General features: G+C 45.7%; 3 protein-coding genes and 1 pseudogene across 11 annotated transcripts in view; 1 reads left to right on the forward strand and 3 right to left on the reverse strand.

Moving 5' to 3' along the window:
- ZMYM4 (zinc finger MYM-type containing 4) overlaps positions 1–27198 on the reverse strand; it is a 371597-nt gene extending 344399 nt beyond the window's left edge. Inside the window, exon 1 of one of the 2 annotated variants that reach the window (XM_063954437.1) lies at positions 27078–27198. The gene's annotated coding sequence lies outside the window, so the exon portion shown is untranslated. The other variant, XM_063954436.1, reaches the window with a different exon arrangement.
- Positions 27199–97309: 70111 nt separating this feature from the next.
- Positions 97310–393030, reverse strand: KIAA0319L (KIAA0319 like). 2 transcript variants are annotated; one of them, XM_063954443.1, is made up of 22 exons: positions 392910–393030; positions 391994–392147; positions 348621–348772; positions 306932–307455; positions 249296–249515; positions 233480–233581; positions 206485–206582; positions 198168–198255; positions 197984–198076; positions 184021–184153; positions 164062–164290; positions 156000–156123; positions 155780–155912; positions 144625–144773; positions 143380–143531; positions 141992–142130; positions 140591–140750; positions 118846–118988; positions 102419–102541; positions 101558–101648; positions 99739–99833; positions 97310–98926 (listed from the first exon to the last, which is right to left on the reverse strand). In XM_063954443.1, the coding sequence occupies exons 3-22, from the start codon at positions 348745–348747 to the stop codon at positions 98739–98741; spliced, it is 3111 nt and encodes a 1036-aa protein (XP_063810513.1). In that variant the 5' UTR covers positions 348748–348772; positions 391994–392147; positions 392910–393030; the 3' UTR covers positions 97310–98738. The 2 variants fall into 2 exon arrangements, with proteins under 2 accessions (XP_063810513.1, XP_063810512.1); XM_063954442.1 differs by having other exon boundaries at positions 391994–392150.
- On the reverse strand, positions 136576–136694 carry LOC135052763 (5S ribosomal RNA; annotated as a pseudogene).
- Positions 393031–393046: 16 nt separating the features above from the next.
- On the forward strand, positions 393047–435319 carry NCDN (neurochondrin). Of its 7 annotated transcripts, XM_063954445.1 has the most exons (9): positions 393048–393205; positions 393309–393368; positions 394347–394489; positions 394828–394959; positions 406597–407595; positions 421404–421645; positions 428487–428711; positions 431030–431172; positions 434512–435318. In XM_063954445.1, exons 4-9 carry the CDS (start codon positions 394840–394842, stop codon positions 434946–434948), a joined length of 2166 nt encoding a protein of 721 aa, XP_063810515.1. In that variant the 5' UTR covers positions 393048–393205; positions 393309–393368; positions 394347–394489; positions 394828–394839; the 3' UTR covers positions 434949–435318. The 7 variants fall into 7 exon arrangements, with proteins under 7 accessions (XP_063810521.1, XP_063810517.1, XP_063810522.1 ...); XM_063954451.1 differs by lacking the exon at positions 394347–394489 and having other exon boundaries at positions 393047–393205; positions 434512–435319; XM_063954444.1 differs by having other exon boundaries at positions 393048–393368.
- Positions 435320–566665: the final 131346 nt, after the last annotated feature.

Here is a 566665-nt window from a genome sequence, read left to right on the forward strand (position 1 = left end):
GCTCATAACAAAAACCCTTTAGTTAGGCAATAACTATATACAAGTATTGCAGACAATCCGCACTTGGGATGGGCGCCCAGCATCCACTACGGACTACGAGAAATAGATTTACCGGTGAGTAAAATCTTATTTTCTCTGACGTCCTAGTGGATGCTGGGAACTCCGTAAGGACCATGGGGATTATACCAAAGCTCCCAAACGGGCGGGAGAGTGCGGATGACTCTGCAGCACCGAATGAGCAAACTCAAGGTCCTCCTCAGCCAGGGTATCAAACTTGTAGACTCTTGCAAAAGTGTTTTGAACCCGACCAAGTAACAGCTCGGCAAAGTTGTAAAGCCGAGACCCCTTGGGCAGCCGCCAAAGAAGAGCCCACTTTCCTCGTGCAATGGGCTTTTACAGATTTAGGGTGCGGCAGTCCAGCCGCAGAATGTGCAAGTTGAATCGTGCTACAGATCCAGCGAGCAATAGTCTGCTTAGAAGCAGGAGCACCCAGCTTGTTGGGTGCATACAGGATAAATAGCGAGTCAGTTTTCCTGACTCCAGCCGTCCTGGAAACATATATTTTCAGGGCCCTGACTACGTCCAGTAACTTGGAGTCCTCCAAGTCCCAAGTAGCCGCAGGCACCACAAAAGGTTGGTTCACATGAAAAGCTGATACCACCTTAGGAAGGAATTGGGAACGAGTCCTCAATTCCGCCCTATCCATATGAAAAATCAGATAAGGGCTTTTGCATGACAAAGCTGCCAATTCTGATACACGCCTGGCCGACGCCAAGGCCAACAGCATGACCACTTTCCACGTGAGGTATTTTAGCTCTACGGATTTAAGTGGCTCAACCCAATGCGACTTCAGGAAATCAAACACCACGTTGAGATCCCACGGTGCCACTGGAGGCACAAACGGGGCTGAATATGCAGCACTCCCTTAACAAAAGTCTGAACTTCAGGCAGTGAAGCCAGTTCTTTTTGGAAGAAAATGTACAGAGCCGAAATCTGGACCGTAATGGACCCCAATTTTAGGCCCATAGTCACTCCTGACTGTAGGAAGTGCAGAAATCGACCCAGTTGAAATTCCTCCGTTGGGGCCTTCCTGGCCTCACACCAAGCAACATATTTTCGCCATATGCGGTGATAATATTTTGCGATCACATCTTTCCTAGCCTTAATCAGCGTAGGAATGACTTCCTCCGGAATGCCTTTTTCCTTTAGGATCCGGTGTTCAACCGCCAGGCCGTCAAACACAGCCGCGGTAAGTCTTGGAACAGGCAGGGCCCCTGCTGCAGCAGGTCCTGTCTGAGCGGCAGAGGCCATGGGTCCTCTGAGATCATTTCTTGAAGTTCTGGGTACCAAACTCTTCTTGGCCTATCCGGAACCACGAGTATAGTTCTTACTCCTCTCCTTCTTATTATTCTCAGTACCTTGGGTATGAGAGGCAGAGGAGGGAACACATACACCGACTGGTACACCCACGGTGTTACCAGAGCGTCCACAGCTATCGCCTGAGGGTCCCTTGACCTGGCGCAATATCTTTTTAGCTTTTTGTTGAGGCGGGACGCCATCATGTCCACCTGTGGCCTTTCCCAATGGTGTACAATCATTTGGAAGACTTCTGGATGAAGTCCCCACTCTCCCGGGTGGAGGTCGTGCCTGCTGAGAAAGTCTGCTTCCCAGTTGTCCACTCCGGGAATGAACACTGCTGACAGTGCTAACACATGATTTTCCGCCCATCGGAAAATCCTTGTGGCTTCTGCCATCGCCATCCTGCTTCTTGTGCCGCCCTGTTGGTTTACATGGGCGACCGCCGTGATGTTGTCTGACTGGATCAGCACCGGCTGGTGTTGAAGCAGGGGTCTAGCCTGACTTAGGGCATTGTGAATGGCCCTTAGTTCCAGAATATTTATGTGTAGGGAAGTCTCCTGACTCGACCATAGTCCTTGGAAGTTTCTTCCCTGTGTGACTGCCCCCCAGCCTCGAAGGCTGGCATCCGTGGTCACCAGGACCCAGTCCTGTATGCCGAATCTGCGGCCCTCTAGAAGATGAGCACTCTGCAGCCACCACAACAGCGACACCCTGGCCCTTGGAGACAGGGTTATCAGCCGATGCATCTGTAGATGCGACCCGGACCACTTGTCCAACAGATCCCACTGGAAGATCCTTGCATGGAACCTGCCGAATGGAATTTCTTAGTAAGAAGCTACCATCTTTCCCAGGACTCGCGTGCATTGATGCACCGACACCTGTATTTATTTTAGGAGGTCTCTGACTAGAGATGACAACTCCTTGGCCTTCTCCTCCAGGAGAAACACATTTTCCTGTTCTGTGTCCAGAACCATACCCAGGAACAGTAGACGCGTCGTAGGAACCAGCTGCGACTTTGGAATATTCAGAATCCAGCCGTGCTGTTGTAGCACTTCCTGAGATAGTGCTACTCCGACCAACAACTGCTCCCTGGACCTCGCCTTTATAAGGAGATCGTCCAAGTACGGGATAATTATAACTCCCTTTTTTCGAAGGAGTATCATCATTTCGGCCATTACCTTGGTAAATACCATCGGTGCCGGGGACAGACCAACGGCAACGTCTGGAATTCGTAATGACAGTCCTGTACCACAATTTTGAGGTACTCCTGGTGAGGAGGGTAAATGGGGACATGCAGGTAAGCATCCTTGATGTCCCGTGATACCCTGTAATCCCCTTCGTCCAGGCTTGCAATAACCGCCCTGAGCGATTCCATTTTGAACTTGAACCTTCGTATATAAGTGTTCAAGGATTTCAATTTTAGAATGGGTCTCACCTAACCATCTGGTTTCGGTACCACAAACATTGTGGAATAGTAACCCCGGCCTTGTTGAAGGAGGGGTACCTTGATAATCACCTGCTGGAAGTACAGCTTGTGAATTGCCGCCAGTACTACCTCTCGAGGGCAGCAGGCAAGGCTGATTTGAGGTAACGGCGAGGGGAAGTCGCCTCGAACTCCAGCTTGTATCCCTGTGATACTACTTGCAGAACCCAGGGATCCACCTGTGAGCGAGCCCACTGGTCGCTGAAGTTCCCGAGACGCGCCCCCACCGCACCTGGCTCCACCTGTGGAGCCCCAGCGTCATGCGGTGGACTCAGAGGAAGCGGGGGAAGATTTTTGATCCTGGGAACTGGCTGTCTGGTGCAGCTTTTTCCCTCTTCCCTTGTCTCTGTGCAGAAAGGCAGCGCCTTTGACCCGCTTGCTTTTCTGAAGCCGAAAGGACTGTACCTGATAATACGGTGCTCTCTTAGGCTGTGAGGAAACCTGAGGTAAAAAAAATTTCTTTCCCAGCTGTTGCTGTGGATACGAGGTCCCAGAGACCATCCCCAAACAATTCCTCACCCTTATAAGGCAGAATCTTCATGTGCCTTCTAAAGTCAGCATCGCCTGTCCACTGCCGGGTCCCTAATACCCTCCTGGCAGAATGGACATTGCCGGCTGGCATCCAGAATTAATGCAAATATCCCTCTGTGCATCCCTCATATATAAGACGACGTCTTTAATATGCTCTATGGTTAGCAAAATAGTATCCCTGTCCTGACAGGGTAATAGACCACGCTGCAGCATATCCATGCTGAGGCAATTGCAGGTCTCAGTATAGTACCCGAGTGTGTATATACAGACTTCAGGATAGCCTCCTGCTTTTTATCAGCAGGCTCCTTCAAAGTGGCCGTATCCTAAGACGGCAGTGCCACCTTTTTTGACAAACGTGTGAGCGCCTTATCCACCCTAGGGGATATCTCCCAACGTGACCTATCCTCTGGCGGGAAAGGGTACGCCATCAGTAACTCTTTAGAAATTACCAGTTTTTTTATCGGGGGAACCCACGCTTCTTCACACACTTCATTCACTCATCTGATGGGGGAACAAAACACTGGCTGCTTTTTCTCCCCAAACATAAAACCCCTTTTTTTGTGGTACTTGGGTTAATGTCAGAAATGTTTAACACATTTTTCATTGCCGAGATCATGCAACGGATGTATATGTCTCAACCTCGTCGACACTGGAGTCAGACTCCGTGTCGACATCTGTGTCTGCCATCTGAGGTAGCGGGCGTTTTTGAGCCCCTGATGGCCTTTGAGACGCCTGGGCAGGCGCGGGCTGAGAAGCCGGCTGTCCCACAGCTGTTACGTCATCCAGCCTTTTATGTAAGGAGTTGACACTGTCGGTTAATACCTTCCACCTATCCATCCACTCTGGTGTCGGCCCCACAGGGGGCGACATCACATTTATCGGCATCTGCTCCGCCTCCACATAAGCCTCCTCATCAAACCTATCGACACAGCCGTACCGACACACCGCACACACACAGGGAATGCTCTGACTGAGGACAGGACCCCACAAAGTCCTTTGGGGAGACAGAGAGAGAGTATGCCAGCACACACCAGAGCGCTATATAATGCAGGGATTCACACTACCCACAGTGATTTTTCCCTTATAGCTGCTATAATACACAGATTTGCGCCTAAATTTAGTGCCCCCCCTCTCTTTTTAACCCTTTGAGCCTGAAAACTACAGGGGAGAGCCTGGGGAGCTGTCTTCCAGCTGCACTGTGAAGAGAAAATGGCGCCAGTGTGCTGAGGGAGATAGCTCCGCCCCTTTTTCGGCGGACTTCTCCCGCTCTTATAATCATAATGTGGCAGGGGTATTTTACACATATCTAGCTTATTAGGCTATATTATGTGTGATTTGCCACTTTTAAGGTACTCTAATTGCTGCCCAGGGCGTCCCCCCCCAGCGCCCTGAACCCATCAGTGACCGGAGTATGTGGTGTGCACAGGGAGCAATGGCGCACAGCTGCAGTGCTGTGCGCTACCTTAATGAAGACCGGAGTCTTCTGCCGCCGATTTCCTGGACGTTCTTCTTGCTTCTGGCTCTGCAAGGGGGACGGCGGCGCGGCTCCGGGACCGGACGACCGAGGCTGGGCCTGTGTTCGATCCCTCTGGAGCTAATGTTGTCCAGTAGCCTAAGAAGCCCAAGCTAGCTGCAAGCAAGTAGGTCCGCTTCTCTCCCCTAAGTCCCTCGTAGCAGTGAGTCTGTTGCCGGCAGATCTCACTGAAAATAAAAAAAAACTAAAATATACTTTCTTTTCTAGGAGCTCAGGAGAGCCCCTAGTGTGCATTCAGCTCAGCCGGGCACAAGATTCTAACAGAGGTCTGGAGGAGGGTCATAGAGGGAGGAGCCAGTGCACACCAGGTAGTCCTAAAGCTTTCTTTAGTTGTGCCCAGTCTCCTGCGGAGCCGCTATTCCCCATGGTCCTTACGGAGTTCCCAGCATCCACTAGGACGTCAGAGAAACATAAGTAGGAAAATTGTACTTCTGTTTAACTGGTTCTTTTTTCAACATAACATGCAGAAAACACAGTAATATACAGGTCTCATATGCAATAGGTACTAAAAATTAACAATGCATACTAAGGAGTAGAAAGGAATTTTTAGTACTGTATACCCTGCCTCCAGAGAGCGGGATACAGGGAGACTCACCACACTTCCATATCCAAGCAAAGACGCTCGTAAGACGCTGAGTGGATTCAGACGCTACTGGTGTACACTGCCGCTCTTGGTAACGGATATCGGACACGGACGCTGAGCGACTCCACGTGCATGCAGACACTAAAGGCCTGCGACTCGGTCTGGGCGGGTTTATATCCAGTGTACACAACCGCAGCGTCTAAGCTGCGACCGAGTACCCTCGTGGTAGCGTCTGAGCCGGAAGTGAGGTCATTCAGTTCATGAAACGAGAGACACGCTGGAACTGGCCATGAACTCAGAGGAGGGATGGCCAGGAGAGCGTCTGAAACCCCCTGTTGACTTAAACTCCCAGGATCGCGGCCTCACCTAGTCCTGGCGCCTATGATCCCCAGAGCGTAGCGCTGTCACACCGGGATGTTCGGCGCATCAACACACTGTTTGTAGTCTCCACCAAATCAGTGTAGCTGTGTACTGACCCCTCTAGTAAGAGGAAGTCCATAGACTCACCGTCTCCCCATGCTCCGGCCACAGCCTGGTAACGTCTGCTGGACCTGCTAGAACATCCGACACAAACGCCCGTCGAGACAGCACTGTACCGCGGAGGTAAGCGTTGTTGCGACCCGGTGGGGAGTTGTTGGAGCGACTCTTTCTAATATGCGTTTAAGACGCTGTTAAGAGAAGTTGCTCTAAAAATATAGTAAGTCTATAAAAATAAGGTAATGAAAACTTGAGGCTGCTTTTACAGCAGCCCTGTGACCATGCGGCTTCCTGCCGCACCAAGCAAAAAACTGATCTTAAGTGGTTAACGGTTAAAGTTCTTTTTTTACTGGCAATGGCGTCAGCCAGAAGAGTGTCAGATTTGGGAGCATTATCATGCAAGTCTCCTTTCCTAAGTTTTTTTTCCAGACAGAGCAGTTCTCAGAACGAGATCTAGCTATCTTCCAAAGGTGGTATCAAAATTTCACCTGAATGAAGAGATTGTAGTCCCCGCTTTTCAGATATCGGGACTATCTGCGGGAGAAGTGTCGCTGGACGTGGTCCGGGCTTTAAAAATCTACATAGATCGTACTAGTGCCATCAGGAAAACAGATTCCCTCTTCATCCTCTACGGATTCCATAGAAGAGGATGGCCTGCTAGTAAACAGACGCTGGCGAGATGGCTCCGAATGGTAATATCGGAAGCTTATTCTCATGCAGATCTCCCTATTCCGGCTAGTGTCTCTGCACACTACACATAAGGTAGGTCCTTCTTGGGCAGCACAACAGGGTGCATCAGCAGAACAGATATGTAGGGCAGCCAGATGGTCTTCCATAAACACATTCATCAGACATTATGCCTTGGATACTTTTGCCTCTCATGACGCAGACTTCGGGCGAAAGGTCCTCCTGTGCAATCAGGAGCGTTCCCACCACTAAAATGACTTTGGGAATCCCAATGTTATCCTGTGGATAATCCTGTGGACCCAGCCAGAGAAATGAACGTTATGGTAAGAACTTACCGTTGATAACGTGATTTCTCTTATGTCCACAGGTATCCACAGGGATCCCACCCTGACGCATCTGATTTGAGGATCTAGACAATCACTAAACCTCTTCCTTCTTGTATGGAAGGGTGTGCATATGTGTTCTTATCGCCTGTACAGGTCTCTACCTAATGTTCCTGCCTAAAATCGATGTGGAAAGAACTGATCTGACTGAGTCAGTGGGCGGGACTATATAGTGGAGGCCCCAATGCATCCTGGGAGGCCAGAAAGCTCGTGACCGTGTTGGTGCCATTTTCGCTGTCGCTCGACAATATCCCAATGTTATCCTGTGGATAATCCTGTGGACCCAGCCAGAGAAGATATATTTTCTTAAGGGCCCTACACACTTGCTGATATTACTGAAAGATATGAACAATCTCGTTCATTAATGAACGAGATACTGTACATATCTTTCAGTGTGGAGGCAGCAACGATGAACGATGCGCGGCCCCGCGCTCGTTCATCGTTGGTGCCTCGTCGCTTGTGCATGCAGACCAATATGGACGATCACGTCCATATTTGCATGCACTGCTATGGAGCCGGGTGACGGGGGAGTGAAGAAACTTCACTCCCCCCATCACCTCCCCCCTGCCGACGGGTCACCCGTCGGGCAGCTCGGCGGCGGATCTGCCAGTGTGAAGGGCCCGTTAGAGCTATTCATCGGCTAGCAGAGTGTCAGAATAAGGAGCTATATCTTGTAGACCTCCATCTCTTATTATTCTCATGGATAGAGCAATATTATGTACAAAACCTTCTTTTCAGTCTAAAGTAGTGTCAACATTTCATCTTAATTAGGAAATTGTATTACCATCTTTTGATAAATTAAGCAAAACAACGGGTCAGGGTCAGCTCTCTCTATTAGACACTGTATGCATGCTAAGTATTTATCTGGAAAGGACCCAGTATAAGAAGACGCTTATGATGCTAAGAAAAGAAATGGGCAGCATCCAACCTGACTGATTAAGGCCAAAATTCTGAAGGCATATGAGGGGGCTGAACGACCTATCCCAGCTAGGATCTCCGTTAATTCCACTTGTACAGTTGGAACTTGATGGGCAGGGTGGCATGGCGTTTCTGTGGAGCAGTTCTGTAGCGCAGCTGTACAGTCCTTCATTCATACATTCATCCATCACATTTCATAACTTTGCGTCCAGGGATGCTTTAGACACAGAGTATTAAATTCAACCAAGGCTGAGCATTCCCTCCACTAGGGGCAGCTTTTGTATATTGTTATGATCCCCCAGATGGAGAAAGACGAAAAGAAGATTTTGGCACTTACCGTTAAATATCATTCTCTAAGTCCATGTGGGAGCACAACGATCCCTCACTTATTGGGTTGTGCATGAGAGAATAATGCAATCCTGCACTTATTTCTTCAACCTATCCAGAGGGGCTTATTAAATTCAAACTGAAAAAGGAGTCGGAGGGGAGAGGCTTATATAGCTTAAAAAGTTAACCTGTTAAGTGCTAACTGCTCAACCAATGGTCAAGAGTCCAACAGATGGACTCGGAGAAAGATATTTAATGGTAGTGCCAGCACACACTGCAGTTTCACAAGTAGGAACACACAAAATGATAAAACAAAGCTGGTTATAAACAAAGGGCGGAATACTATTAGAGACTATCTGTTTTCAGCTGACCAAAACATCCGGATATCGTGATGTTTGACCGATGGTCATTATAGTGGTATTCAATCAGAGACTGTTTTGATCGACCAAAAACAGACCTGCGATTGTGCAATAACATATGGGATCCGGCATAAGCTCCCGATCCCATGTGTTATCGCAGATACTTATCGGAGATCATGCTTCGAGTGCCTTAGTGCCGGCATTTGGGCTGCTAGGGTAACCCCCGGGTGATCCTATTAGCAGCATTAAAATACCGCTGCTATTAGGATACCGCTCAAAGTTGTTATGGCGCTAGAAAACTGTACAACTGTATGTTCACTAAAGTACTATTGTCCTCTTAACCCTGCCGGTAAAGTGTGTTCACTCACTAATAACATGGCTGTTCTGAATATCATAACCACCCAGCAAAAACTATGCTAACTTGTGATCAGTGACAGATAAATAGGAAAAACACTTTGTACAAGCAATTTGTGTGGGAAAATACCAGTGTTTATTTATACTGAAAAAAGATATTATAAATGCACCAAGGCTCACAGACACAGTATGCCTCTAAATGACAGATATATTTTTTTTCTTGCTTGTAGTTTTTACATGCACAGCAAGTACTCCGATATATACAGGCCATCATCAGTCCACAGCAGATGCTAACATGGGGGTTGTATAGTGGCATATGGGATTTCTTGCCTTCTCAGCCATTACACAAAGGCTTTTAAATATTCAGGTCAACAGGAAGGTCACCACTGAGAACAGATACACTGTTTCCAATCAAGAGAAGATAAAATGAAATAAATAATAACGTCATACTAACATATTGCAGTTCCAAATTTAATATATTAAATCACAAACTGTAGTCACTGTTATTTCAGTTAACAATATAACTGCAAATATTTCCTTCAATATTCATAAATTTTATAAATAAATGACCTAGACTAATATAAAACAAGAAGTGTTATGGGGGAATACAATTACTTTTTTTACACACCCGTAAGTAAGAAGCTCCCATCGCGCCCAAATGCACCAGGTTTAGAATGATAAAGTGGCTAAAGAGACCCAAAAGCACAACTTTTTGCATATTTCTGCGCGTCAGAAGTGAGCGAGCAAAAATGGATGACCGCAGCACTCGCACCTCATCCGCATAGCAATTAAACAGCTCCATTACTTACAGCACAACAACTGAATTCCCCCTAGAGTGAGTTAAATAACAATAGCAAATATTTGATAACTGCATATATACACGTTATCACATTTGACAACAATCAAGATTTTCAATGGTCAAAAAAGGGAGTGGTCTGGATAGAAATCCATGCGGCATGGCAGAACAAGAACATGCTGTAATTTTCCCCAAACACCTTGGTCATGTACATACTTTCAGCTTTAAATACGTAAGGAGGAGGAGTATAACTCCAACCTTTCTTCATGGCAACTATATTCTATTAAAAACTGTGCTTTAATAGAATCTGTTTGATAACACCTCCAATTCCACATTAAATCTATATTGTCACATGTTCCAAGATGGCTGTTTGGAAAGAATAACGACTGCAAATACAGTAGCTTCCAGGTGCATTTCTTATCCCCAAAACATTGTGTAGTTTTCCTCTTAATCAACCAACAAACAGAAAGAGTGCTGCTGTATTCTATTTTAGTACAGTATTACAAAAAATGTGCTGATGAGTGTATAAACAGATTTAAAAATAGAATTAGTCTTGGTGGTCTAGGATTAAACTGCTTACTGCATGGATTGCATAGATTTCTGCACACATACTTTTGAACCCCATGTAAGGGCCTATTGTATTTATCAAGCTTAGAAGCCCAATAAATAATGTGCACTATTTATGTAATGCAGCTATTCACCACTGTCTAGTGCAGTAGATATTGCAGATATCTCCTGACTTTTACTACGTTGCAGTATTGCAATATAACAAGCACTGATTTCAAAAGTTCAGCGCTGAGCTACAGGACAGAGAGAGCTAGAAGCACCAGAGCAGAGAACAACACCCAAGGCAGGAAAGAGGAACTGCACACATTGTGACAGGTGCAGGGTGCTAGAATGAACACTTTTCATTGATCTCCATACCATCTGTCCAAACAGGCAGAATAGATACATTTGGCTCATAGAAAACCAAGCAAATATTATGCAGACATACATGGCTTGCATGGTGCTATCCAAAAAGTAAGTCACAGCTCTCAGTGACCAATGGATAACTATAATTTACTCTTTGCCCAGTGGTTATGTTGAGCAGTGTTTTCTTTGAAATGCAACTGGAGACAAGACGTGGGTGAGCCTTATAAGATGGCGCACACAACACTGAAGGTAAGGAACCATATACAGTAAGTGCTGAAAGTACACATGTAACATTCAGAGCTAAAGTTAACTGTATGGACAGAGGTCCTGATTCAGATATGGATGCAAAGTGGGTCTGAGACACTGTCAGCACAAATCCCAGCAGATGCAACATTTGCATAATTTGGTACAACCGCTGTGTACGGGACAGCATTTGCCACCATCTCTGACTCAGGTCCAGGGAGCGGAGATCTGTATCAAACAGCTGGAAACTATGGAGCAGAATTAGTGCAGTTGGATAATGGCAGCAGCCGACCAAAACATGGTCCATGAACATTTGCATTTCAGCTAGTCCTGGTCATCATAGGATATCCCAGTCAGATGTGGACGGTGATAGGAGGACATTTTAAGTCTATCCACACTGATATTGGGCCAATTTGTTCTAAAAAGACCAATCTGTCAGAAGAAACTGCCTTGTCTTTGGCTCGCTGTAACTGGTTAACCTCCTTTATTTATTTTTTTACACTTTTTATTTATAAAACAGGGATTACAAAAAAGTGTAAACTAAGAAATTTAACCATGTGATTTTCATAATCAGGGGGTGAGGTGGGAGGGGCTTGGTTGCCACAAGTGAGATAAGGCAAGGAACATGAGGGGTAATTCAGAACTGATCGCAGCAGCAATTTGTTAGCTAATGTACAAAACCATGTGAACTGCAGGGGAGCAGATATAATATGTGCAGAGAGCATAAGATTTGAGTGTGTTAATAAGAATTTACTTACCGATAATTCTATTTCTCGTAGTCCGTAGTGGATGCTGGGGACTCCGTCAGGACCATGGGGAATAGCGGCTCCGCAGGAGACAGGGCACAAAAATAAAGCTTTAGGATTAGGTGGTGTGTACTGGCTCCTCCCCCCATGACCCTCCTCCAAGCCTCAGTTAGGATACTGTGCCCGGACGAGCGTACACAATAAGGAAGGATATTGAATCCCGGGTAAGACTCATACCAGCCACACCAATCACACCGTATAACTTGTGATCTGAACCCAGTTAACAGTATGACAAACGTAGGAGCCTCTGAACAGACGGCTCACAACAATAACAACCCGAATTTGTTTGTAACAATAACTATGTACAAGTATTGCAGACAATCCGCACTTGGGATGGGCGCCCAGCATCCACTACGGACTACGAGAAATAGAATTATCGGTAAGTAAATTCTTATTTTCTCTAACGTCCTAAGTGGATGCTGGGGACTCCGTCAGGACCATGGGGATTATACCAAAGTTCCCAAACGGGCGGGAGAGTGCGGATGACTCTGCAGCACCGAATGAGAGAACTCAAGGTCCTCCTCAGCCAGGGTATCAAATTTGTAGAATTTTGCAAACGTGTTTGCCCCTGACCAAGTAGCAGCTCGGCAGAGTTGTAATGCCGAGACCCCCCGGGCAGCCGCCCAGGATGAGCCCACTTTCCTTGTGGAATGGGCCTTGACAGATTTAGGTTGTGGCAAGCCTGCCACAGAATGTGCAAGTTGAATTGTGCTACAAATCCAACGAGCAATCGTCTGCTTAGAAGCAGGAGCACCCATCTTGTTGGGTGCATACAATATAAACAGTGAGTCAGACTTTCTGACTCCCGCCGTTCTTGAAATATATATTTTCAATGCCCGGACCACGTCCAACAACTTGGAATCCTCCAAATCGTTAGTAGCCGCAGGCACCACAATAGGCTGGTTCAGGTGAAACGCTGACACCACCTTAGGCAGAAAATGAGGACGCGTCCGCAGTTCTGCCCTGTCCGTATGGAAAATCAGATATGGGCTCTTATATGATAAAGCCGCCAATTCTGATACTCTCCTGGCTGAAGCCAGGGCCAGTAGCATGGTTACTTTCCATGTAAGATACTTCAACTCCACCGATTTGAGCGGCTCAAACCAATGGGATTTGAGAAAATCCAAGACTACATTAAGATCCCACGGTGCCACTGGGGGCACAACCGGGGGCTGTATATGTAGTACTCCTTTTACAAAAGTCTGGACTTCAGGAACTGAAGCCAATTCTTTCTGGAAGAAAATCGACAGGGCCGAAATTTGAACCTTAATGGACCCCAATTTGAGGCCCATAGACAATCCTGTTTGCAGGAAATGTAGGAATCGACCCAGTTGAAATTCCTCCGTGGGGGCCTTCCTGGCCTCACACCACGCAACATATTTTCTCCAAATGCGGTGATAATGTTGTGCAGTCACCTCCTTCCTGGCTTTTACCAGTGTAGGAATGACCTCTTCCGGAATGCCTTTTTCCCTTAGAATTCGGCGTTCAACCGCCATGCCGTCAAACGCAGCCGCGGTAAGTCTTGGAATAGACACGGTCCCTGCTGAAGCAGGTCCCGTCTTAGAGGTAGAGGCCACGGATCCTCCGTGAGCATCTCTTGAAGTTCCGGGTACCAAGTTCTTCTTGGCCAATCCGGAGCCACTAGTATCGTTCTTACTCCCTTTTGCCGTATAATTCTCAGTACTTTTGGTATGAGAGGCAGAGGAGGGAACACATACACTGACTGGAACACCCACGGTGTTACCAGAGCGTCCACAGCTATTGCCTGAGGGTCTCTTGACCTGGCGCAATACCTGTCCAGTTTTTTGTTGAGGCGGGACGCCATCATATCCACCATTGGTTTTTCCCAACGGTTCACAATCATGTGGAAGACTTCTGGATGAAGTCCCCACTCTCCCGGGTGTAGATCGTGTCTGCTGAGGAAGTCTGCTTCCCAGTTGTCCACTCCCGGAATGAATACTGCTGACAGTGCTATCACATGATCTTCCGCCCAGCGAAGAATCCTTGCAGCTTCTGCCATTGCTGTCCTGCTTCTTGTGCCGCCCTGTCTGTTTACGTGGGCGACTGCCGTGATGTTGTCCGACTGGATCAACACCGGCTGACCCTGAAGCAGGGGTTTTGCCAGACTTAGAGCATTGTAAATCGCTCTTAGCTCCAGTATATTTATGTGAAGAGACATCTCCAGGCTTGACCATACTCCCTGGAAGTTTCTTCCCTGTGTGACCGCTCCCCAGCCTCTCAGACTGGCATCCGTGGTCACCAGGACCCAGTCCTGTATGCCGAATCTGCGGCCCTCTAACAGATGAGCACTCTGCAACCACCACAGAAGAGACACCCTTGTCCGTGGCGATAAGGTTATCCGCTGACGCATCTGCATGTGATCCGGACCATTTGTCCAGCAGATCCCACTGAAAAGTTCGTGCGTGGAATCTGCCGAATGGAATCGCTTCGTAAGAAGCCACCATCTTTCCCAGGACTCTTGTGCATTGATGCACAGACACTTTCCCTGGTTTTAGGAGGTTCCTGACAAGTTCGGATAACTCCCTGGCTTTCTCCTTCGGAAGAAACATCTTTTTCTGAACCGTGTCCAGAATCATTCCCAGGAACAGCAGACGTGTCGTCGGGGTCAACTGGGATTTTGGAAAATTCAGAATCCACCCGTGTTGTTGCAGCACTAGTTGGGTTAGTGCTACTCCGTCCTCCAGCTGTTCTCTGGACCTTGCCCTTATCAGGAGATCGTCCAAGTAAGGGATAATTAATACGCCTCTTCTTCGCAGAAGAATCATCATTTCGGCCATTACCTTGGTAAAGACCCGAGGTGCCGTGGACAATCCAAACGGCAGCGTCTGAAACTGATAATGACAGTTTTGCACCACGAACCTGAGGTACCCTTGATGTGAAGGGCAAATTGGGACATGCAGGTAAGCATCCTTTATGTCCAGGGACACCATAAAGTCCCCTTCTTCCAGATTCGCTATCACTGCTCTGAGTGACTCCATCTTGAACTTGAATTTTTGTATGTATAGGTTCAAAGATTTCAGATTTAGAATAGGTCTTACCGAGCCGTCCGGCTTCGGTACCACAAATAGCGTGGAGTAATACCCCTTTCCCTGTTGTAGGAGGGGTACCTTGACTATCACCTGCTGAGAAAACAGCTTGTGAATGGCTTCCAATACCGTCGCCCTGTCTGAGGGAGACGTTGGCAAAGCAGACTTTAGGAACCGGCGAGGGGGAGACTTCTCGAATTCCAACCTGTAACCCTGAGATACTACCTGCAGAATCCAGGGGTCCACCTGTGAGCAAGCCCACTGTGCGCTGAAATTCTTGAGTCGACCCCCCACCGCTCCTGAGTCCGCTTGTAAGGCCCCAGCGTCATGCTGAGGGCTTTGCAGAACCCTGGGAGGGCTTCTGTTCCTGGGCAGGGGCTGCTTGCTGCCCTCTCTTACCCCTTCCTCTGCCCCGAGGCAGATATGACTGTCCTTTTGTCCGCTTGTTCTTATAGGACCGAAAGGACTGCGGCTGAAAAGACGGTGTCTTTTTCTGTTGGGAGGGGGTCTGAGGTAAAAAGGTGGATTTTCCGGCAGTTGCCGTGGCCACCAGATCCGATAGACCGACGCCAAATAATTCCTCCCCTTTATACGGCAATACTTCCATATGTCGTTTGGAATCCGCATCACCTGACCACTGTCGCGTCCATAAACTCCTTCTGGCAGATATGGACATCGCATTTACTCTCGATGCCAGAGTGCAAATATCTCTCTGAGCATCTCGCATATAAAGGAAAGCATCCTTTAATTGCTCTATAGTCAATAAAATACTGTCCCTATCCAGGGTATCAATATTTTCAGTCAGGGAATCCAACCAGACGACCCCAGCACTGCACATCCAGGCTGAGGCGATGGCTGGTCGCAGTATAACACCAGTATGTGTGTATATACTTTTTAGGGTAGTTTCCAGTCTCCTATCAGCTGGATCCCTGAGGGCGGCCGTATCAGGAGACGGTAACGCCACTTGTTTTGATAAGCGTGTGAGCGCCTTATCCACCCTAGGGGGTGTTTCCCAGCGCGCCCTAACCTCTGGCGGGAAAGGGTATAATGCTAATAACTTTTTTGAAATTAGCACTTTTCTATCTGGGTTAACCCACGCTTCATCACATACATCATTTAATTCCTCTGATTCAGGAAAAACTACAGGTAGTTTTTTCACCCCCCACATAATACCCCTTTTTGTGGTACTTGCAGTATCAGAGATATGCAAAGCCTCCTTCATTGCCGTGATCATATAACGTGTGGCCCTACTTGAAAATACGTTTGTTTCATCACCGTCGACACTAGATTCAGTGTCTGTGTCTGGGTCGACCGACTGAGGTAAAGGGCGCTTTACAGCCCCTGACGGTGTCTGAGACGCCTGGGCAGGTACTAACTGGTTTGCCGGCCGTCTCATGTCGTCAACTGATTTTTGTAATGTGCTGACATTATCACGTAATTCCATAAACAAAGCCATCCATTCCGGTGTCGACTCCCTGGGGGGTGACATCACCATTATCGGCAATTGCTCTGCCTCCACACCAACATCGTCCTCATACATGTCGACACACACGTACCGACACACAGCAGACACACAGGGAATGCTCTTATCGAAGACAGGACCCCACTAGCCCTTTGGGGAGACAGAGGGAGAGTTTGCCAGCACACACCCAAGCGCTATAATATATATGGGAACAACCTTATATAAGTGTTGTTCCTTATAGCAGCTTAAATATATCAAAATATCGCCAAAAAATGCCCCCCCTCTCTGTTTTACCCTGTTTCTGTAGTGCAGTGCAGGGGAGAGTCCTGGGAGCCTTCCTCACAGCGGAGCTGAGCAGGAAAATGGCTCTGTGTGCTGAGGAGAATAAGCCCCGCCCCCTATTTCGGCGGGCTTTTCTCCCGGAGTTTTAGATATCTGGCATGGGTTAAATACATACATATAGCCTCAATGGCTATATGTGATGTATTCTTTTGCCATAAAGGTATTAAAATATTGCTGCCCAGGGCGCCCCCAGCAGCGCCCTGCACCCTCCGTGACCGCTTGGTGTGAAGTGTGTGACAACAATGGCGCACAGCTGCAGTGCTGCGCGCTACCTTCATGAAGACTGAAGAGCCTTCTGCCGCCTGTTTCCGGACCTTCAATCTTCAGCATCTGTAAGGGGGGTCGGCGGCGCGGCTCCGGGACGAACCCCAGGGTGAGACCTGTGTTCCGACTCCCTCTGGAGCTAATGGTGTCCAGTAGCCTAAGAATCCAATCCATCCTGCACGCAGGTGAGTTGAAATTCTCTCCCCTAAGTCCCTCGATGCAGTGAGCCTGTTGCCAGCAGGACTCACTGAAAATAAAAAACCTAAAAACTTTTTCTAAGCAGCTCTTTAGGAGAGCCACCTAGATTGCACCCTGCTCGGACGGGCACAAAAACCTAACTGAGGCTTGGAGGAGGGTCATGGGGGGAGGAGCCAGTACACACCACCTAATCCTAAAGCTTTATTTTTGTGCCCTGTCTCCTGCGGAGCCGCTATTCCCCATGGTCCTGACGGAGTCCCCAGCATCCACTTAGGACGTTAGAGAAATATTGTTTCTGTGCAAGGTAAATACTGGCTGCTTTATCTTCACACTGCAATTTAGATTTCAGATTTGGACACACTCCACCCAAATCTAACTCTCTCTGCACATGTTATATTTCCCCCCCCCCCCCCCTGCATCGCACATGGCTTTGCCCATTAGCTAACAAATATGCTGCTGCGATCAAATCTGAATTAGGCCCATGGTGTCCAGTAGTATTGGTACATAGAGACTTACTGCAGCTCACAGTCTAACAGCGGGGGTATCGCAGACATAAAAACATATCAGAGGAAAGGTAGTGAAGGGGGGGGTCCAGTGAAAAATAAAGCCAAGGAGTCCCGTTCTGGTGTAATTTTTCTTCTGTATCGTGAAAGTGGCGAGTTATTGTTTCCATCTGAACAATGTACCAAATAAGGGATCTTAAGAAATACGGGGCAGAAGGAGGGGCAGATGTACTAAGCCCTGGAGAGTGATAAAGTGGAGAGAGATAAACTACCAGCTGATTAGCTCCTGTCTTTTTTCAAACAGAGGGGTCTATTCATGAAGCAGTGAAAAGTGTGGAGAAGTGAACCAGCGGAGAAGTTGCCCATGGCAACAAATCAGCATTGAAGTAACACTTATAATTTGCATACTATACAATTGTACGGAGCCGCTGATTGGTTGCCATGTACAACTTCTACACTCTTTTCACTGCTTCATGAATAGACCACAGAGTCTGTAACATGGCAGTTAGGAGCTGATTGGTTGGTACTTTATCTCCCTTTACATTACCACTCTCCAAGGCTTAGTACAAAGAATGAGGTAAGAAGACCCAAGACCCCGACCCAAAAGGCAGATATCCTCTAAAACTGGACCACCAGATGTGGAGAAATGTACACATATATACTCCAAGAGACAGTGGAGGTGGAATGGTACATTATGGCTTATTTATTTGGTGTATACCACCATCTACACTAGGCCTTGTATGCATTCTCTTTGATCAGAGTGTAGATTAAGCTAGAGGCCACTTCTCCTGTGATGGTCTAGCAGGACCCTCCAAAGATGGAGTCCCCAGATCCCAATCCCTCTCAGGTCTACCTACAGAACCTTTTTGCAGGGGTGATGTAAGACAAAGTTTCTAAAAGGGGAAAAGTTAGGGAGGACCCCACGCAACAGGAGGGAACTCGCTCAGTGTTGGGCAACCCCTTTTAATCCAGCCTACCCCCTTTCTATGTATTGGAAATTTGTGGATGAACATTCCTCTTGCCCATTAGTCAAAACAGGGAAAACTAGTGCATTGAAGGCTGCTCACAACACTAAAAAAAAACAAAAAAACATCCAGGCCCTTTCTCACCCAGGATGCCACCAATATCATTATCCACTCACTGATTATTTCCAGACTGGATTACTGTAATCTCATCCCAACTGGCCTTCCTGACAATTACCTCTCTCCAGTCCTATCTATCCTGAATGCTGCAGCCCGGCTCATCTTCCTCACCAAATGCACTACGTCCACCTCTCCTCTCTTACAAGCCCTTCACTGGCTCCCCTTTCCCTTTCAGAATCCAAATCAAACTTCTCACACTCACAAAGCTCTCACCCACTTACATATCTGACCTTATCTCCCTTTACTCCCCCACCCGTCCTATTCGCTCTGCTAATGCACGCCGACTCTCCCATCTTCTGATTACTTCCTCCCACTCCTATCTTCAAGATTTTTCACGTGCTGCTCCCTTACTCTGGAATTCTCCACCTCTCTCTCCCCCCCCCCCCCCCCCCCCCAGACTCTCCACCTCTCAGAACTTCAAACAGGCTCTTAAGACCCACTTCTTTACCAAACCCAGCCAAATCTCATCCTAACCCTCTGTCCCACGCTCATCTACCCCATCTGTGTCACCCTTGTCTGTCTGCCCCTCCCCTTTAGAATGTAACCTCTCACGAGTAGGGCCCTCTTCCCTCATGTGCTTATCCTTTTCTTACTTTAATAATCCTCAACTGCCCAAATCCTGCAGTTTTCAGCCACCTTGATATTTATCTCAATGTCATCTACTGATGTAGTTATGCTTAGTTACCTTGTACTTGTCCTATATTGTCTTCAACTGTAAGTCACTGTTTTCCTGTTTTGATTATGTGCACATGTACCCAGTAATTGGGCGCTGCGGTACCCTTGTGGCGCTACATAATAATAATAATAATAATAATAATAATACGTTATGGACATAGAATCTGGTGGCAAACAGTTCCAACAACATTTCCTAGTCATATATGCCATGCCTGCTCTAGGATTATAAAAACTTAGTGCTCATTAGCATTTAGGGAATATTCACATGGGTATAATGGGGGCGATTCAAGTGTTTTTAAGGCGCAGGCCACTAGGTGCCGCCCGACAATAGCAATTTAATTGTTCTGCCGTTTGGGTAGATCACCACTGGCACCTACATTTCTGCTCGCTACCTCCTAGAGGTGGCGGGCATAAATGTCTGAAAGGTGTTCCATTTGGGTGCCCAAACTGGACTTTTCGCTTGTCAGGGACTACTTTAGATAGGGTTTAGGCATGAATAGCGGCTAATCCCGTCTATTTGGGTGCTCTTTAGAGTAAAGGTGTGTACACACGGTGAGATAAATCTGTAAGATTTTGACTATATAGTCAAAATCTTATGAAAAGTAAGTGCATAACTCAAGGTGTTATGGTGTGTACACACGGTGAGTTATTTAATTACAATTTTGACTATATGGTCAAAATCGTAAAAAAAGTTAGTGCAGATCGCAAGGTGAAAGTCACCTTGCGATCCCAATTTGATGCCGATGCGCGGTCGGTATCGAAAGACTAGATAGACTGTGCAGGCAAGTCAATTTTGACTTTCTCTATAGAAGAGATAGTCAAAATTGACACTTAGCCAAAATCGCACATAGTCAGTATCGCAAGCACACTCATTATGTGCTTGCGATGCCGACCTAGCCCCAGTCACATAGTGAGAATCAGGCATTAAGCAGCTTGCGATACAGATTTGATTCCGATGCGCACTCCCGTTGGGTCGATATCGTAAGGCTAGATAGAATGTGCAGGCAAGTCAATCTTGACTATCTAGTGTACTATCTAGTACAAAGTATAGTCAAAATTGGCACTTAGTCAAAATCGTACATAGACAAAATCTCAAGCACAGATAGTTAAAATCTGTACAATCTGTGCTATCTGAGCTCTGGGGGAGATCAAGGGAAATCGCATAGTCAAAATCGGATCTCATCGTGTGCCTTTGCAGTTGAATTGCTCTGATGGGTGCCCATTACATTGGATAACCAAAAAACAACTGAATAGCCCCATGTGCCCAATGCATTCCCATGTGCGTTTCCTCAGGAAAAGTACATGGATTCCTTCATGTTACAAAATTCAAAATGCATTGGATTTATTAATCCTAATACTAACAGACATCTGTTTCCATTAAAACATGAAAATACGGATTACAATATTTACCCAGAACAAAAATTCAGATGATTTTCTTGATGTTACTGTCAAACTCCAGCATACAGACTGACAATCCCTATGCGGACACATGCATATAGTGGGCCCTCATTCAGCTCGCATCGCTGTTTATCAAAGACCGCAAACTGGTATTTTTGATAAACGGAGCATGCACCGCGGCTGCTGGGCTTGTGCTCTCTCTAAGTGTGATCGCATGCTGGATGGATGCGATCACACTTTAAGTGACAGCGGCATACGCGAGGAGGGAGGCGTTATGGCAACGTGTTTGCAAAAATGGGGGAGGAGCCTTTTTTGGGCGGTCATGTGATGTCACACATGGTCGCTGCGACTCGAAAAATGGCAACGGACCACCTGCATGCGCAGCCTAGCTGCGTCTGCAGGGAGTCATCTTTAATTTCAGCCTCAGCGATGCAATTGCAATTGTTTAGCGACTACATCTCTGCCCACCAATTAGCATGCTGGGCAGCCCCCAGCATGCTACAGAAGCGAATGCAAATTCTGCTTTTCCCAAGAAAAACAAAAAGGTTTTCCGCACCAGGGCGTAAATAATTCTTTCTAGGGAACTTTGGACTCCATATTTTATCAAATTATCCGTATTGGGTGCAACCCACTAATTATCAGAATATGATATATTACAAACAAGAAAAAAAGAATTGGGTTCACATGGGTACACTCCGTCCCCTTAAATTTAATTACTGTTAAAATACATTTTATTATTTTAAAAACAGGTGTCAACAAAAAAATACTCAATTAGAAGCCTGTATGGCCTGTCAATTATGTCATTTATTTTATCCTTAGCCTAAAATAGGCTGATTGAGCGAAGTAAAGAAACTAGAAAAAAAGTGGTGGAAGAAATATATAGAAATGTGAAAAGATTTAAAATGATAGTGTCAAGTCTCTTTTTTGACCTTCTATATTAATAATTCCCATATGTATGCTACCAGTAAATTGTGTACAAGGATTAATATATGTAATATGCTATATATTGGGATTTATAGTGTATAAGCCACAAACAGGAGAATGAGTGTCTAGTTTGTAATATTATGTAACACTAAATGGTTACATTTTGGATGATGCTAGTTACTATGTATCCATAATAGCCACTTTAGTTTCCTGAATTGTGGCTCATAAATCTAACACCTGATGAATGTGGTGTTTTGTATATATTAAATGTTAGCCTGCAACCATACTGTATCAAAATACAATGGTTATAATGATTATATTTGGGATTATAATCCCCAGCCACAGATCCTAGCACTGAAACAGCCCAGGTGTGTGTGTTAAATGATCTTCTGATGGCAAAAGACAGAGGTGACTGTTCAATATTAATCCTTCTGGATCTCTCGGCAGCATTTGATACCGTGGACCATGGGCTTCTGATTGAGCGACTGATACATTTCTGTGGTCTGGATGGCACAGTCCTAAACTGGTTCAAATCATTTCTCACAGGCAGGTCACAGAGAGTATCATCTGGATTATACTCATCACCACCAGTGCCATTGCCATGTGATGTCCCACAAGGTTCTATACTATCCCCCATGCTTTTTGCAGTATACATGCTCCCATTGGGCGAAATAATCAGGCGCCATGGCCTGGTCTACCACTGCTATGCAGATGATACACAATTGTACTTGTCCTTTGCTCCGGGCACTGATAACCCAATAGCAACCCTAAATGGCTGTCTAGCTGAACTACAGGAGTGGATGAGCGCCAGTTGGCTGCGACTGAACCCGGATAAAACAGAGGTCCTTATGATACGACCGCAACATCAAAGGACAAGACTGCAGCATAGCCAACCAACTGGACTTACACTCGGGGATTCAGAATTACAGACCAGTGATCGTGTGCGGAATCTTGGCGTTGTCCTGGATGGTGGCTTGACACTTAAACATCAGATATCAGCCACAATCAAATCCTCATTCTTTCACCTGAGGAACATAGCCAGAATCAAGCACTTAATTCCCTCAGATGATATGCCAAAAGTCATACATGCATTTGTATCATCTCGATTAGACTACTGTAATGCCCTCTACCTTGGTCTACCAGCAAAAGAATTGCAACGCTTACAGCTGGTGCAAAACACAGCTGCCAGGCTATTAACCAACCAGCCCCGTTCTAGCCACATAACACCCATCCTCTACTCCCTTCACTGGCTGCCTGTAAGATGGCGAATCATCTTCAAGATTGGCTTACTGAGTTTCAAAGCATTACATGACCAAGCCCCAAGGTACCTGAAACAGCTTCTGACCCCATACTGCCCCACTCGATTACTGCGATCTGTAGATGAAGAACTTTTAGCAGTACCTAGAATCTACCGTAATTCATCTGGGGGTCGAGCTTTTAGTCATGCGGCTCCGACTCTATGGAACTCACTTCCCCGCACAGTGCGAGAGGCCCCAACTATAGAATCCTTCAAAAGTAGACTCAAGACTTTTCTGTTTACTCAAGCATTTCCATAATGTCCCTTTTAGTATCTTCATGCTTCTGTATTTTATGAAAATGTACTTCATTATTTTCTGTACTATATTATGCTATGTATCTGTTAAGCGCCTAGAGTCCTATTGGAGAAAGAGTGCTATATAAATAAAATGATTATTATTATTATTATTATTATTATTATTATTATCCTGTAGTTTTTACACTTCTGATATTGTTATATTCCACACTAAGCGACGGTAATATTGCACGTTAGATTCCTACAGCCATCTAAAGATATGATTACATATTAATTCCTGTTCTTACAGGTAGTATTACTCCATATCTAATTTGATGTTGCTAATCATTCGTATTTGGTACTATACAGGCTTTATTGTAAATGCCCTGAGGAAGCCTGACACCGGAGCGAAATGCGCATTGGTGGGCAGTGTGTCACGTACTTGATGCATTACATATCAGCACGATTAATAGCTTACTGATTCTGCATGTACATGTGCCTCACCGCGGTCTTTGTTAAGACAGCGGTGGAGACAGCCCTGTGGGATCGGAGCAGTGTGCAGGAGGTCCGATCATAACGGTCCGATACAGCGGGACACCCGTCGAACTAAGTGCACAAAACACACATTTACATGCATGTTCTAGAAGTAACAAAAGTTATTTACAACAAGATAAGGAACTATAAGTATTCTGGAATATAGTGTAATTTATTGATGCGGAGTGTGGCAATTTACAATAAAGCCTGTATAGTACCAAATACGAATGATTAGCAACATCAAATTAGATCTGGAGTAATACTACCTGTAAGAACAGGAATTGATATGTAATCATATCATTATATGGCTGTAGGAATCTATGGCTGTAGGAATCTAACGTGCAATATTACCGTCACTTTGTGTGGAATATAACAATATCAGCAGTGTAAAAACCACAGGATCTGTGGCTGGGGATTATAATCCCAAATATAATCATTATAACCATTGTATTTTGATACAGGATGGTTGCAGGCTCACATTTAATATATACAAAACACCACATTCATCAGGTGTTAGATTTATGAGCCACAATTCAGGAAACTAAAGTGGCTATTATGGATACATAGTAACTAGCATCCAAAATGTAACCATTTAGTGTTACATAATATTACAAACCAGACACTCATTCTCCTGTTTGTGGCTTATACACTATAAATCCCAATATATAGCATATTACATATATTAATCCTTGTACACAATTTACTGGTAGCATACATATGGGAATTCTTAATATAGAAGGTCAAAAAAGAGACGCGACAGAATATAATTTTAAATCTTTATTCACATTTCTATATTTCTTTGACCACTTTTTTTCTAGTTTCTTTACTTGCTCAATCAGCCTATTTTAGGCTAAGGATAAAATAAATATATGACATAATTGACAGGCCATACAGGTTTCTAATTGTGTATTTTTTGTTGACACCTGTTTTTAAAATAAAATGTATTTTAACAGTAATTAAATTTAAGGGGCCGGAGTGCACCCATGTGAACTGAATTCTTTTTTCTTGTTTGTAATTTATCAAATTCTGCTTTTCAGCAGAATCTGCAATCCAACCTTAATAGGGTCCAAAAATTCTTAAAGAAAACAGATTTTAAACTATTTTTTCCCAAAACACTAAACCCCTTCCACTGAATAGCATAATCTACTTCTACAAGGTCAGGATTCAGAATCTGCATTCATTTGCTCTCTATTTAAATTCCCTTGAGTTTTCTAAATAGGAATGTTATATGAAGAAAAATTAGTAACTGATCGCACACACACACACACACACACACACACACACACACACACTACAATTTCCATCAAAAAGAGCAGAAAGATCTTTCCATTTAACAAGAATTAACCATTTAACTGGTACGGTCAGATCGCATGAAACTGCGCCGCCCAACTGTGTCCCCAAGGTTTTGACAAGATGATTCGTTATGACGACCTTCATAATAATATTTTAAAAAAATACTTTAAACTAAATCAATAAATTTGTTTTAAATAAACAAACATTGTTATTGACAGCTTTGAAGGGAAAAATCGTCCGTTAAGTGGTTAAAGGACTGTTATTGGCCACTTACAGAACATCAGGGTTACTCTCAACTTCTGTGAGAGCAGGCCATCCTCTGACATTCTGTACACTTCCTTACAATAGTGCACACTCACAGGGCCTTAGTGAAGCAATTTGTTTAGGACCACAGTCATGGCCCCACCCCCTTGCTATCTGATACAGACTAATGGGCGGGGCTGCAAATTACATCACATCTCCATGCCCTTTTATCCACCAACTGGACCTCCCCACTGTGGTGGTCTCCCAGAGAGGCCCATAAATGATGCAAGTTTACTTTAATTCTATGATTACAATACATACATCTTAAGGGCCCCATACATTGCCAGGAAATTGCGGCAATTTCCCAGTCCTTCGACGTCTGGGTCGGGGAATCGGGAATATTAAACATGTTTGAAAACAGTTGGATCAGCAAATTGTGGATTTTTATAATGAAGAATTTCCTCAACAGATCGCCGATCATCAATGGCTGCCGATTGGTCGTTCCAATTGGAGAAAATGGGAATAGATTTTTGGGGTCCTTTAGAAACCATATGACCATTCTGGATGAAAGTTATAAATGTATATACATTATCTGATCAATTTTACCCTCTATATTCCACTGTAGTGGACCTACAGTCATTGTTAACTTGGGTTTTTTTTGTACTACTGAACTCCTCAGAGCTTTACAATAGGTCATCAGCACACTTTCTTTAAAACTTTGCTAAAAAAAAAAAAAAATCCTATTACATCGGGGGGCACAGTGGTTAGAATTGCTACTTCATAATACGGACGCCATTGGAAGAAACAAATGCGCCTTTGTTCCATAGATGGTGGAGAACCATTGGATCTCTGCAGTCAATAACAAACCATTGATGGTTGATAGCCACCACTCCCTCAGTGCTGGAACTCGGAGCATGGTTTCTATTGGGACCAGAATACTATCTGCCTCTGTGTTAGTGTACGTTTTCTACCACAGTCCCAATAAAATCCCAAAAATTTACTGGTCCTGTACGTTAACTGGGTACTGAAAAATAGTGATTCGAGAATTGGACCGAAAACTCCAATGTGCCAAGGACTGATGTGACTTTCAATGATAAAAGCTAAGGGCGGATCAGATTTGGTGGTCAATCGAATTACCTTTGAAGCATGTAAAGTGCAGTTGTAACGGCGTTTATACGCCGGCAACGGCACCTGATCTCACATCCTTCGCGGACACGAATCAGCCACAATTGGCACAAAACTGCTCGGACCTCTATGGGGTGGCGAGTAGTTTTGCGCAAAATCAGTCCACCGTAAAGTGCAGCCGCTGCCGTGGTGATTCGCAGCTGCAATAATATCGCAGCCAATTGGATTGACCCCTTACAATATGGTGCCCTGACAAAAGTCAGTATTTCAGATAAACTTAACCTCTGTCACGCTTGCTATCATTACGGATATGTCTCCTAACACACAGTACTGCTGGGCAAAACTGGACATGGACATAAAATGACACTTTCTGCATAACGAGCCCACATAAACTTTAGTCAACAACTTTGTATGCACAGTCCAACATCATGATCATATCAAGCCAGCACTCCCTGTGCTCCGCTCACCCGGTGTATTACAGACATTAGCACACAGACAAATCTCTCCCCAGCACCCAGCCAACAGTGAGCACGGCAATCTCTTACCCTCCCCCTGCAGCTCTCACATCACAAGTAGGTTGTGTGTATCCGGTCAGCCCCAACACCGGGCATGGCATGACACGCATCCATTCACCGTTCACTTACGTCATCTTCTCGCGAATCCCCCCTAAGCCAATCAGTAGCTATCTTCCCGCAAAGCGGTTTAAAGAGTCAGCAGCAATGGCGGCGCCGAGAGAACGCCATGTGTTCGGCAGCGTGGTCCACACACACAAAGAGGGAGCGGGCGGGCCCGGGAAGTGCTGTTACTGAAAACACACCCGGGGGTTGGAAAATTATACTCTGGTGCTTCATAAGTATTAGTTATAGTAACTTGAGAATTTACCAAACTCAAGTTTATTAGCCATAAAATTAATCGATACGCATTCTGTTTTGTGTAGGTATTGTAACTCTATGTCATTGCCGGATTTTGTATATGTTTTATTACCTGTATGATCTGTGCTAGGCATTTGTTATTTATTATCTGTGCTTCTCGTGTTTAAATAAATAATCAGGGCGGGATTATAGGCAGGGTGATGGGGTGGTTGCGCAGGGACAAAAATTTTCATAACTGCAGACCCTCCAACATGACCCGCCCCACTAGGTACAAAATGCTCTGTTTCTGGACTACCCTCTTAATTTATGATTTCCATCACCTGTGTTGAACTAGTTAAATGATAAGAAAGCTGTTTCTTCACAGGTGATGGCAATAATAAATTAAGAGGGAAGTCCAGAAACAGAGCATTTTGTACCTAGTGGGGCGGGTCATGTTGGAGGGTATGTGACTGTTGTTGTTACGGTGGTTGTGTAGGGATCCCTACAGGGACAAAAACCGCCATTGATAGTATAGAGCCCCGTAATTGTTTCTTTTTCCCCTGCGCTGGGGTATGGAGCCTCCCAACATGACCTGGAAAGTCCCGCCCCCACTGCTATCTGGGCAGGTGAGTAATAGACTAGAGATGGCCATTAGTAGTCAAAACTCAAAACCATCAATAGTTTCATATCATCAAGGTTAACCCAACAATGGCCATCCCTAGTTCATCGGCCCTAGCAGTGCCGCTATGCAATTATACGTTTGCAATGCTGCTGGGTTCACCTGGGTACATTGTAACATCGCAGGTCATGAACTGGGTGCCTCTTTAGGTTGTACGTATTTAGGAGCCAGAGATTGGGCTGCGCTGAGGTACTGTAAGTTATTTTTAGGAAAGGGAGGTGAGAAGTATGTGAGAGTGCATTTATTTTTTTATTTTTTTGGGGGGTGGGGGGCACACTAGCAGAACTACCAGTGGAGCAGAAGGTGAACTGTGCTGGGGTCAAAGAGGCCAACAATGAGTTTCCCCTGACCCGCCTCCCGATTCAGGACCAGATTATTGGGAAGACAACCCGGAGGGCCTCCGCACAGGATTGGTCTGCTGAGAGCAGCTTCTGAACACATAGGTGGTCATTCCGAGTTGTTCGCTAGCTGTTTTCGGTCGCTGCGTAGCGATCAGGCAAAAAAAGTCACTTCTGCGTATTTGGTGCAATGCGCACGCGCGACGTACTTTCACAACAGCCGATGCAGTTTCACACAAGGTTTAGCGACGTTTTTCAATCGCACTGCTGGCCGCAGAGTGATTGACAGGAAGTGGGTGTTTCTTGGAGGTAACTGACCGTTTTCGGGGAGTGTGTGGAAAAACGCAGGCGTGTCAGATAAAAACGCAGACGTGGCTGGCCGAACGCAGGGCGTGTTCGTGACGTTAAAACAGGAACTAAACAGTCTGAAGTGATCGCTAGCTAGGAGTAGGTCTCGAGCTGCTCAGAAACTGCACAATCTTTTTTTGTAGCAGCGCTGCGATCCTTTCGTTCACACTTCTGCTAAGCTAAGATACACTCCCAGAGGGCGGCGGCTTAGCGTTTGCACGGCTGCTAAAAGCAGCTAGCGAGCGAACAACTCGGAATGAGGGCCATAGTGCGTGCTGCATTAAGTATTCAGAAGCAGTTGGTCAGCACATTAAACACATTAAAACAGTAAAAAGGAAAGCAGTAAAATTTGAGTTGACATTTTATTTTTTTAACATTTATAACAAAACTAACATTTAAATATGTAATTTCTCTATCGTCCTAGTGGATGCTGGGGTTCCTGAAAGGACCATGGGGAATAGCGGCTCCGCAGGAGACAGGGCACAAAAAGTAAAGCTTTCCGATCAGGTGGTGTGCACTGGCTCCTCCCCCTATGACCCTCCTCCAAGCCTCAGTTAGATTTTTGTGCCCGGCCGAGAAGGGTGCAATCTAGGTGGCTCTCCTAAAGAGCTGCTTAGAAAAGTTTAGCTTAGGTTTTTTATTTTACAGTGAGTCCTGCTGGCAACAGGATCACTGCAACGAGGGACTTAGGGGAGAAGAAGTGAACTCACCTGCGTGCAGGATGGATTGGCTTCTTGGCTACTGGACATCAGCTCCAGAGGGACGATCACAGGTACAGCCTGGATGGTCACCGGAGCCTCGCCGCCGGCCCCCTTGCAGATGCTGAAACAAGAAGAGGTCCAGAATCGGCGGCAGAAGACTCCTCAGTCTTCTAAAGGTAGCGCACAGCACTGCAGCTGTGCGCCATTTTCCTCTCAGCACACTTCACACGGCAGTCACTGAGGGTGCAGGGCGCTGGGAGGGGAGCGCCCTGGGAGGCAAATGAAAACCTATTTGGCTAAAAAATACCTCACATATAGCCTCCGGGGGCTATATGGAGATATTTAACCCCTGCCAGAATCCACTAAAGAGCGGGAGACGAGCCCGCCGGAAAAGGGGCGGGGCCTATCTCCTCAGCACACAGCGCCATTTTCCTTACACAGCTCCGCTGGTCAGGACGGCTCCCAGGTCTCTCCCCTGCACTGCACTACAGAAACAGGGTAAAACAAGAGGGGGGGCAAAATAGTGGCAAAAATTATATTATAAAAGCAGCTATACAGGGAGCACTTATTATAAGGCTATCCCTGTCATATATAGCGCTTTGGTGTGTGCTGGCAAACTCTCCCTCTGTCTCCCCAAAGGGCTAGTGGGGTCCTGTCTTCGTTAAGAGCATTCCCTGTGTGTCGGTACGTGTGTGTCGACATGTATGAGGACGATATTGGTGTGGAGGCGGAGCAATTGCCAAATATGGGGATGTCACCTCCTAGGGGGTCGACACCAGAATGGATGCCTTTATTTATGGAATTACGGGATAGTGTCAACACGCTAAAGCAGTCGTTTGACGACATGAGACGGCCGGACAATCAATTAGTGCCTGTCCAGGCGCCTCAAACACCGTCAGGGGCTGTAAAACGCCCTTTGCCTCAGTCGGTCGACACAGACCCAGACACAGGCACTGATTCCAGTGGCGACGGTGACGAATCAACCGTATTTTCCAGTAGGGCCACACGTTATATGATTTTGGCAATGAAGGAGGCGTTACATTTAGCTGATACTACAGGTACCACTAAACAGGGTATTATGTGGGGTGTGAAAAAACTACCTATAGTTTTTCCTGAGTCAGAAGAACTAAATGAGGTGTGTGATGAAGCGTGGGTTGCCCCCGATAAAAAGATGCTAATTTCAAAGAAGTTATTGGCTTTATACCCTTTCCCGCCAGAGGTTAGGGCGCGCTGGGAAACACCTCCTAGGGTGGACAAGGCGCTCACACGCTTATCAAAACAAGTGGCGTTACCCTCTCCTGAGACGGCCGCACTTAAAGATCCAGCAGATAGGAGGATGGAAAATATCCAAAAAAGTATATACACACATACAGGTGTTATACTACGACCAGCTATAGCGACAGCCTGGATGTGCAGTGCTGGAGTAGCTTGGTCAGAGTCCCTGATTGAAAATATTGATACCCTGGATAGGGACAATGTTTTACTGTCTTTAGAGCAAATAAAGGATGCATTTCTTTATATGCGTGATGCACAGAGGGATATCTGCACACTGGCATCACGGGTAAGTGCTATGTCCATTTCGGCCAGAAGAAGTTTATGGACGCGACAGTGGTCAGGCGATGCGGACTCAAAACGGCATATGGAAGTTTTGCCGTATAAAGGGGAGGAGTTATTTGGAGTTGGTCTATCAGATTTGGTGGCCACGGCTACAGCCGGGAAATCCACCTTTTTACCTCAAGTTACTCCCCAACAGAAAAAGACACCGACTTTTCAACCGCAGCCCTTTCGTTCCTTTAAAAACAAGAGAGCAAAGGGATATTCATATCTGCCACGAGGCAGAGGAAGGGGGAAGAGACAGCAACAGGCAGCTCCTTCCCAGGAACAGAAGCCCTCCCCCGCTTCTACAAAAGCCTCAGCATGACGCTGGGGCGTCTCAAGCGGACTCGGGGGCGGTCGTCTCAAGAATTTCAGCGCGCAGTGGGCTCACTCGCAGGTAGATCCCTGGATCCTGCAGATAATATCTCAGGGATACAGGTTGGAACTAGAGACAGATCCACCTCGCCGTTTCCTGAAGTCTGCTTTACCAACGTCCCCCTCCGAAAGGGAGACGGTCTTGGAAGCCATTCACAAGCTGTACTCTCAGCAGGTGATAGTCAAGGTACCTCTTCTACAACAAGGAAAGGGGTATTATTCCACTCTATTTGTGGTACCGAAGCCGGATGGCTCGGTAAGACCTATTCTAAATCTGAAGTCCTTGAACCTGTACATAAAGAAGTTCAAGTTCAAGATGGAGTCACTCAGAGCAGTGATAGCGAACCTGGAAGAAGGGGACTTTATGGTATCCTTGGACATCAAGGATGCGTACCTCCACGTTCCAATTTACCCCTCACACCAGGGGTACCTCAGGTTCGTCGTACAAAACTGTCACTATCAGTTTCAGACGCTGCCGTTCGGATTGTCCACGGCACCTCGGGTCTTTACAAAGGTAATGGCCGAGATGATGATTCTTCTTCGAAGAAAAGGCGTATTAATTATCCCATACTTGGACGATCTCCTGATAAGGGCAAGGTCCAGAGAACAGCTAGAGATGGGATTAGCACTGTCTCAAGAAGTGCTAAAACAGCACGGGTGGATTCTGAATATTCCAAAATCCCAGTTAATGCCGACAACTCGTCTGCTGTTCCTAGGGATGATTCTGGACACGGTTCAGAAAAAGGTCTTTCTCCCGGAGGAAAAAGCCAAGGAGTTATCCGAGCTTGTCAGGAACCTCCTAAAACCAGGAAAGGTGTCTGTACATCAATGCACAAGAGTCCTGGAAAAAATGGTGGCTTCTTACGAAGCAATTCCATTCGGCAGATTCCACGCAAGAATTTTCCAGAGGGATCTGTTGGACAAATGGTCAGGGTCGCATCTTCAGATGCACCAGCGGATAACCCTGTCTCCAAGGACAAGGGTATCTCTTCTGTGGTGGTTGCAGAGTGCTCATCTATTGGAGGGCCGCAGATTCGGCATACAGGATTGGATCCTGGTGACCACGGACGCCAGCCTGAGAGGCTGGGGAGCAGTCACACAAGGAAGAAACTTCCAGGGAGTGTGGACGAGCCTGGAAACGTCTCTTCACATAAACATTCTGGAACTAAGAGCAATCTACAATGCTCTAAGCCAGGCAGAACCTCTGCTTCAGGGAAAACCGGTGTTGATCCAGTCGGACAACATCACGGCAGTCGCCCATGTGAACAGACAGGGCGGCACAAGAAGCAGGAGTGCAATGGCAGAAGCTGCAAGGATTCTTCGCTGGGCAGAGAATCATGTAATAGCACTGTCAGCAGTGTTCATCCCGGGAGTGGACAACTGGGAAGCAGACTTCCTCAGCAGACACGACCTTCACCCGGGAGAGTGGGGACTTCATCCAGAAGTTTTCCACATGCTGGTAACCCGTTGGGAAAGACCAATGGTGGACATGATGGCGTCTCGCCTCAACAAAAAACTGGACAGGTATTGCGCCAGGTCAAGAGATCCGCAGGCAATAGCTGTGGACGCGCTGGTAACGCCTTGGGTGTACCAGTCGGTGTATGTGTTTCCTCCTCTGCCTCTCATACCAAAAGTATTGAGAATTATACGGCAAAGAGGCGTAAGAACGATACTAGTGGTTCCGGATTGGCCAAGAAGGACTTGGTACCCGGAACTTCAAGAGATGATCACGGAAGATCCGTGGCCTCTACCTCTAAGGAGGGACTTGCTTCAGCAGGGTCCCTGTCTGTTTCAAGACTTACCGCGGCTGCGTTTGACGGCATGGCGGTTGAACGCCGGATCCTAAAGGAAAAAGGCATGCCGGAAGAAGTCATTCCTACTTTGATTAAAGCAAGGAAGGAAGTAACCGTGCAACATTATCACCGCATTTGGCGAAAATATGTTGCGTGGTGCGAGGATCGGAGTGCTCCGACGGAGGAATTTCAACTGGGTCGATTCCTACATTTCCTGCAATCAGGATTGTCTATGGGTCTCAAATTGGGATCTATTAAGGTTCAAATTTCGGCCCTGTCGATTTTCTTCCAGAAAGAATTGGCTTCAGTCCCTGAAGTCCAGACTTTTGTTAAGGGAGTGCTGCATATACAGCCTCCTGTGGTGCCTCCAGTGGCACCGTGGGATCTCAATGTGGTTTTGGACTTTCTAAAATCTCATTGGTTTGAACCACTAAAAAATGTGGATTTGAAATATCTCACATGGAAAGTGACCATGCTACTAGCCCTGGCTTCGGCCAGGAGAGTGTCAGAACTGGCAGCTTTATCTTACAAAAGCCCATATCTGATTTTCCATTCGGACAGGGCGGAACTGCGGACTCGTCCGCATTTTCTCCCTAAGGTGGTGTCAGCATTTCATCTGAACCAGCCTATTGTAGTGCCTGCGGCTACAAGTGACTTGGAGGACTCCAAGTTACTGGACGTTGTCAGAGCATTGAAAATATATATTGCAAGGACAGCTGGAGTCAGAAAATCTGACTCGTTGTTTATATTGTATGCACCCAACAAGATGGGTGCTCCTGCGTCTAAGCAGACGATTGCTCGTTGGATCTGTAGCACAATCCAACTTGCACATTCTGTGGCAGGCCTGCCACAGCCTAAATCTGTAAGGGCCCACTCCACAAGGAAGGTGGGCTCATCTTGGGCGGCTGCCCGAGGGGTCTCGGCATTACAACTTTGCCGAGCAGCTACGTGGTCAGGGGAGAACACGTTTGTAAAATTTTACAAATTTGATACTCTGGCTAAGGAGGACCTGGAGTTCTCTCATTCGGTGCTGCAGAGTCATCCGCACTCTCCCGCCCGTTTGGGAGCTTTGGTATAATCCCCATGGTCCTTTCAGGAACCCCAGCATCCACTAGGACGATAGAGAAAATAAGAATTTACTTACCGATAATTCTATTTCTCGGAGTCCGTAGTGGATGCTGGGCGCCCATCCCAAGTGCGGATTATCTGCAATAATTGTACATAGTTATTGTTAACTAATTCGGGTTATTGTTGTAGGGAGCCATCTTTCAGAGGCTCCTCTGTTATCATACTGTTAACTGGGTTTAGATCACAAGTTGTACGGTGTGATTGGTGTGGCTGGTATGAGTCTTACCCGGGATTCAAAATTCCTCCCTTATTGTGTACGCTCGTCCGGGCACAGTACCTAACTGAGGCTTGGAGGAGGGTCATAGGGGGAGGAGCCAGTGCACACCACCTGATCGGAAAGCTTTACTTTTTGTGCCCTGTCTCCTGCGGAGCCGCTATTCCCCATGGTCCTTTCAGGAACCCCAGCATCCACTACGGACTCCGAGAAATAGAATTATCGGTAAGTAAATTCTTATTTTTTTTTATCTTAGAGGAAAACATCCAGTGAATAGAGGATCTCATTGAGCATTAATCGCATCCGCGATGCAATCGCATTACCCGGTTTTCAGGACCAGTGCGCATGCACAAGGCCGTTCTGCATGGGCCTGGCAGTACGATCGCATCGCATTGATACAAAAGCCTTTGCCTGCCAGGCAGAGGCATTCGCAGGGCATTGGAGGTGGCGTTGCGGGCGAGTGGCATCGGAAACGGGCGAATCCGGGCTGACTGCGTGACATTACACGTGACCACTGTGATAGAAAACATGTCCGACATGCAGGGGGGCTTCCCTTATTCAGAGATGCAATCGCAATTCACTTAAAATAAATAACCTAAGGAGCTTAATATAATGAACTGCAACTTCCAATTGAGGGGTTACTGCAACTCATCTATAAGTAAACAAAGATAAAAAAGAAGTGATTGTCAGATTAGCACAATTTATTACACTTGATAAGATTGCATTTCTGCAATTCTTCTGCTCGGATTCCCTTACAGCCTCCACTCCTACTTCCAGTATCCCTCAACCTATTTACCTACTTAACACTATGTCAAGGCTTTCTTATACTCCCCACATCACTCAGTGTCTACCTAATTATGTATCTTTCTCTTACGTCCTAGAGGATGCTGTGGTCCATTTTAATACCATGGGGTATAGACGGTTCCGCAGGAGACATGGGCACTTTAAGACTTTTCAACAGTGTGAACTGGCTCCTCCCTCTATGCCCCTCCTCCAGACCTCAGTTTAGAAAATGTGCCCAGGAGACTGGCTGCACATCAGTGAAGCTTCACTGAGTTTTGCTGGAAAAGACTTTGTTAGGTTTTTTATTTTACAGGGAAGCTGCTGGCAACAGATTCCCTGCTTCGTGGGACTTAGGGGGGGAAGTAGGAACCAACTTCTCCATTAGTTCAATGGCTCTGCTTCCGCTGACAGGACACCATTACCTCCTGAAGGGTACTGAACACAGCCCTTGCCTGGCTGCTGCTCACTCCCACAGCACTGCCGCCACCCCCTAACAGAGCCAGAAGTCTGGTGAGTATTTACCGGAGGCCTGCAGAGAGGAGTTCTCCGTTCATCGTGGCGGCATAAAGGTACCAGCGCAGCGCAGGACGCTGCGCAGCAACATGTCTCTCAGCACAGGGTGCAGGACGCGCTCTGAGGGACATATAAAAATCCTTACTCTCACTGGCAAAAGGTACATACATGTGAGCCGCTGACGTACACTACCCCGGCCAGTATAAAAAATGTGTTCACTGAGGTAGAATCGCGCCATTACAGGGGGGCGGGCGTTCTCCTCAGACTTGCCAGTAACACTCATGGGCGCCATTTTCTTCAACAGAAACGCCAGTGTGCTGATCCTGAAGCTGCTTCTTCTCACACATCGCTGATACAAGTACCAGGGTGTTATAGAAGGGAAGGGGAGCAACATATTACATTAGGTCTGAGGACTTAATATTGAATTATACAGCGCTGTGATTGTGTATACTGTATACAATACTTATAGGCGCGTGGTGTGGACTGGCAAATCCCTTTGGGTCCCTCTGACAGACATTAGTGTAGGTCTGTCCCCATTAGCTCCCCGGTGTGGAAGTGGTGTGTCTGTACAAAGGTGTACCATGTCTGGAGAAAGTTCTTCCCCAGAGGAATCCAATTTGAATGAACAAAAGTGTTCTGAGCCTGTGAGTGAGAAAGCTGCAGAATAATATGTCTAAGCTTGCAAAGAAATTTTCTGAGTCTGAACAGCAGACAAAGTATTGGAGACAGTCTGTGTAGGATGAACTGTTTGCTGACTCCTCCACATCATCCACTCGGGATCCCTCCAATTCCCAAAAAAGGTATCTGGCGTAGATTATGCAAAGGGACACTGACACGGATTCCGACACGGAGGTCGACACTGGGGATTTGAGAGGGGTAGACCCCAAGCTGGCTAAGAGCATTCAGTGTATGATAGTCGCTATAAAAGAGCTGTTGGAAATTACTGACACAACACCTACACCTGAGGAAAAAGATTATTTTAAATTAAATAAAAAACAGGTGGTGACTTTTCCTCCGTCGAAGGACTTAAATGCATTCTTTGATGAATCCTGGTCTATCCCAGAAAATAGGATTTTAAGTACCTGCCGGTAATTCATTTTCTCGTAGTCCGTAGAGGATGCTGGGGTCCATATCAGTACCATGGAGTATAGATGGGTCCACCAGGAGCCATTGGCACTTTAAGAGTTTAAGAGTGTGGGCTGGCTCCTCCCTCTTGATAATGTCGATATTATCTGATAAAGCTAAATATTTATCTTATATAAAACCCTTTATGAGGTCTAAGAACACTGTACACTGTTTACGTATGGAGTACCGTAAGGGTACGCTCGTTGCGTAACAATCGCTTAGCCGTGGTCGAGACGCTCAAGCATCACGTTCGCTCACGGCCAAGAGATCACAGGCAGGCACGCTATTGGCTGCCGACTAACGTAATGGTTCACTATAGCGTAACGGACGCTGTATCGGGAGCAGGCTGCTCGAGCGATACAGACGCTCACGAGAATACGCTGTTGGTATCGGGCACACTTATAGGTGAGCGACTACCGTAATGCTACGCTATCAGCGTAGCGGACGCTCGAGACCACGAGGAGATCACGAGCGGCGCAGACGCTCACAATGTTAAACCTTTATATCTAAACCATAAACAATGTAATATGCTGTAAAACCTTAGTGTAGAGATAGGGTGTAGATGCAACACAGTGTAACCTTGTTAACTTAAAAGCTGTTTGAGCGTCACCGACGCTCAGGGAATATTTAACACTATAAGAAATACACAGATACCGTGCTTAGGGTCCAACGCCTAATATATATATTATACTTGCAAAAGAATTAATACAATACAAGTCATACACTACAATATAACATAGACTACCTAACCAGATAACTACACATGAAATACAATACAATACTATTACGTTTAAGAGAATACGAGAGAAAGAGAAGAGAGAGAGAAATGGCCCATAACCACAAGAAAGACAATATGATTGCGGAGAAAACTTACGCACAAAGGAAACGATCGCATGCGCCTCTGGACATCCAGCTCCCGATTTTCAGCAATGATAACCGTTGAAGAGTGAGTGCTGGATGTGATCGGCTTGTCTATTTATGCCCCACACACAATACAATTCAATGGTCCCTACAATCTCATTGTTCATTGGACACAGGAATTCCTCCTCGCATTATAACAAAAGGTCATAGGTTGATTCATACAGGTGGGCTGTGACTATTTCCAACAGCTCAGGTGGGAGGGAAACTGGGTTTCCCGCCGCATGGATAATTAAGTGCAAATAATAGTAAATGGACATAAACTTCTTATGTCCATAATTATTCGCACGAGCGATTAATCCGCTTCAAACCAACACCGGAATATTGCTAATTAAATACTCTTCCGATGGATACTAAACACCACTGTATTACTCCTGTCTGACCCTTCGTATCAAACAAAGGGGGATTTCTCTGTTCATGAACATTCTACATTAACCAAACTTTCAGAATCTATCAAAGGGACCATGATCTACAAAATACATTATATAGTGAAAATATGTAACGATTGAGTCGCACGCTACGAACACATGAACTCCACCGTAAATGCACATACCGCGCGCCCGCGGGTGCCCGCAACAGCGAGTATGCGCACGCACGGGAGAGCGCACGCATGCGCAGCGCAGACCTGTGTGAGGTGCAAATATGGCAGTGTGCATCGTGATATTTTTCTGACTTTGACATATCTTAAAACATAAAGCTATACCTTTAAACACACTTTTACCATGGAGCCGCTGCGGCCGCTAAACTTAATATGCACTCTACGTACCTTTTACGCTATTTGCGTAATGAGTCCCGTACCATGTACGGACTCTGCGTACAAACGCAGCGCTGGGGGTACAAAGTACACGCAGCGCGTACACACTAAATTAATACACTTTTAAACCTTATACAGTTAGGCAATGTAATACACTTTAAACCGTAGCAGGGAAAAGAGGACACAACACCGATTTGTAGTTAATCACTGGGTTCCGACACCACAGAGTAATATTTCTGAAAGGGGGTTAACAATACAAATTATGCACTACAATACAACAGAGTAAATGGCTACAGTCAATGTACATACGTGAGAATATTCGCATGCGCTTCCCGGTCCGGTCCTCCGCTATCAGGTAGATAGCACTGAGAGTCTTGTGTGCCCGGCCAGGCAGCAACAGGCTTTTTATACAATACTTCCAAAAGCAATACAATGGATACTGTAATCCCTTTGTCCTTTGGACACAGGGATGCATCTTTATAGTACAGGAGAGGTCATAGGTTGATTTGAAAAAGGTGGGCGATGTCTTTCTCAACTGTTCTTGTGGGTGGTCTCCTCTGGATTCCCGCCGCATACATAATATACAGTAAATACAGTTTATATCTATATTCTGCTTCTGCACATAACTATCCACAGGAACATGCGATCTTCCTCAAACCAACACCGGAATGTTACCCTTAAAATACCCTACAGCTGGATACCAGACACCACCTTATAACCTTAGTCTGTCCCCTCCTATCATGCAAAGGTGAATCCCCTTGTTCTGGAATCATTTAAACTGTTGATACTTGCTGATGTGGTGCAGGGGGACTATGGGGGTCATTCCGAGTTGTTCGCTCGTTATTTTTTTCTCGCAACGGAGCGATTAGTCGCTATTGCGCATGCGCAATGTCCGCAGTGCGACTGCGCCAAGTAAATTTGCTATGCAGTTAGGTATTTTACTCACGGCATTACGAGGTTTTTTCTTCGTTCTGGTGATCGTAATGTGATTGACAGGAAGTGGGTGTTTCTGGGCGGAAACAGGCCGTTTTATGGGAGTGTGTGAAAAAACGCTACCGTTTCTGGGAAAAACGCGGGAGTGGCTGGAGAAACGGAGGAGTGTCTGGGCGAACGCTGGGTGTGTTTGTGACGTCAAACCAGGAACGACAAGCACTGAACTGATCGCAGATGCCGAGTAAGTCTGGAGCTACTCAGAAACTGCTAAGAAGTGTCTATTCGCAATTCTGCTAATCTTTCGTTCGCAATTTTGATAAGCTAAGATTCACTCCCAGTAGGCGGCGGCTTAGCGTGTGCAAAGCTGCTAAAAGCAGCTTGCGAGCGAACAACTCGGAATGACCCCCTATGTGTACAATGTGCACTATTTGGATTAAATATGTAATGATTTGATAGCCCTCCATGCGTTCACAAACTCCGCCGTAAATACCCATACCACGCGCATGATCGCAGGAGCGACCATACGCAAATTGCGGATATGTGCACACACGGCGGACTGAGTGCACGCGCAGCGGGCATGTGCATGGGGTTAGTACAGGGTATATGCATTACAATATTTTTCGACTCTGACACCTCATAAAGGCGAGATCGAGGGAGAAGTTGGTCCAGGACATAACACTGTCCCTGACGGTACTGCAAAAGCACGGTTGGATCATCAACTTCCAAAAATCACAATTGGAACCGACAATGAGGTTATAATTTCTGGGAGTGATACTGGACACCGAAGAACAGAGAGTATTTCTACCGGTGGAAAAAGCTCAGGAGATCCAGAGCATGGTCAGACAAATTTTGAGACCAAATCGTGTATCCATTCATCAGTGCATTCGCCTGCTGGGGAAGATGGTAGCGGCTTACGAGGCTCTACAATATGGCCGATTCCATGCCAGGGTTTTCCAGTGGGACCTACTGGACAAGTGTTCCGGATCGCATCTGCACATGCATCAACGAATAACCTTATCTGCAAAAGCCAGAATCTCGCTCCTGTGGTGGCTACAAAGTTCTCGGCTCCTAGAGGGACACAGGTTCGGGATTCAGACTTGGATCCTGGTGACCACAGATGCAAGCCTCCGAGGTTGGGGAGCAGTCACACAAGGGGAAAGCTTCCAAGGAAGATGGTCAAATAAAGAAATACTCCTTCATATAAACATTCTGGCACCTTCTACATGGCCGTCCCGTACTGATCCAGTCAGACAATGTAATGGCAGTAGCTTGCAGAAACCACCAGGGCGGAACAAAAAGCAGAACAGCAATGGCAGAGGTGACAAAAATTCTCCTCTGGGCAGAGAGACATGCAAAAGCTCTGTCGGCAATCTTCATTCCGGGAGTGGACAACTGGGAAGCGGACTTCCTCAGCAGACACGATCTCCATCCAGGAGAATGGGGCCTTCACCCAGAAGTCTTTGCGGAGGTAGCAAGTCGTTGGGGCATTCCTCAAGTAGATATGATGGCATCAAGTCTCAACAAGAAGCTTCAGAAATATTGTTCCAGGTCGTGAGACCCACAAGCAATAGCAGTGGATGCTCTGGTAACCCAGTGGGTGTTCCAGTCAGTGTATCTGTTCCCTCCTCTTCCGCTAAAACCAAAAGTTCTCAAGATCGTCAGAAGAACAGGAATTCGAGCAATTCTCATTGCTCCAGACTGGCCAAGGAGGGCTTGGTATCCAGATCTTCAGGAGTTATTCCTGGAAGATCCTCAGCCTTTTCCTATTTGCGAGGACCTGCTTCAGCAGGGGCCGTTAGTTTATCAAGACTTACCGCAGCTGCTTTTGACAGCATGGCTGCTGAGCACCAGATCCTAGCCCGTAGGAGTATTCCTACTGAAGTCATTCCCACACTTATTCTGGCCAGGAAAGGGGTAACGTCCAAACATTACCATCGTATTTGGAGAAAATATGTATCATGGTGTGAATCCAGGAAGTCTCCTGTGGTGGAGTTTCAATTAGGACGTCTTCTCCTATTTCTACAGGCGGGTGTGGATGCTGGCTTGAGATTAGGGTCTATTAAGGTCCAAATTTCGGCCTTGTCCATTTTCTCTAACGTCCTAGTGGATGCTGAGGACTCCGTAAGGACCATGGGGAATAGACGGGCTCCGCAGGAGAATGGGCACTCTAAGAAAGATTTAGTACTACTGGTGTGCACTGGCTCCTCCCTCTATGCCCCTCCTCCAGACCCCAGTTAGAATCTGTGCCCGGACAGAGCTGGGTGCATTTTAGTGAGCTCTCCTGAGCTTGCTAATAAGAAAGTATTTTAGTTAGGTTTTTTATTTTCAGAGAGCTTCAGCTGGCAACAGACTCTCTGCTACGTGGGACTGAGGGGAGAGAAGCAAACCTACTAACTGCGGCTAGGTTGCGCTTCTTAGGCTACTGGAGACCATTAGCTCCAGAGGGATCGAACACAGGACCTGACCTTGTCGTCCGTTCCCGGAGCCGCGCCGCCGTCCCCCTCGCAGAGCCAGAAGTCAGAAGCCGGCGGGTTGAAGCAAGAAGACGTCAAAATCGGCGGCAGAAGACTCCTGTCTTCATATGAGGTAGCGCACAGCACTGCAGCTGTGCGCCATTGCGCCCACACTAACCCACACACTCCGGTCACTGTACGGTGCAGGGCGGGCGCCCTGGGCAGCAATTGATTACCTCCTGGCAAAAAGCAGCATATATACAGTTGGACACTGTTATATGCATGAGCCCCCGCCATTAATTTGACACAAAATCGCGGGAGAAGCCCGCCGCTGAGGGGGCGGGGCCTTCTTCCTCAGCACTCACCAGCGCCATTTTCTCTCCACAGCTCCGCTGAGAGGAAGTTCCCCAGGCTCTCCCCTGCAGAAGCACGATAGAGAGGGTGAAAAAGAGAGGGGGGGCACATACATTTGGCGTAAAAACAATATATACAGCAACTACTGGTTTAACACTAAGTTACTGTGTGATTCCTGGGTCATATAGCGCTGGGGTGTGTGCTGGCATACTCTCTGTCTCTCCAAAGGGCCTTGTGGGGGAACTGTCTTCAAATAGAGCATCCCCTGTGTGTGTGGTGTGTCGGTACGTGTGTGTTGACATGTCTGAGGTAAAAGGCTCCCCTAAGGAGGACATAGGGTAAATATGTGTGTGAGAGGGTGTCTCCGTCGACAACGCCGACACCTGTTTGGATATGTGTAAGTGCTGAGGTGAATTTATTGCACAAAAGATTAGAGAACAGACAGGAAATCTACCCATGTCTGTCCCTATGTCACAGAGACCTTCAGAGTCTCACAATGCTCACTATCCAAAATAATAAACACTGATATCGACACGGAGTTTGACTCCAGTGTCGACTACGATAATGCAAAGTTACAGCCAAAATGGCTGAAAGGTATTCAATATATGATTATTGTAATAAAAGATGATTTGCATATCACTGATGACTCATTTGTCCCTGACACAAGGGTACACATGTTAAGGGGAAGAAAGCCGAGGTAAATTTCCCTCCTCTCATGAGGAAAAAGAGCGGGAATCTCCAGACAAGAGACTGCAGCTTCCCACAAAAAATTCTCAGGCAGTATCCTTTCCCCACTAGGGCCAGGATGTGATGGGAATCTTCCCCTAGGGTGTCACGTTTGCACAGAAGGTAGCACTAGCTATTCTCAGGGATCCTGCAGATAGCGTGCACATTCTAGTACACTACTCAGACCGGCGATTGTGTCGGCATGGGTTTATAGCGCTGTGGCAGCGTGGACAGGTACTTTATCAGCAGAGATTGAGACCCTAGTATGCATATAGATATATATATGTATATATAGATATATATATATATATATATATATTAAAGATGCTGTCTTAAGAGATAGGTATATATATATATATATATATATATATAAAACATGCCCAAAGAGACATGAGTATACTGGGTCCTAGAGTCAAAACTATGTCGATTTCTGCTTGACGTGTCCTGTAGAATGTGCAATGGACAGATGATGCCGACTTAAGAGGCATATGGAAGGCTGAGGATTGTGTGGAGAAGGGTTCTCGGACCTGGTCTCCACACCTATAGCTGGTAATTCTGATATTTTGCCTTATATTCCTGCACAGCCTAGGAAAGCACGACATTATCAAATGCAGCCTTTCGAATAAAGAAACAAGAAAGTCCGAGGTGCGTCCTTTCTTGCCAGAGGCGGGGGCAGAGGAAAGAAGCTGCACAACACAGCTAGTTCCCAGGAACAGAAGTCCTCCCCGGCCTCTACAAAGATCCACCGGGCCCGGTGGGGGCACGCCTTCGTAAGTTCAGCCACAAGTGGGTTCACTCCCTGTTAGATCCCTGGGCAATAGATATTGTGTCTCAGGGATACAAGCTGGACTTTGAGAAGATGCCCCCTCACCGACGGCCCTGCCGGCTTCCCCCCACGAGAGGGAAACAGTGTTAACTGCAATTCACAAATTGTATCTTCAACAGGTGGTGGTCAAGGTTCCCCTCCTTCAACAAGGAGGGGGTTATTATTCGACCATGTTGTAGTCCCGAAACCAGACGGTTCGGTCGGACCCATATTGAATTTAAAATCCCTGAACATATACCTGAAAAGGTTCAAGTTCAAGATGGAATCGCTAAGAGCGGTTATTGCAAGCCTGAAAGGGGGGGATTTTATGGTGACTCGGGACATAAAGGATGCATACCTTCATGTCCCCATTTATCCACCTCATCAGGCGTACCTCAGAATTGCGGTACGGGATTGTCATTACCAATTTCAGACGTTGCCGTTTGGTCTCTCCACGGCCTTGAGAATATTCACCAAGGTAATGGCGGAAATGATGGTGCTCCTGCGGAAGCAAGGTGTCACTATTATCACGTACTTGGACGAGCTCCTCATAAAAGCGAGATCAAGAGAGTTGCTAGACAGCGTATCACTTTCTCTGGAAGTGTAACGGCAACACGGCTGGATTCTATATATTCCAAAGTCGCAGTTGTTTCTTACAGCTCATCTGCCTCTCCTAGGCATGTTCCTAGACACAGACCAGAAAAGGGTTTATCTCCCGATAGAGAGAGCTCAGGAGCTCGTGACACTGGTCAGGAATCTATTAAAACCAAAACAGGTGGGGGCGTGGCCTGGCTGGCATCAGGAGAGGTCGGGTTTCTACAGAGCTCCGGCCAGCAACATTTTAAAAGGATCCCCTGGCCTAGATTTGAGGGCCCTGATAAAGCTAAAAATTTATCTTATTTAAAACCCTTTAAGAGGCCTAAGAACACTGTACGCTATTCACGTATGGAGTACCGTAAGGGTACGCTCGTTGCGTAACAATCGCTTAGCCGTAGTCGAGACGCTCAAGCGTCACGTTCGCTCACGGCCAAGAGATCACAGGCAGGCACGCTATTGGCTGCCGACTAACGTAATGATTCGCTATAGCGTAGCGGACGCTCGGGACCACGAGGAGATCACCAGCGGCGCTGACGCTCACAATGTTAAACCTTTATATCTAAACCATAAACAATGTAATATGCTGTAAAACCTTAGTGTAGAGATAGGGTGTAGATGCAACACTGTGTAACCTTATTAACTTAAAAGCTGTTTGAGCGTCACCGACGCTCTGAGAATACTTAACACTATAAGAAATACACAGATACCTGGGCTTAGGGTCCAACGCCTTATATATATATTATGAATGTTATACTTGCAAAAGAATTAATACAATACAAGTCATACACTACAATATAACATAGACTAACTAACCAGGTAACTACACATGAAATACAATACAATACTATTACGTTTAAGAAAATACGAGAGAAAGAGGAGAAGAGAGAGAGATATGGCCCATAATAACAAGAAAGACAATATGATTGCGGAGAAAACTTACGCACAAAGGAAACGATCGCATGCGCCTCTGGACATCCAGCTCCCGATTTTCAGCAATGAGAACCGTTGAAGAGTGAGCTGGATGTGATCGGCTTGTCTATTTATGCCCCACACACAATACAATTCAATGGTCCCTACAATCTCATTGTTCATTGGACACAGGAATTCCTCCTCGCATTATAACAAAAGGTCATAGGTTGATTCATACAGGTGGGCTGTGACGATTTCCAACTGCTCAGGTGGGTGGGAAACTAGGTTTCCCGCCGCATGGATAAGTAAGTGCAAATAATAGTAAATGGACATAAACTTCTTATGTCCATAACTATTCGCACGAGCGATTAATCCGCTTCAAACCAACACCGGAATATTGCTAATTAAATACTCTTCCGATGGATACTAAACACCACAGTATTACTCCTGTCTGACCCTTCGTATCAAACAAAGAGGGATTTCTCTGTCCATGAACATGCTACATTAACCAAACTTTCAGAATCTATCAAAGGGACCATGATCTACAAAATACATTATATAGTGGAAATATGTAACGATTGAGTCGCACGCTACGAACACATGAACTCTACCGTAAATGCACATACCGTGCGCCTGCGGGTGCCCGCAACAGCGAGTATGCGCACGCACGGGAGAGCGCACGCATGCGCAGCAGGGACACATATGAGGTGCAAATATGGCAGTGTGCATCGTGATATTTTTCTGACTTTGACAGTCCACCCTTTGGCAGTCAACAATAACTGCCACTTCCTAAAACATTTCAAAACGAGAAAAATATATGTCAGGGGTTAATACATTTACATGGTTGGGTAGGGGAGGAGAGGAGAAGGTAGGAAAAGGGTATGACCTAGTGAGATAGCAGAAGCATGTGTGTATGAATCCGTGTTTGGGGGTCATATATCATCGTGCCGTACGTGTTTTAAATCAAGCTTCGAGGTATTGCGAAGTATACATTGGAATTCCTTCTTATCCCGTGGTACGGGTCTGTGGATGGGCTGTCAAACTTTACCGAGCTCTCTTCGGCGGTGGTTGTAACAAAATGGGGAGCACATTTTAGTTGATGATACATGAATGGGGGAATATGTGATTGCTGATATCTGTGCCTGTATTCCCTATCGACTATGTGTGTAATTACCTGAAGGTCGTAGAGATGAAGAAAATACATAATTACGGTAAATGCAGTGGTATTCTATGTCAGGTAAATGAACATTTGTCGGTTGAAGTCTTGTTCGGTGTCTGTTGAATGCAGTCTTCTTTGTGCTTTTGCCAAAAGGCGTGTGGGCAAAAAGCTTTGTCAATGTCCATAGACTTACAAAAGTGTTGGGCTAGCGTAATTTTAAAATTTCTAGGGAAACTGGGGGTCTATGGCAAAGTTCATCAAATATCTGTGTATAAGGTTGTCAAAACCTCTTCTTTAATCCATCAGTTGTCTGTATACAGGATCATCAAATTCCTCGTCCAAGTGGGTCTTTTTACCTTGGAGAAAACGGAAAAACAGGTGAAAGAAACGGACCGTAGAAATCGCATTTTCATCACATCATTGTTTCTACATTTGGGTCATAAATCAAATCCATTGGAATTACAATTTCCTCACTCCTTAAACTCATCACCCTGGTACTTCGTTTACACTTCGTTAAAGCCTGACCGCATCTAAATATCAAGCCAATCGTTATGATAACACCTAAGACACATAGGAGAAACTTCCCAACATCCATTATGACTCCTTGAGCCCATTCTCCTAAACCAGAGAACCAATTTCGCGGGTTCAACCATGACACCCAACCAGTCAGCTCATTACCTACAGCAGCAAGAGTGAGATTGTGTCTCCTGCGAAATTCCCACTTCAATTGGAGAATATCGTCCATCTTTTGGTCTATGACCTCGACCGGGTCCTCGGTACTATTTGTAATATATGTGCAACATTTCACGCCGTACTGCGTTGCCAGTGTGACACAATATCCACCTGTTACTGCCGTGAGATAATTAAGAACCATTCTATGCTGAACCAGTTCTGTTTTATAAGCTTGAAGTTCTCTTCCAGTATACCTAAACGTGTCATCATACATTTCTGTGATATTGTCTAACAAATTTGCGAGCGCAGATATGTATTTATAATTCAACACTCCTCTGGCGGTGCGAGTGATGTCTAACGCGATTAGAAACTGAATCCCGGTGGATTCATGGATCATGTCAGAGGCCGGATGCTCTGTTCTTTCTATCAGGTGCCGTTTAACTACGTGCTCGTAATGGGTATGAGTATAAGGAGCTTGGGCAACACGGTGTATATCTTTCATTTTGGCATGTGATACAGTCATTACTTCAGGCAGTACTTTTCCAATATAACACAATCCTTCAGAGTTTGGGGCAAGCCACTTATACGCCTTCCTCCCGCATATGAAATATGCATCATCGGGGAGAACATATGGGACGGAGTAGGACATAACCATATTACACATCTTCCATGTGAAATCTCCTAACCCTAATTCTCCCATCTGTCTAGTACACGTATCAGCTTGTACGATATGTGCACAGTATCCTGGTGATACCTCTCCAACTCTCGTAATCCTATTTCCTAGGGTATACCTATATCGGAAAGATTTTCCTCTACTGGCTATGTGGCGTATAAGCTCTGTATCTGTCGGCATTCTATCTGCTCTATATGAAAAGGTCATGGTTAGGTTACTCCATGACACCTCCCAATTTCCCGGCTTTCGGGGATTGGAAATGTTAAAACATATGAGGGATCTATCCACATGATATTGGTGGAGCTTCAAACTAGGAGGACTGGAGATATTAAACCTGTCCACCGGCCTCCCACCACTTAGCTCAAGTACCTCCCCTATCGTTAAAGGAAATGGTACTAGTCCTGATTTGCTATGACCTTGAGGTACTTGAGAGCATACCCAACAATCTGTTTGATTTAGCACACTACCCACTAAGGAGTGATAGTCACTCAAGGGATGCCGGTCCATGTGGATATTAAAACTGGATTGGCATTTCTTGATGCACCCATCCTCAACTACATTGTCACAGAGCCTACAGATACAGTTTTCTTCAGCTAACAATCCTTCACAATTCCTTCTATGGTCAATGCTATCGGATCGTTTTCTGATACTCGCCTTTGCTTGTTGATTATGTTGTTCTCGGAAAACTACGCCTCCATCTCTGTCATCAGAACCCATTCCAGAACCTCTCTCGACCTCCATGGTACTCTCGCCGGAACAGACTGCTCTGGTCAACATCATGGTCAACAGGAAAATCCGGATCACAGTCTCTTGAGGCAAGTCCATCTTAGGAGGAAACGAAGAAGAATGAGAAGGGGAAAAAATAATTTGAGGGAGAGGGGATGGGAAGTGGAGAAAAACAATAAAAGGGAAACGGGGGATCGACAACTGCTTTTGATCTTGTGATTCTCGATGCTCAGGTGTCGCCTCAGTCCTCCTGGAACAGACACTCCAGTGATACAACTTCCTCTACCGTCTGTTCCTTATCACGGGACCTCTCTGGATCAGCAACCTTCTTACAGTGGGACGAATGAACCCAAGTCTCTCTCTCGGCAACTTTCAATGCTGTAGTGCTAGTCAATAAGACTTGGTATGGTCCTTCCCATCTGTCAATAAGGCAACCTGAGCGTAGAAAATTCCGTATCATTACATAATCCCCAGGTTCAATGTCATGACAATTACTATCTGGTAAATCAGGAATCACCAACTTCAAATTATCATTTTGATTCCTTAGCTGTTTACTCATGTTAATCAAGTACTTTACAGTCACTTCATTGTTACACTTCAAATCATCCTGAGGGTTAATCATAACATGCGGTTGTCGACCAAACAAGATTTCAAAGGGAGACAGATTAAGAGGGGACCTGGGAGTGGTTCTGATGCTATACAGTACAATGGGTAAAGCTTCTGGGCATGTCAATCCTGTTTCTGCCATAACTTTGCTCAGTTTATTTTTAATAGTGCTGTTCACTCTTTCCACCTTCGCACTCGCCTGTGGACGGTATGGAGTGTGCAGCTTGCTATCAATTCCCATCAACTTACACATTCCTTGAAAGACATCACCTGTAAAATGGGTACCCCTATCACTTTCAATTATTCTAGGGATACCATATCTACATACAAATTCCTGCACAATTTTCTTAGCAGTAAACATAGCGGTATTTGTGGCCGCAGGAAATGCTTCGACCCAATTTGAGAACACATCTATACAAACAAGCACATATTTCAAATTTCGACAAGGGGGTAATTGAATAAAGTCAATCTGTATTACCTGAAAAGGACCGCCTGTAGGTGGGATATGAGATGGTTCTGTTGGTATTGCCTTTCCGATATTCTTTCTCAAGCATGTAAGGCATGACATTGCTCTCTTACTTGCATGAGATGAAAATCCTGGGGCGCACCAATATGCTCTTACCAACTTGCACATTCCTTCCTTGCCCAGATGAGTCAGCCCGTGAGCTGCCTCAGCTAAACATGGAAGATATGCTCTGGGGGCCACCGGTTTACCTTGTCCATCCGTCCAGAGTCCTGAGGACTCCTGGCCATATCCCTTTGCCTTCCAAACTGCCTTTTCCTGTGTGGAACACAAATTTTGCATCTCACACAACTTCTGTGTGTTGATGGTATTAAATACCATCAGTTGTGTGGTGTGGTGTCTGTCTGGGGGTCCCAGCTGCTAACTTAGCTGCTTCGTCTGCTCGGCTGTTACCAAGTGATACTGGGTCTTGGCTATATGTGTGTGCTTTACACTTGATAACAGCCACTCTGTCGGGTTCCTGTATCGCTGTTAGAAGCCTTTTGATGTGAGCTGCATGCGCTACCGGTGTACCAGCTGCCGTCATGAAATTTCTGAGGCGCCATAGGGCTCCGAAATCATGGACTACCCCGAATGCGTATCTAGAGTCGGTGTAGATATTGGCTGATTTGCCCTTAGCCAATTCACATGCTCTGGTTAGGGCGACCAGTTCAGCAACCTGGGCTGAGTGAGGTGGGCCTAGCGGTTCCGCTTCTATGGTGCCTTGGTCATCTACGACTGCGTATCCAGTACACAAGTCTCCCGAGTCTGACTGTCTGTGACAACTACCGTCCGTGTAGAAAGTTAGATCTACATCTTCCAGTGGGTTGTCACTGATGTCAGGCCTTGCGGTAAAATTTTGGGTCAAATATTCCATACAATCATGTGTGTCCTCCTTTGTATTTAATTATCCTTCCCCACCACTCTCATCCTCCACCCTTTGTGCCTGTCCAGGCACACCTGGGAGATATGTTGCAGGATTTAATGCACTGCATCTCCTTATGGTGATGTTTACGGGGGCCATTAGTGCCAATTCCCATCTTGTAAACCGCGCTGATGAGACGTGCCTGGTTTGGGCAGAATTTAGCAAGGCTGACACTGCATGTGGTGTATGAATTGTGAGGTTGTGACCTAGCACTACATCTTCGCTTTTCGTTACTAGCAATGCTATCGCAGCAACGCTTCGCAAGCATGTGGGGAGGGATCGCGCTACCGTGTCTAGCTGAGCGCTGTAGTATGCTACTGGCCTGCTGGCATCACCGTGCTTTTGGGTTAAGACGCCTGCCGCGCAACCAGCACTTTCTGTTCCGTACAGCTCAAAGGGTTTCCCATAGTCTGGCATACCTAATGCTGGTGCCTGCGTTAGGCACTGTTTAAGTCTCTCAAATGCCATCTCGGACTCGTCTGTATGCGAAATCCGATCAGGTTTGTTTGAGGAAACCATCTCCTGCAAAGGTAATGCTAGAATGGAAAATCCTGGGATCCAGTTACGGCAATACCCACACATTCCTAAAAATGTTCTGATTTGTTGCTGGGTTTGTGGCAGAGTCATGTCTCTAATTGCTTGAATTCTATCAGCGGTCAGGTGTCTCAGTCCTTGTGTTAGACAGTGTCCCAAATATTTTACCTTAGTTTGGCATAATTGCAACTTGTCTTTGGAAACCTTGTGTCCTGTGTCTGAAAGATGAAACAGGAGCTGTTTCGTATCCTTCAGGGATGCTTCCAATGAATCAGAACACAGTAGTAGATCATCCACGTACTGTATTAATACTGATCCACTCTCTGGTTGGAAAGACTGTAAGCAATCATGCAAAGCCTGGGAAAATATACTTGGACTGTCTATGAAACCTTGTGGTAATCGAGTCCATGTGTATTGGACTCCTCTGTATGTAAATGCAAACAAATATTGGCTGTCAGGGTGCAGAGGTACCGAAAAGAAAGCGGAGCAGAGGTCAATAACAGTGAAAAATTTCGCAGTGGGAGGGATTTGCATAAGGATGACAGCTGGATTTGGCACTACGGGGAACTGACTCTCAACTATTTTGTTAATCCCCCTTAGATCCTGCACTAGCCGGTAACCCCTCCCCCCACTCTTTTTCACAGGGAAGATGGGACTATTGGCAGTGCTGGACGTTCTTACCAGAATGCCCTGTTGTAGCAAGCGCTCTATTACTGGATAAACTCCTAACTCCACCTCTGGCTTCAGAGGGTACTGTGGAATTTTTGGAGCTATCCTACCATCTTTTACTTGTACAACTACCGGAGCCACGTTTGCCATTAATCCAGTGTCCTGTCCATCTTTTGTCCAAAGTGACTCTGGTATCTGGGATGTCATTTCTTCTACTTGGGATGGAGTCCTATTTGTCATAATGGTATGTAACATTAATTTTGATGGGGAGTCTAACATGTCTCGCACTTCCTGAGCGTGATTCTCAGGTATGTCCAAGAATACACCTTCAGGAGTACAATAAATGACGCACCCCATTTTACACAATAAGTCTCTTCCCAGGAGATTAGTCGGTGCCGATGCAGCCAGCAAAAAGGAATGCTTGGTATGTAAAGGCCCTACTGTAATCTCGGCTGGTTTGCTAACAGGGTAGTGCTGGACTACTCCCGTTACCCCTATGGCTGGAATTGTCTTACCAGTGGTTCTCATGCCCACCGTCGAATTTATCACTGATTTGGCCGCCCCTGTGTCTACAAGAAAGTTTAATGATTTACCAGCTACATTGATTGTAATTTCAAGTTCACTCCCAAGACTTGCAATCAATTTTACTGGCTGCAGATTACAGGTATGGCCACACCCCTATTGGGTATGGTGACCTCCCTGAATCCCGCTGGCAGCAACTACTTGTGAAGGGGTTAAATGGGAACTGCCAGGAGTTTGCCAGTCTCTGTTCGGGGGGTATCTTTTTGTTTCCCCTGCATGTGGCTCATAACTCCGTTTCTGCGGACCCTGCTCCCAATGTCGTGTGTCGTGTCGTTGTTTAGGGGGTTGATATGAGTTTTGTGAATTTTTCACTCTACAGTCTCGTGCCATGTGTCCCTGTCTATGACAAGAAAAACAAGTTACCACATTTGACTTACCCACAGGGTTTGGTGATTTATACAAAGGCTGCCTTGTGGTCAGGGCCTGTATACTTACGGCCATTAACTTATCACCTTGTGACTCCCTGTGTCGGGTGATATTCCGGTCGTGATCAATAGCAGCCTCTCTCAAAGTAGCCACCGACAGACCTCGCCAACATGGTTGCGTGGTCTGTACCCTTGTCTTTAATGTCTCTTTTAAACCATCCATTAGTACAGATACTGCTACTTCTCGATGGTTTGTTTGTTTTAATGTCCTCTATACCTGTGTATTTTGCCATTTCTAGTAATGCCCTGTGAAAATATTCTGCAGCAGTTTCTGACTCTTTCTGTCTAATGGAGAAAATCTTGTTCCACTTAACTACCGCTGGAAAATACTCCTTTAACTGTAAACTTATTCTTTTTACGTTATCTTTGTTGTACACATCTGTAAGAGGTACATCCTGATCTAATCCACAGTCAGCTAAAAATTGAGCTGCGTCGACATTGGAGGGTAAACATGCCCTCAGCAATACCTGCCAGTCTTTGTTATTGGGCTCTAAAGTGTTCCCTAGGTCTCTGATGTATTTCTGGCTAGCAACTAAGTCTTTCCTAGGGTCAGGGAATTCAGACACTATGGTTCTTAATTCCATTCGGGAAAATGGGCTGTACATGGCAATGTTCCTAACAGGAGTGATTCCTGTTGTGTCAGTTTTCCCATTTGGAACTGCTATTACCCTAACAGGATTAAGTCTACTAACATCATTCTGTGTAGGTTCTACAGCCTGTGGTGAAATGGTTTCAGCATAGTGTATGGTGCCGTACTTACCTGTAGATACGACCTCACCTATCCCTCCGCTAGGGGCTTTTGTTACTAATCTCGTGGGTGGAGCCGTGCCTACTGTTGTCTCTGCTATGGTGGCTGCTAGAGAGAGCGCCGATATTGTTGCTGATTCGTCCTCTTGATCACACTCCTGGGGAAAGTTCAAAACAGGGTACAACTTGCACGGGTTAATACTTGCATTTGTTAACTTATTAACATTTACACAGTTGCTAAGTGTTTGTTTGTTACACCCTAATGCGTCATTCTCCGCAACCAATTTCTCTCCTGATATGTATGGTGGCGGCGGGGCCGTCGCTATCAATTTCTTGATAGGATTAGATCCCGCCGCCAGAGCCAATCCTCTCTGTATTTCACCCTCCTGTTGCCATAACTGCAAATAATCATAATGTTGGATTCGTCTCTTTGTTGATTTAATGAGACATATCCTCCTCCTTAAATTTTGCAACACTTCTGGGCTAAAGCTACCTACTCTTGGGAATTTCTCCCCGTCATGCACTGTCATTCTCTCCCATTCATCACATAAAACTTCTGTATGTGAACCATATTTTTCACACATTACGTACCTTGCCGACCCGACTGGTCGGTTTACTGAATCAACCCGAACCGAGGTTGATCGCCCCCTTCCTGAACAATTGGCCCCCATAACTTGCAGGCGTTGCTTTCACCACCTCTGACCTTCAATCAGGGTCTTCAGCGAACCCTTACAAAAACCAAAATGTTCACGATAGGCTGACGGTGGCGGTTTACCGAGTACCCCACTCACTCGCCCACGCCGACCAATACGACCCACACACTGCCTTAGCGCTGGCGTACTCGACCCAGGGCCCCTATGAACCTCTATTTACTGGAACATGCGAGGGATATCCGCAGAACACTTACTCTTTCCAGTAACTATTGGTTGTTGGACAATTCCTGAGTGACCAGCGAACTTCCCTTCAGAAAATAAAAAATTACACAAATCACATCAGAGTGTACAAATAGTTTTATGACCGGGTTCGTACACAAATGGTACTGGTCAGATTAACTAATGTACACAATTACGTGCGGTACAATCGTTCAGCACATAAGCAACTAATCTTATGTGCTGAGCGACCAGTGGAATCGAAAATTTCGGCTGCGAATTCCTTCAGCCAGAGCTTTATTGGCCTATATGGGTTTTGCACCAACCCCCTGGGTTGTGCCCTTTTTTTCTTATTTATGGCAGACTTCTTAGTCTGCTGTACCTGGACCTCCTGGTCTGTAGTATGACCTCCTGGTCTACTATACTCTACTGCTCAAATTTTATATTTAACAAGGGATGCCTCCCTCGCCACCATGTACGACACTTACATGCATGTACCTCTGCGAGAACTCGACTTCTTGTGGTTCAACCTGAAAAATTGTATAAACTTAAAAACACTCACTCATCACATGTACACTTTTGTTTCTATTTCTATTTCTGCGCAGAAATTTTCTTTAGACCAGATGTGTTGTGAATTTGGAGAAGGATCTGTTAATCTAAATTTCGGACACTAAAATAGACTTGCGCTACTTACCACGTTGCCACCTTTCCGCCTGTTGCAATAACACTATCGTGTTGATTTGAGTTACGTGGGCGTACCCGGACGCTCCGTTGCGTAATTTACGCTGCGTGCGTCGGCCTTTGAGTTGCGTACGCGAGTCTCACCCCTTGTTAGAGACACGTGTACGCAAAGCAAATATCCACCGTAACACAACTAACACGTTTTATCAATGTAGATGATCCTCGATCGTCTACCGCGCAACACACCAATCTCTCCTTTTACCTTAGGTAGAGTTGCGTGTGGGCTTTACACTTTATCCCTTTATATATTACATTTACACTTTAACTATGAAATAGCGACAAATCTCTCTTAGCACGTTTTATCAATTATAAAATGGCAAACAGGAGAGTGATATGAAAATACACGAATGAAAAAGAAATGCAGATATGTGCGTGTGTACGCAAGACAGAAATAAACAGTTTTAAAAGACACTAGCGTGTTGTTCTTACCTCCGGTTCCGGATTCCTTCAGCACCCTTTACTAAGCGAAGCAGACGCTTATCCAAACAGCACTACGAGGAATATGACCTCCCGCCCTTTGCTGCTGGATAATGTCTGCTGAAATTACCTAGCAGAGATATGTGAAGGACAGGACGAGCCGCCAATTGATAAAGCTAAAAATTTATCTTATTTAAAACCCTTTAAGAGGCCTAAGAACACTGTACGCTATTCACGTATGGAGTACCGTAAGGGTACGCTCGTTGCGTAACAATCGCTTAGCCGTAGTCGAGACACTCAAGCGTCACGTCCGCTCACGGCCAAGAGATCACAGGCAGGCACGCTATTGGCTGCCGACTAACGTAATGATTCGCTATAGCGTAGCGGACGCTCGGGACCACGAGGAGATCACCAGCGGCGCTGACGCTCACAATGTTAAACCTTTATATCTAAACCATAAACAATGTAATATGCTGTAAAACCTTAGTGTAGAGATAGGGTGTAGATGCAACACTGTGTAACCTTATTAACTTAAAAGCTGTTTGAGCGTCACCGACGCTCTGAGAATACTTAACACTATAAGAAATACACAGATACCTGGGCTTAGGGTCCAACGCCTTATATATATATTATGAATGTTATACTTGCAAAAGAATTAATACAATACAAGTCATACACTACAATATAACATAGACTAACTAACCAGGTAACTACACATGAAATACAATACTATTACGTTTAAGAAAATACGAGAGAAAGAGGAGAAGAGAGAGAGAGAGAGATATGGCCCATAATAACAAGAAAGACAATATGATTGCGGAGAAAACTTACGCACAAAGGAAACGATCGCATGCGCCTCTGGACATCCAGCTCCCGATTTTCAGCAATGAGAACCGTTGAAGAGTGAGCTGGATGTGATCGGCTTGTCTATTTATGCCCCACACACAATACAATTCAATGGTCCCTACAATCTCATTGTTCATTGGACACAGGAATTCCTCCTCGCATTATAACAAAAGGTCATAGGTTGATTCATACAGGTGGGCTGTGACGATTTCCAACTGCTCAGGTGGGTGGGAAACTAGGTTTCCCGCCGCATGGATAAGTAAGTGCAAATAATAGTAAATGGACATAAACTTCTTATGTCCATAACTATTCGCACGAGCGATTAATCCGCTTCAAACCAACACCGGAATATTGCTAATTAAATACTCTTCCGATGGATACTAAACACCACAGTATTACTCCTGTCTGACCCTTCGTATCAAACAAAGAGGGATTTCTCTGTCCATGAACATGCTACATTAACCAAACTTTCAGAATCTATCAAAGGGACCATGATCTACAAAATACATTATATAGTGGAAATATGTAACGATTGAGTCGCACGCTACGAACACATGAACTCTACCGTAAATGCACATACCGTGCGCCTGCGGGTGCCCGCAACAGCGAGTATGCGCACGCACGGGAGAGCGCACGCATGCGCAGCAGGGACACATATGAGGTGCAAATATGGCAGTGTGCATCGTGATATTTTTCTGACTTTGACAGCCCATATATAATAACACGGACCCCTAAGCCCTGCTGAACCACCCTGCACTCGGAGGTCGAGGCTGCGGAGTCGGGGGGGCCCTGCGCTGCCCCCTGCGGATTGCGGCCTACCTCTGTTCCAGAAGCCGGGGCCTCGATTTTGGGGTGAGGACGACGAACCACCGAGCCCGGGGCGGCGACTGTGCGGACTTCCCCCTCCACCTAAACAGCTCTCCGGAGGTCGGACACCTCGCCCATCAAGCCCTAAACCCCACGGAGGACCGGAGACCGGGCGGCCTGCGGGAGGTAGTGGCCGGGACGCATGGAACTGGCGTCTGGCGGCCATCTTGTGGTTGGCGCCGCCTGGACTTCATCTGCGCTGCCTCGCCGATCCCCGGCCTCTACGGACGCCTGACATCCGACCCCCGCCTCACGTGCCCCCGTTCGACAGCTCCCCCACCCCGCTGACGGGAGATAACGGCCAGGAGACCTCCGGAGGGACCTGGTCTCATCGACTGGCGGCGGCCATCTTGTGGTTGGCATGGCACCCATCCTGCTTCATGGCTGGAGATAGACTGTAACACGAGCTCCCTCTGGTGGTTACTTCCAGATTTGCAGCTGCTACACTTTAATTCCTATAATCCTGCCTGTCCATATGTCTCCTATTTGACAGCCGGAGGGGAATCATCATTGTATATCATCTTGAAATAACCGATGTGATACCTCAACAACCCTGTCGCAATCTGCTGTGTCCTGAAGCTGTGGACCCACTGAAGTGGATGTCTAGCTCCTACCACGTCACCTCAAGCCTTTCGACATATACATCACGCGGCTGTGACATTTTAGAGTGTCACGTTGTGACACCTCTAACACGTTATTTCTTGTAAATCTGCTCCGCAACGCCCTGACATGCCTGCTATCTTCATAGCAATGTAACTTTCCAAGATCTCCCCTACACTGATGTGACCCTCATTGAATTACTCTCTGCGCCCTACATTATTTCTATTCTACATATCTATTTCTGACGACCTCATATGGAAAAGTTCCTCGTGTCCACTCCAATGTCCTCAACTAGTCTTATTTCAGGCAAACGCGAGGACACATCCCACAGAAATTCTTCTGACTCCGATTGCTCCACCACTCGATCTCGATCCCAAAGAAAACGTACTAACACTACGATTACTAAGCAGCCTAAGACGAAACCCACTGACATTGCTGCGGTTCTTGGCCCTCTCCTAGACGAAAAACTGGCGGGCATCAAAGAAGCCATTGACTCCACCTTAGCCCAGCTGACTCAACACAGTGGCCGTTTGGATGAAGTTGAGCAGAGGGTCTCAACATTGGAGGACGATCTACAAGCCGCATAGTCTACTATAAAGTCCCAGACCACAGAAATTAAAGGCCTCACTGAAAAACTCGATGATTTGGAGAATCGGAGCCGTCAAAACAACCTGAGGGTGGTGGGCATCCCGGAGTCGGTAAGGGGCCACACACTGCTGGACCTTTTATCCAACTGGCTGCCTGATAAATTAGGTATGGACCTTCAGGGCTCATCATTAGCCATTGAAAGGGCACATAGGATTGGCCCTGAACGCAGAGACTCAGCCGGACGCCCTAGACCTGTTATCCTACGGATTCTAAACTACGCAGATAAAGCCAAGCTCTTAGACCACTACCGAAAGTCAGAGAATCTCCTCTATAAGGGAGAAAGGCTGCTTATCTTCCAGGACTTCTCCACCCATGTCGCCAACAAGCGCAGAGAGTTCGCTCCGATATGCAAGCGACTGTTTGAAGACAACGTCAAGTTCTCACTATTATACCCTGCCCGTCTTCGGGTCTTTGTCAATGGGAAACCATGCTTTTTTGATGATCCGATGGCGGCAAAGGCCCATTTTGCACACCCTGACACTTGACTGTCCACCATTAATTAACGTTTGCCTATCTTTATACTTGCCTTGATTAATAGGTCACACAGTGTTCGGGATATGATATAGGCATGCTATTTGCACATGCCGGAGGCTTCGCCTCCCATTGTTTCATGTTTGTTAGTTTGATGTTTTTGTCTGTTTGTTTGTTTGCTCGTTCTGCCTGCTGGGATAATGTCTCGATCCTCCATAGGTTGGCCCCTCCTTGCTCATTGGGACGGGGGGGGGGGGCACCATTTCACCTATACGATTTTGATATTCTACTTTCCATCTACGGGGGTAGGATAGCATGGCTACCCATGCTGCCTCTCAGACCTCAACCCCGGTGACAACCCCACTTTTAGATTTTAATATAGTTTCTTGGAATGTGGAGGGTCTCAACAGCCCCGTTAAACGCAAGAAAGTGACTGCCCATCTCTCTCGCTTGTCCCCCCAAGTCGTGTTCCTACAAGAAACACACTGGGTGCATGATTCCCCTGTGTCACTAAAAGCCCCTTGGATTGGGGAATGTATATCTGCTCCTTACACCAATAAAACCAGAGGGGTTGCCATACTCTTTCATAGGAATCTTCAATTCTCCATCCTTAAAAAATATATCGACCCAGAGGGCAGATTTATCCTCCTAGATGTCTCCATTGACAATGTGATATATACCTTTTTGAATTTATATGCACCCACTGGATCTAACAATCTCTTTTTTGCAGATATCCTTCAGAGAGTTCTGTCCTGGGGCGGCCAAAATTTAATCCTAGGGGGAGATTTCAACACGGTCGTTGATCCATCCATAGACAGGTCAGGGGTGAGTACCAAAAAACCCGGATCCTCTTCCACTCTGCTTTCCTCTCTTTGCTCTCAACTTACCTTACTGGACCCTTGGCGTACACACCATCCCCTTCAACGGGATTATTCTTTTTATTCACACCCGCACTCTACTCACTCTCGCATTGACTATCTATTTCTATCTAAACACCTTTTCTTTAAAGTCACCCACACCTCAATTAAGGACATCATTATTTCAGACCACGCCCCCATCACCCTGTCCCTACATTTGTCCCTGCCCCAGAACATTTCTAAATGTTGGAGATTCCCAGCATATCTCATACACTCAGAGGATTTCTTATTACATCTCAAACATTCCTGGCATAATTATACTACTGATAACCTGGATCAAGTATCTAACACTCCACTCTTTTGGGGGGCCTCTAAGGCAGTCCTTCGAGGCCATATTATTTCCTATGTTAATTCTAAGCGTAAGAAATTCAACACAAAATTGCAGGAACTTAGCGCGGCTCTCACACTTGCATATAGCACTTACAAACAATGCGACAATCCTACTCATAGAGAAACGTACCTCATGGCAAAACAAATTTATGATATCTTTCTCACCGAACAGGCCCAGATCAGCTATGATTACGGCAGGAACAGGTTCCATAGGTGGGGGAACAAGTCTGGCAGACTCTTGGCCAACTTGGTTAGGGGGCCCCGAAACAAAACATGGGTTAACTCGTTGCACAGCTCTGGAGGTGTTCTTTCTGATCCCACTGACATCTGCTCGGCTTTTATGAGGTTCTATAAATCCTTATATACTGCCGACATTGATAACACAACTGATGGTCAATTATTCCTGGTTGAGGCGCAGTTACCGAGGCTGGAGGTGGAGGAAAGGGACTCGCTGGATGCTCCCATAACTGACGATGAGGTACGGGCCACCATTAAGTCCTTACCCAATGGAAAGAGCCCTGGCCCTGACGGCTTCAGTGCCGAATTTTATAAGACGCTAGATGCCGACATACTCCCTACATTAACACGATTATATAACCACATCCTAACAACAGGGGAGACTCCCCTTCGTTTTAACGAAGCCAAGCTTATAGTGCTCGCAAAACCGGGTAAGGATCCTACCCAGGTAGGGTCATATCGCCCCATCTCACTCCTCAATCAGGACTTTAAAATATTGACCAAAATCATAGCTAATAGGCTGCAAGCCTACCTACCCCGTCTTATCTCACCCGCGCAGATGGGATTTGTCAAGGGTAGACAATCCACACGAGGAGTACGGGCGGCCCTGACTGCGATATCTCACACCCGCTTCAATCAGGCCAAAAACAACATCATTGTGAATTTGGACGCAGAGAAGGCGTTTGATAAAATTGCCTGGCCTCACCTATCTCGAGTACTTGCCCACCAGGGATTCGGCGCAGCGTTTTGCAACTTGGTACAGACCTTATGTAATAACCCAGTGGCACAGGTCTTAGTCAACAATGTGACATCTCCATCCTTCACGTTGGAAAGAGGCACTAGACAAGGATGCCCCTTATCTCCCCTCCTTTTTGATTTAGCACTAGAACCTCTTATACGCCATATTCTGTTACACAAGAACTATAGGGGCATCGAGGTGGGTACACAGGAATTACGGGTGGTGGCATTCGCAGATGACCTCCTCCTTTTTATGTCAGACCCTCACCGTACGATCCCACAGCTGACTGCGGTGATTGATCGTTTCTCCTCTTTTGCAGGGTTTTCCATTAATTACAGTAAGTCGGAGGCACTAGCCATATATGGACAGGCGAGACTGGGTTGGGGGACCACCTTTCCCTTTAAATGGGCGAATACACATATTACCTATCTAGGCGTTGCACTCCCTACTCACCCCTGCCACCTATATAGGCTTAATATCACCCCGGTTCTCCATAAGATTAGAACCGAACTTGGTCTCTGGCAATCCCTCCCCCTTAACATGCTAGGGAGATGTAACCTATTTAAGATGGCCAGCTTCCCAAAACTCCTCTATGTTTTACAGATGACCCCCCTTCTTTTATCCAATTTGGATCTATCTTCTCTGAATACCTCTATCTCCAGATACATCTGGGCTGGTAAACGCCCAAGGATTAGCATGAAAAAATTGTCCCAGACGGTACCTAGAGGAGAAATCAATCTACCTGATGTTAAACAATACAATCTTGCGTGCCTCCTCCGCATTGCTATGGACTGGCTTGGAGACAATAATTACTACACGGATTCCAGCCTAGACTCTCAACTTTGCACTCCCTTGTCCCTCAGTTATCTTCTCCATGTCAAACCCTCCAAGTTGGCGCTACATATCACCACTAATTCGTTACTACTCCCCATAATACAGGCGTGGAAAATGGCGAGGAAATCTCTCAAACTTCAACACCTATACTCACTCTCGATGCCCCTTATAGGCAACCTGGAGTTTCAGGAGGGAGAGGCTCTACAACCCTTCATTGCCTGGCACTCTCTTGGTATCCGCAACCTGCGCAACTTGCTTAATTCCTCTCGCGTCCCGCTGTCTTTCGCAGAGGCACGAGAAAAATATGGCCTGCCCCCTCTCCACGAGTTTGCCTATTTCCAGGCAATACATTATCTTAAAAATGTACTATATAAATTGACGGGGAACGACTTTCTTAACTCTCTAGATACATTACTCCAATCAACATGCTACTCTATATCAACCATTTATACACGTATTAGTCATGAACTTATCCCTGACACGGACCTTCCAGAGCTGTCCCAATGGTCCTCCCACATTTCAACGGTAACCCCTGACTCCCTCCTAAATCACTTTCAACTAACCCTAAAACTTATCCCTGCAAGCTCCTATCAAGAGATGGCCTATAAAATGCTCCATAGGGCATACATCTCACCTAAACGCCGATCTTTGATGGGCATCTCAGAAGACAGTAAATGCACTAAATGCTCAATGGAGGGGGCCGACCTCTTCCATTGCTTCTGGGACTGCGCTCTGGTGTCACAGTTTTGGCATGAGGTACATCATTATGGAACCACTTCCTTAGGCATATCCTTTAGTTGCACTGTCTCCTGGGCATTGTTTGGGTGTTTGACTGACCAGCCAGACGTCCCCAGGTCTAACAAAAAACTACTTATGATATTATCAGCGGCTGGCAGGAAGGCAATCCTACAACAGTGGATCCACAACATACCTCCTAATCTTTCGATGGTGACCTCTAGATTATTTTTTCTATTCACCATGGACTGGCTGGAGGCCTCTATCCATAAAGAGAGGCTCACCCCTGCCTTGTTCCAATGTTGGGACACCTACATTTTGACACTCCCCTTGCACACTAAACAAGCCATTGACAAATGCTTTCAATCTACCTCATGGTACCTCCTCCACACTTTAGCCCAACCTAACCCCTTGAACATCTGACTTACCCTCTCTCTTTTCCTTTTTCTGAACCCCTCCTCCACTCCGTTCTATATTAAATCGTCTACCGGGTTGACTAGAAATATGGACCCCCGATATGGGAAGATTGCTCTGTGGATGGATCGACGGCCCGTGTCCCATAGTAGGCATTACATGTTAGTTTATTTTCTTATGTTTTAGGTATTATGTATATGTTTAGGGATCTTGAAATAATTTGTCCATAATGGCGGAGAACTGATGTTTAAACCACCCCTTTTCATCTATAGTCTGCTCCGCTTTGGTAATTAAAGCACATCCTCAATTCCCTGATATCCTTAGTTATACATATGTTACCTTTCTTGGAAGGGTATAAAGGTTTTATGTGGAGAAAAGTTTGAAAATATGTTTTGATCTCTACCAGGTTTTATATGAGACTGAATAATCTATAACTCCCTGTCTCTTGTCCAGAGGTTTATATATAGTGCATATTATGTTGTACAATGCTAACTATATATTCCATTCTATGTCTCGAAATGCCGTATATCTACTCTGTATGGTGTGAGATTATAATAAAAATAGTTTGGAAAAAAAAAAAACCCAAAACAGGTGTCAGTGCAGCACTGCACTCGAGTCCTGGGAAGGAGGGTGGCATCATATGAGGCCATTCCCTTCGACAGGTTCCATACGAGAACCTTCCAATGGGACTTACTGGACAAGTGGTCCGGATCACATCTTCAGATGCATCGGTTAATCACCCTATCCCCCAGAGCCAGGGTGTCTCTCCTGTGGTGGCTGCAGAGTACTCACCTTCTCGAAGGTCGCAGATTCGGCATTCAGGACTGGGTCCTAGTGACCACGGATGCAAGCCTCCGAGGGTGGGGGGCAGTCACACAGGGAAGAAATTTCCAAGGGCTGTGGTCAAGGCAGGAAACTTGCCTTCACATCAATATCCTGGAACTAGGGGCCATATACAAAGCCCTAAGTCAAGCGGAGACCCTGCTTCGCGACCAACCGGTTCTGATTCAATCAGACAATATCACCACAGTGGCTCTTGTAAACCGCCTAGGCAGCACAAGGAGCAGGGTGGCGATGGTAGAAGCCACCAGAATTCTTCGCTGGGCGGAGAATCACGTAAGCGCACTGTCAGCAGTGTTCATTCCGGGAGTGGACAACTGGGAAGCAGACTTCCTCAGCAGGCACGACCTCCACCCGGGAGAGTGGGGATTCATCAAGAAGTCTTCGCGCAGCTTGTAGGTCGGTGGGAACTGCCACAGGGGGACATGATGGCATCCCACCTCAACAAAAAGCTACAGAGGTATTGCGCCAGGTCAAGACACTCTCAGGCGATAGCTGTAGACGCACTGGTGACACCGTGGATGTTCCAGTCGGTTTATGTGTTTCCTCCTTTTCCTCTCTTACCCAAGGTGCTGAGAATCATAAGGAAAAGAGGAGTGAGAACAATATTCATTGTTCCGGATTGGCCAAGAAGGTCTTGGTATCCAGAGCTGCAAGAAATGCTCACAGAGGACCCAGGGCCTCTGCCTCTAGGGCAGGATCTGTTGCAGCAGGGACCTTGTATGTTCCAACACTTACCGCAGCTGTGTTTGACGGCATGGCGGTTGGACGCCGGATCCTAGTAGAGAAAAGGGATTCCGGATGAGGTTATTCCTACGCTGATAAAGGCTAGGAAGGACGTGACGGCTAAACATTATCACCGTATACGGCGAACATATGTTGCTGGGTGTGAGGCCAGGAATGCCTCTACAGAGGAATTCCAGCTGGGCCGTTTCCTTCACTTCCTACAGTCGGGAGTGACTTTGGGCCTAGAATTGGGGTCCATTAAGGTCCAGATTTCATCCCTATCCATTTTCTTTCATACAAAAACTAGCTTCTCTACCTGAAGTTCAGACGTTTGTAAAGGGAGTGCTGCATATTCAGCCCCTTTTTTGTGCCACCAGTGGCACCTTGGGATCTTAACGTGGTGTTGAGTTTCCTGAAATCTCACTGGTTTGAGCCGCTTAAGACCGTGGAGTTAAAATATCTCACGTGGAAAGTGGTCAAGAATTGGCGGCTTTGTCATGTAAAAGCCCCTATCTGGTTTTCCATATGGACAGGGCAGAATTACGGACTCGTCCGCAATTTCTGCCAAAGGTGGTGTCATCTTTTCATTTGAACCAACCTATTGTGGTGCCTGCGGCTACTCGTGATTTGGAGGATTCCAAGTTACTAGATGTAGTCAGGGCTTTGAAGATTATGTAGCCAGAACGGCTGGAGTCAGGAAATCTGACTCGCTGTTTATTCTGTATGCATCCAACAAGCTGGGTGCTCCTGCTTCAAAGCAAACTATTGCTCGCTGGATCTGTAACACGATTCAGCAGGCTCATTCTGCGGCTGGCTTGCCGCCTCCAAAATCAGTAAAAGCCCATTCCACAAGGAAGGTGGGCTCTTCTTGGGCGGCTGCCCGAGGGGTCTCGGCATTACAGCTTTGCCGAGCAGCTACTTGGTCGGGTTCAAACACTTTTGCAAAGTTCTACAAGTTTGATACCCTGGCTGAGGAGGACCTTGTGTTTGCTCATTCGGTGCTGCAGAGTCATCCGCACTCTCCCGCCCGTTTGGGAGCTTTGGTATAATCCCCATGGTCCTTACAGAGTCCCCAGCATCCACTAGGACGTTAGAGAAAATAAGATTTTACTCACCGGTAAATCTATTTTTCGTAGTCCGTAGTGGATGCTGGGCGCCCGTCCCAAGTGCGGACTTCTTCTGCAATACTTGTATATAGTTATTGCTTAAATAAGGGTTATGTTATGGTTGCATCAGGTTTGTCTGATGCTCTGTTGTTGTTCATACTGTTGACTGGGTATGTTATCACAAGTTATACGGTGTGATTGGTGTGGCTGGTATGAGTCTTACCCTGGATTCCAAAATCCTTTCCTTGTAATGTCAGCTCTTCCGGGCACAGTTTCCTTAACTGAGGTCTGGAGGAGGGGCATAGAGGGAGGAGCCAGTGCACACCAGTAGTACTAAATCTTTCTTAGAGTGCCCAGTCTCCTGCGGAGCCCGTCTATTCCCCATGGTCCTTACGGAGTCCCCAGCATCCACTACGGACTACGAGAAATAGATTTACCGGTGAGTAAAATCTTATTTTCTTTCAGAAACAATTGGCTTCTCTTACTGAGGTTCAGACGTTAGTGAAGGGGGTTCTGCGCATTCAACCTCCCTTTGTGCCTCCTGCGGCACCATGGGATCTTAATGTGGTGTTGCATTACTTAAGTCGGACTGGTTTGAGCCTCTACAAAAGGTAGAGTTGAAGTTTCTCACTTGGAAAGTGTTCATGATGTTGGCCTTGGCCTCAGGCAGACGAGTGTCTGAGTTAAGAGCTCTGTCTCACAACAGTCCTTACTTAATCTTTCATGAAGACAGGGCTGAACTGAGAACACATCAGCATTTTCTTCCAAAGGTTGTGTCATCTTTCCATATCAACCAACCTGTTGTGGTGCCAGTGGATTCTGACACCTCAGCCGTTTCAGAGTCCTTGGATGTCGTCAGAGCATTAAGGATTTATGTTGCTAGAACGGCTCGGATTAGGAAAACAGAAGCTTTGTTTGCCCTCTATCACCCCAACAAGATTGGAGGTCCTGCTTCTAAGCAGACTATTGTGCGCTGGAGCAGAGGTACCATTCAGCACGCTCATTCCACGGTTGCCGTTACCGACTTCGGTAAAAGCCCACTCTACTAGGAAAGTGGGTTCGTCCTGGGCGGCTGCCCGGGGTGTCTCGGCATTGCAAATCTGCCGAGCAGCTACTTGGTCAGGTGCAAACACGTTTGCTAAGTTTTACAAGTTTGATACCTTGGCTGCTGACGACCTTAAGTTTGGTCAGTCAGTTCTGCAGGAACATTCAGGGACGTGCAGTCAGGGGAGGCAGTGCCTCCCCTGTCATTACTGATTAAAATAATATAAAGCAGATACTTATGACACATAGGGGTATATGCAATTGCGGTCGAATTCCGTCTGGAATTCGACAGTTTTTAAATTCGACACAATTCGACAGTCACATACCCTCCCGCCGGGACCCGAATTCAACATATTCAATAAAAAACGGATTCGACAGTCCCGCTGTTGAAAAACGTACCAATTGACGGATAGTGTGCATCCTGGATTTGACTTTTTGGATGGCACAAAAGTGTTTAAAAAAACCCAGAAAAAAATTGCATGGGGTCCCCCCTCCTAAGCATAACCAGCCTCGGGCTCTTTTGAGTCGGTCCTGGTTGTATAAATACGGGGGAAAAATTGACAGGGGATCCCCCGTATTTTTACAACCAGCACCGGGCTCTGCGTCCGGTCCTGGTGCAAAAAATACGGGGGACAAAAAGCGTAGGGGTCCCCCGTATTTTTAACACCAGCATTGGGCTCCACTAGTCAGAGAGATAATGCCACAGCCGGGGGACACTTTTATATCGGTCCCTGCGGACGTGGCATTAAATCACTAACTAGTCACCCCTGGCCGGGGTACCCTGGAGGAGTGGGGACCCCTTAAATCAAGGGGTCCCCCCCTCCAGCCACCCAAGGGCCAGGGGTGAAGCCTGAGGCTGTCCCCCCATCCAAGGGCTGCGGATGGGGGGCTGATAGCCTTGTGTCAAATAAAAGAATATTGTTTTTTGTAGTAGAACTACAAGTCCCAGCAAGCCTCCCCCGCAAGCTGGTACTTGGAGTACTTGCCCCGCCCCCATCGGCTGACTTATATAAGTCAGCACGAGGGAGCTGCTGGCAGTCCGACGGCGGAGGAGGAGCAGAGAAGAGCTCCTGAATGCAGAAGACGCTGGAAGTCCTGGATGGGCGGCGGCTATGCAAAAGAGCTTAGCAGCCACCGCCCACCGGGTGAAGACGCTGGAAGACCATGCAAAAGAGCTTTAAGGCCGCCGCCTCCCAGGTGAAGACGTCAGAGGAAGACGCTAGAAGCCCTGGGGAGGTGGCGCTCCCCCAGGTGAAGACGCCGGAAGCCCTGGGGAAGCGGCGGCCATGCAAAAGAGCTTAAAGGCCGCCGCCCCCAGGTGAAGACCCTGTGCAATAAAACTTATTTTTTAAGACTGTGTGGTGTTTTTATTTTAATATTTTCTTTACAGGTGGACAACAGGTGCCAGCAGGCCATTTATGTCCGGGCATGCTGGCACTTGTGGTTCTCCAAGTGCCAGCATGCTGGGGCAGGCTTGCTGGGACCTGTAGGCCACCTGTAAAGAACAATATTACTATTCTTTACAGGGGGACCACAGGTGCCAGCGGGCCATTTATGTCCGGGCATGCTGGCACTTATTGTTCTCCAAGTGCCAGCATGCTGGGGCTGGGATCTGTAGGCCACCTGTGAAGAACAATTTTAACAATGAACCCCGCACTCACCGCCACCAGGGGTGCGGGGCATAGCACTGGGCTATCAGCCCAGTTCTGGTTATTGCTCGGGAGGGGGACCCCATTTTTATTTTTTGGGGTCCCCACTCCTGAGGAATTCCAGCCCTGGGCTGACTAGTTTGGGGGGGGGGGGGTAGATTAATGCTATGGCAGGAGGACCCCATACCGAGTGTCTCCCCTGCAATGGCATTACCCCCCCCCCCCCCCCCCCCCCCGGCTGGTTCTGCCTGGTGCTGGTTTAACGAATATAGGGGGGGATACGCTTTTTTTTTTTTCCTCTATGGGGGGTGGGGGGATGTTAGCTGCTTGTGCCTCCCCAGCCACTGACCTCACCACACGCCACTGGGAACATTAGCACTTTCCCGCCCGTACTGGGAGCTTTGGTACATCCCCATGGTACTAAAATGGACCCCAGCATCCTCTAGGATGTAAGAGAAAATAGGATTTTAATAATCTACCGGTAAATCCTTTTCTCGTAGTCCGTAGAGGATGCTGGGCGCCCGCCCAGTGCTGATTTTTCCTGCGAATTATGCTTGTCTTTTTACACAGGTTCTCGTGTTAAGATGTTTTACAGCAGTTGCTGTTACGTTAAGCATGCACGTTAGCATGGATTATGTTGAAGGCCATGTTTGTTGTATGGTGTGAGCTGGTGTGAATCTCACCACTAGCTTAGTATAAATTCTTCTCTCAAAGATGTTCGTCTCCTCGGGCACAGTTCCTATACTGAGGTCTGGAGGAGGGGCATAGAGGGAGGAGCCAGTTCACACTGTTGAAAAGTCTTAAAGTTCCCAGGGCTCCTGCGGAACCGTCTATACCCCATGGTACTAAAATGGGCCCCATCATCCTCTACGGACTACGAGAAAAGGATTTACTGGTAGGTTATTAAAATCCTATTTTATCCTTCCCCCCCAGTCTCCTATACCTCCCCCTCTCTTCCCTCCTCTGTCTCCCCTCCATCTCTCTGTATTTTTCCCCCTCCTTTCCTGTTACCCCACTTTCACTCACCTCTGCCCCATGGTCCTGCTACCCCACAACTCAACCTCTGTGTTGTCAAATATACTATCCATATCTGTGCTGCATTGTAGTTGTGCGCAGTATATAGTAGGAGGACAGTGCAGAATTTTGCTGACCACCAGGATATATATAGCAGTACGGTACAGTAGTCCACTGCTCTACCTCTGTGTCGTCAAGTATACTATCCATCCATACCTGTGCTGCATTTTAGTTGTGCGCAGTATATAGTAGGAGGACAGTGCAGAATTTTGCTGACCACCAGTATATATATAGCAGTACGGTACAGTAGTCCACTGCTCTACCTCTGTGTCGTCAAGTATACTATCCATCCATACCTGTGCTGCATTTTAGTTGTGCGCAGTATATAGGAGGACAGTGCAGAATTTTGCTGACCACCAGTATATATATATAGCAGTACGGTACAGTAGTCCACTGCTCTACCTCTGTGTCGTCAAGTATACTATCCATCCATACCTGTGCTGCATTTTAGTTGTGCGCAGTATATAGTAGGAGGACAGTGCAGAATTTTGCTGACCACCAGTATATATATAGCAGTACGGCACAGTAGTCCACTGCTCTACCTCTGTGTCGTCAAATATACTATCCATCCATACCTGTGCTGCATTTTAGTTGTGCGCAGTATATAGTAGGAGGACAGTGCAGAATTTTGCTGACCACCAGTATATTTATAGCAGTACGGTACAGTAGTCCATTGCTCTATCTCTGTGTCGTCAAGTATACTATCCATCCATACCTGTGCTGCATTTTAGTTGTGCGCAGTATATAGTAGGAGGACAGTGCAGAATTTTGCTGACCACCAGTATATATATAGCAGTACGGTACAGTAGTCCACTGCTCTACCTCTGTGTCGTCAAGTATACTATCCATCCATACCTGTGCTGCATTTTAGTTGTGCGCAGTATATAGTAGGAGGACAGGGCAGAATTTTGCTGACCACCAGTATATATATATAGCAGTACGGTACAGTAGTCCACTGCTCTACCTCTGTGTCGTCAAGTATACTATCCATCCATCCCTGTGCTGCATTTTAGTTGTGCGCAGTATATAGTAGGAGGACAGTGCAGAATTTCGCTGACCACCAGTATATATATAGCAGTACGGTACAGTAGTCCACTGCTCTACCTCTGTGTCGTCAAGTATACTATCCATCCATACCTGTGCTGCATTTTAGTTGTGCGCAGTATATAGTAAGAGGACAGTGCAGAATTTTGCTGACCACCAGTATATATATAGCAGTACGGTACAGTAGGCCATTGCTATTGATATAGTACTGGCATATAATTCCACACATTAAAAAATGGAGAACAAAAATGTGGAGGGTAAAATAGAGAAAGATCAAGATCCACTTCCACCTCGTGCTGAAGCTGCTGCCACTAGTCATGGCCGAGACGATGAAATGCCATCAACATCGTCTGCCAAGGCCGATGCCCAATGTCATAGTAGAGAGCATGTAAAATCCAAAAAACAAAAGTTCAGTAAAATGACCCAAAAATCGAAATTTAAAGCGTCTGATGAGAAGCGTAAACTTGCCAATATGCCATTTACGACACGGAGTGGCAAGGAACGGCTGAGGCCCTGGCCTATGTTCATGGCTAGTGGTTCAGATTCACATGAGGATGGAAGCACTCATCCTCTTGCTAGAAAAATGAAAAGACTTAAGCTGGCAAAAGCACAGCAAAGAACTAGAGCAGTGGATCTAAATCACAAATCCCCAAGGAGAGTCCAATTGTGTCGGTTGCGATGCCTGACCTTCCCAACACTGGACGGGAAGAGGTGGCGCCTTCCACCATATGCACGCCCCCTGCAAGTGCTGGAAGGAGCACCTGCAGTCCAGTTCCTGATAGTCAAATTGAAGATGTCACTGTTGAAGTACACCATGATGAGGATATGGGTGTTGCTGGCGCTGAGGAGGAAATTGACAAGGAGGATTCTGATGGTGAGGTGGTTTGTTTAAGTCAGGCACCCAGGGAGACACCTGTTGTCCGTGGGACGAATATGGCCATTGACATGCCTGGTCAAATTACCAAAAAAATCACCTCGTCGGTGTGGATTTATTTTAACAGAAATGCGGACAACATTTGTCAAGCCGTGTGTTGCCTTTGTCAAGCTGTAATAAGTAGGGGTAAGGACGTTAACCACCTAGGAACATCCTCCCTTATACGTCACCTGGAGTGCATTCATCAGAAGTCATTGACAAGTTCAAAAACTTTGGGTGACAGCGGAAGCAGTCCACTGACAACTAAATCCCTTCCTCTTGTAACCAAGCTCCTGCAAACCACACCACCAACTCCCTCAGTGTCCATTTCCTCCTTACCCAGGAAAGCCAATAGTCCTGCAGGCCATGTCACTGTCAAGTCTGACGAGTCCTCTCCTGCCTGGGATTCCTCCGATGCATCCGTGAGTGTAACGCCTACTGCTGCTGGCGCTGCTGTTACTGCTGCTGGGAGTCGATCGTCATCCCAGAGGGGAAGTCGGAAGACCACTTGTACTACTTCCAGTAAGCAATTGACTGTCCAACAGTCCTTTGCGAGGAAGATGAAATATCACAGCAGTCATCCTGCTGCAAAGCAGATAACTCAGGCCTTGGCAGCCTGGGTGGTGTTAAACGTGTGTCCGGTATCCACCGTTAATTCACAGGGAATTAGACAATTTATTGAGTTAGTGTGTCCCCGGTACCAAATACCATCTAGGTTCCACTTCTCTAGGCAGGCGATACCAAGAATGTACACAGACCTCAGAAAAAGAGTCACCAGTGTCCTAAAAAATGCAGTTGTACCCAATGTCCACTTAACCACGGACATGTGGACAAGTGGAGCAGGGCAGACTCAGGACTATATGACTGTGATAGCCCACTGGGTAGATGTATTGCCTCCCGCAGCAAGAACAGCAGCGGTGGCACCAGTAGCAGCATCTCGCAAACGCCAACTCGTTCCTAGGCAGGCTACGCTTTGTATCACCGCTTTCCATAAGAGGCACACAGCTGACAACCTCTTACGGAAACTGAGGAACATCATCGCACAATGGCTTACCCCAATTGGACTCTCCTGGGGATTTGTGACATCGGACAACGCCACCAATATTGTGCGTGCATTACATGTGGGCAAATTCCAGCACGTCCCATGTTTTGCACATACATTGAATTTGGTGGTGCAGAATTATTTAAAACCTGACAGGGGCGTGCAAGAGATGCTGTCGGTGGCCCGAAGAATTGCGGGCCACTTTCGGCATTCAACCACCGCGTGCCAAAGACTGGAGCACCAGCAAACACTCCTGAACCTGCCCCGCCATCATCTGAAGCAAGAGGTGGTAACGAGGTGGAATTCAACCCTCTATATGCTTCAGAGGATGGAGGAGCAGCAAAAGGCCATTCAAGCCTATACATCTGCCTACGATATAGGCAAAGGAGGGGGAATGCACCTAACTAAAGCGCAGTGGAGAATGATTTCAACGTTGTGCAAGGTTCTGCAACCCTTTGAACTTGCCACACGTGAAGTCAGTTCAGACACTGCCAGACTGAGTCAGGTCATTCCCCTCATCAGGCTTTTGCAGAAGAAGCTGGAGAGATTGAAGGAGGAGCTAAAACGGAGCGATTCCGCTAGGCATGTAGGACTTGTGAATGGAGCCCTTAATTTGCTTAACCAGGATTCATGGGTGGTCAATCTGTTGAAATCAGAGCACTACATTTTGGCCACCGTGCTCGATCCTAGGTTTAAAGCCTACGTTGTATCTCTCTTTCCGGCAGACACAAGTCTGCAGAGGTGCCAAGACCAGCTGGTGAGACACTTGTCAAGTCAAGCGGAACGTGACCCGTCAACAGCTCCTCCTTCACATTCTCCCGCAACTGGGGCTGCGAGGAAAAGGCTAAGAATTCCGAGCCCACCCGCTGGCTGTGATGCAGGGCAGTCTGGAGCGAGTGCTGACATCTGGTCCGGACTGAAGGACCTGCCAACGATTACTGACATGTCGTCTACTGTCACTGCATATGATTCTGTCACCATTGAAAGAATGGTGGAGGATTATATGAGTGACCGCATCCAAGTAGGCACGTCAGACAGTCCGTACGTATACTGTCAGGAAAAAGAGGCAATTTGGAAGCCCTTGCACAAACTGGCTTTATTTTACCTAAGTTGCCCCCCCTCCAGTGTGTACTCCGAAAGAGTGTTTAGTGCAGCCGCTCACCTTGTCAGCGATCGGCGTACGAGGTTACTTCCAGAAAATGTGGAGAAGATGATGTTCATCAAAATGAATTATAATCAATTCCTCCGTGGAGACATTCACAAGTAATTGCCTCCAGAAAGTACACAGGGACCTGAGATGGTGGATTCCAGTGGGGGCGAATTAATACTCTGTGAGGAGGGGGATGTACACAGTGAAAGGGGTGAGGCATCGGAGGATGAGGAGGAGGTGGACATCTTGCCTCTGTAGAGCCAGTTTGTGCAAGGAGAGATTGATTGCTTCTTTTTTGGTGGGGGCCCAAACCAACCAGTCATTTCAGTCACAGTCGTGTGGCAGACCCTGTCGCTGAAATGATGGGTTTGTTAAAGTGTGCATGTCCTGTTTATACAACATAAGGGTGGGTGGGAGGGCCCAAGGACAATTCCATCTTGCACCTCTTTTTTCTTTAATTTATCTTTGCATCATGTGCTGTTTGGGGACTATTTTTTGAAGTGCCATCCTGTCTGACACTGCAGTGCCACTCCTAGATGGGCCAGGTGTTTGTGTCGGCCACTTGGGTCGCTTACAGTAGCTTAGCCATCCAGGGACCACAGTGCACCTCTTTTTTTCTTAGCATCATGTGCTGTTTGGGGACTATTTTTTAAATCTGCCATCCTGTCTGACACTGCAGTGCCACTCCTAGGTGGGCCAGGTGTTTGTGTCAGCCACTTGGGTCGCTTAGCTTAGTCATCCAGCGACCTCAATGCAAATTTTAGGACTAAAAATAATATTGTGAGGTGTGAGGTGTTCAGAATAGACTGGAAATGAGTGGAAATTATGGTTATTGAGGTTAATAATACTATGGGATCAAAATGACCCCCAAATTCTATGATTTAAGCTGTTTTTGAGGGTTTTTTGTAAAAAAACACCCGAATCCAAAACACACCCGAATCCGACAAAAAATTTTCAGGGAGGTTTTGCCAAAACGCCTCCGAATCCAAAACACGGCCGTGGAACCGAATCCAAAACCAAAACATAAAACCCGAAAAATTTCTGGTGCACATCACTAGTTTTAATATGCCTAAAGTATCTTTCCATACAAAATTCCCAGTATAAAATGGAGAATCTATAATTCTAAAAAAAAAATTAATCTATACTAGTCAATAGGTATACTCTGATTCATAAACTATGGTACAGACTTGAGGTAAAACATATAAATTAGCCGGTTGTCATGATTAGTAACAACCACACAAATTCTGCACAAAGTGCTTTCTTAACAGCATTAAGGTCTAAAGGCCCCCATCCACTGCTCAGACTTGTCAGAACTGCAGATCGCATCAGATTTCTCTAGAACTCTCCCGGGAATCGGATCTGACACTGGCTTTAATTTTCACTACATTCACCTCAGATATATCTGATGCACACATGCTACATGTGATTCATCTGATGCTTCTGCATCCTGTGGTGGGTGAGAGTGGCCAAGGAGATGCCAGTCAAGTGACGCTTCAGATGAATCTGATCCGATACATCTGAAGTAAAAAAAAAAAAAAAACACTCCGATGTGCACCTGATTTTTTCAGATTCAGATAAATAGTTGGGGTAGCCACAAAGATCTGTAGTTCAGACACATCTGACATGGGACTGCGCATTGAATCGAAAGAGCCATCCGATGTGACACTTTTCTTCAGATTTTTCGGTCAGATGCGTCGAAATCAGAAGAAAAGTGCCCAAATCGGACTAGTGGATGGGGGTAGAGCCGGCCCTAAGCATAGGCAAACTAGGCAAATGTCTAGGGCATTTGATATGCCTAGGGGCACCAGTAGCTTCTTCTGATTAAAATGATATGCGGCAAGGCTATATTCTGTGTGTAGCATTTTGTATGCAGATACAGCCACAGTTGCACACAGTATATAGGCATGCTGCATATCATTTTAATCAGCAGAAGCTGCTGGTTCCCCATATCAAATGCAAATAAGATGATTTTTCATTAAAAAAAAGGTGCCCAATGTTATCAGAGCTGGCCAGAAGCTGTGAGCTGATTCATGCCAGGCATCTCCTGCTGCATGGCGCATTGAGGCAAGATTTATGAGGACACGTCTGTATCCAGCAGGCAGGGGTCACAGCGTTAACAGCCATGTGAGTGCTGTGTGTGAGTGGGCTGTTTGTGCAGTAGTGTTTGGCATATGTGTAAGGGGCATTATGCGTGTCATGTGTATAAATGCATTAATAATGTGCAGAAAATGTGTAAGGGGCACTATGTGTAAGGGACATTATGTGTATAAGGGCATTAATAATGTGTGTCATGTGTAAGGGGCATTACTGTATGGTATTATGTGTATAAATACATTACTAATGTGTGGCATTATGTGTATAAGGTGCTCTACTGTGTGGCATTATGTATAGAAAGGGCACTACTGTGTGGTTTAATGTGAATAAAGAGCAATATGGTGTGATGTAATGTGAATAAGGAGCAATTCAGTGTCATGTACTATGAAAAAGGGGCACTACTGTGTGGCATAATGTATAGAAAGGACACTACTGTGTGGTCTATGGTGTGGTGTAATGTGAATAAGGAGCAATTCAGTGTGATGTAATGTGAATAAGGGGCACTACTGTGAGGAGTAATGTATATAAGGTAAAGTGGTACTACTGTGTGATGTAACATGAATAAAGGACACTATTGCATGATAAAATGTGAATAAAGTTGCAGTACTGTGTGGGAGAATTTGAATTGGGGGTACTTTTTTGTGGCCATGCCATTTCCCAGCAAGTACATGCCCCTTTTTGGAATGTGCGCACTGTTTCTATTTAAAATATAGGGGGTAGGAACACCAAAATAAGGACTGCTATAGGTGAGGGGTGATGTGCCAGGAAAGGGGTCCAGGGTCAGAGGCGGAACTAGCGGTGGTGCTAGGGGGCACCAGCCAAAATCTTGCCTAGGGCATCATATTGGTTAGGGCCAGCTCTGGGTGGGGGCCTTAAGACTTTGGGTTATTGGTACAGGGGGGAGGGGCACAATAATCCACTCTGCCCCTCCTCCCACTATGTACCTGATCAATATTTAATTACATTAACAAAGACATTCAAGACCTTATTGCTGTGGGTCAAACATAAACACTACTCTGACTGTTGACATCAGGACCCCATTTCAATAGACATACTGGGCCCTATTCAGAGTTACACAGGATTGTAATCACAAAATGCATCCAGACAAAAAAAGGCACTATTCTTAGTTGACCACATACGTAAGGTACAACAAAGGATCAGCACAAATCAAAGAGCACAGACTAGGTAGAGCATGTCAACAAGGGTATCATTCCCTTCAACATATGCTAGATTTTTCAACAAAACATATAACCAAGATTGCTCTAACCATTACAAAGGTACACTGAGGCCCAAAGGAACAGTTCCTAAACCGTTATGCAGAAGTCACAGTTAACATTAGCATACAGCAGTCCAACCTGGCAGCGAAGCCATCCAAGCCTCTTGTGTAACACACTGCTGGCTGTTTTCCTAGTGAAACTCTCCATAAAAGGCTGTCCTCATAAGACTATGGGAGGCATATAGCCTATTGTTTTATTCAATCTAACCTTAAGACTTCCATGTAAGAGACCCAAAAGCAACACTTACTCGTTAAAGCACTGAGTACCAAAATACATCTCTAAAGCAGGGGTGGGGAGCCTTTTCTCTGCCAAGGGCTATTTGGATTTTTTTTAACATCATTCACAGGCCATTTATGAAGTGAACTCCCCTCCCCCAAAACTTGTGCCGTGCTCATGGGAAAGTAGGCGTGGCCTTACACATAATGCCTACATTAGTGTTCCTTACACATAATGGCCACAGTAATAGCTGCTTACACATAATGCCCCCACAGTAATGCCCACAGTATTACCAGATACACGTAATGCCCCAGTATAGTGCCAATTATCCATGATGTCCCCAGAATAGTGCCGGTTACCCATAATGTCCCCAGTATAGTGCCAAGTACACATAATGCCACCACTGCAGGACAGGTCCCATCCAAACGCCTGCACACCGCCTCCCCTGATCTGCGATGAACAGGTCTGCTAGAAGCCGGGCACAGAAGTCTCAGAACAGCAGGTGCTCAGAAGACACGTGGTGAACACACTCATACAGACAGCGCGCCGAGCGCCCACGTCCTCTTTGGCTACCAGAGCATGCCCCTTCCTATTCCTTCCCGCAGTTGCCTTGGCCGGGGTAACCCAGGCCCTCCTCCGTCCGTCCCTCTCTGTCAGAAGTCATCCCCCTCCTAGTGCCGCATGCTGACATCCCCCTAACTCACGCTCTCCTCCGTCCGTCCACCTCCGTCGCATAACATCCCTGCCTAGTCCCGTCTGTGGTTTCCCTGGTTGGGCAAGGCAAAATGACTTTGCGGGCATTATACAGCCTGCGGGCCAGACGTTCTCCACCCCTGCTCTAAGGAGACACATTTAAAAAATTACAGTTGGTAGAATTATTGATCTCTCTTTATCCAGGTGAGCTGATATGTATCACATGAGTGTACTTCAATAGCTAGCTATAACTTAATAGGTCTGACTCTAAGCTGCAAAAAGATTCCCCAAACTTGGAGCTGCACACCCTGCTGACTGTTTCTTCTGACGTGCTTTACAAATGAATCTTCATACATTATACTCCCTTATAGCCTAATGAGCCCTGCATTGTGACAGAGATTCTGATTAGAAGAGCAGATATTTACAGAATTGTACAATGACACTGTATTTTTACATATACAATATTTAGCTGCAAAAGATTGCAAAATCAATGATAAAACTCCTAAACTTGGTCTCAAAGGATCCCCATAAACACAATCCAATGACTTCCTAACCTACCATATAATGGGGTAACTATGGGTAGCAGATGTCTCTTGACAATTAACTATTAAGACATACACACTTCCTGGCCCCTCTTCTCTTCCACACCAACTCCCGAATGGGGAAAGTTATGAGAACTGAACCAGGAAAAGAAAAAATTAGGACACCACCAAAATCCAATATATACCAATTAATTGACCTACCACTATCAAGTGATACTCAGACACCAGTTTTGTACTTCCAGCAACCAACTGACAGAGTACTGATGGCTGGCTGATTTATGAGGCACAGATTCAAATCTAGGAGGAAGAAACGAGACAGAAGAAATATCTCACCTCAAATCTATGCCTCCCAAGCTAGAATTATCTGATAATAGCAATACAGTGAAAGTCAAAATAGCAACACTTGGTGCTAGATGTTGGGTCTAAGAAGAGCACATCAATTAACGACATCATATTACCTGGAACAAGATCTATACAACACTGTTTAGATGGCCTTGTAAATTACAAGAAGAATTATTAATCTGAGAATCATGGTTATAGTTGAAAATAAACAAACACAAGACAAAATTTCACCAAAATCCAAGAACATAACTCAAACTATGATTCGCCACAAACATCAGTAGCGGACACAATTTGGGGGGTAATTCAGAGTTGATCGCAGCAGGAAATTTGTTAGCAATTGGGCAAAACCATGTACACTGCAGGGGGGGCAGATATAACATGTGCAGAGAGAGTTAGATTTGGGTGGGGTGTGTTCAAACTGAAATCTAAATTGCAGTGTAAAAATAAAGCAGCCAGTATTTACCCTGCACAGAAACAAAATAACCCATCCAAATCTAAAGGTGGGTACACACTGGAAGATATATCTGCCGATCAATTGATCGGCAGATATAACTATGGACGGATCGGGCAGTGTGTTGAGCATACACATTGGCCGATCCGTCGGGGACTGACGTCATGAACTGGGCGGGTGTGTACACACGCCCGCCCAGTTCAGCTGTCAATCACCGCCGGCCGCCGCAGCATGTGTATGGGCGGTTGGCCGACTGCCCGTACACACACAGCAACGCGCCAATATATCGGTAGATATATTGGCCGTCGGTTGTGCTGCAGGGCCGACGCGATACGTCTGTGAACGACAGAGTTCACAGATGTATCGGCCGTACACACTAGCCGACGGACCCGCGATATATCGGCCGTTCAAGAGAACGGCCGATATATCGGCCAGAGTGTACGGGCCTTAACTCTCTCTGCAAATGTTATATCTGTCCCCCCTGCAGTGCACATGGTTTTGCCCAACTGCTAACAAAGTTATCAACTCTGAATTACCCCTTAATCTCCGTCCAAAACAAATGGCTCATAGGTCAGAAAATGTATATACTGTATAGTCTATCAATGATAAAGGAATTAGTATTTCAGAGAAAAAGATCACAGATCAAGTTAAATCTAATTCTGACCTCACAAATCAGCTACTCATTGGTTCCCCCATGCTTTTTATAAAAATAATCCATTAGGAATATCCAAAAGTGTGGCAATTTGCATATTTAAACCTTTGCCTAGGACAGAGTATTCTCATCATATATTAGAAGGGAGGGTTCTTATAGTTAAACACTTTCACATTTGTCTCCTTGTATTCCCTCAATCAGGGTCATCTTTTTGTGTAAGATGTTACTCCTTTAAATTTATATGAAAGCATCTTGATGTCATGTACCCTCTTGTAGCCTATAACAAACACCTAGGCAATCTCACTACAAGGTAAGTAGACTGATACAAGAACCCCAGTTGGTACATACCTGAAAGATTCAATATTGATTGATGAGAGATTATAAATTGTATCTCCTAACATACAGTGTTTTATAGAATGGATTCATTTTCAGTAAATCACAGACATATACACTGATTAGCCAATACAATAAAACCACTGTCAGGTGAAGTGAACAGCATTGCTTTATCTTGTTATAATGGCATCTGCAAAGGAGTGAGATATATTAGGTGTAAGTGAACACTCACTTTTTGAAGTTGATGTGTTGGAAGCAATATAAATGCACAAGTGAAGGAATCTGAGTGACTTTGATAAAGGCCAAATTGTGATGGCTAGACCACTGGGTTAAAGCATCTCCAAAATGGCAGCTATTGTGGGGTGTGTCCGGTATGCAGTGGTTAGAACATGCCAAAAGTGGTCCAAGGAAGGACAATCCGTGAACCAGCAACAGGGTCATGAACATCCATGGCTCATTGATGCAGGAGGGGAGCGAAGACTAAACAGTCTTTTCCGATCCCACAGAAGAGCTTCTGTAGTAGAAATTATTGAAAAAGTTAATGCTGGCTATGATAGAGAGGTGTCAGAACACACAGTGCATCACAGATTGCTGCATATGGGTCTGTGTAGCTACAGAATTGTCAGAGTACCCATGCTAACCCTTGTCCACCGCTGAAAGAATCTACAATGGGCACAGGAGCATCAGAACTGGACCATGGAGCAATAGAAGGTGATCTGGTCTAAAGAACCATGTTATCTTTTACATCATGTGGACGACCGGATGCATTTGAGTTATTTAGATGGGGAAGAGATGGCCCTAGAATGAACTATAGGAATAAGACAAGCTGATGGAGGCAGTGTGATGCTCTGGGCAATGTCCTGCTGAGAAACCTTGGGTCCTGGTATTCACGTTGTTAGTTTGACATGTAATACCTATCTAAACATTGCTGCAGACCCAGTACACCCATACATTCCCATGGCCAGGGGAACACTCTAAAGACACCATATTTCACAAGAATTAGGCCCTCCTACTCAGAATACTGCAATTGTGGAACATATTTATAATTTAAGGTATCCAAAGAGAAGATAACACTGTTGAACCGATATATATTGTTTATGTATACATAAGTGGTGGCACCCTCAGAATAACAACAGTATAGCTCCATATCAAGCCCTGATGAAAATGTTGTGAATATATTAAAATGTCAGTTAATCATGAGAAATACTGTCATTATTCCTGGTTTGTGCTGCTTATTGTTGACACACTGGACACAAACTAAATTTAGGAAAATACATTGATTCTCAATAAAAACGAAAGATTCTACAGTGCCCCCCCCCCCTACACATTTTAAATAAGGTGCGAGTATTGGAAATGGGGCATGATCTTGTGGGGGAAGGGCGTGGACACAATAGTAGTACTTCCATTTAAAATTATGCCACACAGTAGTGTGCCTCATTCACATTACAACGCACAGTAGTGTTTCAGATGTTTACACCATCCCTCCCCACTAACCCACCTTTCCCACAGCCTAACCCTAACCTGCCCCCCCTCCAGCCTCTTCAGTGGTGCCTAACCCTAACCCACCGTTCCTAATTTCCCTCCCTGCAGCCTAACCCTAACCCTCCCACGCGGCTTGCCAACATGCATGAAAATCGTGTCGTTCTCCAGGTAGTACAGTCCCTTTTTCCAAACATTGACAATTTTTTTATTATCTTTAACAACAAATAGATCTATAGCACTGTGCTATATAACAATTGCTGTGATCCTGGCGAGAGTCTGTTACTGCCGGCGTGGCGCCAGTGTCCGTCAGTACCGTACTGCACTAGTGATCAGACTCAAAATAAACTACAGTTCCCATCAACCCTTGTTGCTGCCGGGAGCTCCCAGCAACAAGGGCTACTGGGAGCTGTAGTTTATTTTATTTTATCAATGTGGCCCGGTAACCAGTTGTTGATATGGTGGCCTGGATACGGACCGAGGTCTCCTCCCGCAGCCGGAAGTGACGTGCGCCGCGCCGGTCTCGTTTGGCCCAACGCAGTAAATACGTGAACATACACACGGGACCCCGCGCTCTCAGCAATGTATTGCTGGGAGGCGGGGAAGAGGCTTAGATCATAAGTAGGGTCATCGTTTAGTGCATGGATCTCTATGCACAGAACGGAACTTTTCCCCCCGACCGGAAGTGACGCGGCCTGTGGGGAAAAACTATTTATCTCATACAGATATGCTTTTAGTCTAAAGACGGACTTCAGACAAAATAAAAAAGCTTAATAAAATAAGATTTTACTCACCGGTAAATCTATTTCTCGTAGTCCGTAGTGGATGCTGGGAACTCCGTAAGGACCATGGGGAATAGCGGCTCCGCAGGAGACTGGGCACAACTAAAGAAAGCTTTAGGTCACCTGGTGTGCACTGGCTCCTCCCACTATGACCCTCCTCCAAGCCTCAGTTAGGACACTGTGCCCGGACGAGCTGACATAATAAGGAAGGATTTTGAATCCCGGGTAAGACTCATACCAGCCACACCAATCACACCGTATAACTCGTGATACTATACCCAGTTAACAGTATGAATATAACTGAGCCTCTCAACAGATGGCTCAACAATAACCCTTTAGTTAGGCAATAACTATATACAAGTATTGCAGACAATCCGCACTTGGGATGGGCGCCCAGCATCCACTACGGACTACGAGAAATAGATTTACCGGTGAGTAAAATCTTATTTTCTCTGACGTCCTAGTGGATGCTGGGAACTCCGTAAGGACCATGGGGATTATACCAAAGCTCCCAAACGGGCGGGAGAGTGCGGATGACTCTGCAGCACCGAATGAGAGAACTCCAGGTCCTCCTCAGCCAGGGTATCAATTTTGTAGAATTTAGCAAACGTGTTTGCCCCTGACCAAGTTGCAGCTCGGCAAAGTTGGAAAGCCGAGACCCCTCGGGCAGCTGCCCAAGATGAGCCCACCTTCCTTGTGGAATGGGCTTTTACAGATTTTGGCTGCGGTAGTCCAGCCGCAGAATGCGCCAGCTGAATTGTGCTACAAATCCAGCGAGCAATAGTCTGCTTAGAAGCAGGAGCACCCAGTTTGCTGGGTGCATACAGGATAAACAGCGAGTCAGTTCTCCTGACTCTAGCCGTCCTGGAAACATAATTTTTCAAGGGCCTGACTACGTCCAGTAACTTGGAATCCTCCAAGTCCCTAGTAGCCGCAGGCACTACAATAGCTGGTTCAAGTGAAAAGCTGATATCACCTTAGGGAGAAACTGGGGACGAGCCCTCAATTCTGCCCTATCCATATGGAAAATCAGATAAGGACTTTTATATGACAAAGCCGCCAATTCTGATACACGCCTGGCCGAAGCCAAGGCCAATAACATGACCACTTTCCGCGTGAGATATTTTAGATCCACGGTTTTTAGTGGCTCACACCAATGTGATTTTAAGAAACTCAACACCCCGTTGAGAACCCAAGGTGCCACTGGAGGCACAACCGGGGGCTGAATATGCAGCACTCCTTTTACAATGTCTGAACTTCAGGTACTGAAGCTAGTTCTTTTTGGAAGAAAATCGACAGAGCCGAGATCTGTACCTTAATGGAGCCTAATTTTAGGCCCATAGACACTCCTGCTTGTAGGAAATGCAGAAATCGACCTAGTTGAAATTCCTCTGTTGGGGCCTTTTTGGCCTCACACCAAGCAACATATTATCGCCATATGCGGTGATAATGTTTTGCAGTTACATCTTTCCTGGCTTGAATCAGCGTAGGAATGACTTCCTCCGGAATGCCATTTTCCTTTAGGATCCGGCGTTCAACCGCCATGCCGTCAAAACGTAGCCGCGGTAAGTCTTGGAACAGACAGGGCCCCTGCTGCCGCAGGTCCTGTCTGAGCGGCAGAGGCCATGGGTCCTCTGATATAATTTCTTGAAGTTCTGGGTACCAAGCTCTTCTTGGCCAATCCGGAACCACGAGTATCGTTCTTACTCCTCGCCTTCCTATTATTCTCAGTACCTTTTGTATGAGAGGCAGAGGGAGGAACACATAAACCGACTGGTACACCCACGGTGTTACCAGAGCGTCCACAGCTATCGCCTGAGGGTCCTTTGACCTGGCGCAATATCTTTTATAGCTTTTTGTTGAGGCGGGACGCCATCATGTCCACCTGTGGCCTTTCCCAATGGTGTACAATCCTTTGGAAGACTTCTGGATGAAATCCCCACTCTCCCGGGTGGAGGTCGTGTCCGCTGAGAAGATCTGCTTCCCAGTCGTCCACTCCGGGAATGAACACTGCTGACAGTGTTAACACATGATTTTCCGCCCATCGGAGAATCCTTGTGGCTTCTGCCATCGCCATCCTGCTTCTTGTGCCGCCCCGTTGGTTTACATGGGCGACCGCCGTGATGTTGTCTCATTGGATCAGTACCGGCTGGTTTTGAAGCAGAGGCCTTGCCTGACTCAGGGCATTGTAAATGGCCCTCAGTTCCAGAATATTTATGTGTAGGGAAGTCACTTGACTTGACCAAAGTCCCTGGAAGTTTTTTCCCTGTGTGACTGCCCCCCAGCCTCAAAGGCTGTCATCCATGGTCACTAGGACCTAGTCCTGTATGCCGAACCTGCGGCCCTCTTGCATGGAACCTGCCGAATGGGATTGCTTCGTAGGAAGCTACCATTTTTTCCCAGGACTCGCGTGCAATGATGCACCGATACCTGTCTTTGCTTCAGGAGGTCTCTGACTAGAGATGACAGTTCCTTGGCTTTCTCCTCCGGGAGAAACACTTATTTCTGTTCTGTGTCCAGAACCATCCCCAGGAACAGTAGACGTGTCGTAGGAACCAGCTGTGACTTTGGACTGTTTAGAATCCAACCGTGCTGTTGTAGCACTTTCCAAAATAGTGCTACCCCGACTAGCAACTGCTCCTTGGACCTTGCCCTTATAAGGATATTGTCCAAGTACGGGATAATTAAAACTCCCTTTTTTCGAAGGAGTATCATCATTTTGGCCATTACCTTGGTAAACACCCTCGGTGCCATGTACAGTCCAAACGGCAGTGTCTGGACTTGGTAATGGTAATCCTGTACCACAAATCTGAGGTACTCCTGGCGAGGATGGTAAATGGGGACATGCAGGTAAGCATCCTTGATGTCCCGGGATCCCATGTAATCCCCCTCGTCCAGGCTTGCAATAACCGCCCTGAGCGATTCCATCTTGAACTTGAATTTTTTTATGTATGTGTTCAAGGATTTTAAATATAAAATGGGTCACACCGAACCATGCAGTTTCGGTACCCCAAACCGTGTGGAATAGTAACCCCGTCCTTGTTGAAGTAGGGGCACCTTGAGTATTACCTGCTGGGAATACAGCTTATTAATTGCCTCTAGCGCAGCCTCCCTGCCTGAGGGAGTTGTCGGCAAGGCATATTTGAGGAAACGACGGGGGGGAGACATCTCGAATTCCAGCTTGTACCCCTGAAATACTACTTGAATGAAACAGGGATCCACCTGTGAGCGAGCCCACTGATCGCTGAAATTTTTGAGACGGCCCCCCACCGTACCTGGCTACACCTGTGGAGCCCCCGCGTCATGCTGTGGACTCAGAGGAAGCGAGAGAAGAATTTTGATTCTGGGAACAGGCTGACTGGTGCAGCTTTTTCCCTCTCCCCATGTCTCTGTACAGAAAGGAAGCGCCTTTGACCCGCTTGCTTTTCTGAAGCCGAAAGGACTGTACCTGATAATACAGTGCTTTCTTAGTCTGTGAGGAAACCTGAGGTAATGGATACGAGGTCCCAGAGACCATCCCCAAATAATTCCTCACCCTTATAAGGCAGAGTCTCTATGCGCCTTTTAAAGTCAGCATCACCTGTCCAGTGACAGGTCTCTAATACCCTCCTGACAGAATGGTCATTACATTCATTTTGGATGCCAGCCGGCAAAATATCCCTCTGTGCATCCCTCATATATAAGACGACGTCTTTAATATGTTCTCATGTGTGACAGGGTCACCGACCACGCTGCAGCAGCACGATCTACAGGTCTCAGTCTAGTACCTGAGTGTGTAAATACAGACTTCAGGATAGCCTCGTGCTTTTTATCAACAGGTAACTTCAAAGTGGCCGTTCCTAAAATGGCAGCGCCACCTTTTTTGACAACCGTGTGAGCGCCTTATCCACCCTAGGGGATATCTCCCAGCGTAACTTATCCTCTGGCGGGAAAGGGTACGCCATCAGTAACTTTTTAGAAATTACCAGTTTCTTATCGGGGGGAACCCACGCTTTTCACACACTTCATTCATTCATCTGATGGGGGAACAAAACACTGCCTGCTTTTTCTCCCCAAACATAAAACCCTTTTTTAGTGGTACTTGGGTTAATGTCAGAAATGTGTAACACATTTTTTATTGCCGTGATTAAGTCACGGATGTTCCTAGTGGATTATGTATATGTCTCAACCTTGTCGACACTGGAGTCAGACTCCGTGTCGACATCTGTGTCTGCCATCTGAGTGAGCGGGCGTTTTTTGAGCCCCTGATGGCCTTTGAGACGCCTGGGCAGGCGCGGACTGAGAAGCCGGCTGTCCCACAGCTGTTACGTCATCCACCCTTTTATGTAAGGAGTTGACACTGTCGGTTAATACCTTTCACCTAACCATCCACTCTGGTGTCGGCCCCACAGGGGGCGACATCACATTTATCGGCATCTGCTCCGTCACTATATAAGCCTCCTCATTAAACATGTCGACACAGCTGTACCGACACACCGCACACACACAGGGAATGCTCTGACTGAGGACAGGACCCCACAAAGCCCTTTGGGGAGACAGAGAGAGAGTATGCCAGCACACACCAGAGCGCTATATAATGTGGGGATTAACACTATAACTGAGTGAAATTTCCCCAATAGCTGCTTGTATATATAATATTGCGCCTAAATTTAGTGCCCCCCCTCTCTTTTTAACCCTTTGAGCCTGAAAACTACAGGGGAGAGCCTGGGGAGCTTTCTTCCAGCTGCACTGTGAAGAGAAAATGGCGCCAGTGTGTCTGAGGGAGATAGCTCCGCCCCCTTTTCGCGGACTTTTCTCCCGCTTTTTTCTGGATTCTGGCAGGGGTATTTACCACATATATAGCCTCTGGGGCTATATATTGTGGTATTTTTGCCAGCCAAGGTGTTAATATTGCTGCTCAGGGCGCCCCCCCCCCAGCGCCCTGCACCCTCAGTGACCGGAGTGTGAGGTGTACATGAGGAGCAATGGCGCACAGCTGCAGTGCTGTGCGCTACCTTGGTGAAGACTGATGTCTTCTGCCGCCGATTTTCCGGACCTCTTCTTGCTTCTGGCTCTGTAAGGGGGACGGCGTCGCGGCTCCGGGACCGAACACCAAGGACTGGGCCTGCGGTCGATCCCTCTGGAGCTAATGGTGTCCAGTAGCCTAAGAAGCCCAATCCGGCTGCAAGCAGGCGAGTTCGCTTCTTCTCCCCTTAGTCCCTCGCTGCAGTGAGCCTGTTGCCAGCAGGTCTCACTGAAAATAAAAAACCTAAATCTATACTTTCTTTCTAAGGGCTCAGGAGAGCCCCTAGTGTGCATCCAACCTCGGCCGGGCACAAAATCTAACTGAGGCTTGGAGGAGGGTCATAGTGGGAGGAGCCAGTGCACACCAGGTGACCTAAAGCTTTCTTTAGTTGTGCCCAGTCTCCTGCGGAGCCGCTATTCCCCATGGTCCTTACGGAGTTCCCAGCATCCACTAGGACGTCAGAGAAATAAGATTTTACTCACCGGTAAATCTATTTCTCGTAGTCCGTAGTGGATGCTGGGACTCCGTAAGGACCATGGGGATTAGCGGCTCCGCAGGAGACTGGGCACAACTAAAGAAAGCTTTAGGACTACCTGGTGTGCACTGGCTCCTCCCACTAAGACCCTCCTCCAGACCTCAGTTAGGATACTGTGCCCGGAAGAGCTGACACAATAAGGAAGGATTTTGAATCCCGGGTAAGACTCATACCAGCTACACCAATCACACCGTATAACTCGTGATACTATACCCAGTTAACAGTATGAAATATAACTGAGCCTCTCAACAGATGGCTCAACAATAACCCTTTAGTTAGGCAATAACTATAAACAAGTATTGCAGACAATCCGCACTTGGGATGGGCGCCCAGCATCCACTACGGACTACGAGAAATAGATTTACCGGTGAGTAAAATCTTATTTTCTCTGACGTCCTAAGTGGATGCTGGGACTCCGTAAGGACCATGGGGATTATACCAAAGCTCCCAAACGGGCGGGAGAGAGCGGATGACTCTGCAGCACCGAATGAGCAAACTCTAGGTCCTCCTCAGCCAGGGTATCAAACTTGTAGACTCTTACAAAAATGTTTAAACCCGACCAAGTAACAGCTCGGCAAAGTTGTAAAGCCGAGACCCCTCGGACAGCCGCCCAAGAAGAGCCCACTTTCCTCGTGGAATGGGCTTTTACAGATTTAGGGTGCGGCAGTCCAGCCGCAGAATGTGCAAGTTGAATCGTGCTACAGATCCAGCGAGCAATCGTCTGCTTAGAAGCAGGAGCACCCAGTTTGTTGGGTGCATACAGGAGAAATAGCAAGTCAGTTTTCCTGACTCCAGCTGTCCTGGAAACATATACTTTTCAGGGCCCTGACTACGTCCAGTAACTTGGAATCCTCCAAGTCCCAAGTAGCCGCAGGCACCACAATAGGTTGGTTCACATGAAAAACTGATACCACCTTAGGAAGGAATTGGGAACGAGTCCTCAATTCCGCCTTATCCATATAAAATACAGATAAGGGCTTTTGTATGACAAAGCCGCCAATTCTGATACCCGCCTGGCCGACGCCAAGGCCCACCGAATGACCACTTTCCACGTGAGGTATTATAGCTCCACGGATTTAAGTGGCTTAACCCAATGCGACTTCAGGAAATCCAACACCACGTTGAGATCCCACGGTGCCACTGGAGGCACAAACGGGGGCTGACTATGCAGCACTCCCTTAACAAAAGTCTGAACTTCAGGCAGTGAAGCCAGTTCAATTTTGGAAGAAAATCGATAGAGCCGAAATCTGGACCTTAATGGAACCCAATTTTAGGCCCATAGTCACCTCTGACTGTAGGAAGTGCAGAAATCGACCTAGCTGAAATTTCTCCTTTGGGGCCTTCCTGGCCTCACAGTACGCAACATATTTCCGCCATATGCGGTGATAATGGTTTGCGTTCACTTCTTTCCTAGCTTTAAATAGCGTAGGGATAACTTCCTCCGGAATGCCCTTTTCCTTCAGGATCCGGCGTTCAACCGCCATGCCGTCAAACGCAGCCGCGGTACGTCTTGGAAGAGACAGGCCCCCTGCTGCAGCAGGTCCTGTCTGAGCGGCAGAGGCCATGGGTCCTCTGAGATCATTTCTTGGAGTTCTGGTTACCAAGCTCTTCTTGGCCAACCCGGAACAATGAGTATAGTTCTTACTCCTCTCCTTCTTATTATTCTCATTACCCTGGGTAAGAGAGGCAGAGAAGGGAACACATACACCGACTGGTACACCCATGGTGTTACCAGAGCGTCCACAGCTATCGCCTGAGGGTCCTTGACCTGGCGCAATATCTTTGTAACTTTTAGTTGAGGCGGGACGCCATCATGTCCACCTGTGGCCTTTCCCAACGGTGTACAATCATTTGGAAGACTTCTGGATGAAGTCCCCACTCTCCCGGGTGGAGGTCGTATCTTCTGAGAAAGTCTGCTTCTCAGTTGTCCACTCCGGGAATGAACACTGCTGACAGTGCTAACACATGATTTTCCGCCCACCGGAGAATCCTTGTGGCTTCTGCCATCGCCATCCTGCTTCTTGTGCCGCCCTGTCGGTTTACATGAGCGACCGCCGTGATGTTGTCTGACTGGATCAGCACCGGCCCGTGTTGAAGCAGGGGTCTAGCCTGACTTAGGGCATTGTAAATGGCCCTTAGTTCCAGAATATTTATGTGTAGGGAAGTCTCCTGACTTTTCCATAGCCTTGGAAGTTTCTTCCCTGTGTGACTGCCCCCCAGCCTCGAAGGCTGGCATCCATGGTCACCAGGACCCAGTCCTGTATGCCGACTCTGCGGCCCCCTAGAAGATGAGCACTCTGCAGCCACCACAACAGCGACACCCTGGCCCTTGGAGACAGGGTTATCCGCCGATGCATCTGAAGATGCGACCCGGACCACTTGTCCAACAGATCCCACTGGAAAATCCTTGCATGGGACCTGGCGAATGGAATTTCTTCGTAAGAAGCTACCATCTTTCCCAGGGCTCGCGTGCATGGATGCACCGACACCTGTATACGTATTAGGAGGTCTCTGTCTAGAGACGACAACTCCTTGGACTTCTCCTCCGGGAGAAACCCTTTTTATCCTGTTCTGTGTCCAGAACCATACCCAGGAACAGTAGACGCATCGTAGGAACCAGCTGCGACTTTGGAATATTCAGAATCCAGCCGTGCTGTTGTAGCACTTCCCGAGATAGTGGTAATCCGACGAACAACTGCTCCCTGGACCTCGCCTTTATAAGGAGATCGTCCAAGTACGGGACAATTATTTCGGCCATTACCTTGGTAAATACCTCGGTGCCGGGGACAGACCAACGGCAATGTCTTGGAATTGGTAATGACAATCCTGTATCACAATTTTGAGGTACTCCTGGTGAAAAGGGTAAATAGGGACATGCAGGTAAGCATCCTTGATGTCCAGTGATACCATGAAATTCTCCAGGCTTGCAATAATCGCCCTGAGCGATTCCATTTTGAACTTGAACCTTCATATATAAGTGTTCAAGGCTTTCAATTTTAGAATGGGTCTCACCGAACCGTCTGGTTTCGGTACCACAACATTTTGGAATAGTAACCCCGGCCTTGTTGAAGGAGGGGTACCTTGATTTCACCTGCTGGAAGTACAGCTTGTGAATTGCCGCCAGTACTACCTTTCTCCGAGGGCAGCAGGCAAGGCTGATGTGAGGTAACGGCGAGGGGGAGTCGCCTCGAACTCCAGCCTGTATCCCTGTGATACTATTTGCAGAACCTAGGGATCCACCTGTGGGCAAGCCCACTGGTCCCTGAAGTTCCCGAGACGCGCCCCTACCGCACCTGTCTCCACCTGTGGAGCCCCAGCATCTTGCGGTGGACTCAGAGGAAGCGGGGGAAGATTTTTGATCCTGGGAACTGGCTGCTGGTGCAGCTTTTTCCTTCTTCCCTTGTTTCTGTGCAGAAAGGAAGCGCCTTTGACCCGCTTGCTTTTCTGAAGCCGAAAGGACTGTACCTGAAAATATGGTGCTTTCTTAGGCTGTGAGGAAACCTGAGGTAAAAAATTTTCTTCCCAGCTGTTGCTGTGGATACGAGGTCCCAGAGACCATCCCCAAACAATTCCTCACCCTTATAAGGCAGAATCTCCATGTGCCTTTTACAGGCAGCATCACCTGTCCACTGCCGGGTTTCTAATACCCTCCTGGCAGAATGGACATTGCATTAATTCTGGATGCCAGCCGGCAAATATCCCTCTGTGCATCCTTTATATATAAGACGACGTCTTTAATATGCTCTATGTTAGCAAAATATTATCCCTGTCTTAGAGTATTAATATTATCTGACAGGGTATCAGACCACGTTGCAGCAGCACTATTTATGCTGAGGCAATTGCAGGACTCAGTATATAACCTGAGTGTGTATATACAGACTTCAGGATAGCCTCCTGCTTTTTATCAGCAGGCTCCTTCAAGGTGGCCGTATCCTAAGACGGCAGTGCCACCTTTTTTGACAAACGTGTGAGCGCCTTATCCACCCTAAGGGATATCTCCCCTTTTATGTGGTACTTGGGTTCATGTCAGAAATGCGTAACACATTTTTCGTTGCCGAGATCATGTAACGGATGTTCCTAGTGGATTGTGTATATGTCTCAACCTCGTTGACACTGGAGTCAGACTCCGTGTCGACATCTGTGTCTGCCATCTGAGGTAACAGGCGTTTTTTGAGCCCCTGATGGCCATTGAGACGCCTGGGCAGGCGCGGGCTGAGAAGCCGGCTGTCCCACAGCTGTTCCGTCATTCAGCCTTTTATGTAAGGAGTTGACATTGTCGGTTAATACCTTCCACCTATCCATCCACTCTGGTGTCGGCCCCACAGGGGGCGACATCCCATTTATCGGCCTCTGCTCCGCCTCCACGTAACCTTCCTCATCCAACATGTCGACACAGCCGTACCGACACACCGCACACACACAGGGAATGCTCTGACTGAGGACAGGACCCCACAAAGTCCTTTGGAGAGACAGAGAGAGAGTATGCCAGCACACACCAGAGCGCTATATAATGCAGGGATTAACACTATAACTGAGTGATTTTTCCCCCAATAGCTGCTTGTATACATATATTGCGCCTAAATTTAGTGCCCCCCCTCTCTTTTTAACCCTTTGAGCCTGAAAACTACAGGGGAGAGCCTGGGGAGCTGTCTTCCAGCTGCACTGTGAAGAAAAAATGGCGCCAGTGTGCTGAGGGAGAAGCCCCGCCCCTTTTTCGGCTGACTTTTCTCCCGCTTTTTTATGGATTCTGGCAGGGGTAATTTATCACATATATAGCCCTGGGACTATATATTGTGATGATTTGCCAGCCAAGGTGTCTTATATTGCCCTCAGGGCACCCCCCCCCCAGCGCCCTGCACCCATCAGTGACCGGAGTGTGAGGTGTACATGAGGAGCAATGGCGCACAGCTGCAGTGCTGTGCGCTACCTTGGTGAAGACCTATGTCTTCTGCCGCCGATTTTCCGGACTCTTCATGCTTCTGGCTCTGTAAGGGGGACGGCGGCGCGGCTCCGGAAACGAACACCAAGGTCGGGTCCTGCGGTCGATCCCTCTGGAGCTAATGGTGTCCAGTAGCCTAAGAAGCCCAAACTACCACCTGTTAGGTAGGTTCGCTTCTTCTCCTCTTAGTCCCTCGCTGCAGTGAGTCTGTTGCCAGCAGATCTCACTGTAAAATAAAAAACCTAAATATACTTTCTTTCTAGGAGCTCAGGAGAGCCCCTAGTGTGCATCCAGCTCAGCCGGGCACAAGAATCTAACTGAGGTCTGGAGGAGGGTCTTAGTGGGAGGAGCCAGTGCACACCAGGTAGTCCTAAAGCTTTCTTTAGTTGTGCCCAGTCTCCTGCGGAGCCGCTAATCCCCATGGTCCTTACGGAGTCCCAGCATCCACTTAGGACGTCAGAGAAATATAAGTAATAGAAATATAAACAAAAAAGGGTCACTAGAATTGATATCCAATTAAAAGCCAAACAAATAAGTTAAGCTGTGTATTTCAGTTGCTAGGCAACACTGCCAGCTGACCAGGAAAGAATTATCCAACTGAGATCAGGATAGTCACATGACCGCAAGGATGTCCTATGACCTGGAAGCAATTCCTATAAATAAAAATTATTTTAGCTTTTTTGTATATAATAATAAAAGATAAAGTATGTATTATTAAAGAGTCTAATTTACAATGTATACAGAAAGATTTTTATACTTGTTTTGTGTAATGGATTGATGAATTGGAGATGAGTGGACTGAACAGGTGTGGACCAATCAGCAGCCATCTTAGAGTATAAATATAGAAACCCTGGGACTGACTAGATCACCTTTGAAAAAACTGCAGGCACTGCAGCGAAACGCGTCAGATTTTGACTCCAGCTCACCACCATTGATTGGAAATCCTATGGGCTATCCGGACCTTTAGTGGACTTTGAACTACATCTACAGATTGGGCAAACAGCATCTGCCCACTGGTGACTCCACGCATCTACTCAGCACTGAGGATTCCGCAACCTGGTGAGGACTCAGGATCCCAGAGTTTAACTCCCCCTCAAAAAAGGGACGCTATCCAGAGGATCCCTCTCCTCCAGCGGCAACCATTGTGGTAATTATCACCATCAGGACTGTACCATCAGCCCTAATTCTCCTTTGCATTCACCTATTTCTAGTCCACATGAAATAAGGAACGGACAAATCACTGTACTAGCCCTTTGGTGTTATGGATGTTGTGAAATTTTATCCATTTTTTAATAAGTGTTGTTGATTAAATATATTAATATATATATATATATATATATATATATTTTTTTTTATAAATAATTATTTTTTTCCCACCTTCAGTCCACGATTCTCCATGTATATCAATTAATTTTACCTACTACATCCATTACGGTTTTGAATATATATTGATGTTTAGCGCTGCTAATTGTGTTTGTTGTATGATATTTCTAGTTATACAGGTGTGACTATACCTGTTTTTATAGCAGCTGCTCAAATTAGCACAGCAGCCCTTTATGCGCCTGATTTAACTTTGGTTAAACCCCATCTCTCGTAGTTTATTTTGAGTCTGATTACAAGTGCGGTGCTGCTGGATACCAGTGCTGCTCCAGCAGTAACAGTAACAGACTCTCACCAGGTACAGTCTGACAGTACTACTTTTCTACGCTTTGGATGCGGGTGGCACCGTCAGGCGGCGCCCCCTCCTTGCCTGGTGCTCCTGGCGAGCGCCATCTTGGCCAATGGGTAGATACGCCCATGGAGGCAACTATTACCATAGTCTTTAGAGAATTATCTAGCGCAGAATAAAATAAAAAAAATCAGCCTTATAATGCTGATTAGATGAATTATCCTTCACCTTTTAATAAATAATGTAGGTGAGTGCATGTGTGGAACCACCCAAAAAACTATACAGCCGTGAGTGCTCATGTCCATCAGTGAAAGATCCTGTGGTTTACTGATCATCTTCACGCCTTATCGGAAAATGTATTTCTTAAGGGAAGTGGTAATAGTGGTGTTATCCAGATGACATAGCCTAATCATGCAACAGATCTGAACTCAGTCAAGCATTTATGGGATATTTTTGAATGATGCCCAAGAGAGGAACATTTTCCATCACCATCAACCAAGATGCAAGTAGAATGACATTTCTTTTTTTAAATAATTGTGCTGCACAATTAAAGACATTGGTAGACTCGATACCACAGTGTATACAGGATTTACTGAACACATGTAGTGAACCAACACTGTATAATATGACTATATATATATATATATATATATATATATACATACAGTGGGGCAAAAAAGTATTTGGACAGCCACAGATTGTGCAAGTTGACCCACTTTACAAAGATGAGAAAGGTCTGTAATTTCTATCATAGGTACACTTCAACTGTGAGAGACATAATCTGAAAAAACAAGCAAACAGGAAATTACATTGTATGATTTTTAAACAATTTATATATGTATATTCTTGTGGAAAATAAATATTTGGACAATCAAAAAGTTTAACTCAATAATTTGTAATATAACACTGGTTGGCAATTACAGAGGTCACGCGTTTCCTGTAGTTCTTGATCAGGTTTGCACACACTGTAGCAGGCATTTTGGCCCACTCTTCCATGCAGATCTTCTCTAGATCTGTCATGTTTTGGGGCTGTCGCCGGGCAACACAGACTTTCAACTCCCTCCACAGATTTTCTATTGGGTTGAGGTCTGGAGACTGGCTAGGCCACTCCAGGACCTTGAAATGCTTCTTACGGAGCCATTACTTAGTTGCCTAGGCAGTGTGTTTGGGGTCATTGTCATGCTGGAAGACCCAGCCACGTTCCATCTTCAATGCTCTTACTGAGGGAAGGAAGTTTTTGCCCAAAATCTCACAATACATGGCCCCATTCATCCTCTCCTTAATACGGATCGGTCGTCCTGTCCCCTTTGCAGAAAAGCAGCCCCAAAGCATGTTTCCACCCCCATGCTTCACAGTGGGTATGGTGTTCTTGGAATGCCATTCATCATTCTTCTCCCTCCAAACACTGCGACTAGAGTTTATACCAAAAAGTTTGATTTTGCTCTCATCTGACCACATTACATTCTCCCAATCCTGCTCTGGATCATCCAGATGGTCACTGGCAAACTTTAGTCGGGCCTGGACATGTGCTGGCTTAAGCAGGGGGCGCTGCAGGATTTCAATCCATGACGACGTAGTGTGTTACTAATGGTAACCTTGTGACTGTGGTCCCAGCTCTCTTGAGGTCATTGACCATGTCCACCCGTGTAGTTCTGAGCCGATTCCTCACCGTTCTCAAGATCATTGATACACCACGAGGCGAGATCTTGCATGGAGCCCCAGGTCGAGGAAGATTGTCAGTGATCTTGTATTTCTTCCATTTTTGAATAATTGCGCCAACAGTTGAAATCTTCTCACCAAGCTGCTTGCCTTTTGTTGAGTAGCTAATCCCAGCCTTGTGCAGCTCTACAATTTTGTCCCTGGTGTCCTTAGACAGCTCTCTGGTCTTGGCCATGGTGGAGAGGTAACAGTCTTACTGTTTGAAGGTGTGGACTGGTGTCTTTTATACAGATAACCAGTTCAAACAGGTGCCATTAATACAGGTAACGAGTGGAGGATAGAAGAGCTTCTTAAAGAGGAAGTAACAGTTCTGTGAGAGCCAGAAATCTTGCTGCTTGGTAGGTGTCCAAATATTTACAAGTAAATTGTTTAAAAATCATACAATGTGATTTCCTGTTTTTTTTTTTTTTTTTCAGATTCTGTCTCTCACAGTTGAAGTGTACCTATGATGGAAATTACAGACCTCTCTCATCTTTTTAAGTGGGTCAACTTGTACAATTGGTGGCTGTCCAAATACTTTTTTGCCCCACTGTATGTGTGTGTGTGTGTGTGTGTGTGTGTGTGTGTGTGTGTGTGTGTGTGTATATATATATATATATATATATATATATATATATATATATATGTAGTAAATATTCTCATTTTACAGATATAGAAAATATAGGTGAGCCACCTTTCCTGTGAGTTTTTAAGTACGGACAACACCTCTAACGCGGACTTGTCACCACCTACCTTCCAACTTTCTAAATTTGTTTCAAACAATTAGAAAAATACCAAAAATATTTCACTGTGCTATCATTTTTAATGGCATCTCTCATAAGTGACAATACCTTCATTTTACTGAACACAAAAATACCTTAAATTATACATTGCAAAATAAGTTACTGTTCTAACTTAAACAGAAATGAATTCTTAAAAATGAGAGCCTTGAAGAACTTCGTTACATTGGTGGGAAGTTGGGAACATGTGCAAACTTCAGAATTACTATTCACATTAGGACTTTGGAATATAAAGATATAGGTGTAATGGTGCTGTAGGACTACCTTCATGCAAAACTTCTGCCACTGTTGTATTCTTAGGCTCTCCAGTGTGCTAAACTGCAAGTGTTAGGGCTTTTGGGTGCAGAAAGAGTGTGTTCAAAGGTCTTCTTACCATACAGTGTGGAGGAATAGAAACATAAGAATTTGACGGTAGATAAGAACCACTTGGCCAATCTATTCTGCCCCTTATAGTGGGAGGGAAATATCTGGAAGTTGACAACTACTGTAAATGGGAACCAAGTTTTACCATTGTATAACCAGATTAGGTGTATAATAACACAACTACAGAAATAAAGAAATGTGAAACCTGAAATGTTTAGGCTAGGGTAGGAAATTATTTAACACAAACACATGTTTGTATGACATTTCATGTGCATCATTTTGCATTGAGAGTCTTGTATCACTGCAATTTAGAATCTGAAAAACATGTTAGAGTAACGCAAGCAACTGACCATAGCCTTTGAGGGCTTTTATTTCTCCAGAAAGCATTGTTTTAAAAAAAAAAAAAAAAAAAAAAAAAAAAAGGAAAAAGTTTTATTCAGTGTTCGACTTTATTGAGTACAATCCAGTTTTGTATCGGACATCTTGCCCCAGAAACTATGGCTATTTGCCATAACTTATATTTACTTAGATGCTAGTTAAGCCTAGATGTCAATATAATTTTTCTGGAAACGTATTTGTTATAAAATGAAAAAGCAAGATGTTCTGGATTTTTTAGGCTGTAAGAAAAGTACAGTATTGAGGTTGGGCAATAAAAAATGCCCAGTGCTTTCACATTTTATCCTTCAATGCCATTAAAAATCTGGCAGAGTAGTGCATTTTAGTTGATGAAATTTAACAGTGTGGCTCATTCTTGGGAGTTCAGGGACCCAAGATCATATGCATCCAAAAAACAATTAGTCAAATTTAAACAAAAATTCTATGAGCATAAATCCAGTAGTATTCTTCATTGAAAAAAATTCCAGTTCAAGTATGTCCAGCCTCAGTGCCCTTAGAGGCGCAAAATAGTTGATAAATCTACTAAAATATCCATTTATTTAAAAGCAGTTCAAGATAGCAGCTTTGTCCACATAGTAAACGAGAAGTGGTGAAAAGGACGGTACGACGACTTCCAACTGTTTGCACAAATAAAATGAATTCCTGGGTGAGACGTGAGTTTGCAGCATCTCTGCTATAACAACTCCTCTCTTTGGTTTTTGCTTTTGTGAGAGGCTTGTCCATTCCGCAAAGAGCCATTCTGAGGCCTAAGAAGTTTGCCTTTCTCCCGATCAGACCAGGTGTAAGTATTATCATCGCTGTCTATCTCTGATTCTGAATGCATCAAACTTGTATTCTGAATGGGAGGTTTTAATTTTACACCTGTTGGAAAGAAAATAAAAACATATTTAGATAGTGTCTGTAAACAAAACCTATAAACGGATGTGTTATGTCCCTAAACACGCTAGGGTGGTATAATAGTAACCTAAATGAATACCCTTTAACCATCCCTTGCAGTTGTATAGTCTTGGCATTTCTAATAGTAGTAGTTTAGGTTTCTTGATGAATGAAGCTTGGGAAAGTTAAATAGAACCAACTAACTGAACTCTATAAAGATCTGTACTTGGAACAATGAAACCGACACAGACCTCAAGAAAATGTGTACCATACCCAGAGGTTCCCAAACCCGGTCCTCAAGGCACCCCAACAGTCTAGGCTTTAGATATATCCATGGCTCAGCACAGATGGTTAAATCAAATTGACTAAGGTGCTAATTAAGTCACCTGTGGCCAAGCATGGATACATTTAAAACCTGGACCGTTGGGGTGCCTTGAGGACCGCGTTTCGGAACCTCTGACCATACCTGTCATCTCATTCTAATATACAGACACCATGCATGGAACAGTACCCTCTGGTGACTTAGATCTCCATGGCAGAGGACCAAATGGCAAAACTTTGAGCATAAGGTTACAAAGTAAGGAAGGCACGCCTTATATCCAAGTAACTAACAGATATGCACAGGTGCCTTTGCGGGTGTTGTTATCAGCACACAGTGTCCGATAAAATTTGGCCAGATTTTAAATGTATAGTACAATCTTCTGAGGGTTCTTTTATGGACTATTATTACAGAATTGCCTAATAAGATCTACAGGAGTCTGTTTCCAGCCTAGCTGGAAATCCAAACATGCCAATACCAGTTTTGATGCTGGGCTTCAACTCCACACTTTCTTGGTCATCTGTGGCATCCAAAATTTTATACCTGCTCTTCCGTTTTGGCTTCCCCTTTTTCCTGCATGAAGACATAAAGAGGCCACACATTATACATTTGCTAAGCATTCCTGTGTCATGCCTAATCCCCTCCCTGGGTTACATACTTTTTACTAGCGGACAGGATGCCGGTTGTCAACAGCCTGACAGTGCCACCCGCCCGCCAGAATGCTGGATCTATTCCCATTCTATGGGTGCCGTGGACACCCACGAGTGGGAATAACCCTGAAGCGCTGGGATTCCGTCTGTCGGCATTGTGGCGTTGGTAACCTGCACGCCGGAATTCTGACAGCCGGCATTTTAACTGCAAACCCCTCCCTGATTATCAGTACAAATAGCAATGCAAGCTCTAAAAAAGTTACATTACTCTTAAATGTTTACATTTTTGTATGATAATTGGATTAGGAGACACTCATCTCAAGTTGGCTACAGCCATTGAATCTCTAGGCAATGGATTACCTCTTGTCAACCATCTAAATCATCAGGATTTCCTATAAAACTTCAGGGTCTAATCCGTGGAGCCAGGGGCGTAGTAACAGAGCAGCCTTCTTCGTCCAGGCCGGCTCCTCTCTAGCCAGCAGGGCACTAAAGTCATAACACTAGGGTCACAGACTATTTTACGTATGCACAAACCTCCGGGAAAAATGACGAAGTGGCCATTTTCCCTAAGATTTCCTTACTGAGCATGTGGAGAGGTTCTGTCGCCAATGGGGCAATCCAAAGAGGGGAGTATTGAAAACATGGGTGCAGGGCGTGTGGTGTGGGCCCTCTGACTCAAGGGCCTATATGCACTGCACCAGTTGCAGATACATCACTGCAAGGAGCATGACAGGCACTGGCAGGGTTGTGTTTCATCTAAACTTCTGGGATTGTGGGCACTGGACTGCCATGAGTTGGGTCATTGATAGGGTATAGTACAGTGATTCCTAATTGCGTTCCTCAAGGAACCCTAACAGTCCAGGTTTGAAGGATATCCATGCTTTGACACAGGTGACTTAATGAGTACTTCAGTTAGTTTGATTACACCATCTGTGCACAAGCAGGGATATCCCTAAAACATGGACTGTTGGGGTGCCTGGGTTTGGGAACCATTGGAATAGTTAATTTTAAATGTGTCATAGTAAAGCATGATCCAGCAAATGAAGTACCAAGATACTTATAAAAGACTTAATTACCCTATTGCTGTGTTTGGATGGTTTGACCGATATAGTATTGGAACATGGGAACAGTCACATGTATAAGAAGAGCTCCATCTACTGATATTTTCCTTCTATAAGATGCTCCAGTTTTAGATAAAGTTACTTACCCTTACAGCCACTTCAAGCAATGCAAGTCTCTACTGTCCGTTTTAACAGTAAGCAGGGTTGTAGGCATCTGCCCATACTGAGCACTGAAGATATAATGGTGAAATAACAAACAAAGCTGTTGCTGTGGAGACGAGGAGCCAAGACTGTATGACCCATCCAGAGATTTGCATTGCCAAACGATAAATAGAAAATTATTTGGGGAGGAGCGTCTCTTAAAATATTAGAAAAATAACATTTTGGGTAAATAACCCTCACTTATTGGTGGGGTCACTCCCTTAGGTCTCACAGGGGGTGTCCCCTGGTGTGATTATGCTACCAAAATGGAAAACACAATGTGCAGAGAAGTCCACAGGATAGTCATTTTAGGTCCAGCTATTACACAAGAATTATCACAAGCCATTACTTAGATGGAAGGGAGACAGGGAGGAGCACTACTTACCTTCTACAGCAACAGATTGTGCACCAGACTAGCAGTCCCAAAGCCACCAGCGAGAGGAAGCTGGTGATAACCACATATAACACACTCCAGTCTGCAGGAAATAGATAAACTGTTTTAAGAAACTATTCCCAGTGCAAGAAATGAGCAAATGCTGACCCTTGAGGGCTTGTTCATGCATTTGTTTTGGGAAAATGTGTGAAAATGAGTGTGTCCATGAGTGTGCTTCATTATGTGCACTTTTCAGCCTAAGTTACTGGTAGCACATATTGGTGCATGGGAAATCTAAAATCTACAAAGTCAAACACTGTGTTACAACTTTGTAATGCAATGGTGGCTAAGGCACTACTAATACTTTTTACGTGCTTATTAATAGTTTGACATATATAGTAGATCCTATCATAGATAAACGCAATACTTTCCCACATAAAATAAATAAAAAATGATGCTTTATTACTTCTTTAAAGCTAATTCCACCCTTTTCACAATGCATTTAAAAAGCAATCTCGACTAGCCCAAACTGTAGTGGCGCATCCTCATAGGCCTCCTTTCATCAGCACTGCTGGCAGAATGAACAGCCCTAGGTGGAGTAGGCTGCGGAGATGTGATCTCTCCAGCATATGTCATCATGTCATGCAGGCTTGTGACTTTCAAAGTCCCCGCACCAATACTTATCAAACGGAGATAAGAAGAACAGTGGCACTGGAAGCTGAAGCGGCATTATAATGCAGCAAGAGGCTGGCCAACAACACTTCGCTGTAGCATCTCTTGGGCAGGCCTGATTCATCAGGGACACCAAAAGTTCAAAATAATGTCTGAATGTAAAATCACCTTTTAAAATGTATAGATTTTATTGAACCTTACCACAGTTGCTTTCGCCATCGCCAAACTGCTGGCGTATAAAGTTCTCCATCCAGAAAGGGTCGCACACGCAGCGCTTGGTGACAGAGTTGCAGTGGCCATGCATAGAACAATTTAGCTGGCAGGCTGAATTGAAAACACAGTAAGGGATGGGAATAAAAATGAAATTTTACTGTGGCAGATGAGGATTCATATATTTGTTATAAGAATAAATAAGATTCGCCCTCATGAACAGAGAAATTTTCAAATACCTACAGAGTAGGTTACATTTTTCTATAAAACAGTTATTCATATAGTGCTGACATATTATGCAGCGCTTTGCAAATAATAGTTAATCATTCATGTCAGTCCCTGGCCCGGTGGGGAGTTTACACTCTATAGTCCCTATTACATGAAAAGAGACATACACGCTAATTAACATAGTAGTATGCCTTTGGAGTGTGGGAAGAAACTCATGCAAACAGGGGGAACCATAATACATTTGGGCGAATTAGACATACTGTAACATAAATCTCTTGCTGTAATTATATATTTAATTATGCAGTAACAACCTATAATCTATGGTGTGTGTGTGTGTGTGTGTGTGTGTGTGTGTGTGTGTGTGTGTGTGTGTGTGTTGTTTTTTAGAAGGGGGAAAAAAGAGGTTTAATAGCATTAGCTTTGGCGTCCAAAAGAAGCATCCCTGATGCAAAGGCATGACATCTATAAAATCTGATCAATGTATAAACCTAGGAGCATGTAACTGCTCTCCTGAAGCTCCATGCCACGGCACCTGTGAAGTCCCAACCTGCTGAATTGTGTCCCTACTCCAACTTGCTATAGTTTTTTGGATGCTAACCACCCTTTTTTCTTAGCATCATAAAATATAAATAAACTGTCGGTATACCTTATACTGGCTCTTATCTCTTTTTAAATTCTTAAAATTCTCACAACATCTAACAGAGACAACGTCACTATTACTGTATAGATTTTTGATTAAGGTGGAATGCTGACACCACCTTACACTGAAAATCAGATTTTTTTTTTTACTCACCGTAAATTCCTTTCCTCGAAGGATGCTACCATTACTCTGGGTTATCCTCATGGCCTGAGGGCTTGACACTAAAAAAACTAATTGCTGACATTATCCCCTATATAACCTCTCCCCTTCCGGAGTTCCTCAGTCTACGTTTAGTAGAGCCAACTGGAGGAAAAAGAGCTGATCATTTCTCTACAATGATATTGAGGATGAGAATAAACTGGTACAAAAAACACAGACAAATAAAAAAAAAAAAGGGGGGGGGGTAAGCATCCCCCCGATGGACTTCGAGGGAGATAATATACGGGGAGTAAATAATCAGATTTCCTCTATCATTCATCTGGAGGACACTTCCTTACTTTGGGATTTTCCAAAGCTATCAAACTGGGGGGGGGAGACGCCAGCATCAGCTGCTCGTAAAATCTTGCGACCAACACTGGCCTCTCGTGATCCAAAAGTATGGAAACAATTAATTTTGTGAAGGTGTGTACAGATGACCAGATTGCTGCCCTGCACAACTGCTCTACAGATGCGCCATGACTCACAGCCCAAGATGCACCAACAGCCCGAGTAGAGTGGGCCTGAATTTCATCTGGGACTATAACATCTGATGACACATAAGCTTGTCGAATTGCTGAAGTGACCCATCTAGCTATAGATGCCTTAGAAGCTGGCCATCCACGCTTGGGTGCATCCATCAACACCAGCAAAGAATCTATACGACGTAAAGATGCCGTACGATCCAAATAAACGCATAACGCACGAACCACATCTAACAGGGATGAGGATAAAGCATTCCCAGCACTTGAAGACTGTATTAAATGCTGGGAGAACAATATCTTGGTTCATATAAAATTTAGACACCAAAATTTGGTTTTGTGCATAAAACCACCCTGTCTGAATAAAAAAAATTCAATGGAGATTTACAAGAAAGAACCAATGAAATGGCCAAAGTAAAAACAACATTTAAAGTAAGGTAATGCATCTCCACAAATTCCAGGGGCTCAAAAGGTGCCTTCTGAATTGCCTCTTACACTAAACTCAAATCCCACGATGGAATTGGTGGTACAGAAGGTGGATGAATACGGAGGACACCCTGGAAGAAAGTCTGTATTTTCGAAATCTCAGACAAGCTTTTCTGAAAGAGAATGGAAAGGCGGATATCTGTCCCTTAAGTGATGACAGGCGAAGACCTATGAGACAAGCCTTCCTGTAGAAAAGACAAGATACGAGAGACTCTAAAACTCTCTGGTTGTTCGCACCAAGAAATATATCTGTCCCATATTCTATGATAAATATGGGAAGTGACAGGCTTCCCGGCCTGAATCATGGTTTCTACAACAGAATAGGCAAAACCCTTAGCCCTCGGGATCTTGGTTTCAAGAACCAAGCCGTTAAAGCCAACGGGGGTAAAAGACAAGGACCTTGGTGAAGAAGATCTGGACTAGTGGGAGCCGGAATGGACTGTTTGCCATAATGCTCTGAAGGACTGAGAACCAATGACGGCGTGGCCTATTAAAATGACTGACCGAGCCTTCCGATAAATCCACTGAACCACCCGAGGAAGGATGGCTAGAGGTGGAAAAATGTATCCCAGCTGAATAGCTCAAGGAGCTGTTATAGCATCTAGTAGAAATGCCCCTGGGTCTCTTGACCGAGCCCCCTAAATTGGTAGCTTTTTGTTCAGACATGGGGCTATAAGACCGACGTCTGGTGACCCTCCATCTGGACAAAATCTCCAGAATCACCTCTTGGAGTAACTCCCATTCCCCTGGGTGTATGCTGTGACGACTTAAGAAGTCCGCCTCCCAATTGTTCACCCCTGAAATGTGAATTACTGAGATTGTCGGAATACAAATCTCTGCCGATCTGAAAACGTGCAAGACTTCCTGCATTACTTTCCAACTGCTTGTTCCACCCTGCTTGTTGACATAAGCCACTGCCGTGGCATTGTCCGACTGAATCCGTACTGGAAGATTCTGTAAACAAGACTGGGCCTGTAATAAGGTCAGACGGATCGCCCTTATTTCCAAAATATTGATTGGAAGTGTGGATTCCTTTTTTGACCATCGCCCCATAGATGTCTGTTCTGTACCACAGCTCCCCAGCCTGTTAGGCTGGAGTCTGTAGTGACAATCACCCAATCCCAATTGACAGCAACCCCTTTGGACTGCAGAGCCACCAATGAAATGACTAACGATGTCTGTGGCGACAGTCTGAAAATCTGCATGTCCAAATGTACATCTGTCTTGAACCAATGCTGGAGCAGCTGGTTCTGTAGCGTTCTGTCATGAAATCTGGCAAATGGAACGGCTTTGAAAGCTGCCACCATTTTCCCCAGAAGCTGCATTGCCCTGAGAACTGATACCTGCGAAAGTGACAAAAGGGCTCTTACTCCTGATTGAATATCCAGGACCTTTTCCTGTGGCAGAAACACTTTCTGACACTGTGTGTCGCAAAGCAGCCCTATAAACATAATTCTTTGCGAAGGAATTAATCTGGACTTTGGAAAATGTCTAATCCATCCGAACCTCTGTAGTGTGTCCAATGTCAATTGGAGCTGCTGCTGTAACAGGGTTACTGATGGAGTTCTTGTTAATAAATCGTCTAGATAGGGTCAAATATTTACACCCAGCTTTCTGAGCAGAGAAGTCATGTGAGCCATTATCTTTGTAAAGACTCTGGGTGCTGTTGACAAACCAAAGGGAAGGGCCTGGTACTGACAGTGCCAATGACCTACTGCTAATCTTAGTAACTGGTGATGTCCCTTCAATATGGGGTTGATGTAGATAGGCATCCCTGATGTCTATGGAAGCCAAATATTCTCCCTTTACCATGAAGCTGATGACTGATCGTAACCTCTCTAGCTGCAAGTGTAATTTTAACCTTTTTAGATTTGGAATTGGACGGAAAGACCAGTCCTGCTTTCTCACCAAAAAAATGTTTGAATAAAACCCCTGACCTTGTTGGTCTGGGGAAACTTGCGTAATTAGCCCTGAATTTAACAGGGAAAAGATTGCCTGATGAATATGCTTCTACTTTTGCCTGATATCCTGGGAAAGGAGTAATGAAAAAATAATCTGGAACTGGATCTTCCAGATACAGAATGTACTCTCTGGATATAATTCCACTTACCCATCGTTCTGGCTTGGATTGAATCCAAACTTGACTTTGATTAAATGGGCCCCCACCACTGGAACCTTGGCTGGAGCCCCCAAGGAGTCATGCAGATTGTTTTTCTGGAATTTTGACCGGAGGACGACGGGTACCCGATGTACCTTTTCCTCCACAGTTTCCTCTACCGGAAACCTTATCTGAATCCCTCTGAGGCCTGAAACCGCTTTCCTTGTGAACGAAAAACTCTGAACGTGGGAGACTTTTTCTTAAATACTGACACTGGGAGGTAATGACTCTTACCACCAGTGTCTTGAGAAATAATCTTTGTTAGTTCTGGATCAAACAAGAACACTCCTTCAAATGGAAGTGCTCCCAACGTTTGTATACACTCAGGATCTGCATTCCATGATCTAAGTCATATAGCCCTTCTGTCAGAAACTGGCAATTCTTAAATACTAGATTATACCTGAATGGTATCTAACAAAGTCCAAAATCTCTGATATCTGTTCCGCGGAAGAAAAGCTGGTGAAGGATCTTCCGTTTGGAATCTTTCAATTACCTGAGTCATCAAAGACTTAATGGCCTTAATTACTCAGGGATTAGCCACAATGGGTCACAAAGAAGCCCCAGAAAGTGAAAAAAAAATAGGATTTTAATTACCTACCGGTAAATCCTTTTCTCGTAGTCTGTAGAGGATACGGGTGTGGATCATTAGATCGACAGTGTCTAGGACGACAATGTTTAGGTCGACAGGAATTCTAGGTAGACATGTTCTAGGTCGACAGATCAAAAGGTTGACATGAGTTTTTCATGTATTTTTTGTGTCGTTTTCTCCGTACAGTGACTGGGAAGCCCAATTAGTGCACCGTGTTCGCTCGCCATGCTTCGGGAAAGGTGCCTCGCTCCGCTACCGCTGCGCTCGGCACAGGTTACTATTCCCAATCGTAGTCTGCGTGGATTGTTAAGTATGAAAAAGTTAAAAAAAAATAAAAAAAAATGTGAAAAACTCATGTCGACCTTTTGACCTGTCAACCTAAACATTGTCGACCTAATCACTGTCGATCTTCAGACCGGATCCCGAGGATACTGGGTATCCATTTTGTACCATGGGGTATAGATGGGTCCACTAGGAGCCATGGGCACTTTAAGAATTTGATTGTGTGTGCTGGCTTCTCCCTCTATGCCCATCCTACCAGACTCAGTCTAGGAAACTGTGCCCGAGGAGACAGACATACTTTGAGAGAAGGATATAAAAGGATAGTGGTGAGATTCCGAACCAGCACACACAAACAAGAGGAAAGCTATGCTAACCAAACTTGGAACAGGAACAGAAACAGCTGAACCAAACAACACTACTTAACCAAGTAACAGTGCAGGAAGAACGAAGCATCGGACGGGCGCACAGTATCCCCTACGGACTACGAGAATAGGACTTACAGTTAGGTAATTAAAATCCTATTTTCTCTTACGTCCTAGAGAATACTGGGGATCCATTTAGTATCATGGGGAAGTACCAAAGCTCCCAAACCGGGTGAGAGAAGTGCTGAGGTTCCTGCAAAACTGATTGACAAAACTGAAGGTCCTCAGAGGCCAAAGTATCGAACTTGTAGAACTTTGCAGACGTGTTCAAACCTGATCAAGTAGCTGCTCGCAGAGCTGTAAGGCCGAGACACCGCGGGCAGCTGCCCAAGAAGAACCCACCGACCTAGTAGAGTAGGCCTGTACAGATTTTGGACATGGCAAACCTGCTGTGGAATAAGCATGCTGAATAGTAAGCCTGATCCAGAGTGCAATGGACTGCTTTGATGCAGGACACCCAATTTTATTGGGATCATGAAGAACAAACAGCGAGTCCGATTTTCTGTGACGAGCTGTTCGCTTGACATATACCTTCAAAGCCCTCACAACATCCAAAGACTTTGAAGTAACAGAGGTGTCGGTAACAACTGGAAACACAATAGGTTGGTTGATGTGAAACGCAGACACCACCTTAGGAAGAAATTGCTGACAAGTCCTGAGTTCAGCTCTGTCCTCATGGAAAATTAAATAGGGGCTCTTGTAAGACAATGCCCCCAGCTCCGACACATGTCTTGTTGAAGCTAAGGACAACAGTGTGGCGATCTTCCACGTAAGATATTTTACGTCTACCTCCTGTAACGGTTCAAACCAGTCCGATTGGAGAAACTGCAGCACCAAATTGAGATCCAAATGGAGGTTGGATGTGCAGAACCCCTTTCAAGAACGTCTGGACCTCAATGAGAGAAGCCAATTGTTTCTGAAAGAAAGTGGACAAGGCTGAAATCTGGACTTTTATGGAGCCTAGACGTAGGCCCACATCCACACCCGACTGCAGAAAAAGCAAAAAACGTCCCAGATGAAATTCCACCGCAGAATATTTTCCCAAGAAGAGTATTTCTTCCAAATATGGTGGTAATGTTTAGACGTTGGCTTGGATCATAGTCAGGATGACCTTGTCAGGGATGCCTCTCCTGGCTAGAATCAGCCGTTCAACTTCCATGCCGTCAAACGTAGCCATGGTAAGTCTTGATAGATGAACGGGCCCTGTTGCAGAAGATCCTCGTGAAGAGGTAGAGGCCACGGATCTTCCAGGAGCATCTCCAGAAGGTCCGCGTACCAGGCCCTGCTTGGCCAGTGCGGAGCAATGAGAATTGCTTGAATCTTTTTGCTGCTTATTCTTTTCAGAATTCTTGGGATCAGAGGAAGTGGAGGAAACACGTACACCATCTGATAGACCCATGGAGTCGTCAGTGCATCTACCGCCACTGCCTGTGGGTCTCTCGACCTGGAAAAATACCGCTCAAGCTTCTTGTTGAGACGAGAGGCCATCATGTCAATTTGTGGATATCCCCATCGACGTGTCCCAGTTGTCTACTCCCAGAATGAAGACAGCCGACAACGCCGCAGCGTGTTTTTCTGCCCAGAGAAGAATTCTTGACACCTCTGACATTGCTGCTCTGCTCTTCGTTTCGCCCTGCCGCTTTACTAAGTCACTGCCGTCACATTGTCCGACTGGACCTGAATGGCCCGATCTTGAAGAAGATATGAGGCCTGCAGAAGGGCGTTGTAAATAGCCCTGAGCTCCAGAATGTTGATTGGAAGAACAACTTCCTGACTTTAGCATCTTCCTTGAAACTGCAGCCCCTGGTTGACTGCTCCCCAACCTCTGAGGCTTGCGTCTGTGGTTAGCAGAATTCAATAGTGAATCCCGAACCGTCAGCTCTCGAGTAGGTGAGAAGTCTGTAGCCACCACAGAAGGGAGATCCTGGCCTTTGGCGACAGACGGATCCTCTGGTGCATGTGAAGATGTGATCGGAACCATTTGTCCAACAGATCGAGCTGGAAGGGTATTGCATGAAACCTTTCGTACTGAAGAGCCTCGTAAGAGGCCAACATTTTCCCCAAGGCGAATGCATAGATGCACCAATATCCGGGTTGGCTTCAGGACATCCCGAACCATCGACTGGATTACCAATGCCTTTTCCAGCGGAAGAAAAACTTTCTGCGACTGTGTGTCCAGTATTATTCCCAGAAATGGGAGCCTCAGAGTTGGTTCTAAGTGAGATTTCGGAAGATTTAGAATCCACCCGTGATCCAGGAGTAGTTTGGTTGTGAGACCAATGCTGTTAAACAACCTCTCCCTGGACGGTGCCTTTATCAGAAGATCGTCCATGTACGGAATTATGTTCACTCCCTGCTTGCGAAGGAGAAACATCATCTCTGCCATCACCTTGGTGAACACCCTCTGTGCCGTGGAGAGACCAAAGGGCAGGGCCTGGAACTGGTAGTGACAGTCCTGTAGTGCAGAGCGTAGAGAAGCCTGGTGAGGCGGCCAGATCGGAATGTGAAGGTACGCATCCTTGATATCCAGAGACACTAGGAATTCTTCCTCCTCCAGACCTGAGATCACCACTCTCAGGGACTCCATCTTGAATTTGAACACTCGTAAGTACGGGTTCAACGATTTTAGATTCAAAATCGGCCTTACCGAATCGTCCAGTTTCGGTACCAGAAACAAGTTGGAATAATATCCCTTGTTTTGGAGATGAGGTGGAACAGGAACAATGACCTGAGTCTGTACCAGTTTTTGAATGGCATCCTGTAAGGTTATACTTGCCTCTTGTGAAACTGGTAAGCCTGATTTGAAGAATCTGTGAGGTGGGAGCTCCTAAAACGTCAGTCTGTAGCCCTGGGAAATAAGATCTATGACCCAGGGATCCTGGCATGATGTTGTCCAGATGTGACTGAAATTTTTTAGTCGGGCTCCCACCTGCCAGTCTTCTAGGCATCGCAGTCCACCGTCATGCTGAAGGCTTTGCGGAAGCAGAGCTGGAGCACTGTTCCTGAGAACCGGCAGTTGCGGGTTTGTGTGGTTTACCTATAGCGCCTCTGTTGGCTGTAGAAGATCCTCTGGCTTTGCCCTTAAACTTGGCAGTCCAAATGGACTGTAGAGTAGGTCCTGAGTAGGTCTTCCTGGTTGGGGGAGAAGCAGAAGGAAGATATGTGGACTTACCCGCAGTAGCTTTGGAGATCCATTTGTCTAGTTCATCTCCAAATAAGGCCACTCCTGTGAATGGTAGACCTTCCACTCCTTTCCTGGAGTCCGCAGTCCACTGGCGTAACCATAAACCCATACGTGCTGACACTGCCATAGCAGCGGTGCGTGCATTAAGCAAATCTACTTCTTTTATGGCTTCCACCATAAAGTTTGCAGAGTCCTGTATATGTTGCAGGAGTAACACAATCTGCCCCCTAGATAAGGAATCCAACCGTTCAATGAGGTTACCCGACCATTTAGCTATTGCTTTAGTAATCCACGCACATGCCATAGTGGGTCTCTGAGCCACCCCAGCAGCTGTGTACAAGGATTTGAGTGTAGTCTCAATCTTACGATCAGCCGTGTCTTTCAGGGACAGGTAACACAATCTTCTGTGACAACCTGGACACAGATGCATCCACTATCAGTGGACTTTCCCATTTTTTCCTATCCTGAGGAGGATAAGGAAAAGATGAGAGTAACCTTTTAGGGATTTTAAATTCCTTATCAGGATTAACCCACGGTTCTTCAAATAGGGTATTCAATTCCTTTGAAACAGGCAAAGTGACAGAGGACTTCTTTTTTACATTAAAATAAGATTCCTCACACTCCTCTGTCACCTTATCAGGAATTTGCAGAACGTCTCTGATAGCTTCTATAAGAGCCTCTATTTGGGAGATGCTTGTTTGGGGACTGAGGGGTAAATTTACTAACATTCGTAATTTTCGGAAAAAGGTCAAAGTTCAATCACGAATGACATCGAAAGTGTAAAACTGCAACTTTTTGAATTTATTACGCCTAATTTACTAAGCTGTCGTATTCGCATTTCTCATTTGTTCCGATGTCGATGTCATTCGTGTTTTTTTCCCGTTTTTTACGGCAGTGATTAGCAAAACACTGCCGGCTTTATCACAATGAACCTCGGCCGCATCTGTGTGATCCGTGCTGGGGTTCATTTTTTTTTTTTTTTTTAAATAAACACTGTAAAACTTAAAAAAAAATTGCGTGGGGTCCCCCCTCCTAAGCATAACCAGCCTCGGGCTCTTTGAGCCGATCCTGGTTGCAGAAATATGGGGAAAAAAATGACATGGGTTCCCCCATATTTAAGCAACCAGCATCGGGCTCTGCGCCTGGTCCTGGTTCCAAAAATACGGGGGACAAAAAGAGTAGGGGTCCCCCGTATTTTTAAAACCAGCACCGGGCTCCACTAGCTGGACAGATAATGCCACAGATAATGCCACACCCAAGGGCCAGGGGTGAAGCCCGAGGCTGTCCCCCCCATCCAATTGGCTGCGGATGGGGGGCTGATAGTCTTTTGTGAAAATGAAAAGATATTGTTTTTAGTAGCAGTACTACAAGGCCCAGCAAGCCTCCCCCGCATGCTGGTACTTGGAGAACCACAAGTACCAGCATGCGGCGTAAAAACGGGCCCGCTGGTACCTGTAGTACTATTACTAAAAAAATACCCAAAAAAAGACAAGACACACACACCGTGAAAGTAAAGATTTATTACATACATGCACACAAACATACATACATACTTACCTTATGGTCACACGCAGGTCGGTCCTCTTCTCCAGTAGAATCCAAGGGGTACCTGTTGAATAAATTCTACTCACCAGATCCAGGGTCCCAGGGTCCTCGGGGCAACCATTTGTAATCCAGGTACTTGAATAAAATAACAAAACGGATACCCGAGCCACGAACTGAAAGGGGCCCCATGTTTTCACATGGGACTCCTTTCCCCGAATGCCAGAAACCCACTCTGACTGATGTCTAAGTGGGTTTCTTCAGCCAATCAGGAAGCGCCACGTTGTAGCACTCTCCTGATCGGCTGTGTGCTCCTGTACTGAGTGACAGGCGGCACACGGCTGTGTTACAATGTAGCGCCTATGCGCTCCATTGTAACCAATGGTGGGAACTTTCTGCCCTGCGGTTGACCTAAAGTGACGTCACCGCTGAGCAGAAAGTTCCCACCATTGGTTACAATGGAGCGCATAGGCGCTACATTGTAACACTGCCGTGTGCCGCCTGTCACTCAGTACAGGAGCACACAGCCGATCAGGAGGGTGCTACAACGTGGCGCTCCCTGATTGGCTGAAGAAACCCACTTAGACATCAGTCAGAGTGGGTTTCTGGCATTCGGGGAAAGGAGTCCCATGTGAAAACATGGGGCCCCTTTCAGTTCGTGGCTCGGGTATCCGTTTTGTTATTTTATTCAAGTACCTGGATTACAAATGGTTGCCCCGAGGACCCTGGGACCCTGGATCTGGTGAGTAGAATTTATTCAACAGGTACCCCTTGGATTCTACTGGAGAAGAGGACCGACCTGCGTGTGAACATAAGGTAAGTATGTATGTATGTTTGTGTGCATGTATGTAATAAATCTTTACTTTCACGGTGTGTGTGTCTTGTCTTTTTTTGGGTATTTTTTTAGTAATAGTACTACAGGTACCAGCGGGCCCGTTTTTCCGCCGCATGCTGGTACTTGTGGTTCTCCAAGTACCAGCATGCGGGGGAGGCTTGCTGGGCCTTGTAGTACTGCTACTAAAAACAATATCTTTTCATTTTCACAAAAGGCTATCAGCCCCCCATCCGCAGCCAATTGGATGGGGGGGACAGCCTCGGGCTTCACCCCTGGCCCTTGGGTGGCTGGGGGGGGGGACCCCTTGATTGAAGGGGTCCCCACTCCCCCAGGGTACCCCGGCCAGGGGTGACTAGTTGGATTTTTGATGCCACAGCCGCAGGGCACTATATAAAAGTGACCCCCGGCTGTGGCATTATCTGTCCAGCTAGTGGAGCCCGGTGCTGGTTTTAAAAATACGGGGGACCCCTACTCTTTTTGTCCCCCGTATTTTTGGAACCAGGACCAGGCGCAGAGCCCGATGCTGGTTGCTTAAATATGGGGGAACCCCTGTAATTTTTTCCCCCATATTTCTGCAACCAGGATCGGCTCAAAGAGCCCGAGGCTGGTTATGCTTAGGAGGGGGGACCCCACGCAATTTTTTTGGAGAAAATAATCACTTTCCCACCCCTTCCCACTGATATACATGCACGGATCTCATGGATCCGTGCATGCCTATCCAATCACGGATAAAAAAAGCAGGTCTGTTTTTTTTAAGCACTTTTTTACGAGTTGTAATTTTTCACGGCAGTGTTTTTTTTTGCTTTGCACTTCTTAGTAAATGACCGAGATTCATACTTAAACAGCCGCGTTTTGACCGATGGTGTATTCATTCGTAATTTTTTTTGTTGGACTTCCAAAAAATTACGAATGCCCTCATCACTGCCGTGATTATTGCTTAGTAAATTACCGAGATGACACTTTGATGAAAAAACGGCATCTCGGTCAAAATCGGGACCTTAGTAAATTTACCCCTGAGTCTCTGTTCATAATCTCATCCACAGATTGTCTTAAGTATTGCGTCTCTTTCTCATTGCAGGACAATTTATTAGAGATATCGGAAATCATTCCTTTAATGGAATCCAGCCACGCTGGTTCAGCCCCGCCTGCCTGGGAAGGTGCACTACACTGCACTACACTAAGCACATAGTAGTGAGCTACTTGGGGGAAGAAGAACACTGCCATACATAAAACGCACTCTTTGCCTGACATATTGTAAATGTGACAGCACACACACAGGAAAAGGTTAAAAGCACAATTAACCCACAATGAACCCTTCCAGGGAGACACAGAGATATTTTGGAGCCAGCACACAGCGCCCTTATTGCTAATGCCAAGCTTAGCCGGGTCGCAGACTAAGTACCCAGTTTGGGGATTTAGTACACTAACAATCGCTTCCCCCCTGCTATGTCCCCCTGGTACAGCTGAGGTAATCTGGAGTCACACCGGAGGAGCTGCGCGTCCCTTTCAGTCAGCGTCTGTGTCCACTGCACAGAGAAAATGGCGTTGGTGAGCTGCTGGATCTGCTCATAGTGAAGCCCCGCCCCCTCAATGGCGTGCGGTCATCTCGCTTTTTTATACTGGCTGAGGTAATTTGTGCTTAAAATCGAGACAGATCTGTTTTAAGGCTTTGTTTGCCAGTGTGGGTACCGTGTACAGTGTACTGAGATGCAGTTGTGTACAGAGTTTGGAGACGCAATCCGCCCAGGTTAGAAGCCGTGTGTCTCCGTACCCTCATGCCGCCACAATGGCCGGCGACCTGCTAACCGGGATGCTGGCTTAGTACTCACCACTCTACTGGCTCTGTTAGGGGTGGCGGCGTGCTGCGGGAATGTACGCTCGCCGTGGTGGGGCTTGCGAATAGTTCCCTCAGGAGCTAGTGTCCTGTCAGCGGGGAACGGGACCATTAACCCTTCAAGAGGTTGGACCGTTCCTTCCCCAAGTCCCACGAAGCAGGCAGGCTGGTGCCATCCAGTCCTGCCTGAAAATAACAAACAGAAAAATAAATGCAGAAAACTCTTCAGGAGCTTCCATAAGCGTGACCGACTCCTCCAGGCACATTTTCTAAACTGAGTCTGTTAGGAGGGGCATAGAGGGAGGAGCCAGTTCACACTATCAAAATCTTAAAGTGCCCATGGCTCCTAGTGGACCCGTCTATACCCCATGGTACTAAATGGATCCCCAGTATCCTCTCGGACGTAAGAGAAAATAGTCTTTAGAATAGACTAATTTTTCCAATCAGCTGGATCTTTGAGCGATACTAACTGAACCGCAGGAATGAGAGTTGCCCTGGCTAGTCTGGTAATAGGGGCTTCCACCTTGGGAGGAAAATTCCCAAGCTTTAGTGTTATCCTTGCTGAAGGGATAAGGCTACTTGAGCTCCTTTGGTATCTGAAACTTAGTGTCAGGTTTAAACCAGGCTTTCCTTAAAAATTTCTCCAAAAAGACAAAAAGTTGGAAAGACTGGGGCTTGCTCCTTTTTATGTTTCCTTTGTCTGCCGGGTCTGAGAAACCCAGCGTCAGTACTGAAGTAACTTTTGTAAGGAAAAATTGCCACAGCCAGGAAAACGAGGAAGATGCAGCAAATGCATCAACAAGGATAAGAAAAACTACAGTGAAAAATGTAACATTTTTCTTAGTATGGAGCATTCAAAACGTATGTATGAGGAATGCTTAAAAAAAATATTGGACAGGAAATTTAATAAACAGTAATGTTTTCTGGGCGAATTAATAAAACAATTAATAGTTGGAGATTAACAAGCGGTTTCGATTTCCATTCCTGATCAATATCCATAGAATTTCAAAATCAACGCAGAAATCCAAAACGGGTCTCACAGACCCAGCGTCACAAAATTTGGCATCTCTCCTGGAGGGTTGAATAAATAATCGGAGGGAACCTCCTGATTTTCTACAGTCCTAAAGTCAAGACCAGATGAACTGCTCTGGACAAAACATCTACCCCTTGAAAATCTTTCTCCTTCCTCCATTAAAGATACTGGATCCTCTAAACCAGAATAATCCTGATGTTCTTCCTCATCCGAAGAAACATCAGACAAGTGAGTATGTTCCAATAAATGTCGCTTACACATTTTTGGCCCAGTAGAAGACAATAATCTCTCAAGAGAAATTTAAGTCTTTTCAAGACCTAAAGCAGTCCTCTCCATTGCCTTGGCCCCGATGGAACTTCCAAGGACTCCGTGGTCCCGGACCCACATTACCCATAAGAAAGGACCTCTTAAGCCATGGTAGATGACACTATAAGGGTACCTATTACTCTGGCTTGACACAACACTAGACAGTTCCTCTCTCATAACTGAAACTATGGGGTCATTCCGAGTTGATCGTAGCTGTGCTAAATTTAGCACAGCTACGTTCAGGCACTCAGACATGCGGGGGGGGGGGGGGGGGACGCACAGCACAGGGCTAGTCCATCCCGCATGTTAGTGCCCCTCGCAGAAATGCGAAAGCATCGCACAGCGGCGATGCTTTTGCATCTCAGGAGTTACTCCCGGCCAGGGCAGCTCCTGCGGCTGGCTGGGAGAACCTCTTCGCTGCCCCGGGTCGCAGCGGCTGCGTGTGACGTCATGCAGCCTCCGCGGCCCGCCCCTCCCCAATGGTCCAGCCACGGCTGCGTTGTCCGGACCGCGCACCCTAAACGGCGGCTTAACGCCCAGTCCAGCCCCCTCCCGCCCAGCGACTGCTTCTGCCTCAGAGGCGATCGCTAGGCAATGACGGCTGGCATGCGCCGGCGCACTTCATCGTCGGCGCATGCGCAGTTCCGACCCGATTGCTGCGCTGCGATAAACTGCAGCGAGCGATCGGGTCGGAATGACCCCCTATATATCAAGCCAAGGACTTAACTCAAGCTGGTTCTTCCCCAGAGCCAGCTAGAACATCCGCATCTGGTTGGGGATTCATGAGCGTCCTTGCAGGCAGCACAGAAACATGCAGGTCCCCACTAAGTAATTTAGACTGACAATGTGTACAAAAATGATGTGAACTCCATGGAACTATTTTGCCAGGGAACTATTCCCTTTTTTGGCATTTTATCAAAATTAGGAGATAATTCCACAAAGCAGTATTATTCTTCGTATTTACACAAAATACATATAGAAAAACAAGTACATATTTGAATATAAATAAGAAAAGTTATCAGATGGTTATCCCAGACTTTTAGCAACGTGAAGTCCCTAAGAGGAATGGAAGGAGAGGAGCTTCACAGCAGTCATCAACTGTTCTTCCTTTCAGGTGTTGTACTGTACCATGTGCTGCATCTCCTCCGAGTGATAGTCATCCTTACCCTTTCAGTAGGGTCCATAGATCCAGCCAACTGAAAGGGCGTTTCAGTAAGTGGGGTATTTTGGTCCAGATGAACTTCTTGCTACCTGCAGACTTTATTTTTAACAGGTATCAGTTTTGCATACATAGAGAGTGCACAAGATTCCACCAGGGCTGCACTCCGCACACATCCTGGAAGTAGCAGTCGGAGCACACTCTCTCACTCTTAAGGCCCCCACACATTAGAACTATATTGTACACAGTGTGCGCGATTTCGACACATCGGATCAATTGATCGTTAATAAAAGTGCAAATCGTGTACCTTTCAGTAACGATAATGTGCGCTCCCGCTGGCCATTTGCTGTATCTTCAAATCTTCACTGCTGCAGGCAAGATCTGAAGCTATCGTCAACAATAGCATGCTCCTGGATATTGCCACTCCTCAGACCTTTTCCAGATCTTAAAGATCTATCTTATGTGTATGCACCATATCGCGAGTCTGGGACTGCTGTGGAGTTCAAGGGAAATCGTTGCGACATAACCCGTTTGCGAGTTGTTCTAATGTGTGGGGACCTTTCATGAGGCCTCTGCCGCTGGACCACCACTGAGCGGTAGAACCAGCTGCCACATCCCGGCGGGTGGATTCACCAGGGTACCTCAATGTGGGCAGCCTCTGCATCTGCCTCCTCCTCCGTGGCCATCAATGGGAGTCGCCCTCCTCATGGCTGCCATTTCGCAGTAGCCATGAGTCAACAACCCCCTAGAGCACAAGCAGTGTCCCTCATATGAAGGAAGGAGAAAAATAAAGAGACCAGGCATGTTGAATAGCGAATAGTCCAGGAAAGCACTAGAAGCTCTCCAGGCACCAATAGCCATTGTTAAGTAAATTTTGTAGATTGTTAACCCTACACGCTTGCTACTAAAAATCATTCTGGCTTCAGTGGTTGGGAATTGAATGGGCTTTTATCTGTTTAGGAAGGAACATAAGACTGGACAACCCACATGCACAAATCACACATCTGACTTTGAAATGTACATATACTCTATTGCTCACTCACTGAATGTGTCAATCTCAAGTGCTCTGAAGATGAGGAAATCACTCTGTTGTTTGCGCAGTTCATTGCGAAGTGTGCAGGCAACCTGGTAACCATTCATGACCAAGTGAGGGGGCTGATTCTTCACATAAAAGACCACCTTTGTGCTGAAAGGAAAGAAAAGGAATATAAGGACAAAAACTGTGTCAAGAAAGATATACAAGATGATGATATTAGTAAGGTGACATGTTACATTAAACAATAATAAACTGGCCAAATGAGACTATAAAATCCAGCTATATAATGATGTCATTCAATTTAGTATACTGGCCTATTGTGGATAATCAGTAATATTAGTGATGCAGACATTATGTCAATATTTACAATGCAGACAGTCATAATGTCGACACGCATTGTTGAAAAGCCAACATGGAACATGTCGGCATGGAAGGAACGGGTTTGGGTTATGCACTAGGGGGAGTTTTAGATGCTAGCTATACTGCCAGCACAAACACAGGAACATGCCGTAAGTCACCATAGGTTGATCACCAGACCTGGTAGACATCACTGGAGCCGCTGGACCAGAGAAATCGGGTACGTAACCACTAGACTATCAGGAACATTTTTTCACCATTCTAATCAAGTCAACATTTAGTCAGTGTAGACATACTGGGGGAGATTCAAATGTTTGAAACGTCAGTTGGGAGTCTTTTTCCCCCCTATCTAATAGACAGGAAAAAACAGACACCCAACAGACTTTTCAAACATTTGAATTCCACCCAATGAATGTCGACATTACAACCATGTTGACACAATAAATTTTGAACAAACTATACAGAAAGCCAAATATTATTAACACTTGCAGAGTGACACCACAAAACAAGTTCTCCCGCTGTAGTGCTACCAGGCTGACGTAGTGCTGATATAGGTATTTTCCGGGGCACCCCTAATTTTTGTCCATCTCTCCCTTGAAATTGCTTATTATCAACACTGGGGGAAAAATATAAGTTTTTCAACCCCCATTTATTTAAAAAGAAAGAAAGTAAAAGAAAACCTACACAGATGACAGCTCTCATCTTCAAATATTTGTGTCAAGATGCCAACTATGGTTACCTTTACATTACCATACATTAAAAATGTTCAGAAAAAAAAAAAATTAAATTAATCTCTAAATAAATAGTTACAAAAATAATTTATAATCTGACTTGGTTCACATCACTGGAGCCTTGATTCCCAAAGCCTTTGGTAGTCTAACTGCTGCTCCATCAGTAGTGTGATTGGCCCATTCACAGTTGCTTACAATACAGTAATTTCACATTTCCAAACTAAATGACACTATTTGTACATTTCCCACCACTGTAAATATTGCAGTTTTCCTGCTAATACTCCCAGATTAACCCACACCGCATGTTCCGTACTGTGTGATTGTGGATTACAATACGAAATGTGCAATTTATTTATAACCAAAAAATAAGGCAAAACGGAGCAGAATCACACCCATGTCATACATTCATTCTGCAGTGGGGGAAATCATCCAGAACCCCAAAAAGTGGCAAATAAGAGAGCAGGACAGTGTGAAAGTGGTTAGTAGCCATAAGCAAAAGTATTGGAGGTAGTTCATTGGTGTTTTTATAACTTTTATAAATGAAGGAAAAATGAAAGCCAGTGATTGTATTTCAGAAAATAAATTGGTCTGATTAATTTGGGATACATTAAATGTATCGATTGTGATTTTTGTTTTTACTGTTTACATACAAATTTGTAAAATGCCCTTAAAAAAAGAACTTTTTCCTAGTTTTCACCACCTAGTAAGTTGCAAAATAAAAACAGCAAATGTAATAGGGTGCGATTTTATAGGAGTCTAAAAAAGCACACCAAATCGCACAATTGTAACTTGTGATTTTTTTTTCTAAAAATCGCAAATGTAATGGGGTGTGAATTTTAAAGTTAAAACGGAATTCCCATGCGATTATTGTCGGTTTTTAGTAAAGGAAACATGCGATTTTTAGTAATAAAAACATCAGGTTTTTAAGTCATGTTCTTTATTACTGATTCAGAAGCATGCACAGATCAGTGAGATCTCTGCATGCTTCTGTCTATAAAAGTAAAGAAAGTGTTAAAAATGGTAGCTGTAGTTCCACAACAAAAGAAATAACCCAAAAAAGACGACACACACACACACACACACACACACACACACACACACACACACACACACACACACACACACACACACACACACACACACACAGTGAATGTAAAAGTTTATTTACACCCTCACACATACTTACCTAGTGTAGAATCCATTAGGGTACCTGTAAAAAAAAATCCCCAATATACTCACCTAGAATCCAGTGTAGATCGGTCCAAGGGGGTCATTCCGAGTTGATCGTAGCTGTGCTAAATTTAGCACACCTACGATCATTTACACTGACCCGCATGTCAGTGCCGCCCCGCATGTCAATGCCTTTGCACTTCAAGAGTAACTCCCGGCCAGCGCAGCTTTAGCGTGCTGGCTGGGAGCTACACCTCGCTCCCCGGCCCGTAGCGGCTGCGTGTGACGTCACGCAGCCGCTGCGGCCCGCCCCCCGTTCGGTCCGGCCACGCCTGCGTTGGCCGGACCGCACTTACGAAACGCCGTTTTGCCCCCTCTGCCCAGCGACCGCCTCTGCCTGTCAATCAGGCAGAAGCGATCGCAGCCCTGCCACGTCTTTCGCCCGTCTGGCATGCGCCGGCACACTACGGCACCGGCGCATGCGCAGTAGAGACCCGTTCGTTTGGCTGCGATAAACAGCAGCAAGCGAACGGGTCAGAATGACCCCCCAAGTACGCATCCACAGGGTTAAAAATAAGATTTTACTTACCGATAAATCTATTTCTCGTAGTCCGTAGTGGATGCTGGGGACTCCGTCAGGACCATGGGGATTAGCGGCTCCGCAGGAGACAGGGCACAAAACTAAAGCTTTAGGATCAGGTGGTGTGTACTGGCTCCTCCCCCTATGACCCTCCTCCAAGCCTCAGTTAGGATACTGTGCCCGGACGAGCGTACACAATAAGGAAGGATATTGAATCCCGGGTAAGACTCATACCAGCCACACCAATCGCACCATATAACTTGTGATCTAAACCCAGTTAACAGTATGACAAACGTAGGAGCCTCTGAACAGACGGCTCACAACAATAACAACCCGATTTTTTTGTAACAATAACTATGTACAAGTATTGCAGACAATCCGCACTTGGGATGGGCGCCCAGCATCCACTACGGACTACGAGAAATAGATTTATCGGTAAGTAAAATCTTATTTTCTCTGACGTCCTAAGTGGATGCTGGGGACTCCGTCAGGACCATGGGGATTATACCAAAGCTCCCAAACGGGCGGGAGAGTGCGGATGACTCTGCAGCACCGAGTGAGAGAACTCCAGGTCCTCCTCAGCCAGGGTGTGCCCCTGACCAAGTAGCAGCTCGGCAAAGTTGTAAAGCCGAGACCCCTCGGGCAGTCGCCCAAGATGAGCCCACCTTCCTTGTGGAATGGGCATTTATATATTTTGGCTGTGGCAGTCCTGCCACAGAATGTGCAAGCTGAATTGTACTACACATTCAACTAGCAATCGTCTGCTTAGAAGCAAGAGCACCCAGTTTTTTGGGTGCATACAGGATAACAGCAAGTCAGTTTTCCTGACTCCAGCCGTCCTGGAATCTATATTTTCAGGGCCCTGACAACATCTAGCAACTTGGAGTCCTCCAAGTCTCTAGTAGCCGCAGGTACCACAATAAGCTGGTTCAGATGAAACGCTGACACCACCTTAGGGAGAACTGGGGACGAGTCCGCAGCTCTGCCCTGTCCGAATGGACAATCAGATATGGGCTTTTGTGAGACAAAGCCGCCAATTCTGACACTCGCCTGGCCGAGGCCAGGTCCAACATCATGGTCACTTTCCATGTGAGATATTTCAAATCCACAGATTTGAGCGGTTTAAACCAACGTGATTTGAAGGAATCCCAGGACTACGTTGAGATCCCACAGTGCCACTGGAGGCACAAAAGGGGGTTGTATATGCTGTACTCCCTTGTCAAATTTCTGGACTTCAGGAACTGAAGCCAATTCTTTCTGGAAGAAAATCGACAGGGCCGAAATTTGAACCTTAATGGACCCCAATTTGAGGCCCATAGACACTCCTGTTTGCAGGAAATGCAGGAATCGACCGAGTTGAAATTTCTTCGTGGGGCCTTCCTGGCCTCACACCACGCAACATATTTTCGCCACATGTGGTGATAATGTTGTGCGGTCACCTCCTTCCTGGCTTTGACCAGGGTAGGAATGACCTCTTCCGGAATGCCTTTTTCCCTTAGGATCCGGCGTTCAACCGCCATGCCGTCAAACGCAGCCGCGGTAAGTCTTGGAACAGACATGGTACTTGCTGAAGCAAGTCCCTTCTTATCGGCAGAGGCCCTGAGTCCTCTGTGAGCATCTCTTGAAGTTCCGGGTACCAAGTCCTTCTTGGCCCATCCGGAGCCACGAGTATAGTTCTTACTCCTCTACGTCTTATAATTCTCAGTACCTTTGGTATGAGAAGCAGAGGAGGGAACACATACACCGACTGGTACACCCATGGTGTTACCAGAACGTCCACAGCTATTGCCTGAGGGTCTCTTGACCTAGCGCAATACCTGTCCAGTTTTTTTGTTCAGGCGGGACGCCATCATGTCCACCTTTGGTCTTTCCCAACGGTGCACAATCATGTGGAAAAAACTTCTCGATGAAGTCCCCACTCTCCCGGGTGGAGGTCGTGCTGAGGAAGTCTGCTTCCCAGTTGTCCACTCCCGGAATGAAAACTGCTGACAGTGCTATCACATGATTTTCCGCCCAGCGAAGAATCCTTGCAGTTTCTGCCATTGTCCTCCTGCTTCTTGTGCCGCCCTGTCTGTTTACGTGGGCGACTGCCGTGATGTTGTCCCACTGGATCAATACCGGCTGACCTTGAAGCAGAGGTCTTGCTAAGCTTAGAGCATTGTAAATTGCTCTTAGCTCCAGTATATTTATGCGGAGAGAAGTCCCCAGACTTGATCACACTCCCTGGAAATTTTTTCCCTGTGTGACTGCTCCCCAGCCTTTCAAGCTGGAATCCGTGGTCACCAGGACCCAGTCCTGAATGCATAACTGTGGCCCTTTAGTAGATGAGCACTCTGCAGCCACCACAGAAGAGACACCCTTGTCCTTGGAGACAGGGTTATCCGCTGATGCATCTGAAGATGCGATCCGGACCATTTGTCCAGCAGATCCCACTGAAAAGTTCTTGCGTGAAATCTGCCGAATGGAATCGCTTCGTAAGAAGCCACCATTTTTCCCAGGACCCTTGTGCAATGATGCACTGACACTTTTCCTGGTTTTTGGAGGTTCCTGACTAGCTCGGATAACTCCCTGGCTTTCTCCTCCGGGAGAAACACCTTTTTCTGGACTGTGTCCAGAATCATCCCTAGGGACAGCAGACGTGTCGTCGGAGACAGCTGCGATTTTGGAATATTTAGAATCCACCCGTGCTGTCGTAGAACTACTTGAGATAGTGCTACTCAGACCTCCAACTGTTCTCTGGACCTTGCCCTTATCAGGAGATCGTCCAAGTAAGGGATAATTAAGACGCCTTTTCTTTGAAGAAGAATCATCATTTCGGCCATTACCTTGGTAAAGACCCGGGGTGCCGTGGACAATCCAAACGGCAGCGTCTGAAACTGATAGTGACAGTTTTGTACCACGAACCTGAGGTACCCTTTGTGAGAAGGGCAAATTTGGACATGGAGGTAAGCATCCTTGATGTCCAGGGACACCATATAGTCCCCTTCTTCCTGGTTCGCTATCACTGCTCTGAGTGACTCCATTTAGAATAGGTCTCACCGAGCCGTCTGGCTTCAGTACCACAATATAGTGTGGAATAATACCCCTTTACTTGTTGTAGGAGGGGTACTTTGATTATCACCTGCTGGGAATACAGCTTGTGAATTGTTTCCAATACTGCCTCCCTGTCGGAGGTAGACGTTGGTAAAGCAAACTTCAGGAACCTGCGAGGGGGAGACGTCTCGAATTTCCAATCTGTACCCCTGGGATACTACTTGTAGGATCCAGGGGTCCACTTGCGAGTGAGCCCACTGCGTGCTGAAACTCTTGAGACGACCCCCCACCGCACCTGTTTGTACGGCCCCAGCGTCATGCTGAGGACTTGGCAGAAGCGGTGGAAGGCTTCTGTTCCTGGGAATGGGCTGCCTGCTGCAGTCTTCTTCCCTTACCTCTATCCCTGGGCAGATATTATGGGGACGAAAGGACTGAGGCTGAAAAGACTATGTCCTTTTCTGCTGAGATGTGACTTGGGGTAAAAAAGGTGGATTTTCTAGCTGTTGCCGTGGCCACCAGGTCCGATGGACCGACCCCAAATAACTCCTCCCCTTTATACGGCAATACTTCCATGTGCCGTTTGGAATCTGCATCACCTGACCACTGTCGTGTCCATAAACATCGTCTGGCAGATATGGACATCGCACTTACTCTTGATGCCAGAGTTTCGCATATATAGAAATGCATCTTTTAAATGCTCTATAGTCAATAAAATACTGTCCCTGTCAAGGGTATCAATATTTCCAGTCAGGGAATCCGACCAAGCCCCCCCAGCGCTGCCCATCCAGGCTGAGGCGATCGCTGGTCGCAGTATAACACCAGTATGTGTGTATATACTTTCTAGGATATTTTCCAACCTCCTATCAGTTGGCTCCTTGAGGGCGTCCGTATCTGGAGACGGTAACGCCACTTGTTTTTATAAGCGTGTGAGCGCCTTATCCACCCTAAGGTGTGTTTCCCAACGCGCCATAACTTCTGGCGGGAAAGGGTATACCGCCAATAATTTTCTATCGGGGGAAACCCACGCATCATCACACACTTCATTTAATTTATCTGATTCAGGAAAAACCACATGTAGTTTTTTCACACTCCACATAATACCCTTTTTTGTGGTACTTGTAGTATCAGAAATATGTAACATCTCCTTCATTGCCCTTAACAAGTAACGTGTGGCCCTAAAGGAAAATACGTTTGTTTCTTCACCGTCGACACTGGAGTCAGTGTCCGTGTCTGTGTCTGTGTCGACCGACTGAGGTAAAAGGACGTTTTAACGCCCCTGACGGTGTTTTAGACGCCTGGACAGGTACTAATTGGTTTGCCGGCCGTCTCATGTCGTCAACCGACCTTGCAGCGTGTTGACATTATCACGTAATTCCTTAAATAAGCCATCCATTCCGGTGTCGACTCCCTAGAGAGTGACATCACCATTACAGGCAATTGCTCCGCCTCCTCACCAACATCGTCCTCATACATGTCGACACACAAGTACCGACACACAGCACACACACAGGGAATGCTCTGATAGAGGACAGGACCCCACTAGCCCTTTGGGGAGACAGAGGGAGAGTTTGCCAGCACACACCAAAAACGCTATATTATACAGGGATAACCTTTATATAAGTGTTTTTCCCTTATAGCATTTTAATATATATATATACATATCGCCAAATAAGTGCCCCCCCCTCTCTGTTTTAACCCTGTTTCTGTAGTGCAGTGCAGAGGAGAGCCTGGGAGCCTTCCCACCAGCATTTCTGTGAGGGAAAATGGCGCTGTGTGCTGAGGAGAATAGGCCCCGCCCCCTTTTCGGCGGGCTTCTTCTCCCGTTTTTCTGAGACCTGGCAGGGGTTAAATACATCCATATAGCCTCCAGGGGCTATATGTGATGTATTTTTAGCCAGAATAAGGTATTATACATTGCTGCCCAGGGCGCCCCCAGCAACGCCCTGCACCCTCCGTGACCGTTGGTGTGAAGTGTGTGACAACAATGGCGCACAGCTGCAGTGCTGTGCGCTACCTTCATGAAGACTGAAAAGCCTTCTGCCGCCGGTTTCTGGACCTTCAATCTTCAGCATCTGCAAGGGGGGTCGGCGGCGCGGCTCCGGGACGAACCCCAGGGTGAGACCTGTGTTCCGACTCCCTCTGGAGCTAATGGTGTCCAGTAGCCTAAGAAGCCAATCCATCCTGCACGCAGGTGAGTTGAACTTCTCTCCCCTAAGTCCCTCGATGCAGTGAGCCTGTTGCCAGCAGGACTCACTGAAAATAAGAAACCTAAAAACTTTTTCTAAGCAGCTCCTTAAGAGAGCCACCTAGATTGCACCCTGCTCGGACGGGCACAAAAACCTAACTGAGGCTTGGAGGAGGGTCATAGGGGGAGGAGCCAGTACACACCACCTGATCCTAAAGCTTTAGTTTTGTGCCCTGTCTCCTGCGGAGCCGCTAATCCCCATGGTCCTGACGGAGTCCCCAGCATCCACTTAGGACGTCAGAGAAAAAAACAAAAAAAACAACACAAAAAACCCGAACTACGCGACTAAAGGGGATCCATGTGTACACATGGATCCCTTTTCCCCGAATGCCGGGACCCCCCGTGACACCTGTCACTACAGGACCTGGCAGCCAATCGGGGAGCGCCACGTCACAGCGCTCTCCTGGCTGAGCGCTCCTGGCCTGTCAATCAGGTAGAGCGCATAGGCTATAATGGAGGATCGCGGTCCTCTATTATAGTCAATGGCGGGAAAACTGCAGTCTGCGGCTAACCGCAAGGTTAATTGAGGTCACTCTTGTGGGTTTTTTACTTTTAACTATTAAAACACTTCTAAAGGCAGAAGCATGCACAGATATCACTGATGTGCATGATTAACCAAAAATCGCCAGTGTAAACCTGGTATATTATTCTGGGGATTTTTGGTAAGGTTTCTTGTCTAAGGGATATATTCAATTCATGTCGGATCTTTTCCGACGGAAAGGATCCGGTATGTGAGTATTCAATAATCGGCCAAACTCGACATGTTTGGCCCGTTCCCGACAATCGGCCTAATTCAGACCTGATCGCTCGCTAGGGTTTTTTTTTTTGCACTGCTGCGAGTAGATAGTCGCCGCCCATAGAGGAGTGTATTTTAGCTTTGCAAGTGTGCGATCACATGTGCAGCCGAGCGGTACAAAATATATTTGTGCAGTTTCTGAGTTGCCCAGAACTTACTCAGCCGCTGCGATCACTTCAGCCTGTCCGGGCCCGGAATTGACGTCAGACATCCGCCCTGCAAACGCTTGCACACGCCTGCGTTTTTCCAAACACTCCCAGGAAACGGTCAGTTGACACCCGCAAACACCTTCTTCCTGTCAATCTCCTTGCGATCGCCTGTGCGAATGGATTCTTCTTACAATCTATAGCACAGCAGCGATACGCTTTGTACCCAAGCGATGTGCCTGCGCATTGCGGTGCATGCGCAGTTCTGACCTAATCGCAGCACAGCAAAAAAACCTAGCGTGCGATCAGGTCTGAAAGACCCTCCATGCCAATCCGACTTTTTTTTAAAGTCGGATTGACACTGTCGGAGATGGGGCTATAACCTGTCAGGTTTGGCCGCACTTCCGACAGTACACGTGGATTCCGACAATCCACGTGTTTTCTGGAAAGTCGGGAATTCCCGACTTGTCTGAAAAAAACAAGAGAAACTGTAGTCTTTCCGACAAGACGGCAGTTTCCGACAAGAATTTAATACCCCCCTAAGTGTCAAAATCGCATCTTATTACAATTGCAATTTTCAGTGTTTTCAATGGGAAAACATCTGGACGCGATTTTGATACTTGAGATTTTTGGTATAAGTAAAAAGATGCGATTTTGTGCAAAACCACATCCTATTACATTTTGCCTTATGTGTTTTACCAGCATTAAAAAGTTACGCAGCCTAGTTCACAGCTAATTGTAATTCAGTCCCTTATTTTAATGTCAAAATGTCAGAACACAGGACTCGATTCAGCATGGATCGCAGAAGGTGGTCACATTCCAACATCAATATCTGTCATTATTTATGCCATACCAACCTGGAAAAAAACAGTTTGCTGCTTTTTCCTCAAAAGGCAAAGTCAATCTATCAAAACTGACCAAAAATGTGTTGTTGTTGTTGTTGTTGTATTACATCATAAGAAAGTGAAATACAGGTTGAGTATCCCATATCCAAATATTCCGAAATACGGAATATTCTGAAATACGGACTTTTTTGAGTGAGAGTGAGATAGTGAAACCTTTGTTTTTTGATGGCTCAATGTACACAAACTTTGTTTAATACACAAAGTTATTAAAAATATTGTATTAAATGACCTTCAGGCTGTGTATATAAGGTGTATATGAAACATAAATGAATTGTGTAAATGTAGACACACTTTGTTTAATGCACAAAGTTATAAAAAATATTGGCTAAAATGACCTTCAGGCTGTGTGTATAAGGTGTATATGTAACATAAATGCATTCTGTGCTTAGATTTAGGTCCCTTCACCATGATATCTCATTATGTTATGCAATTATTCCAAAATACGGAAAAATCCCATATCCAAAATACCTCTGGTCCCAAGCATTTTGGATAAGGGAGACTCAACCTCTAATAGTAAATGAGTGTATTTTACTTTTTATAACCCCTATCAGGAAATACGTTATGGTTCTTGTTTTGGCATTAATGCAACTTTTCAAAGCAGAAGAAAACTGGACTGTGTGCACAGTTTTTCATATGAAAGCTGCACTAGAAAATAATAATGTATTTCTTCTTCTAGCTATTTGAATGGAACGCAGTGTGCAGTAATAACATGGTAGCACAACCAAGCACATCATTCTGAAAAAAAAATAGACATCTGTGTTTATTAACGAAACAGGTCTATATGATTCAGGCAATATGGGATCTTTTCCTGACTTTGGTATCAATATTATTATTGCTTCCTTCATTGACTCAGGGAGCTTATTATCTTCATAATATGCATTAAATGAATCTAATGGGTATATGCAATTGCGGTCGAATTCCCGATATTGTCGAAAAACTGGACTTTTTCGCCAAAAATAAATAAATCGTCAATGCAATTCAGTACTTTCCGTCAAAAAAACGGACTTTCAAAATTCGACTTTTTGAAATTCGACATTTGTCAAATTCGACATTTCTGCAATGGTACAAATGCGGCAATTCGCCAAAAGTATATTCAATTGAAGTTTGGAAATTCGACAACAGTGTTTTTAGACAGTAAATTCGTAATTTTCAATCCGCCACACTTTGGTGGGGGAATCTAATAAAAAAAATTTAAAACATGTTTTTTTTGGTGTTTTTTTTATTGGTAATAGCATATCTATTTATTTTAGAAGGGATTAGGTAATTGGTTTGTCTATTTTGGAGGCACAAGTATTATTTATATATTTTTAAAAATATTATTATTATTATTATTATTTTTTTTAAATGGAATGGTTAAATCCCGAAAAAAAATGGCGTGGGGTCCCCCCTCCAAAGCATAACCAGCCTCGGGCTCTTCGAGCCGGTCCTGGTTCTAAAAATCCGGGGGGGGGGGAAATGACAGGGGATCCCCCATATTTTTAAAACCAGCACCGGGCTCTGCGCCTGGTGCTGGTGCAAAAAATACGGGGGACAAAAAGAGTAGGGGTCCCCCGTATTTTTTACACCAGCATCGGGCTCCACTAGCTGGACAGGTAATGCCACAGCCAGGGGTCACTTTTATACAGCGCTCTGCGGCCGTGGCATTAAATATCCAACTAGTCACCCCTGGCCGGGGTACCCTGGGGGAGTGGGGATCCCTTCAATCAAGGGGTCCCCCCCCCAGCCACCCAAGGGCCAGGGGTGAAGCCCGAGGCTGTCCCTCCCATCCAAGGGCTGCGGATGGGGGGCTGATAGCCTTTGGAAAAATGAAAGAATATTGTTTTTTCCAGTAGTACTACAAGTCCCAGCAAGCCTCCCCCGCAAGCTGGTACTTGGAGAACCACAAGTACCAGCATGCGGGAGAAAAACGGGCCCGCTGGTACCTGTAGTTCTACTGGAAAAAAATACCCAAATAAAAACAGGACACGCACACCTTGAAAGTACAACTTTATTTCACACCTGCCGACACACACATACTTACCTATGTTGACACGACGTTCGGTCCACTTGTCCAAGTAGAATCCGGGGTACCTGTGAATAAAATTATACTCACCTGATCCAGTGTCCAGGTTATAATCCACGTACTTGGCAAAACAACAAAACGGCAACCCGGACCAAACGGACTGAAAGGGGTCCCATGTTTACACATGGGACCCCTTTCCACGAATGCAGAGACCCCCGTGACTGCTGTCACAGAAAGGTCTCTTTAGCCAATCAGCGAGCGCAACGTCCTGGCACTCTGCTGATTGGCTGTATGCGCGTCTGAGCTGTCAGACAGCGCATCGCAAAGCCTCTCCATTATATTCAATGGTGGGAACTTTGCATCAGCGGTGAGGTCACCCGCGGTCAGCGGCTGACCGCGGGTAACCCCACCGCTACCCGCAAAGTTCCCACCATTGAAACTAATGGAGGGAGCTGTGCGATGCGCTGTCTGACAGCAGACGCGCATACAGCCAATCAGGTGAGTGCCACGAAGTGGCTGAAGGGACCTTCTGTGACAGCAGTCACGTGGGGTCCCGGCATTCGTGGAAAGGGGTCCCATGTGTAAACATGGGACCCCTTTCAGTCCGTTTGGTCCGGGTTGCCGTTTTGTTGTTTTTCCAAGTACGTGGATTATAACCTGGACACTGGATTGAGGAGAGTATAATTTTTTTCACAGGTACCCCGGATTCTTCAGTGACGAGGGGGGCTTGGCAGTCGGCGGGTCAACATAGGTAAGTATGTATGTGTCGGCATGTATGAAATAAAGTTGTACTTTCAAGGTGTGCGTGTCCTGTTTTTATTTGGGTATTTTCTTTCCAGTAGAACTACAGGTACCAACGGGCCCGTTTTTCTCCCGCATGCTGGTACTTGTGGTTCTCCAAGTACCAGCTTGCGGGGGAGGCTTGCTGGGACTTGTAGTACTACTGGAAAAAACAATATTCTTTCATTTTTCCAAAGGCTATCAGCCCCCCATCCGCAGCCCTTGGATGGGAGGGACAGCCTCGGGCTTCACCCCTGGCCCTTGGGTGGCTGGGGGGGGGGACCCCTTGATTGGAGGGGTCCCCACTCCCCCAGGGTACCCCGGCCAGGGGTGACTAGTTGGATATTTAATGCCACGGCCGCAGGGCGCTGTATAAAAGTGACCCCCGGCTGTGGCATTATCTGTCCAGCTAGTGGAGCCCGATGCTGGTGTAAAAAATACGGGGGACTCCTACTCTTTTTGTCCCCCGTATTTTTTGCACCAGGCGCAGAGCCCGGTGCTGGTTTTAAAAATACGGGGGATCCCATGACATTTTCACCCCCGGATTTTTAGAACCAGGACCGGCTCGAAGAGCCCGAGGCTGGTTATGCTTTGGAGGGGGGACCCCATGCAATTTTTTTCCGGGTTTTTTCCCGTTTTTTAAAAATCGCAACAAAATCCGTCAAATCGGCCGTTTTTCGTCAGCGGGACTGTCGAATCAGTTTTTTATTGAATATGGTCAATTTCGGCACCCACTTGCCGAAATTAGACGGTCGAATTGTGTCGAATTAAAAAACGGGCGAAAAATTGCCGCGATTCGCCGCTAATTGCATATACCCCTAACAATCTAGGGGCTATTTTTGTAATTATATTTGAAGACCCATCTGTTTTTGCCAGGTAAGCCAAATATCTCCCTCATCTATCCGAGTTTAGAGAACTATTGTGAGATCTAAATAACATTGTACGATTTATACCGTCATACACATGTGCTTTCCATTTCCTTTGGGCTGCCTGCCATTTCAGCCTTGTATCCTCCTGTCTATCTGCTAAATATTTTGCCTCTATACTAATACTCTCATTTTCTAGCTCTAATGTGATTTTCCTATACGACCGTTTTAACTCTGCTATTTTTTTTATCAAAGAGCCCCTCATATATGCTTTAAAGGCATCCCACACAACATCCATACGTGCTGAGCCTACATTGACGTCAAAAAACTCCACCCACTCTTTTTCCAGTTCTGCTCCTGCTCCCATCTGTATTAGCCAAAAGGGATTACATTTCCAAAAGTGTTACCCCTTATCTACCTCCAGATCTATTTGCAATATAATTGGCGAATGGTCCGATATCCCTCTTGGTCTATATTCTATAGAGGATAATCTTGGGAGTATATTTTTAGACACCAATACCAAATCAATTCTTGAAAAGGACCCATGCGTCTGCGAATAACACGAAAGCTGTTGTACCCCGGGGTTCCTTATCCTCCAAGGGTCTGCCCATCCTAAATCTGTTATAAAGGATGCAAAACCTCTATTGTTCTGGGGCTTATCTACTACTGTTTTTCGCCATCTATTTAATACAAGATCCAATATATTATTAAAATCCCCAAGACAGACTACCGGTACTTCTGGTGCTAATGCTACGAACACCAACACTCTCTTTAATGCCTCATATGAAAATGGGGATGGTATATATATATATATAGCTAATATGTTTATCTGAACCGATTTGACTGTACAGTTAAAAAAAAACATATCTTCCTTCTGGATCTATTTTTACCATATTACAAGAGAAAGGAACTGTCTTTTTAATCAATATTGACACCCCCCTTGAACATGACGTATAGGATGCGTGGAATGCCCACCCTATCCATGGCCGTTTCAATGATAATAATCTAGCTCCTACTAAATGCATTTCTAAAAGGCAGATTATTTCTGCATCAAACTGCTTTATTTGTTTAAATACCAATGACCGTTTCATTTTATCATTTAGACCTCTTATATTCCATGTTAGAACTTTCACCATGGATTAAACCAACAAATGTAACAGAGTGGCAAGACATATACGGAGGGTCTCCCCTCTTTCCCTAGAGCATGAAAACATATATTCCCATTTTTTGGAGGGTCCCTTTCACACGTTCACACGTCGCACTGAGGTCCCTAACCACACCAACTATACACTAATACCCCCCACCCTGTATACCACCTCTTGCCTGGCATACCTACTTTCTCCCCCTCCCCACTCCACCCAAATAACAAATATTTATAAAAAATATAATAAAACCCATCCATCATCTTAGGGGCAATAAATGGTAATGGCCACCATAACACGGTGGGCTCCCCAACCCTTATCCTTATAACAATTAATAATCACGTCATCCTTTGGTAACTATTTCTACAGAATACATATTGGGCCTAATCGAGGCCCTGTCCAAATATCAAGCTGTGACCCTTCTATCTCCCAACCAGGGACTGCCACAGAACATCTCAAACCCATTTTACGTGCAAATCTTAACTACTCTCTGATGACATCAATTGTACTCCAGGCATATATCTGTCCAACCACCTTGCTGCATCTTCAGGTGTTGGAATTAATTTTGTCCCTCCATCTAACACCACCCTCAATTTAGAGGGAAACAGCATGGAATAGTTTAATTGTAAATCACGCAATCTCTTCTTTATAGGTACAAATTTAGCTCTGTCCTTCTGCACCTCCAACGCGTAATCCAGAAAAAAAGACACTTTTTCTCCATTCTATTCAATTGTTCTCTTACTGCGCACTAAACTCATCGTAATTTCACGATCACGATAATTCAAAAATCTGGCAATGAGGGTTCGAGGTGGTGCGCCTGGAGGTAGCGGACGTAGAGGCATACGATGAGCTCTTTCTATTGCAAATTGCAATGAAAAGGAGTCTCTTCCAAATTTAGCAGTTAACAATTTTTCCACAAACTTTTCAGGGTTGTTACCCTCCTCCTTTTCTAGTACCCCTACTATCCATACATTGTAGCGACAAATTCGCCCCTCAATGTCTGACAGCTTACTTTTCATACCGCTGATCTGTTCATTTAGACATTTCACCTGTACTTGTAGCTGAACTACTGTATCCTCCATAGAGGATATTCTTACCTCCGCCTCATTCACTCTTTCACATACTTTATGAAGATCTTGCCGTAACAGTGAAATGTCCGACTATATTTTACCATTTTTTTCTGACAAGCAATTTTCACTTGCATTAACTGCCTCAAACACCTGCTGAAGAGTAACATCAGAAATACTACAGGATACATTTGTTTTTGAAGGAGTTGTTTGTGGGGTAGTTGGAACTGATTTCATGCCGCTAGGTTGTGTTCTGGCATAGTTCTCCAATTTGGCGGCAGTTCCTGCCTGACCTGTTTTCCAGCTACTTTCTTACCCCCACACTGCTTGCCAAATATATGTATTCCAATAAAGATACAGTTACTCACAGAATAGAGGTTCAAACAGCACTGTCCCAATCAACATCAATAAGTAATAACTCACGTGCTCCAGATTAATTAAAGCTGGAGCTTGCCAGAACATAGCCGTCTTGCACTCGGCTTTTTGTATTACTAAGGGCTCATTTATTCTTATGCCACTGATTAAGCTGGTGCCACGTTTGATTCATCTCCAACTCCCCCATGCTTCCCCGACCACACCTCAGATGTCTCGCCTCCACTTCTGACCCTCTCACAGTCCCAGTGGTGGATGAGGGGGAAGGGGGGCTAAAACAGGGGAGAAAACGAAAAAGTACAGCCAAACTGGGCTAGCAGCAGCGTCCAGACAGCCCTTAACACCGGATCCACTGCTCCACTTTGCTCCGGATCCCTCGGCCGTTCTGGCAACTCCCGGCCGCACTCGCTTCTGCGCGGCTACGCTGCCCGTGGTCTCTCACCTCCACCGCACTGCCTGGAGCCATGGCACCACACACCCCGGGTTTCCCTTCCGCCGGCTCACAGGCCGCCCGAGTCTCTCACCCCCAGGACAGGGTCTCTGCCACACTGCCTGGCTCCACAGTAGACACCGGGGTTACTTCCGCCGGATCCCAGATCACATCCTCAGGGCAGGTCGCACGGTTAGCGGGATCCAAGCAAGGGACTCCCGCTCCACAATCAACCCGTCCCCCGCTGCAGGAGATAAACGACCCAGGCAATACTGTAGTCCACCTTGCGGCTCTAGGACCGTTGAGACGAACAGGATTTTCTTACATGGTACGGGAGCCCTTGTTAGCCCTCACCTACTCCCGCGCTGCCGTGGCCACGCCCCTCAGCTCCTGAATCCTTAAGTGAATTTTGGATATTTTGTTCACAGGTAAAATTACTCTCTGAATACCCAATTCCAACACTGCCCCCAAGTGAGTCATCCGTTGTGACGGAACCCAACGACTTTGCCCAATTTATGAGCCAACTGTATCTCTGTAACAAGCTGTTGTCTGTTGCAGATGACACTGAACAATTCCTGAGACTGTGCCAGGATTAATAAGTCGTTGAGGCATTGATTTTTTTTAAAATCCTTATCCCCTGCAAATGGAGAGAAGATGCCATCACCACCGTAATTTTGGTGAATACTCTGGGAGCTGTGGTCAGTCCAAATGGTAGGGCCTGAAACTGCAAATGATGATGGAGGATAGCACACCCGACATAGTGCTGATGGGACAATGCTATAGGAACATGTAGATAAATATCCTGAATATCCAGGGATACCATAAAATCCTCCTGATCCATGGCCAAAGTAATGGAACGTAAAGTCTCCGTATGAAACCAGAGGCACCCGAATGTACTTTTTCAGTGCTTCGATATTGAGTATGGGCCGGAACGACCCATTTGGCTTCTGGACTAAAAACAGGTTGGAATAAAACCTTGTCCTCGTTGTGCAGGAGGAACTGGAATTATCACTCCTGACTGAAGCAACTTCTGAACTGCCTCTTGCAAAGCCCTGGTCTTCAGTTCCACTAAAGACGGGCTGGTACAAACTTTTAATGAGGGTGTTTCTTGAAAACACCTACAGCACCTGGTATTCCTAGGTGGTTTACCATCCAAGTACTAACCCGGACCAATACTGCTTAGCTTCCAAGATCAGATAAGATTGGGCAGGTCCAGTGTGGTATGGCTGTAGATCATAACCGTAAGATACAGCTTCTTGCACCCAGGCATCTGTAGTAGACTGCTGCCAGATCTGAGCAAACTGAAGAAGTCAACCTCCCACCCTGGGTTCCCCCAGGAGGAGGCCCGCACCATCAGGCCGATAGCTTATCTTCAGATTTGAAAACTGGTCCTCTGGTAGCCCTTTATACCTTTTAGTTTTACCAGAGTTGTTGGATTGGACTGTTTGCCGTTAACCTTTTCTTTTGCTTTTCCTTGATTCCGAAAGGACCGAAAAGCTAGAAATTAGGCTTGAATTTATGTGTGAAAGGAAAACTTCACTTTCTTGGAGTCTGCTTCTGACTCCAAAATGCTGTTTAATTCTTTACCAAAAAGAATATCTCCAGTAAACAAGGATAAGACTCCGGAACCTTCCTGGATTCTGAATCAGCTTTCCATGTACATAGCCAACCCGCTCTGTGAGCTGCTACTGCTGATGCCCGAGAGGCAATTGTACCCATATCCAGGGCCGCTTATCGCAGCCTGTTTGATGTGTGCAATATGGGATTTTATCACTCTAGATACCATTGAAAGATCCTCCTTCAATGCATCAGCACAGACTGCCACTGCTTACGCCATCCAGGCTGAAGCCATGATTGCCCAAGACAAGGAAAAAAATAGTTTTTAGAAAACCCTCGACTCTCCTATACTTGACATCATTTATTTATGTTGAAAGCAGAAGTAATGTAGATTTCGCACTCAACCTTGGGAGCCACCTCCCTATTTTAAACTGCCCCCAGCTGGACGAGGATAATTGGAATTCCATTTCTTGAAATTCTAACTTCTTACTGGGTGTAACCCAAACCTCTTTGGGTTTCCATCAGCTGTTTTGGGACGTTTAAACACAGTTGCCTTAGGGGGTAATTCCAAGTTGATCGCAGCAGGAATTTTTTTAGCAGTTAGGCAAAACCATGTGCACTGCAGGGGAGGCAGATATAACATGTGCAGATAGAGTTAGATTTGGGTGGGTTATTTTGTTTCTGTGCAGGGTAAATACTGGCTGCTTTATTTTTACACTGCAAATTAGATTGCAGATTGAACACACCACACCCAAATCTAACTCTCTCTGCACATGTTATATCTGTCCCCCCTGCAGTGCACATGGTTTTGCCCAACTGCTAAAAAAATTCCTGCTGCGATCAACTTGGAATTACCCCCTTAGTTTTTAACACAGGCTCTGCTGCCTCTTCTAAGGATAGAATGGCTTACACAGCAATAATTAGCTCAGTTATGTCCACTGAGCTGAGACCTTCCTCCGAAGTGCAATAAGTCCTCATCCTCCGACGAGTCCTCATCTAAAACGTGTAGACTGTGAAGATGTTGTATCATGTCTATGTGATTTACTTACCACCGGCCTTTTAGCCTGCTTTTGTTGAGAGGCTGCCAATATCTGAGGGGGATAAACCTCAGAATGAATGTTGCATGTAAGGGTTAATAGGGTAACCTATCCCTGGTATAGGAGCTGGCATTATCTGCTCAGCTCTATTGGATCCTGATAGGTCAACCCAGTTTCGCAAGACAAACATGAAATGAGTGTTGGTGCTGCTGTGGAAAATGTATTTTCCTCACCCTTGCTGCACTTAGACATGATAAATAAACCACTCAGCTGTACAGTGCTACTACACAATTTGTGACTGTAATCACTTCTAAATTTGTTAAAGTGACACACAATCCGATCCTACCCTGCTTTACACCAGCACGAGGATCGGAATACACAGAAAAACTGACAGAATTATAGTAAAGTCAGCAATCACACTAGCAATCAGTCACAGGTTATACATTAGTATAATAAGCAATATGAGCACATCATCAACTACAACTACATTTCAAGTATGTAGGAGAAACCTATTACTGCATTACCTTATATAGGATTTAACTGTATTCAGTCGCACAGCGAAATAAAACAACAGCAATAGTTACCAGACTCGTATGCATCAGGCACTAATCCAACAATTCGTACTCAAAGGTAGATAGAGACTTAGGGCCTAATTCAGACCTGATCAAGGCAAGCGATTTTTGCACTGCTGCGATCAGATAGTCACCACCTTCAGGGGGAGTGTATTTTAGCTGTGCAAGTGTGCGAATGCATGTGTAGCAGAGCTGCACAAACTGATTTTATGCAGTCTCTGCGCAGCCCAGGATCTACTCAGCCGCTGCAATCACTTCAGCCTGTCAAGGACCGGAATTGACGTCCAGAACCCTTCCTGCAAACGCATGGACACGCATGCGTTTTTTCAACCCCTCCCTGAAAACGGTCAGTTGCCAGCCACAAACGCCTTCTTCCTGTCAATCTCCTTGCGAACGCCTGTGCAAATGGATCTCTTGCACAAACCCATCGCTGAGCGGAGATCCGCTATGTACCTATGCGACGTGCCAGCGCATTGCGGTGTATACGCAGTTCGGACCTGATTGCAGGCTGTGAGAAAAGGCAGCCTAGCGTCTGACTCCCCACTGCTGCCATCAACCCTAGGGATCGCATCATCATACTACCCCTGGAGCCTATGATCCCTAGGGCCTAGCGCTGGTGCACCCTAGGTGGCAGCTGCGTCAGTGACTGTTTGGTAGTCTCCTCCCAAAACAGTGTGGCTGCGTCCGTGTTCCCCCTCTAAGTGGAACCGATGCCTTACCTTCTCCCCACAGCCTGGTAACGTCTGCTGGACTTGCTAGTATATCCGACACAGACGCCCGCCGAAACAGCACTGTACTCGTTGGTAAGCATTGTCACGACCCGGCGGGGAGTTGTTGGATCGACTCTTTCTAAGGTACGTATAAGATGCTTTTTTGAAAGATCGCTCAAAAAAATAATAAGACTATAAAAATAAAATAAAAAAGCTTATGGCTGCTAAAAAACCAGCAGCCCTCTTGACCATGGTCAGGCTCCTGCCGCACCAAAAAACTGATTTGCCTGGGCCAGGAGGCGGGGATATATGGACGGGCCCATTGCATGCTGGGAGGACGAAAGCTTTTACCGATTGGTGCAAATCGGCCGTCGCGTCATCATATCCCAGTGTTATCCTGTGGATAACCTGTGGACCCTGCCGGAGAACAAAAAAATTATTCTGACCCTTTGTGACCTCCACTTTTGTTGCTTTATCCTCCAACCCATTGTTGAGTGTTGACGCTGCCTGTATGCTGCTCAGTTTCCTGCTCCAGGCTCCAAGATACCACATTAAATGGATCTGCAGATTTCATGCCTAGATAACAGTGAAATCCTTTAATTTAGTTGCTCTTTCATTAATGTCCTCTTTGTGGCCCTGCAAAAGGTATGCACCCATTTTAAAACCTCTTGCACATTATACACAATGTAGACAAAAGTGATTGGACCACCGCAAGTGAAATGGTGTGTTCCTGCAGCAGACATGTGTTCGTGAAAACATAAAACGAGTCACTGATTATATCACATGCTAATAAAATGACTTGCTAGAAGGAGATAGCAGAGTTTGAAAAGGGGTTCATTGTAGGTTGCGCAATGTCATGATTCCAGGGTGACACTGGACTAGTATATAGAAAATTCGGTAACCCGGATGGATTGCCCAGCTCTTAACCCCAATTAGAACCTCAGGGATGAATTGGAGCGACATGCCGGTATGTTCTATCTAGACTGTCTCAACCTTCTTTAGTGTCACAGTTGGTCACTGTAATTAAGGTGTAATGTCAAAATATATCGGCTGCTGTTTGCCAACAAGGGAATCTGCGGTAATCACTGCATGTGGTGGACCTACAAAGTACTGACAGTAATAAAATCTTTATCTATTTGTTGTCAGTGTCCAATCACTTTTGTATACATAGTGTAGAACTCAAAAGTACATTGCCTCACTTAGTGAAGCAAAGATTAATAGCGTCAACTGGTTTTCATAAGAAGCGGGATTTACCTCTTTTCTGTGTAGAGCTGGATCTTCTGCACCGTGATATCAGAGTCTAGAACACCAAGAAGAACCCCAATCTGCCTCATAAACATCCCCTTCTGCCTTTCAGTCAGCTGGCTGACATTCACATCCAGAATCATCTCCACCAGGTTATTTTTCATGGGGTCTGAGAATAGAGAAAATGAGTTCTAGTTTCCACTGACTGTAATGTACCATAAGCAGAATAATACTCCTGGTACACCCATCAGATGGCATTATATGACTGACATTAAATGATGTGAAAGGCAAAGCAAGAACGGATAGCAGTTTTCTTCTGGCTGCTTTTTTTAGGTGACATGGATTTGACACTAAATCCACAAGAACCTGGTGACAGATACTGGCAGACATCTGTCAACATCAGATGTGGCAGAAGGACTGATGCCTGAGAAAGCCTCTGGGTAACTCTTCAGAGCAGTATATGAGGCTTTGACCATTTCAGCTGCCGAAATTCTGATTATGTATTTTTGAAATGCTTTAAAAAAAATGAGTAGTATAAATAATAAAGTATTTCGAAAACATGACTGATGCTAAAGGGATATTTAACAGATATAATACATATCCTTTAAACAACAGGATATTGGTGACCTATATATATATATAAGAAAATCAACATCTCTACTGTATTATAAGGGCATTATAAATCACTGAGTGGCTCCATAATCATATAAAGGCAGTGTGTTTTTATGTTAGTGGCGATATATCAGCGATATAGCGATGATTGCTAACTGGGGAGGTTGCCTGTTGTATACCCGGCTTTAGATAGAATTGCAGACAATCTGAACAGAAACACGCCATAAGCAGGGCCGGTGCAAGGTCTCTATGCACCCTAGGCAAAGCTTCAACCCGGTGCCCCCTAACCTGCAACCCCCCTGCAGGAGGTGCATCAGGGCTATGAGGAGCAGCCGTGGGGGTGCCCCTCGGGAGCCATAGTTACATCCGCATCCTATGTGCCTTCACATGACTTGATGTTTACTCATGTCGGCACAGAGGAAGCACTGAGACACTATGTGGTACAGCCTGATAGTGGAGGCTGCACTTGATTAGACCCACAGCAGCAGCCAGCGCAGTGTAAAAGGAAGAGGCTGCATACAGAGACATCCTTCAGTTTTTTGCTAGATGAATTCAGTGGCACCCCCCAGGAGTCGGCGCCCCTAGGCAGCCGCCTAAAGCTGCCTAATGGTAGAGCCGGCCCTGGCCATTAGACAGCATGAGACACAAAGGATGAAAGGTTTATCTCATTGTCAATCACATCAATCTAGAAGCATATGTGATTATATTATTACATAAGCATTTAGTATATTGTTTATAAGATTGATCATCAAGGTTTGGGGCTTCATGACAGAATTGCACATTTCCAACTTATCTGACCTGGTTTCACATCTACAGTAGCCCTGTCGCTGTCACTCTCTCCTTTGGCATCAGTCACCTTCAAGTGAAAGATGTAAGTTCCTTCAACGAGGTTAGCGAGGAACAGGACTGCATGATGGTCAGAGTTATTCAACACCTCCTGTAAAGAAAGAACCACAGTGGCTTTTAGTGGTTGCCACCTCATCCGAAAATCAATCAACTTGTCACCTTTTCCAACATCCACACAGTAAATCTCCTTCAGGCTTCACCTGACATATTCAGAAAACCAATAAAACAATGGCGAGACAGCGTGACCAAACACTTCTGTGTGTAAGTACAGATTGTACTTCAGCACTTTACAAATAAATCTTGTCGGCTACAGTAAAAGCAGAAACCTATAGCAGTGTATATCTGCACTAATGCTCTGGATACACTGACAAAAGGATGCAATAACATTTTATATGCAATTACTTGTAATAAAGATATGTGCAACACGATCTACAGAATTCTAAAAGAAAGCTTTGTCAGTTTTACATTATGACCATACTGACATAGATGTTCTTTAATCTTTTACCTTTGTTTCTACATTTGTGTGTAATTATACATACAACAAAAAGGTACAATGTCTTAACACAGTTAATATAGATAAATCAGGAGATTGTGTAATTTAGCTTGTATATTGTAGATCTGTGATAAACAATCAACCATGTGTTGCTACTTCTCTTCATGTGGGGTTATTCAGAGTTGTTAGCAAACCCAAAAAGCACACTAAATGGACAAAACCACTTTGCACTGCAGGTGGGGCAGATGTAACGTGCACATAGAGTTAGATTTGGGTGGGGTGTTTTCAAACTGAAACATACATTGCAATGTAAAAATAAAGCAGCCAGTATTTACCCTGCACAGAAACAATATGACCCACCCAAATCTAAATTTATCTGCATATATTACATCTGTCACACCTGCAGTGCAACATGGTTTTGCCCAATTGCTAACTTTTTTTGGTTTGCTTACTCTGAATAACCCCCCCCCCCCATAAGCATAAAAGCTCCAGACCAATCAGATATTGAGGCTTCATATATCAGTACTTGCTAAGAAGAGCATATCTGAACTACAGATAAATAGAATTTGAAGGCAGATAAGAACCACTTGGCCCATCTAGTCTGCCCATGTACGCACACGCCTATACACTAGGTTTCATTTTTGTCTGGAGCCTATTAACCTTATAGTATATTTTTGGAGTGTGGGAGGAAACCCAGGCAAACACAGGGGAATATACTGTACAAACGCCACACAGGTAGGGCCATGGTGGAAATCAAAACCATGACTGCAGTGCTCAGTACTACCCAACTGACTACATTATTCTAATAAATATCAAAAAAGCCCCTTACACCCTGGACCTTGCTTACCCCTGCTGCTGGGCTCCGCTCATCCCGCTCCCATTGGTAGCTGACAATTCCCTTATCATCCAAGGATTTTGTACCATCCAGTTCTGCTGTGTTGGTTGGAAGAGTAATAACAACATTTCCTGAAATCTTTGCAACAGGTGACTCATTGATTTCTGTGTCAGGGAGAGAAAAAAATAAAAAATAAAAAAAAAAATTCAGGAGTTTTCTGTTTTTTGTTTTTTTTTGGCTAAAACGCACAACTGCCCCGTCAGTAATTCTCTATTGTCAATATATAAATGGTCACTATTCTTTAGCATCAACTATAAGAGGGTGGTTCAGCAAGTAAGGCAACAAGACCTCTCACATGTGTAATGTTCTCTATTTCAATGTAATTTCCCGCCAAAGCAGGTAGACCACTGCTTCCACTCATGGCCATTAGACTGCGTCTCACATCAGTCATACTGTCCCAACATTAGTTGTATGATGGTGGGGCTTGCGGAAATACTGTCAAATATTGAGGTGCATAGTGTGATCAGCAGCTGAAATTCATCGCCAATGGTGCGAATGTCATGTCACAGAAACAAATATGGGTTTTGTGAACTGCCTTTGATAACAGCAGGACAGATGTTTAAGACTAGCAGCGATCCCTCCGGCCAAGCACGCCCACTACAGGCTGTGCACCTAACCCAAACCTGTTCCTGTGATATGATGTTATCACCGTACATCTTGACAAGTTGTCACTGGGAGTTCAAGGGAAGCATAACCCAACACTGCATGGCCACTCCCCCATAGTACTGGGGCCCACAAAACGTCCTGCCCGTGCCTACAATCTTTTACCACTTACAAACTTTTCTGAACAGAAAATCTTAATTGCACAATAAGGCAGATGACTGTACATACCTCAGAGACAAACTATTCTGTCTTCACATATTTATGTAATAAAATGATGGCTTTATTCGAAGCCATAAATTAACAATTAACAGCAGGAAAAAAAATATCTGCAAGTGATGCTTGTAACCTCTGCAGTTCTGTTTACAGCATGGATGAATAAGCGGTTTTATTTTGTTTAACTTACAGTTCATTTAATGCCATGTTCTATCTCAGGACGTGTATATTTATTATTTTAAGTACCATAAAGCATCAACACTATTTCTCACGTTTAAGTGTAATTAATCATACAGCATGTGTTCCATTGAAGTTTAAATATTTTTTTTACATGCTAATAAGAACCAAGTTAATTCTATGTCTCGTCTGCTGAGCACTCACCTTCCTTCACAATTACGCTGACTGTCATCTGATCCCGCAAGTTTCTCTCATCCTGAACGGTCAGCGTGAACTCGTACTCCCCAACCTGCAGGCCAGTAACTGTAGCAATGCTACTATTGGCATTCTCAATCTTAACTCCATCGGGCCCCCTAAATGAATAGTTCAGAACTTATTACATATATTTACACAATCAGTTTCGAAGGATCAGATCACAAGCCGTCTAATTTTATGTTCGAAAGATTTTCTTAAACAGCAGTAATAAAAAAATTTTTTTCTGATATATCAGAATTCCAAGCAGCAATTCGTTATAAGGCAAAGCCAGTCGCTGTAAAAGTCACTGATTACAATCCCCATGTATACAGCAAAATCAGGATTGTTTATGAGATATATACAATACTGTGCAAAAGTGTTGGGCAGGTGTGGAAAAAATGCCAGAGATCTAAATCAAATCAATATTTAATGTGACCATTATTTGCTTTCAAAACAGCATCAAGTCTTTTAGGCACATTTGCACAGTTTTTAAAGGAACTCGGCAGGGAGGTTGTTCCAAACATCTTGGAGAACTAACCACAGATCTTCTGTGGATGTAGGCTTGCTCAAATCCTTCGGTCTCTTTATATAATCCCAGACATACTCGATGATATTGAGATCAGGGCTCTGTGGGGGTCGTAGCATCACTTCCAGTACTTCTTGTTCTTCTTTACGCTGAAGATAGTTCTTAATGAAATTGGCTGATCAGATGCCTCCCTGATGGTATTGCATTATGGATACGTACCTGCCTGTATTTCTCAGCATTATGGACACCACTAACCCTAATCAAATCCACAACTCCATTTGCTGAAATGCAGCCCCAATCTTGCAAGGACTCTCCACCATGCTTCACTGTTGCTTGCAGACCGTCATTATTGTACCACACTCCAGCTCTTCGGCAAACAAACTGCCTTCTGTTACAGCCAAATATTTCAACGTTTGAATCATCAGGCCAGAGCACCTGCTGCCATTTTTATGCACCCCAGTTCCTATGTTTTCATGCATAGTTGAGCCGCTTGGCCTCCCACATCGATGGTATGGCTTTTTTGGCTGCAATTCTTCCACGAAGACCACTTCTGGCCAGGCTTCTCCGAACAGTAGATGAGTGTACCTGGGTCCCACTGGTTTCTGCCAGTTCTGAGCTGATGGCACTGCTGAACATCTTCTTTGAAGGGAAGTAACCATGCGGAGTCTTTCACCTGATGCACTAAGTTTCCTTGGCCAACAACTGCGACTACGGTACTCAACGTTGCCCATTTCTTTGTGCTTTAATGCTGAGAAATACAGGCATCTGATTGGCTCCAAATGTATTCTGCAGAAGGACAACCCCAAACATACAGCCAATGTTATTAAGAACTATCTTCAGTGTAAAGAACAAGGAGTCCTAGAAGTGACTCACAGAGCCCTGATCTCATCATCATCGAACCTATCTGGGATTAAATGGAGACAGAAGGATTTGAGCAAGCCTTGTCGAATACTGTGACTGAGGCAACCTGCTGAAGGCCTAACAGTTATGTGTGTGCACTACGGGATAGTACGTATATTATGTATACACCCCTTAATCACAGTAGCAAAAGGTTCTCATATTCACTAGTATAATATGAAAGCATAACAGAATCCATTTTGATTCTAGCTAGATGATATAGCAAATTCATCTTGAACTTTATACACACCCTGAGAGAAAAACAACTTTGTTGGCTGAGTATTGTTTCCAACTACGCACTTTCTAAAAGCTCATAGAGTACAGATGTAATTCTTTTTAGTATTCTTGACAATTGTCCCAATATTGCATAACTCTATTGCCTAACATTGTATTCCTGAGGTATGAAATCATATGGGAGGAATATACAAAAGGGGCGTAACTGTGTATTATATAAAACTCATTGTTGATACGTGTAGGTTGTTGTTAAATGATTTGACACAGGACGAGAGAATGCTACCTCTCCCCTGTATACGGGCATGGCCCTTTGAATAAATAATAATTGATTTTTATAAATCCATTTTCAATTCATTCTTTTACCTAACAACCCAAACAGCAACAAGATGGTTAATTTAGTTAATCCAGAAGAATTCAACAGATGGGGGCTCGTCCGGAAAAAAAAACCAAAAAAAACAGATGGGGGCTATGTCCTTGGAACTATAGATCTCGATCTCTTCATCAAATTCTCAAAGGGGTGTGCCAGCCAGCCAGCAGCTGATGATGGAAGGAACATCCCAAGTCATTACAGCACTGGTAAGTATAGAATACCATGGTATGTGCTGTATTCCAGTACATGCTGTTTCTATACCTGCCAGCTGTCTGTGTGATTGTATTTTTTATAATATGAGAATAGGAGTAGAGATATTGATAAGACTAGTAAAATAACTCAGGGACCTGTTTGTTGTTGCTTGTTTGTAAAATTAATACCAAAATTATGTCCAAATCGGTTGAAGGACCAAGTAACTCGGAAATGATGATTGACAGATGCTGTTGCATGTAAATAAGAATACCAAAATGAATTCAAAGATTTGAGCAAAGAAACAGTGACCTGTGTTTTTCACTCTATGAATGATTGCGTGAATAAGTGCTTTGGACCAAGAGTCAAATAAAGTAAAAAGCACATAGACCACCTCCCCTTGTTAGTCAGCTACATACGTGTAAGAAGGGTACTTTAAATAAATAGAGTGAACAACCCGAGGTTATAGGGATTATATGTAATTGAGTGTAATAATATATTGCAATACTGAGCTACTAAGAGCTGCTGGTTGTTTTAAGCATAACATGGCATGTTGCTTTGTGATAGTAGTCTGTGATAAGAGGATCTACTGCAGCTTCCCAGTTGACAGACGTGTCGCGTGTGTGAAAAATTGCAGGGATTGCAATTTTTTTCCAGCGTATGGGAAGGGCAGGGAGGATTAACTCTAAGTGTGCATATCATGTATGGAAGAAATATTCCATAGAAGCACAAATTTTGTATAGTACTGTGACAAAGGGTACAGTATATGTTTTGCATTTCAATCATGCTGTATAATATTGGCCTGATCAACCAATACTAAGCGTATTTTGAAATCGGCAAAACTGTTGAAATCTGCAAGAAATTGAAGTTTGCAAACTGTATTTAAATTTTTTGTGTTATGGGTTTGTGTGTGGAACATAATGTTCAGTTAAGTATATTCTCAGATCTGTGTCTAATAGAAACCTTCTGTCTGTGATTGGCATGGTTACAAGTTTTGAAATAAAGTTTATATATATATATATATATTTGTGAACGGAGGAAACAAAAGTTGATGTCCGTGTTCAAATGGCTTTTGGCAGATCTGTAGTTATAAAAAAATATGTGTTTATCTAATGTTACTATCTAACTATGAAGTGAAGTTTCCATATGGTATTGTTTAATACGCAAATATTCTTTAATGCAATATATTGTGAGAAGGTCTGCCAGCAGAAAAAGAAAAAAAAAAGAAAAACCCCTTCAGTTTCCAATGCTGTGAAGCACAGAGAGCACGGAGAGCTGTAACAGTGCAGAAACGTGCCCCCTCCTTTCCAGCAGCAGTGTAAGCCATGACGCAGTAAAGAAAAAAAAAAGTGTTCAGTGAGCTTTGATTTTTTTCATCTAATAAGATGGATCATAATAAGCATAAATCAGTGGTTTCCAATTTTTTTTTAATCATGTGGCCCTAGAATATCAGAATTTTTTTTCACAGCACCCCTAGAAAAAAAAAAATGTATTATTGAGAAATGTAAAAATAGATATTACATTAAGTAGATGGCGTTTATATGTCATCCTTAGAGTCAGTTGTGTGATGAGGGACAATATTTGCTTCTGTTTGGCCACATATTTTATGACTGGCAGCCACCAGCACTGGATAATTTGAATTGGTCCTGTATCACCAACCCAGGGCACCCCTGCAAGTGTCCTAGGCACCCCAGGGAGCTACGGTACACAGTTTGGGAACCTCTGCATAAGCAATACTCTAGAAATGTTTGTTATACAAACTATCTACTCTAGTTTTAATATAAAAACTAATATCTTCACCAGATAACCTGTAGAAAATGCTGCCAATTTCTTTCTACAGCATAACTGTAATCAGAAAAAAAAATAAAAATAAAAATCCCAGCAACAGATATGGGCTAGAGATGCGCTAACAGCGTTAAAGCTAACAGATTTGCATCTGGCAGACAGTCAAGAAGACAACGCCCTCTCTCTGATGGGCTAGACGGGAAAAAAAAAAGAGTTTTCGAAGCAGCAGCTAAAATCATAGGGAAAGATAAAGGAATACGTATTCTTTAATGTATATGCTGTAAATCAAACATTGCGACAAGCAATTAATCACTACGATTCCAGTATTAACATACTTTTAGACAATTCTTCAAAGTTATTTGGAAGAAACCTAATGTAAAAGTTACAGTGTAAAATATACTACATCACGGATGAGGTACTTCTAAAGATTCCAGGAAGAATAAAGTAGGAACAGATTAAGTTGGATGCATAGCATATCTATATATCACTTACCCTGGGTTCGTGAGGTAAAAAAATATGCTTGCTAAAATCCATCTCATTGTATAGGCATCGATATAATACGTTGCAAAAGTTCTTAGTGGACTGCACAATATGCAGTGATGAACCAGGTTCCGTAGCCAGGAAGTGTGGGGATATGATTGTATAGAATAGTTATACAGAAAATAGGAGCGTTGTTAAGTTTGTAAGTGATTTTTCAGTGAATATGTATATGTGCCAAGACATTCCATAGGATGGACACAGTCCAAGAAAAGTTTGCTTGGAAGCACATAATTGGTGTGCATGAGAAACGTACAGTTTGTGTGGACTGGCCAGTCTGAATGATATGTTGAAATAAGTAAAGAAATGTAACCAGTATGTGGATGATATACCTTTGTGCTATAAATTATTTGAAGTATTGGTGTCAGATACTAAACAGTTGTGTTTTTTTTTACAGAAAAGACCACAAGGTGTCGCAAGACAAAAGTCAACGGTGTGCTGACATAGTTAACTACCTAGATCATTATTTGGCGCTAGGCCAAAGATAGTTAAAACCCTTAGAGGGTGGAGCCTTGGTATACATTTATTGATAGATAGATATGTATGACCAGATGATAAATCTCTAGATACAGTAATTTTTTTTTTGGAAATGCTATATGCATACATTCAAGTTCACAACCAAAGAAATTATAGAAGGTAATACAATATTACACTTTATCATGAATAAGACATTATGGATACACAGTCAGAGCCAAACCATCCACTTATGTATAAGCAAGAACAAAAGAAAAAAAAAAATATGTTTAATACTGAGTATATAGGTTTAATACTGAGGTTAAGCAGTAGATTTTATATGATGTGTACATTTTACCTCTGACAGTATACAACTTAGATATAATATAGCAATAGTGTAGCTTACGGAAGGATTTCAGATTTAAAGATATATCCCTTCATTCAATAGGGGATATATGAACCAACAGGGAAATTGTAACAAATGATTTGTTCCATGAAAAATGTGTTTATTAGGACACATAAACTCACTGACATACTACATACATAAAGTGCATGGGTGAATCTGGACCAGTTAAAGTGACCGTGCAATAGATGTAAATCTCTCACCATATAATGGGATTGCGGTGGGCTAGCTTAAAGAAGCAACAAGAGTCCGAGGCTGAAAATAGCCTAGGCACCACCGCAGATGGTTTATTCAGCGTATCAGTCCTTTTACTTGCTTCACTGACCCTCGTCACCCGATTCCCCTGTCCAAGAACCTATCCTGGTAGGGTTTCCTCTGGTGGCACAGTGATGCCCAGCTCAGAGTGTTTCCTGCTGATGATTCACAGGATCCACCACAACTTAGATACAGCTGCATACTTGTCTTCCTCACCCCCAAAAGTGGGGAGTATAAGGAATATAATGTGGATGAGTAAGACAATTATAATGATTACATCGCATTTTACATTGCATTTAAAGGAATTGAAAAAAACAAACAAACTGATTAACAGGAGAATCATTTCTTGAGCATCCATAGGGGATAATGGGATGGTGAATTAGTGAATTAGTATTATTAATAATAACGTGTTGTTGCCAATTTTCATTAAAGGGAAATTTTCATGAGTTATGCAAATCTAAAGGGTAATTAACATGAAATAGATTCACAAGCTTTCTATGGTCGGATGAAGTTTAATGGAGAAGTGTACATTGTGTTTTGGCATGGGACCAAAATAACAAATTATGTGATAATAAGAGGGATCGTGATGGTGATAAAGAAAGCTATAGCATGTTTACTGCAGATGGTTGGGTTGATTAAAAACAACATTGTTTTAATACAACATAGTTTAATAAAAATAAAAAAAAAGGAACTATAGTATGTGTAACAGGTGTTAAGGGGTTATTTGAGAAATGAATAATAAGGCCAGAGGTGTGAGCTATTGTTTCAAAAGACAGTAAAGTTTCTTTACTGATAGAAAGAGTTTATAGGAGTTTGAAAAATATTTTGTGTTTAATATGTGTAATGTTGAGAATAAAAAGTCATAATGTGACAAGGAAAGTTTAAAGAATTAAGCATTATTAATCTACAAAAGAGACAGGAAAGGCAGAATTTGAATCATGGCATGGTCCAATCGTTGGTTCAATAGTGGTAGAATTACACCTAAGCCTCTGCTTTGTCTCTCTTCTATATCATTTTTTTTGTTATTCTTTTTGGAATCCAGCAAAGATATGTTATCCAGCAAAGATATATTATCCAGAGACTGATTCAAAACTACAAAATGATTTGACGATTCAAATGTGTCACACAAATTATTTAAACAGTTACAAGAATATCAAAAGCTGCAAGAACCTTGGAAAGATATTTAACCAACACGAAAACACACAGTCCGGCACAGGACAATCACTAAAGAGAGTGAAGACGGTGTTATGGTGAGAAGTTGCTTATGTTTTGATTCCATTACAGATCGCATAGGATGGTCCTTGGCAAGTACCGCTGACTACTGATACAGCCGTTGCAAAGGCTGCAGAAGAAGGACACCTAGATCCATGAGCTTGCAATGAAATGAAAAGGTCAGAGACCAGAGCTTAAAGGAACCTAACACTAAAAAAAACTATTGTATGGAGATACAATACAGAGACTGTTACTACTGTTACTACCACAGAGTTGTATTTGAATGAACCCTTCAATCAAGATAGAGATGATTCTGATCATTGATAATAGACTATGTGCTTATAAGCTAATATCCTACAGAACTTTTAACATTTCTGAAAGTATACGGGAGCGACGTTATTTATAACAGCATTAGGACTTAATTTATTTATTTTTCTTTGAAGAGAGAGCGAGCAAACGTGTGGTGTAGGTATGAGTACTCATCCATTATTGTGGATGGGAATTATTTCAATAAGACCCTTCCTTCCTCTTTTCTTTTCTAAGCAGGAAATCCAGAGGGATTTATGACTGGTGTAACGAACACACACTTTGAAAAACGTGGTTGTGAGTATTATACTCCACTTGAAGACAGATGTATAGATTAATGCATGGATAATTTAAATAATTTAGGATATTATTCTGAGGAGTATCCAGTCCAGCAATACCATTAATTGTTGGAAAGATTTTAAGTACTGCAGCTATATAAATTGTATTGCTAATCATTATTTAAGACTATTATAATTGTTAGATATGTATACATAGACACTAGCAGGCCAAAGTTCTCTATGCAATTTACATTTGATGTGATTACCAAAACTTTATAGAGTCGTGACTCGTGATAATAGTGAAACACGGTACATGTGTATAGATACAACAGTATCTCAAGAAATAACCACTGGTGATAATATTAGCTACACATATCGGGTGTATTTCAGTTAGTGGAAATAAAATAGGTCAATAATACAGAAAAAAAAAAAAATGATCTTATGTAGATAGAAAAGGTTGATTTAAGGGAATGTGAAAGGATTGTTACAATATACTAACTTAAGGTTTCTAGATGTGCTAGATATAATGAGTTAGGTATATAAATAGTAATGGTTACATAGGATGTTCATTAAAGTTTATGATTTAATAAATGTATTTTACCAGGAGTAGATTCAAAGGTTAAAAGAAGATATCATACATAACGGGGAATGGTAGTTGTCACCATGTCCTTAGGATATGATATATAATTGTTTACCTATTAATTCTAAAAATGTTTGTTATTTAAGAAGATTGATTTAGCAATTTTATACAAAAACATATAATAACTTGAGAAAAGTTTTCTTGCAGGATGAACTATTCCTAAAAAGAGTAATTGACTCAGTAATCAGGAAACATGTTCCTGCCACCAGAGTATCAATAAAACCTCGAAGTGGTAAAGGTGGCTAATAAGTTCTCCTATGGCTAATGAAGCCGTATGATTAATCAACTGGAAGTTGACGTTTTTTTTCATTTAAATTATTGATAACATGATTGAACTTTATGATAGGATATTCCAGAACTGTGGACATTTATGATGATTCCAGGACATTGGACATGAACTATTACGATACCATATTGTTCTACATTTTTAATACCACAAATTGGAGGATATTGTTGATTTCCGGAAACAGCACTTTGAGCTCACTGCTGTGCTTATCTGACCAAAGACATTACGGATCCTGATACGTGTATTGCCAAGTATATAAAGGAGGTCCATGATATAAAAGAACTTTAACCAAGGCATTATGATATGGACTGGAAAAGATAAATGTTTAAATCCTAGTATTCAATCTTCAGGATTAGGAAAATGTTTTTTAAGTACATTGTATGTGATTGTATGTGATGATGTATTCTGTGATGAGGCTTATTCTTTGGTAACCCCGATGTGATTATAGACATTCATTTGATGTTCACCGCATACAGGTGCGGTCTATGTTGTATTTAGAAGGCTACTGTCAGACGCAGAATAGCAATACTACATGAAATGATTATTAGCGAACTATACGTTCCCAGAAATTCTCCTGAGATGACAGGGCACATGGATAATGTCCCTGATCAAAGGGTGGAGCTGTCGAATACTGTGACTGAGGCAACCTGCTGAAGGCCTAACAGTTATGTGTGTGCACTACGGGATAGTACGTATATTATGTATACACGCAATAATCACAGGGCATTCAATAAGCAAAGGGTTCTCATATTCACTAGTATAATATGAAAGCATAACAGAATCCATTTTGATTCTAGCTAGATGATATAGCAAATTCATCTTGAACTTTATACACACCCTGAGAGAAAAACAACTTTGTTGGCTGAGTATTGTTTCCAACTACGCACTTTCTAAAAGCTCATAGAGTACAGATGTAATTCCTAATATGGACACAGTTGAAGCTCACGAGTATCTTTTTAGTATTCTTGACAATTGTCCCAATATTGCATAACTCTATTGCCTAACATTGTATTCCTGAGGTATGAAATCATATGGGAGGAATATACAAAAGGGGCGTAACTGTGTATTATATAAAACTCATTGTTGATACGTGTAGGTTGTTGTTAAATGATTTGACACAGGACGAGAGAATGCTACCTCTCCCCTGTATACGGGCGTGGCCCTTTGAATAAATAATAATTGATTTTTATAAATCCATTTTCAATTCATTCTTTTACCTAACAACCCAAACAGCAACAAGATGGTTAATTTAGTTAATCCAGAAGAATTCAACACCTACATCCAGAGAAGATCTGTGGTTAGTTCTCCAAGATGTTTGGAACAAACTCTTTGCAGAATTCATTCAAAAACGATGTGCAAGTGTACCTAGAAGAATTGATGCTGTTTTGAAGGCAATGGGTGTTCACACCAAATATTGATTTTAGATTTCTCTTCTGTTTATTCACGTTGCACTTTGTTAATTAATAAAAATAAGTTATTAACACTTCTATTTTTGAAAGTATTCTTACTTTGCAGCATTTTTTACACACCTGCCTAAAACTTTTGCACAGTACTGTATATATAAGACATTATGCAGAGTTGGCTGGACACATGCTCATCCTAAACTGTGTGCATGGAACAAATCTGCGTATTTGCCCATACACAGAGGTACACCGCTATAATTAGGTGCAAAACATCTGGAAGCAGTCATAGTTACACTCACATCCAGGTCTGCATATGCTGTAGATCAGTTGACATAGCCTCTCTGAAAATTGCTTACGTGAAAGTGTCTCACTACAGCACACTTGCGTATGTTCTTTTATAGGTGTAGAATGTAGTGAGTACGACTCTGGATCATCCATATTTGCATGTGCGCAGTGTCTGAGCATGCGCAGTACAGAAACACGCAAGATGCTCCACAAACAGGTACATTCAACTATAGTCTGGGGCATAGGTTGTCAAACTCAGTCCTCAGGACCCCAAACAGTCAATGATTACCGTGCAACCCAGCAGCTACACAGGTGTATTTATTACTCTAAGGCACATTTTAAAAGATCCACAGATTGAACTAATTATTTTACTTTTTGATAACCTGTGGTCTATGGTGTTTTTGATGGGATCCGGTCTGAAGATTGACAGTGTCTAGGTCGACAATGTTTAGGTCGACCACTATAGGTCGACATGGATGGAAGGTCGACAGGGTTTCTAGATCGACAGGTGCTAGGTCGACAGGTCTAAAGGTCGACATGAGTTTTTCAAATTTTTTGAATTTTTTCATACTTAACGATCCACGTGGACTACGATTGGAACGGTAAAGTGTGCCGAGCGAAGCGGTAGCGGAGCTAAGGCACCATGCCCGAAGCATGGCGAGCCATGCGAGGGGACGCGGTGCACTAATTTGGGATCCCGGTCACTCTACGAAGAAAACGACACCAAAAATAAATAAAAAAAACCTCATGTCGACCTTTAGACCTGTCGACCTAGCACATGTCGACCTTCCATCCATGTCGACCTAGTGACTGTCGACCTATAGTGGTCGACCTAAACATTGTCGACCTAGACACTGTCGATTTGATGAACCACACCCGTTTTTGATACATGGATTCTGCTGTAGTTTGTACTCAGTTGTGATATACATATGGAGATGCTATGGAAACTGTGTGGAGATATACATATGAGATTTATATGAAGACTATGCAATAGGAATGGAGTATGAAGAATATAGTTTGTAATATTGAGTTGCTTGCTTTCGTGTGCAGTGTGCAAGATACACACCGTGTTTTTTCCCAAAGATAAGAGGCAATTTTCTGATCATCAGTGCTCCGGCTGCCATCCAAAATTGTGCTGTCTACTGGAAGAGTGAGCTCTTTGTCTGGTCCAGCATCAGCCTGAGGAGGCTTATTGTTTTCTACAAACAAAGAAAAAGATGTTGCAACAATTCCAAAAAAATAAATCCATACTCCCTTTCAAACTGAAGCCTCACTACGAGTCTTACCAGGCTGAACGATTACAGTCACTTCGCTGGTAGACTGCTGGCCTGCAGAGTCTGTCACTGTCAGCTGAAATGTGTAGTCTCCTTCTTGAAGAGCTGACAGCTGAAGAGTTGATGTTCTCACTCCCTGCAAGAAGCAGATTTTGTTTTCTTATTTAGATATTTGTTCTCTGGGTTTTGTAGAGAAAATGGTACTGATCATAGCTCATTCATCCTCGAAGACAATAGGAATCTCGGTCATATTTATTCTTCCATTGATGGCTCATATTCTGTGCCTCGTACCACAAGCAAGTTTCACAAGGGGGCTAGTTATAAGTAGTCACACAAAACAAGTAACTGTACAATTAAATCGCAGAACTCATAGGCAAATGCAGGGGAAGGGGGGGGGGTTCCAGTTGCATGGAAATCCCCCATCCCCACAGCATGGCCAGCAGCCACTACATCAAGTAAAAAGTATGGAATGGAGCTGCTACACATGCCCAGTAGCAGCAGAATTTCCTCCCAAGTCTGCTGTGCGTGTCTGTGAATCTGAGTGCTCAATCACTGCACCAGAGAGAGAATCTGGCAAGTGGTTTACTGTGGTCATTGGGCCTGCATATGTCTGAAGAACTATATTACATACACTGCACTTTGTTTGGGGCAGATTATAGCTTGTTACATGTATCCTTCATGGGCTGGCGACAATCACTCTAAAATCAAACATTTGGAAAACCCCCTCCGGAAATTCTGCGTTTGCCATTGGAACTCATGGGCACTTATAACTGCATGATGTTACCTAAATAGGCAGCGGATGCATAGCAGCTATATATTTTAAAACTTTAGTTAAAACAACAGTCATAAAAATACTTGTATGAAATATGGGCCATTGTAATGTAAGACAACTTTTGTTACTTGGGTATATACAGTATATGTACGTGGGTTTGAATAATGACTTCTGGTTCTCCTCGTGTAGGTTACTGTAGCAAATTACATTATGGTTACTTCCAGATATCTTAGCAAATATATGAAGGCATTGTCCTAAGTGGGTGCCTTAAGTTTAGCATTTATTTCCAAATGAACAGGAAAAGGAGTAGAACTGGTGGACTGATTTTGTATGGTTTCTGTTCTGAGTAGCACGCATGTCTTAATGTGGCTGCAAACGGACATTGTGAACATAAGCATCTCTGTATACTTTGAAAGGACAGATCTTGGACATACGTATCTCGCTGTCCATGAAATGGGCATTTCTAGATGTCAACTAAGCAGTAACTGGGCATCCACACAGAAGAAATCCACCTCATGGGGGTGTTATGTTGGGGCATGAATATGTCAAAAGGGATGCTTATATCTGTCATATCTCTTGCATCCAGCATGGGGTAGGTGTGCATGATAAGAATAATGATGAAAGCTGCTCTCGTATGAAGAAAGAATGGAACAGTGTAATCCATATGCATAAAGACATACGTATAGTTGCATTAGCATTGTGTTTGCAGCCAGTCAGCATTCCGTGTTCTATTACCAGATAGGTTCAGGTATGGTTACAGGCAATTTTTAGTGTGCTGGGGAAATACCGGGGGGGGGGGGGGGGAGGGGGGGGGGGGTTGAGAAAGCACCCCCTCCTCTCTGTCTGCTGTTTGTTTGTTTGTGACCCCTCCCCCTTTCTAGCACCTGATATATAATTATCTCCAGGAATGATTGAGCAGCTACCACTGTATGTCTGCATGTGTGAGAAGGCATTGAATGGGAGCAGCATTTGGAAGGCATGCTGTTCCTCGTAGTGCTAATGGGAGATCCTGGTGGTGGCTCCCAGGTAAGCTAGCCCTCTGTCTGGATGCGTTTTAGTATGAGCCTTTATCATGACAAATCACATGGCCCTATGTGGGCACTATTATTATGTAGTGTTAGGACTGCTGATATCGGAAAAGCCTTGACGCGGCTCAGCAGCTAAACATGTCTTTGCAAACGCATGCGACCAATTTCTCTGAAATTGTATTACCAGATAGGTTCGGGTATGGTCACAGGTAATTTTTAGTGTGCTGGGGGGATACCAAGGGGGGGAAAGCACTCTCTCCTCTCTGTCTGCTGTTTGTTTGTGACCTCTCCCCCTTTCTAGCACTTTATATATAATTATCTCTATATGCTTATATCTGTCATATCTCTTGCATCCAGCGTGGGGTAGGTGTGCATGATGAGAATAATGATGAAAGCTGCTCTCGTATGAAGAAAGAATGGAACAGTGTAATTCATATGCATAAAGACATACGTATAGTTGCATTAGCATTGTGTTTGCAACCAGTCAGCATTCCGAGTTCTACTACCAGATAGGTTCAGGTATGGTTACAGGTAATTTTTAGTGTGCTGGGAGAATACCAGGGTGGGAGGGGGAGAGAAAGCACCCCCCCTCTCTGTCTGCTGTTTGTTTGTGACCACTCCCCCTTTCGAGCGCCTGATATATAATTATCTCCAGGAATGATTGAGCAGCTACCACTGTTTGTCAGCATTCTGAATGAGGCTGCATTCAGACCTACGTGCCACCCAGAATCATCCCCTGTGTGTTTCTGGGCATTTGAAGTTCTGAATTACCTCAGATTCACATTATCCCAAAGAAAGTTATTTTTATTTGGTTAATTTAGTAGCAGAAATAAATTGTGTGCTGTAATAAATTAATGAGAATATCTCATGGGTTTGTTATAATTTTATATTCTCAAATTGTAAATATTCAAATGAGAAAGACTATTACAGAAAGCAAAAATATTGTTTTATTTCTGGGGCACGTTCCTGATAGGAAGACTTGTTACAATCAGTATTATTATGGAGAGGAATGTGCTTGCTAGACTGCACACATATCTTTCCAATAAGCAGAAAAAAAAACATCCTTAAATCACTGAACACCAAACCACCTAAGGAGCAAAAGGGGCAGATGTATTAAGCCAGGTGAAGTGATAAAGTGGAAGGTGATAACGCACCAGCCAGTCAGCTCCTAACTGTCATTTTTCAAACCCAGCCTGTAACATGTAAGTTAGGAGCTGATTGGCTGGTGCGTTATCACCTTCCACTTTATCACTTCACCAGGCTTAATACATCTGCCCCATAATTACCAATATACTGTAAGTGTGTAAAGCTCACATTAAATCAAGGAATGGTTTGGTGCACTAACATGTTCCCAAAAAAATTATGGATTGAGAAACAAGAGCGACAAAATGGGGGATGTCAAGAGGCCACGCCCCCATACCTGTGAGCCCATGCCCTTTTTTCGGGAAGCATGGGCCCACCAATGTTGGGAGATATGTCATCACTAGAATCTCTATGAAAATAGGAATTGTGGACAGAGAGACAAACTAGCATAATCGCAATCTTGGCTAAAACTATCCAAGAGCCACCTGAACCAAAGTAGGGCAAGAAGTACTGTGTTGATCTACAGAGTAATCCTGGGCACAAACAATAAGGACCCAATTCATCTATAAATAAATTAGACTGATCACTTATATAGGGGCTTATCACAGTAGTTTAATCATACTTCTCAAAATTGCTGTTTTATTAAGATAATAACCACATGTACCAAAGTAATGTACCTATGGCAATTAAGTACAAAATCCCTAATAAAACTGGTTCTCTTTCTTACCACCTAATCCTAGAGAGGAATAAATAAATATATAAATAATAAAGTCAGCAACTGAACATTTGTGACTGGAGTTATGCTATGCTCTTAAGCAGACTGATATTCCTAGTGCCTAGAGTAGTGCACAATAAAATACAGGTGTGCGGCTGTAAATAGCATAAATAGGTGACCATCCAGATACACCGAAATACATCAAACAAACAATATGCAATATTAGGGCTTCCTGCATAACAAATCCCTTCAAACACCAGGTGCCACAATTTGTGTGACAAAGTAAAATAGGATAAATCACTCTGCAGCAGTCCAATGGAGTCCAGCAACACGGAATGCAATTAGAAAACAGATTAGATAATTCCAATCTAATGATTGGTGCGTTCCTCCAAGGGATCATCTGCCTCTTTCACTGCCTCCGGGGATTAAGATGATTCAGATACTACTAGAGAGTGTGCATAACTCAGAACAGGTTGTGCTGTTTAACCTGTTGCACATGTTATATACTGCTGTGCACACAGTAACATGCCACAGTTACTGATATGGTAAAGGGGACAGTGTGAGGGGACAGTGGCTGGGTTAGGGCTTTCATCTGCAGGCTATGCTGGGTTCCCATGTAGTTTACTTGCCAGCTGACATCAGTGTGGTGAGAAGCCTCAATTATCTGCCAACATTTGCCAGTGAGCTATGTTTTTGCCTTTACTATAATATACAGTGGATTAAGCGGAATATCAACATTGTGCAATATTAGGGCTTCCTGCATAACAAATTCCTTCAAACAGCAGGTGCCACAATTTGTGTGACAGACAAAGTAAAATACAGATGTAGCCACACTTATCCATCCTGTGGCTCGGCTGCACGGGCAAACACGCTGCACAGAGTCGCGGGTGCAATTTAGTAAGCCAAGTGGCAACTTAGGGGGTAATTCAGACCTGATTGCTCACTAGGAGTTTTTTGCAGTCCTGCATTCGCATAGTTGGTGCCTATACAGGAACAAAATGGACTGGCACACGCTTGTTGGGGATCCAGGTGCCGAGCTTGTGACCCTATTTTGGATGCCGGTGCCGGCATTCCGAGTAGTGTCAGGTTTTCGACGTCTGTATTTCGACTGCTGGGAACCCGACAAGATCTTTATAAATGTGCCTTCTAATTGCATTCATTGTTGTTGGACACCATTGGACTGCAGCAGGGTGATTTATCCTATTTTACTTTGTCACACAAATTATGGCACCTGGTATTTGAAGTAATTTGTTATGCAGGAAGCACTCTAATATTGCCTAATAGTGTTTGTTAGACTGATATTCAATTCAATCCACTGTATTTTGTAGTATAGGCACAAATAAAGCTCTGGCACATATTGGATAATGAAAGCGTCTCCCCACACTGATGTCAGCTGGCAAGTGAACTATAAAGGAACCCAGCATTGCCTGCAAATTGAAGCCCTAACCCAGCCACTGTCCCCTCTAATGTATCGGTAACTGAGGAACGCTGCTGTGTACACAGCAGTGAGGTAAATGGCTCAGGAGGCACTGGTTAGTACAAGAGCCAGATTTATACACAAGGGTTCATGTGGGCATTATACACAGGTGCAGCAGTATATAATGCTGGAAATTTGGTGGGTTTTGAAGTTCGGACAAGGTAGGCAGGGAAGGCGCTGCCTCACCTGTCATAGACTTTTTACTCCAGAGTTCTGACTATAAAAGTGATTAGAATAATACAAAGAAGATATTTATTAATTATTCTTTGTATTTTTCATATACTTTTTGTAGTTAAAACTCTGGCACATACGTTAGTATGACAGGAAAGGCTCTGCCCCACTTCACTGCAAGTCACTGGTACACCGTATCCGTAACTGTGGAAAGTTATTGTGTACACAGCAGGTACAACAGGATAAACAGCACAACCTGTTCTGTGGTATACAGAACACTCTCTCCAGTAGCATCTGAATCATCTTAATACTAGGAGGCAGTGAGAGAGGAAGATGATCCCTTGGAGGAAAGCATCTCTGTCCTTCCCTTGTCACACTATGGGCCGTATTCAATAGAAGTCGGAAACTGCCGTCTTGTCGGGACCGGGCCAAACCTGGACCCGACAGATATTGAATATAGCCCTATGAGTGTCAGGCAAAGCATGATCAATGAAAGAAAAAACTGCTGTGAAATAAAAAACAAACAAAATAAAAATCAAAGGGTTGGCAGAGTCCAAACCCACTGCACTTGAGAGGCTAAAAACCCCCAGAAAGAGAGAGGGGAAGGGGGCTGATTTTCCCCATAAAAGTGTCCAATGTAATATATTAAAACAAAAGAAAATGCTGCTATTTCAAACATTAAATCATCTAAACACAAAATTCCAACATGATTTACAGTTTGGTAAATGAAAAAAAAGGATGATGTGGTTTTAACATGGGTTCTGAACTGCTCTCCATGTACCAGTCAGATGGGGAATTGTACATTGGAATTAGGGTAGCTAATCCCGAGATCAGGATCAGCGGGATACCAGGATTTAGGCCAAAAATCATCTGGGAATCAATCCCGGGATTGGACGCTCCAATCCCAGGGATTTCAGGATCAGATGGTCCTTTTGTTTTTTTAATGCCGTGTAGCGTGAAGCATCCTCAGGAGGCTCAGACGCTGCCCGGCTCCCCCTGTTCAGCGTGATGTGAAGTCAGAGGTCACACTGCGCAGCCAGCCGCCTGCCACCCGCTGCATGGACCTCACCGAACTAGAGGAATTGACCTACCCACCCTCCCAGGTACTATGGTGGTCAGTTATGTGTGCAGGGCGGGGCGGAGACACAGGAAACAAAGCAATCCCAGGAATCCTGGGATTGACCATTTCTCAATCCCGATACCCGGGATTGAAAAAATGTGCCGGGATTGGCCTCCCTAATTGGAATCTCCAATGATATCTTAAATAAGACAGCTGCAGATCCTACACAATCACAGTTGCTAACAACAGCATAGGGTTAACCTAATTTGATGTGTCCGCAATAAAATTGTGGACGCATCGTGAGGTGGCCCCACACATGCTGAGTGGCCTTGCCCTGTGCTGGCCGGCCCAAGCATGTGAGGAGATGGACACAGATCTGGCTGCGTATGCAGCAATCTGCGTCCATCTCTGAATAAGGTCCTTACAGTTCTAAGCCACAGTTTGTTGGAACAGAGTCATGGCTGTACAAATACATACATCAGATAAGTTCCACATATTGAACATCCGGTGGTACTGAAAGCTTATCCATGCTGCTGACCCCAACTGTGTCATCAGGGGATCCACTGACATTTTATTTAGAGTAATGGTGGGGATCCTAATGGAGGAACGGGGGTTCTGGTAAATGTGAGGAATCACTGATTATGGAGAGGAGTTCTCTGATGGTGATATGTTGACATTTTATGACCGTGTGTCTTACATTATCTTGTAACTTTAAGATGGTTCGTTGAGTTTATTAATATTTATTTAATATTATAAATTGTATCTTTATACAAGTGTTATTCTTTAGGTTATAATAACATGGTTTTGTGTAAAGACTGCACAACGTATGAAAATGGTGCACCGATGCTGGAAAACATGAACTGTTTGGGGTCCTGAGGACCAAGCTTGAGAACCAGTGGGGTAGTCTAAATAAATAAATATAGAGCTTTCTCTTACAGCCAAGAAATAACCTGCACAGATTTCAGATCACTATGCTGGATAAAACTAGCAGATTACGTTTTTAGGGGATGTATTCATAAAGTTGAATAATACAATGCCAACATTATATTGTCGACACTGAACATGTCGGCTTGTGCAGAATGTCAACATGTCCACAATGTTGAAATGGGAAATGTCAACATTCAGCATGGACCAAAAGTGTATGGCTAGTGTTAGGCTGCGGGAGGTTCCCTATTTGATTTGCTTTAAGAATTAATTAAAATATATATGTTCCCACTTAGGCTCTATCTGTTCTTCTCACATTTACGTGGGTTTCCTCCAGGCACTCAAGTTTCTTCACACTAAAAACATACCTAGTGTACTGTATATCTGTGTGCAGATATGGTAGGAGGAGATTTAGGGGGGGATATTTAATAAACATAATTATAAAAAAAAGAAAAAAGAAAAAAAGAGATAAATGTCTCTTTTCCAGTGTCAGTTGCAGCCCAAAATTCAAATAGGGGAGTCACACCAACTACCAGTGAGTCCCGGCCAGCAATGTTTGGCAGTGTTTGGGTGGCAGTTGGTGTGGCCCCCCTATTTGAATTTTGGACTGGGCTGCAGCTGCCACTGGAAAAGAAAATTGTAATTCTTTTTTTTTTTTTTTTTGAGATAATTATAATAATTATGTTTATTAAATATCCCCCATCGACTTTAAACTGCTCTTGGACAGGGTTGATGTCAATGACTAAATATTCCCTGTAAAAGGCTGCAGAATATGTGTGCACTATATAAATAACTGACAATAAAAATTACTGTAGTATAACATAGAAAGACTATTTTATCTCACCTGCATTTCCATGACTTTTCCTTTGCTGCTGGGACTCAAGGACCACTCATAGCTGACAATACCATGATCATCGGTACTTAGATTTCCATACAGGACAATAGAGTTTTTGGGCAGTGTAATGACTTGGTTGGCTCCTGTGTTTGCCACAGGAGGATAATCAACAGCTTTGTTTACTGTAAGGTTAGCAGTTGTAGAATTTTTGGCACCATCAGAGTCTACAACAGTCAACCTGTTAAAAAAAAAAAAAAAAAAAATACAGATGTTAAAAGGAAAACAAATTGAATCAGAATTTTTCTACTAGCATTTGTGATAATAAAATGATCTGTTTGAAAACTACAGAATTTAAGAGCTATACAAAGAGAATTTTAAAGGTGGTGGAATGTGGTCATTATAGATCTGTGAAAAAAATATACTTTATTATTATTATTATTCTATTCCAAGCAAATTCATAGATATGGGGGAATTCAACCGAGAGCGGAAAATGTAAAAAATCCTGTGGTGCAGTGTTTTTCCTAAAGCTGCAGTTTTGCTATTCAATTACAAGAGAGAAAATGAGACACAGTGGGGTATATTTACTAAGGTCCCGATTTTGACCGAGATGACGTTTTTTCTTCAAAGTGTCATGTCGGGAATTTACTAAGCAAAAATCTCGGCAGTGATGAGGGCATTCGTAATATTTTGGAAGTCCTAGGAAAAAATTATGAATCAATACACCATCGGTCAAATACTCCTGCAATTTGGTAGAAATCGGTAATTTACTAAAAAGTGCAAATCACAAACACTGCCGACAATAGCCAAACACTGCCGTGCTGAAATACAATTCGTGAAAAAGTGCTAAAAAAACCCCAGACTTGCTTTTTTATCCCGTGTTTGGATAGGCATGCACGGATCCATGAGATCCGTGCATGTTTATCAGTGGGAAGGGGATGGGAAAGTGTTATTTTTTTGGAAAAAAAATGCGTGGGGTCCCCCCTCCTAAGCAAAACCAGCCTCTGGCTCTTTGAGCCGGTCCTGGTTGCAAAAATATGGGGGGGAAAATGATAGGGGTTCCCCCATATTTAAACAACCAGCACCGGGCTCTGCGCCTGGTCCTGGTTCCAAAAATACGGGTGACAAAAAGCATAGGGGTCCCCCGTATTTCTGAAACCAGCACCGGGCTCCACTAGCCAGATACATAATGCCACAGCCGGGGGACACTTTTATATATGTTCCGGCGGCCCTTGCATTACATAACCAACTAGTCACCCCTGGCCAGGGTACCCTGGAGGAGTGGGGACCCCTTCAATCAAGGGGTCCCCCCCCTCCAGCTACCCAAGGACCAGGGGTGAAGCCCGAGGCTGTCCCCCCCATCCAAGGGCTGCGGATGGGAGGCTGATAGCCTTTTTGTAAAAAAATGAATATTGTGTTTAGTAGCAGTACTACAAGTCCCAGCAAGCCTCCCCCGCAAGCTGGTACTTGGAGAACCACAAGTACCAGCATGCGGTGGAAAACCGGGCCCGCTGGTACCTGTAGTACTACTACTAAAACAATACCCCAATAAAAACATAAGACACACACCTTGAAAGTAAAACTTTAATGTATACATCCACACCTCCATATACACATACTTACCTATGTTCACACGAGGGTCGGTCCTCTTCTCCATGTAGAATCCATGGTGTACCTGTTGAAAAAATTATACTCACAAAATCCAGTGTAGAAGGCTCTTCTTGTAATCCATTTGTAATCCAGGTACTTGGCAAAAAAAAAAAAAAACGGATACCCGACCTCGCACTGAAAGGGGCCCCATGTTTTCACATGGGACCCCTTTCCCCGAATGCCAGAAACCCCCTCTGACTTATGTCTAAGAGGGTTCCATCAGCCAATCAGGGAGCGCCACATTGTGGCACCCTCCTGATTGGCTGTGTGCTCCTGTACTGTATAACAGGCAGCACCCGGCAGTGTTACAATGTAGCGCCTATGCGCTCCATTATAACCAATGGTGGGAACTTTGTGGTCAGCGGTGAGGTTACTTTCGGTCAACCGCTGACCACAAAGTTCCCACCATTGGTTACAATGGAGCGCATAGGCGCTACATTGTAACATTGCCGGGTGCTGCCTGTCATACAGTACAGGAGCACACAGCCAATCAGGAGGGTGCCACAATGTGGCGCTCCCTGATTGGCTGATGGAACCCTCTTAGACATAAGTCAGAGGGGGTTTCTGGCATTCGTGGAAAGGGGTCCCATGTGAAAACAGGGGGCCCCTTTCAGTGCGAGGTCGGGTATCCGTTTTTTTTTTTTGCCAAGTACCTGGATTACAAAAGGATTACAAGAAGAGCCTTCTACACTGGATTTTGTGAGTATAATTTTTTCAACAGGTACACCATGGATTCTACATGGAGAAGAGGACCGACCCTCGTGTGAACATAAGGTAAGTATGTGTATATGGAGGTGTGGATGTATGCATTAAAGTTTTACTTTCAAGGTGTGTGTCTTATGTTTCTATTGGTTTTTTTTTTTAGTAGTAGTACTACAGGTACCAGCGGGCCCGGTTTTCCACCGCATGCTGGTACTTGTGGTTCTCCAAGTACCAGCTTGCGGGGGAGGCTTGCTGGGACTTGTAGTACTGCTACTAAAAACAATATTAATTTTTTTACAACAAGGCTATCAGCCTCCCATCCGCAGCCCTTGGATGGGTGGGACCCCTTGATTGAAGGGGTCCCCACTCCTCCAGGGTACCCCGGCCAGGGGTGACTAGTTGGTTATGTAATGCCAGGGCCGCCGGGACCTATATAAAAGTGTCCCCCGGCTGTGGCATTATGTATCTGGCTAGTGGAGCCCGGTGCTGGTTTCAGAAATACGGGGGACCCCTACGCTTTTTGTCCCCCGTATTTTTGGAACCAGAACCAGGCGCAGAGCCCGGTGCTGGTTGTTTAAATATGGGGGAACCCCTATCATTTCCCCCCCCCATATTTTTGCAACCAGGACCGGCTCAAAGAGCCCGAGGCTGGTTATGCTTAGGAGGGGGGACCCCACGCAATTTTTTTTTTAATTTAACACTGATTTAATTTTTTACAAAGGTGCACAATGAAGCCCAGCACGGATCTCTCAGATCCGGCCGAGATTCACTGTATTAAAGTCGGCAGTGTTTTACAAGTCACTCACGTAAAACACTGCCTAAAAAAACGAATGACATCGACATCGGTAAAACCGAAAATGGAGAATACGACAGCTTAATAAATTAGTCGTACTAAATTCAAAAAGTTGCAATTTTACACTTTCGATGTCAATCGTGATTGAACTTTGACCTCAAACGGAAAAATACGAATTTTAGTAAATATACCCCAGTGTCTTTTTTCTCGCACCTCCAGAGCAAGTCCAATATTTTCTAAAATCATTATTTTTTGGAAAAATCACCAAGAGTTGCTCTGGCACCCTGGCGCCACCAGCCAACCCCCTCCCCTCCACCCAGGATAATTAAGTAATTGGAAGTTTCGAATTAGCTTAGACTGTAATTACTCACCTTCCGAAGCAGTGTCTCCTCCAACGTCAGGATCCATTCTTCTGCAGCAGCAGTGAGTGTAAGTGTGTGTGTCTGTGTGTGTGTGTCATTTCCCCACCCAGAGGCAGTAGCTGGGAGAACAACATCTCCCAACAGCCCCCACCCCAGTGGGAAGATGGAGGAGAGACCCCTGGAGGGGTATCATTTCTTTTTTCTTTTTCACGCGCATGAAACTTTTTTTTCTTTGTAAATTTGATGCCGTGGGTATTGGGTGCGATGAGCGGAAGGTTTTCTTGAATAGAAAACCTTTGCGCCCAATTGAATTTTCCCCCATAGCGTATTACACTAGCCATGCCCTAGTATAACTAGGAAAATAGGATTTTGGTACTTACCAGGTAAATCCTTTTCTTTGAATCCATAGGGGGCACTGGAGTACTCTAGGGATATGGACGGTTCCACAGGAACTAGGCACTGAATAAGTTAAAATTTGAGACTACTTCTCCCCTCCATATCCCCGAGTACCTCAGTGTTTTTTTACTGAGCCGAACAGGAGCTATAGAGGTTAATGGAGAATTACATATAACAAACGGACAACAATAAAGTTGACACATAACGTTACTGACAACTATAAGCTGACACCAACCGAATAAACTTGCTAATTTGAACCAGTTGGTGAGAGCGTGTTACCATAAGATCCCCTGAACTTACCACAAGCCAGGAAAACTGCTTTGGGTGGGCGTCCAGTGCCCCCTATGGATTCAAAGAAAAGGATTTACCTGGTAAGTACCAAAAATAAGAATTTACTTACCGATAATTCTATTTCTCGTAGTCCGCAGTGGATGCTGGGGACTCCGTCAGGACCATGGGGTTTAGCGGCTCCGCAGGAGACAGGGCACAATAATAAAAGCTTTAGGATCAGGTGGTGTGCACTGGCTCCTCCCCCTATGACCCTCCTCCAAGCCTCAGTTAGGATACTGTGCCCGGACGAGCGTGCATAATAAGGAAGGATATTGAATCCCGGGTAAGACTCATACCAGCCACACCAATCACACCGTACAACCTGTGATCTGAACCCAGTTAACAGTATGATAACAACGAAGGAGCCTCTGAAAAGATGGCTCACAACAAGAATAACCCGATTTTTGTAACAATAACTATGTACAAGTATTGCAGACAATCCGCACTTGGGATGGGCGCCCAGCATCCACTACGGACTACGAGAAATAGAATTATCGGTAAGTAAATTCTTATTTTCTCTAACGTCCTAAGTGGATGCTGGGGACTCCGTCAGGACCATGGGGATTATACCAAAGCTCCCAAACGGGCGGGAGAGTGCGGATGACTCTGCAGCACCGAATGAGAGAACTCCAGGTCCTCCTCAGTCAGGGTGTGCCCCTGACCAAGTAGCAGCTCGGCAAAGTTGTAAAGCCGAGACCCCTCGGGCAGCCGCCCAAGATGAGCCCACTTCCTTGTGGAATGGGCTTTTACTGATTTTGGCTGTGGCAAGCCTGCCACAGAATGTGCAAGCTGAATTGTACTACAAATCCAGCGAGCAATCGTCTGCTTAGAAGCAGGAACACCCATCTTGTTGGGTGCATACAGGCTAAACAGCGAGTCAGATTTTCTGACTCCAGTCGTCCTGGAAACATATATTTTCAGGGCCCTGACAACGTCAAGTAACTTGGAGTCCTCCAAGTCCCTAGTAGCCGCAGGTACCACAATAGGTTGGTTCATGTGAAAAACAGAAAACACCTTAAGGAGAAATTGAGGACGAGTCCTCAATTCTGCCCTGTCAGAATGAAAGATTAAGTAAGGGCTTTTATATGATAAAGCCGCCCATTCTGACACACGCCTGGCTGAAGCCAGGGCTAATAGAATCTTCACCTTCCATGTGAAATATTTTAATTCCACAGTGGTGAGTGGATCAAACCAATGTGACTTTAGGAAACTCAAAACAACATTGAGATCCCAAGGTGCCACTGGGGGCACAAAAGGAGGCTGTATATGCAGTACCCCTTTTACAAACGTCTGAACTTCAGGCACTGAAGCCAGTTCTTTCTGGAAGAAATTCGACAGGGTCGAAATTTGAACCTTAATGGACCCTAATTTTAGGCCCATAGACAGTCCTGTTTTCAGGAAATGTAGGAACGACCCAGTTGGAATTCCTCTGTAGGGACCTTCTTGGCCTCACACCACGCAACATATTTTCGCCAAATGCGGTGAAAATGTTTTGCGGTTACATCCTTCCTGGCTTCGACCAGGGTAGGGATGACTTCATCTGGAATGCCCTTTCAGGATCCGGCGTTCAACTGCCATGCCGTCAAACGCAGCCGCGGTAAGTCTTGGAACAGACAAGGCCCCTGCTGGAGCAGGTCCTTTCTTAAAGGTAGAGGCCACGGTTCTTCCGTGAGCATCTCTTGAAGTTCCGGGTACCAAGTCCTTCTTGACCCATCCGGAACCACGAGTATCGTTCTTACTCATCTCCTTCTTATGATTCTCAGTACTTTTGGTATGAGATGCATAGGAGGGAACACATACCCTGACTGGTACACCCACAGTGTTACCAGAGCGTCCACCGCTATTGCCTGAGGGTCCCTTGACCTGGCGCAATATTTGTCTAGTTTTTTGTTCAGGCGGGACGCCAACATGTCCACCTTTGGTTTTTCCCAACGGTTTACAATCATGTGGAAGACTTCCCGCTGAAGTCCCCACTCTCCCGGGTGGAGGTTATGCCTGCTGAGGAAGTCTGCTTCCCAGTTTTCCACTCCCGGAATTAACACTGCTGAGAGTGTTATCACATGATTTTTCGCCCAGCGAAGAATCCTTGCAGTTTCTGCCATTTCCCTCCTGCTTCATGTGCCGCCCTGTCTGTTTACGTGGGCGACTGCCGTGATGTTGTCCCACTGGATCAATACCGGCTGACCTTGAAGCAGAGGTCTTGCTAAGCTTAGAGCCTTGTAAATTGCCCTTAGCTCCAGTATATTTATGTGGAGAGAAGTCTCCAGACTTGATCACACTCCCTGGAAATTTTTTCCTTGTGTGACTGCTCCCCAGCTACTCAGGCTGGCATCCGTGGTCACCAGGACCCAGTCCTGAATGTCGAATCTGCGGCCCTTTCATAGATGAGCACTCTGCAGCCACCGCAGAAGAAAACACCCTTGTCCTTGGAGACAGGGTTATCCGCTGATGCATCTGAAGATGCGATCCGGACCATTTTCCCAGCAGATTCCACTGAAAGGTTCTTGCGTGAAATCTACCGAATGGGATCGCTTTGTAAGAAACCACCATTTTTCACAGGACCCTTGTGCAATGATGCACTGATACTTTTCCTGGTTTTAGGAGGTTCCTGACTAGCTCGGGTAACTCCCTGGCCTTCTTCTCCGGGAGAAAATATCCTTTTCTGGACTGTGTCCAGAATCATTCCTAGGAACATTAGACGTGTCGTCGGAAAAAGCTGCGATTTTGGAATATTTAGAATCCACTCGTGCTGTCGTAGAACTACTTGAGATAGTGCTACTCCGACCGCCAACTGTTCTCTGGACCTTGCCCTTATCAGGAAAGCGTCCATATTTCTTTTAGGAAGAATCATCATTTCGGCCATTACCATGGTAAAGACCCGGGGTGCCGTGGACAATCCAAACGGCAGCGTCTGAACTGATAGTGACAGTTCTGTACCACGAACCTGAGATACCCTTGGTGAGAAGGGCAAAATTTGGACATGTAGGTAAGCGTCCCTGATATCCAGTGACACCATATCGTCCTGGTTCGCTATCACTGCTCTGAGTGACTCCATCTTGATTTGAACCCTTGTATGTAATTGTTCAAATCTTTTAGATCTCACCGAGCCGTTTGGCTTCAGTACCACAATATAGTGTGGAATAATACCCCTTCCCTTGTTGTAGGAGGGGTACTTTGATTATCACCTGCTGGGAATACAGCCTGTGAATTTTTTCCCAATACTGCCTCCCTGTCGGAGGGAGACGTTGGTAAAGCAGACTTCAGGAACTTGTGAGGGGAAGACGTCTCGAATTTCCAATGTACACCTGGGATACTACGTGTAGGATCCAGGAGTCCACTTGCGAGTGAGCCCACTGCGTGCTGAAACTCTTGAGATGACCCCCCACCGCACCTGAGTCCGCTTGTATGGCCCCAGCGTCATGCTGCGGACTTGGCAGAAGCTGTGGAGGACTTCTGTTCCTGGGAATGGGCTGCCTGCTGCAGTCTTCTTCCCTTTCCTCTAACCCTGGGCAGATATGACTGGCCTTTTGCCCGCCTGCCTTTATGGGTACGAAAGGACTGAGACTGAAAAGACTGTGTCCTTTTCTGCTGAGATGTGACTTGGGGTAACAAAAGTGGATTTTCCAGCTGTTGCCATGGCCACCAGGTCCGATGGACCGCCCCTTTATACGGCAATACTTCCATGTGCCGTCTGGAATCTGCATCACCTGACCACTGTCATGTCTATAAACATCGTCTGGCAGATATGGACATCACATCTACTCTTGATGCCAGAATGCGCATCTCGCATATATAGAAATGCATCCTTAAAATGCTCTATAGTCAATAAAATATTGTTCCTGTCAAGGGTATCAATATTTTCAGTCAGGAAATCCGACCAAGCCCCCCCAGCGCTGCACATCCAGGCTGAGGCGATTGCTGGTCGTAGTATAACACCAGTATGTGTGTATATACTTTTTAGGATATTTTTCAGCTTCCTATCAGCTGGCTCTTTGAGGGCGGCCGTATCTGGAGACGGTAACGCCACTTGTTTTTATAAGCGTGTGAGCGCCTTATCCACTCTAAGGTGTGTTTCCCAACTCGCCCTCACTTCTGGCGGGAAAGGGTATACCTCCAATAATTTTCTATCGGAGGAAACCCACGTATCATCACACACTTTAATTTATCTGATTCAGGAAAAACTACAAGTAGATTATTCCCACCCTACATAATACCCTTATTTGTGGTACTTGTAGTATCAGAAATATGTAACACCTCCTTCATTGCCCTTAACATGTAACGTGTGGCCCTAAAGGAAAATACGTTTGTTTCTTCACCGTCGACACTGAAGTCAGTGTCCGTGTCTGTGTCTGTGTCGACCAACTGAGGTAAATGGGCGTTTTTACAAGCCCCTGACGGTGTCTGAGACGCCTGGACAGGTACTAATTTGTTTGCCGGCCGTCTCATGTCGTCAACCGACCTTGCATCGTGTTGACATTATCACGTAATTCCTAAATAAGCCATCCATTCCGGTGTCGACTCCCTAGAGAGTGACATCACCAATACAGGCAATTTGCTCCGCCTCCTCACCAACATCGTCCTCCTACATGTCGACACACACGTACCGACACACAGCACACACACAGGGAATGCTCTGATAGAGGACAGGACCCCACTAGCCCTTTGGGGAGACAGAGGGAGAGTTTGCCAGCACACACCAAAAACGCTATAATTATACAGGGACAACCCCTTATACAAGTGTTTTCCCTTATAGCATTTTTACATATGTAATCATATCGCCAAATAAGTGCCCCCCCTCTCTGTTTTAACCCTGTTTCTGTAGTGCAGTGCAGGGGAGAGCCTGGGAGCCTTCCTCACAGCAGAGCTGAGCAGGAAAATGGCGCCGTGTGCTGAGGAGAATAGGCCCCGCCCCCTAAAACGGCGGGCTCTTCTCCCGGAGTTTGTGAGATCTGGCAGGGGTTAAATACATCCATATAGCCTCAAGGGCTATATGTGATGTATTTTAGCCATAAAAAAAGGTATAATACATTGCTGCCCAGGGCGCCCCCCCCAGCGCCCTGCACCCTCAGTGACCGCTGGTATGAAGTGTGCTGACAACAATGGCGCACAGCTGCAGTGCCGTGCGCTACCTTATGAAGACTGAAAGTCTTCTGCCGCCTGTTTCTGGACCTCTGGACCTCTTCAACTTCGGCATCTGCAAGGGGGGTCGGCGGCACGGCTCCGGGACGAACCCCAGGGTGAGACCTGTGTTCCGACTCCCTCTGGAGCTAATGGTGTCCAGTAGCCTAAGAAGCAAATCCATCCTGCACGCAGGTGAGTTTACTTCTCTCCCCTAAGTCCCTCGTAGCAGTGAGCCTGTTGCCAGCAGGACTCACTGAAAATAAAAAACCTAACTTAAACTTTTATTCTAAGCAGCTCAGGAGAGCCACCTAGATTGCACCCTTCTCGGCCGGGCACAAAAATCTAACTGAGGCTTGGAGGAGGGTCATAGGGGGAGGAGCCAGTGCACACCACCTGATCCTAAAGCTTTTATTATTGTGCCCTGTCTCCTGCGGAGCCGCTAAACCCCATGGTCCTGACGGAGTCCCCAGCATCCACTTAGGACGTTAGAGAAATCCTATTTTCTTTTTCATTCACTAGGGGTCACTGGAGTACTCTAGGGACGTACCAAAGTTTCCCCCCTGGGCGGGAGAGCTGTTTGGCACCTGTAACACTAGACGGCCAAAGCTAGATGCTGATGCCGCAAAAGTATCAAACTTGTAAAAGCGCACAACCATGTGCACTGAAGACCATGTAGCCGCACTGCAAAAGCTGTGTCGTAGAACTCCACGACCAGCTGCCCATGACATTCCCGGAGAACATGTGGAATGAGCTGTTACTGATGTAGGCGGCTGTAACCTAGCATGAAGGTAAGCCTGACGTATGGTCAGTTTTATCCATCTGGATAAGGTCTGCTTAGAAAGTGGCCAACCCATCTTGGCCGCATCATAGAGGATAACAACGTATCCGTCTTAGGAACTGTAGACGTTCGGAGTACATAAACGAGTAATGCACGTACCCCAACAAAAATTCCAGAATCTCCTGTTAACACAGGAACTACTATTGTATGATTGATGTGAAAAGAGGACCCTACTTTTGGTAGGAAAGCGGGATTCATCCAAAGTTCCGCTCTGTCATTATGAAACACTAAATACGGTGGCTTGCATGACAAGGCACCCAAATCTGAAACCCGCCCTGCCGAAGCTAAGGCTAGGAGAGAAATTGTTTCCCAAGTGAGAAACTTAATATCCACTTGTTGTAAGGGTTCGAAATAAAAAGACTATAAGCAATCTAAAACCAGATTTAAGTCCCATAGCGCAGTAAGTGGAGTGAAATGGAGGCTGTACTTTGAGGACACCCTGCATAAAGGTGTGTACTGACGGCAATAGAGCCAATCTTCTTTGAAAATAAATTGACAACGCAGATATTTGCACCTTTAGTGTGGATAAACGCCGACCTCCATCTAACCCCATCTGTAGACATAACAAAAAAGATGATGTCGGAACTTCCGAACTTTACACCAACCTATATAGGCACGCCAAATTCTGTAATAATGAGCTGCCGTAACTGGCTTACTAGCATGTAACATGGTTGGTATAACCTATTCTGGAATGCCCTCTCTTTTTAAGAGGGCTGTCTCAACAGCCACTCCGTCAACCCCGCCGCGCTAAATCGGAGAAAAAGAACGGACCCTGTTGTAACAGGTCCGGACGCAGTGGGAGCGGCCAAGGAACTTCCGCGAGTAGACCGCGAAGATCCGAAACCAAGCTCTCCGAGGCCAATGAGGCGCCACTAGTATGACTGTGGCGGACTCTCTTTTGATCCGTTTTAGCAACAGAGGGAGCAGCGGAAAACGGTGGAACAGATACACGAGACTGTATGGCCACGTGATTGTGAGAGCATCCACCGCCACTGCCTTTGGATCTCTCATTCTGGACGCGTACTGGGGCGTTTGATAATTGTGGCGAGATGCCATCCGGTCCACTTGCGGGTAACCCCACCTCTGGACCAACATGTGAAACACTTCTGGATTTAATGCACATCCTGGATAAAAAATCCCGACAGCTGAGATAATCCGCCTCCCAGTTGTCCACTCCCGGAATGAATACTGCCGACAAAATCACCTCGGCCCAACTGAGGATTCGAGCTACTTCCCGCATGGCCATGCGGCTTTCCATTCCTCCTTGTTTGTTGATGTATGCGACCGCCGTCGCGTTGTCTGACTGCACCTGAACAGCCTGAGCCTGCAGCATGTGCACTGCTTGTTGTAGCGCATTGTAAATTGCCCGGAGTTCCAGGACATTTATAGACAGCAATCTTTCGTGATCCGCCCAGAGACCCTGGAGCTGAAAATTTTGAACTACAGCTCTCCAACCTCTGAGACTCGCGTCCGCCGTGAGAATTATCCAATTCCAGGCGCTGAACCGTTTCCCTGCGGTTAGATTCTGTACCTTGAGCCACCAGAGTAGCGACACTCTGGCCTTTGGAGACAACCTCACCCTGCGGTGAATATGCAGAAGCGAGTCCGACCATTGTGCGAGCACATCCAGTTAAAAAGGACGTGAGTGAAGTCTTCCGAACTGAAGCGCTTCGAAAGCCGCCACCATTGTGTCTAATAGGCGAATGCACAAATGAAACGAGACTGTGCGTGGCTTAAGCACTAATTGTACCAGATGACGAATGACCTGTACTTCTGTTCGGGTAGGTAAATTCTTTGATTTACCGTATCGAGAATCATACCTAGGAATTGAAGTCGATGAGACGGAATCATTCAGGAATTCGCGTAGACAATGGTAGGAAAACAGATTCTCTCCCCCCCCCCCCCCCTGGTCTGTGATCTATTCTCGTCTGGAACGTAGCCAAAGTGGACGTTGTGTGCCACTAGCGAAGCTGAAACGCAAGAACCAACTGCCAACGTCACAGAAGCTGTAGGCAGCAAGAAGTGTAAGGTGGTCTTTATTTAGGGCAAACCTGAACTGGAGTGCCCTGCCACTACAGCCTTGTTACCTCAAACCCTTACCAAAGCAGGGCGAAGCAACAGCCGTACTGCTGTGTAGGGTACACTCCGATAGGTAGTTAAACGCCCAATAATTGCAATTGTCTCTCATTGGAAATTGTTCAGCCTTCGCTGAGAACCTAATGTACTGGCCTGGTGCTATGAGGGCTGGCGGCGAATCGACCGCAACAATTTAGCTGAAAACAGTGAAAAAATTTTTTTTTATTTTTTTCCCTCAGGCAGTACATGCGCCCGCATTTTCCCCCAAAGAGGACCGGTAAGGGTCTGTCTGTGCAGTCGTATTTGTCCGACACACTGTGTGACCGACTCTGCAGCGAAGCTGCTTGTTTGATTATGCATTAGACTTAGTGATCATGTACCCCGACCAGTAAGTACACCACGGAAGTAATCTGTGTATAAACCTGCATTACCGTGCATGTGGTTACCAGCAATAGTGAATCTTCCTGTAGAGACATGCTGTCAAAAACAATTAATAAATTAATAAATTAAATTCCTAACAACCCCCCGCTCCCCCAGAGGCTGAGTGTTGTAGGGCAGCAACCTCCTGCAAAGAACCAGGAAGTAATGTTAAAAATGGTGTCCTACCATGTTTTCTTTTTTTTTCTTTTTTTATTATTATTATTTTTTTTTAAATATATTACACCTGTTAAACCAGGATCTGAACCAGTGTCCATGTAATCACAAAGTTCACTGTGGGCGGGAAGCCTAACCACTTGGCTACACAGCCACCTGTAAAAATAATAAGCAAAGCTGCTGTTTAAACATCAACTCTGGTGATGAAATGGTTGCTGTAGTGACTTGCAATCCAGATGGGACCTGAACCCACAATCCCTGGTTTAGGAGGGCAGAGTCCTATCCATTAGGCCACTGGGGATCTGGGGAGGTGAGGCCTGAACTCACAATGTTTGCAGTGCTCAACAGATACTGTTTAATAAGCACTGTGTGCCGACCAACTGCGTCACTGTAGTCTTGCTTATTGAAAAATAGATTTTTAATGTCAGCATATTATATATACATATATATATATATATATATATATATATATATACACATACACACACACACATAACAATGTATATTCACACATACTCAGACCTTATAATATATATATATATTTCATATATGCATACATACACATATATATTATATACCCATATACATATATCCAGATATATCCTGATTCAGAGGAATAATAATTTTAAGAAGTCTGAAACTAAATGTGACCACTCACAGGCTTAAAAAACCTGAGATGTCTGCTGCTTAACCGCAGCTTAGTTAATGGGTCCCGTATCCAGTGTGGTGTGGCTGTAGATTTAGAAGTACCTACAGCACCTTGTATTCCCAGGTGGGTAACCAGGCCCAACACTGCTCAGCTTCCAAGATCAGATGAGATCGGGCGTATTCAATTGTGGTGTGGCTAAGTGAATTAAGCAAAGCTGCTGCAGGTGAGCCTGAACTCACAATGCTTGCAGTGCTCCACAGATACTGTTTTATAATCACCATGTGCTGACCAATTGTATAACACATCTTACTTTACAACAGTGAACAAAGCCAGTATTTGGCTGACCACAGCCATGATTCAGATTTGCAGTCTTTGGGATAATATCATTATAAACAGTTATGATAAGAATAATAGTCTTTGCTGGTGTCTTACTCATTATACAGACAGACAATACAAAAAACAACTTGCGCGAGCAATATGCCTGATTCCAAATTCCCCTTAACACCCCTGCGCCTTCAATGGAGGAGAGATGTAATACAGGAAATTCTGGAAAAACAACAGGAAAAATGGTTAAATATGCAGACTTACAATTATGTAAGCAGATTTAATAAACATACCTGCATTCAAACCTGCACATATATGAGCAGCATGTATCCTGTTTAACAAAGACTTAATAGCCTATTGTAATACATATGCAGCGCTGCTGTATTCCAGTAAACATACTTTCTTTTATCAACAAGAGTTGAATCATGAGATTTTATCCAGTGACCCTGACATTTCTGTGTGCAGGGAACATCACTGTGGCATCAAAGTTACTCACTAGGCTATGGAGCCTGCCTTTTACAAAAACTCTCATTTGTGTGTGTGTGTGTGTGTGTCCCCCCCATGCTCCGTGTACCGTTCTCTATACACGGAGCCGGGCTATGGTGGAGAGGGAGCCGGAAGCGGCATCGAGGGCCGGGGAGCGCGCTGCATAGAGCCGTGGAGCGGCCTATGCATAAATCAACGTGTCCGGCGCGGCTCAGAGCGGCGGGGGACACAGCATAGACAGCGGCGCTGGAAACGGCGGCGGGCGGCTGAAGGCAGCGGCCGGTGGCCACACACACAGTATCCCACACAGCGGGGCGGCAGCGTGAGCTGACCGCCCCGTTCAACATACCTGGACCCTGTGGTGAGGGCTATGACGGGGCTTCTCTCTAAGTTCCGTCCAGCCTTTACTGCAGGTTTTAGACCTGCCCGTGGCAGTGAGGGAGCTCTTTTTAGAGAGGTCCGACACCCACAGTTGCTTCAGCAGCTTCCACTATCCCGAACCCTCGCCTTTCTGGAAGGGGGGAAGGGATGTGGAACATTGAAAAATCAAAAATAAATCCAATAACTGTGGAGAAACTCCACAGGCCTAGTTGCTCGGTGAGCACCGAAAAAACACTGAGGTACTCGGGGATATGGAGGGGAGAAGTAGTCTCAAATTTTAACTTATTCAGTGCCTAGTTCCTGTGGAACCGTCCATATCCCTAGAGTACTCCAGTGACCCCTAGTGGATGAAAAAGAAAAAGAGTTACAAACGAATCTCCTATACAGATGCTAATTAACCTTGCAGGTAGTAAAACAAAGAGAATGCAGTCACCTAAAGAGAGTTTATTAATGGAACAAAATGGTCAGTAATTCAGTTGTCCAAAGGACATAAAATTAAGACAAACTGAATTTAACTCGATATTGCAACACAGCAGAGGCCTTGGGTTTGCTTCCCACAAAAGGCCATAATTGTGTGTAGCCATAGGCGTGCGCAGATGCCGATACGGGGGTGTCGCTCCGGGACTTCACCTTGCAGCCGGGTAACAGACTACCTCCTCCACCCCTTGCTCTGGAACATAGACTGCTCACCTAGGCCGTCCATGTCCTGGACAGGGGTTGGGGAGGGGGGAGGGGGTGATATGATCTGAATGACTAATTAATTTATATAAAGCATGTTCTAAACAGTTTAAACAATTGCTAATAAAAAAAAATATTGTGCATTGGTTCATATCCCTGTCACTGTCGCTTTATTTTTCATTTTTTTCTATTTCAGTCCCTCTAGTCTGTATCCCTCTCTAATTACTCTTTTCCTTTCCTCTCCCTTCTCTTGAAATAAAAGATACTGACCCTGTTGTCTGGTACCCATGATATCTCCTATAACATCGAGTTGTAACACAGTGATGTAGTTGTTAAGGTTGAAGAAAAAAAAAAAGACAGTTTGTCCATTGAGTTCAACCTATATTTCAACCTATATTTCATCTGATTATACAGGTTGTATCCCTACATTTCGTTTTCTGCTAAAAATCTGTTCAACCCTTTTTTCAGCTAAAACAACCTTCTCCGGCAGAGAATTCCATACCTTAACCGCCCTCACTGTGAAGAAACCCTTTGCTGGGTTTCAAAAGTCCTCTCCTTTAACCTTAGGGGGTGGCCACGTCTTCTGTGTACAGATCTCATGATAAACTGATCGCCTGATAATTCCCTCTAATGCCCCTCAATGTATTTATAAATATTAATCATATCTCCTCTTATGCTGGGTACACACCTACAGATATGTCTGCAGATCATTTGATCTGCAGATACTGTATATCTAAAGCCGGACCGGGCAATGTGTTGTGCATACACACTGCCCGATCCGTCGGGGACTGACGTCATGAACTGGGCGGACACGCCCGCCCACTTCAGCTGGCTGCTGCAGCTGGTGTGTGGGCAGTCGGCTGACCGTCCGCACACACACACCGACGTGCCAATGTATCTAACAATATATTGGCCGTCAGCTGTGCACAGACATATAGCTTGTACACCCTGGCCGATGGACCTGTGATATATCGGCCGTTCAAGGGAACGCCCGATATATTGGTCAGTGTGTACGCACCTTTAGTCGCCTCTTTGTAATGTGTAAACATATCTAACCTGGTTAACCTTTCATTATAGTCATATGGCTCTCTGCCCTTAACCAATTTGGTAGCTCTTCTCTGTTGGTTTCTTTAGTTTTGACCTGTTGGTTTCAGATTATCAGCCTGTTCCCTTTGTTTATCAATATACTACTAGTAGTACTCAGGATTATCAGTGCTCTGTACACTGTGTTTGTACTTTTGGATTTTTCGATAAACATATATTGCTTAGATAAAAATAAAATATTGAGCTATACTGTATAGCATGGCATATGCATATGACCTTTCACTTCCAAGTGTCTGTGTAGATGAATACATACATACAAACACACTACCAGTCAAATGTTCTAGCTTTTGTAACTACAGGTTGAGTATCCCTTATCCAAAATGCTTGGGACCAGAGGTATTTTGGATATTGGATTTTTCCGTATTTTGGAATAACTGCATACCATAATGAGATATTATGGTGATGGAACCTAAATCTAAGCACAGAATGCATTTGTGTTACATATACACCTTATGAACACAGCCTAAAGGTAATTTTAGACAATATTTTTTGTAACTTTGTGCATTAAACAAAGTGTGTGTACATTCACACAATTCATTTATGTTTCATATACACCTTATACACACAGCCTGAAGGTCATTTAATACGATATTTTTAATAACTTTGTGTATTAAACAAAGTTTGTGTACATTGAGCCATCAAAAAACAAAGGTTTCACTAGCTCACTCTCACTGAAAAAAGTCCGTATTTCGGAATATTCCGTATTTCGGAATATTTGGATATGGCATACTCAACCTGTACTGCATTTCCAGTTTATACTGATATTTACACAATGTCTGAATATAAAGAAATGAAAGCATAGAAATAATATAAACAATTAGAAAAAATATATATGTGTATCACAATAATTTGGCCTAAATGTAATCTAAATGTTTAACGTCTCAAAGCAGATATAAATGTTTATTCCCAACATTGTAGCAGAAGTACCCAAAAATGTATTGCAGTTGGACCGTAGGTTGCTTTACTTTCACCCATCTGTGTAGTTCATCTCAAACCAGCTCTTTTGGGTTTAAGGCTGGAGACTATGCTGGCCATTCCATGATTTGAAGCTTACCACCTTCCTCATTTCTCAAAGGTAGTTCTTACATACTGTAGGTGTTTTGGGTCATTATCTTAGTGTAGGTTGCTATTAGAAGTATTGCCCTTTTACATTTTGGGCTTGAACACGCCAGGAAGCAGTGGCTTTGGTAAATAGACCCCACACACTAAGGAACCATCCTACTACCTACTCGGTGGCATACGCAAACCCTGTATAATGAACCATAGATTACACATTTGGGCCCAGATGTATTAAGCGTTAACAAGAAATAAATTTGAGACGCATAAGGAGAGATAAATGATTAGCCAACACAGACTGTTACATGGCAGTTAAGAAACTGATTGGCTGATCATTTATCTCTCATTATGCGTCTCAGATTTATCTCTTGTTAACGCTTAATACATTTAGGCCTTGGATTCATCAATCATAAGATATTTGTCCTGTGTTCAGTAGATCACTGGTCAGGACTGGACTGGCCCACATGGGAAACTACCAGTGGGCCCCACTCCTCAACCTCAAAATTGCAGTCACCTGAGAGAATGCTGAAAACATGATGTGCATAACAGTGCAGTAAGGAGCAAGTCTGTGGGCTCAAAATCACTAAGAAATAAGCTCACGTACTGCTCTTAGCTAAAATTGAAAGTATATTAATTTATTAGTATAATCAGTTTTGAATGATAAAACGTTTGCCTTATGTCAATTAAAGCTGTAATGAAAACTTCTGTTAAAGCTCTAAAATAAACTTATATTAGTGTACGGTTTCCTGTAAAGTGCATACTCAGCCGGTGTTCTACCTATGAAGTGGAGTATAATACTTTTTGCAAACAAGAACCTTTAAGTCTGCATCATGGATAAAAAAAAAACAGTTTCTGACTTCTGTTTAACAGACACATTAAACAAGTCAGCTAAACATGTGTTAAACAAGGACAACGTATCACTCAGCAATGCTCGTTTCCCTTTAGTACATACAGTAGTTTCTTATTCCATCTAGTATTCCATGAAAAGTTCTTCATGTAACATCCAGCAACCAATTTTTAGGGGTGGAAGAAACACCCCAATTCCTGGCGCAAATAACCAATAATATTAGTTAATATATAAATTAGTCAAAAAACATCAGCTGCAAACACTAGAGGATTCGCAAGATCCCCAAAACCACAAAAGCAAAAAAACAAATAGTGTATTGCGCTAGATGTATTGATTAATAAATATCAGGTGTCTGCTTTGACCTCACATAGACAATAAAGGAACTTGCTTGAATAAAACATAAAATTTAATATAATCAAATTTAATTTAATACAACCACACTATAATTCTATAATCACAAATTTTAAGATCATATATTTCCACCACTTTGACAGGAAGCACACTGACCGCAATATTATACTGAGCTGATATAGCAACACTGTGTCATAAAGTCTTTAAACAGACCCGCCAGGACTGTTAGGAAAGTGCTACAATAGTGCAACAATAACCAGTGTCTGAAATGAAATGTTAACAAGGTTTCTCCTTTCCTACTGCTTACTGGCGTCCCAGTGCAGAGGATTAAGCTGTGATGATAATTACCCGAACCTGCGGGAATGTCCGTTGTTACAGCAGAATTCACGGAGAGCGTCCTTGTAGTATACACAGAAAGCACTGCCGCTGATGTAAGTGATGCAGATTTTCTCACTGCACTGGCGGGTAGATGTACCACTTGGCTACCGCTCAGATAAGGACCGCTGGCTGGAGCGCTCAAGCGGGTACACTTGGTAGTCTTGAGGAAGTCCCAACTTGTAAGGGGACGAAACGCGTTGACGTCATCTCTCCTAGCTCCACCCATTGACGGTAACATCGATAGAACTACCTGACCGAGTGTACCAAGTGTACCCGCTTGAGCGCTCCAGCCAGCGGTCCTTATCTGAGCGGTAGCCAAGTGGTACATCTACCCGCCAGTGCAGTGAGAAAATCTGCATCACTTACATCAGCGGCAGTGCTTTCTGTGTATACTACAAGGACGCTCTCCGTGAATTCTGCTGTAACAACGGACATTCCCGCAGGTTCAGGTAATTATCATCACAGCTTAATCCTCTGCACTGGGACGCCAGTAAACAGTAGGAAAGGAGAAACCTTGTTAACATTTCGTTTCAGACACTGGTTATTGTTGCACTATTGTAGCACTTTACTAACAGTCCTGGCGGGTCTGTTTAAAGACTTTATGACACAGTGTTGCTATATCAGCTCAGTATAATATTGCGGTCAGTGTGCTTCCTGTCAAAGTAGTGGAAATATATGATCTTAAAATTTGTGATTATAGAATTATAGTGTGGTTGTTATAAATTGAATTTGATTGTATTAAATTTTATGTTTTATTCAAGCAAGTTCCTTTATTGTCTATATGAGGTCAAAGCAGACACCTGATATGTAACATCCAGCATCCCAAAGAGCTCCCTCCAAAGCACAAATTCTTACCTGAAGGTGTAATTACCAGGTACCAGGTTGGTGAGTGTTAAAACAGCCGTATCTGCTTTGATCTTCTCTTCTCTTAGAGGACCCTTCAGCTCCTCCCAGTGGAAACTGACAATTTTTTCATCATCTGTGCTCTCTGATAACAAAGGTATAGAATTTGATCAGTCATACTATGTGTACCTGTTAGATGCATTACACAGATCACATTTTGTATTTATTACTACAAGCACCACAGTGCCAGTCTATGCACTTCAATAGTTGAAAGCAGTCCATTTTTCCACTGTAACATTCTCCCATTTGTAAGGAAACAAGGGATTTTACTGCGTTTATTAATATTGTTTTTTATTCTCAAATAGCTGTAGAGGTGAATTTTACATTGTTCTGTCAAGACGAAAGATCCACTTCATACCTAAAGTGACATACTGGAAAGATTATGTACACATGTGTGGACTTCTAAGTAGTCTGCCAGCAGCAACAATAACTTCATTTAATTGCAGACTACATGTCGGTGTATACTTCCAGGTTGCACTTAGTGCATTGAAAGCTAAGAGGATCTCTCACCTGTAACCGCATAATTCACAGAGGGCCTGATTCGGATTTATATGTAATTTGGATAGTTTACGTACAAATATAATGGTGGTGGAACTGCGCATGCCCAGGACGCATTCTGTGCACATACAGGACAAGTCCTGCGTGATCACTTGCAGCCCTCCCTTAGCCACAAGACTGACATGCAGCCGAAACTGGGGGGTGTGCAGTGACCAAACCGTTCTACAAAACGGGGGCACATCCCCATAAATTTGTAGGTATGCCTGGCCCAGGGTCTGCGTCACTGGATACAGGCTTCATGGGCCTCGTGGAGGAGCTCCAACAGCCAGTCTGAGGAAGCTGCAGTGACCACCTGATAATAAAGACAGAGGTGTATAGCGCATCTGTCACTAAGCAAGTACAGCCACTGTAATACATGGGGAGAAACTGGATCAGTGCACATTCCACTTCTCCCCCACAATGATAATTCATACATCTACCTCCATCTTATTTATTTATTACCATTAACCCCGCACCCACCACCTGGGGTTGATTATCTCTTGGGACGATTAACCCATTTCTTGGAGGGGGAGGGCAACATTCCGAGTGATTCCAGCCCTGGGATGACTAGCTTGGGGCTGGTTAACATAATGGCACGGGAACCCCACGCTGTTACACCCCCTCCCCTTATTTTTCAATACAAACCCAGGCTTAGAGGTGTGGTTACAGATTTATTTATTTATTTTTGGGGGAAGCGTATTTTTATTTTTTATGAACCTTTTAATGAATGTTTCAAAGTATGCACAGATCATACAGTACTTGTAGCTCTGTCAATTATGTAAATCTGTAGGTGAGTGGTAGCTGGTCTGTAAAAAATTGGAAAGACAGGTATGTATGCATAGATTGGTTGTAGAATCTGAGACTGTGCGGGATGCCGGCCGAATTCGGATGTCTTTTTAAAGGGGCAATCACTTACATGGCAAAACCATGCCTTTTGATTGCCCCTTTAAAAAAAGTCAGAGTTCGGCTGGTATCCCACACAGCCGCCGCACTTGGGCAACATTACATCTGGCCCCAGGTCTCCAGTAGAATTGTATAGACCAGGCATTCCCAACCGCGGTCCTCAAGGCACACCAACAGTGCAGGTTTTAGTGATATCCAGGCTTCAGCACAGATGGTTTAATCAAAATAACTGAGGTACTAATTAAGTCACCTGTGTTCAAGCCTGGATATCACTAAAACCAGAACTGTTGGTGTGCCTTGAGGACCGAGGTTGGGAAACACTGGTATAGACAGTTTGTTCTGAACTCGGATCCCTGGAGGATTGAACAAATGTGTACACAGCTTTATAGCATTCGGGACACCTTACAATCAATTGTGGAGGAGAAGAAATCACGTTGTTTCAGAGTAGGCTAAACATACAGGGAGTGGTAACGATTAACACGGATGATAAAGCAGCAGCCAGGTCTATGAGGGAAATTTATGGGGTTCAGTCACATTGCAAACTGAAAGAATATGGATTAGATTGTGACTACACTCATGCAGAAATGTCTATGTTGAATGTCTGTAGAATTTACATAGAAACATAGAATTTGACAGCAGATAAGGACCACTTAACCCATCTAGTCTGCACCCCCTTTTTTTATCCTTTAGGTAATCTCAACCCTTTTTGAACCTTAATTCTTTGTAAGGCTATTCATATGCCTATCCCAAGCATGTTTAAATTGCTCTACAGTCTTAGCCTCTACCACCTTTGATGGGAGGCTATTCCACTTATCCACTACCCTTTCTGTGAAGTAAATTTTCCTTAAATTTCCCCTGAATCTGCCTCCCTCCAGTTTTAGTGTATGTCCTTGAGTTCTAATACTTCTCTTCCTTTGAAGAATGTTTCCCTCCTGAACTTTGTTAAGACCCTTGATATATTTGAAAGTTTCTATCATGTCTCCCCTTTCCCTTCTCTCCTCCAAACTATACATGTTAAGATCTTTTAGCCTTTCCGGGTATGTTTTGTGATGTAGGCCATGCACCATTTTAGTTGCCCTTCTTTGTACACTCGCTAATGTATTTATATCTTTCTGGAGATATGGTCTCCAGAACTGGACACAGTATTACCAATGACCTATACAGTGGCATTATTACTTCTTCTTACCTGCTACTGATTCCTCTCCCTATGCAACCAAACATCTGACCTGCCTTTCTCATTGCTTCCCTGCCTTTAAGTCACTTGAAATAGTGACTCCTAAATCCATTTCCTCCTCAGTAGTTTCCATTACAGTACCCTTGATACTATATTTAGCCTTTAGGTTTTTGAGACCCAAGTGCATGATTTTGCATTTTTTTGCATTAAACTGTAGTTGCCAACTTGCCACGTTCTTGATCATTTCTCAAGCCTAGCTAGGTCATCAATCATTTGTTTTACCCATCCCGGTGTGTCTATCCTGTTGCATATCTTTGTATCATCTGCAAAAAGGCATACTTTCCCTTCAATATCATTTGCAATGTCACCAACAAAGATATTAAAGAGAACTGGTCCAAGTACAGATCTCTGGGGTACTCCACTGGTAACATTTCCCTCCATAGATTGCACTCATTTACTACAACTGTCTGTTTCCTATCCTGCAACCAGGTTCTTATCCATTGAACTGTAATTTCTGAATATTTCTTCAACTACAGTTTTCAGAACATTTTCTGCTGACGTAAAAGTTTGATATTAAAGGCTGGTTAGCTAAACCTGCTATAGAATATCACCTTACATTATGCTGCTGCAGGGTGAGGCTACACAGTTAGCAGCACATTGAACTATCAGAAGTGAGGTCACATAGGTCTAGCACAACACATATTACTTTCTTTAAGGAAATGAAGAAAGTACAAGCAAGACATGCATTTAACTAAAAGGAAAATAATTAAAGATGTATATATTATACACTGTATTTACTATATAAACCAACCCTTATCTTTGCTAAGAGCACAGTCTGGCACTATGACTGCCATACACAATTGTATTATTATGCTAATAGATAATTACTATGGGATAAAATATTAATTTGATGTCCTAAATATTTGTCTAAAAAATAAGATTTTACTTACCGATAAATCTATTTCTCGGAGTCCGTAGTGGATGCTGGGGTTCCTGAAAGGACCAGGGGGGATAGCGGCTCCGCAGGAGACAGGGCACAAAAAGTAAAGCTTTTCCGATCAGGTGGTGTGCACTGGCTCCTCCCCCTATGACCCTCCTCCAGACTCCAGTTAGGTACTGTGCCCGGACGAGCGTACACAATAAGGGAGGATTTTGAATCCCGGGTAAGACTCATACCAGCCACACCAATCACACCGTACAACTTGTGATCTAAACCCAGTTAACAGTATGATAACAGCGGAGCCTCTGAAAGATGGCTTCCTTCAACAATAACCCGAATTAGTTAACAATAACTATGTACAATTTATGCAGATAATCCGCACTTGGGATGGGCGCCCAGCATCCACTACGGACTCCGAGAAATAGATTTATCGGTAAGTAAAATCTTATTTTCTCTATCGTCCTAGTGGATGCTGGGGTTCCTGAAAGGACCATGGGGATTATACCAAAGCTCCCAAACGGGCGGGAGAGTGCGGATGACTCTGCAGCACCGAATGAGAGAACTCCAGGTCCTCCTTAGCCAGAGTATCAAATTTGTAAAATTTTACAAACGTGTTCTCCCCTGACCACGTAGCTGCTCGGCAAAGTTGTAATGCCGAGACCCCTCGGGCAGCCGCCCAAGATGAGCCCACCTTCCTTGTGGAGTGGGCCTTTACAGATTTAGGCTGTGGCAAGCCTGCCACAGAATGTGCAAGTTGGATTGTGCTACAGATCCAACGAGCAATCGTCTGCTTAGACGCAGGAGCACCCATCTTGTTGGGTGCATACAATATAAACAACGAGTCAGATTTTCTGACTCCAGCTGTCCTTGCAATATATATTTTTAATGCTCTGACAACGTCCAGTAACTTGGAGTCCTCCAAGTCACTTGTAGCCGCAGGCACTACAATAGGCTGGTTCAGATGAAATGCTGACACCACCTTAGGGAGAAAATGCGGACGAGTCCGCAGTTCTGCCCTGTCCGAATGGAAAATCAGATATGGGCTTTTGTAAGATAAAGCTGCCAATTCTGACACTCTCCTGGCAGAAGCCAGGGCTAGAAGCATGGTCACTTTCCATGTGAGATATTTCAAATCCACCTTTTTTAGTGGTTCAAACCAATGAGATTTTAGGAAGTCCAAAACCACATTTAGATCCCACGGTGCCACTGGAGGCACCACAGGAGGCTGTATATGCAGCACTCCCTTAACAAAGGTCTGGACTTCAGGGACTGAAGCCAATTCTTTTTGAAAGAAAATCGACAGGGCCGAAATTTGAACCTTAATAGATCCCAATTTGAGACCCATTGACAATCCTGATTGCAGGAAATGTAGGAATCGACCCAGTTGAAATTCCTCCGTCGGAGCACTCCGATCTTCGCACCACGCAACATATTTTCGCCAAATTCGGTGATAATGTTGCACGGTTACTTCCTTCCTTGCTTTAATCAAAGTAGGAATGACTTCTTCCGGCATGCCTCTTTCCTTTAGGATCCGGCGTTCAACCGCCATGCCGTCAAACGCAGCCGCGGTAAGTCTTGAAACAGACAGGGACCCTGCTGAAGCAAGTCCCTCCTTAGAGGTAGAGGCCACGGATCTTCCGTGATCATCTCTTGCAGTTCCGGGTACCAAGTCCTCCTTGGCCAATCCGGAACCACTAGTATCGTTCTTACGCCTCTTTGCCGTATAATTCTCAATACTTTTGGTATGAGAGGCAGAGGAGGAAACACATACACCGACTGGTACACCCAAGGCGTTACCAGCGCGTCCACAGCTATTGCCTGCGGATCTCTTGACCTGGCGCAATACCTGTCCAGTTTTTTGTTGAGGCGAGACGCCATCATGTCCACCATTGGTCTTTCCCAACGGGTTACCAGCATGTGGAAGACTTCTGGATGAAGTCCCCACTCTCCCGGGTGAAGATCGTGTCTGCTGAGGAAGTCTGCTTCCCAGTTGTCCACTCCCGGGATGAACACTGCTGACAGTGCTATCACATGATTCTCTGCCCAGCGAAGAATCCTTGCAGCTTCTGCCATTGCCCTCCTGCTTCTTGTGCCGCCCTGTCTGTTCACATGGGCGACTGCCGTGATGTTGTCCGACTGGATCAATACCGGTTTTCCCTGAAGCAGAGGTTCTGCCTGGTTTAGAGCATTGTATATTGCTCTTAGTTCCAGAATGTTTATGTGAAGAGACGTTTCCAGGCTCGTCCATACTCCCTGGAAGTTTCTTCCTTGTGTGACTGCTCCCCAGCCTCTCAGGCTGGCGTCCGTGGTCACCAGGATCCAATCCTGTATGCCGAATCTGCGGCCCTCCAATAGATGAGCACTCTGCAACCACCACAGAAGAGACACCCTTGTCCTTGGAGACAGGGTTATCCGTAGGTGCATCTGAAGATGCGACCCTGACCATTTGTCCAACAGATCCCTTTGGAAAATTCTTGCGTGGAATCTGCCGAATGGAATCGCTTCGTAAGAAGCCACCATTTTTCCCAGGACTCTTGTGCATTGATGTACAGACACCTTTCCTGGTTTTAGGAGGTTCCTGACAAGCTCGGATAACTCCTTGGCTTTTTCCTCCGGGAGAAAAACCTTTTTCTGAACCGTGTCCAGAATCATCCCTAGGAACAGCAGACGAGTTGTCGGCATTAACTGGGATTTTGGAATATTCAGAATCCACCCGTGCTGTTTTAGCACTTCTTGAGACAGTGCTAATTCCATCTCTAGCTGTTCTCTGGACCTCGCCCTTATTAGGAGATCGTCCAAGTATGGGATAATTAATACGCCTTTTCTTCGAAGAAGAATCATCATCTCGGCCATTACCTTTGTAAAGATCCGAGGTGCCGTGGACAATCCGAACGGCAGCGTCTGAAACTGATAGTGACAGTTTTGTACAACGAACCTGAGGTACCCCTGGTGTGAGGGGTAAATTGGAACGTGGAGATACGCATCCTTGATGTCCAAGGATACCATAAAGTCCCCCTCTTCCAGGTTCGCTATCACTGCTCTGAGTGACTCCATTTTGAACTTGAACTTCTTTATGTACAGGTTCAAGGACTTCAGATTTAGAATAGGCCTTACCGAGCCATCCGGCTTCGGTACCACAAAAAGAGTGGAATAATACCCCTTCCCTTGTTGCAGAAGAGGTACCTTGACTATCACCTGCTGAGAGTACAGCTTGTGAATGGCTTCCAACACCGTCTCCCTTTCGGAGGGGGACGTTGGTAAAGCAGACCTCAGGAAACGGCGAGGTGGATCTGTCTCTAATTCCAACCTGTATCCCTGAGATATTATCTGCAGGATCCAGGGATCTACTTGCGAGTGAGCCCACTGCGCGCTGTAATTTTTGAGACGACCGCCCACCGTCCCCGAGTCCGCTTGAGAAGCCCCAGCGTCATGCTGAGGCTTTTGTAGAAGCCGGGGAGGGCTTCTGATCCTGGGAAGGAGCTGCGTGTTGCTGTCTCTTCCCTCGACCTTTGCCTCGTGGCAAATATGAATAGCCCTTTGCTCTCTTATTTTTAAAGGAACGAAAGGGCTGCGGTTGAAAAGTCGGTGCCTTTTTCTGTTGGGGAGTGACTTGAGGTAGAAAGGTGGATTTCCCGGCTGTAGCCGTGGCCACCAAATCTGATAGACCGACTCCAAATAACTCCTCCCCCTTATACGGCAAAACTTCCATATGCCGTTTTGAATCCGCATCGCCTGTCCACTGTCGCGTCCATAAAGCTCTTCTGGCCGAAATGGACATAGCACTTACCCGTGATGCCAGTGTGCATATATCCCTCTGTGCATCACGCATATAAAGAAATGCATCCTTTATTTGTTCTAACGACAGTAAAATATTGTCCCTGTCCAGGGTATCAATATTTTCAATCAGGGATTCTGACCAAACTACCCCCGCACTGCCCATCCAGGCAGTTGCTACAGCTGGTCGTAGTATAACACCTGCATGTGTGTATATACTTTTTTGGATATTTTCCATCCTCCTATCTGATGGATCTTTAAGTGCGGCCGTCTCAGGAGAGGGTAACGCCACTTGTTTAGATAAGCGTGTTAGCGCCTTGTCCACCCTAGGAGGTGTTTCCCAGCGCTCCCTAACCTCTGGCGGGAAAGGGTATAATGCCAATAATTTCTTTGAAATTATCAGCTTTTTATCAGGGGCAACCCACGCTTCATTACACACGTCATTTAGTTCTTCTGATTCAGGAAAAACTATAGGTAGTTTTTTCATACCCCACATAATACCCTGTTTAGTGGTACCTGTAGTATCAGCTAAATGTAACGCCTCCTTCATTGCCAAAATCATATAACGTGTGGCCCTACTGGAAAATACGGTTGATTCGTCACCGTCACCACTGGAGTCATCGCCTGTGTCTGGGTCTGTGTCGACCGACTGAGGCAAAGGGCGTTTCACAGCCCCTGACGGTGTTTGAGTCGCCTGGACAGGCACTAATTGATTGTCCGGCCGTCTCATGTCGTCAAACGACTGCTTTAGCGTGTTGACACTATCCCGTAGTTCCATAAATAAAGGCATCCATTCTGGTGTCGACCCCCTAGGAGGTGACATCCCCATATTTGGCAATTGCTCCGCCTCCACACCAATATCGTCCTCATACATGTCGACACACACGTACCGACACACAGCAGACACACAGGGAATGCTCCTAATGAAGACAGGACCCACTAGCCCTTTGGGGAGACAGAGGGAGAGTTTGCCAGCACACACCAAAAGCGCTATATATATATCAGGGATAGCCTTATAATAAGTGCTCCCCTATAGCTGCTTTGTTATATAAAAATATCGCCATAAATTTGCCCCCCCTCTCTGTTTTACCCTGTTTCTGTAGTGCAGTGCAGGGGAGAGACCTGGGAGCCGTCCTGACCAGCGGAGCTGTGAGAGGAAATGGCGCCGTGTGCTGAGGAGATAGGCCCCGCCCCTTTTCCGGCGGGCTCGTCTCCCGCTATTTTGAGAAATCAGGCAGGGGTTAAATATCTCCATATAGCCTCTAGGGCTATATGTGAGGTATTTTTAGCCTTTATAGGTACTCATTTGCCTCCCAGGGCGCCCCCCTCCCAGCGCCCTGCACCCTCAGTGACTGCCGTGTGAAGTGTGCTGAGAGGAAAATGGCGCACAGCTGCAGTGCTGTGCGCTACCTTTAGAAGACTGCAGGAGTCTTCAGCCGCCGATTCTGGACCTCTTCTGTCTTCAGCATCTGCAAGGGGGCCGGCGGCGCGGCTCCGGTGACCATCCAGGCTGTACCTGTGATCGTCCCTCTGGAGCTTGATGTCCAGTAGCCAAGAAGCCAATCCATCCTGCACGCAGGTGAGTTGACTCCTTCTCCCCTCAGTCCCTCGCTGCAGTGATCCTGTTGCCAGCAGGAATCACTGTAACATAAAAAACCTAGCTAAACTTTCTCTAAGCAGCTCTTTAGGAGAGCCACCTAGATTGCACCCTTCTCGGCCGGGCACAAAAATCTAACTGGAGTCTGGAGGAGGGTCATAGGGGGAGGAGCCAGTGCACACCACCTGATCGGAAAAGCTTTACTTTTTGTGCCCTGTCTCCTGCGGAGCCGCTATCCCCCCTGGTCCTTTCAGGAACCCCAGCATCCACTAGGACGATAGAGAAATAGGATTTTAATTACCTACTGGTAAATCTTTTTATCGTATTCCGTAGAGGATGCTGGGGTCCACATTAGTACCACGGGGTATAGACGGGTGCACTAGGAGCCATGGGCACTTTAAGAGATTAATAGTGTGGACTGGCTCCTCCCTCTATGCCCCTCCTACCAGACTCAGTCTAGAAACTGTGCCGGAGACGGACATACTTCGAGAGAAGGAAATATACAGATAGTGGTGAGACTCACACCAGCTCACACGTACAACAAAAGGAAAGCCAAGCTAACCATCTTGGAACGATTCAGCAACGGCTGAACTAAAAAACTGAACAAAGTAACAATGCCGGAATATGAAGCACTGGGCAGGCACCCAGCATCCTCTACAGACTACGATAAAAGGATTTACCGGTAGGTAATTAAAATCCTATTTTCTCTTACGTCCTAGAGGATGTTGGGGTCCACATTAGTACCATGGGGATGTACCAAAGCTCCCAGTACGGGAGGGAGTGCTGAGGTTCCTGCAGAACTGATTGACCAAACTTTAGGTCCATAGAGGCCAAAGTATCGAACTTGTAGAACTTAGCAAACGTGTTCGACCCTGACCAAGTAGCTGCTCGGCAAAGCTGTAAAGCCAAGACACCCCGGCCAGCTGCCCAGGAAGAACCCACTTTATGAGTAGAGTGGGCCTTAACAGATTTTGGACACGGCAAGCCTGCTGTAGAATAAACATGCTGGATAGTGAACCTAATCCAGCGAGAAATTGTCTGCTTAGAAGCAGGACACCCAACCTTGTTGGGATCATAAAGGACAAACAAAGCGTCCGACTTCCTGTGACGAGAAGTTCTCATCACATAGATTTTCCAAGCCCTCACAATAATCAAGGAATTTGAGGTAATTGAGGAGTCAGTAGTAGCCACTTCCACCACAATAAGTTGGTTGATATGAAAAGCCGACACAACCTTCGGAAGAAATTGCTGACGTGTTGAGTTCAGCCCTATCCTCAATGCACCCAACTCCAACACACATCGCGCAGACGCCAATGCCAACAGAGTGACCGCCTTCCAAGTAAGAAACCTGACGTCCACGTCCTGTAAAGGCTCGAACCAATCCGATTGCAGGAACTGCAGCACCACATTAAGATCCCATGGTGCCGTAGGAGGCACAAAGGGTGGTTGAATATGCAGAACCCCTTTCAAGAATGTCTGAACCTCAGGAAGAGCCGCCAATTGTTTCTGAAAGAAAATGGACAAGCCCGAAATCTGGACCTTGATGGAGCCCAAGCGTAGGCCTACATCCACGCCTGCTTGCAGAAAGAGTAGAAACCGTCCAAGTTGAAACTCCACCGTAGGAAACTTCTTAGATTAACACCAAGACACATACTTTTTCCAAATCCGATGGTAATGTTTTGACGTTACTCCCTTCATAGCCTGTATCAGGGTAGGAATTACCTTTTTCGGAATGCCTTTCTGAGCTAAGATCTGGTGTTCAACCTCCAAGCCGTCAAATGTAGCCGCAGTAAGTCTTGATAGGCAAACGGCTCCTGTTGGAGAAGGTCCTCGCGAAAAGGAAGAGGTCTCGGATCCTCCAGCAGTAATTCCAGAAGATCCGCGTACCAAGCCCTTCTTGGTCAATCTGAAGCAATGAGGATCACCTGAACTCTTGTTCTTTTTATTAGTTTGAGAATCCTTGGGATGAGTGGAAGTGGAGGGAACACATACACTGACTGGAACACCCACGGAGTTACCAGGGCATCCACCGCCACTGCGGTCCCTTGACCTGAAACAGTACCTCCGAAGCTTCTTGTTGAGGCGAGAGGCCATCATGTCTATCTGAGGTACACCCCATCGGCTTGTTACTTCTGCGAATACCTCCGGGTGGAGGCCCCATATTCCTGGATGGAGATAGTGTCTGCTGAGGAAGTCCAGTTCCCAGCTGTCCACTCCCGGAATGACGATTGCCTTTCTGCCCAGAGGAGGATTCTTGTTACCTCTGACATTGCCGCTCTGCTCTTCGTTTCGCCCTGTCGGTTTATGTAGGACACTGCCGTTACATTGTCCGACTGAACCTGTATGGCCTGATCTTGCAGAAGATGAGCCGCTTGTAGAAGGCCGTTGTATATAGTTCCAGACTTGACCACTATCCTTGGAAGCTTTCCCCTTGGGTGACCGCTCCCCAACCTCTGAGACTTGCATCCGTGGTTAGAAGGATCCAATTCTGAATCCCGAACCTGCGGCTCTCGAGTAGGTGAGAAGTTTGCAGCCACCAGAGGAGTGAAATTCTGGCTTTCTGCGACAGGCGTATCCGCTGGTGCATGTGAAGATGTGATCCCGACCATTTGTCTAGGAGATCCAGTTGGAAGGACCTTGTATGGAATCTTCCGTACTGAAGAGCCTTGTAGGAGGCCACCATTTTCCCCAGAAGGCGAATGCACTGATGAACCGATACCCGGGCTGGCTTCAGGACATCCCGTACCATCAATTGGATCACCACCGCTTTCTCTACTGGCAGAAACACCCTCTGCACTTCCGTGTCGAGTATCATCCCTAGGAAGGGCAGTCACCTTGTCGGCTCCAAATGTGACTTTGGAAGGTTCAGGATCCACCCATGATCCTGGAGTAGTCGAGTTGAGAGAGCAATACTCTGCGACAACCTTTATCCTTTATGCCTTTATCAGCAGATCATCCAGATATGGAATTATGTTCACTCCTTGCCTGCGGAAGAGTAGCATAATCTCTGCCATGACCTTAGTGAACACTCTCAGTGCTGTGGAGAGGCCAAAAGGCAGTGCCTGGAACTGATAATGACAATCCAGCAGCGCAAATCTGAGATAAACCTGGTGAGGCGGCCAGATCGGAATGTGAAGGTATGCATCCTTGATATCCAGGGATACCAGGAATTCCCCCTCCCCCAGACCGGAGATCACCACTCTCAGAGACTCCATCTTGAATTTTAATTCCCTCAAATAGGGGTTCAATGACTTTAGGTTTAATATCGGCCTTACCGAACTGTCCGGTTTCGGTACCACAAACAGGTTTGAGTAATAACCCGTGTGTTGTAGGTGGAGTGTAACAGGAACAATGACATTTGTTTGAACCAATTTTTGAATGGCTTCCTGTAGAATAGCGCCGTCTGTCAGCGAAACTGGTAAGCCTGATTTGAAGAATCCTTGAGGTGGGAGTTCTTGAAACTCCAGTATGTATCCCTGGGTCACAATATCCTGTACCCAGGGGTCTAGGCATGATGGCGCCCAAACGTGACTGAAACCTTTCAGTCTTGCTCCCACCTGCCCGACCTCCAGGCTGGGAGGTCCACCATCATGCTGAAGATTTTGAGGAAGCAGAACCTGATGGTGCAGGTTTTCTGGACTTTCCCCGACCTACTCTAAAGAAGGTGGGAGGGGGTTTGGATTTCTTAAATTTTGCTTCCGAAAGCACTGCAGTGTAGGCGAAGGATAAAATTTCCTAGCCGTTGCGCTGCTGAGGGAAGAAAGGTTGACTTACTTGCAGTTGCCGTGGAGATCCACACATCCAAAGCATCCTCAAACAGAGCCTGACCTGTGAAGGGTAGGTTCTCCACACTTCTCTTGGATTCCGCATCTGCAGTCCATTGGCGTAGCCAGAGTCCTCTGCGTGCAGAGACCGCCAGAGAAGTAGCCCGTGCATTCAGCATGCCAAGGTCTTTCATGGCCTCCACCATGAACCCCTCCAAGCACCTACACTAAGTATTGCTGAGCCTTCCTGGAGCGCAGCATGTCCGAGCTGCGCTCCCACCCTTGTGCCGCCATACCCACCGGCGACCCGCTAACCGGGATGCTGGCGCTGTACTCACCACCTTCTATCTTCTGGCTCTGTTAGGGGGTGGCGGCCGTGCTGCGGGAGTGAGCGGTCGCCTCAGGAGCTTGTGATCATCACCCTCAGGAGCTCAGTGTCCTGTCAGCGGAGATAGAGAACCATTAACTTCTAGAGTTGGTTCCTACTCCATAAGTCCCACGAAGCAGGAAGGCTGTTGCCAGCAGCCTTCCAGTACCTAATGTTCTAATAAAATAAAAAAACTAAGAAAACTCCTAGAAGCTCCCCTACCTGTGACCGGCTCATCCGGGCACATTTTCTAAACTGAGTCTGGTAGGAGGGGCATAGAGGGAGAAGCCAGCCCACACTATTAATCTCTTAAAGTGCCCATGGCTCCTAGTAGACCCATCTATACCCCATGGTACTAATGTGGACCCCCAGCATCCTCTAGGACGTAAGAGAAAAACAATTTTAAAACACCTGGAGGAGCTATATATATATATATATATATATATATATATATATATATATATATGATGTCCTGTACTATATTCTGGCCATTCCAATTAAAATGAATAATTAAAACTTTTCACCACTTTAGATGGTGCAAACAAAAGCAAGATAATTAATTATATTTTTAACGCTGTATTTACTCAGCATCGATAATTATTTTTTTACCCCAAACTTTACTATTGTAAAGAAAAATATTGTTGCAAAGTCAAGATTTTTTTCCATGTGAATGCTCGGTAAAAGGAGAAATCATAAAAAATGATTTTCACAATGCAAAGAAAATATATCATATTAACACGAAACAAAAACACGATGACCAAAAAACCTATTCAACTGATTCAACCCAGCTGTCTAAACTTCCTTAAATCAAAGTGAAGGGCAATTTCACAGAGGTGATTGGACATTTCTGGATACTTACGGCTACCATCAATCACAGTAGAAGTGGTGGGCAATGAAATTTCCAAATAGCGAGGTGACACAATGGCTACAGGAGGCTGGTTTACTCTTGGCTCTGTAAGAAAAAAAAAATTATATGGAACATAAAATGATTTACAAATGAAGCCAATTATTGTAATCTAGTAAATATGAAGTTATTGTCTTACCCGGTTTGACTGTGACATTCACAAAGCCCTCTCCATGCGCATTATCACCATCCACAATGACCTTGAACTCATAGAGACCTGCTGTGAGCTTGAAGAGTAGAACAAAGTTATGTTATAGGTCAAAGCAGAAATTCATTAACACTGATCAAGACATCTAATTAGCAACATTATAAAATCACCAATCGGTTGTTCTGTAATGAACGGATTAGGTACTATTAGCATTATTCTATGTTAATTTGCATAACATTAGAAGAAATTATTGAATATTTGCACAGCTCTGCATGTCTCCATAGCTGGTAACATTAAATGGATGTTGCTGGCTGCTTTATATTAGGAAAAATATGTCAAAAAAATTAACACACCCTACTGTAGATTATAGCTGTACATTACGAAGATATTAGAAGTTATACTAAAGACATATAACTTTCATCTACTTCAAATACAAAGATATGAAGACACACTCTCATCTCCTTCTAACACACAACCACAATCGTCAACATCACTGTTCATGTAACATGTCATACATTTAAAAAACAAACAAAACCCCCCAGAAATACAAAAAAAATATTTAATTAGAAAATACAGATGTGAGAGAGGGAGGAGAGGGTCTTGCTTGTGTGAGATAACAGAATCCGAGTCCTTTCCTTCTAGAAGCCGAGCCTATCTAAATTCTGTTACCAGCACTGTCCTTTCCTTCTAGTAATTTCCTTTGGAATAACAGTCTAGAAGGAAAGGACAATGCTGGTACAAAAGAATTTAGATAGGCTCGGCTTGGAAACTTGAATTCTAGCTGGTAGTACACCGAGAGGGAGTAGTATTAATAGCATACATGTTAAAAAAAATAAGATTTTACTTACCGGTAAATCTATTTCTCGTAGTCCGTAGTGGATGCTGGGGACTCCGTAAGGACCATGGGGAATAGACGGGCTCCGCAGGAGACATGGGCACTTTAAGAAAGAATTTAGATTCTGGTGTGCTCTGGCTCCTCTCTCTATGTCCCTCCTCCAGACCTCAGTTAGAGAAACTGTGCCCGGAAGAGCTGACAGTACAAGGAAAGGATTTTGGGAATCCAGGGTAAGACTCATACCAGCCACACCAATCACACCGTATAACTTGTGATAACCTTACCCAGTTAACAGTATGAACAATCACAGAGCATCAGATAAACTCTGATGCAACTATAACATAAACCTTATTTAAGCAATAACTATATACAAGCATTGCAGAAGAAGTCTGCACTTGGGACGGGCGCCCAGCATCCACTACGGACTACGAGAAATAGATTTACCGGTAAGTAAAATCTTATTTTCTCTAACGTCCTAGTGGATGCTGGGGACTCCGTAAGGACCATGGGGATTATACCAAAGCTCCCAAACGGGCGGGAGAGTGCGGATGACTCTGCAGCACCGAATGAGCAAACACAAGGTCCTCCTCAGCCAGGGTATCAAACTTGTAGAACTTTGCAAAGGTGTTTGAACCTGACCAAGTAGCCGCTCGGCAAAGCTGTAATGCCGAGACCCCTCGGGCAGCCGCCCAAGAAGAGCCCACCTTCCTTGTGGAATGGGCCTTAACTGATTTAGGCAGCGGCAACCCAGCCGCAGAATGAGCCTGCTGAATCGTGTTACAGATCCAGCGAGTAATAGTTTGCTTTGAAGCAGGCGCCCCAAGCTTGTTGGAAGCATACAGGATAAACAAAGATTCTGTTTTCCTGACCTTAGCCGTTCTGGCTACATAAACCTTTAAAGCCCCGACTACATCCAGTGACTCGGAATCCTCCAAGTCAGTAGTAGCCACCGGCACCACAATAGGTTGGTATATATGAAAGGATGAAACCACTTTCGGCAGAAATTGTGGGCGGGTCCGCAATTCTGCTCTATCCGCATGGAAAACCAGATAAGGGCTTTTATGTGACAAAGCCGCCAATTCTGACACACGCCTAGCCGAAACCAAGGCTAATAGCATGACCACCTTCCACGTGAGATATTTTACTTCCACCGTTTTGAGTGGTTCAAACCAGTGTGATTTCAGGAAACTCAACACCACGTTAAGATCCCAAGGTGCCACTGGAGGCACAAAAGGGGGCTGAATATGCAGCACTCCCTTTACAAACGTCTGAACTTCAGGCAGAGAAGCCAGTTCTTTTTGAAAGAAAATGGATAAGGCCGAAATCTGAACCTTAATGGAACCCAATTTAAGGCCCAAAGTCACTCCCGACTGTAGGAAGTGAAGGAAAAGGCCCAGCTGGAATTCCTCCATAGGGGCATTCCTGGCCTCACACCAAGCCACATATTTTTGCCATATACGGTGATAATGTTGAGCCGTCACATCCTTCCTAGCCTCTATCAGCGTAGGAATGACCTCATCCGGAATGCCTTTTTCTGCTAGGATCCGGCGTTCAACCGCCATGCCGTCAAACGCAGCCGCGGTAAGTCTTGGAACAGACAGGGCCCCTGTTGCACAAGTCCTGTCCTAGAGGCAGAGGCCACGGGTCCTCTGTGAGCATTTCTTGCAGATCTGGATACCAAGTCCTTCTTGGCCAACCCGGAACAATAAGTATTGTTCTCACTCCTCTTTTCCTTATGATTCTCAGCACCTTGGGTATGAGAGGAAGAGGAGGAAATACATAGACCGACGGGAACACCCACGGTGTCGCCAGTGCGTCCACAGCTATCGCCTGAGGGTCTCTTGACCTGGCGCAATATCTCTGCAGCTTTTTGTTGAGGCGGGATGCCATCATGTCCACCTGTGGCAGTTCCCACCGACTTGCAATCTGCATGAAGGCTTCTTGATGAAGTCCCCACTCTCCCGGGTGGAGGTCGTGCCTGCTGAGGAAGTCTGCTTCCCAGTTGTCCACTCCCGGAATGAACACTGCTGACAGTGCGCTTACGTGATTCTCCGCCCAGCGAAGAATTCTGGTGGCTTCTACCATTGCCACCCTGCTCCTTGTGCCGCCTTGGCGGTTTACATGAGCCACTGCGGTGATGTTGTCTGACTGAATCAGAACCGGTTGGTCGCGAAGCAAGGACTCCGCTTGACGTAGGGCGTTGTATATGGCCCTTAGTTCCAGGATGTTGATGTGAAGGCAAGTCTCCTGACTTGACCACAGCCCTTGGAAATTTCTTCCCTGTGTGACTGCCCCCCACCCTCGGAGGCTTGCATCCGTGGTCACCAGGACCAAGTCCTGAATGCCGAATCTGCGACCTTCGAGAAGGTGAGCACTCTGCAGCCACCACAGGAGAGACACCCTGGCCCTGGGGGATAGGGTGATTAACCGATGCATCTGAAGATGTGATCCGGACCACTTGTCCAGTAAGTCCCATTGGAAGGTCCTCACATGGAACCTGCCGAAGGGAATGGCCTCGTATGATGCCACCATCCTTCCCAGGACTCGAGTGCAGTGATGCACTGACACCTGTTTTGGTTTTAATAGATTCCTGACCAGTGTCACGAGCTCCTGAGCTCTCTCTATCGGGAGATAAACCCTTTTCTGGTCTGTGTCTAGGATCATGCCTAGGAGAGGCAGATGAGCTGTAGGAACCAACTGCGACTTTGGAATATATAGAATCCAGCCGTGTTGCCGTTACACTTCCAGAGAAAGTGATACGCTGTTCAGCAACTGCTCTCTTGATCTCGCTTTTATGAGGAGATCGTCCAAGTACGTGATAATAGTGACACCTTGCTTCCGCAGGAGCACCATCATTTCCGCCATTGCCTTGGTGAATATTCTCGGGGCCGTGGAGAGACCAAACGGCAACGTCTGAAATTGGTAATGACAATCCCGTACCGCAATTCTGAGGTACGCCTGATGAGGTGGATAAATGGGGACATGAAGGTATGCATCCTCTATGTCCAGAGTCACCATAAAATCTCCCCCTTTCAGGCTTGCAATGACCGCTCTTAGCGATTCCATCTTGAACTTGAACCTTTTCAGGTATATGTTCAGGGATTTTAAATTCAATATGGGTCTGACCGAACCGTCTGGTTTCGGGACTACAACATGGTCGAATAATAACCCCCTCCTTGTTGAAGGAGGGGAACCTTGACCACCACCTGTTGAAGATACAATTTGTGAATTGCAGTTAACACTGTTTCCCTCTCGTGGGGGGAAGCCGGCAGGGCCGTCGGTGAGGGGGCATCTCCTCAAAGTCCAGCTTGTTATCCCTGAGACACGATACCTATTGCCCCGGGATCTAACAGGGAGTGAACCCACTTGTGGCTGAACTTACGAAGGCGTGCCCCCACCGGGCCTAGCTCCGCCTGTGGAGCCCCAGCGACATGCGGTGGATTTTGTAGAGGCCGGGGAGGACTTCTGTTCCTGGGAACTAGCTGTGTTGTGCAGCTTCTTTCCTCTGCCCGCGCCTCTGGCAAGAAAGGACGCACCTCGGACTTTCTTGTTTCTTTGTTCGAAAGGCTGCATTTGATAATGTCGTGCTTTCCTAGGCTGTGCAGGAATATAAGGCAAAATATCAGAATTACCAGCTATAGCTGTGGAGACCAGGTCCGAGAACCCTTCTCCACACAATCCTCAGCCTTCCATATGCCTCTTAAGTCGGTATCATCTGTCCATTGCATATTCTACAGGACACGTCAAGCAGAAATCGACATAGCTTTGACTCTAGGACCCAGTAGACTCATGTCTCTTTGGGCATGTTTTATATATATATATATATATATATATATATATATATATATATATATCTCTTAAGACAGCATCTTTAATATATATATCTCTATATATACATATATATATATATATACATACTAGGGTCTCAATCTCTGCTGATAAGGTACCTGTCCACGCTGCCACAGCACTATAAACCCATGCCGACACAATCGCCGGTCTGAGTAGTGTACCAGAATGTGCACGCTATCTGCAGGATCCCTGAGAATAGCGGTTACATCAGGGCTACCTTTTGGGCAAACGTGACACCCTAGGGGAAGATTCCCATCATATCCTGGCCCTAGTGGGGAAAGTATACTGCCTGAGAATTCTTTGTGGGAAACCGCAGTCTCTTGTCTGGAGATTCCCGCTCTTTTTCATCATGAGAGGAGGGAAATTTACCACAGCTTTCTTCCCCTTAAACATGTGTACCCTTGTGTCAGGGACAGATGAGTCATCAGTGATATGCAAATCATCTTTTATTACAATAATCATATATTGAATACTTTTCTGCCATTTTGGCTGTAACTTTGCATTATCGTAGTCGACACTGGTGGAGTCAGACTCCGTGTCGATATCAGTGTCTATTATTTTGGATAGTGATCATTGAGAGACTCTGAAGGTCTCTGCGACATAGGGACAGACATGGGTAGATTCCCTGTCTGTTCTCTAATCTTTTGTGCAATAAATTCCCCTTAGCACTTAATTACACATATCCAAACAGGTGTCGGCGTTGTCGACGGAGACACCCTCTCACACACATATTTGCTCCATCTCCTCCTTAGGGGAGCCTTTTACCTCAGACATGTCGACACACACGTACCGACACACCACACACTCAGGGAATGCTCATCTGAAGACAATTCCCCCATAAGGCCCTTTGGAGAGACAGAGAGAGAGTATGCCAGCACACACCCCAGCGCTATTAACCCAGGAATAACACAGTAACTTAATGTTAACCCAGTAGCTGCTGTTTATATTGATTTTTGCGCCTAATTATGTGCCCCCCCTCGCTTTTTACCCTCTTCTACCGTGTAACTGCAGGAGAGAGGCTGGGGAGCTTCCTCTCAGCGGTGCTGTGGAGAAAAAACATGGCGCTGGTGAGTGCTGAGGAAGAAGCCCCGCCCCCTCGACGGCGGGCCTCTGTCCCGCTTTCATGTACAATATTTAGCGGGGGCTCATACATATATACAGTGCCCAACTGTATATATGCAAACTTTTGCCAAAGAGGTCTCTAATTGCTGCCCAGGGCGCCCCCCCCTGCGCCCTGCACCCTTACAGTGACCGGAGTATGTGGGTGTAGTGTGGGAGCAATGGCTCACAGCTGCAGTGCTGTGCGCTACCTCAGTGAAGACTGGAGTCTTCTGCCGCCGATTTCGAAGTCTTCTTGCTTCTTTCACCCGGCTTCTGTCTTCCGGCTCTGCGAGGGGGACGGCGGCGCGGCTCCGGGATCGGACGACGAGGGTGAGATCCTGTGTACGATCCCTCTGGAGCTAATGGTGTTCAGTAGCCTAAGAAGCAGGACCTATCTGCAGAGAGTAGGGCTGCTTCTCTCCCCTCAGTCCCACGATGCAGGGAGTCTGTTGCCAGCAGAGCTCCCTGAAAATAAAAAAAACCTAACAAAATACTTTCTTATAGCAAGCTCAGGAGAGCTCACTAAACAGCACCCAGCTCGTCCGGGCACAGATTCAAACTGAGGTCTGGAGGAGGGACATAGAGGGAGGAGCCAGAGCACACCAGAATCTAAATTATTTCTTAAAGTGCCCATGTCTCCTGCATAGCCCGTCTATTCCCCATGGTCCTTACGGAGTCCCCAGCATCCACTAGGACATTAGAGAAAAAGGAGGTGAGTTTTGAAACAAAGCTTCCAAGACTGAAGGCTGAGGAAGAGTTGGGGCAGGTAGGGAGTTTCATGTAGCGAGAAGCACAGGCAAAGTCTAGAGCAGTGATGGCTAACCTTGACACACCAGCTGTTGTTGAACTACATATCCCAGCATGCCTTGCTACAGTTTTGTTATTTGGCCATGCTAAAACTGATGCAGGGCATGCTGGGATGTGTAGTTCAACAACAGCTGGAGTGTCAAGGTTAGCCATCACTGATCTAGAGACAGGAGTTACAGACAGGTATAACAGTGTTAGGAAGGGCATCTTGTCACATAGTCAAAGTAGGCATTTGCACAGTGAATGGATTTGGCATAATGACAGTAATGTGGATAGATGGGTGATAGGAAAGCCACCTAGCAGGAGGTTGCAGTAGTCTAGGTGGGAGATAATGGGAGAATTAATAAGAATTTTGGAAACGTTCCAAGTGAGAAGGGGACATATTTTGTCAGTGTTTTGAAGGAGGCATAAAGTCGAGAAGGAATCTGAGAATGACACCCAGGCAGTAATACTGGGGAACTGAGCAGTGACATTATCTATGGTGGTGAAAGACTAGAAAGGGTTAAGTGGAAGGAGGGAAGATAATGAGCTCCATTTTGGATATGTTGAGTTTTACGTAGTTAGAAAGCTGGCCCACAACATAAGACTTCCATTTTACATTTGAAGTAATCAGCAGTGAGGGAAGAAGTGGGTGGGGTGGACAGAGTTGAAAGTTGACAGAGCAAAGAGGCAATAAGGGTTGACTGACTGGGCGGATATTAGGGATTTAAAATAGGGTTGCATGGCAAGTGCATGGGATATGTAACGATTAGACAGGTTAATGTGTAGTGGAAGAAATCAGCTTTTTCTCTACTAGTGCTTGGTAGCACAGGAGCACTATGCAGGTGGGGAGTTTGTACCAGGGTTGGAGTTTTGATCATCAAAGGTCAGTGATGGGGAACCTTTGGCACTACAGCTGTTGTTGAACCACACATCCCAGCATGCCCGGCTACAGATTTGCTATTTGGCCATACTAAAACTGTAGCAGGGCATGCTGGAATGTATTATTCAACAACAGCTGGAGTGCCAAAGGTTCCCCATCACTGCCATAGGTGATGTGTGGCGGCTAGAGCTGCCATGTCCAGAGCTGCAGTGATTCCACTGTTGTAGAGGGAAAGCAGGATAAATTAGAACCAAAAGACAGCAGTGGTATAAATCAGGATGGAAGGAGGATTAAGGTCATTTTTAGATGAGACAGTATTATCACCTTCTACTAATCAGTCTTAATCGCCGTCTACTAATACATAGGAAATTATGAGAGGTGAGTGTCATATGTCTAACACACAGATTTCTCAATACAACTTCTTACTGCTTCCTAATGTAGAAAGTTCCAAACACATCCTTCTCACCTCCTAATACAGAGACATCTGCTTCACCAAATACACAGGCAACCTATCATATCCTCATCAATTCCTAATACACATACATTAAAACAGACATAAAGAAAATACATACAGAAATTACCTTGAATATCTAGTTAACAGAGCAAAAAACTATCAGGGACAGATTAAATTAAATGAGAGTTGAGTTGTGCAGTCTCTTCTCTTGGGTAAAGTACCCGGACCTATTCAATTAAAGACCTGCAAACACCCCAGAGGCAGCAGTTAATGCTAATATCTGCTGGCAATAATGGCATCCATACTTGTAAGTGATCTGGATTTTATGTGTATACATAGGCTACATTGCTGATCATTAGCCAGTAGTTGTCTGGTGTTCCATTACAGAATGGTTCCTTACCTTTGAAAGCTTGAGTGACTGAGAATGCTTCCCTTCCATCTCCCCGCTGTAATCCGTTGGATGTGTGATCAACCTCCAGTCATATGTATATACATTTCCTGAACATAAAGATATATAAAAATGTATCCAGTATAAAGCCAATGCAAGTGAATATTGTGAACAAGCATTGTACTTAGTATTGTTTTATTTATTTTTATAAACTGTATTTATAGAAAAAGTTTAGTAAAATGTCATATCTTTAAGCACATATCTCTCAATATCTATATTTAAATCAACTTTTTTTTTTTGCCTCCTACACGGTATGGATCTAATATCCAAAAAAACAGAACTAAATATTAGCAGAGCCAATTGTATATAAACTTACGGAATTCACCTTATATCTCATTCTTTTCTTGTTTTTGTAAATTGATTTATGGAAAAAAGTAACAGATATAAAACAAACAAGCACATTACATATCTGCACTAACAAAATACTAATGTGGATTTCATTGGAGCAATATGATTTAAGGCTCAGTAATACAAATTGTACCACAAAAACAAAAACTTGAATGCATTACTGAAATCCTTTCATGGTCATGAAAGCTTAAGATTTTAAATGGATTGTATCTGGAAATGTATGGTCATGTCAAGGTGTGTGAGCGGTTTACAAATGTCCCTTTTTTTGTATCATATAATGCTTCCGATAGATAGATAGATAGATAGATAGATAGATAGATAGATAGATAGATAGATAGATAGATAGATAGATAGATAGATAGATAGATAGAGGCATTTTAACAGAGTAGGGGCCTGTGTACACCTTCGGATGGGCCCCCTCCTCCGTACGGCACAGTAGTCTCCGGCATTGTGGATCAAATGGTGAGAGTAGTGCATAACGATAGTGAAGGTAATGACTATTGGCTTGATGCTTGTTTAAGTGAGGAAGTAGTCCTGGAGAGACTAAGCAACATAAGGATTAATAAATAACCAGGCCCAGATGGGTTTCATCCGAGGGTTATTATGGAGCTTAGGTCGCAGCTAGCAAAACCCCTATACTCGATTTTCCATAGTTCAATTACATCAGGCATGGTACCAAAGGATTGGCGCATAGCTGAGGTAGTGCCTTTATTTAAAAAGGGAACTAAAAATAATCCTGGTAACTATAGACCGGTTAGTTTTACCTCTATAGTGGGTAAAATATTGGAAGGTACTTTGTGGGATAGCATACAGGATTATCTGCAGGTTAATAAGATTATTAGCAAAAGTCAGCATGGGTTTGTAAGGGATAGATCATGTCAAACTAACTTAATTAGCTTCTACGAGGAAGTGAGCGAGAATCTTGACCAGGGAAAAGCAGTGGATGTGGTGTATTTAGATTTTGCAAAAGCCTTCGATACAGTGCCTCACTGGAGACTGATCATCAAATTAAGGGAACTTGGGCTAGGATAATAAGATTTTACTCACCAGTAAATCTATTTCTCGTAGTCCGTAGTGGATGCTGGGAACTCCGTAAGGACCATCGGGAATAGACGGGCTCCGCAGGAGACTAGGCACTCTAAAAGAAAGATTAGGTACTATCTGGTGTGCACTGGCTCCTCCCTCTATGCCCCTCCTCCAGACCTCAGTTAGGATACTGTGCCCGGAAGAGCTGACACAATAAGGAAGGATTTTGAATCCCGGGTAAGACTCATACCAGCCACACCAATCACACCGTATAACTCGTGATACTATACCCAGTTAACAGTATGAAATATAACTGAGCCTCTCAACAGATGGCTCAACAATAACCCTTTAGTTAGGCAATAACTATATACAAGTATTGCAGACAATCCGCACTTGGGATGGGCGCCCAGCATCCACTACGGACTACGAGAAATAGATTTACCGGCGAGTAAAATCTTATTTTCTCTGACGTCCTAGTGGATGCTGGGAACTCCGTAAGGACCATGGGGATTATACCAAAGCTCCCAAACGGGCGGGAGAGTGCGGATGACTCTGCAGCACCGAATGAGAGAACGCAAGGTCCTCCTCAGCCAGGGTATCAAATTTGTAGAATTTTGCAAACGTGTTTGCCCCTGACCAAGTTGCAGCTCGGCAAAGTTGTAAAGCCGAGACCCCTCGGGCAGCCGCCCAAGATGAGCCCACCTTCCTTGTGGAAGGGGCTTTTACTGATTTAGGATGCGGCAATCCAGCCGCAGAATGCGCCAGCTGAATTGTGCTACAAATCCAGCGAGCAATAGTCTGCTTAGAAGCAGGGGCACCTATTTTGTTGGGTGCATACAGGATAAAAAACGAGTCAGTTTTCCTGACTCCAGCCGTCCTGGAAATATAAATTTTTAAGGCCCTGACTACGTACAGAAACTTGGAATCCTCCAAGTCCCTAGTAGCCGCAGGCACTACAATAGGTTGGTTCAAGTAAAAAGCTGATACCACCTTAGGGAGAAACTGGGGACGAGTCCTCAATTCTGCCCTATCCATATGGAAAATCAGATAAGGGCTTTTACATGACAAAGCCGCCAATTCTGACACACGCCTGGCCGAAGCCAAGGCCAATAACATGACCACTTTCCACGTGAGATATTTCAGATCCACAGTTTTAAGTGGCTCAAACCAATGTGATTTCAGGAAACTCAACACCACGTTGAGATCCCACGGTGCCACAGGAGGCACAAAAGGGGGCTGAACATGTAGCACTCCCTTTACAAAAGTCTGAACTTCAGGCAGTGAAGCCAGTTCTTTCTGGAAGAAAATCGACAGAGCGGAAATCTGGACCTTAATGGAACCCAATTTTAGGCCCATAGTCACTCCCGACTGTAGGAAGTGCAGAAAACGACCCAGCTGAAATTCCTCTGTTGGGGCCTTCCTGGCCTCACACCACGCAACATATTTTCGCCAAATACGGTGATAATGGTTTGCGGTTACTTGTTTCCTGGCTTTTATCAGCGTAGGAATGACTTCCTCCGGAATGCCCTTTTGCTTTAGGATCCGGAATTCAACCGCCATGCCGTCCAACGCAGCCGCGGTAAGTCTTGGAACAGACAGGGCTCCTGCTGTAGCAGATCCTGTCTGAGCGGTAGAGGCCATGGGTCCTCTGATATTATCTCTGTAAGTTCTGGGTACCAAGCTCTTCTTGGCCCATCCGGAACCACGAGTATCGTTCTTACTCCTCGTTTTCTTATTATTCTCAGTACCTTTGGTATGAGAGGCAGAGGAGGGAATACATAAACCGATTGGTACACCCACGGTGTCACTAGAGCGTCCACAGCTATTGCCTGAGGGTCCCTTGACCTGGCGCAATATCTAGTTTTTTGTTTAGGCGGGACGCCATCATGTCCACCTGTGGCCTTTCCCAACGGTTTACCAACAGTTGGAAAACTTCTGGATGAAGTCCCCACTCTCCCGGGTGTCGGTCGTGTCTGCTGAGGAAGTCTGCTTCCCAGTTGTCCACTCCCGGAATGAACACTGCTGACAGTGCTAAGACGTGATTTTCCGCCCATCGGAGAATCCTTGTGGCTTCTGCCATCGCCATCCTGCTTCTTGTGCCGCCCTGTCGGTTTACATGGGCGACTGCCGTGATGTTGTCTGATTGGATCAGTACCGGCTGGTTTTGAAGCAGAGGCCTTGCCAGACTTAGGGCATTGTAAATGGCCCTCAGTTCCAGAATATTTATGTGTAGGGACGACTCCTGACTTGACCAAAGTCCTTGGAAATTTCTTCCCTGTGTGACTGCCCCCCAGCCTCGAAGGCTGGCATCCGTGGTTACCAGGACCCAGTCCTGTATGCCGAATCTGCGGCCCTCTTGAAGATGAGCACTCTGCAGCCACCACAGTAGAGATACCCTGGTCCTTGGAGACAGGGTTATCAGCCGATGCATCTGAAGATGCGATCCCGACCACTTGTCCAAGAGGTCCCACTAAAAGGTTCTTGTATGGAACCTGCCGAATGGAATTTTGCTTCGTAAGAAGCTACCATTTTTCCCAGGACTCGTGTGCAGTGATGCACCGATACCTGTTTTGGTTTCAGGAGGTCTCTGACTAGAGATGACAGCTCCTTGGCTTTCTCCTGCGGGAGAAACACTTTTTTCTGTTCTGTGTCCAGAACCATCCCCAGGAACAGTAGGTGCGTGGTAGGAACCAGCTGTGACTTTGGAATGTATAGAATCCATCCGTGCTGTTGTAGCACTTCCCGAGATAGTGCTACTCCCACCAACAACTGCTCCTTGGACCTCGCCTTTATAAGGAGATCGTCCAAGTACGGGATAATTAAAACTCCCTTTTTTCGAAGGAGTATCATCATTTCTGCCATTACCTTGGTAAAGACCCTCGGTGCCGTGGACAGTCCAAACGGCAGTGTTTGGAATTGGTAATGGCAATCCTGTACCACAAATCTGAGGTACTCCTGGTGAGGATGGTAAATGGGGACATGTAGGTAAGCATCCTTGATGTCCAGGGATACCATGTAATCCCCCTCCTCCAGGCTTGCAATAACCGCCCTGAGCGATTCCATCTTGAACTTGAATTTTTTTATGTATGTGTTCAAGGATTTCAAATTTAAAACGGGTCTCACCGAACCGTCCGGTTTCGGTACCACAAACAGTGTGGAATAGTAACCCCGTCCTTGAAGTAGGGGCACCTTGACTATCACCTGCTGGAAATACAGCTTGTGAATTGCCTCTAGCACAGCCTCCCTGCCTGAGGGAGTTGTCGGCAAGGCAGATTTGAGGAAACGGCGGGGGGGAGACGCCTCGAATTCCAGCTTGTACCCCGGAGATACTACTTGAAGGATCCAGGGATCCACCTGTGAGCGAGCCCACTGATCGCTGAAATTTTTGAGGCGGCCCCCCACCGTACCTGGCTACGCCTGTGGAGCCCCCGCGTCATGCGGTGGACTCAGAGGAAGCGGGGGAAGAATTTTGATTCTGGGAACTGGCTGACTGGTGCAGCTTTTTCCCTCTTCCCTCGTCTCTGTGCAGAAAGGAAGCGCCTTTGACCCGCTTGCTTTTCTGAAGCCGAAAGGACTGTACCTGATAATACAGTGCTTTTCTTAGGCTGTGAGGAAACCGGAGGTAAAAAATTTTCTTCCCAGCTGTTGCTGTGGATACGAGGTCCCAGAGACCATCCCCAAACAATTCCTCACCCTTATAAGGCAGATCTATGTGCCTTTTAAAGTCAGCATCACCTGTCCAGTGTCGGGTCTCTAATACCCTCCTGACAGAATGGACATTGCATTAATTCTGGATGCCAGCCGGCAAAATATCCCTCTGTGCATCCCTCATATATAAGACGACGTCTTATGTTCGCAAAACAGTATCCCTGTTTGACAGGGTTACAGACCACGCTGCAGCAGCACTTTCTGCAGGTCTCAGTCTAGTACCTGAGTGTGTAAATACAGACTTCAGGCTAGCCTCCTGCTATTTATCAGCAGGTACCTTCAAAGTGGCCGTATCCTAAGACGGCAGTGCCACCTTTTTTGACAAACGTGTGAGCGCCTTATCCACCCTAGGGGATATCTCCCAGCGTAACTTATCCTCTGGCGGGAAAGGGTACGCCATCAGTAACTTTTTAGAAATTTCCAGTTTCTTATCGGGGGAACCCACGCTTTTTCACACTACATTCACTCATTTGATGGGGGAACAAAACACTGCCTGCTTTTTTCTCCCCACACATAAAACCCTTTTTTAGTGGTACTTGGGTTAATGTCAGAAATGTGTAACACATTTTTTATTGCCGGGATCATGTAACGGATGTTCCTAGTGGATTGTGTATATGTCTCAACCTCGTCGACACTGGAGTCAGACTCCGTGTCGACATCTGTGTCTGCCATCAGAGGGAGCGGGCGTTTTTGAGCCCCTGATGGCCTTTGAGACGCCTGGGCAGGTGCGGGCTGAGAAGCCGGCTGTCCCATAGCTGTTACGTCATCCAGCCTTTTATGTAAGGAGTTGACACTGTCGGTTAATACCTTCCACCTATCCATCCACTCTGGTGTCGGCCCACAGGGGGCGACATCCCATTTATCGGCATCTGCTCCGCCTCCACATAAGCCTCCTCATCAAACATGTCGACACAGCCGTACCGACATACCGCACACACACAGGGAATGCTCTGACTGAGGACAGGACCCCACACAGCCCTTTGGGGAGACAGAGAGAGAGTATGCCAGCACACACCAGAGCGCTATATAATGTAGGGATAAACACTATCACTGAGTGAATTTTCCCCAATAGCTGCTTGTATAAACAATATTGCGCCTAAATTTAGTGCCCCCCCTCTCTTTTTAACCCTTTGAGCCTGAAAACTACAGGGGAGAGCCTGGGGAGCTGTCTTCCAGCTACACTGTGAAGAGAAAATGGCGCCAGTGTGCGAGGGAGATAGCTCCGCCCCTTTTTTGCGGACTTTTCTCCCGCTTTTTTATGGATTCTGGCAGGGGTAATTATCACATATATAGCCTCTGGGGCTATATATTGTGATTATTTTGCCAGCCAAGGTGTTTTCATTGCTGCTCAGGGCGCCCCCCCCCAGCGCCCTGCACCCATCAGTGACCGGAGTGTGAAGTGTGTATGAGGAGCAATGGCGCACAGCTGCAGTGCTGTGCGCTACCTTGGTGAAGACTGAAGTCTTCTGCCGCCGATTTTCCGGACCATCTTCATGCTTCTGGCTCTGTAAGGGGGGCGGCGGCGCGGCTCCGGGAACGAACACCAAGGACGGGTCCTGCGGTCGATCCCTCTGGAGCTAATGGTGTCTAGTAGCCTAAGAAGCCCAAGCTAGCTGCAAGCAGGTAGGTTCGCTTCTCCCCTTAGTCCCTCGTTGCAGTGAGCCTGTTGCCAGCAGGTCTCACTGTAAAATAAAAAACCTAACATATACTTTCTTTCTAGGAGCTCAGGAGAGCCCCTAGTGTGCATCCAGCTCGGCCGGGCACAGAAATCTAACAGAGGTCTGGAGGAGGGGCATAGAGGGAGGAGCCAGTGCACACCAGATAGTACCTAATCTTTCTTTTAGAGTGCCCAGTCTCCTGCGGAGCCCGTCTATTCTCCATGGTCCTTACGGAGTTCCCAGCATCCACTAGGACGTCAGAGAAATACTATTTGCACATGGATAGGTAATTGGCTGGATAACAGAGTACAACAAGTAGTGGTCAACGGAATGTACTCCAGCTGGGAACCAGTAGTCAGCGGAATACCACTAGGGTCCGTACTTGGCTCGCTACTGTACAATATATTTATCAATGATCTAGGAATAGGCCTAGAAAGCACAGTGTCAATCTTTACAGATGATACTAAACTGTGTAAGGTAATTAATTCAGAAAGCGATGTGGAGTCTCAACAGAATGACTTATTTAAACTTGAAACCTGGGCGTCTAAATGGGGAATGAGGTTCAATATAGAAAAAAGCAGAGTTAGGCATTTTGGGACAAAAAACACACATGCATCCTACACTCTAAATGGGGAAAATATAGGGCTAACTGTGGTGGAAAAAGATTTTGGGGTGCTCATTAGTGATGAGCGGGTTCGGTTCCTCGGAATCCGAACCCGCCCGAACTTCAGCTTTTTTTACACGGATCCGAGCGACTCGGATCTTCCCGCCTTGCTCGGTTAACCCGAGCGCGCCCGAACGTCATCATGACGCTGTCGGATTCTCGCGAGGCTCGGATTCTATCGCGAGACTCGGATTCTATATAAGGAGCCGCGCGTCGCCGCCATTTTACACGTGCATTGAGATTGATAGTGAGAGGACGTGGCTGGCGTCCTCTCCGTTTAGAGAAGAAATAGATAGGAGAGTGAGAGTGAGACAGTGACACTTCATTTACTGGAGCTTAGGAGGAGTACTCAGACAGAGAGTGCAGAATTTTGCTGATAGTATTAGTTAGTTATACTAGTGACAGAGTGAGACAGTGACACTTCATTTACTGGAGCTTAGGAGGAGTACTCAGACAGAGAGTGCAGAATTTTGCTGATAGTATTAGTTAGTTATACTAGTGACTGACCAGTGACCACCAGTGCAGTTTTATATTATTTAATATAATCCGTTCTCTGCCTGAAAAAACGATACACAGTGACTCAGTCACATACCATATCTGTGCTCAGCCCAGTGTGCTGCTGCATCATCTATGTATAATATCTGACTGTGCTCACACAGCTTAATTGTGGGGGAGACTGGGGAGCAGTTAGGTTATAGCAGGAGCCAGGAGTACATATTAAAATTAAACAGTGCACACTTTTTTTCTGCAGGAGTGCCACTGCCAGTGTGACTGACCAGTGACCTGACCACCAGTATATAGTATACTATATTGTATTGTGAATGTCTGCCTGTAAAAGTTAAACACACGTCGTGTGACTTGTGTGGTGTTTTTTTATTCTATAAAATAAAAACTCATTCTGCTGACAGACAGTGTCCAGCAGGTCCGTCATTATATAATATATACCTGTCCGGCTGCAGTAGTGATATATATATATTTTTTATATCATTATTTATCATCCAGTCGCAGCAGACACAGTACGGTAGTTCACGGCTGTAGCTACCTCTGTGTCGGCACTCGGCAGTCCATCCATAATTGTATACCACCTACCCGTGGTTTTTTTTTTCTTTCTTCTTTATACATACTACATCTCATTATCATCCAGTCTATATTAGCAGCAGACACAGTACAGTACGGTAGTCCACGGCTGTAGCTACCTCTGTGTCGGCACTCGGCAGTCCGTCCATAATTGTATACCACCTACCCGTGGTTTTTTTTTTTCTTTCTTCTTTATACATACTACATCTCATTATCAACCAGTCTATATTAGCAGCAGACACAGTACGGTAGTCCACGGCTGTAGCTACCTCTGTGTCGGCACTCGGCAGTCCATCCATAATTGTATACCACCTACCCGTGGTTTTTTTTTCTTTCTTCTTTATACATACTACATCTCATTATCATCCAGTCTATATTAGCAGCAGACACAGTACGGTAGTCCACGGCTGTAGCTACCTCTGTGTCGGCACTCGGCAGTCCATCCATAATTGTATACCACCTACCCGTGGTTTTTTTTTCTTTCTTCTTTATACATACATACTACATCTCTTTATCAACCAGTCTATATTAGCAGCAGACACAGTACGGTAGTCCACGGCTGTAGCTACCTCTGTGTCGGCACTCGGCAGTCCGTCCATAATTGTATACCACCTACCCGTGGTTTTTTTTTCTTTCTTCTTTATACATACATACTACATCTCTTTATCAACCAGTCTATATTAGCAGCAGACACAGTACGGTAGTCCACGGCTGTAGCTACCTCTGTGTCGGCACTCGGCAGTCCATCCATAATTGTATACCACCTACCCGTGGTTTTTTTTTCTTTCTTCTTTATACATACATACTACATCTCATTATCATCCAGTCTATATTAGCAGCAGACACAGTACAGTACGGTAGTCCACGGCTGTAGCTACCTCTGTGTCGGCACTCGGCAGTCCGTCCATAATTGTATACCACCTACCCGTGGTTTTTTTTTCTTTCTTCTTTATACATACATACTACATCTCTTTATCAACCAGTCTATATTAGCAGCAGACACAGTACGGTAGTCCACGGCTGTAGCTACCTCTGTGTCGGCACTCGGCAGTCCGTCCATAATTGTATACCACCTACCCGTGGTTTTTTTTTCTTTCTTCTTTATACATACATACTACATCTCTTTATCAACCAGTCTATATTAGCAGCAGACACAGTACGGTAGTCCACGGCTGTAGCTACCTCTGTGTCGGCACTCGGCAGTCCATCCATAATTGTATACCACCTACCCGTGGTTTTTTTTTCTTTCTTCTTTATACATACATACTACATCTCATTATCAACCAGTCTATATTAGCAGCAGACACAGTACGGTAGTCCACGGCTGTAGCTACCTCTGTGTCGGCACTCGGCAGTCCGTCCATAATTGTATACCACCTACCCGTGGTTTTTTTTTCTTTCTTCTTTATACATACATACTACATCTCATTATCATCCAGTCTATATTAGCAGCAGACACAGTACAGTACAATAGTCCACGGCTGTAGCTACCTCTGTGTCGGCACTCGGCAGTCCATCCATAATTGTATACTAGTATCCATCCATCTCCATTGTTTACCTGAGGTGCCTTTTAGTTGTGCCTATTAAAATATGGAGAACAAAAATGTTGAGGTTCCAAAATTAGGGAAAGATCAAGATCCACTTCCACCTCGTGCTGAAGCTGCTGCCACTAGTCATGGCCGAGACGATGAAATGCCAGCAACGTCGTCTGCCAAGGCCGATGCCCAATGTCATAGTACAGAGCATGTCAAATCCAAAACACCAAATATCAGTAAAAAAAAGGACTCCAAAACCTAAAATAAAATTGTCGGAGGAGAAGCGTAAACTTGCCAATATGCCATTTACCACACGGAGTGGCAAGGAACGGCTGAGGCCCTGGCCTATGTTCATGGCTAGTGGTTCAGCTTCACATGAGGATGGAGGCACTCAGCCTCTCGCTAGAAAAATGAAAAGACTCAAGCTGGCAAAAGCAGTAGCACCGCAAAGAACTGTGCGTTCTTCGAAATCCCAAATCCACAAGGAGAGTCCAATTGTGTCGGTTGCGATGCCTGACCTTCCCAACACTGGAAGTGAAGAGCATGCGCCTTCCACCATTTGCACGCCCCCTGCAAGTGCTGGAAGGAGCACCCGCAGTCCAGTTCCTGATAGTCAGATTGAAGATGTCAGTGTTGAAGTACACCAGGATGAGGAGGATATGGGTGTTGCTGGCGCTGGGGAGGAAATTGACCAGGAGGATTCTGATGGTGAGGTGGTTTGTTTAAGTCGGGCACCCGGGGAGACACCTGTTGTCCGTGGGAGGAATATGGCCGTTGACATGCCTGGTGAAAATACCAAAAAAATCAGCTCTTCGGTGTGGAACTATTTCAACAGAAATGCGGACAACAGGTGTCAAGCCGTGTGTTCCCTTTGTCAAGCTGTAATAAGTAGGGGTAAGGACGTTAACCACCTCGGAACATCCTCCCTTATACGTCACCTGCAGCGCATTCATAATAAGTCAGTGACAAGTTCAAAAACTTTGGGTGACAGCGGAAGCAGTCCACTGACCAGTAAATCCCTTCCTCTTGTAACCAAGCTCACGCAAACCACCCCACCAACTCCCTCAGTGTCAATTTCCTCCTTCCCCAGGAATGCCAATAGTCCTGCAGGCCATGTCACTGGCAATTCTGACGATTCCTCTCCTGCCTGGGATTCCTCCGATGCATCCTTGCGTGTAACGCCTACTGCTGCTGGCGCTGCTGTTGTTGCTGCTGGGAGTCGATGGTCATCCCAGAGGGGAAGTCGTAAGACCACTTTTACTACTTCCACCAAGCAATTGACTGTCCAACAGTCCTTTGCGAGGAAGATGAAATATCACAGCAGTCATCCTACAGCAAAGCGGATAACTGAGGCCTTGGCATCCTGGGTGGTGAGAAACGTGGTTCCGGTATCCATCATTACTGCAGAGCCAACTAGAGACTTGTTGGAGGTACTGTGTCCCCGGTACCAAATACCATCTAGGTTCCATTTCTCTAGGCAGGCGATACCGAAAATGTACACAGACCTCAGAAAAAGAGTCACCAGTGTCCTAAAAAATGCAGCTGTACCCAATGTCCACTTAACCACGGACATGTGGACAAGTGGAGCAGGGCAGGGTCAGGACTATATGACTGTGACAGCCCACTGGGTAGATGTATGGACTCCCGCCGCAAGAACAGCAGCGGCGGCACCAGTAGCAGCATCTCGCAAACGCCAACTCTTTCCTAGGCAGGCTACGCTTTGTATCACCGGTTTCCAGAATACGCACACAGCTGAAAACCTCTTACGGCAACTGAGGAAGATCATCGCGGAATGGCTTACCCCAATTGGACTCTCCTGTGGATTTGTGGCATCGGACAACGCCAGCAATATTGTGTGTGCATTAAATATGGGCAAATTCCAGCACGTCCCATGTTTTGCACATACCTTGAATTTGGTGGTGCAGAATTTTTTAAAAAACGACAGGGGCGTGCAAGAGATGCTGTCGGTGGCCAGAAGAATTGCGGGACACTTTCGGCGTACAGGCACCACGTACAGAAGACTGGAGCACCACCAAAAACTACTGAACCTGCCCTGCCATCATCTGAAGCAAGAAGTGGTAACGAGGTGGAATTCAACCCTCTATATGCTTCAGAGGTTGGAGGAGCAGCAAAAGGCCATTCAAGCCTATACAATTGAGCACGATATAGGAGGTGGAATGCACCTGTCTCAAGCGCAGTGGAGAATGATTTCAACGTTGTGCAAGGTTCTGATGCCCTTTGAACTTGCCACACGTGAAGTCAGTTCAGACACTGCCAGCCTGAGTCAGGTCATTCCCCTCATCAGGCTTTTGCAGAAGAAGCTGGAGACATTGAAGGAGGAGCTAACACGGAGCGATTCCGCTAGGCATGTGGGACTTGTGGATGGAGCCCTTAATTCGCTTAACAAGGATTCACGGGTGGTCAATCTGTTGAAATCAGAGCACTACATTTTGGCCACCATGCTCGATCCTAGATTTAAAGCCTACCTTGGATCTCTCTTTCCGGCAGACACAAGTCTGCTGGGGTTGAAAGACCTGCTGGTGAGAAAATTGTCAAGTCAAGCGGAACGCGACCTGTCAACATCTCCTCCTTCACATTCTCCCGCAACTGGGGGTGCGAGGAAAAGGCTCAGAATTCCGAGCCCACCCGCTGGCGGTGATGCAGGGCAGTCTGGAGTGACTGCTGATGCTGACATCTGGTCCGGACTGAAGGACCTGACAACGATTACGGACATGTCGTCTACTGTCACTGCATATGATTCTCTCAACATTGAAAGAATGGTGGAGGATTATATGAGTGACCGCATCCAAGTAGGCACGTCACACAGTCCGTACTTATACTGGCAGGAAAAAGAGGCAATTTGGAGGCCCTTGCACAAACTGGCTTTATTCTACCTAAGTTGCCCTCCCACAAGTGTGTACTCCGAAAGAGTGTTTAGTGCCGCCGCTCACCTTGTCAGCAATCGGCGTACGAGGTTACATCCAGAAAATGTGGAGAAGATGATGTTCATTAAAATGAATTATAATCAATTCCTCCGCGGAGACATTGACCAGCAGCAATTGCCTCCACAAAGTACACAGGGAGCTGAGATGGTGGATTCCAGTGGGGACGAATTGATAATCTGTGAGGAGGGGGATGTACACGGTGATATATCGGAGGATGATGATGAGGTGGACATCTTGCCTCTGTAGAGCCAGTTTGTGCAAGGAGAGATTAATTGCTTCTTTTTTGGGGGGGATCCAAACCAACCCGTCATATCAGTCACAGTCGTGTGGCAGACCCTGTCACTGAAATGATGGGTTGGTTAAAGTGTGCATGTCCTGTTTATACAACATAAGGGTGGGTGGGAGGGCCCAAGGACAATTCCATCTTGCACCTCTTTTTTCTTTTATTTTTCTTTGCGTCATGTGCTGTTTGGGGAGGGTTTTTTGGAAGGGACATCCTGCGTGACACTGCAGTGCCACTCCTAGATGGGCCCGGTGTTTGTGTCGGCCACTAGGGTCGCTTATCTTACTCACACAGTCAGCTACCTCATTGCGCCTCTTTTTTTCTTTGCGTCATGTGCTGTTTGGGGAGGGTTTTTTGGAAGGGCCATCCTGCGTGACACTGCAGTGCCACTCCTAGATGGGCCCGGTGTTTGTGTCGGCCACTAGGGTCGCTCATCTTACTCACACAGTCAGCTACCTCATTGCGCCTCTTTTTTTCTTTGCGTCATGTGCTGTTTGGGGAGGGTTTTTTGGAAGGGACATCCTGCGTGACACTGCAGTGCCACTCCTAGATGGGCCCGGTGTTTGTGTCGGCCACTAGGGTCGCTTATCTTACTCACACAGTCAGCTACCTCATTGCGCCTCTTTTTTTCTTTGCGTCATGTGCTGTTTGGGGAGGTTTTTTTGGAAGGGCCATCCTGCGTGACACTGCAGTGCCACTCCTAGATGGGCCCGGTGTTTGTGTCGGCCACTAGGGTCGCTTATCTTACTCACACAGTCAGCTACCTCATTGCGCCTCTTTTTTTCTTTGCGTCATGTGCTGTTTGGGGAGGGTTTTTTGGAAGGGACATCCTGCGTGACACTGCAGTGCCACTCCTAGATGGGCCCGGTGTTTGTGTCGGCCACTAGGGTCGCTTATCTTACTCACACAGTCAGCTACCTCATTGCGCCTCTTTTTTTCTTTGCGTCATGTGCTGTTTGGGGAGGGTTTTTTGGAAGGGACATCCTGCGTGACACTGCAGTGCCACTCCTAGATGGGCCCGGTGTTTGTGTCGGCCACTAGGGTCGCTTATCTTACTCACACAGTCAGCTACCTCATTGCGCCTTTTTTCTTTGCGTCATGTGCTGTTTGGGGAGGGTTTTTTGGAAGGGACATCCTGCGTGACACTGCAGTGCCACTCCTAGATGGGCCCGGTGTTTGTGTCGGCCACTAGGGTCGCTTATCTTACTCACACAGTCAGCTACCTCATTGCGCCTCTTTTTTTCTTTGCGTCATGTGCTGTTTGGGGAGGGTTTTTTGGAAGGGCCATCCTGCGTGACACTGCAGTGCCACTCCTAGATGGGCCCGGTGTTTGTGTCGGCCACTAGGGTCGCTTATCTTACTCACACAGTCAGCTACCTCATTGCGCCTCTTTTTTTCTTTGCGTCATGTGCTGTTTGGGGAGGGTTTTTTGGAAGGGACATCCTGCGTGACACTGCAGTGCCACTCCTAGATGGGCCCGGTGTTTGTGTCGGCCACTAGGGTCGCTTATCTTACTCACACAGCGACCTCGGTGCAAATTTTAGGACTAAAAATAATATTGTGAGGTGTGAGGTATTCAGAATAGACTGAAAATGAGTGTAAATTATGGTTTTTGAGGTTAATAATACTTTGGGATCAAAATGACCCCCAAATTCTATGATTTAAGCTGTTTTTTAGGGTTTTTTGAAAAAAACACCCGAATCCAAAACACACCCGAATCCGACAAAAAAAATTCGGTGAGGTTTTGCCAAAACGCGGTCGAACCCAAAACACGGCCGCGGAACCGAACCCAAAACCAAAACCCGAAAAATTTCCGGCGCTCATCTCTAGTGCTCATAGATAATAGGCTTAATAACAGTATACAATGCCAAAATGCAGCAAAAAAGGCAAGTAAAGTGCTTGCGTGCATAAAACGGGGCATTGAGACAAGGGATGAGGATGTAATCCTGCCACTGTACAAATCATTGGTACGTCAACACCTTGAATATGGTGTTCAATTTTGGGCACCATATTATAAAGAAAAGATATCGGGGAACTAGAAAGAGTTCAAAGGCGAGCTACTAAATTGATTAAAGGGTTAGAGACACTGGAGTACAAGGAAAGGCTTACTAGGATAAATATGTATACACTAGAAAAGAGGCGTCTAAGAGGGGACATTATTAATATCTTCAAATATGTAAAGGGTCAGTAAAAGGAGTTAGCAGGGGATTTGTTTATTAACAGAACTCTGTATAGGACATGTGGGCACTCGCTGAGGCTAGAGGAGAGAAAATTCCATACACAACGTAGGAAAGGGTTCTTCACGGTAAGGGCCATAAAAATTTGGAACTCCCTGCCGGAGAAGGTAGTAATGGCGGACTTTGTAAATGCATTTAAAAACGGATTGGACAAAATTTTTAACTGGAAAAAGTATCCAGGGTTATAGCATTTAATATAGTGACATTAATATCTGGGAGTGGTAAGAATCATAGTTATCAATTGGCACTAAACCATTACTTCAGCAGGTGCATTATAATATGAACAGCTTAACACAGAATACAGGTTGAATCCAATGGAAATTTTATATTGGTCCCTGCGGCCGTGGCATTAAATCCCCAACTAGTCACCCCTGGCCGGGGTACCCTGGAGGAGTGGGGACCCCTTAAATCAAGGGGTCCCCCACCTCCAGCCACCCAAGGACCAGGGGTGAAGCCCGAGGCTGTCCCCCCCATCCAAGGGCGGCGGATGGGGGGCTGATAGCCTTTTGTGGTTTCTTTTCTCTAACTGGCTGGTTAGAGACACAGACGGTAAAGACTAAATTTCCTTTATTAATGGGGTGATAAAAAGATCAGAAAAGTAAAAGGTGGACAAACAAAATAAAAGGTAAAAAGAGTAGTTTGAAAAGAGAAGTAATTTTTAGCACTGGTCTGAGTGCTAAAGAGAGTTAGATTTGGGTGGGTTATTTTGTTTCTGTGCAGGGTAAATACTGGCTGCTTTATTTTTACACTGCAATTTAAATTGCAGATTTAACACATCCCACCCAAATCTAACTCTCTCTGCACATGTTATATCTGCCTCCCCTGCAGTGCACATGGTTTTGCCCAATTGCTAACAAAATTCCTGCTGCGATCAACTCAGAATTACCCCCATTGTTATAAGGTAGATATTTGCTAATCAATACTCCCCACCCTCCATATTCAGGTCACACTCTAACAGACTCTAAACCCCCTTCAATTCACATTACCCTTCTATATCGTCTGCTATCTCCACCGCAACCATCTTCTTCATGTTACTCCTCTGTCACCAATTCAAGTCCATTTGCCACGACCTTCAGAATCATCAACCAGACAACTAACCCCTCATTATCTTCCTTTCCTCATAAGGATGGCACAGCTGGCATAGTGATTAGCATTACTACCTCACAGCAGGTCTTGGGTTTGATTCCTACCAAGGCTGTATTTGTATGTCCTTCCCACATTTGTGTGTTTTTTCCAGGTATTCCAGTTTTACTCCTACATTCCAAAAAATGCTGGTAAGTTCATGTGGATACGGACCAAAAGTTAACCCTAGTATAGGTAATTTAGGGGCGGATTCAGCACTGTACGCTGAAGTGTGGAAATGGCTATTTTACAATTTCTGCACTTCTGCGTATGCGCACACGCCACTGCGCGAGGACTGCGTTTGCAGTTTAACAGATAGTGGGGGGCACCGCAGCTTTTTTTCTGGGGAGGGGCGCAGTACGGACAACAGAGGCGTGCTCGGACGGTTAGCTCAGTGGTTCTTAACCTTGGTCCTCAAGTACCCCCAACAGTTCATGTTTTCCAGGTCACCTAGCAGTTGAACAGGTGTATTCATTACTCACTGACACAGGTGGAGCAAATTATTTCACTTGCAATTGTGTGAGGAGACATGGAAAACATGTACTGTTGGGGGTACTTGAAGACCGAGGTTGAGAACCACTGGGTTAGCTAACCATTATGCACAGTCATCATTAATCACCATCTTTTGCCACCAATAAAAGTGCTTTCCAGAATTAGCAACTGCATCAATCATAAGAAAACCATCCATTCTACATCACAATTAAATTAACCCTCCCTCAATTACTTGCCATCCATTTATTTTTGTCGACCACATGTATGTCAATCATTGTCATGTTGACCTTTTGAATCTGTCAACCTTTCATCGGTCGAACAAACGCATATCGACCATACGGTGTCAACCTATGTACTGTTAACTTATTGACTGTGGATCCACCACCAGATATTTATCACAGTTTATGAAAGAACATGACACAGCAGTAGCCCATATAGTGCATAAAAGATAAATAAGCAGATAATATGCATTATGCAGCTAATAACAGCTGGTGGATACCTACAGAAGGTTATTGTTTCACTTACAAAATAACCTATTATAAGAATAGAGTATACAGTACAACTAGTTTTAGCGGGATGCCGGCAGTCAGGATACAGACAGTGGGAGCAGAGGACAAAGTGTTATGGTGCCCACACATGGTGCTATTTGAGCCTATACAATGTGTGCTATGCGATTTGGACTAAGTGGGGTATGCTATTTGAACAACATGCTATTTGAACTACATTCGATTTTGAATACACTACAATGTACTATGGCCCTCATTCCGAGTTGATTGCTCGCTAGCTGCTTTTAGCAGCAGTGCAAACGCTAAGCCGCTGACCTCTGGGAGTGTATCTTAGCTTAGCAGAAGTGCGAACGAAAGATTAGCAGAATTGCTCGAAAATCTTTTCCTGCAGTTTCTGAGTAGCTCCAGACCTACTCCTAGATTGCAATCACCTCAGTCAGTTTAGTTCCTGCTTTGACGTCACAAACACGCCCTGCGTTCGGCCAGCCACTCCCCCGTTTCCCTAGGCACGCCTGCGATTTTATCCGTGACGCCTGCATTTTTTAGCACACTCCCACAAAACGGTCAGTTTCCGCCCAGAAACACCCACTTCCTGTCAATCACACATGATCAGCATAGAGACTGAAAAGCGTCGCTCGCCCCTGTGTAAAATTGCTTAGTTTTGTGTGAAGTTACTTGGCGCGTGCGCCCTGCGGACCATATGCATGCGCAGAACAGCCGAATTTTAGCCTGATCGCTATGCTGCAAAAAACGGCAGCGAGTGATCAACTCGGAATGACCCCCTATGGGCCTAATTCAGAGTTGATCCCAGCAGCAAATTTGTTAGCAGCTGGGCAAAACCATGTGCACTGCAGGGGGGGCAGATATAACATGTGCAGAGAGAGTTAGATTTGGGCGGGGTGTGCTCAAACTGAAATCTAAATTGCAGTGTAAAAATAAAGCAGCCGAGCTAGCATGGCCGCTTTTTAATGTGGCTCCTATAAGCTCTATGAGGAATCCCTCACAATCCTTCCCTTCTGTGGGACCCACTGAAGGGAAACTTACACCCTCTTGCAGCTGAGCTTTCCCTGATCAGAGGGATACCAATATTGTGTGGGAGACCTGTGTATTACCCCGGAGTCAAGCCATCGGATCTGATGGCCAGCATGGCCCCCAGCGAGCTGATGGCGCGAAATTGCCTCCACCTGTAACCCCCGCTGTAACCTGTAGACACTAACCGCGGCCCGCCGCTACTAATATACCGGCACCCGACCCCTGACTCTGTACCTGACCTGGTCTCTGTGCTGCCGCGGGGAACCCTCATCGGAGCGGGACGCGTGGAGACGCGGGCGCACATCCGCTCTTGTCTGTGTCCCCTGTCGCGTGCTGCCGAGGCTGGGAGCGCACTGTCCTCGGCGTCCAGCTGACCGTCGCTCACCGCTCCCGCTCCCGTCTACAAGCGGCAACGGGGCACTGCTACCGCTCTCAGTGGCATGCCTGGAACCTGCATCCCTCGGCACCTATGAGGCGGGAGACTCGGCGCGGATGACCCGTGAGGAGAGCGGCGCCTCTACGCTGATGTCCGGATCTGTTCTGGTGTGATCTGGAGTCCTGCTGCTGCACGACCGCTAGCCGCGCTCCTCCTGCCGCAGTAAACCTGCTCCTGCCGGGATTGTACATTCGGCTGACTGCGCGGGATCCCTGGAACCATCTCCATCCTGTGGTTTCTACAGCCTCCTTGGCGGCACTGACGGGGCTCCTGCTTGGCTGCACGGGATGGCGTGCTCCTTCTCCCCCAGGTACTAACATTGTGTGTCTACCCCCCTCCCTTTCTTTCTCCTTTACTAACAGACCCTGGTCTCTTCTTACCCTTCAACTTTGTTCCGTTCCCTATTGTGTTTTCCAACTCCCCAGCACCATCCTTCCTAGCCCACTCCATCTTTCCCTCTGCTTTGATTTTCGCTCTTCCCCTGCTCATACTTACAACCATACTTTCCTGGCACTGGGGGATAATTGTGCTCTCACCTACGATTACTACCCGGACAAGTGAGGTTGCAGTCCTACATCTAGCAGCAAGACCTCTTCCTAAACAGTTGGTATTGCGATTACAGGGGACTGCTAGGTGGCTGCCATTGGGAAGAGTATAAACTGTCTTTAACCGGACCTTGCTTATTTATCCAACTCCCCCAGCACTTCCCCAAGACGAAGAGGTAATTTGCCTTTATTGAGGTGACTTTTTGTGTTTACTTACCCTGGATTTCTACTGGACTTCCTTTACTCGCATACTCTGATTTCTGTCATAACCATTATTATTTTTCGACTACCAGTTTCTCTCTTTTCTTATTCAAGAGTCCAGTGATTTTACTATATAAAGCTACAGTGCCACCTTGTGGTTGGATAGTATAATTTTTCTTATTGTTATACTGCAGCCTTTTCTTATTTTGACACACCTATTTCTTTTGCTCTTAATTGTGTGGGGTTCTGGAATTAGAGGTATATGACCTAACTGCAACCGCTCTTTAGATCTCATGATTTGGATTTCAGTTATTACTCAGATTATTATACCATTACCCTTGTACGCAATCTGTGGCACTATGTTTTGGGTAATTCTCATTCTAGTATTTACTGTTTGACCTCTAGGATGTAAATTTGTTGACTCCCTGGAGAGCGGCCTCTTATCTATTTGTTATATCACTCCCGGGTTGGAACTACCTCACCCCTTGATACTCTGACGCTTGGATTATTTACCTTCTGGCCTGGTGTATGGACAAGTTTCTTAACAAGTCGCTGTCCTCACTCCCGCCCAGAACCACTCGCACTATGGTTAACCCCAAAAGAACACTAGCGAAGCCTGGCCCCTCCCCACCTTCACCCCAAGGTGGTTCCTCCCCCGTACATTCCACTGGGGAGAGGGGGAGACCTCCTCCACTGTCTCCAGACTTGGCTTCGGCGTTACTCGATGTATTGATGCCGAAAATTGAGGAGAAATTTGAATTACTCATGCCTATGATAGATGAGAAACTTCAGAGTTTCCTCCCCAAATTTGAGGTTAAATTTGACCAGCTCATGCCCAATATTGACAAACGGTTAGACAAATTACAAACATCTCTAGATTCAGCCTTGACTTCATTGTCTGATCATTCTAATAGGCTGGGTACACTGGAACAACGGGTTAGTGACGTTGAAGACGACTTACATGTTATACAGTCGTCCAACACATCCACTATGGCCTCCTATCAACCGCTTGTCGACAAAGTAGACGACTTAGAAAATCGTCACAGGCGGCATAATCTTCGCTTTGTAGGTATCCCTGAACAAGTTAGGGGGTCGGCCCTGATAGATTTTATTAGTATACAACTGGTCGAAGCGCTCTACCTCCATAGTGACATAGACGTTCCACGTATCGAGCAAGCTCATAGGTTGGGCCTGGAACGTGAGGGTCCTGATAGGAGGCCCCGCCCAGTGATTGCTAAATTCCTGGACTACCGCGACAAGGAGAGGATCTTGGCTGCTTTTAAACGGAACCGTGACTTGGTCATTGAGGATCATCGTATTCTCATTTTCCAGGACTTCTCCGTCGCGGTGGCCCAGAAACGCAAAGAGTTCTCCCTGCTCTGTAAATTCCTGGTTGATCATAACAAGCGCTTTGCATTGTTGTACCCGGCTAAATTAAAAGTCACGGAAAATGGGCAGACATTTATTTTTGATAATCCGACTGAGGCCCGGGCTCACTTACAGCCGACTCGTCAGTCTGGGGACTCCCCTACCCGGTCACATTAATGAGCCTTTATGGCTTTCTTGGAAAATGAGATGGTATGCTCTCCTGTATCTGTGTTAACTAATACACTTGGTTATATTATTTGTATGTTATTTTAACAACTGTTATGATGTTTATTTTCTATGTTTGGTTATACTTATGTTTATGCTTGCTACCCCCTGAAATGAACTTCAGGGGCTGGCGCCTTGTTTGTTTGGAAGGGAAAAAATTTGAAAATTTTCTTTTGAAGCTGACTATTTCATGGTTATACCCATTGTATGCGGTCTTACTCTATATATTGGGCCCGGATCCATGCCTATTATGCACCCTTGGGGTTCGCCCTGCATGCTGGGACAGGGGTGACCCCGCGCTTGCTAGATATACCCACGTTTGTACGCATCCACTGACTGGTATAGGATGACGACTTATTGTCCTGGCCCACGTGGCTCTCTCCAACAACTGCCCTGTTCCATCACAATCACCTCATGGAATGTGGGGGGTCTTAACACCCCAATAAAACGAAAAAAAGTGACCTCTGCCCTTAAAAAACTCAAGCCTGATATTGTCTATATTCAGGAGACGCATTGGAAGAGGGGGGAAGATTCCACACTACGTGATGGGTGGGTGGGTGACTGTTTCTCTGCGCCATACCGCACCAAATCACGCGGAGTAGCGATCGTTTTTGCCCGACACCTTACCTACACTATTTTGCACACGGACCTAGACCCAGAGGGCCGTTATATCCTCATGGATGTTCAAATATATGACGCTAAGTTCACTCTGCTCAATCTGTATGCTCCCAATACTGAACAACCGGCTTTTTACCAACGTATCTCGCAACGTCTTCATAGTAGAAGCAATTACGAACTCATTATAGGCGGTGATTTCAATACAATCTCGGACCCTTCGGTTGATAAATACCCGACTCCGATTAACCGAATGGCCCCTCAATGGGGTCAGATTTCTCGATTACTAGCGGATCATTCTTTAGTTGATCCATGGAGGTTATTTAATCCCACTGACAGGTCTTACTCGTTTCACTCGGCGGTCCATGGGTCCTTCTCTCGCATAGATTATATACTGCTGTCCACGCCTCTGCTCTCGCACACTACGGATGCCCGGATGGAAGACATTGCTGTTTCTGACCATGCACCGGTGTCAGTTACGCTTAGCGCTCGCTCCATGGGCTCACGCCCTCTCTTCTGGCGATTCCCCTCATAACTCTATCACTCGGAACAGTTCAAACGGTTTCTCAAGTTGAAATGGGCGGAGTTTTCGGACGATAATCTGGAACACTGGGACAACCCTGTCTTGTTTTGGGAAACGTCCAAAGCGGTGATGCGGGGGCACATTATGTCATATGTAGCGAACAGAAATCGGGTAAACAAGGCGCAGCATGATGACCTGTTACACACGATGCAGTCACACTTAGCAGAGTATATCACAAACCCTAACTCCCTCACTCACAACGCCTATATTGACTCTCGTCGCCTGTATGACAGTTTTTTAGTGGCACAAGCTCAGCAGAAACTTGACTACACTACACAAAAATATTTTCGCTGGGGAAACAAAACGGGGACTTTGCTAGCAAACATGACCAAAAGCTTTAAGCGACGTGGCCATATTTCTATGATACGTGACAATCGCACTGATGTCTTACACACTCACAATGCGGACATTGTGCGGACGTTCCAGGACTATTTCCGTCAGCTTTACACACCGACCCCACACGACCCGGCTTTGTCGGCCAAACTGCTAGACGAGGCAAATCTCCCTTGTATAACACCCCTACAACGGGAAGATTTAGAGAGGGCAATCACAGAGGAGGAGATTGCTAAGGCCATCTCCTCTATGCACCTAAACAAAGCGCCAGGGCCGGATGGCTACTCTGTTGAATATTATAAACTCTTGCATCACGATGCAATCCCGGCATTACATGCCTTATACAGACATATTCAATTAGAGTCTCCTTTATACCCCACTTTCAACCAGGCTTTTACAACCCTTATACCAAAACCTAATAAAGATCATTCCCTGCCATCCTCTTACCGACCCATCACACTTTTGAATGTTGACTTCAAAATCTTGGCCAAGATAATGGCGGACAGACTCCAGTCCTTTTTAGCGTCTATGCTCACGGACCATCAACTGGGTTTTACCAAGGGCAGACATTCGGTGAAGGGGATTCGCACCGCCATAGCTGCGGTTATGGCCGCGAGCCTCCGAATATGCTTCTGAGCCTAGATGCAACTAAAGCATTTGATATGGTCTCTTGGCCCTACCTCTATGACATATTAGAAAGAAGGGGCTTTGGACGGACATTCCAATCCTTAATAAAAATTTTCTATACCCAACCGTACACTTCATTATTAATTAATGGGACTAGGGGGGACAATATTGAGCTCACCAGAGGGACGAGGCAAGGTTGTCCACTTTCGCCTTTGCTTTTCAACTTAGCGTTGGATCCCATGTTGCGGGTGCTCCAGAGTTCATCCCAATTCAGGGGCATCACCATTGGCGTGGCAGAGGTAAAGATATCGGCATTTGCTGACGACGTCCTCATATTTTTGTCAGAACCAAGGAGGGCCCTGGGACCGCTGATGGAACGTATCAGAGAATTTGGGCAGGTGTCGGGGTTTGAAGCCAATTTTGAAAAGTCCACGGCCCTGTATTTAAAGCCGGGCTATGCGCGCCCGGCTTGGTTTCGGGAGACCCCAGTTAGTTGGGCAACTAAAGCAATTACTTATCTAGGGGTACAGATCCCAAAAAAATTGAACAACTTGTACAGTCTTAATCTGAAACAAATTGTGCACAGTATGAGGGAGGATACAGAACGTTAGAGACATCTTAAAATTTCGTATCTGGGCAGAGTGAACTTGGTTAAAATGATTTTATTTCCTAGGCTTTTATACCCACTACAATCCCTTCCTATTTTACTGTCTAGGAGTACTACGACGGAAATTAATAAAATCATGCGCACTTTCATTTGGAACGGTAAACGAGCACGTATTAGTTTGGTGAAACTGCAGCAGCGTAGACACAATGGAGGTGTAAATCTCCCCAATGTATTGGAATATAGCTATGCCTCCCACTTACGTTACTTGAGAGATTGGCTACATGGTGGAAATCTGTACTCCAATACGGCCCTGGAGACTGCCTTCTTAAATGGTGGTAGTCTTATCTCTTTTCTGCATCTACATGAAGGAGAAATACCCACTCCGGTTCGCGCAAACCCACTGCTAATGTCTACTCGGAGAGTTTGGCATACTTTACGGCGCAAATGCTCCTTAAACCCACATGTGTCCCTTTTCCTTCCCCTAGTCCGCAACCCCGGTTTCCAGGACGGAAACGCAAGCCAACCTTTCACTCTCTGGGAAAGGCACGGCATTACATCCATACGTCATATTACACATAGTGAGCTGCGAAAACCGCTTACGTTTGCACAGGCGGTGACACTCTTTCCAATATTGAATAGGTTTCCCTTAGCGTACTTACAAGCTCAACATTATGTGGCTGTTACTTCTAGGCTGCTCTCCCCGCAGGACTATGACAATCCATTAGATAAATTATTATTAGACGGGAACCCCTCTTCCAAGGCAATCTCTATTCATTATTCATTCTTGCACACGCCTCTACAATATGATAACATAACAACGGGACTGGCACAGTGGAGAGACTATTTCCCGTCTTTTACTATGACAAAATTGTTAAGGTCCTTTGAGCTATCTATTAAATTAATACCTGCTGCGTCCTATGTCGAACTCTTCTTGAATGTTTGGCATAGAACGTACTTGTCGCCACACCGTAGACACCTAATGGGATTGTTAGAAGACTCTTCATGCCCTAGGTGTGGTACACAACGGGCTGAACTGTTTCACTGCCTGTGGGGATGCCCCATAATCCGGAGATTCTGGGTCCAGATATGGAGATACACTACCCAACACTTAGTTAACTTCTTACCGCTTACCCCTGAATGGGCATTATTTGGTATTATACCGGAGGGTATTAGGATGGCACAGGGTGTTAAAAAATTGTTGATGATAATTTCCGCAGCAGCTAAAAAATGTATCTTACAGATGTGGTTACAGCCCTCGGCCCCGTCAATATCCCTTTTCTCAGGGAAGATCTTTCATATTTTCAGAATGGAGTGGCTGGAAGCCTCTTTACAAAAGGAACGGTTTACCATGAAATTTTTTGAGACATGGGAAAGTTATATAGACACCCTATCTCGCCCACTAAAGGAACAGGTGTGGAGATGTTTTCGAAACAATTTATGGTACGAAACTAGAGTTCATGGACAGGACCCCCCAATTTCATTTGGGACTGATTAGTTTTTGTTTCACCAGACCCATTTGGGGGGGGGGGGGGTCATACTACTTTACACTGAGAGAGAGTGAATGCGGATGTTGGTGTGGGCATGGATCCGGGCTCATGCAATCTATCTTCATTACCCGAGGGAATCTTTTCTGTGACTTTAATATATATATATTGGTTTCTATATTGATTCACACTATTGCCTTATCTCCATTGTTTGAAGAACGACTATTTCTGCTATACCTTCAACTGATTGTATACTTTGATGTACTTTATTGTGAGATTCTTTTTATTATGCTTCAACTGAAATAAAAAATTATTTTGGGAAAATAAATAAATAAAGCAGCCAGTATTTGCCCTGCACAGAAACAAAATAACTCACCCAAATCTAACTTTCTGCACATGTTATATCTGCCCCCCCCCCTGCAGTGCACGTGGTTTTGCCCAGCTGCTAACAAATTTGCTGCTGCGATCAACTCTGAATTACCCCCAATATGCGATGCAGTACAATAATACCTGCCTGCACATACTATTTTGCCTTGAGATATGGACTAGACGGGAGCGCGCATCGCATCGCAAGGGACAATACACATAGTGCGATTTGAATTAGACGTGATGCTATTGGCACTAAAAAGATCAAATAGCATGCGAGAACCGCACAGTGTGTTGCCACCATAAGGGTTAGGCTGTGGGAAGGGATGGTAAGTATACTTCCCGAACCCTTGTCAGGGTTCTCCCCATCGGGATGCAACTGTCAGTCTTCTGACCTCTGGCATCCCAACCGCTGGTCACGCGAATGTATTCTGTTTTAGCAGATAAAATATTTAGGGAATAGTTTGATTTATTAATAAGTAATTGCAGCGTGTGTGAATCATGTTACTATGATAAAATGGGTGCCGGTTCAGAAACAGCATAAAGATACATAGGTATTCAGGGATTAAAATTGCTGCTACACTTTGAATATGTTCCACGTGGAGAAATGACCTAATCGTGATGCTCTGTTAACTGTTTCTGATGCAGCATAACAAACTGTGCATATTCTAGGTGCATTTCCTGAGGTTAAGGGGGTTAGACACCAGCTCCTTTAGTTAGCCAGCAATGTAGCACTTTGGTAGCGATATGAGCAGGTAGTATACTACACTGGCGAGTTGAAAGCTTCAATCACATTTGCAGAAGCAGGTCAGCTGGGCAGATACAGGTACAAAAATAGGTAAGATTTAAGGAAACATTGGGGAGTTTTAGTATTCGGTGATCTATTCAATATATGTATTCAGACAAAAGAATAAATGGTATTACCTTCAGGAGGCTCTGGAAGGACAAAAGCATTCAGCTGGACAGCGTTGCTTGGCAGAGTTATGTCCACGCTGTCCCCAGCAGACACCACAAGCTTGTTTGTTACTAGAGGAAAACAGAATATACATTCAATTCATGTTTATAATTTAAGTATTTCAGAAACCTGTGCTAATATAACAGCACTATCAAATAATTCGGAGTATTGTCTGTATAAAAGGAATTCACATGGGCCATGAACAGAGAGCCGCACAGATGTGCTGGTCCTCTATCCAACACAGGAATCAAAAATATATTATGGGCAGGGTTGGCTGGTTTAAACCATGGCTTATGCTGTGACTACAGTCATGGCGCACTGACTTCTTAAAAAGAAGCCTATTATACAAAAATAATTATGTTTTTTATTCAAAATGTTTAATGCCAGTGGCATGCCCAGTGCTAAAGCTTAACTCCTCCTTTTTGTGTTTCTCCGAATAGTGCTTTCGCATTTTCCATTTTGTATTACTATAAAGATTTATTTCATTATAATAAGTAGAACTAATGCTTAACTTGTTTTTGATTTCAATTTAATCTATTTCTGAGTGTACTTTGTATGTTTTTACTTTACTTTATATATTTTTTATATGTTTAGTCTATCTACATATATTCAGATGTAATAAGAATAATAAGTTGTAAAAAAATGGTTTTATTGAAAGATGTACAATAAATCAAATCAAAGCCTAATAACATTATTAATGTTATGGGCCCTACACATTCGGTGACCCGCCGCCGAGCTGCCCGACGGCCGATACAGCAGACGGGCGACCCGACGGCGGGGGGGAGGTGACAGGGGGAGTGAAGTTTCTTCACTCCCCCGTCACCCGGCTCCATAGCAGTGCAGGCTAATATGGACGAGATTGGCCATTTTGGCTTGCATGCATAAGCGACCCGGCACCAACGATTAACGAGCATGGGGCCGCGCATCATTCATCGTTTGTGCCTAAACACTGAATGATATGAACGAGTTCTCGTTCATTAATGATCGAGAACGTTCATATCGTTCAGTTATATTGCCTAATGTGTAGGGCCTATTAAAATGCATTAAAACAGGGTTTATCAAGGTTTCTAACACGATTTTTTTTTTTATTAAAACATTAATAAATAAAAAACCAGCTAGTTTAAACCCAAAAAAGCAGGGATTTTTTTTAAACCTGTTTTTTTTTTCTTCCAACCCTGAGTACATGAGTATTAGTTTGGCTTAAGAACACAAATAATACAGAGGTGAATAACATAAAAATGAAGAAAAATCTAACATAACGTATTCATTGTGGTTGATTTAATTCTAAGCAATGTTCATAGAGCCAGAAAGGAGGTCCCAGAGCTATTCAACTGTCTTTATCGCTTTTTGGAAGATGCCAGTTCTCACGCCTTAAGCCGGGTGTTTAGTTGCAAGAACAGGCATTCTCTAGTTTGCGTCCGCACTAAAGGCAGAAAACAGCATTGCGGCATTAGTTTAGTCGGAATTCTGCTCATGCCTCAGGAGTGGTGACAGAAGACATTTTCTGGTCGGTTTAATGGTGCAACTAATTGAATAGCTCCAGGACTTCCTTCCCGGCACTATTAATATTGCTTTGAATTGAATCGACCCCATTGTTTGTTTTCTACATGCTGGAAGGACACATGGAGAACATTATTGGTAAATGTGCTATGACAATGGGCCTGATTCAGAGGTGGATGTAGTTTCATGACACAGCCGTGAGTATAAGTAGAGACACCCACTAACGGCGTCTCTGATTGGCTGCTTGCGTACACAGATGCAACATCGGTTGCACCACTGGACCTGTGAGCAAACCTATGGTTGCTCGGCATGTCCATCGCAAGTAAGCCATTGGATGACCCAGTTCATACAGAGACGCTCTGTGTCTGACTCCCCGCCCCCTCCCCCCCATTAATCGCTCAACTACGGCATTGTGAATACAAGTCCAATATCAGCTAGTTCAGAGAACATGTGGCGACGGCGTCTCAAATAAATAACAATACAATAAAATAAATGGTAAGCTTGTGGGCAGGGCCCTCTTACCTCTGTCTTTCTATTATTATCCAGTCTTATTTTATTACTCTAACGGAATATTATGGCAAGATTAGTAAATGTTAATAAATAATTATTGAAAATAATAAAACCAACGTTGTAGCTATGACATTTATTTAGACAGCATACAATGTACTAGTGGATTAATCCATATTTGCCAGGTAGTAACAACTGACAATTAACATCAACTGGAAAATCTTATCCTGCTGCCGATAAAGAGAATCTACGGATTGGAATTTTGATGACAAAAGATTAAATAAAGCATCACAGGAAAGAAAGATAAGAACTGAATATAAGCACTGTGAGTTCAATTCACACTACCACAAGGCTGGGCTAGTAATGTGGAACAAATCCCTTGTCCCATTCAGCTGTGGGAATATTATACTAAGAAGTTCACAGACAAATGTGTGGATTGTTATGAAGATACTAGAGTTACTAAACTACATTTTGTGCAACCTAGATTTTCACTTTAAATGAAAACAAAAAATACTTCTTATATATTTCATTAACATCATTATTATTATTATTATTGCATGTGCACCCAACATCTCCCCCCACCAAAAAGTAGAAGAAGAAAAAAAGCCACATCCACTGCTTTTCATACACAGGTTTATTACAATATTTGTAGAGGACCAACTAATCTGGCACTTTGTAAAAAATATGTAACTGTTTATTAGTTTCAAGACAGAGAAATTACAGTAATGCTAATGGTGCCCATACACTATGCTAACCTTCGATTTCGACCGCATCTGTGAGAGAAATCGAAGGATTGTATGCACATTTTAGGTACCTTTCGACGCGATGCGCGGGCACGCCTGTCAAATCTCACGTCTCAAGATAGTATGTGTTGCACTTAATATTTATTGAATCGCAGTGCGATCACATGTGTTTTTAAAAACACATGCTATATTTCGCACTGCGATGTGCGATGGGCAACTGCTCCGCTCCCATTCGGCGCTGACGTGCCCATCACGTGATTACCATGCGATCTATCTCATGATCGCATGGTAAATAACTTTGGCAGTTCAGGTGCGATGAAATCGCACCTGAACTGCCAATGCGATGCCCCGCGATGTCGCATCGCACAAATGTATGGGCACCATAAGAGTACAACGTGACTGTGTACAAATAGTATAGCACAGTATTCATCCAAGACACCAACAAAAGCGAAGTTAGTCACATGGCTAGTATTACAGTACAAGCGTATAAACAATAGAAAAAAAGTGCAAACGAGTATTCAAACATCAATTAATCACATTTGAATTCAGAGTGAGGACCGGGGGAGGGGGGGAATCTGCTATCCATAAAAAATGTCAAAACCGAGACCATGTAGTTCGCATCATCACAATCAAGGTGAGGGGAGTAAGGCAAAATACCGTAGGAAATGGGTGCAATCTAAAGCAAGGTGGTCGTGATCATAACCTCAGAAATGATTAATTGATTAATACAGAATTCCGATTTTTTTGTGGAATCGCAGCACTCCTCTTTCAATAGCTGTAATCGTAGAATTCCTATCTAAATACAGGAGTTGTAAAAGATAGACTTTTACTATTTGTAATTTAGGGGGAATTCTAGAGGCCAATTGGATAAGAATGGCCCTTTTTGCTATCGTTACAATGGTAATTAGTAATGGTAAAATGGACCGCTTGGATGGCCCCAAATAACAGTTAGCAAGCTGGCACTTTAATGTTTTAAAACCTCTGGCACTTGATTAATAGTACTTTTATGACAAAGACTAGTCAACAGATTATATGCAGGTGTAAAGCAACAAAGCTTTCTTTTTCATCCACTAGGGGTCACTGGAGTACTCTTGGGATATGGACGGCTTCCATACGAACAAGGCACTGAATAGTTAAATTTAGAACTCTCCTCCCCTCCATATCCCAGAGTACCTCAGTGTTTTTTCTGTGCTCATAGTAGCAACAAGGCTTGTGTGGAGTTATCCACACTACTTTTTGAATATTTTTATTTTTTATTTTTTTACAACATTTTCCACATCCCTTCCCCCCTTCCAAAAGGGGTGGGTCCGGGATAGTGGAAGCTGCTTACAAGCAGCTACTGGCGTGTCGGGCCTCTCTAAAAAGAGCTCCCTCACAGCCACGTGCAGGACTACCTGCAGGAGAAGCTGGACGGAGCTTGCAGAAGAAGCCCCGTCATAGCCCTCACTACAAGGCGTCCAGGTATGTTGGGGACGGGGCGGTCAGCTCATGCTGCCGCCCCGCTGTGTGGGGACACTTGTTTGTAGCCGCCCGTCGCCGCTTCCAGGAACACCGCCGCTATGTGATGGCCCGCTGCCGCTACCTGGTCACCGCCGCTGTGCTGCCTCCCGCCGCTCACAGAGCCGCGCCGGCCGCATTCACCATGCATAGCCGCCGCTCCACAGCTCTATGCAGTGCAATCCCCGACTCCCGCTACCGCTCCCCGGCTCCCTCTACCTCAGCTCCCCGGCTCCCTCTACCTCAGCTCCCCGCAGGTAATCCCCGGCTCCGTGTAATAAATAGCGGTACACGGAGTACGGGGGGGGGGGGGGGAGGGAGCACACACACAAGGGGGGAGAGTGTGCCCATAGCAGTAGCAGAACGCTGCATGGGTTATTAGATAGAGAGGCTATTAAGCATTTTTTAACAGGATATTCACTGATTATATCTGTTTGGGAAGTTATAATCTGCACTTTGTTTTATACTGTAAGCATGGGGGGGGGGGGGGGCATTTTAACCATGCTTCCTGTTTCTTCCTGTTGTGATTCCAGACGTTCCTGTACTACATCTCCACTCCACAGAAGGCGCAGGGGTGTTAGTGGGAATTTGGGATCAGATTTCATATAGACTGGCGTGCACTGCACTTGGCCAGATATATATATATATATATATAGAGACACCTTAGTACAATTTTACTGAGTCGTGCAAGTTGTCTGTCTTTGTATTTTGTGTTGTCTGTCTGCATAATGAGTAAGGCACCAGCAGAAACAAAAAAGCAGTTTCACTGCCATGTCTGTAAGAATGTGTTACCGGATGGATCTACCACATGTACAGTATGTTTTGTGGATTCAGCTACGAATACAAGTTTGACTCCGGTTACAAAGCCGGTTTTATCCCCGGACCCTCCATGGGCTATGCTAACACAGGTTATGGCTGGATTGCAATCAGAATTGGCCGCCGCTCGACAAGAGCGGGAAGCGGCAAGATCTGAGTTTAGGGTGAGACCGCTATAACTACCGGAGGGGTCTCAGCCTTGCCAAAAGTCCAAGTCCACTTTGGGTAAAAGGGAGAAATTTCATTTGTCTTATGATTTACCAGTTTCTGCTATGTTGCATTCTGACGATTCTATGCCAGACCTCTTTGCGCAAGATGACGGTGAGGAGGGCGAAGTAGACCAGCAGTCAGATAGTGACGATTTTGACAGCCCGGGCATTGATAATCTCATCAGAGCGGTGCGTCAGTCTCTGAAGTTTACAGAAACTGAGGAGCCTCTGACAAATTATGAGGTCGTCTTTACTAAACGACAGAGAACTCCAATGTGTTTTCCTGTTTCGGAATCTCTTAATAAGATGTTACTAGAAACACGAAAGAATCCGGATAAACGGTTTTCTATACCTTGCAGATTTAAGTCTAGTTACCCGTTTCCAGAGTCTGTGACAGCTACATGGGAGAATCCGCCATTGGTGGATTCGTCTGTGTCTAAACTTACAAAGAAATTAACCATACCAGTACCAACTGCTACTACGCTTAAAGACCCTTCGGACCATAAAATAGAAGCTATGCTAAAGTCCATGTATACAGCAGCAGGAGTGTTGCTTAGACCTGGGTTGGTTGGCATTTGGGTAACTAAGGCGTTAATGGTATGGATAACAGAACTCAAGTCTGCCTTAAGTGACGATCACCTTATACTTCTCGCTGATCAAATCTGGGAAGCCTCTGATTATCTATGTACAGCTTCTACTGACGTCTGTCAGCTCACTTCTCACCTTTCATCCTCGCTAGTTACAGCACGACGAGCACTCTGGCTGCGGTCTTGGCAAGCGGAGGCGGAGGTCAAAAAATGTATAGAGGCGTTACCTTACGGTGGCGAGAAGTTGTTTGGTCCTGAATTGGACAAATGGATTTCTGAGGCCACGGGAGGAAAGTCTGTTTTCTTACCATTGCCTCCAACAGTACCTAGACGGAGATACTCTGGACCTGCGTTCAAATCCTTTAGACCTCAGTCCTTTCGCGGGCGTGGCAGAGGAACAGCCACGCCTGGTAGACGAGGTCGAGGACGTGGTTTCCAACAAACCAACACCAGTCGTCAGGACGCTAAAGTCACTGACAAGCCAGTGGCATGACGGGCTCCCAGCTCATCTTGGATCTCCAATTGTGGGAGCACGCCTTCAGACGTTCCAGTTGGCGTGGCTCCAGAAGTCCACAGATGGGTAGATCCGCAATTTAGTGTTAAAAGGTTACAAAATAGAGTTCGAATGTCTCCCGTCACTGCGGTTTTTCAAGACAGGACTGCCTGTGTCGGACGACAAGAGGGCGGTTCTGCAAATTGCCATTCAGTCTCTGCTGGATGCAGCAGTTTTGATTACGGTCCCTGTACACCAACAAGGTCAGGGTTATTATTCCAGTCTGTTTGTGGTACCAAAGCCGGATGGCTCGGTCAGGCCAATATTGAACTTAAAGGGTCTCAATCAGTACGTCACTTACTACAGATTCAAGATGGAATCTCTGCAGTCAGTAATTGCAGGTTTAGAGCCACAGGAATTCATGATTGCAATGGATCTCAAGGATGCGTACTTACACATTCCGATTTGGCCACCTCATCAGAGGTTCTTGCGGTTTGCAATACAGCAGAACCATTATCAGTTTCAGGCTCTACCGTTTGGCCTCTCGTCAGCGCCTCGGGTATTCACCAAGGTGATGTCTGTGATGAGAGCTCATCTCAGATCCCTGGGAGTGATAATAGTTCCGTACTTGGACGATTTGCTCATCAAGGCTCCGTCTCACCAGATGCTCCTCCAACATGCGTTGCTAACGTACAATGTACTGGTTCAGCACGGTTGGATTGTCAACTTCAAGAAATCGCATCTGATTCCGTCTCAACGACTTCAATTCCTAGGTATGATTCTCGATACGGTAAATCAAAGAATTTACCTACCAGAACAGAAAGTACAGGTCATTCGTCATCTGGTACATTTAGTGCTCAAGCCACGTACAGTCTCGGTACATTTGTGCATTCGCCTCTTAGGCACAATGGTGGCGGCTTTCGAAGCGCTTCAGTTCGGGAGATTTCACTCACGTCCTTTTCAACTGGATGTGCTCACACAGTGGTCGGGCTCGCATCTGCAGATTCACCACAGGGTGAGGTTGTCGCCACGGGCCAGAGTGTCTCTACTCTGGTGGCTCGAAGTACACAATCTAACCGCAGGGAAACGGTCCGGCGCCTGGAATTGGATAATTCTAACGACGGACGCGAGTCTCAGAGGTTGGGGAGCTGTAGTTCAAAATTGTCAGCTCCAGGATCTCTGGGCGGATCACGAAAGATTGCTGTCTATAAATGTCCTGGAACTCCGGGCAATTTACAATGCGCTACGACAAGCAGTGCACATGCTTCGGTCTCAGACTGTTCAGGTGCAGTTAGACAATGCGACGGCGGTCACATACATCAACAAACAAGGAGGAACGAGAAGCCGCATGGCAATGCGGGAAGTAGCTCGAATCCTCAATTGGGCCGAGCATCATCAAGTGATATTGTCGGCAGTGATCATTCCGGGAGTGGACAACAGGGAGGCGGATTATCTCAGACGCCGGGATCTTCGTCCAGGAGAATGGGCATTAAATCCAGAAGTGTTTCACATGTTGGTCCAGAGGTGGGGTTACCCTCAAGTGGACCTGATGGCATCTCGCCACAATCACCAAACGCCCCAGTATGTGTCCAGAACGCGAGATCCAAAGGCAGTGGCGGTGGATGCTCTCACCATCGCGTGGCCGTACAGCCTCGTGTATCCGTTTCCACCGTTTCCGCTGCTCCCTCTGTTGCTATAACGGATCAAAAGAGAGTCTGTCACAGTAATACTAGTGGCGCCTCATTGGCCTCGGAGAACTTGGTTCTCGGATCTCCGCGGACTACTCGCAGACGATCCTTGGCTGCTCCCACTACGTACGGACCTGTTACGACAGGGTCCGTTCCTTTACCCCGATTTAGCGCGGCTGCGTTTGACAGGGTGGCTGTTGAGACCGCCCTCTTAAGAAGAGAGGGCATTCCAGAATCGGTTATATCAACCATGTTACGAGCTAGGAAGCCGGTTACAGCAGCTCATTATTACAGAATTTGGAGTGTCTATATAGCTTGGTGTGAAGATCGGAAGTTTCCGACTTCATCTTTCAAGTTATCCCGTCTTTTGTTATTTCTACAGACAGGGTTAGATGGAGGACTGCGTTTATCTACACTAAAGGTGCAGATATCTGCGTTGTCAATTTACTTTCAAAGACGATTGGCTCTATTGCCGTCGGTACACACTTTTCTGCAAGGAGTCCTCAGAGTACAGCCTCCATTCATTCCACCTACAGCGCCATGGGACTTGAATCTGGTTTTAGATTTCTTACAGTCTTCATATTTTGAACCCTTACAACAAGTGGATATAAAGTTTCTCACTTGGAAAACAATTTTTCTACTAGCCTTAGCTTCGGCAAGGCGTTTTTCAGATTTGGGTGCCTTATCATGCAAGCCACCGTATTTGGTGTTTCATGATGACAGAGCGGAACTTCGGACGAATTTCACTTTCTTACCAAAGGTAGTGTCATCATTTCACATCAATCAACCAATGGTAGTTCCTGTGTTGACAGGAAATTCTGGAACCTTGGATGTGGTACGCGCATTACGCGTTTATGTATCCCGAACGTCTACAGTTCGGAAGACGGATACGTTGTTTGTTCTCTATGATGCTGCCAAGATGGGTTGGATTAAACTGACCATTCGTCAGGCTTACCTTCATGCTAGGTTACAGCCGCCTACATCAGTAACAGCTCATTCCACACGTTCTGTGGGAACTTCGTGGGCAGCTGGTCGTGGGGCTTCTACGACGCAGCTTTGCCGTGCGGCTACATGGTCATCAGTGCACACGTTTGTGCGCTTTTATAAGTTTTTTACATTTGCGGCATCAGCATATAGCTTTGGCCGCCTAGTGTTACAGGTGCCAAACAGCTCTCCCGCCCACGGGGGAAACTTTGGTACGTCCCAGAGTACTCCAGTGACCCCTAGTGGATGAAAAAGAAAATAGGATTTTGGTACTTACCAGGTAAATCCTTTTCTTTGAATCCATAGGGGGCACTGGACGCCCACCCAGAGCACTTTTACCTGGTTTGTGGTAAGTTCAGAGGATCTTATGGTAACACATTCTCACCGACTGGTTCAAAGTTTCAAGTTCTAGCGGTTATAGTGCCAACTGTTTCAACTTTATTGTTGTCCGTTATGTTATATGTAATTCTCCATTGTCAACCTCTCTATAGCTCCTGTTCGGCTCAGTAAAAAACACTGAGGTACTCTGGGATATGGAGGGGAGGAGAGTTCTAAATTTAACTATTCAGTGCCTTGTTCCTATGGAAGCCGTCCATATCCCAAGAGTACTCCAGTGCCCCCTGTGGATTCAAAGAAAAGGATTTACCTGGTAAGTACCAAAATCCTATTATCAAGAGACAGGAATAAGCAAAATAAAAACACAGCAATCACAGATTCACCAACTACAGGTGCGTACACACTAGGCTATATAGTAAACGATATCGCTCATTTTTACCCTCCTGAGCAATATTGTTAACTAGATTGGCCAATGTGTGTGCTGCTAACAACAGCCGATGTGCAGCCTTGCAGGTCGTTAACAACCCTCGGTGTTGGCCGTGCATGCAGCTCAATTTGGACTCATCATCCAAAACTGCATGCTCCGGCCGAGGCATGAAGTCACTAGCATCTAACAATATTTCTTTGGCGTATAGGAGGAAACTTGAGTACCTGGAGGAACCCCATGGAAACACAGAACAATATATAGGGGTCAATTGAATAAGAGGAGATTTGCAAAATCAAAATTCTAGTTAGTAGACTCACAGGGATGTGTATTAACATACCCGATTTAGGCCTAATATCGCGAGTTTAGCTCGATGCAGAGTATCAGGCTATCCTATTCTAGACCATTTTTGTGGCCAAAAAAATTCACATTTTTGCCCCCATAAACTCCACACACATGGGCCTTGTTTGAAATCAAACCTATAATCCCAGTGTTTCAGGGAGCGATGACAAACAATCTATCACATGATTTTTTTTTTTTTTTACTATCAATGAATGCGCATTTTGATAGTAAAAAAGTAACTGATGGGCAATTTGATCCATCCACACATAAAAAGCCAGCTTCTCTGAAAAATTAAACACTACACTTATAACTTATGCTTTCTCTTATACTTAAAGGACAGTACTCACTGGCCGATGCGGGAGAGATGTGTGCTGAGCGAACCGCTCACACATCTCTCCCGCCGCTCAGCACAGCGCGATGTGTGCTGAGCGTGCGGGGGCCGCTCATTTCACCCAGCGGGTGAAATGAGCGACCCGCTAGATTGGCCTGCACGGCAGGTCAATCTAGCACCAGTGATAGCGATGCGCGGGGTTGCGCATCGCTATCGCTATAGTGGGTACACACGGAGCGATCAGGCTTAAAATCTAAGCAATCTAGTCAGATTGCTTAGATTTTAAGCAGCGATCGCTCAGTGAGTACCCCCCTTTATACTTCCCCTGTCATTTCACCTTTCCTTCATGCTTTCTCTGTGTTTCTACATTTCTCACTTCTACACTTCCTAACTAATGTAGATAAATATAGGCGGGGAAGGGTGGGAGCGGTGATAACTGGGTGGGGTCTCCTGCTTTCACTGCTCATACAGGCAGAAATTGAGACCCCTCTCACACCGCACAAATAACCCAGTAACAACCTGGTATACTGCCGGGTCGACACGGGGCGGTGTGCGGTGTGAAAGAGCCATGGTCGAATTCCCAGGTCGCCTGACCCGGTAATTCAACCCGGGAATAAAGCAGTGTTATTCCCGGGTTGAATACCGGGTCAGTGGCAGCGTAAACAGGTTCCTGGTTCGATGTGACCCGGGACCCGTTCACTACATAGGGAGAGGCGGCGTGGATATGTACTCATCTCCCAGCGTCGCCAGCGCCGCCTCGCCGCTATGGCAACCGGCTCAGCAATTTGCCGGGTCGGTATGCCTACTAATGGGGTCCAATGCCGGATCCCACCCGGGAAGGACCCATTTCCAATTAATGGGTGGGATCCGGCATTGGCAGTGTGAAAGGGGTATAACACTGCTGATGTAGTTAGAGCCAGCCCTGACCAAATTGCCTGGTGCCTATCCCCTTCCCCATGTGGGAGCTTTAGCATGCACGGAAGGGTGAATGGCCTCGTAGAAGAGGCATAGTCCCACGGAAGAGTATGGCCTTGTGGTGCGGTGCATCCCTTCCCCGGTGTGTTGTGCTCCCAATACAACACATCTCCCCCCCTTGTGTCTCTCCAGCCCACACAAGTGTCTCTCCAGCCTCAGCACATTGTTAAAATAGTGCACACTATTATATGTAAGATCGCAAACAACATGAATGAATCCCTGCAGACTCAGGCCCCAGCCCACACAAGTATCTCTCCAGTAACCACACTTACCTCCTTTGATGTATTCTGGCCGCCCGCCACTGTCTTCTATCCACTTACCGCCGAGACTCCTCTGCTTTACATGTCTCAGTGCTGCTGCGTGATGGCATGACATCATGCATGCTGCACCACAATGAACTATAATAAACTTTATTGCACCGTCCACCACCAGTGCAATAAAGCTACAGCGGCTACAATAAAGCTACAGTCCAAAATTGGCAATTAGAATTTAAATGTCCAGCCTGGCCAGATGCCACTAGTAGTTTGCCTATACTGCCTATGCCTAGGGCCGGCACTGGCTGTAGAGACAGCACTCTTTATGGGTGGGGGAGGGAGACACCAAAATTAACAAGAACAGGAGAACAGCATCATTGACCGAATTACTTTGATTGGGCCTGAGTAATGATAGAAAGGAGAGAGGATTTTCTTATTAGGCACCTGGTCACTGTACTTAATGGTGACAGGAGGAACATCACAGATGATAGGCACATTTAGACAGCCCACTTCAAACACGATAGATAGATAAATAGATAGATTGATTTATGGTCATGTGGCGTGTATTTATCAACAGAACAAAGACTGCATTTAGAAAAGAAAATATGTTATAAGACCTCATGAGAAACAGGAAGAGAGGAAATTAAAAAGAAAGTGTGCAAAAATAAATGAGAAAAATGCTTACTAGTTCCTTTTAATTTGTGCTTTGGCAATACAATCATGTAAAGGGCAGGGGAATACTTTGTTTGAATAGTGGGTAAGGAACAAAAAAGAAAGTCTTTTATGAAGAGGACAATGAAAAGTACACCAGGGACAGGAGACAATAAAAGAAGATCCTGAATAGTAATTATTGGCTGCAAGGGTGCCTCCTGGGCCGTGAAAAATGGGAAATCAGGATCATTCTCTAGGAAGACTGGAACAAACAAGTGCTTCAATGTAAAAGCTAGAGGCTTCCCCATCTCCCTCAATGCTGAATGCTAAGGAAAACCTTCTAGATACATTGTCATTTTCTAACCTACGGGTGTCCTATAACTCCAAATACATTCTTAGAAGCTGCTGACAATGCTTTCCTGGTTGCACCCACTTCTGAGGCAGTCCATATTCTGGACACTGAAATCGTTAATTCTTAAAATGTTGTTACAGCAGAAAAGATCATGCACAATACAACAAAGAAGTTAATGCAATTACAGGGATCACCAGGGAAACACTCAATTGGGTAAAGAGATTTTCTATCTATCTATCTATCTATCTATCTATCTATCTATCTAATCTAATCTAATCTATCTCCGCTGTCCACCATTTATAGAGCGGCAGGAAAATGTTAGGAAAGCAGGTACACAATAGCTACATCAGGGATGGCTAGCCTTGTCCAGCTGCCAGAACCCACAGTTTATTTGGACACTAGTGTCCCCTAAAGCCCTTAACATCTCCAGTCCTGGAACATATGAAAGAAAAGCATTTCCACAAAAAACGCTGAGAGCATTACTGTTATTAACTACGACTACAAATATATTTTATTATTGTTCTTCACTTTCTCAACCATAATGAACTAAAATGGTAGAAAAAAGTCTACTAAGCAGCTGTTTATATCAATCTAGGACTAAAGCAGGCTGACAGTTGAGGTCTAAATGAATGAAACATAAGCTCCCCTGCAGTAGGGACCGATGTGAATGGACAAATATTCGCTGTAAAGCACTATGGGATATGTGTGTGCTATATAAATAACTGGTAATAAATAAATATGTCTACATACTGTACAACCCCTGTGTAGATAAGTGGGGGCTGCTCGCTTGCAACCCATTGCATTACTTCAAAATCACCAGTGAAATCACACAAGTGAGGGCAATGCTTGTAGAGAGAAAATATCTATACAAACCATACTCTTACAATTAACCATCGCTGTTAATTACACATTTAATGGAAGAAAACCACCCTTACAAATCTACATTAAAAAACATTTACAATTCTAGCCTCTTGACCTCAATTAATATAGGACATATACCATGAATGTGTGTCTGGAAATTGTAGAGGCAATACTAGGTGGGGTAAGCTTTCTGGAACTTGTACACAGAAATAGTGTACGTGTTTATGCAGTCCCTATCCATACATGAAAAGCCAGCTTCTCTGAAAAATGAAACACTACAAAAAATAATGTATAAATCCACAGGTTATTTCATGTAAACATGGGTACTATTTACCAGACAGGGCAGCCAAATGGCACAGATCTGCCGCAATGATTCAAATGGGTGGCGGGCCCTATAAGTGTATTTACCACAAAATCATGGTCATGGTCAAAAGCAACTGATATCTGCATGATCAGATAAGGCATTGAACGGAAATTGATGGAAGTTTTGAACCAACAGTCAACTATGTCATATTATGTCTAAAATGGCCGCAGTGGATTGTGTATGGGCCGCTACCTATTATTCTCCCTGCAACTACAAGGGCAGACAAGGCTGCTTAAGCGCATCACCTGATCAGTTGTATTGACAACATCTGAATAATCAATATTTGGTAGTCCAGGTCTCATAAATAGTTGTGCTCGCAAACTATTTTGAAACCATTTTTAAAGTATTCCTCCTCCAAAGAAGTTTAGAGTGGAGTGACATATCAGATGAATCAGTAGTTACCCTATAGAGTACACTGTGTGTGTGTGGGTGTGCGAGTGTCATTCCGAGTTGATCGCACGCTGCCGATTTTTTGCAGCGCAGCAATCAGGTAAAAAATGGAAAAACTGCGCATGTGTATGCACCGCAATGCACACGTGCGTCGTACGGGTACAAACAGTATCGCTGCTGTGCAATGCTTCTAGCGACGAATCCATTCGCACAGCCGACCGATCGCAAGGAGATTGACAGGAAGAGGGCATTTATGGGTGTCAACTGACCGTTTTCTGGGAGTGGTAGGAAAAACGCAGGCGTGACCAGGCATTTGAAGGGTGGGTATCCGACGTCAATTCTGGGACCTACGACGCTAGAATCATCGCACAGGATAAGTAACTACAGTTTTGCACAAAATGTTTTTGCAACGCTCGGCTGCACATGCGATCGCACACTTGCAAAGCGAAAATACACTCCCCCGTAGGCGGCGACTATGCGTTTGCACGGCTACTAAAAGTAGCTAGCGAGCGATCAACTCTGAATGAGGGCCCTTAACGTGTGTGTTTGTAAATTATGTAAGTGCTGCCTTATGCTCAACATAAGCAGTACCTATATTATCCAGTTCTCTTGATATCCATTTACTGTAGACTTAGGGGTCTATTTACTAAGCCTTGAAAGGAGATAAAGTGGATGGAGATAAAGGGGGTCATTCTGAGTTGATCGCTAGCTGCCGTTATTCGCAGCGCGGCGATCAGGCTAAAATACGGCATTTCTGCGCATGCGTATGCCCCGCAATGCGTACGCGCGAAGTACGGTTACAAAGCCCGTTGTGGTTGTGCACAGGTTCTAGCGAAGGTTTTCAGTCGCACTGACGGCCGCAAGAAGATTGACAGGAAGGGGGTGTTTCTGGGTGTCAACTGACCGTTTTCAGGGAGGGTTTGCAAAAACGCAGGCATGTCTGAAAAAACGCAGGCGTGGCTGGGCGTTCGCTGGGTGGGTGTATGACGTCAAATCCGGACACGAATAGGCTGAAGTGATCGCAAGCGCTGAGTAAGTTCAGAGCTACTCAGAAACTGCACAAACTGTTTTTGCAGAGCTCGGATGCACATGCGTTCACACTTCTGCTAAGCTAAAATACACTCCCCAGTGGGCGGCGGCATAGCGTTTGCACGGCTGCTTAAACTAGCCAGCGAGCGATCATCTCGGAATGACCCCCAAAGTACCAGCCAATCAGCTCCTAACTTGCCATGTCTCAGACTGGATTTGAAAAAAAGTCAGTTAGGAGCTGATTGGCTGGTACTTTATCTCCATCTAAGGCTTAGTAAATAGACCCCTTAGTACTATCCGGCAAGAACTACTTACATTTGATAAGAATGTACAATTCTGACAGTGAAGTCCTTCACATGAGTAATATTCTGTACTTTTCATATGGGAATACATGAGAAGTGTAACCGGAAGGAACGATACATAAGATACATAAACAAGGAACATCAGCTCACCTGGAGATGTAGTGCTAATACTGGTAGGAGCTGGTGTTGGATGTGTGCTTGTGTTGCCAGGAACCACGACTGGTGCCAACGTGACTAGACTGGCATTTTCTCCATCTGTAACTGGTGAACTGTCAAATTGTAGTGAGTTTGTGGCAACAGTTGATGATCTTGTTGTAAATGAGCTATCAGATGGTGGAAGTGCAGACGGCACTGAAGATGGTGTAGGTGTCTGGAAGAAAAACAAGATGGGTAAAGATTTACTGTGTAACTGATTGAGGGTATAACACTAGAGGGTTATCATACACTGTCCCGCAATTGCTTTAAGTTTCCCATGCACATACAAAAAATAAAATGGGCACTAAATCAAAAGTTGATTCACAATTAAACAATTGTACTTGTACAACAATGCCACAATAAGAGCTAGGTTGTTTGACACCACATGTAACCATGTTTTCTCCTGCAGGGTCCACAGGATAAACATTGGGATATGAGGTAGCGACAGCAGATTGGCACCAACGATCAAAGCTTTTCGGCCTCCCAGAATGCAACGAGCCAGTCCCCTATATCCCCGCCTCCTGGCTCAGGTAATTCAGTTTTTTTGTTGGTTCGGCAGGTGCCAGACCACGATCTTTGGGCTGCTGATTTTGGCAGCCATAAGCTTGTTATTTTGGGGGTCATTCCGAGTTGATCGCTAGCTGCCGTTGTTCGCAGCGTAGTGATCAGGCTAAAAATCGGCATTTCTGCGCATGCGTATGGGGCGCAGTGCGCACGTGCGACGTACTTTCACAAAAAACTATGCAGTTTCACACAAGGCCGAGCGACTCTTTTCAGTCGCTCTGTTGATCGGTGAGTGATTGACAGGAATGGGGCGTTTCTGGGAGGTAACTGACCGTTTTCCGGGAGTGTGCTAAAAAACGCAGGCGTGTCAGATAAAAACGCAGGCGTGCCTGGGGAAACGGGGGAGTGGCTGGCCGGACGCAGGGCGTGTTTGTGATGTCAAAACAGGAACTAAATAGACTGAAGTGATCGCAAGGAAGGAGTAGGTCTGCAGCTACTCTGAAACTGCTTGAAAAAATTTCTGCACTGTTCTGCTAACCTTTCGTTCGCACTTCTGCTAAGCTAAGATACACTCCCAGAGGGCGGCGGCTTAGCGTTTGCACTGCTGCTAAAAGCAGCTAGCGAGCAAACAACTCGGAATGAGGGCCTTTATTTTATAGTCTTACGTTTTTTGAGCGAGCTTTCTAAAAAGCGTCTTACACGCACCTTACAAAGAGTCACTCCAAGAACTCTCTGCCGGGTCGCGTCAACACTTACACATGTGTACAGTGCTGTTTCGGCTGACATCTGTGTCAGATATACTAGCAAGTCCAGTGGACGTTACCAGGCTGTGGCCGGAGCACGGTTAGAAGGTAAGGTATCGGTTCTGCTTTGCGGTTGGGAGACGCAAGACACAGCCGCACTGTTTTCGGGAAGGAGGAGATTACCGAACAGTAGCTGACGCGGCTGCCACCTTGGGTGCACCAGCGCTAGGCACCAGGAAACAAAGGATCCAGGGATTAGTGTGAGGCCGTGATCCCTGGGGTTGATGTCAGCAGTGGGGAGTAAGACGCTCCCCTGGTCGCCCCTCTTCCCCCGTTCATGACCAGTTTCCTCTGAGTTTCGCGCCATAAACTGATTTCCCGCTTCCGTCTGGGACGCTGTGTATCTAAGAGGACACAGTCGCAGGAGAGGCGGCTGTGTGACTGGTGTGTCTGTGTTCACTTGGGCATCTGTGTTCACTGTAGGTTCACTGGGTGGTTGTGTACACTATTAGCGTCTGGATCCACTCAGCGTTCACTAACGTATTGGTTAGCGGGGTGAAGTCTCCCTGTATCCCACTCTCCTGAGCCGGGTGATACAGCACTAAGTCTATACCTACTATTAATTACACGTAGTTGGATAAGTGCCTGATGCATACGAGTCTGTAACTATTGGTGCTGTTTCTTTCGCTGTGCGACTGAATACATTTAAAATCCTATATAAGGTAATGCAGTAATATGTTTCTCCTAAATACTTGAACTGTATCTGTAGTTGAATATGTGCTCATATTGCTTATTATACGAATGTATAACCTGTGACTGATTGCTAGTGTGATTGCTGACTTTACTATTTCTGCCAGTTTCTGTGCATTCCGAACCTCAATGCTGGTGCAAAGCAGGGAGGGATCGGATAGTATGTCACTTTAACAAGTTTTAAAGTGATTTCAGTCACTAATATCCCTTTTCCACCTACTGAGCACGGGTCGCAGCCGGGAGCCTGACACGGGTGCTACCCAGCTGCGGCCCGTGCTCAGCCCCCTTTCCCACTGCGCTCACCAACCCGGCATATTGCCGGGTTGGTGATGCTGCTAGTGATGCGGCAGGGGCGGCGCTGGGAGATCACATGATCTCAAGAGCCATGCCGTCAAAGCCAGTCAGGCCAGGTCCGGGTAGACACAAGGGCCCTGAACGAGGAGGTCTGGGCGTTGAGGAAGTAGAAGAGGACGCTCTATCGAGAGACCCTGCAGGTCTGAGAAACAATTCCGCCTGGCCCACGCTGGAGCGACTAGAAGTAGTATTCCTCTTTCTTGCTTGAACTTCCGCAGTACCCTGGGCAGGAGTGACACTGGAGGGAACACATATGGCAGCCGAAAGCTCCATGGGATTGCCAGTGCGTCCACGAATGCGGCTTGTCCTTGGTTAAAAAAACGGAACCTTGTGATTGTGTCGAGACGCCATCAGGTCTACATCTGGTAGGCCCCACTTGTCCACTTCCGGATGAAGACTCCACTCTCCGGCGTGAACGTCCTGACGACTAAGGAAATCTTCCCAGTTGAGGACTCCGGGAATGAACACTGCCGATATTACTGGCAGATGGCGTTCCGCCCAATGTAGAATCTTTGATACTTCCAACATTGCCATGCGGCTTCGAGTGCCACCTTGATGGCGTTGTCTGTTTGTACTTGAACAGGCCTGTTCTGTACTAGAGGCAGGGCCAGTGCCAACGCAATGAACACTGCCCGCAATTCCAGAATGTTTATCGGGAGGAGAGATTCCTCTCTGGCCCACCGATCCTGGAGGGAGTGTTGCTCAAACACCGCGCCCCAACCCCGTAGACTGGCATCCGTTGTCAGGAAGACCCAGTTGGAGATCCAGAAGGGATAGCCCCTGCTCAACTGTTGGTCCTGTAGCCACCAGCTCAGTGACAGACGAACCTCCGGAGTCTAGGAGATCATTTGAGACCTGATCCGATGAGGCAGGCCGTCCCACTTGGAAAGAATTAACCTCTGCAGAGGGCGGGAATGAAATTGAGCGTACTTTACCATGTCAAAAGCCAACACCATGAAGCCTAGTACTTGCATCGCTGAGTGTATCGACACTCTTGGGCGAGAGAGGAAATATCCGATCCTCAGTTTCAGGACTTTCTCTGGAGACAAAAACAATCATTGGGTGTGTGTGTCCAGTAGTGCCCTCAGGTGCACCATGCTCCGAGCAGGGACCAGCGAGGACTTTTTTCAGTTGATGAGTCACCCGTGAGCTTGTAGGAATTGGACGGTCAGTTCTTGGAAGTTCGCCATGGTCAGCAAGTAGTCCAGATACGGCAGGATCCGGATTCCCTGACAGCAGAGAAGAGCCATCATCATGGGCATGATCTTGGTGAAGATCCTAGGGTACGTGGCCAATCCAAACGGCAGTGCCTGGAATTGATAATGTAGGTTGCCAATAGCAAACCACAGATATTGTTGATGCGACATGGCAATAGGTATGTGCAGGTAAGCATCCTGTATGTCCAGGGATACCATATAGTCTTCGGGTTCCATGGCCAGTACAATAGAGCACAGAGTTTCCATATGGAATTTGGACACTCTCACAAATTTGTTCAATGCTTTGAGGTTGAGTACAGGCCAGAAGGACCCATTCGGCTTCGGAACTAGAAACAGGGTTGAATAGTGCCCCGTGCCTCTCTGAGACAGAGGTACCGGCACTACCACTCCTGTATCCATGAGGGATTGTACAACCAAGTGTAGAGCTCGCGCTTTTAACGGATCCGCAGGGATAACCGTTGTGCAAAACTGGCGAGGGGGACGTCTCTTGAAAGAGATGGCGTATCCTTGAGAGACAACTTCCCGCTCCCAGGCGTCCAAAGTGGTCTCTAACCATGCCTGGGCGAACTGCAGAAGTCGGCCTCCCACCCTGGGGTCCCACAGGAGGAGGCCCGCCCTGTCATGCAGCAGTCTTGTCTTGTTTGGAAGCAGGATGATGGGCGGACCAGGATTGTTTATATTTAGGCTTAGTGGTTTTGGAAGCATGAGCCTGTCGTGGATACGCCTGATCCTTTGCTTTTCCTGGAGGTCGAAAGGAAAGAAAGGTGGCACTCTTAGCCTTCGGAACAGAAGGATTAGTATTTGGGAGACACGCAGTCTTGGCAGTAGCCAAGTCAGTTATGATCTTGTTCAGATCCTCCCCAAATAGGATGTCTTCCTTAAAAGGGAGCACCTCCAAGGTCTTTTTGGAGTCCAGGTCTACCTTCCAGGACCTCAAACACATAATTCGACGAGCCAGGATGGACGTAGTAGATGCCTTTGCTGCCATTACACCTGCATCAGAGGCCACCTCCTGAATATAGTGGGAGGCTGTGGTAATATAAGACAGATATTGTCTGGCAGGGTCAGAAAAATCCTGAGGCAGCTCATCCTCAACTGCCAAAACCCATGCTTCAATACCTTTCACAGACCAGGAGGCTGCCATAGCGGGTCTATGTACAGCGCCAGTGAGGGAGTAAATAGATTTCAGGCATCCCTCCACACGCTTATCTGTTGGTTCCTTCAGTGAGGTGACAGTGGTGACAGGCAGAGTAGAGGACACCACAAGACGAGCGACATGAGAGTCCACCAGTGGTGGAGTTTCCCACTTGTTACTCAACTCCGCTGGCACAGGATAACAAGCTAGCATCTTTTTAGACTGGGAAAATGTCTTTCCTGGCGACAACCAGAATTCCTGACGTATGTCAATTAAGTGGTCAGAATGTGGTAAGACTAATTTAGCACCCTTCTGACGTTTGAACTTGTTAGGTTTCTTAGACACAGTAGTAGGCTCAATGTCATCATCAATTTGAAGAACATCAACCTGGGTTGTAGATTCCTCATCAGAAGCAACTGTATCAGTGTCTGATGGATCAGTATATTCCCCATCGTCATCAGAAGAATTATCCAAAATATTAGTGGATTGTGAGGAAGAAATGGTCCTTTTAGATGACCCCTTGGACCCAGAGGGGCGGGGTGTAGACTTTTGTCTAACCAAGGTTTGATTTAATTGTTGTAACTGGGTGGACAGAATATCTGCCCAGGGCGTATTAACTACAGGGACAATATGTGGCTGCAATGGCACAGGAGGTCCCACATCAGGTGCCAGACGTGTAACAAGTGTACTCAGCATACTTGAGAACGCTGCCCAAAGTGGGTCTTGATTGGCCACAGGTACCGCAGGTAGACTGGGTGTATGGCATTCAGCGCCTGAACAAGCAGCTAAAACTTCCCCCTCAAGTAAATCTGTGGCGCCAATACTGCAGGATGCAGAAGCGTCAGCGGATTTCCCGCCCTGTGTAGCAGACATTATAGGTAATGTAGCCGTGGGGCGTCACGGTACAATATACCCGGACAAATACAATATCTGCAAAAAAAGCTATGTTATGTGTCAGTAAACACACAGGAGAAATACCAAATTGTATATTCCGTGTAACACTATATATATATATATATATATATGGAACCCTGACGTACCTAGCGCCTCAGAGTACAGAACACAGTGACAGCAATATGTCACACTCAGTCACAGGTACAATGTAGAAGTTATTACATATAAACAATAAAACTGCACTGGACTAGTAAATTACATATAATTATGTATCAGTATAGATATAACAATGCACAGTAGATACTGGATGTATATCACAGAATACTTGTGCCAAATATTCAGCTAGCAGTACACTTGTTCTTAACTAACACTGTCTAAAATTACATGTAGAATACTTAAGTGTCTGTAAAAGCACAGCGCTAATGAGGCAGGCGGCTTTACAGAGGAAACACAGCCCTGCAGTCCCGGAGATCAGCCCAGCTAGTAGTGAAGATGGCGCCAAAATCTCTTCAGGGAGAGAGAGAGAGAGAGAGAGAGAGAGAGAGAGAGAGAGAGAGAGAGAGAGAGATGCAGCTCCAGGGCGGGAACACCAGCAGTAGATGGCGCCCGGAGCTGTGGGAAGGGCTACAGGTCAGCGCCTTATCCCCTCTGCTGGACTTCACCACTGGGTACTATGGAGCCTATTGTAAACAGATTTTAGCAAATCCGACCTGTGCTCCCTGCCCTGGTGGATATAGTGGTGTCCCTGCGCAGTACAGTGTCCACGCCAGCGGCGCGGTCCGTCTCCTGGGACTGCGACTGGATCGCGATTTACCGGCGGGTCCCACCCTCTTACCTCCTCCCTGATGTGCACCCAAGCGATCCAGGAGAGCGTCATTGGTGTGTGCCTGAAGTCCGGTGCGTCTCCGCTGCAAGTACCCGGGAACCAGGCCGCGGGAGTATGCATCGCTGCTGGGGAAGGTGATGGAGCCACAGCACAGAATGTCACACTGACATAAATAGTGCTGCAGCCATTGAAGTCTTCTAAAAAAGCTCTTTTCAGGGCTGCCTAGCGCAGCCCCACCTGTTAGCTGCCTGCTCTGCAGGCACCAACTTACAAACTGAGCTCCAGTGCCTGGAGGCGGGGTTATAGAGGAGGCAGCGCAATGCATCCTGGGAACAGTCAAAGCTTTAGCCTGTTGGTGCCTCGGATCAAGATCCAACTCTACACCCCAATGTTATTCCCTGTGAAATACCATTGTATTCTGCTGCAGAAATCCCATATTGCACATAAAGGGCGTCGTGATACTAATAGCTCCGGCTTGGCCCAGAAGACATTGGTACATAGATCTGCAGAGGCTGTCGATGGATGTTCCATTCCTACTCCCTCAGCGTCCAGATCTACTGTCTCAGGGTCCTTACTATTACAAGCACCTGGATCGACTGCCTTTGACGACGTGGCTCTTGAGACTTACATCCTGAAAGCAAGAGGATTCTCGCAACAGGTAATGCTTCAAGTTGCCCCATTTGAACCACTGAAGCAAGTGGATCTAAAATGGCTGACAGCTAAAGTTCTCTTTTTACTGGCTATTGCTTCAGCTAGAAGGGTTTCAGATTTAGGGACATTATTACGTCGCCCTCCTTTTCTGATTTTTTTATCCAGATAGAGCGGTTCTCAGCACCAAATCTGGTTATCTTCTTAAGGTGGTGTCTAAATTCCACCTTAACGGATAAATTGTAGTCCCGGCCTTCCAAGGGACGGACCTTTCTGCGGGAGATACATCTTTGGACGTAGTCCGTGCCTTAAGGATCTACGTGGATCGTACCAGTGTCATCAGAAAGACAGACACTCTCTTCATCCTCTACGGTTTTCACAAGAGAGGATGGTCTGCTGACAAGCAGACACTGGCGAGGTGGCTTCGGATGACTATTTCAGAAGCATATTCTCAAGATGATCTCCCTATTCCAGCTAATGTCTCTGCTCACTCTACTCGTAAGGTAGGTCTGTCATGGGCAGCACAACGTGGTGCTTCAGGTCAACAGATATGTAAGGCAGCCACATGGTCTTCCATGAACACATTCATTAGTCATTAAGCCTTTGATACCTTTGCCTCTCAGGACGCTGAATTCAGGCGAAGGATTCTCCTGTCCAATCAGGCGTTCCTACCACTAAATTTGCTTTGGGACATTCCAATGTTTATCCTGTGGATAACCTGTGGACCCTATATATCGAACAAGATAGAGTCAATGGCTTCCTTTGGCGCATGGGAAACTGCTATGTAACAATATTTTAATTTCCTAACTAGGATTGTTGATTTAAACTTTTTCTGCGTACCCCCACTCACGCTGTTATAGAGTGAGGTAAACACATAAAGGTATCTTTTTCCTTTCCTACGTGGGATTCAAAGTCTGAAGGTAATCCTGTATATCGTACCCCAACTCACACAGCAATGGAAATCTGGACTCCTATCAAGGTTTCTTTCAGCTGTCGTCTCAATGTGGTTCCTGAAGTGTCCTTCCCATATAGTGGTCTCGTTTAACATAGAAAATAAAAGAAGGGGTATCCAATGTGCAGTGTTTCCTTTTATCACATATCATATATAGCAATAAAAATAAAGATAAACCACTTCCGTGCCTCAGAAAAAGTTTAAATCAACAATCCTAGTTAGGAAAGTAAAATTATTGTTACATAGCAGTTTCCCATGCGCCAAAGGAAGCCATTGACTCTATCTTGTTCGATATATTTGCTATTTATTTTGGATTAGGGGTGTTATCCAGTTGAGTCAATAGTTTCCACGGGCAGCATCCCCTTGCGCCAATTTGTGGTGTTTACAAAACTATATTTTTCCCACATTGTATTAACCTGTGGACCCTGCAGGAGAAATGAGTAGTTATGGTAGACTTACCGTCAATAACTCTATTGATCCTAAGTCCACAGTATCCACAGGGATCCCACCCTGGCGCACCTGATTTGAGGATCATTTCACCTACTAACCTCTTCCTTCATGTACGGAAGGGTGTGCATGTGTGTTCTTCTCACCTGATTAGGGCTCCCTATGATGCCCCTGCATTGAGCTTCGGAAAACAACTGAATTGCCTGAGTTAGGAGGCGGGGATATAGGGGACTGGCCCGTTGCATTCTGGGAGTCCAAAAGCTTTGATTGTTGGTGCCAATCCGCTGTCGCTACCTTATATCCCAATGTTTATCCTGTGGACTTAGGAGAAATAGAGTTCTTAACGGTAAGTCTACCATAACTACTTATATTTCTTTACTGAAAGCTATTGTAAGCCTTTCAAAGCTCAGAAAACAGTAATGTAGCGTACCGAAAGTTACCTACACCGGCCACATATGGCCAGCGAGCCAAACAGGCAGAACCATTTTGACTACATTAGGGCCTGTTAGCGGAGTCAGAAGATAGTGGTCCCCATCTGCCTTCATTGCTGAACATGTATGATAGTGTTCCAACTTTCTATTGTCTTACTACTAGTCATTACGCGTGCTTAGAGCTCACAAAGAGGTCTGGTCAATACTGCAGTATGTGTGGCCAGCTTTACTCTTAAGAATCTTGATTCCTATTAAGGAAAGTGGATCCCCTTGATCAAAGCCTGAACCAAAACAGTATTAGATGCTGAATATAATTATAGCTGATGAGAATTTGAAATTGGATGCATTTAGATAATGACTATGGTCATAATGCAGAGCTGGAAAGAAATCTGGCATACCAGGTATATGAGCTCAGATTTGGTATACAATGCAAAAACACGATCTGGCGAGAGGCATAAGTCAAACTCTGCATCAGCACAGCACCTATATGTATAGTGACGTCCCAACTGTGCTAACAACCCCAAGTGCATACAGGAAGTGATGTGGGCTCTGCATGGTGACCGGTCCTGAGCGGACCAATATATGACCAGTGTCTTTGCAAATATATGTAACAGAGATCTCTGCATACTGCTATCATATACAATGTAAATGTCATTTCTAATCCATTATAGTGTGTTGGGGGAATCTTGTGTTTTCTCCTGTTTAAAGAAATCTCTCCTGTGCTTGTAGTCCAATAAATTGATTTGAGCAACTTGCATTTTTATATGGCAAGCTATAGAGTGAATGTTTTTTAATGTAAATGATTGGCAGCGGATTTTTATCACAGTACTTTATTATTAAACAAGCACGAAAATGAATACTCTAAGGTAGATAGGTGGCTGGTAAGACACTTGTTGAACAAGAACTGCAGGAAACAGGATTACAGCTAACCAACTCTGAAAAGTCCAGCAGATACAGCAGGTAGAATATAGGGGGTCATTCCGAGTTGATCGCTCGCTAGCTATTTATTGCAGCGCTGCGATCAGATAGTCGCCGCCTATTGGGGAGTGCATTTTCGCTTTGCAAGTGTGCGAACGCTTGTGCAACCGAGCGGTACAAAAACAGTTTGTGCAGTTTCTGACTATTTCTCTATTTTAATTGCATTTCATTTTTGTATCACTTTCTCTATAGCTTCGGCTTCCTAAATACTAATTTATTAACACTATAGTTTTTTCACTGGTATGCTACGCTGGACTTTCTGGCTCATGCTGGTGTTTTGGGGTGCCACACCCTGCCCCTAGATATAGCGCTAGGGACCCCAAATGTACAGAGACGCCTTGATGCGGCTTTGGGGCTTAACCACACATTTGCGCAAATATGTGTAACGAAGATCTCTGAATTCTATTATTATGTGGGATTTAAATCTGGTTACGGTTATCATTCAGGGTGCTGGGGGAAACAAATGCCTTTTTTTCTTGCTCAGAAATACCCCTTCCTTTCGAGCACCTGAATGATATCACTAAGCTAATTGAGCATCTAGCAATATATATGTTTGTTGTGAGAGGCAGAGAGGTTCCTGCATTAGGAGGAGTTGCAGGCCCTGACATGCCACATGGAGCATTATGGGGTTGCTCCACGGTAGGTAGCTCTTAGCTTAGACATATTGTAGTAAGGAAACATTATCATGTGGCTCCTTGCTGGTTAATCTAAGACCCAGATTGGGGTAATGGAGGTGTGAGGTGTGGTGCCTCTGGACTGGTTGAGCTGGATGGCTTTAGTGTGGCATAACTTTACATTCTATTAACACTTTTCACTTATTAATTTTTTAACACTATTTCTCTATTTTAATTGCATTTAATTTTTGTATCACTTTCTCTATAGCTTCGGCTTCCTAAATACTAATTTATTAACACTATAGTTTTTTCACTGGTATACTACGCTGGACTTTCTGGCTCATGCTGGTGTTTTGGGGTGCCACACCCTGCACCTAGATATAGCGCTAGGGACCCCAAATGTACAGAGAGGCCTTGATGCGGCTTTGGGGCTTAACCACACATTTGCGCAAATATGTGTAACAAAGATCTCTGAATTCTATTATTATGTGGGATTTATATCTGGTTACGGTTATCATTCAGGGTGCTGGGGGAAACAAATGCCTTTTTTTCTTGCTTAGAAATACCCCTCCCTTTCGAGCACCTGAATGATATCACTAAGCTAATTGAGCATCTACCAATATATATGTAGGTCTGAACTTACTCAGCCGCTGCGATCACTTCAGTCTTTTGGTCCCGGACTTGACGTCAGACACCCGCCCTGCAAACGCTTGGGCATGCCTGCGTTTTTCCAACCACTCCCTGAAAACGGTCAGTTGACACCCATAAACGCCCTCTTCCTGTCAATCTCCTTGCAATCGGCTGTGCGAATGGATTCTTTGTTAAATACATCGCCCTGCACCGATCCGCTTTGTACCCGTACGACGTGCCTGCGCATTGTGATGCATACGCATGCGCAGTTTTTCAGAGTTTTGACCTGATCGCAGTGCTGCAAAAAAATAAGATTTTACTCACCGGTAAATCTATTTCTCGTAGTCCGTAGTGGATGCTGGGGACTCCGTAAGGACCATGGGAATAGACGGGCTCCGCAGGAGACTGGGCACTCTAAGAAAGATTTAGTACTACTGGTGTGCACTGGCTCCTCCCTCTATGCCCCTCCTCCAGAACTCAGTTAAGGAAACTGTGCCCGGAAGAGCTGACATTACAAGGAAAGGATTTTGGAATCCAGGGTAAGACTCATACCAGCCACACCAATCACACCGTATAACTTGTGATAACATACCCAGTCAACAGTATGAACAACAGAGCATCAGACAAACCTGATGCAACCATAACATAATCCTTATGTAAGCAATAACTATATACAAGTATTGCAAAAGAAGTCCGCACTTGGGACGGGCTCCCAGCATCCACTACGGACTACGAGAAATAGATTTACCGGTGAGTAAAATCTTATTTTCTCTAACGTCCTAGTGGATGCTGGGGACTCCGTAAGGACCATGGGGATTATACCAAAGCTCCCAAACGGGCGGGAGAGTGCGGATGACTCTGCAGCACCGAATGAGCAAACACAAGGTCCTGCTCAGCCAGGGTATCAAACTTGTAGAACTTTGCAAAAGTGTTTGAACCCGACCAAGTAGCTGCTCGGCAAAGTTGTAATGCCGAGACCCCTCGGGCAGCTGCCCAAGAAGAGCCCACCTTCCTTGTGGAATGGGCTTTTACTGATTTTGGAGGCGGCAAGCCAGCCACAGAATGAGCCAGCTGAATCGTGTTACAGATCCAGCGAGCAATAGTTTGCTTTGAAGCAGGAGCACCCAGCTTGTTGGATGCATACAGGATAAACAGCGAGTCAGGTTTCCTGACTCCAACCATCTGGCTACATAAATCTTCAAAGCCCTGACTACATCTAGTAACTTGGAATCCTCCAAGTCACTAGTAGCAGCAGGCACCACAATAGGTTGGTTCACATGAAAAGATGACACCACCTTTGGCAGAAATTGCGGACGAGTCCGTAATTCTGCCCTGTCCATATGGAAAACCAGATAGGGGCTTTTACATGACAAAGCCGCCAATTTTTGACCACTTTCCACGTGAGATATTTTAACTCCACGGTCTTAAGCGGCTCAAACCAGTGAGATTTCAGGAAACTCAACACCACGTTAAGATCCCAAGGTGCCACTGGTGGCACAAAAAAGGGGCTGAATATGTAGCACTCCCTTTACAAACGTCTGAACTTCAGGTAGAGAAGTTAGTTTTTGTATGAAGAAAATGGATCGGGCCAAAATCTGGACCTTAATTGACCCCAATTCTAGGCCCAAAGTCACTCCCGACTGTAGGAAGTGAAGGAAACGGCCCAGCTGGACTTCCTCTGTAGAGGCATTCCTGGCCTCACACCCAGCAACATATTTTCGCCGTATACGGTGATAATGTTTAGCCGTCACGTCCTTCCTAGCCCTTATCAGCGTAGGAATAACCTCATCCGGAATCCTTCTTTTCTACTAGGATCCGGCGTCCAACCGCCATGCCGTCAAACGCAGCCGCGGTAAGTCTTGGAACATACAAGGTCCCTGCTGTAACAGATCCTGCCCTAGAGGCAGAGGCCATGGGTCCTCTGTGCGCATTTCTTGCAGCTCTGGATACCAAGTCCTTCTTGGCCAATCCGGAACAATGAGTATTGTTCTCACTTCTCTTTTCCTTATGATTCTCAGCACCTTGGGTAAGAGAGGAAAAGGAGGAAACACATAAACCGACTGGAACATCCACGGTGTCACCAGTGCGTCTACAGTTATTGCCTGAGAGTCTCTTGACCTGGCGCAATACCTCTGTAGCTTTTTGTTGAGGCGGGATGCCATCATGTCCACCTGTGGCAGTTCCCACCGACCTAAAGGCTGCGCGAAGACTTCTTGATGAAGTCCCCACTCTCCCGTGTGGAGGTCGTGCCTGCTGAGAAAGTCTGCTTCCCAGTTGTCCACTCCCAGAATGAACACTGCTGACAGTGCGCTTACGTGATTCTCCGCCCTGCGAAGAATTCTGGTGGCTTCTACCATCGCCACCCTGCTCCTTGTGCCGCCTAGGCGGTTTACATGAGCCACTGCGGTGATATTGTCTGACTGAATCAGAACCGGTTGGTCGCGAAGCAGGGTCTCCACTTGACTTAGGGCTTTGTATATGGCCCTTAGTTCCAGGATATTGATGTGAAGGCAAGTCTCCTGACTTGACCACAGCCCTTGGAAATTTCTTCGCTGTGTGACTGCCCCCAACCCTCGGAGGCTTGCATCCGTGGTCACCAGGACCCAGTTCTGAATGCCGAATCTGCGACCTTCGAGAAGGTGAGCACTCTGCAGCCACCACAGGAGAGACACCCTGGCTCTGGGGGATAGGGTGATTAACTGATGCATATGAAGATGTGACCCGGACCACTTGTCCAGTAAGTCCCATTGGAAGGTCCTCGTATGGAACCTGCCGAAGGGAATGGCCTCGTATGATGCCACCCTCCTTCCCAGGACCCGAGTGCAGTGATGCACTGACACCTGTTTTGGTTTTAATAGATTCCTGACCAGTGTCACGAGCTCCTGAGCTCTCTCTATTGGGAGATAAACCCTTTTCTGGTCTGTGTCTAGGATCATGCCTAGGAGAGGCAGATGAGCTGTAAGAACCAACTGCGACTTTGGAATATATAGAATCCAGCCGTGTTGCCGTTACACTTCCAGAGAAAGTGATACGCTGTTCAGCAACTGCTCTCTTGATCTCGCTTTTATGAGGAGATCGTCCAAGTAAGTGATAATGGTGACACCTTGCTTCCGCAGGAGCACCATCATTTCCGCCATTACCTTGGTGAATATTCTCAAGGCCGTGGAGAGACCAAACGGCAACGTCTGAAATTGGTAATGACAATCCCGTACCGCAATTCTGAGGTACGCCTGATGAAGTGGATAAATGGGGACATGAAGGTATGCATCCTTTATGTCCCGAGTCACCATAAAATCTCCCCCTTTCAGGCTTGCAATAACCGCTCTTAGCGATTCCATCTTGAACTTGAACCTTTTCAGGTATATGTTCAGGGATTTTAAATTCAATATGGGTCCGACCGAACCGTCTGGTTTCGGGACTACAACATGGTCGAATAATAACCCTCTCCTTGTTGAAAAAGGGGAACCTTGACCACCACCTGTTGAAGATACAATTTGTGAATTGCAGTTAACACTGTTTCCCTCTCGTGGGAGGAAGCCGGCAGGGCCGTCAGTGAGGGGGCATCTTCTCAAAGTCCAGCTTGTATCCCTGAGACACAATATCTATTGCCCAGGGATCTAACAGGGAGTGAACCCACTTGTGGCTGAACTTACGAAGGCGTGCCCCCACCGGGCCTAGCTCCACCTGTGGAGCCCCAGCGACATGCGGTGGATCTTTGTAGAGGCCGGGGAGGACTTCTGTTCCTGGGAACTAGCTGTGTTGTGCAGCTTCTTTCCTCTGCCCCCGCCTCTGGCAAGAAAGGACGCACCTCGGACTTTCTTGTTTCTTTATTCGAAAGGCTGCATTTGATAATGTCGTGCTTTAATAGGCTGTGCAGGAATATAAGGCAAAATATCAGAATTACCAGCTATAGCTGTGGAGACCAGGTCCGAGAACCCTTCTCCACACAATCCTCAGCCTTCCATATGCCTCTTAAGTCGGCATCATCTGTCCATTGCACATGCTACAGGACACGTCAAGCAGAAATCGACATAGCTTTGACTCTAGGACCCAGTATACTCATGTCTCTTTGGGCATGTTTTATATATATATACCTATCTCTTAAGACAGCATCTTTAATATATATATATATATCTATATATACACATATATATATATATATATATGCAAACTAGGGTTTCAATCTCTGCTGATAAGGTACCTGTCCACGCTGCCACAGCGCTATAAACCCATGCCGACACAATCGCCGGTCTGAGTAGTGTACTAGAATGTGCACGCTATCTGCTGGATCCCTGAGAATAGCTAGTGCTACCTTCTGTGCAAACGTGACACCCTAGGGGAAGATTCCCATCACATCCTGGCCCTAGTGGGGAAAGGATACTGCCTGAGAATTCTTTGTGGGAAGCTGCAGTCTATTGTCTGGAGATTCCCGCTCTTTTTCCTCATGAGAGGAGGGAAATTTACCTCAGCTTTCTTCCCCTTAACATGTGTACCCTTGTGTCAGGGACAAATGAGTCATCAGTGATATGCAAATCATCTTTTATTACAATAATCATATATTGAATACCTTTCAGCCATTTTGGCTGTAACTTTGCATTATCGTAGTCGACACTGGAGTCAAACTCCGTGTCGATATCAGTGTTTATTATTTTGGATAGTAAGCATTGTGAGACTCTGAAGGTCTCTGTGACATAGGGACAAACATGGGTAGATTTCCTGTCTGTTCTCTAATCTTTTGTGCAATAAATTCACCTTAGCACTTACACATATCCAAATAGGTGTCGGCGTTGTCGACGGAGACACCCTCTCACACACATATTTGCTCTATCTCCTCCTTAGGGGAGCCTTTTACCTCAGACATGTCGACACTCACGTACCGACACACCACACACACAGGGGATGCTCTATTTGAAGACAGTTCCCCCACAAGGCCCTTTGGAGAGACAGAGAGAGAGTATGCCAGCACACACCCCAGCGCTATATGACCCAGGAATCACACAGTAACTTAGCGTTAACCCAGTAGCTGCTGTATATATTGTTTTTACGCCAAATTTATGTGCCCCCCCTCTCTTTTTCACCCTCTCTATCGTGCTTCTGCAGGGGAGAGCCTGGGGAGCTTCCTCTCAGCGGAGCTGTGGAGAGAAAATGGCGCTGGTGACTGCTGAGGAAGAAGGCCCCGCCCCCTCAGCGGCGGGCTTCTCCCGCGATTTTGTGTAAAATGAATGGCGGGGGCTCATGCATATAACAGTGTCCAACTGTATATATGCTGCTTTTTGCCAGGAGGTAATCAATTGCTGCCCAGGGCGCCCCCCCCCTGCGCCCTGCACCCTACAGTGACCGGAGTGTGTGGGTTAGTGTGGGCGCAATGGCGCACAGCTGCAGTGCTGTGCGCTACCTCATATGAAGACAGGAGTCTTCTGCCGCCGATTTTGACGTCTTCTTGCTTCAACCCGCCGGCTTCTGACTTCTGGCTCTGCGAGGGGGACGGCGGCGCGGCTCTGGGAACGGACGACAAGGTCAGGTCCTGTGTTCGATCCCTCTGGAGCTAATGGTTTCCAGTAGCCTAAGAAGTGCAACCTAGCCGCAGTTAGTAGGTTTGCTTCTCTCCCCTCAGTCCCACGTAGCAGAGAGTCTGTTGCCAGCAGAAGCTCTCTGAAAATAAAAAACCTAACTAAAATACTTTCTTATTAGCAAGCTCAGGAGAGCTCACTAAAATGCACCCAGCTCTGTCCGGGCACAGATTCTAACTGAGGTCTGGAGGAGGGGCATAGAGGGAGGAGCCAGTGCACACCAGTAGTACTAAATCTTTCTTAGAGTGCCCAGTCTCCTGCGGAGCCCGTCTATTCCCATGGTCCTTACGGAGTCCCCAGCATCCACTAGGACGTTAGAGAAATAGCTAGCATGCGATCAGGTCAGAATGACCCCCATAGTCTTGTTGCTAGAGTACATATGCTGTAGAAAAGCATGCATAGACTATTAATACAGGGTTTGGAATAACAATACAATTTGCAGAAATTCCTCAAAATAATATATAGAGCTATGTATTATGGTAATATAAACTGGCTAAATTATTGCTTATTTTAGAGCAAAATATCTAAAAAAAAGAGAAAATTTCCTTGGTGCTAAATAAAAACAATACTTAGCATATAAGAAAAAAACCTAAATCAACACCCATTTGGGGAAAAAAGCTAGTTCCAAATATTGAATTATTGAAAAATCCAAGCCAAACACAATAACAAGTAAAAAAAAAGTGTAGAACTGTGCTAATACATAAGAAAAAATACAGTATATTTAAATATATTTATTTTTTTAATTTATATTATATAAAGTAAAATACATAATATAACAAATCAATCTATAGAACACAATAAACTGTCCACTGACCTCTTCCTCAGAGCAAGATTTGTTCTCCACTGCAGCAGACAGTGCAAATGTAGTTTTCAGAAACAGGTGTGGCCATTATGTGCCAGTACGGAAGATGCTATGTTAGCAGTAATATGTCAGTTTGTTTACATTAAAAGCTGTTTTTTTCTGAAGCAAAAATCTAATTAGTGGAATGACTGCTTGCAACAGTGGTGGCTCTGATACACAATGTCCACTGCATTTAAATTTCTATAGTTATGTGTGCCTAAGGGATCTATGTACTAAAGGGGGGTACTCACGAAGCGATAATCTAAACAATCTGACTAGATTGCTTTGAATTTCAGCATTATCGCTCCGTGTGTACCCCCTAAAGCGATAGCGATGCGCAGCCCCGCGCATCACTGTCGCTGATGCTAGATTGGCCCAATCTAGCGGGTCGATCACTTCACTCGCTGGATGAAGTGAGCGCCCCCCCGTCTCCCCCCGCACGCTCAGCACACATCGCGCTGTGCTGAGCGGCGGAAGAGATGTGTGCTGAGCGGTTCGCTCAGCACACATCTCTACTGCATCGGCCCGGCTATATGGGCCTTAAGCCTTGGCGAAAGAAAGTACCAACCAATCAGCTCCTTTTTTTTTTTTAAACATTTATTTTATTGAAGCAGACAAATCGATCACAATTAACATGTCAGCTGGTAGGATAAGTAACATAGATCGTGGAACACAGTAGAATGAAATCTTATATCAGTTGGTATAAGTGATAAGCAGTTCAGTCAATGAGAATAGATACAAATTATATCTTTAGTGTTAAGGGCCGCATTTACGGGCCGATTTGGGGAGAGATCTGGTAGATTGTCCGTAAATAGCGGTAGAAATCCAATCGGTACACCCGGCTAGGAGGATATCATCAGAAGGAAGTGATGAAACGGCCAGTGTTGTAGGCCGTGAAACGCGTTAAGGCACTCTACTAAAGGACTCAATTTGACTGCATATTCACCTGATATCCTCCTAGCCGGGTGTACCGATTGGATTTCTACCGCTATTTACGGACAATCTACCAGCGGTGCAACTGTCTGTACACTTACTGCATCGAGCCGCTGCATACCCGGCTCAGTACAGCGTTTACAATTGAAAGATTTCTTCACATCGGACACCGTATAATAGGAGTGATCGGCCCCCATTTAATCAGTACGTATGAGCAGTTCAATGTCAACGTCCACGATTCAAGCATTGAGACGCTGCCCGCTCGGCTAAGCCGTCTCTAACATCACAGCGGAGCTCTTATGCGCATAAGGAAAGGAGAGACTGTATTCAGTATAACAGCAACAACTATATTAAGAGGTACCTCTCACTAGTCTCCCATCCACAATACATTTTAGTCTGTGGACGCACGGCCGAAATACTGGTTATATGAAGTGTTACTTCACTATTTATTTTGGTTTATAAAGACTCATATTATTAATTCAGGTGATACATTGCAGCCGTATCTAACATTGTCTTTTATATTTTATCAAATAAATGTATGTATTTTTTATTAGGTTACTTTATCGTGATTCATGTGACATTTGAAACACTGTTTCTTTAATAAATTTAATTATTACACTCTCCCAGCGCTCCTCTCTTTTGTTCATATAAATAAAAGTTTTTTTAACTGCTTTAGGGGCTCTAGTACCTGGAGGTAGTATGCCAAAGATCGCCCATTCAGGTGTAAAAGGAGCATAACTGACTAAATGTGTTGAAGAGAATCTCCAAATGTGTAACCAGAACCACTTTATCAATGGGCAAGCCCAAAAACAGTGACATAAATCAGCGGAGGGGTGGCCACATTTAGGGCAAAAGGGATCTGCTAAAGTACCAATTGTATATCCCCTATGAGGAGATATGTATGAACGTTGGAATATATTATAATACATTTCAGTGTACCTTGGTTTGGGAAACATGGTGACCGAAACAAACAACATTTTTAAGAGGACTTCTATTGTTAAGGAGGGGAAATGCTCCAACCATTTAATCATTCCAGTTTTTATCAAAGAATAATCAATGGTTTGGTGAAGAAATTTGTAATAGGAAGAGATAGCCCGTTTAGATAAGGAAGGTTTTAATAGAAAAATATCTAGGGTATTGTCCCAATTATTTAGTGTAATCTGTTGTACCACTGTATGTACATAATGTTGCGGTTGTAAGAACGCCATCCTATGGGAAACTATACAGTCAAACTTCATAGAAGCCTATGAGTATAAAAGAGGTTTGTGGGAAACAGGATTGATTAATTGACCCACATAACATAGCCCTTCCGAGGCCCATCTAGTGAACGGTTGGTTTGCCTCTCCAAATTGAAATCTTGGATTTTTTAAAGAAGTAGGTGGATAGTGTGTGTCACGGTCCGGCGGATCGGGTTCCGGGACCAGCGGTACTTACCTGTCCGGATGCTCTGGCGCGGTCCCTCCGGTGGGGGTGCGGGCTGCTGGCGAGGGGCACAACTTGCAGGCATGTCTGGGAGGAGAGGGCTCAGAGGCAGCAGCAAACATTTGTGCAGCTTCCAGCTGCAGAGGTCCGGGATGGGCGTCGCCGCCTTGGAAGGGTCAGCTAATCTAAAACACTCAGTCACCTGCAAGGTTTGCAAAACCAATGGGAAACAGTCTGCAGGTATAAATCTAAGGATTTCTGGGTAAGCAAATTGCCAGTGCAACGTCTCTCACACAGCCTTGTGTGTGCTAGTTCCCTGTGCTCCACAGCATTGCTTCTAAAGCATCCTGTTCCCTAAGTTCTCACCTGGATTGCTGGATCTACACCCGGTTATTTCTCCTCGTATGCTGACTTCTCCGAGTCACCATCCTTCTCAGCGAGTCTCAGTTACCCCAGTCTACAGTCTTCCTATCCGGGTTTCCGCCAGACGTTCGTCCACAGACGTACAGGTCCTGCCGACGCAACCGCTCTAACAAGTAAACAGCTAAGGCACCTGTGGAACCTCCTTTAAAGCGCTATGAAAAGACTTTCATTCAACTTGCTCGGCTAATCCTGCCTAAAGTCACCGATACCAAACCGCACGCCACAATTCCGGATTCACAAAACCCAGTCCCCGTGACAGTGTGGTGCTGGTGATCTATGTCTGAGTATCATCCAGACTTTACGTGTGGTCATTAAAAGAGGGTTATTTAACAGTTCTAGAGGAACGTCAGTATCTGCTAAATGGAGAAATGCCACAAGTGAGATTGTTGGTGTAAAACCTTGTTCTAAGAACGAATTGGCATAAATCTGGTCATTGGTCAACCAGTCTTTAAGATAATGAATATGTGCAGCATAGCACATCTCCCGACCCCTGTGTGGGTGGCTGTCCCTCTCTCTCTATAGTAATATATATATATATATATATATATATATATATATATATACTGCTCAAAAAAATAAAGAAAACACTAAAATAACACATCCTAGATCTGAATTAATGAAATATTCTTATTAAATACTTTGTTCTTTACATAGTTGAATGTGCGGACAACAAAATCACACAAAAATTATCAATGGAAATCAAATTTATTAACCCATGGAGGTCTGGATTTGGAGTCACACTCAAAATTAAAGTGGAAAAACACACTACTGGCTGATCCAACTTTGATGTAATGTCCTTAAAACAAGTCAAAATGAGGCTCAGTAGTGTGTGTGGCCTCCACATGCCTGTATGACCTCCCTACAACGCCTGGGCATGCTCCTGATGAGGTGGCGGATGGTCTCCTGAGGGATCTCCTCCCAGACCTGGACTATAGCATCCGCCAACTCCTGGACAGTCTGTGGTGGATGGAGCGAGACATGATGTCCCAGATGTGCTCAATTGGATTCAGGTCTGGGGAACGGGCGGGCCAGTCCATACAGGAACTGCTGACACACTCCAGCCACATGAGGTCTAGCATTGTCTTGCATTAGGAGGAACCCAGGGCAAACCGCACCAGCATATGGTCTCACAAGGGGTCTGAAGATCTCATCTCGGTACCTAATGGCAGTCAGGCTACCTCTGGCGAGCACATGGAGGGCTGTGCGGCCCCCCAAAGAAATGCCACCCCACACCATTACTGACCCACTGCCACACCGGTCATGCTGGAGGATGTTGAAGGCAGCAGAACGTTCTCCTTGGCATCTCCAGACTCTGTCACGTCTGTCACATGTGCTCAGTGAGAACCTGCTTTCATCTGTGAAGAGCACAGGGCGCCAGTGGCGAATTTGCCAATCTTGGTGTTCTCTGGCAAATGCCAAACGTCCTGCACGGTGTTGGGCTGTAAGGACAACCCCCACCTGTGGACGTCGGGCCCTCATACCACCCTCACGGAGTCTGTTTCTGATCGTTTGAGTAGACACATGCAAATTTGTGGCTTGCTGGAGGTCATTTTGCAGGACTCTGGCAGTGCTCCTCCTGTTCCTCCTTGCACAAAGGCGGAGATAGCGTTCCTGCTGCTGGGTTGTTGCCCTCCTACGGTCTCCTCCACCTCTCCTGATGTACTGGCCTGTCTCCTGGTAGCGCCTCCATGCTCTGGACACTACGCTGACAGACACAGCAAACCTTCTTGCCACAGCTCGCACTGATGTGCCATCCTGGATGAGCTGCACTACCTGAGCCACTTGTGTGGGTTGTAGACTCCGTCTCATGCTACCACTAGAGTGAAAGCACTGCCAGCTTTCAAAAGTGACCAAAACATCATCCAGAAAGTATAGGAGCTGAGAAGTGGTCTGTGGTCACCACCTGCAGAACAACTCCTTTATTGGGGGTGTCTTGCTAATTGCCTATAATTTCCACCTGTTGTCTATTCCATTTGCACAACAGCATGTGAAACTGATTGTCAATCAGTGTTGTTTCCTAAGTGGACAGTTTGATTTCACAGAAGTGTGATTGACTTGGAGTTACATTGTGTTGTTTAAGTGTTCCCTTTATTTTTTTGAGCAGTATATTATATATATATATAAATAAATAAATAAAAGGAACACACAGAGGACACTTACCAGAGTTCATAAATTAAATAGTATTTATTCACCACGTAAAAATTTACATCAAGACAAACCAGTGGTCAAGGGTCATCATTTCTGCCAAGCATGGGGCTTTGTGAAGACCCATCCAGTTAGTAGCAGTAGGTATAGTGTATAGTGTGAATGTATGTAAGAAGTAATCACCCAGTGAATGTCCCAGGACAGAACCGCATACCCGACAGGCAGCGTATGTACTGTTTCGTCATACTCTTTCAATCACCATGACAACCAGCACTACAAGCAAAACATATAAAAGGACTGCAAGATCCTTAGAAAGCAATTCTTAATTAATATAGCACAATCAAACATGTCTGCAATGTAATAAAGCGCAAAATACATAGATTGCATATAAAATAGGTATACATATGGGATGCAGTTAATTTGCCAGCTGTCGGGATTCCAGCGGTCAGGATACCGTAGCTGGAAATACAGACAGCCGACAATGACGACAGCCGGAATCCTGGTGCACAGGGTCTGTTCCCACTCTTGGCTAGCGCAGCGAGCCTGCAAGGGGACTCTGCCGACATACTGGTGGCCAGGATATGGATGTCGGTATACTGACTGGGTGGCAGTATTTCTGAAACAGCACAGTTTGGAAACTGTTCACGTGCTGCGTTGGTGAAGGTGTATCGTGACTGGACTAATGGCACCATTGCAAATAACCAACATGGAAACTGTGGAGCACCACGCACCATTGATTTGAGAGGTGAACTTTTGCTACATAGATGCGTGAGGGCCGACCAACATGATATAGTGGAGCACCTCACTGATGACAGTTCAGCCCGTCTAGCTGCTGCGGTTACCCTGGCTATTAGCTGGTGGTCATAATAATGTGACTCAACTTTGTGTGTATATTTCATATATATTTAAAGGACGCTAAGAAACTGTTAATACAGGTGAGCTGCTGTGGTCTACAATGTGGATTTGGTGATAAGCGATTTTTATATTTTTATCCGGAACGAATGTAGCCTGGAAGGCAGAGTGTTTTCAAAGTCATAATGCACTGTCTGTTAAGAAAACTTTTATGCACTATGATGTGCCCCATTTTATGCTTTGTTTCAAAAGAATATTATACCTGCAGGTTCTTGGTTCTTTTCCTAAGGGGAGCGATGTTCCACATTTACCAGGAATCTTCTACACCGATTTGGACATTGATGTATGTGGTAATATTTTCAGCAGTTTACTTGGTTTTAGCACACTATGTGGGTGTATTTGTATAGGTATTGTGACAAACAGGGTAGTTTGTCCCAGTGTCTTGCTTTCTGTGGGAGTCTGCAGACTCATGTTAAAGACAGGGTTAATTCCTCACATATTCCTGCACACACAGCTAAATTACAAAGGTGGATCACATGTGTGACTGATTTAGCTAGTGCAGTGGTCTCCAACCTTAATTGGGGTGTGAGCTACTTTTGGAAAATAAAACCCCTAGAGGAGCTACCCCCTCCCCCCAATGCGCGCACGTTGATGCGAAAGTGGGTGTGGCCTCACAACTACTAGTAATGCCCCCCAGCAGTGCCAGATACACAAAAAATGCCCCTCAGCAGTGACAGATACACAAAGAATTCCCCCCAGCAGTGCCCAGATGCACAAATAATGCCCCTCAGCAGTGCCAGATACACAAATAATGCCCCCAGCAGTGCCAGATACACAAATAATGCCCCCCAGCAGTGCCAGATACACAAATAATACCCCCCAGTAGTGCCAAATACACAAATAATGCCCTCCCAGCAGTGCCAGATACACAAATAATACCCCCCAGCAGTGCCAGACACACAAATAATGCCCCCCAGCAGTGCCAGATACACAAATAATGCCCCCAACAGTGCAAGATACATGTGGTGCCCCCCAGCAGTGCCAGATACACAAATAATGCCCCCAGCAGTGCCAGATACATGTGATGCCCCCCAGCAGTGCCAGATACATAAATAATGCCCCCAGCAGTGCCAGATACACAAATAATGCCCCCCCCCAGCAGTGCCAGATACACAAATAATGCCCCCCCCCCAGCAGTGCCAATATATGCCCCCCCCAGCAGTGCCAAATACACAAATAATGCCCCCCAGCAGTGCCAGATACACAAATAATGCCCCCCCCCAGCAGTGCCAGATACATGTGATGCCCCCCAGCAGTGCCAGATACACAAATAATGCCCCCAACAATGCCAGATACATGTGATGCCCCCCAGCAGTGCCAGATACACAAATAATGCCCCCCAGCAGTGCCAGATACATGTGATGCCCCCCCAGCAGTGCCAGATACACAAATAATGCCAACACTGCCAGATACACAAATAATGCCCCCAGCAGTGCCAGATACATGTGATATCCCCCAGCAGTGCCAGATACACAAATAATGCCCCCAGCAGAGCCAGATACATGTGATGCCCCCCAGCAGTGCCAGATACACAAATAATGACCCCAGCAGAGCCAGATACATGTGATGCCCCCCAGCAGTGCCAGATACACAAATAATGCCCCCAGCAGAGCCAGATACATGTGATGCTCCCCAGCAGTGCCAGATACACAAATAATGCCCCCAGCAGAGCCAGATACATGTGATGCCCCCCAGCAGTGCCAGATACACAAATAATGCCCCCAGCAGAGCCAGATACATGTGATGCCCCCCAGCAGTGCCAGATACACAAATAATGCCCCCAGCAGAGCCAGATACATGCGATGCCCCCCAGCAGTGCCAGATACACAAATAATGACCCCAGCAGAGCCAGATACATGTGATGCCCCCCAGCAGTGCCAGATACACAAATAATGACCCCAGCAGAGCCAGATACATGTGATGCCCCCCAGCAGTGCCAGATACACAAATAATGCCACCAGCAGAGCCAGATACATGTGATGCCTCACAGCAGTGACAGATGCATGTAATTCCCCCATTAGTGCCAGATACAAATAGTGCTCACATTTTCTTAACTGTGCCCCCGCAGCTGCCGCTCTCTTGTGTGTGTCTGAGGGGAGGAGATGAGGGGAGGAGAGCCCGGTACTTGCACAGCGAGTGCCTCCATCTCCTGCTCCGTCCTCACTGCTGCAGCTGAAGTCCCGGGCCCCGGCGCTGACGTCACCGGCCGCGCAGCCATTTGAAATATGGTGGGGACCGTCTCCGGTGCACGAGTTCTGATTGGCTGACGGCCGGCATCATATTAAAATGCACCCACCACCGTGAGAGGCACTTAGAAAGCAGTGACGAGCATTTCCATGAAGTGATGAATATTATAAAAACAGTTTCTTGTGAAGCAAATTTAGAGTCTGACATTATATACAACTGAAACTCTGTACTAAGTGAGTGGTTAAAAGTAATGGGAGCTTACATGCCATAAAAACACTGTTTGCTACCAACAGTGCAAGCTTGTACAACACAGCAACTACATATGCATATTCTATTTTCAAAAGTTAGTAGAATATTGAAAGCAAACAAATTAAAGTTATGTCCCATACAATCCAGTGCTGAAAAATTGTGTATACAGGATGCAATGTGGAAGCGCTGTGCCCCATCCCAGTTTCCACCGCCTGGATGCATGCACATAATCAGGGAAGATCAGGTATGAACATAGTTTTATTGTGTCTCCAATCTGAATTATAATCCTAATGCCATTTGTTTTAGCGTCTATGAATGTCGCACTGCAGCACCCAGCTCCTGTCACTGCGGAAGAGCCAGCATTTTGGCGTCACCTCCTGGAAGGGTGACACCTAGATGTGGCCAGCACCCCAGTTTTTGATGCTTCTGCTCCTACTCTTTCTATGTAAAATGGACTGGGTGCAAATTTCTTTGCATAAAGAACAGTAAACTGAATCTTTTTATTTTTATTTTATTTTATTGGTAAGTTTTACGGATTGATACGTTTTTCCTATTTAAATTTAATAATAGATTAAAAACTGCTTAGTTAAAAAACGTAAATTACACAGTGTCATCAGTTCTGTGAATTCATATTTAAAAAGCTGGAGTACTGACTTACACACTGTAATAATACAGCATTTTATAAAGTAAGGGGCCTGTTTATCATTGCCCTACTGCAGCAATATATGCCAACTTCAGCCGTAGAAATGGTCATCAAAGTATCAGGGCTATATAGTAAAGCCCTACTGCTGTTAACTAGTTATGGGGATGATATGCTGGACCCATACAATCCCTATAGGGAAAGTGTTTGGCTGGGATGCCCTCATTTCCGAAACAGAAAGACAACTTGCACAGATTGACGGGCTGCAAATGTAAATGTTTTTATCAAAATATGTAGAAAAATACACCTACTTTTATTGTATAGTTACACATAGATTTGCAGTAAATTATTGCTAGCACCAATATCAAAAGTCTTACTGTTTTGTATGCATACTGTATATGGCATTAATACTGCCATGCAGCTGCTACCATGTACAATACGGGGGAAAACAGAGTGTGGGCATATTTCTCTGCTCATTTTAAAAACACAGTCCGGAGGCATTTTTTTTATTATTGAAAGAAAATAACAGTTATGGTTGACTTACCGTTGATAACTCTATTTTTCCTAAGTCCACAGTATCCACAGGATAAACATTGGGATGAGGTAGCTACAGCAGATTGGCACCAACGATCAAAGCTTTCGGCCTCCCAGAATGCAACGGACCAGTCCCCTATATCCCTGCCTCCTGGCTCAGGCAATTCAGTTATTTTCCAAAGCTCAAGGCAGGAGCATCATAGAGAGCCCTAATCAGGCGAGAAGAACACACATGCACACCCTTCCATACAAGAAGGAAGAGATAAGTAGGTGAAAGGATCCTCAAATCAGGTGCGCCAGGGTGGGATCCCTGTGGATACTGTAGACTTAGGAGAAATAGAGAGTTATAACTATTATTTCTCCTGCAGGGTCCATAGCTTAACCACAGGATAAACATTGGGATGTCCCAAAGCAAATTTAATGGTGGGGATGCTCCTGATTGGACAGGAGAATCCTTAACCCGAATTCAGCGTCCTGAGAGGCATATCTGTTCAGCTGAAGCACCACGTTGTGTTGCCCATGACGGACCTACCTTATGAGTAGAGTGAGCAGAGACATTAGGGAAAAGGGAGATCAGCTTGAGAATATGCTTCTGAAATCATCATCCGAAGCCACCTCGCCAGTGTCTGCTTGTCAGCAGGCCATCCTCTTTTGTGAAATCGTAGAGAACAAAGAGAGTGTCTGTCTTTCTGATGGCACTGGTGCGATCCACGTAGATCCTTAAAGCATGGACTACGTCCAATGATGCATCTCCTGCAGAAAGGTTCGGAACTTGGAAGGCCAGGACTACAATTTCTTTGTTAAGGTGGAATTTAGACACCACCTTAGGAAGATAACCATATTTAGTTCTAAGAACCGCTCTATCTGGATGAAAAATCAGAAAAGGAGGGCGACATAACAATGCCTCTAAATCTGAAACTCTTCTGGCTGAAGCCATAGCCAGTAGGAAGAGAGCATTAGCTGTCAACCATTTAAGATCCACTTGCTTTAATGGTTCAAATGGAGCAACCTGAAGCGCCTTTAGGACTAAACTTAAATCCCAAGGCACTGCAGGAGGAACAAAGGGAGGTTGGATGTGAAGCATTCTCTGGAAGAAATTGCGAACATCCCGTAGGTTAGCAATTTTCTTTTGGAAGCCATCCGTAACACTTTGTCCATTCCTGCCTGAAGGACCCTGGAAACTCTGAAAAGCCTAGGGTCAAATTTCCGGTCACTGCACCATTGAATATAGGCTTGCCATATTCGGTGATAAATGCGAGCTGAGGATGGTTTCCTTGCACTGAGCATTGTTTGAATTACCTGTTGTGAGAATCCTCTTGATTTCAGAATCGAAGTCTCAAGAGCCACGCCGCCAAAGACAGTCGATCCAGGTGCTTGTAATAGCAAGGTCCCTGTGACAGTAGATATGGACGTTGAGAGAGTAGAAATGAAGCCTCCACCAACAGCCTCTGCAGATCTGTGCACCAATGTCTTCTGGGCCAAGCCGGAGCTATTAGTATCACAATGCCCTTTCCCTGTTTTACCTTTCGCATCACCTTGGGCAACAGGGCAATCGGTGGAAACACATAGGCCAGACGAAATGCCCATCTCACTGACAGGGCATCCACAAAGGTTGCTCTGGAATCCTTTATTCTTGACCTGTACACGGGAACTTTGTTGTTCAGACAGGACACCATGAGATCCATCTCCGGTAACCCCCACTTATCTGCCAGAGTCTGGAAGACCTCTGGATTTTAAAGCCCATTCGTTTGCATGAATGGCGTGTCGACTGAGAAAATCCGCTTCCCAGTTTAGGACTCCCGGAATAAACACTGCGGACAAGGCTGGACGATGAAGTTCTGCCCACGTGTGGCTTACCTCCTTCATTGCTGTTTGGCTGTGAGTTCCTCCTCAATGATTAAGGGTATGCTACTGCCGTAGCATTGCCTGACCGAATTTGAACTGGTTTCCGCTGAAGAATGTTTTTTGCCTGAATGAGTGCCATATAAATGGCCCAAAGTTCCAATATGTTTATTGGCAGGCAACTTTCTTCCTTGGTCCACTGCCCTTGGAAGCAAATTTTTCCTGACACCGCACCCAGCCCTGAATACTGGCATCTGTTGTCAGAATTTCCCAATCTGATATCCAAAAGGGTCTCCCTTTGTCCAGATGAGATGTCTGTAGCCACCAGGCTAATGACCTCCTTACTTTCAGAGGAAGGACCATAGTCTGCGTTTTTATTGTCTGATGTAAACCATTCCATTTGGAAAGGATCAGACGTTGCAGAGGCCTCGAGTGTAATTGAGCATATTCCACCATGTCGAACGTTGACACCAACAATCCCATCACGTGCATTGCTGCGTGAATAGATACCCTTTGACTGTGTAGCAGCTCCTGAATCCTTCATTGAATTTTGGATATTTTATTCAGAGGTAAAATTACTCTTTGAAGACCCGAATCCAACACAGCCCCCAAATGAGTCATCTGTTCTGATGGAACCAGGGACAATTATGCCCAATTTATGAGCCAACCGCTATTGTCTGTTGCAGATGACACTGAAGCAATTCCTGAGATTGTGCCAGGATTCATAAATCTTTAAGGTATGGAAAAATCCTTATCCCCTGCTGACGGAGATAAGCTGCCATTACCACTATAATTTTGGTGAATACTCTGGGAGCTGTGACAAATTCAAATGGTAGGGCCTGAAACTGAAAATGTTGCTGGAGGATAGCTAACCTGATAGTGCTGATGGGGCAGTGCTAAAGGAACATGTAGGTAAGCATCCTGGATATCCAGGGATACCATAAAATCCTCCACTCTATGGCCAAAATAATGGAATGTAAAGTCTCCATATGAAACCAAGGCACCCAAATGTACTTGTTCAGCACTTTAAGATTGAGTATGGGACGGAACGAACCATTTGGCTTCTGGACTAGAAACCGGTTGGAATAAAAACCTTGTCCTCGTTGTGCAGGAGGAACTGGAATTACCACTCCTGACTGAAGCAACTTCTGAACTGCCTCCTGGAAAGCCCTGACCTTCGTTTCCACTGAAGACGGGCTGGAACAAAAAAACCTTTGTGGAGGGTGTTTCTTGAAAGCAAATGCATAACCGTGAGATACCCAGGCATCTGTGGTAGACTGCTGCCAGATCTGTGCAAACTGAAGAAGTTGGCCTCCCACCCTGGAGTCCCCCAGGTGGAGAGCACACCATCAGGCTGATGGCTTATCTTCTGACTTGGAAGCCAGCCCTCTGGTAGCCCAATACTTTTTAGTCTTACCAGACTTGTCAGATTGGGACTGTTTGCCATGACCCTTACCTTGGGTCCGAAAGAGCTGAAAAGCTGGAAATCTAGGCTTGGATTTGTGTGTGGAAGGAAACTTCACTTTCTTGGAGTCTGCTTCTGACTCCAAAATACTGTTTAATACTTTACCAAAAAGAATATCTCCAGTAAAAGGCAAAGACTCCAGAACCTTCTTGGATTCTGAGTCAGCTTTTCATGTACGTAGCCAAACCCCTCTGCGAGCTGCTACTGCTGAGGCTGGTGCCTGAGAGGCAACTGTACCCATATCCAAGGCTGCTTCTTCCATAAAAATAGCTGCCTGTTTGACATGTGCAATATGGGATTTTTGCTCTCTAGATGCCAAAGAAAGATCATCCTCCAATGCATCAGCCCAGGCTGCCACTGATTTTGCCATCCAGGCTGAAGCCATGGCTGGTCTTATGATTACCCCAGACAAGGAGAAAATGGTTCTTAGAAAACCATCTATTTTCCTATCCATTACATAATTTAATGATGTTGAAGGCAGAGGTAATGTAGAATTCCACACCAATCGAATGACATTCTTATCTACTTTGGGAGCCACCTCCCTTTTTAAACAGTCCCCAGCCGGAAGAGGATAATGGGAATTCCATTTCTTTGGAATTCTAAACTTCTTACTGGGTGTTAACCAAGCCTCTTGCATAATTTCTGTCAGCTGTTCTGATCCAAGAAATTCTGTCTTGGGACATTTAAACACAGGTGCCTTAGATTTTAACAAAGGCTCTGCTGCTTCCTCTGAGGATAGAATGGCTTACATAGCACTAATTAGCTCAGTTATGTCCACTGAGCTAAAAACTTCATCCTCCCTCTGTATGCAGGCTCAGAGTGCGATGAGTCCTCATCTTCCGACGAGTCCCCATCTGAAACATGTGTAGACTGTGAAGATGTTGCTTCATGTCTATGTGATTTACTTTACATAGGCTTTTAAGCCTGTTTTTGTTGAAAGGTTGCAGATTCCTGTACTGGATGTGATAAACCCCAGGTGGAATGTTGCATGTAGAGGTTAATAGGGTAACCTATCCCTGGTATAGGAGCTGGCATTATCTGCTTAGCTATACTGGATAATGTCTGTGCAAAAGTAGCCAGTGGGGGTTCCATCTGAACCTGTGCCTGCCTTGGATTATTAAGGAGGCTTTGGTGAAAACTAAAACAGTTTGCACATAATACATTTTGAACCAGATCCTGAGAGGTTAACCCAGCTTTGCAAGACAAACATGAAATGAGTGTTGGTGCTGCTGTGGAGAGTGTATCCTCCTCACCCTTGCCTTTCTTAGACATGATAAAGAAATCACAAACCTGTATAGTGTTAACTACACAATTTGTGACTGAAATCACTTTAAAACTTGTTAAAGTGACATACAATCTGATCCCTCCCTGCTATGTACCAGCATTGAGGATCGGAATACAAAGAAACTGACAGAAAATAGTAACGTCAGTAATCACACTAGCAATCAGTCACAGGTTATACATTCGTATAATAAGCAATATGAGCACATATTCAACTACAGATACATTTCGATACATTTCAAGTATGTAGGAGAAACATATTACTTCATTACCTTATATAGGATTTTAAACTTATTCAGTTTCACAGCGAAAAACAGCAACAATAGTTTACAGACTCATATGCATCAGGCATTTATCCAACTATTCGTACTCAATGGTAGATAGAGACTTAGTGCTGTATCACCCAGCTCAGGAGAGTGGGATACAGGGAGACTTCACCCTGCTTCCAGAATCGATCAATGCGTTAGTGAACGCTGAGTGGATCCAGACGCTATTAGTGTACACAACCTCCCCGTGAACCTACAATGAACACAGGCGCCCAAGTGAACACCGACGCACCACTCATACAGCTGCCTATGCTGCGACTGGGTCCTAGTAGATACACAGCGTCTCAGACGGAAGCGGAAAACTCAGAGGAAACTGGTCATGAACTGGGGGGAGGGGCGACCAGGTGAGCGTCTTACTCCCTACTGCTGACATCAACCCCAGGGATCGCGGCCGCATACTACCCCTGGAGCCTATGATCCCTGAGGCCTAGCACTGGAGCACTCGAGGTGGCAGCCGCATTAGCGACTGTTTGGTAATCTCCCTTCCAAAACAGTGCGGCTGTGTCCCGCATTTCACCTCTAAGCGGAACCGATGCCTTACCTTCTCCCCGTGCTCTGGCCACAGCCTGGTAACGTCTGCTGGACTTGCTAGTACATGCTACACAGATGCCCACCGAAAGAGCACTGTACACGTGGGTAAGCATTGTCGCGACCTGGCGGGGAGTTGTTGGAGCGACTCTTTCTAAGGTACGTATAAAACGCTTTTTAGAAAGATCGCTGGAAAAAGAAAAAAAAAGAGTAAGACTATAAAAATAAAATTTAAAAAAAGCTTATGGCTGCTAAAAACCAGCACCCCACTGACCATGGTCCGGCTCCTGCCGCACCAAACAAAAAACTGAATTGCCTGAGCCAGGGATATAGGTGACTGGCCCGTTGCATTCTGGGAGGCCAAAAGCTTGATCGTTGGTGCCAATCTGCTTTGCCTACCTCATATCCCAATGTTTATCCTGTGGATAACCTGTGGACCCTGCAGGAGAAAATATTTTGTACAGCAGTATCAAGATATATCAATTGCTTTCCAAATCAAAAATTAAATAAAGATATATTTTATACGCAATCTCAAGATACATTTGACATGTTCCTATAGGAACATGAAGGAATGGATTTTTTTTTCAGTTTAGGAAAATAAATGTATGTAATCACATAAAATACTCTAGTGAGGTTTATGTTTATATCAGAGTGTGCAAAGATCTGAAAGGCTTATTGATAGTACAATCAGCGTAGTTACAATATTATTCATGTTTAGCCAAAGCATGTGTGTATATTGGCTTGCACCCACATCCTGTTTGCAATGTGACATGTGATATCAAAGCCAGTAAATTCATGGTTATTTTATACCTGCGTTGGAAAAAATAAAATAAAAAAGGCTTTTAAGTAGTACAGCAGCAAAACACGACTTGTAGTATATTAGTCTATAGATCCAGGGCAATTTGTGTTCACCATTTCTAAAAAATGTGCAGTTATTGTCTTTTAGGTAGTTGAATGTTTTAGGATACATGCACTCAAATGTGCTTTTGAATTCATACCTCCAACTGATAAGACCATTCATGAATATTGTTTAAAAATATTCTGTGTTATGGAGTAAAATACATTTATTCTTCGCACACACAGGCATCAATACCACACCGATAAGGCTTCTTCTGTACATTGTGCTGTGAATGCTATGTTAATTAGGAATCACCTAAACTCGTGTTGCCAAGCATCCAGAACCACTCAATCCATATTCACAACTAGCGTCATTGTATATAGAGTAAAGGGCCCTACACACTGGCGGATTTCCCGCCAAGGTGCCAGATGGCCGACCCGGCGGCGGGAGAAGTTGGGGTGATAGGAGAAGTGAAATTTCATCACTCCCCGACGTCACCCGGCCCCATAGCACTGCATGCTAATATGGACGATATTGTCCATATTGGATTGCAGGTATAAACGACCCAGCACCAACAATGAACAAGAGCGGGGGCCGCGCATCATTCATCGTTGGTGCCTACACACTGAAAGATATGAACAATTTCTTATTCATTACTGAACGAGAGTGTTCATATCGGCCACACGCATCGGAGTGTGTAGGGCCCTTAAGTGTAACGCTAAACAAGTTTAGTAAACAGATGGTGAGCAGTACTGTAATAAACTACAGCCCTTCTAGACAGTTTAGTGCAGGATAAGCTTAACTGCAGCTGCTTAGCAAACATTCCTGGGAATTATTTTTCAAACCTGGCAACTACATAAACGCTTTACCTGAAAAGGCCATATGCTGGTGATACATAATCAGAGGTGGAGGAGAGCTAAAATCTATAGCAGATAAATATCATAAAAGCAGAAATGAGAAACTTTATTAGTTTTACTGTAGCAGGATAACACTGTATAACGATCATTAACAAGCGTACACAGCAGTAAGAAAAGATTAGTGTAGCACTTCTGAATATACTGGAAGTTGCAACCTATCAGAAAGTAGAAAATGTATAAATACAGTCATATGCATCCGTTTTCAAAGGGAGATGCTAATCACAGAGCCAGTTACTAGTGACTGCTAAAGCTTCGGCCTTATAGTATCCATACACAACTCCCCTATCAACAGCTACAATTGTTATTCTATTCTGCTACCTTATACATAGAGTATGTAATGGTCAATACGTCTCTAAGGCTGGGTCCACACTATGCCATATATATCCTTTGTACAGCTGACGAAAGATCTCTGGCTAGTGCATCAGTGTGTACAGCCGATAATGTCGGAACAACGTTGTTCATATCAGGTCGGCCCTTCAGCATGACCGATGCGGACATAACATGTAGATTTATCGGTACTATCTGCACGTATGTACGGCAGATCCGCCGACCGACCGGTAATGCAGCCGCGGGAACCCCCGACAATGACATCACAACTAGCCAAGCAAATTCAAATGCCCACCAAGTTGTGATGCCTGGCTAGACATACCTGGGTAGACATTGGCAGGATGCTTGGTGGGCTGGTGGATCACATAGGTGTGTACCCAGCATTACACTGCAAGCTAATTTGCACAGATATATAAAGTAATAAAATAATGTATCATTGTATGTTATTTATTTGTATAATAAGCTCAATGCACAGCGTTGTGTAATATTCTGGTGCTTTAGACACAACGCATAATAACAAATAGTAATAAAAATAAAGAACACTCCACCCGTCTTATAAACAGTTTGTTATTCTACACCTGCTCTGTGAAATACACAGGTACATTTTATTAGTAACTCACAACTCTTTAAGGTATATGCAATTGCGGTCGAATTCCCGAAATTGTCGAATTTCGGGAATTTTTCGCCAAAAAAAAAAAAATCGCCAATGCAATTCAGTGCTTTCCGTCAAAAAAAACGGACTTTCAAAATTCGACTTTTTGAAATTCGACTTTTGTCAAATTCGACTTTTCTGCAATGATACAAGTGCTGCAATTCGACCAAAGTGTATTCAATTCAAGTTTGGAAATTCGACAACAGTGCTTTTAGACAGTAAATTCGTCATTTTCAATCCGCCACACTTTGCAGGGTGAAACCAATAAAAAAAAAATTAAACATGTTTTTTTAGTGTTTTTTTTTCTTGGTAATATCAGATCTATTTATATTAGAAGGGATTAGGTACTAGGTTTGTCTTTTTTGGGAGGCACAAGTATCATTTATATATTTTTAAAAATAATATTTTTTTTTATAATTTTTTTTTATAGATGGAATGGTAAAATCCCGGAAAAAAATGGCGTGGGGTCCCCCCTCCAAAGCATAACCAGCCTCGGGCTCTTCGAGCTGGTCCTGGTTCTAAAAATGCGGGGGGGGAAATTGACAGGGGATCCCCCGTATTTTTAAAACCAGCACCGGGCTCTGCTGTCCTCCCCATCCAAGGGCTGCGGATGGGAGGCTGATAGCCTTGGTAAAATTAGAGAATATTGTTTTTTTCCAGAAGAACTACAAGTCCCAGCAAGCCTCCCCCGCAAGCTGGTACTTGGAGAACCACAAGTACCAGCATGCGGGAGAAAAACGGGCCCGCTGGTACCTGTAGTTCTACTGGGGAAAAAATACCCAAATAAAAACAGGAGACAGACACCGTGAAAGTAAAACTTTATTTCATACGTCGACACACACATACTTACCTATGTTCACATGCCGACATCGGTCCTCTTCTCCAAGTAGAATCCAGGGGTACCTGAAAAGAAAAGATAAATATACTCACCTCAACCATGGTCCAGAGATAAATCCACGTACTTGTTAAAAAAACAAACCGGACACCCGTACCACACGGACTGAAAGGGGTCCCATGTTGACACATGGGACCCCTTTCCCCGAATGCAGAGAGAACTCTCCGTGACAGCTGTCACAGAAAGGTCTCTTAAGCCAATAAGGAAGCGCTACTTCGTGGCGCTCACCTGATTGGCTGTGCGCTGTCTGAACTCAGACAGCGCATCGCACAGCGCCCTCCATTATATTCAATGGTGGGAACTTTGCGGCTAGCGGTGGGGTCACCCGCCGGTCAGCGGCTGACCGCGGGTAACCCCCCGCAGACGGCAAAGTTCCCACCATTACAAGTAATGTAGCGAGCTGTGCGATACGCTGTCACAGCACAGACAGCGCACAGCCAATCAGGTGAGCGCCACGTAGTAGCGCTTCCTGATTGGCTGAAGGGACCTCAGTGACAGGGGTCACGTGGGGTCCCGGCTCATTCGGGGAAAGGGGTCTCATGTGTCAATATGGGACCCCTTTCAGTCCGCTGGCACGGGTCTTTGCGTTTTTTTATTTTGCCAAGTACCTGGATTATACTCTGGACGTGGATGTATCTCTGGACGCTGGAAGGTGAGTATAATTTTTTCACAGGTACCCTCGGATCGTCGGAGACTGTGGCAGTCGGCGTGTCAACATAGGTAAGTATGTGTGTGTCGGCAGTATGTAATAAAGTTGTACTTGTCACGGTGTGTGTGTCCTGTTTTTATTTGGGTATTTTTTTCCCAGTAGTACTACAGGTACCAGCGGGCCCGTTTTTCTCCCGCATGCTGGTACTTGTGGTTCTCCAAGTACCAGCTTGCGGGGGTGGCTTGCTGGGACTTGTAGTACTACTGGAAAAAACAATATTCAGACATTTTTCTCAAGGCTATCAGCCCCCCATCCGCAGCCTTTGGATGGGGGGGACAGCCTCGGGCTTCACCCCTGGCCCTTGGGTGGCTGGGGGGGGGGGGGGGGGCCTTGATTGAAGGGGTCCCCACTCCCCCAGGGTACCCCGGCCAGGGGTGACTAGTTGGATATTTAATGCCACGGCCGCAGGGCACTGTATAAAAGTGACCCCCGGCTGTGGCATTATCTGTCCAGCTAGTGGAGCCCGATGCTGGTGTGAAAAATATGGGGGACCCCTACTCTTTTTGTCCCCCGTATTTTTTGCACCAGCATCAGGCGCAGAGCCCGGTGCTGGTTTTAAAAATACGGGGGATCCCCTGGCCAATTTTCCCCCGCATTTTTAGAACCAGGACCAGCTCGGAGAGCCCGAGGCTGGTTATGCTTTGGAGGGGGGACCCCACGCCATTTTTTTTCCGGGTTTTTCCTGTTTTTTCCCGTTTTTTTAAATTGCGGCAAAATCCGGCAAATCGTCCGTTTTTCGCCCGCGGGACTGTCGAATCCGTTTTTCATTGAATATGGTGAATTCCGGCAGCCACCTGCCGGAATTCACCTGTCAAATTGTGTCGAATTAAAAAACGGCGATAATTTGCCGCGATTCGCCGTGAATTGCATATACCCCTTTATAACTGGGTTTGTTTTATTAGAATTGTGGCTCCCATATAACTTTCTTTGCAAATGTCAAATTTCTTGAAATATTTTAACTATGGTAGCAGCAAGAACGAAGGAAAGAAACATCCAGACACATCTCTCCAAAAGAAGAGAAAAGCTAAACATTTACGAAAGCATGTAAAATATTTATCAAAAACTACCACTTCTGTTTTTTCTTCCCCAGAAGAATCCCACCCGCCGAGATCTCGTACTGATCCCCTTTTTCATCTATCATTTTTTACTAAGACACTTAAATAAAAGATAAATGTTTGGTACTGATAAAAAGCAGAATTCTTTCATTAAAAAAATACTTCCACAAGATTATATGTCTCAAAAGTGAGCTGGTGGGGGCGTGGCCTGGAGGCTGACTGAATAGGCTGCACTACATCTGAGCTCCCAGGGATCTGGGACTAAAAAGTGCCATAAAAGCCTTCAGCTACACAAACCGTTATCTAACAAGAGCAGTTCTAAGCTATACCCTGGTGGTGCAAGCGGGGAGTCAGCGCTGCGGAGTCGGGGAGCCGGTTTTCTGGCTCCTGCGGACTGCGGCCTACTCCTTGCCCCGAAGCAGGGGCCTCAATTTTCGGATCATCCCCGGACGTGTGGGCCTCCGCCCCGAGAACACGCGCTGAGCCCTCCAAGAACCCTCCTAACGCTGCTACAGCAGTACCCATTATAGGACACTACTCCCCACCCGACAGACTTACCCCGGGACCGAGGATTGCTGGATCTCGGGCGCCGGAGCACGGACGGCAGCCATCTTGGCTGCAGAGGAGGAGAGGTTGCACGGCGGTGAGCGGCGGGCGGCCCCCGGGAGGACGCGGCTGGCGGCCTTGAGTCAGAGGGAGGACCGCGGCAAACACCGCTGAGAGGCCCCTCCACGACAGCCGCTTGAGGGAGGCACAGACGGACCGAAGAATTACCCGCGGGGACGCGTGATCGGCTCCGACAGGTACAGTCTCCCCAGACCTCCCGCGCTGACTTGCACCCCCTGGCGAGTGCCCACCGCGCCCAGCGCCCGAGGGGGCTGGAGGGGTGTCCCCGGGCGCTGTGTGGGTGTTGAGGCCTCCGCTCCGTCCCGGGTCCGGGACCTCGAGTTTGGGGCCTACCCGGGAGCGAGCTCCGGGACCAGAACGCGGCCGCGCCGGGTCCCCTGGCGGCTCCCCTGCACAAGCAAGCAGCCTCACTCTAAGCCCCTCTCTTACCCCGGACCATTGGGGACGGCGGCGGGGATCAGACTCCCACTCCCTGCCCTCCAGAGCCGCGGCTGCGGCCTCCTCCCGACGGCACCCACTCCGGCGGCGGCCATCTTGCTGCACCCGGCCCGCCGGTTACCTGCACACCCCTGCCCCTACGAGCCAGCCCTGCCCCCTCTAACAAAAATACTACCTTAGCAGGGAGAGAGAGGGATCTGCTGCCGCTTCTGAAGCCCCCGGGAGTTGAGGCCTACATCAGCACCAGGAGCCGGGGCCTAAAGTAGCTGCATACACCCGCTGCGGAGCCCTGCCGGTGTGGAGGCTTGTTGGAGCCACCTATCTCCCCCCCGCGGCTGTGGATAGCCTGGTTACCTCTCTGTGCCCCCTCTCTGTGCCCCCCCTTCATTCATCACAGCTTATTCCGGACCCTGCCGGTGGACTCCCCTCCCGCTACTAGCTGCAGACCTCCCTCACCGCTGAGTGGTGCTGCCCCGGTCACTGGCTGGTCCGTGCCCGGAGCACGCCTCCGCGATTCCTGGTCGGTGGAGACCCTACGTGAGTCCCCCTCTCAACCCCGGATATCTACCCTCCGGGCCCTCCACGGGTCACCCCCATGGACCGGACACAGATAACTACAATATAATGCACCCGTAATGCTCTCGGCCTGCCTTCCCCGGTCCTGAGTCTCACCGCTGGAGCGCCGCCCCCAGCATCTCCCCTGCTGTCTATCCCCCCCTCCCTACTCCCACGATGACCAGAGGTAATAAAAAATCCCAGGGGTCCGATCTTACACCATTCCTAACCAAAAAAAACACCCCGGCCATGAACAAGTCTGATACTCCCGGGCCCTCCCAGGCCCCTTCCGAATCGGAAGCTGAGGAAGACGATCATACACCCCTTACCCGCAGAGACTTCCTCTCCCTCCTTAAGGAGATGCGGGATATCAAATCCTCAGTCCAAGCTCTACACTCCCTCAAATCAGATATCGCTGACATCGGCTCCAGAACTGACCAACTCGAAAGAAGGGTCGAGGAGGTGGTAACGTTCCAGCAAACGGTTGAAACCGACCTTCACCAAATCCGCCAAGATGTCGCCCACCTTAAGGAGGACCATGAAGATCAAGACAACAGAGCAAGGAGAAATAATTTGCGGATCCGGGGTATCCCCGAGGAGGTCGAGCCTACTCACCTTGAGCTCTACCTCAAACGTCTCTTTGCACACCTATCGCCTGACACCCCTGAGGAACATCTCCTCCTGGACCGGGCCCACGGGGCCCTGCGGCCCCGCTCCCAGGACTCCTCCCAGCCCAGAGATGTCATCCTCCGACTACATTACTTCACGGCAAAGGAAGCCGTCATGAGGGAGGCCCGACGATTAGGATCTGTGACTTTCCAAAACACCCCGCTTCAAATTTTTCAGGACTTATCCCCGCTCACTCTAGCTAAACGTAGGGACTTTAAACCCATTACCTCCCTACTCTCCCGCCACAACGTGAAGTACCGCTGGGGTTTCCCTTTCCGGATCCTCGTATGGCACCAAGGGAAACTTCTCACAGCCAAAGATCAATCAGAGGCCCAAACGCTCCTCTCAAGGCTGGGCATCTCCACCCCTGACCAAGATGCTCACCCGCCGCGCTTCCCGCCGCGGTCACAACGGGACACACCCCAATCTCCGCGCTCAGAATGGATCACGGTCCCATCTTCCGCGACCTCCCAAGCTCCACCTCCAGTTACCTGAGAACTTTCATCCCTCTACACAACCGCTTTTCACACAAAAATGGGGCGACCACCCCTGGTCGCACTCTCCCAATAGAAATCTTACGCTATTTCAGGTTCTCCGTAATCTGATCTCTTGTTTCCTCAGTTGTTGTTTTACAAATGCTTTATTGTTGCCCCCTGTTGAAACGTTTCAATGCTGCGAATCTTAATGCCTAACTGCCTAAAATTACAAATGTCTCTGTCCTGAAGTGATTCCATGCTATCCTCTGAGTTAAGTCCTTCCATCCTTCCCCCCCCCCCCTTCTCCTCTTCTTAGCCCCATGGGGCTGGCGCTCCAGCTGTCTTCTCTTCCTGTCTTCTCTCTAGCTTTCTCCCTCAGACTCCCCCCGGGGGAGGCTTGCCTACGATTATTTCCCGAGCGGCTCGTGATCCACGAACTGGGCCCCATGCCGCGCCCCCACAGGGCCATGCGCCCTACCGCTGACCTAGGTGCTCACCCGACGCCTAGTACTCCCTCCCATTGTCAGCTCTACCGGTCCTGGCCTCCAATGCCAGATGACCAACTACCTTCCCACCCCTTCCGGTCTCCTCTCCCCCCCCTCCCTACGTGGACCATACTCTTTCCCACCTCATATACCTCCAACCTATCTCCCCCCCCCCTTCCTACATCTCTAAACATTTCCGCTCTTTTTAATCTGCCTACTTCGCTGTTGTTTCCCCATGGGTCTCCGGGTTCTTTCTCATAATGTGAAGGGTCTGAATAGCCCTCAAAAGAGAGGTAAACTGTTTGCCTCCCTTAAACACCACAGAGGCGACCTGATCTTTCTACAGGAAACTCACTTTCTACACGACTCACATCCTACCCTCCATTGCAAACCATTCCCTATCTCCTTTCACGCCTGCGATCACTCAGCCAAAAAACGTGGAGTAGCGATCCTATTTGCCCGTCACCTCACCTTCGAACTCTTAGACTCCCATACCGACAAAGACGGTCGTTTCCTAGTCCTGGTGGGGAAACTTAATAATAAATTATGCACCCTAGTCAACGTCTACGCCCCCAACCAACGACAGGAACGATTCTTCACAAGGCTGGATACTCTCCTCACACGAGTCCAAAGAGGCGACCTCATACTTGCAGGGGACTTTAACTCCGTCCTCAACCCACAGCTAGATCGTTCTACCGCCTCCCCTGCCCCTTCCCCGTCGGACTCCCTCCGCTCTAGATCCCTCCTCCGTCTCATGCGCTCTCAACTCCTCTATGACTCTTGGAGGATAAAAGATCCCTCTGCCCGCGATTACACCTTCTACTCCGCCCCACATAACTCCTACTCCCGAATTGATATGATCCTGCTCAGCCATGATCTGGCCCTGAATCTCCAGGATGCCCATATTCACCCACTAATTTGGTCCGACCACGCCCCCATATCCTGCGACCTGACAGGCCTGGTTTCTCGCCCTCGCCCCATGACATGGCGTCTCAACGATTCCCTCCTACACAACCCTGAGATAAACTCTCACCTCCAAAACATGATCTCTGATTACTTCGCCTTAAATGACCATCCCGACATTTCTAGGTCCACCCTCTGGCTGGCACACAAGGCGGTCCTCCGGGGGCACCTCATTAGCCTTGCCTCAAAAGCCAAAAAGCAAACCCTCTCCCAATACAATAGACTCTCCATTAAACTCCACGCACTCGAGACCCTACACAAGGCGTCTTCCGACCCGAAGGTCTTGTCCGAACTTCGCACCATTAAGGCGGAACTTGACCTCCTTCTCACTACACGGGTGGCCAAGCGTCTTAAGTGGCTTCGCCAGACCTTTTATGAGAAGGGTGTTGCCTTATAGGTAATTGTCTGCACTTAGTATAATATTAGGGCAATGGATATTGTCTGAATCAAAATATAATTCATTATAAATAGGCGATGTTACCATAGTGGACAGTATACTGGATATATATAGTAAGGAATAGATATGAAATAAGTTTGAATGTATGAGGTAATGTTTAGCTGATTTAAGAGATTAGGTTTGTGTATGTGTTTATATAGATATACTGTATATTTGTGTTTTACAGCAAGATGGTAAAAAATAGTGTAGGGAACAGGTTTATTCTGCTCTAGTCATAAATAAGGCCAGAGAGGTTACAGTAAGATCAAGAGTCATTGTAGAGAAAAGGTATTAGGCCATAAATGATAATAGGTATGTGACAGAGCTCTGTTGGTCATTGGAATTCACAGGTGTGCTTACAGTAGATCAGAATCTACTGGTTTGTCTATTGTCCAGTGAAGGTTAAAAGCTAGGGAGTATAAATTAACTACTATGAAAAGAGATCACATCCATTGATAAAACATTGTGTAACCGACCCCAGGAAAACTTGTCAATACAACAGAACTTTGGATGAAAAGACATTCCAGATTTTACAATACTATACTTGCTTAAGGCAGTGTGGACACCACACTTTTATGACACCATGCCTCCGTGAACAGGACACGACAGCCCAGTTCAATGTTTGTTTTATTACACCTTGGAATCTGACAAACCTATAATTACCTATTCCATTGGAAACTATGAGAATATGATAGTTTGAATTGGTAAAATATGAGATAAAAGGACCAGACTTGTAGTTAGGAGTTAGAAGGAAGAGGGAGAGGGAGAAGAAGAAGGAGAAGGAAGGAAGTCAGTCAGGAGGAGAAGTCATGGAGAACATGCAGAAGGAATGATTCTTGGGATGGCAATCTTTAACTTGCAAGTATACATTTTATGTTAGCAATTGAAACTGTTTGTGAAACTTATGTCATGTTGTTTTATGTTATGTAACGAAGGAAGCATATATAATTATAATTAGTATATATATCACTACTGTGTATATCTTATTCTGTACGATTTGATCTGCCTGTAAATAAAGAATCATATAAAAAGAGCGGTAATATTCAAGCTTGAACTCTCTTTAAGGAATCTTAACTTAATAACTTCATAAGTCATATGTATAAGGACTGCATATATGTATCAGCCAATTAGTTTGTAAGCCTGACATAATATATTTGCAGATATATATGATAAATGCATATTAATTGAAATATATCCATATATTAAATACCATATATGATATATTAAATATTAATATTCATAAATATGATTCCATAAATCAATATTGGCGACCACGAAGGGACTTGTTATTACTGAATCTGATTATCTGATCTATAATATTTATGAGGAGTAGCAGATGCTATAAGCTGGCTACCAAATCTGCAGAATCACGGTGGGGATGTATCTATGAAAATTTATTACCATTGTGTAATGTCAATTTTGTATTCTGTATAACCTAGGATAAATGTGTTAGTGCAATATACGTTATTTTAACTAACATAATATCTATTAGGAAGCAGCACCAAAGGCTATAAGCCTGCTGGCAAAATACAAGATCACAGTGGAATAGGTTACAAATGAGAATAAAGAATTTAAAGGCCTAGAATAGAAAATGTGCACAGTGGAAAAGAGTATTTCCAAATAAATGTATAAATGTACCAGGTATTAGAGTTTAACCTTAAGACACCGGTCAATCTTAAGGAGAGGATACCTTCAGTACTAAAAACAAAGAATATATAAATTTAGCATTGAAATGTTAAAAATGCAAAAGTTTTCTGTAGCATTTAGAAAAATGCGCAGAACTGCGGCTCTAGAAGCCAAACAGAAATGTAAAGAAGAATCAGGTTCACGTCTTCGTAAGGCGTGCCTGACCATTAATGCAAAAATGCATTCGTTATTTAAGTCCCTTAAACAGAAAAATAAACAGAAAAAGTTTGGGGCAGAAGCGAAAAGCCTGACAGTTTGTAATCAAATTGTCAAGATCTCTGATGAAGAGATAACATCCAGCAAGCAAGCTGAGATAGAAACACCAAACAGGAATAGTGTTGAGGTATGTGAAACTCTGTACACAGAGTCTACAGGAGTCAGAAATGACTTAATCAGTCAAGATCCTAAAATTAAGGAAAGTTACATGTTGCAGGACTGCATCAATGTGCAGCGCATGGAGTCTGCTATGGTCACACAGACCACCAGCAGAACAGCCTCTGTGGTAAAGGAAGAAAGTAGCAATGTGCCGGATGTGTCTATCATCAGACAGCACATTAATGTAAAGGAGGTAGCAGCAATAGGAGATGTCCCCTATACTGTGTCTAGTAAGGGGGAAGATCATTGTAACTCAGATTATGAGTATTCTGCTGAATACACTCTCAGAGTTCCCAATGTAAATGAAGAATTTGTTATGCCCTTAGGCAAAGGTGAATTGTCAGCAGATTTAAACACTGATAGCAGCAGTACAGTGCACACAGGGGTGGGGAAGTTCCCCATGGTGAAAACTCCCATGGCAACCAGAGTTGCAAACCTTGAAATGTATTCACCTGGAAACATGTTTAAAGGGAAAATCCATGAAATTAATTCAGGAATGCATGTTTACAAACAAAGTTCCCAAACTTATGTAACCCCCACAGAGCACTCAGAGACTTCTAGTGATGGTGCAAATGTTTGCATGCTCTCAGAGAGACCACATGCAGAGTGTCATTCTGCAAACCACACACCAATTAACAATGACAAAAAGGATCACCAGGATGAAAATGTTTTTATGCCCTGGTGCCATAACCATTTTATTACAGGTGTGGAAAGACAGAAAGCCCTGGGACCTGCAATACATATTTGGCAAAGTTTAACAAGTTTCTCTCCCCACAAAAGTAGGTTTTTTCAGAAGCTCCAAGATTCTTCCAAACTAAGGAGCCACACCAAGCAGCAAACGCTATGGTTAAAGACAGTCTGGGACCAGGCTGCATCACAAGGGAGTATGGTCACAAGTGAATACGGTAGTATCATTCCTTTACTTGTTAGATCCAATGAAGCCATTGTTTGCTTTGATGTTCAAACAGCCACAGTTTCCAAATTAAACCTGCATCATATCTGCAGCGACAATTGTGCTGTCATTGACACACAATGTGACAGGAAAGATTGGCACAGGCCAGAAACAATTGTTTGTTTGTTATTCAATCGTTAAAAGACACATTTGTAAATTCTGTACCTGATAACATGCAGCAGATAGGACAGAATGCATAGCAAGCTATGTTAAATCACTGTATAAATATCTGTGATAGTCATTGTATGTATTTTTGTTTGATTCATAGTAATCCTGGCAACCTGTATACAGAATGGTGCAAGACTCCAAAAAGACTCCAATTTACAAGGGAAAAGGTCTTCATTAACCCTTTCATCGCTGCTATCCAGCAAAATCTACATAGCATCCCTAAAGACTGATATATGGACAAATCCTCAAGGAGTTTTCCAGTTTCACAAGAAAGGGGAAGGTTTTCATTAACCCTTTCATCACAAGTAATCATTACTTGTCTTTCAAACTACATGTACACTCCCACAACAGTGTACAGCACATCTCATCACTGTGATTATACAGAACTGTCTCATCCCTTCATATACCTTAATCACATATATGTAAACATTTGTCTGAGATATATTTTATATCATTGCATATATACCTTGTAAATATTTTATGTTTTTTTTATATATTACACAATAGATACTACCTATGCTTCCTTCGTAAAAGCTTCAAAAGTAATTAAATATCTAATACAGGATGGTATACCACGTTATAACAAATTGGGCCGAGATTATTAAGTGGGATGAATAATTCTCTTAATAAAGACTGTCACAAGTCTAAGATAATTATTTGTAGCATAACAGGGTCACTGTATATGCACATGGCTGCATATAAAATAATATTGGATGGAATTAGATATATTTAAAGCCATTCCTAAATGATATTTAATATCTGTTTGAAGCAAAATTATATTCATTTATTGTATTGATAGGATGTTACTATATACACATCAAAAGCATTTTAAATAATTATTAGTCAAAATATAGGTAGGATAGAAAACGCCTTTATATGGGTTAAACTGGTATAAGTTTATGTAAGATTGAGATGTATAAATAGGTACAAGGTAGAATAAGGAGATTTAAGACTGCATGGTAATTTATTCAGTGAGGAAATACAGAACAGAGTAGGTGTACTACTCACAGCCATTTGTGGTACTATTGCCCGAAGACAATTAAGACCTACTATTAACAAGCAAGGAAAGAAAGAAAGAAAGAAAAAAAAAAAAAAGACTGTTTCATATATGCCTGTTCTATTCAAAATCACAACCTGTTTGTGCAAAAGCAATATGGACACTGGTCACAACTGCGGCATTGGATAAACGCAAAGGAAACAGAACTGCTAAAGACTGTATAAAGACTATTACTATTACTGAGGGTCGTCACAAGTACTGAATGTTCAAGACACAGCACTCGACGTACACAGCCCTCTGCCTCAAACAGCGAAATGGCAAGCAAAGGAGCAGCTGCTACGAAGAATTCTACTTCTAGTAATGGTGCAAATGTTGCAAACGCAAGGCCATAATGCAAACGCAAGGCATCTCCAATTGCAAGCAAACCACGCAGATGACAGTCTTATCCCAGTAAATTGCTACATACAAGAACAGCAAAAATGTCCAAACGTACTGATCCAGATACAGAAAAAAGGTCTACAATTGGGCTATGGTATTCCAAATGTCTGTAGAAATTAGTTTTCCTCATGAATACTGAATAAAAACCTCAGTTTTGTCTGCTTTAGTTAAAAGTAGAATAAGGTTAGGTAAGCTAAGAATTTTTAGAGATTTTTAAAATCATAATGGTTATTATTATTACACTTATGGTATATATTATGGTTACAACGAAAGTTATGTTTGAAGGAATATTTTGAAATGTATTTGGAAGCAATTACGCTAGTTTAATGTGTGGCCAATCAAAAGAATTTCTCATGGCCACAAGGGGGCGACTGTTGCCTTATAGGTAATTGTCTGCACTTAGTATAATATTAGGGCAATGGATATTGTCTGAATCAAAATATAATTCATTATAAATAGGCGATGTTACCATAGTGGACAGTATACTGGATATATATAGTAAGGAATAGATATGAAATAAGTTTGAATGTATGAGGTAATGTTTAGCTGATTTAAGAGATTAGGTTTGTGTATGTGTTTATATAGATATACTGTATATTTGTGTTTTACAGCAAGATGGTAAAAAATAGTGTAGGGAACAGGTTTATTCTGCTCTAGTCATAAATAAGGCCAGAGAGGTTACAGTAAGATCAAGAGTCATTGTAGAGAAAAGGTATTAGGCCATAAATGATAATAGGTATGTGACAGAGCTCTGTTGGTCATTGGAATTCACAGGTGTGCTTACAGTAGATCAGAATCTACTGGTTTGTCTATTGTCCAGTGAAGGTTAAAAGCTAGGGAGTATAAATTAACTACTATGAAAAGAGATCACATCCATTGATAAAACATTGTGTAACCGACCCCAGGAAAACTTGTCAATACAACAGAACTTTGGATGAAAAGACATTCCAGATTTTACAATACTATACTTGCTTAAGGCAGTGTGGACACCACACTTTTATGACACCATGCCTCCGTGAACAGGACACGACAGCCCAGTTCAATGTTTGTTTTATTACACCTTGGAATCTGACAAACCTATAATTACCTATTCCATTGGAAACTATGAGAATATGATAGTTTGAATTGGTAAAATATGAGATAAAAGGACCAGACTTGTAGTTAGGAGTTAGAAGGAAGAGGGAGAGGGAGAAGAAGAAGGAGAAGGAAGGAAGTCAGTCAGGAGGAGAAGTCATGGAGAACATGCAGAAGGAATGATTCTTGGGATGGCAATCTTTAACTTGCAAGTATACATTTTATGTTAGCAATTGAAACTGTTTGTGAAACTTATGTCATGTTGTTTTATGTTATGTAACGAAGGAAGCATATATAATTATAATTAGTATATATATCACTACTGTGTATATCTTATTCTGTACGATTTGATCTGCCTGTAAATAAAGAATCATATAAAAAGAGCGGTAATATTCAAGCTTGAACTCTCTTTAAGGAATCTTAACTTAATAACTTCATAAGTCATATGTATAAGGACTGCATATATGTATCAGCCAATTAGTTTGTAAGCCTGACATAATATATTTGCAGATATATATGATAAATGCATATTAATTGAAATATATCCATATATTAAATACCATATATGATATATTAAATATTAATATTCATAAATATGATTCCATAAATCAATAAGGGCGACAAGGCGGACAAGATTCTGGCGGCACGACTCCGCTCTACGAGAGCCACAACCAACATTGTCACTATCAGGAACTCTCTCAACCAACTTGTTCAAGACCCCATAGCCATTAGAGCCGCTTTTCAATCCTACTATACTGATTTATACAACCTCCCGCCTCCCCCACCGGGTGCCCCCTCCCAACCCCACGCTGACCTCATTTCCCACTTTCTCTCTGCTTCCAAACTACCCAGACTACCCCAGGACGCATTGGACTCCCTCAACAGGGAGATCACGGTAGAAGAGATCGCCCAGACTATCCTCATGCAAAAAACTGGCAAATCCCCGGGCCCGGACGGGTTTACGGCTCTATACTACAAAAAATTCTCTGCCCTTCTCTCCCCACACCTGCACTCTCTCTTTAATGGGGTTGTCCAGGGCGACCTCTTTCCCCCTGAGATGCTAGAGGCCAGAATAGTGGTGATTCCCAAAGAAGGCAAAGATCCCCTTAACTGCGCCAGCTACCGCCCCATATCCCTCCTGAACCTAGACCTTAAAATTTTTGCCAAGATCCTGGCCACCCGTCTTAACCCATACCTCCCTTCCCTAGTTCACTACGATCAAGTAGGATTTATCCCGGGCCGCCAGGCAAGGGACAACACCAGGCGTGCTATTGACCTCATACATATCTCGAATTCCAGGAAAGCCCCCACTATCATACTCTCCTTAGACGCCGAAAAAGCATTTGACCGAATCTCCTGGGATTTCTTGAGACCCGCCCTAGAGGCCTATGGCCTATCTGGCGGCTTTCTCACAAGCATCCTAGCATTATACTCCACTCCCACTGCCACCGTCCTTATCAATGGTATCCCATCCGCCCCACTTAGTATTGCCAACGGCACACGTCAGGGCTGCCCTCTCTCCCCTCTAATATTTGCCCTCATTATAGAACCACTTGCTTCTCAAATTAGAGCACACCCGGACATACACGGTATACAGGTGGGCCCCACAAATCCCAAAATTTCTCTCTTTGCAGACGACATCCTACTCTCCCTGTCCCAACCCCTCATCTCACTCCCAAATCTATTCTCGCTACTACAAGCCTACAGTCTTATATCAGGATATAAAATCAACTATTCCAAATCTGAGGCCATGATGCTTCATACCCCCCAGCGTGAGGCCGAGTCCCTCCGTACCAACTTCAATTTTAAATGGCAACCCACGAAGATCAAATACTTAGGGATATACCTAACCCCTCGATACGACTGCCTCTTCCGAGAAAACTTTCCACCCCTCCTTACCAAAACACTAGCTGACTTGACCTCTTGGAATAGTCTTTTCATCTCGTGGCTGGGCAGGATCATAGCGGTTAAAATGACCATTCTCCCCAAATGGCTCTATCTTTTCCAGACCCTTCCCGTGACAGTCCCGACCACCTTCCTCCGCACTATTCAACGAGCCCTCACACGCTTTATTTGGAACCACAGACCTCCCCGCATAGCCGCCAATACTCTGAAAAGACCAACCTTCGCGGGTGGTAGAGGCCTTCCCGACGTCAAACTATACTACCTTGCTTCCCACCTATCCCACATTGTCGCCTCATACGCTCCTCCAGGATCGGTGTCCTGGCTGGACATCGAAGCAGCCTTCATGGGCATTCCAGACCTGTCCCCCCTATGGGGCCTCTCCCCCACCTCTCGATCCCCAGCCTCTAAGCATCTCCCTACCATCAAATTCAATCTCAAAACTTGGGACGCTCTCTCTTTGAACTGGGGTCTCACTACCATACCCTCACCCTTGACCCCCATCTGGCAAAACCCCAAGTTTTCCTCCGGACTCTCTGTTACGAGATCCCGAATGTGGACAACACTGGGCCTTAAATTTCCAACGGACTTTGCCGATCGAGGCCAATGGTTGTCCCTGCCCGACCTCCAGCGGAAAACTCCCTCACAACCACTTAACCCCTTCCAATACCTACAAATACGCCATTTTCTGGCCTCCTTCCCCTCTTCCGCCTTACTCCGCGCCCTTACTCCCTTTGAATCCCTATGCGTCAACTCCCATTCCTCCAAAGGTATAATCTCCCAACTCTACTCTCTCCTACTAGACTCCTCCCTCCCTTCTTCCCGGCCCCATGAACTCGCGTGGGAACAAGACCTCGGACCTCCTCCAGAAACAGAGGACTGGGAGGATATGAGGCTGGGGATCGCTAAAAGCTCCATTGCCACTGCCTTTAAGGAAACGGCCTACAAAATCTACTACCGCTGGTACTACACCCCCGACCGACTTAACAAAATTTTCCCATCCTCCTCCCCGTCCTGTTGGAGAAACTGCGGAGCTAGAGGCACTATGCTCCACACATGGTGGACCTGCCCAGTAATTGTGCCCTTCTGGGACTTGGTCTACTCCCTCCTTAACTCACTTCTAGACCCTCCTGTCCGGAAAGACCCCTGGACCTCCCTGCTATGTTATCCCCCCCCACTCCTCAATAAATTCTCCCAAAAGCTAACCTCACATATCTTAGCAGCAGCAAAATCATTGATTGCCCTCAACTGGAAGAACCCCTCCCCACCTTCCCTACTCTCCCTTAAAGCTAAAATTTGGCACATCGCCTCAATGGAAAAGATCACATACTATCTCCACGACCGGGGCCACGTCTTCGAGCAGGTTTGGGCTCCTTGGCTCGCCGCCGAACGCAGAAACTAGCCTCCCCTCCTTTAGAACACCCCCCTCCCCCCCAGGGACCCATGGGCCCCTACTGCTCTCCCCCTCCGACAATTCTCTCTAACCCACCCACCCCCCCCCCCCCCGCTCTAACTTCCCTTCCTCCCTGCTGCTCTCTTCGTCCACACTCCCTTCTGAATCTCCTCCCCCCTCTTAATCTGACTTTACTTGTTCTCATGGTATACATCATATATAGACACAAATGTGGTCCTTCCCCCTCCCCCCCCAAACCCCATGTTTGAAGTTGATTGTCTCTCCCTCATTGATTAATCTTGTTATATACTTGAAAATGTGGTCTACCCCGGACACTGGCTATGTTGGCCGCCTGTCCCATGTATTTTCAGTATGTTCTCTGTACCTACCTGACCACGCATAAATAAAGTATTTAAAAAAAAAAAAAAAGTGAGCTGGTGTACAGGACAGACATACCCAAGCATCTCATGGTGGAACAAATATTTCCCAGGCTTTCCAAGAGAGGCTTTGCACTAGAGAGCAGTGATACGATTTCATGCTAAAGGATGCAGTGTTTTTCCACTTCCTTTTTTTTCTTTTCTTCTTCATTTCAAGCCTATTACCTTCAGATGGGCTATTCCACTCCTTAATTGATCAAATCATTGCTTTCATGTTAAACCCACTGCACTAGGAGTGACAGGTTGCCTACAGAGGTTGCTGGAGGAATGAGGACGTCCAGAGTAGGATGTCGTAGAGGAATGAGGATGTCACGTCTGCGATGTTACAGAGGTATAGCTACTGGCAAAGGACGAAGAGCAATCACACTTTTCTAAGTAGAAACTGTTCATGCATTTTATCAGCCAGAGCAGCAAACACCAGAATATTTTTAATATCATGTAAACGCTTTTAATGGCTAAAATTAAAACAGCGGGTAGAACTGGAGCACGAATTATAATATTAGTTTGTGATGGACAAGCCCTGCAAACTTAAAGATAGACCACTCCCTATTAGTACAGATTCAGAACACCCATATGCAGAGTCTCCTACATCAGTTAAGTGTGTATATTGCTACAAGTGTGCTTGAACACTCCAATCTATAGGCTACTAAGACCTGCATGTTCTTAGTAGCCTATATGCAAGAAAGAAAAAAAAGACAAAGAAACAGAAAAGTAAACCGGTTAAGGAATTAAATATCCCTGTAGCAGGTGATAATATCTCTGAAGGAAACATTTTGCAATTTTGCTGCCAGGGAACTGACAAAGTATGAAATAAAAATCTTGCAAAACGGGCTTAAATTTGCTCCGTCTTTTCATCATAATTCATTTAATCTATTTCTCGATATTCAGAAATATATAAGAAAACAGACCTTTAAAAAATTATTTTTGAATAAAGGATGATGGCCCACAAGGACCTTCTACCATTTCAAGTTTTAAACCCCCATCAACCTTTTACCCCACTCATTTTAAAGGACGTTTTCTAGAATGTTCTAATAAAGTAGTGTGTGAAGAAATGAATAAAATGTTACAGAAAACTCAGTGGGGGTCATTCCAAGTTGATCGCTAGCTGCCGTTGTTCGCAACGCAGCGATTATGCTAAAAATCGGCATTTCTGCGCGTGTGTATGCCCCGAAATGCGCACGTGCGATGTACGGGTACAAAGCCTGTTGTGGTTGCGCACAGCTTCTAGCGAAGTTTTCAGTCGCACTGACGGCCGCAAGTAGATTGACAGAAAGGGGGCATTTCTGGGTGTCAACTGACCGTTTTCAGGGAGGGTTTGCAAAAACACGGGTGTGTCCAAAAAACGCAGGTGTGGCTGGGCGTTCGCTGGGCGGGTGTATGACGTCAAATCCGGACATGAATAGGCTGAAGTGATCACAAGCACTGAGTAGGTTCAGAGCTACTCAGAAACTGCACAAACTGTTTTTGCAGAGCTCGGGTGCACATGCGTTCGCACTTCTGCTAAGCTAAAATACACTCCCCAGTGGGCGGCGGCATAGCGTTTGCACGGCTGCTAAAACTAGCCAGCGAGCGATCAACTCGGAATGACCCCCAATGTAACTAAGAAAGAGTTAGACGCTCTCAAAAACCTTAAAAGAAGATAGGTCTGTCATTATAAAAGCAGCAGACACGGGTGGAGGGGTGGTCCCTGAAAAGGCATGCATACATTGAAGATATCCAAAAACAGCTTGGTGACGGTGTCACTGAAAAAAAACATAAAAGTAACCCCATCTTGAAAATAAGTAAATCGTTGTTGGAACTAACCACTGGGGCACTAGATAAAAAGGTGATCACCTAGAGTGAATTTGATTTTTTAAATATTAAAGGACACCCTCCACCTGCCTGATAGACCTATAATTTCTTGATGCAACAGCTTCACCAGCAACCTGTCGGCTATGATAGATTTTCATCTGCAACCTTTGGTGATGCAAACAAAGGCCTACCTTAAAGACACAGGGGACGTATTAAGAAAAATCTCTACCTACGCTTGGCAGGAAAATTACCTTATATGCAGTGTTGAGATTAGCTATTATTGATAAAGATAACGGCAATATCCTACTTCCTGAATATGAGTATTTGAATGAAGATTTGAAAAACTTCATTCTAGATAGTATTGCTTTTATTATGACTAATAATTATTTTTATTTTGAGGGGGTATTTTATTTAGAAATGTGTTGGAACTGCTAAGGGCACCAGATTCGCCCCCCGTTTCTCAAATCTCTGTATGGCGTACTGGGAGGAACAACATGTTTGGCATGATGGTGTATTAGTGCGGAACCTGGTGTCCTGGCAACGTTACATTGATGACGTGATTTTTATTTGGGGGCTAGTGAGGAATCTTTTAACATATTTTGTAATGGACTGAATTTTAATGCTTTTTCAATCACGTTTGTTTTCAATTTCTCTCATAGTTTTAATGAAGTCTCATTTTTAGATTTAAATATATATATTGAACATGGGATTTTAAAAACTAAAACCTTTAGGAAAATGACCGACTCAAATAGTTTTATAGATAAATCTAGCCAACATCATTGTAATTGACCCTTAAACATGAGATATCAGCCACAATCAAATCCTCATTCTTTCACCTGAGGAACATAGCCAAAATCAAACACTTAATTCCCTCAGATGATCTGCCAAAAGTCATACATGCATTTGTATCATCTCGATTAGACTACTGTAATGCCCTCTACCTTGGTCTCCCAGCAAAAGAATTGCACCACTTACAGCTGGTGCAAAACACAGCTGCCAGGCTGTTAACTAACCAGCTCCGTTCTAGCCACATAACACCCATCCTCTACTCCCTTCACTGGCTGCCTGTAAGATGGCGTATCATCTTCAAGATTGGCTTACTGAGTTTCAAAGCATTACATGACCAGGGCCCAAGGTACCTGAAACAGCTTCTAACTCCATACTGCCCCACTCGATTACTGCGATCTGTAGATAAAGGACTTTTGGCAGTACCTAGAATCTCCCGTAATTCTTCTGGGGGTTGAGCTTTTAGTCACGCGGCTCCGACTCTATGGAACTCACTTCCTCGCACAGTGCGAGATGCCCCAACTATAGAATCCTTCAAAAGTAGACTCAAGACTTTCCTGTTTACTCAAGCATTTCCATAATGTCCCTTTAGTATCTTCATGCTTCTGTATTTTATGAAAAGCTGTTCTGTACTTCATTATTTTCTGTACTATATTATGCTATGTAGCTGTTAAGCGCCTTGAGTCCTATTGGAGAAAGAGCGCTAAATAAATAAAATTATTATTATTAATTATTATTGTCTGGATGCCATTCCTTTCAGTCAATTTTCACTTATTATAAGGAACTGTACAGATGCATCTGTACGTGAACAACAGTTGAGATCATCTAGTACAGTGGTTCTCAAACTCGGTCCTCAGGACCCCACACGGTTCACGTTTTCCAGGTCGTCCGGGAGGTGCACTGTGTATCACCAACTGTCACATTTTAAAAATGTACAGGTAACCTGCAAAACATGAACCGTGTGGTGTCCTGAGGACTGAGTTTGAGAACCTATGATCTACTAAGAAGCAACATCAAGACTGAAGCAAGACAAAGCAATAGAACAAAAGGCTCCCATCGCTGCGGAACTTGTCTTATGTGCAGGACAATCAAATAAAAAAAAAAACAGAAAAACTGTCAGCATTGATGTAAACAATAAAACCTATATGATTAAGGAATTCATCACATGACACTCCAAAAATGTTGTATACATTTTGGAGTGTGTTTGTGGTTTATTATATGTTGGCAAAACTGGAAGTCCATTAAAGGTCAGACTTGCGGAGCACATATTTAACATCTGCAAGTCCTTTAAGCCTAGTCATGAATCAAAGGAGTGGTACATTAAACATTTTTGGGGTATCAACAAATTCTCCCGTAGTGGAGAATCCGAGACATTGAAAAAAGTCTCTCACAGTCAGAGATGAGATGAATTCACCAGTTGGTGACCCTTGTACCCAAGGGGCTCAATGGTGAGTTTGAATCGAAATGCTTTTTAACCAAGTATACTCCTCTCTATGAGTAGTTTTAATGTAAACATTATCTAAATCCTTTGATACTTTGTGCACTTTATCATTCTTGCAGCACTTTACTTTAATGTCTAACAATCAATGGGGGTAATTCCAAGTTGATCGCAGCAGGAAAAATTTTTAGCAGTTGGTTTTTATTATGTATGAATTTATGCTGTTTTTAACTAATCCATATATTTTTCCTTTATTGTATATGTATATATGGATGATATATGTACAAGTTCCCCCATTGGACTCAACTATAAGTGACAATTAATAGCCGCCACATACAGTGCAATAATCTATTAATAATATTCTTGGAGGAACGGTTTTATATCTACGATTAGCGATGTCCGGTTGTCTAATCTGTATGGAACGCATCTGGAATGCAGACTGACAACTGCTGATGCGGTGAAATGCAAATCGTCATGCTACTTCTGGCTTTTGGTTGTTGCACATGCACAGTACGCGGATTAAGACGATCAGCGGTGAATCAGGAAAACCTGTGACCAATAAGTACAGGGGGGATATAAGGACAATTTCTAGTGCCCATACCACCCTCCTGATAAAGGACCCTGGTGTCTGAAATGCGTTAAGCGTGGCTCTACAACATTTGGACTCCTATTTGGAATAGCCTTTTGGTGCTGGTGTGTCTCTGTGGTTACTCTCATAATCCGGAATTGAGATTCAGCTATTCCTTTGCGACATCTGGGACTACCAGGACTGACCCATGCTGTCTGCTATTGTGGGATTTTCCAATCATGCTGTTTGTTTCTTAACACATATTAAGTACATCTGTTATTAAAACTTTTATGGCCAAGGATTATCAGCACTATTTGTTTCCATTTCTGTGTCTCCCTACAGTTACTGTGAAGTTCATATAAAAAGGGATACATACCTCCCGGGATCAATTTTTTCAACTAAGAATATGATCCTAAGAAGCTTATCCGGATCCACCTGAAATTGCCTTGGTTAAAAAACTATCAAGTTTCTCCAGTTAAAAATACAAGAATTATATCTAGTGATCTTATAGAGAATTATTCCTGTGTGACTCTTTTCACATATACAGGTTAATGTGGTTACCCTTCCTGCGCTCTGGTCTGTGTATTTTACTCTTTCACATTATGCAATTATCTGCCAGATAATCTGCCTGATCTACCTGATTGGAATGAAACTCTGGTAATGGATGAGAGCAAATGACAATCCACCATTTGCTCCCAAACACTGCAAAACAGACAACAGTTGTTCATCCAAGTTGGTTAAATTTCTGTTTAACCAATATGTATGAACAACAGAGTTTGTTCATTTTCCAGTGTTTGGAAGCAAATGATAGATTGTAATTTGCTCTCATCCATTACCAGATTTTCATTCCAACCAGCCAGATCTGGCAGATTATCTGCCAGATAATTGTATAGTGTGTACCTAGCTTAAGAACTGCATGCCTACAGATATATGCTTGCAAGCCAGAACTGGCAAACAGAGTTGTGAGGTAGAGGTTTGCATATTAGATACAGTACATCTGCTACATTATTATTATTTTCATACACAATTACAGTTTAAGTGGATACTTCATAGCGCTCAGTAAAAATGCATGAGTACAGCACCTAAACTTAAAAAAACACATTTCCTCTAAGCAGTAACTTACCTCTGCAATTGGGTTCACTCCTAAATTCTTTGCCTTGGTCTGGTGGTTTCTCACTGAGAGAGGCTCTTGTTCTGACAACGGTTTGGATGGAACTTGTGGCTCTTTTTCATGTTTTGAATCCTTACTCTCAACCACTTGTCTTTTAACTCTTGAAGGTCCTGCTTTTCTCCACCATTTCTTGGGTGATTCCCCAAAGTGATGCTGTTCCTGTGTAGCGATATGTGGCATGTGGTGAAATGGAGTCCATGATGTGTGCTGCCTGTTTAAAAACACTAACAGGGAGTCTGTAGAGTTCATCTTAGTTTCTGAACACCCCGTATGAGTCCTACAGTCAGCAAGGATGCAAGTGTCTCCCAGCAACCAGTATACATTACAGGAGTGGCTCCGACAGCAGGAATCATGGCAGGAGTGAAGTGACTGGAGACCATCAGCAACCTTCAGGTAGTGGTTATCATTCCTAGTCCTCAGTCCATAACCAAACCGAATTCTACTTCTCTGACACACAGAACTGATTTGGATGGCATCTATGAAAAAAGTGAGAAAACATTACTTCTTTAAAAACTAACTCTTGAAAATTATTACAGTTATTTATACACATACATAAATTAAATATGTAAGGTGATTGGTAGAGGAAGTCTGATATGCAAAATATAATATACAGTAAGCGCTGAACGGGACCCGCTTGGCTGGGAGGGGGGTTTGTGTGCACACGGATCCTGTTCTGCGGGATCCCGCAGAACAGGATCCGGCCAGTGACACATGGGATTTCAATAGAACAGCCACACTGTGTGAACACATACACTGAAATGTATGTGTTCACAATGAAATCCTGCTGTCCTGTAATCCGGCCCTATTGCAGCATGCTTCGATTGGATCCGGCGCCGGCGGGACTGCCGCATATGTGTTGGCCATGTGCAGTTTCCTTCTGACCAAGTGGGTACCGCTAAACGGGACCCGCTTGGCCGCCATGTGTGGCCCTACCCTAATAGATTGTTATTGTATATGCATTCATTTTTTTTCCACAGCTTTTGTCTTCTGTGTGTGGTCTAGCTGGGGAAAATCTTGGATATTTGATAATAATGAATCATAATGTCTACAATTGCTATCAGCAAAACATACTTTCTTGATCACTTTATTACTGATAATGTTACAGAAGAAATTTGTTACAGAAGAAATTTGGAACTACTTCAGTTTTACGCCTCCTTAATGAGACCAGCTGTGAGGTTAGTATTTGAAATGACTAAACTGCTGGAGCAGAATGACACTGGTTCATTGTATTCCAGGGATATGACCTACACAGGGACAATAGTACAATAGGTTAAGTAATGTGTGCACCAATTGATATTTGAGAACAAGGCTAATGAACAGTGACAAGTGTGCTTATTTAGCAACTTACAACTGAGCACACTTAATAAAATTCCCTTATGAGACCATCAGAAACCAATTAGTAATTACATGTGATTGATCAGGTGTGTGTTAGACAATACGTAAAAAAAAACTATTATGATCATATACCATGCAAAACAGATTACTTAAGACTGAAATGCCTTACTTTTTGTTAAATATGTAATGTTTAAGTTACCAATCGTTACTGTTTAATACGGATTAGTTATTAACATTATCAGCCTGGAGAACACAGGGACATAGGGGGTTATTCTGACCTGATCGCATTCTAGCTATTTTTTGCAGCACTGTGATCAGGTCAAAACGTGGCAAAACTGTGCATGTGTATGCACCGCAGGCACGTCGTACGGGTACAAAGCGGATCGGTGCTGGGCGATGGATTTAACGAAGAATCCATTCGCACAGCCGTTCGCAAGAAGATTGACAGGAAGAAGGCGTTTATGGATGTCAGGGAGTGGTTGGAAAAACGCAGGCATGTTCAAGCGTTTGCAGGGCGGGTGTCTGACGTCAATTCCGGGACCGGATAGGCTGAAATGATTGCAGCGGCTGAGTAAGTTCAGACCTACTCAGGAACTGCACAGGACTTTTTTGTACCGCTTGAATGCACAAGCGTTTGCACACTTGCAAAGTGAAAGTACACTCCCCCATAGGCGGCGACTATGTGATCCCAGCGCTGCATAAAATAGCTAGCGAGCGATCAACTTGGAATGACCCCCATAGTGTGTAAGCAAAATAAATGCAGACATTAAAACAAGCTGCCACATTAAATTATTATTGTAATATATTAATATTATTGCTTATTTATATGGCGCCATAAGGACAGAGCCTAACAATGTGTATAAACAAATGAGCAAAATAAGAAAACGAGTACAGGGTATAAAAACAATCCTGCATCAGGGGGACAGGACACTGAAATAAACATCAGGGTGGCAGAAACCAAGGGTTAGGTGCTTTTGTAGTGAAAATGGAGTAGAAAATATTCTAAGAAAGATAAATATACATGGGGGGAGAGGGCCCTGCTCATGGGAGCTTACAACCTGAAGGGGAGGAGCAGACAGGGGTGACACAGACAGGGTAGAAGTCAATTTATCCCAGCATTTTCTTTTTTGTTTATTATGGAATAGACACTGGTGAATAAAAGTAGGAATAATTATTTATTTGATATAATATTTGGCATATTCTCATCCAGAGTAAGGAAACCTTGGAGGAATTATTTTTCAAAATACTTCATCGTGTGGTCAGGAAATCTTCAGTCATGGCGTTTTGTTTTAAAAGGTATGATTAGGAAAGAAAAGATATAAACTTTGGAAAAAATGTATACAATGAAAACGAGTTAATTAGGGAAGAAGGTTTTATTATTATACATTTTTTTTTAAGAGTGTCATTGGGGTCTATTGCGCTAAAAAGTCGATATTGCCCTGATTATTATCGGACAATATCGACATGAAAAATATTAACACTTTTTTTTATCATGCTATTCAACATAAACTTCACAGGAACAGCGGTTGCGGTAACAGCTGTTCCTGCAAAGTTTTAGAAGGCATTGTCTTTTCAGAAATCTGAAAACAAAACCTTCTGGTATTCGTGGGTTCACTACGGCTGGCCGGCGGTCGGGCTCCCGGTGACCAGCATCCCGGCGCCGGGAGCCCGACCGCCGGCTTACCGACAGCTTGGCGAGCGCAAATGAGCCCCTTGCGGGCTCGCTGCGCTCGCCGCGCCACACTATTTTATTCTCCCTCTATGGGGGTCGTGGACCCCCACGAGGGAAAATAATTGTCGGTATTCCGGCTGTCGGGCTCCCGGCGCCGGTATACTGAGCGCCGGGAGCCCGACCGCCGGCAAACAGAAGACCACCCGTATTCGTTCTGCGCATGCTCAGTCATGCTTTTACTTAACAATGCCAATAGTCTCCTATTCACGTTGTTAAGTCGGCAGTGTAACAAGCGGCACTTGATAGCCCAATTGCTGCTTGTCATATCCTGCAGGGACTGATGGAAAAAACTCACTCTGTCCCTGCATTTTTGGTAAAAATTAAAGATTTCCTTTATATAATGCTATTCTGAAATGGCATTATATAAAGTAAAAGATATTTTGTGACATTTTACGTTTTTATGCTTGCTGAACAGCATAACACGTTAAACCACAGTAGAGATCGAGTGATCCCTACTGTGCGATATTCAGCTAGATCATGATTGCATGGATGTTTGGACAATCACTGACTTGCTGTTGGAAGGTTCCAAAATCCGTTTATTCATACAAGGATCATTTGTATGCATGAGCTCTAGTTTTTAAGCTGACCTTGGAGGTTCTTTTGGGTAGGAATTAGCCAACTTCATTATCCTTTTTGAACCTCCTTTATTGATGGTTTGAATTTGGGTAGTCGACTTTAGAGGTTGGAGTTGTCAAAGTCAGAAAAATATCTCTATGCACACTACCATATTTGCACCTCACACAGGTCCGTGCTGTGCATGCGTACGCTCTCCCGTACGTGCGCATACTCACAGTCGCGGGCACCCGCAGGCGCACGGTATGCGTATTTACGGTAGAGTTTATGTGATCGTAGCGTGCGACTCAATCATTACATATTTTCACTATATAATGTATTTTGTAGATCATGGTCCCTTTGATAGATTCTGAAAGTTTGGTTAATATAGAATGTTCATGAACAGAGAAATCCCTCTTTGTTTGATACGAAGGGTCAGACAGGAGTAATACAGTGGTGTTTAGTATCCATCGGAAGAATATTTAATTAGAAATATTCCGGTGTTGGTTTGAAGCAGATCAATCGCTCGTGCGAATAGTTATGGACATAAGAAGTTTATGAACATTTACTTTATTTGCACTTTATTACCCATGCGGCGGGAAACCCAGTTTCCCTCCCACCTGAGCTGTTGGAAATAGTCACAGCCCACCTGTATGAATCAACCTATGACCTTTTGTTATAATGCGAGGAGGAATTCCTGTGTCCAATGAACAATGAGATTGTAGGGACCATTGAATTGCATTGTGTGTGGGGCATAAATAGAAAGGCCGATCACATCCAGCTCTCACTCTTCAACGGTTATCATTGCTGAAAATCGGGAGCTGGATGTCCAGAGGCGCATGCGATCGTTTCCTTTGTGCGTAAGTTTTTCTCCGTAATCATACTGTTTCTCTCTTGTTATTATGGGCCATATCTTTCTCTCTCTTCTCTTTCTCTCATTTTTCTCTTAAACTTAATTGTATTGTATTTACTGAGTAGTTACCTGGTTAGTTAGTCTATGTTATATTGTAGTGTATGATTTGTATTTGTATCAATTCTTTTGCAAGTATATCATTCAAAATATATATATATTAGGCGTTGGACCCTAAGCCCAGGTATCTGTGTATTTCTTATAGAGTTAAGTATTCTCAGAGCGTCGGTGACGCTCAAACTGCTTTTAAGCTAGTAAGTTTATACTGCGTTGCATTTACACCATATCACTACACAAAGGGTTTACTGCATAATACACTGTTTATGGTTTAGATATAAAGGTTTTACATTGTGAGCGTATGCGCCGCTGGTGATCTCTTCGTGGTCTCGAGCGGTTGCATCGCTATAGCGAATCATTACGGTAGTCGGCAGCCAATAGCGTGCCTGCCAGTGATCTCTTGGCCGTGAGCGAACGTAACGCTTGAGCGTCTCGACCACGGCTAAGCGATTGTTACGCAACGTGCGTACCCTTACGGTACTTCATACGTAGTTAGCGTACAGTGTTCTTAGACCTCATAAAGGGTATTATATAAGATAAATAATCTGCTTTAACAATTGCGGGCTCGTCCTGTCCTTCACATATCTGCACTAGGTAATTACAGCAGACATTATCCAGCAGCAAAGAGCGGGAGATCATATTCCTCGTAGTGCTGTTTGGATAAGCGTCTGCTTCTCTTAGTAAAGGGTGCTGAAGGAATCCGGGAACCGGAGGTAAGAACAACACGCTAGTCTCTTTTAAAACGGTTTATTTTTCTGTCTTGCGTACACACGCACGCATATCTGCATTTCTTTTCATTCGTGTATTTTCGTATATCACTCTCCTGTTTGCTATTATATAGTTGATAAACGTGCTAAGAGAGATTTGCCGCTATTTCAAAGTGTAAAAGTAAAGGTAACATAGTTAAAATATAGACAAACACACAGTTTTGCCTGGGAGATAAGGCGAAGTCAGTGTGGTGTGCGGTAGATGATCAAGGATCATCTACATTGATAAACGTATAAATTGTGTTACGGTGGATCTTTGCTTTGCGTACACGTGTCTCTAACAAAAGACTGAGACTTGCGTACGCAATCCAAGGGCCGACGCACGCAGCGTATATTACGCAACGGAGCGTACGGGTACGCCCACGTAACTCAAATCACAAGTTTTTTTTTTCTTTTTTTCTCTCCTCTCAACGCGATAAGTAGCGCCACGCGGTAAATAACGCCAGGCGATAAATCGCGCAAATCTATTTTTTTTTAAATTCGAAATTTAAATTAATAGATCCTTCTCCTAATTTGTAACACATCTGGTCTAAAGAGAAATTTCTGCGCAGAAATAGAAATAGAAACAAAAGTGTACATGTGGTGAGTGAGTGTGTTGTATACAATTTTACAGGTTGAACCACAAGAAAAGTCGAGTTCTCGTGAGGTACATGCGTGTAAGTGACGTACATGGTGGCTAGGGAGGCATCCCTGGTTAAACATAAAATTTGAGCATTAGAGTGTAGCAGACCAGGAGGTCATACTGTAACAGACCAGGAGGTCATAGCAGACCAGCAGGTTCAGGTACAGCAGACAAGGAAGTCCGCTATACAGTCCACAGGCACAACACCAAGAAAGGGTTGGTGCAACACCCATATAGGCCATACAAGCTCTTGCTGAAGGAATTCGCAGCCGCAATTTTCGATTCCACTGGTCGCTCCGTACATAAGATTAGTTGCTTATGTGCTGAACGATTGTACCGCACGTAATTGTGTACATTAGTAAACCTGACCGGTACTATTTGTGTACGAAGGTCATAAACGCTATTTGTACATTCTAACGTGATGTGTGTAATTTTTTTTATTTTAAGGGAAGTTCGCTGCTCACTCAGGAACTATCCAACAACCAATAGTTACTGGAAAGAGTAAGTGTTCTTCGGATCACCCTCACAGGTTCCAGTAAATAGAGGTTCAGGTCGCAGGGGCCCTGGGTCGAGTACGCCAGCACCATATCGGTGTGATCAGGTCGTATTGGTCGGCGTGGGCGAGTGAGTGGGGTACTCGGTAAACCGCCACCGTCAGCCTATTTTGGACATTTGGTTTGCGTAAGGGTTGGCTGAATAAAGCAACACCTTCGAACTATGGGGGCCACTTGTTCAGGTAGGGGGCGATCAACCTCGGTTCGGGTTGATTCAGTGAACCGACCAATTGGGTCGGCAAGGTATGTAATGTGTGAGAAATACGGAAGTCACACAGAAGCTTTATGTGATGAATGGGAGAGAATGACAGTACATGACGGGGAGAAATTCCCAAGAGTAGGTAGCTTCAGCACAGAAGTGTTAACGAATTTAAGGAGAAGGATATGTCTCATTAAATCAGCAAAGAGACGAATCAAGCATTATGATTATTTGCAGTTGTGGCAACAGGAGGGTGACATACAGAGAGGATTGGCTCAGGCGGCGGGATCTGGCTCAATCAGAAAACTGATAGCCACGGCCCCACCGCCACCATATATATCGGGAGAGAAATTGGTTGCGGAGAATGATGCACTAAGGTGTAACACACAAACACTTAGCAACTGTGTAAATGTTAAAGATAATGTTAACCAATTAACCAATGCAAGTATTAACCCGTGCAAGTTGTACCCTGTTTTGAACTTTCCTCAGGAGTGTGATCAAGAAGACGAATCGGCAACAATTTCAGCGCTCTCTCTAGCAGCCACCATAGCAGAGACCACAGTAGGCACAGCTCCACCCACGAGATTAGTAACAAGGGCCCCTAGCGGAGGGATAGGTGAGGTCGTATCTACAGGTAAGTACGGCACCATACACTATGCTGAAGCCATTTCACCACAGGCTGTAGAACCCACACAGAGTGATGTTGTTAGAGTTAATCCTGTTAGGGTAATAGCTGTTCCAAATGGGAAAACTGACACATCAGGAGTCACCCCTGTGAGGAACATTGCCATGTATAGCCCATTTTCCAGAATGGAATTAAGGACCATAGTGTCTGAATTCCCTGACCCTAGAAAAGACTTAGTTGCCAGCCAAAAATACATCAGAGACCTAGGTAACACTGTAGAGCCCAACAACAAAGACTGGCAGATATTGCTGAGAGCATGTTTACCCTCCAATGTCGACGCAGCTCAATTTTTAGCTGACTGTGGATTAGATCAGGATGTACCTCTTACAGATGTGTACAACAAAGACAATGTAAAAAGAATAAGCTTACAGTTAAAGGAGTATTTCCCAGCCGTAGTTAAATGGAACAAAATATTCTCCATTAAACAGAAGGAGTCAGAAACAGCTGCAGAGTATTTTCACAGAGCATTATCAGAAATGGCAAAATACACAGGCATAGAGGACATTAAAACAAACATAAACCATCGAGAAGTAGCAGTATCGGTACTGATGGATGGTTTAAAAGAATCATTAAAGACTAGGGTACAGACCACACAACCATGTTGGCGAGGTCTGTCTGTGGCTACCTTGAGAGAGGCTGCTATTGATCACGATAGGAACATCACCAGACACAGGGAACAACAAAGTGATAAGTTAATGGCAGTAAGTATACAGGCCCTGACCACAAAACAGCCTGTGTTAACATCACCAAACCGTGTGGGTAAGTCAAATGTGGCAACATGTTATTTTTGTCACAGACAGGGACACTTTGCACGAGACTGTAGATCGAGAAATGTACAAAAATCTTATCAACCCCCTAGACAACGACACGACACACGACATTGGGAGCAGGGTCCGCAGAAACGGAGTTATGAGCCACATGCAGGGGAAACAAAAAGATACCCCCCAAACAGAGATTGGCAAACCTCTGGTAGTTCCCAGCTAACTCCCTCACAAGTAGTTGCTGCCAGTGGGATTCAGGGAGGTCACCATACCCAATAGGGGTGTGGCCATACCTGTAATCTGCAGCCAGTAAAATTGATTGCAAGCCTTGGAAGTGAACCAGAAATTGCAATCAATGTAGCTGGTAAATCATTAAACTTTCTTGTAGACACAGGGGCGGCCAAATCAGTGATAAATTCGACAGTGGGCATGAGAACCACTGGTAAGACAATTCCAGCAATAGGGGTAACGGGAGTAGTCCAGCACTACCCTGTTAGCAAACCAGCCGAGATTACAGTAGGGCCGTTACATACCAAGCATTCCTTTTTGCTGGCTGCATCGGCACCGACCAATCTCCTGGGTAGAGACTTATTGTGTAAAATGGGGTGCGTCATTTATTGTACTCCTGAAGGTGTATTCTTGGACATACCTGAGAATCACGCTCAGGAAGTACGAGACATGTTAGACTCCCCGTCAAAATTAATGTCACATACCATTATGACAAATAGGACTCCCCCCCCCAAGTAGAAGAAATGACATCTCAGATACCAGAGTCACTTTGGACAAAAGATGGACAGGACACTGGATTAATGGCAAACGTAGCTCCGGTAGTTGTACAAGTAAAAGATGGTAGGATAGCTCCAAAAATCCCACAGTACCCTCTGAAGCCAGAGGTGGAGTTAGGAGTTTATCCCGTAATAGAGCGCTTGCTACAACAGGGCATTCTGGTAAGAACGTCCAGCACTGCCAATAGTCCCATCTTCCCTGTTAAAAAGAGTGGGGGGAGGGGTTACCGGCTAGTGCAGGATCTAAGGGGGATTAACAAAATAGTTGAGAGTCAGTTCCCCGTAGTGCCAAATCCAGCTGTCATCCTAATGCAAATCCCTCCCACTGCGAAATTTTTCACTGTTATTGACCTCTGCTCCGCTTTCTTTTCGGTACCTCTGCACCCTGACAGTCAATATTTGTTTGCATTCACATACAGAGGAGCCCAATACACATGGACTCGATTACCACAAGGATTCATAGATAGTCCATGTATATTTTCTCAGGCTTTGCATGATTGTTTACAGTCTTTCCAACCAGTGAGTGGATCAGTATTAATACAGTACGTGGATGATCTACTACTGTGTTCTGATTCATTGGAAGCATCCCTGAAGGATACGAAACAGCTCCTGTTTCATCTTTCAGACACAGGACACAAGGTTTCCAAAGACAAGTTGCAATTATGCCAAACTAAGGTAAAATATTTGGGACACTGTCTAACACAAGGACTGAGACACCTGACCGCTGATAGAATTCAAGCAATTAGAGACATGACTCTGCCACAAACCCAGCAACAGATCAGAACATTTTTAGGAATGTGTGGGTATTGCCGTAACTGGATCCCAGGGTTTTCCATCCTAGCGTTACCCTTGCAGGAAATGGTCTCCTCAAACAAACCTGATCGGATTTCGCATACAGACGAGTCTGAGACAGCATTTGAGATACTTAAACAGTGCCTAACGCAGGCACCAGCATTAGGTATGCCGGACTATGGGAAACCCTTTGAACTATACGGAACAGAAAGTGCTGGTTGCGCGGCAGGCGTACTAACCCAAAAGCACGGTGATGCCAGCAGGCCAGTAGCATATTACAGCGCTCAGCTAGACACGGTAGCGCGATCCCTCCCCACATGCTTACGAAGCGTTGCTGCGATAGCATTGCTAGTAACGAAAAGCGAAGACGTCGTGCTAGGTCACAACCTCACAATTCATACACCACATGCAGTGTCAGCCTTGTTAAATTCTGCCCAAACCAGGCACGTCTCATCAGCGCGGTTTACAAGATGGGAATTGGCACTAATGGCCCCCGTAAACATCACCATAAGGAGATGCAGTGCATTAAATCCTGCAACATATCTCCCAGGTGTGCCTGGACAGGCACAAAGGGTGGAGGATGAGAGTGGTGGGGAAGGAGGATTTAATACAAAGGAAGACACTCATGATTGTATGGAATATTTGACCCAAAATTTTACCGCAAGGCCTGACATCAGTGACAACCCACTGGAAGATGCAGAACTTACGTTCTACACGGACGGTAGTTGTCATAGACAGTCAGACTCGGGAGACTTGTGTACTGGGTACGCAGTCGTAGATGACCAAGGCACCATAGAAGCGGAACCGCTAGGCCCACCTCACTCAGCCCAGGTTGCTGAACTGGTCGCCCTAACCAGAGCATGTGAATTGGCTAAGGGCAAATCAGCCAATATCTACACCGATTCTAGATACGCATTCGGGGTAGTCCATGATTTCGGAGCCCTATGGCGCCTCAGAAATTTCATGACGGCAGCTGGTACACCGGTAGCGCATGCAGCTCACATAAAAAGGCTTCTAACAGCGATACAGGAACCCGACAGAGTGGCTGTTATCAAATGTAAAGCACACACATATAGCCAAGACCCAGTATCGCTTGGTAACAGCCGAGCAGACGAAGCTGCTAAATTAGCAGCTGCTACCCCCAGACAGACAGACACCACACAATTGATGGTATTTAATACCATCAACACACAGAAGTTGTGTGAAATGCAAAATTTGAGTTCCATACAGGAAAAGGCAGTCTGGAAGGCAAAGGGATATGGCCAGGAGTCCTCAGGACTCTGGACGGATGGACATGGTAAACCAGTGGCCCCCAGAGCATATCTTCCATGTTTGGCTGAAGCAGCTCACGGGCTGACTCATCTAGGCAAGGAGGGGATGTGCAAGTTGGTAAGAGCATATTGGTGCGCCCCAGGATTCTCCTCTCATGCGAGTAAAAGAGCCATGTCATGCCTTACCTGTTTGAGAAAGAATATTGGAAAGGCAATACCTACAGAACCATCCCATATCCCACCTGCCGGCGGCCCTTTCCAGGTAATACAGATTGACTTCATTCAATTACCCCCTTGTCGAAATTTGAAATATGTACTTGTTTGTATAGATGTTTTCTCAAATTGGGTCGAAGCATTTCCGGCGGCCACAAATACCGCTATGTTTACTGCTAAGAAAATTGTGCAGGAATTTGTATGTAGATATGGTATCCCTAGAATTATCGAAAGTGATAGGGGTACCCATTTTACAGGTGATGTCTTTCAAGGAATGTGTAAATTGATGGGAATTGATAGCAAGCTGCACACTCCATACCGTCCACAGGCGAGTGCGAAAGTGGAAAGAGTGAACAGCACTATTAAAAATAAACTGAGTAAAGTGATGGCAGAGACAGGATTGACATGGCCAGAAGCTTTACCCATTGTACTGTACAGCATCAGAACCACTCCCAGGTCCCCTCTTAATCTGTCTCCCTTTGAAATCTTGTTTGGTCGACAACCGCATGTTATGATTAACCCTCAGGATGATTTGAAGTGTAACAATGAAGTGACTGTAAAATACTTGATTAACATGAGTAAACAGTTAAGGAATCAAAATGATAATCTGAAGTTAGTGATTCCTGATTTACCAGATAGTAATTGTCATGACATTGAACCTGGGGATTATGTAATGATACGGAATTTTCTACGCTCAGGTTGCCTTATTGACAGATGGGAAGGACCATACCAGGTCTTATTGACTAGCACTACAGCATTGAAGGTTGCTGAGAGAGAGACTTGGGTTAATTCGTCCCACTGTAAGAAGGTCGTTGATCCAGAGAAATCCTGTGATAAGGAACAGACGGTAGAGGTTGTATCACTAGAGTGTCTGTTCCAGGAGGACTAAGGCGGCACCTGAGCATCGAGAACCACAAGATAAAAAGCAGTTGTCGATCCCCTGTTCCCTTTTATTGTTTTTCTCCACTTCCCATCCCCTCTCCCTCAAATTATTTTTCCCCCCTTCTCATTCTTCTTCGTCTCCTCCTAAGATGGACTTGCCTCAAGAGACTGTGATCCGGATTTTCCTGTTGACCATGATGTTGACCAGAGCAGTCTGTTCCGGCGAGAGTACCATGGAGTTCGAGAGAGGTTCTGGAATGGGTTCTGATGACAGAAATGGAGGCGTAGTTTTCCGAGAACAACATAATCAACAAGCAAAGGCGAGTATCAGAAAACGATCCGATAGCATTGACCATAGAAGGAATTGTGAAGGATTGTTAGCTGAAGAAAACTGTATCTGTCGGCTTTGTAACAATGTCATTGAGGATGGGTGCATAAAGAAATGCCAATCCAGTTTTAATATCCATATGGACCGGCATCCATTGAGTGACTATCACTCCTTAGTGGGTAGTGTGTTAAATAAAACAGATTGTTGGGTATGCTCTCAAGTACCTCAAGGTCATAGCAAATCAGGGCTAGTACCATTTCCTTTAACGATAGGGGAGGTACTTGAGTTAAGTGGTGGGAGACCGGTGGACAGAAGGTTTAATATCTCCAGTCCTCCTAGTTTGAAGCTCCACCAATACCATGTGGATAGGTCCCTATTATGTTTCAACATCTCCAATCCCCGAAAGCCGGGAAATTGGGAAGTGTCATGGAGTAACCAAACCATGACCTTTTCGCATAGAGCAGATAGAATGCCTACAGATACAGAGCTTGTACGCCACATAGCCAGTAGAGGAAAATCTTTCCGGTATAGGTATACCTTAGGAAATAGGATTACTAGAGTTGGAGAGGTATCACCAGGATACTGTGCACATATCGTACAACCTGATACGTGTACTAAGCAGATGGAAGAATTAGGGTTAGGAGATTTCACATGGAAGGTGTGTAATATGGTTATGTCCTACTCCGTCCCATATGTTCTCCCCGATGATGCATATTTCATATGCGGGAGAAAGGCGTACAAGTGGCTTGCCCCAAACTCTGAAGGATTGTGTTATATTGGAAAAGTACTGCCTGAAGTAATGACTGTATCACATGACAAAATGAAAGACATACACCGTGGTGCCCAAGCTCCTTATACTCACACCCATTACGAGCACGATGTTAAAAGGCACCTGATAGAGAAGACAGAGCATCCGGCCTCTGATCTGATAAGTGAATCCACCGGGATTCAATTCTTAATCGCGTTAGATTTCACCCGCACCGCTAGAGGAGTGCTGAATTATAAATACATATCGGCGCTCGCAAATTTGTTAGATAATATCACTGAAATGTATGATGACACATTTAGGTATACTGGAAGGGAACTTCAAGCTTACAAAACAGAACTGGTACAGCATAGAATGGTTCTCAATTACCTCACAGCAGTGACAGGCGGATATTGTGTCACACTGGCAACACAATACGGCGTGAAATGTTGCACATATATTACGAATAGCACCGAGGACCCGGTCGAGGTCATAGACCAAAAGATGGACGATATTCTCCAACTAAAGTGGGAATTTCGCAGAAGACACAATCTCACCCTTGCTGCTGTGAGTAATGAGCTGACTGGTTGGGTGTCATGGTTGAACCCGCGAAATTGGTTCTCCGGTTTAGGAGAATGGGCCCAAGGAGTTATAATGGATGTTGGGAAGTTTCTCCTATGTATCTTAGGTGTTATCATAGCGATTGGTTTGATATTTAGATGCGGTCAGGCTTTAATGAGGTGCAATCATCGTACTAGGGTAATGAGTTTAAGGAGTGAGGAAACTGTAATTCCAATGGACTTGATTTATGACCCAAATGTAGAAACAATGATGTGATGAAAATGCGATTTCTACGGTCCGTTTCTTTCACCTGTTTTTCCGTTTCCTCCAAGGTAAAAAGACCCACTTGGACGAGGAATTTGATGAGCCGATATACAGACAACAGATGGATTAAAGAAGAAGTTTTGACAACCTGATACACAGATTTTGATGAACTATGCCATGGATCCCCAGTTTCCCTAGAAATTTTAAAATTACGCTAGCCCAACACTTTTGTAAATCTATGGACATTGACAGCTTTTGCTCGCACCTTATGGGCAAAAGCACAAAGAAGACGGCATTCAACAGACACCAAACAAGACCTCAATCGACGAATGTACATTTACCTGACATAGAATACCACCGCATTTACCGTAATTATGTCTTTTCTTCATTTCTACAACCCTCAGGTAATGACACACATAGTCGATAGGGAATACAGGCACAGATATCAGCAATCACATATCTCCCCCATTCATGTATCATCAACTAAAATGTGCTCCCCCATTTTGTTACAACCAAAGCCGAAAAGAGCTCGGTAAAGTTTGACAGCCCATCCACAGACCCGTACCACGGGATAAGAAGGAATTCAAATGTATACTTCGCAATACCTCGAAGCTTGATTTAAAACACGTACGGCACGATGATACATGACCCCCAAGCACGGATTCATACACACATGCTTCTGCTATCTCACTAGGTCATACCCTTTTCCTACCTTATCCTCTCCTCCCCTACCCAACCATGTAAATGTATTAACCCCTGACATATATTTTTCTCTTTTGAAATGTTTTAGAAGGTGGCAGTTATTATTGACTGCCAAAGGGTGGACTGTCAAAGTCAGAAAAATATCTCTATGCACACTACCATATTTGCACCTCACACAGGTCCGTGCTGCGCATGCGTACGCTCTCCCGTACGTGCACATACTCACAGTCGCGGGCACCCGCAGGCGCACGGTATGCGTATTTACGGTAGAGTTTATGTGATCGTAGCGTGCGACTCAATCATTACATATTTTCACTATATAATGTATTTTGTAGATCATGGTCCCTTTGATAGATTCTGAAAGTTTGGTTAATATAGAATGTTCATGAACAGAGAAATCCCTCTTTGTTTGATACGAAGGGTCAGACAGGAGTAATACAGTGGTGTTTAGTATCCATCGGAAGAATATTTAATTAGAAATATTCCGGTGTTGGTTTGAAGCAGATCAATCGCTCGTGCGAATAGTTATGGACATAAGAAGTTTATGAACATTTACTTTATTTGCAATTTATTACCCATGCGGCGGGAAACCCAGTTTCCCTCCCACCTGAGCTGTTGGAAATAGTCACAGCCCACCTGTATGAATCAACCTATGACCTTTTGTTATAATGCGAGGAGGAATTCCTGTGTCCAATGAACAATGAGATTGTAGGGACCATTGAATTGCATTGTGTGTGGGGCATAAATAGAAAGGCCGATCACATCCAGCTCTCACTCTTCAACGGTTATCATTGCTGAAAATCGGGAGCTGGATGTCCAGAGGCGCATGCGATCGTTTCCTTTGTGCGTAAGTTTTTCTCCGTAATCATACTGTTTCTCTCTTGTTATTATGGGCCATATCTTTCTCTCTCTTCTCTTTCTCTCATTTTTCTCTTAAACTTAATTGTATTGTATTTACTGAGTAGTTACCTGGTTAGTTAGTCTATGTTATATTGTAGTGTATGATTTGTATTTGTATCAATTCTTTTGCAAGTATATCATTCAAAATATATATATATTAGGCGTTGGACCCTAAGCCCAGGTATCTGTGTATTTCTTATAGAGTTAAGTATTCTCAGAGCGTCGGTGACGCTCAAACTGCTTTTAAGCTAGTAAGGTTATACTGCGTTGCATTTACACCATATCACTACACAAAGGGTTTACTGCATAATACACTGTTTATGGTTTAGATATAAAGGTTTTACATTGTGAGCGTATGCGCCGCTGGTGATCTCTTCGTGGTCTCGAGCGGTCGCATCGCTATAGCGAATCATTACGGTAGTCGGCAGCCAATAGCGTGCCTGCCAGTGATCTCTTGGCCGTGAGCGAACGTAACGCTTGAGCGTCTCGACCACGGCTAAGCGATTGTTACGCAACGTGCGTACCCTTACGGTACTTCATACGTAGTTAGCGTACAGTGTTCTTAGACCTCATAAAGGGTATTCTATAAGATAAATAATCTGCTTTAACAGAGTGATATTACCACAATGGTGGCTATCGAACTCTCCTTATGAATATTCTTGATTGATTGTCTGGGTTCATCAAAATAGTTCTTTTTTTGTCATTATTTACCAAAGATCAGAGACACGCCCCTGATGAAGTCTTGATATTAGACGAAACGCGTTGGTTTATTACTCTATTTTCTGATGTTATCTCCGAATATTCAATAAGGAAGATTAAGGATACAAGCAGAAGTTTACCTGCACTCTTCCACAAAACATAGGAGATTTTCATCTTGTTGACTATGTAATATGATGGACACTATGTATGCTTCTGTATCTTTTTTAATAAATTATTAAATGAACAGTTTATTCTTATATTTTAACGTTAGATCAAATCATACGTTGTAACTTTCTGAGGTTCTTTTTAATTTCTGGGGTTGACATAATCCTTGGGCGCCCAATTCCTCTAATTCTAACTCTCTCTCTCTCTCTCTCTATATAAATATATATATATATATATAACAAACAGAGAGATGTATAGATCAGTGCGCTCTTCTAGGAATCGACAATAAAGTAAATTACTTACCTGAAAAATTACATCTCGCTAGTATGATATCCACACAAAGCTGAGAATAAAGTCTATCAGGGCTTAGTAAGTCCTTAAGAAACACCTTCCACTCTTCAGGGTGGCTGCTCAGTTCTTCAAGGTACCGTAGGTATACGGATGGAGAAGAACAAGCGCCTAATGGTGTAGTAATTTCTTAACGTGCAGGATAACACTCAGTGGATATTAAATGCGTACCGGATAGTAACTTGGTAACAGGCCTATCAAGATGCCGATTAGGTTGTTTCCCACCATCTGCAATTCAAGAGAACAGAGATCGCCGCATAGCGTAGTAATACCGGTTAGCAAATTTAGCCCCACAAGCCCAATGGTATGCGTACCGGATTCTAATCGGTAATAAGCAAAACACAAAAAGTCTTTGTCCGGATGTCCCTCATCAGGTCAAATATACCAAGATTTCTGTAGTATCGGTCAACTGACCATAAAAAGTAATTTATTCAGTATACAAAAACTATAAGACATAAATAAAAAACTCAAATAAAATGAGTTAAAATCAAATGTAGCTTAGCTTAGCAGTCAGGTAGCAGTCCTGTTCAGGTTTCTCAACGCGTTTCGCCCATCCGGGCTTCCTCAGGAGATAAAGGTGCAAGCATGGTCTAGGGATATTTATACCCAGCTCTATCTAGCGATTCCTTCACTTCTGGTTCACGTCACTCCCGGAACCGGAAGTGATGTCAGAATCGAAGAACACACATAAATAAATAAATAAATAAACAAACATATCTAAATATCATAAATGAAATCATTGGTGGTTTGGTGGAATACTTATTAAAAAGAAGGGAGGCAGCAGTGTGCACATTTATCACACAAACAGTGGATAACTCCCGCTGTTTGTGTATATTCCGAAAACGGAAGTGACGCTATTAACCCGGTCGCGTCACTTCCTAATGATGATCCCGTTACTAAGGGCTTTAGAGAGGTTATAGGAAACCCCAAAGAGTCAGAACAGTGGTGGTGCAATGAGCAGGAACAATGTAAGCACAGACGGCGTGGATACCAGCCGTCCGTGCGCGAATACCGGAAGTGACGCGTCTCGGCTCCGACGCGTCACTTCCAGTCTAGCTCCGAACAGAGCATACGGAACAGTCTTAAAACTAATAAGTATTCCCCAGTCATAAAGACGTGCTTAGGTTCAGTATTCAATAATGTATATCACAAAATGAGCCCATAAAGGAAAATATATAACTATGAATACCCCGGCAACAGATATGGGCGTCGCCGGAAATGACATCAGTCTAACAATCTGGTCATCCCAGAAGCTGAAGTTTGATTAGCATATGTAAACAAGGTGATCTATTCATACCCCTTACAAAGGGGGATTATGTAATAAACGTGACTAAAACACATAAATCACATCGAATTTGCAGCATATAATATCAATCAATTAAAATCTTCAATTAGATAATCTGGAGGTATAAAATTGTATCATAAAACCAACAATCTCTTAGAGATACTGCAGGGGACAAAATATAGATGTATACATATAAAAAAAATGAATAAAAATACATTAAATAGTAATATTATGAAATTCCCAGAAATGCGTATCAGAACCATTCATATCTATGTGGCGAAATAAGCCCTAAGATGTTTTATTTAACAAAAAGTTAGAAAAATACAGGATCCCAGAATACTAAGGAGGTGGTCATAGAAAGGGTGCAATTTCATAACCCTCGTTATGACCCTGTGGGAACACGGTATTTAAAGTAAAGATCCAGTACATCACGCGTTGGGACAATTTCCTCAATATGTCACCACCCCTAATGCCCAGTTTTACATGTTCAATCGCTTTAAATGTTAAAGTATCGGTATTTGAATTGTGGAATTCCGTGAAGTGTCTGGAAAGGGGGTGGCTTTCGACTTTATTTTTTATATTCCGCACATGCTCCTGAATGCGTAGTTTCAGGGGGTCTCTTTGTCTTCCCAATATATCTTCGCTGGCATCCGCATTCAATCATGTAAACTACTGATGTTGTGTTACAATTTACGAAGTCCTTTATTTTGAACTCTTTTGTACCGCTTGTATCAAAAAAGGATCTTCTGTTCGGGTGTACGAACTTGCACATAATGCAATGTCCGCACTTGTACATCCCTTTACATTTCGTTAGTCCTGTTGTACCAGTTTTAGCTTCTTTAAGTAGACTGGGTGCAAGTATTCCTTTGAGATTTTGCGATTTCCTAAAAACAATCTCTGGCTGTTCCGGTAGAAGCTCCTTCAGTATTGGATCCATCTTAATAATATGCCAATGTTTGGAGAATGATTTTATAATTTTGTGTTCCTCGCAGTTATATTTCGTTATGAATGGTGCTGTCAATTTCCTATTTTGATCTTTCTTCTTAGGTTGTAACAAGGAGTCTCTATCTAAATTCTCACCTCGGTTGACCGCTTCCTTAATGATGCGTTCAGGGTATCCTCTTTCTCTAAATCTATCCGCATAGATTTTAGATTGGTCATCGAATGTTTCTAGACTGGTACAATTCCTCCTAATTCTGTACATCTGAGAATATGGGATATTATTCTTCTAGAAACATTCGATGACCAATCTAAAATCTATGCGGATAGATTTAGAGAAAGAGGATACCCCGAACACATCATTAAGGAGGCGGTCAACCGAGTGTTACCCTGCACGTTAAGAAATTACTATATACATACATACATAGCTCAAAAAAATAAAGGGAACACTAAAATAACACATCCTAGATCTGAATGAATGAAATATTCTTATTAAATACTTTGTTCTTTACATAGTTGAATGTGCTGACAACAAAATCACACAAAAATTATCAATGGAAATCAAATTTATTAACCCATGGAGGTCTGCATTTGGAGTCACTCTCAAAATTAAAGTGGAAAAACACACTACAGGCTGATCCAACTTTGATGTAATGTCCTTAAAACAAGTCAAAATGAGGCTCAGTAGTGTGTGTGGCCTCCACGTGCCTGTATGACCTCCCTACAACGCCTGGGCATGCTCCCGATGAGGTGGCGATGGTCTCCTGAGGGATTTCCTCCCAGACCTGAACTAAAGCATCCACCAACTCCTGGACAGTCTGTGGTGCAACGTGGCATTGGTGGATGGAGCGAGACACGATGTCCCAGATGTGCTCAATTGGATTCAGGTCTGGGGAACGGGCGGGCCAGTCCATAGCATCAATGCCTTCGTCTTGCAGGAACTGCTGACACATTCCAGCCACATGAGGTCTAGCATTGTCTTGCATTAGGAGGAACCCAGGACCAACCGCACCAGGATATGGTCTCACAAGGGGTCTGAGGATCTCATCTCGGTACCTAATGGCAGTCAGGCTACCTCTGGCGAGCACATGGAGGGCTGTGCGGCCCCCCAAAGAAATGCCACCCCACACCATTACTGACCCACTGCCAAACCGGTCATGCTGGAGGATGTTGCAGGCAGCAGAACATTCTCCTTGGCGTCTCCAGACTCTGTCACGTCTGTCACATGTGCTCAGTGAGAACCTGCTTTCATCTGTGAAGAGCACAGGGCGCCAGTGGCGAATTTGCCAATCTTGGTGTTCTCAGGCAAATGCCAAACGTCATGCACGGTGTTGGGCTGTAAGCACAACCCCCACCTGTGGACGTCGGGCCCTCATACTACCCTCATGGAGTCTGTTTCTGATCGTTTGAGTAGGCACATGCACATTTGTGGCTTGCTGGAGGTCATTTTGCAGGGCTCTGGCAGTGCTCCTCCTGTTCCTCCTTGCACAAAGGCGGAGGTAGCGGTCTTGCTGCTGGGTTGTTGCCCTCCTACGGCCTCCTCCACGTCTCCTGATGTACTGACCTGTCTCCTGGTAGCGCCTCCATGCTCTGGACACTACGCTGACAGACACAGCAAACCTTCTTGCCACAGCTCGCATTGATGTGCCATCCTGGATGAGCTGCACTACCTGAGCCACTTGTGTGGGTTGTAGGGAGGTCATACAGGCACATGGAGGCCACACACACTACTGATCCTCATTTTGATTTGTTTTAAAGGACATTACATCAAAGTTGGATCAGCCTGTAGTGAGTTTTTCCACTTTAATTTTGAGGGTGACTCCAAATCCAGACCTCCACGGGTTAATAAATTTGATTTCCATTGATCATTTTTGTGTGATTTTGTTGTCAGCACATTCAACTATGTAAAGAACAAAGTATTTAATAAGAAAATTTCATTCATTCAGATCTAGGATGTGTTATTTTAGTGTTCCCTTTATTTTTTTGAGCAATATATATATATATATATATATATATATATATATATATATATATATATATATATATATACAGCAAACAGTAACAGGTGGCACTCACAGACTTGTAGATTGGTGGAAAACAAACTTCACCCCGTGAAGAGTTTATTGAAAACGACAGGTAACGTTTCGGGAACACATCACCTTCCTCAGACAATTAAAAAGTGCAAAACAGTGTATATTTATAGCATACAATAACCCCACACACACACATACATACACACGTTGAGTATCCCATATATGGGATCCCAAATATGGGATATTCCAAAATACGGCATTTTTGGAGTGAGAGTGAGATAGTGAAACCTTTGTTTTCTGATGGCTCAATGTACACAAACTTTGTTTAAATACACAAAGTTATTTAAAATATTATATTAAATGACCTTCAGGCTGTGTGTATAAGGTGTATATGAAACATAAGTTAATTGTGTATGTACACAAACTTTGTTTAATGCACAAAGTTGTTAAAAATATTCAGGCTATGTGTATAAGGTGTATATGAAACATAAATACATTCTGTGCTTAGACTTGGGTCCCATCGCCATGATATCTCATTATGGTATGTAATTATTCCAAAATACGGAAAAATCCGATATCCAAAATACTTCGGGGTATATGCAATTCTGGCCGAATTGCGTCTTTTTTTTCGACCGTTTTAGGATTCGACTGTACTCGACAGCCGAAAACCCTCCACCCGGGACCATGAATTCGACATATTCAATACAAAACGCATTTGACACTCCCCTTGTCGAATAACGGACCAATCGTCGAGTAGTGGGTGTCCTGGATTCGTCTTCCTGCCGTTTGGAGCCCTTTATAGGGCTTGTTTGCTGCGTGCTCAGCAGCCATTTTGTGAACCTGCAGAGTGGAGTGGAGGTGCTGCAGAGCTTGCAAATTGGTTGTTTGCTGTGGTTTCGTTTGTACACCCAGCAGGCTTTAATCCAGGACGGACAGGAGGATACCTGTTACCCCGGAGGAGAGTAGTTTTTGGAGCGATTTCTACATTTCTAGGTAAGTACCACATGTGGTCTGGCGTTGCATGTATGTGTTTGTGTAGTGGGGAGGTGCCATGAGGTGTGCATGTGGCGTTGCTTTGGGGTGTTTGTGGTATGTATATGTGTGCAGGTATGTGTATATAGCTCCTGCTTGTATTGCTGCATGTTTTTTTTGGAGTTTTGTGTTTGGGGGTAGTTTTTCACGTTTTTTTTTTCTTTATAAAATGTTATTTGGGTCATGCTTTTGCATTGGTGTACCTCCAGCATGTGCAGGAATGATTTTTGGCTTGTTTGGGGTGATTTTAGACTGTGTCGGTATCCACCATGTGGTCGACAGGTGATGTCGTTTGTTTCCAAAACATGTTTTTTTGCTCCTATTTTAGCACTGGTGCATCCCTGCACATGCTGGGGGTACTTTTTGGCTTGTTTGGGGTGATTTTCATTGTGTTTGTATCAGCCATGTGGTCGACATGTGATGTCGTTTGTTTCCAATACATGTTTTTTTGCTCCTACTTTAGCACTGGTTGACCTCCAGCATGTGCAGGGATGCTTTTTGGCTTGGTTTTTGGTGATTTTAGAGTGTGTCGGTATCTGCCATGTGGCCGACACGTGATGTTGTTTGTTCCCAAAACATGTTTTTTTTTGCTCCTATTTTAGCACTGGTGCATCCCTGCACATGCTGGAGGTAATTTTTGGCTTGTTTGGGCTGAATATGACTGTGTCGGTATCTGCCATGTGGCCGACATGTGGTGTAGATGGTGTCCAAAACATGTTTTTGGTCCTACTTTAGCACTGGTTGACCTGCAGCATGTGCAGGGATGCTTTTTGGCTTGTTTTTTGGTGATTTTAGAGTGTCGGTATCTGCCATATGGCCGACATGTGATGTTGTTTGTTCCCAAAACATGTTTTTTTGCTCCTATTTTAGCACTGGTGCATCCCCGCACATGCTGCAGGTAATTTTTGGTTTGTTTGGGCTGACTTTGACTGTGTCGGTATCTGCCATGTGGCCGACATGTGGTGTAGATTGTTTCTAAAACATGTTTTTTGCTCCTACTTTAGCACTGGTTGACCTCCAGCATGTGCAGGGATGCTTTTTGGCTTGTTTGGGGTGATTTTAGAGTGTGTCGGTATCTGCCATGTGGCCGACGTACTGTTGTTTGTTCCCAAAACATGTTTTTTTGCTCCTTTTTTAGCACTGGTTGACCTCCAGCATATGCAGGGATGCTTGTACGGGGGTTTTGGCTTGTTTGGCTGAGGTTTTTTTCAATTTTTCAAATTTTTTTTGTTGTGTTTGGTCCTGCTTGAGCACTGGGGTCCCAGCAGCATGACGTGTGGTTGCATGTAATTATGTAATGTGTGTTAAATTTGTAAAAATATTTTTTTTTCTTTTTACAACAGAGATGTCCAGGGACAAGCGGCCCTGATCCCCCCCTTCCCCCCACCCCTCAGAAGCATTTTCCCTGCACAGCAATGAGGAGTGGGAGCCGACCCAGGAGGAGGATACGACCGACCAGGCATGCAGTAACCAGCCGCGGTCGTCAAGGGACCAAAGACAGAAGCAAAAGAAAAAGAAAAGGCCTAGAAAGGTAAATACTGACAACAGCTGCAGACACAATAGCATCCAACTTAACACACCCTAGTTTGCGCACTGCCATGCACACCTACAGGTATCTTTGCGCACTGCCAGGGATACTGACACACTCACAGGTACATACCGATCATATTAAATGCATGTTTTTTTTTATCCCTAAAGGCAAGAAGCTAGCCAGAGACGCAGGACAGAAGAAGCCGCGTGGACCCAAATACACTGAGGCGGAAAACTGTGCCCTAGTGGATGGCGTCGACAGGTCCTACGACGTTCTGTATGGACCAAGGGCACAGACCACAGCAGCTAAGACCAAGCGAAACATCTGGGATGCCATCGCGAGACAAGTCACTGCAGTATCTGGAAACCGCCGGAGCACCAGAAACTGCATGAAGCGGTATAGTGATTGCCGCAGACAGACCAAGAAGAAGATGGGGATTCAGCGCCGACATGAGACAGCTACGGGAGGTGGTCTGGCTCTCAATCTGAAGTGGCTACCCTGGGAGGAAGTTATAAAAAGGCGCATGAACCCTGTCATGGTCCAAGGAGTTCGCGGAGGTGTGGACTCTAGCCGTCCTGCTGGCTTTCCCGAGGAGGAAGAACCGCCCAGAAGACGGAAGACGGCGGGAGACAAGCAGTCCAAAAGGAGGCCTGATGGTAAGAATACATTCAGATGAGCTGCACTAATCTTTTTTCGAAATTTTTTTTTATTTGCTAATGTGTTTGTTCTTTTTCCCCAGACACGCCTGCCCAGAGGACATCACCTGCGCGCAGGACATCGCCAGCGCGCGGACCATCACCTGCGCAGCAGGCATCGGCAGCAGCCCGCGGACCATCACCTGCGCAGCAAGCATCAGCAGCGCGCAGATCATCACCTGCGCGCCACACATCGTCAGCGCGCAGACCATCACCTGCGTGCCAGACATCACCATTTTTGTATAGTTTATTAACTTTATTTATTTTTCTTTTGCAAACAGAGGTGCCACGGACCAGCAGCGGACTTGCGTCGGGGATTGGTCCCTTCTTCAGGCCGGATCTCCTACAGGATTCGTCGGACGACGAGGTGGAAGTGCAGCATTCCGCTGTTTCTACATCCCTGTGTGAGTATTTATCAAATTGTGAACCTTCAAACAAATGTATGAATGTGTATACTAATTTCTAACTTTATTTTCAGCTTCACAAATGCAATTGGTGGCAGGATCCCTCAAATATTCAGAGGGTAAACACCCTGGCAGCAGAGATGAATGTCAGCCAGGGTAGTTTTCGGGTTGTCGCTGGAACCAGACTGGACGCCATTGAGAAGACAATCGATAAGATGGCAAACGGTTTGGTTGACATGCAAAAGGCTCTTGCCGACAGCACGGCAGAAACGCAAAAGACCAGACGAGAAGATCACAGGGAGACTATGGACATCCTTCACGTTCTGGCCACATCCATCAACCGGCTGGTGGATAACACATCATGCCTGGCACACAGCGTTGACAACATGTCGGAGAGCCAACGACATTCCGCATTCAGCCACCAGATCATCGCAACAACGCTACAGATGATCTATGATAAGCTCCCAGAGCCAGCTCAACAACACACTGGTGAACCACCACATCCGCCACCACAAGCCACACTGACGCCTCCTGCCCTTGCTCCACCACGATCCTGGTATGGACGGTAACAGCTGTACCAAGGATATACAGGGATGTACCACCCCTACCAGATGCCTCCACCGCACGGCCACCGAGGACAATTCAACACACCCCACAGCCGTCCAGAGCATCAACGCCACATCAAGAGGAAGAAGAGGATCAGGATGGCCAACAACCACCATAAGCCCGGTCGTATTGTATTATTATTTACTCATGTTTTTCATGTTTCCCTTTCTCCCCCTCCCATTAGTTTTTTTTTCCCCTTAATATTGTTTTATATGTGTGTTGGGCTCCCCCACCCCCGACCGGATGCTACCAAGGAGCTTTATGTCTAGGCATACATGCGCGGGCATGTATGCGGGCGCGTGTGGTGACTGATGAAAGCTCCTTGTGGTTACATGTATGATGGGCCAAAGAGCTATTCTGATACCACTTTAAAAAAAAAAAAAACTCCGTTTTGTATTGGTGTAAAATAGGCGTTCACTGTTGTGTGAATTTACTATTCACTAGTGTTTATTCTTGGCTTCTTCATAGGATTGGGTGGAAAATTGAAGTGTACGGCGTAGTTCGTGTTGTGCGTACCAAGGTGAGTAAAGCCATGTTTCAATGTATATATTCAAGAAACTTTGGACCGCCTGCCCTTGGGGAACAACACAGTCCAGCAATGGGTCATGCTGGGCTGTGTGGTTCCCCAAGTGCAGGCGTGTCAAAGTGCTGACCACTGACACCACTCTGCCACTTTGGACCGCCTGCACTTGGGGAACAACACAGTCCAGCAATGGGTCATGCTGGGCTGTGTGGTTCCACAGGTGCAGGCGTGTCAAAGTGCTGACCACTGACACCACTCTGCCACTTTGGACCGTCTGCACTTGGGGAACAACACAGTCCAGCAATGGGTCATGCTGGGCTGTGTGGTTCCACAAGTGCAGGCGTGACAAAGTGCTGACCACTGACACCACTCTGCCACTTTGGACCGCCTGCACTTGGGGAACAACACAGTCCAGCAATGGGTCATGCTGGGCTGTGTGGTTCCACAAGTGCAGGCGTGTCAAAGTGCTGACCACTGACACCACTCTGCCACTTTGGACCGTCTGCACTTGGGGAACAACACAGTCCAGCAATGGGTCATGCTGGGCTGTGTGGTTCCACAAGTGCAGGCGTGACAAAGTGCTGACCACTGACACCACTCTGCCACTTTGGACCGTCTGCACTTGGGGAACAACACAGTCCAGCAATGGGTCATGCTGGGCAGTGTGGTTCCACAAGTGCAGGCGTGTCAAAGTGCTGACCACTGACACCACTCTGCCACTTTGGACCGCCTGCACTTGGGGAACAATACAGTCCAGCAATGGGTCATGCTGGGCTGTGTGGTTCCACAAGTGCAGGCGTGACAAAGTGCTGACCACTGCCACCACTCTGCCACTTTGGACCGCCTGCCCTTGGGTCATGATGGACTGTGTGGTTCCACAAATGTTCTTGGGAAAGGAATGAACATGACATCATTAGTGTCTTTACTTAATATGGAATTTCTTTTTTTTTCCCACAGATCTCTACACAAGAAAAGAACCAAGAGGTTCAAACGGAGACTCTTGTAATGCCTCCATAACTGACAAGTCCCAAGGAGCCACAGGCGGGACATAGGGAGGTTGGATACGCAACACGCCCTGAGTAAAGGTATGCCCATCAGGTAAGGTCGCAATTTTTCTCTAAACCACACCGACAAGGCAGATATTTGAACCTTGAGGGAGGCCAGACGCAGGCCTAAGTCCAGGCCCTGCTGCAGAAAAGCCAACAGCTTGGCTATACTAAACTTGGAAGCGTCATAATCGTTAGATGCGCACCAAAGTAAGAATGCCAGACCCTATAGTAAATCCGAGCCGAAGCCGGTTTCCGGGCCCGCAACATAGCTTGAATGAACGCCTCAGAAAACCCTTTAGCCCTTAAGACGGAAGCTTCAAGAGCCACGCCGTCAAAGACAGCCGGGCTAGGTCCTGTAGACACAGGGGCCCTGAACGAGGTCTGGGTGTTGTGGAAGTAGAATTGGACACTCTGACGATAGGCCTTGCAGGTCTGAGAACCAGTGCCGTCTGGGCCACGCTGGAGCTATGAGAAGCAGAATTCCTTTTTCTTGCTTGAACTTCCGAATTACCCTGGGCAGGAGTGACACCGGAGGGAACACGTACGGCAGCCGAAACCTCCACGGTACCGCCAGCGCATCCACGAATGATCCTTGAGGATCCTTTGTCCTTGCTCCGAAGACCGGAACCTTGTGATTGTGTCGAGACGCCATCAGATCTACGTCTGGAAGGCCCCACGTTTCCACTAGGAGTTGGAACACTTCTGGATGGTGGCCCCACTCGCCGGCATGCACGTCCTGACGACTGAGAAAGTCCGCTTCCCAATTCAGGACTCCCGGAATGAATATTGCCGATATGGCCGGCAGATGGCGTTCTGCCCACTGTAGAATCCGTGAGACTTCCCACATTGCTAGTTGGCTTCGAGTGCCGCCTTGATGATTTATGTAAGCCACTGTGGTGGCGTTGTCCGACTGTATTTGAACAGGACGGTTCTGAATTAAATGCTGGGCTAGGTTCAAGGCATTGAAGACCGCCCGCAACTCCAGAATATTGATCGAGAGGAAGGACTCCTCCTTGGTCCACCGCCCCTGAAGGGAATGTTGCTCCAGCACCGCGCCCCAACCTCTTAGACTGGCATCTGTCGTCAACAGGACCCAGTCGGATATCCAGAACGAACGGCCCCTGCACAGTTGTTGGTCCCGGAGCCACCAGAGCAGCGACAGACGGACCTCCGGAGTTAATGAGATCATTTGAGACCTGATCCGGTGAGGCAGGCCGTCCCATTTGGCCAGAATCAGCCTCTGGAGAGGGCGAGAGTGAAATTGAGCATACTCCACCATGTCGAATGCTGACACCATGAGGCCCAGCACCTGCATCGCCGAATGTATCGACACTTGCGGACGAGATAGGAAGCAACAAATCCTGTCCTGAAGCTTCAGGACTTTCTCCTGAGACAGGAACAACCGCTGGTTGTGAGTGTCTAATAGTGCTTCCAGATGCACCATGCTCTGAGCAGGGATTAGGGATGACTTCTTCCAGTTGATGAGCCACCCGTGGGCTTGCAGAAACCGGACCGTCACATCTAGATGACGCAGGAGAAGTTCTGGAGAATTTTCCAGGATTAATAAGTCGTCCAAATACGGCAGTATCCTGACCCCTTGACGGCGGAGTACCACCGTCATCACCGCCATGGCTTTTGTAAAGACTCGCGCAGCCGTTGTTAAACGAAAAGGTAACTCCCGAAACTGGTAATGGCAGTTGCCAATCGCAAATCTCAGGTATTGCTGATGAGACACTGCTATAGGAATATGCAGGTAAGCATCCTGTATATCCAGGGAGACCATGAAGTCCCCAGGTTCCAAGGCCAGAACTATAGAGCGAAGGGTTTCCATTCGGAACTTGGAAACCTTCACAAACCTGTTCAATGCCTTGAGGTTAAGGACCCATTCGGTTTCGGGACTAGAAACAGCGGAGAATAGTACCCCCGGCCCCTCTGCGTAAGTGGCACCTGTACTACGACTCCTGTATCCAGGAGGGTCTGTACCACCGAATGTAGAGTGTTTGCCTCTGTCTTGTCCAACGGGACATCTGTCTGACAAAATCGATGAGGGGGTCGGTTTTTGAAGGCTATGGCCGTACAACTTCCCGTACCCAGGCATCTGAAGTGGTCATCAACCATTCCTTGGTATACCTTAGAAGCCGGCCCCCCACTCTGGGATCCCCCAGAGGGAGGCTCGCCCCGTCATGCGGCAGGCTTATCTGTCTTGGAAGCTGGCTGACGGGCCGCCCATGCTCTTTTGGGCTTAGGCTTACCAGGTTTGGAAGTGCGGGCTTGCTTGTTGTACGCCTGACCTTTTGCTTTACCTGAAGGACGAAAGGGGCGAAAGGAAGTACCTTTAGCCTTCGACACAGAAGGAGCAGTACTTGGCAGACAGGCAGTTTTGGCAGTAGCCAAGTCAGCCACTATCTTATTTAAGTCCTCCCCAAACAGAATATCTCCCTTTAAAAGGGAGTACCTCCAGGGTTTTTCTAGAGTCCAGATCCACAGACCAGGATCTCAGCCACAATATCCGGCGAGCCAGTACTGACGTAGTAGAGGCCTTGGCTGCCAGGATACCGGCATCAGAAGCCGCCTCTTTAATATAACGAGAAGCTGTGACAATATAAGACAAGCATTGTCTAGCATGGTCAGAGGAAATTTCAGCATCTAACTCCAAGGCCCATGCTTCAATGGCCTCTGCAGCCCAAGTAGCTGCAATAGTGGGTCTTTGAGCAGCACCCGTGAGGGTGTAAATCGCTTTCAGACAACCCTCCACATGTTTATCCATAGGCTCTTTTAGAGACGTGACGGTGGTGACCGGTAGAGCTGAGGAAACCACCATCCTAGCCACATGTGAGTCCACTGGAGGCGTTTCCCAATTCTTAGACAGCTCCGGCGCGAGGGGATAGCGAGCCAGCATCTTCTTTTGAGGCACAAACTTCGTACCCGGGTTTTTCCAGGGTTCCTGACCTATGTCTATGAGGTGGTCAGAGTGAGGTAAAACTTGTTTAATCACTTTCTGACGCTTGAACCTATCTGGTTTCTTTGGAGGAAAGGATGGCTCGGGATCATCCGTAATCTGTAAAATTAACTTAATAGCCTCCAAAAGATCAGGAACATCCACATGTGAACCACCCTCCCCATCAGCCGTATCTGAGTCAGAACCTGTGGGGTCAGTGTAAGTGCCGTCTTCATCAGACGAGGTGTCAGTGACAGCAGTGGATTGGGAGGAGACAAGCGCTCGCTTAGAGGACCCCTTGGACGTAGGCGAGCGACGGTCAGACTTTTTAGTAGTCAGGGACTGGATCAACTTCTTTATTTGAGCAGATAAGTCGTCCGCCCACGGCGGGTTAGCTGCAGGGACCACAAACGGTTGCACCGGCATTGGGGGTCCCATAGGGGGTGTTAGTTTATGAACTAGAGTATGCAGAAGCGTGGAAAAAGTGGCCCACGGCAGGTCGTTATTTGCCACCGTCCCACTGGGGGATAAGGAGTCCCCAGAACCAGAGCCCAAAGCTGCTACATTCTCCTCATAGGTATCTGCGGCTTCAGCAACACCTGCTGTGTGTTCAGCCCCAGAACGGTTACCCTTATAAGCAGACATGATATAACTTGCAATATCAGGTAACACAGTACAATTATCAGCAGCACAATACCTCTAGCTCAAACCCCTGCGCAGTGTATTCAGCACCAGCAGAGATAAAAGAGATATGGTGACTAAATCACAGAGAAAAATACGTAATATAGTATATCTTTGTGAAAATCCTATATTTGATAAAACCTGACGCACCAAGCCCCCTCAGGTTATAGAATATAGGGATAGCAGGTTGAGTGAAAGACACGAAATGGACACCACTCAGCTATCAAATGCACACAAATAGTCACAGTCTGTACAATGCAGAGGTTATTACTAACAATAATACTGCACTGGACTAGCTTACACAGCTATATAACAATAGATATAACAGTACACAGTAAGAACTTGATGTATATCACAGGGTAATTGTACTAGGAAACCTTGACTAAGTGCACTCTTTCTTACGAACACTGACTAAAAAAAAGGCAGGTAGAATACTCACGTGTCTTGTAAAGTCACAGCACTGACAACCAGACGGCTTTACATAGAGGATTTGCCCAAGCATTCCCAGGAACAGTGAACTGAGGGATAATGGCGCCGCAGACACTGTCAGGGAGTGAGGGAGAGACAGATATGCAGCTCCAGGGCGGGAACATTTGCGGAAAATGGCGCCCTGGGGCTGGGGGAGGGGCTTCAGGTCCAAGCCTTATCCCCCTTGCTGGCAAAACCACCGGGTACTGCGGGCTCTAATAAAGAGGTTTATAGAGTAAACCTGATTTGTCACATGCCCTGGTGATCTAGTGGGATCGCCTGTACTGCCATAGTGTCCACCGCCAGCGAGTGCGGCCCGCCTCCCACTGACCGCGCCGGATCACGATAAAGACCGGGTCCCACAAGCGGGACCCACTTACCACCTTCCGAAGCGCGGCCACGCGATCCCGGAGAGCCCCCGTTGTGTGTGCCTGACAAAGAAGAAAACCGGAGCATCCTGCTGTAGGTACCCGGCAACCAGGGCTCGGGAGTGTACAGCGCCGCTGGGGAGAGCCAGAGCCGCAGCCGTGAATGTCCACTGACATATAACACTGCTGCTGCCCTTGAAGTCTTCACTTTTTTCCTCAGAAAAAAAGCTCTTCTTAGGGCTGCCTGGAGCAGCCCCTCTGTTAAGTGCCTGCTACTGCAGCACCAACTTACAAAACTGAGCTCCTGTGCAGGGAGGCGGGGTGATATAGGAGGCGGCGCTATGCATTCTGGGAACAGTCAAAGCTTTGAGCCTGTTGGTGCCTCGGATCAAGATCCTACTCTACACCCCATTGTCCATTCCTTGTGGGGCCCAGTGTACCCCGCAGCAGAAACTGACTGCCACCATCTATGCCATATTCTTACTTGGCTCCATGTATGGCTGAAAACTTCCATTCCTAACTATAGCATTGTGCCAGAAATTATTCAGTGTAAAGCAACACTGCACCCACTTGTTTCTAAATATATAAATACAAAATTACTCATTTACACAGATTATTTGTATAAATGGAGGTTGCTATAATATGCTGGGATTTGAATTGTAGAGAAGCGACAAGTTTACAATATTTTAAGAACAAAATGTTAAAGTCCACCAGACATCCAACTATTGGGTGACACAGTGAGTGAATATGGAATGTATGTTACAATGCTCAGCACAATAGCTTCAGCTCAATCTTATCTTCACATATAAATTCAAGATAGCTGGCATCAAGGAACAGAAAGGTTTCTTTACATAAGGCATGGGTAAACAGCTAAGTGCCTGTGTGGTCAGCACTTCGGTCCAAGACAAGTCGCTTCTGTGTACTATTTAATACATGTAATTAAATATTTATGAATCCACATTTACATGTATTATAAAAAGCTATCTTTATATAAGAATTAATATAATTGTAGGTTTTAAACATAGCATTCCCACTCCCCTCCCCCCAAATAATAAGAATTTACTTACCGATAATTCTATTTCTCCGTAGTGGATGCTGGGGACTCCGTAAGGACCATGGGGAATAGCGGCTCCGCAGGAGACTGGGCACAAAAGTAAAGCTTTAGAACTACCTGGTGTGCACTGGCTCCTCCCCCTATGACCCTCCTCCAAGCCTCAGTTAGGATACTGTGCCCGGACGAGCGTACACAATAAGGAAGGATTTTGAATCCCGGGTAAGACTCATGCCAGCCACACTAATCACACCGTACAACTCGTGATCTAAACCCAGTTAACAGCATGATAACAGAGGAGCCTCTAGAAAAGATGGCTCACTACAGCAATAACCCGATTTTTTTGGTAACAATAACTATGTACCAGTATTGCAGACAATCCGCACTTGGGATGGGCGCCCAGCATCCACTACGGACTACGAGAAATAGAATTATCGGTAAGTAAATTCTTATTTTCTCTAACGTCCTAAGTGGATGCTGGGGACTCCGTAAGGACCATGGGGATTATACCAAAGCTCCCAAACGGGCGGGAGAGTGCGGATGACTCTGCAGCACCAAATGAGAGAACTCCAGGTCCTCCTCAGCCAGGGTATCAATTTTGTAGAATTTTACAAACGTATTTGCTCCTGACCAAGTAGCTGCTCGGCAAAGTTGTAAAGCCGAGACCCCTCGGGCAGCCGCCCAAGATGAGCCCATCTTCCTTGTGGAGTGGGCATTTACAGATTTTTGGCTGTGGCAGGCCTGCCACAGAATGTGCAAGCTGAATTGTACTACAAATCCAACGAGCAATAGTCTGCTTAGAAGCAGGAGCACTCAGCTTGTTGGGTGCATACAGGATAAACAGCGAGTCAGATTTTCTGACTCCAGCCGTCCTGGAAACATATATTTTCAGGGCCCTGATAACGTCTAGCAACTTGGAGTCCTCCAAGTCCCTAGTAGCCGCAGGCACCACAATAGGTTGGTTCAGGTGAAACGCTGAAACCACCTTAGGGAGAAACTGAGGACGAGTCCTCAATTCCGCCCTGTCCGAATGGAAAATCAGATAAGGGCTTTTACAGGATAAAGCCGCCAATTCTGACACGTGCCTGGACCAGGCCAGGGCCAACAGCATGACCACTTTCCATGTGAGATATTTTAACTCCACAGATTTAAGTGGTTCAAACCAATGTGACTTTTGGAACCCAAAAACTACATTGAGATCTCAAGGTGCCACTGGAGGCACAAAAGGAGGCTGTATATGCAGTACCCCTTTTACAACGTCTGAACTTCAGGGACTGAAGCTAGTTCTTTTTGGAAGAAAATTGACAGGGCCGAAATTTGAACCTTAATGGACCCCAATTTCAGGCCCATAGACACTCCTGTTTGCAGGAAATGTAGGAATCGACCTAGTTGAATTTCCTCCGTCGGGCCTTACTGGCCTCGCACCACGCAACATATTTTCGCCAAATGCGGTGATAATGTTTTGCGGTTACATCCTTCCTGGCTTTGATCAGGATAGGGATGACTTCATCCGGAATGCCTTTTTTCCTTCAGGATCCGGCGTTCAACAGCCATGCCGTCAAACGCAGCCGCGGTAAGTCTTGGAACAGACAGGGTCCTTGCTGGAGCAGGTCCCTTCTTAGAGGTAGAGGCCACGGATCCTCCGTGAGCATCTCTTGAAGTTCCGGTTACCAAGTCCTTCTTGGCCAATCCGGAGCCACGAATATAGTGCTTACTCCTCTCCATCTTATCAATCTCAGTACCTTGGGTATGAGAGGCAGATGAGGGAACACATACACTGACTGGTACACCCACGGTGTTACCAGAGCGTCTACAGCTATTGCATGAGGGTCCCTTGACCTGGCGCAATACCTGTCGAGTTTTTCCCAACGGTTTATAATCATGTGGAAGACTTCTGGGTGAAGTCCCCACTCTCCCGGGTGGAGGTCGTGTCTGCTGAGGAAGTCTGCTTCCCAGTTGTCCACTCCCGGAATTGCTGATAGTGCTATCACATGATTTTCCGCCCAGCGAAGAATCCTTGCAGCTTCTGCCATTGCCCTCCTGCTTCTTGTGCCACCCTGTCTGTTTACGTGGGTGACTGCCGTGATGTTGTCCGACTGGATCAACACCGGCTGACCTTGAAGCAGAGGTCTTGCTAAGCTTAGAGCATTGTAAATGGCCCTTAGCTTCAGGATATTTATGTGAAGTGATGTCTCCAGGCTTGACCATAAGCCCTGGAAATTCCTTCCCTGTGTGACTGCTCCCCAGCCTCGCAGGCTGGCATCCGTGGTCACCAGGACCCAGTCCTGAATGCCGAATCTGCGGCCCTCTAGAAGATGAGCACTCTGCAACCACCACAGGAGGGACACCCTTGTTCTTGGTGACAGGGTTATCCGCTGATGCATCTGAAGATGCGACCCGGACCATTTGTCCAGCAGGTCCCACTGGAAAGTTCTTGCGTGGAATCTGCCGAATGGGATTGCTTCGTAGGAAGCCACCATTTTACCCAGAACCCTTGTGCATTGATGCACTGAGACTTGGCTCGGTTTTAGGAGGTTCCTGACTAGCTCGGATAACTCCCTGGCTTTCTCCTCCGGGAGAAACACCTTTTTCTGGACTGTGTCCAGGATCATCCCTAGGAACAGAAGATGAGTCGTCGGAACCAGCTGCGATTTTGGAATATTGAGAATCCAATCGTGCTGCTGCAACACTACCTGAGATAGTGCTACACCGACCTCCAACTGTTCCCTGGATCTTACCCTTATCAGGGAATCGTCCAAGTAAGGGATAACTAAAATTCCCTTCCTTCGAAGGAATATCATCATTTCGGCCATTACCTTGGTAAAGACCCGGGGTGCCGTGGACCATCCATACGGCAGCGTCTGAACTGATAGTGACAGTTCTGTACCATAAACCTGAGGTACCCTTGGTGAGAAGGGTAAATTTTGGACATGAAGGTAAGCATCCTCGATGTCCCGAGACATCATGTAGTCCCCTTCTTCCAGGTTCGCAATCACTGCTCTGAGTGACTCAATCTTGAATTTGAACCTCTGTATGTAAGTGTTCAAAGATTTTAGATTTAGAATCGGTCTCACCGAGCCGTCCGGCTTCGGTACCACAACAGTGTGGAATAATACCCCGTTCCCTGTTGCAGGAGGGGTACCTTGATTATCACCTGCTGGGAATACAGCTTGTGAATGGCTTCCAAAACTGTCTCCCTGTCAGAAGGAGACATCGGTAAAGCCGACTTTAGGAAACGGCGAGGGGGAGACGTCTCGAATTCCAATTTTTACCCCTGAGATATCACCTGAAGGATCCAGGGGTCTACTTGCGAGTGAGCCCACTGCGCGCTGAAATTCATTGAGACGGGCCCCCCACCGTGCCTGATTCTGCTTGTAAAGCCCCAGCGTCATACTGAGGGCTTGGCAGAGGCGGGAAAGGGTTTCTGTTCCTGGGAACTGGCCGATTTCTGCAGCCTTTTTCCTCTCCCTCTGTCACGGGGCAGAAATGAGGAACCTTTTGCCTGCTTGTCCACGAAAAGACTGCGCCTGATAATACGGCGTCTTCTCATGTTGCTTCCAAATGCCGTTTGAAATCCGCATCACCTGACCACTGTCGTGTCCATAACCCTCTACTGGTAAAAATGGACAACGCACTTAGACTTGATGCCAGTCGGCAAATATTCCGCTGTGCATCACGCATATATAGAAATGCATCTTTTAAATGCTCTATAGGCAAAAATATACTGTCCCTATCTAGGGTATCAATATTTTCAGTCAGGGAATCCGACCACGCCAACCCAGCACTGCACATCCAGGCTGAGGCGATTGCTGGTCGCAGTATAACACCAGTATGTGTGTAAATACATTTTAGGATACCCTCCTGCTTTCTATCAGCAGGATCCTTAAGGGCGGCCATCTCAGGAGAGGGTAGAGCCCTTACAAGCGTGTGAGCGCTTTATCCACCCTAGGGGGTGTTTCCCAACGCACCCTAACCTCTGGCGGGAAAGGATATAATGCCAATAACATTTTAGAAATTATCAGTTGTTATCGGGGGAAACCCACGCATCATCACACACCTCATTTAATTTCTCAGATTCAGGAAAACTACAGGTAGTTTTTCCTCACCGAACATAATACCCCTTTTTGGTGGTACTCGTATTATCAGAAATGTGTAAAACATTTTTCATTGCCTCCATCATGTAACGTGTGGCCCTACTGGAAGTCACATTTGTCTCTTCACCGTCGACACTGGAGTCAGTATCCGTGTCGGCGTCTATATCTGCCATCTGAGGTAACGGGCGCTTTAGAGCCCCTGACGGCTTATGAGACGTCTGGACAGGCACAAGCTGAGTAGCCGGCTGTCTCATGTCAACCACTGTCTTTTATACAGAGCTGACACTGTCACGTAATTCCTTCCAACAGTTCATCCACTCAGGTGTCGACCCCCTAGGGGGTGACATCACTATTACAGGCAATCTGCTCCGTCTCCACATCATTTTTCTCCTCATACATGTCGACACAAACGTACCGACATACAGCACACACACAGGGAATGCTCTGATAGAGGACAGGACCCCACTAGCCCTTTGGGGAGACAGAGGGAGAGTTTGCCAGCACACACCAGAGCGCTATATATATATATACAGGGATAACCTTATATAAGTGTTTTTCCCCTTATAGCTGCTGTATCTTTAATACTGCGCGTAATTAGTGCCCCCCCTCTCTTTTTTAACCCTTTCTGTAGTGTAGTGACTGCAGGGGAGAGCCAGGGAGCTTCCCTCCAACGGAGCTGTGAGGGAAAATGGCGCCAGTGTGCTGAGGAGATAGGCTCCGCCCCCTTATCGGCGGCCTTATCTCCCGTTTTTCTATGTATTCTGGCAGGGGTTAAATGCATCCATATAGCTCAGGAGCTATATATGATGCATTTTTTGCCATCCAAGGTGTTTTTATTGCGTCTCAGGGCGCCCCCCCCAGCGCCCTGCACCCTCAGTGACCGGAGTGTGAAGTGTGCTGAGAGCAATGGCGCACAGCTGCAGTGCTGTGCGCTACCTTGTTGAAGACAGGACGTCTTCTGCCGCCGATTTTCCGGACCTCTTCTGTCTTCTGGCTCTGTAAGGGGGCCGGCGGCGCGGCTCTGGGACCCATCCATGGCTGGGCCTGTGATCGTCCCTCTGGAGCTAATGTCCAGTAGCCTAAGAAGCCCAATCCACTCTGCACGCAGGTGAGTTCGCTTCTTCTCCCCTTAGTCCCTCGATGCAGTGAGCCTGTTGCCAGCAGGTCTCACTGAAAATAAAAAACCTAAAACTAAACTTTTCACTAAGCAGCTCAGGAGAGCCACCTAGTGTGCACCCTTCTCGTTCGGGCACAAAATCTTAACTGAGGCTTGGAGGAGGGTCATAGGGGGAGGAGCCAGTGCACACCAGGTAGTTCTAAAGCTTTACTTTTGTGCCCAGTCTCCTGCGGAGCCGCTATTCCCCATGGTCCTTACGGAGTCCCCAGCATCCACTTAGGACGTTAGAGAGAAAAAACAAAACAAAAACCTATGTTTAAACATTCACAATTCACAAGTGCTTTAGGAGACAGAGTACCCGAGCAATACAGTCTTTGCTGTAGACGTGTATGATGCACGACACATAAACCTCTGGCACACAAGCAAGCAGTGGACATTTACACTGGATTAACCGAAACTGGATCTACTGGAACCATTTCTCCTCATGATTCACTCCAGTGTTTAGAAGTTTGTTGAATAATGCCTTTGTGTGAGCTAAGAGTCAACCATAGAAGGATTTTTCTAATCCCAGACAACAAATTAAACTGTGACTGAAATCCTAAGACTCAAGTAATATCCAACTGATCCGCTGTGGCTTGGAGGTGAATATTTTAAGGTAATACGTGAAAATAAAAATGAAAAAAGTCACATATAATCTTTATTTGGAAAGTGTTAAACAGAGTAAAATAAATGCAGCAGGAAAGTGTGTATGAAAGATAAGATAATCCTTTATGATGTTAGATAATACTTTACATGTACTGTAACTCCATGCTTTCCAACATCTTAATGATAAATAGAGACAGAAAATGCTGTAGTCCTGAACCACCAAGGAAAACAAAGTCACATCTATCTATTGTGCTACCTAACCATTGCTTAAGAGAACCCAGTGGGTACCACTGGCCCTTTACATGCCAATATTTATCTGTCATGGCACATCAGTCTCTATAGTATAGATGTTAGGAGGGTCCGTCACCTCCCCACCCCAGGGATGGCTGTGACCTGATTACACTTTACATGCCAAGGATGGTGATGAAAGGTGACAGAGAATGTGTGCAAGCATAGAATTGAGGATGCTTTCACTTGCTGGAGTACATTAACCCTTCAAAGACCATGTTACTTTTTATGAAAGGAATCTCTGCAGTTTAATTGCCTGTATGAAGCATTCATCATAGTGAATGCATGCAATGTCAATAGATTTAGGTCTAAATGTATACAAAACAAAAAACACCATCCCCTCCAACAATTCAGTAAATAAGTAGCTGCAGCAGTAATATAAAGTAATCACTGACTAAAGCTGAGACGTAGACCAATAACGGAGCATAGACAAGAAGATAATAACAGCCATTTACAAGAAGGGGCACGGGTATGCAGTGATTATGCCAACATTCAGAATGGCGACATGGTCTGAATGGGCAAAATGTCGACAGGAAAAATGTTGATAGTTAAGGTTAGAGTTAAAGAGTTAGGCTGCGGTTAGAGTTAGAACTAGAACCAGCAGAAAATTATATGTTGACATGCTAACTCTCGATGTTCTGTCAATGTCGCCATGCCACCTGTCAACATAACATCCATGTCAAGTTACTGGTATTGACAATCTGCATGGCAACATTTTTTTTTCACCAAAGTCTGGAAGATGAGCAGAAGTGTCTGCAAAAACCGAGTGGCCCAACAGGGCAGGATTGTCTACGTTACATCTGAAGAACCATAAGGAAAACAGTGATCACAGGGACACTGAGCGACCTGATGTTGAACCTGAACCTAGGCTGAATAAGGTAGTCACGATTATAAATATCTGTCACACCTTTCTAAAATCTGCAAATCCAACAGAAACTGGGAATCTGTGGTAGGGTACCTCCAACCTAACCCACAAATGATGAATGTACATCACTCCCTTAAGGTTCTCGAACTTCTTATAGAAGGTATACAGACAAGGCCAATATGACGACTTAACAATCTTCTGTAAGAAATTATTATATTTTGTAGGTTCTTGTAAGGTGGTATTACTTCTCCAGTAAGCATCCCTTGGAATCAGTGAATGCAGCTAAAATTAATGTAATAATTATCTGCAAGGACTCTCTGATAGATTAGTGCTTTCATACAAAAATCCATGGAATAGAAGTCTTCCCCATCCAGGGGAAGACTTCCTCAACTGGAATATCGTTTCCTTTGTTATGCTACAAAGACTACATATGTGGTAGTAATAAATCTTGTATCACATATCAGATGGTTTAAAGGTGAAAAAGACATATAGCATATTTTAAACAGGATTTAAAATATGAAATGTAAACCATTATTTACGATGCAGACCTTTTCTGGAGAGCAAGGAGAGCACACAAAAATACAGTAATAAATAGTAAAGGTATACTAGGGGGTGGTCTTCAGTATGCCGACTGACGGGATCCCGGCGCATAGTATACCGGCACCGGGATCCCGACAGCCGGCATACCGACACTTATTCTCCCCCGTGGGGGTCCACGACCCCCCTGGAGGGAGAATAAAACCGTGCCCGTAGCGTGGCGAGCGCAGCGAGCCCGTAAGGGGCTCATTTGCGCTCGCCACACTGTCGGTAAGCCGGCGGTCGGGCTCCTGGTGCCGGTATGCTGGTCGCCGGGAGCCCGACCGCCGGCATACCATAGTGAACCCATACTAGGGATGCCCAGTAATTTTTCTGGAATATTCCTTAAAATTATCTGAATATGTGACAGTTTTATAACACCCTCTCACCAAAATGAAAGTGGGCTACATGGGCTGTAGTGCTCTGTAACAGGACCTCTATGGAACCCTATTCACTTCCATGTTACGCTAGGTAAATATATCTCACCATATCTTTGCTTTAGAATTACATTATTATATTATTTATTGTTCAGATCCTAACAGTGTTACGAGACACCCATGTGACTCTGTCCGTCATTTTATGGAATTTTGTGTACTTGTAATTGTCATGTAGACTAACGCTACGCTAAATACTTTTCAGAGTTGCAGATAATTTGCTATAACGTTTAAACTGCATGATTCATGCTTAATATTTTAGAATGAAAATATGGAAAACATATATGCCAACTGTAATATCGTTTCCTTAACGCATGCAAGAGAAAAGGTGTAACTGTCTCATTTACATTAAATCTAGGTACATAATTTGTACTGTGCTGGTCCACGACAACCAGACACTTTCTTTCAATGATTAACTTGCCCTGTCCTATAAAAGCTAGTTGCCTGTTGGGAGCTGTGGGTAAGTGCAAATATTTTCATATAAATGCAACGATTCTGAGTTGTCTGCATTTCCAAGTCCGGACAATCTGAGAGACTTCTGACAAACTGCTCGTGCACCACAGGCTGAAAACGCATCTTATGGTACTTTTAGCGAGTCTGAGTTGTACGCATCTCAGTCACTTCTCGCTTGTAGTAAATAGGCATGTAGTCCCACAGTTGATTGGGCCAATATCCTACTCCAAGGATGGGACTAGTGCAAATGCTGGTCATAGTAATGACAGCTGCTCTCGGGAGTGGTGGACTGGGGGAGGTGCGTCTGACTCATAATACTAGCAGAAGTTCACATGTCTGAAAGCAGTAAGCACTCAGAATCAGTGATGTACATGTAACTTGAGCCATAGTAACTTAATATGCCACAACTCATTTATTACAATGTATTCACATTTATGTTAATTTCGCCCAAAGTATTCATTTAAGGGTGATTGAATGATACAATGCAGCACTACCGTGAATTCATTTATCCTTATAGGTTTTTCTTTTAAAATCTTAACTTGTAGGTAAGGATATGTATGTTCAAATCATTGTTGTTTTCCTTGATAATTATATTACCATGTTGTCAAAACACCAAAATTAATGTATACTTTGTACAAGGGTGTGGTTTACTATTTGCACAATATTGCATTAACGATTCCAATGGCCATTACATATAGAAAACAATAGTATATCTAGCAGAGAGATAGAGGAATCACCTGTAATGGAGAAGACGACACTCAGACATATGAAGGAGTAGAAGAGGTGTAGTCTTGCTGTGCAGGTGTCCCGTTTCCCTCTCAGCATAAAGTCAGAGAACGGCAATTCTGCAGAGTGCTCTTCCATAGTGCCTTCCTCTGAAGCATCGAGTCTGACAAAGTGGGATATAAATAGAAATCAAACTGTAAGATTCCTCTGTGGTAAGGTGAAAATATTTCATGAAACACTGACCATTAATATTTTAACATCAACGATTTACAGACAGTTACCCTACTTTGCAGTATTAAAGTATATGTACACAAGTCCCTGGTGGGTTTAGCAAGCCAATGAATAGTGATTTCCTTAAGAAAAGACGCACAGACTCCTGCAGACTAGTGGTTTAACAATTTTCCGTGAAAAATGTGGCCACTGGAGTCTTGCTGAGAGCTTGTTTTTAAGGAGAGATTTTCAAGCGAACAAATGTCATATAAACTTGTAGCTGAAACCTACCAGGATATGCTTTTATTTGTCCTTCTTTGTCAATAAATATAAAACTCTCATTTATCTCAGTAGCTACAGGTCAGGACTTTTGAAGGGACCTAATAGTAAAGCACAAATATTATTAACATCAATATACACCTTGCCTTATTCTTTTTTGGTAGGGATTAAAGAAGGTAGACATATTAAAAATACTGTTATCAAAAGCCGTGCAAAGTATTCTAACAAACCACAAATTGGTCAGTGGGGTTAATTCAGACCTAATAGCTGCTGTTCCTTTTCGCACAGTGGGCGATCAGATCTAAACGGCGCATGCACCGCAAAGCGCCAGCGCGTCTGACAACTGCACCGGGCATCGGTGCATAGCGACGGGATGGTGCGAAAAAAGTGATCACACGGGTGATCGCAAGATGATTGACAGAAAGAGGCCGTTTGTGGGTGGCAACTGACCGTTTTACAGGAGTGCCCGGAAAAACACAGGAGGGACCTGGCGTTTTCAGGGAGGGTGTCTGACGTCAGCTCCGGCCCCAATCACCAGGATCACATTGCAGCGGCAGAGTAAGCCCTGGGCTGAGCAGAGACTGCACAAACTGATGTTTGTGCAGCTCTGCTGCAAATGGGAACGCACACCTACACAGAGCTAATACCCTCCCCCTGTAGGCGATGACTATCTGATCGTATGGCTGCAAAAAACCGCACCCTAGTGATCAGGTCTGAATTACCCCCAATGTTCCATGGAACCGTGGGCCTGATTCAAATTGCACGCAAACCCAATGTTTCTAATGTTGAGAGATCACCGTCCGATTGCGCATACATTTAAGTCGCACTGCCCATGTGCCGCTATGGTCTTGCGACAGCATGTTGCAGAGAGGAGGTATTCGCAAAGTTATTGATAGCTAGGCACCGTTTGTGGGAGGTAACAGGACAGGGAGTGGTGGCAAAAATACAGGCACGTCATGATGGTTTAGGGGTGTGTATCAGCCTGCGTCTACGATTCCATAAGCAACAACAGTGGCTCCGGCATCTCCCTTCCTGTGTCAATGCTGCACACCCATAGGTCTAATTAGAAGTTCGATAAACTACTAATCTGCTGAGATGAAGACCAGAGTGTGCTAGAAGCCCCAGAGCAAACACCAACACCCCAGGCAGGAAAGAGAAACTGCACGGGTTATGACAGGTGCAGAGTGATAGAATGAACAGTACGTGTAACAGACAATATTACTTTAAAATTTCACTTGAAATGCTATTGCCTCTGCACCCAAATGCCAGGGGTGTGGAGATGGCACAGGGTTTCAGCTCAGGCCTGAGGTATACTTGGGAGGGGGAACCCCATTTCCCTGAGGAATCCCCTTTGAATCATCTGCCTTTCTTTTCACCCAGAAGAAGAAAGAAGATTTAATAGGAATGTATGTGTCTGCTGCCACACATCTGCCCACACCATGTTCTGTGGCTCTTCCTACTCGTGTGGATTCCGGATGTGATTCTACAAGTTTTCCCACTGGAAACACCAATGTTCTTAACTGCTATAGACTGCAAATAAAAAAACAACAAAAAAAAGTCTGTGTGTGTGTGTGTGTATGTATGTGTGTGTATATATATAGAAAATGGGGTAGACCTAATTATTGCGCTAAATTAGGAGCTCAACCCTATGACGTACTCCCTGTTAGACAGAGTACAGCATAGTTTTTATTATAATTGTGTTTTATTGATTTTTATTGTGGGATTAATACGACCATAAGATTGGTCATCTACCCCTTTAAGCTCTTCCGACCATTTTGATAATGAGCCCCTGATGAAGTCCAGTTGGACGAAACGCGTTGGGTTTGGTTCGGATATGAAAACATCAGACATGTACTAAGAAACATCATTGGATAAACAACTTGCTTATATTGTATTGTTTCTATTTGTGATGTTTGTACTTAAATGTGGATATGTCAGCCTTTTGAAATTCACTATGTTTTATTGTTCAATGCCTACATGCAAATAAATTGAATGTGTTTGAAGAGATTGTATATCAGGATTTTGGTACTTACCGATAAATCCCTTTCTCCGATTCCACAGGGGCCACTGGAGTGTAGTTACAATGGGAAAATAGTAGGCAGTAATTGGGAGCTGGCACTTTAAAAATTCTCACACTGTGGCTAGCTTCTCCCCTACTATCTCCCCTCCAAGCCAGTCTACGTAAAACTGTGCCCGAGGAGAGCTGGAATAAACAAACCGTAAGGTAGAGGAGGTTAATGACGCCCTGTAAACCAGGATAACCTAAACCAAACCTGTTACCGAACCTGACAAAAAAACAGGCTAGCCTGAACTCAACAAGCAGTCATATGGTGATCTGCAAACCGTTAAGCAAAAAACAAGGAGGAACAGCGCTGGGCGGGCGTCCAGTGGCCCCTGTGGAATCGGAGAAAGGGATTTATCGGTAAGTACCAAAATCCTGATTTCTCCTTCATCCACTAGGGGCCACTGGAGTGTAGTTACAATGGGGACGTCCCAGAGCTCCCAAAAACGGGTGGGAGAGCGCTGAGAGTCCTGTAAAAACTGCTCGGCCAAACTGTGATGCAGAGGCCGCAAAAGTGTCAAACTTGTAGAATTTGACAAAACGAATGTCGGTTTGACCAAGTAGCCGCCCGACAAAGTATTCATGGATACCCCACGGGCAGCCGCCCACGTAGGTCTTACAACGCGCGTAAAGTGCGCTGAAATGGAAAACGGAGGCTCCCTAGCAACCGCCAAGAAGACTGTCTGATGGTCAAATGTATCCAACGGCCCAGCGTATGCTGGGACCCCGGCTATTTAGCACGGGAGCATCGTACAGAACAAAGAAGAAAAACACTTCATCGAATAGCCTAAGACCTCTGTAGAGAGAGTCGGCGAGCCCTGACAACATTCAAAGAGGACCGAAAAACACTAGTGTCAGATTTATATGAAAAATGGACATCCCCTCTGGAAGAAACGACCGCTGAGGCCGAAGCTCAGCCAGGGGACTTGCCAATAGAGTACTCCCTGAAAAAGAGGCCGAACTTACGGCCGCTAGGCTAATCTCTTTTGGAAGAAAACCGAAAAAGGCAGAGACCTAAAATTCCGGTCAGTGTGGTTTGAAGCGCAGCGGAGCAAAACCTCCCAGAGAAACCAAAGATGACGGCTGAATGGTAACTGAAAGAAGGGGAAAACCCCTTTTATCCTTATGTCCCATAAAGCTTTCCAAAAGTGGCAAAAGCGAAAAGAGGTAACAGACTTCTGAAATTGGGGCCCAGTAGGCCTAACCGAACTAGGGAACTCCTCCCTTCTGAGGTCTCGTGAACAGTCACACGGTTAAACAAAACCAGTGTAAGATGAACAAAGAAAAGGACCCTGTTGAAGTAGACAGTCCAGTCGAGGTAGGAGCCAAGGCTCCTCTACTGACAACAGGTGTAGCTGTATCTTCAAGTCATGCGAGGCCCAACCAGAGCCACGGAGAGGACTAGCACGTATATTCCCCTCCTGTGTTATCGACCGTGAGGTAGAAATAGAAAAGGAGGCAGGATAGAATAACCCGAAACTCCCAGGAACCCTGAGGGCATCCTCGACTATTGCCGCCAGAGCTCACGTCCGAGAGTAGGAAAGGGTTAAAGAGTCAGTCAGAACGCCCTGAGGTCGATCCGAAATCTCCGCCCACAGCGGACCAGCTGACCAAACTCCGGGGAATGTTCCCTCACCCGGGAGTCTGACCTGGTGGCTTGACCTGGAAAGAAGATTGTTGTCCCCCGCTCAGAGGGGAATGTAGGCGACCACTCATTGCGTCGCAGCTTGACTGAAGAAATAGAGTACCTGGTACCGAGGAAGGAAAAATCCTCCGACGGACCCTGTTGAGAAAACATTTATGAGGAGCATAAATTGGATCTGTGTCGAACCAGAAGCTCCTGGATCCTCCGGATATTCAGAAGCCCCTAATGTACAGAGTGGGATAGTAGCAGTAGATTGTCCCATTAGGGAACCAACGTCACCTCCTGCCCTTGAAAAAGAGATATTCTGTGATCTTCCTGAACCCTGTGGGAGCGGAAGAGAGACCAAAAGGAAAAGACTGACAGTGAAAATAAGAATCCTATAATGCGAATCTGAGAAAAGCCCGATAAGGAAACCCAGCGGAAATCAGTAAACAGGCATCTCTGAAGACAAGGGACACGTAAAACTCCCTTTTTTGTTCAAACTAGCGATCACAGACTGAAAGGATTCTAAGGCCAGAATAGGCCTGGCCGAGCCAACTGGCTTCGGAACGTGAAAAGAAAACAAAGGCCTGAGAACTGTCCCGATTCAAATGATATGTGAAAAACAGGGAACAACACCCTTTGCGATTAGAAGCATATGGAGCGCCGCCTGCATTATGACTCTTGTCATTGTTAATCGGCCGATCCATGCCGAGTGACTCCTGAGACGGTTGTACCCCAAAATCTAATCTGTAACCGCCCAAGCCTTCTCCCACCGACCTGCGCCTACCCTGGGACCCTCCAAGTGGTAGGAAAGTCTGACCTGTAGTGGGTGTATAGGATGACCAAAAATCAGACTGGACCGAGGATGTTGAACCTCTGCTTCAGCCTTTTTACCCTGAGACCCCCTGGGTACGGAGATATCGCCCGTGTGGAGTCGAAAGCTTGAAAGGGCACGGAAAAATCTAAAGGAAAGACCGATAAAGGTCTGTCTTGGAGCTGGGGCAGTAGTAGGAGAAATCAAAGTAGACTTACCTCCAATGGTTCAAGAAATCCTGCAGAAAGTTCCTTCCCCTGAACCATCTGCCCCGTAGGATTTCATGTTCACCTGTCACTGTCGCAGCACCAGAGGTCGTCGGGTTAAGACAGCCAAAGCGAAAATGCAGGTTCTGAGTCTACAGACGTGAAGACCTCCAAAGAACATAAAGCAGAATCGTGATTCTGACCTGTACCAAAGTATCAATTGATCCTGATGCAAAACATCCTGTAACCTAGAGGACAATTGTTCCACAACCTACCTGCTCCGGACAAGGTAGAACCCCGCTGCCGTATATGTGTCTTCGATGGATCCCTGAGCCAGGTTGCCTCAGGAAAACGACAGCTTGTTGGACCGGCGATACATCGAGGGGTATACCCTGGAGAGGTTCTGATACCCTTTTGTGCCGTCTGCGGGGAAAGGATAGGAAAACACACATTGTTTGATACCTGAAATTGTGTATTCGGGTGTCTGCCGGCCGCCTACCGGAGCATGTCCAGCTACTCCGAAACTGGACCAGTCGCTGCCATTTCGTCATCGGCGTCGAACCCTGATGGACTTGACGTGTCCGTCTCCTTTACCTGCAGTATCAGCCGAACTGCTGTATAATGCACCTGGATATTCTGAGACACTGGTTCAGACTCCACAGAAAACAGACATCATTAGTATTGTAACATGGAAGGTTAGCAAGGTTCCTTTAGAAACCTGGAGAGGTGAAATTACGCACCAGGTCTCTGGTCAACAGCGACATTACCTGTATAATCTGAGCTGTTCAAACAGGAGTGTCCTGCAGGTGCGTGGAGGGCTAAGCAGATGGCTCCACCGCATACTTCACACCTAAGAGGGAATTCTTTGACTATCCCAGGTGAGACAAACGAAAGGAGAAAAGGTGGGTTAAATAAACACAGCCCTATGTAAGGTCTGCACTATAATGTATAGTGACCGACACGATTCAAATAAACTTTCTGGAGCAGCTGAGACCTGAACCAGTAACGCTGCGCTGTGGGACAGGAGTCTTAGCCCTAGGCTGTAGGAGCTCCCCTTAAAGTTTTTTTTTTGGATGTTCAGATACCCGCTACTAGCGTACTGAGCCACAGCGCTATTTGTCTGATGCCTTAAATACATTCCCCAAATTACTAATAGCATTAGTAACTAGTGACACCAAGGAATAATAAAGGGAGGACAACACCCCGCCCTGTATGTAGTGTACCGCTAATTTAGGTGCACCAGAAGTTTCTCGGAGGTTGCGCTGGCTTTCCAAAATAGTGACCAGCCTGCGAGAAAAGATGGGGGAAAATGTTATGTGGCAAGGTGGGGTATTTTGTTATTAGAAAACATTGCGGAAGTGTTTGTTTTGTCCCCTATATATGGTATTGTATGGATATATCTATATACATACCCACACGCACTTAAATATATATATATAAACATATCTATATATCTATCTATCTATATACATATATATATATATATATATATATATATATATACACATACATATATATACATACACACACACACACACACACACACACACACACACACACACACACACACACACACACACACCACAGTGAACCCAACCGGGTAGAGAAATACTGTGTATGTGAACCTAATAGGGTAGATAAATACTGTCTATGTGTAATAGAGCAGGTTCCCTGATCTACATGTATAAAATGCCGGGCAGAGGACTCCCCTGCAGGGAGGAATGTAGCTATATTTCAGCAGCAACAATGCCTAGAAAAACTAATACCCCCAGAGACAGGTGTGTTGCCTAGAGACAGTACCGAGCTGGGAGCCGCCGCCAGGGAGCCCGCTGTTATAAGCCATCACCCCCCCTCATACCTTGTACTATGCACAGAATCCTCCCTGCACAGCCAGGAGAGGAAATGAGCTTTGAGCGGCCCGGGGGACTGTGGAGCGGCGTGTCATGCTGCAGCGGCCGGGGAGCGGAGAGAGCCCGCCGTACAGAGCGGGAGTTAGCTCCGCCCCCTTGCTTCGGCGCCAAATTTGAATCCGCTGCATAGTCAGCGGAAAAGCGTCCCTGTATCCCCCGGCCGCCTCACTTAGTAAATGCATCTCCCCGGCCGCCTGTATGCTGCGGCCGGGGAACGGTCTTAAGTGGAGAGTGTAAATGTATCTCCCCAGCCGCCTGGAGAGATGCATCTCCCCGGCCGCCTGTATGCTGCGGCCGGGGAGTGGGGAGTGTTGCGGTCGGGGAGAGGAGAGCCTGAGCCCGCCGAACGGAGCGGGAGTTAGCTCCGCCCCTTGTATTACCCGCAGGGAAAATGTATTACCCGCGGAATGTAAATATATATATCACCCGGCTGTGCTGCAGCCGTGTAGTGAAGAGCGCTGAGCCCACTTACAGAGCGGGCTGAAGCTCCGCCCCCCACATAATGGCGCCAAGTTCAAATCAGTAAGTGCGCCTACACATTAAATCAAGTAAAAACATACATCAGTCTGGAGGGGGGGAGATTGTACTCACCGCTGTCCTGATGTAGTGTCGTCAGGAGCCGCACTCAGCGGAGTTTTGCTCGACCGATCGGCCCCGACACGCACCGCAAGCAGCGGTGTCCGGCCATTTTTGATACTCACCACTGCCTTGCTGCCGGAATCTTCTGCTGGTTGAGCGGCCCTGACACGCGCCGCACGCAGCGGTGTCCGCCAACTCAGGAGAGCTCAGTGTCTCCCTCAGCCGAGGCCCATCCCGAGCCGCACGCAGCTGCGATGGGACCCCGCCGGCAGCTCCCGCGGTGCAGACTGTCAGTGGCAGAGCTGCCAGTCTGTGCGTGTGTGAAAGAAAAATAAAATAATAAAGAAAAAAGAAAAAATTCTTTAGCTAAACCCAAGTAAACCAGCTCACCTCGGGCACTAAACTAAGACTGGCTTGGAGGGGAGATAGTAGGGGAGGAGCTAGCCACAGTGTGAGAATTTTTAAAGTGCCAGCTCCCAATTACTGCCTACTATTTCCCCATTGTAACTACACTCCAGTGGCCCCTAGTGGATGAAGGAGAAAATTGGTTAACACAGCTGCCTTAGACATTCTATATATGTGTGTGTGTGTGTGTGTGTGTGTGTGTGTGTGTGTGCGCGTGTGTGCGAGAGAGAGAGAGAGAGAGAGAGAGAGAGAGAGAGAGAGAGAGAGAGAGAGAGAGAGAGAGTAGAGTGGGGAGAAAATGTCAGTGAAGTGCAATAGATATGTGGGGAGAAAGTGTTGATAGGGGGGTGGAGAGAGATAGAGCGATAGAGAGATGGGGAGCACATCTCAGGGGAGGGAGGTGGAGACAGTGGACCTAATTCACATTTGTAAGTAAAGCACATAAAAGCAAGTAACTTTGGGTCTGGAACAAACCATGTTGCCCTGCAAGTGAATCAAATACTTTTATATATTTTCTGTGCAGGATAAATACTGGTTGCTTTTGCAAGCATCCCACAAATGTTAAGACAGCTTTATTTTTACAATGCAATTCAGAGTTCAGTTTGAACACACGCCACACAAATCTAAATCTCACTGCACATGTTACATCTGCCCCACCTGCAATGCAACATGATTTTGCTCACTTGCTTCCTTTTTACTTTGCTTGAAAATCAGGATTAGGCTCAATGAGAATAAATACATAAATAAAAGTTAGGCAACACTACATTTGAATATGAATTTATGCACAAAGGCATATGAAACAGGACTACTGTACGCTATGTTGACTCCTTGTGAAGATACTGTACATTATATTGCATCCTCTCTATAAGACTCGTCGTACCCATGTTTGATACCCATGATGTCTGGGTTTACTGAATACACATGTACAGAGATTTCTTCAAATATAAATGATGAAAACACTGCTTTGATGGAAGAGACAACTAAGCATTGTCCTTTATGGGCACAACATCTGGATAGTACCATAAAATCTTATCGGACATGCTCATCACATATATACTGTAGCTGGGGTATTCCGGTTTCTTTCTCCAACATTCTTGTACATTCTATTACCCATTAGATTCAGCAATAATCCATGTACAAACGGCTGTCATATATAGAGGTAACTCATATCTTTGGGGAGGAAGCATTTATACATTTTACTAGCTTATGTCTAAATGTACAAGTAAAAGAAATAAGCAAAACTATATTAACACAAAAGCACACAATACTTGCCTACATAACCTATCAACATTACAACTAGCCAAGGAATACATACTAAGTCCCGGCAGGCGAGATGCCAGCTGTCAAGATCCCGATAGCGGCATCCCTCCCGCATGAATGCCGGCAGCGGGGCTGGGCTCACCACGCTGCGGGCTCGGTGTCTTGCTGTGCTCGCTATAGGTTCTATCCTCACTCTATGGGTGTCGTGGACACCCACAAGTAAGAATAGTCCCTGCGCGCTGGGATTCCGGCTGTCGGTATTCCGGTGTAGGTATCCTGACCACAGAAATCTTGTCAGCCGGCAAATTGATTGCATCCCCTAGCCCAGGCATTCCCAACCACGGTCCTCAAAGCACACTAACAGTGCAGGTTTTAGTGATATCCAGCCTTCAGCACAGGTGACTTAGGGGGTCATTCCGACCCGTTCGCAAGCAGCGGGTTTTCGCTGCGGTGCGAACGGGTGCGGAATGCGCATGCGCGGCGGCCGCTGTGCCCGTGCGCAACGTTGCCCGGCGACAGGGGTTGCCGGGTTACGTCACGGCTACCGACGGAAGAGGTCGCAGCGGCGAACGCTGAGAAGATTGACAGGAAGGAGGCGTGGATGGGCGGATCCGGACCGTTGGAGACCGTTTTCGGGGAGTGGTGAGTAAAACGCAGGCGTGTCCAGGACAACGGAGGGCGGAGGAGTGACGTCAAAGCCGGGCCCATCAACGCTGGATCCATCGCACAGGGTAAGTATGTCCAGCCCTAGTCTACTTCTGCTTGAATTTTTTTTAGCTTAGCAGGGCTGCACAAGTGATCGCAGCCCTGCTAAGCTAAAATACACTCCCCCATAGGCGTGTACTAGTTGATCGCAGCAGCAGCTAAAAGTTGCTGGCTGCGATCAACTCGGAATGACCACCTTAATTAGTAGCTCAATTATTTTGATTTAATAATCTGTGCTGCAGCCTGGATATCACTAAAACCTGCACGGTTGGTGTGCCTTGAGGACCGTGGTTGGGAATGCCTGCCCTAGCCAAATAGGTACACTTAAGGCTCTTGCATGAACAGTTTCTAAGCTATGTTCCAAACAGAACACAATTCTAGGAATTCAATCCAGATAGATTGCTTGTATTTCAAGAAAGCACTTCTAAGGGGGAGCACTTATATTGCAAATAATGTAAATACATGTTTTGCTTGTAATTGTAAGCATAATAGACCTTAAGATAAAACTGTGCCTGACATGTAGTATTTTAAAAGAAATTGTTTAATAAAATACATTGTGTATAAGATCCCAGGAAAGAAAATGGATAACATACAAAATAAAGTCAAATTGTTAAAGGAGTACAGTACAAAAACACCAGCCTGTACATTATGTCTACTGGTACACTGCAATACATAGAACACACACAGACACACAAAGGACAACAGATTATCTGTCCAAGGAGAGAAGGATCTGTGTCAGGAAACTTGGCATTAGTCCATCTACTGGTTTTATACTTGTGTACAGTGCAAGTTCTTCTGTACATAAAACAAACCAAAGCTAATAAATTATTTTGTGTCTAGCGGCTTAAACAAATTAGTTTAAAATGATCTGCAAGTCATTAAAAGCAGAACATTTTTTTTTAAACTGACTTGTAAAATACCAAGATATAACTACCATAATAATATCATTATCATTATTTAAAAAGAAAATAAAATTAACTATTTTCATATAGCTTATCAGATTGAATCTGTAGTGATGGTAAACTAGAGATCTTTAATAATCGAGAGAAGAAAAAAAAACCAAAACCTGTACAGCATATGTACTGTCAACAGTTTACATTATATAACAATACTGTTAAGTTGGGTACACACTACGAGGGTGATTGGTAAGTACCCGTATTTGAAGACAGATGGCGCCACTGACGTCAAACCTGTATATCGTCGTTTAGTGTCATCTGTCAAACAACGACTATCAGAATTCAGATAAATTCATTGTGTACTTTTGTTTTGGGAGCTGTTTGAAGTGAGCAAGTTTGAGTTTTTTCTAACTATGGAGAAAGTGCAGTACCGATCGGTGATTACATTTCTTGTTTTTGGATGGGAAGACGTGTGAGGAAATCAAAGAAAAGTTGGAAGCCTTTTATGGAGCCCTATCACCTTCGATGACAACCATCAGATATTGGTTCAATGAATTCAATCGTGGTCGTACATCCATTCTTAATGAAGAGCATCCCAGTCGCCCATTTGAGGTGACTACAGATGAAATGGTCAACAAAATCCATGATATCGTATTGGCAGACCGGCGGGTGAAGATCAGAGAGATTGTTGAGATCGTAGGCATCTCATTTGAACGTGTGCAGAATATTGTACATTAACATTTGGGCATAACAAAGCTATCGACAAGATGGGTGCTGTGTTTGCTCACGGTGGACAACAAGGGGAATCGAATGACCACTTTGAAGCAGTGTTTGGAGTTGTCTAAGCACAATCCAAAGGAGTTTCTGCGCCATTTCATGACTGTTGATGAAACATGGATCCATCACTACACGCCAGAAAGAAAGGAAGAGTCAAAACAGTGGACTTCACCCGGCGAACGTGCACCAAAGAAGGCGAAGACGGTTCCATTGGCCGGAAAGGTCATCGCCACCGTTTTCTGGGATTCGAAAGGCATAATCTTCACTGACTATTTGGAAATGGGAAGAATGATCACAGGGCAGTATTATGCTCAATTATTGGGCAGATTCGACGATGCATTGAAAACGGCCCCACTTGGCGAAGAAAAAAGTGCTGTTCCACCACAACAATGCGCCAGCACACTCATCCCATGTCGCCACAGCGAAGTTGGTGGAATTGGGCTACAAAATGCTGCACATCCACCGTATTCTCCAGATTTGGCCCCATGCGACTTCTTCCTGCTTCCAAACATGAAAAAATGACTCGGCGGAAAGAGATTCGCATTGAACGAGGAGGTCATCGCCGAAACTGAAGCCTATTTCGCAGAGTTCGACAAATCCTATTTTTTGGAGTGCTTGAAAAAGTTGGAATATCGTTGGGCCAAGTGTATCGAGCTAAAAAGGGACTATGTTGAAAATAAATCAAAATTTTCCCAATAAAATGTTTTTTTTTTCCTTGCCTAACATGGGTACTTATCAATCACCTCGTAGACCTGATGTTTAATGTATAGTGTACAGAAGAAAGAGAATATAGGCCAGAGGATTTGGAATCAAAAGAACCGTTTGAACTAAATGATTATTGGGTAGTGTGTACGATGTATAGCGTCCGTTTTCAAGATCGTTTTGGCTGGTCTGAATTGGTTTAGTCAGCATTGTTGTTCAAAATCTTCTAGTATGTACCCAGAATGAGGGCGGTATCCAATTAGCTGCAGTAATTTACTTGACTCACTCAGGGCCATCCTATTACCCGCTATGCCAAAGATCATCAGGGATTTGTGTTTGCCGGCAAAATCAAATCTCCAACAAGTAAACATTTTTTTCCGGCGACAGCTGCTGTGAAAACACCTAGGTCCACACCTATGTGTTTTTGTGCAAACCTGGGTAAATAATGACCATAGGTCAAAAATCGCGATAAAAGCCCATTTTTTTGTGTGTGAAAATGACTGCAGCTAACAGGATAGCTCCCTTAGTCTAAAATCATCAAATATCTTCCATTTCTGCAGTACTAGTATTCATAAAGAAATTTAAAAATAATTTTACCAACAACGGCCACAGGCTTTTTCATTTAATCTCTTTTGATAGCGCAATCTTGGTATTTATACCAATGGAAATTTTTACCTAACCTAGATATTTCTGTTAAAGGGCAAGGAGACAGAACAGTTTCATAACCTTTCATTTTCAAACTCCCCAGTCCCACTGGCACAAAATAAGTCCTACATGGTAGAGAAAAAGTGTCAGTCAAGGTTTATTAATGTAAAAAGATTAATATATACTAGTGCAACAGAAAAAATAATACATTCACTCTAAGTTTTAAAAGTCATTTAGATTTTTTTCTTTGTTAATGGCTAAAAAGATACCTTGTTTCCACCAAAGAAACACTCTGAAATTATAGATATGTAATGGATATGTCACTCACCGCGGGCAGCGGCGGCCGCGCTTGTCCCTGCGGGTGACCTGGTCTGCCCGGCGCCTCTCTTCTCCCGGCGATCTCCGGTTCCAGCGGCGGGTCGGCGCGTTCCTCCGGCGGCTTCCCGGAGCGAGGGCGCCGCCATCATAGTGAGGTCAAGGAGGCGGAGCAGGACTGACGTCACCTGCCTGCTCCGCCAATCAGGCAAGGGCGGGGAATTCAAAACCAGACGCCGGGCAGAGATCCGGTGCCTGAGTATCTTCGTTTCTCCCGCAGAAGCTGTGATTCCAGAAGCTCCCACGTTCCTGTGATCTCCATGTCTCCAAGCACCTCCGTGCCTCCAAGCACCTCCGTGCCTCCAAGCACCTCCGTGCCTCCAAGCACCTCCGTGCCTCCAGCACTTCAGTGCCTCCAGTGCCTCAGCATTCAGTCTCACTGTGCTCCCGGCACCTGTGTGTCTCAGTACCTGTACTACCAGCACCTCAGTGCCTCCAACACCACAGTGCCTCCAACACCTCAGCATTCAGTATTTCTACAAGTCTTGTCTTTCAGGAAACCTTCAAGAATTCTTCCGTGCTTCCTGCCTGCCGTCTTAATCCTGCATGAGGAAGACCTACATCCGGCCATCTCTACTGCGACCCAGTAGCGGTTCCTCTTCCCGGTCATCGGAAGAAGCCCCGAGTCCACAACACTCCCAAATCAGGTCAGTGATAGGATATTCTTAAACAAATGCCACTGCATGTCAAAGGTTCAAAAATGATGAATGCCATGCTATATAAGTAAAACATTCGTGCTGGATAGTCTGTATAAGTACCACAAAATAGCTGTGTAAGAATACTGAAAAAACAGCAGCACCTCTAAAATACCTTAAAGTACTGTTTCCAAATCTAGTCCTCAGGACATCCCATCAGTGCATGTTTTCCAGGTTTCCGCACAGAATCTCAATACACAGCAAAACAGTAAGTGCCACTGGTAGATCTTTTAAAATGTGTTGCTCAGTAATGTATACACCTGTGATCCAAAAGGCAGATATGGATAACATGCACTGTTACGGCTGTTTCACACACACCGGATCTGTCCGTCCAGCTAAAAAAAAAAAAAAAGAGAGACTTTTTTTCCCCGTTGTTTAATTTCAGTGGAAGTTACAAACACATCAGGGGTTTCAACACTGCACGAACACGGCACGAAAATGGCACGATCGCTGTGTTACAACAGCGATAACCTCTGGACAAGGCCGGCTGCCGTGGCGTCTCCAGAACGTAGTGACTCACAGGACTTTACGCATGCTTTCACAGACGAAAAAAGCATGTTTGTGTCTTGTGTCAATGCGAGTTTCCTGTGTTAGTGCTTGACCCCATTATAATACCAGTATTATTGCATATGTTCACATATATTATTTGCGGTTTCTTGAAGTTTGTCACTTCTGTAAAATGTTATTACATAATTTACAGCGTTAATTTTCAGATTTTGCCACAGTACGCATTCATATACATGTTTTTATGTAAAAAATAAATGGGTGACAATTAAGAAGTCGGCTGTATATTCATTGATGTGCTTTATTTCTATAAAATATATAAAAACTATATATATATTAATTTTAAAAGGTTCACCCATCTCCACAATTCAGACGTATAAAGGGGAAGATGTACTTAGCAGTGAAAAGAGTGGAGAAGTGAGCCAGTGGACATGTTGTCCATGGTAACCAATCAGCATTGAAGAAACATTTACAATTTGCATATTATAAAATTATAAAGAACAGCTGATTAGTTGCCATGGGCAACTTCTCCACTTGCTCATTTCTCCACTCTCATCACTGCTTAGTACATCTCCCACAAAATTTGTTGCATGTGAAAACTGGTTTGAAACTGTAACTGGTTTCAAGGCGCCCTGAGGACTGGGGTTGGCCAACAGTGCCTAATACCACTTTCAGACAAACTCCTTGCTTCCATCGGGGTTAGACTCAGGACACAGAGTACGGGTTGAAGCCGGGCCTACCGCTTTCATACATGGGTGACAACCCATTATACACGGGGCGTCCTCCTTAACATCGGACCAGGGTCTTCCAGTGTCCCAGGTCTCCCGCACTCAGTGGGCGCTTGGAAATGATCTCAACCTGATATCTCTATCACTGTTGCCTTGGTGTCATCCTTGACTCTGATCTGTCCTTTGTTCCCAACATTCAATCTATCTCAAAATCATGTTACATACATCTAAAAAAAATATCCAAAATACGACCATACCTTACACAAGACACTGCTAAAACTCTAATCCATGCTCTCATTACCTCCCGCATTGATTATTGCATTAGTCTCCTAACTGGTCTTCCCAAAATGAGATTCTCACCACTACAATCCATTCGGAAGGCAGCTGTGAGGCTTATCTTCCTCGCTAGACGTTCATAGTCTGCAGATCCACTCTGTGAATCTCTCCATTGGTTACCTGTATTCTACCGTATTCAATAAAAAATACTTTTATTTACTCACACACAAGGTCATTAACCAAACTACACCAACGCACATCACTTTGCTTATCTCAAAATATCTCCCAACCCGATCTCTTCACAAGATCTGTGTCTCTCATCCACACTCATTACCCGCTCCCACTCACGATTGCAGGACTTTCTTCGGGCTGCACCCAGTGTGTGGAATGCCCTACCATGCACAATAAGACTCTACTCTTGTCTCCAAACCTTCAAGCGTTCCCTGAAAACTCCCCTCTTCAGGCAAGTGTATCAAATTCCAGAACCGCCCATATAACTTTCATAAACTGTCCTATCAAATTGCAACCACTCTGCACAGTCCACACATATCCTCACATGTCTTCTCATTCTTCACTTTCCCTTCCTCCCAACCCCGATTCATCATTGCTGTGTGACCATATCATACAGCCCACCAAGAACCTTTGCAATGTGGTGGACAACTATGCAATAGATAGCACCTAACCTTGTGTATCAATGCCTATTTCCCTATAGATTGTAAGCTTGCGAGCAGGGCCTTCCTACCTCTATGACTGTTTGTTATTACCCAGTTTTGTTACATCATTGTTATTTCCAATTGTAAAGCAAAACGTAATATTCTGCGCTATATAAGAAACTGTTAATAAATAAATCTCCAAGAGCTACTGTCCCTGGCCAATAGTTTTCTTTTAGGCATTACCAAAGAAAAACCATGCTAGCGAGACCAGGGACTCCCTTTCAGACATAAGCCGGACCCAGGTTAATGTGCATTTACATGCAAAAATCCGGGTTTTATGTTTAGGTCTGAAAGGGGTATTAGAGGGCAGCTACCATGAGTAAAAAAGTTATACTATCTGAAAAAAGTCTGAGCGTCAATCTAATATTAATAAATATTACAAAAAAACCCCACACAAAATCTTATTAACGTAAAGTAAAAAAATCACATTACTTTAAAAGTTTTTTAATATAGTATTACAAGCATTTTTAAAGACAGCAGACAAGGGGGGTAATTCCAAGTTGATCGCAGCAGGAATTTTTTTTAGCAGTTGGGCAAAACCATGTGCACTGCAGGGGAGGCAGATATAACATGTGCAGAGAGAGTTAGATTTGGGTGTGGTGTGTGCAATCTGAAATCTAATTTGCAGTGTAAAAATAAAGCAGCCAGTATTTACCCTGCACAGAAACAAAATAACCCACCCAAATCTAACTCTTTCTGCACATGTTATATCTGCCTCCCCTGCAGTACACATGGTTTTGCCCAACTGCTAAAAAAATTCCTGTTGCGATCAACTTGGAATTACCCCCATGATGCATTGCATAAAATAGAGACGCAACGTGTTATTTACTATGAAAATGGTTCACATTACTAGCAGATACTCTCAGAAATAGAGTAGCACCCATTGAACGCTAGGTCCTACTGGAACTTCATAAGCTAACACTATGCAGAATATCTGGTCAGGAAAACCTTGTTCATTGGCAAGGTCTTCCTCCCATAATTGTGCACGATAGAACCTTGTCTCTAATGGAATCAGAACCAATGGGCAGAAAGCCATCTATGAAAGTGACTTAGTAAATTAGTTTTAAATGGAATAAAATTGCTGCCGCGCCTTCTCCCCAATCACCACGTCAGTCTCTCACATTCAGTATTTTCTCTGGAATGGCCAACCTCGCTCCATTAGATTTCATCCAGCCTTCAAATGTGCTCTTAAAACTTTTTCATTATAGCTTAACACCCCTCCTTCTAACTGTGCAGACACCGCCCTCCCCGTCCCAAGGTGTCCAACCAAATCACCTAAATACTGTGAACTGTTATCAGTCTACTCTACATTATTATGCTAACTGTAATCACGTATCTATGTGAATTTATATCAGAGTGTACGAGTCTGTACTGCTGTATCTTGTAGTCTGTTTTTTCCCCCTTGTACAGTGTTATGAGCTATAATGTTGCCTTATATTTCAACAATAATAACTAAATAATATGTAGTGTGTGTGGGGGGGGGGGGGGGGACTGGAGTCCTGATCAAGGCAATGTGAGTGTAGTTTCCTATTTCTACTTTCACTATGCAATGGTCTTGTACCCTTCTCTACATTTTGTTGCTCGCCTTCATTATAATCATGTACCTACTGTATTTTCAGCTTCTTTTTTTAAATTTTCAGGAAAGTCTTTACCTTGGTGTAGGACCCCAAAACAAATAGAAATTGACAACTGATCTACGAATTCCTAACACAGGTAAAGTCAATGAAAACATTGAGTGATTTATTAGTTATTGTCTTAACTTTAGTTTGCAATTACCATAGCAAATAAATACTTTCTAAATTTAATGATCTGCGTTTCATTTTTAGTAATGTGTGGGTAGGAAATGGAATATTTGATTTGATTTTACTTTTTTATATAACGTTGTTGACCAGTGCAAAAAAAAAAACCTTCTTCAATCTATATCAAATTAAGAATCTGCAGTAACAATAAGTGAAGTATGTGTTGGGAGCTGTATCTATAAACCTAAAGCTACTATATATCGGCCATATCGCTCAGTGCGTACCCATGTCTGCACGCTGCAGCCAGTTGCCAGCAGGGTCGTTTCATCTGATTTGCCGCCCACAGAATGCAGGTGAATATGGCACTTAACGATATATCGCATGGTCTTACAGCAGATTGTGCAACGTGCGGCCGCGCAATATATTGTTCTTCAAGTCGGCTGGAACACACATTGTCCTGATACTCAGCCTAACTGCTAAACTCTGTGTGTTCGGTGTACCTGTTCTTGTATGATTGATCTACCAAAGGAGAGGGCAATTGCCTGACACGTCATACCCAGTAATGTCTGGCTTACAAATTACAGCAACTGTAAAATGACTGGTAGTATTTGACAAACACACGGATCAGAGTCCAGAGGTGTCATTCAATTGAAATCTATTACATCTTAAGGCTAAAGTCTATGGAATACTAGTGGCAGGACAAGCTGCTATATTATTCTTATGAAGCAGCACATAAGCAGGCAATTTGGCTTTTTTTCCCATTTTAGTACAAACTATTTGTATATAATTACAGCGATTAAAAAACCTTCACTGAAACATTACTCGCTACAATAGTCACAGCACTTTCTAAAAATCATCTCATTTCCAATGTTCTAGTCTTAATATTAATTAAAATACCATTTTGTTATTTCTAGCAGGTCACTAATATAACTTTTTCTAATCATTTTGTATTGCAGATACTACTTATTTTCTGCAACTGTAACACCACAATGTATGAATGTTATCATTACAAAGTACGAGGTAACTGTGTATGGTATGGTTTGTCAACTGTTACGTTCATAGTCATCAGATCGACATGAGAATGGCTTGGCAGTGGTCGTGTCGACACTCATGTCTACAAGAATGATATGTCGACATGATGAAGATTAACAAACTGTCCCTGATTGTCTAGTGGTGTCTTACCTTCTCTCAGCAGCTCCATTCGTGGGCCATGTGACCACCACATCTGGATCAGACCCCTGAAGGACCAGAGTTTTTTGTAGGAATTTCTAACCCTAAATCCTACTTCTAACCCCATAGTGTCCTAACCTCCTTACCCGCCGGCGTCGTCGATCCCTAACCATCAGCATCCTCACGATGTCGACAATTCACATGACAACATTTCAGTTGTCAATATTTTGAACATATCAACATTATGAGGATGTAGACAGTGCTTGCTGACCGTTTTAACCATGTCAACGTTCTCATATCTACAGTAGGGTGCTGACATTAGCAATGTCAGAATGGTAACTTGTCGACAATGTGACTGTATACCAACTGATTGCCGGTATAGCAAATTCTTTTGCTTTCTTTCTTAGAAATCTTCCCCATTATATGATTGGATTCAGTGTGATATACCAGCGACCGGGATGCCGGTCGTCAGTAAACCGACAGAGGCATCCCGGCCACCAGTATTCCGGAAGTGGAGCGAGCGCTAGGAAGCCCTTGCAGGCTCGCTGCGGGCAGGGTTATATTCTACCTCTATGGGTGTTGTGGACACCAACAGAGGGAGAACAGCCTGTGTCGTCGGCGGTAAGCATTTCATCGCTTGGTGGGATTCTGGAGTCTGCATTGTGATCGCCGGGATCCCGACTAGCCGTATGTTAACCGCTTCCCATATGACTAAAACAAGAGACTTGTTTTGAAAGCTATTTGGAGTTGGGACACTCTTTCAATGTACAGTATATGGACAATGTTTTCTATTTATACTGACAGAATTACTTTCTCTTGCTGAAAGGCATGTCTTACTAAACATTTATAGAGAATTGAGTGAGGATATAAACAAAAATAAGCGTTTTCTACCTACCCTTAGATTGGCACCTGGAGGACACTGCTTGGGGTGCAGTGAGGGTTAAAGAGCTAGCAGAAAACTGGTTAACTTTTTCTAATATAAAAGCAGTTCCCCTTCAACCCGTTCCTCAGTTTAAACTTAAAGTTAACTACCAAGGATAGGCTGAAGACCATTCTCACCCAAAACATAAGGAAGGAATCACTGTATCCCCCAGATGGGCTTGGAAAAATAGGAATTTAATACCTACCGGGAATTCCTTTTCTCGTAGTCCGTAGTGGATACTGGTGATCTGTACTTTAGTACCATGGGGTATAGATCGGGTCCACTGGAATCTGGCACTTTAAAACCTTTAGTGTGTGTATGTGTGTGCTGGCTCCTCCCCTCTATGCCCCTCCTACCAGTCTAGGAAAACTGTGCCCGAGGAGACGGACATACCACGAGAGAAGGAATAATACAACAGCGGTGAGGCAACAAGCCAACACACAACCATAACCAAAAGGAGGGCGATAACCAGAACAGAGGATAGCAACACCAACCCAACCAGGATAGCACAGCTATCCCAACAACATAACAGGACCGCAACGGCGGACAAACCAAAACATTACTCAGGTAAGCAGGAATCGAAGCACTGAGACGGGTGCCCAGTATCCACTACGAGAAAAGGAATTACCGGTAGGTATTAAATTCCGATTTTCTCTTACGTCCTAGTGGATACTGGGGATCTGTACTTTAGTACCATGGGGAAGTCCCAAAGCTCCCAAACGGGTGGGAGAGTGCTGAAAACCCTGTAAAACTGCCTGACCAAACTGAAGGTCATCCTTGGCCAAGGTGTCGAACCAACAGAATTTCACAAAGGTGTTCGAACCAGACCAAGTAGCAGCTCGGCACAACTGTAAGGCCGAGACACCCCAGGCAGCCGCCCAGGAAGAGCCCACAGACCTTGTCAAGTGGGCCTGAAAAGACGTCGGCAAAATCAAAGCCGCCGAAGTTTAGGCCTGTTGAATGGTCAACCCGAGCCAACGAGCAATGGATTGCTTGGAAGCTAGATGATCAATTTTGGTGGCATAAACGGACATCATAAACGACAAACAGCGAGTCAGATTTCCGATGACGAGCCGTCCTTTTGACATAAATCTTCAGAGCCCTCACAACATCCAAGGACTCTGGCCCAATGGAAGTATCAGAGAACACCGAAACCACAATGGGTTGATTGACATGAAAAGCTGAAACCACTTTTGACAAAAACCGAGGACGGGTTCCAAGTTCCGCCCTGTCTTCGTGAAAAAACAAATAAGGGCTCTTACAGGATAAGGCCCCCAATTTAGAAACACATCTTTCAGACACCAATGCTAAAAGCATCACCGTTTTCCAGGTGAGAAATTTCAACTCCACCCTATGTAAGGGTTCAAACCAGTCCAATTCAAGAAAGGAGAGAACCACATTGAGATCCCATGGAGCCGTGGGAGACACGAAGGGTGGTTGCACATGAAGCACTCCTTTTAGGAAAGTTTGTAACTCCGGCAACATGGCAAGTTGTTTCTGGAAGAAAATAGAGAGTGCCGAAATCAGGTCACATCCACTCCCGTTTGCAGGAAAAGTAGAAAATGACCGATTCTAAATTCCACAGGAGACACCTTTTTCTACTTTCACACCAGGAGACATACTTTTTACGGATACGATGATAAAGTTTTGACATCCCCATCTTCCTGGCTTGGGCCATGGTGGAAATAACCCGGGAGGGAAGACCTTTTCTTGCTAGAATCTCCCTCTCAACTTCCAAATGTAGCCGCTGTAAGTCTGGATAGACAAACGGACCTAGCTGAAGAAGATCCTGTTGAAGCGGTAGAGGCCAGGGATCCTCCAGAGCCATGGTTAGGAGGTCCGAGTACCACACCCATCGAGGCCAATCCGGGGCAAATAGAATTGCTAGAACGCTTCACCTTCTTAGTCTTTTTAGAACCCTTGAGATTAACGGTAGAGGAGGGAACAGGTACACAAACTGGTACGTCCAAGGCGTCGTCAGCGCATCCACTGCTACAGCCTGCAGATCCCTCGTTCTGGAACAGTAACAGCATAGCTTCTTGTCTATCTGTGGACAGCCCCACCGGTGAATTAACTGTTGAAACACCAGGGGATGCAGGCCCCATTCCCCCGAATGGAAGTCGTGTCTGCTGAGGAAGTCCGTTTCCCAGTTGTCCACTACTGGAATGAATAAGGCTGAGATGGCCCTTGCGTTGGCCTCCACCCAGAGGACTTTTGACACTTCTCACATCGCTGCTCTGCTTCTTGTTCCCCCTTGTCGGTTTATGTATGGTACCACCGTGCGTTGTCCGATTGAACCTGGATCGCCCGCTCCCTCAAGAGATGGGAAACTTGCAGAAGAGCATTGTAAATTGCCCTGAGTTCCAGGATGTTTATCGGTAGAGCAGATTCCTGACTTGACCATATCCACTGGAACTGGGCCCCTTGGGTCACAGCCCCCCCAACCCCAGAGATTGGTATCCGTTGTCAGTAGAATCGATGATTGGATATTGAAATTCCTGCCTTCTACCAGGTGAGGAACTTGTAACCACCATAAAAGAGAAATCCGGGCCTTCGAAGATAAGGTCACTTCTTGATGCATGTGAAGGTGAGACCCCGACCATTTATCCAGTAGATCCAGATGAAAAGGCCTAGCATGAAATCTGCCATATTGGATTGCCTCGTAAGCCGCAACCATCTTGCCCAGCAAACGTATGCAAAGATGTATGGACACCTTGCGAGGATGGAGCACTGAGCAGACCAAAGCCTGGATGGCCAAGGCCTTGTCCATCGGGAGAAATACCCATTGAGACACTGTATCCAGTATCATTCACAGGAATTGGAGACGTTGGGTCGGTTATAGGTGAGATTTCTGGAAGTTCAGAATCCACCCATGACCTGTAAGCAGGCGAGTCGTCAGATCGATGCTGTGCTAGAGACGCTCGATGGACATAGCCTTTATCAGGAGATCATCCAAGTAGGAGACTATGTTGACTCCCAACATGCGCAGTTGCAGCATCATCTCCGCCATGACTTTGGTGAAGACCCTCGGAGCTGTGGACAGGCAAAAGGGCAAGGCCTGAAACTGGAAGTGGTTGTCCAGAATGGCGAACCTGAGGTAAGCCTGATGACGGGGCCACATGGGAATGTGTAGGTAAGTACCCTTAACATCCAGGGATACCAAGAATTCCCCCTCCTCCAGACCAGACACCACTGTCCGCAGGGATTCCATCTTGAATTTGAACACCCGCAGATACGGATTTAGAGACTTCAGGTTCAAGCTGGGTCGGACCGAACTGTCCAGTTTTGGAACGACAAAAAGACTGGAGTAAAACCCCCTTTTGTGTAATGGAGGATGTACTGGAACCACCACCCCTGTCCGCAAACGCTTTTGAATTGCCTCTTACAAGGTAACTCCTGCAGCGGACAAAACTGGTAAGCCCGATTTGAAATATTTGGGAGGAGGAAGTGTCTGAAATTCCAGCCGGTATCCCTGGGAAATGAGATCCCTCACCCAAGGATCCTGGCAGGACTCCGCCCACACGTGGGTGAAGTGTTGAAGGTGAGCACCCACCTGAAAGTCGCCTTGCTGCTGGGGCCAACAGTCACGTGGAAGGCTTAGTGGCAGGGGAACTGGTGGCCTGGTCCAGGGATGCAGCAGTTGAAGGTTTACGGGACTTACCGCGCGATCCTCTCGGCGCGGTGAAGACTCCCCGGCCCCTGCCTCTGAACCTTGCCACATGAAAGGACTGCAAGGAGGGTCCTGTGTAAGAACGTCTAGCAGGTGGCACTGCCGACGGCAGATAGTTAGACTTACCCGCCGTTGCCTGGGAAATCCATTTATTCAATTCGTCCCCAAACAAGGTATCACCTGTAAAGGGTAGATTTTCTACACCCTTTTTTGAATCAGCATCCGCAGACCATTGACGCAACCACAGAGCTCTGCATGCCGAAACTGCCATAGCAGTAGTGCAGCCATTTATCTTACACAATTCCTTTATAGCCTCGCTCATAAAATTTGCAGCATCCTTTATGTGTTGCAGCAGAGTAATGACCTCATCCTGGGGCAGATTGCCCTGGAAATCCGTCCGCAAACTAATGTGGGGCGCTGTGCTACGCCCGCTGCCATACAAGTTGCCATGAGAGTGGTCTCAATTTTACGGTCAGCCGGCTCTTTTTAGGGATAAAGCCCCTGGCACCAGCAGTACCAATTTCTTAGACAGTCTGGGTACAGACGGATCGACTGACGGGATGTTTTCCCATACCTTCCTGTCCTCAGCTGGAAGGGGAAAAGTAGCAAAAAACCTCTGAGGAATTTTAAATTTGTTATCAGGGTTTAACCATGCCTCCTTGGCCAGAGAATTTAATTCTTTAGACACAGGAAAGGTGACTGAGGTCTTTGGTCTAACATTAAAGTACAACTCCTCATCTGGTTCTGCGTCCTGAGCCCGTATGTGAAAAACCTCTCATACAGCATAAATGAGGGCCCCACCCCAGGGGACAGAGAGCTGTCCTTGTCCATATCATCATCATCCACATCAGTCTGGTCAGAATCAGACTGGAGCACCTGTGACAGTGAGCGATTATGTTAAACCAACAAGGGGGGCTGAGAAGCCTTTCTGGTATCTGCTGTTTTTGCCACACAATCAATAGACTGTTTTAACACCTGTCTCTCCTTTTTAGCTGCAGCTAATTCTGAATTAACATCCTGAATCATGCTTTTAAAACTATCCAGCCAGTCAGGTGCCTGTGAACTGTGTCCCTGAGGAGACAAGGAGCCCTGTTCACACATGAGAGACCCCGATAATGAAGGGGTAGAGTTACAAACAGCACACATAACCATGTCCACAGACATCTTTAAATACAGTAAAATAGCGCAGCTCACTGTACAGCACCCTCACACAGACCCTATTGAGCCCCTAGAGTGACACTGAGGAGCGGAGACCAGCACACAGAACACAGCAGCACAGTGTGTGAAATAATGTGTATAACCTGATAAACGTGCAGTGGCGCTACCGCTGATGTGCTGCCCCCCTGCTATGACCCCCTGGTACCAGTACACAGCCTGTAACAGCGTGGGTCCGTGGAGGAGCAGCGTGCATGCAGCCTTAATGATCCGCAGCAGCAGGAAATGGTGCCTTCCTGCCACTGGTCCCGCTCTGAGAAGCCCCGCCCCTTGCAATGATGTGTGGTTCCTCACATTATTATACTGGTCATGTGTAAAATGATATATAGATAACAGTGCAGACAAGCCCTAAGGGGCAGTGAGCACTGCGGGGCATGAGCCCTGAGCCAGTTGTGTCCGCGGCGGGAACCGCAGCTCGTGGCCCGTGACCGCCGCCGACCTGCATCAGGGACCCGCTAACCAGGACCCCAGTGTAACACTCACCGCACCAAGTTCTTCAGCATCTGTTAGAGGTTGGCCGCTAGCTGCTGGCGTGGACACACATACTAACGATGTGTGATCAGCACCTCAGGAGCTCAGTGTCCTGTCAGCTGGGATTACGAACCATTAACCCTCAGGAGGTTGGTTCGGTCCCCCCTCTAAGTCCCACAAAGCAGGCAGACTGGTTGCCAACCAGGAATACTTGAAAAAATAAATTAAAACAAAAATTAAAGGAAACTCTCTGGAGCTCCAGAGAAATGCACCCGGCTCCTTGGGCACATTTTTCTAAACGGAGTCTGGTAGGAGGGCATAGAGGGGAGGAGCCAGCACACACATACCATAAAGGTTTTAAAGTGCCAGGCTCCACTGGACCCAATCTATACCCCATGGTACTAAAGATCCCCAGTATACACTAGGATGTTAGAGAAAATAAATTTGACAGTAGGTACCAAATATCTTATTTTCTTTTTTCTCCATCTGGGGTTCACTGTTTTACCATGGAGATGTACCAAAGCTGCCCTAGAAGGGGGTATGCTCAATCTTGGCTGAACACAGTATTTTCCATCCAAAAAAAGCATCCCTGGATGCAAATTCATGACATTTGTAGAATCAGGTTGATGTATGAACCGAGGACCATGTTCCTGCTCTATACAACTGCTCTGGTTGTTCAGCTACTTGATAAGCTATCTGAATCGTAGCCCTAAACATCTAGTTGTTGTTTGCTTAGATGCTGGCCAACCACTTTTTTCACCATCAAAAAGGATAAACTATCAGTGTTTCTTTTGCTGATTGCCCTCTCAAGATAAAGTTTTAAAACTCTCATCACATCTAATAGAGACAACTAACCCTGATCAGTCATTGAACTTGATGTAGGCCAGTATTACAACTTCTTGATTAAGATGAAAAGCGAACACCACTTCAGGGTAAAAAGATTGTTGTACAGTATGTGTAACATTGCCCTATCTTTCCGAATCACTAGAAATGGACGTTTACATGATAAATCGAATTCTGAAACTCTTCTAGCTGATGATATCCTACAAGAAAACATAATATCCAAGTCACAAACTTTAAGTTCAACCACTGCTGTGGGGAAAAGGTGCATGCCAAATCCACCTCCCAACGAGAGTGTGCTGATGATTTTCCCAGGCTCTGGTTGTCTTGTGCAATGGAACACCAAAATCTAATCGCTCCCTTACTACTACCCTTTGCCAATCTCATTAATATGTCGGGGGGGCGGTAAATGCAATGGCCCCATAGATTTAATAGAAGACTTCAACCAGTGGGTAATACGCATATAGGTAAACAATTCTACTGTAGGGAGGTTGAATAGACCTTGCAAGGCACTAAACGGAGTGATCATCACTCCATCTACCAATGGTGCGATAGAGACTTTACCAGAAGTAATCCATTTCGTAAGGCTTAGATCTGGAATCAGCTTGGAGAGGGCCAACAAAGACAGATTGCGGGCTGGGAGAGAGACCACCTTAGTAGAGACCATAATGGAGTCCCATGCCACAAGGGAGTCTGTGATGGATTGGAGTGGTAAAGTAGGGGGGAGTCTTTGTTGAAATGGAATCCACAGTAGATCCATCAAACGGGGACGAACATATAACTCTCTTTCCAGGTCTACCCAACATTTCTGGCTTGTCGGCAGAGACCAATCACTCAATTGGGCTACCAGGCAAGCAAATTGATATTGTCTGAGATCTGGAACTGCCAATCCTCCCTGGCATCTAGGTTTAGATAAGTGTTTATAAGCTATGCAAGGGGGTTTCTTCTTCCAGATGTATTTCAAAATCAATGTATGTATGCGGCCTATGATTTGTAATGGGACAATATAGGGGATTGTTCTGAAGAGATACATTAATCTGGGGAGAATCAACATTTTGAACGCGGCCACTCTACCCAACCAGGATATCTCTAAGCCAAACCAAGATTTACATAGGGAATCTATGCATTCAATCATAGGACTATAATTAATCTACGCCGTTGTGGACAGAGAGTTAGGTATAAGAATTCCGAGATATACAAGGGAGTCTTTCTTCCAGTTATATTTATACCTTTGTTGGAGCGGCAGTAGCTTATCTGGTTCTAGGTTGAATGGTAGGGCTTCAGTTTTGGACGTATTTAGTTTGTAAAATGAGGCTGCACTAAATCTGTCAATGATCTCGTGCAGAGCCGGGAGAGTGGAAACGGGGTTGGTAATGAATAGAAGTACATCATCAGCAAATAAACTAACTTTATGTGTAGAGGAACTCACCACTATACTAGAACAAGCTGGGGCCTGTCGAATCGCCATGGCAAGCGGTTCGATAGCCAGTACATGCATGAGAGGAGATAAGGGGCACCTCTGTCTAGTGCCATTTTAAAAGGGGAAGATGTGAAGCTATTACTAAACACTGTGGCGTTGGGAGCGCTATAGAGCGCTGAGATAGACGACAGGATGGGGCCACGTATCCCAAACTTATCCAGAGTGTCGGCGTCGAGAGAGAGGAAAATGGCTTCCTCTCTCTTAGAAGAAATAAAGTCGTCTAAATCAAAAACCCTCCTCGTGTTATCTGATGCCTGGCGTCCTGTCACAAAACTTACTTGATCTGGATGGACTAAGGCTGGAATCAGTGGGGACAGTCTATTGGCAATAAAGTTTGGAGTACATTTTTTAAATCTGTGTTTAATAGCGCTATCGGCCTATAGTTCTGGCAGTGAGTAGGGTCTTTGCCGGATTTATGTATTGTAATAATGCAAGCTTGTAATAGTTCCTCAGGCAGGGAACTGCTAGCAGTAGCGTAATTATATAGAGCAGTAAGTGAGGGTTCAAGGTCTGATACGTATTTTTTATAAAAGTAATTTTTGAAGCCATCAGGGTCGGGGGCTTTCTCCGATGGAAGGGACTTGATGACTGAGATTATTTCTTCTGAGTCCCAGGGTTTATTAAGGGATTTTAACTGATCTGGGGTCAGCTGAGGAAACCGTAAATCTGCCAGGAAGGAAGATATCAAAGCGGCGGTTGATTGAATAGTAGCAGTATCTGAGGCTAGGTTATACAGGTTGTCGTAAAACGTAGCGAAAGCGTACGCTATATCAGCCGGGTTCAGCAATTCCTGTCCCAATGGAGTTTAAATACATTTAATTCTATTTCTAGTGTGGCGTAATCTTAGTTTCTGGGCCAGAAATTTGCCTGATTTGTTGCCTAAGGAGTAGTATTTCTGATGGAGTTTAGCATATGCTCGCTGCATATGTTGTAGAAACATTTTCTGAAGTTGATTCCTAAGGGATACTATCTCCCGTTTCAAACGATGGGAGGGGTTGTGCCCTGTTAAGGGACTCTGCCTGTAGTAACTGCGTTTCCAACGCTTCTCGTAAACTCAAGAATTATCATTTCAACCTAGCCCGTTTGAATAATTGTTCCCCGTATCACTGCTTTCAAAAGAGAAAGTGAGAAAAACAGCAGGAAGAGAGGAAAGAAAACCCTGTCAACAGGGCCACAGTGTTTGCCACAAAAAAACCATAGTGGCAAAACAAGAACCATTGGGGGAATAGGTTCAAATGGGTCTCTCATATGCCCTCTATAGGCTCAGCACCCCAGTAAACTTACACCTAAAAGATTGTAAATACTATCTAAACATCAACAATTTTGTCAAATATATCTACGAAACATGCAGTACTAAGTGATATATCTGAAAACATATCAGCGAGGTAAACGAACATTATCACACGTTAAGAAAGAGAACATATATAGATAACAGCAAAAATGAAGAGCTAAATCAAGGTGTACTGGAGGCTCCAATAAACATGCGAGTCTGGGGTTACCATAGTTAACCCGCTCTATCTTCAAATAAGTATCTAAGAGCATCAAAGCAAAAACACTCTAAAAATCAGATCTGCAATTCAGGTATCCGACACCGGAGCAAGTGCTGCGCCCTTTGGCTGTGCAATCGGAATGTCCCAGTCGTCGAGTAGCTTCACTCCAGCTTCTTAGGAAGAGACGATGTAGGAAGAAGATTCATAGCTAATAATCAACTTGACTGGGAAACCCCACTTATACAGGATGTCGTTGTCTCTTAAAGCCAATGTGATCGGGCGCAATGCACGCTGTTTATCTAAGGTAAATTGAGAAAGATCTGGATAGATCTGCAGACCACCCATAACGTCAAAGTCCTCCGCTTGTCTGGCGGCTCTAAGAATGTCCTCCTTGGCGTGAAAGAAATGGACTCTTAAAAAGACATCTCTCGGGAAGCTGGAGGAATAACCGCTTTTTGGTTTAGGCAATCGATGGACTCGGTCTAGCAGCAAATCCTGAGCAGAGGTTGTTAGAAGAAGAGTCTGAAACAATTTAGTAAAATATTCCCGCAATTCTGACGGAGCGACAGAGTCGGGTATACCACGAATTTTGAGGTTGTTTCTCATCGATCTGTCCTCCAGGTCCGCAATCTTTTCACGCATCGTAACAACATAATTTTGCAGTTCAGAGTGGGATACCAGAAGAGCATTATGCGAAGTCACCAATTCCTGCATTTTTTCTTCAAGATGTTCGGTCCGCCCCGCTATGCCACTAAGATCAGCCCTAAGCGATTGGATTAAAGAATCTACCCCTGATAAGATATCTGAGCGAAACGCTGAAAACATCTTGAGCATCGTTTGAGTGGTAAGGGGCGCTTGGGGGTCCAGATTCATATCCAGGTCGGATGAAGGCTGGGGAGCTGAAGATTTCGTCAAGGACATGGGCGACCTGGTGTTTGCAGGTGATGTAGAGGTGAAGGGACGGGAAGCATTGGAAGCTTTAGGAAACTGTATAGGTGCAGGCTTCCTGGGGGGTGTTTGCAGGTGATGTAGAGGTGAAGGGACGGGAAGCATTGGAAGCTTTAGGAAACTGTATAGGTGCAGGCTTCCTGGGGGGTATTCCCCCCTCTCTTTGGAAGCATAATGATAAAACTGGGCTTCCCAGGAGAACAACTGAATATGAAGACAGAGCAGGGCGATTATGGTCGTCAGAGTAGTATGGTTATTGCATAGGTAAGCTGAGCTGCACGCTAAGAGTCAGGGAAAGAATTCTTCAAAGCCGGAGACCCATTTAGAAACACTATTAGTGGCAGGAGAGATATGCAGCCATTTCTAGTGGAATTCAAACTTCCATCTGCCCCGCGGGCACACTTTGAGCAAGCAGAGAGGGCTGCGCTGTACACATATAGGGACACACACCCAGAGGAGTTGGTGAGAAGCAGTGCTCTGTTAAAGAAAAAGCGCAGGAACAATGGCACTGCCTTTCACCTGCTCCTAGTCTCCTCCAGTCAGGCACAGGCTTAGGCTTGGCCCCCCACTGCAGCAGTACCCCCCCCCCCTCACTCCCCCAAAGTACCTCGATACACGGGTGTTGCTGGTGATGATGCAGGGGTGTATCGGGCAGTCTTCGGGTCGCTGTCCCACCCGCAGCCGTTGTAGAGCCACCAGATAGTACAGGAGCAGGGAGGGAGGGTGGCAGAATGGAGGACTGCGGCGACCGTTCCAGGGAGCCAAATGCTGTTGGGGGAGTGTAGCTGGTCTTAGGGTGGCTGTGAGGGACGGACTGGGGACCAGCGGACACGTTCAGCGCACACAGCCGGGGGCCGCAGCAGCGGTCACTATCACAGGCTGTGGGCTTGCGGGGAGGGAGCACGCAGAGGGCGCAGCAGCGCCGGAGGCCAGGTGGGCGGCAGAGAGGGACGAGCACTTCCGCGAGCGGCAGCTCCAGCCCATCCTCGGCCAGGTATGTAGCGGGTGGTGGGCAGCTCGGCACTCCCTGCCCGGCCAGACGTCCAGCCGCCTCCGTGTAGTTCGGGACTTCCGGTCTCGGGCCTGACTGGAAATTGAGTCCCCGGCTCCTGCGTGCGGCCTAGGCCGCAATTTGCAGAGGGGCGTAAACCCCCCTCCCAGCTCCGCGAACCCGGCTCCACACCAGGGGTGGGGGGAGAGGGGGGGGGACAGGCGGGCTCTCTGGCGGTATACAGGGGTTGGAGAAGGGGGATTATAGTACAGGACAGCCGCAATTACACTTGCCCTGGGCCGGAGCAGAAGGTAAGCACGTCTCTCCTGAATGGCTGCCAAGCCACGCCCCCTCCCTTTTCTGAAGGCATGGTGGTTGTGTCAGGATGCACTTCCTGCTGCCAGCCAACATCTGTAATGGCCAGCAGACTTGCGTGCATAGAGGACCTTATTCAGATTCCATCAGCTCTCAGGCATATAGTGCAAAATACATAAGTTTGCTACTTTGCACATTGTGCAGTACGACACGCATCACTGGACGCACTACGGCTGCAGACATCAGTAGGCTGACAGTCTGCAGATGTTTGGGAGTGGAGACGACTTCAGTTGCATAAAAAGGAGGAGCGTCACCACCATTTGGAGTACTGAGGCCAGGATCTCTGTCAGAAGACAAAGATTTCCTGACCTCTTTGTAGGTACTGTATGGTTGACTTTTATCAAATGCCTCCTGTTGTATTACCATACTAGTGCATCGCTGCTGATTTCACATCCGAATTAGGCACAGGGAGCGCATTCAGTCACTGCTCTCTACACATGTCCTCTGGAGTACCTCCCAGGCATGCACTACTCTGATATAACCAGAACGATGGGGCAGATGTATTAACCTGGAGAAGGGATAAAGAAGTGATAAGTGTAGGGTCACACATAGCGGCCAAGCGGGTCCCGTTCAGCGGGACCCGCTTGGCTGGAGAGTGCACATGGGCGCCTACACATGTGCGGCAGTCCCGCCGCCGCCGGCTCCAACCGCAGCACGGTTGGGCCGGACGGCAGGACAACGGGATTTCATTGTGAACACATACATTTCAATGTATGTGTTCACACAGTGTGGCTGTGCTGCACTATGTTCAATTAAATCCTGTGGGTCACTGACCGATTCCTGCTCTGTGGCATCCCGCAGAACAGGATCTGTGCGCACACAAATCCCCCTCCCGGCCAAGCAGGTCCAGTTCAGCAGGACCCGCTTGGCCGCTATGTGTGGCCGCAGCCTAAAGCAGTGACTAGTGCAAGGTGATAACGCACAAGCCAATCATTACAGATTTGAAAAATGACAGTTAGGAGCTGACTGGGTGGTGCGTTATAACCTTGCACTGGTCACTGCTTTATCCCTTCTCCAGGCTTAATATATCGGCCCCACTGTCGCATGCTGCCGAACCTCTACCAGTTCTACACCCACCTCCTCTCTGCCACCTGCAGCAACTAGACTCCTGCTTAAACCGTCCAGCCATCCAATAGATCAGCTGCAGCAGCTAGCTGACCCAACTCCTGGCTGCCTATAAGCTACTCAAACCACAGGTAAAAGAGGGAAAAGGAAATGGGTGCAAGAGAAAAACGGATATAAAATTTATGCTAGACTCGTTCTCAAACGGTGTGTGGTGGAACTCTGGGGTGCCTCAAGGCACCTGCAGGGGTGCCTTGGATTGGTGGTCCATGACCAATTCAAATTATTTATAGTCAATGTAATAGGCAAAACCAGTACTGGCGGCTGTCAATCATAAAACAAATCGAAGCAAGTCTTGTCCCTCACCACGTAATTGTACCTAAGGATGACATATAAACACAATTTATGTAATTTAATATTTCTTTCTAAATTTCTCAGTAAGAAACTTTTGGCCTAGGAGTGCTGTGAAAACAATTTTGATACTCTAGGGCCGTGATTCAAAAAGTTTGGGTACCACTGTGCTAGACATAAAGGGCGATATTGAATTGTTTATCGTGCCTGATCTCCAGTCTAAAGTGACGGGAGATTACTGGGAGATTACTGGGAGATATTCAATTGATCCCAGTTATCGTGCATATTGCACCCATAGCAGTCGGGTTTAGCTGCGTAAAGAGACAAAACTCGAATAAACTAATTGGCACAAGTGCGAAAAGTACTTTTTGGGCACCCAAACAGGTCACTTTTCGCACGTTTCAGCTCACCACCCCTGGGAATAAGAAATGGAAATATTAAAAGGCTAGTGCAGAAATAGAAATTCCGTTTGTGCTTTCACTATGCAAACTCTCCGTAACAGAGTAACCACATCACAGAGTTGCCATGTAATGGAATTGCAGGCTATGCAGAATTGTGCGTATGTGTAATTACACTTGTTTTCAGAAGGTTCTTCTGCACCAGGGATAGGGCTGGTGAAAGTGCGTATTGATGATGTCATCTATGAAACCAAGCATATAAGTAAGGCTGATCCTGCCACAAAGATGCATACTATTCTGCATACCGTGAATATACACAGTTCCATGCACAGTATATTGGACCAATTACGGCTGACTTACGTTCAACTGGTATCAGCCATGGGATCAATAGGATTTACAGACAATCAGGATACTGGCCGTTAGTATACTAATGACGGCATCCCGATCGTCAGTATGTCGGCAGCGGGGCAAGCGTAAAGAGTCCCCTTGCAGGCTCGCTGCGCTTGCCACGCTGTCGTGGACACCCACGAGTGTGGATAGTCCCTGTTAGCCTGGATTCCGGCTGTTGGCATTGTCAGTGATCGGGTTCACGGCATCGGCATTCTGACTGCGGGCAACTTAACTGCATACCTAAGCCCCTAAGCACACCATTTATAAAGTCATCTTATGGAACACAGTGGGGTATATTTACTAAAGTGCTGGGTTTTGAAATGTGGAGATGTTGCCCATAGCAACCAGATTCTACTTCTCATTTATCTAGCAACTTCTAGAAGATAATAGCCAGAATCTGATTGGTTGCTATGGGCAACATCTCCACGGTATATTTACTAAACCCAAACTTTAGTAAATATACAGCAGTGTCTTCTATTCTGCTAATTTTCTACGAAATCATGCTATGGAAAAACGAGTAGTAAACAAGATCAATATAATATTTAAGCCAGGAGCGGATCTAGGCAGGGGCAAGCCGGGCGAGTACCCAGGGCGCTGCAGCCTGTGTACGCAGTCACCCCGCTGCAGCGGGCGCGCCGAGAGCTGTGTGGGCGCCCAATGCAGCAGGCACCATTGTCAGATGCTAGAGGTCATAATTGACCTCTAGTGTCTCTGCGGCGCTATGGGAGAGACGTCATGCCGTCTCTCTCATAGAGAGGAGCGGGCGACCAGAGACGGAGGGCAGCAGCGGTCGAGAAGCAGGAGCGGGGCTGGTGTGTATTGTTTTTTTGTTTGTAAGTGGCGCTACTAGGGGGCACAACTACAGGAGGCATAACAGTGGCCATGCCCCTATTTTTTGATGCGCACTAAAGGTGTGTACACACGGTAAGATCTTTTCTTCCGATTCTGACTATATAGTCAGAATCGGAAGAAAAGATAGTGCAGATCGCAAGGTGACAGTCACCTTGCGATCCCGATCCGATGCCGATGCGCGGCCCCGCGCGGTCGGCATCGGCCGAAAAAATAGGCTGTGCAGGCAAGTCAATCCCGACTATCTCTATAGAAGAGATAGTCAGGATTGACACTTAGCCAAAATCGCACAGTACCAGGATCGCAAGCACACCCATTATGTGCTTGCGATACTGGCTAAGTGCCGACCCGGCCCCCCGTCGCACAGTGAGAATCGGATAAGTCCGAATCTCACCGTGTGTACACACCCTTACTCTGTTTTACCTGCTGGGGGGGGGGGGGGGGGGGGCGCGCCAAAGGAAACTTTTCCCCTTTTTAATTATATATAAAAAACTTAACTACTAATTTATTAATTCACTACTGTTACAACTAAAATGGTCTCATAATATATATATATATATATATATATATATATATTTTCATTCTTTTTTTTTTTTCCAGGTTTACATGTAAAACTCAGGTCAAAAACACTGACATGAACAGGTGCAGTGAGGCTACTGCATTCCCAGGTACAATTCATTGGTAGTCAGTGAAAAGGTGATGACAGCGGTTGTTCCAGGTAAGCACATCAAACAGCAGATTAGTTTAGTTTTGGTGCCGCTGTGAAATAAATATTTGTCAACTGATGGAAAACGTACGGTAGAGAACATATCTACTAATGCAGACAAAAAGAACCGTTGTCACGTATAGTTGACACGAGGCCAGGGAACAAATCAGGAGCTGAAGGAAAAAAAAGGGAGCGCTCTCACACCATCTTGGGGTTCATTATAAATGATTGAGATTGTAATTTCACAAAAACTTTGATTCACCTTAAACAAGAACAATATGTCTAAAAGCTGTGTGTCCTTGTTTGCATTTACATGTTTAGCTCAAGACTTAATGCCATTTGTGGGAAAAAAAACACTCAGGAGCCAGTGGTATATTACACAGGAGGTGATATATATATTGGTTGGAGGCAGCCAACTATTGTAAACAGGCTCTGGACAAAGTATTAGATAAGTTAGAACTTGCTGGTAAACACTATTGTAAATGTTTTGTGCATGGCAGTGTTTCTTTTACGTTAATACTATCAATGTAAAACATGCCTTTACTTAGCATTGTAGCTCTTAATACAGTATGTTACATAAAACCAATCCAAACTAATCTATTCACCTGCGTGGCACGGATAGGATTCTGGGTTCATCTAAGGGCTGAAATTAGAAACTGTGGTATTTGCATCCTGCTTCCTATGTACTATAACTCGTGTTTTTCAAAGCTTATCTAGTTTTCATTTAAATGTACTTTCAAATTACATTGAACGGTAGTGCTATTTTTGTATACAGATTAAAACAGAACTGATTTAAATAACAAATATAAATACCTATGAGTTATAACAGAATTGGATAGGTCATTAGTGGTAACTGTGGGTAGGGATGGCCATCGACCATCGATGATTCAAAATCGTTGATGGTTTATGGCCGACGTAGAATGCTTTTGCCATCGATGGGGGAGAACCAGATGGTTTCCCTCCATCGATGGAAAGGTATAAACCAAATACTTTTTTTCTTTTTCTTTTAAAATGTGACGCCGGGACACGGAGCATAGCATAGCTCCGGCCCAGACACCCGCTAAGCCCTGCCCCTGGTTTTTCATTGGTCTGCGGACCAGCCAGCACCTTTCAGTGGTGGCCATCGAGTGGTGCAAACTTGTGTACCATCGATGGTTATCGTCGATGGCAACCATCGATGGACACCCCACAGATGGCCATCCCTAACTGTGGGCAATTTCAGTAGACTTTAATCAACATCCCCTGTCTGGATCCTCCATTAGTTTAACGGACTCCTCAATTTTAAATAAATATAACCACCTCTATATTATTAAAATAATACGCTCCTACAATATACTACATTTAGTAATAACTTCAACTGTTCAAAATAAGAAAATCACAGTGATGTATTTATAGTCTCAATTATAATTCTTATACTATACACTAAGGTATAGATAGAGGACAAAAAACGAAATAAACGACAAACATGTTTACAGCAAGGGCTGCAAAGCATGTGCAGCTTATGCGTCAGTCAAAAAAAAACCATCCCAGCATGCTCAGGGTATATATAAAAATTATGGACTGGGTTGCCTGTAATTATGGCTAGCAGGTCTGTGAGAGGAGACCTCATTCATTTCTGAAGACGGAGGATTGCTGAGGCACGTTTTCCATACCCTTCAATATCCAAGACAGTTCAACTTGTTAATGTTTAACGAGCAATAATTTTTGGTGTCACCATTGTACTCCAAGGAAAAAGCATCAATGGATCAATGGCAAATGTAACAGTGAAAATAATTCTGCAGGATTATGATATTCATGCATTACTGTAAGTACAAGACAGAACAAGCAAACAACAGTTGTTCAATCAAATGTATACAGGTTGAGTATCCCATATCCATATATTCCGAAATACGGAATATTCCGAAATACGGACTTTTTTGAGTGAGACTGAGATAGTGAAATCTTTGTTTTTTGATGGCTCAATGTACACAAACTTTGTTTAATACACAAAGTTATTAATAATATTGTATTAAATGACCTTCAGGCTGTGTATATAAGGTGTATATGAAACATAAATGAATTGTGTGTATGTACACACACTTTGTTTAATGCACAAAGTTATAAAAAATATTGGCTAAAATTACCTTCAGGCTGTTTGTATAAGGTGTATATGATACATAAATGCATTCTGTGCTTAGATTTAGGTCCCATCACCATGATATCTCATTATGGTATCTAATTATTCCAAAATACGGAAAAATCCGATATCCAAAATACCTCTCGTCCCAAGCATTTTGGATAAGGGATACTCAACCTGTATTTGAACCTGACACCTGCCTTCCTTAAAAACAAGAAAGATGAAAGCACTAGTAATCATGTAATTATTTATTAAAATACTAAAGGGGCCCAGTCATCATTGTACATGATTATGTATTCAACTCACCACAAGTTGCGTCAGTGGAAACCTAATTACCGGAGCAATTCAGCATTGCTCTGGTGACAGGAAAACTGGGGCACATGTATTAAGCCTGGAGAAGTGATAAAGCAGTGACAAGTGCAAGATGATAACGCACCAGCCAATCAGCTCCTGTCATTTTTCAAACCCGTAATGATTGGCTGGTGCGTTATTACCTTGCACTGATCACTGCTTTATCACTTCTCCTGGCTTAATACATCTGCCCCACTGTTCTGAAAAGACGCTGTCCCTGCGAACAGTATTACTTACCGATGCAGGGGGTAATTCCAAGTTGATCGCAGCAGGAAATTTTTTAGCAGTTGGGCAAAACCATGTGCACTGCAGGGGGGGCAGATATAACATTTGCAGACAGTTAGATTTGGGTGGGTTATTTTGTTTCTGTGCAGGGTAAATACTGGCTGCTTTATTTTTACACTGCAAGTTAGATTGCAGATTGAACTCACCACACCCAAATCTCTCTCTCTCTGCAAATGTTATATCTGCCCCCCTGCAGTGCACATGGTTTTGCCCAACTGCTAAAAAATTTCCTGCTGCGATCAACTTGGAATTACCCCCGCAGTGTCTTCCCAGTACGCATGCGTGAACCGAGGTCACCATGCGCACGGCCACAGGTCACTCATTGTGGAGGATACAGAGGAATCCGATTCGCAACCCCGGACCTCTTTCCTATAGGAAGGCGTGGGATTGATTCTCGCAAGCAAATTTTTCATTTACTTGTAATGGAATGATATTAGGATAGGAGGCCCTATCAGGCTCCTAATAATGAATGGGCCTGTTACTTAAAACATGCAGAAACTAGCGTTGTTCCATGTGTAACTGGCCTTTAAACGATAATGAATAGGCCCCTAAATAACAATAAAAACAACATAAAAAAAATAAATCATTATATGTAAAAATTGCTAAACCTCAATAGAAAACAGGCAATACAAATCCTCAATCCCGTGGACAAAGGCAAAAATTTACATAAATGAATAGTCTTAATTGGTAATAAAAGTTTCTATGAAGCGGTACAAATAAATATAATGATCACATACCTCATGATTCAAACAGTATCAATGAACTCAGATCATGGGGGGAAAGTAATAGGGTGTGAGAATCAGAAAGTGAGAGATCTTGTGAGAGTTCTCCTGATTTTTTAAAGTGGCAATCATTTACATGGCAAAATCAGATTTTGCCATGATAACGATTGCCACTTTATTAAAAAGGAAACAAAACTCTCACAAAATCTCTCAATTTCTGATTCTCACACCTTATTACATTTTCCCATGTGTTCAATCGACTTCCCACAGGTATACAGGTAATAGTTGTTAGTTGATTATCCGGCGTTGCTCTCCCATTCCTCAGGTAAGTGTAGTAATGGTGCAGTCTTTATGCGTCTCCTTTTAGGCGCTACAAAGTCACTATCTTTGAAATTGGACCATAATTCAGCTAGAGCTCCGGAAACGCTATTACTATGTTAGTATTGTCTCCTTAACAAGCAGATGCAAGTGTGGGTGTCAGCGCTCAATTCTGGAATGGCCAGTGACGGAACTTCAAAGACACCATCCATGCTTACAGATGTCCAGAGCTCCTGCTGCATGGTGGTCCACTTGCAAAGATGCGTGGCTATTAAATAACGAGACTGATGCTATAGTTTATGTTTAATTATATTAAGTACATTTTAACTCCATTCACCTTCTATGTACTCCCCTTCTACATCCACAATTGTGCACAATTTAGTGTATATATCAATTTACTGATTATAATATAATCTGTATGTTTATATATTGGTCCTGATTTATTAAAACGGTATATATTTTTCTAACCTAGTGTTTTGTATGGTTAACTAACCATACCAAACCCAATAGTATTGTCTATTTCATCAGTTTTGTCCTCATTTGGTGAACTCTTTTAATGTACTTTCACAGGCACACACCGATTCATACATAAGAAGACTTCATTTCATTCATTTTTATTATATATTTTTAATTATAACTTTTTGGCCATTTAGCACCTAAATAATTGGAGGTGGTTATAAAGTGAAGAAAGACGACATGTTCAGATGATTCATCATTCACCACGTTCTTGACAAAGGTCATGGTTTTCATAGGTCGTTCCTCTAAAAGGAAAGGTTAGTACCAACTGATCATCTTTGCTCCATTTTGCAGCATGTATACAGAGGAGAGGAGTGTCCTTCAGGACAGCAATACCCCAATACAAATGGCATATGTGATCGTCAAATGGTTCGATAAGCATGGCACTAATCTTATCCATGACATGGCCTGCAAATGTGCCAGGGCTGGATTAAGGTTGGTGGGGTCCCCTACCAATAAAATATGCCAGTGATGTTATTAAAAAGTATAACGTGTAAGTACCCCCAGCATCATAAATGTATAAAACACACTGTAGTGTCCCCAGTTCACATTATGGTGTCTATTCAATTACTGTCGTAATTCCCGACTTGTCGGAAAAACGTCACTTTCCGCCTTTTTAGGTCGAACCTGGATTTGACCTATTCAAGTCCAGTGCCGTTTTTCCGACTTGTTGGAAAACACGTGGATCGGCGATTAGCCGCAGATCCACATATTTTGTTGAATTTGCTGGCGTTTCCAACAGGTTTCTAGCCCGTTTTCGACAATGTCGATCAGACTTTAAAAAAAACTTGGATCGTCATTGTCGAAAACTGGCAAAAACCTGTTGGAAATGCCCGCAAATTGAATATTGAAGTGTCAGATCCTCTCTGTCGGAGAGGATCCGACAATAATTGAATAGACCCCTGTGCAACACAGAAACCACAGTTCATATTATGACACAGTGCTACCACATTGGTAATGTAGCTACAGGTGAGGGAGGGCCCATGGGAGATCACCCTAATTGTCCTGTTCATCAAGCACTGAAATGTGCATGCGTAAAAGCATTTACAATAATATAATCTCTAACAAAGACCAAGACAGCAACTTCATCAGCCAAGGATTAGTTCTATGACTTTCTTCTGGAAGAATGATGTTGCACCTCTCCTGCACTGCACAAACAGGTCACATGTGGGGACCCAATTCTCTATTAGGTGACTTTATATTGGTGTTCCCACTACCTGTATATTGACCTTTATGTAAGGGGCAAAGGGGTGACTGGCTTGATAAGGGGAAAGAAAACCCTACTGGATGAATACACTGGTCAGGCTATATGTGAGATTCAGTCTACAAGGGAATGTTATATTGTGTAAAATCTATGTTTTCGAAAAGCAAAGAGTGAATTTTAGTGTTTAGATTTACTCTGTGGAAAACTTCGTTTTCACCTCTCCTCTTGTTTACCCACTGTTGTCAAATTTTCTCTCATGTGTGACACTTAATGCAAGGAAGATGTGAGCATTTCCAAGCCCAAGCCAACAAAATGCTTTCCAATAAAGATGAATACTCTATGTAGATAGTGACAAATTCCACATGACTAACCTTTTGCCGTACATATAAAGGCAATGTCTTTCTTAAGGTGGCCATGCACTACTGATGTTGCATGTGATTTCCCTTGAACTACCCGGCAGCTTCCTGGGATTTCTGTACTTACGATTTTGTATTTTCACATACGATTTACTCACAATATATCGCATGCGATCTATCAAGTGGCGTCATAGATCGCATAAGCTATATCTACGGCACATACATTACTCACGGTTTATCTTAAGATTCATTATAAATTTAAATGCCAGCCAAGTGACTCAACTTCAGATGTACCATGCAATAAATCGGAGGTACTAAAACACAATGTGCACCGTTTTGCATGCAATTACGACACACTGACAATCTGTGGATATGACTTAAGACACACAGGACCGCGCACTGATGTATTGCCACCTTTACATTTAAAGACTAAAGACAGATTTGGATTATTAAAAAAAAAAAAAATACAGTTAGAAAAAGAGTTTGTTATGTTTAGAGTCAAATTATGCAGATAAAACAATTATTTTTAATCACAGATAAAATTTTAATTGAATATTTAATAAAATGGAATATTATTACGTTACTTATATAGCACACACATATTCTGCAGGGTTTTACAGAAAATATTTGGCCATTCACATCAGTCCTTGCCCCAGAGGAGCTTACAATCTATATTCCATACCACATGTACATTGCACACACATTCACACTAGGGTTAATTTTTTTTCTGGGATCCAATTAACCTACCAGTGTATGTTTGGATTGTGGGAGGTAACCGGAGTACTTGGAGGAAACCAACGCAAGCACGGGGAGAATATACAAACTCCACACAGTTAAGGTGCATACACACGAGGGTGTAGTATGGTATGCCGGCGGTCAGGCTCCCGGCTACCAGCATACCGGCGCCGGGAGCCCGACCGCCGGCATACCGACAGCATGGCGAGCGCAAAGGAGCCCCTTGCGGGCTCGCTGCGCTCGCCATGCTGCGGGCACGGTTGCGCGCTATGCGCGCCACGCTATTTATTCTCCCTCCAGGGGGGTCGTGGACCACCACGAGGGAGAATATATGTCCGTATGCCGGGTGTCGGGATTCCGGCACCGGTATACTGTGCGCCGGGATCCCGACATTCGGCATACTGAAGACCACCCTACACACGGTGCAATGTAACCTTACGATTTTGACTAAATAGTCAAAATCGTAAGGAAAGTTAGTGCAAATCGCACTGCGTGTACACAGCTTGCGATACCGATGTGCGTTCCGTGGGGTCGGTAAAAAAAGAGACTGTGCAGGCAAGTCAATCTTGACTATATTGTGTACAATCTAGTACATAGTATAGTAAAAATTGGCACTTAAGGTGCATACACACGGTGATCTTTTGGCTATGCGATATGGACTATGCAATATTGACTATGTGTGCTTGCGCTAATGGCTATGTGCGATTTTGACTAAGTGCCAATTTTGACTATACTTTGTGCAGGCAAGCCAATTTTGACTATCTAGTACAGTCTATCTAGCCTTGCGATATAGACCCCGTGGGAGTGCGCATCGGGATCGAATCGGAATCGCAAGGTGGCTAACACCTTGCGATTTGCACTAACTTTCCTTGCGATGTTGAATATATAGTCAAAATCGAAAGGCAATATCTCACAGTGTGTACACATCTTCAGTTAAAATCTCACATCCTCGAAATCTCAAGTAAAGTTAGTCAGTATCGGTGGTTCATGGTTCCGGGGACTTCAGGTGAAATTGCAAAGTCGAAATTAGAGATAGTCAAAATCTCACTGTGTGTATGACCCTTTAGGGCCATGGTGAGAATTGAATCCATGACCTCAGTGCTGTGAGGCAGTAATGCTAACCAGTACTCATGATTACACATTCAACTTTTGACTAATGAAAAGTAAAATGCTCAATAAATGATTGATTTATGAAAAATTTTAACCACAAAGCCATGAATCAGATTGTTTATTTTCCTTCTTTTGATGTGTCACTTAAAAACAGTTATACAATGTCCCATGCCAATATTATACGGTGGAGTGTAATGCGAGTTCCCCTCTGAGGTGGTCTAGTAAAACACACTAACCTGAATCATCTCAGTTGCTCTCAGGTATATATACTTCCAGTACATGTGCCATAGCAATCCCCTGGTGGGGAGGTAGCAGGAGGGGGTGCTTCCAGTTTCTTTTCTGCCTTCTTGAGCAATATTTCAATAGAGCAATCCCAGGAGAATGTTCTTTCTGCTGTGAGAGAGGAGAGAGATAATCATTTCCCTGATTCCACAACCACAAGGTATAGACGTGTCCTGTAAGAACCACATAAACCTCATCATAATAACACATCTACAAAGATCACAGTCAGAGAAAGGTGACCCACACTTGCCAAACTATAGGACTATTTCTGTCTGGAAAAAAACGAAAACGAATAGTAATACAAAACCCATCTTCATATACCTGCCATATACATAAATCCATAAGCATAAACAGTTTCCTATATATTCTTCACCTAGGGCACAGCCACTTATGTCTCCATATGGGAAGAGGAAAGGACAACAGGCATGCACAGCAACAGGACACGCAGTATGTGATGGGAGCCCACACCTTATAACGCTTCTAGTAATCAGTCTATACATATAGGTATATGCTGTGACCCTGCTCACAACAGGTGTATTTACACACACACACACCACCTGACTGTTACACACGCACGTACTGTAATGGGCAGACACAGGGGGCACTGCTACACATCACACATATAGGGATATATCATACGGTGTAACCAATAAGGATCTATGTGGAAAGCACACAGCAGTACTGAGCGCCTGCGTAACCTTTTACCAGAACCTTTCCCAGTAGCCTGGGGCTGTGCACTGTGGAGCATACACGCTAGGCAGGTTACACTCGGGCACACCAGCTATGTCATGACAGCTGTCTCTGCCATCAGCAATGCAGATACAACAGACAAATATGTGGCTGGCACGTGCGTGTGGCTGGCATACATACCTGCATAGTGTCACATACATGTCACCCGTGCACGGACTGGCTCAGGCGCCTGGTGTATGCGGTCCCTGTCGCTGTCCTCCTAGGCTCAGCCCGTAACCCCTCCCCCTCTCCGTTACCACGCCCCCTCCCTCTCCCGGAAGTGCTGGCTTGCCCGGATGGTCGGCCCTCCTCTCTCCTGCCCACCGTGGCGGCGTCAGTTACCATGACAGCTGTCCCGGATGTGAGCGGCGGTGGCTGATTGGCTGTGCGGCGGAAGGTGGTGATGTGCGGCCGAAGCCTGGAACACGAGTAGCGGGGTATCTGGGTGTCACGTTCGTGGAGAGGGTGGCGGTATCGGGAATCCCCCGGTATATAGACACAGACAGTAACTCCTTCCAATGTGATTTCTTTGCTCCGTAGAAATCGTACTGCTGATACAGTAACAGTACAGCCTTCCGTGGCGTGACGTCGCCACACGCGGTGCGTCTATGTCGCTTACTATAGGTGTCTATAAAAAGCATGTCTTGTGCAGAGTGTTGCAGGAAATGGTAATGCAGTATATAGCATGCAAGCAGCACAGGCTGTGCTATGATCGGGATTATTGCATAAGAAGACCTATTTTAATATATATATATATATATATATATATATATATATATATATATATATCTATCAAAGGGTCCGGCACTCCAATAACTCGTGCAAAGTTCCCTGGTGCCCTCACTTTCCAGTAGGTAAATGTAGTAGGAGCGATGTGCGGCACTCAGGTAGATGGAAACAGAATCACCACTGTCCGTGTATTTCAACGTTTCAATTTTACTACGAAAATTGTCATCAGGATTTTATCCTGATAACAATTTTCGTAGTAAAATTGAAACGTTGAAATACATGGACAGTGGTGATTCTGTTTCCATCTACCTGAGTGCCGCACAACTCTCCTACTATATATATATATATATATATATATATTACACACACTAATCGTACAACTGGGTATCCACCTTCTGTATAGTTTGACAATTGCGTGAATGCCCTCCCTTAAACCAAGGTGGCATCTCCTGCCGACAATGTCTGAATAAAGCTTGAAACTTGGTATTTTTGAAACGACTTGTTGCCAAGTTCATTTTTACATTGCAAAATCTGTGGTGTGTGTAATAGTCTTGCTTGTATATTACTATTGATGTTTGCTGTACAGGTACAGCAGTATACACTCCCAGCAATTTACAACTGTGAATCCTGTTTTATAGTCTATTGTGCTCTTTCTATCTGTCTGATGTTTTGAATTCCTGAGAAACTTTGGTGTGGTGTCATCTATTTATTGTTCTTTTTATTACTCAAATGTTTCACCTGAAATATGAATAGACTACTTTGCTACCTGTTTAGTGATTGGTAAAATATAAGCTATGGTTTATATTTGTCTATTACTTTCTAATATTTAAGGTTGTGTTTGGTCCACAGATTTTCCGAATAGCAATTCAAATCAGGACGTGTGTGTATGGTACCAAGTTATGACTGACTTTGTTATGGGTCTTTCTAATCCTAAATAACCAGTACAATATATTCAGCTATGATGCAACACAGCTGCTAAATCAAGAAATACTGTAAGTATGACTGATTTTATCCAGGAGAGCCTAATGGGGCCCATACATCATTGATAAAAAAAATATGGATGAATGAGGATACATCTGTATATACAATGGGGGAGATTCAAATGTTTGAAAAGTCAGTTGGGAGTCTGTTTTTTCCTATCTAATAGACAGGAAAAAACAGAGACACAACCAACTTTTCAAACATTTTTAATTCCACCCAATATGTTAAGTTTTAAGTTGCGCATCTAGAAAGTCTATGGGGACTTTTTTTTTTTTTTACAAGAAATTGATAGTAATTCATATGTATGCTTAGTCCAATTTGTTAAACTTTGTTATTTTTCTCTCTCCAGTTACTTTACATAATGGCCACAAGAGCAGAGACCGCAACAGATGAGAGCACCCAGAATTCCACCTTAGACCGATGCTTGGAAGTTCTGAAAGCAGCAAAGAGTGATAGTGAGCAGTTTGCAGCTCTACTGCTGGTAAGATTTGATACGGACATAGCAAAGAAGATTCTAATGTAACCTAAAGTTTGGTATACGGTCACCATACTGCTTGTCGGGATCCCGGATGTCACAATACTGACGCCGGGATCCCGACTGGGACACCATACCGCTGCCGGTATACCGGCAAGGTAGGTGATTCTCCCTCTTTGGGTGTCCACGAATATTTAGTACAAGTATTCTGTGATATACATCCAGTGTTTACTGTGCATTGTTATATCTGTATACATACATAGTATTACTAGTCCAGTGCAGTCTTATTGTTGTGTGTAATAATTTCTGCATTGTACATGTGACTGTGTGTGCCTATAGCTGGCGTGTGGGTTCCATTCCGTGTATCACGTCTTGCTAGCACTATATTCTGTACCCTGAGGGGGCTAAGTGTGTCAGGGCCAATATATATAGTGTTTGTTTGTTTTTTTCTCTGTGTATTTCAGTCACCATATACTACTTAAATCCTCTGCTTGTGTTCTGTATTGGCAGTCACACTCCACAGGGTTTTTTTGTCAGGTACTGTGTCTGGCTATATTGTACTGTTACGCCCTAAGGCTACGTTTCCATATAATGTCTGCGACACAGGGCGGGAGATCCGTGGCTGATCCTGCATCATGCAGTGCTGACGCCGCGGATTTATCTGAGGAAAATATTCCAGCTGAGGGTCTGGGTAACGGGGGTTCTGTACCCCTCAGTCAGTCTGAAGCAGCGGTGGCACACCAAGACCCACCTTGGGCTGCTTTTTCTAATTTACTGAGTACGCTAGTAACGAGACTTACGCCCCCTGTGGGACCTCCTGTGCCATTACAGCCCCATATTGTCCCTGTAGTTAATCCGCCATGGGAGGATACTCTGTCTACTCGGTTAAAGCAATTAAATCAGTCTTTGGTTAAACAAAAGCCTAACCCTCGCCCTCCTAGGACCAAGATGTCATCTAAGTGGGCTATTTCTTCCTCACAATCCACTCATGTTTTCAGATACTTCATCCGATGAAGATGGGGTATATAATGACCCATGAGACACTGATGCAGATGCTTCTGATGAGGAATCTACAACACAGGTTGTTGTTCCTGACCTATTGGAGGCTATCAAACTGATTCTTCAGATTGAGGATGAAACTGATCAGATACGTCTAAGAAACCTGATAAGTTTAAACGTCAGAAGGTTACTAAATTAGTTTTGCCACATTCTGACCATTTGGTTGACATACGTCCAGAATCCTGGGAGTCTCCAGGGAAGAAATTCTCCCTGTCCTAAAAGATGCTAGCTCGTTATCCCCTCTCTGCAGAGTTAAGTAAGAATTGGGAAACACTACCACCGGTGGACTCGCATGTTGCTCGTCTTGTGGTGTCTTCTACTCTGCCTGTCACTACCGTCTTCTCTCTGAAGGAACCGACGGATAAGCGCGTGGATGGTTGCTTGAAGTCTATTTACACTCTGGCAGGTACTGTACATAGACCCACTATAGCTACTTCTTGGGCTGCAAAAGGTATTGAAGCCTGGGTTCAAGCTGTTGAGGCAGAGCTACCTCTGGATTTTTCTGATAATGCCAGACAGTGTCTTTCATATATTACCACAGCCTCTCATTACATTTAGGAGGCGGCTACTGATGCCGGTGTTCTGGCAGCCAAAGTGTCTACTACGTCCATTCTGGCTCTCTGGATCCTCTGGTTGCGGTCCTGGTCAGTAGTCCTGGACTCTAAAAAGACCTTGGAGGCGATCCTTTTTAAGGGAGACATCCTATTTTGGGAAATTTTAAGGGGGGGGGGGGGTCTGCGCACGGCATCTCTCCTTACTCGGACAAGCTGCTGTACTTTTATAGGTGACCAACCTATTAGAACAGTTGCAGTAGGGAATTAAAGCACTACGCTCAATCCTGGACTGTGTGTTGGTGAATATATTAATTTTACCATGTATTTAAACTGACAATGTATGATACCTGTTGGTAAATATGGTATAATGATAATCAGTGAATAGGATAGGGTGCCAGCTATTGAGCAAATGTGTGTTTGAAGATATACACTAGTTCGGATATATTCAAAAACTATGTTTTTATTGATGAAGATATGGTTTCACCGGATAAAAATTCCTTGATTGAAACAATTAAATAGTGCACTTAATGATGAAACTGTCAATAAAGTCCATATATACTTAGTAGAGAAAAAATTCAACAATGTAAAAATCCAAAAAGGAAAAATGAGAAAAAAAAAAAAAAAAAATGCACAATGTCCTTCAGTTAATGGATCAATAAATCTCCTGTACAAGGGTACAGTCTTTTTGCATGCTGCGTCCCGCATGCGATATAATAAAACAGCGCTATAGGTAAAGATGGTAGCAGAGTCCGTGTAGTGCTGGGCAGTGTGGTAGGATTTGCAGGGAGTGAACAAGTATGTACCTCCGGACTCGTTCCTCACCCCTACCTCAGTCTCCAGTGGTGCGCCTCGGTACAGGCGCCCCATTGAAGCCTGGTGGATTCGGGGGAGAAACACCGTCAAGGGCCAGGGAGATTGCAGCCAGCGCTCCTCCGAGCTGTTGTCTGCAGAATCCCCGCCGCATACGGAGACTCGCCCAATGCCGCTTTCCGCTGTACGCCGCGGCTCTGCTCCAGCTCTCGGTCTCTCTCCCGGTGGCCGCTTGGTAACGCCTGCTTGCTTCCGCATCGCCGGGTCACGTGACCGGGTCTCCCTGCACTCTCTCTTTCCTTAGCATGTCTTCCAGTACTCGTATTAGGGAGGTTTTTAGGGATGAATGTCTGTGGCCCAACGCGTTTCAACCCCGTTAGGGTCTTCCTCTGGGAGAAGTGATAAAAAAAAATTGAGGATGAAACTGATAAGATACGTCTAAGAAACCTGATAAGTTTAAACGTCAGAAGGTTACTAAATTAGTTTTGCCACATTCTGACCATTTGGTTGACATACGTCCAGAATCCTGGGAGTCTCCATGAAAGAAATCCTCCCTGTCCAAAAAGATGCTAGCTCGTTATCCCCTCTCTGCAGAGTTAAGTAAGAATTGGGAAACACTGCCACTGGTGGTCTCGCATGTTGCTCGTCTTGTGGTGTCTTCTACTCTGCCTGTCATTACCGTCTTCTCTCTGAAGGAACCGACGGATAAGCGCGTGGAGGGTTGCTTGAAGTCTATTTACACTCTGGCGGGTGCTGTACATAGACCCACTATAGCTACTTCTTGGGCTGCAAAAGGTATTGAAGCCTGGGTTCAAGCTGTTGAGGCAGAGCTACCTCTGGATTTTTCTGATAATGCCAGACATTGTCTTTCATATATTACCACAGCCTCTAATTACATTTAGGAGGTGGCTTCTGATGCCGGTGTTCTGGCGGCCAAAGCGTCTACTACGTCCATTCTGGCTCGCTGGATTCTGTGGTTGCGGTCCTGGTCAGTAGACCTGGACTCTAAAAAGACCTTGGAGGTGATCCTTTTTAAGGGAGACATCCTATTTGGGTAAGACTTGAACAAGATTGTTGCTGATTTAGCGTCTGCTAAAACTGCAAGTCTACCAAGTACTAATCCTTCGGCTACGAAGGCTAAAAGTACATCCTTTCGTTCCTTTCGACCTCCAAGGTCTTCATCTGTCCTCCCTCAAGGTTCATATTTCTGCCTTGTCGGTGTGGTTTCAGAGAAAGATTGTGTCTCTTCCTGACATTCACACTTTCACTCAGGGTGTTTAAGGATTCAACATCCCTATGTCCCTCCTGTGGCTCCATGGGATTTGTCTGTTCTGAATGCCCTACAAGTGTCTCCATTTGAACCTCTTGGGTCTGTGGACCTTAAATGGCTTACGCTTAAGGTTTTATTTTTGCTGGCTATTGCCTCTGCTAGAAGGGTTTCAGACTTGAATGCCTTATCCTGTTAGTCACCCTTTCTGATTTTTCACAGTGACCGTGTGGTTCTCAGAACTCTCACCCTGGTTATCTACCTAAGGTGGTGCCGTCTTCCACCTTAACCAAGAGATTGTGGTTCCGGCCTTTATCTCTCCTGGTTTGTTTTCCAAAGAGCGGTCTTTTGGATGTGGTACGGGCTCTCCGTATCTATGTGAAGGGAACCACCTCCCTTAGGAGATCTGGTTCTCTCTTTTGTCTTTTTTGGTTTCCCAAACGTGGCTGGCCTGCGAATAAACAAACTTTGGCAAGATGGATTAGAGTGGTGATTGCACAAGCTTATGCGCAGCCTGGACTTCCAGCTCCTGCTGCTATCAAGGCCCATTCTACTCGGTCTGTTGGACCTTCTTGGGTGGCCTGCCGTGGCGCGTTCCTAGAACATTTGTGCAAAGCGGCTACGTGGTCCTCAGTGAACACGTTCATCAGGTTCTATGCCTTTGATACTTCTGCCTCCCAGGATGTCTCCTTTGGACGCCGGGTTCTTGTGCTCGCTACAGTGCATCCCCTCCCATGAGGAACTTCTTTAGGACATCCCCGATGTTATTTTCTGTGGAATCCCAGTGTACCCCACTGCAGAAAAGGAGATTTATGGTAAGACTTACTATGGTTAAATCTTTCTCTTACATCCTAGAGGATGCGGGGGTCCACATTAGTACCATGGGGTATAGACGGGTCCCTTGGGAGCCATGGGCACTTTAAGAGTTTAATAGTGTGGGCTGGCTCCTCCCTCTATGCCCCTCCTACCAGACTCAGTTTACAAAATGTGCCCGGTGGAGCCGGTCATAGTTAGGGGAGCTCCTAGGAAGTTTTATTGTTTTTTTTTTTTAATAGCGTTAGGTACAGGGAGGCTGCTGGCAACAGCCCTCCCTGCTTCGTGGGACTTAGGGGGGAGTAGGAACCAACCCTAGAGGTTAATGGTTCTCTATCTCCGCTGACAGGACACTGAGCTCCTGAGGGTGCTGATCGCAAGCCCGCAAGGCGACTGCTCACTCTGGCGGCACAGCCGCCAATCCCTAACAGAGCCAGAATATGGAGTGGTGAGTATGACGCTGGCGCCCCGGTAAGCGGGTCAGCGTCGGGAAATGGCTGCACAGGGGTAGGAGCGCAGCTCCGACAGGCTGCACTCCATCGGGCTCAGCGGTACTTGTAGTCCGGCACTGAGAGGGGCGCCCTGGGCCAGCGCACATACCCTACACTGGTCACAGATGCTAACAGGAGCTAATCCCACTGTTGGCAGCCAAATCACCTCAGGCCAGTATAAACACTGAAAGGGGCATTACAGGGGGCGGGGCTTCTTCCTCAGAGCGGATCCAGCACTCACCAGCGCCATTTTCTCCCTACAGATCACACTGAAGAGACGCTGATAGGGAGCGCTGCCTTCCACATAACTCCAGCTTACCTCATGCGGTACCAGGGTGTTATAGACGGGGGGAGAGTGAGATATTAGCTGTTTAATCTATTAAGGTTATTCAGGAAGTGCCGGCTGTTGACTGTATAAACTGCCTACTGAGGCACTGTGTGGCTGGCTCCTTATACTCTGTGTCTCTCTGAAGGTACTCTGGTGGAAACTGTGTCTACATTTTTCTTTGTGTGTGTATTTGTATTGCTCACATAAACATGTCTAAGAACTCTGTATCCTGTGCTGCAGAGTGTGTATCTTCTCCTGAAGAGTATTCTTTGTACTCAGGACTGTAATATACTGTCTCAGCCTTCTGAATCCAAACCCCCATGGGTGGATTCTATTAGGGGAATGATATCCCAGATTTCATCTCGGATGGCTCAAAATGAGACTGAAACACAGGTTTTGAGAAAGTCTGAGGTTTTGTGTTCTACTCCCACTACCTCTTCAAAGACCCCAATAATTTACACTAGGAGGCGTGCTCTTGCCAAGATAATGCAAGTTGTCATGGATACCGGCTCTGATACAGGGGACAGTGATGGGGATATACAGGGGGGAGATGCATCCCTTGCTAAGGGGGTGCAACTCATGATTGAGGCTATTAGGGACAATTTACACATTACTGATAAGGTACGTGAGCCAGCAGAGGTGACTTACTTTACTGTTAATAAGAAATCCTCTATTACATTCCCTGCGTCTAAGGAATTAAACGTATTGTTTGAAAAATCCAGGGAAAACCCAGAGAAAAAATTCCAGATCCCAAAAAGGGTTCTCATTACTTTTCCTTTCCCTGAGGAGCATTGAAAAAGTGGGAAATCCCGCCTGTAGTAGACGCTTCTGTGTCTAGGTTGTCTAAAAAAGTGGTTTTACCTGTCCCAGGGTCCACCGCTTTAAAAGAGCTGGCTGACCGTAAGATTGGGACTACACTCAAATCATTATACACAGCTACTGGCGTAGCTTTAAGGCCTACTATTGCTTCTGCTTGGATTTCTAAAGCCATAGTAAAGTGGTCAGGCACATTACTAGAGGAATTAGATTCTATGGATAGAAGTGACATTGAATTGTTCTTATGTCACATACAGGGCTCTGCAGGTTTCGTGGTGGAGGCCATGAAGGACCATGGCCATCTCAATGCGACTGTTTTTTCCATGGCTTTTTCCACGGCACGCAGGGGACTCTGGTGGCGCCAATGGTTTGCGGATGCTGAATCCAAGAAGAGTGTGGAGAACCTACCCTTCACAGGTCAGGCTCTGTTTGGGGAAGCGTTAGATGCGTGGATCTCGACGGCAACTGCGGGTAAGTCAACATTCCTTCCCTCAGCTACACCACCTACTAGAAAATCTTATCCTACGTCTACAATGCAGTCCTTTCGGACTGCGAAAGTTAAATAGTCCAAACCCCCTTTCTCTTTCTTTAGAGGAGGTCGGGGGAAATCCAGAAAACCTGCACCAACAGGTTCACAGGAATAGAAACCTGGTTCTGCATCCTCCAAAATCTTCGACATGACGGTGGACCTCCCAGCCTAGAGATCGGGCAGGTGGGAGCAAGATTAAGGAATTTCAGTCATGTCTGGGCGTCATCAGGCCTAGACCCCTGGCTACAAGATATTGTTACCCAGGGGTACAGACTGGAGTTTCAAGAACTCCCACCTCGCAGATTCTTCAAATCAGGCTTACCAGCTTTGCTGACAGAAAGTGCTATGCTACAGGAAGCCATTCAAAAATTGCTAAAGTCAAATGTTGTTATTCCAGTTCCACCTTATTTAACAAACAAGGGTTATTACTCAAACCTGTTTGTAGTACCGAAACCGGATGGTTCGGTCAGGCCAATATTGAATCTAAAGTCGTTGAACCCTTATTTGAGGGAATTCAAATTCAAGATGGAGTCTCTGAGAGCGATGATCTCAGGTCTGGAGGAGGGTGTTCTAGTATCCCTGGATATCAAGGATGCGTACCTTCATATTCCGATCTGACCGCCTCACCAGGCTTATCTCAGATTTGAGCTGCTGGACTGTCGCTATCAGTTCCACGGCAATGAGAGTGTTCACCAAGGTCATGGCGGAGACGATGGTACTCCTCCGCAAGCAGGGTGTGAACATAATTCCTTATTTGGACGATCTGCTGATAAAAGCGTCTTCCAGGGAGAAGCTGTTACAGAGCATTGCTCTCTCAACTCAACTACTCCAGGATCATGGATGGATCCTGAATATTCCAAAGTCGCATTTGGATCCGACAAGGAGACTGTCCTTCCTGGGGATGATCCTCGACACGGAAGTACAGAGTGTTTTTACCGGAGGAGAAAGCGTTGGTGATACAAGCAATGGTCCGGGATGTCCAGAAGCCGGGTATCGGTTCATCAGTGCGAGGCTCTACAGTACGGTAGATTTCATTTACAGTCTTTCCAGCTGGATCTCCTGGACAAATGGTCGGGATCACATCTTCACATGCACCAGAGGATACGTCTGTCACCGAAAGTCAGAATATCCCTCCTCTGGTGGCTGCAAACTTCTCACCTACTAGAGGGCCGAAGGTTTGGGATTCAGAATTGGATCCTCCTAACCACGGATGCAAGTCTCACAGGTTGGCGAGCAGTCACCCAAGGGGAAAACTTCCAACGAAGGTGGTAAAGTCTGGAATCCATCCTTCTGATAAATATTCTGGCACTAAGGGCCGTGTACAACAGTCTTCTGCAAGCGGCACATCTTCTGAAAGATCAGGCCATTCAGGTTCAGTCTGACAATGTAACGACAGTGGCCTACATAAACCGACAAGGCGGAACGAAGAGCAGAGCTGCAATGTCAGAGGTAACCAGAATCATCCTCTGGGCGGAAAAGCACGCAGTGGCGCTGTCAGCAATCTTCATTCCGGGAGTGGACAACTGGGAAGCGGACTTCCACAGCAGACACGATGTCCATCCAGGAGAATGGGGCCTCCATCCAGAGGTGTTCACAGAGGTGACAAGTCTTTGGGGCGTACCTCAAATAGACATGATGGCCTCCCGCCTCAACAAGAAGCTTCAGAGGTACTGTTCCAGGTTGAGGGACCCACAGGCAGTGGCGGTGGATGCCCTGGTAACTCCGTGGGTGTTCAAGTCAGTGTATGTGTTCCCTCCACTTCCGCTCATCCCAAAGATTCTCAAAATAATCAAAAGAACAAGAGTTCAGATGATCCTCATTGCTCCGGATTGGCCAAGAAGGGCTTGGTACGAGGATCATCTGGAGTTACTGCTGGTAGATTCGAGGCCTCTTACTCTTCAAGAGGACCTTCTGCAACAGGGACCTTTCGCTTATCAAGACTTACCACGTTCATGTTTGTCGGCATGGAGGTTTAACGCCAGATCTTAGCTCAGAAGGGCATTCCGAACAAGGTTATTCCTACCCTGATACAGGCTAGGAAAGGAGTAACGTCTAGACACTACCATCGAATTTGGAAAAAGTACGTGTCTTGGTGTGAATCCAAGAAGTTTCCTGCGGTGGAGTTTCAACTGGGGCGGTTGGATGTGGGCCTACGTTTGGGCTCCATCATAGTCCAGATTTCGGCCTTGTCAATTTTCTTTCAGAAACAATTGGCTGTCCTTCCTGAGGTTCAGACTTTCTTGAAAGGGGTTCTGCACATCCAGCCTCCCTTTGTGCCTCCTACGGCACCTTGGGATCTTAATGTGGTGTTGCAGTTCCTGCAGTCGAATTGGTTTGAACCTTTACAGGAGGTTGAGGTCAAGTTTCTCACTTGGAAGGCGGTCACACTATTGGCATCTGCTAGACGTGTGTTGGAATTGGGGGCATTGTCCTGCAAGAGCCCCTACTTGATTTTCCATGAAGATAGAGCTGAGCTCAGGACGCGTCAGCAATTTCTTCCGAAGGTTGTCGGCTTTTCTTATCAACCAACCTATTGTGGTGCCAGTGGCTTGCCGTGTCCAAAATCCAAAACCAGATAGCTTCAGGTATGGTTACAGGTAATTTTTTAGTGTGCTGAAGGGAAATGTAGTGGTGGGATTTGCAACCCATCCCCTCTCTGTCTGTCTGTTTGTCTGTGACCCCTCCCCCTTTCCAGCACCTGAAACATAATTATCTCCAGGAATGATCGAGCATTTACCATTGTTTGTCTGCTCGTGTCCAAAATCTGTTAAGGCCCACTCTACTCATAAGTGGGTTCTTCCTGGGCGGCTGCCCGGGGTGTCTCGGCTTTACAACTTTGCCGAGCGGCTACTTGGTCAGGATCGAACACGTTAGCTAAGTTCTGCAAGTTCGATACTTTGACCAAACTTTAGGTCCTCAGAGGCCAATCAGTTCTGCAGGAGCCTCCGCGCTCTCCCTCCCGTACTGGGAGCTTTGGTACATCCCCATGGTACTAATGTGGACCGCAGCATCTTTTACGGACTATGAGAAAAGGATTTACCGGTAGGTAATTAAAATCCTATTTTCTGCGAGGTACACTGGATTCCACAGGGCGCCCACCCTGACGCACAGCTTCTTTTGGTTTGTGTAGCGTTAGCCGCTGGTACCTTCTCCTGTAGTGAGAATGTGGTTCTATGTGGCTAACATCTACCGTCTCTTTTACCTGCTACTGCATTGGACTGGTTAACAAAACTGAGCTCCAGTGCCTGGAGGCGGGGATATAGAGGAGGCAGTGCAGTGCATCTTGGGAACAGTCAAAGCTTTAGCCTGTTGGTACCTCGGATCAAGATCCAACTCTACACCCCTATGTTATTTCCTGTGGAATCCAGTGTACCTCGCAGAAAGAGATTTAACCATGGTAAGTCTTACCATAAATCTCCTTTTACACAATTGACCTACAGGAAATACCTCTGCGCATATGTCAGCGACTGCCTGTTTTCTGGACCAGCAAGTTATATTTAACAGTCCTATATAATGCATGAGAGTAGGGCTTCCATTTCACCCTCCCTCCCTCCAGCAGCCGCACCATGGGGGAAGCAGAGCATCCGAATTACTCTGCCTTGCCTCCAGGCCTCACACCAGATATAACCAGCTGTGTGGCACCATGGGCCTGCGTAGTTGCTTGGTGATCTCTGTCCAGCTTGGATCCCCCTGCTGCCAGCCTTCCCTTCAGCAATGTATCTGGGTCTGTGGGCCTCCCTCAGTGAGGCTCACCCCTGAGGTGGATTGGAGCACTGAACGATTAGTGCCTTGGGGGGTCCTATACCAACCTATCCTCCAGTGTGTGACCCCCTGTACGTATAATTTTATAGAAAGCACTTGATAAATTACTTGAAAGCTGATTGGTTACCATGGGCAACTTCTCCACTTGCTCACTTCGCTACTCTTTTCACTGCTTCTTGAATAGACTCCCTAGGTCACTAGTTGTTCAGCAATGATCTACAGCTTTAACCAATGGATTTTAAACCTCAATAGATATTATAAATAAGGCTTTTTTGTTATTAAATACAGTTGCTGGTTGAAAGCCAATGGGCAATTTCTCTGTTCATTGGTGGCTTTATAAACCATCAGTTAGTAGTTAATCTACTCTTAGGTATATCAAAACATATTTTAAAGCAATTGGAATTTTCAGTTTCCCCTACGGTGTCTGATATATAAGTGTTTAAAGGTGAATGTTTCTACTGGCTGTTGGATTCAGCACTTTCCAAATTTTATAAGAAAAATACAGTCAAAGAGGACATTTAAGTAACTATTTTTAAAATGTATTTGCATACTTAAAGCCAGATTCAATTAGCCTTCGTAATAAGTGCTTGTAGCCTTTTATTTATATGCCCAGAGCTATTCAATTACAAACCCTTTTCCTTGCATATTAAATTCGCGGCTAATGCGCATTAACACACAGATTCTGGGATAAGTGCCTGAAGCTATAGGTTAACACGTTTGCGACATCCGCTATTTGGGTTTAAAGCTCTACCTACCACGTATTTCTGTTCGAGCCACCCTCAAGTTCAAATAGAAATCTGCGTTAAGTCCAGCCCACATGTTTGTCGTGGCCTACTGCTAGCTGCAACTGAATAGCCCTGGTGACTGTTACAAGCCAGTGGTAATTAGCACGACTAATTGAATCTGGTCCTTAGTTATTTTTCCATGCCGCCTAAAACTTTTTAGTGATAATTACTCTTCGATATTAAGAATCTTGCAAGTTTCCTTTTAAAATAATGAGCATGTTTTATATGTATGTGTTAAATGATTGTATAAACATGTTACTATCTCTAAGCTGTTAGGACCTACTGTACATATCCTCTGACTATAGTTCCTGTTTTATGCTGCTGGATTACTTGGGAGGTGACAATGGTAAAGTAGATGATAAATTAGTATTTTGTTTCACAACTCTTTTTTTCAGTAACAAAATAATTGTTTTTAATGTCTGTTCTCAGGTCACGAAGTGTGCACGAGCTGGGGAACTGGATGCTGAAACAAGGCGCAGGATTTTCAATGCAGTTGGTTTCACTTTTCCAAACCGCCTCTTGTTTTCAAAGACTACACCTGAAGGGTGTCCAGACCACTTGTTTCGAAGCCTGGGGCTGACTCTGTTAGCTTGTTTCTGCACAGATCCCTCTCTAGCTGCACATCCGCAGGTTCTTAATAAAATTCCTATTCTTAATGAAACTTTGCTTACCTCATGCACTCCAGACAGCAAAGACTTGATTGCCATGGTAGAAGATGCTTACCAATGTCTTGTTGGCATCATGACATCCCCACAGGGAGTAAAACACTTGGTGTCTGGTGGCACTGTATCTTCCTTGTGTCAGGCTTATTTGAATCACAATCATGGCTGGAAAAATGCCCTTCCAATTCTCACCTCTTTGCTCACCTTCTTGCCAGACAAATGTTGGAAGAAAAGCAACAGAGAATGTCAGTGCCTCTTGGTTAGACTCAGTGAAGAGTTTAACAATGAAGAGGACAGCCGTAAATTCCACCTAGTAGAAATCCTTCCTATTTTCCTTCCACCTTCACCAGTTTTGCTTGAAACCTTGTGGGGCACAGACTGCCTTAAACATCTATGCAAAGGTTTACTTAAAGTTCTGAGTAATAAGCTTAGCATTTCCCAGCGAGATCCAGCATTAAAGCTTGGTGCATGCCTTTCTCACATTTACGGCTCATCTTGGATCATTGTTGAAGGTAAAGCAGAAAGGGCAAGATTCTTGTGTTTACTGGTAAACCTGGCTTGTGTGGAGATCAGGATGGCACTGGAAGACCCTGAACCACTTGATTCAAGACAGGCTGTTGCCACAGCATGTTATGCCCTGGTTGAGATGGGTATTCAGGAGTGTACAAAAGAGGAGGGTCGTCCAATGCTCAGAGAAGAACAGAAGTTGCAGCTCCTCCAAGTAATGCAGGAGGCCTGTGGAGCAGTCATGTTCTACTTGCAGCAGGTAATCAGTGTTGTGTGCATTCTAGTTAATTCATAGGGGTATATTCAATTAAGGTTGGATTTATTCCGATATGCATTTGACGGAATGGATCCGACAAGGGCTATGCAATGCCCATCTCAATTCGACTTTAAAAAAGTCGAATTGAGATGAGGGACCAGAGAGGGGGGAGAGCCGCGGGCAGACAGGGGACAGCAGCTCTGCAGGAGGATGTGGCACAGCCGCCAGACCTCACGGCAGCTTCCACCCGGCTCCAGCAAGCGGGACCTCACTTGCTGGAGCCGGGTGGACGCTGCCGTGAGCGGTGGCTATGACCCATCCTCCTGCAGCGCTGTGCTGTAGCGCTGCTGTCCCCCATCTGCCCGCGGCTCTCCCTCGTCTGCCCACAGCTCTTCTCCCTCTCCTCCTATCAGGTCCCTCATCTCAGTTCGACTTTTTTAAAAGTAGAATTGAGATGGTCGGAAACGGGGCCTAAACCTGTCGAATTTGGCCCCGTTTCCCTCAGAAGTACGCGAATCGGCAGCTATACCGCCAATTCACGTACTATTCGACAAGTCGAATTCCCCGACTTGCCGAATAAAAATGCTCGGGACTGAATAGGCCGGAACCTTTTCCAACCTGAAAAAGTCGAAAACTGCAGTCTTTTCGACAAGACGGCAGTTTCGACCTTAATTGAATATATCCCATGGTCTTTTCTCATACGTCCTAGAGGATGCTGGGGACTCAAAAAGGACCATGGGGTATAGACTGGATCCGCAGGAGACATGGGCACTTTAAGACTTTAAATGGGTGTGAACTGGCTCCTCCCTCTATGCCCCTTCTCCAGACCTCCGTTAGATTCTGTGTCCAGAGAGACTGGACACATAACAGGGGAGCTCTACTGAGTTTCTCTGAAAAAGACTTTATTGTTAGGTTTTTTATTTTCAGGGAGCACTGCTGGCAACAGGCTCCCTGCTTCATGGGACTGAGGGGAGAGAAGCAGACCTACTTCTGTGAGTTTAAAGGCTCTGCTTCTTAGGCTACTGGACACCATTAGCTCCAGAGGGTCTGATCACTTGGTATAGCCTAGCTGCTCGTTCCAGGAGCCGCGCCGTCGTCCCCCTCACAGAGCCAGAAGAAAGAAGCCGGGTGAGTAGCAGAAGCAAAGAAGACTTCATATAAGACGACAGACTTTAGATCTCAGGGGTACCGCGCAGCGGTCGCGCTGCGCGCCACTGCTCCCACACACTAACGGCACTACATTGGTGCAGGGTGCAGGGGGGGTGCCCTGGGCAGCAGTAAACCTCAATTTCTCTAACGTCCTAGTGGATGCTGGGAACTCCGTAAGGACCATGGGGAATAGCGGGCTCCGAAGGAGGCTGGGCACTCTAGAAAGATCTTAGACTACCTGGTGTGCACTGGCTCCTCCCACCACGACCCTCCTCCAAGCCTCAGTTAGATTTCGTGCCCGGCCGAGGTTGGATGCACACTAGGGGCTCTCCTGAGCTCTTAGAAAGTTATAGTCTTAGAATTTGTTCTTTTCAGTGAGACCTGCTGGCAACAGGCTCACTGCAGCGAGGGACTAAGGGGAGAAGAAGCGAACTCGCCTGCTTGCAGCCGGATTGGGCTTCTTAGGCTACTGGACACCATTAGCTCCAGAGGGATCGACCGCAGGCCCAGCCTTGATGTTCGGTCCCGGAGCCGCGCCGCCGTCCCCCTTACAGAGCCAGAAGCAAGAAGATGGTCCGGAAAATCGGCGGCATGAAGACTCAGTCTTCACCAAGGTAGCGCACAGCACTGCAGCTGTGCGCCATTGCTCCTCATACACACTTCACACTCCGGTCACTGAGGGTGCAGAGCGCTGGGGGGGGGCGCTCTGAGGCAGCAATAAAAACACCTTGGCTGGCAAAAATACCTCAATATATAGCCCCAGGGGCTATATATGAGGTAAATACCCCTGCCAGAAGTCCATAAAAAACGGGAGAATAGGCCGCGAAAAAGGGGCGGAGCCTATCTCCTCAGCACACTGGCGCCATTTTCCCTCACAGCTCCGTTGGAGGGAAGCTCCCTGGCTCTCCCCTGCAGTCTACAAGGGTTAAAAAAAGAGAGAGGGGGCACTAAATTTAGGCGCAGTATACATTATATATATATAGATATAAAGCTATAGGGGACATAACTCAGTTAGTCCCTGCAGTATATAGCGCTCTGGTGTGTGCTGGCATACTCTCACTCTGTCCCCCCAAAGGGCTTTTGTGGGTCCTGTCCTCGTTTAGAGCATTCCCTGTGTGTCTGCGGTGTGTCGGTACGGCTGTGTCGACATGTTGAATGAGGAGGCTTATATGGTGACGGAACAGAGGCCGATATATGTGATGTCGCCCCCTGTGGGGCCGACACCAGAGTGGATAGAGAGGTAAAAGGTATTAACCGACAGTGTCAACTCCTTACATAAAAGGGTGGATGACGTAACAGCTGTGGGACAGCCGGCTTCGCAGCCCGCGCCTGCCCAGGCGTCTCAAAGGCCATCAGGGGCTCAAAAACGCCCGCTCTCTCAGATGGCAGACACAGATGTCGACACGGAGTCTGACTCCAGTGTCGACAAGGTGGAGACATATACACAATCCAATCCGTGACTTGATCCCGGCAATAAAAAATGTGTTATACATTTCTGACTTTAACCTCTATAAATGGGTTTTAGGTTTGGGGAGAAAAAACAGGCAGTGTTTTGTTCCCCCATCAGATGAATAAATGAAGTGTGTGAAAACCGTGGGTTCCCCCGTTAAGAAACTGGTAATTTATAAAAAGTTACTGATGGCGTACCCTTTCCCGCCAGGAGGATAAGTTACGCTGGGAGATATCCCCTAGGGTGGATAAGGCGCTCACACGTTTGTCAAAAAAGGTGGCACTGCCGTCTTAGGATACGGCCACTTTAATAGGTACCTGTTGATAAAAAACAGGAGGCTATCCTGAAGTCTGTATTTACACACTCAGGTACTAGACTGAGACCTGCAGATAGTGCTGCTGCAGCGTGGTTGGTGACCCTGTCAAACAGGGATAATAGTTGGCAAACATAAAAACATATTAAAGACGTTGTCTTATATATGGGGGATGCACAGAGGGATATTTTGCCGGCTGGCATCCAAAATAAATGTAATGTCCATTCTGTCAGGAGGGTATTAGAGACCTGTCACTGGACAGGTGATGCTGACTTAAAAAGCGCATAGAGAGCCTTATAAGGGTGAGGAATTATTTGGGGATGGTCTCTGGGACCTCGTATCCACAGCAACTGCTGGGAAGAAATAATTTTACCTCAGGTTTCCTCACAGAAAAAGGTACAGTCCTTTCGGCTTCAGAAAAGCAAGCGGGTCAAATGGCGCTTCCTTTCTGTACAGAGACAAGGGTAGAGGGAAAAAGCTGCACCAGTCAGCCTGTTCCCAGAATCAAGATTCTTCCCCCGCCTCCTGTGAGTACACACCATGACGCGGGTGCTCCACAGGTGTAGCCAGGTACGGTGGGGGGCCGCCTCAAAAATTTCAGCAATTAGTGGGCTCGCTCACAGGTGGATCCCTGTTTCTTCCAAGTAGTATTTCAGGGGTACAAGCTGGAATTAGAGATGTCTCCCCCCAGCCGTTTCCTAAAATATGCCTTGCTGACAACTCCCTCAGGCAGGGAGGCTGTGCTAGAGGCAATTAATAAGCGGTATTCCCAGCAGGTAATACTCAAGGTGCCCCTACTTCAACAAGGACGGGGTTACTATTCCACACGGGTTGGGGTACCAAAACCGCATGGTTCGGTGTGACCCATTTTATATTAAAATCCTTGAACATAAAAAAATTCAAGTTCAAGATGGAATCGCTCAGGGCGGTTATTGCAAGCCTGGACGAGGGGGATTACATGGTATCCCGGGACATCAAGGATGCTTACCTGCATGTCCCCATTTACCATCCTCGCCAGGAGTACCTCAGATTTGTGGTACAGGATTACCATTACCAAGTCCAGACACTGCCGTTTGGACTGTACATGGCACCGAGGGTGTTTTATCAAGGTAATGGCCGAAATGATGATACTCCTTCAAAAAAAAGGGAGTTGTAATTATCCCGTATTTGGACAATCTCGTTATAAGGGCGAGGTCCAAGGAGCAGTTGGTAGTCGGGGTAGCACTATTTTGGAAAGTGCTACAACAGCATAGGTGGATTCTAAACAGTCCAAAGTCACAGCTGGTTCCTATGACACGTCTACTGTTCCTGGGGATGGTTCTGGACATAAACCAGAAATAGTGTTTCTCCCGGAGGAGAAAGCCAAGGAGTTGTCATCTCTAGTCAGAGACCTCCTGAAACCAAAATAGGTAGCGGTGCATCATTGCACGCGAGTCCTGGGAAAAATGGTAGCTTCTTACGAAGCAATCCCATTAGGCAGGTTCCATACAAGAACTTTTCAGAGGGACCTGTTGGACAAGTGGTCCGGATCGCATCTTCCGATGCATAGGCTGATAACCCTGTCTTCAAGGACCAGGGTATCTCTACTGTGGTGGCTGCAGAGTGCCCATCTTCAAGAGGGCCGCAGGTTCGGCATACAGGACTAGGTCCTAGTGACCATGGATTCCAGCCTTTGAGGCTGGGGGGCAGTCACATAGGGAAGAAACTTCCAGGGACTTTGGTCAAGTCAGGTTATTTCCCTACACATAAATATTCTGGATCTGAGGGCCATTTAAAATGCCCTGAGGCCAGCAAGGCCTCTGCTTCAAAACCAGCCGGTACTGATCCAATCAGACAACATCACGGCAGTCGCCCATGTAATCAACAGGGCGGCACAAAAAGCAGGATGGCGATGGCAGAAGCCACAAGGATTCTCCGATAGGCGGAAAATCATGTGTTAGCACTGTCAGCAGTGTTCATTCCCGGAGTGGACAACTGGGAAGCAGATCTTCTCAACAGACACGACCTCCACCCGGGAGAATGGGGACTTCCTCCAGAAGTCTTCCAATAGGATTGTACACCATTGGGAAAGGCCACAGGTGGACATGATGGCGTCCGCCTTAACAAAAAGCTATAAAAGATATTGCTCCAGGTCAAGGGACCCTCAGGCGATAGCTATGGACGCTCTGGTAACACCGTGGGTGTACCAGTCGGTTTAGGTGTTCTCCCCTCTGCCTCTCATACCAAAGGTACTGAGAATAATAAGAAGGCGAGGAGTAAGAACGATACTCGTGGATGGCCAAGAAGAGCTTGGTACCCAGAACTTCAAGAATTTATATCAGAGGACCCATGGCCTCTGCCACTCAGTCAGGACCTGCGGCAGCAGGGGCCCTGTCTGTTCCAAGACTTACCGCGGCTGCGTTTGACGGCATGGCGGTTGAACGCCGGATCCTGAAGGAAAAGGGCATTCCGGAGGAAGTAATTCCTACGCTTACTAAAGCCAGGAAAGAGGTTACAGCAACTCATTATCACCGCATATGGCGAAAATATGTTGCATGGTATGAGGCCGAAAGGGCCCCAACAGAGGAATTTCAACTAGGTCGATTTCTGCATTTCCTGCAAGCAGGAGTGACTATGGGCCTTAAATTGGGTTCCATTAAGGTACAGATCTCGGCTCTGTCGATTTTCTTTCAAAAAAGAACTCGCTTCAGTACCTGAAGTTCAGACATTTATAAAAGGAGTGCTGCATAGTCAGCCCCCGTTTGTGCCTCCTGTGGCACCTTGGGATCTCAACGTGGTGTTGAGTTTTCTTAAAATCACATTGGTTTGAACCACTAAAAACCGTGGATCTGAAATATCTCACATGGAAGGTGGTTATGTTATTGGCCTTGGCTTCTGCCAGGCGAGTATCAGAATTGGCGGCTTTGTCTTGTAAAAGCCCTTATTTGATTTTCCATATGGATAGGGCAGAATTGAGGACTCGTCCCCAGTTTCTCCCTAAGGTGGTGTCAGCGTTTCACCTGAACCAGCCTATTTGGTGCCTGCGGCTACTAAGGATTTGGAGGACTCCAAGTTGCTAGACGTTGTCAGGGCCCTGAAAATATATGTTTCCAGGACGGCTGGAGTCAGAAAATCTGACTCGCTGTTTATCCTATATGCACCCAACAAGCTGGGTGCTCCTGCTCCTAAGCAGACTATTGCTCGTTGGATTTGTAGTACAATTCAGCTTGCACATACTGTGGCAGGCCTGCCACAGCCAAAATCTGTCAATGCCCATTCCACAAGGAAGGTGGGCTCATCTTGGGCGGCTGCCCGAGGGGTCTCGGCTTTACAACTTTGCCGAGCAGCTACTTGGTCAGGGGCAAACACGTTTGCAAAATTCTACAAATTGGATACCCTGGCTGAGGAGGACCTGGAGTTCTCTCATTCGGTGCTGCAGAGTCATCCGCACTCTCCCGCCCGTTTGGGAGCTTTGGTATAATCCCCATGGTCCTTACGGAGTTCCCAGCATCCACTAGGACGTTAGAGAAAATAAGAATTTACTCACCGGTAATTCTATTTCTCGTAGTCCGTAGTGGATGCTGGGCGCCCATCCCAAGTGCGGTTTATCTGCATTACTTGTACATAGTTGTTGTTAACTAAATCGGGTTATTGTTGAGCCATCTGTTGAGAGGCTCTATTGTTTCATACTGTTAACTGTGTTTCATATCACGAGTTGTACGGTGTGATTGGTGTGGCTGGTATGAGTCTTACCCGGGATTCAAAATCCTTCCTTATTGTGTACGCTCGTCCGGGCACGGTACCTGGCTGAGGCTTGGAGGAGGGTCGTGGTGGGAGGAGCCAGTGCACACCAGGTAGTCTAAGATCTTTCTAGAGTGCCCAGCCTCCTTCGGAGCCCGCTATTCCCCATGGTCCTTACGGAGTTCCCAGCATCCACTACGGACTACGAGAAATAGAATTACCGGTGAGTAAATTCTTATTTTCAGCCTGGCAAAGAAGGTATACAGTGCGTAGGCACTGTATACAGACCCCCCCCCGCCAGTATGGAAAAAAGCGGGACTTAAGCATGCCATTACGGGGGCGGGGCTTAGCCCTCACAGCTCTAATCAGCGCCATTTTCTCTCCACAGAAGCTGCAGAGACGCTGGTCCTGGCCTCCTCACTACTGTCAAGTAACAGGGTGCAAAACGGGGGGGGGGGGGGGGCACAGCTAAATGGTGTTGATATATATTTATATTAAAAGCGCTGGCGGATCTGACACAGGTTTAAGATAATTGGGGTGCATGAACAAAGTTTGTGGCCACAGTTAATGAGTTAACCAAGGATTAACCCTGAGGATAAGTGAGCTCATTTTGGTGAGTGCTGAACTTTTTGTTTCTATATTTTTGAGTAGGTGGCCATGGGCTACATGCACCCCACCCTATTAGTGGTGAGTGCCGATACTGCACCCCGCTTCTGGGGTGGCGAGTGCTGTGGTTTTCTATTTGCTGGTATATTTCAGGGTTAATCCTTGGTTAACTCATTAACTGTGGAAACAAACTTTGTTTATGCACCCCAATTATCTTAAACCTTTGTCGGCTGCCCTTTAGTAATTTATCAGCCAGTGTCAGGTGACTAGTGTACCTTTTAAAAGCCATGTGGTTCATGGCAGATACACCTTACACCAAGTGGGCATATTTGCAGTTATATTATGTGATCTAGTTGCCAGGTTTTAATTTTTATGATTTTGTGATAGTGTAGGACCTGCATGAAGGTGGGGTACCTTGGCGAGCGGTATGCATGCTTCCGTGCATTGGCCAATTCACTAACTAAACCCCCATCATTTATTCATTGATGTTGTGAGGATAAGTGAGCTCATTTTGGTGAGTGCTGAACTTTTTGTTTCTATATTTTTGAGTAGGTGGCCATGGGCTACAAGCACCCCACCCTATTAGTGGCGAGTGCGGATACTGCACCCCGCTTCTGGGGTGGCGAGTGCTGTGGTATTCTATTTGCTGGTGTGTGTGTGTGTGTGTGTGTGTGTGTGTGTGTGTGTGTGTGTGTGTGTGTGTGTGTGTGTGTATATATATATATATATATATATATATATATCTATCTAGCACCAATTAAAGGCGGCACTCGGTGACTTTCACAAAGTAATCAACGTGGTTTAATGTGGGTCGTCAACGTTTCAGGAGTCGAACTCCCTTCTTCAGGACACTGTAAACAAGTGATATATATATATATATAAGTTTCAGTCCGGTATAGGCACTGGGTGTGAGCTGGCAAACTCTGTGTTCCTCTAACAGGCCTTAGTGTGGGTCTGTCCCCTATAGCCCAGTGTGATCGTGTGTGTCGACATGTCTGAGGCTGAATGCTCTTCCCAGGAGGAGGCTGGAGTGGGGACAGTACAGACTGAGGGAGTGACTCTGTCGGCACCGCCGATTGCTGATTGGGTGAATATGTTGAGTGTCTTGAATGCAAATGTGGCTTTATTAAATAAGAGATTGGATAAATCTGAGGCCCAGAACCAAACGTGGAGACAATCCATGGAAGATGCTTTGTCCCAAACTCAGGCCCTCTCTGGGTCACTGAAACGGTCGTTTACCCAAATAGAAGATACGGATACCGACACTGATTTGGATTCCAGTGTCGACGAATGGGATGCCAGGTTGAATCCGAAACTGGCTAAAAGCATTCAGTACATGATTGTGGCTATTAAAGAGGTGTTGCATATCACGGAGGACCCGGCCGTTCCTGAGACGAGGGTCTGTATGTTTAAAGGGAAGAAACCTGAGGTAACTTTTACGCCCTCTCATGAGCTGAATGCCCTTTTTGAAAAGGCTTGGGAAGGTCCTGACAAAAAGTTATTGATTCCTAAGAGAATTGCTATGGCATATCCATTTCCCTCTGTGGACAGGAAAAAGTGGGAGTCAACCCCCGCTGTCGACAAAGCTCTAGCGCGGCTGTCCAAGAAGGTGGCCCTTCCGTCTCCCGACACGGCAGCCCTGAGGGATCCTGCGGATCGCAAGCAGGAAACTACATTGAAATCTATTTATGTCACTACGGGCACGCTGCTCAGACCTGCCGTAGCATCGGCATGGGTAAGTAGTGCAATTGAAAAATGGGCAGATAACTTGTCATCTGAATTAGACACCCTGGATAGGGATAGCATTCTTTTGACACTGGGTCATATCAGAGACGCTGCAGTCTATCTAAGGGAGGCTGCGAGAGATATTGGCCTCTTGGGATCAAGGGCCAATGCCATGGCAATCTCGGCTAGGAGAGCGTTATGGACTCATCAATGGAATGGCGATGCTGACTCTAAGAAGGCTGTGGAGTCTCTGCCGTATAAAGGTGGCATTTTGTTTGGTGAGGGCCTCGCGGACCTGGTGTCTACAGTTACCGCGGGTAAGTCATCGTTTCTACCGTATGTCCCAGCACAACAAAAGAAAACGCCCCATTATCAGATGCAGTCCTTTGTGTCTAATAAATTCAAAAAAGGACGTGGATCCTCCTTCCTTGCTACTAGAGGTAGGGGAAGGGGAAAGAGGTCGCCGGCCGTGGCAGGCTCCCAGGAGCCGAAGTCCTCCCCGGCCTCTGCCAAATCCACCGCATGACGCTGGGGCTCCCCTGCGGGAGTCCGCACCTTTGGGGGCACGTATTCAACTCTTCAGTCAGGTCTGGGCCCGCTTGGTCCTCGATCCGTGGGTACTGGATATAGTGACCCATGGGTACAAGCTGGAGTTTCAAGACGTGCCCCCTCGACGATTTTTCAAATCAGCCTTGCCAGCTTCTCTTCCAGAAAGGGAGGTAATAGGCGCTGCAATACAAAAGCTGTGTCAACAGCAGGTCATTGTCACGGTACCTCCGTCACAACGGGGAGAAGGCTTCTATTCAAGCCTGTTTGTGGTTCCGAAGCCGGATGGCACGGTCAGACCAATTCTCACTTTAAAATCCCTCAATTTGTATCTGAAAAGATTCAAATTCAAAATGGAATCTCTCCGAGCAGTGATCTCCAGTCTGGAAGGGGGGGATTTTATGGTGTCGGTTGACATAAAGGATGCCTACTTACATGTCCCCATTTTTCCTCCACATCAGGCTTACCTGAGGTTTGCGGTTCAGGATTGTCATTACCAGTTTCAGACGTTGCCGTTTGGGCTTTCCACGGCTCCGAGGATTTTCACCAAGGTAATGGCAAAAATTATGTTGCTCCTGCGCAAGCAGGGTGTCACAATTATCCCGTACTTGGACGATCTCCTGATAAAGGCGAGATCAAAAGAGCAGTTGCTAAGAAGCGTCGCGCTCTCCCTGACGATCCTGCAGCAACATGTTTGGCTCCTAAATTTGCAAAAGTCACAGTTGGTTCCGACAACGCGCCTGTCATTCTTGGGCATGATTTTGGACACGGAACGGAAGAGAGTTTTTCTCCCAGTAGAAAAAGCTCTGGAGATCCAGAGCATGGTAAAAGAGATTCTGAAACCAGCAAGAGTGTCGATTCATCAATGCACTCGGGTGCTGGGGAAGATGGTGGCGGCCTACGAGGCCATTCCGTTTGGCAGGTTTCATGCCAGGGTGTTTCAGTGGGACCTGTTGGAAAAGTGGTCCGGGTCTCACCTCCACATGCACCGGAAGATAAGCTTATCTTCCAGGACCAGAGTCTCTCTGCTGTGGCTCCAAAGTTCTCACCTCCTGGAGGGGCGCAGGTTCGGGATCCAGGATTGGATGCCTGGTGACCACGGATGCAAGTCTCCGAGGTTGGGGAGCGGTCGCACGGGAAAATTTCCAAGGGAAATGGTCAAGCCAGGAAGCTTGTCTGCACATAAACATTCTGGAATTAAGAGCCATCTACAACGGCCTTCTGCAAGCGGAGCATCTCCTTCGGGGCCTGCCCGTCCTGATTCAGTTGGACAACATAACAGCAGTGGCGTACATAAACTGCCAAGGCGGAACAAGGAGCAGAGCGGCGATGGTGGAGGCCACAAGAGTTCTCCGCTGGACGGAAAAACATACAAGCGCTCTGGCGGCGGTCTTCATTCCATGCATGGACAACTGGGAAGCAGACTTCCTCAGCAGACACGATCTCCATCCAGGAGAGTGGGGTCTTCATCAAGAGGTCTTTGGGAATTCCTCAAATAGACATGATGGCGTCTCGCCTCAACAAAAAACTTCAGAGATACTGTTCCAGGTCGGGCGACCCTCAAGCCAGTGCGGTGGACGCCCTGGGTGTTTTCAGTCGGTTTATGTGTTCCCTCCACTTCCACTCATCCCAAAGGTGATAAGCCTCATAAGAAGAACAAGGGTTCAGGCGATACTCGTCGTTCCAGATTGGCCACGGAGGGCCTAGTATCTGGATCTTCAGGAACGGCTCATAGCAGATCCCTGGCCTCCTCTTCCTCTAAGGGAGGATCTGTTACAGCAAGGACCGTGCGTGTTTCAAGACTTACGTCGGTTGCGTTTGACAGCTTGGCGGTTGAACGCCAAATCTTAGCCCGGAAGGGTATTCCCGGTGAAGTCTTCCCTACACTGCTTAAAGCAAGAAAGGAGGTAACTGCGAAGCATTATCACCGTATTTGGAGAAAATACTTGTCTTGGTGTGAAGCCAGGAAGGCTCCTATGGAAGAATTTCAGCTGGGTCGTTTTCTCCATTTTTTGCAGGCAGGTGTGGATGCGGGCCTAAAGTTAGGCTCCATTAAAGTCCAGATTTCGGCCTTATCGATCTTCTTTCAAAAAGAATTGGCCTCCCTTCCGGGGGTTCAGACTTTCGTGAAGGGCATGCTGCACATCCAACCTCCATTTGTGCCCCCGGTGGCACCATGGGACCTTAATGTGGTGCTGCAGTTCCTTACGTCACATTGGTTTGAACCTTTACAGAAGGTTGAGTTATAATTCCTCACTTGGAAAGTGGTCATGCTTTTGGCCTTGGCGTCCGCAAGGCGGGGGTCGGAATTTGCGGCCTTGTCTCACAGGAGGAGTCCCTATTTGTTCATCCATGTGGATAGAGCGGAATTGCAAACTCGTCAACAATTCCTACCAAAGGTGGTTTCTTCGTTTCACATGAACCAACCTATTGTGCCTGTGGCTACTGAAGCCTTGGCTGACTCGAAGTCTCTCGATGTAGTCAGAGCTTTGAAAATGTATGTCTCCAGAATGGCTCGAATTAGGAAAACGGAGGCTCTGTTTGTCCTCTATGCGTCCAGCAAAATTGGGGCTCCTGCTTCTAAGCAGACTATTGCACGCTGGATCTGTAATACGATACAGCATGCGCATTCTACGGCTGGATTGCCGTTACCGAAGTCGTGAAGGCCTATTCTACCAGAAAGGTGGGCTCCTCTTGAGCGGCTGCCCGAGGGGTCTCTGCGTTACAGCTTTGCCGAGCAGCTACTTGGTCTGGTTCAAACACTTTTGCAAAATTCTACAAGTTTGATACCCTGGCTGATGAGGACCTCATGTTTGCTCAATCAGTGCAGCAGAGTCATCCGCACTCTCCTGCCCGTTCTGGAGCTTTGGTATAGTCCCCATGGTCCTTTTGGAGTCCCCAGCATCCTCTAGAACATATGAGAAAATAGGATTTTAATACCTACCGGTAAATCCTTTTCTCTTAGTCCGTAGAGGATGCTGGGCGCCCGTCCCAGTGCGGACTTTGTCTGCAGTGCTTGCTTTAGTTATTGCTTATGTTACACAAAGGTTGTGTTTCGGTTGTGGTCAGCCTGTTGCTGATTTTAGTTCATTCTGTTAACTGGTATTTACTTAAAAGCCATGTTGTACGGTGTGTGTGGTGTGAGCTGGTATGTGTCTCACCCTTAGTTAACAAAAATCCTTTTCCTCGAAATGTCCGTCTCCCTGGGCACAGTTCCTATAACTGAGGTCTGGAGAAGGGGCATAGAGGGAGGAGCCAGTTCACACCCATTTAAAGTCTTAAAGTGCCCATGTCTCCTGCGGATCCCGTCTATACCCCATGGTCCTTTTTGGAGTCTCCAGCATCCTCTACGGACTAAGAGAAAAGGATTTACCGGTAGGTATTAAAATCCTATTTGTAACATTTGAATATTAAACTAATAAAACATCATTGCACACTGGAAATATGAGTCAAATACTCTAAAATATTTTGTTTCTTTGTATAATTGTACACTCAGACATTTTGGTAATTATGGCTATAGGCAATGATAACAAGTGTTACATAGAATTAAATTTTGGTGCAGTTTACTTGAAAGAGAACAGTATGTGCAGGTTGAGTCTCCCTTACCCAAAATGCTTGGGACCAGAAGTATTTTATTTTTTTGGATTTTCCTGTATTTTGGAATATTTGAAGACCATAAGATATCTTGGGAATGGGACCCAAGTCTAAACACAGAATGTATTTGTTCATATACACCTTATACACATAGCCTGGAAGTAATTTTATACAATATTTGTAATAATTTTGCGCATGAAACAAAGTCTGGTTACATTGAACCATAAGAAATCAAAGGGGTCACTATCAGTCGGCACTGCAATTGAGTTTTGCCATTTTGAATATGTCAGACTCAACCTGTATCACTTACCACACAATTATCTGTCATTAGCTTGAATTTTAGTATACACAAATAGATTTTCGCATTAGCTTAAGGAGTGAGCCCACTGCCGCAGCTGAACGGAAAAGCAGCTTCTGATGCACCAGAATCAGGTCCTGTGTACAGTCGTCAACCTGCCCAGTATTATTGACACTGGAAACTGAATTATAATTTTGCAAGCTATGCATTGTATGTGCTGATAATACACTGTGTGAATTTCTGAGAACATGTTGACGCAAATGAACTTACAAGGAAACTATTTATGTACCTGCTAGATAGTGGCTGTATTGCTTGATTTCTGGTCTACCTGACTTCAAAGTATACAGACTTCTCTCACTCCTTAAAAGTACAAATTTTGACTCCTTTGTCATGACTTTCTCATGTTTCAGGTGGGATGGGAGAGGCTGGAAGATCCCTTTGTCCTTGCCTCAGTCAGATTGCTTGGAGCATGGCTAGCAGAAGAGACATCCTGTCTCAGGCAGGAGGTCATCCGGCTGCTGCCTTTCCTGACACATTACATGCAGACTTGGTATCAGCGTGGAGTTTCCTGTAGAAACCAACCCAAGGAAGTATCCGAGGTGGCAGTACTGAGCAGCAATTGGGGTTCAGTATGGCCTGCAGATGCAATAAGGTATGGAGAAGGTGCTGCCTGCCAGCTGCTTATAATCTGTACATCATTTTATGCATTTCTATAGTGGATACATGTACCATCTCTTTCCCCTTGAAATTATTGATAATATAATTTGAATACTCATTTAAGTAATCTTTTATAGCGTTATATTCATGCAGATGTTAATTTATATACTTTTGTTCTGCCATTTTCCATTAGAGGTCATGTAGCAGCAATTGTACTGATAGGCAATCTGCAGTGGATGGTCTCATTATGCTGGTTACACACATTCCAATTCTACTTCCCAGCCCTAAAGATCGGGTCCATTTATAATTTGACTACAGACACTTGGACAGATAAAGCTGTTTTGTGCCTTTTGCTGAATTAAGGAGGACATGAGTTTGACAGCTGTCTACAGCGGGGAATGAGTTTAGAGCAGTGGTTCTGAAACTGTGTGCCGTGACATCCTGGGGCTCCTCGGGACACTTGCAGGGGTACCTCGGATTGGTGATGGAGAGCCAATTCAAGTTATTTATGGTCAATGTAATAGGCAAAACCAGTGCTGGTGTCTGCCAGTGGTACAATATGTGTACAAACAGAAGCGAATCTTGTCCCTCACCACACAATTAGACCTAAGTATGACATATAAACACAATTTACTTTAATATATTTTTTAATTTTCCAATAGGAAACTTTTGCCTAGGGGTGCCATGAAAAAAATTCTGATACTCTGGGGCGCCGTGATTCAAAAAAAGTTTGGGAACCACTGGTTTAGAGGTTACAAGACTTGTGGTGCCTGTGGGCAGGTTGATCAATGCAGGACAAACTGCAAGATCTAGATAGTTGAACTGTGTTCGCTTAGTGTTGGTGTTTGCCAAGGGAAAATAAGATTTTTCTCTAACGTCCTAAGTGGATGCTGGGGACTCCGTCAGGACCATGGGGAATAGCGGCTCCGCAGGAGACAGGGCACAAAAATAAAGCTTTAGGATTAGGTGGTGTGTACTGGCTCCTCCCCCTATGACCCTCCTCCAAGCCTCAGTTAGGTTTTTGTGCCCGTCCGAGCAGGGTGCAATCTAGGTGGCTCTCCTAAAGAGCTGCTTAGAAAAAGTTTTTAGGTTTTTTATTTTCAGTGAGTCCTGCTGGCAACAGGCTCACTGCATCGAGGGACTTAGGGGAGAGAATTTCAACTCACTTGCGTGCAGGATGGATTGGATTCTTAGGCTACTGGACACCATTAGCTCCAGAGGGAGTCGGAACACAGGTCTCACCCTGGGGTTCGTCCCGGAGCCGCGCCGCCGACCCCCCTTACAGATGCTGAAGATTGAAGGTCCGGAAACAGGCGGCAGAAGGCTCTTCAGTCTTCATGAAGGTAGCGCACAGCACTGCAGCTGTGCGCCATTGTTGTCACACACTTCACACCAAGCGGTCACGGAGGGTGCAGGGCGCTGCTGGGGGCGCCCTGGGCAGCAATATTTAATACCTTTATGGCAAAAGAATACATCACATATAGCCATTGAGGCTATATGTATGTATTTAACCCATGCCAGATATCTAAAACTCCGGGAGAAAAGCCCGCCGAAATAGGGGGCGGGGCTTATTCTCCTCAGCACACAGCGCCATTTTCCTGCTCAGCTCCGCTGTGAGGAAGGCTCCCAGGACTCTCCCCTGCACTGCACTACAGAAACAGGGTAAAACAGAGAGGGGGGGCATTTTTTGGCGATATTTTGATATATTTAAGCTGCTGTAAGGAACAACACTTATATAAGGTTGTTCCCATATATATTATAGCGCTTGGGTGTGTGCTGGCAAACTCTCCCTCTGTCTCCCCAAAGGGCTAGTGGGGTCCTGTCTTCGATAAGAGCATTCCCTGTGTGTCTGCTGTGTGTCGGTACGTGTGTGTCGACATGTATGAGGACGATGTTGGTGTGGAGGCAGAGCAATTGCCGATAATGGTGATGTCACCCCCCAGGGAGTCGACACCGGAATGGATGGCTTTGTTTATGGAATTACGTGATAATGTCAGCACATTACAAAAATCAGTTGACGACATGAGACGGCCGGCAAACCAGTTAGTACCTGCCCAGGCGTCTCAGACACCGTCAGGGGCTGTAAAGCGCCCTTTACCTCAGTCGGTCGACACAGACCCAGACACAGACACTGAATCTAGTGTCGACGGTGATGAAACAAACGTATTTTCAAGTAGGGCCACACGATATATGATCACGGCAATGAAGGAGGCTTTGCATATCTCTGATACTGCAAGTACCACAAAAAGGGGTATTATGTGGGGGGTGAAAAAACTACCTGTAGTTTTTCCTGAATCAGAGGAATTAAATGATGTATGTGATGAAGCGTGGGTTAACCCAGATAGAAAAGTGCTAATTTCAAAAAAGTTATTAGCATTATACCCTTTCCCGCCAGAGGTTAGGGCGCGCTGGGAAACACCCCCTAGGGTGGATAAGGCGCTCACACGCTTATCAAAACAAGTGGCGTTACCGTCTCCTGATACGGCCGCCCTCAGGGATCCAGCTGATAGGAGACTGGAAACTACCCTAAAAAGTATATACACACATACTGGTGTTATACTGCGACCAGCCATCGCCTCAGCCTGGATGTGCAGTGCTGGGGTCGTCTGGTTGGATTCCCTGACTGAAAATATTGATACCCTGGATAGGGACAGTATTTTATTGACTATAGAGCAATTAAAGGATGCTTTCCTTTATATGCGAGATGCTCAGAGAGATATTTGCACTCTGGCATCGAGAGTAAATGCGATGTCCATATCTGCCAGAAGGAGTTTATGGACGCGACAGTGGTCAGGTGATGCAGATTCCAAACGACATATGGAAGTATTGCCGTATAAAGGGGAGGAATTATTTGGCGTCGGTCTATCGGATCTGGTGGCCACGGCAACTGCCGGAAAATCCACCTTTTTACCTCAGACCCCCTCCCAACAGAAAAAGACACCGTCTTTTCAGCCGCAGTCCTTTCGGTCCTATAAGAACAAGCGGACAAAAGGACAGTCATATCTGCCTCGGGGCAGAGGAAGGGGTAAGAGAGGGCAGCAAGCAGCCCCTGCCCAGGAACAGAAGCCCTCTCAGGGTTCTGCAAAGCCCTCAGCATGACGCTGGGGCCTTACAAGCGGACTCAGGAGCGGTGGGGGGTCGACTCAGGAATTTCAGCGCGCAGTGGGCTTGCTCACAGGTGGACCCCTGGATCCTGCAGGTAGTATCTCAGGGTTACAGGTTGGAATTCGAGAAGTCTCCCCCTCGCAGGTTCCTAAAGTCTGCTTTGCCAACGTCTCCCTCAGACAGGGCGACGGTATTGGAAGCCATTCACAAGCTGTTTTCTCAGCAGGTGATAGTCAAGGTACCCCTCCTACAACAGGGAAAGGGGTATTACTCCACGCTATTTGTGGTACCGAAGCCGGACGGCTCGGTAAGACCTATTCTAAATCTGAAATCTTTGAACCTGTACATACAAAAATTCAAGTTCAAGATGGAGTCACTCAGAGCAGTGATAGCGAATCTGGAAGAAGGGGACTTTATGGTGTCCCTGGACATAAAGGATGCTTACCTGCATGTCCCAATTTGCCCTTCACATCAAGGGTACCTCAGGTTCGTGGTGCAAAACTGTCATTATCAGTTTCAGACGCTGCCGTTTGGATTGTCCACGGCACCTCGGGTCTTTACCAAGGTAATGGCCGAAATGATGATTCTTCTGCGAAGAAGAGGCGTATTAATTATCCCTTACTTGGACGATCTCCTGATAAGGGCAAGGTCCAGAGAACAGCTGGAGGACGGAGTAGCACTAACCCGACTAGTGCTGCAACGACACGGGTGGATTCTGAATTTTCCAAAATCTCAGTTGACCCCGACGACACGTCTGCTGTTCCTGGGAATGATTCTGGACACGGTTCAGAAAAAGGTGTTTCTTCCGGAGGAGAAAGCCAGGGAGTTATCTGAACTTGTCAGGAACCTCCTAAAACCAGGGAAAGTGTCTGTGCATCAATGCACAAGAGTCCTGGGAAAGATGGTGGCTTCTTACGAAGCGATTCCATTCGGCAGATTCCATGCACGAACTTTTCAGTGGGATCTGCTGGACAAATGGTCCGGATCACATCTGCAGATGCATCAGCGGATAACCTTATCGCCACGGACAAGGGTGTCTCTTCTGTGGTGGTTGCAGAGTGCTCATCTGTTAGAGGGCCGCAGATTCGGCATACAGGACTGGGTCCTGGTGACCACGGATGCCAGTCTGAGAGGCTGGGGAGCGGTCACACAGGGAAGAAACTTCCAGGGAGTATGGTCAAGCCTGGAGATGTCTCTTCACATAAATATACTGGAGCTAAGAGCGATTTACAATGCTCTAAGTCTGGCAAAACCCCTGCTTCAGGGTCAGCCGGTGTTGATCCAGTCGGACAACATCACGGCAGTCGCCCACGTAAACAGACAGGGCGGCACAAGAAGCAGGACAGCAATGGCAGAAGCTGCAAGGATTCTTCGCTGGGCGGAAGATCATGTGATAGCACTGTCAGCAGTATTCATTCCGGGAGTGGACAACTGGGAAGCAGACTTCCTCAGCAGACACGATCTACACCCGGGAGAGTGGGGACTTCATCCAGAAGTCTTCCACATGATTGTGAACCGTTGGGAAAAACCAATGGTGGATATGATGGCGTCCCGCCTCAACAAAAAACTGGACAGGTATTGCGCCAGGTCAAGAGACCCTCAGGCAATAGCTGTGGACGCTCTGGTAACACCGTGGGTGTTCCAGTCAGTGTATGTGTTCCCTCCTCTGCCTCTCATACCAAAAGTACTGAGAATTATACGGCAAAAGGGAGTAAGAACGATACTAGTGGCTCCGGATTGGCCAAGAAGAACTTGGTACCCGGAACTTCAAGAGATGCTCACGGAGGATCCGTGGCCTCTACCTCTAAGACGGGACCTGCTTCAGCAGGGACCGTGTCTATTCCAAGACTTACCGCGGCTGCGTTTGACGGCATGGCGGTTGAACGCCGAATTCTAAGGGAAAAAGGCATTCCGGAAGAGGTCATTCCTACACTGGTAAAAGCCAGGAAGGAGGTGACTGCACAACATTATCACCGCATTTGGAGAAAATATGTTGCGTGGTGTGAGGCCAGGAAGGCCCCCACGGAGGAATTTCAACTGGGTCGATTCCTACATTTCCTGCAAACAGGATTGTCTATGGGCCTCAAATTGGGGTCCATTAAGGTTCAAATTTCGGCCCTGTCGATTTTCTTCCAGAAAGAATTGGCTTCAGTTCCTGAAGTCCAGACTTTTGTAAAAGGAGTACTACATATACAGCCCCCGGTTGTGCCCCCAGTGGCACCGTGGGATCTTAATGTAGTCTTGGATTTTCTCAAATCCCATTGGTTTGAGCCGCTCAAATCGGTGGAGTTGAAGTATCTTACATGGAAAGTAACCATGCTACTGGCCCTGGCTTCAGCCAGGAGAGTATCAGAATTGGCGGCTTTATCATATAAGAGCCCATATCTGATTTTCCATACGGACAGGGCAGAACTGCGGACGCGTCCTCATTTTCTGCCTAAGGTGGTGTCAGCGTTTCACCTGAACCAGCCTATTGTGGTGCCTGCGGCTACTAACGATTTGGAGGATTCCAAGTTGTTGGACGTGGTCCGGGCATTGAAAATATATATTTCAAGAACGGCGGGAGTCAGAAAGTCTGACTCACTGTTTATATTGTATGCACCCAACAAGATGGGTGCTCCTGCTTCTAAGCAGACGATTGCTCGTTGGATTTGTAGCACAATTCAACTTGCACATTCTGTGGCAGGCTTGCCACAACCTAAATCTGTCAAGGCCCATTCCACAAGGAAAGTGGGCTCATCCTGGGCGGCTGCCCGGGGGGTCTCGGCATTACAACTCTGCCGAGCTGCTACTTGGTCAGGGGCAAACACGTTTGCAAAATTCTACAAATTTGATACCCTGGCTGAGGAGGACCTTGAGTTCTCTCATTCGGTGCTGCAGAGTCATCCGCACTCTCCCGCCCGTTTGGGAGCTTTGGTATAATCCCCATGGTCCTGACGGAGTCCCCAGCATCCACTTAGGACGTTAGAGAAAATAAGAATTTACTTACCGATAATTCTATTTCTCGTAGTCCGTAGTGGATGCTGGGCGCCCATCCCAAGTGCGGATTGTCTGCAATACTTGTACATAGTTATTGTTACAAACAAATTCGGGTTGTTATTGTTGTGAGCTGTCTGTTCAGAGGCTCCTACGTTTGTCATACTGTTAACTGGGTTCAGATCACAAGTTATACGGTGTGATTGGTGTGGCTGGTATGAGTCTTACCCGGGATTCAATATCCTTCCTTATTGTGTACGCTCGTCCGGGCACAGTATCCTAACTGAGGCTTGGAGGAGGATCATAGGGGGAGGAGCCAGTACACACCACCTAATCCTAAAGCTTTATTTTTGTGCCCTGTCTCCTGCGGAGCTGCTATTCCCCATGGTCCTGACGGAGTCCCCAGCATCCACTACGGACTACGAGAAATAGAATTATCGGTAAGTAAATTCTTATTTTTTTTCTTTGAAGACTTTTGCCATCCTGACAAATAAGCAGAACTTCTTATTGAACAAGACCCCCTAAGCCAGCAAAATTCTTCTACTGAGGAGTTTACTATAACTTGTTTTCATTAGCTGTTCAGTGCTTTATTTATTTACTTAAAATATGTAGTTTAAAAAAAAAAAAACACATATATTTGTGTTACTTGACCTTTTTACAATTCTAGGTAGTCTTACTACAAAGCGCATGGATGTTAAGCAGTGACTTGATTTGTTATTTGCCATACTGACATCCACACTCTGCTTTCCCTCTAGGTTCTTGCTTCCTGCTCTGTGCCATCTGAGCGCTGAAGAAGCTCCACGCAGAATACTGATCTCTGAAGGAGTTCCTGCCCTCCTCACTGAATACTATCAGCAGCAATGGGAGATCTTCTCAACTGAAGTTTTGCCCAATGACACAAAATATGCAGCAGAATTGAGTCTGCAGAGTTGCTATGGGGTCTTCCTCAACCTGGTAGTGACTGAACCAACTCTTGTTGGGTATGTTTAGGGTATAAAGTACTTACTTGGCTATCCAGTGCCTTTTGCATACCATTTCATTTGTTACTTTTTTAAATGATTGGATTTTTAGGGGGTTGTAAAGCAATGCCATGTTGAATTAAGTACTCATTTTGACAATATTACATAACCATTGATTTTATTTTCTGCTCAAAATAAGTGTACATCATTTTCTGAGATGCTTCTTTCAATTTGTTGTGAATTTTTAATATAGGTTTATTTGTATACAGACGCCAAAGGTGATTGGCTGCTTTTCCTGGCATTTTTCAGCTAGTAATGCCTGGAAATTAAGTCCGTCAACAAGGTCAGAGCATGTCTGCATAACATATGCACACTACACAGGACTCTGACCACATGTATGTATATTTATTTCATATCTTGCTGGAACATACTGATACTGCCTGGCTGGTCTGCATCCTCTAGTTCTTGTTTTTCCTATTGATGGATTGGCAGAAAATCTAGGGACACAGACGGTCTGCACAGCAGACATCCGTTGATAGGTGGGGAAAATGGAGCAGAACTGTATGGCTGTTGTGTGCCGGTTCTGCTGTCCAGCAGTATCTGTATGGTATATAGACAGTCAGTAGCTCGACACCAGATGGTTGACAAGGTCAAAAGGTTGTCCCTTAAACAGTTGACATTGACTTAGGTCGATAGGGTCAAAAGATCAACTGGTTCAATGAGTTGTCGCAAAAAGGTTGACATGCTTTTTAGGGTTACGCACTCGGAGGGTTAAGATTAAGCTGTAGAAGTGGACAGTTAAAGTTGGGCACTAGGGGAGGGTTACGATTAGAGCTAAAAAATAAGAACTGTTGACCCTGTCGACCTAAGTTCATGTCAATCTTTCGTCCCTGTCGACCACCTAGTGTCGACCTATTGACTGTCTATCTTTAAATCCACACCCTGCCTAGCCGGGGTGTTTGGATAACTAGAAGAATTCATTGAAGCATGGTGGGCCTTATCTAAATTAGCAATGATCTCCAGATAACAGGGCCTTTACTGGCTAACCATGCCCTGACCTAGGTTCAGTTCCCCCAGTCTTGCCTCAGATCTGTAACTCCGCCAGCCAGGACATTTTGGCCAGTAATACCCTGTTCTTCTGGGATGTTTATTTGGGATCCGGTCTCTAGGTCGACACTCTCTAGGTTGACCACTATTGGTCAACAGGGTCTCTAGGTCGACATGTTCTAGGTCGACAGGTCAAAGGGTCGACATGAGTTTCACGATTTTTTTTTTCTTTTTTTTAACCTTTTCATACTTAACGATCCACGCGGACTACGATTGGAACGGTAATCTATGCCGAGCGAATTGTAGCGGAGCGAGGCACTTTGCCCGAAGCATGGCGAGCCATGCGAGGGAACATGGTGCACTAATTGGGGTTCCCGGTCACTCTACAACAGGCCTGGCCAACCCGTGGCTCTCCAGCTGTTGTGAAACTACAAGTACCATCATGCCTTGCCACAGTTTTGCTACTGGGGATTGCTAAAACTGTGGCAGTGCATGCTGGTAAGTGTAGTTTCACAACAGCTGGAGAGCCACAGGTTGGCCAGGCCTGCTCTACAAAGAAAACGACACCAAAAAACATAAAAAACTCATGTCTACCTTTTTGACCTGTTGACCTAGACCATGTCGACCTAGAAACCCTATCAACTTAGTTACTGTCGACCTAGTTACTACCTACCTTCCATACCACACCCGTTTAGTTAAGTAGTCTGTGACTAATAGCTTTTTGAATCTTGCGCAACTATGATATCCTGCCTGATTTTACCTATATACAGAGAGTATAGCTGCTGTTTTATTTGTTGCTAACTTGTCCAGTACTGTAACATTTTAGGGTGTTCTGAAATCATAAAGTGTAACATATATGCCAAAGAAATATTGATACTTGTCACTGCTGCCTGATAGTGGGACTGACCGCAGAAAATAACCTACAGGTCCTTCATGTTGTGTGTTTTATTATTTCTTTTTGGAAGGCTAGAGTTAGTTGGCTTTACATATTTTTTTTCCCATCAATCTTTTCTCTTCCAAGTAATAACATTTTGCAGTTTGTTTGTTTGTTTGTTTTTTTTGTTTCATGGATTCCTGTGTTATTATACAGCATGAGTTCTTAACACAGTTGTAGGGATTAGGATTTTAACATCCATATATAATTTGCTGTTTTAAAACAGTACAATGACTGAAAAAAACAGAACGTATCTGCAGTGTTACTGTGTGTACACTACCATAGAATATTTGTTTCTATTGCAGGTGCACAAGTGTGACTAATTATTTTCCTTTTGCGTTTTCCTCCACTCTGACAGTCAGGAAAGCTGTTTTCTGACCCTACTGAAGCTTCTCATGCAGGCTCTTCCTGTGCAGTTACCAAAAGAAGGTCACATGATCTTGGTAGCGAACATTTCCACTCTGGGGCTGATGATGAGCCGGTTGCTGGCTTCTACTGCAGGTAACAGGATTCTTTGGAACTCATCTCTCTACTAGTTACATTTCTCAATTATATAGAACAAAGCAGTCATATTTTATCACTGAGTCCTAGTAGATTATCATATATATGAAGTGCACTTTAATATGTATTTTACATATTAATGGTAACAGCAAACCTATTGTACATTTGGCTGCATATTATATATAACACACAATGGTGAATGTACAGTAAATCACTGCTCCTTTTTATGTCACAGACACATGTAAAGTATAATCTCTTATGTAGATTGCAAGAGGCAGACCGAGGGGCTCCGCTAAAGCTAAATGGTGCAAACCAGGCTGACGGTATCAAATTGCCTGTTATCTGCACCCCAATAGGTGCTGGTAATAGCTATTAGTTCAGTCTGACCTGGGCACCACTTTGCCTCCTCTGTTAGTTGGGGCTTCCACGCACCCTGGATTTCCCAGGAAAGTATTACCTGCACCCCTTGCTTCCAGAAGTCTTAACTTGCAATTCTTCTAATCATTTAATGCCCAGATGAATACAAATTAACAGGATATGTTTTTTTTTATAGGTTCCTATAACTGTTACATTATTTAGATGTAAAAGAAAATATATGGTCTTTAGTATGGCCTAAGTAATCTTCAGGTAACATAGGTGTACTGGGTTTTCATTTCAAGTTTCTGGGAATTTACTTTACGTAAAAGTGTTCACCTTGCCTCCAGGTAAGGGCACCCTGCACTGCAAATTATTTTCAAAGGAAATTACATAAGTATTTTTTTTATGTACAGATGTGACAGCTCTCATATTACCCGTGAACGGGTCATGGGGGCAAATGTGCCGTTATTACGACTATTCATGCCTGGATGCGATCCATTTATGGGGACTATTCGCACCCATGCGATCCTATGGATCCACTGGTGCATACACAGTGCTCACACACATCCGCGGACACACAAATCACTGCAAACAACCACGTTTGCTGCGATTAGCCTTAAGGTGAGAGCTCAAAGAAGGAAGAAATGCTCTGCGCACCAAAAATCACTTGGAATTAATTAATTGATTAATTAAGTGCAGTCTAGCAAGGAGAATGATTGACTCAATGAAGCTTGACCTTTTTTATAAAGAAAAATATTTCATAAAACAGTTAATGACACAGAACAAAGTATATGAGACAAACAGTACACACATATATATATATATATATATATATATATATATATATATATATATATATATATATATAGCAGTATAAAAACCGGAGGTTTTCACCTCTTGCAAGTGTAAACAGAAACACTGTATCTAACTTTTATGAACGTGCTGTTTAAACAGCATACAATGTATCTAAAATGCAGATCAGATATCTTAAGTGAAAGAGGCTCTTTACAGAGAGCAACAATTGATTCTGACACTGGCGTCCCAGTGTGGAATCATATAAAATGTCCACAGATGGCTCCACAATATGAAATTATTAGAAGCAAAACAAACGGTAATATTTACCCCCGTGCTGATTCCTGAGATGTAATGCAGAGTCCTGTATGCATTTGCACGAGGAGAATGTAAAAATTTGTAATTGCTGCCACAATGGTAATTAGAGGACAGACTTGCTGGAATACTTATTCTCCGTTGTAATAGCCGTCAGTTGACCATCAGATGATGACATATAGGGAGTTTCCCAGCAAGGGACGTGATCCGTATGGCTATCGGTAACAGCATGAAACGGCAAAGCCGCTGATGGCTGGTGCCGCACTGGTCTCACAGCATAGATCCGTCTATATCCAGCTGATCACAGCGGGATTCTGATGTAGAAATGCCGTTAGCAACTGGACTCCCTTTAACCTCACTGCGGAGGTATGATTCCTGTAGGTCACTTGGCTTAGATGTGGACGGAACCGGAGTATCAGGACCGAGATGGTAGGAGCCCGTCTGTGGAGTAACAGATATCCACTGCACTGAACTCGTAGAAAGGGGCGTCAACGCGTTTCGTCTCCTAGCAACGGAGACATCCTCAGTCGTCTTGAGGAAGTCTCCGTTGCTAGGAGACGAAACGCGTTGACGCCCCTTTCTACGAGTTCAGTGCAGTGGATATCTGTTACTCCACAGACGGGCTCCTACCATCTCGGTCCTGATACTCCGGTTCCGTCCACATCTAAGCCAAGTGACCTACAGGAATCATACCTCCGCAGTGAGGTTAAAGGGAGTCCAGTTGCTAACGGCATTTCTACATCAGAATCCCGCTGTGATCAGCTGGATATAGACTGATCTCCGCTGTGAGACCAGTGCGGCGCCAGCCATCAGCGGCTTTGCCGTTTCATGCTGTTACCGATAGCCATACGGATCACGTCCCTTGCTGGGAAACTCCCTATATGTCATCATCTGATGGTTAACTGACGGCTATTACAACGGAGAATAAGTATTCCAGCAAGTCTGTCCTCTAATTACCATTGTGGCAGCAATTACAAATCTTTACATTCTCCTCGTGCAAATGCATACAGGACTCTGCATTACATCTCCGGAATCAGCACGGGGGTAAATATTACCGTTTGTTTTGCTTCTAATAATTTCATATTGTGGAGCCATCTGTGGACATTTTATATGATTCCACACTGGGACGCCAGTGTCAGAATCAATTGTTGCTCTCTGTAAAGAGCCTCTTTCACTTAAGATATCTGATCTGCATTTTAGATACATTGTATGCTGTTTAAACAGCACGTTCATAAAAGTTAGAAACAGTGTTTCTGCTTACACTTGCAAGAGGTGAAAACCTCCGGTTTTTATACTGCTATATATATATATATATATATATATGTACTGTTTGTCTCATATACTTTGTTCTGTGTCATTAACTGTTTTATAAAATATTTTTCTTTATAAAAAAGGTCAAGCTTCATTGAGCCAATCATTCTCCTTGCTAGACTGCACTTAATTAATCAATTAATTAATTCCAAGTGATTTTTGGTGCGCAGAGCATTTCTTCCTTCTTTGTACTTCAATTAGTTGTTCAGCCTAACCAGCTGTTTTGCTCAGCAGCCCTATAAGTCACGATTTTTACTGATCACCATCTGGTAAATTATTACCATACATTGCATTTCAGCGCCAGATATATATACAGTTTGAGATTTATCTCTAGCTGTATGTACATATAATTTTTCACGTTAAGGTGAGAGCTGCCACATCTGGAACGGGGGGCTTTTGATATGCCGGCTGTCGGGATCCCGGCGCTCAGCATGCCGACGCCAGGATCACGACAGCCGGCATACCGACAACTATTCTCCCTCTTGGGGGGTACACGGCATAAAGTACTACACCCCTGTAAAGGGCCAATAAATTATGATACATAAATCTTTTATCTCTTTTCAGGTTTCCAAGAAAGTGGACCACAAGAGTTCTTTTTTGCAGTCATTCAATTCCTGAAACGTTCCCATGTTGCTTCTAGTGACCCTGATACAGGAAAACAACACATTGCACTTCATCAAGGTTATGCTGATGTGTGGGCAGATATCTCTGAATTGTGGTTCTTGGGTGTGCAGGCATTTTCTGCCTGCCTTCCTCTGTTGCCGTGGTTGTCCCCTCTGGTGCTTAAGTCTGGCTGGTTACAAGATATATTGTCTCTCCTGGATCAAGTTTCCCCAGATTCTGTTGACTTGGAACTGGTAACGGTGTTACAGGCCCTACTCATGGAGCTGGCTCACAGCAGTGTCTCCTGCAGAGAGCTCATCCAGCAACATGGAGGGGTAGAGAAGGCTAATCTATATGGCATGGCTGCTCTAGAACAATGCTTGTCTGAGATACTGTGAGCTATTAGTACTTGGTATAGTAACGTGGTGAAGATTGCTCTTGGTTGTAAGGAGGATGAATTGAATAATATACTGGAAAAGCACTTACAAGGAATAAAAGCATTCATCTGCTACAGATTTGATTTTAAAATGCAGAAAAAACTATATCGTAATTTTCTTCATTGTAAGCTAGAACATTGGATCTATGTAAGAAGATGTGTAAAGTGAATGATTTCTTTTATCAGGTGATTAAAACTAATTCCTACCATATGCTGATAATGTACATTTATATAATATTTTCTCCTTAATTGTCCTTGTGTAGGCATAATGTTCCGTATTGCAGCTTGTGCCCTGTAAGCGTGTGATATATTCAATAAAAACATGTTTAAAAAAACAAAACAAAAAATAATAATTATTTTTCTTCAAAGAAGATCTTGTTGGTAAAGCTAACCACAATTTGGTATGCCTGGACTCCTAAATTACAGCTTATGCAGCTGATTAAAAAATTTAATTATATTTATTATACCTAAATATGCTCCTATATTTATCATTAAGCATTTCACACCTTTCACCCTGCTATGCATTGCACAGCTCCCTTCATGTCCCTTTCTCTGACGTCCTAGTGGATGCTGGGGACTCCGTAAGGACCATGGGGAATAGACGGGCTCCGCAGGAGACTGGGCACTCTAAAAGAAAGATTAGGTACTATCTGGTGTGCACTGGCTCCTCCCTCCATGCCCCTCCTCCAGACCTCAGTTACAATCTGTGCCCGGCCAGAGCTGGATGCACCTAGTGGGCTCTCCTGAGCCTGCTAGTAAAGAAAGTAATATTAGGTTTTTTTATTTTCAGTGAGATCTGCTGGCAACAGACTCACTGCTACGTGGGACCGAGGGGAGAGAAGCAAACGTACCTGTTCACAGCTAGGTTGCGCTTCTTAGGCTACTGGACACCATTAGCTCCAGAGGGTTCGAACACAGGCAAAGGTCCTCGGTCGTCCGTTCCCGGAGCCGCGCCGCCGTCCCCCTCGCAGAGCCAGAAGATCAGAAGTTGGTGATGAAATCGGCGGCTGAAGACTCCTGTCTTCATTAAGGTAGCGCACAGCACCGCAGCTGTGCGCCATTGCTCCCACTGCACACCACACACTCCGGTCACTGTAGGGTGCAGGGCGCTGGGGGGGGGCGCCCTGGGCAGCAATAAGAATACCTTTGGCATAAAAAAGACGCATAATACAGTCTGTGACTGTATATGTGTAAAACCCCCGCCATTTTTTAGTCAGAAACAGCGGGACAGAAGCCCGACGCTGAGGGGGCGGGGCCTTCTTCCTCAGCACACCAGCGCTATTTCTCTTCACAGCTCCGCTGGAAGGACGCTCCCCAGGCTCTCCCCTGCAGTCTCCTGGCACTAAGAGGGTAAAAAGAGAGGGGGGGCACATAAATTTAGGCAAAAGGTGTATTGATACAGCAGCTATTGGGAAAAATTCACTTCTGGTAGTGTGTATCCCTGTGTATATAGCGCTGTGGTGTGTGCTGGCATACTCTTTCTCTGTCTCCCCATAGACCTTGTGGGGTCCTGTCTTCAGTCAGAGCATTCCCTGTGTGTGTGCTGTATGTCGGTACGGCTGTGTCGACATGTTTGAGGAGGGTTACGTGGATGCGGAGCAAGTGCAGATAAATGTGGTGTCGCCCCCGTCTGTGCCGACACCGGATTGGATGGATATTTGGAAGGTCTTAAATGACAATGTAAGCTCATTACATAAGAGATTTGATTATGTTGCTGCCGGGGGACAGCCGGGCTCAGTCTCAACCCGGGCCTGCCCAGGCGCCTCAGAGGCCATCAGCGTCTCAAAAACGCCCACTATCTCAGTTGGTTGACACAGATGTCGACACGGAGTCCGACTCCAGCGTCGACGAAGATGAGGCACTATTACAGCCCAAAATTACTAAGGCCATCCGATACATGATTATTGCAATGAAAAATGTATTACACATTTCAGAGGCTGACCCTGTCCCTGACAAGAGGGTAAATATGTTTGGGGAGAAAAAGCAGCCAGTGACTTTTCCCCCGTCACATGAATTAAATGAGTTATGTGAAGAAGCGTGGTCTTCCCCTGATAAGAAAGTGGTGATTCCCAAGAGAATACTAATGGCGTACCCTTTCCCGCCAACGGATAGGTTACGCTGGGAATCCTCCCCTAGGGTTGACAAGGCCCTGACGTGCTTATCTAAAAGAGTGGCCCTGCCGTCTCAGGATACGGCCGCCCTAAAGAAACCTGCGGATAGGAAGCAGGAAGGTATCTTGAAGTCTGTGTATACACACTCTGGTACTCTACTGAGACCGGCTATTGCTTCAGCTTGGATGTGCAGTGCTGTTGCAGCATGGACAGATACTCTGTCAGAGGGGTTGGATACCCTGGACAGGGATACCGTATTGCTAACACTTAGCCATATTAAAGACGTCGTCTTATATATGCGGGATGCCCAGAGGGACATTTGCCTGCTGGGCTCTCGAATAAATGCAATGTCCATTTCTGCCAGGAGGGTCTTATGGACTCTGCAATGGACAGGGGATGCCGACTCTAAAAAACACATGGAGGTTTGCCTTATAAGGGTGAGGAATTGTTTGGGGACGGTCTCTCGGACCCCGTATCCACAGCGACAGCTGGAAAGTCGTCTTTCTTGCCACAGGTTTCCGCACAGCCTAAGAAAGCACCGTATTACCAAATGCAGTCCTTTCGTTCTCAAAAAAGCAAGAGAGTCAGAGGTGCATCCTTTCTTGCCAGAGGCAAAGGTAGAGGAAAGAAGCTGCACCATGCAGCCAGTTCTCAGGAACAAAAGTCCTCCCCTGCTTCCACTAAGTCCACCGCATGACGCTGGGGCTCCACAGGCGGAGCCAGGAGCGGTGGGGGCGTGTCTCCGAAATTTCTGCAACCAGTGGGTTCGCTCACAAGTGGATCCTTGGGCTATACAAATTGTATCTCAGGGATACAAGCTGGAATTCGAAGTGACGCCCCCTCACCGTTACCTAAAATCCGCCTTGCCAGCTTCTCCCACGGGGAGGGAGATGGTCCTGACTGCTATTCACAAGCTGTACCTCCAGCAAGTGATAATAATGGTACCCCCCCTTCAGCAGGGAAGGGGTTACTATTCCACACTGTTTGTGGTACCGAAACCGGACGGTTCGGTAAGACCCATTCTAAATTTAAAATCCTTGAACATTTACATGAAAAAGTTCAGGTTCAAAATGGAATCGCTCAGAGCGGTCATTGCCAGCCTGGAAGAGGGGGATTTTATGGTATCTCTGGACATCAAGGATGCGTACTTGCATGTCCCCATTTATCCGCCTCACCAGGAGTACCTCAGGTTTGTGGTACAGGACTGTCATTACCAATTCCAGACGTTGCCGTTTGGTCTATCCACTGCACCGAGAGTCTTTACCAAGGTAATGGCGGAGATGATGGTACTTATCCGGAAGTAAGGAGTTACAGTTATCCCGTACTTGGACGATCTCCTCATAAAGGCGAGGCCCAGAGAGCAGTTGTTGGTCAGCGTAGCGCACTCTCAGGAAGTGTTGCTACGGCACGGCTGGATTCTGAATATTCCAAAGTCGCAGCTGATTCCTACGACGCGTCTGCCCTTCCTGGGCATGATTCTGGACACAGAACAGAAGAAGGTATTTCTCCCGGAGGAGAAGGCTCAGGAGTTAGTGACCATGGTCAGGGATCTGCTGAAACCAAAGCAGGTGTCGGTGATGCGAGTCCTGGGAAAGATGGTAGCGTCATACGAAGCCATTCCTTTCGGCAGGTTCCATGCCAGGATCTTTCAGTGGGATCTGTTGGACAAGTGGTCCGGATCGCATCTTCAGATGCATCGGCTGATCGCTCTGTCCCCGAGGGCCAGGGTGTCTCTTCTGTGGTGGCTGCAGAGTGCTCATCTTCTCGAGGGCCGCAGGTTCGGCATACAGGGCTGGGTCCTGGTGACCACGGATGCAAGCCTCCGCGGATGGGGGGCAGTCACTCGGAGAAGAAACTTCCAGGGGCTGTGGTCAAGTCAGGAGACTCGTCTGCACATAAACATACTTGAATTAAGGGCCATATACAACGCCCTGAGTCAAGCGGAGCCCCTGCTTCGAGACCAACCAGTGCTGATTCAGTCAGACAACATCACGGCAGTCGCCCATGTAAACCGACAGGGCGGCTCAAGAAGCAGGGTGGCGATGGCGGAAGCCACAAGGATTCTTCGTTGGGCGGAGAATCACGTACAAGCACTGTCAGCAGTGTTCATTCCGGGAGTGGACAACTGGGAAGCAGACTTCCTCAGCAGGCACGACCTCCACCCGGGAGAGTGGGGACTTCATCAAGAAGTCTTCGAGCAGATTGCAAATCGGTGGGAACGGCCACAGGTGGACATGATGGCGTCCCGCCTAAACAAAAAGCTAAAAAAATATTGCGCCAGGTCAAGGGACCCTCAGGCGATAGCTGTGGACGCGCTGATAACTCCGTGGGTGTTCCAGTCTGTATATGTGTTTCCTCCTCTTCCTCTCATACACAAGGTACTGAGAATAGTAAGAAAAAGAGGAGTGAGAACGATACTCATTGTTCCGGATTGGCCAAGAAGGACTTGGTACCCAGAACTTCAAGAGATGGTCACAGAGGACCCATGGCCTCTGCCTCTCAGACAGGACCTGTTGCAGCAGGGGCCCTGTCTGTTCCAAGACTTACCGCGGCTGCGTTTGACGGCATGGCGGTTGAACGCCGGAGCCTAGCGGAAAAGGGTATACCGGATGAAGTAATTCCTACGCTGATAAGAGCTAGGAAGGATGTGACGGCAAAGCATTATCACCGCATATGGCGGAAATATGTTGCTTGGTGTGAGGCCAGGAAAGCCCCTACAGAGGACTTCCAGTTGGGTCGTTTTCTGCATTTCCTATAGTCAGGTGTGACTATGGGCCTCAAATTAGGGTCCATAAAGGTTCAGATCTCGGCCCTATCCGTTTTCTTTCAAAAAGAACTGGCTTCACTGCCTGAGGTTCAGACGTTTGTAAAGGGAGTGCTGCATATTTAGCCTCCTTTTGTGCCACCAGTGGCACCTTGGGATCTTAACGTTGTGTTGGATTTCCTGAAATCCCACTGGTTTGAGCCACTTAAGACCGTGGAGCTAAAATATCTCACGTGGAAAGTGGTCATGCTATTGGCCTTAGCTTCGGCTAGGCGTGTGTCAGAATTGGCGGCTTTGTCACATAAAAGCCCCTATCTGATCTTCCATATGGACAGGGCAGAATTGAGGACTCGTCCCCAATTTCTCCCTAAGGTGGTATCATCGTTTCATTTGAACCAACCTATTGTGGTGCCTGCGGCTACTAGGGACTTAGAGGATTCCAAGTTGCTGGACGTAGTCCGGGCTTTGAAAATTTATGTTTCCAGAACGGCGGGAGTCAGAAGGTCTGACTCGCTGTTTATTCTGTATGCAGCCAACAAGGTTGGCGCTCCTGCTTCGAAGCAGACTATTGCTCGCTGGATCTGTAGCACGATACAGCTGGCTCACTCTGCGGCTGGATTGCCGCATCCAAAATCAGTAAATGCCCATTCCACAAGGAAGGTGGGCTCTTCTTGGGCGGCTGCCCGAGGGGTCTCGTCTTTACAGCTTTGCCGAGCTGCTACTTGGTCGGGTTCAAACACATTTGCTAAGTTCTACAAGTTTGATACCCTGGCTGAGGAGGACTTTGAGTTTGCTCATTCGGTGCTGCAGAGTCGTCCGCACTCTCCCGCCCGTTTGGGAGCTTTGGTATAATCCCCCTGGTCCTTACGGAGTCCCCAGCATCCACTAGGACGTCAGAGAAAATAAGAATTTACTCACCGGTAATTCTATTTTGCGTAGTCCGTAGTGGATGCTGGGCGCCTGTCCCAAGTGCGGACTTCTTCTGCAATACGTGTATATAGTTAATGCTTACTAAAGGGTTATTGTTATGAGCCATCTGTTGATTGAGGCTCAGTTGTTGTTCATACTGTTAACTGGGTATGGTTATCACAAGTTATACGGTGTGATTGGTGTGGCTGGTATGAGTCTTACCCGGGATTCCAAATCCTTTCCTTGTAGTCTCAGCTCTTCCGGGCACAGTTTCCCTAACTGAGGTCTGGAGGAGGGGCATAGAGGGAGGAGCCAGTGCACACCAGATAGTACCTAATCTTTCTTTTAGAGTGCCCAGTCTCCTGCGGAGCCCGTCTATTCCCCATGGTCCTTACGGCGTCCCCAGCATCCACTACGGACTACGAGAAATAGAATTACCGGTGAGTAAATTCTTATTTTATTTTTGAGGATCGAATTTCTAATAGTGTAAAAAAGCTGCCTCTGTGTGTTAATACAATGTTTAAAAAATTTCAGCTCGATCGGTCAATATCTTCTGTTAGAAGCAGAGGCCAGAATTTTGGAAATGTAAAAAGAAAAAAAAAAAGTTGCAATTGCCGCAATTCAGGCCGGGCTAGAGACGTGTTGGGACATGCACTTGTGACTATAATCAGTCAATCCTCCCCACCAGCAAAATGGCCCCACGGTGGCTGTAGAGAGTCTGAAATGCTGCCGCACTACGCATCTGGCTAGAGGCTTGTTTTGGACCTGCACTTGCCACTTGTGTTTACCACTTGTGACTGCAGCACATATCGGCCTCTTTGTCATTCTCTGTTGCGGAATCGTGCTTTAACAATTCTGTAGCAATTGTATTCAGGTGTTCTTGGTGGTAGAGAGGTTTTTTTTTCTCTGACGTCCTAAGTGGATGCTGGGACTCCGTAAGGACCATGGGGATTAGCGGCTCCGCAGGAGACTGGGCACAACTAAAGAAAGCTTTAGGACTACCTGGTGTGCACTGGCTCCTCCCACTATGACCCTCCTCCAAACCCCAGTTAGATTCTTGTGCCCGGCTGAGCTGGATGCACACTAGGGGCTCTCCTGAGCTCCTAGAAAGAAAGTATATTTAGGTTTTTTATTTTACAGTGAGATCTGCTGGCAACAGACTCACTGCAGCGAGGGACTAAGGGGAGAAGAAGCGAACCTACCTAACAGGTGGTAGTTTGGGCTTCTTAGGCTACTGGACACCATTAGCTCCAGAGGGATCGACCGCAAGACCCGACCTTGGTGTTCGTTCCCGGAGCCGCGCCGCCGGCCCCCTTACAGAGCCAGAAGCATGAAGTGTTCCGGAAAATCGGCGGCAGAAGACTTCTGTCTTCAACAAGGTAGCGCACAGCACTGCAGCTGTGCGCCATTGCTCCTCATGTACACCTCACACTCCGGTCACTGATGGGTGCAGGGCGCTGGGGGAGGGGGGGGCGCCCTGAGGGCAATATAAGACACCTTGGCTGGCAAATCATCACAATATATAGTCCCAGGGCTATATATGTGATAAATTACCCCTGCCAGAATCCATAAAAAAGCGGGAGAAAAGTCAGCCGAAAAAGGGGCGGGGCTATCTCCCTCAGCACACTGGCGCCATTTTTTCTTCACAGTGCAGCTGGAAGACAGCTCCCCAAGCTCTCCCCTGTAGTTTTCAGGCTCAAAGGGTTAAAAAGAGAGGGGGGGCACTAAATTTAGGCGCAATATATGTATACAAGCAGCTAATGGGGAAAAATCACTCAGTTATAGTGTTAATCCCTGCATTATATAGCGCTCTGGTGTGTGCTGGCATACTCTCTCTCTGTCTCCCCAAAGGACTTTGTGGGGTCCTGTCCTCAGTCAGAGCATTCCCTGTGTGTGTGCGGTGTGTCGGTACGGCTGTGTCGACATGTTGGATGAGGAAGGTTACGTGGAGGCGGAGCAGAGGCCGATAAATGGGATGTCGCCCCCTGTGGGGCCGACACCAGAGTGGATGGATGGGTTCACTACGGCTGGCCGGCGGTCGGGCTCCCGGCGACCAGCATCCCGGCGCCGGGAACCCGACCGCCGGCTTACCGACAGCTTGGCGAGCGCAAATGAGCCCCTTGTGGGCTCGCTGCGCTCGCCACGCTACGGGCACGGTGGCGCGCTACGCGCGCCACACTATTTTATTCTCCCTCTATGGGGGTCGTGGACCCCCACGAGGGAAAATAAGTGTCGGTATGCCGGCTGTCGGGCTCCCGGCGCCGGTATACTGAGCGCCGGGAGCCCGACCGCCGGCAAACAGAAGACCACCCGGATGGATAGGTGGAAGGTATTAACCGACAATGTCAACTCCTTACATAAAAGGCTGAATGATGTAACAGCTGTGGGACAGCCGGCTTCTCAGCCCGCGCCTGCCCAGGCGTCTCAAAGGCCATCAGGGGCTCAAAAAAAAAAAAATGCCCGTTACCTCAGATGGCAGACACAGATGTCGACACGGAGTCTGACTCCAGTGTCGACGAGGTTGAGATATATACACAATCCACTAGGAACATCCGTTACATGATCTCGGCAATGAAAAATGTGTTACACATTTCTGACATGAACCCAAGTACCACATAAAAGGGGTTTTATTTTTGGGGAGAAAAAGCAGCCAGTGTTTTGTTCCCCCATCAGATGAATGAATGAAGTGTGTAAAGAAGCGTGGGTTCCCACGATAAGAAACTGGTAATTTCTAAAAAGTTACTAATGGCGTACCCTTTCCCGCCAGAGGATAGGTCACGTTGGGAGATATCCCCTAGGGTGGATAAGGCGCTCACACGTTTGTCAAAAAAGGTGGCACTGCCGTCTTAGGATACGGCCACCTTGAAGGAGCCTGCTGATAAAAAGCAGGAGGCTATCCTGAAGTCTGTATATACACACTCAGGTTCCATACTGAGACCTGCAATTGCCTCAGCATAAATAGTGCTGCTGCAGCGTGGTCTGATACCCTGTCAGATAATATTAATACCCTAGACAGGGATAATATTTTGCTAACATAGAGCATATTAAAGACGTCGTCTTATATATGAAGGATGCACAGAGGGATATTTGCCGGCTGGCATCCAGAATTAATGCAATGTCCATTCTGCCAGGAGGGTATTAGAAACCCGGCAGTGGACAGGTGATGCTGCCTGTAAAAGGCACAGAGAGATTCTGCCTTATAAGGGTGAGGAATTGTTTGGGGATGGTCTCTGGGACCTCGTATCCACAGCAACAGCTGGGAAGAAAATTTTTTACCTCAGGTTTCCTCACAGCTTAAGAAAGCACCGTATTTTCAGGTACAGTCCTTTCGGCTTCAGAAAAGCAAACGGGTCAAAGGCGCTTCCTTTCTGCACAGAGACGAGGGAAGAAGGAAAAAGCTGCACCAGCAGCCAGTTCCCAGGATCAAAAATCTTCCCCCGCTTCCTCTGAGTCCACCGCATGACGCTGGGGCTCCACAGGTGGAGACAGGTGCGGTAGGGGCGCGTCTCGGGAACTCCAGGGACCAGTGGGCTTGCCCACAGGTGGATCCCTAGGTTCTGCAAATAGTATCACAGGGATACAGGCTGGAGTTTCGAGGCGACTCCCCCTCGCCGTTACCTCACATCAGCCTTGCCTGCTGCCCTCGGAGAAAGGTAGTACTGGCGGCAATTCACAAGCTGTACTTCCAGCAGGTGAAATCAAGGTACCCCTCCTTCAACAAGGCCGGGGTTACTATTCCAAATGTTGTGGTACCGAAACCAGACGGTTCGGTGAGACCCATTCTAAAATTGAAAGCCTTGAACACTTATATACGAAGGTTCAAGTTCAAAATGGAATCGCTCAGGGCGATTATTGCAAGCCTGGAGAATTTCATGGTATCACTGGACATCAAGGATGCTTACCTGCATGTCCCTATTTACCCTCTTCACCAGGAGTACCTCAAAATTGTGGTACAGGATTGTCATTACCAATTCCAGACGTTACCGTTGGTCTGTCCCCGGCACAGAGGGTATTTACCAAGGTAATGGCCGAAATAATTATCCCGTGCTTGGACGATCTCCTTATAAAGGTGAGGTCCAGGGAGCATTTGTTCGTCGGAGTAGCACTATCTCGGGAAGTGCTACAACAGCACGGCTGGATTCTGAATATTCCAAAGTCGCAGCTGGTTCCTACGACGCGTCTACTGTTCCTGGGTATGGTTCTGGACACAGAACAGGATAAAAAGGGTTTCTCCCGGAGGAGAAGTCCTAGGAGTTGTCGTCTCTAGACAGAGACCTCCTAATACAAATACAGGTGTCGGTGCATCAATGCACGCGAGCCCTGGGAAAGATGGTAGCTTCTTACGAAGAAATTCCATTCGCCAGGTCCCATGCAAGGATTTTCCAGTGGGATCTGTTGGACAAGTGGTCCGGGTCGCATCTTCAGATGCATCGGCGGATAACCCTGTCTCCAAGGGCCAGGGTGTCGCTGTTGTGGTGGCTGCAGAGTGCTCATCTTCTAGGGGGCCGCAGATTCGGCATACAGGACTGGGTCCTGGTGACCACGGATGCCAGCCTTCGAGGCTGGGGGGCAATCACACAGGGAAGAAACTTCCAAGGCTATGGAAAAGTCAGGAGACTTCCCTACACATAAATATTCTGGAACTAAGGGCCATTTACAATGCTCTAAGTCAGGCTAGACCCCTGCTTCAACACCGGCCGGTGCTGATCCAGTCAGACAACATCACGGCGGTCGCTCATGTAAACCGTCAGGGCGGCACAAGAAGCAGGATGGCGATGGCAGAAGCCACAAGGATTCTCCTATGGGCGGAAAATCATGTGTTAGCACTGTCAGCAGTGTTCATTCCCGGAGTGGACAGCTGAGAAGCAGACTTCCTCAGAAGACACGACCTCCACCCGGGAGAGTGGGGACTTCATCCAGAAGTCTTCCAAATGATTGTACACCGTTGGGAAAGGCCACAGGTGGACATGATGGCGTCCCGCCTCAACAAAAAGCTACTAAGATATTGCGCCAGGTCAAGGGACCCTCAGGCGATAGCTGTGGACGCTCTGGTAACACCGTGGGTGTACCAGTCGGTGCATGTGTTCCCTTCTCTGCCTCTCTTACCCAGGGTAATGAGAATAAAAAGGAGAGGAGTAAGAACTATACTCATTGTTCCGGGTTGGCCAAGAAGAGCTTGGTAACCAGAACTACAAAAAATGATCTCAGAGGACCCATGGCCTCTGCCGCTCAGACAGGACCTGCTGCAGCAGGGGGCCTGTCTGTTCCAAGACGTACCGCGGCTGCGTTTGACGGCATGGCGGTTGAACGCCGGATCCTGAAGGAAAAGGGCATTCCGGAGGAAGTTATCCCTACGCTATTTAAAGCTAGGAAAGAAGTGAACGCAAACCATTATCACCGCATATAGCGGAAATATGTTGCGTGCTGTGAGGCCAGGAAGGCCCCAAAGGAGAAATTTCAGCTAGGTCGATTTCTGCACTTCCTACAGTCAGAGGTGACTATGGGCCTAAAATTGGGTTCCATTAAGGTCCAGATTTCGGCTCTATCGATTTTCTTCCAAAATAGAACTGGCTTCACTGCCTGAAGTTCGGACTTTTGTTAAGGGAGTGCTGCATAGTCAGCCCCCGTTTGTGCCTCCAGTGGCACCGTGGGATCTCAACGTGGTGTTGGATTTCCTGAAGTCGCATTGGGTTGAGCCACTTAAATCCGTGGAGCTATAATACCTCACGTGGAAAGTGGTCATGCTGTGAGCCTTGGCGTCGGCCAGGCGTGTATCAGAATTGGCGGCTTTGTCATACAATAGCCCTTATCTGTATTTTATATGGATAAGGTGGAATTGAGGACTCGTTCCCAATTCCTTCCTAAGGTGGTATCAGTTTTTCATGTGAACCAACCTATTGTGGTGCCTGCGGCTACTTGGGACTTGGAGGATTCCAAGTTACTGGACGTAGTCAGGGCCCTGAAAAGTATATGTTTCCAGGACAGCTGGAGTCAGGAAAACTGACTCGCTATTTCTCCTGTATGCACCCAACAAGCTGGGTGCTCCTGCTTCTAAGCAGACTATTGCTCGCTGGATCTGTAGCACGATTCAACTTGCACATTCTGCGGCTGGACTGCCGCACCCTAAATCTGTAAAAGCCCATTCCACGAGGAAAGTGGGCTCTTCTTGGGCGGCTGTCCGAGGGGTCTCGGCTTTACAACTTTGCCGAGCTGTTACTTGGTCGGGTTAAAACATTTTTGTAAGAGTCTACAAGTTTGATACCCTGGCTGAGGAGGACCTAGAGTTTGCTCATTCGGTGCTGCAGAGTCATCCGCACTCTCCCGCCCGTTTGGGAGCTTTGGTATAATCCCCATGGTCCTTACGGAGTCCCAGCATCCACTTAGGACGTCAGAGAAAATAAGATTTTACTCACCGGTAAATCTATTTCTCGTAGTCCGTAGTGGATGCTGGGCGCCCATCCCAAGTGCGGATTGTCTGCAATACTTGTATATAGTTATTGCCTAACTAAAGGGTTATTGTTGAGCCATCTGTTGAGAGGCTCAGTTATATTTCATACTGTTAACTGGGTATAGTATCACAAGTTATACGGTGTGATTGGTGTGGCTGGTATGAGTCTTACCCGGGATTCAAAATCCTTCCTTATTGTGTCAGCTCTTCCGGGCACAGTATCCTAACTGAGGTCTGGAGGAGGGTCATAGTGGGAGGAGCCAGTGCACACCAGGTAGTCCTAAAGCTTACTTTAGTTGTGCCCAGTCTCCTGCGGAGCCGCTAATCCACATGGTCCTTACGGAGTCCCAGCATCCACTACGGACTACGAGAAATAGATTTACCGGTGAGTAAAATCTTGTTTTTTCTGCTCACTACTGCTTATTCCGTACTTGTGTAATTATTGCAAGTAACTATGGCACTGTTCAAGTTTTCATTACGCCAGATGCTTGATTGCCCCCTGTTTGCAATCCAAAGGATTGTGTCCTCTCAACTTCTCACTTGTGAGGATGTCATTAGATGTTGCTTCCATGAAAGACGAAGTCTAGGTATTGAGAGTGGTGGACAGAGTAGCAAAGTAAGTCATTAGTATTTATGAAAAAGCATATATTCCTTCTGTCTCTTTTTCACACTTGTATAAATTATTGCAGAGCATCGCAATAAATACAGGATAGTAAAAAAGGGATTGTACAGCGCACATAGAAGCCCAGCTCTTCAAAAACTAGCTGACGACTTTAAGGCAATTCACACAAACTGTTTGACATTGCGGCCTGCAAGTGCAAAGATTTTCCATCTTGCTCTTGTCCGAAGGAGCAGTCTTTCCTCCTTAATCACCTGTACTCCTCGGGTACACTTAAATCTTCTGGACAACTGCAAGTGGAGTTTAACATACCCACATCCTATTATTTTTTATATCTTCAGCTTCGTCACGCATGCGCATCTCAGTTCAGTGCTGCTCTACCTCTCCTTCAGGCATCACCTGTTCACCTGCTTTTGACTAATATTGTAAAATCCGGGGCTGTTTCTACCCTCTACTCTACTCCTGCTCTGCTCGGTGCCCATCATTCTGGTAGTCTCCCTCACCTTAAGTCTAAATGGGAAATTGATTTGGGCCCTGTTTCTTTAGACACATAGGAAGAGGCTTTGGGGGCTTCGCGTACAGCTACCACCTCAGCTCGCTTCAAACATATACACTTATTTATTACCCCCATTCGTCTTGCTAACAAAGGAGAACGGGGTGACTCTAGGTGCCCGAAGTGTGCCTTCTCGGATGGTACCTTCTGGCATCTATTGTGGTCTTGTCAGGTGGTGCAAGCCTTCTGGCAAGTGGTGATACTGATAACTTCTTTGGGAATCCCCTCTGATGTGTTTACCCCCTTTGTGGGTATCCTTGGAGTGATAGATGAGGAAATACTGGAAGTACATTCTAGAAGATACGTCTTTAATTTATGTGCTTTGGCCAAAGTATTGATAGCACGCTCTTGGATGGCGACTACGGGCCCTGATATTAATCAGTGGATCTCGCTTGTGAATTCGGTTGTGTCCCATGAAATATTTGTCTATTTCTAGGAAGGCCCTGGAAAATTTTTAGAAAGTGTGGGATAGGTGGTTATCTTCTCCACTTAATCAGTGTACTCGTGTCTCTGTAATGCACTAACGTCTGGTCACCATTTCTGAAACTACTTTATGGGTTACTAATAAGAGATCACACCACTCTATTGTATATTTTGATGCTGTTTGCAATTTTTATTTATTGGCTGTTTATACATACATCATTCGTATTTTGCACTCTATAACGATTTTGCATACATTGTTTTTTGTTTGTATGTCTTGAAAATCCATAAAAAACGTATTGAATTTAAAAAAAAAAAAAAGGAGCGAATATATGGAAGATAAATAGTGTGTGATGAAGACTAGGAGGAAAGGCTTAGAGATTCAAATACTGCGAGATCACTGGAAATATAATTAATTTAAGTTAAGAAGTTATGAAATGTCTAATTTGGAGGTATTTCCAGAATTCCACTTGAAGGTTCTTTGAAGACTGGAGATCTGTGCCAATGCAGGACTCCATCCAGAGAGGTAAATAATTTAATATGGGTGCATATTTTGTACACACTGCACCCATCATCAAGGCCTGCAGTCAGGACTTGGCCTGCTTGCATTTGTGAAGTATGCATTTGTTAAGGATCATCTCTCCTTTCTTCACAGGTAAAAACACCATCCTCATGCTTGTATATCTGACTATCATCTCTCTCTGGCTACACTTATCACACCCCCAAGAAAGTTTGTCTGCAGATGTCTGTGATCTGTCTTCAATGCAAAATCCCCTTTGTTAATTAGATGAACTTCTGATTGCACACCTTCCCCCTTGCCAACTGATCTAGTTGTAGCATTTAAGAGCAATATCATCAAGGCCTGCAGTCAGGACATTTGTGAAGTATGCATTTGTTAAGGATGTGTTTTAAGGATGAAGTTAGAACCGGAGTTTTAACTGGATTTGGACTTTGGACTACGCTAGAATCTCTAATTAAACTAGTTCCCCAAACACTGCAACTCAGGACCATTATGTGGCCTCTCCTCACCTCTGCCATGAGAACACCAGGACCAATGCCTACTACTCCTCTGTCCAAGAACATTATGACTGCCCCTGGAACTAGCCCTCAAGCTGAGCAGGGAACTGAGGGGCATGCGCACCAGGACCAGATTTTGCTGGGTCATTTCCATTGAACATTAGTGTGCTCCCCACATTCTCACACCCACCCGCACTGTTCTCATGAGACCATGACATTTATAATTTTCGCAAAATAATGTTAGTACAGTTTTCCTGCAAATGTGTCCCTTCTTTTTCTTCTTACAGCGTGTTTCCACCCCACTGTGTGCTATTCCTGTAATGTTTACCTCCACTGATTGCACACCCTGCCAGCAGCAACCTATGCAGTGCGCCCCACATGGCTGCCTCGGATGGTTCCTCCGTGGACAGGGTGTGCTTCATTTGGATCTTTCCATGCAGGGTATAGCATACTCCTACACACGTGTCCGTTTTCCCATACATGCATTTGGCCCTTGTATGGCTCATCTCACACTGTGTAACCTTCGTAGTGCGCCCAATATGGCTGCCTTATCTAGTGTGCTTGTGGATGGGATGAAAAATACATGGACCTGATGGTTTTGTTGGAACCCTACTCTGAACTTTAGGACTCTGCAATCTCCCCATTTTGTGTTCTCTTCTATGGGTGGACTATTCCACCCTGGGTAATCCTACGCAGTGCGCCCAAGATGGCTGCCGCACCTGGTACCTTGTGAGGGTGGAATACACAACCCTTAGAGGTTATTACCCAAAATGCCTACACCAGTCATGCATTATGCTTTCTGTGTGCTCAAGTTTGTGTGTTTTTTTTTTTTTTGGGGGGGGGGGGGGGTTTCAGTGTGTTTTATCTTTTGATGTATTACTTAAATCTTATGTATTATGTGCATTGTTTGAGTTCAAGATGGCGCCGCGGATGGCTGACTCGGCGCTGCTCTGCCAAGCAGCCTTTGTTTTTAGTTTTACATGTATATGTCTAAAATGTCGAGTCTATCGTACAGTTGCAATGTGCAGTATGAACTTACACGTGTAATGTGTGCTACGTTTTCCCCCCTTCTTATGCTATGTATTCCCCTTTCATGTTGCTGCTTGGCAATGCATTGTACCACAAAAAAATTACAAGTATACATGAGTACACCTGGCCAATAAAGCTGATTCTGATTATAGAAATGCTTGTGGCCCCAGCACACACACTAAAGACAGAAGATGGTCATTAAAAAGATACACCGTCATTAGGTCGACGGTAAAAGGTCGACAGGGTCAAAATGTCAACACCAAAAAATGTGGGCGTTTTTGTGTTTTTAAACCTTTTCTACCCCAATTGAAATGTGTGTCCCCTTGCCACCATTTTACTACAGGTAATCGTTTTTGACATGGATAGTAAATGCAGCAAAAGTTGTAAAAAAAAAAAAAACTAAGAAACATGTGTCTACCTTTTGACTGTCGACCTTTTAATGTAGATCTATAGACCGGATACCATCCCACACGCCAGAGGCACAGGAACAGGCAGAGCCAGATGGGGAGTGGAGTGAGCAGCAAACAGCACAGCCAGGAGCGTTCACAGACACAAAGGAGTGCGCAGCAAGCACCATGGAGGTAGCCGCAGGAAGTGGAGATCAGCATGACCTGGCCAAAGCTACCTCCAGTTGGTTAGTGTAGAGCGTCTGCACAGGGGAGGGGGGGGCGTACACAGCACACGGGAGACTCAGGAGAGGATACCCCACTGCTGCGCCACATTTAGGTGAAGGAGGTAATACAGTGTATATGTTAAATTGTTGGTAATGGAAATCAGAGATGCTACTTCCATCAGGATTATTTGATGCATAATAGCAACAGACTCCTCCTAGTTTACATAATGAAAATTAAAGTCTCCCATTATTATTACCTCTCCTTTTAATGCCATTTTAGTGATGTCCTGCAATAGGTTCTTGTCCAGTTCCTTTTTCTGATCTGGTGGCATGTATATCACCCCAATACGAAGAATCGACTTCTCCCCTGTTTTCATGGTCACCCAAAGGGCTTCAGTTTTTTCTTCCATACTTTGTATTAAGGTAGTATTTATGCTTTTTATACATGCCTTGCTACCCATCCTTCAATTCTTACCATTCTGTCCTTCCTAAATAAAGTATATCCCAGTATAGCTATGTCCCAGTCATGATTTTCATTGCACCATGACTCTGTAATTGCCACAATAACTAGATCATCCCTTGTCATTATTGCAATTAGTTCTGGGATTTTATTTCCTAAACTCCTAGCATTTGCGCACACAGCTTTTAGAGTTTTTTTTAGTGCTTTTACTGTTCCTAGCTATGTTCATCTCTTCCTATGTTATTTGGATTTGATCTGAATTACCTTCTGTTGCTGTGGATATGCTTCCTATTAACTTTGCCTGCAGAAACAATACCTCTGGGTTGGGGGAGCGGATTGCTTTGTTCCTATTTGGTTCACTGCCGCCCTCTGCTAGTTTCAATGGTTTTTGATGAAGCATCCAAACTGTTAGTTAGTTTTCTCATTCCCCTTGAAGATTGGTTCAGGACATCCCTTTTATATAAGCTCCTATTTTGCCAGGTGGTGTGACTATGGCCCATACATCCAAATCTCTCCTCACTGCACCACATCTTTAGTCAAACATTAAAGTTTCTGATGCAATTAGTTATATCTTCCCCTCTGTGTACTGGCAATACTTCTGAAAAAGTTACAGTGGTTGCCACCTGCCTCAGAGCAGTCCCTAACTTCCTAAATTCATTTTCTTTTTCATCCACTAGGGGTCACTGGAGTACTCTTGGGATATGGACGGTTCCACTGGAACTAGGCACTGAACAGTTAAACTTTGACTATATCTCCCCTCCATATCCCAGAGTACCTCAGTGTTTTTTCGGTGCTCACAGAGCAACTAGGCTTGTGGAAGTGGATCCACAATTATTGATTTTTTCTTTGATTTATTTTTTGAAAACATCCCTTTCCCCCTTCCAAGAAGGCGAGGGTTTGGGATAGTGAAAGCTGCTGTTGCAGCTGTGGGTGTCGGACCTCTCTAAAAAGAGCTCCCTCACTTCCACGTGCAGGACACCTGCAGTAAAAGGCTGACAGTGCTTACAGAGAAGCCCTGTCATTGCCCTCACCACAGGGTCCAGGTATGTTGTTTGGGGCGGTCAGCTCATGCTGCCGCCCCGCTGTGTGGGATTACTGTGTGTGTATTTGTGCCGCGCCGCTGCCCGCAGCCGCCCGCCGCCGCTTCCAGTGCCGCTGTTAATGTCTCTTCCGCTGCGCTGAGCCACGCTGGTCTTTGGAGGCCGCTCCACGCGGCATATCGTCTGCTCCGATGCACTTCCGGAGGGCGCACAAGGCCGGTCTCCGTGTACAGAGTAGCGGTACACGGAGCACGGGGCAGAGGGGGAGGCACACTTCTTTGAAAGTATGTATGACCTAACACAGAGCCAGCAGCGCTGTATAGATAAGTAACAGGAATATATGCATTTAAGTATAATCTGCTACATAGATTATTGTTTGCACTTTGTGATATTCTGTGAGCATGGGGACATATATAAACCATGCTTCCTGTTTTTCCTGTTTCTTTTCAGAATTTCCTGTATACATCTCTCCACCATTGAAGGCGCTGGGGTGTTAGGGGGATTTTGGGATCAGACATATTACTGGCACATTTGGCCAGAGATATAGAGACACCTTAGTGCTATTTACTGAGTCGCACAGGTTCTTTGTATTTGTATTGTTTTTGTTTTGTTTTTTGGCATAATGAGTAAGACACCAGCAAAGTCCAAGAAGCAGGTTTACTGCAATGTCTGTAAGGGTGTATTACCTGATGGATTTACCACATGTAAAGTATGTGTTGTAAATTCTGAAACAAATACAATTCCTGCTCCGGTTTCAAATCCCATTTCAACCCCGGACCCGCCATGGGCTATGTTAGCAGATGTTTTAGCTGGATTGCAATCAGAGTTGGCCGCCTCTCGGCAGGAGCGAGAGGCGGCAAGATCTGAATCTAGGGTGAAACCGCTAGAACTTCCTGAGGGGTCTCAGCCTTACCAAAGGTCCAGATCTTCTTTGACTAAAGGGGATAAGTTTCATTTTTCCTATAAGCTACCGGCTGCTACTGTATGTTAATGTCTGATGATTCTTCGCCAGACCTCACTTTACAAGATATGGGTGAGGAGGGCGAAGTAGACCAGCAGTCAGAGGGTGACTATTTTGACAGGCCAGGTATTGATAATCTCATCAGAGCAGTGCGTCAGTCTCTGAATTTTACAGAAACTGAGGAGCCTCTGACAAATGATGAGGTCGTTTTTACTAAACGACAAAGAACTCCAGTTTGTTTTCCTGTGTCAGAATCTCTTAATAAAATGTTACTAGAAACAAGGAAGAATCCGGATAAACGGTTTTCTGTACCTCACAGAGTTAGGTCTAGCTATCCGTTTCCAGAGTCTATGATGGCTACATGGGAGAATCCGCCGTTGGTGGATTCATCTGTGTCTAAACTTACAAAGAAATTAACCATACCAGTACCAGCTGCAACTACACTCAAGGACCCTTCGGACCGTAAAATAGAGGTTATGCTGAAGTCCATGTATACAGCGGCAGGAGTGCTGCTTAGACCTGGGTTGAGTGGCATTTGGGTAACTAAAGCACTAATGGTATGGATAACAGAACTCAGATCTGCCTTAACTGATGATCATCTTATACTTCTCGCTGATCAAATCTGGGAAGCGGCTGACTATTTATGTACAGCTTCTACTGACGTCTGTCAGCTTACTTCTCGCCTTTCTTCATCACTAGTCACAGCACGACGTGCGCTCTGGCTACGCTCTTGGCGAGCTGAGGCAGAGGTCAAAAAAGGAATAGAAGCATTACCTTATGAGGGCGAGAGGTTATTCGGTCCTGAATTGGACAAATGGATTTCTGAGGCCACGGGAGGAAAGTCTGTTTTCTTACCATTTCCTCCAACAGTGCCTAGAAAGATATTCTGGACCGGCGTTCAAATCTTTTACACCTCAGTCCTTTCGCGGGCGTGGCAGGGGAACGGCCACACCAGGTAGACGAGGTCGGGGACGTAGTTTCCAACGAGCCAATACCACTCGTCAGGATACTAAAGTCACCGGTAAGCCAGTGGCATGATGGGCTCCCAGCCCATCTCGGATCTCCTATTGTAGGAGCACGTCTTCAGTCATTCCAGTTGGCGTGGCTTCAGACGTCCACAGATGGGTGGATCCGCAATCTAGTTTTAACAGGTTACAAAATAGAGTTCGACTGTCTCCCGCCAATGCGGTTTTTCAGGACAGGACTGCCTCGGTCGGACGACAAGAGGGCGATTCTGCAGACTGCCATTCAGTCTTTGCTGGACGCAGCAGTTTTGGTTCCGGTCCCTGTGCACCAACAGGGTCAGGGTTATTATTCCAGTCTGTTTGTAGTACCGAAGCCGGATGGCTCGGTCAGGCCAATATTGAACTTAAAGGGCCTCAACCAGTACGTCACTTACTACAGATTCAAGATGGAATCTCTACGATCAGTAATTGCAGGTCTAGAGCCACAGGAGTTTATGATTGCGCTGGATCTCAAGGATGCGTACTTACACATTCCGATTTGGCCTCCTCATCAAAGGTTTTTGCGGTTTGCAATACGACAGAACCATTATCAGTTTCAGGCTCTACAGTTTGGCCTCTCGTCAGCACCTCGGGTATTCACCAAGGTGATGTCTGTGTTGATAGCTCATCTCAGATCTCTAGGAGTGATAATAGTTCCATACTTGGATGATCTGCTCATCAAAGCTCAGTCTCAACAAATACTCCTTCAACAGGCATTGTTGACATACAATGTTCTGGTTCACCACGGTTGGATTGTCAACTTCAAAGAAGTCACATCTAGTTCCGTCCCAACGACTTCAATTCCTAGGTATGATTCTCGATACGGTAGACCAAAGGATTTACCTACCCGAACAGAAAGTACGGGTCATTCGTCATCTGGTACAATTAGTGCTCAAGCCACGCACAGTCTCGGTTCATTTGTGCATTCGCCTCTTAGGCACAATGGTGGCGGCTTTCGAAGCACTTCAGTTCGGGAGATTTCACTCACGTCCTTTTCAACTGGATGTGCTCGCACAGTGGTCGGGCTCACACTTACAGATTCACCACAGGGTAAGGTTGTCTCCAAGTACCAGAGTGTCTCTACTCTGGTGGCTCAGGGTACAGAATCTAACCGCAGGGAAACAGTACGGCACCTGGAATTGGATAATTCTCACGGCAGACGCAAGTCTCAGAGGTTGGGGAGCTGTAGTTCAGAATCTTCAGCTCCAGGGTCTCTGGGCGGATCACGAAAGATTGCTGTCCATAAATGTCCTGGAACTCCTGGCAATTTACAATGCATTGCGACAGGCAGTGCACATCCTGCAGGCGCAGGCGGTTCAGGTGCAATCAGACAATGCGACGGCGGTCGCATACATCAACAAACAGAGCGGAACGAGAAGCCGCATGGCAATGCGGGAAGTAGCTCGAATCCTCAATTGGGCAGAATACCACCAGGTCATATTGTCGGCAGTGTTCATTCCGGGAGTGGACAACTGGGAGGCGGATTATCTCAGTCGTCGGGATTTTCATCCAGGAGAATGGGCATTAAATCCAGAAGTATTTCTCATGCTGGTCCAGAGGTGGGGTTACCCGCAGGTGGACTTGATGGCATCTCGCCACAATCATCAAATGCCCCAGTATGTATCCAGAACGAGAGATCCAAAGGCAGTGGCGGTGGATGCTCTCACAGTCCGGTGGCCATACAGTCTAGTGTATCTGTTCCACCGTTTCTGCTGATCCCGCTATTGCTAAAACGGATCAAAAGAGAGTTCGTCACAGTCATACTAGTGGCGCCTCATTGGCCACGGAGAGCTTGGTTCTCGGATCTTCGCGGATTACTCGCAGACGATCCTTGGCCGCTCCCACTACGTCCGGACCTGTTACAACAGGGTCCGTTTCTTTACCCTGATTTAGCGCTGCTGCGTTTGACGGGGTGGCTGATGAGACCGCCCTCTTAAGAAGAGAGGGCATTCCAGAATCGGTCATTCCAACCATGTTACGAGTTAGAAAGCCGGTTACGGCAGCTCATTATTACAGAATTTGGCGTGCCTATATAGGTTGGTGTGAAGTTCGGAAGTTTCCGACATCATCTTTCAAGTTATCCCGTCTTTTGTTATGTCTACAGATGGGGTTAGATGGAGGTCGGCGTTTATCCACACTAAAAGTGCAGATATCTGCTTTGTCAATTTACTTTCAAAGACGATTGGCTCTTTTGCCATCAGTACACACCTTTATGCAGGGTGTCCTCAGAGTACAGCCTCCATTCATTCCACCTACAGCGCCATGGGACTTGAATCTGGTTTTAGATTTCTTACAGTCTTTTCATTTTGAACCCTTACAACAAGTGGATATTAAATTTCTCACTTGGAAAACAATTTTTCTTCTAGCCTTGGCTTCGGCAAGGCGGGTTTCAGATTTGGGTGCCTTGTCATGCAAGCCGCCATATTTGGTGTTTCATGATGACAGAGCGGAACTTCGGACGAATTCCGCTTTCTTACCAAAGGTAGTGTCATCTTTTCACATCAACCAACCAATAGTAGTTCCTGTGTTATCAGGACATTCTGAAACTCTGGATGTGGTACGCGCTTTACGCGTTTGTGTCTCGAACGTCCACGGTTCGTAAGACGGATACGTTGTTTGTTCTCTATGATGCTGCCAAGAGGGGTTGGCCAGCCTCTAAGCAGACCTTATCCAGATGGATAAAACTGACCATACGTCAGGCTTATCTTCAGGCTAGGTTACAGCCGCCTACTTTTGGTAACAGCTCATTCCACACGTTCTGTGGGAACTTCATGGGCAGCTGGTCGGGGAGTTTCTACGACACAGCTTTGCCGGGCGGCTACATGGTCGTCAGTGCACACGTTTGTGCGCTTTTATAAGTTTGATACTTTTGCGGCATCAGCATCTAGCTTTGGCCGTTTAGTGTTACAGGTGCCAAATAGCTCTCCCGCCCACGGGGGAAACTTTGGTACGTCCCAAGAGTACTCCAGTGACCCCTAGTGGATGAAAAAGAAAATAGGATTTTGGTACTTACCAGATAAATCCTTTTCTTTGAATCCATAGGGGGCACTGGACGCCCACCCAGAGCAGTTGTTACCTGGTTGTGGTAAGTGCAGGGAATATTATGGTAACACACTCTTACCGATTGTTTCAAATTAGAAATTCTGTCGTGTTGGTGTCAACTGTTAGTTGTCATTTTTTGTTTGTGTCAACTTTATTGTTGTCCATTTTTTTTGTTATATGTATGTCTCCATTGTCAACCTCTATAGCTCCAGTTCGGCTCAGTAAATAAACACTGAGGTACTCTGGGATATGGAGGGGAGATATAGTCAAAGTTTAACTGTTCAGTGCCTAGTTCCAGTGGAACCGTCCATATCCCAAGAGTACTCCAGTGCCCCCTATGGATTCAAAGAAAAGGATTTATCTGGTAAGTACCAAAATCCTATTTTTTATGGGCATGAGTTCAGAATTAGCCAGGTTATTTTTCAATGGGTGGACATCTCTTCTTGTTTCCACAATTCTTAGCATGCACTCTTTATCCTTTGGAGCTCTGGCACCTTGTTAGCACCTTACTTGTTTCTATACTTCATTTGCATTCTCAGATGTATTCCTCTAATAATGGAATCTCCCAATAGAATTGCACTCCTTTTTGGACATGCAATTTTCCTGTTCCTTTTCCTGTTCCTATAGTTAGTAGAAGTCCCCAAATCTGCGTGTTCTGTAGTGCCTCTATTAGTTTGAGTTTTATTAGCTATGAGTTTTGCAGTGTCACAGCTTGTGGGAAGTGTATGTGTTCCTCTGGAAATATCTGCCTTTGAGATCCCACACTAGTCCAGGCAGAATGTCTTCTGGTGGCTATCTGAGGCAGTGGAGGCCTCAAGGACACAGACATCCTACATATCTCAGCGTGCAGTTTAGCTATCTCCTCCTTCAGCGAGAATATTGCTTACAGATTGGACATCAGCTGAGTCTCCACAATGCTTCTTGCAAAACAAATGCAGTAAATAAACCACTCCCCCCCCCCCCCTTCCTTTCCCTCCCAAATGATCAAATTATGCAAAAAGCAGGGAGCAGGCAGAGGTTTTTTAAACAACTGACTATGTGAAAACATAAAGTTGAAGGCAGATTAGGAGTGAAATTATTCCCAATTATATCATCTGTATTTTATTTTATTTTTAATAAAATAAAAATAATCATCAGTTATGTTTTCATGTATAAAACAGTGTAAATAGATAGCTTACACGTTAATTAGTGTGCATTTGTTACTTCTGGACCAATAGGAAGCAATGAGGAAGTTCTATTTGATTTTATGTTCGATTTTGCTGGGGATTTCAATGGGGATTTGAGGTTCGTTTTAGGAAGAGATTTCATAAATTCAACTCAAAATCCCTTCCAAACATGAATCCACATTGAGTTCAATTTGAAAATCGAATGCAAAATAGATTTTTTAGTAAATAAGGAATCCGTTTTGTAGATTCATAAAGTGGTTGCCAAAATCGAATTTTAGTAAATATATCCCCCGGCATGTAGAGCCGGAGCAGGGACCAGCTGCTTGGAGGCTGATATCTCTGGTTCTGGGCATAGTAGAGACAAGCTGCCAGTGTCCACCAAAAGGGGAGAGTCTCAGCTTTTGGAGTATGCCCTTAAAAAAACTCTAAGTCAGACAGAACCCAGGATATATGGCTGGGAAGAGCAATTAACAGGCTCAGATGGGGACCACTGCTTTTAAAGTCAGTTATCTCCGGTTCTCCAAGGCCGATTTTCAAAAAAAGCTGGTACCCCTGGAGAAATGGGACCCTCAGCTATCAAATAGGGGCCCTTATACTCCTGGGGCCCTTGGGTAACTGCCAATTGAGCCCATGCAAAAAGACATCCCTGCCTGAGAGAACCCAGAAGCATTAATCAGAGCAATATCAGCAGCTTCATGGGTTGAATACTGCACGTTTATACAAATAGGCATCATACATAGTCCATGAATATGCAATAGATAGCAGCATAGCATAATATCTTTTTTTATTTTTTTTATTTTTTAATGCGACAATTTTATTGAAAAAAAATGTTGTTACAAAAAAAACAACACTAAAACATTGCTGATAGTAAGCAACATTTAGCATAGCATAATATCTGACACGATTGTCGGATGATATAATTAAACTTAAATTCATGTTGTATCTGGCTATCCTGGTTTGTGCCATGATGCCTACATACTCAGCAAATCATAATAGAATGAAGCTGCTGGCTTTTTATGGAGATGCAACAAGAATGTTTCAAGATGTTCATATGTAATAGTCACAGTACTGGTTGCTCCCTTAAGATGGCCATTTGATAGCTATCCTGGACACAGAAAGACTGGCCAAGCCCCTTAGTCCTAGAGAGGAAGGGTCGTGTGGGACAAATCTGAAGTTGACTGGATGGAGAATGTAGACAGATGTGAATGAAAGAACAAACAAATAAAACAGAACTCTTCGAAGCACCAGCAGGGAAATGTATGTATGTATTTATTTATCCTTTTCTTTGAATCCATAGGGGCACTGGACGCCCACCCAGAGCAGTTTTACCTGGTTTGTGGTAAGCTCAGGGGATCTTATGGTAACACACTCTCACCGACTGGTTCAAATTATCAACTTCTATAGATTATGGTGTCAACTGTTTAGTTGTCAGTTACGTTATGTGTCAACTTTATTGTTGTCCGTTATGTTATAATGTTATAGGTAATTCTCCATTGTTCATCCTCTCTATCGCTCCTGTTCGCCTCAGGAAAAAACACTGAGGTATTCTGGGAGTATGGAAGGGAGGAGAGTTACTGAAATTTAAATATTCAGTGCCTGTCCTTGCTAACACAGTCCATATCCCAAGAGTACTCCAGTGCCCCCTATGGATTCAAAGAAAAGGATTTAACTGGTACCAAAATCCTATTATTTATTTATTTATTTATTTATTTATTTAATAACAGTTTCTTATATAGTGCAGCATCCTCTGTGGAGCTTTACAATTGGAAAAAAATCAGTAATAGAACAAAACTGAGTAATAACAAACTAACATAAAGGTTAAGAAGGCCTGGCTCGCAGATTTACAATCTATAGAAATTAAATTCACATTTTTTTCGTGAGATCTTATTCCTAATTAACTAAGTGCTGATTTCAATTGTCAGTGCTGATGATGCACTGTCACCTGTCATCTATAGCTGATATTGCAGCAGATATTCACATGTTGCAATTATTAGTAATAATAATGTACTGTCACTTGTAGCAGGAATTGCAGCAGAGCCTCATAGCAAGTTGCCATTCAAAGTAGCTTGTAACTGATTTGCTGGAATATTGTGAAACTGCTCTATTGTATCTAGTAACTGCTGTGGGTGTTATGCGGACTGGAGCCGATTCACACTTGGGAGCTAAGTCGGGTCACGTGTTATGTGGCACCTGACAAGTCAATTTAGCTCTGCAATATGTGCAAATGCACTGTTTTCATTCAAATAATGGAGTAAATTTATTAAGGTGGGAATGTTTTAGAACTGGTCCTGTTGCCCACAGCAACCAATCAGATTATGGGCCAGATGCATCATCCCTTGGAAAGTGATAAAATGAAGAGTGAAAAAGTACCAGCCAATCGGCTCCTAACTACCATTTTTCAAACACAGCCTGTGACATGGCAGTTAGGACCTGATTGGCTGGTACTTTTTCACTCTCCATTTTATCACTTTCCAAGCGATGATGCATCTAGCCCTATATCTATTATCTTCTAGAAACAGCTATATAAATGTTAAGTAGAATCTAATTGGTTGCTATTGGCATCACAAGTTCTAAAAAAAAAAAAACTCCCGCCTTAGTTAATTTGCCCCAATGTATGAATTTGCTTGCTGTAAACAAATACAGTAAAGATATATTTTTACACTGTGATTTACAGGTCAGTTGGATAGCAGCTCCCTCTCAAAATAAAATCAAGATTCAAGTGAACAACATTTCTCACTCTTTACAGCAACTTGTAATTGTCAGGTACAAATATTGCTTCCCATGGTAGATTTGATCTTAGCTGACAATTTAAATTATGAGATGATCTAGCCATGCTACAGCATCATGATTATAAAAATGTATTTGTTATAATTGCAAGCGACAGTACTTACCCTCTGAGACAGGGGCTGCAAATTCCTCTGACAAATGCAGTCAATAACTGGCAAACTATTTGACCCAAACACAAAGATAAAATTATTCATTGCGGACTTCCGGTGGGTGGGGGATCTAGCATGGCCACTTTTTAATGGGGTTCCCTAACGTGGTCTGCAAATCTGAGTTAATCCTCCTACCTACATCTTTTGATGGTATCTAGCTCAAAGAAAGATACAAGCTTGATAAAGGAGATTGCCTCTGAAACGCGTCGTTTGGACGACATGTATGCCATTTACCATTGACTGTTTTGCTAGATTCCCTACTCTGCCTTTAAGGAAAAAGCTCTTTGCGGTGGTGCCGTGTTTCCATACCAGGATCAGATTGCTTTTTTCAAAAAGAGCCTTTGCCCACCGCAGATCCTCCAGAGGGTAAGAGATTTGTTCTTATTTGGGATCAGCACCAAACTGTTGTGTAAAGATATTTTTTATTTCTCTAACGTCCTAGAGGATGCTGGGGACTCCGTAAGGACCATGGGGATAGACGGGCTCCGCAGGAGACATGGGCACTTTAAGAAAGAATTTAGTTCCTGGTGTGCACTGGCTCCTCCCTCCATGCCCCTCCTCCAGACCTCAGTTTGATACTGTGCCCAGAGGAGCTGGGTGCTTTTCAGTGAGCTCTCCTGAGTTTACTGATAGAAAGTATTTTGTTAGGCTTTTTATTTTCAGGGAGCTCTGCTGGCAACAGACTCCCTGCATCGAGGGACTGAGGGGAGAGAAGCAGCCCTACTCTCTGAAGCTAGGTCCTGCTTCTTAGGCTACTGGACACCATTAGCTCCAGAGGGATTGGTACGCAGGATCTCACCCTCGCCGTCCGTCCCAGAGCCGCGCCGCCGCCCCCCTCGCAGAGCCGGAAGATAGAAGCCGGGTGAGTATGAGAAGAAAAGAAGACTTCACAGGCGGCAGAAGACTTCATGATCTTTAGAAGAGGTAACGCACAGCATTGCAGCTGTGCGCCATTGCTCCACATACCTCACATACTCCGGTCACTGTAAGGGCGCAGGGGGGGGGGGGGGGGGCGCCCTGGGCAGCATTTGGGACCTCATGTTGGCAAAAGTACACATATATACAGCTGGGCACTGTATATATGTTTGAGCCCCCGCCAAAATTACTGTATCAGCGGGACAGAAGCCCGCCGTCGAGGGGGCGGGGCTTCTCCCTCAGCACTCACCAGCGCCATTTTTTCTCCACAGCACCGCTGAGAGGAAGCTCCCCGGACTCTCCCCTGCTGATACACGGTAGAAGAGGGTTGAAAAGAGAGGGGGGGGGCACATAATTAGGCACAAAAACTATACATACAGCAGCTACTGGGTTAACATTAAGTTACTGTATTATTCCTGGGATATTATAGCGCTGGGGTGTGTGCTGGCATACTCTCTCTCTCTGTCTCTCCAAAGGGCCTTGTGGGGGAACTGTCTTCAGAAAGGACATTCCCTGTGTGTGTGTGGTGTGTTGGTATGCTTGTGTCGACATGTCTGATGAGGAAGGCTATGTGGGAGAGGAGCGGGAGCAAATGAATGTGGTGTCTCCGCCGACGGCGCCGATACCTGATTGGATGGATATGTGGAAGGTTTTACATGATAATGTTAATTCCTTGCATAAAAGATTTGACAAGGCTGATGCATTGGGACAGTCAGGGTCTCAACCCGTGCCTGACCCTCTGTCGCAGGGACCGTCAGGGTCTCATAAGCGCCCACTATCCCAAATTGTTGACACAGATACCGACATGGATTCCGACTCCAGTGTCGATTACGATGATGCAAAGTTACAGCCAAAATTGGCTAAATCCCTTCGATATATGATTATAGCAATAAAGGATGTTTTGCACATCACAGAGGAAACCCCTGTCCCTGACACGAGGGTGTATATGTATAAGGGAAAGAAGCCTGAGGTAACTTTTCCCCCCTCACACGAACTGAATGAGTTATGTGAAAAAGCTTGGGAATCTCCAGATAAGAAAATGCAGATTTCCAAACAGATTCTTATGGCGTATCCTTTCCTGCCAACGGATAGGCTACGATGGTAATCCTCCCCTAGGGTGGACAAAGCTTTAACACGCTTATCCAAGAAGGTAGCCCTGCTGTCCCAGGATACGGCTACCCTCAAAGATGCTGCTGATCGCAAACAGGAGGTTACCCTGAAGTCCATTTATACACATTCGGGTACCTTACTAAGACCGGCAATTGCGTCGGCCTGGGTGTGTAGTGCTGTAGCAGCATGGACGGATACCTTATCTGAGGAATTGGATACCCTAGATAAGGATACTGTATTATTGACCCTGGGGCATATAAAAGACGCTGTCCTATATATGAGAGATGCTCAAAGAGACATTAGTCTACTGGGTTCTAGAATAAACGCTATGTCAATTTCTGCCAGAAGGGTCCTGTAGACTCGGCAATGGACAGGTGATGCCGACTCAAAAAGGCATATGGAGGTTTTACCTTACAGGGGTGAGGAATTGTTCGGGGAAGGTCTCTCGGACCTGGTCTCAACAGCTACAGCTGGAAAGTCAAATTTTTTGCCTTATGTTCCCTCACAGCCTAAGAGAGCACCGCATTATCAAATGCAGTCCTTTCGTTCACAAAGAAACAAGAAAGTCCTTTCTTGCCAGAGTTAGGGGCAGAGGAAAGAAGCTGCACAACGCAGCTAGTTCCCAGGAACAGAAGTCCTCACCGGCCTCTGCAAAATCCACCGCATGATGCTGGGGCTCCACTGGCGGAGTCGGGCCCGGTGGGGGCACGTCTTCGGAATTTCAGCCACATGTGGGTTCACTCCCAGGTGGATCCTTGGGAAATAGAAATTGTGTCTCAGGGTTACAAGCTGGAATTCGAAGAGGTGCCTCCTCGCCGGTATTTCAAATCGGCCCTACCATCTTCCCCCCAAGAGAGGGAAATAGTGTTAAACGCAATACAAAAATTGTATCTTCAGCAGGTGGTGGTCAAGGTTCCCCTCCTTCAACAGGGAAGGGGTTATTATTCGACCATGTTTGTAGCCCCGAAACCGGACGGTTCGGTCAGACCCATATTGAATTTAAAATCTCTGAACCTATACTTGAAAAGGTTCAAGTTGGAATCGCTAAGAGCGGTCATCGCAAGCCTGGAAGGGGGGGATTTTATGGTGTCACTGGACATAAAGGATGCGTACCTTCATGTCCCCATTTATCCACCTCATCAGGCGTACCTAAGATTTGCGGTACAGGATTGTCATTACCAATTTCAGACGTTGCCGTTTGGTCTCTCAACGGCCCCGAGGATTTTCACCAAGGTAATGGCGGAAATGATGGTGCTCCTGCGGAAGCAAGGTGTCACAATTATCCCGTACTTGGACGATCTCCTCATAAAAGCGAGATCAAGAGAGCAGTTGCTGAACAGCGTATCTCTTTCACTGAAAGTGTTACAGCAACACGGCTGGATTCTCAATATTCCAAAGTCGCAGTTGGTTCCTACGACTCGTCTGCCCTTCTTGGGCATGATTCTGGACACGGACCAGAAGAGGGTTTATCTCCCGATAGAGAAGGCCCAGGAACTCATGACTCTGGTCAAGAACCTATTGAAACCAAAACAGGTGTCAGTGCATCATTGCACTCGAGTCCTGGGAAAGATGGTGGCGTCATACGAGGCCATTCCCTTCGGCAGGTTCCATGCGAGGACTTTCCAATGGGACCTACTGGACAAGTGGTCCGGGTCACATCTTCAGATGCATCGGTTGATCACCCTGTCCCCCAGGGCCAGGGTGTCACTACTGTGGTGGCTGCAGAGTGCTCACCTTCTCGAGGGCCGCAGATTCGGCATTCAGGACTGGATCCTGGTGACCACAGATGCAAGCCTCCGAGGTTGGGGAGCAGTCACACAGGGAAGAAATTTCCAGGGTCTTTGGTCAAGTTAAGAGACTTGTCTTCACATCAACATCCTGGAGCTAAGGGCCATATACAACGCCCTACGTCAAGCGGAGACCTTACTTCGCGACCGACCAGTTCTGATCCAGTCAGACAACATCACCGCAGTGGCTCATGTAAACCGCCAAGGCGGCACAAGGAGCAGAGTGGCAATGGCGGAAGCCACCAGAATTCTTCGCTGGGCGGAGAATCATGTAAGCACACTGTCAGCAGTGTTCATTCCGGGAGTGGACAACTGGGAAGCAGACTTCCTCAGCAGACACGACCTACTCCCGGGAGAGTGGGGACTTCATCCAGAAGTCTTCGCACAGATTGTGAGTCGGTGGGAACTGCCACAGATAGACATGATGGCGTCCCGCCTCAACAAAAAGCTACAGAGGTATTGCGCCAGGTCAAGAGACCCTCAGGCAGTAGCGGTAGGCACCCTAGTGACACAGTGGGTGTTCCGGTCAGTCTATGTATGTCCTCCTCTTCCTCTCATACCAAAGGTGTTGAGGATAATAAGAAGAAAAGGAGTGAGAACAATCCTCATTGTTCCAGATTGGCCAAGACGGACCTGGTATCCAGATCTGCAGGAACTGCTCACAGAAGATCCGTGGCCTCTTCCTCTAAGACAGGACCTGTTGCAACAGGGACCCTGTCTGTTCCTAGACTTACCGTGGCTGCGTTTGACGGCATGGCGGTTGAACGCCGGATCCTAGCAGAAAAAGGCATTCCGGTTGAGGTTATCCCTACGCTGATAAAGGCTAGGAAGGAAGTAACAGCAAAACATTATCACCGTATATGGCGAAAATATGTTTCTTGGTGTGAGACCAAGAATGCTCCTACGGAAGAATTCCATCGGGGCCGTTTTCTTCACTTCCTACAAACTGGAGTGATTTTGGGCCTTAAATTAGGTTCCATTAAGGTCCAGATTTCGGCCCTATCCATTTTCTTTCAAAAAGAATTGGCTTCTCTCCCAGAAGTTCAGACTTTTGTAAAGGGAGTGCTGCATATTCAGCCTCCTTTTGTGCCTCCGGTGGCAGCTTGGGATCTTAACGTGGTGTTAAGTTTCCTAAAGTCACACTGGTTTGAACCACTTAAAACGGTGGAGTTGAAATATCTCACGTGGAAGGTGGTAATGTTATTAGCCTTGGCTTCGGCTAGGCGAGTGTCTGAATTAGCGGCTTTGTCACATAAAAGCCCCTGTTTGGTTTTCCATATGGATAGAGCAGAATTGCGGACCCGTTCGCAATTTCTGCCAAAAGTGGTTTCATCTTTTCATATGAACCAACCTATTGTGGTGCCTGTGGCTACACGTGACTTGGAGGATTCCGAGTTACTTGATGTGGTCAGGGCTTTGAAAATTTACGTAGCCAGAACGGCTAGAGTCAGGAAAACTGAAGCGCTGTTTGTCCTGTATGCATCCAACAAGATTGGTGCCCCTGCTTCAAAGCAAACTATTGCTCGCTGGATTTGTAACACGATTCAGCAAGCGCATTCTATGGCTGGTTTGCCGTTACCAAAATCGGTCAAGGCCCATTCCACTAGGAAGGTGGGCTCTTCTTGGGCGGCTGCCCGGGGGGTCTCGGCACTACAGCTGTGTCGAGCTGCTACTTGGTCGGGTTCAAACACTTTTGCAAAATTCTACAAGTTTGATACCCTGGCTGAGGAGGACCTCATGTTTGCTCAATCGGTGCTGCAGAGTCATCCGCACTCTCCCGCTCGTTTGGGAGCTTTGGTATAATCCCCATGGTCCTTACGGAGTCCCCAGCATCCTCTAGGACGTTAGAGAAAATAAGATTTTACTTACCGGTAAATCTTTTTCTCGTAGAGCAGGCTTTTTCAACCAGTGTGCCGTGGCACACTAGTGTGCCGCGACCAGTTGCAAGGTGTGCCGCGGAGCCAGATCAGCTTCTTGCACCTTCAGAGTGAACTGTTGGCCCGGGCTCTTCTTAGAGGATCAGTCGTGCTCTGGACGTGACCTATGCCTTGAAGACACAGTGGTGTGATATCATAGGTCACGGCCTCCGTGTCTCACCACCTAGAAAGCCCACCTGTCTGCATACACATCTTCCAATGACTGCATGCATACACAGCTTTCCTTGCCCACCCACATCCACACCTGCCCGACCGCCCACTGCTCAGTATTCGCAGCACTCCACTATGAACAACGCCCACCACTGAGGGAAAGGGAGGAGGACAGCTGACCGGTAGGGGCTAATATTTGTTATTTTATTTCTCCTGTGGGGAACAATAGGATTTATGTGGGGAGAATAAGGATTTATGGATTTATGGGGGGAACAATGTGAATAATTCATGTGGGGAGCAACATGATTTATGTGGAGAGCAATGTGATTGTTATTTCCGTGTAGGCCAATGTATGTGTGGATTTTTTTTTACTGTGACGGCCAATGTGTGTTTGTTTGTTTGTTTGTTTGTTTTTTCTGTGGGGAACGAATGGTGTGCCTTGGCAGTTTTAAAATATTGTTCAGTGTGCCGCGAGTGAAAAAAGGTTGAAAATCACTGCCGTAGAGGATGCTGGGCGCCCGTCCCAAGTGCGGACTTCTTCTGCAATACTTGTATATAGTTATTGCTTCAATAAGGGTTATGTTATAGTTGCATCGGTTTTGAACTGATGATATGTTGTTTTCATACTGTTAACTGGGTAGTTATCACAAGTTATATGGTGTGATTGGTTTGGCTGGTATGAATCTTGCCCTTGGATTAACAAAATCCTTTCCTCATACTGTCCATCTCCTCTGGGCACAGTTTCTTTAACTGAGGTCTGGAGGAGGGGCATAGAGGGAGGAGCCAGTGCACACCAGGAACTAAATTCTTTCTTAAAGTGCCCATGTCTCCTGTGGAGCCCGTCTATCCCCATGGTCCTTACGGAGTCCCCAGTATCCTCTACGGACTACGAGAAATAGATTTACCGGTAAGTAAACTCTTATTTTTTCGCTTACTGTCATATTTGGTATTGACACCTACTGCTGTAAATATTTTTATATAATTAAAGTGTGTTTTATGCATAACACCTTCATATTTCATCATTGTTCTAAGAGCGCCTAGCCAGGTATTTTCTTTGTTCTATTTGGTATTGCTTTCAGGGATGTGGTGTTCCCTTATTTATACGTGACGGCTGCCCTTTTAACATTTATTGCGCACTTCAGAATATTCACTTTCTTTGAAATAAATCCTTTGGGCTACTAACTGCTTCCTGTGGCTGCTTCTAAAAGGTGACCCACTCACGGTCTCCTCCCTAGTCTTTACTGCATCCCCACTGGGCTCTCTAGCTGTGGAGATTATGGTGTGGCTCGATGGATTGCCTTTCCTGGTCCCTGGCGACTGCGGCTCCTCACCTCTTGTGCTGTAGTATCAGCGTGGGTGTTTGGAGGAGGCGCCTGCCTGGCAAGGGCAGTGGAGCACAAACCCTGGCAGCAGTGTATAGAGGGCTGCCCTTAGGGATATGATACTGTCACTGACTTCCAGATGATGTGCTGCTGCTGTCATATTGGACTCTTGTTTATTTAAAGGGATCTGCTCCTGTCGCTGCTGGGACCCTCTTTTGTTACCCCCTGTTGCTCTGTTGATGATGGAGATTTCTACCATATGACACGTGGATGCTGCATCAGTCACCTGCCTAGCTACAGAACTGGGCGATATCTTAACCTCTTATATGGACGACCGAATCAGACATTGGTTGGTTGGTTGGTTGGTTGGTTGGTTTGGGCTCTATGTCATCCCCAATGAGGCTGTTCCACTGGGAGTACAAGTTGATCCTACTTTTGGCCCCCCCCTTTGTACCATTCCCTTGTTTCTATCATCTTGCTTTGACTCTACGGGCACTGTTCGTTACTTATCTTGCTGCTTTCATGATAAATTGTATAATTGTTATAGTATTTAATATTATAGCGTAATAATTCATGATCCATTCCCTATGTTAGTTTTGTTTCTGCTCCATGGACTACTAGGCCTTGCTTCCTTATACATTTAGAGAGTATTAGTGGATGAGGTGTTATGCCTAAAGTCAAGGGTGTAGCTACCATAGGTGCAGGCACTGCAGGTGCTATGAGGCCCAAAGCTGAGATGGGCCACCTTCCCTGTCAACGTGTGTTATAAAGCTGATATCCTAACAGACTATAATTATTGCTTCAAGGCCTCTATCAAATATTGGTATTTTACATATATATGGGCTGATGTATTAAGCCTGGAGAAGTGATAAAGAAGTGATAATTGGAAGGTGATAATGCACCATCCAATAATTACGGGTTTGAAAAATGACAGTCAGGAGCTGATTGGCTGGCCACCTTCTACTTATCACTTCTTTATCACTTCTCCAGGCTTAATACATCTGCCCTATACTTTATCTGCTATAATGGACTTTAAGTCCCCTGCTGCCCCTGAGTCCCCTAATTACACACAGCAACTGTATATTTTGATGGATATATACCTACCACATGGGATCCTGCTCATATTGCCTTTCTAATACCTTAGTACCCATTTCTGATTCTTATACCCATATTTTCTATTTGTTTCTACACTTCATGTTCTCTAGAATTCTATGTAGTTTACCTCCACGACGTGGGCTGTGGCCGTAGCTCCTGTCCTTTCTCTCTGGTTTGGAAAATATATATATATAATATTAATTACAGTATACAGTGCCTTCCACCATAACCCATAACTCAAAACACACTGCAGCCCCATATACCCCCAGTACACACAGTGACAATCAGAACTTGCATGCTTGAAGCTGGCGTACTGGTACCAAATCCACACTGCTGCTCCCTGGGCCCCCTTTGTCAGGCTCTAAGGAGGATAGCAGGAACTAATGGTCGAACAGATCTGCAGCACAAACAGATGCAACGCTTCTAACAACCTTCATTTCTAATTTTCCAAACCAGAGAGAAAGGACAGGAGCTACGGCCACAGCCCACGTCGTGGAGGTAAACTACATAGAATTCTAGAGAACATGAAGTATAGAAACATAAATAGAAAATATGGGTATAAGAATCAGAAATGGGTACTAAGGTATTAGAAAGGCAATATGAGCAGGATCCCATGTGGTAGGTATATATCCATCAAAATATACAGTTGCTGTGTGTAATTAGGGGACTCAGGGGTAGCAGGGGACTTAAAGTCCATTATAGCAGATAAAGTATAGGGCAGATGTATTAAGCCTGGAGAAGTGATAAAGAAGTGATAAGTAGAAGGTGGCCAGCCAATCAGCTCCTGACTGTCATTTTTCAAACCCGTAATGATCGGTGGTGCATTATCACTTCTTTATCACTTCTCCAGGCTTAATACATCAGCCCATATATATATATATATATATATATATATATATATATATATATGTATATAAAATACCAATATTTGATAGAGGCCTTGAAGCAATAATTATAGTCTGTTAGGATATCAGCTTTATAACACACGTAACTATGACAGGGAGGTGGCCCATCTCAGCTCTGGGCCTCATAGCACCTGCAGTGCCTGCACCTATGGTAGCTACGCCCTTGACTTTAGGCATAACACCTCATCCACTAATACTCTCTAAATGTATAAGGAAGCAAGGCCTAGTAGGCCATGGAGCAGAGACAAAACTAACATAGGGAATGGATCATTAATTATTACACTATAATATTAAGTACTATAACAATTATACAATTTATCATGAAAGCAGCAAGATAAGTAACAAACAGTGCCCGTAGAGTCAAAGCAAGATGATAGAAACAAGGGAATGGTACAAAGGGGGGGGGGGGGGGGGGCAAAAGTAGGATCAACTTGTACTCCCAGTGGAACAGCCTCATTGGGGATGACATAGAGCCCAAACCAACCAACGAATGTTTGATTCGATCGTCCATATAAGAGGTTAAGATATCGCCCAGTTCTGTAGCTAGGCAGGTGACTGATGCAGCATCCACGTGTCATATGGTAGAAATCTCCATCATCAACAGAGCAACAGGGGGTGACAAAAGAGGGTCCCAGCAGCGACAGGAGCAGATCCCTTTCAATAAACAAGAGTCCAGTATGACAGCAGCAGCACATCATCTAGAAGTCAGTGACACTATCATATCCCTAAGGGCAGCCCTCTATACACTGCCGCCAGCGTTTGTGTTCCACTGCCCTTGCCAGGCAGGCGCCTCCTCCAAACACCCACGCTGATACTACAGCACAAGAGGTGAGGAGCCGCAGTCGCCAGGGACGAGGAAAGGCAATCCATCGAGCCACACCATAATCTCCACAGCTAGAGAGCTTAGTGGGGATGCAGTAAAGACTTGGGAGGAAACCGTGATGTCTTGGTTAAATGATACTCCAGTTCACTCTGTAATGATGGCTGCATAGAGGAAAAGAAGGAGGCGCACTTGGGAGTATGATGTGAGCAAACTTTTATACTGTCACAGCATGTACCAATGTTTCGGAGCCGTAGCCCCTTTATTACACCTTGACAGATTCTGAGTGCCGCTGCCTCTTTCTCTCTCTCTCTCTCTCTCTTTCTAAATATGCAGATTTTTAGACACACACTCACTCATTGTTGCTGTTCCATCCAGATTGTAACTGCTGGACTAGAGGCACAGAAACCCTAGTTGGTCTCAGATGGTTGAATACCTGCCCTGTCACCCACTGCCTTTCTGTCTCCCACTATTTCTCCCCATCACCCACTACCTTACCTTCTGTTTCTCCCATGTGTTACTATTACCCTCTCCCCGTCACTTTCTGTTTCTCCCTGTCACCCACCAGAGGAGGATTTACCACAAGGCAACCGAAGCGGCTGCTTAGGGCACTGTTGGTCTCAGGGGACCCTGCCGAAAAGGCTGTATAAAGGGCATTTCTGGCGGACCACAAGTTTCACTGAAATTGTCCGAGAGCTGGGCTGGCTAAATACTCCCAGCAGGCTGTCAGTGATTAGACAGCTGTTGGGTGCTGGCTCCAGTGTATGTCTGTGTCTCCAGTACTACAGCACTGTGCGTGTGACCAGTCATGACACACGTGTGTATGACGTCAGATGCTTAGAGAGAGGAGCCAGGATGTGCACAGAAAATAACATGAGGTCTTCCATTGTACTTTATTACAGTATTTTTTAAATTTTATATAACATTCACCTACTTCAAATTCCAATTAGGTGGGAGTGGGTGATGCGGTGGGTGGACAGTGTTTATTTTAAGTACAGTGTTTAACACCCCCCTGCTACAACCATGGCTGGGGGGAGGCACACATTGACTAGTTATACAGGTATATCAATATGCTATTGAACTCTACAGTATTTTAAGTACTACCATGTATAGGAGAGGTCTGCTACAATTAGTGGAGCACTGATATACAGGTTGAGTATCCCTTATCCAAAATGCTTGGGACCAGAGGTATTTTGGATATCGGATTTTTCCGTATTTTGGAATAATTGCATACTATAATGAGATATCATGGTGATGGGACCTAAATCTAAGCACAGAATGCATTTATGTTACATATACACCTTATACACACAGCCGGAAGGTAATTTTAGCCAATATTTTTGTGACTTTGTGCAGTGAACTAAGTGTATCTACATTCACACAATTAATTTATATTTCATATAAACCTTATACACACAGCCTGAAGGTCATTTAATACAATATTTTTAATAACTTTGTGTATTAAACAAAGTTTGTGTACATTGAGCCATCAAAAAACAAAGGTTTCACTATCTCACTCTCACTCAAAAAAGTCCGTATTTCGGAATATTCCGTATTTCGGAATATTTGGATATGGGATACTCAACCTGTATAATCAATACAGTCACACCGACTTAAGGATGTAATAATGGGTATTATAAGGGTTGGGGGACCTACCAGGCTGCTACACACACACATTGTAGTATGTCACCCATTCCCTATTGGCAGGTCCCCCATCCCTTATAATATCCATTATTGCACCCCTTAGTCAGTGACTGTATTGACTATATATCAGTGCCTTTACTGTGACTCCATTATACTAGGTCTGACAATTAAGTGCAGTAGCGGATTTACCATTAGGCAACCAAAGCAGTCGCAAGGACCCAGGGGGCTCGCTGACAGATCATGGGGTTGGGAGGGCATTTCTGATTTCTGCCGAAAATGTCCAAGTGATGGTCTGGCTTAATACTCCCGGCAGGTTGTCAGTTACTAGATAGCTGCCAGGTGTGATTTTAAGGGTAGCACGGACGGTGTAATGGTTAGCATTACTGCCTCACAGCACTCAGGTCATGGGTTCAATTCCCACCATGGCTCTAACTGTGTGGAGTTTGTATATTCTCCCCATACTTGCATGGGTTTCCTCCCACAATCCAAAAATATACTGATAGGGTTAATTTTGTTGGGAGCCATTTAATCTAGTGTGAATGTGTACACATTCCAGAACCTCTCATTCAACCTTCATAAGCTTTCCTATCCAATTATATCCCCACTGTACAGTCCACACATATCCTACACATTTTCTTTTTCTTCATCTTCTTTTCCTTCTGACCCTAGTTCATCATTGGGATGTGATATCAGGCAGCCCACGTAGAACCTTAGCAATCCGGTGGACAACTATGCAGTAGATAGCACCTATCCTTGTGTCATCCGTAACTAGAAATTTTTCTCCCGCAAGCAAAACATTCTCTGGCGTAACCCCCCCCGCTCCATAATTGCCACTAGTAAAGTGATGAATCTGCGCGCGCCGTAAAAAAAGAGGGTGAAGCCTTGCTTAAATGGGTGTGGCATTGCAGGAAAAGACTACCTTATACCCCACTTTTGCAACCTGCACGCCCAAAAATAATCCTGATTCATGCCCCTTACATTATTTGTCATTTTTCCTCCTTATAGTAATGCCCAGTATACATTATGCCACATACTGCAGTGGACTTTAGACTTTAAGCCACACACAATAATGCACATGACACAATATGCACACACCATAATGCCCCCAACACATTATGCCACACACCGTAATGCCTGTGACACATTATGCCACACACCGTAATCCGTAATGCCTGTGACACATTATGCCACGCATCGCAATGTCCATTATAAATTATGCTACACACTGCAATGCCCCTGATACATTATAGCACATACAATGCCTGTTACACATTATGACACACACCGCAATGTCCGTGATACATTATGCCACACACTGCAATGACCCCGAGACATTATACCACATACCACAATGCCCGTGATATAGTATACCACACACCGTAATGCCTGTGACACATACCGCAATGCCTGTTATACCCTATGCCACACACCGCAATGCCCATTATACATTATGCCACACACTGCAATGCCCCAGAGACATTATACCACATACCACAATGCCCGTGATATACACTGCTCAAAAAAATAAAGGGAACACATCCTAGATCTGAATGAATGAAATATTCTTATTAAATACTTTGTTCTTTACATAGTTGAATGTGCTGACAACAAAATCACACAAAAATGATCAATGGAAATCAAATTTATTAACCCATGGAGGTCTGGATTTGGAGTCGCACTCAAAATTAAAGTGGAAAAACACACACTACAGTAGGGGTGGGCAAAATACGGCCCGCGGGCCGGATGCGGCCCGCAAACTGATCCTGCCCGGCCCACTGCCTCCCATCAGCAAGCAATGACAAGCGGCCCGCGACCAGCTGAGCTGCTTGTCATTGCTCTGCACTGCAGTACCTCCAAGCTGCCAGCGGCGCCTCTCTCCCCTGCTGCTGCTGCTGCGTTGTAGCAGCCTCCTCCTCCCGCCTCCAGACTCCCCAGTGATAACGGCTGTGTTCAGCCGAAAAGGGGGCGGGGCTACGTTCTGATGAAGGGGCGGGGCTACACGGGACCTCAGGGGGCGGAGCTACACGGGACAAGAGCCAGACTGCTGCAGATCCATCCTTCCTGCCACTGCCAGCCAGATCAGTAAGTTAATAGGAAAAGTGAGTGAGAGAAAGTGTGTGTGTGTGTGTGTGTGTGTGTGTATGTATATAGGCCCTCATTCCGAGTTGTTCGCTCGGTATTTTTCATCGCATCGCAGTGAAAATCCGCTTAGTACGCATGCGCAATGTTCGCACTGCGACTGCGCCAAGTAACTTTACTATGATGAAAGTATTTTTACTCACGGCTTTTTCTTCGCTCCGGCGATCGTAATGTGATTGACAGGAAATGGGTGTTACTGGGCGGAAACACGGCGTTTCAGGGGCGTGTGGCTGAAAACGCTACCGTTTCCGGAAAAAACGCAGGAGTGGCCGGGGAAACGGTGGGAGTGCCTGGGCGAACGCTGGGTGTGTTTGTGACGTCAACCAGGAACGACAAGCACTGAAATGATCGCACAGGCAGAGTAAGTCTGGAGCTACTCTGAAACTGCTAAGTAGTTAGTAATCGCAATATTGCGAATACATCGGTCGCAATTTTAAGAAGCTAAGATTCACTCCCAGTAGGCGGCGGCTTAGCGTGTGTAACTCTGCTAAAATCGCCTTGCGACCGATCAACTCGGAATGAGGGCCATATATGTATATGTGAGAGTGTGTGTATTTGTGTGTGCGGACAGTGGCGTCAGACTGTTTTTAGGTTGGGGGGAGAGATCTTTAGCTCTCGCTGTACCAAACTCTCCTGTGTTCTGTCACCGTGTCACCCCCCCCCCCCTGTGTTCTGTCACTGTGTCACACCCCCAGTGTTCTGTCACCGTGTCACCCCCCGTGTTCTGTCACCGTGTCACCCCCCGTGTTCTGTCACCGTGTCACACCCCCGTGTTCTGTCACCGTGTCACACCCCCGTGTTCTGTCACCGTGTCACACCCCCATGTTCTGTCACCGTGTCACACCCCCATGTTCTGTCACCGTGTCACACCCCCCGTGTTCTGTCACCGTGTCACACCCCCCGTGTTCTGTCACTGTGTCACCCCCCCATGTTCTGTCACGGTCACCCCCACCGTGTTCTGTCACCATGTCACCCCCCCGTGTTCTGTCACCCCCCCGTGTTCTGTCACTGTGTCACCCCCCCGTGTTCTGTCACTGTCACACCCCCCGTGTTCTGTCACTGTCACCCCCCCCGTGTTCTGTCACTGTCACCCCCCCGTGTTCTGTCACTGTCACCCCCACCGTGTTCTGTCACTGTCACCCCCCCGTGTTCTGTCACTGTGTCACCCCCCCCGTGTTCTGTCACCGTGTCACCCCCCCGTGTTCTGTCACCGTGTCACCCCCCCGTGTTCTGTCACCGTGTCACCCCCCCGTGTTCTGTCACCGTGTCACCCCCCCCCGTGTTCTGTCACCGTGTCACCCCCCCGCGTTCTGTCACCGTGTCACCCCCCCGCGTTCTGTCACCGTGTCACCCCCCCGTGTTCTGTCACCGTGTCACCCCCCCGTGTTCTGTCACTGTCACCCCCCCCGTGTTCTGTCACTGTCACCCCCCCCCGTATTCTGTCACTGTGTCACACCCCCCCGTATTCTGTCACTGTGTCACACCCCCCGTGTTCTGTCACTGTCACCCCCTCGTGTTCTGTCACTGTGTCACCCCCCCGTGTTCTGTCACTGTGTCACCCCCACCGTGTTCTGTCACTGTGTCACCCCCACCGTGTTCTGTCACTGTCACCCCCACCGTGTTCTGTCACTGTGTCACCCCCACCGTGTTCTGTCACTGTGTCACCCCCACCGTGTTCTGTCACTGTGTCACCCCCACCGTGTTCTGTCACTGTGTCACCCCCACCGTGTTCTGTCACTGTGTCACCCCCACCGTGTTCTGTCACTGTGTCACCCCCACCGTGTTCTGTCACTGTCACCCCCACCGTGTTCTGTCACTGTCACCCCCACCGTGTTCTGTCACTGTCACCCCCACCGTGTTCTGTCACTGTCACCCCCACCGTGTTCTGTCACTGTCACCCCCACCGTGTTCTGTCACTGTCACCCCCACCGTGTTCTGTCACTGTCACCCCCACCGTGTTCTGTCACTGTCACCCCCACCGTGTTCTGTCACTGTCACCCCCACCGTGTTCTGTCACTGTCACCCCCACCGTGTTCTGTCACTGTCACCCCCACCGTGTTCTGTCACTGTCACCCCCACCGTGTTCTGTCACCGTGTCACCCCCCCCCCCCCGTGTTCTGTCACTGTGTAACCCCCCCCCCGTATTCTGTCACTGTGTCACACCCCCCGTGTTCTGTCACCGTGTCACACCCCCGTGTTCTGTCACCGTGTCACCCCCCCCGTGTTCTGTCACCCCCTCGTGTTCTGTCACTGTCACCCCCTCGTGTTCTGTCACTGTGTCACCCCCACCGTGTTCTGTCACTGTCACCCCCACCGTGTTCTGTCACTGTCACCCCCCGTGTTCTGTCACTGTGTCACCCCCCGTGTGCTGTCACCGTGTCACCCCCACCGTGTTGTGTCACCGTGTCACCCCCCCCCGTGTTCTGTCACTGTCACACCCCCCGTGTACTGTCACCGTGTCACCCCCATGGTGTTCTGTCACTGTCAACCCCACCATGTTCTGTCACCGTGTCGCCCAAAGGCGTCACCGGGTGTGGTGACACCCGGAGCGCACTCTGTACTATTACACCCCCCCCCCCCGCTCAAGCAGTGTGGTGCCCAAAAAGGGGGTGTGGCTTAATCCAAAAGGGACATGGCCTGGTGGGTCTTTTCTCTTTCGCTCCAGGGGGAATGTCCAGCTTCACCGAAGATGCTGGTTTCCCCCGGAGACTCGACTGTGTGTGTGCCGACTCTTATCTGTGACCCCTCGTGTTCTGTCACTGTGTCACACTCCCCGTGTCCTATCACTGTGTCACACCTTTCCCCAGGGGCCATAAGACACTGGATAATTTGCTTGCTGCGCAATAATTATCCTAAATAAAATGTCAATGTGTAAAAGGGGACTCTACCTTCCGTACTGTGTAAAAGGGAGCTCTACCTGCTGTAATGTGTGTAAGTGGCGCAATTTGAATAATGGAGACTATTGTGCAACCTAATACGAATCTGTATTATTTTTTGTTCACACTCCTTCCACATGAAGCCACGTCCCTATATTTTTGGCAAGTGGGGGGAGCTGCTATTTTGTGTGTGGCCCTCGGATACTGACAGGAAATGTCAAGTGGCCCCTCAGCTGAAATAATTGCCCACCCCTGCACTACAGGCTGATCCAACTTTGATGTAATGTCCTTAAAACAAGTCAAAATGAGGCTCAGTAGTGTGTGTGGCCTCCACGTGCCTGTATGACCTCCCTACAACGCCTGGGCATGCTGCTGATGAGGTGGCGGATGGTCTCCTGAGAGGGATCTCCTCCCAGACCTGGACTAAAGCATCCGCCAACTCCTGGACAGTCTGGCGCAACGTGGCGTTGGTTGATGGAGCGAGACATGATGTCCCAGATGTGCTCAATTGGATTCAGGTCTGGGGAACGGGCGGCCCAGCCCATAGCATCAATGCCTTCGTTTTGCAGGAACTGCTGACACACTCCAGCCACATGAGGTCTAGCATCGTCTTGCATTAGGAGGAACCCAGGGCCAACCGCACCAGCATATGGTCTCACAAGGGGTCTGAGGAACTCATCTCGGTACCTAATGACAGTCAGGCTACCTCTGGCGAGCACATGGAGGGCTGTGCGGCCCCCCAAAGAAATGCCACCCCACACCATTACTGACCCACTGCCAAGCCGGTCATGCTGGAGGATGTTGCAGGCAGCAGAACGTTCTCCTTGTCGTCTCCAGACTCTGTCACGTCTGTCACATGTGCTCAGTGAGAACCTGCTTTCATCTGTGAAGAGCACAGGGCGCCAGTGGCGAATTTGCCAATCTTGGTGTTCTCTGGCAAATGCCAAACGTCCTGCACGGTGTTGGGCTGTAAGCACAACCCCCACCTGTGGACGTCGGGCCCTCATACCACCTGCTACAATCGGCTGGGGGCAGATTGGGGAGCTTACACTGAATTGGGGGCGACATAATGAGTGTGGACCTGTCTGCTACAATTGGTGGGGTGGCACACTGAGGATTGTTTGAGGAAAGGGGGCCCCAAATCAGTTTCTTGCTTAGGGCCGCATGAGGTCTAAATCCGCCTCTGTCACCCACTATCTCTGCCCATCACCTCTCACTCTTGGCATCCTTTCCGTGTAACCCACTGCTTCTCCCCATCACTTTCTTCCTCTCCTCATCACCACCAACTGCCTCTCCCTGTCACCCTTTCCTGTCACCCACTACCTTACGTCTCCCACTATCTCTCCCATCACCTCTTACTTCTGTCACCTACTGTCTCCCGGTCATCCTCTATGTCAACCACTGCTTTTCCCTGGCATCACACACTGCCTTCATCTGTCACACATTTCCTGGCATCACCCACTGCCTCACCCTGACTTCAGAAAAGCAGTCACAGATTGAGGTGAGGGGCCTGGAGGGGGGAAGAGAAGACTGTCACTCAGAGCCCAGATTGTGGAAAGAGGAGCCTGGCTGTGACTCATAAGAGGAGTGGGTGAAGGAGGCAAAGGCTGGCATGAGCTGGAGAGTGGGTCAGGAAGCGTGAAGAAAACTGCGTTTGCTTTGAAGCCACTGCCCTTGTTTTAAAGCCACACCCACTTTCCCAGGAGCGAGCCTGCCTATGGCATGCACAAATAAAGCCCCCTTTCTCTTTCCCTGTCATGGTGCCCCCCTGTAATTTTGTTCTGGATCTGCCCCTTTTCCTATATGTATATTATCCCTTTTTTCAACAATGTATGGCTGGTTAACTTTAAATATATGTAAGCAGACATTTCTTTGACACCTTATTAGCAATTTAAATAAACATAAATAATAACTGGTATATTTACAGGTGTCTACTGTGTTTTTCTATTGTTTGTTATTCAAGCTTCCAATTGAGGGTGACCGTGTAGATACTGGCACCTGTTTAGTCAATCCAACCTAATGAGTACCATATGCTTCCCTGTTTGTCCTATGGTCAACCAATAACCTTAGTTCGTGGTTGCTATTTTCTAGTAAATATTATATAAGATAACTCTATCTAGCGAACAGCCATTATTTAGAATTCTGTAAGCATTGTCTGCATTGTTATTTTGTTCCTGCAGGCATGCAATGAGGAGCACAGTGTTTTACCACATCTGAGTAATTAGCCTACCAGTCAATGAAAAGGTGGCAGGGTTTTTTGAGGGGCTTGTATACTCAATTGAAGATTGTGGTGGGAACTCAGTGTCAGGGCCGAGTGTTTTTGTGAATCCGTTAACCCTGGACCAACCGAAGGTGAAGGTGCTGGGGTATGAGAAAAGCAGGGAGGACGAAGAAAGTTCTGTTTCATATATTTATTAGAGGCAACAATTCCAGTAAGGAGTTAAATGACAAGTTATTAATCACTATATATATATATAGATAGAAATGTGGACCCAGCGCTCGTTTTACTTATAATTGATTAGATAGATTAAATCCACATCTGTGGCCACAATAGGTATTAAAAGTTTTTTCTCCTCATATGCTGATCACTAGAAAGTCCACTTCCAATTTTTCTGGACAGCAGCTCTCCCTCGTTCTGTTTCCCCGGAACTCCTCGGGTAAATGGATCTAGCAAAAAAATGTGAAGAGGGGGCGCTTCATAGTGTAAAACCGTTTTATTCAAAAGAACTCTCAGACAATGACAGTACGTAATTTAGATTTCAAGACTCGTACCGCAAATCAACCAGGGTGGGCTGGTTACCACATGATACAATCAATTACAACTCCCGGCATACCCCGAACCTCGTCTCGTAAGTCACTGGACTCCTGCCTTCCACGTCTGACCGCTGATCAGCGGAGGTCGCGGGTCGGATCACTGGACCACTTGCTTCGGGACGGATGCAGCCGGAGGATGATGACGTCAGAACAGCTCCGCCCTAACGCGTTTCATCACAGACTTCGTCAGAGGGCGGTGCTGTTCAGACGAAACAACAGGGCTTTTATTTGCCCCAATTAATTACATAACCAATCAGTTAAAATGACATACATGGTCTCAGCATTTGCGGGACAGCGATGGGCACGATTTGTGCCCCGAGCCTGGCAAATATTTATATGGGTCCTGGGAAGCTGATCTCAGTATGTATAAAAATGCTGATAAAATTAAAATGTTTAAACGCTACATCGACGATATAATAATAGTGTGGGATGGCACTGAAGATATGTTCAAAGAATTCATTGAGTCGATTAATGTGAACACATATAATTTGAAGTTTACATCCATTATTCAAAATAAGAAAATTGAATTTTTAGATCTGATATTCGATACTACTGAGTTTGCGACTAGAGGTTGTATAAATACATACACATTTTTCAAAAAAGTAGATGTTAATAGTTACTTGGAATATACAAGTTGTCATCTTCCACAATGGAAGAAAAACATCCCATACTCGCAGTTTACCCGACTACGTCGGAATTGTACCACCTTAGAGAAGTATGATGAACAGGCCAATGTGTACTTAGAAAGATTTACTGAGAGAGGTTATCCACCTGAAGTTGTAGAAAATTCAAGAGTTAGGGCAAGAGAAAGAAACAGAATAGATCTTCTAGTTCCTAAAGATAAAGGGGCCCCCTTTCAAAAAGGAGGCTTAATGAACAAAGTATGTCCTTTTGTTACTGATTATAATACCGATGTTCCTAGTATTCAAAAATGTATGCAAAAGAACTGGCACTTATTAAAAATGGATCCTTTATTGTCCCAACATTTACCTGACCAGCCTAATATAATATATAGAAAAGCCAGGAATCTGAAATCATTGGTGTCAAGAAGTAAACTTTTAAAAGTGAACAAAGAAAACTCAGCCACCAAAATTCAGAATAAGATAAAAGGATGTTATCCGTGTGGAAGTTGTAAAACATGTAAATTGATGGATAAAAAAGGAAAAAACTTCAGCAATACCAAAGGTGACAGAAATTATACTGTAATGAGTTATATGAATTGTAACTCAACATTTGTTGTATATCTGTTAAGCTGCCCCTGTGGGTACCTCTATGTAGGTAAAACTAAAAGAATGTTGAAAATACGCATTTTAGAACATATGCGTAACATTAAAAATAAAGTTGCTAACCATAGTGTGCCACGACACTTTCTGACACATCATGATAGCGATCCAAGTAAACTTCGTTTTAAAGGTATCCAACATGTCCAGAATAATGGGGGCGATAGAGAAAAGGAATTGCTGAAGAAGGAAACGTATTGGATATTAGCACTTGATACGTTAACCCCTAGAGGATTAAATGAAGGTTTAGAAATTACCCCATATATCTGAACCTTTTAGTCTGGTAGCTGTTAGCTAGTTCTTATACGTTATAAATGTCCTCTTTATCATTGGAAATATACATAGAAATAGAAAAAACAGGTACCTAGGATGTCTTTTAAAATAAAATGTGTACATATACAATCAATTTTTAATCATGGTTTGATATAGCGATGATTTGAACATTTTTAAGCGATATATATGAAGTAAACAAATGTGATTAAGCTCCTACGGGAGCAAGTTATTAGTGACTTTGCCGAAAAGCATCAGGAATACAATATAAGTAATTCCTTTATTGGTGTTAATTGTTCGTAGAGAAAGACATATATGTGTGTTTATATAAGCAGTTTTTTAGAATATTTGTTTTTTATAACATTTGTTTTTTATAACATTTGTTTATAATAGTGTTTTATAACATTTTTTTATATATGGATGGTTTTAATTTAAAAATAGAGTTATGAGACTGAAATTATAAGGTACTCTTAGCTTATATAATTGTTTCTAAGACAAAACAGAAACACCTAACCAGTCTATACTATGTGATCAAGGTAGATGGATAACATCGGCAGCTAATTTTGGAGCAAGCTTTCAGCTGAGACCATGTATGTCATTTTAACTGATTGGTTATGTAATTAATTGGGGCAAATAAAAGCCCTGTTGTTTCGTCTGAACAGCACCGCCCTCTGACGAAGTCTGTGACGAAACGCGTTAGGGCGGAGCTGTTCTGACGTCATCATCCTCCGGCTGCATCCGTCCCGAAGCAAGTGGTCCAGTGATCCGACCCGCGACCTCCGCTGATCAGCGGTCAGACGTGGAAGGCAGGAGTCCAGTGACTTACGAGACGAGGTTCGGGGTATGCCGGGAGTTGTAATTGATTGTATCATGTGGTAACCAGCCCACCCTGGTTGATTTGCGGTACGAGTCTTGAAATCTAAATTACGTACTGTCATTGTCTGAGAGTTCTTTTGAATAAAACGGTTTTACACTATGAAGCGCCCCCTCTTCACATTTTTTTGCTAGATATATATATATATATATATATATATATATATATATATACATACATATACAGACATATTGCATAGAGTGGTAGAATGATAAGCAGGAACAGTCTTAAAGATACATTGAGGAAATGTTCATAAAACTGAGTTTTTAAACAGGCTTGTGAATGAATGATGAATTGTCCAGAAGAAACAATGATTGGTCCCAAACTGTAAGGAGTGTTAACTGGATATTGCAGACATAAATGAGTAACTGTAGAGACTTGTACTGAAGCTTAAAGATTAAACTGAAAGGCTGTGAAGAATTGTCCTTGATTGCAGCAACAATGAAAATACAATACTGAAATGGGTTACTTGCGAGTTCTGAAGATAACACAGCACTGTGAAACTGTAGCAAACAACAATGGGGATGAATGGGTTAAGTTTAGAGCTGAACAAACGAGCACCTGAATTTAGAAGAATCCTCCAAAGGCTGTGTGATTGAAGCAGGCAAACAGGGTAACCTCTCACAAGACTCTGGAAATCCACTTGTTTGCCACTGGGAGAGCGATTGACTGACAGCACAGCAGGGAGCTGGTGGATCTTTAGCAGTGAAGGCTGCAGGCAGACCTCTGGGAGCGGAGGCGATATCTGGACCATGGGAATCACACGGGAATGCACGGAGAGAGTACAGAGCTAGGGCATAGAGTAGATACAACAAAGCACTGGATCAGAGTAACATAATCCCAGCCTACTTAAAGGCAGCACAAGCACAGGATTGGCTAACACCCACAGGTGTTTCACAAGTGCTCTCTGGTACTCATTTGGTCTCCAACATGGCCGCCTCCTATACTGCAGACACACAGCGGTGCCTTTGGCCATTTGGTCCCCGCACTCCCAGCACCTGCATCACCTGTGCCACTGACCACGCCGCGTCCCCACATGGCCGCACAGCACCGCGAGCAACTGCACTGGCAACGGATGGACCCCAGAGCCCGCAGAGGTGAGAGATCGGTTCGTGACACTCAGGAGGCTCCTTATAGTGTGTGGGCGTAATGCTTTGCTGGTCTCTTCTGCTTTATTGTCTATGGACATGAAAGACAATGGGATGTTTGGCAGGTGGATCCTGGCATCCCTCTTTCACCGCCCCACGAACACCTCTGACTGTCAATCAGGAAGAGGCGTTTGCATCCATTGCGAACCAATTGCATTCGGCAGCCGGGCACATGCAGGACAGAACCCGTGCGTGCACACTTGCGCCTCAGACGAGCTAATTGCAGTAGTATCACTTAGCAATGTGACCTGAATAACCTCCTATATCCTCTGACAGTCATCCCTATTTACCAAGTTTCAGAGTGGAGAATTGCTGGAGGACTAGCTTCAGGGTATGTGAAAGTAAACACAAGTTGGGACAGGAGGTGTGTTTGCTATGTTCCACATGTGATACTTGCTGTATATATGTATTTCCTATAAGACACAGTTTGTGTTCTCACAGGTGACTCAGGATATGGGTGTCGCTACTGACACCTTCACCTACAAATGTAATAAAATACATATACTGGGACACCCATATTTCTTCCTTTGTAGCAAAAAACGTTAACAGGTAGGTGGTAGCGGTGAAGTTCCTAACTTGTAAATGTATTTTGATTGCACATTCTGAATGATTGTAAAATGTTATATTGTTACCTCCCATTCATGTTTTAAAGTATATATGGGGTGCATTTAACAAAGCTTCTAAAAATGAAATGTGGTGATGTTGCCCATAGCAACCAATCAGATTCTGCCTATCATTTTCTAGGATGCAATAGAGAAATGATAGACAAAATCTGATTGGTTGCTATGGGTAACATAACGACTTTTCATGTTTAGAGACTTTAGTATATTTACCCCTATGGGGTATATTCAATTGAAGTCGAAAACTGCCGTCTGTCGAAAAGACGTCATTTTTCGACTTTTTAAGGTCGAATCCTGATTCGACCTATTCAATATATCACCTAAATTTTTCGACAAGTCGATGAATTCGACTTGTCGAAAAGCACTTGGAACGGCGGATTAGCTGCCGATCCACGTGCTTCTGGTGTCTGTTTTGGCCCCCTTTTCGACCATCTCAGTCCGACATCAAAAGATGCCGGACTGAGATGCGGACCCGGAGGAGGAGGAGGGGGAGGGGGGGAGAGGAGCCGCAGGGAGATACAGGGGAGATCAGCGCTACAGTAGCGCTGCAGCTGGATGTCACTCAGCTGCTGGAGCCGGGTGGAAGCTGGCGTGAGGTCGGGCGGCTGAGTGACATCCTGCTGCAGCGCTACTGTAGCGCTGATCTTCCCTGTATGCCTGCCAGCTGTCCCTCCGCTGATCTTCCCGCTGTTCGTTTCCCTCCCTCCCCCCCCCTCTCCTCCTCTGCGTCCCATCTCAATTCAACTTGAAAAGGTCGAATTAAGATGGGATTGAATAGGGGTTGCCGGATCCATTCCGACAAATACATGTCGGAATGGATCCGACTTTAATTGAATATACCCCTATATGTGTCATTTTGACAAACTATATTAGTTACATTATTTTCACCTTGGGAGTTAACATACAGAACAAAAAGACAACTCACCTTAAACCCCCTCTAACAAACATGCTGTAGCCCAGTGATTGGCAGCGCTCCCGGGCGCGGGAGTCCCGGCCCGGGTCTCTGGCGCCGCAATTGACGTTACCGCGTATGAGCGCTGCGCACGCCGTACACACGTCCCATCGTTCCCACTCTGTAATGCAGAACCAATCATCATGTTACCATGGCAACCTTATACTGCAGGGTGCCATAGCGGTAGCTTTGCTAGCAACTGAGCATAATAAACACATATAGCACATTAATGAACTACCGGAGATACATACATTTTGCATCAACGATAATAAACCAACATATCAAAAATCAGTAATCTTCCAGAAAATAGACAATTACCCATGTACATACCATAAACGCCGCTGGTCACCATAAAATGATGATCTGCTTCAATATTCACACAAAAAAGTGTCAATCACGCCCCGATAGTTAAAGCTAAATTGACAATGAAATCTTATTGATCCATAGAGGACCCTCAACATAAGCAACTAGATTGAATTATTCATATTTTAATTTGCATCTATATTTTACTATAATCTAAGTTATAGCTCAGCCACCTATCAGTTGGATAAAGCTTGCACCTATCTAAATATAGGTACAACCACATGTGAAGATCTCCCAAGTCTTGGACTTTTACTGTGGTTAAAAGAAACTATCACACCCACCCCCACTGGTATATTTTGAGGTTATAACACAAATTAATCTTACATGAAGCTGGAGAATGAATTAATCTCATTGAGACCCCTAGGGTGAACCACATCAAGCCTATGGATCCACTCGGTCTCACGTTTAAGAAGTCTTAAATTACGATCCCCACATCTACGATCGGCGGGGATGTGATCGATTATTCTATATTTAAGGCTACTGAGAGGGTGACGTGCTTCAACAAAATGATGTGCCACCGGTTGTTCACTGGTACCCTTATTAAGGGCTAACCGGATAGATGAGCGGTGTGCCGTCATCCGCTCCTTACATTTGCGTTGGGTCTTCCCTATATATGATAACCCACAAGGGCAAATAAGTTGGTAGATCACATGTGTGCTCTCACATGTGAGATGATGTCTAATTTTGTATTGGGTGCCCAAATGGGGATGACAAAAGGTGTCACCCGAGATCATGAAGTTGCATGTCGTGCACGGACATTTAAAGCAACCTTTACGGATAGACGATAAGAAGTGTTGCTTAGTGTTAATATCCACCGTGGAGATATCGGTTTTAACTAATAAATCCCGCAAGTTTTTAGATCGGGAATATCATGTTCTAAGGGTGCTGTCTTGGAGACCAACCTCCGCATCAGAGGAGATGACCGGCCACAATGTCTTAGACAGTGAGTTAATCATCGGAGAAGCCGTGTTATATCGATTAACCCAATTAAATTTACTTTCATTTGTTTTGGGTTCTTGTTTTGTAATAAAGACACTCTATTCAAAGACATTGCTCTATCTTTTGCACTGATTAAATCGCGCAAAAAATAGCCCCTTTGTAGAAATTTTGCTATCAAGCTATCAATTTGAACTGAAGCAGCATCATCGTTACTATTAATCCTTCTAATCCGTAACATCTGTGAGAATGGAAGACTCTTTTTAACATGTACCGGATGACAACTCTGGAAATTTAAAATCGTGTTCCTGTCTGTCTCCTTCGTGTACACAGTAGTAGAAATATTGCCATTATCATTGATAATTTTCACATCAAGGAATGGAATCTCATGTTGGCTCATCATAAATGTCAACTTCACCGGTGAATCAGAACAATTATGTGTCAACAACAATTCCTCCAACTCAGCTTTTGAACCATTCCAAATAAAAAACAAGTCGTCTATAAATCTAGTATAGAATAAGACCTTAGACGAAATGACAGGATCATCAAAGAATAGTTTTTGTTCGACACCAAACATAAATGAATTAGCATAGCTAGGGGCCACAGAGGACCCCATAGCACAGCCCGTGGACTGTAGATACATTTTGTTATCGAACAAAAAGAAGTTACACGTCAGCACAATTTCCAGCAAATTAAGCAAAATTTCAATATGGGAGATATCATACTCCCCTTGGGAGATTAAGAGATTTCTAACAGCACTACTGAGCCTCATTTTGACTTGTTTTAAGGACATTACATCAAAGTTGGTTCAGCCTGTAGTGTGTTTTTCCACTTTAATTTTGAGTGTGACTCCAAATCCAGACCTCCATGGGTTAATACATTTGATTTCCATTGATAATTTTTGTGTGATTTTGTCAGCACATTCAACTATGTAAAGAACAAAGTGTTTAATAAGAATATTTCCTTCATTCAGATCTAGGATGTGTTATATTAGTGTTCCCTTTATTTTTTTGAGCAGTGTGTGTGTATATATATATATATATATATATATCCATGTGTTAATAGCCATGTGTTGGAGCCAGTGCCTACATCATAATACCAGCAGTGGATCAGCAGCCAGCAGGACTCTCCTCACCTCAGGTGCTGACACTGTCATTCCAGGCGCGCATGGGTTCCGGGGTGGTGCTCCAGTGATGTCACACGTCCTGACATCACAATACATATGCGGTGCAGGGAGGCCAAGGCTAGTGAGCCAGCCTTCCACTGCGCCGATATGACCAGCGCAGAGTGCCGCGGGAGCGGGTTAAAAGGGGGTGGGTGGTCGCGGCCGCACGGACGGACGAGGGGTGGGGGGGCGGCGCACATATGACAGGCGGACCCATACACTGTTCGGCCCACCAGGGAGTTCCCTTGTAGGAGCACTCGCCAATCCGGACCTGACCGCCACTATGCCCGCACTGCCTCTGCATATGCCCGCCCCGCAACCACCCAGTGATGATTGACAGCGGCTCCAGTGACGGAGCCGCTTTCCAATCACATCCCTCCTCACTGACAGGGGCGTGCTTTCATGGGTGAAAGCACGCCCCTGTGTCACAGCGGCACTTCTAATGGTGCCGCTTCTTCATTGATTTCCAACGAGCTTCTACAGCCCGCAGCATGGCCCCGCCCCCCGCTTTGTCCCCTATTTCATTGACTGCTGGAGGCACCACTATCGGTGCCTCCCAAAGTCAATTTAAAAGTCAAGTTGCTTTAAATAATATGAAGCAGATACTTATGACACAGAATGTGTCATAAGTATCTTCTTTATATTATTTTAATCATTAATGGTATCACTAATGGCAGGGGAGGCACTGCCTCCCCTGACTGCACGTCCCTGCTATGCACATCAATAAAGATAGACTGCATTTACACAAAGACACAAATGGGATTTGATACAAATTTCTATATATGCAGTGGTGGATCCAGGGGGGGCACTCGGGCCCGTGCCCCCCCTGTCATTTGTGGCCCCCCCCCCCCGCTTGTGTCACTGAGACACGCTGCCGCACAGTCCGGCGGCAGCGTGTCTCAGCTGTCAGAAGGAGAGCACGGCTATCTGGCGGCGTGTAGCGGCGTGTAGCGCTCTCCTCCTGACACCCTCAGAGCCAGGCAGAGAAGCAGCAGCGGTAAGCAGCTGCAGCACTGCTGTGGGGGCATTTGTATACCTGGCACTGTGAGGGCAATTGTATACCTGGCACTGTGGGGGCAATTGTTTACCTGGCACTGTGGGGGCAATTGTTTAACTGGCACTGCGGGGGCATTTGTATACCTGACACTGTGGGGGCATTTTTGGATCTGGCACTGTGGGGGCATTTGTGGATCTGGCACTGTGGGGGCAATTGTGGATCTGGCACTGTGGGTGCAATTGTGGATTTGGCACTGAATTATTGGGGGCATATGTCTGTGTATCACGTCTCATTTTAATTGGCCACACTCACTAAATGACTGCGGGCATTACTACAGGCAACATTACTACTGGGGGCAATACGGCATTGCATAAGGGGCACCACTACTATGGGGTCTATATAAGGGGCACTACCAGTGCAGTGGACATTGCATAATGAGCGCTACAACTGTGGGCGATGTATAAGAAGCTCCACCTCACATGCACCGGAAGCCGCACGCAAATGTACTTGCCCCTTCCATGGTGCCCCCCCTATCATTTTCTTCTGGATCCGCCCCTGTATATATGACTATTGTGTTACCAATGTCACTATGGCAGGTTTGTTATTAAATATAGCTGTGTTTATATCCAGTTAGGCATAATGGTGACATCATGGGAAACCAGACAGAAATCACAAAGCTTACTCTTCCGTAGCTGCTCCGGGAAAGCTCTTGGTGGTCAATGAATTGCCCAATGGAAATTGGGGTTTTGCTGCCACGGCCACTTCCTGCAAATGGGGTAACAAAGGAATAGTTATACATTTGCTCTTTATATAAATGAAGAGTCAGGTAGTAGATATTATATAAATCGGTATTCAGCTGTGGCATTTGGTCCCTTTGGCCTCTTATATTTTAGGGCCCAGTGTAAAGGATATTTACATTGTTTGTTGTTCTTTTCTAAAAGTGCCACACATATATTTTCATAACCTGCACCAACTATCCAGCTTCTTACATTAACCCAGAGGACAGAAAAATCTTACCCAACACAGCCATCTTCACTAATTCAATCTACAGTACCTCTTGGCATAGGGGCACTTCAAAAAATATTCCTAAAATGCTAATAGTGCTGTTGTTGTTAACCCCTCTCACAGGGTATGTAACTACTGCAGGGGTACAAGGGAACCTGGTAATGGGATGATTTTACTACGTTTCAGAACATATTTTTATGATACATTTGCAAAAATCTATATAAAAATAGAAATAAGGTTCTGCACTTATAAGTATAAAAGTAATCAAATAAAAAATATAATTACAGGTCTGCCATGACAGAAAGATACAACATACACATATAGCCATATAAAAAAACATCTTATTTCTTACTACACATGTGTAAAACTGTAATGCAGGGGGACACCCACTGTTAAGAGCCCTACACCCTGGTCGATACCAGTGAAAGATATGAACGATCTCGTTCATTAATGAACTAGATACCGTTCATATCTTACAGTGTGTAGGCACCAGCGATGAACATGCGCGGCCCCGTGCTCGTTCATTGCTAGTGCCGGCTCGTTTAAACATGCAGGCCAATATGAACAATATCATCCATATTAGCATGCATTGCTATGGAGCCGGGTGATGGGGGAGTGAAGTTTTCTTCACTTCCTCCATCACCTCTTCCCAACCGCCGGGTCGCCTGTCTGCCGTATCGGCAGTCGGGCTGCTCGGCGGCTGGTCGCCCAGTCTGTAGGGCCCTTTAGATTGTCTTGAATAATGGTGCTGGCTGGAGACTGCTACAATGTGGGCAGAGACACAGACTTTTCATTCTCAGATGCCACTTTGGGCCTGATTCAGGTTAAGTAAAGCAAAAAAGCACTCTACTGGTCAAAACCATGTTATACTACAGGTTTCGACAGATGTAACATGTCCAGAGAGAGTTAGATTTGGGAGGTGTGTGTTCAAACTGAAAATAGGATTTTTAAAACCTACCGGTAAATCCTTTTCTCCTAGTCCGTAGAGGATGCTGGGGACGACATCAAGACCGTGGGGTATAGACGGGATCCACAGGAGACATGGGCACTCTAAAGACTTTTCATTGGGTGTGAACTGGCTCATCCCTCTATGCCCCTCCTCCAGACCTCAGTTGTAGGAACTGTGCCCAGGGAGACTGACATTTCGAGGAAAGGAATTACTTAACTAGTGGTGAGATATCTACCAACTCACACCCTCAACCATGCCGCACACATGGCATTCAACATAAAACACGCCAACAGGCATGAACTAATTGCAGCAACATACTGAAACCAAGATAACACAACTTGTGTAACTGTAATAACTAAACTGCAGGTAAAGTACGCACTGGGACGGGCGCCCAGCATCCTCTACGGACTAGGAGAAAAGGATTTACCGGTAGGTTATCAAAATCCTATTTTCTCATACGTCCTAGATGATGCTGGGGACGACATCAAGACCATGGGGTCTATACCAAAGCTCCAGTACGGGCGGGAGAGTGCGGATGACCCTGCAGCACCGATTGACCAAACTTTAGGTCCTCATCGGCCAAGGTGTCAAACTTGTAGAATTTTGCAAATGTGTTTGACCCTGACCAAGTAACTGCTCGGCAAAGTTGTAATGCCGAGACCCCCCGGGCAGCCGCCCAGGAGGAGCCCACCTTCCTAGTAGAATGGGCCTTCACCGACATCGGTAATGGCAATCCAGCCGTAGAATGAGCTTGCTGAATCGTACCTCTGATCCAGCACACAATAGTCTGCTTGGAAGCAGGACACCCAATCTTGTTGGTAGCATACAGGACAAACAAAACCTCTGTTTTCCGTATTCGAGCTGTTCTAGCGACATAAATCTTCAAAGCTCTAACCACATCTAGAGACTGTGACTCAGCGAACGTGTCAGTAGCAACTCGCACCACAATAGGTTGGTTTATGTGGAAAGAGGAAACCACCTTTGGAAGAAAATGTTGACGAGTTCTCAACTCTGCCCTATCTTCATGAAAGATCAGGTAAGGGCTCTTGTGGGACAAGGCCCCCAATTCAGACACCCACCTTGCGGATGCCAACGCCAAAAGCATCACCACTTTCCAAGTGAGAAACTTCAACTCTATTTCTTGTAGAGGCTCAAACCAACCCGATTGAAGGAACTGCAACATCACATTAAGGTCCCATGGTGCCACTGGAGGCCCAAATGGAGGCTGGATGTGCAGAACCCTTTCACGAACGTCTGAACTTCTGGAAAGGAGGCCAATTGTTTTTGAAAGAAAACTTATAAGGCCGAAATCTGGACCTTGATTGACCCCAATCTAAGGCCCGCATCCACACTAGCCTGCAGAAAATGGAGAAAACGTCCCAACTCAAACTCCTCCGTAGGAGCCTTCTTGGATTCACACCAAGACACATATTTTCTCCAAATACGGTGGTAATGTTTAGACGTTACTCCTTTCCTGGCCTGAATAAGAGTGGGGATGACTTCCTTGGGAATACCCTTTCGGGCTAGGATCCGACGCTCAACAGCCATGCCGTCAAACGTAGCCGCGGTAAGTCATAATACACACATGGCCCCTAATGTAGTAGGTCCTCTCAAGGAGGAAGAGGCCGAGGATCTTCTATGAGCAACTCCTGAAGATCTGGATACCAAGCCCTCCTTGGCCAATCTGGGGCAATGAAGAATGCTCAAACTCTTGTTCTTATTATTATTTTGAGAACTTTTGGAATCAGTGGAAGTGGAGGGAAAACATATACCGACCGAAACACCCACTGGGTCACCAGTGTATCCACTGCTATTGCTTGAGGGTCTCTCGACCTGGAAAAATATCTCTGAAGCTTCTTGTTTAGATGAGATGCCATCATGTCTACTTGAGGAACTCCCAAAAGACTCATCACCTCTGCAAAGGCTTCTTGGTGGAGTCCCCACTCTCCTGGATGGAGATCGTGTCTGCTGAGGAAGTCTTCTTCCCAGTTGTCCACTCCTGGAATGAAAATTGCTGACAGAGCTCTAACATGTCTTTCTGCCCAGAGGAGAATCCTTGTCACTTCTGCCATTGCCGCTCTGCTTTTTGTTCCGCCTTGCCTGTTTATGTACGCGACTGCTGTTACATTGTCCAACTGGATCTGCACGGGATCTTGAAGAAGATGTACCGCTTGTAGAAGGCCGTTGTAAATGGCTCTCAATTCCAGAACGTTTATGTGAAGGCAGGCTTCCTGACTTGACCATTTTCCTTGGAAGCTTTCCCCCTGTGTGACAGCTCTCCAGCCTCAGAGACTTGCATCCGTGGCTATTAGGACCCAGTCGTAAATCCCAAACCTGCGTCCCTCTAGTAGGTGAGAACTCTGTAGCCACCACAGGAGCAAAATCCTGGCTTTTGGGGGACAGGATTATTTTCCGGTGTATGTGTAGGTGGCATCCGGACCACTTGTCCAACAGGTCCCACTGGAATACTCTGGCATGAAATAGGCCAAACTGTATGGCCTCGTAGGCCGCTACCATTTTCCCCAACAACCGAATGCATTGATGGATCAACACGCTTGTTGGTTTCAATATTTGTTTGACCGTTTTCTGGATTTCCAGAGCCTTTTCCACTGGAAGAAATACTCTGCATACTTCTGTATCCAGAATCATCCCTAAAAAGGACAATCTTGTCGTCGGTTCCAACTGCGACTTTGGAAAATTCATGTTGTTGGAGTATTGACAGGGAGAGTGCGATGTTCTGCACCAACTGTTACCTGGATCTCGCTTTTATCAGGAGATCATCCAGATAAGGAATTATATTGACTCCTTTTTAACGAAGGAGGACCATCATCTCCGCCATCACCTTGGTGAATACCCTCAGTGCCGTGGAGAGTCCGAACGGCAACGCCTGAAACTGGTAATGGCAATCCTGTACTGCGAATCTCAGATAAGCTTGGTGAGGAGGATAAATGGGAACATGCAAGTAAGCATCTTTTATGTCTACTTACACCATGAAGTCCCCCCCTCTTCCAGACTGGAAATCACTACCCTCAGGGATTCCATCTTGAACTTGAACCTTTTCAGGTAGAGATTCAGATTTTCAGGTTTAAAATCGGTCTGACCGAGCCGTCCGGCTTCGGAACTACGAAGAGGCTTGAATAAAAAAACCTTCTCCTTACTGTGCCAAGGGTACCAGGACAATGACCTGATCCTGACATAATTTTTGAATTGCTGTTGTTACTGCCTCTCTTTCTGGAAGAGAAGCTGGCAAGGTCGATTTGTAAAATCGGCATAGGGGGGACGTCTTGAAACTCTAGTTTGTACCCATGGGACACTATTTGTAAGACCCATTGGTCCAGGCCAGATTGAATCCAGATTTGGCTGAAAAGTTTCAGACGTGCTCCCACCCAAGCGGACTCCCGCAAGGGAGTCCCAGCGTCATGCTGCAGATTTGGCAGAAGCAGGGGTGGACTTCTGGTCCTGCGATCTGGGAGACGCTGCGTATTTCTTTCCTTTTCCCCTTCCCCTACCTGCAAAAAAGGGGAGACCTTTGGCCTTTTTGTATTTGTTGGGCCGAAAGGACTGTATGTGAGAGTGATGTGTCTTTTTCGCCGGTGTAGGAGCATAAGGCAAGAATGTCGACTTACCTGCGGTAGCCGCCAAGACTAACGCATCCAGTCCATCACCAAATAAGGCCTCACCTTTATACGGGAGAGCCTCCATATTTTATTTTGGAATCTACATCAGCATTCCACTGGCGAATCCACAACGCCCTCCGAGCCGATACTGCCATGGTAGCGGTTCTTGATCCCAAGAAACCAATATATTTCATGGATTCTAGTACGTACACAGCAGCGTCTTTAATATGACCTAACGTTAGGAGTATCTCGTCTCCATCTATTGTGTCAATGTCTAATGACAAGTTTTCTGACCACTTTTCAATAGCACTACTCACCCACTCACAGACAATGGTAGGCCTGAGTAGTGTCCCAAAAAAAGAAAGACAAAACTGCTAAATAGCGCCTCAAATAATGAATATAATGTAAATGATTGTACAATTGTTCTGTCACCTGCGCTGCCGTAAAACACTGTGTGTGTGTTTAAAGTGAATAAATGATAAAAAGAAGAAACGGCTGCGCAAAAAGTGGAAGAGCAACTGACAATGGCTAATGGGGAATAATTATTAATAAGAGCTGACGTAAAAAAAGAAGAAAAATTTATTCTGTTAATAACATTAATTAAGACATTTGGAGTCTAAATATAAAATACAATAAAAACGTGAACAAAATTTAAATGTGTCAACACCTTGATATTCAGATGTATGGGCTGCAAATTCTCAAACTGCTTGTTGAGAATGGGAACCACAGAGTCCAGAATTGATGTAATTGGAGTGTCCACAGTTCCAGATAAACATCCGATCAGTGTGTGGCTGATAATGAGTGTCTTGAGAGATTTTCACAGACAAATGGGCTACTGAATAATTATGAATCGGATTACCTTCTCCTAGGGCTGGTCCGTACCGAGCGTCCTCGGTATTGCGGTCCTGCAATGCCCAGTGTCCGTCTGCGCGGCAGGGAGATGACTGTGTGGTAACCAGGCAACCAGCGGTAAATAGTGTAGTTTCAGCCGCGTTCTGAGAGAGGATGTCAGAGGCCATGCACGGGGCCGGTGTGTGGTGCTGAAACGCCGGATGGCTCTACGAGCAATTCACTGTCTGATTCGTGGTGGTCTCCACAATAAACTGAGAAGAGTAGCTGACGGCCGTATGATGAGCCGAGAAATGCAGCCAGTGTGGGGCCGGGATGTCTGTGGTTCAGTGGGCAGTCTGAGCCAAGATGTGAGGCCGGTGTGGAACCGGGATGTCCGTGGCTCAATGTGCAGCTTGCTACCTAATAGGTAGAATGATCAAACTGAGTAGTGTCCCATTGGCCACATCAATAAATCACCTCACTCACTTGCGGTCTGTCGGCTCCTTAAGTGAAGCCATTCCAGGTGCAGGGAGAAACACCTTTTCTCTTTTATGACAGGGCCCTGTCTAAAATGCGGGGTGACTCCCACCTTTTTTGGAAAAAGGTAAGCTGCCTGAATTCCTTTTGGGAATCTGAAATTTCTTTTCAGGTTAAATCAGACCTGAGGTGGAGGGAAAATTACATTACTTCTTTACTAAAGTAAACCCTCTCCTTGTGGTAAAAGAGGGGGCTTCGTAACTTCTAACACCTCCTTTATAGCTAAAACATGTTTTGAATGCTTTTTTGCTAACTTAGGACCTGTTCCCCTGGAATCACTAGTGTCGACACAGGAATCAGAGTCCGTGTCGGTATCAGTTTGTACTACTTGTGCAAATTTGTATGTGACCCAGAAAGGTCACTGTGGATGAAAGGCAGAACTATTAAAAAATCACATCTTCAACAGATTATTTTCATTTTCTGTATGAGATTCAGTCCAACCTCTTACTGATATGATTCACAGTATCATATGACCTTTCACCCAGTCAGGCTCTTGGTGTCATATTACACCTCTGTGTCCCTAACATGTCTCCACAGAGTTCCCTGCCACAGACATGTCACACACGTGCAGAACCACACCACAGACACTCCGGGATTTATAGGGGACAGACCCACATTAAAATCTGTCAGAGGGACACAGATGGGATTTGCCAGTTCACAACCCACCACCAGTAACACAATGTCTGTGAACACAAAATGCCCACTGACATGCTGCGCTTTTATAATGTTAATCACACAATTATATAGCACCAAATTCACTGTGCCCCCCCCCCCCTCTTTTGCACCCTGATACTTGCTCAGTAGTGGAGGAGGACCAGCCTTGTCTCTGCAGCCTGATGAGAGAGAGAAAATGGCACTGAGCAGTGTGCTGGCTGACTGAGGAGGAAGCTCCACTCTTTAATGGTGTGTTTCTCCTCAGCTTCTATGAGGTAATTTTTTATACTGGTGGGGGTAGGACTGTGCCTCAGCAACTTATGCCCCTTATTTATGCCAGTTTCCATAGGTTTCATGCTGCCCCGGGTGCCCCCCCCCACGCCCTGCAGTGCCTGTGTATGTGTGGGCAACATGGCGCGCTGCGCTCCCGCCAGCCGCGCGGTAACTTTAGCAGTCACATTCTTGATTGAAGATCTGTCTTCTAACACCTGTCTTCTGACTTCTGGCTCTGTGAGGGGGGTGATGGCGTGCTGTTGGAGTGAGCATCTAGGCACAGCTAGCTTTCAGTTCCCTTCAGGAGCTAATGGTGTCCTGTCAGCCAGAAGCAGAGCCATGAAACTCTTTAGGAAGTTGGTTCCTACTTCTGCCCCCTCAGTCCCACGAAGCAGGGAGTCTGATGCCAGCAGATCTCCCTAAAAATAAAAAACATAACATAAGTCTTTTCACAGAAACTCAGTAGAGCTCCTCGGAATGCATCCAGTCGACCTGGGCACATTTCTAAAACTGAGGTCTGGAGGAGGGGCATAGAGGGAGGAGCCAGTTCATACCCAATGAAAAGTCTTTAGAGTGCCCATGTCTCCTGCGGATCCCGTCTATACCCCATGGTCTTGATGTCATCCCCAGCATCCTCTAGGACGTATGAGAAATCTAAATTGCAGTGTAAAAATAAAGCTGTCTAACATTTGTGGGCTACATGCAAAAGCAGTCAATAGTAAGGATGCACAGGAAAAATAAAAAACACCCACAACTCTCTCTGCATATGTTACATTAACACCACCTGCAGTACAATATGGTTTTGCCCGTTTGTGTGCTTTTTTTGCTTTGCTTACAAACCTGAATCAGGCCCATTGGCTGCATCCATGGACTGAGAATTCACGAAGCAGTGAAAAGTTGCCCATGGCAACCAATCAGCTGCTATGTATAATTTTATAGAATGCACTTGATAAATGTTACTTCAAAGGTGATTGGTTGCCATAGGCAACTCCTCCACTGGCTCACTTCTCCACTGTTTTCACTGCTTAATTAATAGGCCACTATGGGGTCTATTTACTAAGCCTTGGAAGGAGATAAAGTGGACAAAGATAAATTACCAACCAACAGTTGCGTGCGGTGAGGTCAGTGGCTGGTGAGGCACTACAGCCATAATGTCCGCTGGATGCTGCCGAGGACCCCTACCGCCGCCGAGCCAATGCCCGCTACTGCCTCTGAGCCGATGCCTGCTGCCACCGCCAATGGCTTACAAACTTGCCCACCATCAACTGACCCAGCCCTCCGCCACTAATTTGCATCTCAGTCCGATGCCGCCAATGCCCGCTGCCTGCCTGCTCACCATACTTGTGATATATTGTACACTTTTATAGAAAAAAAATAAAAATTAGTGTTTGGGACTGGGAAGGAAGTGGGAGGAGGACATGAATGCAATTTTGTTGTCCAGGGCTTCCATTAACTTAATGGAGAAGTGTCTGAATGGGTTAAAAAATAAATAAATGCGTGAGGTCCCCCCCTCCTAAGTATAACCAGCCTCGGGCTCTTTGAGCCGGTCCTGGTTGTTTAAATACTGGGAAATAATTGGACAGGGGTTCCCCATATTTAGACAACCAGCACCGGGCTCTTAGACTGGTCCTGGTTCCAAAAATACGTGGGACAAAAGATGTATGGGTCCCCTGTATTTTTAAAACCAGCTCCGGGCTCCACTAGCCAGGGACATAATGCCACAGCTATTTATGTAGGTCCCTGCAGCCGTGGCATTACCCCCCCAACTAGTCACCCCTGGCCGGGCTTCCCTGGAGGAGTGGGGACCCCTTAAATCAAGGGGTCCCCCCCCCTCCAGGCACCCAAGGGCCAGGGGTGAAGCCCGAGGCTGTCCCTAGCAACCCTGGGCGGTGGGTGCCGGGCTGATAGCCATAAGTGCGTAAAAAAAAGAATATTGTTTTTTTGTTGTGGATCTACAAGGCCCAGCAAGCCTCCCCCGCTTGCTGGTACTTGGAGAACCTCAAGTACTAGCATGCGGGGAAATAACAGGCCCACTGGTACCTGTAGTTCTACAACAACAAAAATACCCAAATAAAAACACAACACACACACCGTGAAAGTAAAAATGTATTAAAACACACTTACACACTCACACATACTTACCTACATCCCACGCCGGTCACGTCCACTTGTCCAGTAGAATCCAATAGGGGTACCTGTAAAAATGAAAATTATACTTACAAACGAAGTAATCCACAGGAGGAGAGAGAGAGAGCGAGAAATGAATTAATATTATGCACTCGCTGACGCGGGAAGACGTTACCACAGACAGGGGAGAGTGCTGCTGCTGGCTGGGAGGATGGAGCAGGCACCCCCAATAGTTGTGAGCCCAGTAGCTGTGCTCCCAGTAGTTGTGACCCCTCTAGCTGTGCCCCCTGTAGCAGTGCCCCGAGTAGTTGTGACCCCTGTAGTTGTGCCCCCAGTCGCTGTGCCCCCTGTAGCTGTGCCCTCAGTAGCTGTGCCTCTTGTGGCTGTGCTCCCAGTAGTTGTGACCCCTGTAGCTGTGCCCCTTGTAGTTGTGCCCCTTGTAGCAGTGCCCTGAGTAGTTGTGCCCCCAGTCGCTGTGGCCTCTGTAGCTTTGCCCCCCAGTAGTTGTGACCCCTGTAGTTGTGCCCCCAGTCGCTGTGCCCCCAATAGCTGTGCCCCCTAGCTGTGCCCCTTGTAGCAGTGCCCCGAGTAGTTGTGCCCCCAGTCGCTGTGCCCCCAGTTGCTGTGCCCCCTGTAGCTTTGCCCCCAGTAGCTGTGCCCCTTGTAGCTGTGTCCCCTGTAGCTTTGCCCCCAGTAGCTGTGCCCCTTGTGGCTGTGCCCCCAGTAGTTGTGCCCCTTGTAGCAGTGCCCCGAGTAGTTGTGACCCCTGTAGTTGTGCCCCCAGTCGCTGTGACCCCTGTAGTTGTGACCCCTGTAGTTGTGCCCCCAGTAGTTGTGACCCCTGTAGTTGTGCCCCCAGTAGCTGTGCCCCCTGTAGTTTTGCCCCTTGTGGCTGTGCCCCCAGTAGTTGTGACCCCTGTAATTGTGCCCCTTGTAGCTGTGCCCCCAGTTGCTGTGCCCCTTGTAGTTGTGCCGCTTGTAGCTGTGCCCCTTGTAGTTGTGCCCCCAGTTGCTGTGCCCCTTGTAGTTGTGCCCCTTGTATTTGTGCCCCCTGTAGCTGTGCCAGTGCCCCAAACACAAAACAGACAAAAAAAATACACACAATACTTACCGCACCTGCTGTGCTGTCTTCCGTCTCCGTCCGCCGGCTCCTCTCTACTATGGGAGAGACGTCATGACTCATGACGTCTCTCCCATAGTAGCGCCGCTTAGACACTAGGGGTCAATTATGACCTCTAGTGTCAGTCAGCGGCGCCGGCTGCAGCAGGCGCCCACACAGCCCACGGCGCCTGTTGCAGCCGGGAAGGGGGCTCGCTACTGATTGGACAGCGGATCCAGCACTGGATCCGCTGGGCCAATCACATCTGGGGGACTGACAGGGGCGTGCATTCATCGGGGCTGAATGCACGCCCCTGTCATTGAGGCACCAGTAAAGGTGCCGCTTATCCATTCTTTTTCAATGGGCTTTCACAGCCCATTGCTGCGCTCTGCCCCCTGCCCGCCTCCTGCTGCCCGGACTTTAATGTTAGCAGCGGGAGGCACCTCACCCGCTGCCTCCCAGCCCAACATTTTCACAGGGGGGGGGGGGGAGGGGGGGACATTATTAAAATAATAAATGAAGATATTTATCACAGACTTTGTTATAAATATCTTATTATTATTATTTTAATCATTATGATAGAGGAGGCACTGCCTCCCCTGACTACACGTCCCTGCCAACCATCCACCTATTAACTGACATTCTTCAAACCCAGCCTCTGACATGGAAGTTAGGAGCTGATTGGCTGGTACTTTACCTCCGTTCACTTTATCTCCATCCAAGGCTTAGTAAATAAGGCAGGGACGTAACTACCTATGGGCCAGCGGTGCCTGGCACACAGCGCAAAATCACTGTGGGCGCTGGACCGCTGCCAGAAACTGTGGGGCCGTGACTACCACCGCTAGCTGCAGTGCTGGCAGCCGCAGCAGTGACCGGTGAGGTATGCCTGGCCCCTTCTCCGGCAATGACCGCGATATGTTGTTCTCTTAGTGATCAGCGCTACTCTACCACCAGCGCTGCAGCTGCCCGCTTCTCATACCCGGCTTCAGCTCCTCCGGCCGCCCATAGCCCCGCCCACTTAACTCCTTGTGACCCCCCCCCCGCAATGTCTGTCTGCTGTATGTAGATTACAGCAGCTGGAAGTAAGAGAGTGCTTCCCATGCGCTCAGATCGCCGTCCCCCCCGCGCTGCCCATCTTGCTGTGTGTGGAGAGGGACTTCCAGGGGACAGAACAGATGCTGGCAGCTGAAGTAAGTAGTGCAATACACACACTCTCTCTCTTTGCATACACACACACAAACACTCTTTGCACACATATACTGTACACACACTCACTCCTCTACCTAGCTAACATATGAGGGGCTTTTCTATGGTGTAACACGAATAAGGTAACAGACAGACGCGGCTGCGCTGTGTAATGTGACCGACCTGACTCTACTGTACGGTGTAATGTGACCGACGGAAGCTACTGTGCGGTGTATTGTGACCGACAGATGGTACTGTGCAGTGTAATGTGATCGTTGGATGCTACTGAATGTAAGCTCTCACGAGCAGGGCCCTCTTCCCTCATGTGCTTATCCTTTTGCTTATCACCAGGAACTTATCTCTGTCATTTACTAGTGTAGTTATACTTAGTTACCCTGTACTTGTCCTATATTGTCTTCAACTGTAAGTCACTGTCTTCCTGTTTTGATTATTTGTTTTTGTACTCTGTAATTGGGCGCTGCGGAACCCTTGTGGCGCCATATAAATAAAGGATAATAATAATAATAAATACTGTGCGGTGTAACGTGACCGACGGATGCTACTGTGCGGTCTAATGTGATCGTTGGACGCTACTGTGCGATGTAATGTGACCGACGGATGGTACTGTGCGGTGTAATGTGATCGTTGGATGCTACTGTGTGGTGTAATGTGACCGTAAATGTGACCGTTGGACGCTACTGTGTGGTGTAATGTGACTGACGGATGCTAATGTGCATAGTAATGTGAATGACGTATTCTGCTGTGTGGCGTAATATGAATTGGTACAATTCTATGGCCATGCCCCGTCCCCATAAAACCACATCCCTATATATTTGGCGCACGCCTGCGGCACGCACTGCCCTATTTTAATTGTGGGGGGGAAGGGGGCACCATTTCTCTTTTTGGCACAGGGCACCAAAAGTCTAGTTACTGCTCTGGCCTGCCTTATGTGTAAAAAAGGGGGGATTGTCTGCCATAATGTGTAAAAAGGGGGACTCTGCTGCTTAATGTGTAAAAAGCCATGCCCCTATATATTTGGCGTACACTGGCCTTGTTTTGTATATATTGGGGGGGGGGGGGGCGCCGATGCTGTTTCTTGCACACAGCGCTAAAATGTCTAGTTACGGCACTGAAATAAGGAGTCTATTTATGAAGCAGTGAAAAGAGTGGCGAAGTGAGCCAGTGGAGAAGTTGGCCGTGGCAACCAATCAGCATTGGAGTAACATTTATAAATTTGCATACTATACAATTGTACGGAGGAGCTTCTCCAATCATTCACTGCTTCATGAATAGACCCCTAAGTCTGGTAGTGGAATTCTTAACCAGGTGATAACGGTCATATCTATGGGGTCTATTCATAAAGAAACTAAAAATGAATTGTTACTTATCACGGGTGGTCATTCCGAGTTGATCGCTAGCTGCATTCATTCGCTGTGCAGCGATGAGGCTAAAAAACTGCACTTCTGCGCATGCGTATGGGGCGCAATAAGCACGCACAAAGTAATATTATAACGAACGATGTAGTTTTACACAAGGTCTAGCGAAGCTTTTCAGTCGCACTGCTGGCCGCAGAGTGATTGACATGAAGTGGGCGTTTCTGGGTGTCAACTGACCCTGTTCAGGGAGTGTTCGTAAAAACGCAGGTGTGCCAGGGAAAATGCAGGCGTGGCTGGCCGAACACAGGGCGTGTTTGTGACGTCAAAACAGGAACTGAACAGTCTGAAGTCATCGCAAGTGCTGAGTAGGTATTGAGCTACTCTAAAACTGCACAAAAAAATTATGCCGCCGCTCTGCGATCCTTACGTTTGCACTTCTGCTTAGCTAAAATACAGGAGGCGGCATAGCGTTTGCATGGCTGCTAAAAACTGCTAGCGAGCGAACAACTCGGAATGACCACCACTATACATTGCATTGGTTTGATGCGATATATAGCTGTGATAAGTAACAATTCATGTATACTCACCCTTCCGGCGAAGCAATGCAGTATCACGGGCTCCAGCGATGCTCTCTTCTCCAGCGGTGCTCCTCTACGGTCTTGAAGTCAGCCGGTGGGTCCTTCTGCACATGCGCAACCAGCTGACCTTCCAGTAGCATCGGGTGCAGACAGAGAACAGGGAAGCATTGAGCTTCCCTGCAGTTACTGCACCAGAGTTCAGGTTGCGCCATCCCGAGATAGCGTACCTGAACTCCATAGAAAAGCAGAAAGCTGTGCTTTCCGCTCCTTCATGAGTCACTCTCACAATACTAAAGTGTGGTGATGCGATTCAGGCATGGAGCAATGAGCTGCTGGAGAAGTCACGGGCTTCTCCATGGTAAACTGCTCCATGAATAGAATGAAGCAGAGAAAAGCTCTGTTTTCCCCAAAGCAGGGGTTTTGCTTTATGAATAGACCTATATGTGTCTGTAGCTAAATTAAGTTTCTCATACGTCCTAGAGGATGCTGGGGTCCACTTTAGTACCATGGGGTATAGACGGTTCCGCAGGAGCCATGGGCACTTTAAGACTTTTCATGGGTGTGAACTGACTCCTCCCTCTATGCCCCTCCTCCAGACCTCAGTTTTAGAAATGTGCCCAGGCAGACTGGATGCACTCTGAGGAGCTCTACTGAGTTTCTCTGAAAAGACTTGTGTTAGGTTTTTTATTTTCAGGGAGAACTGCTGGCAACAGTCTGCCTGCTTCGTGGGACTGATGGGGCAGAAGTAGGAACCAACTTCCTAAAGAGTTTCATGGCTCTGCTTCTGGCTGACAGGACACCATTAGCTCCTGAAGGGTACTGAACGCTAGCTGTGCCTAGATGCTTACTCCAACAGCACGCCATCACCCCCCTTGCAGAGCCAGAAGTCAGAAGATAGGTGAGTGTTAGAAGAGAGATCTTCAATCAAGGTGACGGCTAAAGGTACCGCGCGGCTGCCCACACATAGGCACTGCAGGGCGCGGGGGTGGCGCCCTGGGCAGCATGAAACCTATTGAAACTGACATAAATAAGGGTCATAAGTTGCTGAGGCACAGTCCTACCCCTGCCAGTATAAAAAATTACCTCATAAAAGCTGAGGAAAAACACGCCATTAAAGAGTGGAGCTTCCTTCTCAGTCAGCCAGCACACTGCTCAGCGCCATTTTCTCTCCTTCCAGGCTGCAGAGAAGAACGCTGGTCCTCCTCCACTGCTGAACAAGTATCAGGGTGCAAAACAGGGGGGGGGGGGGCACAGTGAATGTGGTGCTATATAATTGTGTGATTAACATTTTAAATGCGCTGCATGTCAGTGGGCATTTTGTGTTCACAGACATTGTGTTACTGGCGCTGGGTTGTGAACTGGCAAATCCTATCTGTGTCCCTCTGACAGATTTTACTGTGGGTCTGTCCCCTATAAGCCCGGAGTGTCTGCGGTGTGGTTGTGCACGTGTGTGACATGTCTGGGGCAGGGAGCTCTTCCTCTGTGGGAGACATGTTAGGGACATCCACAGGGACCCCTCTGGGTCACATACAAATTTGCACAAGTAGTACAAACTGATACCGACACGGACTCTGATTCCTGTGTCGACACTAGTGATTTCAGGGGAATAGGTCCTAAGTTGGCAAAAAGCATTCAAAACATGTTTTAGCTATAAAGGAGGTGTTAGAAGTTACGAAGCCCCCTCTTTTACCACATGTAGAGGGTTTACTTTAGTAAAGAAGTAATGTAATTTTCCCTCAACCTCAGGAGTCGAACAGTCTCTTGGAGGGAGTCTGATTTAACCTCTAAAGAAATTTCAGATTCCCAAAAGGAATTCAGGCAGCTTACCTTTTTCCAAAAGGTGGGAGTCACCCCGCATTTTAGACAGGGCCCTGTCATAAAAGAGAAAAGGTGTTTCTCCCTGCGCCTGGAATGGCTTCACTTAAGTAGCCGACAGACCGCAAGTGAGTGAGGTGATCTATTGATGTGGCCAATGGGACACTACTCAGGCCTACCATTGTCTGTGCGTGGGTGAGTAGTGCTATTGAAAAGAGGTCAGAAAACTTGTCATTAGACATTGACACAATAGATGGAGACGAGATACTCCTATCGTTAGGTCATATCAAAGACGCTGCTGCGTACGTACTAGAAACCATGAAATATATTGGTCTCTTGGGATCAAGAACCGCTACCATGGCAGTATCGGCTCGGAGGGCGTTGTGGATTCGCCAGTGGAATACTGAGTCAGATTCCAAAAGAAATATGGAGGCTCTCCCGTATAAAGGTGAGGCCTTGTTTGGTGATGGGCTGGATGCGTTAGTCTCGGCGGCTACCGCAGGTAAGTCGACATTCTTGCCTTATGCTCCTACACCAGCGAAAAAGACACATCACTCTCACATGCAGTCCTTTCGGCCCAACAAATACAAAAAGGCCAAAGGTTCCCCCTTTTTTGCAGGTAGGGGAAGGGGAAAAGTAAAGAAATCCGCAGCGTCTCCCGGATCGCAGGAGCAGAAGTCCACCCCTGCTTCTGCCAAATCTGCAGCATGACGCTGGGGCTCCCTTGCAGGAGTCCGCTCGGGTGGGAGCACGTCTGAAACTTTTCAGTCAAATCTGGATTCAATCTGGCCTGGATCCATGGGTCTTACAAATAGTGTCCCATGGGTACAAACTAGAGTTTCAAGACGTCTCCCCATGCCGATTTTTCAAATCGACCTTGCCAGCTTCTCGTCCAGAAAGAGAGGCAGTAACAATGGCAATTCAAAAATTATGTCAGGATCAGGTCATTGTCCTGGTACCCTTGTCACAGCAAGGAGAAGGTTTTTATACAAGCCTCTTCGTAGTTCCGAAGCCGGACGGCTCGGTCAGACTGATTTTAAACCTGAAAAATCTGAATCTCTACCTGAAAAGGTTCAAGTTCAGGATGGAATCCCTGAGGGTAGTGATTTCCAGTCTGGAAGAGGGGGACTTCATGGTGTCAGTAGACATAAAAGATGCTTACTTGCATGTTCCCATTTATCCTCCTCACCAAGCTTATCTGAGATTCGCAGTACAAGATTGCCATTACCAGTTCCAGACATTGCCGTTCGGACTCTCCACGGCACTGAGGGTATTCACCAAGGTGATGGCGGAGATGATGGTCCTCCTTCGTTAAAAAGGAGTCAATATAATTCCTTATCTGGACGATCTCCTGATAAAAGCGAGATCCAGGGAACAGTTGGTGCAGAACATCGCACTCTCCCTGTCAATACTCCAACAACACGGTTGGATCATTAATTTTCCAAAGTCGCAGTTGGAACCGACGACAAGATTGTCCTTTTTAGGGATGATTCTGGACACAGAAGTACGGAGAGTATTTCTTCCAGTGGAAAAGGCTCTGGAAATCCAGAAAATGGTCAAACAAATATTGAAACCAACAAGCGTGTTGATCCATCAATGCATTTGGTTGTTGGGGAAAATTGTAGCGGACTACGAGGCCATACAGTTTGGACAATTTCATGCCAGAGTATTCCAGTGGGACCTGTTGGACAAGTGGTCCGGATGCCACCTACACATACACTGGAAAATAATCCTGTCCCCCAAAGCCAGGATTTCGCTCCTGTGGTGGCTACAGAGTTCTCACCTACTAGAGGGACGCAGGTTTGGGATTCACGACTGGGTCCTAATAACCACAGATGCAAGTCTCCAAGGCTGGAGAGCTGTCACACAGGGGGAAAGCTTCCAAGGAAAATGGTCAAGTCAGGAAGCCTGCCTTCACATAAACGTTCTGGAATTGAGAGCCATTTACAACGGCCTTCTACAAGCGGTACATCTTCTTCAAAATCCCGTGCAGATCCAGTCGGACAATGTAACAGCAGTCGCGTACATAAACAGGCAAGGCGGAACGAAAAGCAGAGCGGCAATGGCAGAGGTGACAAGGATTCTCCTCTGGGTAGAAAGACATGTAAGAGCTCTGTCAGCAATTTTTATTCCGGGAGTGGACAACTGGGAAGCAGACTTCCTCAGCAGACACGATCTCCATCCAGGAGAGTGGGGCCTCCAACAAGAAGTCTTCGTAGAGGTGACAAGTCTTTGGGGAGTTCCTCAAGTAGACATGATGGCATCTCGTCTAACCAAGAAGCTTCAGAGATATTGTTCCAGGTCGAGAGACCCTCAAGCAATAGCAGTGGATGCACTGGTGACCCAGTGGGTGTTTCGGTCGGTATATGTTTTCCCTCCACTTCCACTGATTCCAAAAGTTCTCAAAATAAGAAGAAGAACAAGAGTTTGAGCAATCTTCATTGCCCCAGACTGGCCAAGGAGGGCTTGGTATCCAGATCTTCAGGAGTTGCTCATAGAAGATCCTCGGCCTCTTCCTCCTCGAGAGGACCTACTACATTAGGGGCCATGTGTGTATCAAGACTTACCGCGGCATGGCTGTTGAGCATCGGATCCTAGCCCAAAAGGGTATTCCCAAGGAAGTCATCCCCACTCTTATTCAGGCCAGGAAAGGAGTAACGTCTAAACATTACCACCATATTTGGAGAAAATATGTGTCTTGGTGTGAATCCACGAAGGCTCCTACGGAAGTGATTTGGGACGTTTTCTCCATTTTCTGCAGGCTGGTGTGGATGCGGGCCTTAGATTGGGGTCAATCAAGGTCCAGATTTCGGCCTTATCAGTTTTCTTTCAAAAACAATTGGCCTCCTTTCCAGAAGTTCAGACGTTCGTGAAAGGGATTCTGCACATCCAGCCTCCATTTGTGCCTCCAGTGGCACCATGGGACCTTAATATGGTGTTGCAGTTCCTTCAATCAGATTTGTTTGAACCTCTGCAGGAGATAGAATTGAAGTTTCTCACTTGGAAAGTGGTGATGCTTTTGGCCTTGGCATCCGCAAGGCGGGTGTCTGAGTTGGGGACCTTGTCTCACAAGAGCCCTTACCTGATCTTCCATGAAGATAGGGCAGAGTTAAGAACTCGTCAACAATTTCTTCCAAATGTGGTTTCGTCCTTCCACATAAACCAACCTATTGTGGTGCCAGTAGTTACTGACACTTTCACTGAGTCACAGTCTCTAGATGTGGTTAGCGCTTTGAAGATTTATGTTGCAAGAACAGCTCGGTTACGGAAAACAGAGGCTCTGTTTGTCCTGTATGCTCCCAGCAAGATTGGGTGTCCTGCTTCTAAGCAGACTATTGCGCGCTGGATCAGAGGGACAATTCAGCACGCTCATTCTATGGCAGGCTTGCCGGTACCGAAGTCAGTGAAGGCCCATTCTACTAGGAAAGTGGGCTCATCCTGGGTGGCTGCCCGGGGCGTCTCGGCTTTACAACTGTGCCAAGCAGCTACTTGGTCAGGGTCAAACACATTTGCTGAATTTTATAAGTTTGACACTTTGGTCGATGAGGACCTCAAGTTTGGTCAATCGGTGCTGCAGGGTCATCCGCACTCTCCCGCCCGTACTGGAGCTTTGGTATAACCCCATGGTACTGAAGTGGACCCCAGCATCCTCTAGGACGTATGAGAAAATAGGATTTAAATACCTACCAGTAAATCCTTTTCTCCTAGTCCGTAGAGGATGCTGGCACCCGACCTAGTGCGTACTTTACCTGCAGTTTGTTCTTTATAGTTACACAAGTTGTGTTTCATTTGTTTTCAGCATGTTGCTGTAAATGGGTCATGCCTGTTGGCGTGTGTCATGTTGAATGCCATGTTGTGCGGCATGGTTGAGGTGTGAGCTGGTATGAATCTCACCATTAGTATAAAAGTAAATCCTTTCCTCGAAATGTCCGTCTCCCTGGGCACAGTTCCTATAACTGAGGTCTGGAGGAGGGGCATAGAGGGAGGAACCGTCTATACCCCATGGTACTGAAGTGGACCCCAGCATCCTCTATGGACTAGGAGAAAAGGATTTACCGGTAGGTATTCAGATCCTATTTTCTGCATGTTTTGAGACAGCAACCAGGACATACTTTTCATCTTATTTACTCTTCAGGCACTTTTTAAAGGTTCCGGTATGAATGGTTGACCATGTTATGGTCGACAGTCATTAGGTCGACCACTATTAGTCGACATTGACATGGTCGACACATGAAAATGGTCGACACGTGAAAAGGTCGACATGAGGTTTTTTTTTTTACTTTTTTGGTGTCGTTTTTTTTGCGTAAAGTGACTGGGAACCCCAATTAGTGCACCGCATCCCCTCGCATGGCTAGCTTCGCTCGCCATGCTTCGGGCATGGTGCCTTCGCTCCTCTACCGCTTCGCTCGGCACAGATTACCGTTCCAATCGTAGTCCACGTGGATCGTAAAGTATGGAAAAGTTCCCCAAAAGAAAAAAAAAGTTAAAAACCTCAGGTCGACCTTTCCATGTGTCGACCATTTCCATGTGTCGACCATGTGTCCATGTCGACCATGTCAATGTCGACCAATAGTGATCGACCTAATGACTGTCGACCATAACATGGTCGACCATCTGAATGGATACCCTTTTTAGAGACTTAACCACCTCTATAGTCATTTGCTTACGTTATTAGACTAATGTGCAATGAAATGTTTTTACTTTATCCGCAATCAACTGCATTACAGTTTTACATATACAGTATACAGTAATAATTAGAGATGAGCAAGACCGGTTCTCGGAGAGCCGGACTCACCCGAACTTCATGATCCAAGCCGGGATCCGAGTTCAGCTCGGATTTTCCCACCTGACTCGTATCCCAAAACGAGGCAAAACGTCTTCATCCCCCTGTCGGATTCTCACTAGTTTTGGATTCCGGTGATCGCGCCATCTTCCCTCCGGCTGTGGAGCTTGTATTGCATGGACGTGTCTGTGCAGTGTCCATCCAGGGATGTTGTGTTGTCCATACAGGAGTGCTGCTGTGTTGCAGGGACGTGCAGTCAGGGGAGGCAGGGGAGGCAGTGCCTCCCCTGTCATTAATGAGTAAAATAATACAAAGAAGATACTTATGACACATAAGTATCTTCTTTATTATTTTACTTATCATTAAAGTGTGCATAATTAGTTTGGGAGGCACCGATCGTGGTGCCTCCCGTAGTGATTGGGAAAAGATATGGGAGCAGGGGGCGGGCGCGGGCGGGGCCTAGCAATGGGCAGGAAAAGCCCACTGAAATTGCATGGAAAAGCGGCATCATTAGAGGTTGAAAGCACGTCCCTGTGAGTGAGGCCACAGTGATTGGCCAGCGGATCCGTCACTGGATCCGCTGTCAATCACTGTGTGGGCGTCGGTGGCGGCGGAGGTGCGGGATGCGGCGGGCCGGGCGGCGGAGATGCGGGCGGCGGTGGGACACAGCATTCAGGGCCATTGTGCAGAGTTTGGCAGCAGAAGCGGTACCCATTTCAAAAATGGCGCCTCAGCATCATTTTTAAATTCAAGATGGCCGCCGCGAGCCAATCATGGCTTGCCGCGTCATCGCCCCGCCCCCTCCCGCTGACTTATATAAGTCAGCGCGAGGCTGCGGCTGTCAGTCCGACGGCGGAGGAGGAGCAGAGAAGAGCTCCTGAAGACCGAAGACGCCGTGGAAGTCCTGGATGGGCGGCGGCTATGCAAAAGAGCTTAGCAGCCGCCGCTCACCAGGTGAAGATGCTGGGAGTCCTGGGAAGGCGGCGGCCATGCAAAAGAGCTTAAAGGCCGCAGCCTACCAGGTGAAGACGCCGGAGGAAGACGCCAGAAGCCCTGGGGAGGTGGCGCCCCCCCAGGTGAAGACGCCGGAAGCCCTGGGAAGGCGGCGGCCATGCAAAAGAGCTTAAAGGCCGCCGCCCCCAGGTGAAGACCCTGTTTAATAAAGGTTTTTTTTTAAAGAACGTGTAGTGTTTTTTTTTATATTTTCTTTACAGGTGGACAAGTGCCAGCATGCTGGGGCAGACTTGCTGGGACCTGTAGGCCACCTGTAAAGAACAATATTACTATTCTTTGCAGGTGGACTACAGGTGCCAGTGGGCCATTTATGTCCGGGCATGCTGGCACTTGTGGTTCTCCAAGTGCCAGCATGCTGGGGCAGGCTTGCTGGGACCTGTAGGCCACCTGTAAAGAACAGTATTAGCATACAATGAACCCCGCACCCACCGCCACCAGGGGTGCGGGGCATAGCACTGGGCTATCAGCCCAGTGCTGGTTGTTGCTCGGGAGGGGGGACCCCATTTTGATTTTTTGGGGGCCCCACTTTCTGAGGAATTCCAGCCCTGGGCTGACTGGTTTGGGGGGTGTTTAATGGCATGGCAGGGGGACCCCACACTGAGTGCCTCCCCTGCTATGGCATTACCCCCCCTGGCTGGGTCTGCCTGGTGCTGGTTTTAGTGGTGTGGGGGGACTGCACTTTTTTTTTTTTGGGGGGGGGGGGGGTGGGGGGGGGTTAGCTGCAGTGCCTCCCCAGCCCCTGACCTCACCGCACGTCACTGCTGTGTTGTTCATCAAGGGGCGGGAGATGTTGTGTCATCCAGGGGTGCTTTGTGTGTCCATGGGTGCTGTGTTGTCCATCTAGGAGTGCTGCTGTGTTATTCATCAACATGCTGGGGCTGCTGTGTCCTCCAGCGGTGCTTTTTATTTTATTTTAAACAAAATAAAAGCTACATATATAATTAAAAAAATAATGTCTTTTTTTTTTAATGATATACCCCAGTGTACAATACTATTATTTTTCTGTGACACTGCTTGTCAGACCGCAGTGTGTAATCATACCTGTATTGTGATAGTGTATGTGGTCTGTACTCTGTTGTACATAAAGGGGTGCTGTGTCCATCCGTCAAGTTGCTGCTGTATCCTCCAGGGGTGCTCTGTCAATCTAGGGGTGCTCTGCCCCAGTTTACACAAAATAAAGGCGAAATATATAATTGAAAAAAATATATATATTTTTTGTGATATACCCATGTACTATACTATTATTTTTCTGTGACACTGCCAGTCAGACAGCAGTGTATAGTCATACACATATTGTAACACTGTAGGTGGTCCGTGCTTTGTTGTACCGTGGGTGCCATGTATGAGCCTGACCTTTCCAATACTATACTCGAGAGGAGGCTCCTTCCACAATTGGTGTGCAAATGTGGGGGATGAGCAGCATAAGCCAGCATGCTGACATAGAAATTGAGGATGCATCTGTGGAAGTGCACCAGGGTGAGGAGTATATTTGTGTAGCTGGCACTAATAAGGATTTTGATGATGAGGATGTTGTTTGTGTACATCAGGCACCAGTGGAAACAGTTGTTACCCATGATATGAAAAAGCCCATTGTCATGCCCGGCCAAAAGACAAAAAAATCCACCTCTAATGTATGGATTTATTTCTACCCAAATCCGGACAACAAGTGTCAGTTTATCTGTACCCTTTGTAAAGCCATAGTGAGTAGAGATAGGGACCTTAACCATCTAGTATCTGCCTCCCTGTTATGACACTTGCAGCGCATTTATCAAAAGTTTTTGACAAATTCTGGCTAAAAACATAACAACAACCAGTCCAGCATCACCTAGCTCCCTTCTGTCTGTGAGCTCCAAGAGATCATCAATATACTCAATCATGATCAGAAGTAGTCCTGCATCCAATTTCATAAGATTGACTACTCTCCTATCCGGGCTTTTTCAGAAGATCCTTGAGTGCTACGCCTGTTGTTGCTGCTGCTGTGAATGAATCCTCATCCCAGAAGGAGACCAGGAAGACTACCTGTAGTAGTTTAACAAAACAATTGACTGTTAAACAATTCTTTGCAAGGGGGAGCAAGTATGACAGCAGTCGCCACAGTGCATTACTGAAGCCATAACGGCTATGCTTGCATGAGATGTGCATCCAGTATCCACAATTAATGCCGTGGACACTTAATTGAGCTACTGTGTCCCCGCTACCAAATCCCATCTAAATTCCACTTCACTAGAAAAGCAATTCCTAGTATGTACAATGTACAAGGGCGTTAAAAAAAAACTTAATTAGTGTCCTCCAAAATTCCATTTCACCCAATGTCCACTTAACCACAGATATGTGGACAAGCTGAACAGGGCAAGCTAAAGATTACATGACTGTGACAGCCCACTGGGTAGGTGTATTGCCTTCAGCAGCAGCACCAACAGTTTATTTAGCAGCTTATTCAGAGGCAGGCTACTCTGTGTATCACCAATTTTACTAAGAGGCATACCGATAACAACTTCTTAGAAAAACTCAGGGAAATCATTGCAAAATGGCTTTCCCCGCTTAGACTTTCCTCGGGATTTATGATTTCGGACAATGCCACCAGTATTGCGAGAGCATTACAGCTGGGTGAAACATGTCCCCTATTTCTCTGACGTCCTAGTGGATGCTGGGAACTCCGTAAGGACCATGGGGAATAGCGGGCTCCGAAGGAGGCTGGGCACTCTAGAAAGATTTATGACTACCTGGTGTGCACTGGCTCCTCCCACTATGACCCTCCTCCAAGCCTCAGTTAGATTTTGTGCCCGGCCGAGGTTGGATGCACACTAGGGGCTCTCCTGAGCCCTTAGAAAGAAAGTATAGATTTAGGTTTTTTTATTTTCAGTGAGACCTGCTGGCAACAGGCTCACTGCAGCGAGGGACTAAGGGGAGAAGAAGCGAACTTGCCTGCTTGCAGCCGGATTGGGCTTCTTAGGCTACTGGACACCATTAGCTCCAGAGGGATCGACCGCAGGCCCAGTCCTTGGTGTTCGGTCCCGGAGCCGCGCCGCCGTCCCCCTTACAGAGCCAGAAGCAAGAAGGTCCGGAAAATCGGCGGCAGAAGACATCAGTCTTCTCCAAGGTAGCGCACAGCACTGCAGCTGTGCGCCATTGCTCCTCACACACACTTCACACTCCGGTCACTGAGGGTGCAGGGCGCTGGGGGGGGGGCGCCCTGAGAAGCAATTATAACACCTTGGCTGGCAAAAATACCACAATATATAGCCCTAGAGGCTATATATGTGGAAAATACCCCTGCCAGAATCCAGAAAAAAGCGGGAGAATAGGCCGCGGAAAAGGGGCGGAGCTATCTCCTGCAGCACACTGGCGCCATTTCTCCTTCACAGATCCGCTGGAAGGAAGCTCCCTGGCTCTCCCCTGCAGTCTACACTACAGAAAAGGGTAAAAAAAAGAGAGGGGGGGGCACTAAATTTAGGCGCTGTATAAATTATATAGAAAAAGCAGCTATAGGGGACATAACTCAGTTAGTCCCTGCATTATATAGCGCTCTGGTGTGTGCTGGCATACTCTCACTCTGTCCCCCCAAAGGGCTTTTGTGGGTCCTGTCCTCTGTTGGAGCATTCCTTGTGTGTGTGCGGTGTGTCGGTACGGCTGTGTCGACATGTTTGATGAGGATAATGATGTGGAGACGGAGCAGATGCCTTTAGAAGGGATGTCACCCCCTGCGGGGCAGACACCTGAGTGGATGAGCTTATGGAAAGAAATGAGTGCACGTATAGACTCCTTACATAAGAAATTTGACGACATGCCAAATGTGGGACAGCCGACTTCTCAGCTCGTGCCTGTCCAGGCGTCGCACAGGTCATCAGGGGCTCTAAAACGCCCGCTACAGACCGCAGACACAGATGTCGACACTGATACTGACACCAGTGTCGACGACGATGAGTCTAATCTGATGCCCACTAAGGCCATTCACTGCATGATTGAGGCAATGAAAGAGGTGTTACACATTTCTGATATAAATACAGGTACCACTAAAAAGGGTATTATGTTTGGGGAGAAAAAACTACCCGTAGTTTTTCCCCCATCAGATGAATTAAATGAAGTGTGTGAAGAAGCGTGGGCTTTCCCTGATAAAAAATTGGTAATTCCTAAGAAGGTACTAATGGCGTTCCCTTTCGCGCCAGAGGATAGGTCACGTTGGGAAACACCGCCTAGGGTGGATAAAGCGATCACACGTTTGTCTAAAAAGGTGGCACTACCGTCTCCGGATACGGCCGCCCTCAAGGAACCTGCTGATAGAAAGCAGGAGGCGATCCTGAAGTCTGTATATACACACTCAGGCATTATACTTAGGCCAGCTATTGCGTCAGCTTGGATGTGCAGTGCTGCCGCTGCATGGTCAGATAAACTGTCAGAAAATATTGACACATTAGACAGAGACACGATCCTGTTAACCATAGACCATATAAAAGACTCAGTCTTATATATGAGAGATGCACAGAGGGAAATCTGCCGACTGGCATCTAAAGTTAGTGCATTGTCCATTTCTGCTAGGAGAGGCTTATGGACTCGCCAGTGGACAGGAGATGCAGATTCTAAAAGGCACATGGAAGTGTTGCCATATAAAGGTGAGGAATTATTTGGGGATGGTCTCTCGGACCTAGTTTCCACAGCAACGTCTGGGAAGTCAGCATTTTTACCCCATGTCCCCTCACAGCCTAAGAAGGCGCCGTTTTATCAGGTTCAGTCCTTTCGGACCCAGAAAAACAGGCGTGGAAAAGGCGGGTCTTTTCTATCCAGAGGCAGAGGTAGGGGAAAAAGGCTGCAACAAACAGCAGGTTCCCAGGAGCAAAAGTCCTCCCCCGCTTCTTCTGCCAAGTCCGCCGCATGACGGTGGGGCTCCACAGGCGGAGCCTGGTACGGTGGGGGGCCGCCTCAAAAATTTCAGCGATCAGTGGGCTCGCTCACAGGTGGATCCCTGGATCCTTCAAATAGTATCTCAGGGGTACAAACTGGAATTCGAGGCGTCTCCACCCCACCGGTTCCTAAAATCTGCCTTGCCGATTGCTCCCTTAGACAGGGAGGCGGTGCTAGCGGCAATTCACAAGCTGTATTCCCAGCAGGTGATAATCAAGGTACCCCTACTTCAACAAGGCCGGGGTTACTATTCCACACTATTTGTGGTACCGAAACCGGACGGTTCGGTGAGACCCATTTTAAATTTGAAATCCTTGAACACATACATAAAAAAATTCAAGTTCAAGATGGAATCGCTCAGGGCGGTTATTGCGAGCCTGGAAGAGGGGGATTACATGGTATCCCTGGACATCAAGGATGCTTACTTGCATGTCCCCATTTACCATCCTCACCAGGAGTACCTCAGATTTGTGGTACAGGATTGCCATTACCAATTCCAGACGCTGCCGTTTGGACTGTCCGCAGCACCGAGGGTATTTACCAAGGTGATGGCGGAAATGATGATACTCCTTCGAAAAAAGGGAGTTTTAATTATCCCGTACTTGGACGATCTCCTAATAAAAGCGAGGTCCAAGGAACAGTTGTTTGTGGGAGTAGCACTATCTCAGGAGGTGCTGCACCAGCACGGCTGGATTCTGAATATCCCGAAGTCACAGCTGGTTCCGACGACACGGCTACTGTTCCTGGGTATGATTCTGGATACAGTCCAAAAAAAAAAAAAAAAAAGTGTTTCTCCCGGAGGAGAAAGCCAGGGAGTTGTCATCTCTAGTCAGAGACCTCCTGAAACCAAAACAGGTATCAGTGCATCGCTGCACGCGGGTCCTGGGAAAGATGGTGGCTTCTTACGAAGCAATTTCCTTCGGCAGGTTCCATGCCAGAATCTTTCAGTGGGACCTGTTGGACCAGTGGTCCGGATCGCATCTTCAGATGCATCGCTTGATAACCCTGTCTCCAAGAACCAGGGTGTCTCTACTGTGGTGGCTGCAGAGTGCCCATCTTCTAGAGGGCCGCAGGTTCGGCATACAGGACTGGGTCCTGGTGACCACGGATGCCAGCCTTCGAGGCTGGGGGGCAGTCACACAGGGAAGAAACTTCCAAGGACTATGGTCGAGTCAGGAGACTTCCCTTCACATAAATATTCTGGAACTAAGGGCCATATACAATGCCCTAAGTCAAGCAAAATCCCTGCTCCTACACCAGCCGGTGCTGATCCAGTCAGACAACATCACGGCAGTCGCCCATGTAAATCGACAGGGCGGCACAAGAAGCAGGATGGCGATGGCAGAAGCCACAAGAATCCTCCGATGGGCGGAGAATCATGTACTAGCACTGTCAGCAGTGTTCATTCCGGGAGTGGACAACTGGGAAGCAGACTTCCTCAGCAGACACGACCTCCACCCGGGAGAGTGGGGACTTCATCCAGAAGTCTTCCAGATGCTGGTAAACCGTTGAGAAAAACCACAGGTGGACATGATGGCGTCCCGCCTCAACAAAAAGTTAAGAAGATATTGCGCCAGGTCAAGGGACCCTCAGGCGGTAGCTGTGGACGCTCTAGTGACACCGTGGGTGTACCAGTCGGTTTATGTGTTCCCTCCTCTGCCTCTCATACCAAAGGTATTGAGAATAATAAGAAAGCGAGGAGTAAACACAATTCTCGTGGTTCCGCATTGGCCAAGGCGAGCGTGGTACCCGGAACTTCAAGAGATGCTCTCAGAGGACCCGTGGCCTCTACCGCTCAGACAGGACCTGCTACAGCAGGGGCCCTGTCTGTTCCAAGACTTACCGCGGCTGCGTTTGACGGCATGGCGGTTGAACACCGGATCCTAAAGGAAAAGGGTATTCCGGAAGAAGTCATTCCTACGCTTATTAAGGCCAGGAAAGATGTTACGGCAAAGCATTATCACCGCATATGGCGGAAATATGTTGCATGGTGCGAGGCCAAAAAGACCCCAACAGAGGAATTTCAACTAGGTCGATTTCTGCATTTCCTGCAAGCAGGAGTGAATATGGGCCTAAAACTAGGCTCCATTAAAGTACAGATCTCGGCTCTGTCGATTTTTTTTCAAAAAGAACTAGCTTCAGTACCTGAAGTTCAGACATTTGTGAAAGGAGTGCTGCATATTCAGCCCCCATTTGTGCCTCCTGTGGCACCTTGGGATCTCAACGTGATGTTGAGTTTCTTAAAATCACATTGGTTTGAGCCACTAAAAACCGTGGATCTGAAGTATCTCACGTGGAAAGTGGTCATGTTATTGGCCTTGGCTTCAGCCAGGCGAGTGTCAGAATTGGCGGCTTTATCATGTAAAAGCCCTTATCTGATTTTCCATATGGATAGGGCAGAATTGAGGACTCGTCCCCAATTTCTCCCTAAGGTGGTGTCAGCGTTTCACCTGAACCAGCCTATTGTGGTGCCTGCGGCTACTAAGGATTTGGAGGACTCCAAGTTGCTAGACGTTGTCAGGGCCCTGAAAATATAGGTTTCCAGGACGGCTGGAGTCAGAAAATCTGACTCGCTGTTTATCCTGTATGCACCCAACAAGCTGGGTGCTCCTGCTTCTAAGCAGTCTATTGCTCGCTGGATTTGTAGTACAATTCAGCTTGCACATTCTGTGGCAGGCCTGCCACAGCCAAAATCTGTGAATGCCCATTCCACAAGGAAGGTGGGCTCATCTTGGGCGGCTGCCCGAGGGGTCTCGGCTTTACAACTTTGCCGAGCAGCTACTTGGTCAGGGGCAAACACGTTTGCAAAATTCTACAAATTTGATACCCTGGCTGAGGAGGACCTGGAGTTCTCTCATTCGGTGCTGCAGAGTCATCCGCACTCTCCCGCCCGTTTGGGAGCTTTGGTATAATCCCCATGGTCCTTACGGAGTTCCCAGCATCCACTAGGACGTCAGAGAAAATAAGAATTTACTCACCGGTAATTCTATTTCTCGTAGTCCGTAGTGGATGCTGGGCGCCCATCCCAAGTGCGGATTGTCTGCAATACTTGTAAATAGTTATTGTTAACTAAAGGGTTATTGTTGAGCCATCTGTTGAGAGGCTCAGTTGTTTTCATACTGTCAAACTGGATATAGTATCACGAGTTGTACGGTGTGATTGGTGTGGCTGGTAAGAGTCTTACCCGGGATTCTAAATCCTTCCTTATTATGTCAGCTCGTCCGGGCACAGTGTCCTAACTGAGGCTTGGAGGAGGGTCATAGTGGGAGGAGCCAGTGCACACCAGGTAGTCATAAATCTTTCTAGAGTGCCCAGCCTCCTTCGGAGCCCGCTATTCCCCATGGTCCTTACGGAGTTCCCAGCATCCACTACGGACTACGAGAAATAGAATTACCGGTGAGTAAATTCTTATTTTTGCTCACACACTTAAAAAAAAAAAAAAAAAAAGATAGGTGAATGCAGAAGATCCTCTGTGGCCTGAAAAATTTTGGGACATTTTCTCCATTCAGCAAGTGCATGTCGAAGATTGCAGTGCCTGCAAGTACTGTTGAATTCGCCCTGCCATCAGCTGAAGCAAAAGGTAGTAACTAGGTAGAATTCAACCCTATATATGCTTCAGCCGATGGAGGAGCAGCAAAAGGCCATCCAAGGCTTCACAATGACGTAGGGAAAGGAGGCAGAATGTACCTTACTCAAGTGCAGTGAAGAATACTTTCTGTGTTGTGCAAGGGTCTCAAACCCTTTGAAGTTGCCACATGCAAAGTTCGTTCAGACACTGTCAGCTTGAGTCAGGTAATTCCTCTTATTACACTCTTAGAGAAGCAGCTGGAGGAACTGAAGGAGGAGCTGAAACGAAGCAATTCTGCTAAGCATGTTGGACTTGTAGATCAAGCCCTTCATTCACTTCACCAGGATGCAAGGATCATCAATCTCTTTAAATCAAATCACTGTATTTTGGCGACCATACTTGATTCTAGGTTTAAGTCATATGTTCTGTCTTTAATTCCAACTGAAACAAAGCTGAAGAGATGCAAAAAGCTGTTGGTGAGCAAATTGTCAGCTCAAACATGATACGGCAACATCTCAGTTTCTCCGGACACTTCATCTGCCAGGAAAACACAAAATTCTCCTTAGAGCCCCACTGGTGGTGATGAAGATCAGTCAGCAAAACTTTTGACATCTTTTCCAGACTGAACGAACTGCCTACAGTTCATGACAGTGACATGTCTACCGTGACTGCATATGATACGGTCACCATTCATAGAATGGTTGATTATTATTTTAGTGATAGCATCTGAATAGGTATGTCAGACAGTCTGTTTCACTACTGGCAGGAAAAAAGGCAATTTGGAGGCCCTTACACAAACTGGCTTTGTATTACTTGAGCTGCCTAGCCTCCAGTGTGTACTCGTAAAGAGTTTTCAGCGCAGTCGGGAAACTTGTCAGCGATCAGCGTAGGAGGCTACTTCCCCAAAATGTGGAAAAAGATGATGTTCATCAAAATGAATTACATATTCCACAAGGAAGACATTTACCGGCAATTATGTAAAAAAAACACAAAAAAAACAAGAGGCGCCTGTAATGGTGGATTCCAGCGGGGACAAATTAATAGTTTGTGAAGAGTAGGATGATGATGATGATGACAATGTGTATGTAGAGACCATAGGCAGTTTGTTTTATTGTTTAATATATATAATATAAGGGTGGCTGGAAGGGCCCAAGGACAATTCCATCTTTCACCTCTTTTCTTTGCATTATGCGCTGTTTGGGGCTGTTTTAAGTGGCACATGTTTGTGCCGCCCATCGCTGTCATTTGGCTTAGTCATCCAGCTACCTCGGTGCAACCCTTTGGCCTAAACTGGATGGAAAACAATATTGTGAGCTGTGAGGTGGTCTAACTTGACTGGAGATGACTAGAGAATGTTATTGAGGTTAATAATACTGTAGGAACCAAAAACAGGGCAATATTGTGTGATTTTAGCTGTTTTTCTGATTTAAAAAAAAATAAAAAAATTACAGATCCAGAACGATAGCACCTCCCACATCTACACTTCGTGGCACTGAAAATACCCCCATTCATTTGCATAAGGGTGCATGGCCATGCCTGCCACGATTAGGCCACACCCCCGAATAAGTACCTGGACCTGCCAGTGCTCTCTACACCCTTGCTTACAGTGTGTATCCAGCTTTAGACTCTCCTCTAGTCTCCAAACTTCAAGTGTTTCCTGAAAACTCACCTCTTTAAGAAAGCTTATCAGATTCAAGATACACCCATATAACCTTCAATGCTACCCTATCTAAGTACATCCCCACTGTACAGTCCACACATACCCTCACAGGGACACTTTAATTTGCAGGCTATCGGGATTCTGGCGGTCAGGATACCGACATCAGAATCCCGACTGCCAGCAATGCCACCAGTCGGAATACCAGCGCTACAGGAGTATTCCCACTCGTGGATGTCATGACACCCATAGACTGGGAATAGATCCTGTGGCAAGGGTACTCTCTGCGCTTACCCTGCTGTCGGCATACTGGCAGCCAGGATGCTGCTGTCAGTATATTGACAGCCGGCATCGCGTCCACCGGTAAATCATACTGAATCCCTCTCATATTTTTTTGTCTTTTTTCACTTTCAGGTCCTTCTGACCCAGGCCAACATTGCTGTGTGACTATATCATACAGCAGGGTTGGGTTCTAAATGCCAGCGGTCGGGATACTGCCAGTCAGAATTCAGACCGCGGCACCCCGGCAGTGAGAATCCCGACAGGGTGTAGATAAGAACCTTCCCCCATGGCCCCATAACCCTCCCTCCCTGCAGCCTAAATCTAAACCCCCCTACCCCACATTCGCCCCTGCATCCTAACCTTTACTCTCCATGGTGGCGCCTAAAGCTAACCACCCCTCCCCGCAGCCTAACCCTCCCCCGCAGCCTAAACCTAGCATTACGCATTTTGCATTTCCATAAGAAAGTGGACAGGGTGTGGGTGGACCATCTACTGTTATCCAAAAGTCCCTCCAACATTACAGGAGAATAGGTTAGAATGATTTACAGCAGTGACTACTGATCTTCAGTTATGTAACATTCTTCCTCATAAAACACATGACTTCTAAGTGTATTTGAGAAATAATGTCAGAATAATATGTAAGGGAACAGTATAATGCTTTGTGATTGTCAGTGACAAAATGCAATATGTATTTAGACTAGTACTGCAAATTTCATGTATTTAAATAACTGCAATTAAAAAATGAAAGCTTAGGAACATATTCTTGTGTCCACATTTGGATTGCATTTTCAATATTAACTCTAAATCTAGCCCTATACACGTATTTTCAAAAGGACGGCAATTATAAGGCGCCCATAATTTTATTGCGATTGACATAAACACTTCTTTAAGCTAGCTTAACACTAAAATAACGACACACTAAAATAACGACACGGACACGTTAGCTGTAGTTAAAGGCCAGACGATATTTATTGATCGCTGACCTGTTCTTTAAACTATAATTGTAATTGAATTGATTTAATATTGGCGGATGGCAAAGGACCAGTCGCTACCAGACACCAGCTCCAGTCCGTTGGATGAAATCCAACCACCAAGGAGGGGAGTACCCAAACCCCGCCTCCTCCCTGCATAACCCGCATTGTGCAGGCCTCACCACTCTTTTCTCTGGCAAACGTTCGGTTCCCGCAGGGGAACGTCTAAATGTCCAACCGCAACGTAAGGACACACCTGCCGTCCTTCTAAAGAGGGTGCCCCACAATGACCACTTATGCCCATCTGACCGCTGGTTAGTAGCGACTTCCCGCCACAAAGGTTTAACAAACCGCCCTGCCATCCGAACCAATAAAAACCAGGAAAAGGAGAAAGCTACTAAAAGGACCAAAACCCCAGGTAAGAAAAAACCTGCAAAACTCCAGCCGTAGAAGACGAACGCATTCCCCACTAGTCGAAACTGCGGCTGACGCAGTACCAGCAGAGGATGCCTGACAACCGAAAAGCCATAACCTATAACATCAGCTGTCCTATGCGCCAAGTAATGCCCTGCCGCCCAAAAATGTAAGAGTGGCCAAACCAGCCATTCTTATTCAAACCATCGACGGCTGCAAAAGAAAAAACACCCTAAAATCATCACTGACATACATCAGATAGGAAAACCAAGTGACAGATAACAGAATTAACCCAAGTGAAGGAGAAAACTCAAAAAACCTCCCGTGGACCTTTGATGAGCCAATTGTAATTAGGCCCCCTCGGAGGAAAATTTAAAAATTCACTTCACACCCTCGATTCCTGCTACCCGTTCAAAAACCGACGGGTAAACAAGTTTTTGGGTTAGCGCAACAGGCGCAACTAAACATCATCCATATGCAGAAGGCTTAGAGCAAGCATCCCTCTACGGAGCACCTCCTGAATAGCTGCCGTGGAGGACCCTGTGGCTGCCGCACGTTAGCCACCCCCATCCGCAAGGAATAGGACCCAACAAGTATACCTCCAACGGCCCACCTCCTGCATATCCGCCATGGAGGAACCTGTGGCTTCCGCATGGTAGCCACCCCCATCCGTATGGAATAGGACCTAAGAAGTATATCTCCAACGAACCACCCCTTGAATAGCTGCCGAGGGGGACCCTATGTCTGCCACACGGCAGACACCCCCCCTCCCCAAGGAATGGATCTAAAAACAAATATACCTCCAGCGGACCACCTCCTGAATAGCCGCCGCGGTGGACCCTATGGCTGCCGCATGGTAGCCACCCCCATCCGCAAGGAATAGGCCTAAGCAGTACCCCTTAAACGCGCAAGCTCCTGGACCGCTGCCGTGGGGGACCCTGTGACTGCCGCACAGCAGCCACCCCAATCCACCAGGAAAGGACCTATAAGGAGTAACCTCCAACGCCCCAGCTCCTGAACAACCGCCGGGGAGGACCCTGTGATTGCCGCCTGGCAGACTCCCCCATCCGCAGGAAACAGGACCTAAAAAGTATACCTCCAACGTCCCAGCACTGGAACCGCTGCCGAGGAGGACCCCGCGGCTGCCACAATGTAGCCACCCCACTCCGCAAGGAATAGGCCCTAAGACGTACATCTCCAACGGCCCAGCCCCTGAATAGCTGCTGTGGAGGCCCCTGTGGCTGCCGCATGGCAGCCTCCCCCCTCCGCCAGGAATAGAGCCTAAGAAGTATACCGCCAACGGGCCAGCCCTTGCACAGCAGCCGAGGAGGACCCTGCGGCTGTCGCATGGTAGCCAACCCAACCCGCAAGGCATAGGACCTAAGAAGCATACCCCTCACGGCCCAACTCCTGAATAGCTGCTGTGGAGGCCCCTGTGGCTGCCGCATGGCAGCCTCCCCCATCCGCAAGGAACAGGACCCAAGAAGTATATTGCCAACGGGCCAGAACCTGAACAGCCGCTGTGGCGGACCCTGTGGCTGCTGCATGGCCAGCAGCCCCATTCCGCAAGGAATGGGTACCGAACCCAAACACCGCAGCAAAACTGTACCTTAGTGAGAGGACCAGCGAGCGCCTGCATCAGCAACTGGTCGCCCCCTCGGAGGCCCATCCATACTCCTGCGCCAGGCGCAGCGGGCAGACCCACCACCTCCTGGGCCTCCAAGGATACCCAGCGACCCCCAGCTGCTTGATCCAATTCGGAGCACATCATCCTGCAGAGCCACCGACCATCCTGCGACCCGCGTCACAGAAAAAGGCCCCGGGATCCCGAAATGCCTGTTGCTCGCCCCCACACACTTAACCGCAAAACCCAGAAGACAGCTAAAGCAAAGGCTAATCTAAAACAGGGGCCGCCACCGACACCGACTCGGCGACAGGAGGCAGCCCACCCAGCAATTACGCCAAAAATTGCCACGTAGCAGGCCTACGGGTATCCGCAGGCGCGGGGCGCACCCTAGCCCCAAACCTTAAGCGCTCCTGAAAGGGGCGAAAGACCAGGGGGGGGGGGTCCACCAGCTCGCGCAGCCCCGAACAGAAGGAAAAGCCCGCAAGGCCAGGATACCGGGCAGCCTAGGACCTACCTCCCAGATAACAATCGAACACAAAAACCATCAACCGTCTACCAGGGACACACCCGCTGTAGCCACCTGCTGAAAAAACACCCGGACACAGCCGACACCCCAACGAGGAAGGAGCCACGCGTGCCTAGTCCGAGTAGCCACCCGTACACTCCGCCCGACCGAAGACGGGCATGAGAAAACCTATGTCGCCCCCCCCTCCCCCCCCCCGGAAACCCACTCACGGCACTTATCAAACCGAAATGAGATAAAGCATCCGCCAACCCATTCCGACTCCAGGCGCGCAATGGTAAAACCGTACCGCACATCAGACAAACAGATGTCGCACAGTCGCAAAGCCTGGGGGGACTGGAGGGAACAAGGAGGAGGAGGCCCGAAAAACCTCTCCGTAACAAGACTATAGGAATGAAGACCCAACCACGAATACATACCTGGTCTTGCGGGAAGGGAAACTGCGTGACGCTACCTGGCCGACCCCGCAGCGGCCCGCAGGTTTTCTGCAAACTATGCCACCCATGGGGATAAACATGCACGCAAAAAGGGGGGGGGGGGCTAAACGGCGACCGCATCCCCTAAAACCGAACTTCGCGTTGCCCAAGCCGTGGTTAATAAAACCCAAAAGTGCCGGTAACCTGTCAGCAGGGAGGCAACAGCAACCCGCCATTGTGCCCAGCGCCAATCTCTGAAAACTCAGGCAACCGGTAGGGCCCAGGCAGCTCACCGGGGCAACGGGAACACCCAGGCCCCCGAACAAGACCTGGCAACCTACGGAAGGATAGCCAGCCGCGAGCCGAAATGCCTACCAGATAGTCCCGGTAGCGAGCAACCCGAGGGAGAAGGGAGGCCGAAGACGGACAGTATGCCGACGCAAGAAAGTGCCGCAGGTCACAAAGAGGCACGTGAGACAGAAAAAACTCCAGGGACACTCGCCTGTCAGCATAAAACCGGAACCTAAACGAGGCCAGAAAATTGCAGGGCATAGGGGCACAGGGGAGAAGCGGAAACACGACCAACGGATAAGTCAGCCAACAGGAGGCACCCGGCCCATAATCACGAAACAAAACGCAGCGTACCCAAAAGCTAATACTCAACCTGCGCACGGTCTCGGAAACGGAGCATGAAAAGAAACACCATGAAGATGAGACGAATGTGGGATAGGGCGGAACTAGCCCGGGTCCTTGGGCACCAACCCCACAGGAAAGATGCACAAGTCGTGAAGACAGGAAAAAACGGCATCGAGCCCACACGAGCCCTAAGCCGGTTCCGAGCGCTCTAGGCTGTGTCCCCTTCGCTGGACGGGTGACAGGCCTCACAAATTCGCATGAGTGACGAAAACGGGAGTGGCCGGCCATGGTGTACTCGCCCCTGGCCTTAAGCGAACAAAACCCCAACCCCTACCAAGGAGCGCAAAAACTGAAGCGCCAACTGCGAGGGGCCTGAACCTAGGATTTAAATGCGTGCGCCGACACAAAAATGCACCCTGTGGGGATACGCGGCAGGTCGCGACCCGATGCCACAAGCCGTAAAATCCAAAAACCGTAACCACAGATGAACGTACGGAAAGCCGTCTCCCCAATGCCCCCCCGTCTGCCTTCTCCGTGAACCGCAGGGGGCGGAGGTAACAGCAGCCGCCGGCGCCCTGCCTTTCCGAGTCGCCTAACGCCACGCGCCGCGCAATGAGCCTAGCCAACTAACGCGGGCGCCCAGGAGAACCAGAGGTACATAACGGAAGTTAAAAAGTACGTAACAATAAGGAGAAACAACAGCATGCTCACCGATGCCTGAAGGACCTGGAACACCATCAGCTGCCGCCACCGCCACCGGTCTCGACGGTGTCTTCCGCTGCCGCTGCATCCCTCCTCGGCCTCCGTATCCTCCGTGCTGATGCCCTGACTTCCCCCGGACCCAGCAGACACCTGCGCAGACAAAACAGAGGGGACAACAAGCACAGGAAGCGCCCGCGCTTAGGCGCCGAAACAGGAGGCACAGGCGGGAGGATGGGGGAGGGAGGGGCGAAAGTGGAAATAGTGTGGGAGGGCTGCCATGACTCACGGGGCGTCCCGATGGCGTAGGCCAGAAGCCATGGGGGGGGTGGGGGGGGAATCAACCGCAGACCGGGAAAACACAGGAGGACGGCGGGGAAAGGAGCGGAAGCGGGTGGGACATAGAAGCTGGTAAAGGGGGGGGGGGGCGTAGCGGGAAATACACGGGCTGGCCGCCCTAGTGGGCTGAACCCCGGGGGGCGGAAAAGGGTAAAAATGGGAAAGTGTGGGGGGGGGAGGGGGGGGGGGGGAGCGCGCCATGGAAACCGTGGTAAGCACCGCGCTACGGGCCGGGTACGAGCTACTGGAATTAACGGAGGGACCTGACCCCCGGCAAACCCAGCCAGCACCGTAAACCAGCATAAGGGCCCGACCGGTGGAACGAGGCTGGCGCAGCCGACCGCGCTGCTACCATCTGCACCGTCCCAGCCTGCAATGCGGGAGCACCCGCAAGCCGGGAAACGGAGGGGGGGGGGGGGCGCAGGACAGAACAGGCAAGCGGGAGAAGGTGCGCGCAGATGGGGCCCTGCGGATTGTGGGGATGGAGGGGGGGGGGCACGAAAACGCTCTAACGAAATGGCACCCACCAGAGGGACCTGAGCAAAACCTAGGGAGCAAGGCAGAGATACCTCACCCACCCAGCTAGTGCCCCCATAACCGGACCCCCCCCCCCCGCATGAGGGATAACCCCAGCTGCCACCAGCGAAGAAGAAATACGTGGGGTTGCAGCAGAGCCGCTGCCCCCAGCTGACCCCCCCACCCGGACACGCCGCGCGCTCCCCCCCCGCCGCCCGCCCCGGACCGCCAGGCACCACGTGTGCGCTGGAGCCGTCAGCCGGGGCCGCACGGGGAGGAGGCAGCAGAAGCGCTGGGAGAGGGAGGACCGGCGGGGAGAGCGCCAGAGCCCCACGGACGCCGGGGAGGACCCCCCGCGATAGCGGCTGTCCACGGCGGTGATCGCTGAGGCAGGGACACCGCGCCGCCCGCCCAAGCAGCCGGGAGAGAGCGTGCTCCAGCAAGCGACGGGCCGGAGACCGTGGAGGAGACGCTCCCCACATGAGAGCACTGGAAACCTGCTCCATATGCAAGCGACAGGGTGGGAGGGGGGGGCGAGGAGAGGACATAGCTGGGACGCTGCATGGCGGGGGAGGGGGTGGCACAGGAGCCACAAGCACTCGGCGCCTGAAGAAATGTATCCCCATCATAGGGGATAAAAAACAGGGGGATAAAACAGTGGGGAGGTAAAAAACATACACATCCTAGCAGTGGGATAATAACCCACACAAAAAGCCTTAACAAATAACAATAAACAATGCCAGCAGTACTCAGCCTTCCTGGGCCATTCCAAAATGGCAAGAGGAAGTCTGAGTCATATGACCATGGCTTATATATTATTCCAAGACCAACCCCTACACCCTTGATGGACAGCCCTATAATCCTATAGGAAAATACCCAAGAACACACTGATCTGCCTAGCAACTGCTTAGTCACCAACAACCAATCACAAAAAATTGGGCTCTTATATGGCTTCAGGCTTATGCAGCCTTCAGCTTATCTAAAGCAGTAAAGGTAAGTCAGTCTCTGATGGAGATGAGCGGGTTCAAACCGAACCTCCCTGAACTTCCTGATCCGAGCCGAGATCTAAGTCCGGCATGGTTTCCTGCCTTACTCGGATCCCAAAGCGATGCCGAACGTCATCTTTCCGCTGTCAGATTCTCGCGGGTTTTGGATTTTATATAAGTCCCCGTGCGGTGCCATCTTCACTCTGGCATTGGAGAGCGTACTGGACGGACGTGTCCATCTCAGTACAGGGTGGCGTGGTGTGCGGCGGGTGGGGGTGCCGTGTGTTCTGTATCTGAAAAATGGGTGCTCTCTGTCAGCTGCAAAAAGGGGTGCTCTCTCTGTTGTATCTGAAAAAGGGGTGCTCTCTGTGGTATCTGAAAAATGGGTGCTCTCTGTCTGTGGTATCTAAAAATGGGGTGCTCTCTGCTGTATCTGAAAAAGGGGTGCTCTGTGTCTGCTGTATATATCAAAAAGGGGTACTCTCTTTGTCTGCTGTATCTGAAAGGGGTGATCTGTCTGTCCACCCAGGGGCTCCGCCCAAGTGTAAAATTAAAATAATAAAAGCTAAAAACAAAAAGCCTACATTTATTTAAAAAATATATAATTTTTGGTTTGTGCTATGCCCCAGTGAAGTCAACCGCAGTGTGTAACTATTATATACATTTCTGACTCATTTGTGCTACGCTGTCAGTGAAATCAACCGCAGTGTGTAATTAATTATTATATAAATTTCTGACTCATTTGTGTGACGCTGTCAGTGAAGTCAACCGCCGTTTGTAATTATTCTACACATTTCTGACTCATTTGTGCAACGCTGTCGGTGAAGTCAACCGCAGTGTGTAATTATTATACATATTTCTGACTCATTTGTGCAACACTGTTGCTGTACCCCACTTCGTGTTGACAGAAATGGAGGACAAACAATTGAAAGATGAGGAACCACTTCCTACTACTAGTGCTGAAGCTGCTACCACTAGTCATGACAATGCAATTCCGCCAATGTCATCGGCTAATGCCGATGACCAATGGCGTACAGGGCATGTAAAGTCAAAGAAGCAATATTTTAAGGTGATAAAAAAAATAAAAAAAGTTAGCTGAAGAGAAATGTAAAATTTGCAATATGCCATTCACTACACAAAGTGGCCAGTAAAAGCTAAGACATTGGCCTTTGTTTATGATTGGTGGTTCTCATAATGATAACCTAACCCTCCTCCCTGTAGAAGAGCTAAAAAAAGGAAACTTGTAAAGGCACAGGAACCAAGTGTGCCTTCAAAAATATCACAAATTCCGAGGGGAGTCCAACTGTGTCCATGGTTGCTATGTCTAATGGTACTGTACCGGAAGAGGAGGCTCCATCCACCATTTGCACGCCCTCTGCAAGTGGTGAGAGGAGCAGTGCAAGTCCAAATGTTGAGATTGAGGATGTCACTGTAGAAGTACAACAGGATGAGGGGGATATTGGTGTAGCTGGCACTAATGAGAATGTTGATGATGATGATGAGGATGTTGATGATGGGGATGTGGTTTTTTTAAATAAGGCCACAGTGGAGACAGTTGTTGCCCATTGTATGAAAAACAAGCCCATTGTCTTCATGCCTGGGCAAAAGATAAAAAGATCCACCTTTTCTGTGTGGAAGTATTTCTTCCCATACCCGGACAATCACTGTATAGCTATCTGTAGCCTTTGTAAAGGCATTGTAAGTAGAGGTAGGGACCGTAACCACCTAGGAACCTCCCCTCTGTTATGCTACTTGCAGTGCATCCATCACAAGTTGTTGACAAATTCCGATCTTCGGATAAGAACATAAACAGTCCGGTGACACCTAGATCCTTTTTCTCTGTAGGATCCAAGTGCCTGAAATCCCCACCAAAAACACACTCCTCATCGTCAATCTCCTCCTAAATCAGGATCGGAAGTAGTCCTCCTGTATCCCATTTCATAGGTATGGCTGACTCCTTTCCTATCCGGGATTCCACCAAAGGATCCTTGAGTGCTACGCCTATTGCTGCTGCTGTTGCTGCTGGGAGTCGATCGTCCTCATCCCAGTAGGGGACCAGGAAGACTACTTGTAGTTTAACAATCCTTTGCAAGGAAAATGAAGTATGACAGTAGTCACCCAGTTGCAAAGCGGATTACTGACGCCATAGCAACTATGCTAGTGTTAGACGTGTGTCCAATATCCGACATTAGTGCAGTGGGATTTAGACAGTTGGTTGATGTACTGTGTCCCCGGTACCAAATTACCAAATGCCATCTATATTCCACTTCTGTAGACAAGCCATTCCCAGCTTGTACATGGACATTAAAAAGGTGTTTATATCCTCAGAAATTCCCTTGATCCCACTGTCCACTTAAACATGGATATGTGGACAAATGGAACAGGGCAAACTAAAGACTACATGACTGTGAGCCCACTGAGTTGATGTATTGCCTTCCGTATCACAAACAGCAGCATCTCACAAATGCCAACTCATTCAAAGGCAGGCTACGCTGTGTATCACCATTTTCGGTAAAAGGCACTGAGAACATCTTACAGACACTTAGGGAAATCATTCCACAATTGCTTACCCCACTTCAATTTGGTAGTATTTTTTTTTTTAAATGACAGGGGCGTGCAGGAGATGCTGTCGGTGACCCGCAAAATTTGTGGACATTTTCGCCATTCGGCACATGCATGTCAAAGACTGGAGCACCAGCAAAAACTCTTGAATTTGCCCTGCCATCAGCTGAAACAAGAGGGAGTAACAAGGTGGAATTCTACCCTTTATATACTTCAGTGGATGGAGGAGCAGCAAAAGGCCATTCAAGCCTACACGTCCACCTATGACATAAGGAAAGGAGTGGGAATGCACCTGAGTCAAGTGCAGAGGAGAATAATTTCCATATTCTGCTAAGGTTCTCAAACCCTTTGAAGTTGCCACATGTGAAGTTAGTTCAGAAACTGCCAGCTTGAGTCAGATCATTCTCCTTATCAGGCTTTTGCAAAAGCAGCTGGAGAAAGTGAAGGAAGATCTGAAATGGAGCGATTTCGCTACTAAGTATGTTGGAATTGCAGATCCAGCCCTTCAATCACTTTCCCAGGATTAAAGGGTCATCAGTCTCTTGAAATCAGAGCACTATATGTTGGCGACCGTACTTGATCCTTGGTTTAAGTCATACGTTGTGTCTTTCTTTCCAACGGGCACAAAACTGCAGAGATGCAAATAGCCATTGTTGAGAAAATTGTCAGCTCAAGGGGAACATGAAAAGCCAACATCGCCTCCTTCATTTTCTCTGGCATCTGTGGCTGCAAGAAAATAAATAAACTTTCCAAATAAACAGACTGGTGGTGATTAACATCAGTCAGGAAAGACTTTTGACATCTGGTCCGAACTAAAGGAGCTGCCTACAATCACTGACATGTCTACTGTCACTGCACATGATTCTGTCACCATTGAAAGAATGGTTGACGATTATTTCAGTGGCAGCATCCAAATAAGCATGTCAGACAGTCAATAGGCACGTCAGACAGTCCCTATAATGTGTAAAGGATGATCATCCAAATTAATTACAAATTCCATGAGGAAGACTTTTATCAGCAATTACCTCCAAAAAGTACAGAGGGACCTGGGATGGTGGATTCCAGCGGGGATGAATTAATAGTCTGTGAAGACGAGGATGTAGACACTGATGGGGGCGAGGAATCAGATTATGATGAAGACAACTACGACATTGTGGCTGTAAACTAAATCCAGTTTGAGCACTGTCCACTGCCAGCTTGTTTTGTGGGGGCCCAAACAAACCAATCATTTCAGCCACAACTTAAGTGACAGTCCCTGTCACTGAAATTATTGGTTTGTTAAACTTTGCATGTCCTGTTTAATATACAACATAAGGGTGGGTGGGAGGGCCCAAGGACAATTTCCATCTTGCACCTTATTTCTTTGCATTATGTGCTCTTTGAAGCATTTTTTGGGAATAGTGCATAAAACAAAACTGTCACCCTGTCTGCCACTGCAGTGCCACTCCTAGATGTGCCAGGTGTTTTTGTGTTTATTTTTTTAATAACCTGTTCCATGTCTCCAATTTATGTCCATGGTCCCTGCAGCTGCATTTATCTAGGCCTAGGGGTGTTCTTTTTTTTAGTCCAGGGGTGTTCTTTTTTGGTCAATCTAATACATTCTTGTTTTTGAATAACTTGTTCCATGTCTCCAATTTATGTCCATGGTCCATCCTCCAAAGTCCTGCCCATTGCCAGCTTGTTTTGTGAGGGTCCAAACAAACCAATCATTTCAGCCACAAGTGACAGTCCCTCTTGATTGGTTTGTTAAACTTTGCATGTCCTGTTTCATTAATACACAATACAAGGGTGGGTGGGAGGGCCCAAGGACAATTCCATCTTGCACCTTATTTCTTTGCGTTATGTGTTCTTTGGAACATTTTTTGGGCATAGTTTATAAAACAAAACTGCCATCCTGTCTGCCACTGCATAGCCACTCCTAGATGTGCCAGGTGTTTCTGCCACCCACTTCTGTCGCTTAGTTTAGTCATCCAGCTACCTTGGTGCAACCTTTTGGCCTAAACTGGATAAAAACAATATTGTGAGCTGTGATGTGTTCAAAATATACTTGAAATTAGTGCAAATGAATGTTATTGATGTTAATAATACTGTAGGAACAAAAACACCATTAAATTCTGTGATTTTAGCTGTTTTTATGCTTTGTTTTGTTTTTATTAAAATCAGAACACTCAAGGGCGGTTTTGGCAAAACCAATCCAAAACCAAAACACGGAACAACCTGGTCTATTGTTAAGGGTCTCAGAGTTCTTTATCTGCCTCACTCTACCAACCCTTTCATGGGGTTCAGTATGAAATACCAGCGGCTGGGATGCCGGCCATCAGTATACCGTCAGCTGCATCCTGGCCACCAGTATGCCAACAGCGGGGCAAACGTTAGAGAACCCCATGCGGCCTTGCTGAGCTCGCCACGCTGCAGGTACGGTGGCTCGCTGCACTCGCCACAGGTTATATTCTTCCTCTATGGGTGTCGCTGACCCACATATGGCACACAACACACAAAAGTACCACAATAAATGGCACAGTTGGCGCAGTGGTTAACACTATTGGCTCACATCCCTGAAGTCATGAGTTCAGTTTATGACTAAGACACAATGTGGAGTCTGTGTGATCTCCATGTGTTTGCATGGGTATTCTAAGGTGTTCCAGTTTCTTCCCACCAAAATATTAATTTACTTTTAACAAAAGGGATTCAATTTATGAGTTGATTGAATTATGTGCAATAATCTCATGCCCGCAAGTAAGTGCGGTTATAACCTACACTAACGATACCACAGGACTTGCTGACTTTGATTCGCAACACCATAGGGCTGCGCATGAAAATCAATGGGTCCAGGGTGAGATCGGGTCCCTTTGTGTGTATGTATTTTTACATGTTATACAGAATATAGATTGTGTCACCAGGGACGCAACTAGGGTGGGGCTAAGGGGGAACGTGACCCGGGCACCGGATTTAAGGGGAAGCAGGCTCTCTGGTCTTGCTGCTGAGAAACTTGTTAGGCCACGACCCCTCGTGTGACAAATGCGGGAGTGTCCCAGCACACTGAAGCAGCTGAGGCAGTGCAGGTGCAGGATATCCGGCATATCCGGCTTTCCCTCAGCATTAGGTGTCTAACAGCATTTTGACATGTGCATGACCCTTGTCTGGAGGTGACATTCACACTAACGGTCAGCTGCTGGCAATCAAGGACCATCAATCATACATCTGTCACTTTGCACTATATGACTGGCATCTACATTGTAGACACAGGACACAGCAATACAGCGTGTGTAATCCTCAATGCTGTAACACTGCCCACAGACAAATAATGAAGTGGTTCTCTAGTCCTGACTGCATCATACTGTGTCTTGGTTGGGATTGGGATCCCAGCCGCTAGAATGCCGGCAGGGGGGTGAGCTCAATGAAGCCACAGGTTCCAAACCCACTCTATGGGTGTCATGGACACCTACGAGTGGAAATAGGCCCTGTTAGCTGGGATTGTGGTAGGCAGCATTGTCAGTGGTCGGGATTCCGGCATTGGGATCCTGACCGCCGGGATCCAGAATGCCAGCAATATAACTATATAACTACATCCCCTGTGTCTTTAAGTCTGTGTTTTTTCACCTATTAAAAAGATCTGCATAGGACCTCACTGTATGACTGTGTCATTGTGCAGCAACATTTTGAGCCACTATACAGCATTTGGATCCATGCTTGAATGATATTATGTGCTTAAGGCCCATACACACTGGTGTTTTGAGCTGCTTTCAGCTCAAAACCGCCTAGTGTGTATGCCCCGGCGATGAGCGCTGATGTGCACCCCCGCTTCATTGCCAGCGGCCGCCGTTCATCTGCTGGTATTACCAGCAGATGAACGGCTTTTCATAGCGTCCTGCTATGGAAGGCCATTCACCCTCACTGACATCGCTGGGCAGGAGGGAAAATCGCTCAGTGTGTATGCAGGGAGCGATTTCCAGCTCAGCGATGTCAGGTGTTGGGGAAAGGGGGTCCTGGCATTGGCGAGAGGGTGCAGGTATTTAGTGGGAGCTGTCATTAAATGGGTGTAAGTGAGCTTTTTTGCAGAGATCCAGTGCTAGCCACTAGGCAAGCAACCCTGATACCTAATATGGATTGAGTTGCGCTAAATTACTGCTTTGCCCCAGGTGACAATAATCCTAGTTTCTGCCCTGGTTCCACTGAGGCAGAGACTGATGTGAATGACTGAAATATTCTCTGTAAAGCGCTGCATAATATGTGTACACTATATAATCCATGCTCCTCCCTGTCTCCCCTCTGTATCACCTCAGTATGTCTGCCCCACCCATCTCGAGCGGAAGCGCTCATGAGCAGGGACAGCCTTCCTCTTGTTCTCCTAACCTGTCCACATTGGCATTAAACCTTTAAGTTCAACAGGCAGAACTACCTCTGTAGGTACTGTGGCTGCATATGAAACCATGTGTATAAAGCTTGTATCCCACATTCTGCAATGTTTTGAACCGTAAGTTTTTTGCATTTGTTTTATCTCTTGTTTTCTTTGTACTGTTTATGCTTTCTTACTTTTAGAAGCTGCTGCAGAGTTTTGTGGCACCATATGAATAAAGGATAATAATAAATAATAAATGTTAGTAGTGGCTAGAGACCTGTAATATCTAATTTTGACCACATGATGGAGCTCTTACACCATAGCTAGTGCAAGCAAGTGCAAGCATCTATAACTCCTGTAATCCCTTTACACTGATGATATATTCATGTAGAACAATGACAAATAATTTGAGAGGATTCAGAGAGAGGCTACTTTATTCATTAAATTAATGGAGCAGTTGTGGAAATAAAAATGAAAAACTTTACACACACACATGACTTTATAAATGTCCTGGGGTAATCAGCTGCGCAAGGAGGAATGGCAATACCAAATAGAAAGGGCTTGTCAAGGTAGGTAGACTGTTGACTGCAGTCATTGCAGACTAATTTGGTGGATTTAAGAATTGACTGGATTTTTGTTTCTTACAAGGAATGGTATCAGTAGTTTCACCAGCAGTTCCCAAACTGTGTGCTGCAGCACCTTGGGGTGCCTTGGGGCACTTGCAGGGGTGCCTAGAATTTGTGGTCCAGGACCATTTCAAACTATTTATGGCTGATGTAATAGGTAAAACCGGTGCTGGTAGCTGCCAACCATAAAATATGTGGACAAACGAGTCCTGTCCCTCACCACATAACTGAACCTAGGAAGACATATAAGCACAATTTACTTAATTTTATATTTTTTGTCTAAATTTCTCAATAAGAACCTTTTGGCCTAGAGGTGATGTGAAAAAAAATCTGATACTCTAGGGCGCCGTGATTCAGAAAAGTTTGTGAACCACTGAGTTTACTGTTTGTAGAAAAAAAATGTTCTTGATCCAGATAAATCATCTTTTTGCCATGCACAGGGCCAGGAACAAGTTGTTTAACCCCATCAGGATAAACTGGCAAAAAGAGTATTAATGGATGTGTCTGTTTTTCAGCATCACTAACTATGTAAATATGTAACTATGTAATGGTGTAAATTTTAACTATGAAACAACTTGTACAGGTGTATTAACTTGTCCAGAGTCAAGAATAGAACAGTGAAAATGTTTAGATTCTTTAGTGTTGCCTTAAACTCCAAGAAGTTCTGCAGAAGCAAATCATTTCTAATCAGGCATTTCTAATAATTCTGGATTTCTAGCTCCGCTTATGAAGGACTAAACCATTAAGTCTAAGTTTATCATTTTCTATACTTAGATTTTGATCCATCTATACCATTGCCATTATTACCAAAACTATATATGTGGGGGGTTATTCAGAGATGGTCGCAGTTTTTGCTCTTGCAGCAAAATCTGCGACCATATACTTACATGCAGGGGGCTGCACAGCACAGGGCAAGGCCGCCCAGCATGTGTGGCGCCGCGCTACGATGCAATCGCAAATCAATTGCAATAGCAAATCGATTGCGATCGCATCAAATAGAGGTCGACCTCTGCCTACACATCAGGGGCACCACCACCATGTTTCCACATGCAGGTAAGGCAGGTGACATCATTGGCCGGGCCCCGAAAACGTCCATGACACGCCTGCGTTTCCAGCCCTCCTCCCGCCCAAAGTTTCATCGCTGCCCCCAGACCATCGCCTCTCAATCATGACACGATTGCATCCTTCTAGGATGCGATTGCATTATGATAGCCTGCACACATGCACTACGGCCGGTGCTAATGTGCAGACCCCAAAACTGTGGGCATCAGAGCGAAAACAAAGATCAGCTTTGAATAAGGCCCTTGGTGCTTCAAATGGAAATACATTGCACAAATGAGTGACGTGTTGTATAGGCCCAGTAGAATCTGAGTGGTTGCTGTGGGCAACATCTCAATTTCTAAAAAAACGGCACTTTAGTAAATAAATATATCCAAATGTCTTGTCTTCTGTTACCTGTTCTATGGGGGTAAATCTGAGTTGATCGCAGCAGGAATTTTGTTAGCAGTTGGGCAAAACCATGTGCACTGCAGGGGGGGCAGATATAACATGTGCAGGGAGAGTTATAGTCCCTACACACATGCCGATATCACTGCACGATATGAACGATCTCGTTCATTAATGAACGAGATAACGTTCATATCGTGCAGTGTGGAGTCACCAGCGATGAACGATGCGCGGCCCCGCGCTCGTTCAGCGCTGGTGACTGTCGGCTGTGCATGCAGGCCAATATGGACGAGATCGTCCATATTTGCCTGCACGTCTATGGAGCCGGGTGACGGGGGGAGTGAAGAAACTTCACTCCCCCCGTCACTGCCCCCCCGCAGCCGGGTCGCCCGCCGGCCATATCGGCCGTCGGGCACCTCGGCGGCACATCGCCTAATGTGTAGTGCGCCTTAGATTTGGGTGGGTTATATTGTTTCTGTGCAGGGTAAATGGCTGCTTTATTTTTACACTGCAATTTAGATTGCAGATTGAACACACCTCACCCAAATCTAACTCTCTCTGCACATGTTATATCTGCCCCCCTGCAGTGCACATGGTTTTGCCCAACTGCTAACAAAATTCCTGCTGCGATCAACTCAGAATTACCCCCTATGTGAGATCCAGTCATTCTATGTATGTAAGTTATGTTTTCCCTTTAAAAAATTTACTACGCCTTTTCTATTGGGAAAATATTATACAATTATACTTTATTATATGACAATATTTCAATACGTGCAATTAGTATATCTGTAGTGTCAAATAAAATGTTAAAAAAATAATTAAAACCTGTATTTTAGTAAATATACCCCATAGTCTTGACCACCCATGCCTGTCTCCGTAAAACATATTATAATATTGAGATGCCCATATGTTCCCACACACAATATTTATAATATCAATAAGTACATTCCATGGACAAAGTGTCATCTTTTGAAGCCTTTCAAGTGCTATTTCCCTAGTACCCAGCATAAATATATTTTATTTGTATCTTATAATGAATGCTAAATGAATTGCTCTCTGCTTTCCTACATCTGTTTCTTATGGTTGTATTTCTATCTGTGGCTAAATATAGACAATATAATCAATCAACTTACGTTTGCTACTGTTTGCTTGCGATATACATGACATAAAATTGGGACACAATCAGAAATGTAGTGTTAAGAAGTTTACAGTAGGTGGCCGGATACAACCACAAGCATGCACAGAATGCAAACAGCTGCTTGATAAAGCCTATGCTTATACAGTAGCTGGTCGTGACACCAATCTTCTCACGCATATGCTAATCAAGACACCTGTGATTGGTGTAATGTCTCTAGTCTTGTAGGACAACATAAGTAAACATGACCTATCTGTCGCTATAGCACATTTTATACTTTAACCTGGACTACCGACAAAAAAATCAATACAGAATTTTTAAAATAAAAGGACACAATCTTATTTCTAATATTTTAGAAAAAAATGGGTCTTTTTATGTATGTCATACATACATACATACATACATATATACATATATATATATATATATACACAGTACTTAGACCGGCACTCCGATGAGTAAAGTAATCAGCTGGTGCCCTCACATATACCTCCGTATATATACATACAGTTGCTGTGGTGCGGCACTCCGCTTGGAAAGAATGATCAGTAGACTGGCGTATATAACAACGTTTCAGTGCTCCATTTATTGCACTAAAAAACCTGATGGTAGTGCAATAAATGGAGCACTGAAACGTTGTTATATACGCCAGTCTACTGATCATTCTTTCCAAGCCGAGTGCCGCACCACAGCAACTGTATATATATATATATATACAGTATATATATATATATATATATATTTCTCCAAATAAAAGGCACTCAAGAGACTTCATAAAGCAGCTTGCTTTATGAAGTCTCTTGAGTGCCTTTTATTTGGAGAAATATTAGTTAATGAGGAAGTGCACCTGGAGCCGCTGCCTATTTACTAGAGTGCCGACTGGCTTGGACTTTGTATATATAGATATATATATTTATGTATATATATATATATATATATATATATATATATATATACAGTTTTCAAATACGTTTGCATATAAAGCTGGGTACACACTGAACAATGCTAATTTAAGATGAAATGTTAACTGACAATTTTTCCTTGCAAGAAAACATAAGGTTGCAGTGATTAAACAGTGATTTTAAGGGAATTTTTGTAGTCCACTGTTTTAACAACCAAAATGAATGGAATCATCCCCCAACAAGGATTGCAGAAACAACTAGGATTAAAAAAGAGACATTGCTACACAAAATTACAGCTGTTGCAAATACTAGGTGGGACACACTCTCTGTATATGCATTCAGTTACTAGTAAATATGCCAGTTGTGTAAATGTCTAGAAATAAAATCCCACTTGCAGCCATAGATAAACTAGTTATTCACTGAGTAACTCAGAGTAGAATTCTGTGCATAATGGATTGCATGGTGATCATTTGCCCAGAGACACACATTAGATGTCTGTAAATTGATTCAATGTTTTGATTTGTAGATTAACCAGACACTTGGACTCAGTCACAGGCAATGATCATGAGCGTTCTTCCACTGTATTTTAGTAAAATCAGTACAGTGCAGTGATTTACTCCTCCCTTCAAACAGTGTGACTTGAAATCATATTGGACTGATTCAGAGTTGTGAGGAAAACAAAATAAAGGAGCAAATTACCTCTTGGTAAAACCATGTTGCACTGCAGGTGATTACAGGTGTAACATGTGCAGAGAGATTGTGAGATGGAAAAAGTGTGTGCTAGCTGATCTCTAAATTGCAATGTAAAAATAAAGTTGCCCAGTATTTGTGGCCAGCATGCAAAAAAAGCCAGTAATTATCCTGCATACAAAAACAATTCAAGTATTTCACCCCTTTCAGTGCAACACGGTTTGTTCCAAGTGTAATGTTGCTACTTTTTTTTCTGTTTTGCTAGTATAGAATTTTCCTTACTTATTAGATAAGACGTATACAACTAAAAATGTACAATTTATGCTGCATATATTAGGCTGACCATATTATCCCTTTAACCTGGGACACTCATGAATTACACAGGTTCTGTGGCTGGCTGACTACAAGCCTGCATTTCACCTGGTTTTAAGCAGCCACAGAACCTGTGTAATTGATGAGTATCCCAGGTTAAAGGGATAATATGGTCAGCCTACATATATGAAAGCTGGGTAACTAAAAGATGACACATAGCGACTTGTTTCTCATTAATTGTCTTATATAAGAGCATCTCTTTTGCAAAGTTGTCTAAGCATTATTTTTCATAGACATTTCCTTTGTCAGTTTTAATTAGCCAAATACAGCACACATAGGTCCAATAAGGACAGGGCCCATTGCAGAGCTGTAGAGAATGTACACAGAAATCCAACATAGAAAAAAATGCTTCTGTATACAGAGAGACTTAGTACCCTGTGATTGTGGGAATTTGTGTTTCATTGGAATTTATGCCAGTATTACAGCACATTTTGCACAGATGGAGAACACAAAGACAGTCACTCACATAGAGAGTACCCATACTTGCTTTTTGGTTTTAAGATTTAAGTGTCAAATATCTGTCCATTTTAGCATGGTAAATGAAATGTTCCTTCAAATAAAACTGATTGGTACAAAATACAAGTTCCTAATCAATAGGCACCACTGTTTAATGACAGCCCTGTTTAATAGTCTAACAAGACCGAGAAACGTTTAAGAACTCCCAATCTTGCCATACTGCTAACAGGGAGAGTTTAAATAGACACTAGCAACCCTCTATCAATAGACAGGTGCTACAGCGATATTAAAACACAGGAATAAAATTAATTTTAATGAGCATTGTTAATTAAACCTGGAAATCAAAGGGAGTAGAGTTGTGGGAATTTGTAGCAAAATGAAAATGAAGCCAAATCTAGCTGCAGGGGAAATTGCTGGGATGAAATTAAATGTAATGTGGGCTGTGTTTGTTAATGCATATCACACATCACAGTGAATTAGTCTTGAAAGCCAATTGTGTCTTAGCTCTGTACAAATGACTAGGCAGAGAGACACAGCTATAACACACAACAATACTAGCATAGGGACATGCACAGGATTTTGACCAGCATTCCAACTCCTCTCTCACTCTCTCTCTCTCTCTATATATATTCTATAAATATGATGAGGCAAGTTATTGTGCATATTTATTGTACATTTTTTTTCTTCATATATTTTCAATAGTAAAGGAGGGATTGCTGACACCTATAATCCATCTCCCCTGCACTTTGCCTGCTTTAAATAGGAGCTATTACAAAAATGTATTCTTTATTGAGAGGCATTACAGTCACATTCAGACACTTGTAGGCATATTGAGTAAATTTGAGATTAGCTGCCTTGTCCGCTATTAAATACCTATTTATTAAATATTTACAGTTTGGAAGACATTGACATCAAACCAGTGTTTTAAAATGGTTTATTACGGCCACTGACTTTCCACAAGATCCACATTCCTCATATTTATGGAAAAGTGTCTTATTCAAAGGTATCATAGTTTGGTAGACTATGTTGAATATTTGAATTTTGTATCTTGTGTACTCATGTTATAATTCTGTTGTATGCAATTATCTGTAGCTGTAAATGATGAACCATAGAAAATGTTTAGTATTAATACATTAATAACTGGTTTCATTTCTCAGTGTACAGCCTCACAGAAATATTCAATAAAACAAAGTTTCGAGATATAGTAAATAACTGTCTAAATAATGACTACACCATTCAGAGTCACAGAATGACACTCTGATGCATATAGGGGGTAATTCCAAGTTGATCGCAGCAGGACTTTTTATAGCAACTGGGCAAAACCATGTGCACTGCAGGGGAGGCAGATATAATATGTGCAGAAAGAGTTAAATTTGGGTGGGGCGTATTCAAACTGAAATCTAAGTTGCAGTGTAAAAATAAAGCAGACAGTATTATCCTGCACAGAAACAAAATAACCCACCCAAATTTAACTCTCTCTGCAACTGTTATATCTGCCCCCCCTGCAGTGCACATGGTTTTGCCCAATTGCTAACAAACTTGCTGCTGCGATCAACTCAGAATTACCCCCATAGATAGACCCATTCCTTCTAAACTCCCTGCTATATTCTTGTGTTCTATAATATGACTGTACTTATTATAATGACCAACAGTTCCAAATCGATAATCCAGATTGACTCTTTTCTATTGAGAAGATGGTATATACAGAGAGAGAAGGCATCTCATGCAGGCAATGCTGGAATTTCTTCCTGTATAACATTATTCCCTAGGATAATAAGGGGTCCAATATAATATTTTGCTAAAGGTTAATGAGTGGATCCCACAAGATAACTTAAATTACTATAAGAAAAATACCAGGGTGAGAAGCACATTCTTATTTCCATGTGCTGATTTTTCTACATGATGTTAAGTAATTACAGTGTAACAAAAATAAATTGAGTGATAATTCCAGGTCTACTTAATATGAAGTTAATATAAATTAATTTATGCTCCCTCTACCTGAAAGTTACAAATAGTTTCTGAACTGCTATGAATATTTGACACTGTAACTTCAAGAGGCCCTTAATCAGTGTCCCTATACAGTGGGACAAAAAATATTTGGACAGCCACCGATTGTGCAAGTTGACCCACTTAAAAAGTTGAGAGAGGTCTGTAATTTCCATCATAGGTACACTTCAACTGTGAGAGGCAGAATCTGAAAAAAATAAACAGGAAATCACATTGTATGATTTTTAAACAATTTACTTGTATATTCTTGTGGAAAATAAATATATGGACACCTACCAAGCAGCAAGAATTCTGGCTCTCACAGACCTGTTACTTCTTCTTTAAGAAGCTCTTCTATCCTCCACTCATTACCTGTATTAATGGCACCTGTTTGAACTGGTTGAACTGGTTATCTGTATAAAAGACACCTGTCCACACCCTCAAACAGTCAGACTGCTACCTCTCCACCATGGCCAAGACCAGAGAGCTGTCGAAGGACACCAGGGACAAAATTGTAGAGCTGCACAAGGCTGGGATGAGCTACTCGACAATAGGCAAGCAGCTTGGTGAGAAGAGATCAACTGTTGGCGCAATTATTAAAAAATGGAAGAAATACAAGATCATTGACAATCTCCCTCGACCTGGGGCTCCATGCAAGATCTCACCTCGTGGGGTATCAATGATCTTGAGAACGGTGAGGAATCATCCCAGAACTATATGGGGGGACCTGGTCAATGACCTCAAGAGAGCTGGGAACACAGTCACACAGATTACCATTAGTAACACACTACGTCGTCATGGATTGAAATCCTGCAGCGCCCGAAAGGTCCCCCTGCTTAAGCCAGCACATGTCCAGGCCCGTCTAAAGTTTGCCAGTGACCAGCTGGATGATCCAGAGGAGGATTGGGAGAATGTAATGTGGTCAGATGAGAGCAAAATCAAACTTTATGGTATAAACTCCACTAGCCGTGTTTAGAGGGAGAAGAATGATGAATGGCATCCCAAGAACATCATACTGTGAAGCATGGGGGTGGAAACATCATGCTTTGGGGCTGTTTTTCTGCAAAGGGAACAGGACAACTGATCCGTATTAAGGAGAGGATGAATGGGGCCATTTATCGTGAGATTTTGAGCAAAAAACTCCTTCCCTCAGTAAGAGCACTGAAGATGGAACGTGGCTGGGTCTTCCAGCATGACAATGACCCCAAACACACCGCCCGGGCAACTAAGGGGTGGCTCCATAAGAAGCATTTCAAGGTCCTGGAGTGGCCTAGCCAGTCTCCAGACCTTATTCCAATAGAAAATCTGTGGAGGGAGTTGAAAGTCTGTGTTGCCCAGCGACAGCCCCAAAACATGACAGATCTAGAGAAGATCTGCATGGAAGAGTGGGACAAAATACCTGCTACAGTGTGTGCAGGGCCGAAACTAGGGGGGGGCTAGGGGGGCAGGCGACCTGGGCGCCGGATTGGAGGGGGCGCCGAGACCCCCTAACACCCGCCGCGGCACTTTTATAACGTTGAAACCCCCTTCTCCCGAGTGCCCAGCTCGGGGGGCGGAGTTTCGCGGAATGACGCGATTGCGTCGTGACGTCACGGCGCAAACGCGTCATTCCACGAAACCCCGCCGGAGGAGGGAGAAGGGGGAGCCGCGCAGACCGGACGAGGAGGGAGAGGCGGCTGAAGAGCGGCGAGAACCGCTTCAAATGTAAGTCAGCCCCTCTCCCTTCCTCTCTCTCTCTCTCCCTCCACCACCGTCCTGCCGCAATGTGTAAAATGGGGACCTGTGCCTGCCGCAATGTGTAAAACGGGGACCTGTGCCTGCCTCAATGTGTAAAATGGGGACACTTTTTCCTGCCACAATGTGTAAAATGGGGACACTTGCCAGCGTACTGTGTAAAATGGGGACCTGTGCCTGCCGCAATGTGTAAAATGGGGACACTTGCCAGCGTACTGTGTGAAATGGGGACCTGTGCCTGCCGCAATGTGTAAAATGGGGACACTTGCCAGCGTACTGTGTAAAATGGGGACCTGTGCCTGCCGCAATGTGTAAAATGGGGACACTTGCCAGCGTACTGTGTAAAATGGGGACCTGTGCCTGCCGCAATGTGTAAAATGGGGACACTTTTTCCTGCCGCAATGTGTAAAATGGGGACCTGTGCCTGCCGCAATGTGTAAAATGGGGACACTTTTTCCTGCCGCAATGTGTAAAATGGGGACCTGTGCCTGCCGCAATGTGTAAAATGGGGACACTTTTTCCTGCCGCAATGTGTAAAATGGTGACATTTTTTCCTGCCGCAATGTGTAAAATGGGGACACTTTCCTGCCGCAATGTGTAAAATGGGGACACTTGCCAGCGTACTGTGTAAAATGGGGACACGTGCCTGCCGCAATGTGTCAAATGGGGACACTTTTTCCTGCCGCAATGTGTAAAATGGGGACACTTGCCAGCGTACTGTGTAAAATGGGGACACGTGCCTGCCGCAATGTGTAAAATGGGGACACTTTTTCCTGCCGCAATGTGTAAAATGGGGACACCTGTCTGCCGCAATGTGTAAAATGGGGTCACCTGTCTGCCGCAATGTGTAAAATGGGGACAAATGACTACCTTGCCCCGGGTGACAAAAATCCTAGTTTCGGCCCTGGTGTGTGCAAACCTGGTCAAGAACTACAGGAAACGTTTGACCTCTGTAATTGCCAACCGAGGTTATATTACAAAGTATTGAGTTCAACTTTTTGATTGTCCAAATATTTATTTTCCGCAAGAATATACAAATAAATTGTTTAAAAATCATACAATATGATTTCCTGCTTCTTTTTTTTTTTTTTTTTTCAGATTCTGTTTCTCACAGTTGAAGTGTGTACCTATGATGGAAATTACAGACCTCTCTCATCTTTTTAAGTGGGTCAACTTTTTGCCCCACTCTAGTTTCTGTGAGAGAGTATTTTAAATAGTGGTAGTTTTTTTTTTTTACTCTGCAAAGTAGAACTTCTATCTTTAAATCGATTGATTTCCAGTGCTTTTTGCTTCTTTTAGCTAGTTCATGGCTGGGAACAAAATACAACTGTAGCTTGTGTTGAACTTCCTATTTTTCTTTAGACTGGCGTAACATCTATTTTAAGTTTAGTGACTCCATAAGTACTCTTATAAGTATACTAGACCATGGGCCGGATATAATGACGGCCGAGATCGCCGGAGGTGCGGGATACTAGCTGATCTCAGACATTTTTTTAAAGGGGCAATCACTTACAAGGCATGATTTGTAAGTAATTGACCTTTTAAAAAAAGTCTGAGATCGGCTAGTATCCCGCACCTCCAGCAACTTTGGGCGTCACTACATGTCTTTGAATTCGTAACACAATGAAATATTTCCACTGTTTTGAATCATTAACTACACAAATGTCAAACCAACAGCTGTGGTATGTATGTTAGGTGCCGCGGTCCGCGGCGCCGCTCCGTCTGCTTCCGAGCGACGCTCACGGCCGCCACACCTCCCTTCCTGCCTGCCCGACGCCTAGCAACGCCAGGACGCCGTGCACGCTGAGCCGCCGGGTCCCTGGCAACGCCAGGACGTCGTGCGCGCTGAGCCGCCGGGTCCCTGGCAACGCTGGGACGCCGTGCGCGTGTAGCCGCTGGACCCTTAGCAACGGGGACGCCACAGACGAACCGCGTTACCCGTTGCTTCCTATCAATCAATACACCTGTTAGCTCTGGTCGTGCAGCAGGGCAGCTGCACGACATTACTAATTAAGCTTCGATGCAGCTATTGGAGGGCTCCCTGTTATATTCTCCCTCACTACCTGGCACAGACGCCGGTGATAGCTTCCTGTATGCTGTTCCTGCCTTGTAACGTCTGTTCCTGGTCAGCTGTATCTGGTCGATCCTGCTCCCTGTGCTCCTGAGTCCTGGAGTTCTGAAGCCGGTCCTGGGAATCCTTCTTGTTCAAGTGAACCTGTTGCAGTCATCTGAGGGTTCTCGTTTGTTGGGGTTCTCTCCCGGTTTCGTGAGTAGCGGCTTCTGCCGCGTGTTGCGGCCTAGGCCGCTTAGTCCTTTTGGTACTTTCTCTAACGTCCTAAGTGGATGTTGGGGACTCCGTAAGGACCATGGGGAATAGCGGCTCCGCAGGAGACTGGGCACAAAAGTAAAGCTTTAGAACCACCTGGTGTGCACTGGCTCCTCCCCCTATGACCCTCCTCCAAGCCTCAGTTAAGATTTTGTGCCCGAACGAGAAGGGTGCACACTAGGTGGCTCTCCTGAGCTGCTTAGTGAAAAGTTTAGTTTTAGGTTTTTTATTTTCAGTGAGACCTGCTGGCAACAGGCTCACTGCATCGAGGGACTAAGGGGAGAAGAAGCGAACTCACCTGCGTGCAGAGTGGATTGGGCTTCTTAGGCTACTGGACATTAGCTCCAGAGGGACGATCACAGGCCCAGCCTGGATGGGTCCCAGAGCCGCGCCGCCGGCCCCCTTACAGAGCCAGAAGGCAGAAGAGGTCCGGAAAATCGGCGGCAGAAGACGTCCTGTCTTCAACAAGGTAGCGCACAGCACTGCAGCTGTGCGCCATTGCTCTCAGCACACTTCACACTCCGGTCACTGAGGGTGCAGGGCGCTGGGGGGGGGCGCCCTGAGACGCAATAAAAAACACCTTGGATGGCAAAAAATGCATCACATATAGCTCCTGGGCTATATGGATGCATTTAACCCCTGCCAGAATACATAGAAAAACGGGAGATAAGGCCGCCGATAAGGGGGCGGAGCCTATCTCCTCAGCACACTGGCGCCATTTTCCCTCACAGCTCCGTTGGAGGGAAGCTCCCTGTTTCTCCCCTGCAATCACTACACTACAGAAAGGGTTAAAAAAGAGAGGGGGGGCACTAATTACGCGCAGTATTAAAGATACAGCAGCTATAAGGGGAAAAACACTTATATAAGGTTATCCCTGTATATATATATATAGCGCTCTGGTGTGTGCTGGCAAACTCTCCCTCTGTCTCCCCAAAGGGCTAGTGGGGTCCTGTCCTCTATCAGAGCATTCCCTGTGTGTGTGCTGTATGTCGGTACGTTGGTGTCGACATGTATGAGGAGAAAAATGATGTGGAGACGGAGCAGATTGCCTGTAATAGTGATGTCACCCCTAGGGGGTCGACACCTGAGTGGATGAACTGTTGGAAGGAATTACGTGACAGTGTCAGCTCTGTATAAAAGACAGTGGTTGACATGAGACAGCCGGCTACTCAGCTTGGGCCTGTCCAGACGTCTCATAGGCCGTCAGGGGCTTTAAAGCGCCCGTTACCTCAGATGGCAGATATAGACGCCGACACGGATACTGACTCCAGTGTCGACGGTGAAGAGACAAATGTGACTTCCAGTAGGGCCACACGTTACATGATTGAGGCAATGAAAAATGTTTTACACATTTCTGATAATACGAGTACCACCAAAAAGGGGTATTATGTTCGGTGAGGAAAAACTACCCGTAGTTTTCCTGAATCTGAGAAATTAAATGAGGTGTGTGATGATGCATGGTTTTCCCCCGATAACAACTGATAATTTCTAAAATGTTATTGGCATTATATCCTTTCCCGCCAGAGGTTAGGGTGCGTTGGGAAACACCCCCTAGGGTGGATAAAGCGCTCACACGCTTGTAAGGGCTCTACCCTCTCCTGAGATGGCCGCCCTTAAGGATCCTGCTGATAGAAAGCAGTAGGGTATCCTAAAATGTATTTACACACATACTGGTGTTATACTGCGACCAGCAATCGCCTCAGCCTGGATGGGCAGTGCTGGGTTGGCGTGGTCGGATTCCCTGACTAAAAATATTGATACCCTAGATAGGGACAGTATATTTTTGCCTATAGAGCATTTAAAAGATGCATTTCTATATATGCGTGATGCACAGCGGAATATTTGCCGACTGGCATCAAGTCTAAGTGCGTTGTCCATTTCTACCAGTAGAAGGTTATGGACACGTCAGTGGTCAGGTGATGCGTATTCCAAACGGCATTTGGAAGTATTGCCTTATTAAAGGGAGGAGTTATTTGGGGTCGGTCTTTCAGACCTGGTGGCCACGGCAACAGCTGGGAAATCCACGTTTGTACCCCAGGTCGCCTCTCAACATGAGAAGACGCCGTATTATCAGGCGCAGTCTTTTCGTGGACAAGCGGGCAAAAGGTTCCTCATTTCTGCCCCGTGACAGAGGGAGAGGAAAAAGGCTGCAGAAATCAGCCAGTTCCCAGGAACAGAAACCCTCTCCCGCCTCTGCCAAGCCCTCAGTATGACGCTGGGGCTTTACAAGCAGAATCAGGCACGGTGGGGGGCCCGTCTCAATGAATTTCAGCGCGCAGTGGGCTCACTCGCAAGTAGACCCCTGGATCCTTCAGGTGATATCTCAGGGGTACAAATTGGAATTCGAGACGTCTCCCCCTCGCCGTTTCCTAAAGTCGGCTTTACCGATGTCTCCTTCTGACAGGGAGACAGTTTTGGAAGCCATTCACAAGCTGTATTCCCAGCAGGTGATAATCAAGGTACCCCTCCTGCAACAGGAAACGGGGTATTATTCCACACTGTTGTGGTACCGAAGCCGGACGGCTCGGTGAGACCGATTCTAAATCTAAAATCTTTGAACACTTACATACAGAGGTTCAAATTCAAGATTGAGTCACAGAGCAGTGATTGCGAACCTGGAAGAAGGGGACTACATGATGTCTCGGGACATCGAGGATGCTTACCTTCATGTCCAAATTTACCCTTCTCACCAAGGGTACCTCAGGTTTATGGTACAGAACTGTCACTATCAGTTCAGACGCTGCCGTATGGATGGTCCACGGCACCCCGGGTCTTTACCAAGGTAATGGCCGAAATGATGATATTCCTTCGAAGGAAGGGAAATTTAGTTATCCCTTACTTGGACGATTCCCTGATAAGGGTAAGATCCAGGGAACAGTTGGAGGTCGGTGTAGCACTATCTCAGGTAGTGTTGCGGCAGCACGATTGGACTCTCAATATTCCAAAATCGCAGCTGGTTCCGACGACTCGTCTTCTGTTCCTAGGGATGATCCTGGACGCAGTCCAGAAAAAGGTGTTTCTCCCGGAGAAGAAAGCCAGGGAGTTATCCGAGCTAGTCAGGAACCTCCTAAAACCGAGCCAAGTCTCAGTGCATCAATGCACAAGGGTTCTGGGTAAAATGGTGGCTTCCTACGAAGCAATCCCATTCGGCAGATTCCACGCAAGAACTTTCCAGTGGGACCTGCTGGACAAATGGTCCGGGTCGCATCTTCAGATGCATCAGCGGATAACCCTGTCACCAAGAACAAGGGTGTCCCTCCTGTGTTGGTTGCAGAGTGCTCATCTTCTAGAGGGCCGCAGATTCGGCATTCAGGACTGGGTCCTGGTGACCACTGATGCCAGCCTGCGAGGCTGGGGAGCAGTCACACAGGGAAGGAATTTCCAGGGCTTATGGTCAAGCCTGGAGACATCACTTCACATAAATATCCTGAAGCTAAGGGCCATTTACAATGCTCTAAGCTTAGCAAGACCTCTGCTTCAAGGTCAGCCGGTGTTGATCCAGTCGGACAACATCACGGCAGTCACCCACGTAAACAGACAGGGTGGCACAAGAAGCAGGAGGGCAATGGCAGAAGTTGCAAGGATTCTTCGCTGGGCGGAAAATCATGTGATAGCACTGTCAGCAATTCCGGGAGTGGACAACTGGGAAGCAGACTTCCTCAGCAGACACGACCTCCACCCGGGAGAGTGGGGACTTCACCCAGAAGTCTTCCACATGATTATAAACCGTTGGGAAAAACTCGACAGGTATTGCGCCAGGTCAAGGGACCCTCAGGCAATAGCTGTAGACGCTCTGGTAACACCGTGGGTGTACCAGTCAGTGTATGTGTTCCCTCATCTGCCTCTCATACCCAAGGTACTGAGATTGATAAGATGGAGAGGAGTAAGCACTATATTCGTGGCTCCGGATTGGCCAAGAAGGACTTGGTAACCAGAACTTCAAGAGATGCTCACGGAGGATCCGTGGCCTCTACCTCTAAGAAGGGACCTGCTCCAGCAAGGACCCTGTCTGTTCCAAGACTTACCGCGGCTGCGTTTGACGGCAGGGCGGTTGAACGCCGGATCCTGAAGGAAAAAAGGCATTCCGGATGAAGTCATCCCTATCCTGATCAAAGCCAGGAAGGATGTAACCCCAAAACATTATCACCGCATTTGGCGAAAATATGTTGCGTGGTGCGAGGCCAGTAAGGCCCGACGGAGGAAATTCAACTGGGTCGATTCCTACATTTCCTGCAAACAGGAGTGTCTATGGGCCTGAAATTGGGGTCCATTAAGGTTCAAATTTCGGCCCTGTCAATTTTCTTCCAAAAAGAACTAGCTTCAGTCCCTGAAGTTCAGACGTTGTAAAAGGGGTACTGCATATACAGCCTCCTTTTGTGCCTCCAGTGGCACCTTGAGATCTCAATGTAGTTTTTGGGTTCCAAAAGTCACATTGGTTTGAACCACTTAAATCTGTGGAGTTAAAATATCTCACATGGAAAGTGGTCATGCTGTTGGCCCTGGCCTGGGCCAGGCGCGTGTCAGAATTGGCGGCTTTATCCTGTAAAAGCCCTTATCTGATTTTCCATTCGGTCAGGGCGGAATTGAGGACTTGTCCTCAGTTTCTCCCTAAGGTGGTTTCAGCGTTTCACCTGAACCAACCTATTGTGGTGCCTGCGGCTACTAGGGACTTGGAGGACTCCAAGTTGCTAGACGTTATCAGGGCCCTGAAAATATATGTTTCCAGGACGGCTGGAGTCAGAAAATCTGACTCGCTGTTTATCCTGTATGCACCCAACAAGCTGGGTGCTCCTGCTTCTAAGCAGACTATTGCTCGTTGGATTTGTAGTACAATTCAGCTTGCACATTCTGTGGCAGGCCTGCCACAGCCAAAAATCTGTAAATGCCCACTCCACAAGGAAGATGGGCTCATCTTGGGCGGCTGCCCGAGGGGTCTCGGCTTTACAACTTTGCCGAGCAGCTACTTGGTCAGGAGCAAATACGTTTGTAAAATTCTACAAAATTGATACCCTGGCTGAGGAGGACCTGGAGTTCTCTCATTTGGTGCTGCAGAGTCATCCGCACTCTCCCGCCTGTTTGGGAGCTTTGGTATAATCCCCATGGTCCTTACGGAGTCCCCAGCATCCACTTAGGACGTTAGAGAAAATAAGAATTTACTTACCGATAATTCTATTTCTCGTAGTCCGTAGTGGATGCTGGGCGCCCATCCCAAGTGCGGATTGTCTGCAATACTGGTACATAGTTATTGTTACCAAAAAAATCGGGTTATTGCTGTAGTGAGCCATCTTTTCTAGAGGCTCCTCTGTTATCATGCTGTTAACTGGGTTTAGATCACAAGTTATATGGTGTGATTGGTGTGGCTGGTATGAGTCTTACCCGGGATTCAAAATCCTTCCTTATTGTGTACGCTCGTCCGGGCACAGTATCCTAACTGAGGCTTGGAGGAGGGTCATAGGGGGAGGAGCCAGTGCACACCAGGTGGTTCTAAAGCTTTACTTTTGTGCCCAGTCTCCTGCGGAGCCGCTATTCCCCATGGTCCTTACGGAGTCCCCAGCATCCACTACGGACTACGAGAAATAGAATTATCGGTAAGTAAATTCTTATTTTTTGTATTGGTGGTTTTTGCGGAGGTTTCCGCTTTTCACTGTCCTCCCCGGAACTCGGCGGTGCCGTGTGGGGGAGTGGACAGTGATATCTTTTGTTGTTCTTTTCCTTTGGCGGCGTGCCGCACATATATTTAGTTTTAGGGTAGTTAGTAGCCCCTAGCTTCTGTTTGCTTTAGTTAGAGGTCCCCTTGTTATTATCCTGTCTCGGTTCACGCTTTGTCTCACTCTAAGACCTGGGGGCATCGGAGTTGGGCAGACCTAATCCGCCCTTCAAACGCGGCTGCCGTGGGCCCAAGAAACCATAGTCACTCAGGCGTGAACTGACCACACGGGTAAAACAACGGAGGTAGGGTGCTAGGGGCTATTCCCATTCCCTCCCTATTTCAGCGTCACGTCCTGGTGCTCTGGACTCACTTCGCAACATCTTTCTAGTTCTGAGCATCAGGAACGTAACAATGTACCTACCTATAAAGTGGCAGATATATAATCACTGTACAGTAACAACTCTGTAATAAAAAGTGGTTGTTATTCTATAGGGATCCGGTCTGAAGATCGACAGTGTCTAGGTCGACAATGTTTAGGTCGACCACTATAGGTCGACAGTCACTAGGTCGACATGGATGGAAGGTTGACAGGGTTTCTAGGTCGACATGTGCTAGGTCGACAGGTCTAAAGGTCGACATGAGTTTTTCACATTTTTTTTCTTTTTTTGAATTTTTTCATACTTAACGATCCACGTGGACTACGATTGGAACGGTAAAGTGTGCCGAGCGAAGCGAAGGCACCATGCCCGAAGCATGGCGAGCGAAGCGAGCCATGCGAGGGGACGCGGTGCACTAATTTGGGATCCCGGTCACTCTACGAAGAAAACGACACCAAAAAAAAAAAAATCCTCATGTCGACCTTTAGACCCGTCGACCTAGCACATGTCGACCTAGAAACCCTGTCGACCTTCCATCCATGTCGACCTAGTGACTGTCGACCTATAGTGGTCGACCTAAACATTGTCGACCTAGACACTGTCGATTTGATGAACCACACCCATTCTATATGTTAGTAATGATTTTAGTGAGTTTTATTCAGTTCTTCTCCCTCTGTGTTTAAATACTCTACTTTTATAGAACAATTATGAGCTGTCATCATTATGCTGGATAGGTAACGTGTTTGTGAGAACAATAGTTATCAGTTCAGTTCTAGACCGCTGCTTTATCCCCCTCAGGTGTGATATCCAGGGCTGCTCTCCAAAATCTTGTATAGTCATGTTCTGGGTATTCCGGTGCACTTTCACATATTTTTTTTTTCTTCTAGAGTTCATTTCATTAAATTTGTGCTTGTCATATTGATTTATTTCTAGAAAGCTGGGTGCTTAAATATAAGGTTCTCATACCACATTTACTTCTTTTCTAGACTTTATCCAGAGATATTAAACATTCATTTTATTTTGAGGCAGTTCAAACTGTTTATTGGCTCCCTGGTGGGCACAACATTCTGAGCACAGCATCTTCAACTAACTATGGGCCTAATTCAGACCTGACCGCTGTTGTGCGAATTTGCAAGGCGGACGATTATCGATCAACTGCGCATGCGTATGGATCCTAGTGCGCACGCATGATGCCAAAGAATCCAGCAAATATTTTGATCACTAGGTGTACGCAAGTTGATTTACAGGAAGCGGAAGTTTGGGGGTGGTTACTGTCCGTTTTCTGGTAGTGGCAGGAAACACACGGGCGTTCCTCAGCGTTCTCTGGGAGGGTGAGTGATGTCAGCTCCGGCCCCGATCAGCCTGTTTCTATCGCACTGTAGGAGTAGGTCCTGGGCTACAAAGAGACTGGAAAAAAACATTTGATGGTGAGTGAGTTGCGAATGGATTTGCAGCTGACCGTCATTTGCAATGATTTTCGCACAGCGTACACAGACTTGCAGGGGGGCGGATTTTTACTCTGTCTGGATGGCGACTATCTGATTGCAAACCTCTGCAAATTCACAGAGGAGCGATCAGGTCTGAATTAGGCCCTATCTACTGTTCCCTGTAGTATGTGGTGCCACTCTGTCTTGCTTTGTCTATTCTAAATTGCCGATGATGGACATTAGTTGGTTTTTGTAGTGCTGTTGCAGGAATTTGTGCTTATGCACTAAAGACTTGATTCATAGCTTTGCATTTCCATCCAATTATAAGGAGACGTCTCCAGCAGTGGATGCAGTAGAAGAGACACCATCTGCATGTAGCCGTGACCCCAGCACTACAACCGATGTCACAAGCTGGGATCCAAATCGCGACTGACTCCACGCAGAGGGCCAGCTGAGTAAGCTCCAACTTACTCAGCTGACCAATGGAAGTGGGGCCTGCGAGGCCAGGAAAGCTTTGTGGTACACGCAGACCCTGGACTCTCCCCTCCCAGTAAATGTTTCTGGGATTGCAGGCCTCCCCCCACCTCCTCAATCAGTGGAAGAGAGGAACTGCAGGTGACAATGTGCAGAATGCACCTTGCACAGCCGCAGATTCACGATAATCTGATAAACAGTAAATAGACCTTATATAGTTATATAATATAGGTACATACTTAGAAAGATAGCAAATCTACAGTGAGAATTACAGGTAAACCTTTGTAGTTATCTCTAGAGTAGTATACCAGTGCGTTAATGCTATATGTGATCCTATTATTTAGACAACAGTTGAGCATAAGATAATATTAATGAGCCTCTATAACATTGAATTAGTGGATGGTAAGTACTGTAGGTAGCAGAAGATTTAAATAGATATCCAATAGATCTCATTCCATAAATAATGAACTACAAAAAGGGACTGTCCTATTTCTTAAGTTCATGCAAGACCATAGTATGAGGACAATTTTACATGTTACTTGATTATAGGAACATATAATTTTGGTGCTCAGATATAAAAACGCCGGGAATATTGTACATGGCCATAGATTATACTGGGCCTAATTCACTATGGATCGCTACTGAGGCTGAGATAGCAATTTTCACAAATCTGCTATTGCTAAAATTTGCATGTGAAGAGCCACCCAGAAAGGATAAAAGACATCCACTGATGCATTCACAAATCTGCGTAGGCAATAGCAGATTCGCAATGCACACGTACAAAATGAGCACCATCGACATTTGCGGCTGACCCCAGCATACTCAAATGAGAAAGTAATCACACCGGGCGCCATGTTTTTGAAAGCAGCGTTCACAGATGACAGCAGATACACTCCCTGTAAAGGACCATGACATGCCCGCGTTTTCCCAACCACTCCCCACAGACGCCATGTTACCACCCACAAATGGTCACTTCCTGTCAATCAGAATGCGTTCACTTTACAATTAGGGTGCGTCCGCAAGGGATCACATTTTGCCCTGCGCACACGCGCAATGTGTTCTCAGTGCATGCACAGTCTGCTGATAATCGCTCACTGCATGCAATCTCACATTTGCAAACAGTAATGAATCTGGCCCTCAGTTGCAATTTTCTTAACCACGGCAATTCGTTTTCTACAGTTTTCCCTAATGACATATAGCTGAAAACTGGCATGTCTGTAGACGACGTTTAAGATATAATTATCTAATCAAATTCAATGTTTGTACCATTTATTTTGGAATCTAAGGAAAATATGCCAAAAGTATACCATCTTCTTTGGAATATGATCATTGCATAACAAAACTGTGATGTTTAAATGGTATCAAGGGCATAGCTACCATAGATGCAGGGGTGCAGATACTATGGGACCCAGAACTGAAACGGGCCCACCTTCCCTGTCGAAGCTACATGTGTTGTATACATTTTTTCACAAACCTTTGCCATGTGGCCTACAATATATCTAGTTACACCACTGAATTGTATCCTTTTCTTGCCTTTTCTATTGGCTTTAAAGCAGTTGCATATTATAACCTGCCACGCTTGGATCTGAGATATTGAATGCACAGCATCTCAGACTGAAGGTCAATATGCTCAGTCCTCTTCAGTTGGCTTTAGGTTTTCATTTAATAGTAAATTCCCTTTAGTAGAATTGATCTAATCTAATCTATACATTATAACAAAACTGTAAAGCCCAGTACCCACGGGCCGATGCAGGAGAGATGTGTGCTGAGCGAACCGCTCAGCACACATCTCTCCTGCCGCTCAGCACAACGCGATCTGTGCTGAGCGTGCGGGGGGAGACGGGGGGGGGGGGGGCGCTCATTTCACCCAGCGGGTGAAGTGAGCGACCCGCTAGATTGGCCTGCATGCAGGCCAATCTAGCAGCAGCGATAGCGATGTGCGGGGCCGCGCATCACTATCGCTGAGGGGGTACACACGGAGCGATCATGCTGATATTCTAAGCAATCTAGTCAGATTGCTTAGAATATCGCTCCGTGAGTACCCCCCTTAAGGGTTGTGTCTGTGCTTCTGCGGAACTTGACTTAGCCCAAGTTATGCATATCCCTTATCCCCAACTATTCAATTCAAGTGCCTGCAGTTTCCTGTAAGCTTCTTCTTCGCTTTTATGATCAACAAGTTGCAGGGCAAATGGTCAGGGCTGCAGGCATAGATCTCAGGACCAGCTGCTTCTCCCATGGGCAGTTTTATGTGGCTTGCTCATGAGTTATACTAGCCATACATCAGGACAATATCTTTCCAACCAGCCAACTACAGTAGTTGGCTGGTTGGAAAGATAATCTGGCAGTGTGTGAGAGGAAACGATTATCAGACGTTTGCTCCCACACTCTAAAAAACGTCCAGAAACGGTCTGTCCAACTAGTTGGGAAAATCAAACCTGTTTGATTTTCCCAACTAATCGTTCAGTTGTAGGGGGAATGCCCCCCCCCCCTCCCAACTGAATGATAAGTAGACGGACACTGGCTGCTAGTGTCTGCCTACTTTTGACTCTCTGGGTCAGAAGACGACCCTCCTTCCATCCTGCTCCAGCTGCCGCACATTTCACGGCCTCCATCCTACTCCAGCTGCAGGGACCTCACTGCCAGCTGCCTCCATCCTACACCAGCCACAGGGAGCATCCACCTCACGCCAGAAGCCTTCATCCTTCACCGGCCGCAGGGAGCATCCACCTCACCGCCAGCAGCCTCCATTCTCCACCGTCCGCAGGGAGCGGCCATCTCACCGCCAGCAGCCTCCATCCTCCACCGGCCACAGTGAGCGGCCATCCCACCGCTGGCAGCCCCATCCTACCCCCACAATCACCGCTATCACAGCATCCCCGCACCCCACCACATGCGATTGTGGCACCCCCGCATACCCTTCCCCCCCACCACCCGCGATCGTGGCACCCACCTATCATTGCTGCCAGCTACGGAAGAGGGGGCGATTGCTCCTCGCAGACAGTCCTTGACAGCTGGGTCTCCCCTGTTAGCCTGGGATCATGGTGGCAGTGATGGAGTGGGTGACAGGAGGAGCAGCAGAAGGACAGGAGGATCAGCAGACCATCAATGCAGGATTGGCCCTACCCCTGTGTCTGTCTCCTGCTGTTGGGCACATGAGTAGGAGGGGAGAGGAGAGCTGGGCATCAGGAGAGGGGAGCAGGGTGTTGGAGGAGAGTGATGGGAGCTGGGCATCAGAAGAAGGAGAGGAGAGCTGGGCATCAGGAGAGGGGAGCAGGGTGTCGGAGCAGAGAGATAGGAGCTGGGCATAAGGAGAGGGGAGCTGGGTATGGGAGGGAGAGGAGAAATGGGTATGGGAGGGAGAGGAGAGCTGGGCATCAGGAGAGGGGAGCAGGGTGTCGGAGCAGAGAGATAGGAGCTGGGCATCAGAAGGAGAGGGGAGCTGGGCATCAGGACAGGTGAGCTGGGCATGGGAGGGAGAGGAGAGCTAGGCATCAGGAGAGGGGAGCATGGTGTCGGAGCAGAGAGATAGGAGCTGGGCATAAGGAGAGGGGAGCTGGGTATGGGAGGGAGAGGAGAGCTGGGTATGGGAGGGAGAGGAGAGCTGGGCATCAGGAGAGGGGAGCAGGGTGTCAGCAGAGAGATAGGAGCTGGGCATCAGAAGAAGGAGAGGGGAGCTTGGCATCAGGAGAGCTGGGCATAGGAAGGAAAGGGGAGCAGGGTGTTTGAGGGCAGAGACGGGATCTGGGCTTTTTAGATGGGAAACTGAAGCTGGGAATCCGAGGAGGGAGACGGAAGCTGGGCATCAGAGTAAAGAGATGGATGGTACATCCCAGGAATCCCAGTATTTGTGGATACTCCCACGAAAAAACAAGAAGTTGCTACTTTCCCTTCCACCAGGCCATGCTGACAACTGTAGTTCAACAATCAAAAAATAAAATACACTGACTCTTAAAAATAAAACTTAGCAAATGCTAAGACCAGTAGTCCATGATTTAAAACCCCCCAAAACCTAACATTTATGCAAAATATGCAGAAGTAGGCAGAACCTGTCCACCTACTTCTGTGACATCACAAGTTGGAGAGAAGTTGGCTGGCCTGATGAAAAAGTTGGTTAGGTGTGTGAGGCACCGTTTTAGTTGGACTGAAAAGTTGGACGGTTGGTCAGTTGGATGGTTGGAGGAAAGTTGGTCTGATGTATGGCTAGCATTAGCAGCCCAAAGCATCTTTTTATGTTAATCCCTGAAGGAAAAACTGCAAATATTGCATACAAAGAAAGTTTGAGATCAATGTGTACAATATAAAATATACGTTACAATATTAGATGGCACTACTGTCTTTGTAAAATTAGTTCCACTGAGTAAAAACAGACATCCATGTGAGTGAAGCCACAAGCACACATTATCCCCCTATAGCAGATGGTGAGGTCCCTGCATTGGACAACTCCACATTAATGAGACACCTTCAGATTTAGACAACCTTGGAGTGCCACAGAAGGAACCTCCAGTTTGCTGCACAGGTGACCAGATCTGATAGAGAAGAACAAACATGGACATCTCCATTACATGACTTTAACAAGCCCTCATTGCTGATGGCAGTCGAGCAGTCACGTATTTATTGCCAATAGTAACCCAAGTGAAGTTGAATATAGTAAGAAAATGTTCAGTACAATTTCACAGGCATATCAGAAACCACGCCATCTAAATTAATATTGTCTTTAGTCCAGAGATCACTTAGGCTTCCCATGCATTCAGGATGGATGAGTACACTGAAACCCACTTGTGATCACTTTCCAGGCAATTTGTATTTGATAAGGGATAATTATTGCTGATAATGATGATGTATAGTCTTAATGGGATGCAGTTAATTTACTGACTGTCGGGATCCCGGCGGTCAGGAGACCGACGCCGTAATCCCAACAGTCGGCAACAGTGATTGCAAACTACCAAGAGCCATTTATGGACAACTTTAATACACTTATGTTGCTTTTCAAAGCATTAATGTTTGAATAATGCATTTGTCAGCTATGGGATTACCCTTGATTTATTGAATAAAAATATTCTATTAAACTATATGTCCCTTTAGCTTAGGACCACCATGTTGAATGATTGAACAGGAAGGTTTGATTCAAATGTTAGGTGGACATAACTGGTGTAGTGGGTTACAGGTCACCATTTCCATTATACCGAAGATGTGATCACATGTATGCCAGATATCACAGGGCTGAAAGGTGCATTCTCTGTCCATGCTTCTGTAGAGCTGACATGAAGGGCAGAAGAGAGTGGATAAATGGGGGGAAGATGTGTGACCTCTCTCTCCATATTGTAGTCATAGTGATATATTACTTATACCTGTATATACAGCGTGCATTATATAAAACATTAAAGGAGATAATACTTACAGATAACTAAATATAAAATACAGCCAAAGCCTCCCATTTTACATTACATGTTATGTTCATGTTTTATTAATGCAAACCTTGAAAAATACTACACTTACAGTAGGCTATGTATTTTGTCAGAGAAAAATAAGTTAACATTTTACTGTGCAGATGTGATTTTTCATGGAAACTCCCCCATGTGCATGCGATTTACAAGCTGGAACAAACTTTTAAACAAAATAATATATTGTGGTCAATTGCAAATTGCCTTTCGTGTTTTGTTCTTTGTTTTTACCTGTTATTTACTTGGTATTTTGGGGTGTTTTAGATGTTTCCCTTCATTTTACAATTACAATGATTTTATATTATGTCACATAACAAAATTGAGCTCTGACAATATTGCCCAGGCACTCAAATCTACCTTTTCTCCCCTGACCTCTCTCCTGCTCTCCTCACTCATACCTCCAACTGTCTTTCTGCTATCTCTTCCTGGATGTCCCAGCGCTTTTTTAAACTCAACATCTCCAAGACTGAGCTGATCATCTTCCCACCCTCCCGCACAACCTCACCTCCAACAATCTCATTATTCATTGATGGCACAACTATCTCCTCTAGCCCCCAAGTATGCTGTTCGTAATCCTTGACTCCTCCCTCTCCTCCAAACCACACATTCAACACCTTTCACAAACCTGTCATTTTCATCTCAGAAACATTTCCAGGATCAGACCCTTTCTCACCCAGGATGCCACCAAGATAATTATCCACTCACTGATTATTTCCAGACTGGATTACTGTAATCTCCTCCTAACTGGCCTTCCTGACAATTACCTCTCTCCACTCCAATATATCCTCAATGCTGCTGCCCGGCTCATCTTCCTCACCAAACGCACTACATCCACCTCCCCTCTCCTACAAGCCCTTCACTGGCTTCCCTTCCCTTTCAGAATCCAATTCAAACTTCTCACACTCACTTGCAAAGCTCTCACCCACTCCTCTCCCACTTACATCTCTGACCTTATCTCCCTTTACATTCCCACCCGTCCTCTTCGCTCTGCTAATGCACGCCAACTCTCCTGTCTTCTGATTACTTCCTCCCAAGTCTCCAAGATTTTTCACGTGCTGCTCTTTACTCTGGAGTTCTCTACCTCTCCCCCTCAGACTCTCCACCTCTCTACATAACTTCAAACGGGCTCTTAAGACCCATTTCTTTACCAAACCCAGCCAAATCTCATCCTAACCCTCTGTCTCATGCTCGGTCTACCCAGTGCCGTTTCTAGCGGAGGGCGAGCCGTGCAACCGCACGGGGCGCCCGCCGCGGCACTTTGTTACTCCTTATCGCCTCTCCCGAGCGCTCCTGCTCGGGGGGCGGAGTTTTGCGGAATGACGCGTTGCGTCGTGACGTCACGACGCAAACGCGTCATTCCGCAAAACTCCGCCCCCCGAGCAGGAGCGCTCGGGAGAGGCGATAACGAGATAAGCATGAAGGAGGAGGCGGCCGGCGCGAGGGACGTGAGGCGGCGGGACCGAAGAGCGGGAAGACGTAAGTATTCTCTCTCTCTCCCCCCCTCTCCCCCTTCCTTCCCCTCAACTTGAAACCTGCCTGCCGCACTGTGTAAAATGGGGACACCTGCCTATGGGGATACCTGCCTATGGGGATACCTGCCTGCCGCACTGTGTAAAATGGGGACACCTGCCTATGGGGATACCTGCCTGCCACACTGTGTAAAATGGGGACACCTGCCTATGGGGATGCCTGCCTGCCACACTGTGTAAAATGGGGACACCTGCCTATGGGGATACCTGCCTGCCACACTGTGTAACATGGGGACACCTGCCTATGGGGATACCTGCCTGCGTACTGTGTAATATGGGGGCACCTGCCTGCGTACTGTGTAATATGGGGGCACCTGCCTGCGTACTGTGTAATATGGGGGCACCTGCCTGCGTACTGTGTAATATGGGGGCACCTGCCTGCGTACTGTGTAAAATGGGGATTTCTGCCTGCCGCGCTGTGTAAAATGGGGATACCTGCCTGCCGCACTGTGTAAAATGGGGGCACCTGCCTTCGTACTGTGTAAAATGGGGATACCTGCCTACCGTACTGTGTAAAATGGGGATACCTGACTTCCGTACTGTGTAAAATGGGGACACCTGCCTGCCTGCCGCACTTTGTAAAATGGGGACACCTGCCTGCCGCGCTGTGTAAAATGGGGACACCTGCCTGCCGCGCTGTGTAATATGGGGACACTTGCCTGCTGTAATGTGTAAAAAGGGGACTTTTTTATTTTTATTTTTTTCCCCTGTGGTGGGTGTGATGATATCAGATGAGGCCATGCCCACTTTAATAAGACCACGCCCATTTTAATCAGGCCACACACCCTTGTCGGGAGCGCGCGCGCCTACGGCGCGCATGCTTTTTCTTTTTATGGCTATATGGGGGGAGGGGGCACGCATTTTTTTTTTAAAGCAATTGGGGGGGGGGGGGGGCGCATTTTGAAATCTCGCACTGGGAGCCAAATTGTCTAGAAACGGCCCTGGGTCTACCCCATCTGTGTTATCACTGTGTGTCTGCCCCATCCCCTTAGAATGTAAGCTCTCACGAGCAGGGCCCTCTTTCCTCATGTGCTTATCCTTTTCTTACTTTAATAATCCTCAACTGCCCAAATCCTGCAGTTCTCGGCCACCTTGATACTTATTTCAGTGCCGTCTACTGATGTAGGTATGCTTAGTTACCCTGTACTTGTCCTATATTTTCTTCAACTGTAAGTCACTGTTTTCCTGTTTTGAGTATGTGCATATGTACTCTGTAAGTGGGTGCTGCGGAACCCTTGTGGCGCAATAGAAATAAAGGATAATAATAATAATAATAATAATAATAATAATAATTGTTATTATGGTCCTTTTTCACCCACAAAGCTTTATTTAGTGCTGATATTAACATTAGGCATGCTAATGTCTCCATGAAAGACTCCTCCTAATTAATTATTAGTGAAAGACTGATGTTTTGCATGCTCAGTCTCATGATCAGGCAAATTGTACCATGTGCTGTAACTCATAGCAACCAAATTAACTTAAACAAGTATTAAGAAACATTATATTAAGTATTAAGAATTAAGTATTAAGAAATAAAAGAAAATGACTATATTCTTGTACAAGTGTGCAGTGAAATAACTAGGTAAACCTCAACTTTTTATAAAGATGGATGGATGGATAAATAATGTAACTTAAGTAACTTTATGAAATTCATAAATACCTGCGTATATATTTAATGTGAGACTTATTTTTTCATATACTGAAATACATATATATAGTACAATATATGAAATATATGAATATATGAATCTGCAATATATTGCAGTTATATATATATATATATATATATATATATAAACTGGCCAACTGCAATGTTTATTGAATTGTTTGTGCTTATGTATGTAAATAAATGTGGTAATTATGGACTGTTTTTGCATTCAACTCATTGAAAACATAACTGCCCCTAACACTAATGTATATCCAGTATTTAGCAGAAGCCACCACCCTATATACAATACTTGTGACTTAGTACAAAGTCTGCCCTCTGGCTATCACACAGTGGTAAATGCACGGGACACACAACTGGAGATTTCAAAGGACTATTGCTTCGATGGGGCGTGAGTCCATCCACAATGAATTGATAGAGGAATCCACATGTCCCTTTGTGTTACCGCAAGTACTGCCAAAGGCAGTAACACCACAGTACTAATACAAGGGAGAGGAGAGACGTAGTTGTACAAAATCTGTGTATTAAGATCACCTTCCACAACTTTTTTTCCTGCGCTTATCGTACTATCTCGGAAGCTTACAACTCAGTGAATTCATTAAATAGATGATGTTTAATTTTGTCAAATTCACCATATTTATTGGGAGTGTAGATTAATTGTCTTACTAATAAGAGAGCTGATGGTCAGGACTTCCCGACTTTATATTATTGTCCAGGTGGATAAAGATACGTGTTGTACAACATTTTATTTGGTGTGGTATATCTGGTGGTCAGCAGCTGTTGGTCATTATTCAGTCTAGAGCTGCAAGTGTTAAATACTGTAGGTATGTATTGGAATAAATTTACCAATTGTACATGCAGATAAATGCACTTTTCACATAATTATGTTTACTCAAAATGTATAGATCCCTAAAATTCAAAACTCAATCTATATGATGACATGTTCTGTATTTTGCCTTTGGTCCACAATCCAGTCTGCCCGGTAGTATTTTATGTTGCTGTGAGTTCAACCTCCTGCCTACGTAGTGGTGTGTCTCGTGGCTGTGTCATACCTTCTGTCTGTATGGTGGTATGCCCGTGGCTGTCAGGCACGCTCTCTACATAAGGTGATAAGTTATGTGGATGTGTCAAATCTTCTGTCTACATGGTGGCATGTCTTCTGTATGGTCGTATGTTCTGTGGCTGTGTCCGCCTTTTTGTATACAGTACATGGTGGCATATCATGTGACTGTGTCATTCCTCTTACCTACTGTGTGGTGGTAATTTATGCGACTGTGTCAGAACAAATATTAGGCTGTTGACCTGTGAAGACCTCAATGGTGGCATGTTGCTTGGCTTTTTGGGTTTTTCTTTGTCAACTGTTTAAATACACAAAAATACATTAAGATACTAGACATGTCTTGTGACTGCTCATACTATGTATTTGCATGTTATTATGCCTATGTTATTCATATCTATCTATCTATCTATCTATCTATTTATATATATATATATATATATATATATAGCTATATGTATATGTACTGTATATGTATAGATAGATAGATAGATAGATAGATAGATAGATAGATAGATAGATAGATAGATAGATAGATAGATAGATAGATAGATAGATCGATCGATATACCTATATATAGATACATAATGAGATGTTCTGCGTGTATTGTCCGTGGAAAATCTGCATGGTGGGGAGCTTTGTGTGTATCACATCTACTGACTGGTGTACTGTAGGTGTAGGGGATGTTATGTTAACCTCTACGCATTGCTGTGTGTTCTGCCAGTGTCATGATCTCTACCCGGATAATCGGCTGTTCTATGTCTTTGTCAGATCCGCAGCCCTATATTAGTGGTGGTATGTGGTGTGCCTGTGTCAGACGGACCCACAGACCCTGCACCTAGGGTATATGACCTCTGCACTCCTCACACAGGTGTATTCTCTGCAGAAGAAAAGACT

The sequence above is a fragment of the Pseudophryne corroboree genome, chromosome 2 (assembly GCF_028390025.1).
Source record: "Pseudophryne corroboree isolate aPseCor3 chromosome 2, aPseCor3.hap2, whole genome shotgun sequence".
In the NCBI taxonomy this organism is placed as follows: Eukaryota; Metazoa; Chordata; class Amphibia; order Anura; family Myobatrachidae; genus Pseudophryne; species Pseudophryne corroboree.

Coding starts and splice junctions, on each gene's coding strand:
- KIAA0319L (XM_063954443.1), bottom strand. CDS start 348,747: ATGGAAGAGCACTCTGCAGAATTGCCGTTCTCTGACTTTATGCTGAGA. Junction 249,516..306,931: donor GAGTGAACCCAATTGCAGAG/GTAAGTTACTGC, acceptor TTTTTCTTCCAG/ACACCTACACCATCTTCAGT. Junction 140,751..141,991: donor TACTGTAGATGTGAAACCAG/GTCAGATAAGTT, acceptor CTCTATTCTCAG/ACCCCATGAAAAATAACCTG.
- NCDN (XM_063954447.1), top strand. CDS start 394,840: ATGGCCACAAGAGCAGAGACCGCAACAGATGAGAGCACCCAGAATTCC. Junction 407,596..421,403: donor TCATGTTCTACTTGCAGCAG/GTAATCAGTGTT, acceptor CTCATGTTTCAG/GTGGGATGGGAGAGGCTGGA. Junction 431,173..434,511: donor GTTGCTGGCTTCTACTGCAG/GTAACAGGATTC, acceptor ATCTCTTTTCAG/GTTTCCAAGAAAGTGGACCA.